The sequence below is a fragment of the Staurois parvus genome, unplaced genomic scaffold (assembly GCF_062004578.1).
Source record: "Staurois parvus isolate SC_StPar_1 unplaced genomic scaffold, SC_StPar_1.0 ptg000155l, whole genome shotgun sequence".
NCBI classification, from domain to species: Eukaryota; Metazoa; Chordata; class Amphibia; order Anura; family Ranidae; genus Staurois; species Staurois parvus.
Window position 1 is genome coordinate 16,904,260 of NW_028317951.1, and position 576,716 is coordinate 17,480,975.

The window sequence follows — 576,716 nt, forward strand, 5'->3', positions numbered from 1 at the left end:
CAGATTTGTCATGGCAGGACAGTATTTTCTTATTTTATGCCCAAAGGACTTTTCACGTTTAAAAATATTTTACAGGCAAGGTCATAGGGTCTGTATACTTACTCCCACACAAGCAAATATATAAATGTGTGCCTAGGACAAAATACAAACAGTTCAACATTCAGTTATGAGCAAGTCCAGGCCATCTTGATTAATTTCACTATTACATATATTTGGCCTCAGTCCTTTCTGCAAGGCAAGACTTGTATAATGAACTATACTTTGCAAATTTCTCTCTGAAACTTTTAGAGGGCATTATTGTATACAGCAGTGTTTCTCAACCTTTTTTTCAGTTAAGGCACCCTTTAAAACTATTTACAATCTCAAGGCATCCCTTAAAATGGTGGACAGCCTTAAGGCACTCCATTCTAAAATGTAAAAAAACTATTCTAATAGTTTTACATAATGCATCAACATCCACACACGTACAACACCCAACGTTACAGGTGATTTATTCTTCCAAATCAAATACAATTTTGTACACTGGTACTGACTAGTGTTCCAATGTTTCTCTTCTCCTTAGGTTTTTCTGCATCACTCAGCTAATGTGACCCCAGAACTGATAGAAAGGGGGAGGAGTGAGGCAAACTAGGATGTTGTGCAGACAACCGACATCCTCCTTATCAACTGATGATGTAATTGATTGTTGGGATGCTGGCGGCTAGAAGGTTGTAATGGTGCATAATGAAAACCTGTGGCTTTCTGTAACTAAAAGGCAGGCTTGATCCACCTACTGGCTTGTATCCAATTTTTAGCAATTTTTATGTTATTGCCAAGGCACCCCTGAAGATACCTCAATGCACCCCAGGGTACCTGCGCACCCTGCTCGAAAAAGACTGGTATACAGTCAGAGCTGTATCTTTTTAAAATCATTTCAATGGACATACATTTTCTGTAAACAAGCTTGGCACATGCAACCAGATATTTTTTTTTTTGTTATTCCGATCTATACTTTTAGTATTTTGAATACTGCTATAAAATACATTTTAGTTTGCAGGATTTATATAATATACACACATGCTACAAAGTCCATCCAATTACTGATAAGCAGGAAATTATTTTATTACTAATTGCTCACTCTAAGCTGCTCAAATATCTCATATTTTGGAGAACAATAGCCAATCTTTCAAAATCTCCACTTCATTTATAGCTAGGGTCAATCTTTACTTGATAATATAAAATTTGGATTGATTTTTATGGATTCAGATGACCAGATCCAATGTGAATTTAATTTTTTTGGATGGTTTAGATCTCCAAGATGCTTTTGGGAGAAAGGAATTGGAGGCTGCTTCAAAGTCTGTTTCTGCTTTTGCTGTTGCCTAAGCACCCTTAGCTTAAATGCAGGTGTCATCATGTCCCCCCCTTCTAATCCAGAGTAGTAGATTCAAGGTTTTTTTTTTTTGGCCTTATCATCTCATCAGGCAGGCTGACAGGAGCTTCCTAAGGCAGGCCATACATGATGTGATTTTCTTTTTTCAGCAACCACGGTCAGTGTTGATGGGGGAATTCCTCTTGCAAAGCTATTGTGTTCTCCGGGGGGGAGCCATCCCTAACAGCAGAACACAGTCATTACTGGTAGCAGCTATAAACAGCCGCTAGCAATAATTGCATGAAAATCCAACATGCTGGTTGTACCCAAGTCGTACAACAACCGACTTGGGTACAATCAGACTTACCATAGATGGTGTGAATTCTGGGTGGTCCCTGCTGAACCAGCCAGGATTAAAACCCACTATGGCTGGCTTAAACCATTCTGCAAAATTGGGAATCCCTTGCTGCTCTGTCATACACACTTTTTTAGAGACTAATCTGAGTAAACATTGATTTCAACAGGGCATCAGAAATATTGCATTCCAGAGGTGAGCATAGTTTAGCTGAGCACAACTGATCAAGCTTTTCAAAAGTTTGCTAATATCTACTCATAGCCCTCAACCCTGAATGACAGTTGTAATGGAACATAGACACAAGATATATACACAGGGTGGGGCAATACACCCAGTAAGAGGAAACAGATCAGCAGGCTGCCCCATCAGGGGGAAGGGCTGCCGGAAACATTACATCCCATAATAGTTTGCTCTCAAGCAAGACACACAATAGAACAATGGGATGCACCACATGGCAGTGAACAATGAACAACCCCCCACCCCAACAGAACATTCCACCTTGTACCCCTAAGAGGCACAGGGTGACTTATACATAAGAGGGATATGGGGAGCTGAGACAGGGGTCTCCCCACCCCTCAAAGTCACTCACATCACAACAGTCACCAAAATAGGATTTTATTTTAAGTTTGCCAGATTAGATCAAGAGACACTTAATGATTGGAGGCTGTTTTACAAACTTTGTAATTTTGTTTTCTAGTGTCTCTAACAAGATACCAAAACTGCTTTGCTAGGTTTGTTGATATGTATTTGGCTTGACTTGAGAATAGCCAGAGCTGCTGTTAGAAATCACGCGGCCTTGTACAGACTACCTGGGGGCCCCCCAAAATATCAAAATATATTTTCACTAAAAATACACTAATATCATTATTAGTTGACACAAATAATACAACAAAGTTCTGTATTCTGCATGTGAGTGAGGTATTGGATCTCACATGAGGGACTGTACTGTGTAAATCAGCGGCTTGTTTATGTGATTTGAGCCGCATGGAGTTGTGTGTAGGCAGACTTTGCTACTCTATGGAGATGCAGCAGCTGCATAAACACAGGCACAGGTCTAATTTCACAGGCAAGTGGGTGCAGGTGTACAGCCCTGAACAAATATAGTGTGCATTCAGGGCCACTCACCCACACCTACACACTTGCCATATTATGACCTGTGGCTGTGTTCATGCAGCTGCTGCATCCCATAAGGCTTTATGTACAAGAGCAGCTCCTAAACTCAAGTTTTAGGAGCTTTTCGCATTTTTTTGCCAAAGCTCCTAAACTCAACTCCATAAAAGCCTATGAGTCCATGTATACATAGGCTTTTAGCAGAGTTTAGGAGCTGCTGGAGGAATCGTGTTCAGGGTAGGAACGTTTTGGCCGACCATGGGAAAATGCAAAATGCAGAAAAAACGCCGCAAAATGTGGCTACCACAGTACCACATTTTTTGCGGCATTTTGTGTTTTTCCATGGCTGGCGGTCCGTGTAGGTTCATTTACATGAAGCCTTAGAGTAACAGGTAGCTACAGCCACATGAACAATCCTTTCATTCACATGGCCAGAGTACTTGCCCTTAGGACTCATTCACGTGTGAGGTTGTGGACAGTAAGAACCCCATGGTTGAGCTCCGCATTTACTGCCCACCAGCCACTACCCCCTGATAGAGGTTCAGACATGGCAAGGCCAAAATTCTACATTTCACAGCCATGGCAGAAATTCTAGAGAACAAAGTATATATGGACAAGCCGTTATTTTTGTTTTTAATTATTTTTTTATTTTATTTTTGCATTTTTTTTAGAGTTGCTTTATTTATTTATTTAAAAAAAAAAATTTTAACTGCACTGCTGGGGAGGCTTTGGTGAAATATCAGGGGTCTAAACAGACACCAGATGTCTGACATTTGGCACTGGGGACAGAAATTCATCGGTCCCCTTCTCTACAGCCTCAGCTGCACAGGATGAATAGGAAGTGGTCTGATGCTTCCTGTTTATTCACAAACAGAAGCATAGTAAAAACAGTTTATCATGCTTCAGTGATGAAGGGACACAGGAGCGATCTGTATTGATCACTCGCTGTGTTTATTCAGAAAAGGAAGGGGCTGGTAAATATGACATATTTAATGGCCCACTCCCCCTTCTCCCACTCTTCTTCCTAAAACATTCCCCTGTGTGCCCGCAGCAGCTTCTGGTGGGAGAGAAGAGGGAAACCATCAGTGCTGCAGGGAAGCGGGCACACAGTGGGGCCCTGACAGCAGGGGAATGAGGGCGCAAGTGGTAGAACTGATCTCCATGTGTTCCGCCCCCTGGAGGAGGAACAAGAGGATCAATGTCAGCAATAAGATAGTACAGCTGGCCAGGTGTCTTGGCCCCCCTTTTGAACTGATAGGGCCTGGCCTGGTACAGGATGTGCTGACAGACATTATGTCTATTGACATTATTTCTTAGACTGAGCAACCTACTTTAAATAACAGTCTTAAAATGCATGATTTAAGGCTCTTTACCTGTAAGGTTCTTCAGTCACCAGGTCATAGTCATTTGAGATGAAGGTAGGTGGCATTACGTAGTACATAGAGTTTTTATTAGAATGGTAGAAATGATTCAATCAGTAATGTGTAATAATAATCAGCCTGCAATATACTCCAGAAATAAACATTTTCCATAGGTATTTATTTCCAATTGAAGATATGAAATAACCATGCAGTACATACATCAACAAATGCATTTACCACAAAAGAAAACTAAATATGCCCTGCAAACAGAAATGATTACGCATGTCACGATTTAAATATCCCTTTAAATGCATAAAACAGAGTTTTGTCATTGTGAAGAAAAAAAAAAAGCTGGCAAAAAATCCTGCTAATGTTCTCTGGAAAACATTACTAAGTAACCTTCCACTAATTCAGCAATGTTGGATGACTCATTACCACATTTATGTGAACAAATCCTCAAAACTCGTGCATAAAGACAAAGACTCTCATACTAGAACAAAGACAGCAGACTAATCAACATGTTGTCTATAATCACGTCTATACCCTCAATGCTTATGTTGTAAAATAAAAATCTGTTAAATATCCATGGCAAAATATATGATGAAAACTGAGCTAACGTGGAAAATGCATGTAAATGCATGTTAAAAAAACAACACACAAAACATCACAGCAGAATGCATACTAACATAAAATCGATCATGTACAGCAGAGCCCTTAAGCCAAAATCAAGGAATTTGGGTTGTGTCAGCTGCTGTGAAACGGGCGGTCCAGTTGCTGTTTATATCTTTAGGGACATGGAGTTCCTCGGAAGCCAGCAAACCACAGGATCCAAAGCCTTAGCTTAAAGTTCTTACGCACAAAATTAAAGAGCTTTTACATTTTCATTAACAAAGTGGAAAACCCCTTCAGTGAGCTGCATAATATTCAGAGGCACTTCCCAGATCTCGCCATTCATACAGCCATGGCACTGACACTTCCAAGACACTTCCAAGACGTTTAATACTCTGCTCTAGACCTATCCCATAAGCTTTGGACAGACAGATAATCCACCACTCTGAATATGCAGTAAATGACCGGAGGGAGACAGTTTGGGCAGTGAAATGGTCCCTGAGTGAGAACAACAGGCATCCCAAGTAAAGGAAAGTGATTGGAAATATGTTGATGTTGCCCATGAACAAGTGCAGTCTGCAATCAGTCAGGGCTCCCATGTAGATAACGTTCTGTAGATGCAATAGGGTTAATTCACCAAATACAAATAGACTGTTCACTTTCCAAGGGAATTTTCAATTTGCAAGGCAATTTGCCCCTGGGCTTAGCAAATATGCTGAATCACACTTTGCAAAGAATACACGATCACAAGTAAAAAAAATAAAAACACACTCCAAAGACATGCTGGTAGGTTACTTGGACCCTGTCTAAATTGGCCCTAGTATGTGTATGTATGAATGTAAGTTAGGGACCTTAGATTGTACTCCATTTGAGGGTTAGGGACTGATGTAAATGTGCAATATACAGTATACGTAAAGCACTGCGTAAATTGACGGCGCTATATAAGCACCTATAATAAATAAATAATAAATAAATTTCCTTCTAAAGTGCAACTTCTCTTGTAAAGTGGTATGCAGCCATGAAATGGTGTTCAGACAGGCAGAGAGCCTGCACACAAGATGGGCAACTAAATAATCAGGAGGCTTGGTGTTGTGGCTGTAAAAAGCTGAAACTAACCACCATAAGGGTAAATCCTGTGGGAAATTACAGGGCAAAAAGCCCTGAATCAGACTCTGGTGGTCAGACTGGCTCATTTCAAGCTTCCCATTTAAGCTAAATGTTACAGCTTTTAGTTAGAAAGGATTGCATGTTACTAAATGCCCAATTGCAATTTGCTATCTGTCCTGAACATTTTACGTATTCTAAACTAGCAGTGAAAGCATTTTCAAACAAGCTCTTATTCAGCTATGTATATAAGCATTGTGGAGAAATTCATTCACAAAGTTCACAGCATAGTCATTGAAATGTTAATCTTTTTCTACAGCATGAGAACAGATACTTGGCGGACTGTCAGCTTTCTAATGGAAACAAATGGCAGATGTGTTTAAGCTGTTAGCAATCAATTGAAATCTGGAATTAGAGTCTTTGTTGTGATCTTTGAGGATCTTTGTGACATAATAACTTCACTCACCTTCTAGAGAGGTGAGTAGGGGCTTGTTTTAAAGTTTTTTTCTCAACAATTCTTTATTAAGAATTTTTGCAAAAAGTACAAAGTAAAGTACAAGATACAAGACAAAGAGAGGCGGTATGCATAAAAGGGCCTCACCTAAAATAAATACAATTAATCAGGAATAATGCCAGAGATTAACAAATATAGGTGGTAACCAAATGCATTTGCATAAAAACGCCTCACATCTAGAGACAAAAAGTGCACTTACCTCTCCATGATAAGTAATAACAAGAACTAAAGTGTAGGGAAAATAGGGGAAAAAGGCAAATGAAAGGGGGAACAAAAAAGAAAACATACCAGAGAGCATCAATCAGATATACAAGAATTATCCAGACCATATGGCTAGTCAATACATTGAAGGTAAGTGATTGTTCAAGGTTTTTCGTGCAATTAGGAATATCCAACTATATAGACCAGAATTCTTTGAACCAGGATGTAGACAGATTTTTAATGGCTAGAAGACTCTCCCATGTGGCACTGGTGATTCAGAGTTTATAATGTGTCCCTATGCGTCCCTGTATGGGAGTACCGGTATTTCCAAAGTTTAGTAATGTGCAGTTTGGCCACCAAGAAAAGATGGAGAAGCACCGCCCTAACTTAGGGAGGAAATCAATCAATCCCTAAATGTAATATTACAAGGGAAGAATTGGGCTCTAACATAGCCCCTACAGGGTCAGATACTAAGGGGAAAAAAATGTATTCCAATATGGGCAGCACAATGGTTAACTGGTTAGCACTTCTACCTAGCAGCACTAGGATTGTTGGTTTGATTCTCAACCATGACACAATCTGGGGTTTGCATGTTCTCCCTGTGCTTGTGTGGGGATACTGTGGTTTCCTCCCACATTTCACAGACATGCTTGTAGTTTAATTGGTCCCTGTCTAAATTGGCCCTAGTATGTATGAAGTTAGGGACCTTAGATTGTAAGCTTCTTAAAGGCAGGGCCTGATGTGAATGTACAAATATATATGTAACGCGTTAATTCAGATTCAGAATACTTTGTTAATCCCAAAGAGAAATTACTAAACTGATGGCACTATATAAGTACCTGTAATAATTAAATATGAGTGCAGGGATTTACATTTCCAGAAAATGTGTAATTTAGAGCCAGTGTCTCCACCCAGCATTGAAGAGACTGTGATGGATACATTTTAAAAAAAGATGAAAAGGAGTAAGGTACTATCTGTGGGCCACCTTTTGATACATTTCCTAGTGGTTTGTACAGCTGGATGGCCAGTAGGTAATATTGATTACTTTCTACCAGTAATGGTTGGGGAATGTCTGAGAGAGTTCTGATTCCCACTTAAAAGGCAAAAGGGGAAGTTCTGCTTTAAGATTTCCTCTCCCCGTCTTCCTCAAATGGAACTTTTTTGAGGGGGGCAGGAGTGGTACCTGATTTTGACAGGTATCTGCTCCCACTTTCACTCGGATCACCTAGGCAATCTGACCAGAAGTTCTCCTCTCATTCATCACAGTCACCTGGGACACGTGACAGGTCTCAGAAGACTGTGGGACCATTCACAATGCACAGCAGAACTCGGGCATGCGCAGTAGGCTGCAAGCTGTCACAGCTGTGTGCCCACATTTAGGATGCCGGCACCAGGGACAGAAGACAGAGGAAAGGGACAGCTCAGGTGAGCACATCGCTGGATCCTGGGGAAGGTGGGTGTGTGTTTATTGAAAGTCAGCAGCTACAGTTTTTGTAGCTGCTTACTTTTAATAAACACAGAAATGGCTGGAGCTCCTCTTTAAGCATAGTATTGGTCTTAAAAAAAAAGTATTGTAAAACAGTGTTATGCCCCAAAGGTGAAGTACACTATCAGTAAAATAAGTGGTAACAAGAGATGGGACATCCAGACATAGTGATAAGAGATGCATATGGAGGAACTGGTGCATCCTCAAATATGCAAAGTGGTCAGACGGTGCGACCTTAAATCGATCTTGAAGAGATTCAGAGGAGCATAGCACATTTCCAGCGTAAACATCTGTAAGTAAACAAATGTAAGTCAAGCGCTTGACTTTCCAAGAGAGGAGAGAGAAATCTGTAATAAATTGTTGTAGAACTTCAATAGGTACAGAAATAGTAGTGTGTTTTAAGGGTAGAGACAAGTGAGAGTGAGTCTTGGCCCATATTTTAAGGGAAGCATTTATCATTGGGTAGGCCTTAGTGGGATATGGCATCCCCAGTTTAATCGCAAATAATCTAGCTCAAGGGTCAGAGTTTTTAAATATGGCAGGCTCTATATTGGACCATATTTTGCATGGGGAAAGGATCCACCAATATCAAAGTTGGTCCAAGACACCAGGCTTTGTAAAATTACAGGATGTTAGGTACCCGCATGCCTCTATTAGAACTATCTTTTGACATTACAATAAAAGAGCACCTGGAACATTTCTTGTTCCATATATAATGATTGAAGAGCCATTGCACTGACAGTAGATATACTCTAGGTATAGGTATAATAACAGTTCAAAATATTTACTGTACAGTAGCTTGGGAAGATTAATAGTTTTCTGTACCGTGACTCTACCTGCTTTAGAAAAGTCATGTGAGGTAAGGATGTCCAAAGTTTTAAAGTTTTTACTGCTTGGTAAGAATGTGTAAAATATAATGTCCATGCCTGGGCACAGGTGCACTTTGGGGGGGGGCTATTTTGAAAAAAAAAATGCTGTGGGAATGCGGGAATGCCTCAACATGTGCACAGCCCTCACAGATAATCCATGTAATGTGTCTAATATGTGTATTTACTATGATCATCAACTTCATCTATTGGTCATGCATTGTTTTCCTGAAATACCGCAGTCAGGAAAATACCACATTATGGCCACTATATTGAACAGACAATCATAGAAAATACACATATTACACATTTTTTTTATGATAAGACCGCTAAGTGTATGGTTAGTATTAAGCTTAGGAATTAATGTTAAATTATGTAAACCCAACTTTTCATATTCCTGATACGTGCCTGCTATACCATGTACTTGTATGAAAAAGTATCCTGGTCTCTTTGTATTGCTTCCTTTGTGTAAAATCCCTGGTGTTCTTGCCAGTCCCTCTGCTTTTCTATTAAAAACTGACTACACTAAGCAGCACTAGCTATGCTGGGAACTCAGTGTGCTCTTCAAATAATCAAACTTTCCCTGACACGCCACCCCCTTCCGCAGCTATTCAATAGAAAGATCAGTGTGCTGCTGTTTCTTCTCTCCCACCTCTTATGCAGCCGAGAACAGAGAGAATATAATAAATTATTTTAAAAAAGGGGAAAAGTGTTTATAATGTTTTTTTTTATATCTATACACAAATGTTTTACCTTTCATTTCTATTTTAAACGGAATGGGTTTATTTTTATTTTAAGGTGAGGGTTTATATAAACTTTACAGTAGGAAAAACGATGCTGAAATGCTCGCTTTTCTATGGGTGTAGCATATAGCATTTTGTTTGTCTTATGTATGTCAGATAAATACAATAGATGTACAGCACTGGATGTAAGCCATGCCTAAAGGAAATGTAGCTTCATATCATTTTGTACAGTTTAAATGTTTTATCACTGATAATAGTAGAGGATACGCACAAATCTATCCCAGTTTTAAGTGGTAGTAAACCACCAAAAAAAAAAAAATTCCCCTTCTGCATTGCATACTAGCACAATATGAAAGATTTACCTTAGAACAAAGCCCTCCAGCAGAGTGCTGTCACCACTGACAGGGATTCCATCTTCAACCAGTCTTCCTTCTGGGTTTGTGGGCTCTGACCGCTTAATTGGCTATTGCAATGACTGGCACTACCTTGAACAGGAAGCAAGAAGAGGCAGATGGTACAAAAAAACTTTTTTAGCAGAACTTGGAAGATTAAAGCAATCTATCTCAATGTTTTTTTTTTTAGTCAAGTCACCCTTTAAAATTATGGACAATGTCAAAGTACCCTCTAAAATTATGGCCAGTCCCAAGGCACCCTTTAAAATTATAGGTAGTCTTGAGGCACCCCATTCTAAAATGTATATTTTTTTTATAACGCAGCAACATCCATAAACGCAGGACACCCAACATTAGAGGTGATATATTCTTATTAAGCAAATACACTTTTGCACACTGGTACTTACTATTATTCTAATGGTTCTCTTCTCCCTCCATTTTTCTCCATCACTCAGCTAATGTGACCCCAGTACTGATGGAGAGGAGCAGGGGAGAGTCAAACAAGGATGCTGTGCAGGCAACCGACATCCTCCTTATGATGTCATTGGTTGTCAGGATGTTGGCGGCTAGAAGGTTGTAATGTTGCACAATGAAAACGTGTGACTTTGTGTAACTAAAAGTCAGGCTTGTTCCACCCCCTGGGTTGTATAAAAGTGTTGGGCAACTTTTAGACATTTTGCCAAGGCACCCCTGAAGAAACCTCAAGACTCCCTAGCGTGGCTGGGCACGCTGGTTGAAAAAGGCTGGCTTAGAGTGTTTGTGCATTTTTTTATTGCAGTCTGTGCCCACCTGGGTGAAAGAGTTGAAAGAAATTCTTCCCAACAGAGTCACAGACAGCAACAGAAAACTGACAGAGGTTCTATCCTTCCACGCTATATCCAACACCAGAGGTTGCTCCCAGTGCCTCCTGTATCTCTTATTGATGTTTTGTTACAGTTTCTTACAGCATTATAACCTGTTATTCCAGATGACAGACTTTTCTGGGAACTGATCAAAACTTCAGCTGCAGCAAAACCCCTTTGCTTTATGATTATTACTGTTTCAAAAAGCCCAGATACATCCAAGACCGTTTTCTTCCTATTCCCGTTCACTGTATAATCTGCTCCTTCCTCTTCTCTTTACATCTTTATAGTCCATCACACTCAATGACATATAGGGTGTCAATGTGGATCAGAAGGGCTCACAACTCTTAATCATGAATTCAGACTTCAGGAAATATCTACAGTACATTATCACAGAGGCACTGGGTCAATGCAGATTTAAAGTGAATGTAAAACTTCATCTTGTAATACAAAGAATACAGTTTAAAATTGAAATGAAAGGCAAAATATTTGTGTATAGATATAATGAGCATTATAAATACAGTTTCCCCCCCTTTTTTTAATAAGTGATCACATGCCTTCTGTTCTCAGCTGCATAAGAGTTGGGGGAGGAGAAAAATCAATACAGCCAGTCTATGGGGGTGTGTGTGCTAGGACAAGTCTGATCATTGGAGGAGAGCAGGATGAGTTCCCAGAATGGCTAGAAAACTGACCACACTGTTCTCTCATGCCTAGTGTAGTCAGTTTTTAATAGGAAAGCAGAAGGACTGGCAGGATCACCAAGGATTTCACACAAAGGAAACAATACAAAGAGAACAGGATATTTTTTCATACAAGTAAATGGTACAGCAGCCACATATCAGGAATATGAAATGTTGGGTTTACATATTCCTTAAGCCTCAGTAATGGCAACCTGATGGTTGTTGGAAACCCAATTTAATTACAGACTGTATTCACAAAGAGTGATTTTTTTTTTTAGGTTTTTATTTGAGCCTACTACTTAATTCAGAATGTAGTATTTGAATAAGAATTGCTGTAACTGCAAAAAGTTTTGTTTCCCTCATACATAAATGCACACACACACTGTGGTATTAAATTGTAATAGAGACAAGCCAAGGGCCCACAGCCCTGAAAGGACTCCTTCAAAATCAAGGGTTCATTTATGGTTTTTAGATCAAAGAAAATATGAGTGGAGCGGATTGAGGGTTTTTAGATACTGATTAAAATGTAGTAAAATATGAATGTTTAAGCAGTTGATCAGGAGTAGGGTTGCCATAACTGCAGCACCATCCAGGGCCCTTAAGGCCTCATGCACAGTGGGCATTTTTACAGCTGCTGTTTTTGGCTTCCGGCATTTTTCTCTACAGCCAGTTAACTCTCCAGCATGTTATCCTATGTGTCCCAGCACACATAGGCTTTAATCAGCATTTTTTTGGCAGGGGTGTTTTCTGTCTGGAAAAAAACCCAGAACTAGTGGGTTTCAAGATGAGTTTTTAAGCTGTAAAAACGCTTTAACACTGGAAAAACGCAGCTAAACTTAGCAAAATGTGTGTAAAAGCTAATGCAAAAGCACCAACAAACATAGAAAGACTTTATACAACTAACACTACCGGTATTTTTAAAACACCCAGTGTGCATGAGGCCTTCTAGACTTAATTTGGCACTTCACTCGTACCAAGCCTGTTGAAGCTATGAACCATTGTGCTACATTTATCTGCTCCCTGACACTGACTGTACAACTTATCTTATTGTTTTCCACCCTGGTTTTTCATGGCCAATAAAAGGCCATGTTTTATAATTTTCCAGTCAAGTACCTAGCTATGTTATTAGCTCATGCACAGGGGCGGACTGACAACTCATGGGACCCCCGGGCAATTGGGGATCATGGGGCCCCTGTGTCCTCGCCCACACTCAAACCACACCCAAAAAAGCCTATGAAAGGTACCAGGGACATCTCATGGGGCCCCCTACTGACCCCAGGCCCTTGGGCAGTGCCCGAGTTCCCCAATGGTCAGTCCGCCCCTGCTCATGCACACAGTCAATGTCAATCAAAATCATCAAAATATATTTATATACTACTGTCATTAACGGGGTGCAGTTAAACAATAAACAAAGAAGTCATTATTACCTTGAATCAAGTATGATAGTGAAAGTTACACTGACAAATAGCATTCCTTTACTAATTCCATGCTCAGCAAAAACAACCGGGCTGGCGAGGGAAGTGAAGCCAACAGCAGTGCACGAGCTTTAAGACAGTGCCTCTGATCCCACATCTGTCATGTGCCAACCACTATCCCTACAAGCAACCATGTTCACTGGATCTTGGCAGCTGTATCAGGCTAATGAATCTAATACTTTAAAACGTGATTCCACTTTTGGTGATAAAAAAAAAAAATCCCCTCTGGGTGATCAATGTACATTGCAAGGATTTTACAAACTTTGTTGCTTTTGAAGGAAAAGCTGTATGTTTGTGTCAAAAGGCACAGTGAATGTGAATGGGGGTGACTTTTTCATTATCAATCTTGATAACTCTTTGGGAGTATTTTACCAAAGCTGGATTGTTTGTTGAAGAGGATGCCTAAAATCTGGCTTGTATCTTAGTGCAGACTTCTAGGAAAATCAGTAAGCCAGACACACAAGCAGGAAATTACATTTCTGGGGGACGTTCTGTACACCAACTGTATATGGAACACCTCCAGATTGCCATATTGCATTGTATTTTACATTAACCGGTTGCCAACCAGCCACAGTACATATACTGCGGCAGGGCAGCACCACTGCGCAAAATCACATATATATACGTGATTTCGCATTTCGGGTAGGGGGTGCGCACGAGGCGTGTGACTGCCCTACCTGCGCCGCCGATCGCAGTCGCGGGTGTCAATCACCGGGTCCTGGCACCGGAACCCAGTAATTACCAGCAATCACTGAAGGGAGCATGGCTGCAGTGTTTACACTGCAGCTCTCCTCCCTGTCAGTTTATGCACACTGTTCCGGATCACTGAGCACAGCTTTCCAAATCAGTGTGTTACTGTGAAGTACACCCCCCACCCGCCCCCTAGTAAAACACTCCCCTCACAGTTAACCCTTTGATTGCCTCCCCTGTGCCATTAGTACAGTGTAAGTGTTTTCTTTTTTTGCACTGACCCCAAGTCAGTTCCCCCCCAGTGTCAGAATGTCCGCCGCAGTCCCGCCATAAGTCACTGATCGCCGCCATAAGTCGCTGATCACCGCCATTATTAGTGTAAAAAAACAATTCCAGTATATATACCGCCATTTATAGACACTATAACTTTCACGTAAACCAATTAATTTACACGTATTGGGATTTCTTTTAGCAAAGACATTTCGCAGAATACATTTTAGCCTAAACTTTATGACGAAATTTGATTTTTACATTTTTTTACTGGACATGTTTTATAGCAAAAAGTCCAAAATATTGTTTTTTTTTTCTCAAAATTGTCGGCCTTTTTTTTTATAGCGCAAAAAATAAAAACGCACAGGTGATCAAAAACCACCGAAAGAAAGCTCAATTTGTGGGGAAAAAAGGAAGTAAATTTCATTTTGGTGCAGTATTGCATGACAGCGCAATTGTCAGTTAAAGTACCGCAGCGCCTTAACACAAACCACTTCTGTAACCACCTCCTGACTGCCCTATAGCAGAAATACAGCTACAGGGCGGCACGGGTGCGCAAAATCACATATATATATACGTGATTTGCGCTCCCGTGGTTTTCACGCCCCTCCAAGATAGCATCAAATTGCCCATCAGTACACCAGTAATCATATTTAACTCCTTGATTGCCAGGAAGACGCTCATACACAATAAACCTCCATTGCTAGTATAGTGTCTGAACGGATCAATATCTTTGATCAGATCAGCACTATACCAGCCTTCACATTGGTATAGTGTCCCCAAAAACGCAGCATTAGTGGGATCAGTCTCTGTACCTGCCAGCACCTGTGTTTAGCCCCTACGCTTACCCCCCCTTCTCCCCCCCAGCAAATGCAGTGTCAGTAGGTCACTGTCACTTGATGCATTGCAAACAAAACTGCAGTGTTTGCAGAATCAGGCCTGATCTCTGTTAGCACTTGCCGGTAAATTTTGATGACTCTCATATGCAGCAGAGTGCCAGTACTAGTGCCACGCTACCTTTTGGTGAACTGGCGAGCACCAGTGGCCTAGTACACCCTGGTCTTTCACATACCAGCACTGCAGTATCACTTGGTGAAGTGGTGTAGTACAAAATGGTGCAGTGGCGAGCACAAGTATTGTCTCGCAACCACCAAGAATTTGCACACAGGCCCGTAGAGCCCCTATTATCTTTCCGGATGTGCTAGCAAACCCCGATTGGCAGCCCACAAATTCTGCAGCACCAGTACTTCCCCCATCCACTGCTCAACCTGAAATTCAGGTGGAAACAGCAAATTTAACTACTCCCCTTGATTTTTTGGAGCTGTTTTTCACGGAATATCTGTATGCATTGATTGTGGATCAAAGCATTTTATATACACAACAATTTATCGCAACCAACCCAAATTCAAACCTTGCCAGACCATTCGCATGGAAACCCATTACGGTTTTCGAATTTAAATCTTTTTTTGGGCCTAACCCTCAACATAGGCATTACTAAAAAAAATGAATTGCGGTTGTATTGGTCCACAGACCCGATTCATCATATGCCTGTGTTCTCTGCTGCCATGGCCAGGCATAGATATGATATGATGAATATAATGTGTTTTATGCATTTCAATGACAATACACTCTGTCATCCCTGAGATGACCTTGAATTTGACCGGCTCCACAAAATTCAGCCCTTCACAAATCACCAAAAATTTGCAGATGTCTATACTCCCCAACAAAAAATCTGCGTTAATGAGTCCCTCATTAATTTTTCTGGCTGCTTTGCATTCAAACAATTTCTCCCCAGCAAGCGTGCCAGATATGGGGTCAAGATGTATAAGACCTGTGAGAGGGCAACAGGCTATACACATAAGTTTCGGATTTATGAGAGAAAAGATAGTCACATGGAGCCCCCTGGATGCCCAGACTACATGGGGAGTAGTGGAAAGATAGTTTGGGACTTGGTGTCATCCTTCTCCATATGGGGTACCATTTATACGTGTACAATTTTTATTCAAGCGTGCCACTATTTAGACATTTGTACAATCTTGGAACTGGCGCATGTGGCACAGTGAGACCTAATGTGTGCCCACCATTAGAAGTGAGTGGATGCAGGGCGGTACATTCTAATGGTGGGCATACCACACACTTTTTCTGGCAGAGATTTCTTCTCTTTTTTTCATTCAGTCCACATGCTGCATACAAAAAAAAAAGAACATAGCATATATACCCAACAAGGATCAGCGATGTAATGGTACATCCCTGGACTTTGAATGGTTATACCAGGATGATGCCTACAGCTGCAGGCATCATCCTGGTATCATTTTTTTCAGCCGGCGATTGGCTTTCATGTAAAAGCAATTCTAGTGGCTAATTAGCTGCAAGATTGCTTTTACATGCAGCGGGAGATGATGGCCCTCCCTCCCCTTTCCTCGGGCAGTCCTGTGCCATCAGGGGAACCTGAGAAAGCAGCCGGTGTTTCTGCCAGCTGACCATAGAGCTGATTGGAGACCAGAACGGTGCCAATCATCTCTATAGTCTAAGAAATCGGAAGCTACGAGCATTTCATCACTTCAGTTTCGCAGGATAGAAACAGCGCCATTTGTAAATTGGGAAAGCATCTGATCACACCGATCTTGGTTTGATTAGATAATGTAAGGTCAGAGGAGATATCCAGAGTCTGATAGACCCCAGATTTCTCAAAAAAGAATATATGACAATGCCCATTGAAGTTATAGGGGATATTTGCATTCCCTGTGATAGCATTAAATGTGATTAAAAAATAAATAAATAAAAGGGACCATGTAAAAATAATTTAAAAAATCAAAATAACTTAAAAAAAAAAAGCACCCTCGCCCCCCCTCCCCCCACGCGTGCACACTATGCGTGTGAGGTATCGCCGTGAACATCAGATCAAGGGCAGTAATTCTAACACTAGACCTCCTCTGTAAATCTAAAATGGTAGCTTGTAAAGGCTTTTAAATTGTTGCCATGGATATTAAAAACGTATGCAGTTTGTCACCATTGCACGGGGCATGCACAGTTTTAAAGCATGTCATGTTCGGTATCGATTTACTCGTCATACCATCATCTTTTATATTTTACCAAATAATTGGCCAATATATTGTGCTTTTGTGTATTAAAAATATTGTAGCACTCACCATTTTATTCACTAGGGTGTCTGCTTTAAAAAAATATATAATGTTTGGGGGTTTAAATTAATTTTCTAGCAAAAAATACAGATTTTTTTTTTATGTGAACAAAAAGTGTCAGAAAAGGCTTGATCTTCAGGTAGTTAGAAGAGTGAGTAATGTGTGGCATAAACATCTAATGCTGGGCATAAAATGCCCCCACCCCCCAAAATGACCCCTTTTTGGAAAGTAGTCACCCCAAACTATTTGCTGAGAGGAATGTTGAATCAATAGAAGAATTATTTTTTTTACCACAAGTTTTTGGAAAATGACAAAAAAAAATTTTTTTTTTTTGTACACAAAATGTTCACTTAAATGATTTATTGCTCACACATGACATGGGTATATGTGGAATTACTCCCCCAAATACATTCTGCTACTTCTACCGTGTATGTGGATACGACATGTGTGAGACTTTTTGGCAGTCTAGCCAAGTACAGGAGCCCAAAAGCCAATAAGCACCTTCAGGCTTTTAAAGGGCTTTATTTCCTCATTACACTTCCTGACTACCTATCACAGTTTCGGAGGCCCTGAAATGCCAGGATAGGACCAAACCTCCCCAAATGACCCCTTTTTGGAAAGTAGATACCCCAAGGAATTTGATAAGAAGCATAGTGAGTATTTTACAGATCTTGTTTGTTGCCGCAAGTTTTTGGAAATGAAGAAAAAAAAATTTTTCTTTTTCTTGTGAGAAAAAAACAGATCTGCAAAATACTCACCATGCCTCTTTTTAAATTCCTTGGGGTGTCTAATTGCCAAAAGGGGTCATTTGGGGGGGGGGTTTGGTGCTATTCTGGCATTTCAAGGCCTCCGAAACTGTGATAGATAGTAAGGAAGTGAAATGAGGAAGTTATGCACCTTCAGGCTTTCAAAGTGGTCATTGGATTTCAGGCTCCTGTATGTGGCTAGGCTCCCAAAAAGTCTCACACATGTGGTATTCCCATACTCAGTAGAAGTAGCAGAATGTATTTTGGGGTGTAATTCCACATATACCCATGGCTTGTGTGAGATATATATAATTTAAATGACAACTTTGTGTAAAAAAAAAACAATGTTTTTGTAATTTTCCAGAAACTTGTGGAAAAAAAAATAAATCTTCCATGGACTCAATATACCTCTCAGCAGATAGCTAAGGGTGTCTACTTTCCAAAAAGGAGTCATATCAGGGTGTTTGTACTATCTTGGTATATTAGCACCTCAAGAAATGTGACAAGCAGTCAGAAAGTAAAAGCTGTGTAAATTCCATTATCTATACCATAGTTTGTAGACGTTATAACTTTCACACAACGCAAACAATATACACTTATTGGGATATTTTCTTCCAAATTTTTTTGGGTTTATAGCGCCAAAAATAAAAAGCGCACAGGTGATCAAATACCACCAAAAGAAAACTCTATCTGTGTGAAAAAGGACATAAATTTAATTTATGTACCGTAATTCATGACCGCGCAATTGCCCGTTAAACTAGCGCAGCGCTGTATAGCAAAAAATGGCGTAAATTGCAGTATCTATACTATAGTTTGTAGACGCTATGACTTTCACACAAAGCAATCAATATACACCTATTAGGATTTTTTTTACCAAAAACGTAACAGAATAAATTTTGGCCTAAATTTATAACTAACTTTGAGTTTACTATATATTTTTTATAGCCAAAAGTAAAAAAATATAGTTTTTCTTCAAAATTTTCAGTCTTTTTTTGTTTATAGCGTGAAAAATAAAAAGCGCACAGGTGATAAAATACCACAGAAAGAAAGCTCTATTTGTGTGAAAAAAGGACATAAATTTTGTTTGGGTGCAGCATTGCATGACCGTGCAATTATCAGTTGAATTAGTGCAGCAATTCCTGATGATGAAAATGCAACAGAAGTAGGGAAAACTATTGTTATAGAGTTATTATGGAAATACTGTGACTACTTGCATATGGTAATATTGCATTGCCTTATACTTCCTGCTTCCTGTTCTATGCTGACCTGGATGTAGTTCTGTTGTACAACATGATTCCTCACACCAGCATCCTATGTTGTCTTCATTCCTGTACATGAAACATGGTGTCAGAAGCAGGGACGGACTGACCATTTGGAAACTCGGGCACTGCCTGAGGGCCCGGGGTCAGTAGGGGGCCCCATGAGATGCCCCTGGTACCTTTTTCATAGGCTTTTTTGAGTTTGGGCAAGGGCACAGGGGCCCCATGATCCCCTATTGCACAGGGGCCCCATGAGTTGTCAGTCTGCCCCTGGTCAGAAGTGACTTGAATCAGGACTGAGCCTCTTGTTTGGAGCACAGCAGCTTTTGGAAACACAGGTTTGTGAACTATAGCCTGAGACTGAGGATTTTCTGATATTTGATAGCTCAGAGGCTTACTGACAATATGGCTGCCATGAATTGCATACCTCCCCCAGAGGGGATGACAATGAGTGGGGATTGGAGCAGCAATTGGGAATCTTTCAGAGATGAATTTGAAGATTATTCTCTGGCTACAGGCTTGAATGAGAAATGTGCAGTAGTGCAGGCAGCAACTCTGAAAAGAGTCATGGGCAGTGAATGCAGGCACAGGGGTGGACTGATCATTTGAGCACCCGGGCATTGACTGAGGGCCCGGGGTCAGTAGGGGACCCCATGAGATGCCCCTGGTACCTTTTTCATAGTTTTTTTTGGGTGTGGGCAAGGACACAGGGGCCCCATGATCCCCTATTGCCTGGGGGCCCCATGAGTTGTCAGTCTGCCCCTCTGCAGGCACGTGTATAAACACAATCTGACCCTCACAGCAGATCAGCAACACAATGTTACAGCCATTCTAAATGCACTGGAAGCTTATTTCAAACCTGCTAAAAATGTCATTTATGAAAGGTATGTGTTTGGATGCTGCAAACAAGAAGAGGGAGAATCTTTTGATAACTTTGTTACATGCTTGAGAGAAAAGGCAGCAACTTGTGAATATGGCACTCTCAGTGACGAATTGATAAGGGACAAAATTGTTGTTGGTATAGCTAGCGAGAGCACATGCAGGCGCCTCCTAAGAGAACATGAGTTAACTCTAAACGCAGCCATTGAGAGGTGCCGTACAGCAGAGCTCACTGACAGACGTCTGAAAGTTATGGAACAGGACAGACAGCAGACCGACAGCATAAACATTGCAATGCAGCATCGCAACATAAAACTTCAGCAACGCCACCTGATTAGCACAAATACTGCCAACCCTACAGCTTGCAAATACTGTGGGACTGTGCATCAAGAATTAAAGAGCAGTGTCCAGCTTATGGGAAGTCTTGTAAGTCTTGTGGAAGAACAAACCATTTTGCTAACGTTTGCTTGTCAAATAAATGACGGCCATCAATAGGCAAATTACACAACGTGGAGAACACATCCGCATATGAGGAAGAGACACACACCACTGAAGTTATATACACCAGTGAATTGATCGGTGCTGTGCAATCCAGAGGCAAGAAATGGTTTGTCACTTTACATTTAAATAACAAGCCCCAATCCTGTCAGCTTGATTCAGAAGCAACATGTGATGTAATGTGCTTAAGAGACAAAATGGAGTTAGCACCAGAAGCAGGTCTACTGCCAAGTGACATCAGGTTAAAGTTATACTCAGGTGCGATTATGAAATCTCTAGGGTTCTTCAAGACAGAATGTGCCATACGTGGACTAACACACAAGCTGGAGTTTGAAATTGTGGAAGCCTGCCAAAAGCCACTGTTGTCTGGCTCAACCTGTGAGAGCCTAGGGCTGATACGTTTCTCCGTCCCTGCAGAGCTTAATGTGATGGACAATCTATCCAAGGGGCCCTTAACAAAACAACTGCTGCTAAAGGAATTTAGTGATGTGTTTACTGGGCCAGTAGAATTTGTACCAAGGGAAGTTCATTTCAACCTTGATGTCCTTCCAGTCCAATGTGCACCACGCAATGTGCCTGTGGCATTAAAACAGGCAGTTAAGGCACAGCTTGACCAGTATGAGGCCAATGGACACTTGGCACCAGTGACTGACCCAACTGACTGGATAAGTAACATGGTGATTGTAAGGAAGCCATTTAAGCTACGAATATGCATAGATCCCAAATTCTTAAATATGGCACTGAGACAATCTCACTACATCATGCCAACTCTCGAGGATGTTTTGTACAAGCTGCCTAAGGCACGTCTGTTCACGCTTGTTAATGCCTGGGATGCATTTTTACAGTGTAAGTTGGATGATGCAAGTAGTTACATGACAACCTTCTGGACTCCGTGGGGCAGGAAAAGATGGCTCAAACTGCCTTTTGGAGTATCAGTTGCACCAGAGGTGTATCAACGTAAACAACATGAACTATTGACTGGACTTAGTGGTATTGAACCAATAGCTGATGACATCCTTGTGGTTGGCTGTGGGGACACAGATGAGGATGCAGAGAAAGATCATGATGGCAAACCGCTGGAACTGATGATTCGTTGTAGGCAGATAAAATTGAGACTTGGCATGAAAAAGCTGCAATTCAAGGTCAAAGAGGTCCGCTTTCATGGACACATTCTAACCTGGGAGGGTTTGAAGGCTGACCCAGAAAAAATCAGAGCCATACTGGATATGCCGCAGCTAGCAAATGTGAAATCCCTGCTGCGCTTCATTGGATTTGTTACCTACCTAGCAAAATTCCTACCACACCTCTCAGAGGTCTGCGAGCCCTTGAGAAGGCTTCTGGACAAGGACGCTGTTTGGCATTGGATTCCTAAGCATGATAATGCAGTGCAGGACATCAAACGCTTGGTTACAGACACACCTGTCCTGAAGTACTATGACGTTACAAAACCTGTAACTATTCAAAGTGATGCAAGCAAAACTGGACTTGGGTGTTGCCTATTGCAAGCTGGCCAGCCTATCGCTTTTGCTTCAAGGGCACTGACTCTTACTGAGCAAAACTACACACAAATAGAAAAGGAATGTCTGAGTATAGTGTTTGCCTGTCAGTGCTTTCACCACTACCTCTATGGGTGCGATGAGATCACGGCAGAAACTGACCATAAACCTCTGATCTCTATTTTTAAGAAACCACTTTTGTGTGCACCCAAACATCTACAGAGCATGTTGCTCACGTTACAAAACTATTGTCTAAATGTTGTCTATAAACCTGGTCCTGAAATGTACATTAGTGACACTCTTAGCAGAGCTACAGCAGCAGGTGGTACACCTGAGTATGCACAACAAACAGTTTGCAATGTTCAACGGGACCTGGATGTCCTGTCACAGATTAATCATTCAGAATATTTAAACGTCACAGACCAACGATTGCTTCTGATAAAACAGCACACTGAAACCGATGAGAGTTTGCAGGCTCTTAAATATGTTGTTCTGAATGGTTGGCCTGATTCCAAGTTGGAAGTGCCATTACTTGTGAGAGAATATTGGACTTTCAGAGATGAAATCGCCATTCAAGATGGTATACTGTACAAGGGGCCAAGGGTCATCATTCCTAAATCTTTAAGATCGGAGATGCTGACTCGTATTCATGCCAGTCACATTGGTGGAGAAGCATGCTATAGGCAAGCACGTGATACCCTATACTGGCCCAATATGCAGAACGAGATTAGAGACTTTGTTAGCTGTTGCTCGGCATGCAATGAATATGCGCAGGCACAACAGAAAGAACCTATGATGTTGCATGTGCTGCCCACCCGGCCTTGGCAAATTGTAAGCATGGACTTACTGAATTATGCTGGGCAGGATTTTCTACTAATTGTTGATCACTATTCCGACTTTTGGGAGATTGAGCTACTTCCTGACCTGTCTGCTGATACTACCATCAAGCGTTGTAAAGCATAGTTTGCACGTTATGGCCAGTCGGATAGGGTAATCTCGGATAATGGACCTCAATTTGCATGTGAGCAATTCAGACGGTTCTCTACAGATTGGGGATTTGAGCATGTTACCTCATCCCCAAGGCACCCAAAAGCCAATGACAAAGCAGAATCGGCTGTCAAGATAGTGAAGAATCTTTGTAAGAAGGCCAAGTTTGATGGTACCGATCTGTGGAAGGCCATTCTACATTGGAGGAACACCCCATCTGAAGGCATGGACAGTAGTCCTGCACAGCGCTTGATGTCTAGGAGACTGAAGACTTCCATGCCTGTGGCCAACAAATTACTTGATCCTGACATAATGCAGCCACATATCACGTCAAGTTCTTCTCTGCCAAACACACCAGCCAGGAAAGAGGGTAGCTCCTTAACACCGTCTGGAGCTGAACGGATTTCACCAGGTAAAATCCCTGTGACCTTGCGTAGTGGTCGAGTTTCAAGACCACCAGATAGACTCAATCTGTAGTGTATCTACCAGTAACACAGTATGCCATGTTCAAGACTGTTCAGGATCTGTTTTAGTTTAATTGTTTACAAGGTTTGAATTGAATGTAAAAAGGGAGATGTTATAGAGTTATTATGCAAATACTGTGACCCTACTTGCATATGGTAATATTGCATTGCCTTATACTTCCTGCTTCCTGTTCTATGCTGACCTGGATACAGTTCTGTTGTACAACATGATTCCTCACACCAGCATCCTGTGTTGTCTTCATTCCACATGAAACATGGTGTCAGAAGTGACTTGAATCAGGAATGAGCCTCTTGTTTGGAGCACAGCAGCTTTGGGAAACACAGGTTTGTGAACTGCAGCCTGAGACTGAGGATTTTCTGATATTTGATAGCTCAGAGGCTTACTGACAATATGGCTGCCATGAATTGCATACCTCCCTCAGAGGGGATGACAATGAGTGGGGATTGGAGCAGCAATTGGGAATCTTTCAGAGATGAATTTGAAGATTATTCTCTGGCTACAGGCTTGAACGAGAAATGTGCAGTAGTGCAGGCAGCAACTCTGAGAAGAGTCATGGGCAGTGAATGCAGGCACGTGTATTACTAACAAATTCATAAAATCTGGACATGGAACTCATTTTTATGGTTAGCGCTGATATGGCTGATGTGGTTCTCAACATTTGCTCTCTTGAAGTGTCGTGACAAAATCAAGCTAGAGAAGTACAAGCAACAGCAATGCCACCCAGGGGTCTAGAAATGTTTTTCTACATTGCTGGATGACATTCCAGTTAGGATATACAAAGCTGGCAAGCACAAATAAGTTGTGGCACAGATTTTGAACTTCAATACTCGCTCTCATACATCGTATAAGTACTATCTTGTGTGAAAAACACACCAGTCAACCATGACAAGTCAATCAGCTTCCTCCTTCTCATCATCATTTCTGTTCCCATTGGAATCCCCAAATCTACATCACCATCATGTAGTTCTGTTGTTCACAATGCTGGTCTTTTTCTGCTTTAACAATAACAAAGAAGGAAGAAAAAAGAGTAGAAAATAACACAATTTGAAACGCAGCCCTGTCTACTCAGTCAGCCTTACCAACATAGCAAGGCTGCCCTTCTCCTTCTGATCCCTCAAACTACAATTGCCAGTCATCCTCTGTGGAGTGCTTCAACATCATAACAAAAATGTATGTGTAACTCCACTGCGTTTAAATTGGCATGAATGGGACTGCCTGTACAGGGATGCATTCAACACCTGTGCATCTCCATGGGGGAAAACATAGCCTCCACCTGGGTGTGCCAAGTGGTACGCCCGTGTGAACAAAGTTCAGGCAACTACTGAAACATAGTGGGATTGATTTACTAAAACTGGAGAGTGCAAACTCTGGTGCAGCTGTGCATGGTACCAGGTTTTAGTAAATCAACTCCTGTGTGTGCATGCAAGAAAGTGTTTTTTTCTAAAACCTGCCATGAACATAATACATTTATAGGGATTTAGAATTAGCATGTAAAAGAATTATGGAACACGACATACATTAACTAAAGATTATACTTTTTTTTTAACAGTAGGTGTAATGTTTGCCTGATGGTCATGTTTTCTTCACTAAGATGAGATATGATTGTGTATTTTACACACGAGACTATAAAGGTGCCAAATAATCAACTTTTTATATTAGTAAGTAACTTACAAATTTTATTTCATAATTAAAATGTTTCATATAAAATCCTTGCACATAAGGAAGGATCAACTTTTAATACCATATACAGTATGTCATAATATCAGTATTGTGCACAGAAACCTTCCCTATGTGACCTGTACCCTCAGTACATCATGATGCTAGGTATGACCAGTCACATTTATAGTTTTTCAATCATCAAACCACATAAGGGAAATTGCATTTTGCACTTAAAGTGAAGCTCCTCCCAAAAGGGGAAGTTTCGCTTTAACAACTTGTCCCCCCGCTCCCTGTTAGAAATTGGCACCTTTTGGGGAGCGAGTACCCAATTTTGACAGGCACCCGCTCCCACTTTCCCTCTCACCGCCTAGACCAGTGTTTCTCAACCTTTTTTCAGTCAAGATACCCTTTAAAATTAGAGACAGTCCCGAGGCACCCTTTAAAATTATGGACAGTCTTGAGGCACCCCATTCTAAACTGGAGTGCCTCTAGACCGTCCATAACTTTAAAAGGGCACCCCATTCTAAAATGTGAAAAACTATTCTAATAGTTTTATATAACGCAGCAACATCCACACATGTAGGACACCCAACATTAGAGGTAATTTACTCTTCCAAAGCAAATACACTTTTGCACACTGGTACTGACTAGTACTCCAGTATTTCTCTTCTTCGGTTTTTCTCCATTACTGAGCTAATGTGACCCCAGCACTGATGGAGAGGGACAGGAGAGGGTCAAACTAGGATGCTATGCAGGCAGATGACATTCTCCTTAACTGATGATGTCATTGGTTGTCAGGACACCGGCAGCTAGAAGGTCGTAATAGTGCACAATGGAAATCTGTGGCTTTGTGTAACTAAAAGGCAGGCTTGTCCACCCATTGGCTTTTATACACGTTTTGGGCAATTTTCAGAGATTTTGCCAAGGCACCCCTGAAGAAACCTCAAGGCACCTCAGGGTGCCTGGGCACCCAGGTTGAGAAAGGCTGGCTTCTCCCCACAGCCCACAGTCTTCTGGGACACATGAAAGGTCATGAAACATGCGCAGTGGACACCCAGCTGTGAAACCGCAAGTTGTCACATCCGGATGCCCACACTTAAGATGCCAGGGACAGAGGACAGCCAGCAAACTGGCTGCGTTGAGCACACCGCTAGATCGAGGGACAGGTGAGTGGCTGTTTTCATTTTTGTAGTTGCTGACTTTTATTTTTTTTCACCAGAGACTGGAGCTCTGCTTTAAGCTTCTTCAGGAATGTAGAGGAAAGTTGACTTTCCACATTTGCACTTCCAAATATCACATAAAGGATTTGCGGACCAGTGATGTATTCCAGGAGGACACTGATGAAAACACCTGGATGCTGTTTGGAAATCCAAGATACTGTAAATAAGCAAGCCTGATGGATCTGTTTTGATGGATAATTGGTCTATAAATGACTCCAAAGGTAGTCAGTCCAGAGGACGATCACTTTAGACAAACAGCATTTTCAGAAAGGAGTCAGGAATGGCAGTACATATTTTTTTTCATGACCGGTTCTCTCTTTAAGAAAAACAATGCAACATACCTGTGTGAGAAGACTCTAATATCAAAACACCCATTACTGAACACATGCTGCACACTATCTCTGGGGGAGGGGAGGAGGCCAGTAAATAGGTTTAGGTTCATTGCCCTGGAATTAGTATATGTTGAGTCAGAGGAATTACTGCTTTCAGTAGACTTTTCTCACAGCTGTTTTGTTTCATAACAGTTTCCTTTCTTTATACATTTTTAAAGTTCTGCATACAATACTTATATGTGTTTGTCTTAATTAATGTTAAAAAAAATTTTTATTAAATAATTAACCGAAGCCCCTCATCACGTGTAGGTGAGAAACCTAGATGACGTATTTACCATCCTCTGTCTAGCCAATGCTTCAAAATATATAAACACATACAGGGTGATAGTTATATCTTAATTATTTCCAGACAACATTTGTATAAATCCCACATACTATACAGGAGTTCCTGGAGGAAACTCATGATTATACAAAGAGAAGATGTAAACTCCAAGCAGTTACTGTCCCATATAAAAGTTTAAACCCAGTACCCAGAGTAGCAAGGCAAGAATGCTACCCACTTTGCCTCAATGCAAGCACGAGCCTGGCGAAAAAGAATTTCATAAATGAAAACTGGAAAAGAAAGTAATCATAGTTGGGTAACATGAACTGAGTCTTTATCTATATCTGACCTGTATTTGTTAATACACTCTTTGGCAGAGTGCAGCTTTCCAATGTTTTTGGCCTATCCAAGAAAAATTTGTCTCTCTCAGACACCATGTTGCTTCCCTGTGCAATAAAAACAATCTAGCCATTGCTCTCAATGTAATTCAATCCAACAATGCTTTCTAATCTAGCCTGTTCTTCTGTAGCTCACAAAAATTCCAGGTGCACATCTCTAGATAATAAGTATAGTGGTGTTCTCTTTTATAGACCTGCTACTTCCCACTTTAATAATGTTGCAGAAGGAAATGCGTTTCCACCTCCTTAAGTAATTAAGTGGGAATGTGTCAAAAGCGCACAAACCATACATAGAAGTGTCATATTTATGGCACCAGACTAGACCACAACCAGACAACACATTCTGGGAAGAAATTGCTCTTCAAGAATGAAATAAAGGAGAAAAATATTTAAAACCAATAGATGCTAAAAACACAAACTACATATTCAGACCACCTCAAAGTAGAATACAAAAAGTCCACATAGCATATTGGGTTATTTATATAATGGCAAAAAAAAAACAATGCAAACATATTAAATACATAAAGAAATAATAGAAGAGAATAAAACAGCTCACAATACTATGCAGTCTAGATATGACAACTTTTAAGATGTATTGTATGCAAAACATGAAGGCTTTTTTTTCATTTGTTGCTTTGGACAGAGTGTGGAATGATTGTTTTCTAAAAGAGGAAGATGTCCACTTTTTGTGTCCCAACACTGAGACAGTGGTGATAAAAACAGTAGTACAACATACAGTTGTGACCAAAATTATTCAACCCCCACTGAAATTGAGTGTTTTGGCCAGTTTGACATTGCTTTTGATCATTCAGTCATCTTGCTTACATTTACATTAAAGAGGCACTTGTAGGTCAGACAAATATAACATAACAGTTATAATGAAATAACCACAAATGTCTTTTCTGTGCTCACAGCATTATCAGTTTTATTCAACCCCCAAGTGACATTCAATCTTAGTACTTAGTACAGCATCCTTTTACAGTTATAACAGCTTTTAAACGTGAAGCATAGCTTGACACAAGTGTCTTGCAGCGATCTACGGGTATCTTCGCCCATTCTTCATGGGCAAAGGCCTCCAGTTCAGTCACATTCTTAGGCTTGCGCACTGCAACTGCTTTCTTTAAGTCCCACCAGAGGTTCTCAATCGGATTTAAGTCTGGTGACTGCGATGGCCACTCCAAAATGTTCCAGCCTTTCCTCTGCAACCATGCTCTAGTGGACTTGGAGGTATGCTTGGGATCATTGTCCTGTTGAAAGGTCCAACGTCTCCCAAGCCTCAGGTGTGTGACGGACTGCATCACGTTTCCATCCAATATCTCCTGGTACTGAAGAGAATTCATGGTACCTTGCACACGCTGAAGCTTCCCTGTACCTGCAGAAGCAAAACAGCCCCAAAGCATGATTGACCCTCCACCATGCTTCACAGTAGGCAAGGTGTTCTTTTCATCATAGGCCTTGTTCTTCCTCCTCCAAACATAGCGTTGATCCATGGGCCCAAACAGTTCTAATTTTGTTTCATCAGTCCACAGAACACTATCCCACAACTTTTGTGGTTTGTCCACATGGCTTTTGGCATACTGCAGTCGACTCTTCTTATTCTTTGGAGACAGCAAGGGGGTACGCCTGGGAGTTCTGGCACGGAGGCCTTCATTACGCAGTGTGCGTCTTATTGTCTGGGCTGAAACTTCTGTACCCACATCTGACAAATCTTTTCTCAGTTCCTCAGCAGTCACACGGGGACTTCTCTCCACTCTACGCTTCAGGTAGCGCACAGCAGTCGAAGTCAGCATCTTCTTTCTGCCACGACCAGGTAGCGTTTCAACAGTGCCCTTTGCCTTGAATTTGCGAATGATGCTTCCTAAGGTGTCTCTTGGTATGTTTAACATCTTTGCAATCTTCTTATAGCCATTGCCCTTCCTGTGAAGAGAAATCACCTCTTCTCTTGTCTTCCTGGACCATTCTCTTGCCTTCACCATGTTTGTAACCACACCAGTAAATGTCTAGAAGGAGCTGAGTATCACAGTCATTTTAAAGCTGCCTAATTGGTGCTTATTATGCTTGATTGCTGCTCGGTGACATCCACAGGTGTTTTCAATACCTGATGGAAAGCACCTGTATGAACCTCTGTTCTTCAGAGTGGTAGTCTTTAAGGGGTTGAATAATTGTGGCAATGAAGAAACCACATAAGAACCATTTACTACTGTATTACATAAACAATTGATGTCATTTTAGTTGCATTTGGGTAGTTACAACGTCCTTGTAGGATTTGATTCTGAATACAATTCCAAATGTACACTATAGTCCCTAAACCCCTTTACAGCATTGGGGGTTGAATAATTTTGGTCACAACTGTATTTTAAAGCAGCATTAAACCCAGAAGCAAGCATTTATTATATCAGCTTACCAATTCTTAACATGTGAAGGCTGCATTAGTTTTCCTTTTTAGTCTTTCTTTCCACTATTTTCATCTGCTAATTTGGCTAGTAAGTCTTTTGTTTTTCAATAGAACAAGCTATCCTGCAGATGTAGCGGTTGGAGGGTTGAGACAAACCATTTTACAAGTTGAGACAAACCATTTTACATTTAACACTGATGTGGTGTAAACAATGGCCAGCTTTTTTGTATGAAAAATACTGTTTGCTGTTACTGCTTATTAACTGTTAGCTGGATTTCAGCTTCAATTTGTTAGTGTATCTAAATCTGCAAGTACATCCAACACCTCCCCCCTAGACTGACAATGCTGCTGCCCAAAGGTGCCCCCCTGTGCTCCTTCATCCAGAGTGGAGGTAATATAATGCAGGAGGTGTGTCACTGGCCAGATCACCAGGTGAAAACTCAGGGGAAAAAACATAATGCAGCCACTACTACATCAAAGAATTTGTAATCTGCAATATATAACATTTTTGGGTTTGGGTTTAAAACAACCCTAAAAGAGTAGGGGAGATGTAGAAAGTGCAGCGACAACCAACTGGGACACAGGCAATAACAATATCTCCAAGGAACAGGGCCCTCCTAACCCTCTTGTATTGAACTGTATTGTTGCTGTATTGTCTCCAGTTATATTGTAAAGCTCTGAGCAAACTGTTGGCGCTATATAAATCCTGTATAATAGTAATAGGACAGAGACTGAAAGCTTCCACCACTACGTCTAATACAAAAACAAAATTTTTTGTACTTTAACTGTTGATTTTTATACATCTATTTCAACCTACTAGCAGAATAGTCTAGCTTTTAGTTGTGCCTTTTAAAGAAAACACTGTAGCATAACTTGTAATATACCCTTTTTGTTGTTTAGTTGCTTTTTATTATAAAATAAAGCTATGAGACTGGTTAGTGCATCTGGAGGATTTTGTTGCATCACGTGGTACCAGAACTTGATGTATACATATGACCCATCCTAAACAGGATAGTGTGCTAAACCTGTAAGAAAATAAGTGAACCAGAACCTTCTAAGTGGAAGAGTGGGTTTGATAAATTGGCAGTGCCTCCACCCAGGAAAAGGCCTCTGTGAACAGAGAGGATTTCCTTCCTGGGAAATTAACCAGTAATCTAATCAAAGTAATTGGGAGCAGATGAACTACTGCAACCAGCATATAATATTAACCATAAGTATATAGATGCACACAAGAATGGAAATAATACAAGCTTTGTATAAGAAAAGATTAATGCATGCACATGCATCCAAAGTGCAAACAGGTATTATCAGCAAAGGGCCCAACAAGAGTCCTGGTGGAACATTAACTGAGGTGTATATATAGTTATTAATAGAGATACCTCCAGATGAATGTTGCAGCCAAGTCCAGTTTCCCCTGAGGATGATAACAATGCGGTGTTCGTTCCCGCTAGCCATTGTCCACTTAACCTAGAATGCAGTTTTTCACCAACAGAGACCGTAGTGTGACACAGGAACTTAGAGTCAGCCAGTGTACTCTGCAATTAGTCCCTAGCAGCACCTAATCTGTCATTCAACCAGACCGCTTAGTGCCAGAAGTGGTTGTTGGATGCCTATACTGGCTGTAGCCTTTGCTGGTTATTAAACCCTGAGCTAAAACAAGCTATGGAATACAAGACCAGAAAGGACAGGGTAATGTAAATAACAGGAGCTGCATATAAATGCAATTGCAATAAACAAGTTCACCTACTAATATACTGGAAGGTGAATACTACACACATACAGGAGCACAGACATAGCTATCTGGCACTGTTTATGTGAAATAATAACAATAAGACACCGATACCCTGTCTGTCACAAGGATTCAGATCCACACTCAAGAAGCTATGGGCAACTGCAGTTAAACTATTAGAACATATGAATACTTACATAATAGTCTCTGCTTCTGGTCTGGGTCTGAAATACAACTACAAGAACAGCTCCTGTGTGTATAAGGTCATGTGGTTCAGTTCATTTCTATCTCTTCACTTCCTCCTTCTGGGTTTTTTAACCTAGACCCACAGAGATAGGAAGTGGATAAATAAGTGGATAAATAAGTACATAAATAACACAGAACAGCCATTAACAAATATGGACAGTAGGGGGCAAAACGTTGGTCACGTTTTGGGGTGGTCATGTTAGTTCTGTTTAAATGCACAGTTTGGATGCATTAGGCATGTGTACTGTCCTGTTTTCAGAGGCCAAGCAAAGAAAGTACACAAAAGAGAACAACAATACATGGTGTCAAAAGATGAAGATCCTTCCAGCTCAAGTAGTGGCATAACAATAACCATGGCAGCCCACACAGCTGCCATGGGGCCTGGGAGTGAAAGGGGTCTCATTAGGGGGTCTATTAAGGCATAAGTAAACTTTGTGAAAACAATATCTAGGCCCCCCTGCAGGTTAATGGTTTCTGGCCATTTAATTATCCGGACCATGATGACTATCTTGACACAGCACTCTTTGCATTCAGGCACACTCAGTGCAATAAGGTAAAAAACCTTCTGCAAGCCGTTCCCCCCCATATACATATCTGAGCCTGATCTTGGTCCAGTGATGTGCACAAGAGCAGAGGCTCTCTCTGCTCTCTCCTTCCTCCTTGGCTTAGACACAGCAGCGAAAGCCATTGGCTATTGCTGCTGTCAATCACAGCCAGTGAGGAGGAAGGCACGCTCTGTGTGTCTTATGAAGGAAGAGAGAATGTCACCAGCACACCGAGGATCACCAATATGGGTCCAAAGATTTTAATGAACGATCACAGCAAGGTTACAGCAAGGCAACGTTTCGGAGTCTCGTAGGACCCCTTCATCAGGCATGTGACTCTGAAACGTTGCAAGGCTATAATTATGTGATTATTCATTAAAACTTTTGGACCCATATTGGTAATCCTCGGTGAGCTGGTGACATTCTCCCTTGCTGATTCTGTTCGGTTCCAGCCGACAGTCACAACAGCACCCAGTTACAGTATACACACAGCCATTTTTAACGCAGGAACGTGTGCGTTTGGATTGTACACTTGAATTCTGTGTGTCTTATGGACACACAGTGCTGGCTCGGCAGCAAGTACAAATTACTTCCACCATAATAAGCAGCTTGCTATGGGGCACTTGGCAGAGCCAGGAGCACTGATGGGGGAACACAAAGACTGCTTTGTGCAAAACTAGGTAAGTATGACATGTTTATTATTTTTTAGAAATAAAGATGAACCTTTAGAATAATTTTCACTTTATTTTCCTGTATTTTTTACAGAGCATTACAGGCGTCCCAGGATAGGGCAGAGAAAACAGACATTTGGCCATGTGTTTAAATTTGAGCTTCAGCTCTTGATCTCTGTAAAAAACAGAGATGGATGGAAATGTAAATTTCATAGCAGTGTGTTGAAAAAAGTGAATAAAGCTCAAAATCCTTCTAATAGCTTTTATTTCCATACACACAACTGCATTGGGAACACTACACATTCTATTCCAGATCAAAACATGAAGAAAAATATATCAAATTTGAAGAAAAGTAAATATTTGACTGTTCAAAAAAATAGCAGTGTTTGTATTCTTCTTTACAAACTCAAACATTCACTATATAAACTGAAAAATGTTTGAAGATTTTGCTTTCCTTTGAATCACTTAATATTTAGTTGTATAAGCACTGTTTCTGAGAACTGCTGTACATCTGTGTTGCATGGAGTCAACCAACTTCTGGCACCTGTGAACAGGTATTCCAGCCCAGGATGATTGGACTACATTCCACAGTTCTCCTCTATTTCTTGGTTTTGCCTCAGAAACTGCATTTTTGATGTCACCCCACAAGTTTTCTATTGGATTAAGATTCGGGGATTGGGCTGGCCACTCCATAACGTCAATCTTGTTGGTCTGGAACCAAGATGTTGCGCGTTTACTGGTGTGTTTGGGGTCGTTGTCTTGTTGGAACACCCATTTCAAGGGCATTTCCTCTTCAGCATAAGGCAGCATGACCTCTTCAAGTATTCTGATGTATTCAAACTGATCCATGATCCCTGGTAAGCGATAAATAGGCCCAACACCGTAGTATGAGAAACATCCCCATATCATGATGCTTGCGCAACCATGCTTCACTGTCTTCACAGTGTACTGTGGCTTGAATTCAGTGTTTGGGGGTCGTCTGACAAACTGTCTCCGGCCACTAGACCCAAAAAGAACAATCTTACTTTCATCAGTTCAAAAAATGTTGCGCCATTTCTCTTTAGGCCAGTCAATGTGCTCTTTGGCAAATTGTAACCTCTTCAGCACATCTTTTTTTTCAACAGTGGGACTTTGTGGGGGCTTCTTGCAGATAGCTTGGCTTCACATAGGTGTCTTCTAATTGTAACAGTACTCATAGGTAACTTTAGACCTTCTTTGATCTTCCTGGAGCTGATTGTTGGCTGAGTCCTTGCCATTTTGGCTATTCTTCTATCCATTCGAATGGTAGTTTTTTGCTTTCTTCCACGTCTTTCAGGTTTTGGTTGACATTTTAAAGCATTTGCGATCATTTTAGCTGAGCAGCCTATCATTTTCTGCATTTCTTTATATGTTTTCCCCTCTCCAATTAACCGTTTAACCAAGGTACGCTGTTCTTCTGAACAATGTCTGGAACGACCCATTTTCCTCAGAATTTCAGAGAGAAATGCACTGTAACCAGCATGTACAACATTTGCTGCCTTCCTTCTTTAGATAAGGGCAATAATTGCCACCTGTTTTTCAAAGAATGAATGACCTCACTAAAAGAACTCCACACTGCTATTATTTTGAACATGCCCCTTTCAATTAGTGATTCAAATACACAGAATCAGCAGCATGCATGTCATGACTGTTGGGTCTGTTGGATTTCTATTACTCTACTATACCTGTTAGTAAATTATTTGCCATGTAGAAATATAATTTCTACCAAAAGCAGTGATTGATCAGGTTAGTGATGTCTGACTGCTATTATTTTGAACATAACTGTGTGTATATATATATATATATATATACAGTATATATAAACTCAACGTAGCCCCTTTAGAGCTGAATTTCATCAAAAGTAAATAAGATCTAAATACAAGATGCTTGTGCCTGCCTACCATGCTCGGTGGTATTCTTCTAGTATATTTTTGAGCCATTTGTTCAGGCCAGCATATGTAAGCTAAGAGAGGCCATGACATAGGGTGATTTTTTAGCAGCTTGGCCAATGTCAGATAGTACTTACTGTGTTTTTAGTAAAAGAACAGAGTGATGTACAAAGCTCATTGAACAGAATGAAGATTGCTGAGTCTGTATCACACCAGCATGGGGTAGAACAGACTTTTTCACAGATTATTATGCACATTTGAACAGCAATACATTAAAAAAAATGCAAATGCAAATAAATGGTAGAAAATTATATGCTGTTATTTTTGTTTTCCCAACACCAAAATTATGTTCTGGGTAGTTTATGTTGAAGCTGTACACAAATTAAATAAAGGTTTTTTATTTTGTAAAATGTTGAGGCTGTACTGTGTAGAAACTACAGAGACATATCATTTATTTGCCCATTTGTAAATACTAGAGCACAGAGTACTTGCTGAAAAGCTTGTTTTATTTTCTTGTTACTGAAATTGGTGTGAAATAGGAACATGAAATAGCATAATGCGTTTTTCCACTTTGGCTTTGGTTTAGTGTTATAGACATCTCATAACACAGTGGTCACCACTATAACATAGTCAGGAGTATATTGGGACACTTGTTATGTACTGTATGTTGTATAAAAGGGGCATTTACCAGCATTTATATGTTTGTTTCTTCTCTTTGCTTAGAGTTTTGCCTCTAAATATTTATCATGTGACATGTTCCTCAGCTACAATACACTCCTGATATTAAGAGGATCCATATGTGCGTGGTTCAGTCACTAGCTGGGCAAGTATCAGGCTAGTAACCTAGGCTGCAGAATACCTAAGTCATATTTCCAAGAGCAATGTGTTTTTAAAAAAAATAGCAAATGTAGCACAATTCAACAACATAGGCATATACAATCATGAAGTTTAAATTACGGTATTAAAGCCCAACCCTGGGCAAAAAAGAAACATAAATAATGCATTGTATATCATTTACCTTACTCCTCAGTCTTTGATCCAAAGACCTTTTCCAAAGTCATCCTTTGGTGTAATTGATCAAAGACACAGTTTACTCTGTGAGCCAAGCTAATATCTTGCTTTGGGGATCAGGGATTTTTCTCTGCTCGCTATCTTTTTGGGCTGGTCCTTTCACCACCCCCATAAGTTCTCCTGCCTTGGGGGCCCATAAGAGAGGACCTGGCTGCTGGAAGTGTCACCTGAGAAAAATCGTCAACCTCGGCTTCAAGTACATAAAATGGGCACTTGGATTGATATTTTTGTTTTTCATACCAATAGTTAGTTAAAGAGCGATGGGTGGTTGCTAATTTCTTTAAGAGATCTTGGTGGAAAATGTTTGAGTCCTTTCAAGATGCTGGTAATAAGACTGCTCTCTACTTTTTCTAACACATTGGCAATGTTTGTAGATGAAAGAATTAATACAACTTCATTAAAATAACCTTTCTAGATTATTTTTAAAAAAGGGAATACGTTTTGCTAGTTAATTATTTTACCGTTTATTGAAAAGAACATGCTAACGGCAGTATATTTAACTAAGACATTCATTGGTCTTTGAGTAGACAGCCACATTTTCTTACAAAAAAATTAAACTTTTTAGTCTAACAATTGTGAGTGGTACACAAACTAAGAAATCTGAATCTTAGAGGTACTTGATGCAGTAGTGAGACTCTTCTGATGATTTGATGGACACATGCTCTGCATCTTTTTTGGTGCTGACACATTTGTTTCTTTAACTGAGAAGTATTAAGGGTTAACACTTGCTATGCATTCTACATCACTTGATTCCCCCATCAACACAGCCAGTGAAGGGAACCCTTCCTGTGGAGCCATTGTGTTCTCCCAGCAAGGGGGCGCAGGGAGCCATCCCCACCAGGAGAACACAGTGATTACTGCTAGCAGCTAGCACATGTAAAATACGACAAAGCTGGTTGTACCCAAGTTGATCAATTGATTCAGCCAGCCCATGCATAGTTCATATCTCAGCGGGTGCCTGCTGTACCAGCGAAATTCGAACCGTCTATGGATGGCTTTATACAGGTATGCACATTAGCATTTATGGCCAGTTTAAAGATACTCCTGGCCAAAAAGTGCCTCCCTGTAGCCCCCCCCAGAAAGGTATACATACTGATGTGCAGTTCTTCTCCACCTCTCTGCCCCAGTGGAGACCTCGATCTGTTGCTTTAACAACTTGTTGACCATGCTATAGCCGAATGAAGGCTACAGTACAGTCATCCAGTTTTGGAAGGGTGTCATATGACATCCTCCTAGAACCGAGTCCCATGCCCCCAGTGGCGTGCACCCAGTGATCTGTGATTGCTGCATCCTTTGGATCACATGAGATGGTAAAGGGCCAATCACAGTGGCCTTTTACAACGTGATCAGCTGTGTCCAATCACAGCTGATCACGATGTAAACACACCTGCCAGTTATCAGCTGTACTTTCCTCACGCTGTCACATACTGCTAATAACCAGCAAGTGTGATCAGAGATATCTACACTGATAATCAGGACACTGATTATCAGTTCCCTGAATATCAGTGCCCAATCAGTACCCATCAGTCCTGCTAATCTGTGCCCAGTAGTACTGCCAATCTGTGCACATCAGTGCTTCCAATCTGTGTCCATCAGTGCTGCCAAACTGTACCCGTCAGTGCTGCCAATCTGTGCCCATCAGTGCAGCCAGTCAGTGCCACCTATTAGTGCCACCAGTCAGTGCTGCCTATCAGTGCCTTTCAGTGTTGCCTGTCAGTACCCATCATTGCCACCTATCAGTGCCCATCAGTGCCATATGTCAGTGCAGCCTCATCAGTACCTTCTCATCAATGCCCACCAGTGCCACCTCATCAATGCAGCCTATCAGTGCCTCGTCAGTGCTCATCACTGCTAGCTATCAGTGCCCATCAATGCAGCATCATCAACGCACATCAGTGAAGTATAAAAATTACCTGTTTGCAAAATTTTATAATAGAAACTAAGAAAAACTTTTTTTCCCCAAAATTCTGGGGTTTTTTTTAGGTTGTTTAGCAAAAAGTAAAACACTCAGTGGTGAGTAAATACCACCAAAAGATAGCTCTGTTTATGTGAAAAAAACTATACAAATTTCATATGGGTACAGTGTTGCATGACCGCGGATTGCCATTCAAAGTGTGACAGTGCTGAAAGCTGAAAATTGGTTGGTGCAGGAAACGGGTAAAAGTGCCCGATAGGCATGTGGTAAATGGAGCAGGGCTTCTAGATCCAGGGAAGCAGTTGTTGAGGGGCATCATCCACCTGGGTAAGCTTCAACATTATAAAAAAATGGAGCTTTCTCAGGATGTACTTCTGCAGCGAGCAAATGGCAAGGGAGCAGAGATCATTAACTATACCTTTTGACACGGTGGCTATCAAAAGGCACTATCACTTTTCTCCTTAATCAATGGATGACAGCGTCTCTAGGAATGTGGCCAAGTTGATAGACAGTAAAGGAGAAGCAACAGACTGCTAAGGTCATCTCTCTACTCCTTGTATGTTGTTTATTATTTAACTCAATGTTACTTTGTCATTCATATTATAAGTATATTGACACTGTGTACACTGGCATACAATAAGACCTCAACATCCCTCTTAGAACTCTGCCACAATGACATAGTCTAAAGAGATTCAAGAGCACAAGACCTGACTACTGATGTGCCCTTATTGAAGATGGTAGACTGAATCTGGGAGGATAGGGCAACACCAAGCTGGACTGGAGTTATGGCCTGAAATCAGTGGACTCCTCAAACAAAAAATGAAAACAGAAAACAATGTGCTGAGAAGTAAATCAAATGTCCAGGTACAGTACAATGTCTGCATTAGCTGATGGTGTCAGCTTGGATTTTTCTATATCCTATGGATTTTACATGAAATAAGTATGGATGGGAGGGATGCAATTCTGTAACTCCCGCATCCTCATGGCTCTTTAAATGGGCTTTAATGCGGGGATCGTCCTCCCATCCTGATGGTTCCTATTCAGCATCCATGTCAGAGACAGCTCATTCAGCATGCTAGGAGCGTGTTTTCAGCACACAACCTCAGACATCCAGGGGCGCATATTGTAGGTGCGGTGACTGGATGAAAAGACCCACTTTTCCTGCATTACTTGGTCTGGAGGAGCCTAAAAGAAAAAAATACTTTAACTAGATAATAAAATAGTGGCCATTGTAAGTAACCCTGGTTGTGTTCTAGTTTGTCTCAAACCTTGTCTCTGTTGCTTTTGTTGGATAGCTAAGCCTGTTGAATGGACAGTAAAATAATAGCAACAGACTGATTCCTTTGTTATTTTTTTCCCCTCCTGTCAGTGTATTGCTTGTCAATACCTGATTGATTTCCAGTCCTGCCCCTTCGGCTTACAGTCTGAATACTGCTGTATTGGTAAAAGGCTGAGACTGATTCACCCCATGAGCTATACCGAATGCACAGCTGCTGGTGTGCCCTTTGGAGGACACAGTGCTGAAGAACCGATCCCAAAGCATCACACTGTTTTCTTTTTTTTTGTTCTTAGAACTTTGTTAAAATCTCATTTGTATAATTTCATCAAGTTCTATTTACACAATGGTGTTGGAATGCACTGGTTTCCACCGCAGCCTGTTGCACTGCAAAAAGTACTTTGCACACCACAGCACATAAGTTTAATGCAGCACACAAATAATGAATAAATCACTAAGGCAACCCATAGCGGGTTGAACAAAAGACATAGTTACATAGTTAGTCTGGCTGAAAAAAGACAAAAGTCCATCCAGTTCAACCATAGAAAAAAAAAAAAGTTACAATCTACACCCACAGTTGATCCAGAGGAAGGCAAAAAAAACCCAGCAAAGCATGGTCCAATTTGCTCCTGCAGGGGAGAAAATTCCTTTCTGATCCCCAGAGAGGCAATCGGATATTCCCTGGATCAACTTTACCTATAAATGTTAGTAACTAATTATATTCTGTGTATCTAAGAAAGAATCCAGGCCTTTTTTAAAGCAATCCACTGAGCTGGCCAGAACCAACTGTTGAGGGAGTCTACTCCACATTTACACAGCTCTTTCTGTGAAGAAACCTTTCCGTGTTTGGAGATTAAATTTCTTTTCCTCCAGATGTAAAGAGTGCCTCCTTGTCCTCTGTGATGACCTCAGGGTGAATAACTCTACACAGAGTTCACTATATGAACCACTGATATATTTATACATGTTGATCATATCCCCCCTTAATCTCCTTTTCTAAGAGAGAATAAATTCAGACAACTGACTTGATTCCCCCATTCTCATATTTTATGTGGATGGGGCAATTCTCCCTACTGAGCTATTGTATTCTGACCTCTGGGAGACTTCCCTGCTTTCAGAATACACTTATCAGTGTTGCAGCCTATAGAAAAATCTGACAGGGTTGTTAAACATAAGTCAGTTGGTAGATCGACTTCTGTACAACCATAGTGGCCATACGTGGATTCATGCTGAACCGGCCAAATTTGAATCCATGTAAGGTCAGCTTAATGGTATTAAATGTAAAGATCCCTGGGCAATTTTAGCCCATTGTCTATGATCATGCCTTCACATTTTTGACTTCTGGAAGGATATCATCAGGTATGTATAGTATGCTCCATCACTCACACCCCTGTATTTCTTGACCCTCTGTTTGCTTTTTATGACTCAAATTCCCCATCCACCCGCAGGAAATGTTTCATGAAAAACTGACTCTCATAGACACCTCCATCAGCAGCCGTTGTCATGGAGTTTAATAAAACAGACAGTCCACGATGAAGAAGCTTTATTGAGAAGTCGTTCATTAAGAAGAAATACGCTCTATAATGTATACATATAAATACACCACTTGGTAAACTAGGGAAGATCTTGCTGGTTCCCAGGGTCCACTGAAAATAGGATAAACACAGTGAATAAATTTGTGCAACTTCAATAATTATGTAATGCACTCACAAACCATGAAAATTCTAATTGTTGATTTGTTCTCTGTTTTCCTTTCTTTTTATAAGTTGACCTACTTTAGCAATATATGGGACAGTGTAACCATACAGGTTATGATCAAAAGGGACTAAAGCAATTGAAAAGCCCTCACTCTAATCAGTGTGTAGTACAATAAAGCCTTCTTATAACAGAGGGTATTCACATGTCTTTTTCCATCACATATCCCAAAAAATAAGATAATTATTCCTCATTTCAGGGCAGTGGATGAAGCCATGCAAATAATTTCTTTACACCCCATTTGCCACATATACATCTAGAACTGCTGGTATACAGTACAGTGCAAATATCGCCTAATATTAAACAGTCATTCATTCCAAACTAAATACAGCTGTTTCAGTCTTTTTGGACATTATCAATGCAGTGTATGGAAATTATGGATACTATGGAGTGGGAATAAGGACTCAATGAGGCAGCATAGCCAGGTTATAGTGAGAAGGGACCAAAGCAAAGTCCTCACTATGCTACGTACTGTTTAAAGTGAGTGCTTTTTGATTGCTTTAGTCCACTGGTCTCCAAACTGTGGCGTGGGGGCCAGATGTGGCCCTTTGCTAGCTTTTATCTGGTCCTTGGGCACTATTCCTCCTAATGATATGAGCCATTATTCCTCTCACTGACACCAACAGTAGGGCATAATTCCTCGTGATAAAATTAAAAGAAAAAAAAGTGCAGTGCTCAAAATACATAAACAAGTGTCATAACATAAGCATACATATACAAGGAGTTCATCCAATGAAGATACTCTGCTAGTAACAGTTCATCTAGTGATAAATAATCTTCAGTGAAATATCAGTTTTCATCAAATTCTCCACCAAAAAGTCTTCAGTGAGTCCCACCCAAACGCACTTACCAGAGAGAGTTGCTGCACAAATTATAAGCAGCAAATTGAGCTTAAACACATCCTTCCCAGTAGATGAAATTCTTCAGAATGACTCCTTAAAGGAAATGGCTCTTTGGATATGGCAACCACCAGATTAGTCCCTCAACAGAAGTAGTAAGTAAATAGCAAGACTAGAAGCAGGGGGACAAATGCACCCCAAAGGTAAAATAGCATATGTAGTGTAGTAAATTGTATATAGAAAAAGTGAATAAAGTGAACCAAATTAAAACTAAATATGAATCTCCATGTGTCGCACCACCACAAGTCCAATGCACTCAGCAGACCAAATGGCTGTACATCATGTGAACAGCAAACGGGCACAATATCAATTACCAGATCTCCACAGCAAAAACTCTTAAGAACAAAACACTCTTATAAGCGAGCAGGATAAAACAGAAAAACAACGTCCAGAACTAAAACTTCACCAAATGCGTTTCACACTCTAGCGCATCTTCAGGGGTAAAAACAGGTGCTAGAGTGTGAAATGCGTTGGATGCAGTTAAAGTGTTGACGTCATCACCACCTGTGTGATGAGGCTATAGTTGTAAGTTCTGGACACTGTTTGTTTGTTTTATCCTGCTTCCTTTTAACATTTTATTAAATACTACACTATATACAGTGGGGCAAAAAAGTATTTAGTCAGCCACCAATTGTGCAAGTTCTCCCACTTAAAAAGATGAGAGAGGCCTGTAATTGGCATCATAGGTAGACCTCAACTATGAGAGACAAAATGAGAAAAAAAATCCAGACAATCACATTGGCTGATTTGGAAAGAATTTATTTGCAAATTATGGTGGAAAATAAGTATTTGATCACCTACAAACAAGCAAGATTTCTGGCTCTCACAGACCTGTACCTTCCTGTTTAAGAGGCTCCTCTGTCCTGCACTCATTACCAGTATCAATGGCACCTGTTTGAACTTGTTATCAGTATAAAAGACACCTGTCCACAACCTCAAACAATCACACTCCAAACTCCACTATGGTGAAGACCAAAGAGCTGTCGAAGGACACCAGAAACAAAATTGTAGACCTGCACCAGGCTGGGAAGACTGAATCTGCAATAGGCAAGCAGCTTGGTGTGAACAAATCAACTGTGGGAGCAATAATTAGAAAATGGAAGACATACAAGACCACTTATATTCTCCCTCGATCTGGGGCTCCACGCAAGATCTCACCACGTGGGGTCAAAATGATCACAAGAACGGTGAGCAAAAATCCCAGGACCACATGGGGGGACCTAGTGAATGACCTGCAGAGAGCTGGGACCAACGTAACAAAGGCTACCATCAGTAACACACTATGCCGCCAGGGACTCAGATCCTGCAGTGCCAGATGTGTCCCCCTGCTTAAGCCAGTACATGTCCGGGCCCGTCTGAAGTTTGCTAGAGAGCATTTGGATGATCCAGAAGAGGATTGGGAGAATGTCATATGGTCAGATGAAACCAAAATAGAACTTTTTGGTAGAAACACAACTTGTCGTGTTTGGAGGAGAGAGAATGCTGGGTTGCATCCAAAGAACACCATACCTACTGTGAAGCATGGGGGTGGCAACATCATGCTTTGGGGCTGTTTCTCCGCAAAAGGACCAGGGCGACTGATCCATGTACAGGACAGAATGAATGGGGCCATGTATCATGAGATTTTGAGTGCAAACCTCCTTCCATCAGCAAGGGCATTGAAGATGAAACGTGGCTGGGTCTTCCAACATGACAATGATCCCAAACATAGCACCCGGGCAATGAAGGAGTGGCTTCGTAAGAAGCATTTCAAGGTCCTGGAGTGGCCTAGCCAGTCTCCAGATCTCAACCCCATAGAAAACCTTTGGAGGGAGTTGAAAGTCCGTGTTGCCCAGCGACAGCCCCAAAACATCACTGCTCTAGAGGAGATCTGCATGGAGGAATGGGCCAACATACCAGCAACAGTGTGTGCCAACCTTGTGAAGACTTACAGGAAACGTTTGACCTCTGTCATTGCCAACAAAGGATATATAACAAAGTATTGCGATGAACTTTTGATATTGACCAAATACTTAGTTTCCACCATAATTTGCAAATAAATTCTTTCCAAATCAGCCAATGTGATTGTCTGGGTTTTTTTTCTCATTTTGTCTCTCATAGTTGAGGTCTACCTAAGATGCCAATTACAGGCCTCTCTCATCTTTTTAAGTGGGAGAACTTGCACAATTGGTGGCTGACAAAATACTTTTTTGCACCACTGTACCTCCATTCTGCTCTTGGTGAGCGTTTGGTCCATACAGTCTTACTGATCATTTGGATGTTCATATGTGACATCAACTCTGGCCAATGCTGCACCAGGATGTTTTCTTCTTAAGAGTGTACGCTGTGACGATCTGGCGATTGATATTGTGCTCGTTCATTGTGCAATATTTTATTAAATGATGGAAGTTTTATCTACTTACTACACTATATGAGGCGTATTTTCTTTTGGGCGAGGTAACTATTATCATCTTAAATGGTGGAATCCTTAAAGCTATCCTAATATCCACTAAAGGAGAGGAGTGGACAGTACCTAGTGGTTGGAGGAGATAGAGACCAACAATGGAGATATTTTAACATACACGCAGTACAATACTCATGAGAGGTGAGAGTTCTGAGAGCACTGAGGTGGCACTATAATGTATGAAATTCATGTGAAGCACGAATCAATATTATATGGTGTTAGATAACACATTTTCTGGAATTGACTGAACTTTATATATTTATTTATATACACTTCATATATTTATTTAAATATTTTTTATTATCAAGCACATTGTTATGAGTTTATTCACTATGGCTGTTTAGCATTTGATGGATTGATGTTTTATACTTTCATCATTTACAATTTCCTGCCAGAAGCGCTACATCACACACTGCTAATATTTACATTGCATTGTGGGAACACAGTTAGCAGCAGCACATGTAGTGGCAGTCACTAATAGACACGTTTATTTTATTTTATATTTTATCTTTTAGCACATAGTAAGCACAGGAGTCTTTATCACTGTATTTCCATAAGGTTTATTTCACTCCATTAAGACGATATTAAAAAAAGAAAAGTGCAGGGTAAGTGGTACCAAATTACCGGACTCAGTGGCTGTGGTGGAAAATTTGCCGATCCTGAATGGAACGATGGGCAAAAAATCCTAGTTGCTAAAGGGTACAAAGGACCATTCACCTGGATATGAAGATGGTCTATCAAGAGCAGATGCTGCGGTGCACCAGAACTGACGTCACTAAGGTCCTGGGAGGAAACCGGAAGCTAGCCACGAGAAGCCGGATTGGCCCACAACTTGGTGTTATTGACCACCTCTGTCCAGTATGGTCATTAATTCTTTCATCTATGAACACAGAAACACAGGAAAATTTATTCATAGCTCAAATATATGGTGATGAACACAATAATTCATTGGTAATACAAGTTACATGACTTGGACCATTGTACACCAACATTGTCAGATTTCATGTGTCATCTATTTTATTTGTAGTGTAACTTTATATTTTAAAAATTTCCTAAAATGTAGCTAAAAACAGATCTTCACTCTCTCAATCAACATTAACAATTTGTAATCCTTATGCTGCTAGCATTAGCAGAACTTCACTCTCTCAATCAGATATACACTGTGAAGATTGTGGCTGACTGACTGTGTGAAAGGAATGTGATTTCAGTTCTGTTTAGGTGGGGGAGGAGGAGTTGTGCACAGTTCTGAGATGGGACAGGAGCTCAGCCAAGTGCCCTGCCAGCGGTGATCCTTGTCCTCTGCCTCTCCAGGGGTGATTGCTGTCCTCTCTCTCTAGTGGTGATCTCAGCCCTGCGCCTCAACAGTAGTGATACCTGTCCTCTTCCCTGCCAGTGGTGATTCCTTCCCTCTGCCACTTCTGTTGTGACCCCTGTCCTCTGTCCTGCCAGTGGTGACCCCTGTCCTCTGTCCTGCCAATGGTGATCCTTGTCCTCTGCTTCTCCAACAGTGGTCCCTGTCATCTTTCTCTCCAGTGGTAACCCCTGCCAATGGTGATCCCTGTCCTCTGCCCCTCCAGCTTTGATTCCTGTTCTCTCTCTCTCCAGTGGTGATCCCTGTCCTCTTTCTCTTTAGTGGTGATCTCTGTCCTTTGCCTCTCCAGCAGTGTTCCCTATCCTCTCTAGTAGTGATCTCTGTCCCTTGCCTCTCCAGCAATGATCCCTGTCTTCTCATTCTCTAGTAATGATCTCTGTCATTTGCCTCTCCAGTAGTTATCCCTGTCCTTTCACTCTCTAGTGGTGATCCCTGTCCACTGCCTACCCTGTGGTGTGACCCCTGTCCTCTGTCCTGCTAGTGGTGATCCCTGTGATCTGTCTCTCCAGTGGTGACCCCTGCCAATGCTTTGCGAGTGCAATCCTCTGTGGGCACCTTAGAAAAAAAAAATGTAAAAAGCACATTTTGTACCTGCAAAAAATGTACATGTATTTTTTTTCAAAAGATGAACTTATCCTTTAATGTGGAGAATGCATTAAAGTGGTTGTAAAGGCTGAAGATTTTTTACCTTCATGCATTGTATGCATGAAGCTAAAAAACCTTCTGTGTGCTGCTCCCCCCCAGCCCCCGATAACACTGACCTGAGTACCCTCTTAATCTAGGGATGTGCATGAGAGCCTTGGCTGTCCTGGGTCTCTCTCTCCTCACTGGTTAAGAAACAATGGCATGTTTACCGTGAGGCAAACAAGGCATTTGCCTTGGGTGGCATTTTTCAAGGGGGGGGCTCTGCCCCCCCCCGGCAGAAGTGCAGTAAAACCCAGAGCCCCAGCCGCCTGCTAGGGATTCAGATTTTTAAAATACTTGTCCCCCCAGCAGGCAAACTAAACCTTCCATGCTGCACCTGGTAGGAGAGAGTGCGCAGCATGGAAGGTTTAGTTTGCCTGCTGTTTAGTAAGCTTCTGGGAGAGCAGGAGAGCTCACTGAGACTCAGCGAGGCGGTGAGCTTACCCCGCTGTCAGAATGGATCTGAAGATGCAGAGGACAGAGTGGTGGGTGGATCCCAGGCGCATGCAGGGAGGGGCAGGGTCCTGCTGTCAGGCAAGCTCAGGTATGGCAATGTGCACCTGGACATGCGGGGTGGAGGAGGAGGTTCCTGGCATTTTGTTGCAGCTGCCACCTGTGATCCTGGTAGAGATCTTCTCCTGACAGCCTGATACATGGCTAATCATCCTGGCTCAGAATGCCAGACACTAGAGGAGCTGCAGGACTGGTGAGACCTGGGGGGATTGGTAAACCCAAGGTGTGTGTGATGGGGAGAGGGGTATTTGGAGGGGTGGGTGATCAGGATGGGAGGTATGATCAGAATGGAGGCATCCGGGAGTGTGATCGGGGGGAGTGTGGTCAGGTTGGCAGTATGTGGGGAGATGGGGGGGTTGTGATCAGGTAGATCTGATACATGGCTAATCATCCTGGCTCAGAATGCCAGACACTAGAAGAGCTGCAGGACTGGTGAGACCTGGGGGGATTGGTAAACCCAAGGTGTGTGTGATGGGAGAGGGGTATCTGGAGGGGTGGGTGATCAGGATGGGAGGTATGATCAGAATGGAGGCATCCGGGAGTGTGATCGGGGGGAGTGTGGTCAGGTGTTGGCAGTATGTGAGGGGGGGGGGGGGTTGTAATCAGGTAGATCTGATACATGGCTAATCATCCTGGCTCAGAATGCCAGACACTAGAAGAGCTGCAGGACTGGTGAGACCTGGGGGGATTGGTAAACCCAAGGTGTGTGTGATAGGGAGAGGGGTATTTGGAGGGGTGGGTGATCAGGATGAGGGGTATGATCAGAATGGAGGGATCCTGGGGTGTGATTAGGGGGGGAGTGTGGACAGGTTGGCAGTATGCGGGGTGGAGTTGTGATCAGGTAGGTGGTATGTGGGGGGGGGGGGTTATCAAGTTGGTGGTATGTGGGGGGGTCCGATCAGGTTGGTGGTAAGGGGTGGGTGCTATCAGGTTGTCGGTGTGTGAGGGGGAGTGCGATCAAGTTGGCGGTATGGGGAGGGGGTGCGATCAGGTTGGCGGTATGTGGGGGGAGTGAGATCAATTTGGTGGTATGTGGGGGGAGGTATATTTAGGCTGGCAGTATACGGGGGGGGGGGTGAGCAGGTTGGTGGTATGTGGGGGGAGGTATGTTCAGGTTGGCTGTATATGGGGGGGGAGCAGGTTGGTGGTATGTGGGTGTGTGCAATCAGGTTGGTGATATGTGTGTGTGTGTGTGTGTGTGTGTGTGTGTGTGTGTGTGTGTGTGTTTGTGTGGGGGGGGTGATCAGGGGTATGGGGTATGTGTATGGTTCGGATTCCTCTGGTCCTCTGGGATAGGTGGAATAAACTATAGGGTATGTATATTGGGATGGAGAGTACCCAGAACGGGTGCCAGCATGAGGCTGCTACCCTTGGGTGCAGAGAGGGTTGTGGGAGGCGCTAAGGGTTATGTGACCACCATGATTGGCTGTCACAGTGGTCACATGATTGGAAAGCTACGGACGGCAAGTAGCAATCAGGACCTTTCCATGAGGTCCCAGTAAATGTGCTGGGAGCGTGCATGGCTATACTAATCAAAATTTATCCTGTTCAGCAGTGTCCCTTCAGGGGGATTCTTCCTCCATTCACCCCCTTTGTGTGGATGGAGGCAGGGCCAACTTTAACGTGGGGCAAAAGGGGCAGCTGCCTAGGGCCCAGTCATTGTTGTGGGGCCCAAAGCAGCTGCCCCTTGAGCCCACGCTGCCCGCCATTTATTTTTCAGCCTTCCGCCACCTCCTGCACTGCTCACTTCTGTATTTACACATGACAACTTGTGAGGAGCTCTCCCTGTGCCCGCTCAGAACCCTTCCTGCTCTACACATCAAACTCCCTAGGAGAGCAGAGAAGGGAGGGGTAGGGACTCCACACAGGCAGAAGCTAATCCTCACTGGCAGCCTACATGGACATACTGTAAGTATTCCTCTGCAGCCCCACTGTGAATATTTTGTTTGTGTGTCTATGTGTCTGAGCATGTGTGTGTGTGTGTTTATCTGTGTGTGTCTGAGTGTGTTTGTGTATCTGTGTGTGTGTCTGAGTGTGTGTATGTGTCTTGGTGAGTGTGTATATGTGTTTCTGTTTATCTGTGTGTGTCTGAGTGTGTTTGTGTATCTGTGTGTGTGTCTGAGTGTGTGTATGTGTCTTGGTGAGTGTGTATATGTGTTTCTGAGTGTATGTGTGTGTGTCTGAGTGAGTGTGTGTATGTGTCTGAGTGTGTGTGTGTCTATTTGTGTCTATGTCTGTGTGTATATGTGTGTGTGTGTGTGTGTGTGTGTGTGTGTGTGTGTGTGTGTGTGTGTGTGTATGTGTGTTTCTGAGTGTGTGTGTGTCTCTGTCCGTGTGTGTTTTCGGTGGGTAAGCTCTGAAATGAAATCTGTTAGGAAGAGAGCTTTGTACTTGGGGGGGTGGAAGAGACTTTGAAGGTACACAGCACACCCCTCAACCCTGCACTCTGTACACAGTGCGCCTGTCAATCCTGCACTCCCTACACAGTGCACCCCTCAACCCTGCACTTCATACACATTGTAACCCGAACTCCGTACACAGTGCACCCCGCACTCCGTACATAGTGCACCCCTCAGCCCTGCACTCCGTATACAGTGCACCCCTCAACCCTGCACTCTGTACATGGCGCACCCCTCAACCCTTTACTCCATACACAGGGCACCCCTCAATCCTGCACTCCGTACACTGCGCACTCCTCAATCCTGCACTCCATACACAGTGTAACCTTGAACTCCATATACAGCTTACCCCTCAACCCTGCACTCCATACATAGAGCGCCCCTCAAACCTGCACTCCATACATAGCGCACCCCTCAACCCTGCACTTCATATATAGCGCACCCCTCAACCCTGCACTTCATATATAGCGCACCCCTCAATCCTGCACTTCATACACAATGCACCCCTCAACCCTGCACTGCATATATAGCACACCCCTCAATCCTGCACTACATGCGCAGCGCAACCTTGAAGTCCATACACAGCGCAACCCTGAACTCTGTACACAGCACACCCCTCAACCCTGCACTTCGTACAAAGTGCACCGCTCAACCCTGCAGTCTGTACGTAGTGCCCCCTTAAACCCTGCACTCTTTAAGTACCCTAGAAGCCCATCCTCGGAGATGCTCTTCACATTGGGCTCTGTTCCTACCTGCACTCAGTCAACCTTCATAGTTGTGTATTCTCTACTATGCTCATTGCTAATAACAAGTTTTAGAATTTTCTGTCTATTGGTGGGTTTTGTCCCCTCCGCAGTCTGTGGTGTGCAGGAAGGGAGAAGATTGTGTGCTGTAACCTCTAGCAACCAATCAGTGAGCTGTAATGATGTGCAGTAACCTCTAGCAACCAATCAGTTTGCAGTAAATATGTGCAGTAACCTCTAGCAACCAGTGAGTGGTAATGATGTGCAGTAACCTCTAATAACCAATGGGTGAGCGGTAAGGATGTGCAGAACCCTCTAGTAATTAATCAGTTTGCAGTAATGATGTGCAGTAACCTCTAGCAACCAATCAGTGAGTGGTAATTATGTGCAGTAACCTCTAATAACCAATGGGTGAGCGGTAAGGATGTGCAGTACTCTCTAGCAATTAATCAGTGAGCAGTAATGATATGCAGTAACCTCTAACAACCAATCAGATAATGATGTATTGTAAGCTCTAGCAACTGATCAGTGAGCCGTAATGCATGCTGTAACCTCTAGGAATCAGTGAGTAGTAATGATTTGCTGTAATCTCTGGCAACCAATTGCTGCTTGATCTGCTGCAGTAAACTGATTTTGAGTCTAGCTGCTATTTAGTCTCAGAGTGGGGGGCAGGGGGGTAGGGTGGAGGCTAGGGGGCCCCCGAAAAATGTTTGCCCAGGGTCCAATCAATAATAAAGACGGTCATTGATGGAGGCACATGCTTTTTTTTTTTTGCTGTCTCCTGGCCCAACAGAGAAAAACCATGTATGGACAGTCATAGAAATGGAGAGTGCTGAACCTCCCCTAAGAAAAAGAAAACATCTACAGCCCTGACCCTTTCCACAGAGTACAAAGTAACATCTAGGTAAGAAATTGAAAGAAATCTTTGCCATGATCTGCACTTTGAGGACATACCCCTGCAGAGCACCGCTCTTGTAGCATCACTCCTCGACAGGGGGTGGAGCTTCGGCTCTTCCGTACCATCTCTCCTCCACAGGGGGTGGAGCTTCGACTCTTCTGTACCATCTCTCATTCACAGGGGGAGGGCCTTCGAATGTCTTGAATCGCCTCTCTTACAAAAGGGCGGGGCCTTGGCTCCCCTGTAGCATCTCTCATTCTTAAGAGGCGGGGCTTTGAGTCTCCCATATAGCCTCTCGTACAGAGGGGCGGAGCCTATAGAGCTCCTGTAGCATCTTTCGTCGAAAGGGGCGGTGCTTTTGGATCTCCAGTACTAAAGCTCGTCCACTGGGGCGGGGCCTTAGCTCGCCTGTATTAGCCTGATTCACCTCGGCTCTTCGGTATCATCGCTCGTCCACTAGGGGCGGGGCTTCGGCTGCAGCGGCTTGTGCTCCTATGCCCAGCCGCTCAGCCAATGGCGCGCAGGAGGCGTGGCGTCGCCTTGGAGGCCGTGCCTTGAGCAGGCAGAGCTCGGGAGGCCCGTTCCATTGCCTCTCATAGGTTTCATGCTGGCAGGGATTTACTGGAGTAGCTGCACACGTCGAGCGACCTGCTATCCAAACCCCCCCATTTCAGCGATACATAAGGTAACGGAACCCCTCCTGCGCGCTTCTGTGTCCCCGGAGTGCTGCGTGCCCCCTGTGTCTGCTTGTCTGGATGAGGAGACAGGAGTAGGCAGGCATCAATAAAAGAAAAGTTCCAGCTGAGCAGTGCTCGGAGCCGCTAGGCTGACTCTCCTGGCACCGCCTGGCACTGGGGGGATGGGGGGTCCTATGCCAGAGTGAAAACTTTGAGTGGATGTGTGGGCTCAGCATCTGGGATCCCCCCACTCTCTGTGGATGGTCTGCCTCAGTGACACCCCCTCCCCATTCTCCCAGGGCACAGAGGAAATTCCTGGCCGGGTTGTCACCTCGCTGTGTCCCAGATGTTGGGTTGGCTGGATGTGTCTGATGGGTGCCATGGAAGTGGTGCTGATCGCCTGTGTGCTGTGAGCTGTACGAGGAGGGAGGCTGCCTCCATCATACCCTAGCATTCCAGGAAGGCTCTCCGTCTGCTAGATCCGTGCATCTTTCTGCAGCCTTCCATTTGGCTGTGGATCACTGATTGTCTGCTCCCTGCCAAGTCTCCCTGTGCTCGGCGCACACCCCGGGCTGAGCATTTCACTGCATTTACTGCCACTTGTTAGCCCTGGGATTGCAGTCCTCAGAAGTCCCAGCACTGCCCAGCAGGATGATCTGATCATAGCTGGACCCCGAGGGGACAACTTGTTCTGAGCATGTGTCAGCTCAACATTGGTCCTGATTGTTTGTAAACAGTGGCTGCTAAGTGTCTGCGAAGGATTCCCTTTATCCAGGCCATGGTGTAGGTAGTTATATTTGGTCACATTTAACCACACTTATTGAAGATGTTGAGCCACTCAACCAAATTGCTTTTTGAGCTTGGATGAGTGCGAGATGTCTTCAACTTTACAGAAAAAGCCCAGCTGATTGTTAATACCGTTTATTCCAAGACTTGGGCACCTGAGAACCTACAAAGATAATGTTGAAGATGGTTTGCTGCTTATCCAATACGCTTACTCAGCTCGAGTTGGATGAGTGCGCAACTTCAGTTTACAGAAAAAGACCAGTTGAGTTCATACCAAGAGTTGGACATATGAGAACCTTCAAAGACAATGTTGAAGATGTTTTTGCTTACCCAAGTAGCTTCCTCAGGTCAGTTTGGATGAATGTGAAACTTCTTTAGTTTACAGAAAAATCCCAGTTGAATGTTACAACTGTTTATACCAAGACTTGGACACAGGAGAACCTTCAAAGACTATCTTGAAGATGGTTTGTTGCTTACCCAAGTAGCTTCCTCAGGTCAGGTAGGATGAGTGTGAAACTTTTTTTAGTTTACAGAAAAATCCCAGTTGAATGTTACAACTGTTTATACCAAGACTTGGACATATGAGAACCTTCAAAGACTATCTTGAAGATGGTTTGTTGCTTACCCAAGTAGCTTCCTCAGGTCAGGTAGGATGAGTGTGAAACTTCTTTAGTTTACAGAAAAATCCCAGTTGAATGTGACTACTGTTTATACCAAGACTTGGACATATGAGAAACTTCAAAGACTTTGTTGAATATGTTTTTTTGCTTACCCAGGTAGCTTCTTCAGGCCAGGTAGGATGAGTGTGAAATTTTTTTAGTTTACAGAAAAATCCCAGTTGAATGTGACTATATACCAAGACTGGGGCACGTGAGAACCTTTAAAGACTATGTTGAAGACGGTTTGTTGCTTATCCAAGTAGCTTCCTCAGGTCATATTGGATGAGCGCAAAACTTCAGTACATAGAAAAAGCCCAGTTGAATGTGACTACTGTACCAAGACTTGAATTAATAAGAACTTTCAAAGATAAAGTTGAAGATTTTTTGCAGCTTATCTAAGTAACTTCCTAAGTTCTAATGAGTATCAGGAACTTTCTCCAACATTTATAGCCACCCGGTAACCTGGCCACCTTAATCTAATCACCATGGAATTTGTCATGACAGATGCGGGGGTACGTTCTAAGCACTCCTTGGAAATGACCAGTTAAAACTTTGAAGGTTCTCATTTACCCCAAGACTTGGTATACTTAGACTTGGACAAAGGAGAACCTTCAAAGACAACAATGAAGACATTTCACTGCTCATGCAAATAACTGTCTCACCTCTGTTTGGATGAGTGCAAAACGTCTTCAACTTTACAGAAAAAGCCCAGTTGCTTGTGACTACTATCTATACCAGGACTTTGATAGGTGAGAAACTTCTAAGACAGTGTTGAAGATGTTATACCACTCTTCCAAATAACTAGGTTCTAATGAGTATCAGGAACAATCCCCAACATTTACACAACATCTGCACCTTAATCCTCTCAGTGTGCAATTTGTCAGGACAAATGCTGTGGTAAGTGCCTGACACATATTTGAATTCAGGGATCTACTTGGATGAGTGGTGAACTTCTTCCAAGCATCATCGCAGAACAAGTCCAGATTAATGTGACTAACTACTACTAGTTATAGAGGGTGGTAAGCTGTCATATCACATTGTCCATTGTAATTTGCAAGCCTTTCTATCAGCTTGCAATGCAATACATTAGGTAATACAGTAGCCAGGGTGACCTTTGTAGCCATTTCCCTGTCAATAGTTCCAATTAACCTCTGAGGGGATGTGTGGGAAAACAAACAGGAGAGTTTTCCTTGCAATCACCAGAAATGTGTGCCCTAAGGCAGACCCAGGGAAGAGACTGAAGGAAGCCTCTTGTGCAGCATGTACTGTCTGGCACACAGCTCATGCAGATGTCACTCAGGTGAAGCCATAGCTCCTCCTAGAACAAAACCCCAAAGAATCTGAAGCCTCCAGCTATCTGGAAAGACACTGCAAATGTCTGGATCCAGGGGGCACGTTGGAGAAATTGAGGCATGCTGCTGCCATTTCGCTGTGAATCATCCCAAGTAGCTTTTCTCAGGAAAGCTTTGCCGAACTTTTTCACAAGTCTATTAAGGCTTTAAAGAAACATTGTGTAAAAAGTTACTATTTTACTGTAAGAGCTGCATGCAGCCAGCTGTAGAACCATTACTGTCTGTGATTGCTCACCATCCTCACTACTTAGTGTTCCTTCCAAAACTGAAATATGGTAGCCTAGTCAATCGATGGATGAAAATACTGGTAAATGCCGGCATAGAGATTTATTGACACACCCGTGGATTTTGGTCTGCTGAAATTGCAAGCTGTGACCTGTGGTTCCACAACAGCTGGAATATCTAAGAACCATCCTGGATTAGGGGAAGATTAGGATACATAAAAGCAGTATGTTTGTATGTGATACATTTTTCTTATAACCAAAGTACTATGTGAGTAGACATCTACTTTAAACAAAAGCATCTGAAGAATGAACTTTCTCTGACTGTTGTCCATAGCAGATGTTCCCTTTGATTGCTAGTCTAGTATTAAGAATAAAAGAAGAGTTTAGTTGGGCAACACAGGCATAGTTTCAGAAGGAATCTCTGAATATTGACACATGTGGACCACTGTGATCACTTTTAAATTGGAGTTATCCGAAGGGCAAGCGCGCTGCAGTGTTTCGTATTGACATATATAACATCTAACTGTGTATGTTATCCATAAACAAATTTGTATATACATACATTACATGATCTAATACTCTACTAAACACTTTTTTTTCATACATTTGTATGTTATCTTTGTGCAGATTCACACTTTTTGCACATTAATACCTGGTGATAAATGCATTGTGGGATCTTCCTCTAGAGACAGGAGTTATGTGAGCAGAGAAAAACTCATTTCAAGACGTGGAAATAGGAGACGATAGGTACACAACCGTGGTCCGCCGCCTAGAGGCTGGAATGCAGGGTAAATGGCGTATTTGTCTACCACCTTTGATGTAGCTGACAAACAGTCCCACAGTTATTTCAAATTACAGAGTCATTCATACAATCAAATGGTGTAGCTTCAGCAAGCCTAAAGATGTTTGCTTTTTCTATGTGATGCAGCTGAAGGCACTTCCTATAGTAGCAAAATATCCTGTTTATGTGTCATTTGTCACTATGATTTTGTTTTATTATACACTCAAACAAAATGTAACATTGCTTTAGTCAAAACGTTTTAGTTGCACATTTTTTGAAGCATGCTTTGTCTATAGTATGCACATTTGTTCCTTAGCTCACACTATGTGCATTGTGTCAACTCATTCTTTTTTCTGTTTTTAGCTGTAGAATGCCTGGTCTGTATAGAGTCATTAAATTATTATTTATTTATTACAGGTACTTATATAGCGCCGTCAATTTATGCTGCGCTTTACATAGTCCCCAACCCTCAAGGGGCATATAATCTAAGGTCCCTCACTAACATTCATACATACACATACTAGGGCCAATTAAGGTGTCCTTTTATGAAACAGATCAGTGGCAATCCTGAGGATCGTTGCTGATCTCGGATCATTAGTGGTTTAGGAAACAGAGATGATCAGCGGAGAACATGTTCTTCTGATCATCTCAGCACACAGAGGACCAGTGTATGACCCCAGGTTTACACATATACGGCCGTGCGGGCTGCGTTTTGCATTGGCATGAGAGCCCATTCATTTGAATGGACTCCCGTGCCTGTGACACGCAGGGAAGAAGTCCCTGCACTTCTTTGGAAAATGCAGCCCGCACGGGAACCTTGGTTCCCAGTACGTTTGCTTTTTCCAGTGCAGGCAGTGTGCTGTTAGAACTAATGGCACACGCCCGTGGATCCACATTTCTTTGTGCGGGTGATGCGGCTGCACGGATTTTCTTGCGGATTCACAGCGGCACCACCCGCACAGATCTGAACCTAGCGTGAATGTGCAATCTGTGTGAAAATTCTCCCTCCAGATTCTCCAGCCCAGAGGTGGAGAATCAGGGGAACCTCATACGAAGTAGCGGTAATTTACCACTGCTTAGTAAACATTGTTTCACCGATCTCTTACTGTAATCTCGCGAGATTACAGTTACAGCAGCCATTTTCTAGCGTTCAAAGTGTTTGTAGATCACTTCTCTCCTCATTAGAAGCGATCTACACCGCTTCATGAACAGGCATTCAGAGGAGAACTGTATCCTCTGAGAATGCCAGAGAACTGAGCAGCGGTCATTTACCGCTGCATGATACAAGGACAGGAGCCAATTCACCTACCAGCATGTTTTTGGAGTTGTATATTTTGTTACATGTTTTTAGAGAATATGTTAAATTGATTTAAGAAGTAGATTTATTGTTTATAAATTATTGTAGCTGGTAGGTATTCAGAACATGCCAGCTCACAGGCAGTATTTTGTTACAGTATTTAGATATGTTTATATGGGTATGCTGGAGTCTATGCCAATAGTAAATTCAGTTTTAGGAAAGCTAGTATGAGCAAACCAAATAGACAATATATTTTGTAATTTACCCTTAGCACAATGTTTACCATCTGAGTACTATTCAGGATAAACTTATGTGCAAAGTGGGACTTATCAAGCACTTATTATTATACAGGATTTATATAGCACCAATAGTTTGCTGAGCGCTTTACAATATAACGGGAGACAATACAGCAACAGTACAATTCAAGAGGGATAGGAGGGCCCTGCTCCTCGGAACTTATGTTTTGTATGTATGCTGGTACTAACAGTAAAGTGATGAAGAGCTACATGCAGGGCCTGTTTACACTGTTGTGGTTTAATGCATGCATTGTAATATGTTAAAATACATGCATCTAATTTTCTTATAATAAATATAGTGTCTGTTCCCATCTTAGTGCTGCATTTCCCTTTTTCTGCAGTTTAGTGCAGTGGAAGGCCCATAGAAATCAATGGGAGCGTATCAAAATGAATATAACATGCATTTTGATGTGGTACAACATAAACATTAACAAGCCTTGGCCAATGGCTGTTAAATCTACCCCTTCTAAATTCATTATTAAAAAACATTGAAAATGCATTTCGAAAGAAAATGCACTTGCCTAATGCTACAAAAAAATGCATCCATGTGCATATGCATAAATCTAAATGGGCCCTCAAAGTACAACTTCACTGAGCATTATTTACAATATATTAGTTCTGATAGGCTCATATAACCCACTCTGAGTGATTATCAATTATCCTAAATCAGGTAGACACACTGGAGTTTATTTACTAAAGAGAGTGCAAAATCTGACTCACTTCTGCACAGAAACCAATCAAACTTTGCTTCTAACCTGAGTTTAATCAATTAAAACCTGGAAGCTGATTGGTTTCTATGCAGAAGTGAGCTGGATTTTGCACTCTCCGGCTTTAGTAACTAAACCCCACCAAATGAAATGGCTGTATGATTTAGGAGATCAAACAACATGCATATTATTTTGGGTCTTTAATAACATTGCAGGTCTACATGGATACATTCCAGACATGTCTCATTATACAACAATTCAGTTATTTAAAATAAAGGTGCTTTTGTCATTGAACGTTTGCTTTTGAGCTCAAGTCTTGTGACTTTGCCTAGACTGAAGATCTGTCATTGGTTTGCTGCAGACAGAAGAAAGCATTTTCTTAGTCTCTTCTCCCACAGTGATCAGACTGCAACACTGTAACTTTGTAGCAAAACAAAACGAGGCTGCACAAGGGGCAGATTTGTGTCACGGATCTGTGAACACAGTCAAGATTTGCACAAGTACCAGGGTTTACGTACCTGCTTCATTTCTTTGGCAGCATCTTAGCATAGTCTGGAGAGAAAAGCAGATGGGGGGGGGGGGGGGGTTGATGGCTCTGATGTATGGGGGATCTTCGGGTGTGGTAATTAATACCTGAAAGTGTGATGCGTGCACATTACTTAACATGAAATTTTTTGTGATGCTACATCAACATTTCTTCCAGTTTCATAAACTACAATAAAATTCATAACTGTGAAAAAATGTGTTCTAAAGAACAGAGAAATTTGCAATGGATAAAAACCAATTACAAAATTGCATTGTCTGGACCAACCAAATTGAAGGAATATTGATTAAATTAACGGTTGCTTACATTTATAGTTGGTTATTTATAATTGTTGTTGGCAATGTGCAGTAATGAGTTTGTTTATGTGTAGAATATGTTTTCAGTACATGTAATTCATTTTTACCATCTTTGATTAAATTTAGATCTGAAAAATAGAGTCCTTCCATGAAGCTACTTTGAGTTTGTTTTTGAGACAGAAGCTGTTATTGTATGTGTTCCTTCTTCACTTAGTTTCCAAAATAATTCTCTATTTTTGGTTCTGACAGCAGTTTATTGAATCACTTTTCTTTTTCTCTGGGTTTGTGGTTTTCAGGACAATGAATTACATCCTCTGTTATTATTGGGTGTGTATGACACTGTTGTTTAGACTGGTAGTGCTGAACACTGGTCATCAAGTTCAGTTCATGTCTATATATTCCCCGATATGAGATAGAGACATTGCTATATTAAGGATAGAGTAAGGTAGGGTTATAACCTCTGTCTTTTGTTTTGGCATCTGGGTCCCATAGAGGAGATCTCCATTCGCTTCCTTTTCCATAGCAACAGAAAGTGGGAGGAAATCTCTGGTCACCAGAACTAGTCTCCCCACTGAAAGATTACCCCTCTATTCCTGTTTTGTTGATCACTCAAATTATGGGTCACCAGAAGCAAACAGGACAAACAGAGAGGGTGATCTCCTTAAAGTGGTAGTAAACCACATTAGGAAAAAAAAAAAAAGTCCCTTGCAATGTAAAGGCATAATGTACTAGTATGCATTGCATACTAGCACATTATGCAAACTTACCTTAAAACAAAGCCCTCCAGCGGCGCGCTGTGACTGCTGTAGAGGCTTCCATCTTTACCTGGACCTGGTCTTCCTTACGGGTTCACAAGCTCCGGCCATCTGGCTGGCTGAGCCTTGATGACATCACTACCGCGCTCCGGAGTCTCAGAACACGGCACAGTACTCTAAAGGAACAGCACAAGTATGCCATTCCTTCAGAGCGCATGCGCCAACTTAAAATTTATTTATTTCATGTACTTATATAGCGCCGTCAATTTACGCAGCGCTTTACATATATATTGTACATTCACATCGGTCCCTAACCCTCAAGGGGTGTACAATCTAAGGTCCCTAACTCACATTCATACATACACATACTAGGGACAATTTAGACAGGATCCAATGCACCTACCAGCATGTCTTTGGAGTGTGGGAGGAAACCGGAGTACTCGGAGGAAACCCACGCAGGCACAGGGAGAACATGCAAACTCCAGGCAGGTGGTGCTGTGATTGGGATATATGGGACCATAGTACTGCCAGGCAGAAGTGCTAATCATTTAGTCACTGTGCTGCCCAAATAAAACCCAATATCTCATAAACAGCTTACCTGTAGGTAAAAAGTAACTGCCCCCAGCCCCTACCCCCTTTAGCTGCTGAAGCAGCAGTCAAAGATGTACACATAACACAGCAAAAATAAAAACACCTGTTGCGTTTGGTGGGCGCTACCGCCTGCCAATTATGACCCATTCAGGTAAATGGGGCCACTCTGTAATCACCCTGAAACTGTATAGAATTTCAGTGCACTTTCAGAAAATGCGCCAAACCCATAGGACGTAAAATAAGTCTATGGCTGAGCGCAGCAAACATGCAGGAAAGCTGCAGGTACACTGCATTGCACCCACGGTGTGGGTGAACCGCAGCACATGAGTGTGAAAGGGACCCTATACTATTATGCCCAGTGTATTTCTTCACACTGACTTGAAGATCTCTTCTTTCCTGCTGCTGGCACCACTCTGGAGACTGCTGGCCGGGATAAGAGATAGAGTGCAGTTGGTATCACTCCGCATGGGACAGGAGCCAGCACTACAGAGGAGGTATCGGCTTATGCAGCTCTTGCTCCCTACTACAGCTCCAACTTTACAAGTAGTCCCTCTACATTGTCCTCTGTTTGATGCTCTGGAATGATGGTAGGTCAGCAAGCCCAGGCCGCGATGAGGCCATAGATGCCTAATTTTTTTCTATCAGTCAGAGGGCTGATTGACAAAAAAATCTGATCCCTCCATCCACACATGCATGGCGTATCAAAGAATCCTCCCCACTGTGCCATTTTATTCATACAGAGGGATTCCTCTGCCATTAGAATACACTGATCAGTGGCTGCAGCTGGCTAATTGACAAACGTTTTCCACCAGTCCTGTTCGATAGAAGTTGATCTAACAACCGACTTCTGTTGAGTGGGAACAGCCATATTGATTGAGATTCAGCCAGTCGCTTCTGAATTAGCTGAATTTAATCCATCTATAGACAGCTTTACATTCAATGGGGTGCGTTTACTAAAGGCAAATAGACTGTGCATTTTGCAAGTGTAGTTGCACTCTTTTTAACCAGAGCAGGGGGTATTTTTCCCACGGACCCTTAAGGTAAGAAGCATTCTTCCTTCTGACCATCAGTGCAAGGGACCTCCACCCCGATGATAACCAATAAAACGTGTGCCTTCTCCACAGACCACCAATGAAAGTTGGTCCTTCTCCCAGTGCCAAACAATGTCAGGGGACCCCTCTCCCAGTGATCACCAATGAAAAGTGGTTCTTTTTCCACAGACCACTAATGTAAGGGGATCTCTCTCCCAATGGTCACCAATGAAAAGTTGTCCTTCTCCCACTGGCTATAAGCTAAAGGGGACCCCTCTCCCAATGATCACCAATGAAAATTGGTCCACTGGCCACCGATGCAAAGGGGCACTTTTTCACACACCACCAATGTAAGGGAACACTACAATTATCACTATCTGTATTTCTTTTACTGCAATTATAATTTTTTTCCTTTGTTTCATTATAATATTTTTACTAAAAATAATTGTGTTGAATACAACAGCCCTGGGTTTTAAATACTTTAAAGAAAATGTAAACCCAAAGTTTCTTATTCCTGATATGTGCCTGTTGTACCATATACTTGTATGAAAAAATATACTATTTGTATTGTGTCCTTTGTGTAAAATTCCTGCTGTTCCTGCCAGTCCCCCTGCTTTCCTATTTAAACTGACTACACTAGGCATGAGAGCACAGCCTGGTCAGTTCTCCAGCTGTGCTGGGAACTCAGCCTGCTCTATTCCAATGATCAGACTTGTCCTGACACACCTCCCCCTGCACAGACTTTCCTTGGGAAAATCAGTGTACTGCTGTTTCTCCTCCTCCAACTCTTATGTAGCTGAGAACAGAGAAAATGTAATCATTTATACAAAAAAGGAAGAAAAGGTGTTTATAATATTTTTTTTATCTATACACAAATGTTCTGCTTTTCATTTCTATTTTAAAATGAATGGGTTGTTTTACAGGGTGGAGATTTACTTACCAGCTCTGGGCTGTAGTTTTGCACACAGCAGCCCCGATCCTCTACTTTTCAGGGTCCTCCACCGGTGCTCTGGCTCCTCCCCATTGAGCAGTTCCCCCAGGGAAAGCTGCTTGCCCTGGGTGCACCGCTACATGCTCCTGAGCCGCTCTATGTGTCCATAAGACACATAGAGCCACGACTCCCCCCCCCCCCCTATTCATTGGCTCACTAGCTGTGATTGGGCTCCCGATTTGCTCAAGCTGTTGTCTCAGCCAATAAGGAGGGCAAGTCCCTATACAGTCGAGGCTGTTGTGAACATCAATGGATCGGAGGGGGTTTAGGTAAGGATGGGGGGGGGGGTGCTACACACAAGGTTTCTTACCGTCATGCATTTACATGCACTTTAAGTATGCCATATTCCTTATTGTTTTATTTAGTTTTATATCCCTAATTACTGTTCATGCCATTATACCCTGACCTATAGATATGGTAATTAGCAACAAGGGAAAGTTATTTCATGGGTTCCTCCATGTTGAGAAAGGCTGCATTAAATCAGTGGTGAGAAAGTGGTTTTATCATTTTCGCTGACCTGGAACAAGAACACAGATATGGATTCTGGACCTCACACTGACTCATGATCTACATATCTCTTCTGGGCTATTGACTCAAAAAGTATTAAAACCACTGGATAAGCATGGAAGCTAGGCAACTGGCAGTTTCAGAAGGACAACAGGCAATGGAAAGTCTGGAAGCTTCCATTCTTAAAAGGATAGCTACCTTGCTGTGTTCTATTTTTGGTGCCAGCTGTCAAATGCCATCCCCCATTTTGGGGGGATGTCATTTAAATTTCTGCCACATCTCTTGGACAGGAAGTGAAGAAAAAAGCCAATGATGGGAGTTGTAGTAATGGTTTATATTCACTCAGGATGGGAATATATAGTGTTTTTGTAGTTTGGTGTACACCAACTAACGTCAGAGCAATGCATGAATTGTTTTCTGGCTCTTATATGCTATTGTATAGCCAAGAATGTCTAAATCATTAATATTATTTAGAATCCATCTCTCTGCATTTGTTTTTCTGCATTTTCTCCCACGATGTCCTCATTTGACTTCGACTCTCTGATTAGAGCTCGTCTGTGTATTATCAGAATGTTAAAGTTTCCATAAAGAGACACATTGCGATACACCCAAACTATGCAAACAAAAAACAGTTCATTTTGTTACCATTTGAAATGTACCCTGTGGATACTTGTTGCTTTGTTTTCAGGGGGAAACATTGTAAAAACAACAATCTATCCTCAAATTCAAGGCATGGAGGTTATGAGGTTAGCGCCCTTGCTTAGCAGTTCTGGGATCTTGTGCAGGATTTTTACCAAGGACACTGATGCTCCATGCACACTAGCATTTTTTGTTTAGCTCAAAAACGCTGGATAAAAACCTCTGGTAACAGCTTTTTTAGTAGTGTTTAGAAGCGATAGCATTTTATTAGTGTTTTTACAGTATATGTATAAAAAAAAAAGCTAGAAAAAAAGCTGTTATGAACATTTTAGTAGCATTTAGCATTTTTTTCTGCTGGGGAAACTTTCCAAAAAGACCCTACAAAAACATTTTTTTCTGCTGATAGATGCTAAAGCTCAAAAAATGCTAATAGCATAAGGCTAGGTTCATATCTGTGCAGGTGGTGCCGCTGCGGATCCACACGAAAATCCATGCAGCCGCACCACCCGCACAGAGGAATGCGGACCCGCAGGCGATTGCCATTAGTTATAATGGCCTGCTGCCCGCACTGGAAAACGCAACCATACTGGGAACCGAGATTCCCCTGCATTTTCAGAAGTAGTGCAGGGACTTCTCTGCGTGTCACAGGGCACAGGAGTCCATTCAAATGAATGGGCTCTTGTGCCCAATCAAAACGCAGCCCGCACGGCCGCATATATGTGAACCACAGTTAAAGTAGTATGCATAGACACACAGGACAACAGAAAATAAATGATAACAGTTTCTAGGAGCTTAGAAAAATGCTAGTGTGCATGGAGCCTAAAGCTAGCAGTACACCAGTAGATTATTTTATGGAGTGACCAATTAAATGTATGATTATGTGATCACTAAATCGCGCCAAATGATGCTAACTAAATTGCCAGTGTACTTAACTAGCTGCCACTTTTTTTACTGTGTTAAACATACTTTTACCACTTGTCTACCAGGCACTTATACCCCCTTCCTGCCCAGGCCAATTTTCAGCTTTCAGCGCTGTCGCACTTTGATTGACAATTGCGTGGTCATGCAAGATTGTACCCATATGAAATTTTTATAATTTTTTTCTCACAAATAGAGCTTTCTTTTGGTGGTATTTAATCACGCTGGGCGCTTTACTTTTTGCGCTATAAACAAAAAATTGCAAAAAATGTGAAAAAAAAAGTTTCTTTTTTTCTGTTATAAAAATTTTCAAACAGGTAATTTTTCTCCTTCACTGATGTGCGTTGATGAGGCAGCACTGATGGGCACTAATAGGCAGCACTGATAGGTAGCACTAATGAGGTGGCACGGATAGGCAGCACTGATGGGCGGCACTAATGAGGTGTCACGGATAGGTGGCACTGATAGACAGCACTGATAAGTGGCACTGACTGGTGGCATTGCTAGGCACTGACTGGTGGCACTGCTGGCCACTGACTGGTGCAACCACTGGGCACGGACTGGTGGCATTGACTGGCAGCACTGCTGGGTGGCACTGCTGGGCACAGGTGGGTGCACTGCTGGACACAGGTGGGTGCACTGCTGGACACAGGTGGGTGCACTGCTGGACACAGGTGGGTACACTGCTGGGCACAGGTGGGCGGAACTGGTGGGTGGCACTGCTAGGCACCGATCATCAGGGCACTGATCATCAGTCTCCTGATGATCGGTGCCAATCCCTGCTCTGACAACTGCCGGTTCTCTGCAGTACTTTCCTCACGCTCTGACAGCATGAGGAAAGTGCAGCCGAGAACCGGCAATTGCATTTCCTGGTGATCAGCGTGTCATTGGACATGGCTGATCACATGGTATAAGGCTGCTGTGATTGGCCTTTTACCACATCACGTGATCAGCTGTGTCCATAGGACACAGCAATCACGGAGATCGCTGGGTGCGCGCCCCCAGGGGTGCGCAGGAGAGCGCATTCTGGGAGGACGTCATATGATTTAGTTCAGAAAATGTTGTTTTTGTAATGTCTGTCTAATGTTTAGTGGGGTCAAATTAATTGTTTTCATTCCAGAAAAATCATACATACAGTAATCTAATGAAACCTTTTTAATACGTCTGGGATTCCATAAAAATAGCAGGTTTGGATGAAATTTTAGGGTCTTTTGAATGAAGTTAGTTGGCTCAAGGATGGGAAGAAAAAATGTACTTTTAAATTATATTTCATATTTTCTGTATGAATGTTGGAAGGAAAATCTAATCATGTATGGTCTGCTTAACCCATTGGAGTTTGTATCTTCTCATTGTGTTGGCAGGTATCCTCCTAATGCTCTAATTTCCCCTAATCAGGCAAAAGCATGTTGGTAGGTTAATTGATCTCCATCTAAATTAGCCCTAATGTGTGTATATGGGGGGCTGTGGTTGGTTGTTTGACTGCAAGTGCCTTTGGGGACTAGGAATGTTTTGAATGGTTCAGTGGTTCCTAAAATAGTGTGGACTACATCAGCTGTATACAAATTAGTATATGAAAATATCCATTTAATGTGTATGTAGTTTGCTGCATTTAGGTTTGTTAGATTAGCATTTTGTTTTATCTGTTCATTAATAGGAAAAAATCTACTTGTTGAAACTGACATGAATTCAGTGCGGTCTTGTGAACTCAGGTTACCCCTGGGAGTACAGAATATTATTATTATTATTATACAGGATTTATATAGCAGCAACAGTTTCCTCAGCTCTTTACAATATAACGGGAGACAATACAGCAACAATACAGTTCAATACAAGAGGGAAAGGACATCTCCCCCTATATTATGGAGATGAGGAGAAGAGAGGGTGCCCTGTAGTCCTGTCCTATGACAACAATGCTCCTCCATAGCTACAGTATGATGAGTGATCATTGTCACCCTAGGACAGGAAACATGTTACTGGCAGGATCACCACGTTTATGGATAGTTATTTTTATGGTAATCGATGTTAGGATATATTTTGTATGAAGAAATGAGCATATGTGTTATATGTACATCAACTAATCAGAAATCCTCTTATAACTCTTTTTGTTTCATCTGTTTTGAGCTTTTTACCACTTGGTGAAAGGAGCTCAAATTGTACTACATACAAAAATGACTATATTACCTATTCTCACCTACCACCCTAGGCACACCCAGATTGTCATATTCTTTTCTCCTTGCTCCACCTCTTGTACTGTGTGATTAATTTAGTAAAAACTGTTAGAAAGCAGAATTGTAAGAGCCAATTCTTTAAGGCCAGGTTTAAATCTATCCATGCTCACGTTTGCCTGTTTTTTAGAACATTTTATAATGCCTGTTGTAGTATGTTGACAGAGCATATCTCTCTATAGTGTACACTTGTTTCATTCCATAGCACTAGGTGTGATTTCTGCATGCTGCCTTTTTCCTCTGCTTTCAGCATAAGTGACTTCTGACAAGGTGTCCTGACACCAAGAGAAAAATGGTGATGGGGAAGGACCTCCAGCAGAATGACAGCTTCGGCTTTGTTCCTGTGAGCTGTGTGAAGGGGGGGGGTCCCTTCCCTCCCCTCCATTCGGCTCTCAGAGCTGTCATCACTGAGTGTAACTTGTTTCTCAGCCCTCTGCTTTTCAGAGCTGAGGGATGCTATGTAAATTCTGCACTTTAAATGGAACAACTTATGTAGGAAAATTTGTTTCATCTTTGTGTATCACCTGAGCCTAGTCACTTCTCTCGGTATATGTATTTGCATACAACCACTTTAATATACATTTTTTCATCTGTGATGCGCTTTTGCGTTAGCCATTGAGAATTGACATCCTCACTGACATCATTGTTGTGACCTTAGAAAGGATCTATTGCCAGGGGCTGACAACACATAGAAAAGCACTAAAATGCACTCTATGTGTGTTTCTTTGTGCTGCCATAGACCTCTATGGGCCTCACAGGGCATGACAATGCACAGAACAATTGATATTGCCTCATTTTTCAAAATGCAGTCTAAACCATCGCTTAGATGTGAATGGCCTCTTTGGATGACATTTGTTCCTATGATAAAGCCATTATTTTGCGTTCTGGCATGTGCACTAAAATATGAATGTGTGAACCTAATAAAGTCTTCTGTGCACTTTATATCTCACTTAACTGTATATGTTGTCATCATTTTACTTGTATTATATTTTCATTCATTGTAAGCATCAAATACAAGTTGAGTTTTTCATAGTATTTATACCTAATTTTTTATATTTCAGCTTACAGAAATAATAAATACACAATAGTTTCCCTAAATTTGCTATATTTACTATTTAATGAACTAGCACAGTTTTGCTAGCAGTTATAATATTTAATATAATATGTTACTTAGTGCATATCAGCTGTTATGTGGAGTTTATCAGGCAGAAGTCCCCTTCTGAATAAGACAGAAATACCCTACAGGTACACATTCCATATTATAGGAAACCTTTTAGCTGAGTTCATACTTTTTAATTCCATTGAATGTGCAGACATTGTATTACACTAAATACAAAGTGTTAAACATACACTGCAATCAAAATTAAAAATTAAAGCTTGATATATCCACAGGGGAACAGCCTGTCTGCATAACATGTGACTTGTTCAAGTTTACCAGTCCCTCTTACGTCTCTTGCACCAAGACAACAGTTCAAGAGTTAAGCTGCATCCCCCCCAACCCTGAAACCTACAATACAGCTTTAAGGGGCAGTTCACATGCCACTGAAAATTTAGCACTGCTTGTCAAGTTGACAGGTTGCACTGCCTGTCAGATTTGCCCTGTCAAGTCAGTGGGGCTTCAGTGGGACTTCATTGCAACTGGGAGCCAAACACTTGGCTTGTACAGTTAGGTCCATATATGTTTGGATATGGGGACAATTTTACATTTGTTCATGTATTTACCAAAACATATTCAAGCTAACATTATATAATGGATATGGGCTGAAAGTGCACACTCTCAGTTTTAATTTGAGGGTATGTACATCAAAATTGGAGAAAGGGTTTAGGAATTACAGTTCTTAAGAGTAGCCATCCCCCCTTTTTCATGGGACCAAAAGTAATTGGGACAATTGAATCAAAAGCTGTTTCATGGCCAGGTGTGGGCTACTCCTTCGTTATTTCTTCATCAATTAAGCAGGCAAAAGGTCTGGAGTTGATCCTAAGTGTGGTCCCTTGAAAAATTGGATGGCTAGAAAGCCTAATGTAAATACTATTTACATTGCCAGCGCTAATTCATTTCTGAAAGCCACCAACAAATTGCATAATATTGGTGATGCAGCAGACAAAGACTGTGGAATCTGTATTGTATATGATTCATAAATTGCACATCTACTGATTCTCTAGAGTTGTGGGTGCAGGATATTATACATATACTGAGGTTGAGCACAGCCACAGCTGCAACATTTGCTGGTTGGCATTGGTAGCGCATAGATTATTTAATGTTTCCTGTTTGATCTTTATGTGGTTGTAAAGGCTCAAGGTTTTTTTATCTTAATGCGTTCTATAAATGGTAGGAATGGACATACAGAGCATTAGCTCTGGAGCAAGCTGCTTGCTGTGGGGGCACTCGACAGGATGGAGGGCCCTGGAGTGCCGGTGGGGATCCTAGAAGGGGAGGATTGGGGCTGCTATGTGCAAAACCACTGCACAGAGCAGGTAAGTATAACATGTTTGTTATTTTTTTTTTTTAACCACTTGCCCTCCAGAGGATTTACACCCTTCCTGACCAGGCCATTTTTTGTGTTACAGTGCTGCGTTACATAACAGACAATTGTGTGGTCATGCAATGTTGCACCCAAATTAAATTTACATCCTCTTTTTTCCCACAAATTTAGCTTTCTTTCTGTGTTTTTTTATCACCTGTGCGGTTTTTATTTTTTGCGCTATAAAAAAAGTGACAATTTTGAGAAAAAAAATATTTTTGACTTTTTTCTATTAAACATGTCCAGTAATATAATTAAAAAAATCTAATTTCATCATAAATGTACACCAAAATGTATTCTGCTACATGTCTTTGCTAAAAAAAAATCTCAATACATGTAAATTAATTTCTTTACGTTAAAGTTATAGCGTTTACAAATGGTGTATATATACTGGAATTTTGAAAACTTTTTTTATTTCTACTAGTAATGACGGTGATCAGTGACTTATAGCAGGACTGTGGCGGATATTCTGACACTGGGGGGAACTGACTTGGTGTCACTGACATCCCCAGTGACACCAATACATTGATCAGTGCTAAAAAAAAAAGCACTGACAATGTGCTAATGGCACTGGACAGGAAGGGGTTAACAGAGGCGATCAAAGGGTTAACTGTGTGCAGGGAGTGTTTTACTAGGGGGCCGTGTCAGTGTGCTTCACTGTAATTACACTGCTCTGGATGGCTGTGCTGAGCAGTGTGCCCGAGCTGACAGGGAGGAGGACTGTTATTAAAAAAAACAGTCCTCCTTCCCATCGGAGATCTTTGGTAATCACCGGGCGCCGGCAGGTAATTACTGGCCAGGTCCCAGTGATTGACAGCCGCGGCAGTGAATGGAGGCGTGGGTAGGGTGCTTGCGTGCGCCCCCTACCTGGAAATGCAAAATCATGTATATATGTACAGTGGAGATCGAAAGTTTGGGCACCCCAGCTAAAAATTTGTATTAATGTGCATAAAGAAGCCAAGGAAAGATGGAAAAATCTCCAAAAGGCATCAAATTACAGATTAGACATTCTTATAATATGTCAACAAAAGTTAGATTTCATTTCCATCATTTACACTTTCAAAATAACAGAAAACAAAAAAATGGCGTCTGCAAAAGTTTGGGCACCCTGCAGAATTTATAACATGCACTGCCCCCTTTGCCAAGCTGAGACCTGCCAGTGTCATGGATTGTTCTCAATCATCATCTGGGAAGGTGATGTCAATCTCAAAGGTTTTAAATGCCCAGACTCATCTGACCTTGCCCCAACAATCAGCACCATTGGTTCTTCTTAGCAGTTGTCTAGAAAACTGAAACTGAAAATAGCTGACGCTCACAAAGCTGGAGAAGGCTATAGGAAGAGAGCAAAGCATTTTCAGATGTCAATATCCTCTGTTCGGAATGCAATTAAGAAATGGCAGTCATCAGGAACAGTGGAAGGTAAAGCAAGATCTGGAAGACCAACAAAAATATCAGACAGAACAGCTCGCAGGATTGTGAGAAAAACAATTTTTGACTGCACGATCCCTCCAGAAAGATCTGGCAGACACTGGAGTTGTGGTACACTATTCCACTATAAAGAGATACTTGTACAAATATGGTCTTCATGGAAGAGTCATCAGAAGAAAACCTCTTCTACATCCTCACCACAAAAATCATCGTTAGAACTTTGCAAATGAACATATAGACAAGCCTGATGCATTTTGGAAACAAGTTCTGTGGACCGATGAGGTTAAAATTGAACTTTTTGGCCGGAATGAGCAAAGGTACGTTTGGAGAAGAAGGGGCACAGAATTTAATGAAAAGAACCTCTGTCCAACTGTTAAGCATGGGGTTGGATCAATCATGCTTTGGGGTTGTGTTGCAGCCAGTGGCACAGGGAACATCTCACGAGTAGAAGGAAAAATGGATTCAATAAAATTTCAGCAAATTGTGGATGGTAACTTGATGCCATCTGTGAAAAAGCTGAAGATAAAGAGAAGATGGCTTCTACAAATGGATAATGATCCTAAACACACCTCGAAATCCACAGGGGATTACATCAAGAGGCGTAAACTGAAGGTTTTGCCATGGCCTTCACAATCTCCTGACCTCAACATCATTGAAAATCTATGGATAGACCTTAAAAGAGCAGTGCGTGACAGACAGCCCAGAAATCTCAAAAAACTGGAAGACTTTTGTAAGGAAGAATGGGCAAAGATACCTCAAACAAGAATTGAAAGACTCTTGGCTGGCTACAAAAAGCATTTACAAGCTGTGATACTTGCCAAAGGGGGCAGTACAAGATATTAACTCTGCAGGGTGCCCAAACTTTTGCAGACGCCATTTTTTTGTTTTCTGTTATTTTGAAAGTGTAAATGATGAAAATAAAATCTAACTTTTGTTGACATATTATAAGAATGTCTAATCTGTAATTTGATGCCTTTTGGAGATTTTTCCATTTTTCCTTGGCTTCTTTATGCACATTAATACAAATTTTTAGCTGGGGTGCCCAAACTTTCGATCCCCACTGTATATACGTGATTTTGTGCACCTGTGCCGCTCTGTAGCAGTATTTCTGCTGTAGGGCAGACGGGAAGCAGTTAATTGCCTTTAATATCACTTTAATATTTCAGATATTTTCATACAGTTGCTGATGCTGGAATGCTTCTTATACAATTGCCAGCAAAATACTTGTAGCACTACCCCTTCAGGGGCCGCAGTTAACAGCTGGATCTTCCCTGACAGTACAGAGGCTGCCTGCCAGTTACCTACACGTCAGTCCATCACTCTGGCTCTATAGAATTAGTCTAGCGGTTGTCATTTGTGTTGTTTTACTGCTCGAAGATGAGGGGGTTTTCTGTATTGAGACACCTGGGAAGGGCTGGCAGTGCTGGGGAGTCTATTAGGCATCTGGTTACTTTGCACTGATGCACAACTGTTGATATCCTGTGCAGTTTCCAGAACACTACACAGTCACAGAGATCAGTTTAGAGTGTTTACTCACATGTCCCTGGAACAGCTGCCACCTTCCAGCCTCCTCCGGACACGCTCCAGTGAGTGAGACGGCACCTCTCCAGACCAGATCCCTTCAGGTGATGTTTTACAATCAACTTCTTGCGAAGTCCAGAAGGACTAAAAAAAACTAAATTTACCTACCATCATACGCTAGGAGGGTGCAACATACTATTACTAGTGTTAAACTAAAACTTATTTTACTCTGCTTTCCCTTTAGGCCTTTTTCACAAGGACAGTCTGTATGAAAGAGGTCTAAAGGCAAACCAGAGTAAAAATCAGTAATTTGTTCAGTTAGACCTGATCGAAGCTCTATGTACATTTTTCACAAGGCAGATGTAAATGGATGTGTGCCTGCTTAATCTGCTTACCTCTGAGTCTGTCTAGGTCCAGAAACAACATCGTAAAGTGCATCTTATAGTGATTATAAACCCATTTGTTTAATAAGAAACATATCATACTTACCTTTGCACAGAGCAGACCCAATCATCTTCTTCTTGGGTCCCCCAACGGGGCTCCTGGCACCTGCACCCTACTGTAAGCCTCCATGGCAAGCCTATTGACACACAGTCCATTACCATACAGAGCGTGCCTTGACCCCGCTCCCCCCCTCCCCCCCACACACACACTCCCTTCTCACTGGCTAATTGACAGCAGCAGGAACCATTGGCTGCCACTTTTGGCTTTGAGCCTATGAAGAGGGAAAGAGCCAAGCTCTCATGTACAGTGCTCGAAATCAGGCTCAGGTAAGTATGGGATAAAACTTGAGGGGGGGGGGAGCTGCACTTAGAAGGGTTTTTTTTACCTTAATGCAGATTAAGGTGAAAAACCTTGAACCGCTAGAACCACTTCAAACATGACAGATCTAAAGTAGTCTTATGTAAATGAGTGCAATTTTCCCATGGATCTAATATAGGTCCAGGAAGCTTCAATTTTTAAATAGGCCTAAACACACTGAATGGATATGAACGCCACAAAAGTGACATCTGTCCCATTTTGCTTTGATTCATCAGATGATCTCTTCCGGGGTTAATATATAAAACATTTATATATTATTATTACCTCACTTTATTCATATAAAGGCAATAGAAATAGTAGCATTCTATATGGTATTTATAGGAAACTGATACAGTTATTAAAAGACAATCCAGACTTGAACAGTTATTGTGGGCTGTTCCCCGGAGAACTTACAATATCAATATAAAGAATGTTATGCTAGAGAGTTATTTATATAGTAGAATAAGGGCAGACACATCTCACTGTTTGCCATCCAAGGGAGCACTTGTCAACTTTATGGCTAAACATGGAAACACACATGAGGGTCTGAAATAAAAATGATTGCTCATACATGTCATTACTACTTGGGTTGTTCAATAAATGACCTCATAATGTTCTGTTGTCAACTACTCACTAAGCCAATTAGTGTTCTTTAAATCAAGAAAGATTGCTATCTAAATTAGAATTGGCTTAATGATATGAAAAAATTAAAATACCTGGAGCAGTGGTTGTAGAAAATGCAGTAACTTGATACAATCAACCAGATTTTATGTTTCATCAGTCTATACAAAAAAATGATGAATTATGATTGGTTGCCCTACTGGATAAGTCTGAATATGCTTTGAAAAACCTAAGAGGGTCTTTTTAAAAAGCAATCAAATTTTTGGATTGGGTAATTTAAGAGTATAAAAAAACACTTTAACAAGTATTCAAGTGGCGCATAATCAATATTCTGTGCAAAAGAACAGTAAAAGTGTATAGAAGTGAATACAAATATTCAACACAAAAAAATGTTTATATTATAATTAAAAATAATTGTGTATAATCCAAAAAAAGGTCCAAATAAATCAGTCCAAAAGAAGATCACCACGTCAAAAAATCTTGTGCCAAAACAAGTGAATAAATATATGTGTGTGAAGTGCCCCCCTTGAGTGTGCACTCAACAGCAAGTGTTGCTTCCCACTCATGGTTGGCAAACTAGGCTTTTAACAGACCATTTTCAAAAGATAAATCAGATCACTATGGTATTTTAATCTCCTTTTTTCTTGAAAAAACAGAATCCCAAGACAGGTACTTTTGAACTCCAGTATTCAAATTTAAGAAGTGAAGAGCAAGGACTCCTTTCTCCTCCTAATACTCCATACTCAAATGACAATGTAAGAGAAAAAAATGAGAAAGCCCCAATGGTGCAGTACCAACTAAAAGTCTCTTTATTGCCCCAATAGACTGTCACTTACAAGATATAAATGAATAAAAAGCCCAAAGATGTTAGCTTAAATTAGCCTAGAGTGAAGAAAGCCGAGTCAGTGCTCTCACACCGCTGGCCCTCGATCTCCGACGCTTCTGTGTCACTTCCGGTTTCGGTTAGCGTCACTTCCGGCCGCCGCACAGCCACACGCTGACGCGTTTCGTCACTTCCGACTTAATCATAATCAGAATTTAAGAGTATGGCCACCTGTAATTGAAGAGTATGGCCACCTAAATCTTTATTCAGGTGGCACTTTGCAGTATTTTCTTTTCTGCTAAATAAACTTTATTGTAATGGCAGATTGGATTCTGATGCATGATCCCTTCAGCAAAACATAGCTCCTCCTCTTGATGTGGGATCAATTAAGGATGAAACATGTCAGTGGGAGGTCTGACTGACAAGAGAGATCATGCATCACAAGTCATATTGCTGTTATAATACAGATTACTAAGAAAAATCAATAGTACAACAGAATGCAACTTGAATATTTGTTATTTGAATATGGAGGAGATGGATCCTATGCTAGTTCTGGGTAGCCAAAGACGGTGAGTGCAATATTGGTGTTGCCTAGAGGGATACCATCATTTTTAAGATTCTGTTCTCCCAAATCTGTATTGAATATTTGCTGGATTTATATAATAAATAAATACTATGCTAAATTACTAGTACAGTGCATTAAAAATGTATTTATGTCAGTAGGACCTTGCTCTGGTGGCCTTAATAACTTGTTATGCTGGGACAGGGATACTTATTCTGTTATTGCATAAAACAAAGCAAAATACAAATGGGTTCAATAACATATTGAGAAAATACAAGTTAGTTTTCTGGTCCTCTTCATTTGAAAGATATTCGGCTTGAGAAGATGGTTAGGAGATCTGACAGTCAAAGGTTCTCCCTTTCCAGTCCTTCCATAAATATATATAATTGTTTTGGTCATATATTCATATTTTTACACTGAGCATACACCCCTTGCTTTATCTCAAGTAAACTGTAGTCATTGCTGTTGAAAGTTAATTAGAACCCTTACTACCACCTAAGAAACGTATAAACTAGGACGTGTCTTCAGGAATCTCAATGTGTCCATAGATATGCAGGCAATTCCCAATCTGAATTTTGTCTTTATTGCTTGAAAGTCATCTTGGGACAGCCTTTGTCTAGTATTGATCTGAACTTATGCTTTATGGTCATTTGATACCTTTGTATGAACATTTTCTGAATTTGCATATTGAGAAGTATATAATTCTGGTCTCTAGTTATCAGTCACGCAGGAGGCTTTGACATTTCTACATTCATTTGAATAATCATGCCATCTCAGCTGCATTATTTCTGAAAAATATTATTCAACTGCATATAAGGTCATTGGTTTGTGTGTTCTCCAAAAACACTAGATGACGTGTAGTGTGGGAGCTCAGTCAGCAAGATCAACAATCAGATAATGAACACGTGTGGGCTGCTTCACTGTTTTAAGCGAAGGCCACAGTCATTGTTATAATGTGTTGTACTGTATTTCTATTTTTTGCTGGTGCAGTTATTTTCTGCTTGGATGACTGTGGGTTTTGGTCTTGTGATTTAGACATTTCCAAAAAACATTCGTTTTATTTGCCTTTGCTGTGAATTATGCCCATGTCGAATATTACATGACTAAATAGGAAGGCACTGGTTACTACTTATTTAATGCTGCCCACTATAATTGTACTTCCTTTTTAAATAGTTCCATATTTTTTTCGTTACTGTAAGGCCCCTTTAACATGGAGCAGAATTTGCTTTGCTTAGCAGGGTGTCTGTCCACTGATCCCCTGCTGAGCAGATTAGGTGGATGACAGGTCAGTGTCCACTCAGTTTCAGCAGAGCAGACACGGATGCAGCCTGCTCTGCTGTATGGGCAGTTGGTTGTAAACAGACCGGGTGTACATTTACATGCGGATGCCCTCTGATCCGCATAGACAGAGTGGAATGGATCCCCCTCTTTTTTTTTTAGCGGACTGGATCGAATTGGATGTAGGCGCATGTAAATGGACACAAGTCCGTTTACATCTGCTGGTCCATAGGTATTCATGGACCATCCGATCAGGTCCACCTGAAAAACTGACAGGCGGACTTGATCGGATCGCCCTTGTGAAAGGGGCCTAAAAGGTTATGGCTTTCTACCATAAGTGTTTACGTAGGTAAATATATTTTTCGAATTCTTAATCAAATATTAGAAAAGAGTAGTTTGATTGTGCAACAGCACTGCTGAAAACCATAAAAATTGTAAACCTTGCTGAACAATTGGCAGTTCAAGTACAGAAAGTTATCTGAAAGCTTCATAAAAAGAAAACATAGGTCCAGGTCCAAATATTATTATGGAAGTGAGGGGATGCCATTATCGACCCTGTGTAAGTTCCAACACAGGATTTACACAGAATTAGAAATACAAAGCAATGGAGCATGGGGAACATAGGTATAAGTGGGACGGTGGTGGGCTTTCAAGAGACTTTGTCACATTGTCCTTAATGGACACATGAAAGACTCTCTTTAGGTACTAGATAAGACTGAAAATAAAAAAGTTTTTTTATTTAAAGCACACTTTTCATAATGCCTTCAGTAGTGAGAACATGGCGATGGGCCAAGTGTGAGTGTTCTATGTAAGACAGCACCATAGGGGGAATACATCTAATAGGAGAACACTGCAGTCAGTTATCAGTTTGACAGTTAAGCTGTGTAATGTGTGCAGGGAGCATAGTCTCACTGCTAAGGGATTATTTTCTTTAATCTGTGTGTAACTTTAGTGTCTGTAGTTGTTCAAACCACTATATTAATGGAACCACTTTGTTTCCAGTACTCTGGTGTTCTGGAAACACTGGCTACCGGAAGATGTAAGTATTGTCTTTCATGTAGAAAGAAGAATGACATTACTTGGAATTATGTGACATTAGATTCAAGACCCACCCAGAAGCAAACGTGGGACTTCTGGAATCTTGTGCATTTGATTACTTACATCTCAGGCTTAGATAAATTTAGTGATAACTTATTTATTTATTTATTCATTACAGATACTTATATAGCTCTGTCAATTTACACAGTGCTTTACATATATATATTTGTACATAACTTTAATAAATTTCAGTTCTCTGGATAGCATAAGCAATTGCTTTGTAATTCAAACTACAATTATAAGTTTATCTAAAGCCAAAAGTTTTATTTTTAAGATTAGGAAAAAATATTGAGTAGTTAGAACCTCTCTCAGGAGTTTATAGCTTGCTGTATCCACTAGAGACTTCTGTTTCTATTTGTCCTGGTGACCACTGTATCTGGGATTTAAAGCAAGGTAAAAGTGAAGTGAAATCTACCCAATTGGACATAGATGAAAAAAATGAAAGGTGTTTTACCCATTCTGTACTCTTGTGTGTTGCTGTAGTGACATAGGGGATGGTCTGAGAAGCCACTAAATGCATCAGAAAACTAAGACAGTTGCAGAAATGTTGGTTTCTGAAGGGCCATCGGGTGGCAACTTCTCTTGATTAGAATGGAGTTTGAATTGATAATGTAGCAAACAAGCAGGCTTTTTATTGCAGAAGAGACATTCTTATGTATCTTCCACAATGAAAGATTCTTACCTGTCTTCACTATCTTCTTGACAATGTACACCGAGCTGCAGATTTCAGCAACTGTTGGGATGAATGAATTCCTGCACATGCGTGGAAGTTGTGTTGTTCTGGCATGGCCAATCAAGATGCCCAAAGATCCCAAACTCAGAGGAAGACCATTTCAAAAGATGGTGACACCAGTGAGGGAGCTGTCACATCAGTGGAGGGGAGGTAAGCAGAGTTCAGATTTAGGTATTTAATCAATTGTTAGCGAGAGACCTTTTATTCAGGGTTTTTCTTTCAGTGACAGAGTTGCTTATTGAAGGGAGTGATCTTTTACTTAAATGTGTTATGGAAGTCACAGCAACACATTTAAGTGTGCCAAAAAGCTGAAAGTTCAAAAACCCTAGAAGACCAGAAAAGAAAAATTTATATCTTCCTGTCTATAATATCATTGTGAATAAATATCCTTAGGGATAATATATCAGTAATATTTTTGCAGCTGTATCCTAAGTGAATGAATAACATTACTTACACTCAGAAGTTACTGGTCATAGTGATTTCATTTAGAAATAAAAAGAAGACAAATGTTTATAGATTACATGCACTAACATTCCAGGCCCAACATCTGTATACAACAATGACCAAGCCCATCCAAATTCCACCCTGGTTTGACTTAAAGTAGTCAAAGTAGTAGTTAAAGTACTTTGGACATATGTTTAGCACATACACTTTAAAAATAAGCTCACACTGACATCATTAGTTACAGCCACTGTGGAGCAATTCATCCTCAAAGTTCACAGTAGAAGCAGTGCATTTTTCTCTATTCCCTCCTTTGCACTGGTTTTTTGTTTCCATTAGAAATTAGAAGGATGGCAAGGAGCTGAGCTACAAAGAGAAAGTGCAAATAAGTTTTATCTGCCAAATTGAGGAAAAATTACTCCATAGTGCCTACATCTTCAGTGTGAGATTTTTTTAAAGCTCATTTACTACTTTTTAAAGTGTTACTAAACCCATGACCCTGCATTCACTATATCTGCTCTGAAACAGTACACAGAATGAGGAAATGCAATTATTTTAGTAAATAGCAACTGCTAAAAACCCTTTCTCAACAGTTACAGCAGAATTGTGACTTCTATCAGTGTCCAGTAGAACATTGGTTAAAGCATGTAGGAGGAGCTTTTATTCTCCCCTGATTGTCCTATGATGCTGCAGGACCCTTGACCCTCTGTCTGGACAGTGCTGATTGGCCCTGTGCTGATCATGTGTACTCTCCCAAGAAAAAAAACTCTCTAGTAATACACACCAAACTGAGCATGTGCAGCATCCCCCCAAGGCTCTGTTCTATCAGCAGATAGATTGGGAACTGTGGAAGAAAGGGAGGTTTAGAGTAAAACATCCTGTTTACACAATACAGAGGATTAACCCCTTAGGTTCCACAGTAAGTATAACAAACTTGCTCTACTGCATATACAGACTGATTTTACTCTTGTGGGTTTAGTAACACTTTAATGTGTAAACATTGGCATGTCCGCATACTGGCCAGAGGTAAACCTAAAATAGAAATAAACCCTAACTAAATGAAATTTAGTTTGCTAAAGCCCTGTGCATTAGAAACAATTACCAATTATTTTTCAAATTGTTTATCACCTTTTTTCATCTTTTGTTGGATCCCATTGCTGCAGAACTCCTGCAGCCTTATTGCAGTTACTCCTTGTTTAGATGCATGTACCCCAACAATGATTGCATGGCATTTCTCAGGGGGTGGTTCTCAATGTAGCATCAGGGGATCATGCCTTTGTGTTGTCTCTATTAGAAGTTTGTGACAGGGTGACAAGGCAGCAACCGGGAGATTGTCACCCTATAAAAGAAAGTGTCCAAGGAAGGTCTTTCATGGCAGGATCACCAGGTGTTCATTTAATCTAAACTTCAGATTTGAACATATCAAAAATACCTTTTCAAATGACATTATCATGGTAAAGCTGTGCAATTTAAACTTTAACATATGGCTTAAAGTGGATGGTTCGTCCCGTTGACCCCTGTATAGCTATTGTGTTGTGCACTGATGTAGGGGTTGGCAGGAGGAACCAAGCAGTACAGCAGGGGACACATGGGATTGATAGTCCAGAAAAAAACCCCAACTGGGGCATCCTCTTCAACAGCATAGGTGACGGGAGAAATAAGTGTCTTTACAGGGGCAACATTATAGGCAGTTTCAGTTAGGGGACCAGGTCCCATTACTCCCACATGTGCCTGCTACAAAATGCATTTTTAATCTGAACCTTGCTTGCAAGAAACCATTTTTTTATTTTATTTTTTATTGTTACTATAAAATTAGTAAAGATCAATAAACCTGAAATATGGACTGTTATCTTCAAAAAATAAAGTGTGTTTGAGAGATACGTAAGAAATGAAAAAGTTTAGATGCTTACAGTATATGAGCGTTATATATCTGGCCTGAATTTGTTTAAACGGTGGGTGATATTTTTCCAGCTCAAGCGACTTCTTTTCTCTTATTTAATTTGAAGCCTTACAACAGCCAAAACACTGTTTTTGGTTTTGGATAGAAAGGAGAACAGAAAACTTCTGTCTGATTTTTTTATTGCTGTCTGTATCCCTATTGAAGAGATTTTTCTGTCAGATTTTAAAACCTGTCTGTCTCATATAGGAAATTTGCCTTCTCTTTTTGTTTTATTAGACACCCGTTACCTGGAACGGATATGAATGCAAATTTTTTTCTTGGGGACACAGACAGCAATGAAATTCCAAGGAAGTGAATTAAACCACACTAATAGTTATGAAGTTCCAAAACATTTATTTCATCATAGAGATCCAAAGTACACAAGTCAATGCATTTCTTCTGGAACAGTGCTAGCTGTTGAAATCCGTTCACAAACAGACATCTTACTTCAGCAAACATTATTTATCATCTCAGCCATTGGCCACCTCAGAGTCCATTTTCATCCACCCAATGCAAAATTGTAAGCCTTTATGAATATGGTGTGTTGGTAACCCCCAAAGTACACTGAATTTGGAACTTTGGGTCTCTGTGATGGAATAGATTTTTAAATTATAGAACTATTGGCTTGTTGCTTTTGTTTACTCACCTCCTCTGCTCTCTATCTGTGGCGCCCAAGGTAAACCATCCTGTGCTTGAAAACGGCTTAACCTAAGCTATTGCAGTCCTAAAATGAAAAACTTCATTCTGTATGCTTGAACTACATGTAGTCCTTAATTCAGTATCCTATTCACATTTTCAGCATTAAAATCCTGAGGGAGGTTCTAACCTTTCTTTTTTCTATCAAACACATTTTGACTGAAGTTAACTTAAGAATTCCCAACCCAAAAGGTGTTATGACATTAAAATAGATTCTACTAAACAAGTTTGGCCTTTGAAGACACTGCAGCTAATTTCTTTGCAATAACCCCCAATCCAAAATGGATGAATACAATAAAATTGAGATGCATTAAACTACACAATAAATGTTAAAAATGGGTATCTTTGGATAGAGCCATAATAAACAACTAATGTCTTTCTGAGCCACCTAAAGCAAAGTTCCACTCCTTTTTAATAATTAGCCTCATTGTAATATCCACCCATTGTGCTGTAATGTTTGGATAGTTAAATCGTGCAAGTTCTAAAGAAAGTACCTTTTTGTGAATAGATTTCCCTTTGTTACCGGTCACAGCCGGCTATGCGACTGCATCATCAGCCCAGCCCATTGACTCCTGGGATATCTATGTCATCGATCCCAGGAGTCTTTGGGCATCTAAGGAGGGTATTATCGCAAGATTTACTGACTTTCATTTAGGTATATGTTGCCAGTTGAGTCCCTAATAAAAATAAGCTAAATATCTTAAACAATATCACAGTGTGGGAACAGCTAAAAACAGTGTGTTAATTAAAGTGAACCCGTGGTTCGCTCATGCAATAAAACTGGTCTTAAAGTTGTAGAATTTCATCAGAAACTCTTAATTTTCAGAAAATTTGCTGTACGATTCAGCAATTGGTTGCGACCAGGGCAAGCAAAAAATTTAAAAGTCATGGATAGAAATTTATTGTAGAATCTAATTGGAGTGAACACATTTCTAATTGTTGAATTTGCTCCTGATTTGTAACTAGTCTTATGCACATGCACTTGTCAATGTTAATTCAGAAGTAGAAAGTTTGTTCTATGAAAATCAAGACATTGACATGGTACACAGATGGAAAGTTGCTTGATGTTAATTGAGTCTATGAAGGTATCAACTGGTTAGACAACCAGTGTTTTACAGGGGTAAGGCCAGCATTACATTAGCCTCTCTTTTGCTTCCTTGATTGATCTGTTTGCTGCAGAAGAAGAAGCTTCCTGTAAGCACCAATTCAGTCCTATTCATAGCTTACACAGGGCCGATGACTTCTCTTGCCGGCATGGGCAATCCACTTTCTTTTGATCTTTATTTATTTGCAGTAGTGGCTTTTTGAGTATGGAAGAAGCTGATGTAAGCAAATTCTGTACCGTATCCACATATGAATTTTCTGTTCTATCAGTCGTTCATTTCTGGAGGATTCCGGGGTTAACAAAAATGTGGTCTGAGAGAGGGCTGGCAGCAAGCCCTTTGCGTTTATAGAACTGTTTACCATTGTGTGCTGATAACACATTGTAAACTTAATAACTTCCCACAAAGGTTACGGAGGCATCTGAGTCTGTTAAATGTCTTTATATGGTAGGCAGGAAATGGCTTAGTATGTTCAAACTATGTGACCAGCTGATGAGGGCCAGTGTAGTTCAGCCAACGATCTGTGAGCTCTTTCATAGCAGTAGTTCAAGCCAACCTTGTAAAACTTTGTTACCTTGTAGTTAGCAAAACTTTGTCATTATTTGTTTAAAGTTACCTTTAAAGATCAAGTTTGCGCTTTTATTTTCATATCAGCTGTTTACAAGAATTGCTAATGAGGTTTTCTCATGAGCATTGCAGGTTATAAAGACGTTGTTTAAAAAATATTTGGAGTATGATTTTAATACATCAATGTACATGTAAATGTATTTCTTTTAAAGATACTTTGTGAAGAAAAAAATGTGTATGCTAATGTATGAATCAATTATTTAATTATTGTAATTATTGTGTATTTAAAAAGGATTGACCAATATGAATATCCTTTTTCTGTTATCTTTTATTTTACTTTGGTTTTTCTTAAAAGTTAGTCTATAGGAAAACAACTGAATGTAATGTTTAACCACTTCGGCTCTCGTACATGTATACCCTTTCTGAAGACATGCTTTTCTGGAAGACCTAGGCTTTCTTTTGGCAATATTGTTATGCAAAAATTATTTTATTTACATTTTATGGAATTTATACATTAGATTTTATCTAGTTTTTTCTGTAATTGGACGTCTTCCAGAAGCTCAGAGACTAGTTGAAGCAGAGTTCCCCAACCGATACATCACATCCCATCCTTGGAGCGCAAGCCAGCTTCCGGCCTTGGGGCAGCAGCAGCCATCTTAACCACAAGCGCTATATGTATCTGGTGCCGGTCCTTAGGCACATAGTGTGAGTGTGGTGTTATTGTTAGGCTTTTTATGATTGAATAAAGTTGGCTGCTTTGCGCAATGAGCCTTTTCCCTGATACTGTTTTTTGAGTGGCGGTGTACTGCATGGGAAGGAATCACATTCCTGATACATATGAATGGTCAAGTTGGTGACAAGACACTCAGTGGGTCCGACCAGAAATGCGCAGTAAGACCTACCTAACAATAGAAGGTCCATCCATTCTGGTAAGTGCAAATCCATGTGGGGTCACCTGGAGCACCTGGAAACGGTCACCTGTTTTTTCTGTTACTATTGGCACCAGCACCTGTTCACCTATTTTTTGGTTTTCAAGCAACTATTATTTGAATGTGACTTACTGATTCATCAGATATTATTTGTATTTTCTGGTATTGATCATTTATTTTATTTATTTTTTGCATTTTCACATGCATGTGGCAAATTGTTTAGTAATTTTGATTCACATTTTATGACAGCATGGTCTATATACACTTTTATATTATTAAATATTATTTGAAAATGACAGAAGGTGTTCATTTTTTAAATTTTTTTTTGTTATATTCCACTGGAAAAAGTAACAATATACATAAAAATTAATAATTAAAAAAAAGCAGAAAATAATAGCTAGGGGGAGAAAGGAAGCAAAGAGTTAGGGTTGCTAACTGTCCATTATAAAGGTGGAATTAGCATGCACAATCCAGCTTTACTATGATCTTTTCTCCTTATAATGTACTGTATATAAACCAGCACACATTATTGCCTAAGTATGCCTAATTATTTGCAGTGTAGATACCCCCAATGCCAGGGTAATCTCAGGTGAACCAAGGTTAATTCCTGAGAAATTTCACTGCTCCTGATGAGTTTGCTGGAAATGTTCGGTTATATTTGAAGGTGGCTATCAGAATTGGAATCGCCTCCCAGTCTGGCCAAAATCCTCAGCATTTACTGACTGACACACACACAGTACAAGCATGCAATTTTAGTTAGTATCTTTGGAACCTAAAATGGCAGTTGGCAGGTATTCTTAATGAAAAAAAGAAAAGATCTGGCAGCAGTAACAACATGGATGTATAAAGAAAATATAAAGTCATTTTTTCAAAACTGAATTATCTTTTCTTTTGCATAAATAATCTTGCAAATATGATTGTGATGGCTGTAAAATCATTGTGCTGTCTGGCTTCTATCCCACTGTTGTTTCATGCATGAGGCATGGATTCACAGCCCATGTGGCCAGATTGTACATCATAGGCTCACTCATCAGTGGGCAGTCTAGGATGGTCAGTGAACTGGGTTACACAAGTGAATGGTGCCATAGTTTCTTCTTCATAGACTAAGATTTAGTTTGTGATGTCATGCTAGGACAGGAAGTTGCTTGGGTGGCCTGATTTTGACAGGATGACCAGATGCAAAAAGAGGAAATAGAAGGCCATATGGCGTCCTCCCACTTTAACTGCGCAAGTGACACCCCCCCCCCGGGGGGATTGGTGGTGCACTGTGTCCCTGGGACACAGCAGATCACTGATCACAGTAAAGAGCCAATGACACAGGCTCTGTCATGTGATCAGCTGTGTCCAATCACAGTTGATCGTATGTAAACAAGGAAATGCCAGTTATCCGCAGTCCTCTCCTCATGCTGATATGAATGTGAGGAGAGCCGGTAAGCGGCATTCCTCAGAGGGGACATCAGTGCCACCTGTCAGTGCCCATCAATGCCACATACCAGTGCACATCAATGCCACATATCAGTGCCCATCAGAGCTGCCTATCAGTGCCAGTCAGTGCTGCCTATCAGTGCCCGTCAGTGCCGCCTAACAGTGCCTGTCAGTGCTGCCTAACAGTTCCAATCAGTACCGCCTAACAGTTCCAATCAGTACCGCCTAACAGTTCCAATCAGTGCTGCCTATCAGTGCCATATATGAGTGCTGCCTTTCAGTGCCCATCAGTGATGCCTGTCAATGCCTATCAGTGCCCATCAGTGCAGCCTCATTAACGCACATCAGTGAAGGTGAAAAATTACTTATTTACAACATTTTATAACAGAAACGAAGCAAAATCTTTTTTTTTTATTCAAAATTTTCAGTCTTTTTTTAGTTTGGCAAAAAATAAAAAACCCAGTGGTGATTAAATACTGCCAAAGAAAGCTTTATATGTCTTAAAAAAAAAGATAAACATTTTGTTTGGGTGCAGTGTTGCATGACTGTGTGACAGCTCTGAAAGCTGAAAATTGGCCTGGGCAGGAAAGGGGTAAAAGTGCCCGGTAGGCAAGTGGGTAACGCAGAGAATGCAATAAGGTAAAAAAAAGCCTTTAGAAACACTTTAATACGATAACAATATCAAAGCTCCTGGAAAATCTCAAAATGACCCCTGCACTGCAAGTATTAAATTCTTGTTTTGTCTAGCGTACCATAAATAAGCAGTTTTATACAACTTACCCCTTGCTCCTACCAGCTTTCTGCTCTCAGTATGACCCTGTTGTTCTTATCGTGGCTCCATCCATCGGTTGCAATCTGGCATCATCACATACTTTCAACCCAGAGTGTCAGAGGGAAGAAGAGAGCACTGGGAGAGCAAAAGATAAAATTACATTTTACTGGTTCCCTAGAAAAAAAGGACATTAACCCTCCCAGTGTTTTAGAATATTATAAAATGAGTAAAGTAAGTAATAACCTAAATGAAATTTTATTCAAGAAATGTAAGTAGATAACACTAAATTATTCTTTATGAAAATTAATGTTTATTTGTAAGTCTCCTAGATTGTAAGCTCCAAGGATCAGGCCCTCCTATCCCTCTTGTATTGAACTGTATTAATGCTGTATTGTCTCCCGTTATGTTGTAAAGCGCTGAGCAAACTGTTGGCGCTATATAAATCCTGTATAGTAATAATAATAAGTTAGCAGTTACACAGAGATGCTGCTTATGTGCCTTAGGAATTAGTTATATGCCATGCAATACAGTAATTTAGGTATTTAAAGGTATGCATTATAAATGCATTAACCTGTTGTCGCTCACATGACACATATGTGCATCAGCAAAAGGCTGGGTTTTAACACCCACACACCACACATACTGTATGCATCCCTGGGCACACTCCCAGCACAGAGGCCGAGCTTTCAAAGACAGCTCTTGGTCCATACTAATGATTGGCAGCTGGCGGAAACAGCTCACAATCATGTAACCACTATGACAGCCAATTGTAATGGTCACATGATCACCTATCCTACCTATACGTCCAGTTTTTACCTATGGTAATCTGTAACAATGAGAAATGTATTTTCAAAATTTTAAGTAAATCAAAATAAATATTCCCTCCTATTTCAGTTTTGGTACAGAGGAAGGTGCAGCCAAGGCCACTCGAAGAATGGCCAATTGTGGCCTGTATTCCAACTTAGGGATATTTCCCTTTACATTCTGTCACAGAATCTCTCCAGGGTGACAATAATTGCAACAAAACATTTTTTTTTTTTTTGTAAAATGGGAAGGGTTAGAACCTTTCTTGAACCTTTTTCAGGTTCTTGCTACTGTCTGTGTCTTCCTGATCCAGTGACAATACTTTCCCTTGTTTTGCTGCCAGTCAGTTCATGTGACAATAAGGCCTCGTTCACATGGATGCTGAGGCCGGTACACTATGAACTGGCTGCTTCTTTGTGTTCTCCAGCTGCCAGGTGCTGTATGCAGGCAGCCCATTAAGGTCTATGAGGATGCAGCTGTTGCTGCCGCTCGATTTCATGTAACAGGCATGCTGGGGCGGGTGAGCAGCCCGAACGTATAGAATGGCCATGTAACCGCTACCTTCTCATAGACTTGAATAGGCTGCCTGCATGCAGCACCTGTCTGCTAGAGGTGCATAAAGAAATGGCCCAGTCATGGTCCTGTGTGAACAAGGCCTAAAGGTTTGTTTGCTCGCTTTATTTACCAGACTTATACATTTGCATGTATCCCAACATTCAAGAAATGAACATGTTAGTATGGTAGTGGGCCAGCTGGTCAAATGAAATCACCAAACAGAATACAGGAAGTTCACTCATCTCTATTTCCTAATTGCCTAAATTATTAACACATTTGACTGGAATGTGTTAGATTGGCACCGCACAGTCTGCGTAGCATAGTCTTCCAGTATGTGTGATACAGTCTTTACATGGATCAGTGTAACCGTAAATGTACATGCTTCACATTTATTGTCATGCCTCAATTTCTGCCACGTTGATTGTGTATACAGTTAATAAAGTTTCTCTAAATCTTCCTCAGCATGATGTTTTGCTGCCTCCTGGCTTTTCATTAGCTACGTGGAAGTTATGAATCTGTCGTTTAGTTGAGAGAGAAAAAAAAATTGCAAAACTTTGGCGTCCTGCCATGACTAGCTCCAGATGGTCAGATGATATTTGGTATACTGAAAACGATTCAAAAAATGAAAAAATCTTTGTGATTTTATTGTACTTACAAAATTTTTACATGAAAAAAAGCATTTTTTCGGTAACTTGCAGTTGTCATTTTTAGTTGTCATGGTGCAGGTCAGAAAATTGAACCTTAAAGTGTCACTAAATCCACATAGTAATAAATGCTGTATTACTAGGGGGCACGCTTTATGTCTGGAGGAAAAGAAATTTAATCTCTAAACACGGAAAGGTTTCTTCACAGTGAGAGCTGTGAAAATGTTTAATAGACTCCTTCAAGAGTTGGTTCTGGCCAGCTAAGTGGATTGCTTTAAAAAAGGCCTGGATTCTTTCTTAGATACACAGAATATAACTGGATAGTAACATTTATAGGTAAAGTTGATCCAGGGAATATCCGATTGCCTCTCAGAGGATCAGGAATGAATTTTTTCCCCTGCAGGAGCAAATTGGATCATGCTTTGCTGGGGTTTTTTTGCCTTCCTCTGGATCAACTGTAAGTATAGGATTATAACTTTTTTTTTTTTTAATGGTTGAACTGAATGGACTTTTGTATTATTTCAGCCAAACTAACTATATAACTAACTATGTAAAATGCTGTTCATACTCACCCATTCACTATGGAATTTGTTTTCTGTATTCTGCAAAAAAACCTGGTTGATCTTGCTGTTCTATCGCCCCTTTTGTTCAAATCCCCAGTGCAGTTGGGGGGTTTGCAAAATAGTGTATGGCAGCCTTGCACATGGTCAGTTTTTAGTGAGTTTCTATGCTGAGCATTTCCACCCTGTCTCATCTGAGCAGCTCATGTAACTATAGTCACACATCCTAGATTGTAAGCTCGAAAGAGCAGGGCCCTCAATCCCCTCATGTTTTGCATTGTATTGGTATTGTTCTGTCACATGTTCTGTCCCCCTTTGTAATGTACAGCGCTGAGCGAACTATTGGCGCTTTATAAATACTGTATAATAATAATAATAATGTGGGCGTATACACTGTGGTAAATGACAGCCCCTTGTTCCCTCCTCCTCTATGCCCACTAACCAGCTAAACACAATGGGGTTGGAATATTACATCTTGATTGATGGAGGCTTCACCTCCCTGTTATTCTAAAACACAAGCTGGAGGGGTGTGACACAGCCTGTGATTTGAAGTAATCCACCCATACCATGCTATTGCCAAAAAAATTATTTCAACTCTATATTTGTATGATTATTTAAAACAGTTTATTGATATTAATTATTTATTTTTGCTCTGTATCCCAAAGGCTGTTTTTTAGATATTTTGAACATGTGACCAGCAGCATAGAGCTAGAAGCTCCTACTGCTACAGTTCCTTGCAGACAGGCCAGGAAAGAGCTGGGTCATGTGACAGCTGTATATTGATTAGGAAAAGGGGTACTTAGATGATTTTTGTTTTTATTAAAGTAATTACAGTGCCTTCATCCATTTATGAAAGAGAAGGGATAATGTAAATTAACCTGTTGTTGCTGAGCACACACAAATATGCAGCCTCTCAGCCTTGGCAGCAAGGGGCTGCATATTTGCATACCCAATGCAAACAAAGGATGTGCTCAGAGTGTGTGCCCTGCGCGTCCCCAGCACATTTACCAGCGCGTCATGGAAAGATCCCGATCGCTACTTGCGGTCAGAAGCTTTCAGATCATGTGACCGCTGTGACAACCAATCACGGCAGTCACATGACCCTAATCTCCGCCCCCTAGGGGGCTGTGAGGTCCCGGCACCAAGGGGTTAAACAGTGCATGTTGAGTATCACTTTAATGGTGGGTATTTGCAATGAGTAGCTAAACATTTCTAAGAAATCAATCCTTTTTGTAAATTTCTACATGTAACCATCTCCATCTCAATTATTAACAATGTGGTATTTTTATCTTATGACATGCCCTATCCATAGAATCGCCTTGATAATATGAAATTGACTGGTCGTGCAGCTTACTCTATACAGCAGTTAAAGCTGATCAATAAGCATTTTTTTTTAATTTTGGATAGATAAGATGTGAATTAAGTCAGATTTTGGCTGTGTGTTTTTTGTAGATTTCCCTTCACTTCCTGTCCTAGAAACAAAACTGGAAATGACAGGAAATCTCTCCAAAGTGAAGGGAATCCCTTTTGAGCAGGTTTCCATTGGGACAGGTGCTTCCATTGAAAGATTTCTTCTCCTTTACTGTTCTAGTGATAATAATAAAATTTGCAATTTCAATCACTCTCTGTCCCAATGACAATAGCCAACAACACAAATAGAGTGAATTTATGGGACACAAACAGCAATAAAACATTTGGGCTATAGATATACTTTAAACATTTATTGACACATTCTTCATGCTTGTATATACATTCCTCTACAAAATAGGATATTTGTTTTTTTTGTCAGACAATTCTGGACTGTTGCACGGCCTCTCATTTTCTGAAGAGCTACCCCCTGGCTAATATATTCCAGAAAACTTGGGTGGATATCTTGACATATCATGCATGTGGGGAAAGTTAAGGAATGGTAATTTATACCTTATGCCACTGAAGTCAATATGAAGCCAATTTTACATGGTCTATACAAGACACAATTGGCAGCTAATGTTACTTCACTATTTAGGTATGTCGGCAACTTGTAACATGCACTGTAAAACCACTCCTTGATCACAAAAGATATCTGTTCATGGCAAGTAAGGTAAACCTGACAGTTTAGGTCTAAGATTTCCCACAAATAATACAGACATCATAACATACTGCCATATTTAACATTTTCTGATAAGTGGGACAGCTATTGGGTACCTATAACCACTGTAAATCATCTTACGTTGGATTCTACAGTTTACATCCAGTCTGAGGATTGTTTAGTTGTAACAAAGTTACAATAGTCTTGTAGTAGTCTGAATTTTACAGTTATAATCAAAAGGCCAGCATAAGGCAGAAAACCAAACGGTGTCTACCTACCTCATATTGCATAGTTATCTCAACATTTTCGACAATTAATTATAGATGAGGTTTTCTTTGCTTTTAAAATGTAAACTTCTGGTGTATCTAAATCAATTAGATTCGTAGTCAACTGTGTGAATTTTTATTTCAGACATAAGAGACCAGGGTTAGCTTTTATGAGAATTAAAATCGATAAGTGTATTATGTCACTTTTGGTTGTTCCTCTTTGCCCTGTTAAAAGGCTCAGTGCAATGCTGGTTAATTACTTTGGTTTGAACTTTATATAAAATGATCACCATTAATGTTGTCAGTGATAAATGGTATAGATTTTTGTTGTGCCATGTAATTAAGAATTATTGAGCACAGTGAGAAATTCTAGCATCCCATCTGCTTTATGAATGAGAAGCAATATTTTCTGATTTATACCAGAATATAGCTGACACATGTCCTATTGCTATTTGGGTACATGATGTGAGAACAGCTGCTTGCTAATTTTAAATGAAAATAAAAATTAGAATTTATGAGTAATAATGATAGCTGACCATTAGTTTTCATTTTAGTATACTGCAACCCCAGATAATAAATGGGATCCAAATGGTAAATCATTACAACTTATAATCCTAAAAGAATCATTCATTTTTATTTACTTTAACTTTTAAGAATATTTGTACACACAATCACATTTCAAATAAATTGCAAAGTCTGTTAGAATTATACAGTGTATATATAAAGCTTACTGGGCTGTCAGTCATCCAGTTACTCTTTATGACCCACAGTTTCTTTAATCAGATGGACCCGTGGCTTTTTTCAACCATATAAACTACGTATCTGTCTAACTATTTTTAAAAGTACTGTATTTCTGTTTGGTCATTGCGATACAGTCAAAACTTGCTTGTGCTAATTAGTATATTGGTGATATATGTGATATGTTTGCAGCATGACAGTTCACTGTAACACCCAATAAAGAACAAATCATAGTAGAATGATGGTCAGACTTTGGGTCCTTTCACATGGTGATCCGAACAGGTACTCCTGTCAGTTTTTCTGGCAGACCTGGTTGAATGATCCGTAGATTCCTATGGACTTGCAGGTGTAAACAGGCTTGTGTCCTACCTCTGGGTTCAGTCAGGCTTGCTAAAAAAGAAGGACTGTGTCCTCTTCCGTTTGGGTGGACCAGATTGGAGGCAGCCGGGTTCAAACGGACAGCAGATACCATTTAGTCCCAGCTACCTATAGAGCAGAGTAGGATCTGTCTGTTTCTGCTCTGCATAAACTGACCAGACATGGACCTGTCATCTACCCACTCTGCTCTAATCAGCGGGGGATCAGTGGACAGATCCCCTGCTGATTGGAACGCAAGATGCCCATATGAATGGGCCCTTAAAAACACGTATGTTAAGGTAGAATGCCTATAATAGTAAGAATGGATTTTTCCAAGTACGCTAAGTTTGTTTTTAACTACAGATGCCCCTTCCCTGTATAGGCATTTTTTTGGTAAAGGTGAATCAAACCTTTAAAATCACAGCATGTAGATATGCATGGAATTCTCTTACATTAATTATTTAAAATGTTTTTTTTTTTTACCTTTTATCTGCAAATACTATTTTTCCACTTCCTGGTTGAGAGAGACACTGGTGATGTCCTGGCCTCACAATGCATCCTGCAAAATTTACTTCACCATTGCCTTCTCCCTCAGTTTATGTGCACTGTCACATGTTCCAGGAGACAGAGTTTTAGAAAGTAAACAGAAATGGATTCATCTACCCTTAGTGAAATGGTTGCCATGGGAAGAATGGAAAGGAAAAGAAAAATTATGCAAAGAATAAAAAACCTACAATTATATATAAGTATCTATATTTGTAGATATCCATTATTAAACATTTCTGAAGGTAACTTTGTTGTAACTTTTTTGATAAGGGGGAGGATTCTCTTTGAGCTATCTGTAAAGCTGGCCATACAGTAGTAGAATTTTTTTTAAATGTTCATTTTAAAAATGTTTAATTTTCAAATGGTTAGTTGGGGTCATATTGACATTCATTTTTGACTACAGTGACAAATGACAAAAGTCAAACGAGCGGGATGAAAATCTGCTTGTTTAACAGTGAATGTGGCTTCCATTCGGGATGTCCATTCGCTCCCAATTTGCATGTTAAAAGAACCTTTTTTTAAAGGAACTTTTGTACTTGTACTGGTCATTGAATGTACTGATGAGAATTTCCATACGAATATTCGTTTGGTCATGCGTTCAAAAATCAACTCGTGTATGGCCAGCCTAAGGGTGGCATTCTGACCACCGTTGTAAATGGTCTTCTTCCTACTGACCCCCCAATAAATAATTTTAGAAGGGGTTCCTCAAGACCTGAATATTATTTATGAGTCCCTTTGGGGTAAAAAGGTTGAGAATGGCTGCATTATATAGTCACGTGGACAGCAATCATATACAGGTGCTAACAAAACAGACAATAAGTCATGTCATTTGCAAATTACTTTGTTTCACACTGAAAAATCTCATTTCCCTTCATTAATCAAAAAACGTGCATTTATTAAAACTATGTAGCAACATTTTCTTTTTGATATTCCTAGTAATCTTATCCTGGGATTGTTCGATTTCCTGGCTGCTTAGTATGTTATTTGTTGCAAAGGAGATGCCTTTGTTGCTATGTTTAGTTGTAGCCAAGGCCAGATGTTCTAAATACACTTTTAGAAAAGCCAGACACAACTTCAGAGTTTAACTCCTATGGTGGTGGAGAGCTTAGCCTGCACTCCTGGTCAAATGTAACACAGGCCCCTCTGATGTCAAACAGAGTTAGATACACTAAAATAATTCTCGGAAAAGAGGAAAGGGGACCAAAAATGCCTGTGTTGGGGGGGGAGGGGGGCAGAGTTCAGATGAAGTTTAAGTATTTACAGTAATTAGGAAAAAATATGCAGTCTTGGTGGCCCAAACAGTTCAAATCCCCTATTATTTTTTCAGTGTCTCTTTTTTTCAATTAATTAGAATTATTTTGAAAGGTTAGAGCTAACAGCCTTCTTATTTCTGATAAACAACATTACAGGTAAGGTCAGAAGGTCCTACTGATTGAAGGTTGGGAAGGAAACACCAAAGCTTGGAGAGAAATTTACTTTCACTGTTGGAGGCTCAGGGGAACTGTGTATAAAGTGGAGATCATTCGTCATGCTAAGCGATAGGCATCCATCCATATTTGTAGCGCTAATTGTTTATAAAGCAAGCCAGATTATTGTGCTTAAAGTAGAAATAAAACCTATTTATTATAAACCTACCTCTGTGCATGTTTCTCCTGCAACCTCCTGTTTATGTGCACCGGCACTCTACACGTTGGTGTACATGCACTTATTTTCATGTAACAAGTGGCATTAGGGCTACAGTTCCCTGCTTGTAAAGTGCATCTGAAAAACTGCGCATACATGCAGTGGAGGAGATGAGTGAAGGGAGACTGTGCCATGTGGCACATTGGATTAGAGATTCATGAGTGAACAAGCACCCTTCAGGACACCACTGCTCCTGTAACAGACTGGTGTCATCCAGCTTCAGAAAGAGGGAATAGAGAGGAGAGGAACTGGTGTCATCCAGCTGCAGAAAGAGGGAATAGAGAGGAGAGGAACTGGTGTCATCCAGCTGCAGAAAGAGGGAATAGAGAGGAGAGGAACTGGTGTCATCCAGCTGCAGAAAGAGGGAATAGAGAGGAGAGGAACTGCTGTCATCCAGCTGCAGAAAGAGAGAATAGGCTTTCCAGAAGAGGAAGAATTAATTCAGAGAGCACCACTGAAGGTTTACAGGAGTCCAACTAGTGTGAAGACACCATGGTAGGCACCAAATGTATTATATGTGTAAATAGGTATTTATATTTGAGGAGTTATAGACTACAAATTTATTGTTAAAGCAACTTTACAATGTGCAGGTCCACATTAGCTTAGGTGTTGCTTCTTCCACCTATCTCTTGCTTTTCCGTTTTATTTAGTATAGTATACAAATTGCTCTACAACAGGACACTATGCCGAAAGACATATAGGTATGAGGACCTCTGCTGTTTGGAGACTAATTTATGCCTATGTGTAAGCATTAATAACATTTTAAAATAATAATAACATTATTTAAAGTGTTTCTAAAGGCTGATGGTTTTTACTTTCATGCATCCCCCCACCGGTCCCCCCTAATATTTACCTGAGCCTGATCTTGATCTAGCTATGTGCATGAGAGCAGAGGCTCTCTCAGCTCTCTCCCTCCTCATTGGCTTAGACACAGTAGTGGGAACCATTGGCTCCTGCTGCTTTCAGTCACTTCCAGTGAGGAAGGAGCTGGGGCCGAGCTGTGCTCTGTGTGCCTTTGGGACACATGGGCGGCTTGGGAGCAAGCTTGCACAAGTGACCTATAGCAAGGGGCTTGCTATGGGGGCACTTGGTGTGGAGGAGGAGCCAGGAGTGCCGCCGGGGACCCGAGAAAAGGAGAATTGGGGTTGCTTGTGCAGAACCACTACACAGAACTGTTAAGTATGACATTTTAAAAATATAAGAACCATGTCTTTACAATCACTTTAAATGACACTAGGTCAAATGGGATGTAGTCAGGTTGGTTTTGTGTTGGAAATGTTAAACAACCAGCAACTTTGTCATCGTCTTTATTATTACAACAATGATGGTGATTATTTGGAAGATTTTAGGCAGTCTAGAAACAATTACAGTGAAATGTGGTTGTCTCTAAAATCAGCGCTGTTATTTTATTACGGTGTTTTCATAATGGTTGATGCAGCGGATAACAAGCTAAATTTGTGAATCTACATTTGTAAACATTATCATCAGTATTGCTATGCTCATAAATAGTTTCCAGCTCCACTTTGTTTTTGTCACAGTTCTATAGTTACATACGTTTCCAAATATAAATATCAAATATAGATTGTGACATACTTATAGTCCTGAATTAGTTTTGACTCTGAAATCTTTAACCTGTTATGCAACAATAAGCCATGCTTGTCTCCCTTTGTTCACAGAAATAATAGTAATGAAAGGTTTGATGTACTTTTCTAGTGTTGGCCACATATCCACTGGTTCACAGTGAGAGCTGTGAAAATGTAGAATAGACTCCCTCAAGAGTTGGTTCTGGCCAGCTCAGTGGATCGCTTTAAAAAGGCCTGGATTCTTTCTTGGATACACAGAATATAACTGGATACTAACATTTATAGATAAAGTTGATCCAGGGAATATCTGATTGCATCTTGGGGGATCAGGAAGGAATTTTTTTCCCTGCAGGAGCAAATTGAGTCATGGTTTGCTGGGTTTTTTTTTGCCTTCCTCTGGATCAACTGTGGGTATAGGATTATAACTTTTTTTTTTTAATGGTTGAACTGGATGGACTTTTGTCTTTTTCCAGCCAGACTAACTATGTAACAATCTACAAGCCAAGGCACTTGGTCATATGATACAAATAAAATAAAAAAATGGAAAAGTACACTCATTGGCCACTTTATTAGGTACACCTGTTCAATTGTTTGGTAACACAAATTGCTATATAGCCAATCACATGGCAGCAACTCAATGCATTTAGGCATCTAGACGTGGTGAAGACGACTTGCTGAAGTTCAAACCGAGCATCAGAATGAGGAAGAAAGGGGATTTAAGTGACTTTGCATGAGGCATGGTTGTTGGTGCCAGATAGGCTGGTCTGAGTATTTAAAAAAACTGCTGATCTACTGGGATTTTCACACACAACCATCTCTAGGGAAATTGAGACTCATCAGACCAGGCAACATTTTTCCAGTCTTCTATTGCCAAATTTTCGTGAGCCTGTGCGAATTGTAGCCTCTGTTTTCTGTTCTTTGCTGGCAGGAGTGGCAACTGGTGTAATATTTTGCTGCTGTAGCCCATCTGCTTCAAGGTTCAACGTGTTGTGTGTCCAGAGATGGTATTCTGCATTCATTGGTTGTATCGAGTGGTTATTTGAGTTATTGTTGCCTTTCTATCATCTCAAACCAGTCTGCCCATTCTCCTCTGACCTCTGACATCAACAAGGTATTTTCATCCACACAACTACCGCTCACTGGATATATTTTTTTCCGACCATTCTCTGTAAACCCTTGAGATGGTTGTGCATGAAAATCCAAGTGGATTAGCAGTGTTTGAACAGCTCAGACCAGCTTGTCTGGCACCAGCAACCATGCCATGTCCTTGTCTAGATCCCTGAATGCATTGAGTTGCTGTCATGTGATTGGCTGATTAGCAATTTGTGTTACCAAGCAATTGAACAGGTGTATCTGACAAAGTGGCCAGTGAGTGTATATCTAGAGAAGCACAGTACTGTATAGTTAAAGCCATAAAAAAAAACAAAAGCAAACATTTATTATATTGCAGTTTACCAATTCTTAGACATGATGGCTGTATTAGTTTTATATTTAGGCTTTCTTTCCTTTGTCACCTTGTGATCTGGCCAGTAAGTCTGTTGTTTCTCAACATAAAACTCTTTCCTGAAAATGTAGCAGTTAGAGGGTTGAGACAAACCATTTACCACTGACAGGGATGATTACAATGAACAGCTTTAATTTATTTATGTAAAACCTTTATCCCAAAAGGGAAAAAAAAACAGTTTGCTGTAAGTGCTTATAAAGTGTTAGCTGGAGTTTGGCTTCAGTTTGTTAGTGTATCTAAATGTGCTAGTACATCTAACACTTCCCTTCCTCCAGATTAAAAATGCTGCTGTCCAAAGATATCTCTGTTGCTCCTTCATCCAGAGTGGAGGCAATCTAATAAAGGAGGTGTGTTAACCGCTTCCCGCCCGGCCTATGGCCAGATGGCGGCCGGCAACACCCTCCGGGTAGACATGTGCAGTTTACATGCCCACAGAGCCGTGCAGCGGCGTGATCTGTCACCGGCCGTGTACCTCAGACACGGCCGATGACAGATCTGAATACCGCCCTCATTGCCGGTACCATGTGATCTGCTGTGACCAATCACAGCAGGTCACATGACAGTTGTATACAATGGATGGCTTCCTGTCATGCCATCCACTGTATACAAGTGTGGCTAGCTGTGAATGGTCACAGCGATCACATGCACAAGCTGGGCCAATCACAGCCCAGCTGTGTCATGTGATTAGCTGTGGCCAAATCACAGTTAAGAAAAAAAAAATCCTGAATGAATCGATTTCATTCAGGTAAATGCTTGCTTATAGCAAAGTAATTCTTTGCAATAAGCAAATTGTGTTAAAAAAAATATATAGATCACTTCCCCAAAGTAGTACAATGTTACTATGGTAACATTATACTACTTTGGTCATAGTGAAATATGAAAAGAAAATCTTAAAAAAAGAGAAAAAAATGTAATAAAAAATTAAAAATAATAATAAAAAAAAAATATCAATTTTTTTTTTGTACTGTCACCAGTCAGTGTCCCTGATCACCGCCATGCCAGTTATATGATGATGCTGTACTGCACTGGTGACAGTATGTAAAAAAAAATAGTGAAAATCATTTTTATTATTTCCGAAAAATTATGACAGAAAAATTACAACTTCAAATAACTCGCCAAGCCTCTTATGAAGTACGTCGGACTGTCTACTTTGCTAAAAGGGGTCATTTGGGGGATATCTGTACTGTTCTGACATTCTTGGACCTCAAGAAATTAGATTGGCTGTCAGTACTTCAGGATTGATCAATTTTCAGATACAGTCAGGTCCATAAATATTGGGACATCGACACAATTCTAACATTTTTGGCTCTATACACAACCACAATGGATTTGAAATGAAACGAACAAGATGTGCTTTAACTGCAGACCGTCAGCTTTAATTTGAGGGTATTTACATCCAAATCAGGTGAGCGGTGTAGGAATTACAACAGTTTGCATATGTGCCTCCCACTTGTTAAGGGACCAAAAGTAATGGGACAGAATAATAATCATAAATCAAACTTTCACTTTTTAATACTTGGTTGCAAATCCTTTGCAGTCAATTACAGCCTCAAGTCTGGAATGCATAGACATCACCAGACACTGGGTTTCATCCCTGGTGATGCTCTGCCAGGCCTCCACTGCAACTGTCTTCAGTTCCTGCTTGTTCTTGGGGCATTTCCCCTTCAGTTTTGTCTTCAGCAAGTGAAATGCATGCTCAATTGGATTCAGGTCAGGTGATTGACTTGGCCATTGCATAACATTCCACTTCTTTCCCTTAAAAACCTCTTTGGTTGCTTTTGCAGTATGCTTTGGGTCATTGTCCATCTGCACTGTGAAGCGGCGTCCAATGAGTTCTGAAACATTTGGCTAAATATGAGCAGATAATATTGCCCGAAACACTTCAGAATTCATCCTGCTGCTTTTGTCAGCAGTCACATCATCAGTAAATACAAGAGACCCAGTTCCATTGGCAGCCATACATGCCCACGCCATGACACTACTACCACCATGCTTCACTGATGAGGTGGTATGCTTAGGATCATGAGCAGTTCCTTTCCTTCTCCATACTCTTCTCTTCCCATCACTCTGGTACAAGTTGATCTTGGTCTCATCTGTCCATAGGATGTTGTTCCAGAACTGTGAAGGCTTTTTTAGATATCGTTTGGCAAACTCTAATCTGGCCTTCCTGTTTTTGAGGCTCACCAATGGTTTACATCTTGTGGTGAACCCTCTGTATTCACTCTGGTGAAGTCTTTTCTTGATTGTTGACTTTGACACACATACACCTACCTCCTGGAGAGTGTTCTTGATCTGGCCAACTGTTGTGAAAGGTGTTTTCTTCACCAGGGAAAGAATTCTTCGGTCATCCACCACAGTTGTTTTCCATGGTCTTCCAGGTCTTTTGGTGTTGCTGAGCTCACCGGTGCGGTCCTTCTTTTTAAGAATGTTCCAAACAGTTGTTTTGGCCACGCCTAATGTTTTTGCTATCTCTCTGATGGGTTTGTTTTGTTTTTTCAGCCTAATGATGGCTTGCTTCACTGATAGTGACAGCTCTTTGGATCTCATCTTGAGAGTTGACAGCAACAGATTCCAAATGCAAATAGCACACTTGAAATTAACTTTGGAACTTTTATCTGCTCATTGTAATAGGGATAATGAGGGAATAACACACACCTGGCCATGGAACAGCTGAGAAGCCAATTGTCCCATTACTTTTGGTCCCTTAACAAGCGGGAGGCACATATGCAAACTGTTGTAATTCCTACACCGTTCACCTGATTTGTATGTAAATACCCTCAAATTAAAGCTGACAGTCTGCAGTTAAAGCATATCTTGTTTGTTTCATTTCAAATCCATTGTGGTGGTGTATAGAGCCAAAAATGTTAGAATTGTGTCGATGTCCCAATATTTATGGACCTGAGTGTATATCCCATAGTTTGTGAACTCTATAACTTTCCTATAGACTAAATAATAAATACTAATTTGTGTTATTTTCATCAAAGACATGTAGCAGAATACATTTTGGCCTAAATTTATGAAGAACAATTATTTATTTGCAAACTTTTATAACAGAAAGAAAAATGTGTTTTGTTTCCAAATTTTTGGTCTTTTTTTGTTAATTTAGCAAAAAAATAAAAACCCCAGCGACGATTAAATACCACCAAAAGAAAGCTCTAGTTGTGTGAAGAAAATGATAAAATTTTAGTTTGGGTACAATGTTGTATGACCGCGCAATTGTCATTCAAAATGTGAGAGCGCTGAAACCTGAAAATTGGCCTGGGTAGGAAGGGGGTAAAAGTGTCCTGTATGGAAGTGGTTAAGCTTGCCATAGATGGATCTCATCTCGGCCAGTTCAGCAGGGACTAGCTGAGATTAGATCCATCTGTGGGCATGGAGGAGGAAGAGTGGTACTTCATTTTTCGGGTTCCGCTTTAAACTAAGGGATTATTTTGACCAGTAATGCCGCTAATTGCCTACAGGTATTGCATTTAAACTCAGCAAAATGTTTCTAAACTGCACACTGTTTTTTTTAAACTACTAGGGCCTCTTGACAGCATAGTCAATTCTATTCAAAAGGTAAATGTAGTCTTTTAAAATAGACAACAGCTACCAAAACATGTCCCAACATCCTCTGCCAATCATTATATAGTACTGGACAGGATTGATTGCTATACTCTTGTACAGAGTCTTGTAAATTTCAGCTGGTATATATGGATACACAACATGCCACTCCAATGGACATATTTGATGTAAGGGCAGCTGAAAGGCTATATATTGCTCTTTATTTAGAAGCCTAGTTGTAAATTAGGCTTATTAGCCATTTAAACCTGATTTCTTTGTTGGTGCTGGACTATAGTGTTAACACTTCTGTTATTAGATGATTCAGCTGAAGAGTTAATAGGGGCCACTTGCAGGGTGATAAAACATAACCCTTAGGTCTTTGTCTGCTCTGTCACCCTACTGTGCCTTCATGTGGAACCAGTCAAGTGCAGAAGAACAGTGTCACATGAAAGCGCTAACATCCCTGTGTGTTAATTACATGACTCTTAGCCGTAAATCAACAAAAGAGAAAGGGAAGTGCTTGTGGAAGTTAACTGCAAGCAGTTCAATATTGTACTTAGTTTTCAAAGATTAATTGTGGAACAAATTCTTTAATTTTTGCATCGTGTTTCATCGGGAACATAAAGCTTTCCTCGAGCTCCAGAATTGCCAATAACTTGCCGCTTTAATATGTGTAGAGCCAGATGCTTCTGTGTCATCTTTATGTGCCTAAGTTATAGATTACTGCTGAGGTTTATTGTGATACTGGAATTTAGGGCTGCCAGGGGTAGAGCCTTGCAGAAGTTTATGATAACTGCACAAAGGGTTATTAATTCGTCTTTCCAATAAAAAGGATTTTCTCCAATTATATTAAATAACTGTTTGTTGTAGAAGGCATCCCAGTGCCATTTTTAACAATAAATGTTTTTATGTGACATCTTTAATATATTCTAGTGGCATAGATGTTGTATTCTGTCACAAAGAAAACCCTAACTATCTACGGCAGCCTTTCTCAACCAGGGTGCCTTGAGGTTTCTGCAGGGGTGCCTTGGCAAAATGTCTAAAAAAAAAACAGCAGGTGGAATAAGCCTGCCTTTTCATTACACAAAGTCACAGGTTTTCATTGTGCACCATCACAATTTTCTAGCCACCGGCGTTCTGACAACCAATGACATCATCAGTTGATAAGGAGGATGTCAGTTGCCTGCACAGCATCCTAGTTTGACCCTCCCCTGTCCCTCTCCATCAGTGCTGGGGTCACATTAGCTCAGTGATGGAGAAAAACTGAAAACTGAGGGAGAAGAGAAACATTGGAATACGAGTCATTACCAGTGTGCAAAAGTGCATTTGCTTTGAAAGAATAAATCACCTCTAATGTTGGGTGTCCTACATGCGTGGATGTTGCTGAGTTATAGAAAACTGTTAGAATAGTTTTCACATTTTAGAATGGGTTGCCTCAAGACTGTCCATTATTTTAAAGGGTGCCTTTAAAAGCTACTTTCAGTCAAATACTAAGTAGGTATCTGTACTTGGTGTGGCTAGTACTTGACTGAAAGTATTGGTACTCGTACTTGCCGGTAAAAAAAAAAAAACGGTATCGGTGCATCCCTATTTACAACATTTTATGAGAGCAGCAGACCTAAGCAGGGCCATGTAAAAATTCATAGGGAAATGTTTGTTTCCAAATTGCTGTCATTAGTCCACTGAAAGAATTTAGCAAGTCTGGGAACAAGATGCTCCTTCATGGGGGTGTAATCCATATAAAAAGGAAATCTAATAAAATAAATTAAATCAATTCAGACAGCATGGGGTTTATTTACTAAAGCTGGAGAGTCCAAAATCAGACTCACTTTTGCATAGAAACCAATCAGCTTCCAGGTTTCATTGCCAAAGCTTCATTGAACAAGCTGAGGTTAGAAGCTGATTGGTTTTTATGCAGAAGGGAGTCTGATTTTGGACTCTCCAGCTTTAGTAAATAAACCCCCATAGGTCTTCTTGTCTGACATAATGTGTGCGGGTTTAAGATCTCCAGTAATATATCTGTTATCTATTAATGTAAAGAAACTATGCTTATTATTCCGGGTCAATAGCTTTCATAATAGCAGAAGCTGGATATTTTATCTATATCCACAGATTCCAAACACATACAAGTGAAAGCTGGAGGTCATTTATTATCCAAAATTCAATTTTTATATGATGTAGCATTATACTATCTGATCATTGTCATCATTTTAAGTGGAAGAAAAGTCTTAACTATACCTATTCTTAAAAATGTTCCCTCCTACCTATCATGCCTACCCTGTATGACAATCTTTGTACTTACTAATTTTTAGTCCACTTCGGTCTGGTTATGTGATTTTACAGCTTCAGCTTCTCTGTGTAAGGGAGTGCTCAACAAGGGCTCTGAATTTCAGGAGCCATGATTTATTTATTTATTATTTATGATGTTGCCCATAGGCTCCCATAGCCCAGCCGTTTTCAGTGCTCCTTCCTCTCCCCTGCAGCAGCATAGGGGAGCTTAAGGCTCATGATCACATGACCGGACCAGACCGGATTAAAAATAGGTAAGTACACACATATATTTTTTACAGGTAAAGCAGGATAGGCCGACGGAAGTGAAGGTAATATTTTCAAGAATATAGTTAGGATTTTTGCCACTTTAATTTTTCACTCCTACATATTTAAATAGAATGCAAGGGGGGGCTGATTTGTATTGCTGTCTATATCTCTGTTGGCAATGGAGCTCAGAGAGGGAGGAAGTGATGGAAAATGTGTACAGCTCAAACAGATAGTATTAAAAGAGTTCTAATAGCTTGTTGAATTGTTAGGAACTCTTTCAGATTCCTGCAAGATGTATTCCTGTGGCAATGTTGGAGATTCCCCTTATTTCTCGTCCTACTGTTACAAGGACAGGAATTCATAATGGGGTCACAAACACTAATAACAGCCTGGCAGCAGTTTTAACTCCTACAACTTTATATAAAACAGATAAAGTTATCTGAAGTTTGGTTTGTCTTTGGGCGGGGGATCTGCAGCACCTCTTTGTTTTTTGTGCTATTGTTTGATCTTTCGACTATGTTATTTAAAGCAGGCCTTGCATGAAAATATGCCATTCCACCTATGTAGTGTATATAGCCCCCTTTCTAGGGAAAATGGGCATATCTTCCTAGCATCACTGTACCTATGCATGCTTTCTGTTCACCTAGTTTTGAATAACAAACACGGCCTTGTTTACACTTGCAGTTGGGATTCAGTAAAAACACCCCCAATAGCTCCCCTTTAAACTGCAAGGGCAGGGAAGGTGGGGGGTTACAAATACTGCAACTATGATGCTTAATCTCTGCATCATGGTATGAAAAAAGGTATCACCACTGCTGTGCTCAGCAGCTGAATGGGGCCACATTGCAACCGCTTGCAGTGGTGCAGGTTTTTAGGGGTTAAACAGGCAGCGAGGAAGCAACAAAAAGCCTCCTCACCACCTACCAAACACCCTCTGAAGAGTGATCATCTGTGGATTGCTTTTCAGAGAGCACCACTAGTGTAAATGAGCCCTAACAATGGTAGTCCATTTGTAAAGGAAACCCATGCTGAATGAAATAAGAAAGCTGACATTGCTGCCATATCCTTCTTCAAATTTAAATTTCCTGGCTGTCATGGTGACAGAATGGCTTTGATACTTTAAAGTCACTCATGCAGAACAAGGAAGTATATCAAGAGTTTCAACTCTAAATGCTGATTTCTACTGAATGATTAGCATGGCTACCATTTTCAGAAGGTAGTCAGCCACAGCAGTGTCTGTATTTCTCTGAGCTAAGGTCTCCTTTAAATCCACAATTCACAAACAAAGGCCATGTACAATTTCAGTTCAAGCATCCAGATGCTAAAATAATACATGCAATTCCTATATGAGGAACAGGACATATTCAGACGGAAGCCACAAAGGCCTCAGGAATGCCTAGGCATTTCTCTGGACTTTGTGGCTCTAAACATTTTAGTAGCCGCTGTTCTCATGCTGAAAACATTGATTAGTGGGGGCCCAGGTAAGGCAGTTCCAGATTAGTGGGGCCGGGGTAAACCAGTTCCAGATTAGTAGAGGCCCAGGTAAGGCAGTTCCAGATTAGTGGGGCTGGGGTAAACCAGTTCCAGATTAGTAGAGGCCCAGGTAAGGCAGCCCCTGATTGATGGGGACACAGGTAAGACAGTTCCTGATTCGTGGAGGCCCAAGTAAAGCAGTCACTGAATAGTTTAGCCCAGGTAAGGCAGCTCCTGATTATTGGGGGCCCAGCTAAGGCAGCCCCTAATTATTGGGAGAGCAAATAAGGCAGACCCTGATAAGTGGGGAACTGCGAAGGGCAACTCCTGATTAGTGGGGAACCGGGTACGGAAGCCCTTGATTAGTGAGGGCCCTGGTAAGTCAGCCCCTTGTTACTGGCCTACATTGTTCTGACAATTGGTCTACTGCCAGACAGCTGTGTGCTGCATCAGATAGGCTGTTCAGATTTTTTTTGTTAAAGTGACAACTGCCGACAATTATTGGGTTGTAAACTGAATGTCTATCTGCCTTTTATCTAAAGATAGAAAGCCTTAAAATCAATATTCATGATGGTTTTTGATCTATGATGTCAACTTTAGAGAAACCTGGGAAGGGGGAGGAGGGTTGGGAGCTACCATTACTGAGCTGTCTTTCTGAAAATGTCATGCTGACCCTCAGTCCCAAAGCAAATATATCTTGTTTTCTGATTTCCTGATCTGCATTCTTGTTCAGGGTCACTGACTCATAAATTATTAAAAGGATGCTGTCCCTTTAGAGGGGCCCTTTTCAGAACCACTGTAACCTTGCCAATGCAGGGCAAGGTGACAGTGCCCCTGGAAAGGACCCCTCCAATCTTTGTATACTCACCATTCCTGTGCTATCTCAAAGGCCTTTGCTCCTCTCCAGCTGGTGAGAACACCTAGCCATGGAAGAACGGGTGATCTGCTCCCCTGTGATGGGTCCTAGACCTAGCAGCCGATTGCTAGTCCCAAGCACTGCACAGGACAGGCGGAGTAATGTCACCACTGCCCCTGGATGTTGACATAGTTTGTCTTTTTGCTAGCTGCAGAGGTGTAAGGAGCTAAGAGGGAGTCTGGATTAGGTAAATAAAAAAGGTTGGGGTGCACTATCCAGAGGTGCAGTCACCTCATACCCCTGCAAAGATGAAATTTGTGAACAGGAGTTTGCTTTTCACATGATTGAATAATTTAAAATGAGGACTCACATATTTTATTGTATTAAGATTCTCAACTCAATTAGTAGATCCATCCAAAAGTATTGCATCAAAGAGAGAGAATACATCTTATCATTTACAACAAATGTATAGGGTTATTTAAAGTAGAACTATAGTCTCCCATTAAAAAAAAATTTAAATATACAGTGGGGCAAAAAAGTTTTTAGTCAGCCACCAATTGTGCAAGTTCTCCCACTTAAAAAGATGAGAGAGGCCTGTAATTGGCATCATAGGTAGACCTCAACTATGAGAGACAAAATGAGAAAACAAATCCAGACAATCACATTGGCTGATTTGGAAAGAATTTATTTGCAAATTATGGTGGAAAATAAGTATTTGGTCACCTACAAACAAGCAAGATTTCTGGCTCTCACAGACCTGTACCTTCCTCTTTAAGAGGCTCTTCTGTCCTGCACCCATTACCTGTATCAATGGCACCTGTTTGAACTTGTTATCAGTATAAAAGACACCTGTCCACAACCTCAAACAGTCACACTCCAAACTCCACTATTGTGAAGACCAAAGAGCTGTCGAAGGACACCAGAAAGAAAATTGTAGACCTGCACCAGGCTGGGAAGACTGAATCTGCAATAGGCAAGCAGCTTGGTGTGAACAAATCAACTGTGGGAGCAATAATTAGAAAATGGAAGACCTACAAGACCACTGATAATCTCCCTCGATCTGGGGCTCCACGCAAGATCTCATCCCGTGGGGTCAAAATGATCACAAGAACGGTGAGCAAAAATCTCAGGACCACATGGGGGGACCTAGTGAATGACCTACAGAGAGCTGGGACCAACGTAACAAAAGCTACCATAAGTAACACACTACGCCACCAGTGACTCAGATCCTGCAGTGCCAGACGTGTCCCCCTGCTTAAGCCAGTACATGTCCGGGCCCGTCTGAAGTTTGCTAGAGAGCATTTGGATGATCCAGAAGAGGATTGGGAGAATGCCATATGGTCAGATGAAACCAAAATAGAACTGTTTGGTAGAAACACAACTTATCGTGTTTGGAGGAGAGAGAATGCTGAGTTGCATCCAAAGAACACCATACCTACTGTGAAGCATGGGGGTGGCAACATTATGCTTTGGGGCTGTTTCTCCGCAAAGGGACCAGGACGACTGATCCATGTACAGGACAGAATGAATGGGGCCATGTATCGTGAGATTTTGAGTGCAAGCCTCCTTCCATCAGCAAGGGCATTGAAGATGAAACGTGGCTGGGTCTTCCAACATGACAATGATCCCAAATATACCGCCCGGGCAACGAAGGAGTGGCGTTGTAAGAAGCATTTCAAGGTCCTGGAGTGGCCTAGCCAGTCTCCAGATCTCAACCCCATAGAAAACCTTTGGAGGGAGTTGAAAGTCCCTGTTGCCTAGTGACAGCCCCAAAACATCACTGCTCTAGAGGAGATCTGCATGGAGGAATGGGCCAACATACCAGCAACAGTGTGTGCCAACCTTGTGAAGACTTACAGGAAACGTTTGACCTCTGTCATTGCCAACAAAGGATATATAACAAAGTATTGAGATGAACTTTTGATATTGACCAAATACTTATTTTCCACCATAATTTGCAAATAAATTCTTTCCAAATCAGCCATGTGATTGTCTGGATTTTATTTCTCATTTTGTCTCTCATAGTTGAGGTCTACCTATGATGCCAATTACAGGCCTCTCTCATCTTTTTAAGTGGGGGACTTGCACAATTGGTGGCTGACTAAATACTCTTTTGCCCCACTGTGTGTATATATATATATATATATATATATATATATATACACACTGTGGCACATCAGTTTAAGTGCACCTTAGACTTCTATCAAACAACAGCTGAACCTGCCAGTGAAGTCCACCTAATGCAGGGTCCCTTGATGGTGTGGCAACAATGCTGCACTGCTCCTAAATTGAGAGACTGTTTTTTATTAAAGGATTTCTATGGTCACAGCATTTTCACTTTCATTATATAACGTCAGCACTATAATAAGATAAAGACAATAGATATATTTAACTTTCTAATAGTATAAGCTTACTTGAAAAATCTCCTTTGTGTTGTGAGTTCTGTCTGTCTGCGGATCATCTTTCCACAACTTCCTGGATGCCCTCCATGCATTGCAGCTTCTCCTTTTCTGTTTACTTGCAAATTCGAAGTATAACGTATCCCATGGTGCCTCGTTGCCTGCAAACGGTGATTCCTGTACTGACTCCACCCCCTGAAACTCCTCCTCTCAGCACCTCTGTAGTTCAGAAGGCAGGCTCTGTGAAATGTGTGACACAACAGTGCCTATTTATAGGACATAGTGAATATGTGTCACAGAAATCAGGGAAGCAAATGTGTGGGGATCTTCACAAAGTAAGTTCACAGCTTTCCAGATTGTTCAGATTAATAGGAGCAAGCTAGAATCAATTGAAATACAGTGTGGTAGTGAATATATGATTTTTCATTTGGACCATGGATACACTTTAACTTTCAGACTTGAACTGTATTGAGGACTTAGCTTGTTATACAGTAGCTTTCAATTTTACTTTAGTTCCTTGATGCTGAGTGTGCGTAATTATGCAGCGTCTCGGCGGCTGTGCCTTGGCGCTGAGGGGCCACATGTTTGTGTACCCAATGTAAACAAAATATGTACCAAGAGCACGCACATTTACCGGCGCCTCACGAAAAGGTCCCGATCTCTACTTGTGGTCGGGAGCTTTCTGATCATGTGACAGCCAATCACATGACCCTAACCCTCACCTCCCGGCATCACAAACCCCTTGATGGGCCTGGGGGCACCGGCGCCAAGGGGCTAAAGTGGTTGTGAACCTTTAAAAAAAGTTTACCTTAACTACTTTTCTACCAGGCACTTGTACCCCCTTCGTGCCCAGGCCAATTTTCAGCTTTCAATGCGCTGTCGCACTTTGAGTGACCATTGCGCGGTCATGCAACACTGTACTCATATGAAATTTTTATAATTTTTTTCACACAAATAGAGCTTTATTTTGGTGGTATTTAATCATCGCTGGTGTTTTATCTTTTGCGCTATAAACAAAAAAATAGCAAAAAAATTGAAAAAAAAAAGTTTTCCTTTGTTTCTATTATAAAATTTGGAAACAGGTAATTTTTCTCCTTCACTGAAGTGCATTGATGAGGTTGCACTGATAGGCAGCACTGATAGGCACTGAAGAGGTGGCACGGATAGGCAGCACTGATGGACACTGATAGATGGCACTGCTAGGTGGCACCGATGAGGCGCCACTGATGCTGCTGCACTGATATGCAGCAATGATGGGCACTGAAAGGTGGCATTGATGGGCAGCACTGATGGGCACTAATATTCGGCACTGACTGGCGGCACTGATGGGGGTCACTGCTGGGCACAGGTGAGTGGCACTGCTGGGCACAGGTGGGTGGCACTGCTGGACACTGGTGGGCGGCACTGCTGGGCACTGATCATCAGTGTCCTGATGATCAGTGCTGATCTGTTCCCTGACAATTGCCAGTTATCGGCAGTACTTACCGATAACTGGCAACTGTATTTACCCGATGATCTGCTGTGTCATTGGACACAGCTGATCACATAGTAAAAGGCTGCAGTGATTGGCCTTTTACCACATCATATGATGCCCTCCCAGGGCTGGACAACCATGCTGTAGCTGTCATTCGGCTATAGCACGGTTGCCAAGTGGTTAAAGTGGAACCTTAGACAGAAACTTAAATCCTGATAGATCATTTCATGCTGGCCCCTTTTGCAGGTATAGCTATGTAAAACATTAAAAATAAGTGCCTATGCTGTTTAACTCCTTGACTCCGACGTCACACAAATATGTGACCCCACTGCACTGGGCTTTTTCCTGTGGGGCCGCATATTTGGGTACCTCCTTTTGTGCTGTAGGGCTCCGCACACTGTGTGCTCTCAGCACCGAGACTGGGGTTTCACTGTGAGCCCCGGGTCCCATAGTCAGGATTGGGACACTTGTTATGCGTAAAGCTTTAATGTATTCCCTGCAGTAACGTAAAATTATGTTTTAGGATGTGTATCTCCCCTACACACACACCTTATACTTATTTAACAACTTGAGCTGTGGAAAGTTTTATCCCCTTCATGACCAGGTGATTTTTTTCTATTTAGCACTGCGCTACTTTAACTGGTAATTGCGCGGTTATGCAAAACTGTACCCAAATGAAATTTTATATAATTTTTTTCACACAAATATAGCTTTTTTTTTAGTGGTATTTCATCACCAATGAGTTTTTCATTATTTATTAAATAAACGAAAAAAGACCGATCAAAAAAAAAAGTTCAATATTTTTACAACCTGCTATAAAACATAATTCAAAAAAACTAAACAATATTTTTTACTATCTGCTATAACACATATCCAATAAAATAGTAAAAAAAAAAAAATCGAATTTCTTCATAAATTTAGGCCAAAATGTAGTCTGCTACGTGTCTTTGATAAAAAAAAGTCCCAATAAGTGTATATTGATTGGTTTATGCACAGAGACTCAACCGATCAGCAGGTCTCAGCCATGAATTATTGGCTGAAACCTGCTGACAAAATCCTACTGTGGATTCCAACAGGTATCGGGTTTGGAGGGGTGCAGCTGCCAACATACCGGTAAGTGACTGTTTGAACCCCCCCCCCCCCCGCAGTACAATGTGAGTGGGCGAGTGGCAAGCGGTTAAAGGATAAGGTCACATTTTAGTACAAAATATTCAATGCACATTTTTTTTCAGGTATATGTGCATGTATTAGTTTTGTCTGCAGGAGCCTGGCAACCATTACAGCAGAGATCAGCAGGTCGCTGGTGGAATGCAGGTATGCTGCAGATCTATCAGTATATCTGCTTGCCTATATGGGATGTACGAGTAGGGGTGGACTGACAACTCATGGGGCCCCCCGGGCAATAGGGGATCATGGGGCCCCTGTGTCCTTGCCCAAACTCAAAAAAGCCTATGAAAAAGGTACCAGGGGCATCTCATGGGGCCCCCTACTGACCCCGGGCCCTCGGGCAGTGCCCGAGTTTCCAAATGGTCAGTCCGCCCCTGTGTACGAGCAAACAGATATACTGACAGGAAGAATGAAAGAACTACCACGGCGCTTCACAGCGCCATGGTAGTTCATTGAGAACTACAAACAGACAGCCTCTAAGTCTCTCATTACCAGAATGGTGAAAATTAGTGATGCAGCTGGGTGTGCGGAGCCCCGCACGGCCATGTTTTTTTCGGGGGAGTGGGGACCGAATATGGGTGTAACATGTACCATGTTACAAAAGGTAAACTTATCCTTTAAAAACCAAATTTGACTTTACAATGACTTTAGGAGATATTGCTCTGTCCTCCTATGTGCATGCATCTGCTGTAATTAGTGTTAGCATGTTGTATTATCTATGACATGTTTGTAGTAAATATTCCAATATGTGTGGATAAAATCTAGTCTATATAGCAGGCAGTGGTTATACAAATCCCGTCACGCATATTTCTGAAGTTATTCTGCACATTCCTTGATTTCATTTCACCTAAACTAACTCCGGTGTGCCTGGGGCAGGAGAAGAGTCCCACTTCTCTCTGGAATCCACTCCTTTCCTCCTCCCTCTGTCACATCACCACCGTCTATGGAAGAGACGTAATTAACTTTGCCATCATTTTCGTACTTAATGTTCCTTATGTTGTTTAAATATGAATTGGAGTGGAGGAATGTCGCCTGTGCTAGCCTCATAGGTCACCTAATTCTAAAAAGCTTAAAACTCGTTTACACTACAGCATCTAAAACAAAATGATGTGCTCATGCAGTTTATCTAGATAAATACCATATTTTTAAGTGACCCCAAGGCTTTTATCCTTTGAATTCCTTTCATGGTTCTCTATCTACAAGTGTTTGATTCAGGTATTATGTAAGCATGGCTAAACATAAAAGAGAGGGTTTTTTGTTTTTTTTTTCATTTTTTGGATGTACTACATCTTCCCTGAGGCTGATGTGAACTGCACTGTGCATACCTGGCAGTCTCAGTCAGTTGGGAACAAATTGCTACAAATTTAAAGTTAAGTTATCTTCGGTGATCTTTTAATTGATTTTGACTAAAAAAAAAATCTCAGATTAGTAATATTGTGTATGTGGCACTGTAGCTATTAGGATGTATTTGTGGTATTTTTTCAATATGTGAGTTCTCTGTGTGTCATCCAGTTCTTCTGCAGTTTTTCAGACAAGTATGACATGCCAGAGATGAACATATTTGGCTGGTATAAATGGGGACTCATTTACGCAGATTTTAGGATACACAGATTGTCAAATAAACAATACTTTCTATTTAAAAATGCCTGTTTTGAGATCCAACAAAAACAGCTGGCTTTGGAAAATATGGGGCCAACGAATGGAACATGGGACTGTAAATCCTTGCAAAATAAAGGTCTTAAAATCTGCATGTGTTAAATATCTTCTTGGTCCCCCTTCATCTTTAAAGATGAACTGTGGGAACAAAAAATATTTAAAGTGGAACTACACTGTATTTAAGCACCACAAATCAAAAGCACTATTTAAGTCATTTTTAATATTCAAAGCAAATTTGACCAACCACGTATGTCTTCATGCTTTATTTTGCTGAGAAACCACTTTGAAAAGCGCCCCTAGCATTTCTGACCATGGCCATCTTGAGTAAGGGCAGATGAATTATGTAGCAACTACTTCCTGGAATCCATCTGCCCTTGGTCAGGCCTACAGGCAGGAGGGATTGCTTAGCTGAGAAAGCCACTCTTCCCCTCGTGAAGATCCCTATGATGTATGACATAATTTACCTAGGCATAGTAACTAGGAAGAAACTAAAGAAATGTAGGGACAAAAGTTTAAAACAAGTAAATATTATATACTTTTCTATCTATTTACTAATGCTAGCGGCATAAGGATTCAAAATAGTCAATGTTGATTGAAAGAGTGACGATCTAGTATATATTGTCCTTAAAGCAGAACTTCTCATTCTCAATTAACATTATAATCCTTATGCTGGTAGTATTAGTAAATAGATAGGAAAGAATATCATATGTACTTGTTTTAAACTTTTTTTAAAATTTTTTCAGTTACTTCCTGGTTTCTAGGCCTAGGCAAATGATGTCATACATCTTAGGAGGATTTGATGTCCCACAACATCCTATACTCTTTGTGTGCCTCTTCTTTTCTCTCATTTTTCTTTTGTTTCTTTCTCTATGTGTCTGTTCAGCTGCTAGAGGAGAGGAATGGCCCAAGTCACTCTCGTGAGAGCCAACATAGAACTGATGACTCTTTTCCTGACCTCATTTGAGAGCATTGAGTGAATGAAAGGAGGGCAAGTGACTCATTTGCCCCTCCATACCGGGAAGTATCTGGGTATCTAGTTTGGCTAAACAGAACAGCTAGAGAGCAAACAAAAGGATAATATATGCTGTTGGTGGCCAAGCATTAAGCTAACTTTTTTTAAAGAGCAGTTTTTGCTTTACGAAGCTGTGAGTCTCTTTGGAATTATGGGAAGAGAATAGGCAACAATAACCTTGGAGTTACCGGAAAATTATATTGGTCTTGGGTCTATTTACATTTTTTTTTATTTATGAGTTTTTGCGTTGATGACTTGTGTGTGTATTGCTATGCTGTTGATAAAAAGCAAACAAAAGAAAAAAATCAACAACTTTGTTTCAAAATAAATATTTAACCCCTTCACACCGGCGCCTCCCGGCCCTTTAAGGGTTTCAGAAGCCAGGAGGCGGGGCGGGGTTTAGGGCCATGTGACACGCCGTCACGGTGGTCACATGATTGGGAAAGGTCCCGATCGAAAGAGGAGATCGGGACCTTTCCGTGAGTACCGGGCATGTGTGCTGGGAGCGCGCAGGGCGCGCGCTCTCAGCACATATGCTCTCTTTTAATAGAACGCAAATGTGCTACCCCTCGGCGTCTAGGCCCAGATGCCTGGAGGCCGCACATTTGTGTTCGGCCAGCATGAAGAGGGTAATACAGGGTGCATCCATGACATAGGATTTACAGAACATTATGCATTTCCCAGAGACATATCAGAAACTGTTTTTTTTTTCATTTTCGATAGAGCATGGGAGGGTTATAACCCTTGTCATATTGTTTTTCGCTATCTCTGTTCTATTGCAGTGATTTCCCATCATTTCCTGTCCTATAGCCAAAAACAGGGAGTGAGAGGGAATTCCTGCTATTTAATGGAAATTCCTTGGAGACCACCAGGTCATCAGAACTAGTGCCCCCATTGGAAGATTTCCCCTCTATTACTTTTCTGGGGACAATCCAAAATGTATGATTTCCTTTCAGTTTCAATGCTAATGGTAAACAGGACAAATAGAGAGAGTGAATCTCACCAACGGGGTCACAGACAGCAGTAAAAACCGACAAGCGTTCTAATCCCTCTCCACTCTTTCCAAAACTAAAAAAAAAAGTTTTGCTTTTAGTTATACTTGAAAGCAAGTATCACATAAAACCTGCTGCTCGACATAAGTTATGACTTGTTTATCCCAGTCTGTACTCTAAAATGAGCCATTTTAGCTTGGGGATGGTGTCTGATGTGTACGAGTGGTGGGGGGCATTGACATTGATTACTTTTTCTTTTTTTAACCTTATTGAAATGTCAACATTTCATTTCTATGCACTGTTGTAGAACTGAGATGTCACTACACGGCATCTCGTGGCAGTATTGTGGGGTGCACAGGGTACATAGGAAAATGTGCAGATCAATGCAGCTCAACTGAACCGGTGTAAAGAGCCCTTATAGCATGGTTAGTTAATGGCGGACCTTTTTTTTTCTTTATATGTGCCATTTTATGAGGGTGGTCCCTTCACCTGGTATGACTGTCGGTCTGTATATATACATTCATTTATTTATATATCAAAAGTCAGCGAGCTCCTTGTGCGGTTTTGTTCTTTACTTACACCCACAGGATTTTCATGATGAAGCATAAATGGTAGAGACGTTGAGCCAAGTACTGTACCATTACAATGAGTGAACATCTGCAGCAAGTTCAAAGCTTTCTAGGGACATGTTTATTTTCATAGACTTTTCTCCACCAGGATACATTCTCTATTTATGTATTGCTCAGCACTCCCGTGTAGCACTATTTGAGATGCGACCGTTCTACAGCAGAGTATATACTGTATGTTAGAAGGCATTGTTTGTTTAGTCATTTGATAAAAATGGCGACATTGTGACATCACAGCAATCATGTCTGTGAAGTCTAAATATAATGCTGAGAATTGCACATCTGCAGTTTGTATTAGATTTATTATATGTTTAACTGAACCTTTGTCTGCATGCAGTACAAAACATTATGCTCCTCAGGTTACATATTCACAGACACCGCTCCACCCCACAACCTCAAGCCTTCACTCCCTTTAGGGTTTATTTGATCTGACCAAAATTAGGCCATGTACGAGGAGAAAACAGCTCCTCCAGTCAAAACTACGGGGGAGATTTTCTAAAACTGGAGCGTGCGAAATCTGGTGCAGCTCTGTATAGAAACCAATCAGCTTCCAGGTTTTATTGTCAAAGCCTAATTGAACAAGCTGAAGTTAGAAGCTGATTGGCTACCATGCACAGCTGCACCAGATTCTGAGTAAACCAGTTTAGTAAATCAACCCCTATGTCTTAAAGTGGACCTTTTAGCAGCATTAAAACTGTGCAGGAAGACAGTTCTGACATGTCATAGTATACAGCAACAGCATTGTTCTTCAAAAAAGCTGTGCATTTTATCACCGAAAAGTAGTCTACAATGCAGATGCTGACCCTGAGTAATGCCTGACCAAAGATGGCTGCATGCTTCTGGAGAGAAAAGCTGATAAAGGCATCATCAAGTATTCCAGGCTGGCCACACATTTAGTGGAGTAAGCACTGAGCAGGCCATATGCTGATTGAAATTTGGCCGAATTTTGTAAAGTGTGTAGGCTCCCCCCACTTTGTTAGTTGTTTAAGCAACTTCCAGTGATGGGACATGTTGGATAATTTTCCGTTGAACAACAAATGTCTCTGTAAGAATACAGAATTGTTAAATTTATATCGCCCGATTCCCGGGACATGTAGTTCCAGGCGCCAGGCAGGTGTTTTTTTTAACCTATCATCTGTCAGGTGGAAGCATTCAGGCAGCTGCACTGCCACCCGATTGCCTCCACATAGCCTACTATGGTGCCAGCCTCCGCTCTCCTACCCACTATGTCTCCGCTTGCCCATCCGCGGGCCTGGAACTGGTTCAGCAGGTATAGTGGAAGGGGGAGAGCGGACTTATCCGCTCCCCTCCCCTTCTTGTCTTGACCCGGATGTGATGTCACTTCTGGGTCCCCGTTGACAGAGGGAAAGAATGTAATGCAGTGCGATGTGCAGGGGAGACATCCAGGGTCTTTAAGACCCTGAATGTCTCAATAAAGAGAACCTGTCACCCAAAAAATTATCACATAGGGGACTTTTTGTCCCCTATGTGATAAAAAAAAAGTTAAGTAAAAAAATGTTTTTTTTTATTTGTAAAAAGTTAAAGTTACACCCAAGCACACCCAAGCACATACCCCCCTCCCCCCCCGCTGGGCTCCTACGAATGAAAACGGTAATTGCGATACATGTTACATATTGCCGCGCACGCCAGAATGAGAGCAATAATTCTAGCACTATAACTCTGTAACGCTAAACTGATTACCTTTAAGAGGCTTTAAAAGCATCGCCTATAGAAAATATAGGGTACTAAAGTTTGTTGCCATTTCACAAGCGCACGCAGAATAAATGTTTGATATTATTATTATTATTATTATACAGTGTTTATATAGCGCCAAAAGGTTTGCTCAGCGCTGTACATTATAGTGGGGGGACAGAACATGAGACAATACAGTAACAATACAATACACGAGGGGTTCGAGGGCCCTGCTCTTTCGAGTTTACAATCTAGGAGATATGCTGGGTATCTATTTTTTTGGTGCAACTTCATCTTTTATATTTTACCAAAAAATTTGGTGATTTAATGCTTTTTTGTGCCCTAACATTAACTTAAGTATATTTTTTACTAAAATTTTGCATTTCCTAGACCTTTGTGATAATGTCGTGTGACATAAAAAATTGGAACTACCACTATTTTATTCTCTAGAGTCTCTGATTTCAGAAAATATATCATGTTTGGGGGTTTTATGTAATCTTCAGGCCTTAAATTATTTTTTTAACCGTGTGCAAAAAACGCAAAAACGGCTCTGGCAGCGAAACGCATAAAAGATAAGCCTGACTCTCCCATTTCCAGATGAGCATCCAATCGGTGCTGATTACACTGCAAGGTCGTTCCCCTACCTGCTAGTCTTGCATGCAGCGCTGCAGACAGGTAGGGAAGTGAGGAGGAGATAAACAGCACAATGATAAAAATATTAAACGTTTCAGTCGCCATAAAACCTCTTTTGTTTTTAAAAGCCCCGGATATTCCTTAAAGCACCTCAGATTTAAATACGGCTTTGGTTGAAATGTATTTATTTTTTGATCAGGAAAAGTAGATTGTCATGGACAAGTAGATTGGGACACCGATTTAGTCCCTGGACAAGTAGTTTTTTTTTTTTTTCAAAAATATCCACACCCCTGAATACAGTGGGGGATCCCTCTATCCACCTTGTTTGTGTGGATGAAGGTATGTGTAAGTGGCAGAACGAAAAAAAAAGCTAACTGTATATGGCCAACTTTACACGTGCACATTTCTTGTGCATACCAATTAGGTATTCTATTATATGAAGACCTTAGCTGCCCATGTTAGATGGTCATCTTCTGACCATTTCTTTTATCTGTACACAATCAGAATTCTGGCACTGCAAATCCAGATCTTATAGATTTAGTCCTGTGCATCATAGAACTGGTTGTCTACAGCTTAATTTGAGTCATTTTCTAGCAGGAACGAATGGCTTTAGTTACACCTTAGGTCCCTATTTGTGCAATGAATGTCTCTAATTTTGAGGTGCCCATTATATAATATAGATCTACAACTGTAGGGGCTTTCACAATATTGTATGTATGACATGATTTTTACAGTGAAGGTCAGCCCTGTAGGACATCCTTTACCCTACCTTGTATGTAGTTCTGGCAGTTCCCATTTCAATATACAGTTTATTTTTCTTACCTTCCCAATCTTAAAGTATACTTTGATTAGAATTTTAATGTAATCAGGGAAGTACACAAAATGCTTAAGTTTGATGCTATTTCTGTTTTGTCCCCTGATTGCACTGAAGATGCATGTGTCTGTTTCATAAGTGTATACATCTGAGTATGAGCTCCCTGCCAATGTTCGTAATATGGCAAATACCACTTACATGCAGTCAAAGCTTAAAACTTTCTTCCAGCCACTGACCATACACCTCGGTTATTTTGGTTTCCAGCCCAGACCAACATAACAGTGTGTGCTGTTGCAAATGCATCCTGCATGGCACATTGCCATCCTAAACAGACTGAGTCCAAGATATTTCCTTAAAAAATATGATCTACTATTCATGTGCTTTAAGTATATCTGCCCAGAAAAATGTCTCTGGTGCTATTAAGAATTGGGACAACAGTCTAATTTAATTGTCATACACGATATGTGTATGTGATTGTGCTGGATTAATATAAAATGCATACAGTCATTGATTTGTTTTCTGCCTTATTAAATTGGCCATTGTGTCTTATTTATGCAATTGTTCCATTCATTTTTTAACCACCTAAATATTTTGAACATAAGAGATACATTCAAAAACATCCCCAAAGTGTGTAGGATTCATCTCTTACAACCTGCTCCTTTCCCCATGATGTTAGATGTCCTCCAGCACAGAAATGAGACAGGGGCTCTATCCGACTTTCTGCAGAGCCTAATGTACATTGTGAGAAGTTCACACTGTGCATTGAAACCAGAGTAAGCAATTTTAATACTGAAGAGGTGGCTGTACATCTGCACAAAACTGAAGGTAAGGCCGGAGTGTTTCTTTTGATCTTTATGCATACAGGATTCTTATGGGGGCAATGGCAGACAGACATTGATCTTTTCATAGAATTAGACCATCCTGTGTGAGATTTCTCTTTAAGCTGATCTAAAGATGAGCCGAAGAAGGTTTGCACTTTTCTTTGTGATGGATTAAAAGGGGGCGACTTTAGGTTTGCCCCATTAGTGGAAGTTGGCTGTGGAAAGAATTAAGTTGTAGCACCCCCATTGTTGGTCATTGACAGCAACAAAGAATTAGGTTAAGTTAAACTAGCAATCCAGGGATTTATGAACATTGGGACTGTCAGCTCAGCAATAAAGCCACTAAAGGTCAGAATTAGGTTACAAACATTGGTCCAGACAAGCAGCAGTTTCAGATTGTAGGTCACAAGCCATAGGTCAAAGCCAGAAAGCATGTTTTGATTACTGCCATGCCTTATGAATCAGTCTCCGTTGTGGCCCCTATGGAACTTCAGCAAAGAGAAGTGTTAAATAGTGCTAACTGTGCTAAGGGTAAAGCATGTTTTCAGTGAGCACATATTTTGAGTATATTATTGCAGTGTTTACCTGAAACATAATTTTGATGTGGTTTTCACCATACATGCATGTTTCTCTTCCATATTTTTGGTGATGTATCAGATGTAAAAAAAAACATTAGATGGAGCTCTGTAACAAATTGCCATTGTAGTTTTTTTTTGCTCAACAACTGCTGAGGTTAGATAGCATCCACATAGAGTAAGTGTTGACTTCAGTGGGTTGGCAGACACATAAGATTTGAGTTACTAAAGGCAAATAGGCTGTTCACTTTGCAAGAGAATTTTCCCTCAGCTTAGTGAATAAACTGAAGCTCTGCTGACTTCCATCATCCAATCATGTGCAAGCACAATTGCTGTTTTATTTTTTTATTCCTTGAGCACGATTGGGTATTTTTTGCTTGTGAAGTTATACCACATTCAGTACACAAAGGAAAACCTATTTACCCTTAGTAAATCAACCCCATAGACTTACATTGTTAGAAGGAGCAGTAAAGCACAACCATCTTGTGGCCCTTTTAGCATAAGATCAAGTCATTATAAATCATTCAGTCTAACTTTATTAATATGCATAACTTAATGTATCTGAGGTCATTTTTGGACTTCCAAGTCAGCATATTTATTTTTTTTAACTTCTTATCCAGATATCTTTAATTCTGTTTACAGAATGAAAAAAAAAATATTTCTGCCCCCTCCCAGTACTTTCTTAACCCAAATTCAGCCCAGACCTTCTTTTTAGTAGTGGAGAATGGTTAGTACTTACGCAAGAGTCTCTCCAGTGGTGACATAAACAATAGACAATAATTTGTAGCAGAGTTGGTGTTATATTCCCTGTTTGTGTCATTTATGTCATTGTGTCCCCTGTGTGTGTCATTTTTTTAGAAATTTTTTTGGGAGATTCTCCTTGCTTTCTGTGTGTTCTCAGGAACAGGAAAACACAGCAACACACATAGAGCAATTCATTCTGCCAGGGGATGTAAACATTCCCCATTATTCCCGATGATGTTGGACTTTTGCTTTCATTAACATATATCAGTGTATTTAAAGCCTAACTACAAGATTTTTTTCATTCATATTGTGGGTTGATTCCTCCATCCATGCTATACAGCACGGATGAACAAATCTCCCACTGCGGCTATTGTATTTTGACGGCTGGCAGGGCTGTCAAAACAGTTGAACAGCTGCTGCATTTGATTTGATGCATCCTCTGTTCTATTCAACATTTTCAGCTTGTTCCTTCAACAAATAGCGATTTATCTGTCGATATTTGCTGAGCGGAATGAGGACAGCAGGCCCATCTATCCAGACAGTTTCAGCTGGTTCCTCAGGAACTGGTCAAAGGTTTCACAGTGTACGGCCAGCTTTAGAAAAAAAACTAAATATCTCCCTGCTGTGAGCCCCAACCCCCTTTGCTACAGGGGTTAAATGTTCTTTTTTATAGAGGGTACAAGAACAGGCATTGTTACCCTAAACCCCGTTCCAGCGCTGCCCTCTTCTTCCTGAAGGTCTGGTCTGTGGTTGATCCCTCAGCATCATTACGTACAATGCAGGGTTATTAACAGTGCATTGTCATTGGTGGGGGTGACCGTGCAAACTCAGCCTGGAGCATTTTAGAGACCGTTGCACTGCTGGAGAGACTGATGGACTTTGGAATACAGTAGGTGTTCACTTCAGTTTCAGCACTCCTAGACATAATGAACATTTAACCCTTGCGTTCTTGGGGCACCACTGCAAGGATAGATTTTTTTTTTAATTCCTAGAGTTTGGCTGTAAATATGCCCTGAACTTTATGACTAAAGAAGGATTGCTGCTCTGAAACAAAACATACAGTACCTCTTTTAGTAAATATCATGTGTCCTCATTCACTTAGTTTCTTCTGCTCTGTATATTATAGGTCTACAGAAATAAATGTTGATGTAGCAATTGCAGCAACCTACATAGCATTCCTCTTAGTCAGGTGTCTGTGGTTCCGGAGTTGCATCATGTTGAGGATTAATTTATTTTATGTAACAGTCTGAGGTATAAATAATTGCAGCATCATTACAGAGCTACAAAACAAATGTGAATTAATTGGCTTAATACAGTGCTCATCATTGATATGTTTTGTGCTTTTTACATTAACATTTGTTTAATTTTATGAATTTAGATTTGTATTTATTAAGCATAGCTGCCATCATTTAAAACTATATCTTTGGGGGACCACAGCAATGCTTTACATATCCATCAGGAGAACTGGCTTTGGGAACAGAGAATGGTGTTTTATTTCTTCATGTAATTTATATTATGTTTAAAGGGCAACTCCAGGAATAAAAAATATCTACCCCAGGGGCTACAGGTACAGGCATTGTTACGTACCCTATCCCCTGCCCCAGACAGTTCTTGTGCTACCCCTTCTCCCCGAAGTTTGAGTTTGTGGGTGATCCTATGGCATCATTATGTACAATGCAGGGCCATAACCCTCTATTGTACATGCAGGGCTGCTGTTAGAAACCACAGGGCCCCTTACAGCCAACCTGACAGGGCCCCCCCCAAGCCACAGGGCCCCATACAGCCAACCTAACCAGGCCAACCTATGTCCACAAAAAAAGCACAGTTTACTATGCTTCAGTTATGAATGAACATAGAGTGATCGGTACCGATCACTCATTGTGTTAATTCAGGAATAGAAGAGGCTGGTAAATTACTGGAACTGATCCCCTGTATGTTCCTCTCTGCAGCAGCTGAAAGCCAGCTCTGGGGCGGGGGGTGGGGAGAGAAGAAGAACCCAACTTTCAGCTGCTGCAGAGAGAGCCATACGGGGGATTGGTTCCAGTAATTGCCCGGTTAACCCTTCCTACCCACATTCAATTAACCCATCTGCCTGGGACCCCCTGCAGGCATGGGCCCCGCACAGGAAGACTGGTTGTACCCCCTTATTCACGGTTCTGTGTACGTGGTTGGAGCAAGTGGATGATTGATGCTGGAAGTGCCTTAGAGTGGAGGATTCAGGGGACTGGTTGCACTGCTGGGCAAAGCCTCCTAGAGCGTGGAACAACGTACGTCTTTACTCCTTATTTCGGCATCCCTACACATATGAGCATAGGGGGGAGCCACTGCAAAGGTAGACTTTTTTCTAATTCCTGGACTTAGGTTTTATGAATAAAAGGACATTTATGGCCAGTTTGATCAGTGCTAAAGACCAGGGCCATTGCAAAGTCAGAGATATCCAGTGATAACATTTTTATACCTGGATCCATCCCTGGACTTTAGGTGTAGTACATTCTATGTAGGCAGCAGTGCAGATGTCAACTGAATGTGACTGAATCCACAAAGCTGAATGTGGCAGCCGTTCCAGATTTGCCTTTTTTTTTTGAGTGCTTCGAAAATGCTGGCCTGTGTCTGGAAACATTTGGATTTTCCACTTTATTCTGCAATTTATTTTTGTGAAAAGATTCACAAGATATACACGGCTGAAGAAGCTTGTGGACAGGTATGGCAATTTTTGTACTGACGTTGTTAATTGATGAATGAAGTATTCTGTCAAAAATTAATAAAGGCTGGAGATTTCATTGAAGCTTCAAATAGACAAACAGCTGTCTTGTGCTGCTGAGATAGCATTTTTGCAGTGACATGTTAAAGCATAACCTGCGCATTGCTAGGGTAAATATTCTTTATGTAAAATATGCTGTGGAATTCTTGGCATTTATTATAAAGTACATCACATGTGTGATTGCATAATTCCATGTAGTAGAATGTTGTACACGTGTGAGCTTAAAAATTCCATCTAGTAAAAATCTAGTCCAGCATGAACACACTGTAAGTGAGATCTTAGTTTCTAAAATGAGTGACAAGTTCTGCCTGAGATCTTTTAGCCTGGGATGCAAACTCAATCAAGTGTCCCTTTAAGGTCAGTGTTGATGGGGTTTTGTTTATTTCTAGTGGGTTTTGCATTCCCATGCAAGTTTATGGGAATGCAAAACCCATTTGAAGCTGGTCAAATGCTGGCCAGAATTTGATCAGCTACAGGTCAAATGCAGCTGTCCATCAATTCTGAATGATCTCATAAGCATTTCAAACTGATGTCCAACTTATGATATCGGCATTCACACAGCCCATTGACAGAGGCCCTTACAGTGGGTTAAAAGTATACTACACAAAGTGTGCCGTGGTGGCCCTAGTAATAGATGGATGCAGTGCTAGTGAATGTGGTTTATTGTAATGCCTTTGCACATATTCTGAATGAGAAAATATATTATGAGCTGAAAAAAAAGACTACTGCTCTGACAATGTAATGGATTTACCTAAATAAAATACGGAATTAAATACAACTCCATCATTCGTTCAGCTTCTTTCAACAAACGAGTGTAAAACATTTCACAATTTTGTATTTTTTCAGCAGTGCCATCCTTTGCACCTCAGAGCTGCAAAGGAAGCTGAAAATGAAGGACTTTCTTCTTTTCCAGGGGCTGTGATTGCATTTCTAAACAGGAAGCAAATTGTTTATATAATGAGCAACAACTGTCACTGACAGTGGGTCTGACTCTTAATATCTGTCACTGACAGTGGGTCCGACTCTAAGATCTGAATCTGTCACTGACAGTGGGTCTGACTCTAAGATCTGAATCTGTCACTGACAGTGGGTCTGACTCTGAAATCTGAATCAGGGAGTATCTCCTCTCCTTTCTGCTAGCCCAACATACAGTGCATGATTTGTACTGATAATGCACAGTTGCCAACATTTGAAAATAATTAGGAAGAACAACTTGAATGGTCATAGAAGTAAAATGGGATGCCTGTAACAAGTTGCCTGTCAGACATGTGTAGGTGACGCAAAAAGTGGGTGTGTACAATAAAGTGAAGGTCGCTTCACAGCATGTGTCACGCCTTTTCCCATTTGCTAAGTTTTAGACAAAATATGGCCTAGGGGTACACTGGAAAAAAAGTGAGCGTAAAATAGGCTTCATCATTGGCATCAGTGGACGACAAATAATCTCTATCTTTTGTCTCTTTATCTTTTGGGGGGGCAAAATAAACCCCATATCTGTGTTATTCTGAGTAAAGCGGATCATACATGGATCAAAGTTCGGCCGGGGTCCCGGCTGAATTTTCATTCATGTATGCGCACCCTGGTTGTACAGAGGTTGATCTACCAATTGACTTCCAGCCTATCAGGGTCCTGGAAAACAGTGTTGCAGCACTTACCACCCACTGCCACACTGTACAGTGTCCTGGATCCTGTGAGACTGAGACAATGCATGACAGTGTGTAAATCTGACACTTACATCACAATTTTAAGCAAAACTCAGCCCAAATATATCAATGATATTGCATTTACAAACACCTATACCAATATTTGTAAAATTCAAAATATGTGAAGCAATATTCACATGAATATATACCCTTCAGTCCAGGCCAATGCCTCATATATTGTATGCAGGCCTGTTAGTGATGACATTCTGCTCCTGACCAGTAAACTATAATGACAACATTTACACAGTTACTGCACAGGCACAAGTTACATGCTAACCTGACACATATCCCTCTACTTCAGGACCTAGTAAATTCTTCCAAAACCTTCAGTGCCCCACCACTAAAAAGAATAGATTTATACTTATTCAATAAAAGTAAAAATATGGTGTTTGGTGTTTAGTAGAAGAAAGAACACTGGTATAAGTTGTCAGAAGTAGGAAAAAATGCCTTGACATTGGTATCAGTGGGATTATTAATATATGTAGGGTTTGAAGTGTGCTAGAGCTCCAAATGGGTAGCTGTGGAGGAAAATGGGGTTCTGGAGGTGTTTAGCAAACTGTGCAGCAGACTTAGTGACCCTATGGGAAATAGGGGATCTGGAGGGGGCTGGGTCCAATTACGGATAGGGTCTTTGGAGAGAGTTGGGAACTTTGTGAGGGCACTGCAGGGGCTGAGGGGCACTGTGGGACAGAGTTGAAGGTTGGGGGCCCAGTAGAAGTCTGGAGGCTCTGCAGTAGGATGTGGGGCACTGTTGATGGTTAGTGGCACAGTGGGAGTCTGGGGATCACTCTGGGAGGCTAGGGGCACTGTGGAGGTTCTCAGGGGTCCTAGGGGTATTGTTTGTGTGCCTGGAGGTTGAAAGCCACTATAGACCACTATGGCAGGTTGGGGGATCTGCAGCTAGCTGAAGGCTCTCAGGGGGCTGGGGGTGCACAGTGGGAAGCAAAATGCAGTAGATATTCCACCCCCTTTCCCCACTTGATTTAAACCTGCTCAACACAGAGCACTTGCTGACATTCTGTGGCCCTGGCAATCTGGAGGCCCACTGCTTAGCTTCAGCATAATCCTTTGATTTGCCAAATTAGTTTAAGGTAATAAATTTGCATTTATAATTGTTATTTATTTTTTTTTATGTGGCATACACCACGTCCTCCCACTTTTTGCACCAAGCCATTACCTACTTAAAAGAATTGTTAAAACATCCAAAAGGATGTTCAGTTGCTCAATTTTAGAAAATATTTGTGGATGTGTAATTTTGGTAATTGGAAAGACTACATCTGTTGTGTAAGAGATAAAATGTATATTGAAATTTAAGAGAGTATACCTGGAGTCATTGATGTTGAGTTTTACAGTCTTATTTGACTGAACTGCAGTATTGTTATGGAAAAATTAAGTGGAAAATGCATAATGTTATACTCATTTCTAGTATTAAACCATTCCTAGTTAATTTCAATTGGAGAAATTTGGGACCTGTCATCACTGATTATCTTCTGGAAATACTAGCTGCTTGGCTGTTTTGCTAAGCCACTAGCTTTAGTACTTTGAATCAATAACCTGAAATGAGAAAGTAGATCAGGAAAATCATCAAAAAGTCAGTTATATGCATGCTTATTCCAAATCATATTACAATTTATTGAAGGGTTTAGCCAAGCATCTAGCAGTTTCAGAGAGACAGGTCAGCAGTAATGGCTTTTGTATTCTCCCATGAAAGATTACTTATTAGTAATAGATCACTGGAATTCAATAAAATATGTTTTGCATTTAAGTCTTTCATTTTTGGCCCTGAAAGTTTTTCTTTGAATTCAAAATGTTGCATTCTACGTGTGTCCAAGTTGCTTATTGCAAGGAAGTGATATTTGAATTTCTTGACAGTTTTAGAAAATGTAAGCAACTGCAGACTGAAAGGGAGTGGTCATGTTAGATTTTACAGCTGATCTCCAGAAATGGGACCCCCCCCCCCATTGGGTTAAGAGTAAAGAAAAAAACTACCTAAAAGCCCCTTTTACTCACCTGCACATGTGGTCATGAGAGGTCATCACAAGAGGACCATTTGGCAAAAACTGCAGCTCTGGATCCATAGTCGTCATCCCAGAAGATTCAAGTGGAACAAAACTGTATCTGAGCAGCACAAACTGAAAATGCTGTTTAATTTATGTTTAATATTCAAATCAAACTCACCCATCCATCTATGTCTCCATGCTTTATTTTGTTGGGAAATCACTTTGAAAAACATCCCCTACCATTACTAGCTGTGGGCAACTTGAGTAAGGGTGGATAATTGATGTAGCATTTATTTCCTGGAATCCATCTCCCCTTAGTGCAGACATACAGGCAGGAGGGTTTGCTTAGACACAGAGAAAACCTGTCCTCCAGATGAAAGAAAAAAAATGCCCACGAAGATGGATGACTTCAGTTTGGCCCAGGCCAGAAACCAGGAAGCAACGGAAGAAATGTAAAGTAAAAAAAGGTTAAAAGAAATAAATATGATATACCTTTCTATCACTTTACTAATGCAAGCAGCATAAGGATTAACAAAAGTCAATGATGATTAGGAAAGTTTAGGTAAGAATAAATAGGTGTTGGAGGTTTTTTTTATGTAAATGATGGGAGAGAAAGGGTGGGCACAATATTTGCCCAGAGATGGGCTTTAAACTGCAAAATGGCTTGTTTAGTAATAATATAATAAAATTAATATAATTATATTAATTTGTTATCTAAGGTATCTTTTGCATTGTCCTGCAAGTGGTTTCTGTTGCAGCAATTGTGTACTGAGGTTAAAAGGGCTAATAGCAAAGTGGAAAATATACACTCACCGGCCACTTTATTAGGTCCCAGGTTGGACCTCCTTTTGCTTTCTGAACTGCCTTAATTCTTCATGGCATAGATTCAACAAGGTGTTGGAAACATTCCACAGAGATTTTGGTCCATATTGACATGAGTTACTGTTGACTTTCTATCATCTCGAACCAGTCTGCCCATTTTCCTCTAACATCAGCAAGGCACACAACTGCCGCTCATTGGATATTTTCTCTTTTTTGGACCATTCTTTGTAAACCCTAGAGATGGTTGTGCGTGAAAACCCCTCTAGATCAGCAGTTTTTTAAATACTCAGACCAGCCCGTCTGCACCAACAAGCATGCCACATTCAAACTCACTTAAATCCCCTTTCTTTCCCATTCTGACGCTTTAGCAAGTCATCTTCACCACGTCTAGATACCTAAATGCATTGAGTTGCTGCCATGTGATCAGTTGATTAGCAGTTTGCGTTACCAAGCAATTAAACAGGTGTACCTAATAAAGAGGCTGGTGAGTGTGGAGCTAAACTTTTCAGTTTTTTCATATAATGTTTTTGTACCATATCTGTCTATATAATGTACCATTAATGTTGTGGTTTGTCTTCTTGGTGCAGTATAGTTGACATATATTGTACAGATTTACAGATATTTTGGTTAACAGGTTCCATGTCCATATTTGAAATAATATTATAAATATTAAAGACCAAAATACATTAGGGCTCTAGTTGCAAGAAAATCTTCAGACTATCATTATAATTTTTGATTTCATGGAAAAATACAACATGCATATATCTAAATCCTATATTCCCTATAGCCATATCAGATTAATCAATAATCATTCTTTGTCATTTATTTGTATCTTTTTAATTTGCCTTTCACTGATGTAACTATCTTCTGGCCTTTGTTTGTTGAATTATTGTCTGTCCATTTCATGGATGGTCTCTCCCAGACTAGTATTGTTTTACAACAGCTGTAATTGATAGTCGTGGGATTTATTAAGGAGGCGTAGACAACAATAAAAGTCACAAACGCACAAAGAGCCTAATTACAGGAAAATAAAAATGAATATACTAAACACTGTCAGAAGGATTTAATAAAAATGTCAGAGCTGGTATTAATCTGGGTTGCCAATATCACAAGTCAATAAACAGTGAAGATAAACATCATTATGCTGGGTTTCTAATGGAAGAAATAATGACACGCACTGAATGTACACACCAATTGTGAATGTGGTTTAGAAATACCGTTTTACGATGTTTTCTCTTAAAAAACATAATAATGTCTTTAGCTACCAATTGTGGAAAACATTATACTACAAAGTATCTTGCATAAGACAAAACACAGCTTGCATTGAATTGTCAATCTGTGGCATTGTGGTATGTATTATGAAACACAAATTCACCTTGTCTGCCCAATATTTAAATGAGTTTTTTGTTAAATGAGTTATGAAATAACTCTGTTAGAAATGTGCTCTACAGATGGAAAACAAATACTTATTTCTTCATATGAAAAAACAAAAAGGTTTATACAGCTGATGTGCACTATTGGTAAAAAATGTAATCTATAATAAATCTTCATATAAAGCACAGTGGCTAAATGGTTAGCACTTCTGCCTAGCAGTACTAGGGTCGGTGGTTCAAATCCCAGCCATGGCACCACCTGCCTGGAGTTTGCATGTTCTTCCTGTGCCTGCGTGGGTTTCCTCCCACACACCAAAGACATGCTGGTAGGTTAATTAGATCCTGTCTAAATTGGTCCTAGTATGTATTTATAATAAATTATTATTCTGGCCAAGGAAATGAATTAACGCCCAAGCACTTGGCGCTTGTAATCGCGCCTATATGCTTGTAAACAAGCGACAGGCATTTTTTCTGCCAAAATGCTGCTTCCATGAGGAGGAGCGTTTTTAAAACGTCCTGTGTACTTGAGGTCTAGCACAACTTAACATGCACATTAAAATGCAAATGTGTGAAGGGGGCTTAAATCAGGTTTTTGTTTTTGTATTAAGGGTACAAGACTGGATCTCTGAGTATTTAAAAAAACAAACAAACTTGAAATTAAAGTGGAGAAATTGATTTTATGTGTCAGATGGCATGTGGGTAACATTGTCAGTGACTGTACTTCCATTTAATGTTTTCATTGCACAAAAACACTAGTTGTAGCTAGCTGGTGTGTCTATGATTTGCCGTTTTATGTAAATATACAGCATATACACTCACCGACCACTTTATTATGAACACCTTGCTAGTACCGGGTAGGACACCCTTAATTCTTTGTGGCATAGATTCAACAAGGTGTTGGAAACATTCCTCAGAAATTTTGGTCCATATGGACATAATAGCATCACACAGTTGCTGCAGATTTGTCGGCTGCACATTCATGATGCGTATCTCCCATTCTACCACATCCCAAAGGTGCTCTATTAGATTGAGCTCTGGTGACCGTGGAGGTACAGTGAAGACATGTTCAAGAAATCAGTCTGAGATGATTTGAGCTTTGTGACATGGTGCAATATCCTGCTGGAAGTAGCCATCAGAAGATGGGTACACTGTAGTCATAAAGGGATGGACATGGTCAGCGACAATATTCAGGTAGGCCATGGTACTAAGGGGCTCAAAGTGTGCCAAGAAAATATCCCATACATCATTACACATCCACCACCAGCCTGAACTGTTGATACAAGGCAGGATGGATCCATGTTTTCATGTTGTTTACGTTAATTTCTGACCCTACCATCTGAATTTCGCAGCTGAAATTGAGACTCATCAGACCAACGTTTTTTGAAATTTCTATTGTCCAATTTTGGTGTGCCTGTGTGAATTGTAGCCTCTGTTTCCTTTTCTTAGCTGACAGGAGTGGTACCCAGTGTGGTCTTCTGCTACTATAGCCCATTTGCTTCAAGGTTCGACGTGTTGTACGTTCAGAGATGGTATTCTGCATATACTGGTTGTAATGAGTGTTTTTTTGAGTTACTGTTGCCTTTCTATTATCTTGAACCATCTTCCTATTCTCCTCTGATCCCTGACATCAACAAGGCATTTTCGTCCACACAACTGCCGCACTGTATATTTTATCTCTTTCGGACCATTCTCTGCAAACCCTACAGATGGTTGTGCATAAAAATCCAGTAGATTAGCAGTTTTTTAAATACTCATACCAGCTTGTCTGGCACCAGCAACCATGCCACATTCAAAGTTGCTTACATTCCATTTTTTCCACATTCTGATGCTCGTTTTGAACTTCTACAAGTCGTTTTCACGACACCTAGATGCCTAAATGCGTTGAGTTTCTGCCATGTGACTGGCTGATTAGCAATTTGTGTTGCCAGGCAAGTGTACCTAATAAAGTGGCCGGTGAGTGTATATTTTTTTTTCAACTGTTCTATTCTCAGTAAGGATGAGTTAAAGCAGAACTATACTGCATCTGAGCACCACAAACCAAAACCTCTATTGAATTCATTTTTAATATTCAAAGCAAACTCACTAGTCCATTCATGTCTCCATGTTTTATTTTGCAGAGAAATCACTTTGAATAACAACCCCTAGCATTTTTGGCCATGGCCTTTTTCAGTAAGGGCTGGTGATTCATGTAGCATTTACTTCCTGGAATCCATCTGCTTTTAGCTCATGCATGTAAACAGGAGGGTGTGCTGCTACTCCCTTCCTTAAAGGATAGTTCACCCTTGGAACATGTTACATGTTCTACCCATTTTATGGTGGAACATGTAACATGTTCCCATAGCCGCAGTCGCGCTAGCCGCTCCCCTCCCTCTGACAGTACGGGGAGAAGGTTCCCTGTACTATTTGTCAGATTTTAAAACCTCTCTGCCCACACGGCTGCATCATTCATTCACAGCTTTCTGTGAATGAGTGCCTACAAGTCCCAACAGCCTTAGTGGCTGTGGGCTTGTAGTTTTCAGTGAACTGTGGAACGCTGTGGTAGTTCATTGAAGCTTCCTGTGAGAATATCTGCTTGCTCGTACATCCCATATGGCAAGCAGATATTCTGACAGGTCTGCAGGAGACCTGCATGGCATCATTGATTCACTGATCACTGGTGCAATGCTTTTCAGGCTCCTTTGGACAAAAATAATAAATGCACCTTTTTTTACCTGCAAAAAAAGTGCATTTATTGTTTTTGTCCAAAAGGTGAACTTATCCTTTAAGACTCCAGGGATGCATGACATCTTTTGCCTAGGCCTGGAAACCAGGAAGTAACTGAAGAAAAAAAGTGTTAAACTAAAGTGTAAAACAAGGAAATATACCTTACTACGTACTAATGCTAGCAGCATGTGGATTAAAATAGTCAATGCTGTTTGAGAGTTTGATTGAAGTTTTGCTGCAAGCTGTGTGCACAATATCAGTTTTCTTTGTTAAACCCAGCAGGTTGAACAAAAAAAAAAATCAAGAGCTTGGGAGGAGCTCACTGTACTAACGATCCCCCTCCCTTTCTGAACACTCCGGTCAGTGTGGTCAGTGGTGGCTGGCAGCACTGATTGGATGCTGGACAGATGGCCGAATGTTGGCTGGTTTCTTTTGAACTGGCCGGTATTTTGCCTGTGCGTCACATGATAGCAAGCCGCTAGACCAATCAACTGCAGCCTTGGAATTTCCCACCCAGTACTTACATTTGTTGAGTGGTATTATCTAAAATTGGCTATGATAGGTTACTAATATCTCCAGCATCCCCCTTTGTTACACGCACCAACTGACTGGGCTGGTGTCCTGCTGTCCTGTGACAGTTTACAGTGCCTTCCCTTAGCTGATTCCTATTTATCCAGGTGTAAATTAAAATCAAGCTACCGTGTTTCCCAGAAAATAAGACACTGTCTTATATTTTTTTTGGGCTCAAAAAAACACACTAGGTCTTATTTTCGGGGAAACAGGGTATTGATAACTTTTGAAGTCATACCATTACTCAAAATAATTGGGATAATGATGATAATTTTTACAGTCTGGCAAAAGTGATACGGGGACATATTGGGCAACCCATTGGGGGTCTGTAATCATAAAAAAATTTAAAACCCTCTGCACTAGATAATGAAACAAGGTGAGTGTGACAGCCCAGCCTGCACCTTTTAAAACATGTTGGCACTGGTATATTCCATATCTATATCCTAGACTCTTTTTAAACACTTGCTACCCTGTACAGTACCATATAAGACAGCTTATCTCCAGTTTTATTGTTGTATTTTTTTTTCCATCAATGTTTGTTTTTATTGCTGCACAGGTAGTTTACTCTTTTTGTGTGTTCAGGAGTTTGGTGAAAGGGGCAGCTCAGTCATGACTTTCTCTATTCCTACTGAACCTTGTTTGTTTAGCACTTTTCCTTTTTATTTTACTTCTAATTTAACATGTTGTGTGATCAGGTTTTTGCTTTTTATTTGTCTGAACTGCTAGTTTACAGAAAACGTTTTATAGAAAAGGTCTGCAAAATGTAGCAGTTTATCTAATCTAATAAGAATGGTTTTTGTTGGTTCCACTGAGAGGTATCGTTTACTGAAACCAGTGTGTGTTCTTTGAGTTCAGAGCGATAATCAGCATTTTGTGGTACAGTGAAAAGGTTGCATAGTATACACTGTGGAAATACTCCTTGCAATTTGCATGTCTTATCAATCTATACCAAAGAGGCAATCAAAACCTTCTCAGTGCATCTGAAAGGGGATGGATAGATATGTGCCATACTGAGATGAAGATACTATCAAAATGAATGCAAAGCCCACTGTATAAGGAGGCAGACAATAGAGAGCTTGATATGCAGGTGCATAGGAGGTGATGGCATTTGTAACAATGGCTTGTGGGTAAGCTGAGGAGGAAGTAGATAACCTGATTTATTCAGAACTACAAAGGGCAGAGGAATGCATATCAAGTACCCAGTTAAATCACTTTTCTTTATTGCCTGCCTGCGAAAACAGAGTGATCTGTGGCATATGGGTATAGCTGTCAAAGTTGCATCTTTCAAATCAATGTCTTGACTACTCGCTTAGGATTATGTATTAAGTGTATCTAAAGACAAACATTTTTTTTTTTAACTTTTGGATTGAGTAGAGAATAGTCAAAACTACTGCCAGGGTATTTTTTACTATTAGTGTCCAACTGGGGACATTTTTTTTCCTTCCCTTCTTGAGATGTCTCCCCAAAGTGAGAGGAAATCCTTTTGTAGACAGTTAGGGTTCACTCACACTTATGGCCGGAGGGACTGTAAAGAAAAATAGGCAGTTGTGCCTCGTTTTTTCCACTCTCTGGGGGTTGTACACTTACTGTGGCAAAAATTAGACCTACTGTCTTGTTTGGGCAGTACCACTGTCAAACATGACTCATTCAAGTAATCATACAAATGCAGCAGAATGGTATGGATTTTTAAGGGCTAAAACAGGTGCTGAGGTGGCGACTCATCACCTCCAATCTGCCTTGCAGTCACCCTCTGTAAAGCTATCTCCTGCAAATCACTTTTCAGAGATGAAGCAAAGTTGCCACAAATGTAAATGTAGGACAGCACAGTGGTTAGCACCTAACAGCACTAGTTGTCAGTTTAGATCCCAACCACAACACTCCCAGCCTAGAATTTGTATGTTCTCCCTGTGCCTGCATGAGTTTTTTCTGGGTACTCCAGTTTTCTCCCACACCCCAAAGACATGCTGGTAGGTTGTTTGGCTCCTGTCTACTGTAAATTGGCCCTAGTATATGTATGCATGAATGTGAGCTAGGGACCTTGGATTGTATGCTCCTTGAGGGCAGGGACTGATGTGAATGTATAATAAATATGTAAAGCGCTGCATAAACTGATGGCGCTATATAAGTACCTGTAATAAATAATTAATGCACCTTTGCTGTCCAAACAGATGTCCCTATTGCATGATTTACCCAAACCTCCTGCTCTGGCAACAATTATAAAGTTTTACATTGGTCATCACTTTCTGTCTCTTGGACAGAAAAAGGATAAATCTCCACAACAGGGACACAGATAGCAACAAGAATTTGAACTTTCCCTTTGCTATCCAACACAATAGAAAAATGTTTTGACATTAGGTACACTTTATGAAATCTTGCCTATAACAGGAACTACAGAAAGTGGCTATCTAGAGGTGTAAATTTGGTATTTCCAAGAACAGAAGTGTTCCTGAAGGATGGCCATACACGGCTTGATGATTTCATGCAGTGCTACCAGTTTGAGCACTGCTGGCAAACACTGAACTTAAGGGTCAACTCCTCTGTGATAATTAGTAGCTGGTGGCAGCAGAAATGCTTGTTATCACAGAAAAAATTTACAATATGTATAAATATTTTTGATCGTTAAGCTGTCATTCTCTTCTCATGGAAAACACTTGCATTGTAACATCTCCTGAGTCGAGAAAACAAATTGCACCCAGTCCAGCAAAGGGATTAATCAAAAACATCACTGCAAATTTTTTGCCTACATTGATTCACGATGACAGATAACCATAAATGACCATCTTTTGCACGGGCTAAATATAGATACATTTTTTGGAATAGTTTAATCTCCTATGTAGATAGCTGCACTCAAAGGCCACTTTATTAGGTACACCTTCCTAGTGCGGGGTTGGCCCTCTTTTACCTTCAGAATTGGATTAATTCTTCATGGCATAGATTCAACAAGGAGATAGAAACATTCCTCAGAGATTTTGGTCCATAATGACATGAGTTACTGTTGCCATTCTATCATCTCAAACCAGTCTGCCAAGGCATATTCATCCACACAACTGCCACTCACTGGATATTTTCTTTTTATGGGACCATTCTCTGTAAACCCTAGAGTTGGCTGTGCGTGAAAATCCCAGTAGATCAGCAGTTTTTTAAATACTCAGACCAGCCCGTCTGGCATCAACAACAATGCTACTTTCAAAGTCACTTAATTCCCCTTTCCCCCATTCTGATGCTCAGTTTTAATTTCAGCAAGTCGTCTTCACCATGTCTAGCTACCTAAAGGCATTGAGTTGCTGCAATATGATTGGCTGATTAGCAATTTGTGTTATCAAGCAATTGAACAGGTGTACCTAATAAAGAGGCTGTTGAGTGTATATCAATCAGCATAATCTATGGACTCTTCAGAGAATCTCAGAGAGCATATCTGGCCTACAGGCCAGCAGAGTTGCCATGCTATAAAAATGTAGAATGCAAAATGTCTTTAGTAGTAGAATTCTAGGGGAGACAAGCTGCTGAGTTGTCTTGTGACCTTTGATAAGAGAATGGATGGCATCATAACTAGCATTAGTACACTTCCTTATGGTGACATCAATACAGTCATGGAGTCCATGAAAGTAAACCTATGATCGAGTGTCTTGTTTCTTAGTTACAGAGATTCTGACATAGGGAAAATCCAAACTCTGGTTAGGTTTTTTTTTTTTTTACAGAAAAATCTTCAGCTCTTCCCTATATTGCTGAAGCTTGCCCACTCTTCTCCTTTTCTTGCCTTCTGCCCATGTGTGAGCATGAGGCTTATTTGCAAGCTTGGTTCTTCACAAAAGTGTTGGAGCTTTGCCTCTCAAAAAGGTTCAGCCGTCAGCCATGATGGGAAAGTTTAGGAGGCTGCTGTAGGTATGTGAAAACATCCTAAAGTAGAACTGTAGGCAAAATAATTTTTTTCATTTTGGATAGAGTAAGGGAGGGTTATAACCTCTGTAAGATTTATTTTTGCCATCTGTGTCTTGTTGGGAAGATTTCCCTTTGCTTCCTGCCTCTTAGCCAAAACAGAAGGTGAGAGAAAATGTCTCTAAATTGAGGGAATCCCTGGATGTGACCAGGGTCACTAGAACCAGTATCCCCATTGGAAGATATGCCCATGATTCTTGTTCTAGGGACAACCCAAAATTTGGAATCTTCTTTTACTTTCAGTAATAATTGTAAATAGGACTAATTGAGAGGATGAATCTCCCTAACGGGGATCAGGCAAAACGTGGCAGGTGTTCAAATCCATCTCCGCTCTATCCAAAACTACAAAAAAGTTCTGCCTTTAGTTATACTTTGTCTTCCCTTTATACATCCTGCAATCTCTTTAAACACCCACTGATGGACTGTGGTTGAATATGCACACTTTTGCAATAGATCATGAAATGGGACTGAATGGCTTAGAGTTATATAAAACCGTGGCTTAAGGCAGCAAACTTTTGTGTCAGGGAGGTATAGTTGTCTCTTTTTTCTTTCTTATGTAAGCTTGCAAGTATGAATCCAAAGTTGATATTGACCATGCAATTTAATGCAAGCACAATAACTAATACTGGTTTCTGACATTTATATTGCACTAACAATTTATGTAGCATTTTTGCATATCCATATCACAATCTAAAGTCCCTATCTCACACATACTAGGGCCAAATTAGACAGGAGCCAGTTAACCTACCAGTATGTCTTTGGAGTGTTGGAGGAAACCGGAGTACCCAGAGGAAACACACACAGGCACAGGGAGAGCATGCAAACTCAATGCAGGTCATGTCCTGGTTGCAATTTGAACCAAGGACCCTAGAGGTATAAGGTAGAAGTGCTAACCACAAAGCCAACGTGCTGAAATTAAGCAGCCACTAGTTATTACATGGCATCATTGATGAGTGTGTTATAGTACTATTGTGTGGTTGATTAGTATATGAAAATTGCAAATACGTTTGTGAAAATGTGTGTATATACAGTGTGTGTGTGTATATGTGTATATATATATATAGCCATAAACTGTTTTATGTGGACAATAGTTATGCTTTTAATGTGCTAATTTTCTGAAAATCTGTATGGTTCACAAAGTTGATGGAAGCCATGGAGCATTGGAAAAAGGATATGCAAGGATGCTGGATCTCATTATACTTGCATTTTTTAAATTTGGAAACATTATTATAGTTACATTAGCGGGAAGTCATGTAGCACATGAAAGATGCATCATCTACCTACACAGAGCATTTTCACATGGTATTCCACCTTTCTAAATGTCAGTTCAAATAAAAGACAATTCTGGATAACATATGCTAGATGATATAAAGGTCTGGCTGCAGCAAAATGAGCTCTAGCTGGTCAGTGTATTTTTGGTACTGAATTCAAGGTCATGGAAGTGGTTGACCTTGTGGGTTCTGGAAACAGTCCATTGGGTGGAGAGTAAAGGAGGAAATAGGATAGAGGAGACAAAGTCGCCAGAGGGATTTCTTCTGTGTGGCAGTCTGACTCTCATAAAGATCTGCTAAAGCTCCAACAAGAGTTGCCTTACACAAATGTATTTATAGGAATACCTAGTTATCAGCTTTTTAATGTACATATTGCACTTTTGCTTGTACTGTATACATCAACTGTGAAGCTGACTTATGCTAGCCTTACACATATAACGTTTCAGGCGGCTTTAGTTGCAATCAACTTCAAAAAAGACAGAATGGACTTAGGCAACAGTTTCTAATAATTTATGGTTTAAGTAGAAAATGTGGCTGTTAAAGTGGAAGTCCAGTCAAAATAAAAAAAATAAAAGTCAACAGCTACAAAAGCTGTTGCTTCTGACTTTTAAAAAACAGCCACTCACCTTTCCCTCTATCCCGTGGTGTCCACACATCGGCCGGGTTCACTGGCCACCCTGTGTCCCCGGCGCCAGCATCTTCACTGTGGGCACCCAGCTGTGACACCTTGAGGCTTCATAGCCAGGTGCCCAGTGCGCATGCGCGAGTAGCGCTGCACTTTGTGAATGGGCCCGTAGTCTTCTGGGACCTGTCACGTGTCCCAAAAGACTACAGGAAGGGAGGGGGGAGGAGAACTTCTGATTGGCTAGGCAATTGCAACGGGTACCTGTCAAATTCAGGTACCCTCCTCCTTGCTCCGCAAAGGTGCCAATCCTTAACGGGGAGGTGGGGGAATTTGGGTGGAGCTCTGCTTTAAGTTGTGTTTGGTCATGTTTATTTACCGAGTTTATTTTTTAACTCTATCAACTATTTTGAAGTAAATAAAAGGCTAAGTAACCCTTGGTTTCTTCCAGCAAGTTTCTGGAAACAAATTTATGCTATAGTTATTCCTAGCACTTCTTTTTTTTACTAAGCCCTTTCACTGATCCTAAGAATTGGCACTATCCTTTCCTTTCTGGTGGCCCAAATATTGAAACATAGCCATGATGTTGCTCCCTGGCTGCTGCAAGTATTTGACTGGTTGGATGGGTCAAACACTTGTTCCCCCAGGCACACACAGTCCTACCAGTCCTGTAGTGACATGTGAGCAACAGGGAGAAAACCAGAGTGTGTGAAGGGGACGCAGGTATTCGTGCACTCTGAGAAGCAGCATCATGGTGGCATTAAAAAAAAATCAGGCACCTGCAAAAGTAAGTATAATACCCCTTTCTTTTTAGAGGTATGCCTTTTTCTGTTTTAACCATGCAGTGGCAGGGTTACTTTAAAGGTAAAGTGTAGTGTATTTTGGTGAGCACATATTTTGCAGTGTTAAACCTTAAAGCTGAACTGCAGGAGCCACTTTCTAAAATGTACCAGATTACTATGGATTAACTCTGGCAAAGTGCATGCCACCTTGTGGACTATTTCTTTTATTTACAATTCACACGTTTATTGAGTGGCAGGAGCTCCTGGTCTCAGCTCCTGCAGCAGTTGTATGCAGATGATCTGCCTGCCCAATCACAGAGTGCTTTGTATTATGAGAACACATTCAGCATCTGTCCTGCCAATGTGCAGGGAGTATACTGAGAGCTGTACTCCTATTACCTTGTAGGACTTAACTTATAGTAAGCCAGCACATTTTGAAAAGTGTCTGAATTCCTAGGGTTCAACTTTTTTTGTAATTTTGTGGGAACTTTCACATTTTTTTACATGCTTGATGTTACATATTTTTGTTATTGCATTAAATGTACAGATTTGTAAGTTACTACTTCATTGATTTTATGTAATTTTTAACAACAGTTAAGATATCAGACCCATACAGTATACAATACCTTGATGAGGTGGTACCCACCAGGATTTCTAATTTGCTTTCACAGTCTTCACCATTTTGCTTCAGAGGTTGTGGCCAGTAGTAGCAATGCAACAAGGTCCGCAGATTTTGGATTAGAATTTACAACAATGTACACAATTGTGACACGCAGAGTCCCTAACACTATGAAAATTGGTTTAAAATGAACACAGGACTCTCAAAGAGTCAGTTTGAGAAGCTTGAACAGAAATTTGTGAGCAGAGAAAACCATGTTGTAAGTTTTCCTTGGATTTTGGAAGTTCGTATTGGGGCTGGAAGCTTGAAGACTCAAAAGTGCATTGGGTGGGATGTCGCCTTCAGTACTGTCTCTCGCCTTCAGTACTGTCTCCAGGGTTTGTTAATTGCCTACAGCCTGTGTGAGTGCACAGGTGGTCTAAAGTGTTGGATGGCAGATCTTGGCATAGCTCAGTGGAGGTGGAATAGCAGTTGTTGCCATTTGGATTCAGAGCCTTGTTGGGAGACCCGGTTGTCTCTGAGACTGTGTCACTGGTTAGGAGAACGTCTTGCCCAAAGGACGGGGAAGGTCGGGATGGCTGCATGGGCCTGGGTGACCAATAGAGGGTCTGGGAGACTGGGAAAGCTAAGGCGGCTAGCAAGTCCAAGGATGCTGGAGTAAGTCCAAAAGTCTCAAGAAGAGTGCGCAAACCCAGGGGGGCTGGAGAATCCTGTTGAGGCCAGAAGTAGGCCTGTGTGGTGAGAAACTGCAAGTTGGTACTGCTGACCAGAGAGAGCCAGGTGGCTTGATAATTTTGTCATTTGTAGAACCCCAGTGTGGGTGATCCTTGTGTATGAGCTTTCATTTTTGTTCCTTTTAATGAAAACAAGCTGCCAGGCCCTTAAACCCAATAGCCGACTGCCATGGACTCACTAAAAAAAGAATCTACCACTAAGCTAAGCACCCCCCATATCACACAATGTGCCCAAATCCATGGAAAGTGTTCTATTTCTTGATCTTGACCTGGAATTTCAAATCACGTATATATATATATGTGATTTTGCGCAGCCCTGCCACCTTTTAGCAGTATTTCTGCTTTAGGGCGGAGGGCAACTGGTTAATTGATCATTATAGACCAGGATAGACTGGTTTCCAGGATAGTACAAAGTTTTGTTTGCTTAGCAACCCAACATAAATATGTCAAACGTGTTTGTTTGCATGTTACCATTGTTTCAAGGCAACAAATTCCTATTAAATATATTAACCATAAGGACACCTGAGAAAAGGTTGTCTCTGAGGATTTTTATGATTCACATTTCTGCAATGTCATGATGTCCTGGCTGTGAGGTAGGCAAAACAATCACCAGGCAGACAAGCATGCATATCAAGGTTAAGCAAAGTAAGTACAGTACAGACAACTATAATCAATCCCTGGATACAATTTTCCAGGACATTCTGCTTTTGGCAAAATACCATCTAAATCAGACATAATTCATCATTTCCAGAAAACCTAAAACTTCAAGCTTGCAGTGGGGCCACATCCACACTGCAGCAAATCATACTGCCCCATACTCCAGTGGTGGACTGACTTTCAAGTGTTTTTCTGCTAAAGAGTCAAGATAAGGACAGAGAGTTTCTGGTTCTCCATGTGGAGAGAATGGCCTAAACAGAAAGTGGGCTTGTTTTTTTGCCACTTTTTATAGTAAAAGACTACAACTTGGTTTGTGAAAGAACCTGATATTCATGACATTGAAAAGGAGCATTCAAGCACGTAGAATGTACACTCACCGGCCACTTTATTAGGTACACCTGTTCAATTTCTTATTAACACAAATTGCTGATCAGCCAATCAAATGGCAGCAACTCAGTGCATTTAGGTACCTAGATGTGGTGAAGATGACTTGCTGAAGTTTAAACCGAGCATCAGAATGGGGAAGATAGGGGATTTAAGTGACTTTGAACATGGCATGGTTGTTGGTGCCAGACGGGCTGGTCTGAGTATTTCACAAACTGCTGATCTACTGGGATCACAATAATTTCTAGGATTTACAGAGAATGATCTGAAAAAGAGATAATAGGCAGTTGTGTTGATGAAAACAGTCATAGACATCTACAGCACCCACCACCTCCTCCTAATACTCCACTCTCCCACCGACCCGAACATCCCCACTGGTAGACTTACATGCTCCTGCACATCCCGCTCCCACCTTTCTTACCCTTCTTCTCCTAACCGCGGGGGACATTCCCCCAAACCCCGGCCCTCCACCACCTCGCTCACCCACACGGCACCCTCCCACTTCCACTCCCTGCTGCAACCCCCTCAACCTAGTATCTATCCCCCTGCTCCCTAAAACCTCCCCCCCGTTTTCATATGCACTCCTGAACGCCCGATCGGTGGCAACAAGCTCACCGCCATCCACGACCTCTTTGTTTCCCGCTCCCTCAACCTCCTAGCGATCACGGAAACCTGGATCCAAGCCACTGACTCTACCTCCCCTGCAGCACTCTCCTATGGAGGTCTCATCTGGACCCACTCACCCAGACCCAACGGTCGTAAAGGTGGTGGGGTTGGTCTGCTCCTGTCACCACAGAGCACCTTCCAAGTCCTCCCAAACCCCCCTCTCTATCCTTCTCCTCCTTCAAGGCCCACTGCATCCGACTATTCTCCCCAACCCCCCTGAGGATTGCTGTAATCTACCAGCCTCCTGGACCTGTATCCCGCTTCCTTGATGACTTCTCCGCCTGGCTACCCTTCTTTCTCTCCTCCGAGCTACCCACCATCATCCTTGGAGATTTCAACATCCCCGTCAACATCACCAACCCGACCACATCCCAATTCCTCTACTTAACTTCCTCTTTTGCACTCACACAGTGCATACAATCCACCACCCACTCCGACGGGAACATCCTGGACCTTGTCTTCTCCCATCTCTGCACTCCCCACAACCTCACAAACACCCCCTTCCCTCTCTCTGACCACAACCTTATTACCTTCTCTGTCTCCTCGTCCTCAAACGCCTACCCCCCCAAATGTCATACTACTACCAGCCGAAAGCTCCGCAACCTGAACCCTGCCCCCCTCCACTCTGCAGCTGATCAACTTTATGAAAGCATCCTTCCCCTGTCCTGCCCCGATCTGGCCACAACTGCCTATAACACCTCGCTGTCAACCACTCTTGACTCGCTAGCGCCTTTAACCACACTAAACATCAGACCCCGACCGCTCCAGCCCTGGCAGACTGATCACACCAAAACTCTCAAACGATGCAGTCGTGCGCTGGAGCGAATATGGCGCAAAACCAGATCCCAACTAGCGTTCACCCGCTATAAATCTGCCTTCCACACCTACACCTCCTCCCTCCATGCTGCCAAACAAGCCTACTTCCTGACCCTCATCAAGACCCTCTCCTCCAATCTTCGCCGGCTCTTCTCCTCCTTCAACTCTCTACTCTCTCTGCCCCCACCTCCACCTAGCACCTCACTCACCGCCCTCGAGATTGCCAATCACTTCAAAAACAAGATTGACACAATCGCTGCTGCTCAAACTTCCTCCACACCCATCTCCTCTCACGCAGCAACCCCCTCATCACCCTTGGCCTCACCACTGTTCAGACCTCCACCCCACCTAGCATCCCTCACACTGAAACCCCCTCAACACTCCACTCCTTCGACCCTACTACCATTGAGGAGGTCACCAAGGTCTTCTCTGAAGCCTGCCTCACCACCTGCCCCCTCGACCCTGTCCCCTCACAACTCCTACAACCTCTCTCCTCATCAATCCTACGCTCCCTCACCCACATCTTTAATCTCTCCCTCTCTTCCGGTGCATTCCCCTCCCCTCTGAAGCACATGCACATCACTCCTATACTTAAAAAGCCCTCCCTGGACACCTCTGACCCGAACAACCTTAGACCCATCTCCCTGCTGCCATTCACGACCAAACTCTTTGAGCGCTTAGTCTACAATCGCCTAAGCTCCCACCTCAACGACAACAACCTCCTCGATCCCCTACAGTCTGGCTTCCGTCCCCTTCACTCCACCAAAACTGCCTTACTCAAACTCTCCAACGACCTGCTAACCGCCAAAGCTAACGGCCACTATTCAGTGTTCCTTCTCCTCGACCTCTCTGCGGCTTTCGACCTCCCCCTCCTCCTCAAAAAACTACACTCCCTTGGCCTCAAAGACTCCGCTCTCTCCTGGCTCTCGTCCTACCTATCACAATGCTCCTTCAGTGTTACCTATAACGCTACCTCCTCTCCCTCACTCCCCCTCTCTGTTGGGGTCCCTCAAGGCTCTGTCCTAGGGCCCCTTCTATTCTCCATCTACACCTCCTCCCTTGGCCAACTCATACACTCTCACGGCTTCAATACCACCTCTATATTGACGACACGCAAATCTATCTCTCGACCCCTCGCCTCACCCCCTCAGTCTCCGTCCGAATCACAAGCCTACTGAACGACATATCAGATTGGATGTCGCTCCACTTCCTTAAACTGAACCTCTCCAAAACCGAGCTCCTAATCTTCCCCCCAGCCCGCACACCACCCCCTACTGACTTCTCCATCATGTCCAACAATGCCACCATCAGGCCCGCCTCGCAGGCCAGAGTACTTGGTGTCATTCTGGACTCCAATCTATCCTTCCAGCCCCAAGTCCAATCACTAACAAACTCATGCAGACTCCACCTCCGCAACATCGCCAAAATACGCACGTTCCTAACCCCAGAAACCACTAAGCAGCTCATCCACTCCCTCATCATATCACGACTTGATTACTGCAACTCCCTCCTCACTGGCCTGCCTCGCCACAGGCTATCCCCGCTTCAGTCGATCCTGAATACGGCAGCCAGACTCATCCACCTCACCAACCGCTCCGTTTCCACCACCCCCCTCTGCCAATCCCTCCACTGGTTTCCGATTGCCCAACGGATCAAATTCAAAATCATAACACTGACATACAAAGCTGTCCATCATACTGCCCCAAACTACATCACCGACCTAATATCCAAATACCACCCAAAACGCACTCTCCGCTCCTCACAAGACCTCCTTCTCGCTAGTTCCCTGGTCTCCTCCTCCCATGCCTGCCTCCAAGATTTCTCCAGGGCATCACCCATCCTCTGGAACTCCCTACCCCAATCCATCAGGCTATCACCTACTCTCCTCTCCTTTAAGCGCACCCTGAAAACCCACCTCTTCAGGGAACCTACCCCACCCCCTGCTAATTGCCAACCTCCTCCACTCTTCCTACCACTCCATCCCCCACAGCTTTTCCTCCTGTACCACTATCCCCTCCCTCCTAGATTGCAAGCTCCAAGGAGCAGGGCCCTCAAACCCCTCGTGTATCGCATTGTATTGTTATTGTATTGTCGACTGTATTGTCTCCCATTGTAATGTACAGCGCTGAGCGAACTGTTGGCGCTTTATAAATACTGTATAATAGTAATAATATTAATGAAAATGCCTTGTTGTCAGAAGTCAGAGAAGAATGGGCATTCAATTTCAGCTGCGACATTCAGATGGTAGGGTCAGAGTTTAATAAACAACTTGAAAGCATGAATCCATCCTGCCTTGTATCAACAGTTCAGGCTGCTGCTGGTGGTGTAATGGTGTGGGGGATATTTTCTTGCCACTAGCAAAGTGTACCTAATAAGGTGAGTGTATATGGCTTAACAAAAGGCAGTTGTGTGGGCTCAATAACTCCTTTCGCATACTAGGGATGACCTGTGTAAAGGGAATGACAAGGGAAAGGGTTTGACAAAGGGCTCTGAGTTGGCTAAGATCTGCGAAGAAGCAGCAAGAAGAGGAGAACCTTGGGTTGGGATTCAGCATTGTTCCTCACTCCTCCAATGAGACCATCAGAAAGAAAGAGAGATGGATTGTCATTTGGGATCCAACCTGGAGATGCACTAATGGAACTTGTAGCCTAGTGAGGTCTTGTCCATTGAGAAACACAAACAGACATTTAGACTGAAGAGTGTGGCCCTGAAATGTATATTTAAAGTTTCTTGTCCTGAGTCTCAGAGCCACAAAAAATCTCCAAATCTCACATCATTCGAGCTTTGACATTCCTAATTCACAATCAGAACAAGTTTACAATGTATATCATTGTTTCAGGACAGGTAGGAATGCAAATGATGACAAGTCCAGGGCACAGCAATTCCCATCACTGCAGGTTGCCCCAGTATTTAACATCATATGGATACAGGAACTTGACCAGTCAAAGAGCATTGAGCACAAGTAACACATGCTGAAAATCAACACAAATGAATTTCTATGTTTTAGCCATTTGCATGTTCTTGTTTTTCTTTTTCTAAATCATGCAAATGCTAAGCACATAGCAGTTGTATCAGATAGCAATGAATTATGTGCTTACAATGGTCAATTGATTTGCTGCATGCTTCGAAATATTTTCATGCCAATGTTACTTCCGCTGTGAACAGATGTAGAACTGTGTAAAATCCACATGTGAGGAAAGCTTTTCCAAACACAAAGACACGATGTCTATGTTTAACCATTTCATCCCTGAAATTCATATTGCACTCCTCGGCTTCCACGGCATTCACTCTACTTATGAAGATTTGTTATTTGGCTCTTTTCTGTTTACTGTATTATTTAAATTTTTTATGTGATAAAAAAAATCCCATGCATCGACATTTTCACTGTCATGTATAAATACAGTATTTTACAGTTCATGTTGAAAAAGTCATAAAGGCAAAGCTACAGTCAACCTCATTAATAAATGTCTGAAAGGTACATATTCTGTTGCTCACAGCAACCAATCAAAATCATCTTTATATGATTACAGCGTAGAAAAGCAAAAGTTTCTTTGTGAATGGAAAAGAACAGAACTTCATTCTGTTATAGCTCCAAGATGTCACACTCAAAATAAAATTGAGGACTGAACAGATAACCTAGTAAGCTAGTTAACCACTTTACCCCCTTTATGACCAGGGCATTTTTTGCTATTCAACGGTGCACTACTTTAACTGGCAATTGTGTGGTCATGCATCACTATGCTCAAATTAAATTTATATAATTTTTTTCACACAGAGCTTTATTTTTGTGGTATTTGATCACCACTGTTTTTATTTATTTTTGTTTTTGCTATATAAATGAAAAATACACAAAAAATGTAAATAAATAAAAAACAAGTTTTTTCATATTTTTGTTATAAAATTTTGTTTTCAATTTTGCAATTTTTTTTCCTTTTTTACTATTTTTTACATTCTCTCATCAGAGTATGTCATTATTGCTTATAATAGTGATGATCACTATTATGAATGGCTTAATTTATGACTTAATGTTTACTATTTTGATGCTGTGATCAGCGGCGGACTGACAACTCATGGGGCCCCCAGGCAATAGGGGATCATGGGGCCCCTGTGTCCTTGCCCAAACTCAAAAAAGCCTATGAAAAAGGTACCAGGGGCATCTCGTAGGGCCCCCTACTGACCCCGGGCACTCGGGCAGTGCCCGAGTTTCCAAATGGTCAGTCCGCCCCTGGCTGTGATTGGTCACAAGTGACCACATGGTACAGGGTGCTTTGATTGGCCCAGGTACCATGTACCATTCACAGCATCACAATAGTAAGCAAAATGTCATGAATGAAAGCAATTCATGGTAGTTTGCTTACATTGTAATCATGTGATCGATATGATTGGTCAATTGGTCATAGCAATCAAACGATACCCCAGCCACTCACAACGGCTGGGTACCAAGTGCCATGATCCACTATGTCCACTGAACACCACGATCACAGGATCTCTCCGCTGTGTACACCAAGGGTGCATGTGTGCCGCGATGTACTGGTCCCTGCAGCTGCCACCCAATTCTAGTAAAAGTACTGTGGGGAGGCGGCAAGTTGTTAAAGCTGGTTATACACATTGGTTGGAAATTCAAAACAAATTGTTCATGAGAAGAAATATTCTTGCCATCATTGAGTCAACTAGTTTAATTTGAAAGGCCTTACAATTTCATCCAGACCTACAATTTGAACTGAATCATAGACATTATACAGGTTTCATTAAAATATGTATCATTTTCCCAAATATAAACCACGTTTACAGAATTTCATTCATTAGAGAAAAAAATTTCCATCCCGCTCCTTCAAATTTCCTTAGATTCAAGTAATGCCGTGAATGAGAACTGTCAGTTGCTTGTGTTCTCAACCAACCTTCAAAGCATCAAGTGGCGGCATCATGGCAACTCCAGATCAAACAGAGGCTAAGATGGCAGCTCTCTTGGCTGTAACTGATAGAAGGGTTTAATTCTGCTTGAGGATACAAGTTATCAACACCTCTTAATTTAGTTTTGTCTATTGATAGCACACATCTAGAAAAGATGTGTTATGTAGTGTCTGGTGTTGTATTACTCTTCTTACATAAAGTTAGCTAATTATCATGCTGTAGAGCTAGCTTGTATTATTGGGGATACTGGTTCCAGTGATTTAGCATTATATGTATTCAGTAGCAGAGTGTGGCCACCCACATCCTGACAGTCAGGATGTGGTTTTGTCCCAGCTGCTGCATGGAAGCGGTCATTTATGTCAGACTCTGACTGTATTTAATATTAGTTCAGTTGGATTACCAAAATGGAAAGTATTTTGCTTTCTATGTATTTTCTGTTTTCTGTTTTATAACTCCTATGTAATCTTCATTTTATTACAACTGATTCTTTTAGTTGTTCATTCTTCTGCGTGGAAATAAATGATTTCATATACAGTAGCATTTTAACATACCTCCTGATTACTTTCTCTTCCAATAACCTTGCTCATGGATCTGAAGGCTTTTATAGATCTAGGGGTGTGGTGTATGTACTTTAACCCCTTCACGGCTAAGGGTAAAACAAATCTAAATGCCTAAGCACAATTTTGCAACGTTGACATATGTTAGTAAAACTGTACATATTATCACAACTACTTTGTACATCCACGTGAATTATACCTTGTTTTTTTCAGGACAAATTGGGCTTTCCTTTGGTGGTAAATGGCAATGGATATCTCCTGATTTTTTTTTATCATCAAAGAAAAACTGTCCCAAAATAGTAAAAAAAAAAAAATCATTTTTTAAATTTAGCTGTGTGTTTCTTGTTACTACCATAATCTACTATCTACCACCAAAGAACAACCCAAAATAAATTCTCCAGCTCTTGACGATTGCAGCGATCCCTAATATGTGTATGTTATTTGTTGTTTATACCTGTAGTACAGCCCAGAAACAATAGTGTACATTTTGTTTTTGTCTTTTTTACGTAAAACACACTGACACTAACTGACACTGATACCAAATTATTTTTAACTCCTGACCTTTCAACCTTGACCTTTTGAGCCTGACCCAAACGCTTACTCTGGCACTGAACTAGATCAAACCTTGATCTAGGTATTTTTTCTTTATTTTCTCTTTTATTTTTTAATATTTATTTATCTTTTTTTTTAACAAACATTTTTTGTTTTCCCCTCTATGCCAAGAGTTAGAGAGATACAATGTATCTCTCTTCTCCATTCAGAGAGAAAAAAAACAAGGGTACCAGGCTGTACAGTGACTGATCACTGTGATAGCCAATCGGAGGCTATCACAGCAATCATGTGACCCGGAATCAGGGGTCCTGGGTCCCGATCATTAGAACAGGACCTGGTGCTTTCAGTGACACCGAGGTCTTTGTGCTGGGGGCGCATTCACTATATCTGGTCTCTCACAGTACACAGAACCTGGAAATGCAATTATTTTAGTGAATATAAACTGAAATACCTTTTCTGTTCAGCAGTTAGAGCAGTCTTGTGACTTCTACCAGCCGAACACATGTTAAAGCTTGTAGGAGGAGTTTTCATTTTGCTCTAGGAGGATGCAGAACTCCTGACCTCTGTCTGGACAGCGCTGATTGGCCCTGTGTTGATCACATGCACACTCCCAAGGGAAAAAAAAAACCTCTCTAGCAATACACACCAAACTGAGCATGTGCAGAGTGACTTTACGTGATATGTCTTATCAGGAGATAAGAGGGGAACACTGGAATAAGGGGAGGATCAGAGAAGTCAGGATCCAACAACATTTTTTTTGCACAATGCAGAGGAATAACCCCCTTAGTTTCCACAGTGAGTATAACAAGCATGGTTCACTGCATATACAGACTGTTTTTACTGTTGTGGGTTTAGTAACACTTTAAGTAGAACATCTTTCATTCTTATCTGGCTAGTTTACATCTATGTGCTGCAGAACAATACAGACAACAACACACACAGTACTTTTATACATATATGCACGTTAAAGTGGTATTAAATGCAATTTGAAAAAAATTCATACTTACCTGCTCTGTGCAATGGTTTTGCACAGAGCAGCCTTGATCCTCCTCTTCTTGGGTCCCCCGTTGGCACTTCTGGCCCCTCGCTCCCTCCTAGCGCCCCCAGAGCAAGTAGCTTGCTATAGGGCCACCCAAGCAGGCTCAATCCCAAGCTGCTGCTCTGCGTGTCCATTCACACACAGAGCAACGGCTCCACCCTGCCCCCTCTCTCTTCTCATTGGTCTGCCTGTCAATGGCTGCCACTGCTATCTCAGCCAATGAGGGAGAGTCCCTGGAGAGCCGAGACTCTCATGCACTTTGCAAAGTGCATAGAAGTAGAATCTGTTGATGATGCCAGAACATTTTATATCTGGGAACTGGTGGTTAGCTAGAGTATCTTTTACGTGTGTTTTTAACTCCTTTTTATTGTAATAAATTGCATATGGAAAGCACTGTTAGTCTTCCTTTCTATTTTATGCTGTTCTTGTGATTGCTAGTTGTGGAAGATGTCTGATGGAAGAGTAAATACTGAAGAGAGATTTGACTTGTGTGGCCATATGTGGATTAAGCTGTTTTGACCTCTTATGAAGCTTTGTGGTCCAAAACAGAGGTGATTGGACCCACATAACACTGAGGGAAATGTATTATCCACGGAGGAGGATCATCACCTATCTTATCACAGAAGATTCTGGCATATTGCATTAGAAAAGATTTTTTGTTTTGGACTTCTTTATCATTCACTTTTGGTTATTGCACGGTGTGTGAGGACACGTATGTGTTTCCCCTATAATTTGTGGGGGTCTATATTGATTTTTGCACTATTTTTATGCATATTTCATTTTATTACATGTGAATATTCAGTGTCACATTGGATGTAAATTCATTTATATGATATATCTTGCATAGTGCTGCACTATTATGCTTTGATATTCTTGTGTACTCCATCTGTGTACACAGACCTAACAGCCCTTTCTGCCTGATTGGTCTTAGTGTATTAACACTTGTTGATGCACATATTAATAAACGTTGATGCATGACTTAACGTGTATTAACCTCCCTGGAGGTATTCCCGAGTGTAGCTCGGGTAAAGTTTCAGTACCACAAGCGATAACCCCGAGCTACACTCGGGCTTACCATGCGGCGCTGCTCTGCTATCCCTCGATCACTTACCTTGTCCTGCGCTCCTGTGATGTCCCTCCTGCAGTGTCCCCGGCAATGTAATCCGGCAGATGCCGACATCTGTCATCTGGGTTCCGTCCCCTGCGAACGTTGGGACATACGGGGGACGGAACGGCGAGAAATTTGAAAATGACAAAAAGTGACATTCACTAAAATCACATAGTAAAACATTACTGTATCAAACCATTTCACATACATTTTGTCCCTAGTGCTTTGTCCTGTGCCCTGCCTGCATTTTTACTGTTCTTTCTGCCTGGAAACTGAGAAAAGTCCATGGCAACCAAAAAGCATCTCTTTAGGTCAAAAATGGGTTTTAGACCAGCTAGAGAACAGCAATAGTAAATCAGAACCACTTGCAGAATTGAGTGATAATGATTCGTGGGGAAATTCGTCATCAGACACTGAAAACGATTTTGTGACTTTGCTCAGTGATGTGCGGACTTGGAGCTATATTTAAAATTTCAAATATCAAATAAGTATATTTTATTTTTAGTTAATAGGGCTTTTTTTTATATTTCAGGGTGTGCAATGTACACTTGCTGCTGACATGCACAAAGCTGCCCTTTGCAGCATATTGTAAAACACTTGTGCACCACATATTACCGCCCTTTTGCCATAGCTGGCATTAAATTTATGCCATTTCCTTTACAGTAAAAAAAAAATGTCAAGCTTTCCGAACGTAAGAAGCAGAGGTTCTTTCATGTAGAGTTAGTGGGGATGGGGGGCAAGCAAGTTCTGCAGAACAAAGCGGTAGTCGTGCCGGACCATCTAGAGACCAGGCAAATCTGCCTTTTTCTATAAAGCATGACCATGGTTTTCAGCCACAACAGGAACACATAACCTTCCTTTCCTTCCTTCCCCTAGGTGCAGTAGCTAGTGCACCAGGTTCATCTTTTTCCTCTTCTGCTAATCCCGCCAGAGCCCCACAAACTGGCTATGAGGAGTCGGTGGAATTATTTGATTGCATGATCGCTGACGTGCTGCAGGAACATAATCTTAGTCATGCACAAGCATTCCTTCTTTCAGATATTGAGATTGAGGAAGAGGGAGAGGATGGTTCAGCCACACAAATGTCTGGGGACATCAGACAGGAAGCAGAAAGAGGCAGTGATATTCCAGTAGCTGAAGCTTACTGTGAAATGGGCTCCTGTCAGCACCTGTGGTAGTGAGCCCTTGTAGATAGTCAACTTGGGGTTCCCCAGGGCGCGGAGTCTAAGCTCCAACCTGCTTCTTCACCAGAGCCCCTGATGGTGGGAATGGACTTGCAGCAAGCTGGGACCAGGTTGCAGCCCCCAGGTACGCCCAGCTGAGGATGTGGAGACCGCTCGCAGGAGCAGAGTACAATGGGAGGAGTCAAACAGAAATCCAATAGACTAGCCGAGGTCAGGACAGGCGGAAAACAAGCACAGTCAGAGAATGAAGCCGGGGTCAGTACACGAGTAGTCAAATGCAGGATACAGGAGATAGCAACACACAGGAGCTCAGACAAAAAGTTGCTCAGGCAAAGAGGCCTAGACTGAGCATGTCTTATATAGGCAGGCAAACAAGCAGGAAGCGATGGAAGGGAGGAAAATAAAACCCAGAGAACAGCAGATGACACCCATGTGAGCACAGACAAACACACATGTGAAAGGGATCAGGAACAGCACTGCAGCAAGGAGGTAAGAATACACAAACAAGAAACTGCAGGCTAACTTGTGACAGCTCCAGCAATGAGGAAGGCTTGGAAGATAACATGGCAGACGGTTTGTGGGTGCCATCATTTGGAGAGGCAGAGTGACTAAGGAAAGATTTTGTCTAGGGTTAGTGGAAACTTGCATGGGACTGGAGAGAGCAGCCATCCTAGTGGTGCAGTAGATTTACCAGCCATATGGATACCACATGCATGAGAAAACACATGATGCTACACCAGAGAACTCAGTGGGGCAGCTCTTCAATTAGATGAATTTTCAGCAAAAGGCCCACACTCCTCTTTCTGCTTGTACTTCACTTCATGCATCTCCTAACCCACAACATTCTCCTGATGTATACCCTGCAACATCTGTGGCCTCTGGTGACAGGAATAGAAGTCTTACTGGGGGATTCAGAGGCTTAGGATTTACCATGTCATGAGGGGAAGAGGGTTTTGGGGCCACGCTGATGAGGCCACTTTGGCCTTACTTCTCTTTTAAGGCCTCTGATGATGTAGCACAAGGTATTTTTCAACAAGATTACTGTACAGGAGGACTGTTTTATATATGAAAATACAGGCCAAATATTTTTACTTAATTTGAATACCCTCAGGATAAATTAGATTCACATAGATCTGAGTGATTCAAAAAACATTATTTACCATGCTATCAGCTGGTTCTTCTTATGTTCTTTGCATCACGTGGAAAATGAACAATAAAATAGGTAGAAAATGGACTGAAAACTGTCCATTCAAAGTGGCCATTGTTGGGAATTTGATGTGTGCATAACTGGCTCTGTTTGCTACACGTTTCACATTTGCTACAACATCACATTGCAGAGAATATTCTTTTACAGCAAAAGCATTTTCCATGTGTTCCTCTGTATTTCTTTTCGATTACTCTCGCTGCTCAGTCATTTTTTTCTTCGTATTGTTTGTGACACATCGTGATGGACATAGGTCTTTTAAAAGGATACTGGACACTATCATTCTTCATAATACAAAAGAATGTCATATTAGCTGAAATGCCACTGGGCTTCACATAATTGTGTTAGATGTCTAATCCAGGCTTTACAAGCAGAATTGACCTCTTGTTATCATGCATTATATTCTGGATGAAAAATATACTAAAGCAAACAAGTGAGAGATCCATTTACCATATCTCCTAACTTTGTGATATAATAAAAAGAGATATATTATAGTACAATGTATGTAAGAAAAGGACACACTCTTGGTACGCCCCCAAAGAATTGATGCAAAAAAAAAAAAGATTGGTTAAATTCATACTTTTTTTCCCCACTAATATTTAAAGTGGCTTTTAAAATTAAAATATGCAGTAATTAAAGTAGGACTCCAGTCAAAACTTTTATTTTCCCATGCATTGGGGCTGTGCTGGTACTACATGGGTTAAGTGCTCGTTTTGTCCAGGGGCTCAGCGAAAAGCTGTACTTACCCATTCCTCCAATTCTCTGGAAAACCACGCTCCCCCAAGTCCCACAGTGTACTGTTCCTGCCGTCCTCACGTCTGGAGCTTGTCTATGGGTGTGATGACATCAGGAACAACCCATTCACAAGACCACTAGTGTGAGGGGAACAGGAGCGGGGGGTGACTGATCTTGTGCTTGGAGGATCAACGCATTAAGTAAGTATATCTTTGCTTTGCGATGCCCTAGGCAAAAACAAGCATTTAACACATGCAGTGCAGGCACTTTCCCAATGCATGGGAAAATAATAATTTTACCTGGAATTCTTCTTTAAGTGATTGGACGAAAAGTTTAATGGAGTATAACACTGTTGGTAGCTAAGTATTATATTTTGTTCCAGTGGTCTAAACACTCTATATACTTCACAAAAGGAGGAAAGTAGGACAGATGGATTTGGTCCCAAAAGACAGATAGTCCCTTTAAAACAGGGACATTTGAGAGCTATGGTTTCCGACATCACAAAATGATGTTTTCTGTTCTAAACTGGGCTTTAAAACATATTAAAAAAGGCATTTAACCATACTTTTTTCATTAATGATCATATCTTCCAACAAATAAAGAATTAAATTAGGGCCTTAGTCAACAGACTTTGGCTTGTGTCAATGAATACAGTTTAGATGCTTTGGAGATTATTTAGAATTTATTGAGTGGTGTATTTGGCCTGCCGTTGGCCTCTATCTTAGCTGCATTTTACCTGCTTTAAATGGGTTTTGTATTCCCATTGACTTGTATGGGAATGTAAAACCTGTCTGGCACAAACAAAAGACCATCAACACAGGCCCCAAAAGCTTACCTAATCTTACACAGTGCTAGTTTCTTTTTTAATTCTCCATTCATTCTGACTGAGGTTTCCTCTTATATAAATGACAAGATTTTACTCTGCGCACTGACAAATTATTAAACAATTGACACAATCACAATCAAAGCCAAAAGCCAAAAAGAGTAAATAATATATACAGTGGGGCAAAAAAGTATTTAGTCAGCCACCAATTGTGCAAGTTTTCCCACATAAAAAGATGAGAGAGGCCTGTAATTGGCATCATAGGTAGACCTCAACTATAAGAGAGAAAATGAGAAAAAAAATCCAGACAATCACATTGGCTGATTTGGAAAGAATTTATTTGCAAATTATGGTGGAAAATAAGTATTTGGTCAATATGAAAAGTTAATCTCAATACTTTGTTATATATCCTTTGTTGGCAATGACAGTGGTCAAACGTTTCCTGTAAGTCTTCACAAGGTTGTCACACACTGTTGCTGGTATGTTGGCCCATTCCTCCATGCAGATCTCCTCTAGAGCAGTGATGTTTTGGGTCTGTCGCTGGGCAACACAGACTTTCAACTCCCTCCAAAGGTTTTCTATGGGGTTGAGATCTGGAGACTGGCTAGGCCACTCCAGGACCTTGAAATGCTTCTTACAAAGCCACTAATTCGTTGCCCGGGCGGTATGTTTGAGATCATTGTCATGTTGGAAGACCCAGCCACATTTCATCTTCAATGCCCTTGCTGATGGAAGGAGGTTTGCACTCAAAATCTCACGATACATGGCCCCATTCATTCTGTCCTGTACATGGATCAGTCATCCTGGTCCCTTTGCGGAGAAACAGCCCCAAAGCATGTTGCCACCCCCAAGCTTCACAGTAGGTATGGTGTTCTTTGGATGCAACTCAGCATTCTCTCTCCTCCAAACACGATGAGTTGTGTTTCTACCAAACAGTTCTATTTTGGTTTCATCTGACCATATGACATTCTCCCAATCCTCTTCTGGATCATCCAAATGCTCTCTAGCAAACTTCAGACGGGCCCGGACATGTACTGGCTTAAGCAGGGGGACACGTCTGGCACTGCAGGATCCCTGGCGGCGTAGTGTGTTACTGATAGTAGCCTTTGTTACGTTGGTCCCAGCTCTCTGCAGATCATTCACTAGGTCCCCCCGTGTGGTCCTGGGATTTTTGCTCACCGTTATTGTGATCATTTTGACCCCACGGGGTGAGATCTTGCGTGGAGCCCCAGATCGAGGGAGATTATCAGTGGTCTTGTATGTCTTCCATTTTCTAATTATTGCTCCCACAGTTGATTTGTTCACACCAAGCTGCTTGCCTATTGCAGATTCAGTCTTCCCAGCCTGGTGCAGGTCTACAATTTTGTTTCTGGTGTCCTTTGACAGCTCGTTGGTCTTCACCATAGTGGAGTTTGGAGTGTGACTGTTTGAGGTTGTGGACAGGTGTCTTTTATATGATAACAAGTTCAAACAGGTGCCATTGATACAGGTAATGGGTGCAGGACAGAGGAGCCTCTTAAAGAGGAAGGTACAGATCTGTGAGAGCCAGAAATCTTGCTTGTTTGTAGGTGACCAAATACTTCTTCTCCACCATAATTTGCAAATAAATTCTTTCCAAGTCAGCCAATGTGATTGTCTGGATTTTTTTTCTCATTTTGTCTCTCATAGTTGAGCTCTACCTATGATGCCAATTACAGGCCTCTCTCATCTTTTTAAGTGGGAGAACTTGCACAATTGGTGGCTGACTAAATACTTTTTTTCCCCACTGTATAGGGCAGTACTTAATGCAAATCTGTGGCAAAGAAAATATATGGAAGTGTCACTTATGTGTGTGCACATGCAGACTTTTTTATTGTCAGCCTCAAAATTGGAAAGCTCTGAAATAGCTTCCTTTTTGCCAGCTCAGCCTGTCCCAGCCTTCACCTCTGCTGTTAGTAATAGCAACACCACTGAAGAAAGAAAGTATCCAAGAGGAGCTAGGACATTGATGTTAGTTCATACAAAGTAGAAAGACAGCAAAAACATTTAGAGCTCACTTACTCAGGTTAAGCTGCTCACACAGACAAGGCTATCTTCTAGTGGGTATGCTAACAGGTTACCAGAAAAAAAACATTCGCAAATGGAAGAAGCACTGGACCAAAAGATAGGAGTCCAAATTAATTTATGAATTTGTACTAAAAAGCCGCCAACATGTTTCGGGAGTCAGAGAATCTCCCCTTCTAACAGGGCTGGTTAAAATAAGAAACCTTGAATGGACTCAAAATAGAGCTTTCCTGTGTGAATTTGTGTAGACAAAATAATTGCTGGATCAGGAGAGTTACTGGCCAGCAGTATTTGTGTGAGCAGTCAAAATAAGACATAAGTCATAATTATCTTGATTGCTCAGCCAGTAGAGAGATGTGTATGGGATGGGCAGAACTGGTGACTACATTGGTTAATTTTTTGTTATATTGATCTTGGGTCTTCAGGAGCACTGCATGGATAAGTAGACCAAGCTTCCAGACACTGCCCACACTACAATTTTCACTGTCAGATCATTGTTTTCCATTGCCATGTATTAATTTGTACTGGACCGTGCCCACATTGGGAAAAGTATCAGACATCCTTTACAGGAGGGACCCTAAGTAATCTCTGCTCCCCACTGCCCCAATTCATTGCCATGCTGCTCAAGATTTGAAACTTACACAGGAATATGAATGCCCCCATCAACATGACTGGGGATTTTCTGCATTGTGTACATGCAGAGCAAGGTGTTCTGTCATACATATCTGGAAGTACGTTGTATTTTACACACGGCCTAGGAATGGAGAAATGTTGAGTTCTAGCTGCTTAAAGTCTACTATATAATGAATCTGTGATTTCTCCCAATAGAAAATACAATGCATGATAAGGGCATTTGTTACAAACTGCTGGATTTGATCTTACTGCATTCCAATCAGTTAAAGCATATATAGGAAAAAATGTTTTTGTTAAGTTTTGGACAGTGTAGGGACAAGATAAATGCCCTGTCAGGTTATATTTTGCTGTCTCTATCTAAATGGGGAGGTTGACCTTCACTCCCTCCCCCAAAGACACAACAGGAAGGTAGAGGAAATATCTAAAAAATGAATTTGCCTCTTGGACAGTCTGTATTCCTGTTCTGGTGACAACTGTAAAATTTGGGATTTTCTATTGCATTCTGTACCAGAGGCAATGGTTTTCAGGAAAAACAGAGAAGTTAAACCTACCTAGAGGGGGTACAGACACCAGTATAATTTTTACAGAGGTTCTGATCATTCCCACTCTATTCAAAACTAAAAAACAAATGCGTTTTGACTATACATAAGCTTAAAGAAATGGTTGCTGGTTGACTGTTATAGGTTACAACATTTGCACTTTCATTGTTTTTTGCACTGTTTTGTATGCCTGATTGTGTCACCTAACATTATTCTTTGAGAATGAACACTACAATAAAACAGGTATGACATCTCCATTTTATTTTTCCTTCTTCCTTGCAACTTGTTGGTCCAGCAGATGTTTTTAATAACTAGTAAACATTTATAAGCTGTACTTCACTGCATTTTAAATTAAAGCAGTGTTTAGTATAATCCTTGCATAACATCTATATTTTATTCTTGTCTAATATAAGGAGACATAAATTAATCAAGAATAAATAAATCCTAGTTCACCCTAATTAGATTTATAGATGGTAGATATGTTTCCTGTGCAGTTTTCCTGAAAGATAAGTAAAAATATAATTCAATAATAAAGAAAAAAAAGAAAAGTTCCTGATAAACAGCCACCATTCCCAAAATATAGAATAACGATACAGGAAAGACCCCCTAAGTTAAATGGGACTGTGAAGTCATGAATATATGAATTAATAATATATGAAATCTTTATATTCTGTCAAATTTTCACACATATAAAAAATTATGGCATAACAAACCTTTTCCAAAAGGTAATATTACAACCAGACATCACCATCACAAAATATTGTTTGGTTACAGAGACAATTTGTAAAGATCCAACGCATTTTAGAGTGATTTCACTCTTTCCTCAGGGAAAGAAAAACACAAAGGCGATATGATCCGTGAGATTGAAAATACATTTGTTTAGAACACAACATATGTCCAGGATAGATATTTGCATAGTTCCAAGTATATAAGTATACTCACAATATAGAGAAATAAAAAGACATATGAATAAATCTTCAACCAAACTTAAAAGCAAGGCTTCAATTTGTCGCCACCTCCCAGCTAGAGCATCGTTGGGTCTCAGATTCCTAGGAACCCCTCAGAACAGACCACAAGGGCCACCCAGATCACTGCAAAAAAGGGCTTAGATAGTAAAGAACATCTCAAAAAGAGAAATTCACACTTTGGAAAAAAGCCATTACGTAACCTCTGGAAAAAAAAACCCACAATTGTGCTTGTGAGCATCCAGATATTTCCCAAAAGTCATTCACATGTATACAGATAAATCAGAGGATGTATGGGTATAGATCTTCAGAAATATATATTTGGTCAGACCACATGGACCTTTAAAAGTAATATCAATAAAAAATCAATAAGTATATGTATCATCAAATCTACAAAAATTAAGGAGATTAAGTAAATCCAAGGCCCTGATTCCCAAGAGGAAGGGGAGAAAATTCTTAATGGGTATAAAAATCCACAGAAGCTCACCATGAAAGAACGCCTTACCACAGTCTAAGAAAATCCACACTAGCCCCCAAAAGCAAGAAGTGTCAAAATGTAAAGGGCAAACCCCAAATATATAGGAACCTCATAAGAGGTCCATCCAATCATCTGGCAGTGACTAACAATATCCAAGTGGGCAGACAGGGAAGGAAAATGGCACCCAGATGCCAAACCCACAGTGCCTCAACGAGGAATACTGCTGGGATCCACCCCCCTGTGCATCAGTGAGCGGTGTCACCAAGCCACATAGTGCGGAGTGATGTCACACAGGGGCAGACCGCCGACACTCTGGGAAAGAAGACATGGCCGCCGGACTAAAGAGAAGCGGCAAGGAGTCAGGACCCCAGGACAAGACAGCCGTGCATTGCTGTGTGGTTCCCAGCCCATAGCAGTCATTCCTGTGAACATTCAGCGTGTGATCCTGGATAATCATAACCTCTCATGAAATTGCACATTGGTTCAGGTGTAATAACACTTGCAAGAAAGACGTGTCCAAATATCAAAAAGTAGAAGATACATACAAGTCTCATATAACCACTGCTCTTTGAACAAATCTGTTAAAAAATAGGACATATTAGGGCACTTGCGAGAAAACATGCTTGAATATGAAACAGAAGATATATACTCTTAGATTGTAAGCTCCAAGGAGCAGGGCCCTCCTAACCCTCTTGTATTGAACTGTATCGTGGCTGTATTGTCTCCCGTTATATTGTAAAGCACTGAGCAAACTGTTGGCTCTATATAAATCCTGTATAATAATAATAATAATGTATACGACTCCCATATAACCACAGTTCTTTTACCCAGTGTGTTCTGGAGACTCTTCTGGAGCAGAAGATGTCAAGGTTTGACTAACCGGTCATCCTTGTGCGTGCTTAAATCTGACATAAATCAGTTGGCACTTGAGCCCATCTAGAGTATGGCATAAACAGTATGTCTTCATGTTTATGGCCAGCCACAGATCAGATTGCAGGATATGTGAGGGAGTGACTGTTAATGATATTTTTTGTGAGCATTTAGCCCAGTGGAAGTGGATCTCTAATAGCTTTATACAGATGCATGCTCTGTTCAAAATAATGTCAACTGTAGTAAAGTAATATATACAATATAAGTTAAAAGAAGTATATCTTCTATTTCACAAAATAATTGTATGAGCAATGTATACATTTTGTATCTGAACGGTACTACTTTGCTAAATTTAGACTAATCAAAAGAATCAAAAGCAATATTTGCTTCTCTTGTGACTCCCACCCACACTGTAGCAACAAGACCTGTCCATAGTCACTAACTACATCCTAATACATATGTTTAGTTTACAATCAGTTTATAAGCAGTGTATGTGGAATGTTTAGGAGAAGCAGCTGTGGACATTGAGGATTAGTTCATCTGTAAATCGGAGCATCCTTCCTGTTTTAAGCCTTCACTGCTGTCCACGATGCATTAGACATATTTGATTTTCCTTATTTCAAAGCAGCAACCCATCCATCATTTTCCCTTGCAGTGCAATGCTTACAATGTAACGTGTCGTTTCACTCTGCTGCAAAGACAAAGCGACAGTTTCCAGACTATTCGTTGCTAGATCAAGCAGCTGTGTACATTCTTCTCAGTTTGGGTCATGTCTCAGAATAGTTTCCGCAAGAGCAGGCATTGCTACCTTGCTAGCCATGGCTTAGCCTTGTCTTTCATCCTAACAGGCCTGGCATAGAGTTTTCATTTCATAAACATTTATTCTTACTCCTTTTAACAACTGTTGCTCATCTGTGGTCATTGTATAAAAGGCTACGTTGATAGAATGGACTTTATGTATTTTACTGCCATTAGCCATACCTATCTCATACCCTGACACGTGATTGCATTTACAGGTCATTGAACTGTTTATTTATTTTAGAACTCATGATTGTAGAACTCCTGATGCGTTCAGTGTTCATGGCCAGAAACAATTTGAAAATGCACTATTGCGGAGTATGTATTGTATCAAGTTATCAACCAGTATCCTGTATCAACCAGTAAGAAATCAACTAAATAAAAAACAACATAAAACAGCATTGTAAATTACATTTAAAGTGATTTTAAAGGTTGTAATTAAAAAAGCATATCTATTATACTTACACCCTATGTGGTATGGATTTGCAAACAAGAGCTCCGATCCTCTTCTTTTTGGGTCCCCCCGCCAGTGGTTCTGGCTCCTTCCTCCTATAAAGTGACAATAGCAAGCCTCTTGCTGTGGGGGCATTTGAGCAGGCTCACTCCCCAACTACGCCACTGTGAATGAACATTGTCCATTTACACACAGAATATGGCTTGGCCCCACCCCCCTCACTCCACTGCTGTGTGAATCATTGGGGAGAGAGAGACCCAGGACAGTCATGGTTCTCATACACATCAGTGGATCGAGATGGGGCTCAGGTACGTATAAAAGGGGCTGAGGGGGGAGCTGCACCTAGAAGGTTTTTACGTTAATGCATTAAGACAAAAAACTTTCTGCCTTTAGAACCACTTTAAAGCAGAACTGCAAGAAATTGCTGCATTGTAAAAAATATGCTGGTTTAAAAGAGTTTAAGTCCAAATAAGTGTATGAAACCTTGTGGCCTTACATTTTCACTATTCCTCCCAGCGATCTACTAAACAGCAATTGCACTGTCTGTCCCCCCTTACCCCCCCAAATGTCCATCCACAGAATAGGTTATATTTTATGAGTGGGTTGACATAATACAAAGCCTTATGTTATTGGGCAAGAGAAGAAGAGGAGCAGGCAGAATGACTGAAAATTATTCTTTAGCTGCTGTATCAAGAGACCGAAAGGTCCAGTGTTGGAATACTAGAAGTATGGGGATAGCTATACCCCCAATACTTGGTAAATATGTAAATAATACATAAAAGATATAGGTGATTGAGGTGGCTTACACCTCCTTGGACCTATCCATTATAAGCCAGCAGATTTTTAAAAGTACTAAAATTCCTGGAGTTCCACTTTACAATACTACTCTCATCCACTACATAACCAATGTGTCCCTTCGGAGCTGCAATAGTGCTGCAGTATCTAGGTGAGTATCAGAGGCACTGGCATCCAGGACCTTGAGCAACACATCTACAGGCACTTCTAGCCCTGAAAGAGAGAATGTTTAAATCATCCTACACACTAATGTATGTATGATATATTTTACAATGCCATTTTTTGGTCCATCGTTTTTTATGACAGCTTCATACTAGTGAAAGCTAAGTTTCAGCTGAATGATTTGTGTTCCTGCACACTGTTTTATTATATTTAGCAGTGTGTCTTGCTGGGCTTGTACCAAATAAAGTAGAACAAATGCTATTCCTCCTTTTGATTAAGTGAGAAAGGACCTCTTTCAGATTTGGCCCCGTTGGAGAAAGTCACCCTCGCTATTTTTTTTTTTGTATGTCTTAAACCCAGATATATTGGAAACTTTGCTATTATAAGGTACTGTTGCGATGTTTGCAGTGCCCTGTTTTTCTGACCACTGCCAATATTAATATATTAAGCTGTAAGAAAGATAATCTGTATGTCAGGTGCTGTAATGTATTAGTGTATATTTATTATTCTTCTCTTCTGGTATTTTTAGGAAGGCAGCTGAGAGAAAGTTCTCCATGAATGTACGTCACAATGATGATGACCGACCAAATCCCAGTGGAACTGCCACCCTTACTGAATGGCGACGTAGCCATGATGCCACATATTGTAAATGGAGATGGGTCACAGCAGGTTGGTAATGTTGATTTCACTTTACATAATATTAACATTGCTAGAAGAGGGAAGTTTACACATGTCAGCCAAAACAGCATTGCTTCAATTTATTTTTTCTATGTACTCACCAAAAAATTACAATATTAAGGTGTATGTCAGGACAAAAATAATAATAATAATTTAAAAAATGCAGTAAATCTCTGCAATACATGAATAATTTCTTAGGTTTTATCCTTTTAAAAACTATGTCACTGCAGAAAAAAATCAGTTAATCAGCCAGAAATGCACTCAGCTCCTAAGTTGCTGGGCTGTCAACACAGAATTTTTGTGGGCTGAGTACTCAGTCCCACCCACTCCCCTATCTCCACAAAATAAAGGCTAATCTTTCTATAGCCCCAAGATAAGAACTAGGAGGGCTAAGTATGCTTCTTGGGATAACACAGGACCTAAGCACCGGACACAGGACAGCTCTGAATTCCTGATATGGTCAACAGATATTTTGTTGCACTTGTAAAACGGATGTATCAAAACACTTTCAATGGTATATATATATATCAGACCGAAGAAAAGCAAATAAAACGTTTCATTGTTAGGAATTCTATACACTTTAAGGGCTCGGTAATATGGGTGCAGAGCCCCAAGGACCGTAGAGAGCTTTTTAGAGTAACATGAATCTGTGTGCAAGCAATCAATATACAGTGGGGAAAATAATTTTTTGATTCCCTGCAGATTTTGTAAGTTTGCCCATTTACAAGGGTCTATAATTTTTATAGTATGTGTATTTTAAATGATAGAGACAGAATGTCAACCAAAAATCCAGAAAAAACACATGATACAAATGTTATAAATTGAGTTGCAGTTCATGCAGTAAAATTAGTATTTGATCATCTACCAACCAACAATAATTCTGACTCCCATAGACAGGCTATGTGCTATATGTTGCTCATCTGGTACACAGATTAGTCCTGTCAATTTAAGAAGGTGCTCCTAACAACAACTCGTGTGTATAAAAGCTTCAAACCTTTGCATTGCGGTAACATGGACTTGAATGGTAGAACACCATTCACTTGTTAGTGCATTGCAGTGCCATTTATTGTAAAAGGCACCACAACACACTAAAGGAACACATTTCTGAAATACCTATGCTGAAGTGCATCACAATGATTGGATGCAGACACTATTCAGTTGACAATTTTTCATCCAGTTCCCTTGATTCTTCAGCTGAAGAATGTTGGGCGGGAGGGAGCGGACAAAGCCACACACTAAGCGAAATTCATTAGGAAATCACTGAAATTCATACTGTGTATGGGCAACTTCAGGGTGGCTCCAGGGAAACCTCCAAAGGAACAAAGACACCCTAAAAAAACAGACCCAGAGGTTAAAAAAACTTGAAATGGAAATTACAGAGCAATGACAGGAGGAAAACAAAAGGCATTCAAACATAATACCCCAAATACTCCACTCCTGAAATTTTGCACTGAACCCATAAAGCAAACACTAATTTAAACCTGAAAATTAACCACTTCCCGACCGGCTGTTGTATATAAAGGGCCGGACGGTGGCACTGCAGGGTCGGGTGGCTGTTTGTAAACGGCCTCCCCGCACCCTGCTTGTGCACGCTCCCCAAGCGCGCAGCACCGCAATCTGGTGCCCGCTGTGTCCTCCGGACACAGTGAAACACCGATCGTCAGACAGACCTCTGTACGAGGTCCCTATCATGTGATCACTGATTGGCCAATCAGTGATCACATGCAAAGTAGTAAGCAAGATGTCACTTCTGACATCATTGCTTACTACATTTGAAATCTGTGAATGATCACAGAAGTCACATGGTACAAGGCTATTCACAACAGCCTTGTACCATGTGACAAGCTGTGACCAATCACAGCTCACTCAGTATTTCTCAATGGCTGCAAGAATGGGTGTAAAAGCAATCAGTGTAAAAGAAAAAAAAAAATCTTCATCACCCCCCAAAAGTAGTACAGTGTCACTATGGTGACACTGTACTGCTAGGGTGACAGTATGTAAAAAAATAAATAAATAATAATATTAAAAAAAATGTTTGAAAATTATATATTTTGGTTATAAACTAATTTGGCTTATTTTTGTTTACTAAAAAGATATCGGAATAAATTTTGGCCAAGATTTATGATGAAATATTATTTATTTGCAGAATTTTTCTAATTTTTCAAAATTTTTGGACATTTTCATTTACATAGCAAAAAAATAAAAATCCCAGCGGTGAATAAATACCACCAAAATAAAGTTTTATCTGTCTCAAAAAAATGGTAAAAAATTCATATGGGTACAGTGTTGCATGACCGTGCAATTGTCATTCAAAATGTGATAGCGCTGAAAGCTGAAAATTGCCCTGGTCAGGAAGGGAGTAATAGTGTCCAGACTGGAAGTGGTTAAGCTTTAACACCAACAAACTCCCATTCTGCTGCATAATTCTTGTGTAATGCACTATGCGTTTTACACTACATAGAGTGTGGCATCAAAAGAAACTGCTGTTCCCCTATAGACATTGTCATAGAGATATTACTCTTCAACATTGATGGTATTTTTTGATGTGGTGTAGGCTGTATACATATAGCCTAGTTTTTGGTGCTCATATGCTATTGTTTATGACAGAGGCATAACTAGAACTTCAGGACCCTGGTGCAAGATACCATTAAGGGCCCCTCTGGCCCCAAGCTGGGGTCCTTTCCCACTGATCCCAGGGCCCTTCAATCCCATCGTGGGATCCTTTATTACAGTCCCGCAGCAGGCCCCCTTTCTGCTGTCTTGGGGTCCCCCCCACGTTGGCAAAACACCAGTCGCTAGTGTGACTTTTGCAACCCCTGTAGTTCTGCCACTGGTGTCAGAAGATTTTTTTTATTTTACTTTGTAATTCTTTTTTTTACCATTTTATTTATTTATTTTACAATTTTATTTTTAATAATTTTTTTTTAGAACCCCCATTTGAGGGCCTTAGTGAAAAATGCAGGGGTCTATAGAGACCTCTGATATTTCACCTTTGAAACAAAGAATGGAGACTGAGGATACAGCCTTCAAACTCCATCTCTGCAGTCTCAGCAGCACAGAATGAATGAACAGGAATAGCTCTGTACAGAAAGTTTACTATGCCTCAGCTATGAATAATAAAAAAAAAAAGCATTCACTGACTATTCATTAAGACAAAAAAAGGGCCAGTAAATGACATATTTACTAGCCCCTTCCCCGCTTCTCAAATTGACAGTATCTCCTGCAGCAGCCAGCAGAAGGTGGGAAACCCATCAGTGCTGTGGGAGGGGGCGAGGGAAGGCCAGGGGAGTACACAGGGGCCCGGGGCAGCAGGACAGGGATAGGGAGGCAGTGAGGGCGGTATGTAGAGCAACCGATGCCCTCCGTTTGCCTTCTGCAGCCACTGAATGTCTGCAGGAGGGAGAGGAGGAGAAGCAGGCATTCAGCAGTTATATGGAGGGATCGGTTCCTCTGCTTGCCACCGACCCCACCACCTCTCCTTTCCAGGAGTACAGGGTGTCCGCACAAGTTCCCTAGAAAATGGGGCTGGGTCGCAGTCGTGACCCCTGCAACCCCTCTACATAGCCCCTGGTTTATGAACATTTCTATTCAGACTTGTTTTACCCTACTTTTGTTAATAATTCATTGGTGTATCTTGCTGAACATTCTTTTTTTATTTATTCTGGATTCTGCTAAATTTTCCATATAAGAAAATGTGGGATTTTTTTTTTTCATTTGTTAAATTGCCCTTTTTCCTAGCCACAATATTGAATCATTATTTTGTGATTGTTTGATCCCATACTACTAATAATGCGAAGGTATTCATTTAAATGGTTTACGTTGTAAACTTCATTGCAATGGTCATAATTTAAAATGTGATTTTTGTTTTCCTCTTCAAGTTTCTCTCCCCTTCTCTTGTAGATGAATTAAATACAGTATGAAATGTAAAAGCCTTTAATAGAATTGTATAATATATAACAGATGTCACAGAGGACTCTATCATTTAGAAAGAGCTATTGGAAGATGCTGCAGATCAGAGACTAGAGGGAGTACAGCGTTTAACATGCGTTTGTTTACTTTGGCTCTCCAGCTTCAATGGAGACATTTCACTTATATTTAAAAAAATGTATTTTTCTTTCAATATTCCTTAGCAATTTTATGACTTAAATATGTCGTTTTGGTCTGCTTGTGGGATTTTTTTTTTGTCTAGAAAAAAATTTTTGTAGAACTTCTGAAGAAATGCAAGCTGATGTCTTAAGCAGGACCAGATTACTGCATAGCCAACATAGGCTACAGCCTAGTGTGGAAGGACTGCCAGGGGCAGTTAATCACCATCCTCACATCATGTGGTGGACTATCAAAAGCACATTTCAGTGTATAATATAATATTACAGTCTGCCACCCTGCCCACCAGCACAACTAGGCCGAGCCCTCATTAATAGTTTCTGCCCAGCACTGTTTTTGCATGTTGGCGTATTCTGTGTTTTTACCATGTACTTACAGTTCGCCTAGCATAGTTCCATACACCTAAAATCAAACTGCTGACAAAGTGGAGTGACAGCACTTCAGGGCTAGATTTCTGCCTAGCCAAAATAGGCTGTGGCCTAAGCTGGCCAGGTTGTCAGAGTGGCACACAACCTTCGTTATTTTGCAAACTATCTCCCTACCTGCCTGAATATTCTGGCAGAGGACTGTTGCTTTTGTCCTTTGCCCAATTTGAACATGTCCGTTGTTGCAATAGTGTACTGTGCACTTACTGTTCACCCACTTTAGGATAAGTAGGACCAAACCAAAGTGCTTTCAGAATAGGGTCACAGTTTGCCCTACTCTTTGTAATGACACAGAGCAGTCTCTTTCAGCCTCTCTGCCTCTGGCATCAGTATGCCTTTCCTTGGCTACTATGTCTAATCTTGCTAGTATGGTACTAGGTTAGGACAATTGGCCTAGGGAGACAGGAAGGATAAACTTGGCCCTGGCCTTATAGCTTAAGTTTACTTAAATAACTAAATAAATAAACAAATAGCAGAAGGGATATTACTTCAATGTGATGCATCCCTTGTGCTGCTGTGTCCTTTTTTAGCAGAAATCTTCGTCCTCTGACACTGCAATCCTACCATTGTAATCTTCTTCTGGTGTGACAAGGGGGGGGGGGGGGTTAATAGAGCTAAGGGAGCTGTGACAGGCACTCATCAAGAGTACCCAACTATGCCCACCCTTTCCGCCCTGCTTCATCATTCTTAGAAGCCAATACAGTTTCTATGAATGAAACGAGATCTATAAATGGAGGATGGGTGGATGATTTAAAGGTACTTATCAAGTTCACATAACAAAACCCTGGTTTATTTAAAGTATATGTAAACCCTCACCTTGTAAAACAACCCATTCAGTGTAAAGTAGGAAAGAAATACAAAACATTTGTGTATATATATAAAAAAACATTATAAACACTTTTTTCTCTTTTTTTAAAAGTGATGACATTCCCTCAGCTGCATAAGAGATGAGGGAGGGGAAACATCAGTACACTAATCTTCCCAGTGAATGACTGTGTGGGGGTGGGGGTGGAAAGGTGGGGATATCAGGACAAATCTGATCACTGCAGGAGAGCCAGCGGGATTGCCAGCATAGCTAGAAAACTGACCATGGGGTGTTCTACTGGTTATTGTCGTCAGTTTTTAATAGGAAAGCAGAGGAACTGGCAGGAACACCACGGATTTCACACAAAGGAAGCCATGCAAATAGAACTGGATACTTTTTCATACAAGTACATGGTACAGCAGGCAACGATTTTAGAGCATTGCTCCTTGAGGTTATTTTACGTGTCACATAACAATGTAGACTAATGTGCCAGTCAGGTTTTGTTACCTGCAGCACCCATCGTGTCATCCTTACAGCATAGATTTCACAGTATTGGTTACTGCCCAACTGTAGAAGTGAGGTACAGTGGATATCAAAAGTCTACACACCCGTGTTAAAATGTCAGGTATCTGTTATGTAAAAAAAATTAGACAAAGATAAATCATTTTAGAACGTTTTCCACCTTTTAATGTGACCTATAAAATATACAACTCAATTGAAAAACAAACTGAAATCTTTTTGGGGGGGGGGGGGGGGTAAACATAAAAAACTAAAATAATGTGGTTGCATAAGTGTGCACACCCTCTTATAACCGGGGATGTAGCTGTGTTCAGAATTAAGTAATCACATTCAAAATCATGTTAAATAGGAGTCAGTACACACCTGCCATCATTTAAAGTGCCTCTGATTAACCCCAAATAAAGTTCAGCTGTTCTAGTAGGTCTTTCCTGACATTTTCTTAGTCGCATCCTACAGCAAAAGACATGGTCCGCAGAGAGCTTCCAAAGCATCAGGGGGATCTCATTGTTAAAAGGTATCAGTCAGGAGAAGGGTACAAAAGCATTTCCAAGGAATTAGATATACTATGGAACACATTGAAGACAGTCATCAAGTGGAGAAAATATGGCGCAACAGTGACATTACCAAGAACTGGACGTCTCTCCAAAATTGATGAAAAGTTGAGAAGAAAACTGGTCTGGGAGGCTGCCAAGAGGCCTACAGCAACATTAAAGGAGCTGCAGGAATATCTGGCAAGTACTGGCTGTGTGGTACATGTGACAACAATCTCCCATATTCTTCATATGTCCGGGCTATGGGGTAGAGTGGCAGGATGGAAGCTTTTTCTTACGAAGAACAACATCCAAGCTCGGCTAAATTTTGCAAAAACACATCTGAAGTCTCCCAAATGCATGTGGGAAAATGTGTTCTAGTCTGATGAAACCAAGGTTGAACTTTTTGGCCATAATTCCAAAAGATATGTTTGGCGCAAACACATCACTGCACATCAGCAAAAGAACACCATACCCACAGTGAAGCATGGTGGTGGAGCATCATGCTTTGGGGCTGTTTTTATTCAGCTAGAACTGTTGCCTTAGTCAAGGTAGAGGGAATTATGAACAGTTCCAAATATCAGTCAATATTGGCACACAACCTTCAGGCTTCTGCTAGAAAGCTGAACATTTTTCAACATGACAAATACCCAAAGCATACATCCAAATCAACAAAGGAATGGCTTCACCAGAAGAAGATTAAAGTTTTGGAATAGCCCAGCCAGAGCCCAGAAAAGAATCTGATCGAAAATCTGTGGGGTGATCTGAAGAGGGCTGTGCACAGAAGATAACCTTGCATCTGACAGATTTGGAGTGTTTTTGCAAGGAACAGTGGGCAAATATTGCCAAGTCAAGATGTGCCATGCTGATAGACTCATACACAAAAGACTGAGTGCTGGAATCAAATCAAAAGGTGCTTCAACAAAGTATTAGTTTAAGGGTGTGCACACTTACGCAACCATATTATTTTAGTTTTTTATTTTTACTTCCCTCCACCTAAAGATTTCAGTTTGTTGTTCAACTGAGTTGTACAGTATTTATAGGTTACATTAGGTGGAAAAAGTTCTGAAATTATTTATCTTTGTCTCATTTTTGTACATCAAAGAAACCTGACATTTTAACAGGGGTGTGTAGACTTTTTATATCCACTGTATCTTTATACTGCAACAACAATCAGAAGAGAGTAAATATGACTGGAGAACAATGCTCTGCAAGTTGAGACAGCTGCTGGAAAGGTCTGACAACAGCTGCTTGGAGGAATTCACAATGTACGTACTTGGTATTAATTGAAAAAAATAGAAAAAAATGACTTGGTTGGAGTTTATATGAAATGAAATTTTGGATAAATACACATTTAAAGATGAAACTCCATAGATCATAGTACCAGGGAGCTGTGCTGGGCAATAGTATAATCATTGAAGTGCTGGATGGTGACAGTTTGAGTGAGTTTGCTTTGATGAATGTTCAGATGTCTCACTGTAAGAGCTATTTCCTCCCGACCTAAGAACTATTTATATTGGAAGTATAAAATGAAATTGTCTGTCTCTAAATCATCTGTTTCTTATCCAAGAAAGAAAAAATACTCCATAGGTTGAGGAATGAGAATACGCACACAGATATATATTTCATTGTAATAAGAAGCCTACATTATGTAATGCACAGGGCAGTTTCATGCCAATAAATCATTCAATGACACATGAAGGAAAAAAAGAAACAGATATTGAGATTCAGGCATCTCAGCTGTACTGGAGCTAGCACTTTTAAATGAGATACAGAGACTTTTTGTAAACTGAAATATGCAGGCTTATGGATTATAAAATAAATGCACTCCAGAGGAAGGCCTCATTCACACCTGAGTGTTTGTAGCTCAAAGCTCCAAAACGCTCAACCTCCAGAATCTCATGGCTTTCAGTTATGCATGTTCATACCTGAGAGTGCTGTTGCTTGAAACTTTGTAGCTTTTGGTGCGAAAAAGGACATAAACTTCTGAGATTCAAGCAATTTTGGCCCCAATAGACTTCGATAAGAAAGGAATGCAAAAACACCTGTATCACACATTTTCCCCTAGTAAATAACTATCCATTGGTGAAAAATAATAAAAACACAAACACTCCAGCAAAAATGCTCAAAAAGACTGTACAAATGATAAAAAGTAAATATAGTAAAAATAATCAAAGTAGCTCAGATCAAGTGTGAATGCAGCTGAAGGCACAATATTCATTGTTAGTCAAAATTTAGCAGCTGACCCCAGTTTCCAGTCACATCTCTAAGATTTGTGTCAGTTGAGTGAATTTTCTGCTTTAGGGCTTATTCAGATTAGGCAATTAGGCCCATGCTCTGTGCAGAGCTGCTGGCAGATTCAAGGGCCTCCACCTCAGAGCAGCATGCAGGCAGCTCACAGAAGTGGATGCACACACAGCAGCTGCAAAGACACAATCACATATCAAAGTTTGACATCTAAAGATGCAGCTGAAGTGTCAAACTTAGCCATGCTCCCTCTCACCCCAGTGATGCTAACCATCACATATGCCCAGGCAAAATAAAAGATATATGCAGTACAACACTGCAATACAAGCACATTTCCCCATATTTTCACTTTTTTGCAAGTACAGAAAAATACCCATGAATCTGTCAGAAATGCAAAGTGAAGCTAAACTCTGCCATACTTACCTATCCGTCAGTTCTCCGACTTACGTCGCTGGCACTGGCATTTTCATTTTTTTTAAATTTCAGGATGTTCAACTCAAAGTACAAAACAGGAGTGAAGAACATTGGTTATATACACAGCAACTCCATGGATGGAGCAGTAGGAGACATCCAGATGGTGTAAACTGTTTGGGCTACACATGGCCCATATATCTCATAAAACATCATTAACAATAGTATCTATTTACAGATAACTCGCACTTATTGCAGCCACACATACCAATGCCACTTCCTCCCCCATAATAACCAGGAGAGCCAACAGGCCTGTATCCACGGCACCAGTGGACCATGAGTTATGGTAATACCTATAAACAGGTTACTACGATTGAGACAGCAGGGCGTCCCCCCAAAAGGAATCTAAAATATCAAGCCAGGGCTGCCAAATTTTTGTAAACTTTTTGGGCCAGGCCCGACCCTTATAGATCAGCTTACATTTAGGTAGATCCATATTGACCAGATGGTGAAAGTGTTGTATTGAAGGTGCAGCTGTATTTTTCCAAGTCAGCAAAATCAATTTCCAAGCATAAAATAAGAGCATGCGAATCAAAATACAAGCATGTGTCTGAGTTACAAAGTCATTCAAAATGCCCAGCAATCCAGCTTCCGGGTTATGGGGAACTGGCAAATGAAGGCTGGTGTCAAAAAAAGAGAACATATCTTGCCAATATGTATACAGAATAAGGCAAACCCAAAACATATGTAGAAGATCTGCATTCCCAAGGCCACAACGAGGACAAACAGCCGCAGATCCAAATCTCATACGGCCCAACCTAGTAGGAGTATAGTGAAGATGATAGATAAACTTAAACTGAATAAATCTGTTAGCAGTACTAATAATATCCTGAAAGCAAATCTCCGTATTTCCTCCCATCCCTCCTCAGATAGCCAAGGGACCAACACCAACCATTTATGGTGAGCAAGCTGGAAGGGGTTGGCCCAAGCTGACTGAAGACAGGAATATATAGTAGTAACCAATTTAGTTATATCAGGGTCCATCAGCAGTACCTCCAGTGGAGATTCTGAGAGCTCCAAGGTCAAAGCCCCAAACTGTGCCCGTAAAGTGTGGTGAAACAGCAGATATTTAAAAAAATAATTTATTTTCCACCCCATGGCAGGCTTCAGTTCTTTAACCTCCCTGGAGGTATTCCCGAGTGTAGCTCAGGGTAACGTTTCAGCACCACAAGCGGTAACCCTGGGCTACACTCGGGAATACCCTGCAGTGCTGCTCCGGGATCTCTTCTTCACTTACCTGCGCTCCTGCAATGTCCCCCCCTGCAGTGTCCCTGGCAATGTCCTCCGGCCGATGCCGGCATCTGTCTTCCGGGTTCCGTTCCCTGCGACGTCAGGATGTACAGGGAAGGAACTGGCAGGGAAATTTGAACATTTTAAAAGTGACATTCACTAAATTCACTAAAATCACATAGTAAAACATTACTGTCTCAAACCATTTCACATACATTTTGTCCCTAGTGCTTTGTCCTGTGCCCTGCCTGCATTTTTACTGTCCTTTCTGCCTGGAAACTGAGAAAAGTCCATGGCGTCCAAAAAGCGTCCCTTTAGGTCAAAAGCAGTTTTAGACCAGCTAGAGAACAGCGATAGTAAATCAGAACCACTTGCAGAATTGGGTGATACTGATTCATGGGGAAATTCGTCATCAGACACTGAAAACGATTTTGCGACTTTGCTCAATGATGTGCGAACTGGCGCTCTATTTCAAATTTCAGTGTTTTTGGTTTGATTATATTATTGAATTAAATTTATTATTATATTATTTTTTATGATTATTTATTAAATTATAATTTATGATTTCGTGTTTCAAATTTTAACATACCCGGAATGTTTGCTAGACTCTTGTTCTGACAGATTTCAGTGAGTTATTCCTAAGAATTACAGGCCTACAATAAAAAAACAACATATTTCCATGCAAAAAAATGTACCGCTTTGAGCACAGAAATATGGACATAATCAGACCGCTAGGGAGGCTACAAGATACAAACAGACTATTTATGAAAATGTGAGAAACATGGGTGACATTTAAGCGGCCCACCAAAGTGGGACAGGGTGACCCAGTTGTTCTGGAAAGTTCAGGTTATGCCACAGCGGGGCATGTGGGGACACCCTAGGAATTGGAGACAGCATCTTGTCCCCCTCACCCTGAGCCTATCAGCTGACATCTCCCAGGGAGCTGCATGAGCAGTAAGAGACTATAGACCTATGAAGTTCATCCTGCAAGAAAGATGTGGACTCATGGCGCTGGCATTTTCTACTTGGTTCCATTCCAGGTGCCGTGCTGTGGCCACCTTCATTGACTGGTGTGGGATTACATCACTCCTGCGCAGGAGTGCAGTTATCCTGGCACACAGGTGCTGGGCCAGAATGTAAACTGAACTGTGCTTGCACAGTTCAGTGTGCATTTCAAAGAACACTGTAAGCTAACAGGTAGGTTTATTTTACCGTAGAGGAGACATTGCAGTTTTTGAAAGCAGGGCTTTAGTTCTCCTTTAAGTTGAGGGCTGAGAACACAGCATTTTCGTCAACTGAGTGGTTCTAGCCCTTGTCTTTTGCTAAACTACCCAACCGCTCCTACTCTTAGATTATTACAACATAAAGGTTAATCATTCTGTAGTCTAAGATAACTAGGAGTGCTCCTTTTTTGCACTTATTCAAATTGTGTATTTAACTTATTGTTAGGATTTACATACACATCAAAGCCCAGCCCCAGGATAACATTTGCTGCTGCTCTCCCCCACCTCACCTTTGTTATGGAGAGGGGCTTTAAAGGAACTGAAGCAGTGGAAGAAGCAAGCCATGCACTGTTTTTACAGGAAAAGTAAAAATCTGCAAAACCATTGGCTGCCCATATCTCTGGATTTACTGATTTTTTTGACATGTGGTTATCATGGAAGGTAATCCCTGTGTTTTGACTTTTGATTTGTGTGAGGTTTAGTTTAGGAATCGTTTGCTCACTTTCCCCTCATTGCACCAATAGAGATATTCCCACTGTAGGTGTTGCACTTTTTGAGGCCCCGGCTCACATTTTGCATTAAGATGTTTAGCCTTATTCCTGGGAGATGTTTACTGTATTGAAATGACATTCTAACCTCATTGGGGGCCAATTCACACCAATGTAGTCCCCTGCAGTGCAATAAACATATAGAATGTGTGTTAATGCTGCTAAAAAATCAGCACAAGGGACATTACTTACCTGCAGTGAGATGTGTCACTTGTGCTGCTCTTTTCCTCGAAATCTTCCTTCTCTCGTGCCTCACAACCCCCCTCCCCACTGCAATCTTCTGCTGTGGTGCAGGATAAGAGAGCTAAAGGGCTGTGACAAGTATTCATCAAGAACGTCTGACTATACCCACCCTTTCCACCCAGCTGCTCCATTCATAGAGCTGGTAAAACAGCTTCTATGAACAAAAACGTGATCTGTAAATGAAGGGGCAAACCTTTTAACCTTTTCAGCATCACACCACAACTTGCAATAACACACTGCAATGCATTGTGTTGCACTACTGAAAATTCTGTGAGCCTGTGCACTGGGAAGGTGTTTTGGGTGCCATTCTGAATGGCATTGTGTCGCAGCAGCCGGCATAACACACGCATTAGCGCAGCACACTGGTGCCTACCGTACAATGTACTTATATAACGATGTATCTTGTTCTCTTTGTATTGCTTCCTTTGTGTGAAATACCTGGTGTGCTTGCCAGTTCCCCTGCTTTCCTTTTAAAATCTGACCACGCTATGCAGGAGAACACACAGTGGTCAGTTCTCTAGCTGTGCTGGGAACTCAGACTGCTCTCCTCCAATTATCAAGCTTGTTCTGACACGCCTCCCCCCCACACAGTCTTTCATTGGGAAGATCAGTGTGATGCTGTTTCTCCTCCCCCAGCTCTTATGCAGCTGAGAACATAAGGTAAAAACAGGTATAAAAAAAGGTGTTTATAATGTTTTTATATCTATACACCAATGTTTTGCCTTTCATTTCTATTTTAAATTGAATGGGTTATTTTGCAAGGTGAGGGTCTACAATCACTTTAAGGTCACTCGATTAATAATATATAGTAAGGTGTGAGGTGTGTTGAGCTATATATTAAGGAATTGAGGTGTGTAGAGATAAAAACCATTTTATTATATTTTCTTGGGGTACATGAACTAGTGACAGTGGATAGTGTAGTTATTTGAGAACATGGTTTATATAGCAGGGCAGGCAGCATTATCAGACAACATCCACTGAATACTTATAGCTTACCAAGCCTTTCTCCTTGTACGTCTGCCATCAACAAGTACAGAGTGACCTGGAACAAAGAGTAGAGGTCCAAAGTAGGAGCAACAGCTGATAAGCACTCATTGTTGCCTAATGAAGTTTAAAACTTTTTTTTAACTTTCCACTTTTTCTTTTATTGAATGTTAAGTGTTTTTTTGTTTAAACTTTTTTAGTCTATTGCAAAAAAAAAAAAAAAAAAGTAGCGGTACCACCAGCAAGACCATTCAGAGTGACTTTTATTCCACCTGGTACAGGTGAAACTTCAGGTCAGTTGATTTTATCAGGTTTCTTCAATGGTGTGTTCTTTAAAGTGGTTGTAAAGCCTCATTTTTTAAAAATTAAAATAACAAACCTGTCATACTTATCTGCTCCGTGTAATGGCTTTGCATATAGCAACCCCGATCCTCCTCTTCTCAGGTCCTCTGCCAATGCTCTTGGTCCCTCCTTCCTGCCCTCAGAGCAAGTAGTTTGCTCTGGGGTACTTGTGTGTGCTTGCTTCTTAGCTGGTCCTGTATGTCATAAGACTTACAGAGCATGGCTTGGTCCTGCTGCGCGCTCCTTCTTCACTGGCTGTGATTGACAGCAGCAGGATCCAATGGCTTCTGCTGTTGTGTCTCAGCCAATGAGGAGAGAGAGACCCAGGAGAGCTGAGGCTCTCGTGCATAGCGCTAGATCGCGATCAGGCTCAGGTAGGCATTAGGAGGAGGGGTTGAGGGGGTAGCTTCATACTGGAGGTTTTCTACCTTCATGCATAAATGCATGAAGATAAAAAACTTTCAGCCTTTAGAACCACTTTAATGCAAAACTGTACCTGATAGAATAAGTGACTTGAAAAAGACCCATTGCCCTTTTTATTAGTTTTTATGCTTATATAAGCAGTTAGAAGCCGAAGCTTTATCTTACCGGCAATATAAAAATTTGTGAAAAAGGAACTGTCACTGGCTCTGAGCACCAACTACTAATGAGCACTGGGTTTGTCTTACAATTGCCTCTAATAACAATGGCCAGATTGCCTACACAATGTGTGATTTAGCATTTACAAATGTCAAATGAGCAAGGAACTGGAGATTCATTCTTCTGTTTGTATGAGCTCAAGTTCATTTGTAGTGTGATGCAAGATTGCTAATTAAAATTATTATTAAAATATATTCTTATGGGATTTCATTTATGGAAGAAAGTGCAATATTTAAAAATAAAACTGGCAGGGGTCACTTAGTGGATGTTATTTGAAGTGGCAGATGTGTTTTTTCCTGAGTTTGCAGAGGTATTTTAATAGTCTTGCCAAGAAAGGGAGAGAGATGTGTCCTGTCCTCCTCTGCGTATTATAGAGACAAAATGTCACCGCTGGTGCTGTTGACCTAGAAAGTCTGATGCTTTTAGTGCCATTTTTTATTTTTTAAATGTACTAGACCCAGTGCTCTCCGTACTCTGCACTCAATAACAAAACTGGTCATATTTACTCCTTGCCTTTTCTGCATGTTCGGTGCATGTCTGTCAAACTTTGACATGTGGCCTTGCAGCCATTGCTTCTACATTCACCCTGATAGGCTGCCTAGATCCAGCTTGGATAGGAAGCAGATGTCAGAACAAAATGCAGCCTTCAAACATGATGAAGCTTAAACCTGGGCATAGGCAGTTCATTTTCTTTTGTTCATTGCCCCTTGTCGAGACATTGTATTCTTCTGTTCAAAAGAAGTCTAACGATCAACTCCTGTCGAACAGGAATTGCCACACAGATTGAAATCTGGTGGGTCCTTGCTGGATCAGCCAAATGTTGATCCGTCTGTACCCAGCTTTAGAGTAGCATGATCCACATTTAGATCACACTTCAGAGGGTACTGATAGACGGTGAGGAAGCGATATGCCTCCTCACCACCTGTTTTAACCTTATTTGCACTGACAAACGCACTGCAACTGCACGCATTGCACACGGTTGTGGGACATTTGCAGCAGCGCTTCCCTATTGCTTGCTGGCTGCCCACTGATCACTATATATCAGGTGAACTGTGCCACGGCCATGCAGTGAAAGATTGTGACGATGCCATGTACACACACCACCAATTGCTGTCTTTCAGTCTGTGGGGGGGATGCACATCTAAATGAAACCTTATGCCCTGTACACACTATCATTTTTTGTCAACCCAGCAGGCTAAATGAAAAAAAAAAAAATACCTGACAGATTGGTGTGTTAACGCAAGCAGTGTTAGTACATCGATCTCCTCCACTGTGCTATTGTGTTCACCCCCCTGCGCGCAGATCAGAAGACGATTGGCAACCCTTTTTCAGTCATGCCTCGTTGACAGAAGCCAGATGAATGTCTGGCTTCTGTCGGACCAGCTGCTGTACACATGGGCCGCATGTTGGCTGATTTCTGTTGAATCGGCTGATACCGCCCGATATTCGGCCCATGTGTACGGGGCTGTAGAGAGTGTGGTGACGTGTGATTATGAGTTCATTGTAAATGTTATCAAGTTTTTTATTTACATTCTTACACTAGCTTAACTAGACTAAAAATGCAACCCATCCCCCCCCCCCCCCCCAACACCTATGCTATCTAACCTGTGTGAAATAGATGTACTGTATATGCAGTGCTTACCTATTTTCAGCCTACTTTGGTATGGTCATGTGATCCCCTGTGTCAGTCAGCAATAGCTGCAGGGAAATGGAGAGAGCACCCGACAATGGACAATGGCTGTGAAAGATAGACTCCAATGGTGCAGCCAGTGGTCCCTCCTCTTCTCTTTAGCGACCATTGGCTGACACAAGGGAGCTGGATCATGTCTGAAGTAGAGCAGGCTGCAAATAGGTAAGTATATACATCTTTTTTACACAGGTTAGTTAGTATAGGAGGGAGGAGGGAGCATTTTTAGGACTAGTTAGTCTTTAGCTGCAATTTTACACTAAGGAAAGGGTCACAATAGAGTCCATAACAACCAATTAATCCTCTTTCATTGTTGTGTTCTTCGAAACAGAAGAAAGTACAGTATTTAGTAGTAGTTAGTCACATTATACTGGACTTCAGAAATGTTAAACCTTCTATATGAAGCTTTCCTGACACCAAATGATGCAATTATATAACTACAACAGGGTGGTTCCACAATTTGCACACCTCCCAAAATGTGCTTAGATAATAACATCTGCCTTCCCATGGTAACTGGATCAAGGTGCCGGTGCTGCCTGTTTGGATAGAAATGCTGGGGTATTTTCATGACACTCATTAGAAATGAAGAAGAGGCTTGGACAACCACCTCTTGAACATTGATTATGACTAACTACCACAAGATATATTATAACCTGAATAAATGAGAACCTTCACAGACTTAACCAGATGAATGGTAAAATTTAATAAATTAGTGTATGAATCTGCACTATATACCACACCATTGTCCATTTCAGTGTATTGCTATAGTAGCATGCCTGTATTCTCTGCACAGAAAAGTCTTTGTATGTTTCCTTGCTGGAGAGAAAAGCGATGAACCTCACAGTCTCACTTTCAGTGACTCATGCTTTGTGAGAAAAATAGTAGCACTATAACTCCAATGTTTCTTGTCATCTCATTATCAAATGAGACAATTACCTACAGTAATCTGTGTGCTAGAGATGAGCTCAGCAATCTGGTTAATGCATCTCCAGAAGATGATATCAACAAGACTTTGACTTCCATGACTTGGGATGATGATATCAAGAATATTTTTACTTTTGGCAGATAGCATTTAGGACTTATTAGGATTATAGAATACCTCTGCATTCTGCATTTTGAAGAATGTCCTAACAACTGCTAGAGTATCATAACCAAGTAGAAGTAATAGGGCTCTTTTATTAAAGATAAAATAAGTCTAAAAAATGAACATATTTTATACTTTGGTGCAAGAGAGCATGGTTTACTCCTAATTGAGTATTTACCATTTGATAGAAGAACACTTCTTATTGTTCTTTAATTCACAAACACATATAGAGAATCGGCAGCTTTCACTGTATAACTGCCTTATAAGCACATATGGTAATACCCATGTGTAGGTGTGATTGGGTCCATAATGTATCCTTTCACACTGAACTGCAGTGCATAAATCTTATCCGGTCACATAAGTATAAATGGGATTTCCACTTGACATGCCCTTTCATGCAGCAAAGTACATGAGATGGGTTGCATCAAAGGGACAAGTGTGAATAGGCCCAAGCACAATCAATCTGTTCAAATTAGGGATACAATTAATATAGAATATAAAACTTACAGGTCTAAATTACTCTTCCTCACTTCTGGAAAAGGCCCATAAATCAGGTGGTTCATCACCTACACTTTGACATCAGGATATAACTGTTGCATCAGTGCACCCTGTTAGTTACTAATATTATAGAGAACACCCCGGATAAACTATTTTCTATTTACCAGTTCTTTGGATTGCTTGGATCACCCTGTCACTTCCAAAGGCAAATCCTATCTTAAGATTTATGGTTCTTTTACTGAAATGAAGGAAAGTAATGTAGACATGTGCATCTTATACTATTATGTTTATTTTTATTGTTTTTTTAAATTTTGAATATAACTCGCCCATTGTTATGTAGTGATAACTGCTGATACTCGAAATGTAAAGGATAAAACCAAGTATACCTATTTGTTCTTTCTCTTATTGCAGTTTATCTGAATAGCATCTTTAGAAAATTACTTATTCCCTTATTGGAAACTTTCTTCCAGAAGCACTTCCACTCCCTGTCTTTGGTAGATAAGTAATCAGTAAAGAGACTAAGACCCCATGTACACTGGACACTTCTGAACGATGGAAACTGACTGCTAGAAAACATAGGTTAAAAAACGTCTGTTTAGCCGCGTTTGCATAACGCGTTTGTGTCTAAAATATATAAATCAGTGAGCACTCAAAGTTGCTATTGCACTAAAAGGTAACCAAATAAAACCTCAATAAGCATGTAAAATCAAAGTGCAGCGCTAAATGCTAAATTATAAATATTGGCCGTTATTAAGACCAGATATAAGTAAATAGAATAAATAGTTCATAAAGTGACAATCCGTGCTAAGGTGTCAATCGCAGTTGTGAAAAATTCCAATATTCAGTGGTGTGCTCGAAGATGTGGTAAAAATACGTACTCACCAGATGCGTATTGTAAATACACATGTAAATATACAATCAGAGGTCCCCTTTAAGGATATGAGGTAGGCTAGGTATGAAATATCCTCCCTCTGGATGGTATACAGCACAGCAGGTATTCCGGGATAATAAAGGAATCCGTCCAGCCAGAGGTCCCCTTTAGGCCTGTAGGACACTCATTCTAGCTTGTACATGCACTGTTGGCTGTCACTGACTAACAAGCTCTACAATGCAACAAAACAGGTTGATTAAGCCCTGGTTCACCCCGGTTGACAGTTTCAAATCGCATGACAAGTCACACCCTGCTGTCCGCATTGGAACCGTTCACTGCACCAATTGAAAAAAAGGTTCCTGCACTATTTTTTGTGATTTCAGGTGCGACTTGCATATACTTCTGTGCATGTGCAAGTCACACAGATGTTAGCCAAGTTGCACCTGAAGTCGCATTGACATGCGGCTTTGAAATTGTGCAACCTCAAGTGAAGTTGCACAATTTCAAAGTTGGATGCAGTGTGAGCCGACAGTAAATCCCTTTTTAGCCTTTATATTTACTAATATAAAATAATCAGTAATTTGTTCACCATTAGACTACAACATGATCATCTGGTCCTCCCCTAACCAACAGGAAGAGCTGACTGAGGGTGAGGTATGTAGCCCTGTCAAAAACAGAAGTATTGGATTTAGTTGGCTCACATTGTGAGGTATTTCACCAGCCTAGGAAGAGTGTTATAACTAGTAAAGAAAAGTAGGCCTTTTATGCTAGATGTACAATACCATTGAATAGTTCTAGGCACTTGTGAAAAAATGTTAAAGGATGTTTAAAGATGAGTTCAAAATCTATGTATGTATGAATGTGAGTTAGGGACCTTATAGTGTAATTTAGGTTCTGATGCGAATGTATGATATACACTATATTGCCAAACGTATTGGGATGCCTTCCTTTACAAGCACATGAACTTTAATGTCATCCCAGTCTGTAGGGTTCAATATGGAGTTGGCCCACCCTTTACAGCTATAACAGCTTCAACTCTTCTAAGAAGGCTATCCACAAGGCTTTGGAGTGTGTCTATGGGAAGGTTTGACCATTCTTCCAGAAACGCATTTATGAGGTCAGGCATTGATGTCAGACAAGAACGTATGGCTCGCAGTTTCCACTCTAATTCATCTCAAAGGTGTCCTATCTGGTTGAGGTCAGGACTGTGCAGGCCAGTCAAGTTCCTCCACCCCAAACTCGCTCATCCATGTCTTTATGGACCTTGCTTTATGCACTGGTGTGCAGTCATGTTGGAACAGGAATGGGCCATCCCCAAACTGTTCCCACAAAGTTGGGAGCATGAAATTGTCCAAAATGTCTTGGTATGCTGACACCTTAAGAGTTCCCATTACTGGAACGAAGGGTCCAAGTCCAACCCCTGAAAAACAACCCCACACCATAATCCCCCTCCACCAAACTTTACACTTGGAACAGTCAGGCAAGTACTGTTCTCCTGGCACCCACCAAACCCAGACACCTCCACTGAATCACCAGACAGAGAAACACGATTCATCACTTCAGAGAACATGTCTCCACTGCTCTAGAGTCCAGTGGCAGCGTGCTTTACACCACTGTATCAAGCGCTTTGCATTGCACTTGGTGATGTAAGACTTGGATGCAGCTGCTTGGCTATAGAAACCCATTCCACGAAGCTCTTTATGCACTGTTGTTGTGCTAATTTGAAGGCCACACGAAGTTTGGAGGTCTTTAGCTATTGACTGTGCAGACAGTAGGTGACTTCTGAGCACTGTGCACTTCAGCATGTGCTGATCCTGCTCTGTTATTTTACGTGGTCTACCACTTTGTGGCTGAGTTGCTGTTGTTCCCAGTTGCTTCTACTTTGTTACACTAACAGTTGACCATAGAATATTTAGTAGCAAGAAAATTTCACAGATGAACTTATTGCACAGAAGGCAACCTATCATGGTACCATGCTTGAATTCACTGAGCTCCTGAGAGTAACCCATTCTTTCGCAAATTTTTGCAGAAGCAGTCTGCATGCCTAGGTGCTTGATTGGAACATTGTGGACATGGAGGTGATTGGCACATCTGAATCCAAGGATTTGGAGGGGTGTCCCAATACTTTTGGCAATATAGTGTATATATTGTAAAGCGCTGTGTAAATTGACAGTGCTATATAAGTACCTGTAACAAACAAATAATGCAAAGAAATGTTTATATTCATCAATTAAAAACCTACAAAGCACATAAATAGAATAAAAACTAGACTAAATCAATATTTGCTGTGTCCACCTTTTGTATTTAAAAAAGCATCAGTTCACCTAGGTATACTTGCACACAGTTTTTTTAAGGAACTCAGAGGTAGGCTGTTCCAAACATCCAAGACACAGGTGTCAAACTGGTGGCCCTCCAGCTGTTGCCAAATCACAAGTCCCATGAGGCATTACAAGATGGACAGTTACATGCATGACTCCCAAAGACAGAGGCATGATGGGACTTGTATTTTTGCAACAGCTGGAGGGTCGCCAGTTTGACACCCCTGAACTAGGTGAACTAATAGTTCTTCTGTGGATTTAGGCTGTTTTAGTTGCTTTTGTCTCTTAATGTATTCCCTGACAGAATCAATAATGTTGAGATCAGGGCCCTATAGGGGCAATACCACTTCTTCCAGGGCTCATTGGTCTTTATTCTCTGATGATAGCTCCTAATGACTCTGGCTGTATGTTTGGGGTCATTGTCCTGCTGTAAATTGAATTTGGGACTAATCAGAAGCTCTCTGGTTGTACTGCGTGGATAAGTATTTGCCTTGAGGAGACCTTCCCAATCAAATTCAAAAATGGTATCCTCAAACCTGCAAGAAACCTCCACCATGCTTCACTTTTGCCTTCTGACACGTATCCTTGTATCACTCCAGGTCTTTGTACAACAATCTGCACTCTGTTACAGCTAAACAAATTGTGACTCATCACTACAGCGCACCTCCTGCACCAGCTCTTTTTTCTTGCATAGGCAAGTCACTTGGCTTTGTTTCCACATCAGAGGAATGGCTTTTTAGTAGTGATGCACCAATGCCCTTTTTTTAATCTGTGAGTACGAGTATGGATACTTTTGGTCAAGTATTTGCTGATGCCAAGTGCCGATACTTTGTGGTGAGTTTTGTGTCCTTACAAAATAAATGGGCACAAATCACACTGCAAAGAATAGCATGCAATTTTAACAGAAATGCAGTGTGATTCCTGTCCAAATCATATGTGGTTTCCCCACCGCTCCTGTGTGAACCCAGGCTTGTCATATCCTGAGTTCACACAGGAGTAGTGCGGGAAACCTCCCTGCACTTATCCCATGCTGTCACACAATGAAAACCCACTTCACAGGTCTAAGGATTTGAAATCCCTGTAGCTTTCTCTCCTCTCCTTGCAGGGATGACAGTACAGGCTAGACGGCTTCTGATTGGTCAGCACCCTCATGGGTATCGGGAACATTTTCATGAGTACAAGTACTCGTGAAAATACTCAGCATCAGCACCGATGCATCCCTACTTTTTAGTAATAAAATTTTCTGACCAGACTACTACTGACTATAGTTTTTGCCAAGTTTGAGCTAATGGTGCCACCTGACATCCTTCCAGTTGTGGAGGGAAGTCAACCTTATAGGACTTTCATCTGCTGTACTAAGTTTGCAGCTTGCTCTGGGAGCACTCAGCAGGGTGAAGGAGCCAGGAGCTCCGGTGGGGGACGTGGTAAGAGGAGGATTGGGGCTGCTTTGTGCAAAACCATTGCACAGAGCAGGTAAGTATGACTTGTTGGAATGCCTATGATATTAGCATTGTATTTGAAGTTGCATTGTAAGAGTGGCATACTGATGATGGTTTCTAGTATTCTATTGTCAAACACTATTTTAACCATCTAAAGCTGAATTCCAAGCAAACAGCTAAATATATGGTTGAACTATAAAACATTTTGGAACTATTTATACTTATAGTTCTTTGCTGTTACTTTTGGAATTCAGACACCTCTTTCAGACAGCACAACCAAGTCAATGACTTACACTGCAGCAGCCACGCAACCTAGTCAGGAGCACAGGTAATGCTGAAAAAGTAGGGAACACAAATGTCTCTACGAGTATCACTGGTTGACAGGGAAAAGTATTGTACATAGATGTTGAATTTTCACCTAACCTAATGGCCAGAAAAGCACTAATAGGTGTACTGCAGCAGTCAAGTGCACTTATTAGCACTCTCTTGGCCACAAGCTTCTTTCTCTTTCAACTTTAACAGCTTGCTTACCGGGCAATTTTTTTATTTTTCATATTCATGTTAAAGTCTGCATTATTTGTGCTAGAGAATTACTTATAACTGCCAAACATTATATATTTTCTGAAAGCAGAGGCCTTGGAGAATAAAATGATGGCTGGTTGCCATTTTTATGTCACGTGATATTTGCACAAATGTTTTTCAAATGCAAATTTTTTGAAAAAATATACTTAAATGCAATTTAGTGCACACAAACATAATATAATACCCATTTTTTTCATCAAATATAAAATAGGATGCTGCACTACAGTGCTAGAATTATTGTTGTCACTCTGGCGTTTGTGGCAATACCTCACTTGTGTAGCACAGTCAGTGTTTACATTTGCGAGCCAGACTTATTTGTGCATTTACATTTGCATGCCAGCATGGCAGACAGGGGTGCTTTTACATTTTTTTTTAAATATCTGTAATAATTTTATTTACTTTTTACACTTTTTAAATGTTTTTCCATGTAATTTTATTGCTCTCACAAAAAGGTGAACAAGCCCCTTGTGATAGCTTTGGGCAGTGACAGATACACTTTACTGAGACATCAGAGGTCTATTACATCCCTGATGTCTCTCCTACCTTTCAAAGAAGTGTCTGATCAAACACAGATTGTGTTTGATCAGGTGCTTCCCTGGCTGTACCAACCAGAGAATGATAGTGCTGAAACTGGAAATGACAATTTCCATGTTGCTTACTGCTGGGGGAGCAGATTTCTTCCATCTCCTCTGTGGGCAGCTAACCCAATTGCCTACAGCAGTTCTGTGCTTCCTGATGGAACGGGAGAGTCGGGAACAGCAAAGAGTAGCTGCGGGAAGGGGAGCTTTCGAGCGTTGTAAAAGTGAGCAGCTGCAGTCATGATTCTGGTATAACTGCTTGCTGCCCAGGCAGTATATTTGCTGGGCAGCCATCCATTAAAGTGGAAACAAACCCTCCTGTCCTTTGCAGCCAAGAAAGTTGCCATCTCTGTCTCTGTTTGGTCTGCAGTTGCCATGGTGTTGCACATGTGATCAGCTATGACTTTAGCCATTTGTTGGCGTGACAGTTATTCATGACAATCCTTGAATGTAACTGTTCTGAGAAACATTTAAATTGGTGAGTTAATTTTATTTAATAAGTGATCCTGTTTATAGGAGTTATACTTTTGGTTAATTTAAAAAGAATACAGATCAATGTGAAAGACTGGGTTACTCTTCCTGTTATAAAGGTCTTTGTTTGGGCATCATTATACATCATAAAATGTATAAATTTCATATTTACAGTAATGTGTTTTCTATATACAGTATATGCCTGGCTATATGTTTCCTTGTTGGATGTTCAAGTATATTGGATATGCTACACCCCTTTACAGTGGTAACGTGGCTTGGGAATAGATGTTTCCTGACTTTATGTCAATGTCTGTTTGAGTCTTTTTCCAGCTGGCAAATGTATTAAGGAGAACAGTTCAGTATAATGGAGACATGTATGATGTGACTAGAACCCATTGCTATGGTGATTGGGAATACTTTGTGGTGAACTGAAACAAGCATGATCAAAACTTCTTTGGCTTTCCCTGCAAGTATGACTTGGATATCCCACCAGTTATCTACATGAACTATATGTTCTCTGAATGTCATGACCTTATAGAATTAAAAGAGAATATCCATCCTTTTTGTATGCCCTATATTACTTGTTTTCTGAAAACAAATACAGTAAAATTCCTGGTGAATGTATAAGATGTAACTAGAACAAGTTGATAAGCATATAATTACAACAAGACTTAAAATTGTGCACATTTGCAAAACAACCGAAATCTAAAATATGCTAAATTTCATAGTGAGCCCTAAATTAAAAACTTCACTAGATCACCTATTTAGCTTAAATTGTATTTATAGACAAAACTAAGTTTTAGATAGAGTAGAGAAGAAATAAAGTTTTATTGAGTTATTTTTACTGTTCATGTCCTGCTTGGGAATTTCCCTTCCTCTCCTGGAGATGCAACAAGAAATAAGAGGAAATCTCCCCAAAATTCTGGGAATTCCCACCTTATACACCTTTATTTTCACCTAAATCTCTTACTTTCAACTAGTATGCAAACATATGTAGCAAATGTATGTTAACAAATCAGAAAAAGACTGGCATAGTACCTAAACAACTACTGGCACTTGCCAACATTAATATCTCCACCCTCAATTTGGCATATAAAGTTCTAACCAGGTGGTACCTGGTACCATCCAGACATGCCCATATGTTCCCTGGTCATACAGGTCTTTGCTTCAGAAGTTGCCAGACTACAGGTGATGTTCTCCGTATATGGTGGACCTACCCAATGCTTGGTCGTTTTATGTATTTACGTTACTACATAAGCTTTTTGGGGTTCAAATTCCTAAAGATCCTTGGTTGGTGCTTTTCCATTTCAAACCTCTAAATATTACTAAAAAACTGTTTAAACTGATACATTTTGTTCTTACGGCTAGCCAGAGGATGAAAAAAAATAGTTTACATATTGAAACCAGAATTGACGGCTTTTTCGTTAATGAGCAATTAACTAGTATGCTCACTAATAGCCATGGGAAATTTGTCAAGATTTGGGATTCGCATATCACCATCCCACTCTCTGTATAGAGCTTATTTTCCCTTTATGAAGCACTTATGTGATATCTGGGGACCCCTTGCATCATGCCACCCTTCCCTCCTCCTTTCTTCTTCCTTTCCCCTGTTACTACCTCTTTTCATTCACTGTTTCTTGTCCTTCTCTCTACCTTTATTTTTCTTCCTTTGCGTTTAGTGAACCAGAACAGTCGTCGACATTACAGTCTCTAATTTTTTGTCTTTGGTTTGGAACGCAATACCGCTTCTATTCTATACTGGTAATGTTTAATTGCATACAAATAACAACACAACACTTGGTTTGCGTTTCATTCTATTTTGTTTGGGGGTTTCTTTGGCAAATTTCTTTCTATTAAATGTTTTGAAGTTGCATATACAAAGCATAGACAAACATAAAAATCAAATGCGACTGTTCCTCTGGAACTCTCTACCCCATTCTATCAGACTATCGCCTACTCTGCCCACTTTTAGGTGATCTCTGAAAACCTATCTCTTCAGAGAAGCCTATCCTGCCTTCAACTAATAATGGAATCTCCTATTCCTTCTACCAGTCCATTCCCCACAGTTGTTACCTTTTGTACCACCAGCCCCTTCCTCTTAGATTGTAAGCTCTAAGGAGCAGGGCTCTCTTAACCCTCTTGTATTGAACTGTATTGTTGCTGTATTGTCTCCCTTTATTTTGTAAAACGCTGAGCAAACTGTTGGTGCTATATAAATCCTGTATAATAATAATGTTCTCCCTGTACTTGTGTAGGTTTCCTTTGGGTACTCTGGTTTCCTCCAACACTCCAAGGACCTTATAGAGAAGATTTAGTAAAACTGGTGCACACAAAATCTGGTGCAGCTGTGCATAGTAACCAATCAGCTTCTAGGTTTTTTTGTCAAAGCCTAATTGAACAAGCTAAAGTGAGGAGCTGATTGGTTACCATGCACAGCTGCACCAGATTGTGTGTGTACTTGTTTTAGTAAATCTTCCCCAATGATTTGTTAACTGGCACCTGTCTAAAACTGACTGTAGTATGTGTATTTATGCTAGTGAGATAGGTACCTTAGATTGTAAGCTTCTTGGGGGCAGGGACTAAGGTACATGTACAGTATAAATTGATGGTGCTATGTAAATAGCTATATAATAGCTATTTATATTTATTGTATTAATTATAATAATAATATGCTATAATATATTTATAGTATTACATTATTTCACTTTTAATAGTTTTCATTTTTTGGGTAAGAAGCTCATGTATATGGGAGCCTATAAGCTAGCTGGCCTCTGTTGGAGGGTGGAACCTGTCCTAAACACATTTGTCCCCTCCCTAATGAACTGGCACCAATCTATACCTCTTTCTGTCCCTCCCTTCTCCATTCGCATATGAACTCACAAATATAAGCAGCACTCTGAGTGTGGTTGGATTGTGCCTTTATGAACAGGCCTTCCTAAGTCTTTGGCAGCTTTTCACAGACTTTTTATTACAGCTGTAGTATGATTTCTGAGCATCTTGCTTGGCACTGCAAACATTTTCCCAGCATACATCACTGACTCCCAATCCATACCTGTTTTGGCAGCACCATGTGGGACATTACCAAATGAAGACAGAAAGAACACTGCAGCTGATAATTCCTGGGAATGGTTTGAATGACAGTAATGCTACACCACTTCCTTGTCATTGGAAACACCCAGCACATAAATCTTACTTTCTAGGAAAATACATATTTACTTTTCTGCCAACGAGGAAAGAGCACTTGGCCATGCAGCAGTTTACTAATGAGAATGTAATTGGGGTTTGTGCCATTTGCATTTTGTAGACTGTTTTGTGCGGACAACTAAACTAAATGGGGGGTGTTAGTGTATGAAGTCATGAGTTCCCCAGAAAAGACACCAGATGTTATATTGTTCTGAATCACTTTTATCTTATTTTGACAGGTCATTCTAGTTCAGGTTAACCCAGGAGAAACCTTCACAATACGAGCGGAGGATGGAACACTGCAGTGCATTCAAGGTAAGGAAAACTGACGTCTGTGTTAGGCTGGAGCTGCAAAGCTTTTCTCACACTAGCCCGTTCATATGTGACACTGAAACCTCTAAATCCCTCACTGTGGTTTCTGGGGCCTGGGAGCATGATTCAGTCAGCCTTTCAGAGTAAAAAGTACACTTGGTTTATATTTCTTCCACTTACAGGGAATAAATAAATGGGTTTATTTAGGTACAAAATTCAGTAGTCCTGTTGCTGTGTGTGTTCCAACCCACTGTGTCTGACAAGGGTATGCAAGGCCAACCAGTAAATTCAGTTATATGTGCCCTTAGTCATCTAAGCAGACTATATTTAATCAGACCATTTATAATGCCAGCAATCATACAGTTCCATCACAGCACTGAGCCTGCATCAAATTGCATAATCTTAAAGCAGAATTTTTATAGATGGAGTTTGTGCCTGCTTGCTATCAGTGATTTTTAGGGACAGCCACTTGTCTGTGAAAATGTTGCTGGTTTGCATACTGAACAGTTGTAACATTTCAAATTACAAAATAAAAAACCCTTTCTAGTCCCATTTTTAAAATAAACATGGTAGTAAGCTTTGTAGCCTTCTACAGCCCTCTGACAGAGCGGTGGACTTAAAGCTACACTACATTCTGGTTTAAAAATTGTCAAATATGTATTCCTAACTCAGAAATGTACATTCTGTTGCGGCCAGCCTCCTCCAAAACTCCAAATTGCTTTTTTTCTGTTTTGATATGACTTCTTGCTAGATAGTGGCTAGATTTGTTACCTATGGTCCCACTCTATGTAGGAACATAGTCATCCTCTCTTGCGCAGTGCTGAGATGGAACTATGGGAATTGTAGTGTGCATAAAGCAGTGCACATGACCACAACTAACATGCACTTCTCATTTCAAACAAAACAGAAGTGAGGGGGAAAAGTTTGAGACCTCCTGAAGGACATTACATGGAGGCAGAAAAATGCAGGAAGAAACTATTTCATGCAAACAATAATACAGGGCCATTCCATAGTGGATTTGTATAGTTAATTTTTTGGAGAGTAAGGATGTTGTTTAGTGCCATTTTAAGCATCCAGCGGTTGGTGATTGTAGTAGTCTCACTATTACCATGTCTTAGGTGCAAATATAAATGGCATGTGGTACTCTCCATCTTTTATGTGCATACATGGGCACTGCAAGATCAACCAGTGAAAGTGCAAGCACGTTTTTGTTTTCATTGGATTAGAACAGTTGGTAATTCATTTTTTGTTATGGAATACCGCACTTTGCACATCGCTCTTTGTTATCCTAATGAAAGATTCTTTAGTTTAACAGAGGTCCAAATTTATTCCTTTATTCATTGTCATGGCATTGCCATTATTCACTGTCATTTACTGTTATTACTGTTTATTTATCCATCCCAACAAGACAAACCAGAGCTTTATAAGTAGACATTTTAGCAAAAGTTTAGAAGCTATAGTGTAGCTTACTATGTTCAGTGACTTAAATACATCTTTTAGTGGTCCTTCAATTTAGAGGCATTAAATACCATGTTCTATAAGGTCATGGTTACAACAAATAGAGCAGCAAAGAGAAGAAACCTAATTGTTCTTTGTATATACTGTATTTTCAGCTTAGAAGTGACAGTACACAAAAAGTTATGATATTGAATGCTGTATGGTGGATGGAGTTAAAAAGAACTTTACAGGCTTGGTATTGCAAGTATTTCAGATATACACTACTCAAAAAATTAAAGGAACACTTTGATAACACATCGGATCTGAATGGGGAAAAATATCATGCTGGATATCTATACTGATATGGACTGGGTAATGTGTTAGGAACGTAAGTATGCTCCATCATTTGATGGAAATGAAAATAATCAACCTACAGAGGACTGAATTCAAGGACACCCTGAAAATCAAAGTGAAAAAATTATGCGGCAGGCTAGCCCATGAGACTATGCATTGTCGTGCACTTGGAGGAAACCAGGACCCACTGCACCAACGTAGTGTCTGACAATGTGTCCAAGGATTTCATCCCGATACCTAATGGCAGTCAGGGTGCCATTGTCTAGCCTGTGGAGGTCTGTGATTCCCTCCATGGATATGCCTCCCCAGACCATCACTGACCCACCACCAAAACAGTCATGCTAAACGATGTTACATGCAGCATAACGCTATCTATCATCATAACGCTATCTATCATCATAACGCTATCTATCATCTATGAAAAGCACAGGGCGCCAGTGGTGGACCTGCCAATTCTGGTGTTCAATGGCAAATGCCAATCGAGTTCTATGGTGGTGGGCAGAGCGCACAAAGCCTAATAGAGGATGTCGGGCCCTCAAGCCACCCTCATGAAGTCTGTTTCTGATTGTTTGGACCAGTGCCCTGCTGGAGGTCATTTAGTAGGGCTCTGGCAGTGCTCATCCTGTTCCTTCTTGCACAAAGGAGCAGATACCGATCCTGCTGATGGTTTAAGGACCTTCTACGGACCTGTCCAGCTCTCCTAGAGTAACTGCCTATCTCCTGGAATCTCCTCCATGTGCTTGAGACTGTGCTGGGAGACACAGCAAACCTTCTAGCAATGGCACGTATTGATGTGCCATCCTGGAGGAGTTGGACGCCTGTGCAACCTCTGTAGGGTCCAGGTATTGCCTCATGCTACCAGTAGTGACACTGACCCTAGGCAAATGCAAAACTAGTGAAAAACAGTCAGAAAAGATGAGTAGGGAAAAAATGACAATGGCCTCCACCTGTAAAACCATTCTTGTTTTGCAGGTCATCTCATTGTTGCCCATCTAGTGCACATGTTGTTAATTTAATTAACACCAAAGCAGATGAAACTGATTAACAACCCCCTCTGCTAGTTAACTGACCAGTTCAATATCCCAGGAGCTTAATTGATTTGATGCTATACTCTGATTAAAAAGTGTTTCTTTAATTTTTTTGAGCAGTGTATTAGTCTGCAACATCAGATGGTGATGATTTGGAAGACCATAGATTCAGATAGTGATATGTTCTGCATTACCCAGTGGTGCCTATATAAAGAGTAAAAGCTCTAAAAAAGCACATGCTTTGTAACAGAAGTTTGACTGGGCCACCATCACAACTATTCTTAGTAACTTGTTCTCACCCCAGTAGATTCCCACTGCCCAAGCACTACAGTTATCAGCAGGGCACTGCAGATCAAATAGAAGAGGTGAATCTCCAATAGGGACACAGACAGCAATAGAACACTTGCCAGGTGTTCTAACCCTTTCCAAATTTATCCACAACAAAGAAAGAAAAGGTTTTGGATTTAGATGCACATTAATAAAAAGGCTTAAAGATAAAATTCAAGTATCAATATTTGTACAGCTTGTACCAATGTAACTATGCATATACCATATCTGACCAATCCTCCTGGAAGCTGCAAATTACTATTTTATGTGCTGCTACTACAGTGCTGCTTACTGAACACAGGAATTTACCAGCTTAACACTGGTGCCATTCAGAAATCCTTTTGCAGTAGGCAAGGTCTACCTGACGTCTAATGCACACTGCATTTTCACAGTAACCGGTGAAATCAGAAACCAATTTTAGTACAGGAGAATGTACAATGTTGCAAGACAAAATGTAATACTGGTTTTCAGCTTTAAATAGTACATTTTAAGTGTTACTAAACCCACAACAGTAAAATCAGTCTGTATATGCAGTTATGCATACTTGTTATACTCACTGTGAAACCTAAGGGGTTAATCCTCTGCATTGTGTAAAAAGGCTGTTTGATCCGTTCTTCTCTGCCCCTCCTCTTGCTGAAATGTCCACCTGATACAGACTGAACCCATGGTCACATGCACATGCTCACTTTGGTGTGTATTGCTAGAGAGGTTATTTTTTCTTGGGAGGGTGCATATGATCATCACAGGGCCAATCAGCGCTGTCCAGATAGAAGGTCAGAGGTTTCACAACCTCCTAGAGCAGAAAGAAAACTCCTCCTACAAGCTTTAACCAGTGCTTTGCTGAAGTCACAAGACTGCTATATACTGCTGATGAGAAAAGGTATTTAGCAGTTTATAATTACTAAAATAATTGCATTTCCATGTTGTGTGTACTGTGGAGACCAGATTTAGTGAATGCAGGGTCCGGGGTTTAGTAACACTTATACAGAGTTATACAGTATATCAGACTCAAATGAGTGACCGTTTTGCAAGAAAGGAATTTGAACGAATAAGAGGAGATATGTGTTACTCATTGTAAGAGCTAATATTTTCTTATATTTACTAATGTACACAGAAAAAAACTTTTTAAAATGATTCTTTGCACAACAAAAACTATCTTCTTCAGTATTGTAGCATATCCCTTCTAGATGTCTTCCATGATCATTTTTCCCCTGCTCATTTTCCTGCACCCCATAAGTCACATATTGGAACATTTCAGGGAAGATACATTATGTCACATTTGTTTTACATACTCTCAGTCTAAAGTGTGCATGGGCAGTTTGAAGCTTTGTAGGAAGTCAAAGAGTTCAAAGTGGTGCAATAATATCTATTCCAGATGTGTTTGAATCAGGGAAAATCTTTTTTTTTTATGTATTTTTATGAGGAAAGTTCAATATGTTTTCAATTCTTTGTATGAATCATTGGTCTTTCTTACAAATGAAATAGGTGGTCAGAGTCTAAGACAACTCTGTCTGGAGTTTATTATTATTGTTTTTGTTGTTGTTGCTGTTATAATTTTGTTTTGAGAAGCAATGACTTAATAATGAGGCAAGCCTCCCCAATATAAACTTCTGAGGACCCCACACAATTCTGTCACAGGATAATTAATCACATCCTGTGCTACAAGCGGATATGTATTATTGGAGCGTGTGTGTACATGTGTAAGGTACAGTAACTGGCTATTAAATTATCATTACAACAAGGTAGATTCTATTGAGTAGAGCTAAAAAAAAATGAAAAAGTTATTGTCTTTAAAGTATATTAGGTGTTTTTACTAATGTATGAGCTTGAAAGTGGGAGCAGATGTTCTTTATGCACGTGTAAATGTTGTTTGCATCATGCTTTGGTAGACATATTGTAGAATGCATAGGATTCCTGTGCAAAGAAAGAATCTGGGCCCCTGCTTTGGAGTTAACCAGGGTTATGCCACCTACAAATCTATTAAATTTTGTTTTCCAATGATGTGTGTTAAATTTGCTACGTTGATGTACAGAGGATGTCAGGAATAGACTATGTAATTGGGCAAAACGCTAAGATGTTTTGAGTCAGCCCAAAAGTTGCATAGACTTGTTGCAGGGCTGTGACTTTATAAGCAGCAAAGCTTACTTTCCAGCAGGAAATATGGTGCACTAAAGTTCTGACTCTCAGCTGCTTTCAGTTGTTATGGTGCCCCCTGGCAGGTGATAATGGCTCACCCGAGGTGTGGGGTCTAAGCGACTGTTGGTTTTCACTAGCGCTGCTAAAGATAAAGATGGGTCAGAGACCCTAGTGCTCATATTTTACTTCACTGCAAACAGAGTCTGCTTACTGGCTGCAGACAAGAGAGTAGTTGGGTCAAGACAGGCAAGAGAGTAGTCTGGTTCAAGCAGAGGTCTATACAGGCAGCAAGCAAGAGTTTAGACATGACCAGGCAGAGATCTAGGGTAGCTTCAAGTGAGAGTGGTCAGGTTGATCCATGTCAGAAACCGTCAGGCAGTCTCACAGGCAGGCATTATTATTATTATTACTACAGGTAATTATAACGCCATCAGTTTACAAAGTGCTTTACATATACACTACTCAAAAAAATTAAAGGAACACTTTGAAAACAAATAGGATCTCAATAGGGAAAAATATCATGCTGGATATCTATACTGATATGGACTGGGTAATGTGTTAGGAACATAGGGATGCCCAATCATTTAATAGAAATGAAAACGATCAACCTACAGAGGACTGAATTCAAAGACACCCCAAAAATCAAAGTGAAAAAATTATGCAGCAGGCTGGTCCAGTTTGCTGAAATTTCATTGCAGCAACTTAAAATGGTACTCAGTAGTTTGTATGGCTTCCACAAGCTTGCATACATGCAACGCCGGGGCATACTCCTAATATGGGGACCACTCAATGGTATCAATTCCTTCATCCTCCAGGAACTGCCTGCATACTCTTGCCACATGAGGCTGGGCATTGTCGTGCACCAAGAGGAACCCAGGACCCACTGCACAAATGTAGGGGTTGACAATGGGTCCAAGGATTTCATCCCAATACCTAACGACAGTCAGGGTGCCATTGTCTAGTCTGCAGATGTCTGTGCATCCCTCCATGGGTGTGCTTCCCCAGACCATTACTGACCCACCACCAAAAACGATCATGCTGAACAATGTTACAAGCAGCATACCATTCTCCACAGCTTCTCCAGACCTTTTCACGTCTATCACATGTGCACAGGGTGAACCTGATCTCATCTGTGAAAAGCACAGGATGCCAGTGGTGGACCTGCCAATTCTGGTGTTGAATGGGAAATGTCAATCGGCTCTATGGTGCTGGGCAGTGAGCAAAGGGCAGACTAGAGGACGTCGGGCCCTCAGGCCACCCTCATGAAGTCTGTTTCTGACTGTTTGGTTAGAGACATTCACATCAGTGGCCTGCTGGAAGTCATTTTGTAGGGCTCTGGCAGTGCTCATCATGTTCCTCCTTGCATTAAGAAGCAGATACAATTCCTGCTGATGGGTTAAGGACCTTCTATGGCCCTGTCCAGCTCTCCTAGAGTAACTGCCTGCCTCCTGGAATCTCCTCCATACTCTTGAGACCTTCTGGCATTGGCAAGTATTGATGTGCCATCCTGGAGGAGTTGGAATCTAGGGTCTAGGTATAGCCTCATGTTACCAGTAGTGACAATGACTATAGGCAAATGCAAAACTAGCGAAAAACAGTCAGAAAAGATGAGTAGGGAAAAAATGTCAATGGCCTCCACCTGTAAAACCATTCCTGTTTTGGAAGCCATCTCATTGTTGCCCATCTAGTGCACCTGTTGTTAATTTCATTAATACCAAAGCAGCTGAAACTGATTAACAACCCCCCTGCTACTTAATTAACCAGATCAATATCACAGGAGTTTAACTGATTTGATGCTATACTCTGAATAAAAAGTGTTCCTTTAATTTTTTTTAGCAGTGTATATATTGTACATTCACATCAGTCCCTAACTCTCAAGGGGCATACAGTCTAAAGGCCCTAACTCACATTCATACATACACATACTAGGGCCAATTTAGACAGGATCCAATCAACCTACCAGCATGTCTTTGGTGTGTGGGAGGAAACCGGAGTACCTGGAGGAAACCCACGGAGACATAGGAAGAATATGCAAACTCCAGGCAGGTGGTGCCATGGTTGGGATTCAAACCAATGACCCAATTACTGCCAGCATTATAGTTGTTTGCAGAAGGGTAAGTGGTGATAAGACACAGCACTAAATACTTCAAAAGGCTGGTACTTAAATACCCAACCTGGTTAGAGGATACACCCCATGTCTCTACTACAGACTCTGAAACACCTGGCAGGGATTCTGAAAGTACCTTTGGAAGTCCTGGCAGGGATTCTGAGAACACCATAATAGCCAACTGAATGTGAAAGAGCTTAGACAAGTAAGTGTAAGCTGGGCATGGACAAATGGGAATACAAATTTTGATTTGTGTGTGGCCCTCCCTATTCAACTGGAGCCATTCATCTGATTGACTTCTGTCGACCTAACATGCTGGAAATCTTTTCTTGATCAGCAGTTGCAGCAGGAGCCACTGTCAGTATGCTGTGTCCCAGGCAGTGGAGAATTCTTCCATCCCCCTAACTTGTGTGTATGGAGGAATCTGTTTTTGGCTGAACAAAAAAAAAAAAAACTAACCGTCTACACGCAGCTTAAGGGTGACAGCACATTTTCGGTCCTGTAGCTGGCAACAATATGTAAGACAAAGAATCTTTAAGAGTGCAGTAAAATACTTACCTGTCTACTCTGTTGCTGGCCAGATGAGAAAGGTGTCACTCTGCTAAAGAAAATGGGGTAAAGTGTAATTCGCCAGTGAGATGGTGATAGTGGTGTCTCACTCTAGCTAGCAAGCCAATAAGAGAGCGATTTGTACTAGCGAGTATTTCATTATCCTTCCCTGTTTGTTGTTGCCAGCCGCAGGGTCATATGTCAGCTAAAGAGCAAAGGTGAAGTACAGTAACCCATAGCAATTAAGATCTCACTTTATTTACACTTTGCTCTTTACCTTGTATTATTTCCATAAAAGCAATGTAAACTTACAACATGAATAAAAAACTGGAGTCCTTAGGTGCCTGCAGATATCTTCCCAGGAACTGTAGGACCTCCTAAACCCAGGATGCTTTCACATACAGGGGTTAAACAAGAAAAATGGAAACACTACATGATCTGCAGGTTTGAATATAACACTTTTTTGCTTCTGCTTAGAGATGAGACACCAATTAACAGATGGGAAACCTCACTTTCATCATTCACTGCATGCTTCTAGTAATACAGAGTCTTGTCAGAGCTTACTGAGCTTCAAAGAGGGCAAATTGTTGGTGCCCGCTTAACTGGCACCTCTGTGACTGAAGTTGCCAATTTATTTGCCACATTGCAAGATACAGTATCATAGTCCCGTGAAGACAAAGATTGAGCTCTGCAGTCACTTTTGCAGCAGTTATTTTCTTATTCCGGGTCACAATCCTGGGCAATGTCCTTTTTGTCTCTTTTGGTCAGTTGACCTTTCTACCGCGCATATGCTTATCAGACAAAGTTTTCCTGGAAACTGTATATGCCATCATAACCTTTGATACTGTACCTCGCAATATGGCAAATAGATTGGCAACTTCAGTTAAATAGGCACCAGCTAAGCGGACACCAACAATTTGCCCTCTTTGAACCTCAGTAAGCTCTGATATGACTCCGTATTACTAGCAGCTCATGCAGTAAATGACGAAAGTGAGGTTTCCCATCTATTAGCTAGGTGTCTCATCACTCAGCAGAAGCAAAAAAGTGTTACATCACTTCTGCTTTCAACACAAAACATGTCATCACTCTCATACCTTCAAATCATGTAGTGATTCCATTTTTTTATCCAACCTCTGTACATACACCAACTTAGGAACAATAAGCAATGAATAGTATTTCTCCTTTTGCTGGCAGCACCTAACTATTGGCTATTGAGCCCTATGGGCCAGCAGTTGGATTTCAAAGGTACAGTATATAGAAAGTGCAGCGCTTCAAAGGTGCTTGTGAAGACAGATGGGTGTGTGCGGGCAGGGAATGCTTTGCTTTAAGGTAGTTATAGACATGGTTGTCTAGCAGACTTCCTTAAGAGGTCATTCACATGGGCACAGAGAGCCATACACCATGAAAAACTAGCGCCCTCTGCACCCAGGAGTGATCCGAAGATCACTCACTGGTAAACCTTTTTCAGGTTGTTGTGCACCTCCAGGTCGTAAGTTGGTTGTGGTGTGTGTTCCTTCGCCGTCGTTGTGTTCTGGGAGGAAGCCTGGCTTGGCAAGTGGATGAGAGAAGGTGAGGCTGGAGTGCTAGGACGGGGAGCGAATCTTTTAAAGTGCTAGATACCCGAAAAAGGTTTACCAGTGAGTGATCTTCAGATGGAAAGTGACAACTGAGGAGAGCCTATAAGAAGCAGAGGAGGTGATTAAAGGACCCCCAACAAGGGAAAATAAGCTATTTTGACATATAAGAGAACAGATCAAAAAGTGGTGGTGAGCGCAGGAATGAACGGTGGTGGATACACGGAAGGTAATAAAGCAGCACATTTTTTGAAGGAAGATAAATAATAAGCACAATTTATGAACTGTGGACATTACATGACATGTGTTTTTGGTTTTAAGGAAAAGTTTGTTTATTGTTGAAAATTAATTAATTGCATATTTGATGATGAGTGTTGGTGCACTGTACATATGATTACAGGAAGGTGCAACATTATATTTTTGTTTTATCTTAACTGCAAGATATAAGGGCATTAGTGTTGTCTGTTTAGTGCAGGGGCATTGAATTAAAATTCATGGAGGTCTGACCAGTAAAGGTTTCTTCCAACAAAGGTCCGAACCGCATTTTATTTTCCAGCCATCTACTGTATATCACAATCCCAATATTTCAGTGTCCTCAGTACCCCCCTATATGTCACAGTCCGCCACTTCACATGCATTTCACCTTCACAGTAGTGTTCTCAGGCCCATTGCACATCAAGCCCACCCCTTTACAGTAGTCTACTGAACCCCTTCACATCACACACTTCTATTATTTTCAGCAGTCCTTAACCCACCTCAGATCATTACCCTCACCCCACACTGTCCTCTGCCCTTTTCCCATCTCTCCCCCACAGTACTGTCCTCTGTCCCTTCACATCCCCTATCACAACACTGCCCCCCCTTTACATCTCCACCTCCACAGCACTGCCCCCCCTGTCAGCAGAGCAGACAACAGGAGACAGAACATTTCTGGAGTGAGTGTGGAATAACAGCACAGTATTAAACAGAAAGTGGGAGCGGGAGCTGTCATAACATTGCTGGATCGGATTCGGGAAGTACAGCACAGCATTGAATAGAGCGCAGGAGCTGCGTTGGTGCGTCCCGCAGTCTATTCATTGCTGTGCTGTGCTTCCCACATCCAATCCAGAAATGTTATGACAGCTCCCACTCATGCACTCTGTTCAATACTGTGCTGTTATTCCACACTCACTCCAGAAATGTTCTGTCTCCTGCTGTTGGCTCAGAAGATGGGGGGAAAGAAGTGGCTCCTAAATGGCGTGACAGGGTCCGCATGAAACAGTGGCTAGGTCCGGACTGCTTCCACCATTTAGTGATGGCTGGTTTAGAGCATAGGGTTGGTAGAACAGTCTTCTGTAAAAACACAGTAAAATACCTGTCAGTATCTGTATGTCCAAATGAGGTGGGCTCTATCCGACTTGCTGCAGCTTCTAATGCACATTGTAAGAAGCTCTCAGTGTACAGTGAAATCAGAGAAACTATTCGAAAACAGGAAAAGAGCCTGTACAACTGTGCAAGACTGACAGTAAGGCTGGAGTTCAGCTTTAGGTGCTCTAACACACGTATTTTTTATGGGTGGTCATACTTCTACTTTAATCATAGTAATCGTCACAAAAGTTTCAAGTTAAAAATGTTTATTAAGTTTGTTACAACCCCTTTAAACTTAAATTTTATTTTTGGTGACTGTTATTAGTGAGGCGTTTAAATTAGGCAACATACATATTAAATTTAATGAACCTTAAATGTTTGAGGTTTCAAAACGTGTGGGAGTTCAGACTCATAGTCTTCCCTATTTTCCAGGCTTTGAGCTCTGTATACTTGTGAAAAACCAAAAGTACTGGACTGTGCTGCTTGTCGACTGCTCCAGACAGTTATGAATGTGACCTGGCAAGCAGCAGGGTTTCCTGCTGACGTGGCTTCCCACAACAGGAGCAGAACAGAGCTGCTTCAGTGTACTGCAGAAGAGACGGTTAAACGATGAATCACCAGCACAGCTATGAGAAAAAATGAAATCAGGCTCATGCTAATGATAAGTTCATAACAAAGAAATCGCCTTTCTGAGTTGGAAAAGATGGGATAAATTAACTTGAGTTTAAGTACGCTGAACTGTCTTAAGTATCTGTATAGATTATAAATAGTTTATGCTCTAGGACCCAGAATCAAACTTGTATGCTAGGACCAAGAATCAAACTCGTATGCTAGGACCAAGAATCAAACTTGTATGCTAGGACCTAGAATCAAACTCAGATGCTAGGACCAAGAATCAAACTTGCATGCTAGGACCAAGAATTAACCTGATATGCTGGGACCAAGAGTCAAACTGGTGTGCTGGGACCAAGAGTCAAACTGGTGTGCTGGGACCAAGAGTCAAACTGGTGTGCTGGGACCAAGAGTCAAACTGGTGTGCTGGGACCAAGAGTCAAACTGGTGTGCTGGGACCACGAGTCAAACTGGTGTGCTGGGACCAAGAAACAAACTGGTATGCTGGGACCAGAGTCAAACTGGTATGCTAGAGGCAGACTGACAACTCATGGGGCCCCCAGGCAATAGGGGATCATGGGGCCCCTGTGTCCTTGCCCAAACTCAAGCCTATGAAAAAGGTATCAGGGGCATCTCATGGGGCCCCCTACTGACCCCGGGCCCTCAGGCAGTGCCCGAGTTTCCAAATGGTCAGTCCGCCCCTGGCTAGGACCAATAATCAAACTGTTTTTCTAGGATCAAGAATCAAACTCTTATCCTGGAACCCAGAGTCAAACTTGTATGTTAGGACCAAGAATCAAACTTGTATGCTAAGACTAATAGTCAAACTTGTATGCTAGGACCAAATATAAAACTTGTATGCTAGGACCAAGGGTCAAACTTGTATTGTAGGACCAAGAATCAAACTCACATGCTAGGACCAAGAATCAAACTCATATGCTAGGACCAAGAATCAAATCCATGTGCTAAGACCAAGACTCAAACCCATATGCTAGGTCCAAGACTCAAATCCGTATGCTAGGTCCAAGACTCAAACCCTTATGCTAGGACCAATAATCAAACCTGTATGCTAGGACCAAGAATAAAACACGTATGCTAGGACCAAGAATACAGCACATATGCTAGGACAGAGAGTCATACTTTTATTTACCAGTGATTTTTGAAAGGATTAATTCTTTTAATTCTTTTTTGGAGGGCACTGGGTCTGTCCCAAGTTTCATGAGGTTTCACTCCTTCCTCTATGTTCTATGTGAGCTATTGAACAGTTCAGCATGAAGAGTCCTTGTAAAGGCAGCGATTAGTGTTGGAGCTGGGAATTCAAATATGAGCATTTTACAGCCGAGGATCTAAGCTAAATAAATATTTGTGCGGGGATAGTGAGATAGGGTTGAAGCAAGAGGACTGGCATGGCACTACCATTAGGGTTTATTAGGATCCCATTAGTGTTCAAAATTTACAACTTGGAGTTGATTGGTACTTTAAAAGCTTCAACAAAGTTTGCTGAACGCTCTGCAAATGATTTGTCAAAGCTTGTTGTTCACACTGCTCTTATACAATTGGAAGCCTGTGTTAAACAAATCAGCTGCTGAAAGTGCATAAAAAGGAGGGTTTAATATCACTGTAAATATTTTTTAGAAACCTCTGCAGCAGAATTCCAGCCCTACCGAATGCTGTGCTACATAAACAAAAAAAAGCCCAGCAGTCATGTTTATGCATTGTTTTGTTCTGGTTTTTCTGGGGTGTGAATTGGATTTATTTATGTAGTTGAAGTCTTTGGTCTATATGAGACCTTGGTTACATTCATGTGCTTGATGTTGCTTTTGTTTGTTTGACCTGTGACATCCAGGTCAGAGCTCCCTTCCTAGTCTGCACAGGCCACAATCCTTGTGGCTTGCCACTGTCTGGTAATGTCTCCTTCATTGCTGCCCTCCTGCTGAAAGCCCAGCAGACTGCGCTGACATCACTAATGACCTTCTATCTATGAGTCACCAAGGAACTCTCTGTTCCATTCAGTCACTTTGCAATTACGTGCAGTCAATAAGATTCAGCCTAGTAGGAGAATGCTGTGTGCCGCTCATAAGTTCACATTTGTTTCATAGTGATCCAGAAAGAATCTGTCAGCGAACCAGCTCGGTAATATTTAGGTTTGTACTCACAGGAAAGCAAATTTAGTCATTGGATGTCTTATGTGACAAGTACAGAAATGAAATTAGGGGTAAGAGATGAAAATGCAGGGCATAATAATGACAGCATTTCCAAAATAATAAAAGACATATCAAATGGAAAGTAGCAAGAGTGAGAAATGTGTGAAAAGAGAAACGTTCAACTGTCAAAGCAAACTGTGCCTTGTAATACACACGGAAAGACGATATAGGAAGAAGAAACGGCGATGGAACAGATTATATTAGGCAGAGGGAGTTCAAATGCAGGGGTAGATAGTAAATAGAGAATGCGTAAAAGGAGTAGGACTGTGTGGGATATTGAGTTGAACAATGTGGAAAACATTACAGTGAGAGGTAAGGGAATGCACATAGCAAAGACACTGTGAGTAGATGAGGAGTAAAGCAGGATGAGAAAATGATACATCCTGTATACTAAGAAAGGGAGGTAAAATAAGAAGATAATAACTATTGATGTATGAATAGGTGGGTTGCTAGAAAACATTTAGGAATGGGATGTTGGATACCTAGGAAAAACAAAGGCGTTCACACCAGGCGATGGGGACCCTGTTCTCTGCAGTACCACCTCAAGACAAGCCTTAAAGCGGAGCTCCACCCAAAAGTGGAAGTTCCGCTTTAAGGACTGCTCCCCCGCTCCCCATTAAGGATTGGCACCTTTGGGGGCGGGGGGGAGCAGGTACCCGAATTTGCCTAGGCGATAGGAAGCGAAAGGTGCCCTCCCTCCCTCCCTGTAGTCTTTTGGGACACGTGACAGGTCCCAGAAGACTACAGGACCATTCATGATGCGCAGCTCTACTCACGCATGCGCAGTGGGTACCCGGCTGTGAAGCCACAAGCTGTCACAGCTGGGAGCCCACACTGAAGATGCCGGCCTCTTGGAATACAGGACGGCAGGTGAAACGGGCTGCAGGGGACACACTGCGGGACCGACGGACAGGTAAGTGGCTGTTTTCTAAAAGTCAGCAGCTACAGTTTTTGTAGCTGCTGACTTTTATTTTTTGACAGGGTGAGTGGAACTACACTTTAATGTCTTGTCTTTTATTACCCTAGGTTCACACATATGTGTATTTAAGTGCTTTTTCCAGTTTGCAGAAATGCACTACAATCCATTTAACATGATCTCCTATGGATCTAGTTCACATTGGTGCATTTTGAGCTGGTGCGTTTTTTTGAAAGGGTCAGGGATTTTTTTTTCCTGCAGTAGATTGTGTTTTTTGTGCAATAGACTTCATTGGAACCACACCAAAAAAGCTAGTGTTGCGGTTTTTCTGATAGAAAATAATGACAGTTTTGTTCATGTAGTGTGACTTTGATGCGACTTTGAATGGGTGCGACTTTACACTCTCAGGAACTCAAGTAGCAACAAAGTCACATCAAAGTTACACCCATCCAAAGTCGCATGCATGTTGCATCAAAGTCACATCAAAGTCAATACTTTCCTATTGGCAAAAACGCATGTAAAAAAACGCAAAACATACCGCAAACCATGGTGGAAAAATGCGCAACATGCAGAGGTGCTAACCTAGCTTTAGGACAGTTCACACCACAGTGTTGCTGTGGACTTCACTGAAAAAAATTAGTGTATTGCGAAGGAAACCACTGCATCACAACGCTACTGCATTGACTAGAAATGTATCGACATGTCATTCGTGATGTTTCAATAAAGTTCTGGGGAAGAATTAAAAAGATTGGCTCATTGGCACTATGTCCTCAACCGCACACCAGCAGCTGCGCATTCAGAGGCCTCATTCATATTGGTGTACCTATCCGTAAACCTGTGTGAAGGGCCATCTTTGCCTGCCTAGGATGCACAGGTGTTCTGTGCATCCACATTCAGGCAGTTCTATTAATGTCTTTTGGGAAACAGACACAGCAGCTGATCCCAGTATGACAGCCTTGCAGATGCGCGTCCTTGAACACAGACAGTGTGCGTTTCAGGGAGACGCTCCCACACAGTTGTGATATTGTGTTCGTGCAGCCACTGCATCCCAATAGACATGCACGGGACATGGATATACGGAACAACTGTGCATCCTGTGCGGGCAAAGACAGCCCTTCACACAGGTGTACAGATAGGTATGCAGATGTGAATGGGGCCCAAAGCTGGCCTAGCTGGAGTCTAGGTGGGGTCTCTCTTTGTGAAAACTAAAGGGAAAAATTACACTCTGTATCACTTTTTTAAATTATTGTATTTGACATGCTGTATCTTGACTCTGTGTCAATAAATATAATAATATAATAATGTGTGAATATAATAATCCTCATATTCTATAATGTTTCATGTACTGGAGAGGCGAGTCACTAAATCACAGTTGATATAAATGTTTTTAATTCACAGACTGTTGGAAGTCTGCAGCCTTGGTCACTCAGTAGGTCTCACCATAGCATAATGGCTTTTATCACCAGAATTTTTGTTTCCTTATTCAAAGCTATTTGACCTTGCTAGGAATGCAGGAGTCTGAATGAGAGTGTGAAATAGAGATGGGGCTTCTCCTAAAGGCATTCCTTTTATCCCTTAAGCCTGAACCTTAAAAGACCTTTCTAAAAGACCCATTCATTTTTATCTTTGCTAAGGCTGTTTAAAAAGTGTTGAAAAAAACTATACGTTTTTTGTTTTGTATTTTATGATCTTATGCACATTGGTTTTAGAATAGTAATATGATATGTTATAGTTATAAAATGTAATGTGTTAGTCTATGTGAGTTTCTGTTCTACAAAACCTTTCCCAAATATTTTTGTTGTTAAATTTGGATAATAGTTGAAAATTATTACATACTGTATACTGTACATTCTTTTAACTTTTTTTACTTTCAGGAGTACAGTGTTGCATTTATAAATGCAATGCTTGGATTTTCTAAATGCACTTAGAGCAGGGTCACACCGGGATCACACAGAAACGCAGGTGTTCAAACCTGTGTGTTCCCATGCGATTCCTGTGCAGGGTGCTTTGGCAACCCACTCATTTGAAGGGATGGCAAAATGCATTGGACCGCAGAAAAAGTAGTGCTTGCACTACTTTTAAAAACGCACTGAACCAAACCACATGGTACTGCGGTACCATGTGATTTGGTGCTCACAAAGACACTTCATTTGGGGTGCTGTTGACAATACATTGGCTCCTGCATGCAGATCGCAAGGGCAATGTAATCACCTGCAGTTCTGGAAACGCAAGGAATGCTAGTTTCCCACACCACATTCTGGTGTAAATGGGCTCTAAAATCATATGTCAAACCAAATTTAAAAAAGAAGATTGTATATCTCTGGAATGCATGCATATTTTTCCATGTTTTGAGGCTCATTTACACTAACGTTCAGAGTGCAGATCCGCATGCGCATTTATTTGCATTTGTGTTGCCTGTGTTTTTGTGTCACATTTGTGGTGTGTGTTTAGGCATTATTTATGTTTTTTTTCTACTGGGTGCATTCAAATGCACTGTAAATGCATCCCCGTAAAACATGTAAACTACGCTCATTGAAATACATTTATCTTTCTTGCATATGCTTTCATACTGTATTTAAAAATGCTTGTAAATGAACCCTTATCCGTTTAAAAAAGCTGCAAGTACAGAAAATAAAAACTGTTGATATGCCAGAAATATATTTTGCTCTTACCCTTCTCTTTGGCATGCCAACATCATCTCACCTCATCCCCCCACCTTCACCTCCATAATCCCTCCTTGTGCAGAGGCAGAGAGCACAAATTATCAGCTCACAGGATTTCTGGCAAAATCAAACAGGTATTTTTTTGCACTTAAAAAACAGATATAACTGACCACTTTTAACTGTATGTTTATCCGACCAAAAGGGAGCAAATAAGAGAAGGTACATGTTTGGGTTTATTTTTTCATATTTTTAAACTGAAAAAAAATATACATACACAAATGAGGTGTTAATCCTTGATAAAGCCACCCTTACATGTACTACTACTACTACCCCGTCAAATGCTTCTTGACCAAATAATTTTAAAGTGAGCTTCTCTGTTCCTAAAGTATGTACACACAGTCATTGATAGAGGGGTACAGGCATTCCTCCTGTACTGGACTCAGGGCCCCATAGAGCCAGCAAGGGGGTCTGCCAGGGGCTGTCTGTGGCTCTCCTCTCTCCTTGGATAGATTGTCCTCCCCATGCTCTGTGCTTAGTAGCCAGAAGCGAAGGAGAACTTAACAGTTGGAGGTGGTGTGGCGGGGCCAGGAATGTGGCCACTTCCTCCCCTTCTTCCAGAGGTGGATGCTTAATTCTAGCTGACCTAGCAGCTGAAGGTGGGGAAGAAGGAGGAGCAAAGACGGATGTCTTCCACCTCCAGCCATGTTGTAAGTGCCTGACCTACTGCCCTGCCACTACATACTGCTCACTGACTCTCCTGCCACTACATACTACTCACTGAAAACTCTGCCAATGCACACTGCTCACTGACTGCTCTACCACTACATACTGCTCATTGACCACCCTGCCACTATATACTGCTAACTGACTGCCCTTTAACTACATACTGCTCACTGACCGCCCTGCCACTACATACTGCTCACTGGCCGCCCTGTCACTAAATACTGCTCACTGACAACCCTGCCACTACATACTGCTCACTGACCTCCCTGCCGCCCTGTCACTAAATACTGCTCACTGACAACCCTGCCACTACATACTGCTCACTGACCGCCCTGCCACTACATACTGCTCACTGGCCGCCCTGTCACTAAATACTGCTCACTGACAACCTTGCCACTACATACTGCTCACTGACCTCCCTGCCACTACATGCTGCTCACTGACCACCCTGCCACTATATGCTGTACACTGATTTCCCTGCCACTACATACTGCTCATTGACTGCCCTGCCACCAGATACGAGCCCACCTTGCCACTACATACTGCTCACTGACTGCCTTGCCACTCTATATTGCGCACTACTCTTTTCTACCCTGCCACTACATACTGCTCACTAACTGGCCTGCCACTGCATGCCTCCTTACCCTGCCACCACATATTGCTCATTGACTACCTTGTCACTACATACTGTTCACTGACTGCCCTACCACTGCATACTACTCGCTGACTGCCCTACCACTACATACTGTCTTACCCTGCCACTATATACAGCTCACTGACCACTTTCCCACTACATACTGTCTTACCCTGCCACTATATACAGCTCACTGACCACTTTCCCACTACATACTGATAACTGACTGCACTGCACTTTCCTACTGCTAAATACCATTCACAGCTCTACACTGCCACTTCTTACTGCGGCACATTTCATAACAATCATTGCACTTTTATATGTACTATTTTGCACTGACACTACAGTCACACCAAGCAGGACAAGGGAACAAGGGATAGGGGCCTTGTTTGGTAGGCTGTATGAGGCCTCAAGGTTTTTGAAGGACCCTGTGTCCACATAGTGGTACTTTCTCATTTTCTGCTCTCATTATCAGCTGTTCCAAACACCCTCCTGCTTTCCTTGAAATCTGTAGTCTAAGCTGACTAAACTGCTCTGTCATCAATATGCAAATTTTTAAAACGTCAATAGCTAAGTCTTCATATCCACTCCTTAACTCCTCCTGTTGGCTGCTGACAATGTCAGAGAACAACAACACATGACTGTTGGAGAAAGGGCTTCACCTTGGATCACCCTGCCATGCATCACCAAAAGCAAGCTGGGGGCATCCCACAAGGATAACTGGACCTCTCTGGAGGGCGGAGTTCCCTAATTGCCCACTAATGAGTGGCTTAAACCCACACATATGTATGGATGTGCAACACTGGACACCAGCTTTACGCATGCACGGGTTTATGCAGGTAGTTTCACAAAACATTCAATATTATGACACAAATAATGATGAAGTCCCAAATAATGAAACAAACAAAAAAAATCCCTAAATACTTTATGTATATGTGGCCAACTATCAGTGAATTCCAGTTATCACAGTCTTCTCTTCAATGGATCACCAATGTGTCACATGCATCACTCAGTGAACTATATGCACTCTCCTCCTGGCTTGGACCTTAATAATCAAGATCAAACACACTTTTGCCCTCTAGGGCTATACTCCAACTGGCTCCTGGCTCCCAGTAACAGTGAAGGGCACCAACACTTGGAGTGGAGTTTCTGTTCGATCTCCTCCTCTCTGTGTGATATATGCAAAAAGGAAAGAAAACAATAGTGCTCTCCATACATTTTAAAACAATTTAATAAAATTAAAAATGGGACACTCACAAACAAATGCACTGAGCTGCACAGCAATCAAGGCCAGACAGGAAATGATGTCACAAGTGACCCGACCAACCCAGAAATGAGGTCATCCTTGGCCATCTTGCCCCGTGTCCCCAAATGGGAAAAATACAAAGAACATTGCAACAAGGCCACTCCAAACCGGCAGAAAAAAACTACAAACATGACAGGCATGTTTTAGTTGCGATGCATCATTATTTATGTCATATCTTAGGGGGGTGGAGTGAAAATGCCTAATGGTGCTGGACAGCAACTAAGAATTCACAGATTTGTGAGCACATTGATTTGCATGTGATTCATGTACATAAAGTTTATATGTCACAGATCGTTTATGATATTTTGCTTTAATAGTGACTGAGCCGATTGTCTTTCACTTTCCACATTCATTGTTATGGTTAGCAGTACATGGCAGCTGTGTATTCCAGGCATGGAAGCTCTACTTTAAGGCAGGATAGTGTTATAATAAATGGATTCTGTTCCACAAACTATTATTGCTTTTTTAATTTTTTTAATTTGTTAAAAGTATTTTTAAACTCTGCATGTATGATATAAATAAATAACAAAAAAATAAATGTGTGGTTATGGGCTATGGCAAAAAATATTTCTGTAGACTGGGCCCAAAAGGACAAGACCACCAATTATAACTACACTGAAGATGGAGTCCCATGAGAAAACAAGGCAATCCATAAAGAGAAAGGTTCCTCTACCCCAGTAGATCAGCCAGGTTCTCCTGTACAGAGACCATATTCTCAACAGGCCTCTTCAGTTTGTTTAGTGAGTATGGCAACAGGTCTGTTAGTGATGTCATACATAATGATGTAAACAATAATAATAATTAGGATGTGGGTGTGTGATTGGCAAAAAACAGCAGGGAGCACATTTCAGAAATGTTGATTGTCGGCAGGTTTTGTGGTATCAAGAAAATGGTTTTATGTGTCACTCTTTGATCACATTTGGATTTTAGCCGAGGTATGTACTTTTTTGTGAAAGTACATGAGTACCTGCCTTGACGTTTCAGTTCATGTTTAATTACCATACCAGTATACTAGGTATCCATTTTTTGGTACCTAAAGTATATAAAGCTTGCTTACAATTCAAAGAACACTAAATATTCACGACTGATACATTGATGTTTTCTTATTTTAAGAGTAGCTGTGTTTTTGGCACTGCCGTGTCTTATTCATGAACTTTAAGTATTATGTAAAAGTTAATTAACAGAATATCAGCAGCCAAGTAACGGATCTGGGTTTCTGATTCTTTCTTGTTTTTTTCATATTGGAATGTCCTGTTTACATTTTCCCATCTTAAGAATTTTAATTTACCAGTTGCATCATTATTATGCATCATTTTTGTTTTGTGGCTTCTTGTTTTGTTGTTTTAGACAATTGTACAGGGTTGATATTGCTAATTCTTAGGCTCCTTTAACACTTGCAGCCATGGGGCAGTAAAAACAACAAAAAGGAAAATTCCCAGCTCACACTTGCCAGCCAGCCTGCAAACAAACCGAATTACCTGTCTAGCAGTATGCGTTAAAAACAGGGATTTAGTTAGCACAGATTTGCAAATACATTCGTAAGCTACAGAGCCTCGTCACGGCACCCCAGTATTTTGTAGTTCCTAACTGTACAAATTTTAAGAGCCCCAATAGTAGAGGCACATGTATTTAATGGATAGACCAAGGGTAGGTGGACCTGAGGGAGCCCACCCCTCCTTAAAGGTACAGGTACCGGAGTGCACTGGACACCCAGCATGTAGCACAATGGCAGCTAAGGTGTCCAGTGCGCCCCCTCGACCAACAATTCAACAGCACAAAAAACAGCCACTGCCCCAGTCTATAAATGGCCTTCACAGCAAGGAGCACGTGGACGGGCGACGCATGTCAAACAACAAAAAGGAAAATTTCCAGCTCACACTTGCCAGCCATCCTCCAAACAAACCGAATTACCTGTCTAGCAGTATGCTAGTACTGTTGAAATGTTGGTCGAGGGGGTGACCTGGACACCTTAGCTGCCGTGGGTAGTTTAATGCTACATCTATATATTCCTGCCTTGTGCGCAGGGTGTACACAACTCTGTTATTACAGTCAATATGGAAGATCCTTATCCACAGCTTCCAGACCTTGTTAAACAACTCAAGGGTATCATATAAGTGTGCAGTGTCTTTAACTTCCCTGATTCTAGCAAATAGTTCTGTGAAAATAGGTGGTGGTGTTTTTTTTCATTTGAGGGTTATCAGGCATCCAGCTGCAGTACGGATACAGCATAAGATAATAGTTGTTTGGTGTGTTTACAAAAAAATTGGTGGAGATAGGCCCAGAAGGTAAATTTTGATGTTAAAGGGGATCCATGTATCAAAGATATGATGGACCAAGGAGTGGACAGAGTTCCAAAAAGGTTTAATGCTCGTACAATGCCACTAGATATGTTGTAGGGAACCTAAATCCTTATTACAATGCCAACACCTGCCACTAGCTGACTGATATATAGTATGAAAGCTCTGCAGGTAGTGAGACCAGTAGAAAATAATTTTATAATTATTCTCTTTTTAAAATGTCAAATTGAGGTTTTACTCATCTGTGAACAGACTGTTTGCCATGTGTCCCAAGGTAAATCTTCCTCAGAATCCTTTTCCATTTTTCCATTTATAAGACTCCTGTAAAAGTATCACTTTCAGTATTTTATCAATGTCGGATATTAACCCTTATTTAGAGGGGCCCGACAAACATGGTGGCTCTATAGGAGTCAGTTGAGAGAATATTAGTGAATTTGTCAATGTTTGAACATAATGGCTGGTCCATAATTAACCACAGAATGCTAGTTTTGGTAATTCAAATTTCTCTTAGAGCTCAGCTTCGGTTGAACACAGAGGGCTAGAAGGCCAGGTCCTTCAGGTTAGCACAAAGTTTAAAGATATATTCTCTAAGCAAGGTCACAGAGGGAGTCACTTGCATCTGGGATCCTATTTCTTTAAGTTTAAGTTCAGCATGAAAATCTGGTATCATTTGCATTTTTCTGTTGTCAACACTACGCAGTAACCCCTAAGAACAGATTTGTGTGCTCCCCAAAGCATGCCAGCTGAAATTTCCAGAAAGAACATTTTTCTCCCTTATTCCTATATTATCTCTCTGCATCCACCATATGAAACCCATTGTTGGTAGAATTCTAAGGCTCTCGAATAGTATTTTGGCTCTGTGACATTGCATGCACAGCTGTACCATTTATTTAGCCTGTATTTCACCACCAAAAAGTATTCTAAAAATTATTTTTGGTGGTGAAATACAGAATTTTGTGTTGTTTAATCATGAGCATCACCAACATCCTTCTTGGACAGTGCAAGAGGCTGATGGGCCTGATGCTCCTGGGTTGCTTCTGCACCTTGAAAGAGTCCATAAAAAGCATTGTCAATTGACTTTATCTGTAGCATTTCCACTTTTTCCAAGATACCTTGTAAAAAGAGCTAGTTCTATTCTACTCTGGTGTTGTCACACTCATTAAAAAATGGTCAATAAAAGAATCTTGTTGTCTTGTTTTTATCACTGTCATTATGCACTGACCTCTTGCCCTGAAAAAAATGCCAACACTATACTCACCTCTTATGCTTCATTTTTTAGATTCAGGAAACTTCCAAATTCATAAAAGTTTTGCACTCACTTGCAACACCTCATTTAGCTCACAGCTTGCCCTTTAGAGAAGTCAGAAAAACTTGTTCCTGGTTCTTGGCAAAGTTATTTGGTAATCAGTTTGAAGCATGCCACGAAAAAGCAAGTGTAAGCAGTTCTGCCAGTGGTTGATGTGTATTCAAGAAATTTTTAGCAAAACCTTGCTTGGACAGAGCTGCATTATTCATTCTCTTTTATGGTAACACGTGGTCGCAGGCTGCAAAAGTCATTATCCAGTAGCGTTGTTAATATTGCCTTAGAGGGCAGACCTAGAATGTTTTTAAGATGAACTGTGCTTGGAGCTAAAAAAGAATGTCTTTGAAGTTATACACACACAAAAATGGGGGCCATTGGTTTTCAGTGGACAACTAGTATCCGGATCTGAACCAGTTAACTTGATCTTGACATTGGCTGGTAACACAGACATTACAGTACATCGGATTTCTGGTCTGGATTTCTGCAGTCTAAACTAATATACTTCCTTTATAAGTAAATACGTTTTCTATCAAGATAGAACAGCGTAATCCCAGTATTAGCTCAATATATTAAAATAGTGTACAGTGTGGTATACAAGCAAGGAAACTCATGCACATTTGTTCACAGATGATCATGTAAATATTTTAGTCAGATATTTTAGCTAAAATAATGTACCCTTCATAGAACATTTTGTGTTCACCTATGTTGTGGAAAGTTAAAGTGTTAGTAAACCCACAACAGTAAAATCAGTCTATATATGCAGTAAAGCATGCTTGTTATACTCACTGTGGAACCTAAAGGGTTAATCCTCTGCACTGTGTAAAAAGGCTGTTTGATCCTGGCTTCTCTGATCCTCCCCTTCTTCCAGTGCCCCCCTCTTATCTCCTGATAAGACATATCATGTGAAGACACTGTGCACATGCTCAGTTTGGTGTGTATTGCTAGAGAGTTTTGTTTGTTTTTCTTGGGAGAGTGCATGTGATCAGCACTGGGCCAATCAGCGGTGTCCAGAGAGAGGCCAGGGGTTCTGCATCCTCCTAGACCAGAAAGAAAACTCCTCCTACAAGCTTTAACCAGTGCTCTGCTGAACACTAATAGAAGTCACAAGACTGCTCTAACTGCTGATGAGCAAAGGTATTTAACAGTTTATATTAACTAAAATAATTGCATTTCCATGTTGTGTGTACTCTGGGAGACCAGATAAAATGAATGTAGGGTCCTGGGTTTGGTAACTCTTTAAGTCAGCAACTACAAATACAGATACTTGATAGTCAATGGCATCCAGTGCTGTCTTTCCCCAAGACAATTCTTTGACAGGGTTTGGCTATCTGTTGCTATCATTTGGAATCAGGTGCGAGCTGTGATATTGTTGATGTAAGGCACAACAATGCAGTGAGATTGGTCCTGCAGCCTCCTGGGACATAATGTGTGCAGGTGGTGGGGATGGGCCAAGTGCACATCATTCTCACCTAGGCAAGAATTGAGGAAACAGGAGCAGGTATCTGGAAAAATGGTACCCAAGCTCCTTAACAAAAAAAAAAAACCTAAACAAAGACAATTGGTGTCTGAGGTATGAGAGAAGTGGCTTCACTGGTCTCATGCTGCTGGCTTTGCTGAGTGATGTCGGAAACTGAAACTTAGAAGGTGCCATTAAATGGCTCAGTCTGTTCAAATAGCCTACATATTTGCCTGCCCTAAGGGATTAGTAGTGGTTAATGCTTGTACCCGCAGCAAGCACCTGGCATCTAGATAAAAAAGACAGGTCTCAGGATATGTTGATTTCTTCCTAGCATGGAGGAGCATCTGCCAATGCATGTGTATGTATTGATGCAAGTTACTTTCCATTAAGCAAGGAACAACATAATGTGAACTCTTTCATGTGGCTAAACACATTTCATACACGTAGTACAGAACCGTTTGGCATGCATTTGGAATGGTTGATTTGTCTTGTGATCGTCTATAAAGAGCCTGAGTCCTAGCAGGATGGTCAAAACTTGGTATAAGTAAATTCAACCTTATCTCTTTTGGAGTTAGTTTTGGCCAATTTAATACAGAAATATCTTTTACAAATGTATATGTTAACGTGACACCTCTTCTCTAGTACATCCCTGTACACTTTAGGTGGCTCCTCCTCTCCCACTTGCAGGGAGATCATCCAGTGGGAGTGTCTGCATTCGCACGGTGTCCCAGGTGCATCTCCCTTTTCCTTGTCCTGCACTCAGTGGGACTCGCTCAGAAGATCAGATCTGTGGGAGCCATTGGGAGACAAACTGTCACTTGTAAACACAGAAACAGGACTTCTGTGTTTTCAAATAGTAGTGGTGAGCAGGGAGCAGAGGGCCTGAGCCAGAGGTGGTGGAACTGAGTTTCACCAAGTTCCAGTTGAAAAAAAGCCATATATATATATATATAATACTGTTGGCAATATAATAAATATATATTATATTGCCAACAGTATTGGGACACCTGCCTTTACATGCACATTAACTTTAATGGCATCCCAGTCTTAGTCTGTAGGGTTCAATATTGAGTTGGCCCACCCTTTGCAGCCAAAACAGCTTCAACTCTTCTGGGAAGGCTGTCCAAAAGGTTTAGGAGTCTTTCTATGGAAATGCTTGATTAATCATTTGTGAGGCCAAGCACTGATGTTCGGCCAGTCAAGTTCCTCCACCCCAAACTCGCTCATTCATTTGTTTATGGATCTTGTTTTGTGCACTGGTGCGCAGTCATGTTGGAACAAGAAGGGGCCTTCCCCAAACTGTTCCCACAAAGTTGGGAGCATGAAATTGTCCAAAATGTCTTGGTATGCTGATGGCTTAAGAGTTCCCTTCACTGGAACTAAGGGGCCAAGCCCAACACCTGAAAAACAACCCCATACTATAATCCTCCCTCCACCAAACTTTACATTTGGCACAGTGCAGTCAGGCAAGTACCATTCTCCTGGCAACTGCCAAACCCAGAAACGTCCATCAGATTGCCAGACAGAGAAGTGTGATTCGACACTCCAGAGAACACGTTTCCACTGCTCTAGAGTCCAGTGGTGGTGTGCTTTACACCACTGCATCCGACTCTTTGCATTGCTCTTGGTGATGTAAGGCTTGGATGCAGCTGCTCGGCCATGAACACCCATTCCATGAAGCTCTCTATGTAGTGTTGTTGTGCTAATCTGAAGGCCACACAAAGTTTGGAGGTCTTTAGCTATTGACTCTGCAGACAGTTGGTGACTTCTGTGCACTGTGCGCTTCAGCATGCACTGACTCTGCTTTGTCAGTTGCTGTTGTTCCCAGTTGCTTCCACTTTGCTATAATACCACTATCAGTTGATTGTGGAATATTTAGTAGCAGGGAAATTTCAAGGATGGACTTGTTGCCTATCACGGTACCATACTTGAATTCACTGAGCTCCTGGGAGTAACCCATTCTTTCACAAATGTTTGTAGAAGCAGTCTGCATGCCTAGGTGCTTGATTTTATACACATGTGGCCATCGAGGTGATTGGAACATCTGAATCCAATGATTTGAAGGAGTGTCCCAATACTTTTGGCAACTTTTGGGTTGATTTACTAAAGGCAATTAGACTGCACTTTTCAAAGTGCAATTGCACTGTGCAAGTGCAGTTCCTCCAAAGCTTAGTAAATGAGTAGAAGCCCTGCTGACTTTCACCATCCAATCATGTGCTAGAATGCTGTTTTTTTTTACTTTCCTTGCATGTGATTGGGTATTCTTGGCAAAGGGAATCTTTACCTCATTTACTAAGCTCTGGAGCAACTGCACTTGCAGAGTGCAACTGCACTTTGCAAAATGCACAGTCCTATTACTTTTAGTAAATTAACCCCATAGTATATATATCTTTGGTCTTGGTGTGAAAACAGAGCACAGCCAAAGGTTCCTGCTTTTAGGCTCCCTGTGGCTGAGCCGTTACTCACAACAAGTTGGCTAGCTGGTTAGAGGCATACTTAATTTTCTTATGCCATATTTTAGATTTTTCCTTTTAAATCCGGACTGTAATAAAGAAAATCTGCACAAACTTCCTATATGTTTCTTAGAAACAAAAGCCTTATATATATACAGTTAGGTCCATATATATTTGGACACAAGAAAAAATTTAGTTTTTTTCAGGTATTTACCAAAACGTATTCAATCTATAGTTATATAATGGATATGGGCTGAAAGTGCACACTCTGAGGTTTAATTTGAGCATATGTACATCCAAATTGGTGGAAAGGTTTAGGAATTACAGCTCTTAAGAGTAGCCACCCCCCTTTTTCAAGGGACAAAAAGTAATTGGACAATTGAATCAATAGCTGTTTCATGGCCATGTGTGGGCTACTCCTTCATTATTTCTTCATCAATTAGGAAGGTAAAAGGTCTGGAGTTTATTTTAAGTGTGGTATTTGCATTTGGAATCTATTGCTGTGAACCTACATCATACGTTCAAAGGAGCTGTCCATGCAAGTGAAACAGACCATTGTAATGCAGGCCATAGACAGGCTGTTTATCGACTGAATTATCGGCCGATAAAGGAAAACACGATCGTTGCTGCCATGGATGCTGCCACCAAAGCTTACGAAAAACGTCCATTTTTCGTAGATTTTCCAGCATGACCAATAAAAAGAAATGAGAAGATCTGTGAAAAACGGCCGACGGCATTGCCCCACTAACGGTGTGAATATCGGCCGATTTTTCGGTCGGACGAAAATTCGGCCAATAAATATCTATCTATGGCCTGCATTAGGCTTCAAAAACTAAACTAATCCATCCGAGAGATAGCACCAACATTAGGAGTGGCCAAATCCACAGTTTGGTACATTCTGGGGAAAGAAGAACACACTGGTGAGCTCAGCAACATAAAAAGGCATGGCTGTCCACAGAAGACAATTGTGGTGGATGATCGCAGGAAACCTGAGAGTGTGCACTTTCAGCCCATATCCATTATATAACTATAGCTTGAATATGTTTTGGTAAATACCTGAAAAAAAATTTAAATTGTGCCTGTATCCAAATATATATGGACCTAACTGTAGATGATCAGCTGAGCTACAGTGTAATAATCTATGAAACAATGGCTCACAAGGATTCTCTTTGTATAACGTCTGTGGTTTGAGGTATGAACTCCTGATATAGAGTTTGCTTATTATAATTACTTATTGTTAAAAAAAAGGTTTTCTGCATCTTGGGGTAATAGTGATGTTTAGACAATGAATCCATGAGTCAGATTTGTCTTACGGACAAAGCTGATCACATGAATTGGTATTTGTGCTTCCTTTTCTGTCACTGCATAATTATACATAAGCTCACAATAACATCCCTACCATATATGCATTTCCATTGAAAGAAATCTAATAAACATGGATGGAAAAGATCATGTGCTCCAAATATGTTCTTGATAAACTTAATAAAAACTAAGGGATTTAAGGTTTTGGAAATAGCTGTTTTTAAGTGGCATCAGGAACTGAGTTTTGTCTGGAGTTTGTTTAGTGAAGAGACCTTGAAAACGGACTCCAAAGATGGGAAACCAAAACATCTGCCTGGCAGCAGTAACTAGTGCAGGGGGGGATGGATCCTTACACAAATGTTTATTGGGGACCCTTCTTTCTCTTCTAGAATTTCTTTAGCCACATCTGTCTGGTATAGCTTTACAGTCATGCAGTAAGTCAATTTGTGTGTATGAATTATATGTGTATTTTGTTGGCTTTTGATAATTACTGGTCAAAGCTACGCTATAATTCTGTTATTTTTTTGCCTTTTTCTTGTTTGTATCTGTTTTCATTGAGAAGTAATATTTATTTATACAAGAAAATGGTCTCCAAAACATCTGCAGGGCAGCAGTGAACTGAAGGGATAAAATGTATCACCACCATTGTTGTGTTTGTTGGGGAACCTCCCATAATTGTAAACTAGGTGCTTTTCTGTTTTACTCTATGCCTGAAGAACATGATCTTTTTTGTAATTGGCAGATGTGCACACCACAGCTGTGCAGGAAAAACCTATGTTTATCAGCAATATAAGAAAAAAATAGACTAATTGCAGGCAACACTAAACTAAACTAAAAGCAATACTGAACCCATATTTTTGGCCATACTAAACAATAGCTTTTGTGACACATCTTGCATTACTTGAAAGACTGTTACACTCTAAGGAATAGTTTATAGACCTTTGGCAGTGCCCTTTAAGTCAGCCTTTCTCAGCTTTTTTACCTCAACAGAGGTGTGGAAATATTTTAAAAAACTACTTGCCCAAGGGACTTACTCAAGGTCCCAATCTTCTTGTCCCTCATGACAATCTATTTGTCCAGATGAAAAAAAAAAAAAGTTCCCAGAATGGAAAATACAAAGGGTTTATGTTTTTTTTTTAGGCAGAGGTGCTTTTAGGCATGTTTAGGGCTTTTAAAAATGAAAGCAGCTGTATGGTGACTTAAACTTTTAATGTTTTTTAATTTTTGCTAGAAATTTTCTTATAACTCCCAAACATTTTTTTTAATGCAGAAGCCCTAAAGAATTAATTGGTGGGTTTTGCAATTTTTTATTTCACACGGTATTTGCATAGCTGTTTTTCCAAACACAGTTTTTTTTAAATACATTTTTTCTGTAATTTGCAAAAAAAACACAAAACGTACCGTATATACTCGAGTATAAGCCAACCCGAATATAAGCCGAGGTACCTAATTTTACCACAAAAAACTGGGAAAAGCTATTGACTCGAGTATAAGCCGAGGGTGGGAACACCAGTGGGAAGAATCGTGCCTCATCATTGGTGTCAGTGGGAGGAATAGTGCCCCATCATTGGTGTCAGTGGGAGGAATAGTGCCCCATAATTGGTATCAGTGGGAGGAATAGTGCCCCATCATTGGTGTCAGTGGGAGGAATAGTGCCCCATCATTGGTATCAGTGGCAGGAATAGTGCCCCATCATTAGTATCAGTGGGGGCAATAGCACCCCATCATTAGTATCAGTGGGGGGAATAGCACCCTATTATACTCGAGTATAAGCCAACCCGAATATAAGCCGAGGTACCTAATTTTACCACAAAAAACTGGGAAAAGCTATTGACTCGAGTATAAGCCGAGGGTGGGAACACCAGTGGGAAGAATCGTGCCTCATCATTGGTGTCAGTGGGAGGAATAGTGCCCCATTATTGGTGTCAGTGGGAGGAATAGTGCCCCATCATTGGTATCAGTGGGAGGAATAGTGCCCCATCATTGGTATCAGTGGGAGGAATAGTGCTCCATCATTGGTATCTGTGGGAGGAATAGTGCCCCATCATTGGTGTCAGTGGGAGGAATAGTGCCCCATCATTGGTATCAGTGGGAGGAATAGTGCCCCATCATTGGTGTCAGTGGGAGGAATAGTGCCCCAACATTGGTATCAGTGACAGGAATAGTGCCCCATCATTAGTATCAGTGGGGGGAATAGCAACCCATCATTAGTATCAGTGGGGGGAATAGCACCCCATTATTGGTGTTAGTGGAATAGTGCCCCATCTTTGGTGTCAGTGGGAGGAATAGTGTCCCATCATTGGTGTCAGTGGGAGGAATAGTGTCCCAACATTGGTGTCAGTGGGAGGAATAGTATCCCATCATTGGTGTCAGTGGGGGGGTGGAGGAATAGTGCCCCATCGTTGGTGTCAGTGGGGGGGAGGAAAAGTGCCCCATCGTTGGTGTCAGTGGGGGGGAGGAATAGTATCCCATGATTGGTGTCAGTGGGGGGTGGAATAGTGCTCCATGATTGGTGTCAGTGGGGGGTGGAATAGTGCCCCATCATTGGTGTCAGTGGGGGGGGAGGAATAGTGCCCAATCGTTGGTGTCAGTGGGGGGGAGGAAAAGTGCCCCATCGTTGGTGTCAGTGGGAGGAATAATGCCCCATCATTGGTATCAGTGACACCAATGATGGGGCACTATTCCTCCCACTGACACTTGCTGACCCCTGTTCCAGTATGGTGCTGCTGCAGCCAGCATATGTGGTTGCAGCAGCACCTAAGCACGGCACACTTACCTGCATCTCCTTCACTCGATTTTCGCAGGGCCGCTCAGCTCTGCCTCCTCGCTGGTGATTGGCCGCCTGTGTGTCTTTCCTGAGCTACAGTTCTGGCGGCCAATCACCGGTGAGAAGGCGGAGCCGAGCAGCCGCGCGAACATCCAGTGGACGAACCGAATGAAGGAGCAGCCGCGCTTCGTGGACTGGATCGTCGTGGGACCGGAGCCAGGTAAGAGACAGCAGCCCCCTGCAGACGTTGACTCGAGTATAAGCCGAGGTGGCCGTTTTTCAGCACAAAAAATGTGCTGAAAAACTCGGCTTATACTCGAGTATATACGGTAATCCAATTTTTTGTAAAATATAAAAGATAATGTTACACCAAGTAAATAGATACTTAACAGATCGTGCTTTAAAATTGTGCACGCCCATGCAATGCCAACAAACTGCGTAAATTTTGTTATCCATAGGTGATGTTTTTACAGGTTACCACTTTAGATTTACACAGGAGGTCTGGTGCTAGAATTGCTGCCCACAACCTGACGTGAATGGGGATACCTCACGTGTGTGTGACAATTGCTGTTTGCATGCATAAGGGACTGACGCATGCATTCGTTGCTGCGCTCGAGCACGAGGAGACAGGGTTGCTTTAACATTTAAAAAAAAATTAAAATAATTTATTTATTTTGACACTGTTGCTTTAATTATTTTTAATTGCTTTTATTGCTGTCAAAAGGAATGTAAACATTCCTTGTGACAGCAATAAGCAGTGATAGGTACTCTTTATGGAGAGATCTGGGGTCAATAAGAACCCGGATCCCTCCTCTACCCTGAAAAGCATTTGATCACACCAATATCAGTGTGATCAAATGCTTTCCATTTTAAAAAATGGCTCCGTTTCCATCCGGAAAAGTGATGTATGCTGAGTGGTGTTGGTCTTTGTTCTCCTCTATGATCAGCCAGCAGAAGCACCAGCTGCTTGTCCTGGATTGGACAGGCTCTGTCTCCCCTCCCAGTGGATGACACTCAGGCTGCAGATAACAATAGCTGAACTATAACAACAAAAATAAATACAAAATGTAAATAGAAATAAAGTAAAAAAAATTCAAATAAAATTAAAAATATATAATAATCTGCACATAACAATAATCAGATAATATTACCAACAAAATAATAACTATACACTATATTGCCAAAAGTATTGGGACACCCCCTCCAAATCATTGGATTCAGGTGTTCCAATTACCACAGGTGTATAAAATCAAGCACCTAGGCATGCAGACTGTATCTACATCTGCCACTCCCGTCTGCCAATCCCTTCACTGGCTCCCGATTGCCCAAACGCATTAAATTCAAATTACTAACTCTCACATACAAAGCCATTCACAACGCTGCCCCAAACTACCTCACTGACCTGATACCCAAATACCACCCTACCCGTGCCCTTCGCTCCTCACAAGACCTCCTACTCTCTAGCTCCCTGGTCTCCTCCTCCCATGCCCGACTGCAGGACTTCTCCAGGACTTCCCCCATCCTCTGGAACTCCCTACCCCAATCCATCAGACTGTCACCTACCCTCCTCACCTTCAGGCGCACCCTGAAAACCCCTCTCTTCAGGGAAGCCTACCCCACCCTCACCTAACAACCGATCTCCTCCACTCCTCCTACCACTCCATCCCCCACAGCCACTTCCTCCTGTACCTCTACCCCCTCCCTCCTAGATTGTAAGCTCAAAAGAGCAGGGCCCTCGAACCCCTCGTGTATTGTATTGTACGGTATTGTCTCATGTTCTGTCCCCTTCGCTAATGTACAGCACTGAGCAAACCCTTTGGTGCTATATAAACACTGTATAATAATAATAATAATAATTTGTGAAAGGATGGGTTGCTCTCAGGAGCTCAGTGAATCCAAGCGTAGTACCGTGCTAGGTTGCCACCTGTGCAATAAGTCCATCCATGAAATTTCCTTGCTACTAAATATTCCATGGTCAACTGTTAGTGGTATTATAACAAAGTGGAAGCAACTTGGAACAACAGCAACTAGGCCACGAAGTGGTAGGCCACGTAAAATAACAGAGCGGGGTCAACGCATGCTGAAGAGCACAGTGCGCAGAAGTCACCAACTGTCTGCAGTCAATAGCTATAGACTTCGAAACTTTGTGTGGCCTTCACATTATCACAACAACAGTGCATAGAGAGCTTCATGGAATGGGTTTTCATGGCCAAGCAGCTGCATCCAAGCCTTTCATCACCAAGTGCAATGCAAAGTTTCGGATGCAGTGGTGTAACGCATGCTGCCACTGTACTCTAGAGCAGTGGAGATGTGTTCTCTGGAGTGACAAATCACTCTTCTCTGCCTGGCAATCTGATGGACATGTCTGGGTTTGGTGGTTGCCAGGAGAACGGTACTTGCCTGACTGTACTATGGCAAATGTAAAGTTTAAAGGGGGGATTATGGTGTAGGGTTGTTTTTCAGGGGTCGGGCTCAGCCCCTTAGTATCAGTGAAGGGAACTCTTAAGGTATCAACATGCCAAGACATTTTGAACTATTTCATGCTCCCAACTTTGTGGTAACAGTTTGGGGATGGTCCCTTCCTGTTCCCACATGACTGCGCACCAGTGCACAAAGAAAGGTCCATAAAGAGATAGATGAGTGAGTTTGGGGTGGAGAAACTTGACTGGCCTGCACAGAGTCCTGACCTCAACCCAAAAGAACACATTTGGGATGAATTAGAGTGGAGAGTGCAACCCAGGCCTTCTCATCCGACACCAGTGCCTGACCTCACAAATGTGCTTCTGGAAGAATGGTCAAACATTCCCATAGACACACTCCTAAACCTTGTGGACGGCCTTCCCAGAAGAGTTGAAGCTGTTATAGCTGCAAAGGGTGGGCCAAGTCAATATTGAACCCCATGGGCTAAGACTGGGATGCCATTAAAGTTCGCGTGCCAGGAAAGGCAGGCATCCCAATACTTTTGGCAATATAGTGTACATAAAAATGTAAATAAAATAAAAATGTAAATAAAATAATAAAAAATATATATCTGCAGATAACAATAATAAGATTACAACAACAAAAATAAATAAATAAATAATAAAAATATCAAAATAAATGCAAATATAAATAAAAATATGTGTAAAGCTTAATGGCACCACTCCAAAGCCAGATAAGCAGAAAGGATCACTCCACCAGCGTGCGAAAGAAGGGAGCAGCGTCCTTAGTCCGTTCCAGTGTTTGGGAAGAGAAAAGGGGAGTGGATGCCGCTCAAGACCAGCCTCGGGAGTCCAGTGTGTTTTATGTGTGATGTGACCTCAGCACCGCGCTAGCCACGCCCTCTGACACATTTCTCTCTGCCCATCAGGGGCTTGGTCACAGAGCCGTCGCCGTCGCCTCCACTGTGTCCATTCAGTAAAGAAAGGGGCTGGTAAATTACATATTTACCAGCCCCTTCCCCCATTTTCCATCCTGAAACATCCCCTGCAGAACAGGAGAGGAAAGAAGCAGATAGCACACCCAGTGTAACACCCCATTGCTCTATAGAACAAACTATTTTCAGTAATAATCCTGAATTTAAACAAATAAACATAAATAAAATAAAAACAAAAAAGAAACACAAAAAATAGTGGTGTCCTCCACCTTGCTAAGTAGGAATTAAAAAAAATACCAAAACCCATACTTTTCTTTTAACCACATGATGAATCCTAGGGTTGCATGGAACCCAAGTTGAAGGCTGTTTTATGTTACCAGGGGCAGATATCGTGTCCTAAATGTTTCAGCTCTCTGGTAGATGTTATAATGAACCATCCTCCCAACAAGACCAGATTTGGCCAATCTGTGGAGTTAGTTCAGGTCAGCTGATGTTAGTTTCTGAAGTCTGATCAATGTTCAACAGAATAATGGGCAGCACAGTGGCTAAATGATTAACCCTTCCACTTGGCAGTACTAGGGTCATTGGTTCGAATCCCAGCCACAGCACCACGTGCCTGGAGTTTGCATGTTCTCCCTGTGCCTGGATGGGGTTTCTCTGGGTACTCCGGTTTCCTGCCACACTCCAAAAACATGTTGGTAGGCTAATTGGCTCCTGTCTAAATTGGCCCTAGTATGTGTATGTATGAATGTAAGTTAGGGACCCTAGATTATACGCCCCTTGAGGGTTAGGGACTGATGTGAATGTACAATATATATATGTGTAAAACGCTGCATAAATTGACGGCGCTATATAAGTACCTGAAATAAATAAATAAATAAATAATGCAAATTTGTGTTGTGGACTAGAAAGAGAGCTTTGTCCATCTTACTTGTAAGCATGAAAGCCCTGGCAGCCCACAGCTTCTTTGAAACCTCCGGTTGAACAGGTTTTCCCATGTTTCACTAAAAGCAGAAAACCCCTTAAAAATACCTGCATTATATCCAACTGATCGCAGAACAGCAGCAAAGAAAAAGTGATCACACGAGAAACCACTGCTGCAAGCTTTGTGAACAACACAAGTCCTGAAATACTTTATATATGGTGGAAATAAAAAATTGGTGCCCAAAACTCTTTAATAGCTGTTGCCTGAAATAACATAGACATTACGCATTTGCTCCTGTTGCAGCATTGGCTGTGAACAATGCAGATAAATAGATCAATATAGATAAATACAACTATGCACAGCTAAAGCAGTGAAATTCCAGATGAATAAAAGGCCATTGGTGATGCCTAGGGATAGCAGAGGAGCGATAAAAGTCAGATTTCAGCTAAGTAAATGCTTTCAGTCTGTGCCAGCAGAAGAATAAGAGACATTCATTGAATACTTACCATGGTGCTTTCACCTTTGGTTTGCCTTCTCCTACAGGAAGCTAGCTGTAATCTAAAAAAATGTCACAGCTTTCTGCCAACAAATACTCAGTCTGACTGTCATAGTAAGATGATTTAAAGAGGTCAGAAAAAGGGGAGACTGTGTCAATAAAAGGAAGTTCCAACTTGTTCTGCCATGCTTATAATAATATGTAAAGGTCCTAGAACACTTTATTGTCTTGGTGTGATTTTTGAAAAAAGCTCCCCCCCCCCCCCCCCTTATTGCGAAGTATCAAAATTTGGCCAAAGTGTTTAACCTTTCCATTGAATAGAAGCCTTGGCTGCCAACATGTAGTAAACTGCAAACAATAACGTTTAATCCTTTAGATTGCAAGCTCCACGAGCAGGGCCCTCACATTCCTTCTGTACTGAAATATATTGTAATTGTACTGTCTCCCTTATATTGTAAAGTTCTGCGCAAACTGTTAGCACTATACAAGTCCTGTATAATAATAATAATCGTAACGTAATTGTTCTGCTCTGCATTGATTAACAGTTACATCTGATTGGTTGCTATGGATCATGGGGGTTTACACTTTCAATATTAAAAATACCTTTAGGGTTAGTGCTATATTCCCTTTGTGTAACTGCCAAAAGTATGTTACATCATCCCAGTGTCTGGTGTACTTCATTACTTACACATGTTATACTCACAATGTATAGTATTTGAAAAGGGCCCTGCAAGTTCCAAACCAGTAAAATGCTGAGTTTGATTGCAGGACCTCAACGCAGTATAACCAATCTCCTGTGGACCATTCAAGCCATCATGTCACACATCACATGATTTGCATGATTACGTCATACCCCTGGATTTATTAAAAAGTCATAAAGTGTTAGTGCAGTCTTAGCTGGCCACAGTCCGTGACTGTAGTTCATTTACTATATTGGATTGAGTGGGTTTTGCTGTGCATTCATTTTTTATATTCTTGGATTTAGCAAACATGACCATTCTAACTAGCATATTTGCTGATACAGTGAAAAACTGCAAAGGAAAAAATGCTACTTACAGGTGTAGCGGTAGTGTTTGATTTAAATACATAGGACTGTGTTTCCAGTCTCATCAGCATCTGCATGTACATGCCTTGCCTTTTAAAAAGGCAGCTTGCAGTCTATGGTCCAGGAGCCTGTATGTTATTGGCTGTGAACGCATGGCAATGGAACAAAGATGGAAGCTGTACGTTTTGTATAAAAGCAATGCACTGTAGTGCAAGGTGTTTGCATTGTGGTGCGTTGCCATGTAGGTCTGGTGGCACCTACTGCACTTTATGTTGTTCCATTTTAAACGAATGCTGCTGAAGTGCACCCCACAAAGCAGTCTGCTTTAGTGTATGTTGAAGAAAAGCATAACAAGAAAGGGGCTTTAAAGCTGACCTCCAGACAGATATAAAAGACACATTAATGCAGCACTGTTTTCATCAGGAATCATTAAAGAGTTGCTAAACCCACAACAGTAAAATCAGTCTTTATATGTAGTAAAACATGCTTGTTGTACTCACTTTGCATCCTAAGGGGTTAATCCTCTGCATTGTGTAAAATAGTTGTTTGATCATGTCTTCTCTGATCCACCCCTTCTTTTACTGTCCCCAATCTATCTGCTGATATAACAGAGCCTTGGAGGCAAGCAGCACATGCACAGTTTAGTGTGCATTGCTAGAGAGTTTTTTTTATCTTTGGGAGGGTGCATGTGATCAGCACAGAGTCAATCAGCACTGTCCAGACAGAGGGTCAGGGGTCCTGCAATCAGTGAAGAATGAAAACTCCTTCTACAAGGTTTAACCAGTGCTCAGCTGGACACTGATAGAAGTCACAAGACTGCTATATACTGCTGATGAGAAAATGAGAAAAGGTATTTAGCAGTTTATATTTACTACAATAATTGCATTTCTATGTGGTGTGTACTGTGAGAGACAAGATATATAGTGAAAGCTGGGTCCTCTTGCAATCCCTTGTAAAGCAGAGCTTAGACTGAGAAAGAGAGAGGCAGCATAAGAAGTCAGTTAATTTTGCTGCAGTGCTCATGTGCTAACAAGTTGCATGCCGATAGAAGGAGAGAACAGAGATTGTCCGTCTGTTTTCTCTTTCAATGTCATGTCACAGACTAGGGGAGGAACAAGAACTCAAACTGTTCCTTGACTGCAGCTGAGAAAAATCTGACAAAGCTATGCTGTGTGACAGAGCTTACTGAATCTCAAAACTAGATATAAAAACCTTTGCTAGACTTAACAGCTGCCATTCTCTGCCTCCAGAGGTACATACTTGTTTGTTTCAGTGATGTTGCTCAATCAGCTTTAGGCTTAGTTACATTTGCAAATGGGGGCGCAGTAAAAATAGTTTTTTTTTAATGCCCCCCAATTGCCACCCTTAAGCTGCAAAGGCAAACAGACAGGGTTGTACATATGCTGTGGCTGTGATGCTTTGCCTTATGGCGCAGCAAAAATGATCCCTGCATTTGTATCTAGTGGGCAGTAACCTCCGTTGAATGCAAACTGCTTAAGTGAATGGGGCTGTGCCTCTACTGCAAGCCAAACTGTAGGCCCACAGTTGCAGTGCGGTATTCCCATTTAAACCCCCCAAAAAACGTATGGCTGAGAAAGCTTTGGTTATACTTCTCTTTCACCCTAGGTTCACACCTAAGTGTTTTCTGCAGCGTTTTGAAGAAACGCACTACAGTCCTTTTAACATAATTTCCTATCGGAAAGGTTCACATCTCCACATTTTCACCCGGTACATTTTTTGGAAAGGGTCAGTGATTTTTTAAATGCAAAAAGTTGCTTTTTTGTTCCATAGACTTCAATAAAAATGCTTCAGAAAAGCATGTAGTGCATTTTTGCTGCATTTTGATACGTTTTGCATTTTAAATCTGCCTAGCAACACGAAAAAAAAAGCATAAAAACGCATGTCCAAAAACACACTGCAGAAATGGATCAAACGCAAACTGTATAGGTTTGAACCTAGCCTCAAAGTAGTTGTAAAGGCTGAAGGTTTTTTACCTTCATGCATGCTATGCATGAAGGTAAAAAACCTCCTGTGTGCAGCAGCCCCCCAGCGCCCTTATACTTACCTGAGACCCATCACAATTCAGCGATGTGCGCAAGAGCCTTGGCTCTCCGGGGACTCTCCCTCCTCATTGACTGAGACAGCAGCAGGCGCCTTTTGGCTCCCACTACTGTCAATGACAGCCAGTGAGCCAATGAAGAGAGAGAGAGAGGGGGCAGGGATGAGCAGCTTGGGAGCGAGCCTGCTCAGGTGCCCCCATAGCAAGCTGATTGCTCTGGGGATGGTCAGCAGGAGGGAGGGGACAGGTGCACTGGTAGGGGACCCGAAAAGAGGAGGATTGGGGCTCCTTTGTGTAAAACCACTGCACAGAGCAGGTAAGTATGACATGTTTGCTATACAAACAAACAAAAAAACATTTTTACCTTTAATATCACTTTAAGCTCAGGTTACAATCTGATTTTACGTTCTACTAACAAGTACAATATGTGGTTCAAGGGTCTGCCTGATTGGATTTACATTGATGTAAGTTAATTGTATAAAGAATGTATGGTAAGATTGTAATGTGCATGGTTGTCAGAATTGGCCTCGACTGGTTTATAATGGTGTGATGTCATCAATATACCAGGAAAGAGTGCTGTGGATAGAAGGTACATTTAAATTATCCTGAATCCATAAATATAAATATAGGACACTCAGTATAAGTCTGGCACAGGTCACCTATGCATGCTAAACAAATGGCCTTTTACTAAAGGTGAATGTGAAAATGCTAATACAAGCTTGTCCCTTGCTGTTTGGAAATGCTGTTAGTGCACTGGAAAGACATTCAGGTGAATGCCATCTTTCAGACACAATGTCTGTCTGTGGTTTGGCCGGTAACCCTGAATTCCTGAGATTGTGTTGTCTCTGCTACTCTTCGACCTTGAAAGATTGGCATGTTAATACCCAGTCTGTCCTCAGGTTTCCTCTTGTAAGCATAGTATGATGTTTAATATGTCGAATTTCTTTTCATTTTTTTTATCCAAGAAACATATAATAGATCCAAAGTTCTTAGGACTCCGAGCATATCACATTAAAAACAATGATGCTACTTTATTTAATCTAATGACGATGCTAAATTCTTCTAAAGTATGTGTATGATAAAACAGATAAATATATTTTTTTTCCTGCATAAGGATAGGACAGGAAAATATCGGAAAACTGTGCTAGCCTCCAGTGGATTAGTCAAGTTCCTGAAGTTCTGTTTATTTACATCAATATCTTTAGGGGACTTGTTGAAAAGGGGAGGAAACTTGAACTTCACTATTCCCTTCTCCTTTATTACCCACAGCTGGGGCTGGTATCCTGGTATAAAAGTTTTCAGCAGAAGGTGGGCTATGCTTTAAAAGTGACCCAAGTTCTACAACTGGCCAATCGCTTTTACAGGGTTTGGAAGGCCCCCCTGCCACCACCCGCCATACATGGGGCAGCGGCAGACAGAGGACAGGGATGAAATTCTGTTTCTTCCCTTCCTCTCTGACAAATGATCCCAGAAGTGATGTGGATTTTGTCACTTGTGGTTTCAGTTGTTTGTTCATTAGCTATTAGCAGCCAGACATGAACTTGGTTTGGTCAGGTGATTTTGAAGGTCAGAGGAGGGATCAGGGGTCTTATAGACCCCTAATTTCTCAGTAAAGATTACCCGTCACTGCCCCGGCTATCACAAGGGATGTTGTTCATCCCTTGTGATTGCAATTAAGTTAAATTTAAAATAATTAAAGAAACAGTGTAGACATAATAATAATAAAAAAAAACTAAAGTGCTGCATACGTATGTAAACAGTGATTGCACCACACACATGAGGTATTGCCATGTACACCAGACAGAGCAATAATTCTTATGCTTCATGTTTAACTTTAAACTGGTAACCTGTAAAGGCTTTTAAAGTGTTGCCTATGAAGGTTCTTAGGTACCGTAGTTTGTTGCCATTCCAAGGGCTTGTGAAATTTTAAATCTTGACATGTTTAATATTTTTATTTACTCACCACAACATAATCTTTTATATTTTTCAAAAAAGTGAGTATTATTATTACTATTATTATACAGTATTTGTATAGCGCCAACAGTTTGCTCAGCGCTGTACATTATAATGGGAGACAGTACACGAGACAGCACAGTTACAATACAATACAATACACGAGGGGTTCGAGGGCCCTGCTCCTTGGAGCTTACAATCTAGGACGGAGGTATTATAATGTGTTTGTGTGCACTAAAATGCATTTAAGCATATTTTTTCCTGAGAATTTGCATTTGATAAACAGCTGCAAAAATATAATCTGACATAGAAATCGGAACAACCGCTAGTTTTTTCTTCAGGGCCTCTGCTTTCAGAAAATATATAATGTTTGGGGATCTAAGTAATTTTCTAGCAAAAATGCTGACTTTAACATGTATGTTAGAAATGTCAGAAAGTAGTTAAAGTGAACCTGTGTTTTAGAAATGCAAAACAAAAGAGACAGGTTCACTTTAATGCCAGGCCCATACAGCGGTTTATACTTACCTTCTGTTAGCTCTTTGCCACTTATTTGGGGAAGCAAAGGAACATACTGTGTGCTTTCCTGTATTGGGGAACATGTGACTCACTTGCCTTTTTTCCACATGACTGTGGCCACCAAGGTGCCATCACTATTACATGGGGATAGTGAAAGAGTTTTCAGCTTTGTGTAAGCTCCAAGTCTTAAGAGGGAGCAAAGGAACTGATACCAGTTATGACAACAATCTCCTTTTCAGTTTGAATTGTGGTATGTTGTAAAAAATGCATCAGGACCAAATGCTATGAACCTCAGCGCACAAAAACACGCTCTGGCCCTCTGGATTGTGAAGTTGACCTTCACAGGTCTAAGCCTTCCCTACTTTATCCAAAACTGAAAAAAAACGTTTTTACTTTACATACAGTGACATCAACGATATCATTGTGTTGTGTGGCGACGTGGTACCTCATAAGAACATACAATGCTCTTTGCAACAAACACTTGGCGTCCACCCTCTGATGAAGTGCCCTAGCACGAAAGGCCTCAGGAGGAGCCAGTAGCTAGTGTGACTTCCTGACCACTGGGACCACGAGGAGGTCCGGTGGTCTTCCACCTTTACCTTTGCCGGGAGAGGGATCTCTATCTACCTTATCACTTGGGGCAAGAGGGCTCTCTGGACCTGGAGGTATATCGCTGCACCCAAGGTTGATGTCGTTACTTGAAGGGGATGACCAATGTGCCTTACTGATCTACTTACCTGACCGATCATCTGGATAATATTGTACACATGCGCATTTGAAATGCGCGGTCGGTGAGTGCGCATTTCTTCTATTTGATTCCAGCCACCTAGATGATGAGGAAACCTTCACATGTGTTTTGTTCATGATCACTTTTATTGTGTAAAAGACTATATGAACTTTTATTCACATATATTTATATATTATTTTTTTATATTAGTATCATAGCGCTGCACTATATATACATTATTCTTGTTACAAGGTCCAGTGATTCCTTAGAGTGTTCCAGCGGCTGATTTTAGAGCGCTCGCTTCATCTTTATCCCATAAACACTTGTTTACTTCTTGAAATACTGCTCTATATTTCTAACAAAATGGAAGAGTTATTGTAAAGCTGAATTTAAAATCGGCCTAGGTTCACATTTTTTGCAGTTCTTTGCGCTGATACAACAGCCTGATCAATGGGCTGCTGTACCTGCAGGGGAAAAAAGCCCCCAACCCTGCAGCCGAAAAACTGCAGCCGATTGTGCACACCCCAAAACACCCTCTGATTTCTGATGCCTGTGGGTGCAATTAGGAATCAATGGCACCCCTGCGCATCTGCGGAAGAGCAGCTCATTTTGCCTGCAGGTTGGGAATTGTGTGAGCCGCATATATGTGAACCTAGAATGCCTTGAAAAAGATAGACGCCATGCCACACTTTTCAGATATTTATTTGTAAAAAAATGTTGAAAACCATTTAGCATTTTCCTTCCACTTCACAATTATATACCACTTTGTGTTGGTCTATCACATAAAATCTCAATAAAATACATTTACATTTTTGGTTGTAACATGACAAAATGTGAAAGATTTCAAGGGGTATGAATACTTTTTCAAGGCACTGTAGGCTTAGCAATAATCACTGTCAAATCTTCATAGTAGGTTTTAGTTGTTGATACATTTTACACAGGAAATACTTGCCAGATGTAAATGGCAGCATGATGTGCCCTTTAACTGCTATTGTATTTATTTGTGTATTTAGCTATGTTATATTTGTGGTCAAAGTGACTTGTTCAAATTGGAAATAATGGTTTGTTACCTGTATGGGGGAGATTTCTGACATATTATATGACCATGCATAGTCACATGATTCACAGTGTAAACTGTCCATCTGGAAAGGTTAGTAGAGTAATACTGGCTGAATGGCAAAAACCTGCTAATTGTTACACACAGCTGTGATATATTTTATGACAGCTGGAACAAAAAGAGCACTGTTGCCAGAGGAATCAATCAAACTCCATGTATCCTTTGACATATGAAACTTGTCTGCTTGTAGATAGGTGCCTATGTTATATTGTGTTCTTTTGCTTTAAGGTTAGGCTAATGCATACAAGGAGTTAAAGTGACATTAATGGTTCATTTTTTTTCTTCAAATAACAAACATTTTATACTCATCTGCTCTGTGCAACGATCCTCCTCTTATGGGGTTCCACCTGCCTAGTGCCCCATAGCAAGCAGCTTGCTATGAGGGCAACCGAGCAGGCTCACTCCTGAGCTGCTGCTGCTCTTTGTGTCTATTCAGACATGGAGAACTGCTCAACCCCACCCCCGCTCTCTTCTCATTGGCTTAGTAGCTGTGATTGACAGTAGTGGGAGCCAATGGCTAATGAGTGAGAGAACTGGGAGAGCAGATGCTCTCGTGCATAATGCTGGATTAAGATGGGGCTCAGGTAAGTTTTGGGGAGGGGGGGGCTGGGGGCACTGCTGAACACAGGGTTTTTACTTTCATGCATAGAATAAAAAACCTTAAGCCTTTACAACCAGTTTAATGTATTTTGTCACATGGTTTCCCATGCATATGTGTCACTTCTGGTTCTTTAGGACATCTATACAGAGGAACTGACTATGTCAAGAGCAGGGGTGGACTGACCATTGGGGAACTCGGGCACTACCCGAGGGTCCAGGGTCAGTAGGGGGCCCCATGAGATGTCCCTGGTACCTTTTATAGGCTTTTTTGGGTGTGGTTTGAGTGTGGGCAAGGACACAGGGGCCCCATGATCCCCTATTGCCCGGGGGCCCCATGAGTTGTTAGTCCGCCCCTCGTCAAGAGAGTCCAATGTGTCCGGATGCAGTCGTATCTCAACTGGTTTGTCACAGCTTGTTATGGGATAGAGTTTCTCTACTGGCCTGAGTCTTTACTGCGGACTGTGGAAGCTGAGCAGCAAGAGGTCTATCACCAAGCATTGTAGGAGTATTTAAGTGTTTCACAGCCCTTTCGTAATCTGCAGGAACAGTTCAACTACCTCTGATTTTCACAGAGCGTACAAAGAGCTTGGTCTCGTCCTGCATGTTTACATTGAATGGGTTGAGCTGGTGCTCCCACTGGATAAGCGGTCATTTTATACATTGGGTGAAAGCACCCTACTGCAGGTGTGTGTGTGAGTCTCCCAGACCCAGCATACAATATGTGACTATGGAACTTGATTTACCTTTATTTAGTTTTTTGACTGCAAGCTGTTTGGAGTATCAAAAAAGGTTAACAGATTCACTATATCTGGTCTCCCACAGTACACACAACATGGAAATGCAATTATTTTAGTAAATACAAACTGCTAAATACCTTTCTCATCAGCAGTTAGAGCAGTCTTGTGACTTCTATCAGTGTCCAGAAGAGCACATGTTAAAGCTTGTAGGAGGAGTTTTCATTCTGCTCTAGGAGGATTTAGAACCACTGACCTCTGTATGGACAATTCTGATTGGCCCTGTGCTGGCCACATGCACTCTCCCCCCCCCTAAAAAAAAAAAAAAGAAAAAAAACCTTTCTAGCAATACACACCAAACTGTGCATGTGCAGAGTGACTCCACACAATATATCTTATATAAGATAACAGGGGGACAGTGAAAGAAGTGGAGGATCAGAGAAGTCAGGATCAAACAACCTTTTTAAACAATACAGAGGATTAACCCCTTAGCTTCCTTTGAGAGTATAACAAGCATGCTTTACTGCAGATACAGACTGATTTTACTGTTGTGGGTTTAGTAACACTTTAAAGTGGTTGTAAAGGCTGAAGGTTTTTTACCTTCATGCATTCTATGCATGAAGGTAAACAACCTTCTGTGTGCAGCAGCTCCCCCAGCTCCTTCAATACTTACCTGAGCCTCATTGCAATCCAGCAATGTGAATGACAGCCTCTGCTGCCCCTGGTCTCTGCCTCCCCATTGGCTGAGACAGCAAGCGGGAGCTATTGTTTCCCGCTGCTGTCAATCACAGCCAGTCAGCCAATAAGAAGAGGTGGCAGGGCCAAGCCACTGCTCCATGCGTGAATGGAGGGCTGTGGGGGCACCCGACAAACATGTGGAGCCAGGAGAGCCTGAGGGGGACCCAAGAAGAGGAGGACACAGGCTGCTGTGTGCAAAAACACTGCACACAGTAGGTAAGTATAGACATGTTTGTTATTTTACAAAAAAATGTAAAATGAACCTTTAGAATTGCTTTAAAGGCTTACATACAGAGAAACCGACCTTGTCAAGAGAGTCTGGTGTGGGAGCTGCATAGTGAGGACTGATGTATTATGTGATCTACTTCTGTGACCACATTCCCGTCCAATGAGACCTATTTCTTGGACCAACCATGTGTGTGGACTCTGTTCATGGACTAGTTTAACGTAAAGGTATGGGCAGCACCACAAGGGACAGCACAACCAGTTTAAGCACAGATAATTGAGTAAAGGACAATGTTCTGCACTGTGATATTCTACCTCAAGTGTAATGTACATAACTAATCAGTAAATGGAAAATTGTCTGTGTCCTTACTGGGAAAGAAGACATTATTGTGTTACAGCAATGTGTAGTCACAGTGTGGCACAAAGAACTGGGAACTGGGTGTGAAGCTTTGCTTAACCCTCCTGGCTAACTCCTGAGGTTATGAACAAATGTGTGTGTCAAGAGTATACGAAGGAGAAGCAGCCATCTGACAGAGGAAGCGGTGACAGTTGCAGGTGATAGGGGTCTTGGTAGTGAGGGAACAGTTAGTATTTTATGTTCCCCAGTTAGTAGCAGGGTCTCCATATTAGAGTATGTTGTGTACAGGACCTTCTTAAGGACTGAGCCTGAGGTCATCCTTATGAAGCTGCTTCCCTCTATGCTCAAGGGCAGAACATAGAGGTGCAGAGTTAAGATATGACACAAATTTGTGGAGCAAAGCACTTGCTCATTAATACTTTCTCAAAATGCTTTGGAGTTGTCATATGTTGGTAGAAGTCGGAATAGAGGTTGTCACTGGCAGGGAAGATGAAGAAGATGCGGTCCTTCTGTAAGGGTTTGCTGCTGTAAGTCCATTATGGCCAAAGGCCTGAAGGAGTTATTGCTGGGGTCCACTTAAGTGATTTTGTAACTGGTCGTTGGGCTTTCCTGTGGGTTAGCTGTGCTTTGCCATGGACTTCTATTGCACCTTGTAGGTGTGGTGCACTTTCTGAAAGCACACCAAAACTCCTTCATTCAGGAGATTTGGTACGCTTTCAGAAAGTGCACCACACCCACAATATATAATAGAAGTCTGTGACTGAGTGTAGCTAAGGCTGGCCATACATTATACAATTTTCTTGAGATTTTTGATTTAGATTTACCAAAATCCATATAATAGGAGGTCAAACCTAACAACACTTTCAATTGTATCCAGTTAGGCAGGCCCTTGCACTACTGAGTTGAAGGTAAATCTAAAGGAAATTGGGCAGAAATTGGACAGAAAATTGTATAGTGTATGGCCAGCCAAACCCACAGGAAAGCTGCAGGGGCACTGCGTTGCACCCACGGATCAGTGTATAAGCAGCCTAATAGTTGTTAACGCTTTTATAGGTGCTAATGCCCATTGCAAAAGCAATTATGCCCATTGTATATGTTGTGTAATACGCTGACCTTTTTTTCGTGCATCTGCTGTTGGCATCGCTCTCCAGCCTGCTAGAAAGGATTATAGGTGGAGTGTACTTGGTATTACTGCACCTGGGACATGAGTCGGCTCTATAGAGGAAGCATCAGCTTATGCTGCTCCATCCACTGCCAGCGCTGACTCGCTGCGCACTGATGCTCTTGGATGGTGGATCAATAAGCCCAGATTGCGCTTAATTGGTTGCCTACCCTGGGCATGTGCTTCCCTAGTTTGAGGTCAAGGGCCACATCAGAGGGCTCTGAGGGCCACGGGTTGAGCACCCCTGAGTTATTGCCATCCAAAGTTAGGTGTCATATGTGAGTTTATATAGCTGGACTACTTCCAAGGTGCCCCTAGGTGGTGAATTCCTAGAACAACCCAACATGGTGTGTTTAACAGACTTTTTTTTGCTCCAGTCTTTTTAAACCAGCCCCCACATATGGAAACAGCGACTTCTCTAATCATATTACTGTTAAGTGCTTATGTTAATGCATACCATCTAATAGTATTACCCCCACTGCATTTCCTAGGCCTTGTGTACCAATTTTAGAGGTGATTAGATTATTTTCAACTGTATTTTCTAATTATTTGTATGTACTCTAATGGACATTCATGGCCAGCAAGTGTGAATTCCTATATTGAATGTCTGGATGTAAGATGTAGTCTTAGGGCACTAACATTGTTGTTGCTTCAGACAACCACTGCTATTCCCTCATATCAGCATAGTAAAAAGAGGTGCTCTCCAGCTGTCATCAATTTAGAGGAGTTACAACAAAAAGATCTCTCTATGGGTTCCTGCACGCTATGCGTTGCCTTTCTAAAAGTTCAGTATGACACTAATGTATATGCTAAAGTATATGCAAACCCAATCAGAAAAACTTTAAAGCAGAACTCCACTTTCTTTTTTAATCTGTTGCCCAACATCTTTAAAATAATAGTTAAAAATGGGACTCTTAATAATAAAAGCAGCTAGTACACTAAAAAGGAAACCGTAAACCTTCTAAATGACCAATAGGAAGAAATGTGCAGCGCTAAAATGAATATATAAAATAAATATAAATACCAAGAACGTATAAAGCACGAGTTGAAGCACGTCAGCTGAGTGAGGCAGGAAGGAGAGGAGAGCGAGTGACCAATGAAATGGAAGCTGCCAACAATGATTTCTTTGACTGCATGTGACTAACGCATATAGTAACAACCTTTTGGCATCACTTTCTCAGGAACCCAGGTGACCATCCCAGTACCCAGAGGAGGGAGAGCCGCATCAGGCCATATTGCAGCTTACCTTTAAGGGGACCTCTGGCTGACCTCTAACCACCCAAAACTACAGAGGAAGGTTTCTATTCCAGGCTGTATTCTATTCCACCATAGAGGGAACCTCTGGCTGATTATTACATACTGCACACTTAAAAATGCGCATCTGGTGAGTGTGCATTTTTACTATACCCCGCACGTCACCAGATTATCTGTTCACCACTGGGATAACAAGATTCACTTATCTGGATTACTGCTACTTACTGGATTTTTTATTTGGACATTTATTATTATTTATATATCATCTAGTTTAATATCATATTTTCAAGTTGATGAGCACCTTGGGCATCTTTAAGCATTTGATATATAAATCAATACCAGCATTGTCATTTAGATACTTAGCACTTTATACATCCTTGGTATTTATTTTATATATTCATTTTAGCGCTGCACATTTATTGCTATTGATCTTAACAAAAATGTTTTTTGTAATACTGTTGAGGGGAGAGAGGGTTTTGATGAAGCTTGCGGTAACAGGTTAATGTGTTTATTTACAATGTTTTTAAGCATGAAGCTTTCAAAAAACTTGGTGTTTCTCCCATCAAGATCCTTGGTCTAGAACTTCCTGTGGAGAGTGAAAACTGTCTCTCCATTGTATTCTGCATTGCGAGCCTGTTACATGTGCTTATGGACATTATATGTGCCTGGGCCGACACGCTTTGTGCAGGCATGACCACCATTGTCGCAGTCAGGAAGCCGGTCAATAGCAATGATGTGTAACCAGTGCTGGAGTGCATAAATGTCAACAGGAAAAGGCTGAAAAGGGCTGCAGGAGATCTCCAGCATCGAGATGCTGGAAAGCATGAAAAATATGTCATAATAAAAAAAAACATGGAAGCAAACTTAATGCCATCCAGTCAGGGTTTACATCTACAGTACTTTGACATGCAAGACTGACAAATATTAGCACTGGAACATAGAAGAAGCCATGAACCTCCATGCGTTTTGTGTTTTGTAATTGACCTTGACTTTGTTGGGTCATATAGATTTTTTAAGTAGAGCCATATGTTTATGATGTCATGAGCGGCACAGACGCTCCAAGGGAAAAATGTGTTTGGCACAACGAGACTTTTAGATCTTTCAACATAATGAATGCTTGTGTAAAAAAATTACTTGGTCAAAAATCCAATCATAATATACCGTAGCTTGTACAATATAACGTGTATGTTATACTGTATTATTTTTGTATAGGTGATGTACAGCAGGGTTTTAGGATCAGACAGCGAACCAGTTTCTACACTGATTAATTTATGTAAAGATAATTATAGTATTGAACTGCTGAGACTTTTTTCAAATTAGTTGTTACCATAAGCTGTTTTTATATCTGGCAGTCGGTGCAGACATACCGAACAAACATTCCAACCATAAATAATGACCTTGTATAAGTGGCATGTAACTCGGCACATACCCATGTTAGTAAAATTCTATTTTTTATAAATCTCTACATAGAGTCTACAAAGAGACTAGGCAATTATTACCTAACACATACCCGGAAACTATATTTTAAATAGTTTGGAAATGATTGGGAATATGGAAGAGGGTACAAAGAATGTGAGGTTGTGGTTTTGAAGTGTTTTTGTACATTTTGGGAAACTTTAAGGTAATGCAGCTTGTGAAAAATGAAGCTCCCAAACAAAACTGCCGTGCCACTAGCCAGTTTGTACAAAGTTGATAGCTTTAGCTTATTTGATTTTTTCTTTAACCACTCACCTACAGGGTACTTATACCTCCTTCCTGCCCAGGCCAATTTTCACCTTTCAGCGCTGTTACACTTTGAATGACAATTGCGCGGTCATGCAACACTGTACCCATATGGAATTTTTATCTTTTTTTTAGACAGATAGTGCTTTCTATTGTTGGTATTTAATCACCTCTGGGTTTTTTATTTTTTGCTAAAAAAAACAAAAACAACTTAAAATGTAAAAAAAAACTGACTGGCACTGTTAGGCAGCACTGATAGGCAGCACTGGTGGGAAGTGATAGGCGGCACTGACTGGCACTGATAGGAGGCACTGACTGGCACTGATAGGTGGCACTGATTGGCGGCACTGATAGGCAGCACTGACTGGCATTGATAGGTGGCACTGACTGGCACTGATAGGTGGCACTGAAAGGCAGTTCAGATGGGCACTGATATGTGGCATTGATGGGCACTGACAGGTAGCACTGCTGGGGCTACACTGATCATCAGTGCTCTGATGATCTGTGTACATGTCCCATCTGAGGAATGCCGATTACCAGCTCTCCTCTCCTCTCGAGCTGTCAGCGTGACAGCTTGTGAGGAGAGAAATGCTGATAACTAGCATTTCCTTCTTTACATGCGATCAGCTGTGATTGGACAAAGCTGAGCAAAAGACAGAGCCGACGTCTTCGTCTCTTTCCATTGAGCGGTGATCCGCTGTGTCCCAGGGACACAGCGCACCAGTGATCGCCGCACTTTGCGCCCCCGGGGGTGCGCACACACGGCTAGGGTGGGAGAACGTCATATGACGTCCTCCCAGAACGAGAGAGCTGCCTTGCGCCTGTCATTTCCTTATATGGCGGGCGGGCAGGAGTCAGTTAAAGAAACAAATTTCTTCTAGCTTTTATATTTGTTGTGGCTTCTATTTAATTCAGGCCTGTTACTGTTGGATAAAAAAATCAGGTGTCACGGGCAAAACTACCTAAAAAGAAATTTTTTTCAAGCTGAAATAAATCAGATTGGAGTGCTGCTGTAGTTAGGCAAAGCTAAATGTAAAAGTTAAAAAAATCAATTACACATCCAAAATATACAATGCCAGAATACAGTTTCGCTGACATTGTCTTTGAGAATCATACTGTTCTGCAACTCCACATATGGCTTAAATGCATCTCTCATACATGTAATTCAAATGATTGGTGTTTTTCCAGCCACATTACAGTATTTTTAAAACATTTTTCTTTTTTGCCTAATGTCCAATGTGGCAGTTCCCAGCTTCCCCTGGCCTTTTTGGCAATAGTTTGTCTATTAGTCATAAAAAATGGACATAATTTAACAGCAGAATTCACCCCCTATTGACTTAAACCAGATTTGCTGAACCTTCCACGTATCGAATATGCAGATATGTCCAATACTACCCAGAAGTTGACAGAACAGTAGAAGAGCGAAGAAAAGGTGATATATATATATATACAGTTGCAAGAAAAAGTATGTGAACCCCTTGGGATTACGTGGAGTTTTGCATGAATTGGGCATAAAATGTGCTCTGAACGTCATCTAAGTCACAACAATAGAAGAACACAGTCTGCTGAACATAATACTACACAAACATTAGATGTTGCCATGGTTTAATTGCACATAACATGTAAACATTCACAGTGCAGGGAGGAAAAAGTATGTGAAGCCCTAGTTTAATGACTTCTCCCAAAGCTAATTGGAGCCAGGAGTGAGCCAACCTTGACTCCAATCAGTGTGATGATATTGGATATGTTGCTGACAGCTGTCCTGCCCTTAAAAAACACACACCGGTTTTGGGTTTACTGGTTTCAAGAAGCACTGTCTGATGTGAACCATGTCTCGCAGAAAAGAGCTCTCAGAAGACCTACGATCAAGAATTGTTGACTTGCATGAAGCTGGAAAGGGTTACAAAAGTATCTCCAAAAGCCTTGATGTTCATGTGTCCACAATAAGACAGACTGTCTACAAATGGAGAAAGTTTAGCACTGTTGCTACTCTCCCTAGGCTTGGTCGTCCTGTAAAAATGACTGCAAGAGCACAGCGCAGAATGCTGCATGAGGTAAAGAAGAATCCCAGAGTGTCAGCTAAAGACCTACAGAAATCTCTGGCACATGCTAACATTTTTGTTGACACATCTACAATAAGGAAAACATTAAACAAGAATGGAGTACATTCGGAGGACACCACGGAGGAAGCCATTGCTGTCCAAAAAGAATATTGCAGCACGTTTGAAGTTTGCAAAAGAGCACCTGGATGTTCCACAGCACTACTGGCAGAATATACTGTGGACAGATGAAACCAAGATTGAGTTGTTTGGGAAGAACACACAACACTATGTGTGGAGAAAAAAAGGCGCAGCACAGCAACATCAAAACCTCATCCCCACTGTAAAACATGGTGGAGGGAGCATCATGGTTTGCGGCTGCTTTGCTGCCTCAGGGCCTGGACGGATTGTTGTCATTGATGGGAAAATGAATTCCAGAGTTTATCAAGACATTTTGCAGGAAAACGTACGACCATCTGTCCGCCAACTGAAGCTCCGCAGAGGATGGGTGATGCAACAGGACAATGACCCAAAGCATACAAGTAATTCAACAAAACAATGGCTGCAACAGCACAGAATATGCCTTCTGGAGTGGCCCAGTCAGAGTCCTGACCTCAACCCGATTGAAATGCTGTGGCATGACCTTAAGAGAGCGATTCACACCAGACATCCCAAGAATATTGCTACACTGAAACAGTTTTGTGAAGAGGAGTGGTCCAAAATTACTCCAGATCTTTGTGCAGGTCTGATCTGCAACTACAGGAAACGTTTGGTTGAGGTTATTGCTGCCAAAGGAGGGTCAACCAGTTATTAAGTCCAAAGGTTCACATACTTTTTCCTCCCTGCACTGTGAATGTTTACATGTTATGTGCAATTAAACCATGGCAACATCTAATGTTTGTGTAGTATTATGTTCAGCAGATTGTGTTCTTCTATTGTTGTGACTTAGATGACATTCAGAGCACATTTTATGCCCAATTCATGCAAAACTCCATGTAATCCCAAGGGGTTCACATACTTTTTCTTGCAACTGTATATATATATATATATATATATATATATATATACTGGGTGAACCCATTGCTTTGCCCTGTATGTGCAAAGCACATGTTCAGTTTAAAGTGATCTTAGACTCTGGTTTAAGAAAAATATTCTATTCTAAATTTTCTACGTATATATTCTTAATTCAAAAAAGTACCAGATTTCTTTTTTTGTTGCTGTTTTGATATGACTTACTTTCATAGGGCAGCTACATGTATTCTCCAAGGTCCCACTGTATGTTGGAACGTAGCCACCTTCTCTTGCTCTCTTCCATGATGGACTGTGGAGTATAGGTTATGGACCATGAGGTTTGTAGTGTGCATAGAGCAGTCCACTGACTGCAACTAATGTGCACTGCTCATTTCTAACAAATGCAAGTGAAGGGGAGAAAGCGGGGTCAGGTTGTTTGTGGAGGACCTTACAAGGAGGCAAAATAACACGATAAGAAAACATTTAATGAAAAAATGGATTATAGGGCTATTAAGTAGTGGGTGTGTATGGATTATTTTTGAAGAATACGGATCAGTAAATTCAGTAATGGCAGCCTCCATTAATCTCTCCTGACAATGTTCATTTATAGCAAAACTAAAGTTACTTTCTTGCTTATCCATTGAGGGACATAGGAATTCAGAAACAGTTGGATTATATTGTTTCCTACAGGAGATTAGGACACTGGCCAATAGAAAAATTGTAAATCCCTATTTAAAGTGTCATTAAACCCAGACTATGAAAACTTTGATTACATGCTATATAAAAGAGTGTACATGCTCACAAAACCACTAAAGGATTCACTTTGTGTAGAATGAAATATACCTGGTTGATCCTGCCTTCAGCTGTCCCTCCCATTTTCTCTCTGTCCACATTGCAACCTGAGAGTGTAGACCACCTAGTGTCCTCTACTGAGCATGCTCAATTTCAGTTCCCTTCTAAGCTATTAATTTCCTCCTTTTTTTTATCTGTGCAGCTCACATGACTATAGAGTCACATATGTGAACGTATACACAGTGGTAAATAACATGCCCCTCCTCCATGCCCTCCTTTTGCTAAACACTATGGGGGTGGGATATAATATGCTGATTGACTGCATTCTCTAAAAAAAACTCACAAAAAAGCTTAGTTTTACTAGAAATCAGTATTTAATATATCAAATGTATTTTCTCATACCTGTAAAGTAAACAAAGACCCTTGGATGCAGATGCTGTCTGAACAAAATGAAAGCTAGTGTCAATCATCTTTGACTCTGCCTACACCATATTAATGCACAGAAATACACATTAGATGTTCAATAAAGATTTATAGGGAGCTATAAAACAGTTTTTGATATTTATAATTTAATTTGAATTGCTCTGAAACAGGGATTTTTAGTCATGTGACTGGTACAGTACCACTCAGGGCTGGCCAGGCAGACTCATGGTGTAGTAATAGAAACCCCTCCCAAGGATCTTTCCCTGCAGATGCCAAAGAACAGGGAGAGATTGTGTTACCTCACAGCAACGTTGCAGGAATAAGGTACTTAAAAGATTTTTAAAAATATACAGTCGTATTATATATATATATGCTTTATGTGAATGAATTATGCCAGTTACCACTTCTCTGTTTAAGCGCTCCTCTACACTGCATACCTCCGTTTTTTTGACAAGGTCTTGAGAGTCTGGACATCTTTTCTTCAACTCTGTTCAAAAAGTCTAGCTTTTTTGGTAGCCTACTTTGCTATACGGATTTTTTTCTGACTGCTGCTATCTGTTAACATTTCTTGTGGTTCCTAGGTACAAGCAACTTACTTCTGAGAGTGAGAGCGCCTAATAATTAGATATGGTGCACAATACAGATGGTTTTTCTTCTGACCTTTTTAAAAGCAGAGGAGTGATTTCTAACATATTTGCCTGATATGAAGCTTGATCGGTGGACTTTTGTGTCCTTTAACTTTTGCTACCAGCATCTTGAGCTTAGGGAGTTTGACTAATTTCCAATAGCATAGATATTGAAAGCTGCTATTTTCTTCCAGAAAATTAAGACTGCTGTTAAAACCCACCAGGTGTGCTAGGTATTACCAAGGGATGGAAAGCCACAAGAGCATTACTACCACAAAGATGAAAAAAACTGCTTCACTTTCATGTCACTTGCCCTAGTTAGCCTTGTTTTTGCTTTCCACCCATTGTAATACTACAACTACTCCCAACATTAACTACGCAAGCCAGCTGGGACTTCCAGGATCAAGCACAGCTGGAGAGTTTTGTTGCCAAGACCCGCTTTCCTAGGCTTTTCTTGGGTGGGCTGCAAAATGTGTAATATTTACATGTTCATGGGCCGTGTCCTACTTGAAACATGATGTAATAAGAATAGCGTTGCCAGATTTCTGAAGGCAGCAAATACATCTTAATGGTTTTGGATCCTGGGCTTGATTTCAACCATAGGAGGTTCTATACCCATTAGAAAGATATTGAGGTTAATTTACTAAAACTAGAGAGTGCAAAATCTGGTGCAGCGGTGCATGGTAGCCAATCAACTTCTAACTTCAGCTTGTTCAATCAGCTTCCAGGTTTTACTGTCAAAGAATAATTGGTTATTATGCAGAGCGGCACCAAATTTTGTACTCTCCAATTTTAATAAATCAACCCCAGTGTCTGTCAACTTTTTTCCTTGCTCTATTTCTGCTCTTTTGAGGATGCTGTGGTTTATTTTCCATGTTACTATTTATGTGACCCTTTTCTGGGTTGAAATCTAGCTTATATACAGTTGTAGCCCTTACTATGTTTATGAATACACCTTACCTTAAGTGTGGACATTCAGACAGCTAAAGGGAATCTTCTAGCTCACTTTACTTTTTTACCAATGGAACTAAAACATAACAATAGTTGTCAGAATAAGGGCAGCAGTTAAAGTGGTTGTAAAAACCCCTCTGTGTGCAGCAGTGCCCCAAGCCTCTCTAATACTTACCTGAGCCCCTTCTCAATCCAGCAATGTGCACAAGAGCCTTGGCTCTCCGCAGACTCTTCCTCCTCATTGGCTGAGACAGCAATGGGAGCCATTGGCTCCCACTGCTATCAATCACAGCCAATGAGCCAATGAAGAGAGAGAGGAAATGGGGCCGAGACACTGCTCTGCGTGTGAATGGACACACAGAACAGCAGCTCGGTAGCAAGCCTGCTTGGGTGCCCCCATCGCAAGCTGCTTGCTCTGGGGGTACTCAGTGGTGGTGGGGGAGCTAGGAGTGCTGGCAGCTGACCTGAGAAGAGGAGGATTGGGGCTGCTTTGTGCAAAATCACTGCGCATAGCAGGCAAGTATAACAGGTTTCTATTTTAATGGTCTTTAAAATCATTTTAACTTCAATTTTAAAGCTCAAAGTAAAAGTTGTATTTCTGCAAAACTGTTTTGTTTGAATCTAAGAATGTTAACAGGTGGTAGTCAGGTGGGACTCTTGTTAATGATGCTATTTTGTGGGTCATCCTCCAGGTAAGTGCCTACATATATTTTACAAAGGAAAGGACCATACTGTAGGTGTGTGGACCCCAGGTAGCCATCTAAGGGGGATTTGAGTGTCTACACTTGACTTTTCCTAGTGAATCGCTATTTTTATTGAGAGAAAGACTAACCCCAGGGATGTCTGTAGAGTGCTTTTACACTCTCCCCCATTTCCATAAGCATGCATGTTAGCAGGTGTGAGGGATTTTTTTTTTGCAAGCTGTAGGCAGTTTGATCTTTTATGAACTGGTGACCAAATCATGTCTGACTGGCACCTGGCTCACCCTCACAGCACACCCTAAGGTCCCATTCACACATGTACTGTGCCTTGTGATGGTTTGTGCGGCTGGAGCTGTCTGCTACTCTATAGGAACATAGCATCTGTGCGAACACAACCACAGGTCCTAATTTGACAGGTGTGTAGGCATGGGTGAGTGGCCCTGAATGCACACGGTTTGTGTTTGGGGTCATACATCTGTACCCACATGTCTGTCATATTAGGACCTGCAGTTGTGTTCATACAGCTCTTTCTCCATAGCATAACTAATGCTGTCTGCACACAGCTGCAGGTGGCTCCAGCCTCATAAACAAACTACTGAACCACACTTTACAGGCCACAGCGCAGATGTGAATGAGCCCCAATACCTCATTTACACACAAAGCTTTCTTTTGTAATTCAACACATTTTAATCTTTTAGATTTAGTAAAAATATTGTAAGTTTTGTTATGTTTGTATCCGATAATCATGACTTAGTGTATTTTTTGTGAAATTATTGCTTTAGTTGGAGGTCCTGTCAGGTAGGCTGTATGTGGCCTGTGATTTCTAACAGCTGGAGTGCATGCATGTGGATGGGAAATGGCTGCAGGAGATCAGGAGCACTGATATATAGTACAACATGGCAGGAAAAATAAAGTTTAAAACTATTTTGTAAAGACAGTTGTTTATGCTACACTGAGCTTTAGCAAACTAAGGGGCTGATTTACTAGAAACAAATAAAGTGCTCACTTTGCAAGGGAAGTTGCAGTTTGCAAGAGACTTTTCCCCAGAGCTTAGTAAATGAGGTGAAGCTCTGTTAACTGCCATCTTCCAATCGTGTTTAAGCAAAAACACAGTTTTTTTTATTCCTTTGACATGGTTGGGTATTTTTTGCAAAGTAACAGTACACTGCTTTCACTAAGCTCTGGGGATAATCCCCTTACAAAGTGCAACTTCCCTTTGCAAAGTAAACAGCCTATTTAGTAAATCAACATCTAAAAGTAATTCATTTATAGTTTGCATCTACTGTAATTCAGCAAGTGATGTTCAGAAATATCATAATTCTACCTCACCTGAAAAGATTCACCCAAACTGCCCAATTTATGTGGAATTGTTCAAGTCACCTTTTAAGAAAAAAATTGCATGATGCGTATGTCAATAGTGACAATTATTGCCCCGAAACCTCAAATACATAGCTGTCTTTGCGCAGTTTTTAGAATGATGCCAGTGCCTGGAGAAAAGGAGAAGAATGCACAATAAGAGCGAGTTGGAGACAAGGAGATTTGTGTCTGAATCCTGCCATGATGTGTGAATGCACACAGTCTGCTGCTTCTTTCTGTGCTCTAATGGGAATCCTGATGTTTGCTGAGTGGATGGCTGGACAAACTGTCCAAACAGAGCTGTGTTTGCCAACTGAGAACATATTGCAATCTCTGTGAGGCACACTATCATGCATTGAATGGCTCCTCTTGTGCTCTTTACTCTGACTGGAGAAAGGGAAATACATTTTCTCTTGGTCTAAAAGCTTCCCTGTTAGTTATGTGTGAGAAGTTTAGCTTGAGAAAGAAGCTCAGTGAAATGCAACAAAAGTAGGCAGTATGCACAATGCTTTACCAAGTCTAAGCAGAGCCTATCATCTGTCTTTCTTTTAGGACAGTCTCTCTTGTGTGCTCAAGAGCCCTTTCCCCGTTCACTTCTTATCAGGCAAATATATAGATGTCTGGAGCTATGCTCTAGGCAGAATTGACTCCCTGGCTCCTAAATATATACTTGCACATACTTATGGAAATAAGTTTGAAAACAGTCCTTACCCTGTGCTGTACTTTACATACTCTTGCACTCACACTGGCAGTTTTTGTTTTATAATCAGATAGTACTTATTACATTTTTTTAGCATGGTTTAAAAAGCAAACAAACAAAAAAAGAATCAACATCTAAATAAAACATACAAACTAGCTGCATGTCAATTCTTCTACAGATCAGCAGTCGACATAAGCATCTTGATACACCAAAGTAGAACAACATAAAGGAGTTGGGGTAAGAGTACACAATGCAGTATACAAAGTATATCCATAAACTTCAAATGTCACACAGCCAGAGGAAGCTAGTGGGGTTTGCCTTTCTGAAAAAATGAGGAAGGGTTGTAACAGCGCAAACACTGCAAAGTCCTGGGAAATGGTAGTATGGGTGATGGTGGTATTAGTGGCTACTGTATGAAGAGCGTAGGATTCCGTGTGGCACTGAGGGCAAGGCTTCCAAATAGGCTGTAGCAACTTCTGTAGATGAGAAAAGGAGAGAAGCGCCTCTAAGTGCAATAAGTCTTTTAATTCAAGTCTAAATGTAGAAACACTCACATGTGTGAAGTAATCATCAGCTTAAAAACCGTGGTTAACAATAGTTAACGGTGGGGTGGTAACCCGGGTGAAGAGCCGTCATCTTAAGCTTGAAAAAGGAGTGCACTTCCGCCTTCCACGGCCAGTGCATGCTCCGAAACGCGTCGCAGTGCACCCTGGGATCTGACGTCATCATGGCCACGCCGCCGCTACGTTCCAGCGTGCGTTCCATCCGGCTCTGAGGGAACACGTGCATGCCGGCCGGCCTCACCGCTGTTCCCCTCCAGCCACCACTCTGTTCCAGCTGAGAGCTGACCTCCCCACATCGCAGTAAGATGACGGCTCTTCACCCGGGTTACCACCCCACCGTTAACTATTGTTAAGCACGGTTTTTAAGCTTATGATTACTTCACACATGTGAGTGTTTCTACATTTAGACTTGAATTAAAAGACTTATTGCACTTAGAGGCGCTTCTCTCCTTTTTCTCATCTACGGGTTTGTCTTTCTGGCAGCTTGGTAGACACTGGCCAGAACCTGGCACCAACCATTTCTGAACTTCGCTGAGGTCAAACAGCGGCTTATTGGGACCATGTTTCCCGAGAAACTCACTTTCATCCTAACGGATACCCTTGCTACGTTCCTGAAGATTTGGGACTCGTAGATTACTTTTAGCGATCAATTCGGCCTTTACCGCTCTTTGCTATCTATATTACTTCTCAGGTAGCCTGAGTGGTTTGTACAGCAGACTGGATCGTACTGGAAACCTTCCCTCTTCCCCTCTCTTCCCCCCAGGCAAATTTCCTTCTCTCCAAGTCTCTCTGCTCCCTTTTTCTCTAACTACAGGCCATTGTAGACTACAGGTGGCTACTCTTCATTTTCCACCTCCCCTTTTCTGGTGTCCTGTTTTTTTTCTGGATGTTTATGCTTTGTCCCTTTCCCTCCTTTCTGCTCTAGCTCAAGTGGAAGTGTTTTGGACAATATGCCCTTCTCCTGGAAAGCCTCTTACAGTTGCAAGAAAAAGTATGTGAACCCCTTGGGATTACGTGGAGTTTTGCATGAATTGGGCATAAAATGTGCTCTGAACGTCATCTAAGTCACAACAATAGAAGAACACAGTCTGCTGAACATAATACTACACAAACATTAGATGTTGCCATGGTTTCATTGCACATAACATGTAAACATTCACAGTGCAGGGAGGAAAAAGTATGTGAACCTTTGGACTTAATAACTGGTTAACCCTCCTTTGGCAGCAATAACCTCAACCAAACGTTTCCTGTAGTTGCAGATCAGACCTGCACAAAGATCTGGAGTCATTTTGGACCACTCCTCTTCACAAAACTGTTTCAGTGTAGCAATATTCTTGGGATGTCTGGTGTGAATCGCTCTCTTAAGGTCATGCCACAGCATTTCAATCGGGTTGAGGTCAGGACTCTGACTGGGCCACTCCAGAAGGCGTATTCTGTGCTGTTGCAGCCATTGTTTTGTTGAATGACTTGTATGCTTTGGGTCATTGTCCTGTTGCATCACCCATCCTCTGCGGAGCTTCAGTTGGCGGACAGATGGTCGTACGTTTTCCTGCAAAATGATTTGATAAACTCTGGAATTCATTTTCCCATCAATGACAACAATCCGTCCAGGCCCTGAGGCAGCAAAGCAGCCCCAAACCATGATGCTCCCTCCGCCATGTTTCACAGTGGGGATGAGGTTTTGATGTTGGTGTGCTGGGCCTTTTTTTCTCCACACATAGTGTTGTGTGTTCTTCCCAAACAACTCAATCTTGGTTTCATCTGTCCACAGTATATTTTGCCAGTAGTGCTGTGGAACATCCAGGTGCTCTTTTGCAAACTTCAAACGTGCTGCAATATTCTTTTTCAACGGCAATGGCTTCCTCCGTGGTGTCCTCCCATGTACTCCATTCTTGTTTAATGTTTTCCTTATTGTAGATGTGTCAGCAAAAATGTTAGCATGTGCCAGAGATTTCTGTAGGTCTTTAGCTGACACTCTGGGATTCTTCTTTACCTCATGCAGCATTCTGCGCTGTGCTCTTGCAGTCATTTTTACAGGATGACCGCGCCTAGGGAGAGTAGCAACAGTGCTAAACTTTCTCCATTTGTAGACAGTCTGTCTTACCGTGGACACATGAACATCAGGGCTTTTGGAGATACTTTTGTAACCCTTTCCAGCTTCATGCAAGTCAACAATTCTTGATCGTAGGTCTTCTGAGAGCACTTTTCTGTGAGGCATGGTTCACATCAGACAGTGCTTCTTGAAACCAGTAAACCCAAAACAGGTGTGTGTTTCTTAAGGGTAGGACAGCTGTCAGCAACACATCCAATATCATCACACTGATTGGAGTCAAGGTTGGCTCACTCCTGGCTCCAATTAGCTCTGGGAGAAGTCATTAAGCTAGGGCCTCACATACTTTTTCCTCCCTGCACTGTGAATATTTACATGTTATGTGCAATTAAATCATGGCAACATCTAATGTTTGTGTAGTATTATGTTCAGCAGACTGTGTTCTTCTATTGTTGTGACTTAGATGACGTTCAGAGCACATTTTATGCCCAATTCATGCAAAACTCCACGTAATCCCAAAGTGTTCACATACTTTTTCTTGCAACTGTATGCCATGTCGAGGCTGGCTTTGTGCATTTATAAATCTTCAACTCATTTATGATGAATCCTTGTGCATTGCTCTTGTGCCAAGATGAGTTTGCTACTGTGTACCTGCCTCTGTCATACCTTACCTTACTCCCAGTACTACATATTATATGCAAACAGATTTGTGTATTTTGTATAAAAACTTTAAAACCCAGGAAAAAATTTTCGTGAAACAAATGTCTACACAGGAGAACCCCTAAAGGGCAGATAAAGATACAAAGATGTATATTCAGCACCAGAAAACATCCAGGATCATCAAAAATTAGTGTAGCAGAGGATAAGACAAGTCAACTAAGTACTGTATTTATAGGGAAGGAGAGTCCAACAAGTAGGATGATAACCAAACAGACTATACTTTTTGACATTTTCTTGGACAGCTCTATGCTGATAAGTTAGTTTTTCTCTCTCTAGTATGGCATTGGAAGTATTTCTCCATTGTAGAAAGTTAGGAGGACACACTAGCAGTTTTAGCCATGCCACCCCTTGGTCCAGTTTGTTTGTGTAGTGTGAATGTTCTGAACCTTTCCCAGAAATGCTTAAGTGTATTATGCACAGGATCACTTGGAAGAGGTGATCCCAGGCACAATTTTCCTGTGGTCTGGTACAGTTCAGTATGCCAGATCAGAGCTAAATTGATTACCGCCAGTTTCTTAATGTGAGAACTGCCAGTAATTCTTTAGGAATCTGTCACTGTCATAGCAATGGGTTTAAACAGTGGCAGTAGTAAGAACTACCTGAATTTTCAGCACATTTTGGTAATTTTACCATCATTGGCACAAATCTTGCATGAATTAGGCAGGTTGTTCTTAACGGAACTGCCAATAAAAATCGATCCTTAGGACTATTTTGAATTAGTAAGAGTATGTTATAATTATTTTTTCATTCATGTAAAAACATATGCAGATAATCATAACAGAATAATCTGGACTGAAATGGAACCGTTATATGCTAATCTTTAGTTGCCTGCTATGATGTGTTCTGCAAATGGGTAGGTTGCAGGGACTTTTTGATATCCAGCAGGCTATCATCTGTTAGCTTATTGGTTCAGTAGGCCCCATTGCCAGGGTTCCAGCATGAGATACAGTATGAAAGTAGGTCTGGCACAAGTGAGGGTGCAGGTGAAGGATGCAATAAACACACATGATGACATTTAGGGGTCAGTGAGGTCGATTGCTACCTGTGACTGACTGAAGTGCCTGTTAGAGAGGCAGCAGAATGTGATGTGTTGTCCAGAATTAGTGTCACCAAGAATATGTTTAATTTGGTGTCACCAAGAATGCTGTCTTACTGAGCATGGTGGGAAGAGCCCTTGTTGCACATGTTCTTTTTCAGAATATGTTTAGCTTCTGTAGAGCTTAATTTCTGCTGCATGCTTTCTCCACTATCTGCCCTTGTGAAGGCTCATGATATTAAAAACTCATGCTGGAGGTAAAGTTCAACTGTCAAGTATGAAGCAATGGTAATGCTACAATACCTGTTTATTTTTTATCTGTGTTATCTCTATAGGAAAAACACTGATAAACAAGAAACCGGTATAGGAATAGTATTGCAGAGTCTATATCTAGAACCGATAGCTAAGTTTTTGTTGTATTAAAGTTAAGAATGCATATTGATAGACAGTGTAATTTGTTTTAATTTTTTGCTGGCCAGCTGGTAAATGTGCTCGGAAATACATTTTGTTTTGTTTGCTGTGTCCAAAGCCCTTCAATGTGTACCTTGCTCTAAAGGCTATTTATAAATCTCCATTTTTGTTTGACTTGTTATGAGCTGAATCACCTAAGTTCACCTTACTGTAGGGACACCAGATCAGAGGTCACCTCACTGGATGGCTCTGCCTCTCCCCTTCTTGCCAGAGTATTACTTTTACTGTTGCAAGCGTCATAGTGTCAAATAAATGAAGTCCAACAGGGATAGTTAGGCCCATCTATAATGGTAACAGCGTGTGGCTGAGTCTGAGACCTTGCATGCTGCTGAAATCCAAGATTACTGTAAAATTGAGTGCCTCCTATATGAATGAGATTATTTGCCCATTTTTCAATTTTTTTGATACTGATCTGCTGGGTTGTCCTGGGTCTTTATAAAAATTTGCATCACTGCTTACTGTGATGAACACTTGTGTCCGACCACTGCCCTTCTCCCCAACTCGTGACAAAAGACTGGTCCACCTCACACCACGCTGTCACTCATGCAACAATGACACTCTCAGCCGCACCCTGCACAGAGATTTTTCCAGCTTGTGGAACCACAATTTAGGTGTCAACAGACTGAAAGCGATTGTCACTGGGTTAAGTTAACCGCTCCTTGACTGCCCTATAGCAGAACTACTGCTACAGGGCAGCAGGGCTGCGCAAAATCACAGATTTTGTATTTGTGGGTAGGGGGCCTGGCTGGTGATTCCCCGCTGGCACCCGGCAATCGCCGAATATCGCTGATGGGGAGAGGTCTGTATCTAAACAATACAGATCTCTCCTCTGTCAGCTCCAGCATTCTACTTTGTATTACTCTATATAGCAGAGCAATACAAAGCAGCGTGCTTACACAGTAAAGCACAGCACAAAGCAAAGAGTAAAACACACACAGTTAACCCTTTGATCACCCAAGATGTTAACCCCTTCCTGCCCAGTGTCATTAGTACAGTGTCAGTGCTTTTTATTAGCACTGATCACTGTATTAGTGTCACTTGGGATGTCAGTGGTAGTTAGTCAGTTCCTGCCCAGTGTCAGAATACCCACCGCAGTCCCACTATAAGTCACTGATCGCCACCATTACTAGTATAAAAAAAATTCCAGTATATAAACTGCCATTTGTAGATGCTATAACATTCATGTAAACCAATTAATTTACATGTATTGGGATTTTTTCTTAGCAAAGACATATAGCAGAATACATTTTGGCCTAAATTTATGATGAAATTTGATTTTTTAAATTTTTTTACTGGATGGTTTACAGCAAAAAGTCCAAAATATTGTGTTTTTTTTTTCAAAATTGTCAGTCTTTTTTTGTTTATAGCTCAAAAAATAAAAAACACTTAGGCGATCAAATACCACCAAAAGAAAGCTTTATTTGTGGGAAAAAAGGGACATAAATTTAATTTGGGTACAGTGTTACATGACCTCACAATTTTCAATTAAAATACCGCCGTGCCGTATCACTAAAAATGGCCTGGTCAGGAAGGGGGGTAAATCCTCTGGAGGGCAAGTGGTTAACTAAGAAATTAACCCTTTAAACTCCAAACTGCCACCAGGTAGCTTTAGGCCCATCAACCCTTCACAATAACAGTAATGACAAAAATTGTGTGTAGTGACAGTGTGTGTACACCACAGACAGGTATATTCAGAGATTATACTACAGTAGCAAGCTTCAAGAGACGGATATTCTTTTAATTTGCCTTAGCACATTTAGAAATTGTTTAACACTTTTCAAAATATTATTTAATAGCGAAAAGGGTAAAATGGTGCAAGTAAAATATTTACAAAAACAAAGATATTACAAAGTAACAAACAGAACAAGCAACAGCAAGACAAAGAGGTGAAAAAGGCAAATACTTGCAAAGTCCAAACAAGCAAGATGGTACACTGGCTCTCATATGACTTGACAGTTCCTTGGTTTGATGTTAAAATGAGAGCTGTCAACTTCAGGAGCAGTCTCCTTTTTCTCTGATATCAAGGGGGTGTTGTCAGAGACCATCTGACCAATTAAGCAGCTGAGGGGTGGCCACGGGAAGGTTACTGTGTTTATAACTATATCATGGCCCTCCCTTACATACCGTTTTATATTAATAATATCTTCCAATATGCACTGGATGCATTCTGGTAGATTATTGTTCAGCATTTTATTTTGTGTCCAGGGATACTAAACACAGGCTATCTCGGATAGCCCTGTCACCTAGGAGGTATTTGACTGCTATCTCGCTTTCTGTATACTATAGCTTAGTCATGTATGTTCTCGATTTGTTTGGTATGATATTCCCTATTCAAATATATACTTAATATTGATGTGTCTTGGTCCTGTCTGATTTTATGAATTGTAGTTTTTGAAATTTTTAGTTGGACCGGGGACCTACGAAAGGTCACCATAAGCCTGACTGCTTTATGATTCCCATTAGCTTTGGTTATGATATTTTACTGCATGCAATGTATCCCTAATGGGTTTTATTGCCTACACACCATGCATGATAGAACTGAAGGATTTTGTGATTGCTATATGATAGGTCAGAGAGAAGTGTTATTCTGTAGATTTTTATGGCCAGCAGAAATTAACAGACATCCTGCCAGGCCTGTGTGCTGAAGTCTACTGTCCCTAAGTTGAGATAACAGGCTCTTTGAAATGTGACTAGGTTAAGGCTATGGAGGTACAGTCCTAGCTATTTGGGGCTGCAGTGTGTAACTGTTCTACAAAACCGTCATAGCCAACCTATGATTCTCGAACAACATGGCGCGCCAGACAGCTTTTCGTGTGCCCAGTACGTGATACCAATACGCTTACATTTAGCTTGATTTGCCGATTTGCATTTGTTTTAGGGATTTAGGAAACTCCTTTTATATTCATACGGCAATCTATTTATTGGAGAGGATTAGAAATTTACAAGATCAGAGGATCCCCCCCAAATATTGATCAAAGATCTGTTATTGCTACTAATCATTCATATACAAATATATTTGACAACATTACATTCAAAGAGATATAAACTTCAGGCTACCTGTAAAGCAGATATGGGTGAAGCCTGGAAGTCAAATTTTTCCCTTTTTCCCATTCACTCTGGAACACAATGCAGGATATGTGCACGGAACATGGGTTTCCCACACCGCATGCCAAATGCACTTAGTGTGCAATCTGCAGATATAGATTCCTAATGACATCCCTAAAGCAGATCGCAAACGCAGTGAATTTGCCTTCACTGGAATGCATGGTACCACAGTACCATGTGATCTGGTTGCAGTGAGCTTTTAAAAGTAGTGCATACACTACTTTTGATGTGATCCAGTGCGATTTCAACCCATTCAAAGGAATGGGCTGATAAATCACATGTCACTGAATCACTCCGTGTTTCTGTGTAATTGTGGTGTGAAGCAGCCTTACAAAATGTAAATCAAATACTATGAGGTAGTGCTGATTAGCACCTCTTCAGTGGTTTTGATCAATGACTTCCTGACATCCTGAACTGTGTAATGATTCCTACAGAATTATCTCCAAACCTTTCCTGTTTTTTGCATTCATCTCACTAGTATCTGGAATTCAGGAGAAGGCTTTAAAGCTCTGTAAACATCATGGCTGAGAACTTGTTCATCCATGCAACGTGTTTCTTCCTTAGTAAAGCTGCTGAGAATGGCCTTGGCTAATCAGTCTTAAATGTCTCAGCGTATAAATTGTATATGTTTCTCTACTGTCTGGAATACATTGTTCCAAAATATACTGCATTACTGTGATTTACTTTTATAGAATTTTATAGAGTCTAAGACATCATTCACACAGACACTGGCAAACCAGCGCTTATATGTATTCTGCAGAAAATTCTAAAAGCATAAAATAGTATAAAGTGTTAAGCGAGCGCTAGATCATAAAAGCAGCTAATACACTAAAAGGAAAAAACATATATGCCTTCAAATAAATATATAAAAATAGTGCAGCGCTAGAGGTAATAAAACGAATAACTCCTATAAGAAATGCACAAGGACTAAGGGTGCGTTTAAACCATAAATATCTAAAATACTTAACAAGTTCACAATAAATAAATCAGAGAAACGCATGTTATTACCTCTAGCGCTGCACTATTTTTATTTAAATTCTAAAAGCATATCCAGTAAATGCATGTAATGATTTTTCAGTGGTGCCATTCACACTGATGGTTTACGTGCGTTAAGGTGCAGTCAGTTTAGTTGACTTGAGAAAGTAGAATTCTGTGTCCAGGTTCTGATTAGACACTCTAAGTGCATTTAATTGCTATTACAGTAAATGCAGCTAAACCTACTTTAAGTCAGTAACATCTAAACTCAAGAAAAAGTGATCTGGGAAGTATAATGGTTGTTTATACTTCCCAGATGATTTCTCCTGCACCTAAGGCCCCTTGCACCCTCAGTGTCTAGCCCCTGTGTGTGTGATCATGGTGTGTTAGTGCGCCTGGAAGTTACCCGTGCAATGTCAAGTCACACTGCAGCTGAACAGGGCTGAACATTGTACCGAGTGGTAATTGTGTTTTGGGGCCCTATGTGTTCAAGCACACATGCTTGTATTGCAGAACATCTGCCTTCCAGGCATTCGTCCCTGAATGATTTGGGCTCTAAAAGCGAGTGCCACTCATTACAGCATTCAGCCCTGTCAGCTGCAGTGTAGTAGACTCGTGCTATAGACTTTGACAGGCTGCAGGCAGTGGGGCTGGAGGCTGCACTTCACCCGGCGCCTCCCAGGTGCGAATTTTGCAAGGGGCCTAAGTCTTTACTAGTGTCTTTGTGTACTTAGTTTCAGTAAAGATGAATGTTGCTATTTTACCATCACTTTATATTCGATATACAGCATGTTCTGCATTTACTGTATTTATATCCTATGTTTGGGTTAAAGCGTGTATATATATATATATATATATATATATATATAAAAACGGTAATACTTTTTTTTTTTTGCCTTAGGTCCTGCAGAAGTTCCAATGATGTCTCCAAATGGGTCCATCCCTCCAATACATGTGCCTCCTGGTTACATCTCACAGGTACAAACACCTACCATTAGTAATAATGTCAAACTTCAGAAGTGACATGATGCACAGTAAATACCATAGAGTTTTTTTGTTACACTGAAGCAGTTCTTGGTATTGAAACTCAGTACTGTATTTTATTAGCATCGGTTGTTTTTAAAGTTAAACTCTAGACCAAGAGGTAAATACTCAGTTGAATTGCATATTATTTTGTTCTGTAAGACCTGAGATTTACATAGCCCAAGCAGACAGAACAGCCAGGTTGGTGACCTCACTTGTAGGCAGTTAAGCAATGTACTTGGTCACTCCAGTCCTAATATTAGACAGACTGATGATGGCTACATCTGATGACTGCTGTGGAAAGGCTCCGATAGGCTTGTTTTCCCTGACTATGTATCCTGACATTACTGTGGGTGGCTAGGTGTTTGTAAGTGTCATGAAATAACACCTCCTCTGCAGGTGGGAGGTTAGAACACAGTAACAGAGAAATCTACAGTTGTGACCAAAATTATTCAACCCCCAATGCTGTAAAGGGGTTTAGGGACTATAGTGTACATTTGGAATTGTATTCAGAATCAAATCCTACAAGGACGTTGTAACTACCCAAATGCAACTAAAATGACATCAATTGTTTATGTAATACAGTAGTAAATGGTTCTTATGTGGTTTCTTCATTGCCACAATTATTCAACCCCTTAAAGACTACCACTCTGAAGAACAGAGGTTCATACAGGTGCTTTCCATCAGGTATTGAAAACACCTGTGGATGTCACCGAGCAGCAATCAAGCATAATAAGCACCAATTAGGCAGCTTTAAAATGACTGTGATACTCAGCTCCTTCTAGACATTTACTGGTGTGGTTACAAACATGGTGAAGGCAAGAGAATGGTCCAGGAAGACAAGAGAAGAGGTGATTTCTCTTCACAGGAAGGGCAATGGCTATAAGAAGATTGCAAAGATGTTAAACATACCAAGAGACACCTTAGGAAGCATCATTCGCAAATTCAAGGCAAAGGGCACTGTTGAAACGCTACCTGGTCGTGGCAGAAAGAAGATGCTGACTTCGACTGCTGTGCGCTACCTGAAGCGTAGAGTGGAGAGAAGTCCCCGTGTGACTGCTGAGGAACTGAGAAAAGATTTGTCAGATGTGGGTACAGAAGTTTCAGCCCAGACAATAAGACGCACACTGCGTAATGAAGGCCTCCGTGCCAGAACTCCCAGGCGTACCCCCTTGCTGTCTCCAAAGAATAAGAAGAGTCGACTGCAGTATGCCAAAAGCCATGTGGACAAACCACAAAAGTTGTGGGATAGTGTTCTGTGGACTGATGAAACAAAATTAGAACTGTTTGGGCCCATGGATCAACGCTATGTTTGGAGGAGGAAGAACAAGGCCTATGATGAAAAGAACACCTTGCCTACTGTGAAGCATGGTGGAGGGTCAATCATGCTTTGGGGCTGTTTTGCTTCTGCAGGTACAGGGAAGCTTCAGCGTGTGCAAGGTACCATGAATTCTCTTCAGTACCAGGAGATATTGGATGGAAACGTGATGCAGTCCGTCACACACCTGAGGCTTGGGAGACGTTGGACCTTTCAACAGGACAATGATCCCAAGCATACCTCCAAGTCCACTAGAGCATGGTTGCAGAGGAAAGGCTGGAACATTTTGGAGTGGCCATCGCAGTCACCAGACTTAAATCCGATTGAGAACCTCTGGTGGGACTTAAAGAAAGCAGTTGCAGTGCGCAAGCCTAAGAATGTGACTGAACTGGAGGCCTTTGCCCATGAAGAATGGGCGAAGATACCCGTAGATCGCTGCAAGACACTTGTGTCAAGCTATGCTTCACGTTTAAAAGCTGTTATAACTGTAAAAGGATGCTGTACTAAGTACTAAGATTGAATGTCACTTGGGGGTTGAATAAAACTGATAATGCTGTGAGCACAGAAAAGACATTTGTGGTTATTTCATTATAACTGTTATGTTATATTTGTCTGACCTACAAGTGCCTCTTTAATGTAAATGTAAGCAAGATGACTGAATGATCAAAAGCAATGTCAAACTGGCCAAAACACTCAATTTCAGTGGGGGTTGAATAATTTTGGTCACAACTGTATTATCACTGTTGAAAGTTGTAGTGGATCTGAAAGAACAAGTGTTAGTATGTAATTCCTAAACTGCTATGCTGGCACCTTAAAGCATACTTTAATATTTTCAGCAAAATTAGGTCAATACCTTGGTAGAAAAAATGCATTTATTCATGTTGTTTACTTCCTATAAGCAAACTACCTAACTTGCATACCTGGGCTATAACTGTCTGTAGTCATAGTAACTAATAGTGCTCTTTTTTCATTTTAAAAAGAAAACTATATACAGTATGCTATATCCCTATATAATATATGTTCAAACTATATGATCAAACTGAAAAATTACATAAATGGTTAACAATTAGGGCTGTATTGAAAAAAATCATAGCAATTCACTCACTGAAAGTGCATGTATGTTTGTTGTGCACAAATTGGCCAAAAATAAATGTTATTGGGCTATTTCCTCTGCTGGATGCATTTTTTTCATTGATTTACAACAGGAAATAGCCTAATAAAATTTTTGTTTGCATGCACTTTCAATAGGGGAATCAGTTTGCATTTTTGTATGAATGCACCACTTAGTGTCAACATTAGCCTGTGATAGCTTATGGCAATCAATCAGATTACTAAAACTAAATCAGGCGAGAGATTATTTTTGATTGCTTGCTGTGGGTGATTATAGCTACTCATTTTTACTACATTTTGCACATAAATAAAATAAATTTGATTTGTGTTTTTCTTTGTGTGAATTTGTCTTGATTATTTTCTTCTGTAGGTTATAGAAGACAGCACAGGAGTTCGACGTGTAGTGGTTACACCACAATCCCCAGACTGTTACCCTCCCAGCTATCCATCCGCCATCTCTCCAACTCATCATTTACCTCCATACCTTGCACACCATCCGCATTTCCTACACAACTCACATACTCCGTTTTATCCGCCAGTCACGGGGCCGGGGGATATACCTCCCCAGTTCTATCCGCATCATCTTCCCCATGCAATCTATGGAGAGCAAGGTAAATGGCTTGATTTTAAAGTTAATTCTGTCATGAAAATGTATGTATAGAACAACTTTCTATTAACTAAAGTGGCCAAAGGGTGGAAACATTAATTTAAAAAAGTTATACACAGATTAGCCTAACAATGTGAGATGAGCATATGCAAAAACACACCCCATAAAGGCATCATCCCAAAATATTGTACTTAAAAAAAATGGGGTTCCCACATCCATTGCAAAATTGGGGAGATCCCTAAACAAAAGTAGAACTCTACAATGTGCCAATAATAGGAAAATACAAGTAACAACAGTGTATAAAGTCAAAATATATTTTATAAAATTGGATAAAACTGCAATCCACGTGTTAAAAGACATTATATTAAATCCAGTTACAACATGTTTCTTCCTTCATACAAAAATTGTTACAGTGTTCTATCAGCATGTAGAATCCACTTGTTTCGCATGTCAGCTTCCTCAGACAGAATCCACACTGAGATTTACACATAGGAGATGGCTTACACATAAATGCCTTTCCCGTATGAACTGCAGGAAGAAAAGAAAAGAGAAACTACAAACAAATCATCAGGAAGCCATAAGGAAGAGGGAAAACCAAACTCCCATAATACACTTCATCTACTTCATCAGATGGAACCATATAGCCCAAAATCCTCACAGCACAATGCCAAAAACACTTGCATTACTTAGACCACAGAACACCAGAAAATGGGATGTCATATAGGGTGTACAAGAGTCCAGGAGTCAGCACATACCCCCCTCACTGGTGTCTGTAACACATGCAACTGGAAAGAGACCATGGCTCATACAAACGGCACTATTTATATTGGTGATAAGTGGCTTGTCCTGCCCGGGCTCACTGTCCCTCACCTCTTGCCAACCCGAGTGTCACCTGATGCAGATACTAAGCAGGACGCTCTGACACTCTTTCCAGTTACATCTGTTACAGGCACCAGTGGTATGTGCTGACTCCTGGACCCTTATACACCCTATATGACATCTCATTTTCTGGCGTTCTATGGTCTAAGTAATGGGAGTGTTTTTGGCATTGTATTGTTTCAGTTCGCTGGTGCCACGCAGGACTCCTGCAGACTGTCAATGTAGGTTGACTGCTTGTACATTGTACATGCAGGCAGTTTCACACACTGACAGGAAGAATCAACCATCTACCAGAGCCCTCAAAGGTGCCATGTTATTACATTAAGAACTACAAGCTGACATCTGCAAAGAATGTCTGTACTTGTAGTTGATTCATTAATAGAACCTTTGTGGGCGAAGCTCCGCATGGCCGCATTCTTTTAAAAAAGTGACAGTTGGTATGGGGAACTTCTCCCCGTACTGCTGTTACACACAGGGCTCAGATTGCCATGCAGCTGCAGGAGTGGGAACATGCTACGAGTTCCACCCTAGAAACTGGTGGTATGTGTAACATGTTACCGAAGGTGAACTTATCTTTTAAATCACTGTAATGTCATTAAAGGGTTTCCAAATCACCCAGAATTTGTCATAGGTAATAGGAGGGATATTTTTACTTGCTGTACACGCTGGCCTGTCTCACAGACTGCTGCCTGTATGCTGAATGTTGGGAGTCAGTGTAGCTAGTGTGAGCAGATGCACAGAGAAGAGAACTTCCCTGTCATTGCTGTAGCATCTGAATACACAGCATTGATCTGAGCAGCTAAGAGTAAGTTCAGTCCATTGATGCCCTGGAAACCACTGGCAGCATTCGCAGCGAATAAGAAACGCGTACCTGTGTAAACTATTCAGTGGAGCATAGCATGTTACAATAGAAATAGGGGAAAGGCAGGACAAAGCAAGCAGCAAGTCCAAGAGACTAGAGCAGGGGTAGGCAACCTTAAAAAGGTAGAGGTCTACCTGAACAACATAGGAGAAGTCAAAGATCACTGGGCACGGTGTCGCCTCCTCACACCTGATTTAGACCTCTACTATGTCGCAATCTCGTGCATTGCTCGGCAATCACAACCCATTCAAGTAAATGGGGCCACTCTGCAATCACCCTACAACTGTATGGAGTTTTGGAGCACTTTCAAAGTGCGCCAAACACGCAGGATATAATAGTAGTCTATGGCTAAGTCCAGCAAACCCACAGTAAAGTTGCAGGTAAACTGCCCTGCACCCACGGTGTGGATAAACCGCAGCACAGCAGTGTGAAAGCAGCCCAGTGTATTAATTCATACTGACCTGAAGATCTTTTCTTTCCTGCTGCTGGCACCACTCTGGAGAGCACTAGCTGGGTTAAAAGGTGGAGTGCAGTTGGTATCACTCCTTATGGGACAGGAGCCAGCACTACAGAGGAGTCATCAGCTTATGTGGCTCTTGCTGCCTACTACAGCTCCAACTTTACAAGTAGTCCCTCTGCATTGCACTTTTGTTTGCTCTGGGATGATGGGTCAGCAAGCTCAATTCGTGATCTACCAGACACCTGCCCAAGATCTACTGGTAGAGCATGATCTACTGGTTGCTGACCCCCGGAATAGAAATTAATGACTAGTGAAATATGAGTGGATTTAAATCGATTCAGGATACCTCCATAAGTTTGCAGCGAAATCAGCAGCTGCTCCCAAGGCCTTTACATGTAATCATATTGGAAGAAATAACTTTAAAGATCCGGATCACTTCTAGTTCATTCACATTGTGTTCAATCAAGCCCTGATGAAGGGGGTGTTGTTGGACCCTCAAGACACGTTGGATAGTCTTTGGGTTGTCCCTCTGACTTCTACTGTAATAACGTTGTATCTGGATCTCCTACCAGTGGTGTGGCACTCCAGTTTCCAATTTTGCTACCTCTATAATTAAAGTAGCCATAGACAATCATTCCAGGCAAGGTCCAGCGCTACCTTCCACATCCATACTGACAGCAATTAAAACTTTAAAGAAGTTTTAACCTTTCAATTAAAAAAAATAAAATGATTCAGAAAGAGTTCTACATTACACTTGGTGTCTTTTTTATTGCAGTTGTTGTTTGTTATCTATATATGATATAACAAATTATTTTCCTTGTATTCAGAAATCATACCACTGTTTGGGATGTCCAGTTATATCACACGAGAAGACCAGTACTGCAAGCCTCAGCACAAAAAGCTCAAACAGATCGACAGACAAAACCGTTTGAACAGTCCTCCATCCACTTTGTACAAAAACCATATAGGGAACTGTACGACTGTATACAATGGCAATGGCAAAGCTCACAATGGAGCCAGCTGCGGAAGTGTAAACAGTGTAACAGGACTTAAAAAAACTGACCGCAGAGCAAGAAGCAGTCCAAAGTCAAATGAGCAAGAAACACAACAAGGTTTGTATGTTTGTCTCATTTATTCCTTTCATTGAAAAATATCCTTTGCTTTGCAACTTTTAGACAAAGGGTATACATATTTATTCAATAAAACAAGTGAGAATACATGAAAGCAGTAACCTTAGTGAACTATCAGATGTGTTGTTTTGTTACTGCAGTATATTGAGTTATGGCTTGTTAATTTGGATTATTGCATATGCTACTTTCATTTTGCTTTTTGCATGTGGTTGATAGATATGGGCTTTTCCAGTACACCAGAGTCCTGTCCATGTCTAGTTGTGTATGGAACAGGCCAAGCAGAAGCAGGGGTGTCAATTAGGGTTTATTAAATCTACAAAATAGAGCTCCTGAAGTGTGCGCCTACTTTTGATTATTTTGCTGAGCGCAGTTAAAAACATATAAGGGCTAATTCACACAAGGCTGGTTATTCAATAATTGAATGCAGCAGGGCTTTGATTATCCTACCCAGTCAGATAAATATAAAGCAATACATCTATATAAAATAATAAAATAAAAATGCTCACCGTAATTTATCTTTAATAACAAATACAAAGACATGCAGTGCTATAAGGGCATATTTAAGTTGTTTGGTCATACAAAGTAAATTACGCCTGTTGTGGCACATGGGAGTCACAGCTACAGCATATTTTGCCCATGTACATGCATTTCAAAAATGCTGCATGCAGCTATATGTGTGTAACTCCAGCACTCACGTTTACACTCAAACGCATAGTGGCGTATTTTTAAAAACCTTCTGCATTTTTATGTAAATGCAACTGCTGGCATTTATGCACATATAGCCACGAATGGTGTTTTTGTAATGCATGTCTATGGACAAAATGACACTGCAGTGTGGCTTAGCTTTAACATCTCCAGGCTTGTCAAAACAAGTTCAGATGAGGTGATTGGTAGTTGTTGAAATGAATGACATTGAATGCACTGGCCAATATAACTTTGATTCTAATGCAATGTTTGTTGTGTTGCCCATGTATTATTGCTTAATATGCTTAAAGGATCCATGGTTTTCTGAAATCAGAAAGGCCTCATGAACACTGGTACTCCAGTGTTTGGCTTTTCTGAAGTCATCTGGGAAAAATAAACAAGTTTTATGTTTCCTACATCACTTTTTTTTTAGATTAGAAGTTGTGCTTTAGGGTCAGTTTACACAGAAACGTGCACGTTCCTGAACATTCGCGGTTTTGAAAACCCATTTATTTCAATGAGCTGCCAAACATACTGGAACACTGAAAAAGTAGTGCAAGAATTACTTTTTCAGATTGCGGTGAACCAAACCGCCTTATGGCTGCAATCTGTGTTTGCAGGATGCGTTTGGAGAGCCATTAAAAATAGCTGGCACACATGCGTGTTTCCCTAGGGTGGCGTGTCCATGTGCAGTGTGGGAAACTTGCAAGGAACTTTCCTGCACCGTATTCCTGGGTGAATGGGCCCTTAAAGCAGGTTTGGGTGCATTTGCATCCCATTCAGCTACATTTAACTCTGCGAACCAACACTAAATGGACTGTGAATGCAAATTTTTCTTGATTTGGTAAATGCATCCAAAGGTTGAGTTTGTAAACGCTTCTAAACCTCTTGTATACAAACCTACATAGAAGACCATAGGATGCAATCTGATCAATTTAGGAATGTTCACATTGCGGACGTGAACAGTCCATTCTTGACACTAGCATGCATGAGGCCAAAGAAGAAACCTACCCATAAACAGTGTGAATATTGAGAAACATATTCTATATACACTTTATATATCAATCATTTTTACAGGGTACTAACATAATCAAGACTTTGTATAGACGGTATGCTTTACAGCTCAATGAATGCTTACTGAATCAACTTCTCAAGCCATCCCTGACTATACTTTTGATGTTAGTACTGTGTTGTCCATAGCTAGTCAGGCACTTGCTTTCATTTGACAGCCTGCAGTAGGAAAATGACAGCTGAAATCTGATTGACTGCTATGGGCAACACTTTCAAAGCTTACAGAGGGATGACTCGTGAGTCTCAAACATTATTATTATAGTCAGTCTGTGCCCCGAGGAACTGAGCTACTCCTACATTATTTTTTGGCCTTGTGCATAAGTTTGTTTATCTATCCATGATGGCAGTCGTATCATTGTGTAGGTGTGGTGCCTGTACATACATGCAAATGATTTTAATTCTCTTTAAATCCAGCCTGTATGTTAGTTCTAGTTTGATCATCTCTTGCCGGCGTTTCTTGGCAAGTACCTGAACGTGCATGTTGTCGCATGCAGAAATACATTCCTATACTTGACCTACTTGAAAAAGGAAATATAAAAATATGTATGTATCACATAAAATGTAGAATGAAAACATTGGTTGTTCTATATTAGTTTGAGAAATGATGAGATACACTGGTAGTCGGTAAATAGGAGCCAAGCTGAGTAGACTTCGTTGCTCTATCAGCCTGTGTACAGTTTCTTCTGTAGATGGAGCAGAGCCAGAATAATTTAGGAAGATTATAACTTTGTCTTTGCTTGGGTGTAAGTGACTGTACAGGAAGGGAATGGACTCTTTGACCTGGTATTCATGCCCTGGAAAAAATGTACATAGCATTCTTTTTCCTGTGAAATAGTGTAATAATTGTGCTAAAAATATAGAACATTTCTTGAGTACACCGGAAAAAGAGACAGAAGAAAAAAAGCCTATTTGTAAGTCTTTTTTTCTTTCCAGAATGCTTACTTTGCCATTGATGAACATGTAACCATGGATTCTCATTGTTAATTACTGATTTTTATATAGGTTATGGACCTAATTTTAAAGCTGCTTAATTTACTTATAAAGGGTTGATTTTGTAGTTCTCAGAGCAATCAGCATTGGTGTAATACTATAGTCTTAAAGTAGTATTAAACACTCTGTAATATCAAACACGGCAACATTACCTAGAAAATTTTTTTTTTATCATGCCTTCAAATGTTGTGTACAAAAATTTTCAAGATACTAGAACCTTTCACATGAGCAGTACAGTGGAAACACTGCAGTCTCCAGCCTCTGTCAATGAGCTTCTAGAGGGAGCAGCATAGGAGTGGCTTGCCACTGGTGCCATGAGCTTCTTTGGACATAAGATGACTCCTCTACTGAGCTGGCTGGGAGTGCACATGTAAAAGTGGCCCCATGGGTCCCTGTTAGATTATAGAGCCACCTAAAGACAGTAACCTGAAAGGGGGCACTTTCTACAGATTGGAGAGCAGCCAAAACATTTAAGTAAAAAAGAACCTTTAATTTAGGTAATCGATAAAGTCTACAGCACTGTGTGTTTTTGTTTTTTTTTAAATTTAGGCCTCATGTACACAGGGCATTAAAAATATGTCTTTTAGAGGTGTTTGACATTTTTCTTTCTGCCTTTAAACACCATTCTATGTTAACTTATGTGTCCATTACACGTAGGCATTTACAGACGTTTAAAGGCAGGAGTGTTTACAGGGGGGAAAAAACGCCATCAGTTTCTTGTTCAGGAGAGGAGCTTTGTGGTGCAAAAATGCTAGATGTGCCAAAATATTTGTAAACCAATCCACCAATTTCTTTGTTTGTTTTTGGTGCTATTGTTTTTGTTGTCTTTCTTTCATTTTGTATTTGCCCCAGATTGTTGGGGCTTATATCTGTGTTTTGACACTTTGTTCGCTAAATTTTAAATTTTCTTTTCAATAACATTAGATTGAACACAAAACGTGTGTAAACACGCCTAAACACTAGGCATGCTTAGTGGTTGAGCATTAATTCACTACAATGGCCAGAATAAATGAATTTATTTTGGCCAGTGAAATGAATGAATGTCCGAACACTTGGTGCACCTAAACCTGTTTGCAAAACACAGCTTTAGACTGTGTGCATGAGTCCTTGGGGTTTAGTAACACTTCAAAATGCATCTTTTAGCTATTGTAAAATGTAAGGAGATGCACTTGGGGACTAAGAATATGCATGCATCATACATACTGGGGGGGGGGGGGTACAACTGGGGGGGGGGTAGAATGGTAGAGAAGGATCTGGGGGTTCTGGTAGATCACAAGCTTAATAATGGCTTGCAATGTCAAGCTGCGGTTTCTAAAGTGAGCAAAATCCTCTCTTTGTTAAAGGAGGTATAGACTCCAGAGAGATAGATATCATATTACGCCGGTACAAATTATTAGTTATACCTCATCTGGAATATGCAGTTCAGTTTTGGGCACCAATTCACAAAAAGAACATTGGGGAACTGGAGAAAGTGCAGAGAAGGGCAACCAAACTGATAAGAGACATGGAGGAGATCAGCTATGAGGAAAGATTAGAGGAACTGAATTTATTCTCTCTTGAGAAGTGGAGATTAAGGGGGGATATGATCAACATGTATAAATACATCAGTGGTTCATATAGTGAACTCGGTGTAGAGCTATTCACCCTGAGGTTATCACAGAGGACAAGGGGGCACTCTTTATGTCTGGAGGAAAAGAAATGTAATCTCTAAATACGGAAAGGTTTCTTTACAGTAAGAGCAGTGAAAATGTAGAATAGACTCCCTCAAGAGTTGGTTCTGGCCAGCTCAGTGGATCGCTTTAAAAAAGGCCTGGATTCTTTCTTGCATACACAGACTATAACTGGATAGTAACATTTGTGCACAAATTTATACACAGACGTTTAAAGGCAGGGGTGTTTACAGGGGAAAAAACACGCCATCAGTTGCTTGTTCAGGAGAAGAGCTTTGTGGTGCAATTTATTTACAGACGTTTAAAGGCAATGTTACAATCCATTTACAAAGTTACTATCCATTGTATGTGGATAGTAACATTTATAGGTAAAGTTGATCCAGGGAATATCCTCTCAGGGGATCAGGAAGGATTTTTTTCCCCTGCAGGAGCAAATTGCATCATGCTTTGCTGGGTTTTTGCCTTCCTCTGTATAAACTGTGGGTGTAGGATTATTACTTTTTTTGTTATGGTTGAACTGGATGGACTTTTGTCTTTTTTTCAGCCAGACTAACTATGTAACTATGTGATTTCTAGGAGCAAAGTTCCTGTGCAATAATCAGTAAAACACTTGCGTTTAAATGCGTAAAGACATATATGAGTACATAATTTGTTTTTATGATCATTTATATTCCCCTCTGTTTAGACCTAATTTACACACTTAGGCTCCATGCACATTGGGCTTAAAAAAAACGCCAGTTCCCTTGACAGAAAAAACGCTGATCTAGAGTGTTTAGGTGAGTTTAGGAGAATTTTGCGTTTTTTCTGTCAGAAAGCTCCAAAAAAAAAAAAAATATATATATATATATATATATATATATATATATATATATATATGTAAAATCTTATAATTTATTTTTAATCATTATTTTTACAAAAAATGAATATGAGAAGAACACACAAAACATGGAGTTTTATTTAAAATTCTTCTTGAGCACAGTTCATACACAGTGAAAAGAGAGGCCACTTTCCCTTGCTGCTTGTCGAATGGACTTTTTTGGGTTCTGAGTGAACATTTCTTGAATTGTTCTCACTACCTCCGGGACACTGGCATTGGAAGGGTGACTGCTTCTTTGAGCATGCATTACAGAACCTGTCGCCTTGAGTTTTGCATGACAGTTCTTGATGGTCTTTGCATGGATCTGAGCATGTTTTCCTTTGATGGTCCTCCGCCATCTTTGCACTTGAACAACTGATTTCCAAACTTTGTAGCGTGCCGCTAAATGGGCACGCTCTTGTACAGTTAAACGTCTGGACATCTTTATGGGGCTTCGAATTTTAAAACAAAATAATCAATCTGAAAAGAAAAACAACAATACAGATTTAATTATCATAGATTAAGGAACATACATTAAAGAATTGAGAAAAAAGTTACTTCATATAAAAAATGTATAAATCGTTTAAAATAGGGAGTTACTTTTCAATCACCCTGTATATAGCTGCAGGACAGGAGTGTCTAGGCTTAGTCTTATGTCAGGAAGTGCACTGCCATTTTTCAGGGAGGTGCACAATTTATATTTTAAAGTTTTTAATTCAAATCCATCTAAAGAAATTGTTGATATATAACCCCCCAGGACAGATTTACACCAGCAGCGTTCACTACTGTACTGCTGCTGGTGTGTGATGTGATGTACTGCAAACAGCGCATTGCACTCTATGCTTCTTTCGTTAGAACTTTATTTAAATATCACACAGTAACATTTCATTCAGTTGTATTTTCTGCAGTGCGATGCTAGCTGCTGGATTGCATTGCACTAGGCTGTGCTGAAAAAAACATACTGTATAACAGGAGCAGTACAGTGGTGTGAAATGCCAAGGTGGAACCAGGCCTTTTGCCTTGTCTATACATTGGAATTGCATTGGACAAGACCGCCCAACACATTACATGAACAAGCCCTAATGATATCCGTTATTTTTGGTTTTATCTTTTCAGTGACACTGTAGCTTTTAGGTGGGACAAAAATAGTGCAAGTGTGACAAACGTGGGAATGTGTCAGTCATTTGATTATTGTTTTCTTAGGAGACCCTGACAAGCAGCTCAGTAAGTCATTTCTAGGGGCCACAATGATTTGTTAGCAGCAGTACAGAGTCTGTGAGCGGCAAGGAAGATCACACACCTGTGCAGTTGTTACAGTAGATGCCTTTGTTCCTTTTTGATGGGTATTTTGTTCATGGGGTCTGGAATTTCACTGCATGGGACAAAGACTTTCATTCTTAATGGGCATTAAAGTATCTGTACTGTCGGCTAACAGCAATAAATTATTTCACTGACTCGGAGTCACATTACACTGAAATAAATCACTGACGGTCTTACTATAGCAACTCTTTTTATGAGATGCTTTTTTAATTTACTCTTTTACAGTGTTGGTATGTAGAATGTGATTCAATGTAGTAAATCAATATAGTCTCCACATTAATTGTTACTTTGCCACCCAGTTGCACCACCATAGTAAAATATGGCCTTTTCTGCTTTATCTACTTAATTATGAAAATATTTGAATGTGCTAAAAGTGTTTGCCTTTCACATTTAAAACTCAGATGTCAAAACTGTTTTTTGAGCTGCAATCTAGCCACGCTTTAAAGTTGTTGTAAAGGCTATTTTTTTTGTAAGTTAAAATAAAAAAGATGTCCTACTTATTTGCAACAATTTTGTACAGAGCGCCCCCTTTCCTTTTCTTTAGCGCCCTGTATAGTCATGGCTTGGCCACGCCCCACACTACCTCCTCCCAGGGTTTGCCTGACAGCAACAGAAGCAAATGGCTCCTGCTGTTCTCAGTGTAGGGTAGGGAGAGCAAGGAGAGGAGAGAGAAGACCTGCAGCCAGGCATAGACCTGCATAAGTAATGGACTCAGGTAAGTGATAAGGGGCAAAAAGGTCTAGGACAGGTAGGGAGGCATTTTTTTACTTCAACAGGTCGTAAAGGCATTTTTTAATTTAAATGCATTCCCTGCAGATAATAAATATTTTTTTTTTAAATCCAGTTATGTTTCTTTAATTGTACTGTAGTTAGTATTTTATTCTTCTGTACAATAAAATTCACAGTGGACTAGGAAAGGAAGTGAGAGCACTAGAGGCCAATCAGGCTGTACTGCATTCCATAGTATTGTCAGTCTGCTTGCTGATAGTTAATAGGGAGCACCATCTTGTCCCTATTAGTGAGCTGTTGCTGTTTAATTTTCTCCCCCTGCACTCCCCACGGTATTATTATTATCATACAGGATTTATATAGCGCCAACAGTTTGCTCAGCACTTTACAATATAACAGTATGCCTTCAAATTTTATTTGGGCATTTCAAGAAGATATACTTCCTGTCTGTAGACACCCATTATCCTCTAGGGCACAGTTGTCAAACTGGTGGCCCTCCAGCTGTTGCCAAACTACAAGTCCCATGAGGCATTGCAAGATTGACAGTTACAAGCATGACTCCCAAAGGCAGAGGCATGATGGGACATGTAGTTTCGCAACAGATGGAGGGCCACCAGTTTGACACCCCTGCTCTAGGGCTTCAGGCGCTTTCACTTACTGCTGTGGTGTTCTACGTGGTACACAGTGCTTTCATAGAGCCAGTTTCATCTGGATGGGAATATGCCACTGCAGAGTCAGACAATATTTATTATTTATACAGGAGCAGTAAGGAGCTTAGAAGAGTTGCTCAGACTAGTGTTTTATGCTATGCAGTGTGATCTAGACTGAACGCACACACCATCTGGTTTACTGTCTTCCACAGGGCACATTCAGGCAAAGCAAGGTGCGTGTATTGGTTTTGTTTAGCAGGATGTCTAATAAATGTCAATCACTGCTGAGTGGCCGATGATGGCTCCTCCTGATTCTTCTTGTAGGCCAGTAGGCAGGGGGAAAAGCCCAAGGATGAACATTTGACCTCTTTTGTTATCTTTTTTTTTTATAGGTTAGAAAGATACATGTTAAAAGGGAAGAAAACTGCATAGCATTCATGGGGAAGTATAGAAATATAGATTATTGCAGACTGGAATTCTGTTCAATGCTACATTTACACTGGTGAATTATAGATTAGCATTTGACTCACATCGTGACAGCACTTAATGCCTCTTTGTTGGCCCGGTGCTGTCACATGGAAGTGGGGAAGGAGCACCCATACACCTCTTTCAGCTCTGACAAGTTTGAAACCTACCTGTGTCTTTCTTTCCCATGTCCCAGCAACCAGATGTAATGGTTAAGGGTTAGACTTGCCATAGATGGATTGAAATTCATCCTCAAGTGTATGGAGGAAGAATCCTTTGTTTTGTTTTTTTTTCCTTCAGCCCTCCATCTATGGCCAGGCCTAAGTATGTACTGCTAAAGAGGGGTGAGCTACGTGTCCCTTTCTATTTTGCAGTATATCCTAGTTTATAAAAAGCCTTAAAGTGTTACTAAACCCACAACAGTAAAAATCAGTCTGCATACGCAGTAAAGCATGCTTGTTATACTCACTGTGGAACCTAAGGGGTTAATCCTCTGCATTATTTAAAAATGCTGTTTGATCTTGACTTTTCTGATCCTCCCCTTCTTCCAGTGTCTCCCTCTTATGCCCTGATAAGACATACCATGTGGAGACACTCTGCACATGCTCAGTTTAGTGTGTATTGCTAGAGAGGTTTTTTTTTCTTGGGAGAGTGCATGTGATCAGCATAGGGCCAATCAGCACTGTTCAGACAGAAGGCCAGGGGTTTTGCATCCTCCTAGAGCAGAAAGAAAACTCCTCCTACAAACTTTAACCAGTGCTGTACTGGACACTGAGAGAAGTCACAAGACTGTTCTAACTACTGCTGAGAAAAGGTATTTAGCAGTTTATTACCTTCCTGCCCATCTTGTAGGAAATTGACGGCTGGGCAGGACACTCCTCGTTGTGACTGGGCGTCATATGACGTCCTGTCAAAACAAGACGTTCACACGGCCGCGGGGCCGCGCAGTGGTGCAGTCTGTCACCGGCTGTGTCCATGGGACACAGCCAGTGACATATCACTACACCGGCCCATTGCCAGTGTAACGTGACCGCTGTGACCAATCACAGCAGATCACATGTCAATTGTATACAATGGATGGCTTCCTGTCATCATTTTGTTGTTAGCTGTGACTCGTCAAGGCAGTCACATGATACAGACAGGGCCAATCACAGCCCACCTGTATCATGTGATCAGCTTTGCCCAATCACAGCTAATCGTAACAATAGACTGAATGAATCGGTTTCATTCAGTAACAATGATTGCAAATATCAATGAAATACATTGGTATTAGCAATCATAATGTGTTAAAAAAAAAATAAAATTCTGATCATTTGCCCAGAGTAGTTCAATGTTACTATGGTAACATTGTATTGCAATGATCGCAAAAAGAAAAAATGTAATTCAAAATAAAAAAATAATAGAAACATTTGAAAAAAAAATACAAATTCAATTATTATTATTTTTGCCAAAGAAATGTGTAGCAGAATACATTTTGGCCTAAATGTGTGAAGAAATGTTATTTATTTGCAAAATTTTATAACCGAAACAAAGAAAAGTGCGGTTTTTTTTTCAAATGTTTCAGGTGTTTTTTGTTTTATTTAGCAAAAAAAAAAAAAGTCAGTGGTAAATAAATACCACCAAAAGAAAGCTCTATTTGTGTGAAAAAAATGATAAAAATATCATATGGGTACAGTGTTGCATGACCGCGCAATTGTCATTCAAATTGCAACAACACTGAAAGCTGAAAATTGGCCTGGGCAGGAAGAGGGTAAAAGTGCCCGGTAAGTGGTTAAATTTACTAAAATAATTGCATTTCCATGTTCTGTGTACTGTGGGAGACCAAATAGAGTGATTGCAGGGTCCTGGGTTTAGTAACACTTTAAAACAAGTTTAAAAAAAACTAACTTCCCAGCACCAGATGAACCACATGCACTGCTGATAGTTCCTCTTGATCTGTGTCTGTTCATGTTTTTATTGAACCCAGCCCAACAGAATCCACCTATAATTGAAATGGCACTTTTAGGTAGAATGATATTTTAAAATGTTTTAGTGACCCTAACAAGTCTGTGCTGCCAGAATGATGAAGCGGTTGCATGCAGCTCAGGAATACTATGACGTTCTACAGCTAAACTTTATTAGCTAAGAGCAGCAATGATGTACAAAATGCTGTAACCAATAGCAACCAGTCCAGCTTAATTTTTCAATGATTCAATCATAAGATGAGCAACAATTGGTTTCTTTAGTCTAGAGCATAAATATAACTGTTTTTCCTTCACAGCCAAGGTATCGTTGCCAAGTGAGGGGCACAGTAGAAGTTGTTCCACTTATTATAGCAATTTGCTTTATAATTATATCGCACACGTACAGCACAGTGTCTCCTCCATTGGTGGCAGGCAGTCTCCAGCTGTGTGGTCAATGATGTGTCTGTTCCTGTCATTTTCTCCGGGGTTAAGGGACAGACTGTGGCATGATGAAAGGAGGCTGTGAGGTGACTGGTGAGAGCACACTGCTGGCATTGTGTGCACACTATATATTTTTTCATCCCTGCTCGATCGTGAAATGTAACACATTTTTAGTACATTCTGTACCCCGCATGGGTTAATAGGGTTAGAAAATGGATGTGAGATGACACACGATGCAATATTTGAAGACTTTTGGTAAGCTAACAACGCTGAACTCTGTTTGGCAGACTTGTTTTTAGTTATTTCATTGCCACTTGAGCTGCCAAGGGTGGTGCCGTGGGAGTCCCATACATAACTGGTGAACAATATCACCCTTAGACACCACAAACCTGGATGAAGGAAAAATAAATAAACAAATAAACACCAGCAGACCCAACTACAGCCATTCCGCCTACGGAGTCCTATCTGTAACTCATTCATGCTATTTGGCTGTGTATTTTAGCATAGTTTTTTTCCTTATGTCAGAAGGCATTGATAGCCAGATGCATTTACACTACTTGTAACATAATGACTTAGGTCTTTCTCACAATTCTTTGATAGCCATGATGTCTACCAAAGGTAACCAGTCTCCGTGGTTGCTAATTTTGATCTAAAGTGAAGTTAAAGTCTCCGTTTTTTACCTAAAATGAAGAAAAAAAAAAACAAAACTTGCTCTGTGGAAGAATATTGTACAGAAAGGCCCCTTTCCCCCTCTTCTGGTGGCCTCGCTGGCACTCTCTGCTCCTCCCCGTCTGCATGTGCCCACACAGTAAGCTGTGAGGTTTGGGGGCACACGTGCAAGCTGTATGCGTCCATAGGCACACACAGTGGCCCTCAGCCATACCCCCCACTCCCTCTCACTGTATTTGATTGATAGCAGCAAAAGCCAATGGCTGCTGCTGTCAATCAGAGCCAGTGAGGAAGGAGCAGGGGCGGGGCCAAGCCCTGCTCTATGTCTTATGGACACAAAGAGCAGTGCTTGGTAGTGAGCACACACAAGTGCCCCCATAACAAGCTGCTTGCTAAGCGGGGCACTCAGGGGGGGCTAGCACCAAGAGCTCCAGCAGGGGGACCCAAGAAGTGGAGCATTGGAGCTGCTCATATTAAAACCATTGCACAGCATAGGTAAGAGTAACATCTTTGTTGTTTTAAAACCAAAACATGAATATAACCACTTGCCCTCCAGAGGATTTACGCCTCTTCCTGACCAGGCCATTTTTTGCGATACGGCGCTGCGTTACTTTAACTGACAATTGCACAGTCTTACAACGCTGCACCCAAATGAACTTTACGTCTTTTTTCCCACAAATAGAGCTTTCTTTTGGTGGTATTTGATTGCCTGTGCGTTTTTTATTTTTTGTGCTGTAAACAAAAAAAATAGATTTTTGACTTTGTGCTATTAAACATGTGCAGTAAAAAGAAATGTAAAAATCAAATTTCGTCATAAATTTAGGCCAAAATGTATTCTGCTACATGTCTTTACTAAAAAAAATCCCAATACATGTAAATTAATTGGTTTACGTGAAAGTTATCGCATTTACAAATGGTGGTATATATCCTGGAATTTATTTATTTTTTTGTTACTAGTAATGGTGGCAAGCAGCGACTTATAGCGGGACTGTGGCGGGCGTTCTGACACTGGGGAAACAGACTTGAATGTGATGGACTTCCCCAGTGACACCGATACAGTGATCGGTGCTAATAAAAAGCACTGACACTGTACTAATGGCACTGGGCAAAATGGGTTAACATGTGGGGCGATCAAAGGGTTAACTGTGCTGTTTTACTATGTAGGCTGAGTGTGTGCTTCACTGTAAGCACACTGCTTTGTATGGCTCTGCTATGCAGAGCCTCACACAGCAGTGTGCAGGAGCTGACAAGGGAGAGATCTGTATTGTTTACATACAGGTCTCTCCCCCGTCGGAAATCCTCGGAGATTGCTGGGTGCCAGTGGGGAATCACCGGCCGGTACCCGGTGATTGACAGCCGGGGCCACAAATGGCGACGCGGGTAGGGCATGTGCACGCCCCCTACCCAGAACTGCAAAATCACATATATATACAGGTGATTTTGCGCACCCGTGCCGCCCTGTAGCAGTATTGCTGCTATGGGCGGCACGTAAGCGGTTAATATAACTTTAATGTAGGTAATGTATTAAAGTAAAAAAACGTTTACCTTTAGAACCACCTTACATCGCTTAAATTGGGGTAGGCAACCTCGGCACTCTAGCGGTTGTGGAACTACAAGTCCCATGAGACATAGACAGTCACAGGCATGATGGGCATAGGCATGATAGAATTTGTAGTTTTACTACAGCTGGAGTGCCAAGGTTGCCTACCCCTGATTTAAGCTTTAAAGTGTTTCTAAGGTAAGAAACCTTTCACTAGCTGTTTAAACCCCCCCCCCCCCCAATACCTACCTCGCTTAAATAATAAATATTTAATACTATAAAGAGTTTAAATAATAGATTGTTAAATTGTTCTATATTTCTAGGCAAGCTGATGGTGCAGCAGATCAGTTTTATTTTCATCATTTGTCCTCTCACACAGCTGGAAAAGATAATGTCCACATGATTTCCTTTCCTGTGGCAATTACTAGTCTGGGAACACTGATTATAGAGACACTGTCAGGTGAGACAAAAATTGGTCTCTACAACAGAAGAGCATTTGTTCTCACCTCTTTGACAACCTGTGTCTGCTGCCTTCCCTCCATTCTAGTGCTGCAACCTCCATCAGTTCCAGGAGTGTTGGATACCTGTATCCCCCGCTGCATGTCAAGGTTCCATCTTGTGACCCCCTTGTCACTACCACGTGCTGTAGTGACAAAAGAATCAGAGGATGGAACTACAGCAGGCAGCAGGGGGACACATTTCTTCAACACTACGGGGCCTGTGTCGATGGGCTTGGATTTGTGTTGAAGGGCATCAATTTGACATCAGACTTTCTAACCAGCCTTTTACCTGCTTTGAGTACCTTTTGCATTCCCATAGAATTGCATGGAAAAGCAAAACCTGTTTGAAGCTAATAAAAGCCTATCCACACAGGCCCTATAGAGGCAGCAGCACTGGAACAGAGGAAAGATAGGATACACAGACTGTTTTACTGCTACAGGGTGGCCGCTCTGCTCAAAATCACGTATAGATACATGATTTTGCATTTTCAGGTAAGGGGCGTGCGCGCTATCCTACCCCCGCTGTCATTGACTCCTGTAGGTGTCAATCATCGGGTCCCAGCCAGTGTTTCATGGCTTGCAGAGATAAAAGCCAGCATGTTCTCTAGTAAAACAGCACACAGTAGACAGTGTAATCACAGTTACCCCTTTGATTGCCCCAGATGTTAATCCCTTCCTGCCCAGTGTCATTAGTAGTGTCAGTGCTTTTTCATAGCACTGATCACTGTATTAGTGTCACTGGAGATGTCAGTGGCAATTAGGCTAGGTTCACATCTGTGCAGGTGAAGCCGCAGCGGATCCGCACTGCAAATCCGTGCAGCCGCACAATCCGCACAGAGACATACAGACCCATGGGCTTGTGCCATTAATTTTAATGGCACACCACCCACACTGGAAAATGCAACCGTACTGGGAACCGAAATTCCCGAGCAGGCTGCGTTTTTGGAAGAAGTGCAGGGACTTCTTCCCTGCGTGTCACGGGGCACGGGAGTCCATTCTAAAGAATGGGCTCTTGTGCCCATGCAAAATGTGGCCCGCACGCCCACGTATATGTGAATCGGGGCCTAGTCAGTTCCCACCCAGTGTCAGAATGCCTGCCGTACTATCACAGTCCCGCTATAAGTTGCTGATCGCCACCATTACTACCGTATTTGCCGGCGTATAAGACGACTGGGCGTATAAGACGACCCCTACTTTTCCTGTTAAAATATAGGGTTTGAGCTATACTCGCCGTATAAGACTACCCCTCTTCCAACGCGCCCCATCATTGGTGTCAGTGGGGAGGAGGAATAGTGCCCCATCGTTGGTGTCAGTGGGGAGGAGGAATAGTGCCCCATCGTTGGTGTCAGTGGGGAGGAGGAATAGTGCCCCATCGTTGGTGTCAGTGGGGAGGAGGAATAGTGCCCCATCGTTGGTGTCAGTGGGGAGGAGGAATAGTGCCCCATCGTTGGTGTCAGTGGGGGAGGAATAGTGCCCCATCATTGGTGTCAGTGGGGGAGGAATAGTGCCCCATCATTGGTGTCAGTGGGGGAGGAATAGTGCCCCATCATTGGTATCAGTGGGGAGAAAAGTGCCCCATCGTTGGTGTCAGTGGGGGAGGAATAGTGCCCCATCGTTGGTGTCAGTGGGGAGAACAGTGCCCCATCGTTGGTGTCAGTGGGGGAGGAACAGTACCTCATCGTTGGTGTCAGTGTGGAGGAGGAATAGTGCCCCATCGTTAGTGTCAGTGGGGGAGAGGAGTGGCTGCTCCTTCTTTCAGTTCGGCCGCTTGATTTTCGCGGGGCGGTTCAGCTCCGCCTCCTCGCCGGTGATTGGTCGCCTGTGTGCCTTTCCAGTGCTGGCGCCCAATCACTGGTGAGGAGGCGGAGCCGAGCGGGCGGCGGGACCATCGAGCGGCCGAACTGAAAGAAGGAGCAGCCGCGCTTCCTGGACCGGATCGTCGTGGGACCGGGACCGGAGCCAGGTAAGGTACAGCAGCCCCTCTGCCCACCCCTGTACTTGGTGTCCATTGGAGGAGGAGGGGGGGCGGCGCCGCCCCTCGAAAAAGTGCCGCCCTGACACCTGCTCGCCGCATACCGGCGTATAAGACGACCCCCGACTTTTCAAAAGATTTTCACGGGTTGAAAAGTCGTCTTATACGCCGGCAAATACGGTAGTATAAAACAATAAATAAATAAAAATTCCAGTATAACCACCGCCAGAATACATTTTGGCCTAATTTTCTTAAGAATTTTTTTAATGTTTTTATTGGATATGTTTTATAGCAACTTGTAAAAAATATATTTTTTTTTTAACTTTCGGTCTTTTTTCATTTATAGCACAAAAATAAAAAACCCAGTGATGATCAAATACCACCAACAGAAAGCTCTATTTGTATGAAAAAAAATGATATAAATTTCATTTGTGTACAGTGTTGCATGACCATGCAATTGTCAGTTAAAATAGCGCAGCACCGTATACCAAAAAATGGCCTGGTCATAAAGGGGGGTAAATCTTCTGGAGGTCAAGTGGTTAAACACAGTCTCCTAAGTTTGCCTAGCCATATCACATAACAGAGCCTTATGGATAACATGTACAGTTGTGTTCAAAATAATAGCAGTGTGTTGAAAATAGTGAATAAAGCTCAAAATCCTTCTAATAGCTTTTATTTCCATACACACAAATGCATTGGGAACACTACACATTCTATTCCAAATCAAAACATGAAGAAAAATACATCAAATTTGTGTTGTTCCTCTAAAAAAAATTGAAGAAAAGTGAATATTAGACTGCTCAAAAAAATAGCAGTGTTTGTATTCTTCTTTACAAACTCAAACATTCACTATATAAACTGAAAAATGTTTGAAGATTTTGCTTTCCTTTGAATCACTTAATTAATATTTAGTTGTATAAGCACTGTTTCTGAGAACTGCTGTACATCTGTGTTGCACGGAGTCAACCAACGTCTGGCACCTGTGAACAGGTATTCCAGCCCAGGATGATTGGCCTACATTCCACAGTTCTTCTCTATTTCTTGGTTTTGCAGCAGAAACTGCATTTTTGATGTCACCCCACAAGTTTTCTATTGGATTAAGATCTGGGGATTGGGCTGGCCACTCCATAACGTCAATATTGTTGGTCTGGAACCAAGATGTTGCACATTTACTGGTGTGTTTGGGGTCGTTGTCTTGTTGGAACACCCATTTCAAGGGCATTTCCTCTTCAGCATAAGGCAGCATGACCTCTTCAAGTATTCTGATGTATTCAAACTGATCCGTGATCCCTGGTATACGATAAATAGGCCCTAATATGAGAAACATCCCCATATCATGATGCTTGCGCAACCATGCTTCACTGTCTTCACAGTGTACTGTGGCTTGAATTCAGTGTTTGGGGGTCGTCTGACAAACTGTCTCCAGCCACTAGACCCAAAAACAACAATCTTACTTTCCTCAGTCCACAAAATGTTGCGCCATTTCTCTTTAGGCCAGTCAATACGCTCTTTGGCAAATTGTAACCTCTTCAGCACGTCTTTTTTTCAACAGTGGGACTTTGTGGGGGCTTCTTGCAGATAGCTTGGCTTCGCATAGGCGTCTTCTAATTGTAACAGTACTCACAGGTAACTTTACACCTTCTTTGATCTTCCTGGAGCTGATTGTTGGCTGAGTCCTTGCCATTTTGGCTATTCTTCTATCCATTCAATTGGTAGTTTTTCGCTTTCTTCCATGTCTTTCAGATTTTGGTTGCCATTTTAAAGCATTTGTGATCATTTTAGCTGAGCAACCTATCATTTTCTGCACTTCTTTATATGTTTTCCCCTCTCCAATCAACTTTTTAATCAAGGTACGCTGTTCTTCTGAACAATGTCTGGAACAACCCATTTTCCTCAGAATTTCAGAGAGAAATGCACTGTAACCAGCATGTACAACATTTGCTGCCTTCCTTCCTTAAATAAGGGCAATAATTGCCACCTGTTTTTCAAATGAATGACCTCACTAATAGAACTCGACACTGCTATTATTTTGAACATGCCCCTTTCAATTAGTGATTCAATTACACAGAATCAGCAGCATGCATGTCATGACTGTTGGGTCTGTTGGATTTCTATTACTCTACTACACCTGCTAGTAAATTATTTGCCATGTAGAAATATTATTTCTACCAAAAACAGTGATTGATCAGGTTAGTGATGTCTGACTGCTAATATGTTGAACACAACTGTATGTAAACAAGACTTCGTGTTTAAAAACTGGCCTTACACTGGAAATTTTTACTTGAACCAGAAAAGTCCATTTGTTCTAAAACCAAATGTTGAAAGCAAGTGAAAGTACTTTTGAGTGACATTCTGCAAGTCATAGAGTGTACTGATGAGAAATGCCATATGAACATTTGTTTCAAAATCTACTAGTGTATGGCTCCAAGACAAACCTAAAGCTGTTGTAAGACTTCCTTTTTTATTTTTTTAATATAATAAACATGTTATACTTATGTGCTCTGTGCAATGATTTTGCATAGTGCAGCCCCGATCCTCCTCTTCTGGGTCCTGTGCTGGTGCTCCTGGCTCCTCCTCTTCTGCATGTGCCACCATAGGAATCTGATTCCTATGGTGGCACATGTGCAGGCTTGATCCCACACACAGACAGCGTGGCTTATTGGTACTTAGGAGCTGGAAAATGCCTAGGGTATTGACAGAGTAGCTGATTGGCCTCTCACTACTGACTCTCAGGCTGGCAATACATTAGAAGAAATTTGTTTGAAAATTTTTGTTTCAGGAACATTTGTTCGATTTTTAAATTGTTAGTGGGGTTACATTTGTTTTCAACCACAGTAATGAGAATATTCGAAGGAGCAGGATGCAACATTTTTCTCGAATTAATACATTTCTAACAGGGAATATGGTTTTCATTTTGGAAATAACATTCACTCCAAAACTGAATTTTAAAAGCAAAAGGAATGTTGAAATACTTCCCAGTGGCTTGTCAAGTTATATAGTGTACTAATGGGAATTTTCATATGAATGCTCATGTGAATATTCATTCAAAAATCTTCTAGTATATGATAAGCTTCAGTTCCAAGAGAAACTTCAAGCAAAATGGATAGATAATATAAAATAAATCTGAGATAGGGAAGTCTGAAGCATTATAATACCTTAAGAATCCATGTTCAGATGCCTAATAAAGCCTGGTAATAACTGGTTCTACCGAAAATATCCCTCCTGCCAAGTGCCCCCACAGCAAAGCAGATTGCTATGAGGGCACTCGAGCAGGCTCGCTTCTGTGCTGCTGCTCTGTGTGTGCATTCATACACTGCTGCAGCTCGGCCCCACCCCTACTCCCTCCTCATTGGCTCACTGGCTATGATTGATAGTAGTAGGAGCCTTTACAACTACATTAACCACTTGCCGTCCTGCTGCTGTATATAAACGGCCGGACGGTGGCACTCCAGGGGGGGGGGTTGCCCGCCATTATGGACTGTGCGCGCTCCCTAGGAGCGCGCAGCACCGCAATCCGGTGCCTGCCGTGTCCTCTGGGCACAGTGGAACACCGATCGTCGTATGGGACCTCTGTGCGAGGTCCCAATCATGTGATCACTGTTTGGCCAATCAGTGATCACATGCAGAGTGGTAAGCAAGATATCTCTTCCTGACATCATTGCTTACTACGTGTGAAATTTGTGAATAATCACAGAGGTCACATGGTACAAGGCTATTCACAACAGCCTTGTACCATGTGACAAGCTGTGACCAATCACAGCTCACACAGTAGTTCTTAATGGCTGTAAGAATGCAGCCAGAGAGAAGGAGAAATGATTGCTTTTACAGCCTTTATGGGTGTAAAAGCAATCAGTGTAAAAAAAAAAAAAAATCTTCATCACCCCCGACAAGTAGTACAGTGTCCCCATGGTGACACTACTGCTAGGGTGACAGTATGTAGAAAAAAAAACATAAATAATAATATAAAAAATAAAATAAAAATGTAAAAAAAAGTTTTTAAAAATGATAATTTTTGTTTATAAACTAATTTGGGTTCTTTTTTTTTTAACTAAAAATATAACTGAATAAATTTTGGCCAAGATTTATGATGAAATATTATTTATTTACAAAATTTTATAAGAAAAACACTTTTTTTTCAAAAGTTTTGGACTTTTTAATTTATATAGCAGAAAAAAATTAAGATCCCAGTGGTGAGTAAATACCACCAAAATAAAGTTTTATCTGTCTCAAAAAAATACTAAAAAATTCATATGGGTACAGCGTTGCATGACCGCGCAATTGTCTTTCAAAGTGTGATCGCAATGAAAACTGAAAATTGGCCTGGCCAGGAAAGGGGTAAAAGTGTCCGGACTTGATCTTTGTTCATGTACTAAGCAGGGTGATGTCCATCATCTCTTTCCCACTCATGCTTCTCTTGTCACTGTGTAGCATTCTCTGTTGCTGGGCAATGGCTATGCATGCTCGATCTGCACTCTGGCAATGCTGGGTATATCTGTACAGCCCAATAATTGAGGTGTCAGCCCCTGGCTTTATGCACCACATGAAGGTTGAAGGTGGTGTAATTGCTACACCATTGCAGGGTGGATAGGGTGCTGGAATCAGGGGATCGGTGAATCATACAGTAGATTGGAAGATTGAGCCTGTAGTGGGGCTCCCCATGAGCTGTAATCAGTAGCCAATTCAAGTGGGTGGCAGGATTAATGTGCTCAGCAATTTCTGTGCTGTATTAACATACCCTAAGGACTTTGCTGTGTTTATGCTCCATGCAGGGAAATCTCTGCTATTTGCTTATTGTGTTGATAAATGCCAAGCTTTTGTACCTTGACTTTTGTCCTGAAATGCAAGCTTCAATAAACATTTTTTATCTCAGATGCTAACTATCTGCATTGTCTCTGCCCAATACTAAGCACCTAAGTACTGCTACTATTGCCATATTCACCAGATTTTTAATGTAACATACCTACAAAACCTTTGCATATTGTAAGACACTGATCACAGTAGATTATATGCCCACATCCTAGAAGGGTAGCCAGGTCAAATGCCTACAGATGCATGTACAAATCCGTGTTTCAGATTTTAACTGTGCAGTTCTGCAAAATTCAAAGGCTACAATTAACATTATGAAATTTGTAAAAGCAGAATTGAATTATTTAGTGAATGTCTCATATATCTTTCATGTGTACTCAATGCCATAATGTGAAATGTGACATTATATTGTATGTGACCTTTCACAGTCAATCAGATAATGCAAGCATATGCCAATGACCTAGTAGTAGGTTGGGAGTGCTTTGTATCTAATAAGGAGCTGTTTATTCTCCTAATAATTATTATGTACAGTATATGTATCAAAGGTAACAGCTTCCTGTAAAAAAAAGTGAATATAGAAAAGAACATGGAGCTTCAACACCCAGAATGTGAAGGGTTAGTTCACCCTTACCACAAACTGCCTATGCAGGTAAAGGTGTCTGTAGATAAAAGCAAAATGTGCAGCTTTGATTAATGTTAAATAATACCCTTGCTATAGGTGTAGGCCATTTATGTTTCTCCTGAAGCTTGATTGAAAAACTCCCAGAGGTGGCATTATCCCATCCTACCATATAGCTAGGATGTTACTAAGACACTCCTAGTCAATTCAAACCCCCTTGCATGTATTCATCTTCTCCTGCCACAGTACCACTGAGCTCAGTAATGCTGTGACAGAGGAGATAGTGGACCATGTGACGAGCGCGGTGTCAGACCCCAGCCCTTCTCACCAATTTGTGACCGAAGGACTAGCCAATCTAAAACCGTGCTGTCACTTGCGTAACAATGCCACTGTCAGCTGCACCCTGCACAAAGATTTTCCAGCTCGCGAGACCACAATCTATGTGTCAGCCGCCTGAGAGCGGTTGTTACTGGGTCAGGTTAATTACGCAATTAACCCTTCACACTGCCACCACCACCTTTTTACAGAGAAGGAGGAAACTCACAAATCTTAGCAGTAACACTATGATGTTTGAATAAGCATCTGTATACACACTGTCACCACAGGCAGATGTATGCAGAAGTTTAAAAACACACAGTAGCACTCTTCAGAGACAGGGATTCTTAGTTTGCATTAAAGAGCTTTAGAAACAGTTCAACACTTTTCAGAAAATAGGATTTATTCCTAAAAAGTTCAAAATGGTGAAATAAAAATATTTACAGAAAATATGTAACAACTATATATATATAAATAGAGAGAGCAATAACACAACAGAGAGATAAAGAAAGAAGTTTAAGAAGGTAGGGTATTTATGAAATTGTATGAAAAAGTGGTTTCAAGTGGGATGTATGTTTTGCTGCCACTCGGGAATTCTTTCATGTCCAGTGACTGACTGGTTTATAGCTTTACGACCCGGTCAAGGCAAGGGTCTGTCAGACATCATGGAACCAGCTAATTGGGTTTATAACCATGATGTGTATCCAGCTGTGCCCTGTGCACTCCTGAACTCAGCACACACACAGACCACATTCCATTCAAAGAAAGGGAGGGGGAGAGAATGATTTTGAGTGAGAATGACATTTGAGTATGATCCAAATTATGGTTGTCATTGTCCATATCTGTGCGCACAATTATCACAGACCACACATTGTATGTTGGTTTGAGAGCTTGCTCCTGTGATGGTGAGGGTGAGCAGTAATGACTGGGAATGTCTTAGCAATTTCCTAGCAACAAGGAAAGGTGGGCTGATGGCACCTCTGTGAGTTTTCATGCCAAGCTTTGGGAGGTATGTAAATAGCCTACACCTATAGTACAGACATTATCTAACTTTAGATAGCTGCACAGTTTGTTTTTATCTACAGACAACCCTTACCTGCATAGACAATTCTTTTATCAAAGGTGGACTAACTTTACCAACCCCAATGCTGTGCCATAGGCAAACGATGGCTATACTGCTGCTTCGTAGTTCTGGGAGGGCATCCATGGACATCCTCACAGAACACGCCTCCCGCACATCCCCTGGGGTGCGCACAGCAGATCACAGATTGAGGTAAAGGTCCAATCACAGCGTCCCTTTACCATGTGATCACCTGTGTCCAATCACAGCTGAACACATGTAAACAAACTTGCCGGTTATTGGCATTCCTTTCCTCACTTGCTGTCACTGTGTGAGGAAAAGAGAGCCAATAACCGGAAAGACTGACAGGGCACATTTACACTGATAATCAGGGCACTGATCATTAATTCCCTGACTATCAGTGCAGCCCCATCACTGCCCATCAATGCAGCTTGTCAGTGCCTATTAGTGCAGCTTATCAGAGCCCATCATGGCTGCCTATCAGTGCCCAATAGTTCCGCCTGTCTGTGCCCATCAGTGCCGCCACGTAAGTGCCTCCTCATCAGTGCCACCTCTTCAATGCCCATCAGTGAAGCCTCGCCAGTGCCCATCAGTGCAGTCTCATTAGTTAACATCAGTGCAGCCTCATCAGTGCATACCAGTGACGAAGAAAAATTACCTATTTGCAACATTTTAGAACAACTAATACATTTTTTTAGAAAAAAAATTTTGTTTGTTTAGCAGAAAATACAAAACCCAGTGGTGATTAAATACTACCAAACAAAGCTCTATCTTTCTCAAAAAAAATGTAAAAATGTCATATGGGTACAGTGTTGCATGACTGCGCAACCGTTATTCGAAGTGCGACAGTGCTGAAAGCTCAAAATTGGCCTGGGCAGGAACGGGGTGAAAGTGCTCAGCATTGAAGTGGTTAATGTTGAGGGATAAATATATTAAAACACAGCTGCGGCCAAAGCTTTTTTTCTACTGTTTTACAGAATGTGTAAGAGTAGGAACCTTTGTAAAGTTTTATTTGCAGTCTGCGACCTTACTGAAGAGGTATGTCCTCGCATCCTCCCTTGTTGACACCTGGCTAACAATAAACAGATTGCAAGCGTCACTGGTGCACGAAAAAACAGAAAGGAATAAAAACCTGACAGATGTTCTAACCCTTCCCCACTCTAATAAAGAAATGTGCTTTTGTTACAGTCTCAGTCCCCATCAGAGAGATACCTTTTCCTTTCTCGTGACACTCAACAGGGAGGCAGACAGCAACACAACTCAATAAAATTGAGAGACAGCAACAGAGCTTTTAGCCCAGCAATGGGCAAACTACGGCCCGCGGAGCTAGGCTCCCGCTAGGCTCCTCTCACAGTCCGCCCTGAAGACCGGTGCAGCATGAAAATCTGTCTCCTGTGAGGATCTGTCCCCCTCGACGTATCTGCGCATGTGCCGGAGATCGCCGATCGGCTGCTAATGCCTGAAACTGGCACATGCGCAGATACGTCGAGGGGGACAGATCGTCATAGGAGACAGATTTTCATGCTACACCGGAACGAAGCGGGAACAAGAGGAACGCGCGGAGCAAAGGTAAGTGAATTGACACAGGGCGGACTTGGGGACTTAATATGGGGGATGAATTAATATGGGGGATGAATTAATATGGGGGATGAATTACTATAGGGGGGATGAATTACTATATGGGGGGATGAATTACTATAGGGGGGATGAATTACTATATGGGGGATGAATTACTATGGGGGATGAATTACTATATGGGGGATGAATTACTATGGGGGTTTAATTACTATATGGGGGATGAATTACTATATGGGGGATGAATTACTATAGGGGGGATGAATTACCATATGGGGGATTAATTACCATAGGGGGATGAATTACTATAGGGGGGATGAATTACTATGGGGGATGAATTACTATATGGGGGATGAATTACTATATGGGGGATGAATTACTATGGGGGATCAATTACTATATGGGGGATGAATTACTATATGGGGGATGAATTACTATAGGGGGGATGAATTACTATGGGGGATGAATTACTATATGGGGGATGAATTACTATGGGGGATGAATTACTATATGGGGGATGAATTACTATATGGGGGATGAATTACTATGGGGGATGAATTACTATGGGGGTTGAATTACTATATGGGGGATGAATTACTATGGGGGATGAATTACTATATGGGGGACGAATTACTATATGGGGGACGAATTACTATATGGGGGATGAATTACTATAGGGGGGGATGAATTACTATATGGGGGATTAATTACTATATGGGGGATTAATTACTATGCTTACTATGGGGGAATATTACTGTACTTACTATGGATGACACATACACATCATTCATCTACTCTTGGTCCGGCCCCCGGGTCCAATATATGAACCCATTGCGGCCCTCAAGTCAAAAAGTTTGCCGACCCCTGTTCTAGCCCCTTCCCTATATATGAGAAAAAAAAAGTTTTGTTTGGAATTTAGCGTTTATGGATGCACACATTCTTTCTCCAAAATGTAACTGGCTGAGGAGAAACAAAACATTGAACTAGCATGCAATAGGTCAGATACTAATATGTGACAGCAGAGTGTAGAGGTACTTCCATGTGGTAGAGGTCTGGGGGCCCAAGCATAACTGTGCCTATCTTTGTTTTACCAGCCGTGCAAAATAATTGCATTTCTCTTTCCTTCCTATGCTATCACATAATATTAAAAAATTTTATATGCTGTTTAGGCAGCCATAATGAAAGTAAAAACAAGAGTATTTAAGATATAACAGGGTTCTCCAAACCTATCAGTATAAGAGACATATCTCTCCCCCGTCAGAGATACTCAGCAATGACCGGGTGCCGGCAAGTAATCACTGGCCGAGACCCAGTGATTGACAGCTGATGCCGCGAATGGCAGCGCGGATACTGCAAAATCACACACACATATATATATATATATATATATATATATATATATGTATGTGTGTGTGTGTGTGTGTGTGTGTATATATGTGTGATTTTGCGCAACCGTGCTGCTCTGTAGCAGTATTTCTGCTATAGGAAGACATGGAACCGGTTAAAAAACTTCTATGACTAAAGTGATTCAAAGCTTTTTTTTTTTTTTCAACATGTTATACTTACCAGCTCTCTGCAAAGGTTTTGCACAGACCACCGCGATTCTCCTCTTCTGGGTCCCTCTCCAGATCTCGTGGCTCCTCCTCCCTGCCAAGTAATCCTCCTAGCAAGCTGCTTGCTAAGGGGGGTAATCATGGTTCCTAGCCCTGCTGCCTGCGTCCGTAGACACAGACAGTGGGGCTTTCCCTTACCCCCTGCTCCCCCTTCATTTGATTTGATTGATGCAGCAGGAACCAATGGCTCCCACGCTATTAATCTGCTCTGTAAGGATGAAAAACGTGAGAGCTGCTGCTTCTGTGCACAGCATTGGATTGAAATCAGGCTCAGCCATGTATATGGGGGGGGGGGCTGGGGGGATCCTGGAGATGGAAGGTTTTTTACTTTAATGCAGAGAATGCATTAAAGCGATTCTAAAGGTTCATTTTGTTTAAATTACATACGGCTAAAAACACAGCCATGCAGTCAAAGTAAACATGTTTCTGCCGAAATGGCCTTAAGTGGTTCTAAAGCCTTAAAGTGATATTAAAGGCTTGTTTTGTTTTCTGTTTTTTTAACCACTTGTCCTCCTGAGGATTTACCCCCCTTCCTGACCAGGCCTTTTTTTGCTATTTGGCACTGCACTATTTCAACTGGTAATTGTGCGGTCATGCAATGCTGTACCCAAACGAAATGTATGTCCTTTTTTCACACATATAGAGCTTTCTTTTGGTGGTATTTGATCACCTGTGCACTTTTTATTTTTTGCGCTATAAACAAAAAAGGCCGAAAATTTTGAAAAAATACAATATTTTTTACTTTCGGCTATAAAAAATGTATAGTAAACTCAAAGTTAGTAATAAATTTAGGCCAAAATGTATTCTGCTACATGTTTTTGGTAAAAAAAAATCCCAATAAGTGTACATTGATTGCTTTGTGTGAAAGTTATAGCATCTACAAACTATGGTATAGATAATGGAATTTACACAGCTTTTACTTTCTGACTGGTGCTAAAATACCAGGACAGTACAAACACCCCCAAATGATTCCTTTTTGGAATGTAGACACCCTAAGCTATCTGCTGAGAGGCATACTGAGTCCATGGAAGATTTATTTTTTTTTCCACAAGTTTTTGGAAAATGACAAAAACATTTTTTTTTTACACAAAGTTGTCACTTAAATTATATATTGCTCACATAAGCCATAAGTATATGTGGAATTACACCCCAAAGTACATTACGCTGCTTCTACCAAGTATGGGGATACTACATGTGTGAAACTGCTTGGGAGCCTAGCCACATACAGGAGCCTGAAATCCAATGACCACTTTAAAAGCATGAAGGTGTGCAACTTCCTAATTTCACTTCCTCACTACCTATCACAGTTTTGGAGGCCCTGAAATGTCAGGATAGCACCACCCCTCCCCCCCCAAATTACCTCTTTTTGGAAAGTAGACACCCCGAGGAATTGAAAAGAGGCATAGTGAGTATTTTGCAGATCTCATTTTTTCTCACAAGGTTTTGAAATATAAAAAAAGAAAAAAAAATGTTTTATTTTCTTTCTTCATTTTCCAAAAACTTGTGGCAACAAACGAGATCTGCAAAATACTCAGCATGCTTTTTACTAAATTCATTGTGGTTTCTACTTTCCAAAAAGGGGTCATTTGGGGGGGGGGGGTTAGGTGCTATCCTGGTATTTCAGGGCCTCCGGAAATGTGATAGGTAGTCAGGAAGTGTAATGAGGCAATAAAGCCTTTTAAAAGCCTGAAGGTGCTTATTGGATTTTGGGGTCCTGTACTTGCTTAGACTGTGGTATCCACATATTTGTTAGAAGTAGCAGAATGTATTTTGGGGAGTATTTCCACATATACCCATGGCATGTGTGAACAATAAGTAATTTAATTGACAATTTTGTGTAAAAAAAAAAAACATTTTTTTTTGTTATTTTCAAAAAAATGTTGTTAAAAAAAAAAATTCTTCTATTGACTCAACTTGCCTCTCAGCAAATAGTTTGGGGTGTCTACTTTACAAAAAGGAGCAGTTTTGGGGGGTGGGGGCATTTTATGCTCAGCATTAGAAGTTTATGCCACACATCACTCACTCTTCTAACCACCTGAAGACCAAGCCTTTTGTGACACTTTTTGTTCACATGAAAAAAATCAGTATTTTTTGCTAGGAAATTACTTTGAACCCTCAAACATTATATTTTTTTAAAGCAGACACCCTAGTGAATAAAATAGTGGGTGCTGCAATTTTTTATGTCACATAGTACTCGCGCAGTGATTTTTCAAACGCAAATTGTTTGAAAAAAATACACTTTTTTTTACTTTTTTGCACAAAAACACAATATATTGGCCAATTATTTGGTGAGGTATAAAAGATGATGGTATGCCGAGTAAATAGATACCAAACATGACATGCTTTAAAACTGTGCATGCCCCGTGTAATGGCGATAAATTGCATACATTTTTAATATCCATAGGCAACACTTTAAAAGCCTTTACAAGCTATCATTTTAGATTCACAGAGGAGGTCTAGTGCTGGGATTACTGCCCTTGATCTGACAATCGCGGCGATACCTCACATGCATGGTGCAGGCTCTGTTTACATACTGGCACATGGTCAACGCTTTTTTTTTTAAATCACTTTTAATGCTATGACAGGGAATGCAAATACCCCCTATAACCTCAATGGGCATTGTCATATATTTTTTTTGATAAATGTGGGATATATCTCCTCTGCCCTTACATTATCTAATCTCACCAAGATTGTTGTGATCAGATGCTTTCCCAATTTACAAATGGCGCTGTTTATATCCTGCAAAACTGAAGTGATGAAATGCTGGCAGCTTCCAATTTCTTAGACTATAGAGATGATTTGCACCATTCTGGTCTCCAATCCGCTCTATGATCAGCAGGCAGAAGCACCGTGGTTGTAAAGGCTGAAGATTTTTAACATTCCTGCATTCTATGCATGAAGGTGAAAAAACCTTTTATGTGCAGCAGTGCCCCCAGTCCCCCCTAAAACTTACCTGAGCCTCATCCTGATCCAGCGTTGTGCACGAGAGCCTCGGCTTCCCTGGGTCTCTCCTTCCTTATTGGCTGCGGCAGCAGTGGTAGGCAGCAGCCATTAGCTCCCACTACTGTCAATCACAGCCACTGAGCCAATGAGGAGGGGTGGGGCTGAGCCGCATGCTGTGTATGAATGGACATAAAGAGCATCGGTACTGGGTCAAGCCTGCTTGGGTGCCCCCATAGCAAACTGCTTGCTATAGGGGCATTAGGCAGGAGAGAGGGGCCTGGAGCGCTGGCAGGGGACCCAAGAAGAGGGGGATAAGGGCTGCTCTCTACAAAAGCACTGCACAGAGCAGGCAAATATCACGTTATTAAAAAAAAACAAAACAAGCCTTTAATATCACTTTAAAGCTTTAGAACCACTTAAAGCCGTTTAGGCTGAAACATGTTAACTTTTTCTGCAGGGCTGTGTTTTTAGCTGCATGTAATTAATAAAATGTATAACTTTTTATATTGGGACCTTCCATGACTATCTATTACTAATTACAGGTCAAGCAAAAATAAATCCAGTCTGCATCTTTCTCATCAGTGCCTCCTTTAACATTAGGGTCCCCCTCAGAGTCCCGCTTACATCAGAATTCCCACATGGAGAAATGCATTCTTATACTAAATATAATAAATATAGTATATAGTTTTTTTTTGTCCTGCAGTACTGTATGTTTTAAGTTATGCCTTTGGTCAATAGTTCCTTCATTGATTCCAAATCCAGAAGCAAGGTAATATAACATTGATTTTAAGGAATTTATACCTTTAAATTAATTTTTTTATGTTTTAGGCGACTTCTTTGAATGGTTCTTCCCACATTTTTGTCTGTACACAAGCACATTCCTATTTGTTCCTTGGAGACAATGGTTTTTGTGTCTGTTCTAAGCTTGCATAATACTTAGGTTGTTAGTGAGCACTAGTTCCCAATAGCTGTTCCCAGATGAAATGTTTGAGTTTTCTTTCCATAGCAATAGTATTTTAAAGGGGTTTTTCTGAACCCTATTAATGTAGATATGAAGAAAAAGCAAATGCTAGCTGTATGATATCAATGCCAGGAAGTAATTGGAAATAAAGACCCCTCCTTAGAGGCCTGAATAAGTTTGTCAACACTCAGAATTTTTAATATTATCCCGAGTAATGATGCAATGTTAAAGGCATTCATTAGCCAGATGTGTTGAATCAAGTCATGGTAAATCTTGGACAAGGACACGCCAGTGTTAAGAACATATAGTTATGATTCAGTTTTAGTTGGCTGGAACAGCACTACTTACAGTACTGTTTTCTTCAGAAAATCTAGCAAACATGCTTTTATAAATGCACATTTAAATATGCCATTCAGAAAAACCGAAATAAAACTTGTTGTGGGCTCTGGTACACTGGCACTTAATAAGTGCCCATGCTCCACATTTATCAAACTTCCAAGAATAATACATGAAGTATATGTATAGCCAAAACTTCTTGGTTTTTGATAGATTAACAAAGCGTTAAACCCCTTGCAAGTTTATTTTTTTCTTTTATGTGTCCCATTGTGGAGATTATGAGGAGATGCTGTGTACAGTAATTTCTTCTAGTACAGTGTTTCTCAATCTTTTTTAGTCAAGGCACACTTTAAAATTCTGCACAGTCTTGAGGCACCCAATACAAGATGTGAGAAACTAAACATATAGTTTTACAGAATGCAGCAACATCCACACATGTAGGACACCCAACATTAGAGGTGATTTATTCTTCCAAAGCAAATATACCTTTGCACACTGGTACTGACTAGTATTCCAGTGCTTCTCTTCTCCCTCAGTTTCTCTCTCTCACTCAGCTAATGTGACCCCAGTTCTGACAGAGGGGCAAGCAAAGATGCTGTGCATTTGCCCAATGTCCTCCTTATCTACCGACGACATAATTGGTTGTTATGTTGCCGGCAGCTAGAAAGTTGTAATGGTGCACAATGAAAATCTGTGGCTTTATGTAACTAAATGGCAGGCTTAATCCATCTGCTGGCTTTTATACAGTTTTTGGGAAGTTGTTAGGTATTTTGCCAAGGCACCCCTGAAGAAACCCGAAGGCACCCCAGGGTGCCTGGGCACCCTGGTTGAAAAACGCTGTTCTAGAGTGTCTAGTGACAAATAGGCAAGATGGAGACCATGCACCAACGCTGGGGTGTAGGTAAGCTGGTCTTTGCAACAGCCAATTTGTTGAGGTATGCGAAGTTGCTTGTTGGCTTTAATTCTCACTTTGCTGGGCAGAAAGGAAAGTAGATGCTCAAGAACCAAAAGGCCTCCCTCCCTGGTGCCACCCTGCTTTATTAGCCTTCATAGGTGAATTTAGGTAGCGTGATCATGGTACTGAAATTACCTCTGATTACTAACTTGGAGTAGCAGTTGCTCAATGAGGGAACAAATGGGTCTATATGCTGTAAGCTACAAAGTAGAATCATGTAAAAAGGATAAACCACACACAATTGGAACATTGTGTGGTTATTTTTGGTTAATTATTTCTAAATACCACTGTATAGCTTAGAGCATATGAAGCTATATAGATTGAAGCAGAACTTACTTCCCCCTACATCCAACCCCCCAATCCCCCTTATGTTTTATGCTGGGCGAAATTCAAAACACACAATCACCTGTCCAGCCAATTCAGCATCTGCAGTTCAGCTGTCTGTGCCTGTGTCCTGCACTCCCATCTTTAGGTTGGCAGGGCAGGGCCATCAGAAATAAATCAGAAAATCTAAACAGCAAGTTCCCATGCCCTAACAGAAGAAATGTTTTCATTAATGTGGAGGGGGTGGAGGGATAGAGCAAAACTGTATTTGCAGAGATAAGTTCTACTTTATGTAACATTACTTACCTCTAATGAAGTGTGTCCTGTGTCCTTCTGATTGCTCCTAAGTGGAGACAGGTCCTCATCACAGCACTGAACTTCAGCAGTGTGGGGGTAAACTTTCCTGGCTCTAATATTGCAGTACATTTTAGAAATCTTGATGGCTGCCTACTATTTTCTACTCCATTCAGAAAAGTCCTTGTATTGGATTCACTGAACGCAATACATTCTGTGTTTGGAGAAGAGGATGCTGTCATTCATCCACCCCTTGTCCCATTCACAGAGCATGTGGCATTCTATGATAACAATACAAGGACTTTTCTGAGTAGAGGTGAAGACAGAAAGGAGCAGGTGGCTATCAGGATTTCTTCAATGTACTGCAGTGTTAGAGCCAAGGAAGTTTACCCCTGGTGGTGCTGGAAGTTCAGTGCTGTGAACAGGACCTTTCCTCAATGAAAAAAATATTTCTACACTAACTAAGGAGCAATCAGCAGGACATGGGATACTGTTCATTATTGGTATGTAATGTTACTGAACCTATATCTCAGAAAAATAAATGTAACTAGATTTCAACTTTATCATTGTCCCGCTGATTTGTGAACCAACCGCACTGTCATATGGTATACCCTAAATTAACTTCATTATAGAGGTAGAAACTAGCAGATTGCCGCTGATGGCGAACAAAGTCAGTGCAGGAGAGCCAATATGAAGGTGTCTGATCCTCACATCACTGGGCATCCTAAAGCTAGTATTTTTAATAGACATATTTTGACAGCAAGCAAGAGAGACTTTCATTTTTGTAATTCATTCCAATTAAAAATATTACAATAATAAATATTTAGCTCAAGAAGAAATGTCCCTACAACCAGCCCAGTCATATCCTAACTGACAGGTACATTCCTGTTTATATACATCCTGTGATATACAGTATCTCAGTATAAAGGGTGCTCTAGATCATTTCAGCCTTTGCTGCTGCAGGCCAAGTTTGTCATGCCCTTCTAGATTTGAGACTGGAAATTTACCACCTGTCAATGCAAACTGTTTACACTGCTTTTCATATGAAACAAATGTCTAAAAATCAGTTCTGGCAGCAAGTGTGAAGCAAAGTTTTTCAAAGTTCTGGATTCTCAGGGTGCAGCACTAGTTGCAGTTATTAGAGAGGATTAAGAAGCACAGCTGGCGGGCAGATGGAATGCTTGGTATTCAAAGCAGAAAGCAGTCAGAAACTTGAATTTGTAGGAAAATGAAAAAAAAAAATCTTGACTGCCTTTATATATTATTTTATTTACTATTTATAACCTCATCATTTCACCAAGGCTACCCGAACTCTCTAGGGCTCTTCAGACTTATTTTATTTGGTAGAAATCACCTTTTTACAGCCATCAGCCAAGACTTATTTTGTGTTTCTTGGCTGCTGCAATCTGTCATAAATTTTTTGTCCACAATAAATAGTTTCCAGATCAGTATAAAACAGTTTTACCAGACACTTTGACCCTTCTTGATATTTTAATGTTAGTACAGGAAGATAGAACCCAGGCGTAGGACATACATAGGAGAAACTTGTTGCTTAAATTATGTGATATGATGCACTCTTTTATAGAGGTGATTAAGTTGTAAGAGTTCCCAGACACCAAAGTAGGCAAATTATAATGAATGATGATACCGCCACTTTTGTTGGCCTCATTTATCATTTATTTAAACATGTCATGCTAGAGATAGGAGTACTGTCGTAGTTTATTTTTAATAGGCAGTTCACAGACCTTCATGCTCATCCTGTGACTTCACTGAATGAGCATGATAGCGCTGTTCAGTAGAAAGAATCAAAGTTTGCTATTCCTATTCAGTGCCAAGACATTTTCCACTTTTGTTCTCTTGCAAAAGACAGTAGGTTTTAGTTATTAAAAAGTTATTAAAAAGTGGACCAACAGAGAATAATATATCAGTTGGGTTTGGTTTGTAGACTATCATTCTGCTTGCTCCTATCTCCTATCATTCTCAAACTCATAGCACTTGACATATATACAAATTATATTTAAGGCATGACATTTCTGGTGCCCAATCTGCAGCCTAGGGACCCCATGTAGCCCTTTGGAACATTTTGTGCAGCCTTTGATGCCCCTGCAGGCACTAATCTGGGTTCCCCTATTACCCTACTATAGTAATGATTTTTAGTTTTTAGCAGCCTTACGTAATATATATCCAGTCTATTAATGCCTCTTAAAGCATGTCCCTAGTCTGCAACAGCTCCTACAGCATTTTTACAGTCTCTGACCGGCTACTGCAGCATGTCCACCGTCTCTGACCATTGCTTGTATTATGTCTGCAATCTCTGGCCATCCTTTACATTATGTCCACAGTCTTTCACTATTTTTTGGATCATGCCCAAAGTCTTTGACTATATCATGTTGTGTGTAACAAGAGAGCTAACCAGAAGAGGACTCATATCAGCACATCCCCAAAAAGACTAGAAATACAGGAAATATACCAAAAAGGATTGGCATTTTTAACGTGCCAACATATACATATATCAACAAAATAGGTTTTTGTAAAAAAACAGCTTTTTATTTCATATAAAGATAAAAGAGTAGTTAAAACAGTTGAAATAGATATTTGTACAGAGTCAACCATTTAATTGCAGCATTGGAAATACATATTCTGCTGTGAATTGCTATGGTGTAGCGAATCTCTACATGTTTCGCCTTTTCCGGCTTCTTCAGGTGATCTTTTTTACCACACCTATAAAAACAACTCAAAACATGATGGATACCAGTCCTACCAATTGTTGGGGGAGTTATTTAATAAGCCAGTTCTTAAATCCCATTAGGGAATGGATACATTCCATGTGTAAATATTGAGCAGACCGGCTTCTCTCCTGTACCATAATGCCACATGTCATTGGCCATCAGGTTGGACTGGTATCCTTGTAAAGCCTATGATCCCTTGGTGCTCCCCCTATGACCATCCAGATACCTTTTCTCTATCTTCTTCATTTAGTTTTTGTCACTGGAAACATGCCGCTGACTAAATGTTTTCATCATCTAAATTAACACTGCCGCATTCACATTTGAGTGTTTGCAATCTCGGGCAGAATCATTTCACTACAGAGCTGAAGGTAAATGTAAAGGAAATTGAACAGGAAAAGTGTATAATGTATGGTCAGCTTTACAGTGTAATGTCTTATACTATACCCCATGTATATTCAAAGTGGAACTGCATTGCATCTGAACACCACAAACCAAAAATGCTATTTACTTCATTGTTAAGACTTAAAGCAAACTCACTCATCCATTCATGTCTCGATGCTTTATTTCACTGAGAAATCTTTTTGAAAAACACCCCCTGGAATTTCTGGTGATCTTCAGTAAGGGCAAATTCATGTAGCATTTACGTCCTGGAATCCACCTGCCCTTTGCTCAGTCATAAGAACCCTCCCTCCCCTCCTGGAGACTGCTTGGATGTATGGCATCATTTGCCTAGGCATGGAAGTCAGGAAGTAACTGAAGAAATGTAAAAAAAAAGTTTAAAACAAGTAAATATGATATACTTTCCTATCCATTTACTACTGCTCGCAGCATAAGGATTAAAAATAGTCCATGTTTATTGAGAAAGCGAAGTTCCACTTTAAGATGCTGCCGTAAGTGTAAGTTTTACAGGAGTCATTGCTATACTAGAATGATGTTTGAATACCTAATATCTTCAGTACTGTGATGCTGAGCCGCCATTAGATTTATCACTGTTATGGGTTGATTTATCAAAGACAATAAACTGTTGCAGTTTGCAAGGGAATTTTCCAAAAAGCTTAGTGATTGTGGTGAAATTTAATTTACAAAGAATACCCAATCACGTGTAGCGATAGTAAAAAAAAATAACATTTTGCTTGCATATGACTGGATGATGTAAGTCAGCAGAGCTATACCTCATTCGCTAAGCGTGGTGGAAAATTCCCTTTCAAAGTGCAACTTCCCTTAAACAGTGAACAGTCTATTTGTCTTTAGTAAATCAAACCATTAGTCTCTGACCTAAAACCAGTATGTAGATCAGGAAAGTCAGAAAAAGGTCAGAAGACCTTATATACATGTTTGGTCCTTGTCAATGATGCAAAGTATTAAATTGAGCAGGTCAGTGTGACAGCCATACAGCAGACATGTAGTCTCTTTATTTAATGACAGTTTATTTTACATGCAAAAATCATTCTCATATGCCCTACAGATATATCCTGCTTTACTCTTATAGCAGCAGATATCCCTCATTAGTGTATTGAAGGAGAGTTTTTCAAACTCTCCTTCAATACACTAAATGGCATACAATGGTATGCCATTTACCTAGCAGACCAGGAGCTGGCCAAAAACATTTGACTTGGTTGTAAATCAGGAAGCAGTCACAACTTTGGAAAGATATTTATGGGCAAATATATTTTACATATAGGTCAATAACAGGAAAACAATTTGAAAAACATTGCTTCACAAACATTTTGAAAACTCTAGTAAATGTTTAGTATTTGATGGAATGCTTGAAGCCTGGACTTCAGAGAATCCTCATGTTCCTTCTGTGTTTGGGGAGAGTATGACTCCTGCTTTTGGGACATCAGGAGCCTCCCCTTATACACAGCCAACATATGGAAGCATCTAATGTGTATAAGCAGTGGTGTAATTGCTGGATCTGTGTGATATTATCGCCATACCACAAAGGCATGCTAGTTGCTTTACTGCATTTTAGATATAGCATATGTGGTGCTTTGCTGCATTCTGAAGTACAAGGAAGGGCCTCATTGCTTACTTTTTTATTGCTGTTTGTTTATTAAGCAATTGAATTGAGAGATTTTACCTGTGGTCACAATTCATCCTGTTGTTTCTTTTACTTATCTTTATATGAGACTGGTGCCCACTTCTTTAAAGTTCTCCCTTCAGATTGTAGAATTCTGATAAACCAGAAGGAGTTTATTATTACACAGGGTATACTAACACCCAAGGATCCTGTTAATGTCAAATAAAGGCAAAACATTTTGTTATCCACTTGTAAGACTTATAGCAGTCTTTATTGCCCCTGTCTACATATATGACTTGGATACTCTATAGAGATATCTCCCAGCCATAATTCTTGAGTATTACTGTCAATGTGGGCGTTTTGAGTGTTCCAGCCTACCTTTTCATGCTACAACACTTCCATCAAATAAATCAAACACGGGAGTGGGAAATCCTCATGTTGACTACAGAAAGCATGAAGACTCAGAAATTGTATCTTACCAGCAGTGTCCCTGAGAACTTTAGAGAAATTCAGTTGGTTTAAAACTCCAACATCTAGCAAAATTAGAAAAATCCATTTTGCTTGAAATAGCCATTTAAAAGTGCACTTTGATTATAAAACATTGCTCCTAAACTGACTTGAAACATTGTCTACCAGGTAAGTAACATCTTGGCATCACAGTGGTGAAGCTTACTTTCATAAAGGACCTGGAACACGAGCCTGAGAAAGTATCAGCCGTTATGTTGAATGGTTTCAGCATGGACATCTCCGAGCTTATTAGGGAGCTTGTGCAACACAGAACAGAGTAAAAAGGGTGGGAAACCCTCATGACCTTTACAGTAAATCAACGCACTTATTAAACCTTGTTATCAGATGTGGCTGATGAAACCCTTGTCAGGTGACTCAGGTTCACCAAAGGTGCAGGGTCCTTGTGGCAACCTGGTCTTCAACAGAGAACCCCAAAAAAGAGTGATGGGCCGGTGAACCTAGTGACTCCTGGACTACTTTGCTGTGACTTGACACCAGGTCATGATAAAGACGAGACCTGACACCAGGTCACGACCTTAGAATTGCCCCACCAAGGGGTCGCAGGAACACTGTGGAGGCAAGGTGTGAATAACAGAAGGTCAGAGTCTGGGCCAAGGTTGAGGCAGGAAATAGAGTAGTCGGTATACAGGCAGCTATTGTGGCAGGCAACAAGCAAGAGAGTAGTCTGTATACAGGCAGAGGTTGAAAAAGGTGGCAGGCAAGAAAGTAACAGGAACAAGCAGAGTAGGCAATGGGGAGGGGTAGGAAACCCCAGCAGAGTCTGGCAATTCAGATCAGCAACAGGCAATGCAGGAACAAAAGAATCTCAGGCACAAAGTACTTATCACAGTACAGGCCACCATGAGGGAAGAAGCTTAAATACCCTCTTGGCCTGTGACCTCACCCGGAATTAGGGATGCATGCTAATGCACATGCGTCAACATGCTTGCTTGTGCACGCAACCATCCTTGATCTAGAGCACGCGAGAAGCGCTGAAGGTGAACAGAACAGACCTTGCCCCTGAATGTATAGACGTGGATCTTGGAGATATTATAACATCAGTGATGACTAAATAACACCTCATATTTGTAGCCAACTGCTTGCTTTCCCTTGTAGGACAAATCCAGGGATGCTTCATTATGGAATTCTTGATATCTGTATGAAGGTTATATGTCTGGCCTGACCCTTACCCTCTCCCATGCTTCACACTTGATATCTTGGAGTGATGGGTGACCTCTTGGTCCAGTAGTAAAGTACTGGAGACTGTAGCTTGGATTCTTCTGTGCTAGATTTATATGATAGTGTGACCAATGTTTTGAGCAGCTATTTAAATGCTGGAATTTTAATGAGTTATGTAGACTGTCACTGAGGATGGAAAAGAAAAACATGCTGCAGGCATGAAATGCACATACATAGAGGAGTCTGCACATACCAGCAGCAGCAGCAGCCCCTCACACTTTTCTAGTATGGCGGTCCCTCCATCATGGCACATTCTAATAGGGCCCAAGATTGGTGGCAATCAATCATAGCAATGGGCCATTGAGGGCTGGGGCTTATCTGCAAGCACCAATCCTGCCCAGAAATCATCAGAATTCCAGGCAGTTCTCGCAGATAAAACTCCTTTGTTCCTGGATAATGCCAGAGTTTCTTATAACCCATTCCCCGTAGTGGCTTATTACTATGATGGTCAGCCTCATTGGTCAGTACAAATACACAGGAATAGCCAGGCAAACTTCAGCACTGTCAGGAAGTGTCCGAGCCTTGTCTTTCAGAATAGCCCACTATTTGCTGTGAAAGGAATAGTTTAAGAAGCTGCTTCGGATATGTAACTTTCTATAAATATAAATTGACAGGTGTACTATTTATTACCACTGTACACAATATTACAATATTATCAATTTATCTGGCATGATGAATTGTAGGTTTTAATTCATTTTTTTGTGTTGTCGATCAGATGTAAGGGTGTTGAGTATAATAAATAAACTATCCATCTTGAGCCTAATACACAAAGCTGAGCTAAGGAAGGAATGCAGGAAGCATGTGGGCAGATGAACTGTTGAGCTGATTATAGAAGACTTGTTGGCAGGTCCTTTAGAAATGGGTCACAATGTTTGAAGGGTTGTAGAAATCATCCTTGCACAGCCACTAGATAAAGTCCTGTTACTCTGGTTACAGAAGTGCACACAAAACAGTCTTCTTGATTACCCGGCCTCCATATGTATCTTTTAGTTTATTTTTATTTTAGCAAATACATTTATAGGAAAGAATAAAAAGCCAAAATTCAGAAAAATTAATAATGCAGTCATTTTATTAGGATAAAGCAATGTGTTTAGTGCTTGTATTTCATATTACTATCCTTTTTGTTATGTAACATGTTATACAATGTGGCAATATTGCTACCTGTGCTTTTTCTACATTTTAACATTTGCTCCAGACAAAGTGGACCCCCAGTCCTTTACTTATGAGGCATGACCAAAAAATGGTAGAAACCCTTGATGGCTTACACTTGGGTGATGAGTTATTTTCAAAATTTTCAGGGGTGCTATAGCTGGTTCCTGTGCTAAAGTTTTAGTTCTTATATGAAGGTCATTATAGAAGTGCTATTGTCTTTAGTGGCTCACTGCTTCCCCGTGTTTGCATAGTAAAAAAGAGCCAAGATTTTTTATTGCTGAATCATATACGTATTTGGAATGAGCACTGGTGCTTGGTAGTAGTAATAACTTTCCTCTTTTTCTGATTTGTGACAGAAATGGAGTTTGTGCAGTAATGTATGAATGAGTATTCAGTTAGTTGCCCTAAGCGCTGAACACTTGGTGAACATGCATTATGGTAAATCCAGACCATTACATTGCAAGATAATAATGTTAACCACCTGTAGTACATGTTTATCTATGGATAGTCTGAAATTAATATTGCTATTTATGCATTCAAAAAACCTGTATGGGCCGAATAAAAACACCTTGGGTGGATTAAGCAATGGGGGATTACGAACGTTGCCTGTCAGAGCTCTTCGCGTCGAGACAAGAGATTCACATAAGCGTTAAACTCTGTATGAAGTAAGAGTTGGATTGCAGAGATCCTCTGCTGATGTCACTTCATAGGAATGGAGAGTAGCTGTAGATACAGTAAATAATCAGTCCAGCCAGCAGCTAAATGTGCAGTTGGCACTCAACATTTGAATGAAGATAAACTACTGATAAAAACACATGTGCATTTGACATCTCCGATAGTAATTGCTAGACTTATTTGGCTCTGAAGTAAGCAAACATTAATCCTAGATCACTAGGCACCCACAATGTAATACAAAGGGGTCTATTTATAATTAAAATGTTTTTTATGCTTCATAATTTTTTGTCTTACAAACTGGCTTATTTATATCCAAGTTCCTTTTTCTATTCAGTAGTCCTGTACATTAAAATTAAGTTCAATTTAACGGACATTTGCTGCTTCTTAGGTGGAGAAATAGGAATTTAACAATAAACTGTGCAAGGTTTATTCACAACTAAAGCAGAGGAATATGTAATTATTGTGATAAACGTTTTTTTCTCTGCAATAATTGGTTGGTTTTGTTCTAACTTTACAATCTCTCAGCTTTTTCCAAAAAAAAAGTTAGTTCTGTTTCCAACTTTTAAAAGCCACTTCTTTAATTTCTAGCTTATCGGCTTGTATATGAAAACTGGCAAAGTGAGGTGTTTCATAAGTGGTCCAGTTCATAAATATGCCTCACAAACAAAGGACAGAAGTTGGATTATATTTTACCTTTCAAAAACAACAAAGCACTTTAGAACAAAAAAGAATATGTAAACCCAAAATTTCACATTTCTGATAGCTGCTTGCTGTATTATGTACTGTACTTGAATGACTAAAGTATCCTGTTCTCTTTGTATTGCTTCCTTTGTGTGAAATCCCTTATGTTTCTGCCAGTCACTCTGATGTCCTGGTAAAAACTGACCACACTAGGCAAGAGAATACAGCGTGGTCAGTTCTCTTACTGTGTTGAGAGCTTAATCCTGCTGTCCTACAATGATCAGACTTGTGCTGACATGCCCCCTCTGCACAGCCATTCACATATACAGCTGAGAACAAAGGGTATGTGATCATTTATTATAAAGGGGAAAACTGCATTTATAATGTTTTAAATCTATAATTTTCTCCCCAATGGTACACAAACAGTAATAAAATAATCTTTCATGGGTTTAAACCATCCCCAAATCTTGACTTTAGATATACTTTAATAGCAGAAAGGAAAAGAAAAGACTTAAAGTGACATTAAATAATATTCTTATTCTCCAAATATAATCCATATACATCCACTATTAATGGTCCTATAATCTTTTTTTAATGAAATTGTTTCTTACTGTGTTTTTCTGCCTCCTTGTAACCTTTCCTTTTCCTCTCACTTCTGTTTGCTTGGAGGTATACTAATTGACTAATTGCTGTCATATGCCCTGTTCTATGCACACTACAAATCCCATGGTCCATAGTTTATCTCGGGAGCAGGCAAGAGAGCATGGCTACTTTGATACATACAGTGCCTAGAACAAATGTAGCCACCCTCCAACGAAAAGTTAGATCACAGCAGCAATAAAAAGAAAAAAAATTGGAGATTTGGAAGAGTCTGAGAGAAATAGAGCAATAGAAGTTACTTAAAGTGATATTAAACACACTCTGTTTAATTTACATTATCACTTCTAATTCTGTACATGGATGATAGCACTGTACTTATTAAAACAAAAAAATCTAAGTACCTTTTTCCTAATTGATATACAGCTGTCACATGACCCAGCTCTTTCTTAGCCTGTCTGCAGGGAAACATAAGCAGGAGGAGACTCTAGTTCTCTGCTGCTGGTCACATGATCAAAATAACAAAAAAAAAACAGCCTTTGGCATGCAGAGTAGAAAATAATAAATAATATAAATAAATAGTTTTAAATTGTCATACAAATATATATTTGAAATAGAATTTGTATTATTTTGTGGAAATAACATGGTGTTTGAGGATTTCTGTCAGTCGCAGGCTGTGTCATGCCCCTCCAGCCTGTGTCTTAGAATAAGAGGGAAGGGCAGCACAATGACTAAATGGTTAGCACTTAAGCCTGGCTGGGGTTTCCAATAGGGTCGTTGGTTTGAATCCCAGCTGCGGCACCACCTGCCTTAAGTTTGCATGTTCTCCCTGTGCCTGCATGGGTTTCCTCTGGATACTCCAGTCTCCTCTCACACTCCAAAAGACATGCCGGTAGGTTACTTGGCTCCTGACTAAATTGGCCGTAGTATATGTATATATGATTGTGATTAGGGATTGTATGTTTCTTGGGGGTTAGGGACTGATGTGAATGATATATATATATATATACTGTATATACAGCACTGCATAAATTGACAGCACTATATAAGTGCCTGTAATAAATAAATAAATGAAGAGGGAGGTGAAGAAACCATTGATGTACATGCAATATCCCATCCCCTTCCCTGGAGGAGGAGGGAGGAAGTGGGCTTTCATTTACCACTGTGTATAGACCCACATGTGTGACTCTATATTCATATGGCCTGCTCAGATGTAATAGGGAGGAAATGCTCAGCATAGAATGTCACTAAAAACTGAATATATGCAGAGTTGCCTCTACAGCTGCAAAATCCCTAGCTGAATTGGGGACATGAAAAGAGGGTGGAGAGAGAGAGCAGCAGAATCAACCAGGTTTTTTTGCAGAATACAGAAAACGAATCTCATAGTGACTGAGTATGAACAGCATGTATTGATAGATTTTTATGATGTGGGTTTAGTGACACTTTAAGAATACACACTTAAATAGATTTCTTTTAGTTTAATATCATTTTAAGACTGGTTGTGCTTTGAGGTAGGTCTTTGTTAATCTCAGGACTGGCTGGACAGAAAAACAAATCCTTTGACAAGTAAAACAACTCCCATATGTACTTAAAGGTCTCTAAATATTAAAAGCAGAGTTTATATATACACTATATTGCCAAAAGTATTGGGACACCTGCTTTTACACGCACATGAACTTTAATGGCACCCCAGTGTTAGACCGTAGGGTTCAATATTGAGTTGGTCCACCCTTTGCAGCTATAACAGCTTCAACTCTTCTGGGAAGGCTGTCCACAAGGTTTAGGAGTGTGTCTATAGGAATGTTTGACCATTCTTCCAGAAAAGCATTTGTGAGGTCAGGCACTGATGGCGGATGAGAAAGCCTGGCTCACAGTCTCCGCTCTAATTCATCCCAAAGGTGTCCTGTCTGGTTGAGGTCAAACTGTTCCCAAAAAGTTGGGAGCATGAAATTTTCCAAAATGTCTTGGTATGCTGACGCATTAAGAGTTCCCTTCACTGGAACTAAGAGACCATGCCCAACCCCTAAAAACAAGTATCGTTCTCTTGGCAACCACCAAACCAAGACATGTCAGGCAGATTGCCAGACATTCTAGAGTGATTCGTCACTCTAGAAAACATGTCTCCACTGCTCTAGAGTCCAGTGGCAGCGTGCTTTACACCACTGCATCCAACAGTTTGCATTGTACTTGGTGATATAAGACTTGTATGCAGCTGCTCGGCCATGGAAACCCATTCCATGAAGCTCTCTACACACTGTGCTTCAGCATGCGCTGACCCCACTCTGTCATTTTACGTGGCCTACCACTTTGCGGCTGAGTTGCTGTTATTCCTAGTTGCTTCCACTTTGTTATAATACCACTCACAGTTGACCGTAGAATATCTAGTAGCAAGGAAATTTCATGGATGGATTTATTGCACAGGTGGCAACCTATCACGGTACCATGCTTGAATTCACTGAGCTCCTGAGAGCAACCCATCCTTTCACAAATGTTTGTAGAAGCAGTCTGAATGCCTAGGTGCTTGATTTTATACATCTGTGACCAAGGAGGTGATTGGAACACCTGAATCCAATGATTTGGAGGGGTGCCCCAATACGTTTGGGAATATAGTGTATGTATGGCCAGGAAGAAATATTAAGAGGGTATATAGGTTTTCTATTATATCATACTGTATATGTAAATAATACACACACAGATCTCAGAGATCTTCAGAACGATAACATTACCATTCCTTGCCTCACTGACTTCATTAATATAGAGGAAAAAAGCAGGTTGAACTTATTAGTTTGGGGGCATAGGAGGATAATTGATGAATAATACATTCACTGTAGCACAGATATAAAAATATGGTGTGAGAATAAATTGTAAGCTAAATTCCACAGTGTCGGAGATCTGAAAGAGGTAGTGAAGTGGAAGTGAATAAATGGAATTGTTACAAGAAAAGGACATTTAGCACTGTAAATAATCTACAGATGGATCTCAGTATCATTTTAGAATGCTGATATTTACTTTGCAACCCACACTGAAAATCAGATTTGGATCCTGTGCTTATATTTTTTGGGTTCCACCTTTTAATTAACTCAATAAAACTTTAATTCAGCAATAACATTTAGGTAATTTGTGCCTTTAGTAAAAAAGCAAAGTTATATATAATCCAAGTTTAAGATAAGGCTAATGATAAGTATTATTAAATTACCCCCCCCCGCACCTATTTGTATAGCCTATATATATATAAAAAAGATCTGTGTACTTACCTTTTTTATAAACCACTCTGGTGTGGGCACATGATCCCACAGCTAGGGCTCCCTTGTGTTAGTAAGCAGCAGCTGCAGGGGAGAGGCTGGAACTCTGACCCTGGGGCAGTGGGAGCCAGTGGGTGATGCTCCAGAAATTCTGAGCCGTTGTGGGGCACTCCTGAGACAAGGAACCCAGAGCTGTAAGGTCATGTGACCGCAGCAGTTTGGATTAAAAATAGGTATGTATACAGGTTATGCAGCATAGGTGGGGGGGATACTTGTCAGTAGCCTTTACTACCATACATAATTTAATGTTATTAAATATTTTATTAACGTGGTAACATGGTAAGCTAATATTATTCATGATTTTTAGAAGTTGGATCTTCCTTGCAGCTGTGGCAGCTGCAGTTCCTGATTGTAGATTCCAGATTCTTCATCCCCCTACTCTTTTAAATGTCTCACATTTTTACCCAGACATCTACCAGCAGAGTCATTCAATAAGAGATTCATCTCTGGTAAGACTCTTACAGAGCTTTGCATATCAAAAGAGATGTTGGGAGTAGGTGCGGCAATAGGATCATGTGACTATAGTCGGCCAATCCTTACTTCCAGCAAGTGCAACAAGTAAATATCTACTGTAAAGTTTGCAATTATGTAGTTGACTTTGAAGGTATTCCTTTCCTCAGCAATGTTTTAGTTATAGTGAAACTCCAGTTATTTATGTACATTTTTAAACATCTTTGGCAAACTTTATAACAGATTCCCAAATTAATCTATTTAGAAGATAATGCCTGTGAAATGTGATAATGCAGTTGTTGAATGCTTTCAACATAGTGCCAAGGTAGAGGCTTTGCCACTACTACATTCTGAATGACAAATATTGCATCTTTAACTTTCTCTTAGATGTTAATCACTTGCCTATCGGGCACTTTTACCCCCTTCCTGCCCAATTTAAATGACAGTTCCACACTCATGTAACACTGTACCAAGTAAGTCAGTGCCCTGATTATCAGTGCAGATGTCCCCTGTGTTGATTGCCACTTACCCGCTCTCCCGATAACCGGAAAAGCCTGTTTACAATGTGATCAACTGTGACTGGACACAGTTAATCACATGGTAAAAGGCCACTGTGATTGGCCCTTTACCGTGATCTGTGATCAGCTGTGTCCAATTTTCAAACTTGTTTTTCACTTTAGGAACTTTGTGAGCCTTGAAGTCTTGTCAGCTAAAGTGTATGCAAATCTTCACCTTGTAAAACAACCCATTCAGATTAACCCGTTCGCTGCCAGATCCATATGTAGTACAAACTGACATCAGGGGGTTTTATACACAATCCGGTGGCTTCAGCCACCAGGATTGTGTCTAAAACTGACAGGCAGACTCCTGCCTGTCAGGTGGAATCTACCACAGCCCCTGGGAACCTGTGCCCGCCCGCGCACGCAATCTTGCCATGTATCTGGGCTCCACTTGCCCATCTGCAGGCCCGGGGATGCCATGGCAGGTTAAGTTAAAAAAGAAAGTTACACCCAGTTGCACATAACATCCTCCCCCAGAAAAAATCTTAAGGCCCTCCTACCCCCACATATACGCACGTATGAATGTAAATGCTCATGTCAGGGTGCCTACACATGAAAACGTTGATTGAGATACACATGTTTACATATTGCTGCGCACGCCAGAGAGAGAGCAGTAATTCTAGCACAAGACCTCCTCTGTATTGCTAAACTGATGACCTATAGGGGCTTTTGAAGCATCGCCTATAAACAATGTAGGGTACTAATATGTTTCGCCATTTCATAGACGCACACAAATTTAAGGTTTGGCATATTGTGTATCTGTTTGCTCAGCGCAACCTCATCTTTTATATTTTACCAATAATTTGGGTAATTTATTGCGTTTGTTTGCCCTAAAATTCACTTTAGTGGGTTTCTTACTGAAATGTTTTGTTTCCTAGACCTTTGCGGTAATATCATGTTACATAAAAATTGGAACTACCACTAGGGTGTCTGGTTTCAGAAAATATATAATGTTTTGGGAGTTTTGTGTAATCTTCAGACCTAAAATGATTTTTTTTAATGTGTGAAAAAAATGTAATAACGGCTCTGGCAGCAAAAGAGTTAAAATAGAAATTCAAGGCAAAGCATTTATGTATATAAACAAATAAAAAATACTTTTTTTTCTTGTAATAAAATCCCAATAAGCATATATTGATTGGTTTGCGCAAAAATTATAGCTTCTACAAACTATGGTATATATACTGATTTTTTTTATACTAGTAATAGCGGCGACCATCGACTTATAGCAGGACATATTGCGGCGGAAAGTCTGACATTAACTGACACTCTCTGGGAACCAGTGACACTAATACAGTGATCATTGCTAAAAATATTCACTGTTACTGTATTAATGATACTGTCTGGGAAGGGGTTAACATATAGGGTGATCAAAGGGTTAACTATGTGCCTAACCAGTGATTTTGTATATAATATTTGCTGTTTTTACTAGACAATGTGCTGGATTTTAATTTCTGCTTGGCAGGAAAAGAAAATCCAGCAGACCACAACTAACAGGACACAGCTCTGCCTTGTTTACATAGGTAGAGCTGTGTCCTGTCACTCTCCTTGCTAATCAACGGGTCCTGGAGCTCATCCATCGGCTTGGCACCCATTGATCGGTTTCTGCTGTGACTAATCACCGGGGGCGCATGTACATCTCCTAAACCAGGAAGTGCAAAATCACATATACAGTATATGTATATATATATATATATATATATATATATATATATATATATATATATATTCACAGTGGATATAACAAGTCTACACACCCTTGTTAAAATGTCAGGTTTCTGTGATTTAAAAAAATGAGACAAAGATAAATCATTTCAGAACTTTTTCCACCTTTAATGTAAATTATAAAATGTACAACTAATTTGAACAACAAACTGAGATTTTGTAGGTAGAGGGAAGTAAAACTAAAAAACTAAAATAATATGGTTGTATAAGTGTGCACACCGGTAAAACTAATACTCTGTTGAAGCACCTTTTGATTTTAATATAGCACTCAGTCTTTTTGGGGATGAGTTTGGGGATGGCACATCTTGACTTGGCAATATTTGCCCACTCTTCCTTGCAAAAACACTCCAAATCTGTCAGATTGCGAGGGCATCTCCTGTGCACAGCCCTCTTCAGATCATCCCACAGATTTTCGATCGGATTCAGGTCTGGGCTCTGGCTGGGCCATTCCAAAACTTTAATCTTCTTCTGGTGAAGCCATTCCTTTGTTAATTTGGATGTATGCTTTGGGTCTTTGTCATGCTGAAAGATGAAGTTCCTCTTCACGTTCAGCTTTCTAGCAGAAGCCTGAGGATTTTGTGCCAATATTGACTGGTATTTGGAGCTATTCATAATTCCCTCTACCTTGAGTAAGGCCCCAGTTCCAGCTGAAGAAAAACAGCCTCAAAGCATGATGCTGCCACCACCATGCTTCACTGTGGGTATGGTGTTCTTTTGGTGATGTGCAGTGTTGTTTTTGCACCAAACATATCTTTTGGAATTATGGCCAAAAAGTTTAACCTTGGTTTCATCAGACCATAACACATTTTCCCGCATGCTTTTGGGAGACTTCAGATGTGTTTTTGTAAAATTTAGCCGTGCTTGGATAATTTTCTTCATAAGAAAATGCTTCCGTCTTGCCACTCTACCCCATAGCCCAGACATATGAAGAATTTGGAAGATTGTTGTCACATGTACCACACAGCCAGTACTTGCCAGATATTCCTGCATCTCCTTTAATGTTGCTGTAGGCCTCTTGGCAGCCTTCCAAACCAGCCTTCATCATTTTTGCAGGGTCGTCCAGTTCTTGGTAATGTCACTGTTGTGCCATATTTTCTCCACTTGATGATGGCTGTCTTCATTGTGTTCCATGGTATATCTAATGCCTTGTACCCTTCTCCTGACTGATACCTTTAAACAATGAGATATGCTTTGGAAGCTCTCTGCGGACCATGTCTTTTGCTGCAGGATGCGACTAAGAAAATGTCAGGAAAGACCTACTAGAACAGATGAACTTTATTTGGGGTTAATCAGAGGCACTTTAATTGATGGCAGGTGTGTACTGACTCCTGTTTTAACATGATTTTGAATGTGATTGCTTAATTCTGAACACAGCCACATACCCAGTTATAAGAGGGTGTACACACTTATGAAACCACATTACTGTAGTTTTTTATGTTTACTCCCCCCCACCCCTTAAAAGATTTCAGTTTGTTTTTTAATTGAGTTGTACAGCTTATAGGTCGCATTAAAGGTGGAAAAGGTTCTGAAATGATTTATCTAATTTTTTTTACATCACAGAAACCTGACATTTTAACAGGGGTGTGTAGACTTTTTATATTTTGTGTGTGTGTGTGTGTATATATATATATATATATATATATATATATATCATTTTGCACCTCCTGGTTTGTGTATGTGTGTGCTTTTACACAGAAAGGCCACCCTGTAGAAGGCCACCCTGTAGCAGTCAGGAAGTGAATATGTGATCACAGGTTATACAGCTCTGTTCTCAGCTGTATAAGGGGCTTAGAGAAGTGGGTGTGGAGACTGCAGAGGGAATTTTAGCAGGAGACAAGGAAAAAGCAGCACGCTGATTTTCCCAGTTAATGGCTGTGCAGGGAAGGGGGAGGGTGTGTGTCAGCACAAGTCTTGGCCATTGGTGGACAGGCAGGCTGTGTTCCCAACCTAGTCAGAAAACTGACCACACTGGGAAGGATGTGCTTCTATGCCTTGCATGCTCAGTTTGAAATGGGAAAGCAGGGGAACTGGCAGGATCACCAGGTATTTCACACAAAGGAAGCAATGCAAAGAAAACAGGATACTTTTTAACACATTTACATGGTACAACAGACATATACCTGGAATATGAAATGCTGGGGTAACATACACTTTAAAGCCCATCTCTGAAAAAAATGTTATTGTAATTCTTGCAACAACTATGGAGGAAATAGGTAATAATAGGCATGCTGTGTGTGCAGTCCTACTGTATAATAAAATCAAATCTCATTAAAAGCCATCTCCACTGGATTTCCAAGTGCTGGGGGAATGTGTGCAGTGGCTAACAGCAATGAAGTGCTCTTGTAACCAGCGTACACACAGTGAAGGACGCAGCCTCCATTTTGTTAAGAGTATCCATGTTATTCCCTCATTCTTTCCCCCTCCCTCTCTGAGAGGCACAGTGACTGTTAAAGTTGTCACAGGCCAGAGCCAGCAGGGGGGCTATGAGCTATAGGACCCCCAAGGGAGCCGGGGCCTCGCTGTCCAAAGAACCTGTCAAATGTAACACCTCGTATAAGATAAGGCAAGCTTTCCCAGGAGTTCAAAGAACATTCCAAGGAAATACATAGGAAAGCCGAAAAGTAGATCTCGTGAACCGTTCAGTGTATAATTTCATAATTCATATCTAATCATTCCTCAGATGTGTCTGCATAATAATCTACCCGCGGGTGGAATGTCACTTGTGCAGATGGAAAGTTACGGGCCAAAATATGAGTTAGGGGGAGATTTTGGCTCTAGTTGAGGTATCCGCCCAGACCTCCACGCCCTAAACAGGGTATTGGTCCTTGACTTCAGAGCCACCCCCTGCTGGGGAACTACAAAATAGGCTGTCAGACCTAAGAAGAGTTAAGTTGAAGACGTCTCCCATTTTAACATCAGTACCACCTGGGGAGACCTGTGCCCTTTCGCTCTGAGACTTGGATCTGCTAACCCAGGACTTTGGCAAGTACCTTAACCCTTTCACCTCTCTCTGTTATCTCTTTGCTGTGCTGTTGGTCTCTGTATATGTATATATATATATATATATATATATATCTTAGTTACATCTTTTTCTGTAATATTTTTATTGCACCCGTTTGTCCTTTTAGTAATAAATCTTTCCTTCTGAAAGTGTTGAACTGTTTCTATAGCGCTTTATTGCAATTTACGAATTCGTGCCCCTAAAGAGAATGCTACTGTGTTTGTTTTTGTAATTGTGTCGGTTCCTGCGGACCGTTTTATATAGACGATTATCAACCGTTATAGTGTTATAGCTGATACAAAAACGTACGTACAAAAACGAGGTGGTGGCAGTGTGAAGGGTTAATTGTGTAATTAACCTGACCCAGTAACAATCGATTCAGGCTGCTGGTGCATCAATTGTAGTCCAATTAGCTGGAAAATCGTTGTGCAGGGTACAGCTGAGTGTGGCATTGTTACGCACGTGACATCGTGGTTTTAGATTGGCTAGTCCTTCAGTCACGAGTTTGGTGAGAAGGTCTGGGGTCTGACGCCTCATTCGTCACAACCCTCTCCTTGCCTTTGGGGAGCAGGGCTTTAGTCGGTGTCACGCTATTGATATACAGCATTGAAGTTCAAGGTACAGGAAATACACTTCAATTTTTCAGGGATTCAAGACATAAAGTAGATTTTTTTAGGGTATTGCTTGGGCGCAATTGACAAAACAAATATTTGCATCAGGTCCACTTTACATATCTCAGTAGCAAAAAGACTAAAACCCAATTACAAATAAACCACCCTTGCAGTGTTCTGCTCTAGCCTAAGTTCGCTAGATTGCTGGGTTTGCTTCAAATAATTTATTTTCTATTTCTCTCTCTCTGTACTGTGCATTTTAACTCAGCTTTGTCTTTCATGTCTCTGCTATATCTACATAAGAACCATTTGGTGTAGGTTTTGGCACAACAGGTTGGACGCAAGTATGTATAAACAAGCATGTCTGGAATTTCAATGGTTTAGACTAGTAAAAGTAAAGAGACTAGTAAAAGTAAAGTCAATTAATGCAGTACAGTATTAATTTTCAGACAAGTTACTTTATGGGGTAACTGTGCTGAGACACTGACGTATGCTGACATTTCAGGTCATATCATAGCCACTTCAGCAGGCAAGGAGAGGACTTTGCTACAAACTACACAACTGTGGTCAACTTGCCCTACTAATTTATTTGTAACTGAACTAGTGGTAAATATAACAAACATGGACTCATCAAAGTACACAGACAGGCTCTGCGCTGTACACTCTTTTCATATCGTACATCAATGTTGCTTACGTCAGTGAAGTGCTTAGGGTCGCTCAGGGCACAATTTGGGAAGAGGTAATTTTCTTGTGCTGTGTGATCATTGTCTTGGCTCTTGTGTTTTGAACTCTTGCAACTGCTCTCATTTCCTTGCATCTGGCTTAGAGTCAAGCTGAGTGCTGTACATGTGGCAAAAAAAGTTTAAAAAAAGATAGTTCATCTTGTACACTGACTGATGCAAGGAGATATTGCATCACATCAAAAAACCAACTACATCACCTCCAATAAATAATCTTTAAACTTATTTACTGTGCCTATTTTTATTGCAAAAATGGAAGTGATTCCTCAGCTGTATCATTGAAAAGTTTCCATATAAAAATCTGTCTGTAAAGAAGAAGTCTGGAAAATTTGAAACTAAATAGTGTAAAGGGAAGAAGAATGTATCATATGCCCCTTTCTGACTGTAGATCACTTAGTCCATGAAATTTTGTAAATGTACAAAGGGTGCAAATGAATTCTTCACTGCTTTTTGTTCTCTAACATTTCCTGGAAAAAGAAAACCAATACTCAAAGTGGCATTAATCATGTAATTGTTATTAGAAGGATTAATATTGTTAGAATTCAGAATAGCTGAGCTCCATTTATGCTGCCTAATACACCATATTCAATTGTGAAAGAGTAGATTAATATTTATGAAAGTATTCCTTTGCTGCACACATAGAAATGCATTGTAGATTTGATATATTTATGCTTTTGGGTGAAAATAAACCGCTAAGTGACCCCAATAATTGAGTTTTTTGTTTGCATTATACATGTGGATGATGGCTTTTAAGTCCAAGCCATTTCATATATTTGTAAACTGCCCTATACCAAATGGATAAAAGTACCCATGCCATTGTCCTTGTATGCGGTCACTCTTTCCATTGGCAATACACCCATTTCTAGTCATTTGTCTCCCCAAACACAGTGTTCTTGCAAGCAGTCATGACCACCATATGTTGTGCCACCTCATGTGTCAGTATCAATGTACAATAACAGTTACCCCCTTGCGGTGTCATTTCATACTGATTGAATCTCTGTTCAATGCCATTGTGCCACTACATTCAATGGCACTGTACAGTTACTGTCATCTTCTGTATATACTGTCATCTTGTCCATATACACTCAGCAGTCACTTTATTATGTACACCTGCTCAATTGCTTGGTAACACAAATTGCTAATCAGCCAATCACATGGCAGCAACTCAATGCATTTAGGCATCTAAACATGGGGAAGACAACTTGCTGAAGTTCAAACCGATCATCAGAATGGAGAAGAAAGGGGATTTAAGTAACTTTGAATGTGACATGGTTGTTGGTGCTGGACAGGCTGGTCTGAGTATTTAAAAATCTGCTGATCTATTGGGATTTTCACACACAACCATCTCTAGGGTTTACAGAGAGCGCCAGTTGTGTGGACGAAAATGCCTTGTTGATGTCAGAGGTCTGAGGAGAATGGGCAGAGTGGATGCTGCGACATTCAGATGATAGGGTCAAAATTTGGCGTAAACAACATGAAAGTATAGATCCATCCTGCCTTGTATCAATGGCTTACGCTGGTAGTGGTGTAATAATGTGGGGGATATTTTCTTGGCACTAGCAAGGTGTACCTAATAAAGTGGCCAGTGAGTGTACAGTCAGTGTTGTCCTATAAATTGCCCTTTTACAGTACCTGCCATCCTTTCCAGTATTATTGCTGTGTCACACATCACATAATGCACATATTCATGTGCACACAATATAATTGCACATACCCGCCCTCTCACTGTCCTAACCTGCTGGGCAAACAAGGGGGATAGGAGAGAGTCATAGGCAGAATGAAGTGAGTTGTCATTGTGCTCAGACTATCACTGTTAACTGTATTTTATGCTTTTCCAGTAATGTCTGCAGCTAGAAGAGGTATTAAACCACACATACCATGATTTTCACTTGATTTTGTCAATACTGAATCCCAATTTTGCAGTAAACTCGGCTTCTTTGAGTCACTGGCAAGGGCGCAATGATTACAACAGGCCCACACCGTGTGGAAACTTGTCTGCTTACTGGCAGCTTGCAGAGTGCTAGTGGTCTGTTAGGAATACTTTGACACGCTGTGATTTAATATTGATCATGGCTGTGTATGGTTAAACCCTTCAGGCATTTTTTCTCTCCCCTCCAGCTTCTTAAAGTAAGTCCTTATATACTATGGAACTATTCTCTTTCCAGTCCTATGGCTGGGGATTTTCAAATGTAGGGTGAAATGGCATAATAGAATGAATGACATTTCTTTTCGCTCTCAGAATCTGGATTTATGGGTTAAAGTCTGCATATGCTGTTGCCTTGGAGTATTTAGTGGCTTTAGTGTTATCACTTTTCTTACTCATGTAAACCAAACAAAAAGAAAAACAAATATATATATATATATATATAATTACATACTGTGTTTATTAAAAGTCAAAACTACATACAGTAAACACAAAGACTTATGGTCATAGCTTGAAGATAGACTGGAGGGGCAACCAAATTTTAAAATCTGGCCTTGTCTTTGTGTGATACATGGTATTGTGATGTGTAAGATTTAAGTGCCAACTGTGCAGTAATCAATGGAGGAGATAGTGAGGGAGGAGAGCAATAGCCGGTATGATGCCATCAGTGGTATCAGTGCAAGGGACTGTTCTGAATTGTTTCTGCAAACATTTCAGTGATTTTACAGGTAATTATATAGCACCAGCAATTTATGGAGTGCTTTACATACATATTGGCTCTCAGGGAGCATACAGTATTGGAGGAAACCCACACAATCACAGGGAGTACATGCAAACTCCAGAATGCAAACCAGGAACCATGCAGAAGTTCTAACCAATAAGCCACACACAGTGCCGATATACCCATCATCTCTAGATGCACATTTAAGTAACAATACATGATCTGTGATCGTGATATGTAATGTGAATTAAACACTTACTTTGATAAGCTTCACACACACACACGCACACACACTCATCTTGGACTTTGTGTCAAAGATTCAAAACTAAAAATGCTATTTACAGTTGTGTGAGATGGATATATTCCAATACACCCACTCTTGTTTGCTTCACAGCCAGCCAATTATTTGCCTTGTAAACCTACCTATCAGTTTGTTTTGTAACACATCATATTTGGAAATCAGCTGCATTTGCCTTCTCAATGTCCACCTTCTTGCAACCAAAAAAACAACCTTGTTTCTTTATCCTAAATTTGGGATAACCCACCTTAAAAATTTCTGAAATATTTTTTTTTAATTGTGACCCCATTAAGGAAAATGTTCCTCATTTCCTGACCTATGATGCTTGTACAAGAAATTAGGGACTTGAATTCCACCAATGCAGTATGACATGGTCGGCCACAAAAACATTATCAGAAGTTCTAACCTTTCCTCATCCTGCCATTATTATTATGATTTTTATTTTATTGGTATTGTTATACAGGATTTATATAGTGCCAGCAGTTTATGCAGCACTTTAAAATATAAAGCGAAACAATACAGCTGGAATACAAATCATGGAGGTTAGGTAGGTCCTGTTTGTGAGAGCTCAAGGCAGTCAAGTGATACAAAAAGGTAATAACATGTGGGGATGAACTGATGGAGAAAACGTTCAGTTGTTAGATTGAGGTGATGTAATGTAGCTTGGGACAGAGTTGTGGATGGTTTTGTATGTTGTTAGTATTTAGAATTGTATTTGTTGTTCAAGCAGAAGCCATTGATTGGCAGAGAAAGGTGGTGAGGTGGATAGGTCTGGCAGTAGCATTGATTTTAGATAGAAAATAGTGTAGCCTGTGTTGAGGTAGGTCAATAAGGAGGAAGTTACAATAGTCGTGAGAGATAACAAGGGAGTGTTTAGTAGATTTGTGGTGTTATTGGTTAAGAAGGGGCATATTTTGGAAATGTAATAGATGTGAAGCCAGCAAGATTTGGACAATTATTGGACGTGAGGCTGAAACGAGAGGTCACGGTCCAGGATTTCACCTAGCAGCCTGGCATGAGGGAAGGCACTGATAGTTGAGCTATTGATGAAATGTTGGGGAGGAAGGGGCATGGGGGGAGGAAATATTGAGTTCAGTTTTGGAAAGATTGAGGAAAAGGTGTGAAATGCATAATGATATGTCATTTTGTAAATTAGTGATGCACGAGACTGAAGGGGTGAGCTGAGAAGGGAGGCAATTCTGGTTGTCATCAGCATAGAGATGGCATTGGAAGGCATTGATCAAGGAAAAAGGTGTAGATAGAGAATAGAAGGAGACCAAGGGCAGGGCCTACAGATCACTATGGGTAGAGAAGAGAGGAGGAGACAGTTGTAGGTCACACTGAAGCTCAGGTAGGAAGAGAATCGTAAAAAACAGTGTTGGAGACCAAGAGAATAGGGTTTTTAAGGAAGGGTGGGTAGTCAGCTTAATCAGATGCAGTGTTGTGGATGAAATCAGACTTTAATGGTTTAAAAAAGTTTTTATTAGTGAGGTAGCAGTTGAGATGGTTGTACACTTAGGGGTTGGTTTTCTAAAACTGGAGAGTGCAAGCTCTATATAGAACCCAATCAGCTTCTTAGTTTTACTGTTGAAGCTTAAAGTAATTCCTTGCATTAAGATAGAAAATGTTTATGCATCAGCACCCCCCCCTCACCCCCCCCCCCTTTGCTTGCCTGAGCCCTCATTCGAGCCAGCGCCATGCACATCTGCAGCTCTTCTCTCTGCTCACTTTCATGTCTTGCTGGCTTTGCTGGGGCGCACCATTACTGTCAATCAAAGCCAGTGACAAGGGAGCGGGGAGCCGAGTCCAGCTATCTGTGTCAATGGACGCAGAAGTGGGGCTTGGGAGTGAGCACGCACAAGTGCCCCCATGGGAAGCAGCTTCCTGTGGGGGCACTGGACGGAGAGGAGGGGCCAGGAGCACCAGTAGGGTGCAATTCCATTGCACAGAGCAGGTAAGTATAGACATGTTTGTTATGTTTTTGAAAATAAAAAATGAACCTATACAATCGCTTTAATTGAATGGGCTGAGGTTAGAAGCTGACTGGCTACCATGCAGAGCTGCACCAGATTTTATACTCTCCAATTTTAGTAAATCAACCCCTTGTTGTTCTAGAAGGTAAATGGGAGAAAGGAGATGGATCTTAAGTTGTTCATACTGGTGGGGTTCAGTGGGGACTTGTAAAGTCTTGTTAAAGCGGTAGTAAACATAACTGGAAAAAAAAAATTCTTGCTGCAAGGTAAAGACATAATGTGCTAGTATGCATCACATACTAGCACATTATGAAAGACTTACCTTGATACAAAGCCTGTTACTACTAACAGGGCTTCCATCTTCACCTGGTCGTCCATCCAGGTTCGTGGGCTCTGGCTGCTTGAATGGCCGAGGTGTGATGACATCACTTGCACACACCTGCGTGGGAGTCTTAGTAGTGGCACAGAGCTCTGAAGGAACGGCATGAGTATGCTGTTCCTTTAGAGCGCATGCATTGGTGACGTCACCAGCTGCAGAGACACATAATATCTCCTAAATAGTGCATGTATAGGAACTATTCCTTGCATCTACAGGTAAGCTTTAATTTAAGCTTACCTGTAGGTACAAGTATCCAATGGGCGTTTACTACCACTTTAAAGAGATCTTAGCTTAGCATTTGAAAAAAAAAATAATAACACATGTCATACTTACCAGGTCTGTGTAGTGGTTTTGCACAGAGCAGCCCCGATCCTCTCCTTTTCGGGTCCCCTGCCAGCACTCATGGCTCCTCCCCCTTGACCAGTGCCCCCAATAGCAAGCTCCCTCTTGAGCCCTGGTTTATGCATCCATAAAACACATAGACCCTGTCTCTACATTGGCTCACTTGCTGTGATTGACAGCAGTGGGAGCCAGTGGCTTCTGCTGCTATCTCAGCCAATGAGGAGAGAGAGACCCAGGACAGCTGAGGCTCCTTTGCACATCACTGGATTGAGAAGGGGCTCAGGTAACTATTAGTGAGGGAGGGGGGAAGCAGCACACAGAAGGTTTTTACCTTCATGCATAAAATGCATGAAGGTAAAAAACCTTCAGCCTTTACAACCAATTTAAGTATAGGGATTACAAGCATGTTTGGAGGCTAGGGGAAGATGCCAGTAGAGAGGGAGAGATTGAAGATTGGTGTTGGAGAGTGTAGAATAGAGCAAGATCGTGGCCAGAGTAGTTGTGAGGGAACATTGTGCAAGAGAAAGATTCTTAGAGAATCGTCAGAGAATTGTCAGAGAAAAGTTTAGCAACCTCCGCTGTAGTAACGGTCAAAAGAGGAATTATTGAAATGTGGTGGTACATATGCTAAGATAAGTAGACAGATATCTGGACAGTGAAGAGCTCATCACAAATTGCATCTATCAATTTCTGAAATGACTGGCAATGTCCTGGGCAGTAAATGAGTTAGCAAAGGGGAGGCAGTAGGGGGTGAAGTAGAGCATTAGAGGTAGAAAAGAGTTGACAAGGACCTAGTGAGAGAGAAGGAATGAAAGTCTTAGCATAGTCAGTAGCAGAATAGAGCAGAAAGGGGGATTAAAGGAGCAAAGGTTCTTATGGCTAACTGGTGGTTGGAGGGATAGAGGGTTTAAGACAGGAATGGTGTGAAACGGGAAAGCTGTGATCAGAGAGGGGAAAATGGGTGTTAGGTTGCAAAGTGTACAGTGATGGGAGAATACAAGGGCAAAGGCGTGGCCATTGGAGTGAGTAGGAGTGTGTCCATTGTGTTAGGTCTAACAATAATATTTTGTTGACAAGTTAAGAGTTAGCAAGGGTATTAGCATTAACAGGGATGTTAAAGTGTTACTAAACCCAGGACCCTGCATTCACTATATCTGGTCTCCCACAGTACATAAAACATGGAAATGCAATTATTGTAGTAAATATAAACTGCTAAATACCTTTTCTCATCAGCAGTTAGAGCAGTCTTGTGACTTCAGCAGAGCAGTGGTTAAAGCTTGTAGGAGGAGTTTTCTTTCTGCTCTAGGAGGATGTGAAACCCATGACCCTCTTTCTGAACAGTGCTGATTGGCCCTGTGCTGATCTCATGCACTCTCCCAAGAAAGAAAAAACCTCTCTAGCAAAACACACCAAACTGAGCATGTGCATGTGACTACAGATTCAGTCTGTATCAGGTGTTCATTTTAACAAGAGGAGGGGCAGAGAAGAAAGGATGAAACAGCCTTTTTACACAATGCAAAGGATTAACCCCTTAGGTTCCACAGTGAGTATAACAGGCATGCTTTACTGCATATACAGACTGATTTTACTGTTGTGGGTTCAGTAACACTTTTTAAAGTGGAATTCAAGGCACCACCTCACTAACCCTAAAACTGTCCCCTCCCCCCTCCTAATACCCATTCTAACTAATCTGTTTAAGAAAGATCTGTATACTTACCTTTTATCAATCTGCTCCAGTCCGGTTACATGATGTCCCCTGTGTCAGTCATCGCTGGCTGCAGGAAGAGAAGAGGGTGCTCCAATAACAACTGGTAATGCCTGGAGCAGTGACGTCACCCCTACGCTTCAATGGCCCATCCATTTTTTGCGCTGTATTCTCTCCTCTGCAGCCATGCTGGCTGATACAGGGTAGCCAGATCATGTGATTGGACTGGATTGAGGCTACAAACATGATCCCAGTACTGCTTTGTAAAGTCAGCAATTCTTTGTCATGTAAAAGTGATCAGAGTGGCTATAAAACCACTTCTACAGGCAGTGAAATGGAGTGTACCCCCCTCCCACCCGCTGCCATCGCCTTTACTGGGCTCTCTCGTCCGTTCTTGGAGCCCGGTAAAGATGCAACTGGTTCAGTCGCATTCACTGAGAAGAGTGGTAGGAACAGAAGTTCCCACCCACTCTGTGACATCAATTTGTTAGTGTATTTATATTAGCTAGTACATCTAACACTTCCCTTTCCCCAGACTGACAATGCAGCTGTCTAAAAATGCCCCTGTCCTCCTTCATTCAGAGTAGGAGCACTCTTATAGCTGTGTTACTGGCCACATCACCAGGTGAAAACAAAGGGGATAAAAGCCTAACAAAAGAAAACTAATGCTGCCACCACATCTAATGATTGGTAAGCTGCAAAATATAACATTTTTGGTATGGGGTTTAATACCACTTTTAAGATACAATAAAAAAAGTCTGGAGAGTCCGATTTCTCTTGGTTAGTGAATCATAAAGTGCAGAGACCAAAGCATTGGTATGACAGTCAGACAATTAGTATTTTAGGAAGAAGATGACAGCAATGGTAGCCCACAAATTTCTCTCAGGATTGGGTTCCTATACTGTACACTGGTCTTTTAAATCAGCGTTTTTCAACCACTGTGCCGCGGCACACTAGTGTGCCGTGAGATATTGTCTGGTGTGCCGTGGGAAAAATTGCAATTTCATCCGTAACGTGGCCTCGGCTCACAAATAGACCAATGATTAGAACAGCAATGGGCCGCATACGGCCCGGCGGACCTTTTAATCTGGCCCGCGGAGCGTGATACTGTCAGGATGATCTGTCCCCCTCGACGTATCTGCGCATGTGCCGGAGATCGCCGATCGGCTGCTAATGCCTGAAACTGGCACATGCACAGATACGTCGAGGGGGACAGATCCTCATAGGAGACAGATTTTCATGCTACACCGGAACGGCGAGAGGAACGCGCGGAGCAAAGGTAAGTGAATTGACACAGGGGGGGCTTGGGGACTTAATATGGGGGATGAATTAATATGGGGGATGAATTACTATATGGGGGATGAATTACTATGGGGGATGAATTACTATGGGGGATGAATTACTATAGGGGGGATGAATTACTATGGGGGATGAATTACTATATGGGGGATGAATTACTATATGGGGGATGAATTACTATAGGGGGGATGAATTACTATGGGGGATGAATTACTATAGGGGGGATGAATTACTATATGGGGGATGAATTACTATATGGGGGATGAATTACTATATGGGGGATGAATTACTATGGGGGATGAATTACTATATGGGGGATGAATTACTATGCTTACTATGGATGACACATACACATCATTCATCTACTCTTGGTCCGGCCCCCGGGTCCAATTATAAAATACTTTATTATTTCATAATAAAGTAATTATAAAATAATTTCTTTGTGTTTGATTCCTATTCAAGAGAATTACTTTATATATAGTCAATATAGGCACAGAGGTAAATTTTTTTAACATTTTCTAATGGTGGTGTGCCTCGTGATTTTTTTCATGAAAAAAGTGTGCCTTTGCACAAAAAAGGTTGAAAAACACTGTTTTAAATGATATAATATATTAACAGGAAGTATAGTTCCCTCTAGTGGTCAACTTTTAGTATGTACCAAAGTTCTAAAAAGGAGCTGACTGTAGAATTCCTATTAAAAAATTAATACATAAATACAAAATAATAATTAAAAAAAATAAATGAGAGAGAGATAGATTGGACGGATGAGGCAATGCTATTAGACTGTAATGTAACTGTAGTATTCTTATATAGATTATAGGTTGTAGATAGTATTCCAATACAGATGTCACTTGTGTCCTAGTTTATAGGTTTATAGCTGCCCTTAACACGTGTGTGCATTTTTATAGGTCCTTGTTTTATTTGGTTTGTGGCCTATATGTTTTAAGTGTTCTTGCTACTTGAAGAATATGACAGGCAGCTAAATGCACAGTTGAAATACCCATATGTAAACTGTCTTATCTGCTAAAGGACTTGTAGTTCTGCCCAGCCATTTTTGTGATTCATACATCTCTGCTAGACAGCACAGCTAGGAGGCTGTTAGCATACAGTGGTCTCCCAGCCTGCAGATGGGATCAGTAATGAGCAGTAGCACACTGATAAACTTTCTCTTCTCTCCCCTGCAGTCAATGTGATCCCTGTCAGGACATGCAGCACAGCCTGAATAGTTAATGGTGCTGCTGTGCAAAATATGGCTACAGGCTGATGTCATGCTTATGATAGCTCTATGCAAAATACATATAAAGCAAAGCACAACTTTCTTTTTGTGTGTCTAAAGACAAACCTCTTTAATTTTTTTTTTATAGTGTGGAAGTATTAGAATCCCTGTTGGCTTTTATAGTGGACATTCACCTTATCTATTTTTCCTGGTGGCCATTATCACCAAAACTGGAATAGAGGGCATGATTCAAAGGGGAAATATTCTAATGCTGAGATGTCATCTCAATTCCTGTTATGTTTTGGCTTTAGATATACTTTTAATATTTTTATATATCTGCCTGGAGTTCAGCTTGAATTTAGATAGTATGGCAAGGATTTTGTTTGAATACATGCCACTGTTTGGCTTTTGAAACCAACACCTCACCACTGGGCCTGGCAGCTTGTACTGAAGTATATTTTCATGTGAATCTACTGTCTACAGTTCTAAAATGAATTTTTGGGAATTAAAGGTGTTGCTCACAGTTTTCAGCCAGTTTTCTGCTTTTTTTTCTCCTGATTGTTCTAGCAAAGTAACCCTATAACATGATTGGTTCCTTTTGGCAACACCTTTATATTTTATTCCTCCAATGCTTTTGCCCTGGATAAAATGTCTATTGATGTCATAAAAGGAAAATGAACAGTAAAAGATATACACTCACCAGCCACTGTATTAGGTACACCTACTAGTGCCAAGAAAATATCCCCCACACCATTACACCACCAGCAGCCTGAACCATTGATACAAGGCAGGATGGATCCATGCTTTCATGTTGTTTACACCAATTTCTGACCCTACCATCTGAGTGTCGCAGCAACCAGTCTGCCCATTCTCCTCTGACCTCAACAAGGCATTTTCATCCACACAAGTGCCGCTCACTGGATATTTTCTTTTTTGGACTATTCTCTGTAGACCCTAGAGATGGTTGTATTTGCAAATCCCAGTAGATCAGCAGTTTTTTACATACTCAGACCTGTCTGTCTGACACCAACAACCATGCCATGTTCAAATTCACTTAAATCCCCTTTCTTCCCCATTCTGATGCTCGGTTTGAACTTCAGCAAGTCGCCTTCACCATGTCTACATGCCTAAATGCATTGAGTTGCTGCAATGTGATTGGATGATTATCAATTTGTGTTACCAAGCAATTAAACAGGTGTACCTAATAAAGTGGCCAGTGAGTGTATAACACCATTACACATACATTGGCCTGTAAACAGCCTAGTTATCCATCTCTTGCTGTACGGCTTGGTAAGATAAATTCTATAATGGAATTAGAAGATCCTTCATCATTCAGAAAAACTTGGTTCTACAGATCAGAATTAATTTCTTCCATTGAATAATCAAGTCTTCTACGGGCTTAATAAATGTACATATCAGATGGATTATCACATATTCTATGATGGTATTTCATAGCTTTGCACAGGTTATTGGCCAGTTTTCCCAACTCCTTCTTCTTTTGTATTCCTTTTCTTCTCCTCGTAGATGTAAAAACTATTTTAATTAATAGCACTGGGTATCTTCACCCCTTTGCTAAAGCACTGGGTATCTTCACCCCTTTCCGACTGCCCAATTCATATGTGAAGCATGAAAATGGTGCGCTTTAACACCCACACACTGTACATATGTGTTGCTGGGTGGCCGGTGTTCATGTGCTGTGAAAGACAGATCTTGGTCTGGGGTATAGAGTGGTAGCTGTGGGATCAGCATCTGATCATATGACCACAGTGGTCACATTACTGCTGTTCCTTGTTTCCTCCTTGGTGTTCTGAACTATTATTGGGACACTGTGGCAGGCAAGAAAGGATTAAAGTGGTTCTAAATACTGAAGGTTTTTTACCTTTATGCATTCTATGAATGAATGTAAAAAACCTTCAGCGTTTAGCTCCCCCCTCAGCCCGTCCTTACTCACCTGAGCCCGATTCCGATCAAGCGCTGTGCACGAGAGCAGAAGCTCTCGCAGGTCTCTGCCTCTTCATTGGCTGAGACACAGCCATTGGCTCCCACTACTGTCAATCACAGCCAGTTAGGAGGGAGCGGGGCCAGGTAAGTATGACATGTTTGTTATTAAAAAAAAAAAAACACGGAACCCTTACAATCACTTTAAATTGCCATTTAAGAATAAATGACCTGATTTTAATTTTTTCATCCTTTGTGGCCTCATTGTAGCCACTTCCTGTGTACATGAATGAAGTCTAGCAATAGCTGCATAGCTGCTTGGCATTTCTCAGGGCATGCTTCCTGACAACAGTGGGCCATGACTGCATAATGTGTCTTCAAATAGCTACTTGTAGTCTCCATTGGAATAGAAGACAAGAGAGTAGAAAATGGGGCACAGGAACAAAGCTGTGCCACTCTATAACAGGAAGTGCAAGGTGTTCAAGTTTTATTTGAATGAGCTATGAGTAAGGCTTTGATAGGATGACATTCCTTAGTGTTGACTCTGTTTGGAACATGTGTACTCCTTGGACAAAATAAAGAGAACGTTTATTCATACTCACCTGGTTGCCGACTTTATCTACATAGAAGGACTCTTGTGTTGCAAGGTGGAGACTGCAAATTAGGCACGGTGAGTGGAAACAGACAGATCTTGCCGGCTCTTATTTCATGATTGGGCTGCAGTATCATTATCTTGCACGGTTATCTTAATTAGAGCTGCAAAGCTTGCATGTCAGTTTCCTGTGACCTCCAGCTGTTGGTTAAATCCCAATCCACACTCACCAAAGTCTTCTCCCGGCAAAGAAGATCAGCCTCTAATGGACAAGTTTGTCTATCAGTGGTGACAAAGTTATTCAACGATGCTCAGAATTCAGAAGTGTTGTGATAGCGTTGTCACCCTGTTATAGGAAGTAACTTGTTTGAAAGAATCATTGGGTATGCAAATAGTGAGTTTGCAGTTAATGTTGCACAACATATTATATATGATTGACTCTAGTTCTACTTTAACTCCATCCTCCAGGTCACCTCCCACAGTCACCACTGGCCAACACACTTTCTTCACCCTGTCCTGTATGTCTAAATATGAGCGGTCACCAAAATATTGATGCGTAACTGTCCTGCTCCTCACTATGGTGATTTGTATGATACTAAGGGATGTTTTACTTCTGAGCAGAGCAGAGATTCTGGCCAGCTGATTTTGAAAGACTTTCTGGCATGTGGGATTGTTTGTGGATAAGTAATTGAGAAAAGGTTTGGTGCATGGAAAATATTAGCAGACTGAAACCCAAACATGCTATATTCTTGTGTTTGTTAAAAAAAAAAGATAAAAGCTAAACCATCACAATTATGGGGTTAAGCATATTATTTTCTCCCACTCCAAAGAAAATAATTTACAACAGTTTCCTGTAAAGCCCCCCTACCCAGCTGCAAGAAGGCCTTGCAGTACTGTGACATCACAATTGTCCATATCTCGCAGTGGGCTATATCAGAAGTCTGAATGTTACATCTTTTACATCTAGTAACCCATATTAAAATGTATTACTGTTCTACATGAGTTAGATTCATCATTTAATTGCAGCTGCTGTATCTGCTACTATTTATAAATTATTATTGTTATTATGATTGTTATTATTATTGATTACTACTACTACTAATATTATTATTAATAAAAAAGTATTAAAGCGGTATTAGGCAAAATTCACACAGCCATAAACATTTTACAAATTTTTTTACACATGTGAATTTATTCTCTTTTGAGAAGAGATTAAGGGGGGATATGATGAACATGTATAAATACATCAGTGGTTCATATAGTGAACTCGGTGTAGAGTTATTCACCCTGAGGTCATCACAGAGGACAAGGGGGCACTCTTTACGTCTGGAGGAAAATAAATTAATCTCTAAATACGGAAAGGTTTCTTAACAGAAAGAGCTGTGAGAATATGGAATAGACTCCCTCAAGAGTTGGTTCTGGCCAGCTCAGTGGATTGCGTTAAAAAAGACCTGGATTCTTTATTAGATACACAGAATATAACTGGATACTAACATTTATAGGTAAAGTTGATCCAGGGAATATCCGATTGCCTCTCGGGAGATCAGGAAGGATTTTTTTCCCCTGCAGGAGCAAATTGCATCATGCTTTCTTGGGTTTTTTGCCTTCCTTTGGATCAACTGTGGGTGTAGGATTATAACTTTTTTTTTTTTATGGTTGAACTGGATGGACTTTTCAGCCAGACTAACTATGTGATTTCTAGGAGAAAAGTTCCTGTGTAATGATCAGTAAAACACTTGCGTTTAAATGCGTAAAGACACATATGAGTACATCATTTGTTTTAATGATCATTTATATTCCCCTCTGTTTAGGCCTAATTTTCACACTTAGGCTCCATGCACATTGGGCTTAAAAAAACTGCCAGTTCCCTTGACAGAAAAAACGCTGATCTAGAGTGTTTTTGAACTCAGTTTAGGTGAGTTTAGGAGAATTTTGCATTTTTTCTGTCAGAAAGCTCCAATCAAAAACGCAATCCAGAAGTTTTTTTTCCCCGCGTCTAAACTTGGAGCCTAAAATAGGCCTCTAATCGTCCTAATGTGCATGGACACATAGGATAACACTGAGCTGCTTCTACAGGCAAAACACAAAACTCCAGTAGAAGCAGCAAATTTTAAGCCAGTGTGCATGGAGCCTTACAAACATGTAAAGGCAGTCCCCGGGTTACAAATAAGATAGGTTCTGTAGGTTTGTTATTGTATTTGTATGTATGTTGGAACAGGCACAATTTTTAAGTGTAACTCCAGCCAAAAAAATAAGTTTTAAGCTTTGGATAGCATAGGGAAGGGTTAACTGTCCATGCAGTGTTGTGGGATTGCTGATAGGTCCGCCGGATAGTAGGTGGCAGAATGTTGTGAGCAGCAAGATGGCTGCCCGGTGCTGGTGATTTCCAGAACCAACGTGAAGTCATGCTGCCTCCATTCTTAACCAATTCAATACCAGGCAATTTTACACCTTCCTGCCCAGGCCATTTTTCAGGTTTCAGCGCTCTCACACTTTGACAATTGCGCGGTCATACAACATTGTACCCAAACTAAAATTTTATCATTTTCTTCACACAACTAGAGATTTCTTTTGATGGTATTTAATCACCGCCGGGGTTTTTATTTTTTGCTAAATTAACAAAAAAAGACCAAAAATTTTGAAAAAAAACCACGTTTTTCTTTGTTTCTGTTATAAAAGTTTGCAAATAAATAATTGTTCTTCATAAATTTAGGCCGAGATGTATTCTGCTACATGTCTTTGGTGAAAATAACCCAAATTAGGATGTATTATTTAGTTTGTAGGACAGTTATAGAGTTCACAAACTATGGGATAGATCTGAAAATTGATCAATCCTGAATTACTGACAGCCAATCTAATTTCTTGAGGTCCAAGAATGTCAGAATAGTACAGATATCCCCCAAATTACCCCTTTTTGTAAAGTAGACAGTCTGACGTACTTCATAAGAGGCATGGCGAGTTATTTGAAGTTGTATTTTTTTTGTCATAATTTTTCGGAAAATGAAAAAATTAAAAAAATTATTTTCACTATTTTTTTTTTTTTTTTACATACTGTCACCAGTGCAGTACAGCATCATCATATAACTGGCATTGGAGTGAACAGGGACACTGACTGGTGACAGTATGAAAAAATATATATATATACATTTTTTTTAATTTTTTTTTATTTTATTATTTTTAATTTTTTATTACTTTTTTTACATTTTTTTAAAGATTTATTTTCATATGTTACTATGACCAAAGTAGCACAATGTTACCATAGTAACATTGTACTACTTTGGGGAAGTGATCAGTATTTTTTTTTTTTTACACAATTTGCTTATAGCAAAGAATTACTTTGCTATAAGCAAGCATTTACCTGAATGACATCGATTCATTCAGGTTTTTTTTTTTTGTGCTTGGCTGTGATTTGGCCACAGCTAATCACATGACATGTGCATGTGACCTGCTGTGACCATTCACAGCTAGACACTAGTATACAATGGATGGCATGAATGAAGCTATCCATTGTATACAACTGTCATGTGACCTACTAATGCTAATGAAAGCTAATGCATTTTTGTGGCCGCCAAACGGCTATAAAAATGGTACCAGGGGCATTTCATGGGTCCCCCTACTGACCCTGGGCCCTTGGGCAGTGTCTAAGTGCTCTAATGGTCAGTCCGCCCCTGTTCACACTTTATAATCAGTTACAGCATACATTTTTTTTCTTTTGGGACAAAGGTTTTCCATAAATAAAAGCTGATTTTTGTAAGCACCCCTGCTAGTGTTAAATGGTTTTTCTCATCTCTGTAACTGATACATTCTGCTGGAGTGCATGTTCTTTTGAAAAACGAGACTTACTGGCTGGATCACTAGATATAAATAGATGAAAGACAGCTCAAAAAGTAAGAAAATGATTGCAGCCATCACATCAAAGAAACTGCAAGCTGCAGTATAATAAATGTTTGCTTTTGGGTTTAATACAACTTTAACAAAATAAAAAAATGCATATTTACATTTGTAATTATTGATACTAATACCCCCTTTTTAGTTTCATATAAGTGAAAGCACCACAACAAGAATAGAAACATTTACAAATATTGCTCATGCTAATAGGATAAAAAAACTCACATCTCTTGTTTGTAAGTAGATGCCATATGAAACATATATAGCTTCCTTTTTGGCTAGAATAATTCCTGATCTGGAATGTTGGTATTATTCTGTGGTCTTGACTGACCCCTAATGGAGAAGTAATATATTGCTTCTTAAAAAGAAGAATTAATAACTGGCTTTTTCCAGTGCAGAAATACATAGTTTTTATTTTTATTTGCGCAGTATGTCTTACATACAGTTTTTTTTAATATGTGTAATCTGTCTTACTTACCTTAACTGGCTTAATTCTGATTTCTAATTCTGAACGTATTGTTAATTTAAACACTGCTGCCAGACAGCACACTTATGCCAGACCTTACTTTCCTCCACTGCCTTGAAAACAACACAGCTTGGTTGGGGCTGTGTCTGAATAGTAAAGATGCCACTTTCTGATTAGGACATTTCTGTGCTGTTTCCACCAATCAGCAAGCTCCATTTGCTAGATGCAAAACCCTGTGCATTATAATAAAGTCTGATTTGCGTATGGTGTTGCCTCTTCCTTTTCCAATGATGTATATGGAAGTAAAGAGGCTAGTACAAAATAGAATAAGGAACTATTTTAAAATACAGATTGTATTTTTATGTACAGAAATTTTAAATTAATACATATCTGGATTAAATGTACTTTATATCTGACTTTCTTTAAAGTGATTTTAAAGCTTTGTTTTTTTTTAATTAAAATAACAAACATGTCATACTTACCTCCCTGGTCTTCCCTCACTGGGGTCCTCCACCGTTGCTCCAGGCCCCTCCGTCCTGCCAAGTGCCCCCAGAGCAAGCTGCTTGCTCTGTGGACACTCGAGTTCGCTCCCGGGCCATCCCTGTATGTCCATAAGACTTAAGCCAATGGCTCCTGCTTTGTCTCAACCAATTAGGAGAGTGAGACTCGGGAGAATCAAGGCTTTCATGGACATCTCTGGATTGTAATCAGGCTCAAGTAGTTAGTAGGGGCTGAGGGGGAGCTGCGCACTGAAGGTTTTTTACCTTCATGCATAGGATGCAAGAAGGTAAAAAACTTTCAGCCTTTAGAACCACTTTAAAGTGTATTTAAAGCCGAAACATTTTCTTTTATCTTAGATAAAAGAGGAAATGGCTAAACTCTGCTGGGGAGATTTCTCTTCACTTCCTATCTTGGAGACACAAAAGGAAATGAGAGTAAATCTCTCCGAAGTGAACATAATTTCAAACTTAAAGTGGAACTTTATTGTAAAAAGAAAAAAACAGTAGCAGAAAGTTTTTATTTGCATAAGAGACAGCACTACGGGGAACTCATATATGGTGTCTTAGACACCCTTAAGAATTGCGTTGGGCCACAACACCAAAATTATCAGTGCTTGCCAGGTAGAAAACTACTGCCAGAAAACTGATTTTAATGCTTTAATCAATTACTCTGTATGTGTCTCTTCTGCAATCACTGCCTTTTAGCAAATTCCTCTGGGTGTACACATGCAACTCAGTATGTAATCTCAACATGCCTAGGTGCTGGGATGAATTTACCCCATGCACATGTGCAGGAGTTATGTTGTCCCACACCAGCCGATTAAGACGGCCAAAGATGCTGAACCTGGAATAAAACAGCAGCTACAAATACTGTAGATGCTGACTTTTAATATAAGGACACTTACCTGTCCAGGGATCCAGTGATGTCCTCACCCAAACCGATTCTATGCAGGCACCAGCATCTTAAATAAGGGAACCTGATAGTGAAGCTTTGCGGCTTCACAGCCAGTTTACTACTGCGCATGCACAAAGCGCACTGCAGTTTGTGAATGGTCCCCCAGTCTTCTGGGACCAGTGATGTGTCCCGGAAGGCTGCTGGGAAGGAGAAGGGGGCTGAACTTCCAGCTCAGATCTCTGCAGCACATCTGACCGGAAGTGGAAGTGGGTACCTGTCAAAACCAGGTACCTGCTCCCCCTCAAAAAGTGCCAAATGTGGCAATGGAGGGAGGAAGGAGGCAAACAAGCGGAACTTCCCCTTTTTAGTGCAGTTCCCACTTTAAAGTGTAAGTAAAGGCATTTTTTCTTGTTTTGGATTGAGCAGTGAGGGAATAGACCCCATATAACGTTTTTTTTGCTGTGTGTGCCCTGGTGGCCGCTGTCACTGAGACAGAAAGTTATGGGAAATTCAAAATATTAGAGTTGTCTTTAGAGCAGGAAGTAAGGGAAAATCTCCAAATGGGACACCTGTCTTTATGAGAACTCTCTATAGTAGAAATAAAGTCTGCAGTGCTTACCTGTCCTCCAGCGGTACAAAGTAAACAAGATCCCATGTTGCTGCTATATTATCTATATTTGGAATTCTACTTTAAGCTCTGTAACATTTCCAAAATGTGCTTGTTCTTAGCAAATGACACTACACAGCTACTATCACTCGCCTGTTATCTCTAGCCTTTACTATTGCAGCTCCCTCCTGATTGCCTTACCTTTACACAGGCTATCCACCCTTCAGGCTATGAACGCTATTATTTACCTTACTGACTAATCAGTGCCTCCTTGCCAATCCCTTCACTGTCTCCATTCCCAGTGTCTGAAATTCAGAATGTTAACGACAAAAAAGCCATTTACAGCTCTGTACCAAGCTACATCACCAAACTTGTATGAAAATATCACTCAAACCATCATCTGTGCTCCTCTCAAGACCTCGTGCTGTCTAGCTCCCTTGTTACTACCTTTCATGCTTGCCTCCATGACTTCTCTAGAGCCTATCCTCTGGAACTCTCTGTCTCAATTTGCTATCTCCTACTCTGTCTACTGTAAACCCATCCCACTTCCACCTAAAACTGTACCTTTACGTTCTCCATCAGCTCATCAAGTTACTACTTGTTGTATCACTTGGCCCTCCCTCTAGATTGTAAGCTCTCACAAGCAGGGTCCTCCTTACCCTCTTGTATTGAATTGTATTGTAACTGTCTTACCTCCCTTTGGTCTGCAAATCACTGAGCAAACTGGTGTTGCTATGTAAATTCTGAGTAATAATAATAATAATGTTTGTGTTGCTGTCTGCATCCTCACTGTGGAGATTTCCCTTTGCTTCCAGTTCTGGTGACACATAAAGAATTGTTTTGGGTTGGCCTTGTTTCCTTTTTTTTGATCTGTTACAATAAGAAGTTTTGTAATCACAAAATACACCAGTTAGGGATTCCATGATGAGTAACAAGGTTTCTTTAAAAAATATCATACAAGAATTGCCTTATGTCCTGCCTGGCTTAACAAGTCCTGATTTAATAGCTTGTACTGGACTGGTAAGGGAATCCATATTTTAGGGAGGGTTTTTAAAGTGTAGGCTATGCAGCCTCTGCTTTATATTGTGCACGGTCTGTTCCCTCCACTGATCGCCTCCTCCCCACCATGACAGCCATCTATGTATGGCTTGGGGGCTGTTACATTTTTGAAAGTGTTGTTGAGGTGAAATACTGTAAGCTGTACCTATTACTTGTATCACTTTTTCTCTAGAGTTTGATGCTTGTCCTTTTTTTCTCAATGACCACACATGGATTTCTTGATGCAAGCTCCTTGATGCAAAAGTGTTGTGAAAAACAGTGTTTTTGGAATAGCTTGCTTCTCTAGCTCTAGTTGTATATAACAACATTTTTTTATATTTCAGAAATGCATGTAATGTACAATATTTGTGGCTTGGGTTACTGACTAAGACTGTTTTCTGTTGCAGAATATGAACCAGAAGTGAAGAAGTCACACGAGGTGCTTTCAGGAATTGAGAAGTTAACGGTGGGTTTTTTAAATCAATGTGTATATTTTCTAACAGTTACTAAATATATTATCTTACTTGTACATTTATTTTAGTAATTTACATAGTTCCAGCATATTCTTCAATGTGTTACACAGAAGACCAATTCGTTAAAACAGAACTTACCTTTGCTTTAATAATAAACCTCTTCTACTGTCTTCCTTACCACTGAATAGGGACTAATTGTCTTGTCCAAGATAAAAACTAGAAGGGCTAGGTACTGTCCTTGAGATAACACAGGAAAGACAGTTCAAGACACTACATTTCTGACAAGATCAGCAGGTATTATTTGCCCTTACAAAAAAGCATAAACAAAGGAAGTTTATTGTTTGGTTTTACATAAACTTTAGGTGGGCATTTTTTCACTGACGTCCAATGTATAGGTCACTTTTACTCTGACCACTGATGCAAGATGGAACTTATGCACTGACATTGGTTGATTAACTAAAACTGGAGAGTGAACAATCTGGTGCAGCTCAGCTTCCAGGTTTTTTTTGTCAAAGCTTACTTAAACAAGTTGAAGTTAGAAGCTGATTGGCTACCATGCACAGCTGTAACATTTTTGCACTCTCCAGCTTTAGTAAATCAACCCCACAGTGAAAATAAGGGGACACTTTCCCATTTACAGTCAGTATAAGGAGGCACTACACTGACCACCAATGCAAACAGGCACTTCTCCACTGACCTTCAGTGTAAGGGGACAATTCTCCACTGGTTGCCAATCTAAGGGGACCACCAATGTCAGTGTCACTCTTCCATGGACTGCCAGTGTAAGGAAACAATACAATTTTAATGTCATTAAATATATTAAAAATTATTTGCCATATAGAGAGAAGGGAGTGTTGTAAATTGATCCATTGTGGACTTCAAATACTCTACTGTCTTTATTGTTTTATTTATTTTTGTATTTACAATTTACTGATTACCCCAACATACCATGAACTGTAGCTATTGTAGGTATAATCATTTTTAACAGTTCATGTGAGATTAAAATTATTTAAAGGGTTCCTCTGAGGTAAAAAGGTTGAGATAGGCTGCTCCAGAGCAGCTTTTGTTTCAAAAGAGCATATATATATATATATATACATATATATATATATATATACACATATATAGTGGGTAAAATAAGTATTAAACACTTCACCATTTTTTTCTGTAAAAATACTGTGTATAGGTGCTATTGACATGAAATTTTCGCCACATGTCGGTAAAAACCCATGCAATCCATACATACAAAGAAACCAAGCCAAACAAGTTTATAAATTAAGTTATATGTAAAAAAATAGAATGACACAGGGAAAATGTATTGAACATTTAAACTGAAATGTATTTAATACTTCGTATAAAATCCTTTGTTGGTAATGACAGCTTCAAAATGCCTCCTGTATGGAGGAACTAGTTGCATGCATTGCTCAGGTGTGATTTTGACCGATTCTTCCACACAGTCTTCAAATCTTGAAGGTTCCATGGGCCTCTTCTATGAACTATGTTCTTTAGTTCTTTTCATAGATGTTCTATTGGATTCAAGTCATGTGATTGGCTGGGCCATTCTAGCAGATTTATTTTCTTTGTTTGAAATCAATTGAGAGTTTCCTTGACTTTGCGTTTGGGATTATTTTCTTGCTGAAATGTCTACTCTTGTTTCATCTTCATCACCCTGGTAGATGACAGCTGATTTTTATAAAAAGAATGTCTTGGTACATTTTTCCATTCATCATTCCTTCAATGATATGAAGTTTGCCAGTACCGTATGCTGAAAAACAGATCCACACTATGATGTTCCCACCTTCAAACTTCACTGTTGGTATGGTGTTTTTGGGGTGATGTGCAGTGCTATTTGACCTCCAAACATGGTGTGTATTATGGCATCCAAAGAGTTCAATTTTGGTCTCATCTGACGAGACTATATTCTCCCAGTATTTCACAGGCTTGTCTAAATGTTGCACAGCAAACTTTAAAAGAGCTTCAACATGATTTTTTTTCAGCTGTGGAGTTTTGTGTGGTGAGCGTGCATACAGGTCATGGCAGTTGAATGCATTACTTATTGATTTATTTGAAACAATTGTACCTGCTAATTCCAGGTCTGAAGCTCTCCACAAGTGGTTTTTGGCTCTTGGACAACTCTTCTGATAATTCTTTTCACTCCTCTGTCAGAATTCTTGCGAGGAGCACCTGGCCGTGGCCGGTTTATATTGAAATGATGTTCTTTCCACTTCCGGATTATGGCCCCAACAGTGCTCACTGGAACATTCAGAGGTTTAGAAATCCTTCTGTAACCAATGCCATAAGTATGTTTTGCAACAACAAGGTTGCGAAGGTCTTGAGAGAACTCTTTGCTTTTACCCATCATGAGATGTTTCTTGTGTGACACCTTGGTAATCAGGACACCTTTTTATAGGCCATCAGTTGAGACTGAAGCAGCTGATATTAATTTGCATTGACAAGGGGCAGGATTGCTTTCTAATTACTGATAGATTTCAGCTGGTGTCTTGGCTTTCCATGCCTATTTTCACTTCTCTTTCTTCATGTGTTCAAAACATTTCCCCCTTGTCATTCCATTTTATTACGCATAACTTAATTTCCGAAAACTTTTTGTTTTTCGTTTCTGTGTATGTATGGATTGCATGTTACTGATATGTGGTGAAAATTTCATGTCAATAGCACCTTTAGAAATAAATATATTTACTTAGAAAAATGGTGACATGTTCAAAACTTATTTTACCCGATATATATATCTATATATATAAATATATATATAGATATATAGATATATTTAGGAATACACAGTTGGAAAGACACTCTTTCATATATGTTATATGCACATCTTATAAATTGTTGGTTACATTTCAAAAGAAATATTTTTAAACCTCCTGTATAAATTTTAAGGATTTGTATCTACAATGGATGTAATGGACTGTAACAATAAAGAGTCTGGAAGTAATCAGGTATGCAAGGATTAATTTTGCATGCAAACAGTGGGTCGAAGCTAATTAAGTATTTGAGTGGGTATTTGTTTACTTTCATTTCTCCTATGGAGATGCAGCTTTCAGTTTAGCTGTCTTTTTATTAGTTGAGTTCCCTATTTCCTCTTTATAAATTATTCATGTTTTCATAATCACTACATTAATGTTTTTAAGATGAACAGCCAGCTCTTGAGTGTGAAAAACCAAGGCTTTCTTATTATTTTATTTATTTTTTCAATTTTTGAATCAAGAGTCCAGAAAAAGGGCAGAATGTAATTTGCATGACTTTAGATGGACCTAATCATCTTATGGTGCATGGCTGTTTTTCAATTCAGGCATCTTGCTGGCCTTTTCCAGGTATTAGGAAAGTTTGCAATGGTCAAATGCTGCCAGAAACTGGAGCCACAGTCAACAGGGAGACAGATACCTGGGAGAAGGGACCTCACTTTTTTCATTTTCATTCTACCATTTCTTTATAAATGTAGGGTAGAGGATATCATTGTGTAGGTAAATCAGGACTTCTGGCTGTAATACAAAGCAGGTACAGTCATCACAAAGCATCTAGCAATCAATAATGGTTGAGTGGAAGAGGCCTGTTCTGTAGCAGAAAATCTATTGTCACAATGATGGAAGGTTCTGTATCCGTAGAATGGGTTGGTTTACTCAAAGGGCACGATCATCATAGGCTATCTACGGTATGTTTCTCCTGTGATTATGTGGGGCTCCACTGCACACTATGTTATTACTAGTGTAGAGTGAATGGGTTTCATTCAGATTGACTATGGAATATGTACTGTAGGGATCTTACATTGTAAACAACAGAAACAATATGATTACATCATACATAACAAATGTGAATATTGTGCATGTGGAAAATTATGTATCTTACTGAGAACAGCGTTTTTTTAATCCCTTTTGACAGAAAGCAGAGAGATTTTCATACATCTTTAGTAATGGAAAATTTTTGCTGGCGTTAGATCCTGGTTATACACCTTTCAATTGTGAACATTAGTTTAGCTGCGCCTACTGCTATTATTTTATTTCAATCACTGCATATTTTCTAATCACAGTCTGCTATTGCAAGTGATAACATTTGTGCCTCATGTGGTTCCAAAGGCATAACTTCCCAGTAATGTTAGTTCATAATTAAGAATTTCTATCCATAATATCTCTAAACATAAAAAGCATCTCCATGGTTGCTAAGCCAAAGTTCTTTCTGGTTTCCCTATAAATGTAAGGCAATGCACAGACAGTTGGCATGATCTGGCTATTTGTAAATGTAATCAAATGAAAATGGAAGGAACAAATCTTTTACCTTTCTTTCAGGTTTCTAACATCCAGTCAAGAACAGCTTTAGTGACATGGTCCCCTGCCAATGGCTACCCAAATGGAGAGAAATCCAGTAATGGCTTCTTGTATTCTTGTAGTTACGAGGTTGCATTATCGGACAAAGGTAGAGATGGAAAGTACAAGATTATTTACAGGTAATACCTTCCACTGTGAAACATATGTTAGGTAACCATTATATTGGTAATGCCTTCTATCAATAAAGGTAATAAAAACCACATATGGCATGTTGTGCACACTTTGAACTTCCCCTGCAGGTCATTAGCTGACAAGTACAGTTTGTTTGCTATGCATAGTGTTCATTGCAAAGATTGTAAAATATTCTTAAATGTCATTAAAGGCTGTGCTGTATATATCTGGTTTTAAATCTCATAAAAGCATTATTCTGTGTACTTGTTATAAACTGGTTACATGCATTAGGAATGTTTTCAAGTCCTGACTAAGCAGATGGATGAGTTTTACTCCCTTACTTTGTCTGTTATATTGATGATAATGTTGGAGTATAGGGCAGAAACCCATATTAGCTTCCACCTTTTTATTGCTTTCTTTTGATATGTCATTTGTCCTTGCAGTGGAGAAGAATTAGAATGTCATTTGAAAGACCTCAGGCCGGCAACAGATTACCATGTCAGGTGAGTTATACGTTTCTGGCTTTGGGGCTGGAAAAACAACACTCTGAAGTGCAGTGTACTCAAGATGTGTTTCTGCAGAAATCCAAGTGATGAAATCCCTACAGCAGAGCTTGGGGTACTTTCCTAAAGATAGGGAACCTGTGAGAATAGAAAATTGGCTGCAGCATTTGCTAATCATCCTTTTAAGTTGCAGGGGCCATGACTATTATTCTTATCCTTAGTTCCAAAGCTAAGTGGGTTGGTAATCTAAAAGTATATAGGTGGTGCTTCAGGTTTGTATGACTTCACTGGCTTCATGCTTAGTCAAATAGTGACTCTTCAGGAAGTGAAGCCAGGTTTGGAGGTACAACTCCAACTTTCACACTTTAAAAAAAGGTCAACAATTGCAACCTCTGTATTTCTTGTTTACAAACGATGTTATTGAATAAAAGTAGACAATAAAACAACAGCACATTTTCAAATAATATTTACAGCAAAAACAAGGCATTTTTGAAAAGTACAATTCAGAAAAGTATATTATAGAAAGAAAGAGAAGAAACAGAAAAAAAGTAGATTGCAAGTACATGAGATACGTTAATGATAAGATAAGTTGAATGATACGTCTGTCAACAGTATATGTCAGTAATTTTTTCACTGGAAATGTTGTTAATCATGTAATAAATGTCTATAATCCCTCCATGACTCCCATTTTTTACCAAATAAGTGCATCTTATTCAGCAGAGTATAGTGAATGCGTTCCATGAGCATTACAGCATCAATTCTGTGTAGGATGGAGGCCAAGGGTACAGCATTGGACCTCCAGTGTAAGGCAATAGACCATAAAGTGGCAATGCATATAGTATGTATCAATCTCATAAAGGCATCAGGGACCCCTGGGATATTAGCCCCCAATAGACAGGTCTGTATAGACAAGCGTACTGGGGTACCCGCCAGTGAGGTAGCCACCTCGGATATCCTGCACCAAATCAAAGATATGGACGGGCAATCCCAAAATATATGCACCAAAGTGCCTGTAAGGCCACAGCCCCGGAAACACAGAGGGGACGTTTGTGGGAACGATATATGTAGTCTTGATGGGGTATAATACCATCTGGTTAAAACCATAAGGGCCGTCTCATGAACAGAAAGAGATCGACAGCTTTTACATATGTTATCCACCACGGAATCCCAATCCTCATCCGAAAAAGTGGTACCACTATCCTCCTCCCATTTTAGTCGGTATAAAGGAGGTGTATAAAAAAGACAGATCAAAGATTGGTGATAAAAATTAGAAATAAGACCCCTACCCCTAGGACAGTCACGGCTGGTACATTCAAAAAAGGAAATCGGAGACGAAGGTATAAGGCCAAAGTGTGATTTAAAAAAGTGTCTAATCTGTCGGTAACGATGGTACTCACAAAGGGGAATATCAAAAAGCGCGCGCAGCATATCAAAGGTGATGTAAGATCCTCCTCTTTGAAAATCAGATAATCTTGTAAGAGATTGATCATACCACCAACGAAACAGTTGAGGAGAAGAAAAAGCTGCTGCACCTCTGTATTTCTTTACATACAAGTTAACGTTGTTTACAAAAAGTAGTGGTCAGGATCCGTTTGGAAGAAAACTGTAAATTCTTCATGTACTTGGTATCCCCCACAGTTTCTAACCTTACTCTAGAAAAAGGAGATTTAAACCATGGGAGCAAAAATGTTATAAGCACTCCTAGGACTTTCATAGTTTGTCCCATCCTCTGTGCTGGACAGTTGGGTCTGCATGTAAATGTGGAAAAATGTCTAAATAAAATCACATGAAATAGAAAAAAAACAAAAACATATAGTCAATATGTGTATTGTTATTAAAAACAATATTTTTGCCATGGTTGTTGCAAGCCACACCAAATGGGATTGGTGACCCTAGTCTTAGCTTACAGCTTATATGAGCCTTCACAGCTCATGGTAAAGTAGAATGTTCTTTGAAGGTCCTGCTATTGCTTACTCTAAAACAGTAAACTCTGTATTCCTCAGATTTAAAGATTTTTTTTTGCTTGTTTTATTATGCTAATATACTTATTGTTAAGACTAGGAAATATCTATGAAAGACATATGCAGGTTCACCCTGAATTAGACATTTTGCTAACTTGTTTTGCTATTGTTGTTGCAATTAGTAATACTACTGTAGTATTATATGCTTAATGTTTTTCAGTACGTGACATCTTGCATTTTTGGTGTTCTATGGTTTACTTTTAATTCTTTCCTATGAAATGTTAAGCAGAAAGTTATGTTTAAAACTACATTTGGTAAGGTTATATCTCATGCTGGTGTTTGTTTTATTAGGGTATATACAACAAACAAATCATTAAAGGGATCCTGCTCAGAACCCATCACTTTCACCACTCACAGTTGTGCACCAGAATGTCCTTTCCCGCCTAAGCTGTCTCACAGAACCAAAAGCTCCCTCACACTACAGTGGAAGGTAAGGTCAATTCACCTGCAGCTGTGTCATCTATGGAATCTATTTGACCACACGCTGTACTGTAATGTTTATCCTTCTCCCAGCATGCCCCTGGCACGTCTGGAGCAGATGCCAGATGCATAACGTCTTTGTAATATAGTCTGAGTACTTGCAAAGTATATATATTTATATTGTAGATATAGATAGATATAAATAAAATGAATATTTAACAAAGGGCATTGGTTATTTGTAAAATGTTAAAGTGCAGCTGTTGATGGCAGATGAGATTTTACCTTTGGTGGGTTGAAAGCAGCTGAATGATGAAAAATGTTGTTTCTATTCATCTCCACTTTCTGTATTGTTCTAACCCCATGTCTCACAGGATTTAAACGTTAGAAACTGGTACTTTTTGTGTGCTGTAAAACTGTAAAGCTTATTTATTTAACCTTCATTTTAACAACATACATCAATTTTAAAATATTTTTTCTCTTGTTTTTGTAGGCACCGGTTGATAATGGCTCAAAAATTGCCAGTTACCTCTTACAGTGGGATGAGGTTTGTATTTGATCTTTTACTGGGGTTTCCTTTTATGCTGGCATCCATGGATCATAGTTTGCACAGTTCAGCAAGGATCGGTTGAATTTTAATCCATGTATGGGCAGGGAGTTTGTAAAGGTAGCAGGACAAAGCTGAGAAAACACTGAGGCTTTACAGCTAGGTCCATACATATTTGGACACAGGCACAATTTTAGATTTTTTAGGTATTTACCAAATCATAATCAAGCTATAGTTATATAATGGATATGAGCTGAAAGTGCGCACTCTCAGGTTTAATTTGAGGGTATGTATATCCAAATTGGTGGAAGGGTTTAGGAATTACAGCTCTTTAAAGTATGCCATCTCACCTTTTTCAAGGGACCAAAAGTAATTGGATAATTGAATCAAAAGCTGTTTCATGGCCAGATGTGGGCTATTCCAGTATTTCTTCCTCAATAAGTAGGTAAAAGGTCTGGAGTTTATTCTAAGTGTGGTATTTGCATTTTGACTCTATTGCTGTGAACCTACATCATGCGTTCAAAGGAGCTGTCCATGCAAGTGAAACAGGTCATTGTAAGGCTTCAAATACGAAACAAATCCATCAGAGAGATAGCAGCAACATTAGGAGTGGCCAAATCAACAGTTTGCTGAGCTGAGCAACATAAACATATGTATAAAAATACATAAATATGTTTTGGTAAATTCCTGAAAAAAACTAAAATTGCGCCTGTGTCCAAATATATATTGACCTAACTGTATGTATTTGCTCCACCTTCCTTTGATTTGGCATTTGTTATATATAATAAATTATGAAGAGAGAACACTCTCTTCACAAAGTTGTCAGTGTGGAAATCCCTGATGTTAGTTTTCAATGTCAGCTTTCAGTGGATTTTAATGTGTGAAATAAATTAGCAGTAACAGGAGGAGCACTTCTGGTAGGTACCTGTTTTGCATTCATGGCTCCTTTACACCTGTGCAGTCAATGAATTAACATATACGCATAAACATCTGTTGTATTAATGCAGCCGATTCATTGGAATGGGCCACCAATGCACCACAATGTGTGTAGAATCAGACCCGCACAATATTTTTCAAAGCAGTGCGGTCTGATGCATGGTAGTGCATTACCATGCATTGTTGTGTGCTTCAGCGCAGCTGAGTTAACGGTGTGTTGGTTTAGTGAATTGGGGTGCCATTCAATTTACAAAACACTTGCCAGTTTCCTTTTACAAGATGTTATAGTGTACCTGTGTCCAGACTATGCACATTAAAGTATTCCCATACAATTAAGCAGTAAACAAGTAAAAAGAACCATTCACTAACCTCTGTATCTGCACGCGCTGTGGGCTGTGCGCTCTCCTTCAAAAGTCACAAGAAAGGCACTGAAATGGAAGCTAATCCTCCTTTCTTTTCCCTGGCAGCCTAAAAGTATTCCAGTATAAACAAACACCAGATAGTAAGCTGTCAGAAACAGACTGAAATCAGACTTCAGAGTATCTGGTGTGATTTTTGAGGATGAATTACTCCACAGTATCCACATCTACAGTGGTCAGAGAGGGCTTGCATTTAAGCATTTTCACTGCTTGTTATGAATACTATATTTCAAAATTTTAATATGCATACTGTGGTCATACAGTATGTGCCCTTTAACATCAAAAGAGTGTAGGTTGAATCTCCCCATGTGGGAGGTGAGGGTTTATGTAAGTGGCTTGGATCCCGACATTCACTGGACTACTTAGTCAGTGTAAAGTGCTCTCCACTACATTCATATACTCTATACCACTGATCCCCATTTGCAGAGGTTTTATGTAGTCTCCCTTTAATGACCTATTCAATTGTGGTTTCCATACCTATATTTATATCACTATAGGGTTAATTTACTGAAACTAGAGAGTTCAAAATCTGTTGCAACTGTGCTTGGTAGCCAGGCAGCTTCTAACTTAAAATTGTTCAATTAAGCTTTGCCAAAAAAAAAAAAATTGAAGATGACTGGTTTCTATGCAGAGCTGCACCAAAGTTTGCACACTCCAGCTTTAGTAAATCAACCCCTATGTATTCTAAGCATAGTTATTTTGTATTTATATAGATATTAGTGTGTGTACTATTTTTTCAGCTTTTGGTTATTCATATACTATTGCTGTTGCCTGTTAAGTAGTGTTTAGTTTGCTTTTATCTGATCACACTCATCTTCTCAGCCTTAAATAAATGAAAGTAAAAAAGATTTCTATGCTGCGAAAAAGATCAAGAAATGGCCCCTAAACCTCTCATCTGCTCAGCTCATTAGAGAGAAACAGGATGTAAACACTGAAACTGCACGGCCAACCAGTGAATCAAGCAAGCATGAATGTAAGGCTGGGTCAGAGGAGAGCAATCAATAACACTGCTCTTTCTGTTTTCTTTGCTTTGCATGGTGGGCCTTATTTTTACTCAGGAAATACTGCTTCTCAGAGGACTTTACTGGCTCACCACTTAGGGAATACATGCTAGTCACACATGCCGGACTAATTTTCCTTTGACTTTTTAAAGTTCTTTTTATTAAATCCTAAATCTGTTCAAATTAATAGATAGATAGTTCTTTACAAAAACATGGCAGGAAAAAAATTGACTCTTAAAAAATTACAGGTAAATCAAAGTCTTTGGATTGCAGGTCATTATCATTTCAGTTGTCTGTTTATTATATCTATGTTCATGAAATAGATAATGACAGGAGGAAAGGCATACTGTGGTGTTTCCAAAAAAATATCATCAAGTGTACATGTGTTCAATATATTTCTGTTTCAATATTTTTATTGAAATTTAACATACATACATACAGGTAAATAACAGTACCACTATAGGGCTCTGGTGGCCATGCAAAAGGATCTTGCAGCGCAGGCGAGACACAAAAATGACCTAAAAATAATATATATCAGCGACATACAGTTGTGTTCAAAATAATAGCAGTCAGATATCACTAACCTGATCAATCACTGTTTTTGGTAGAAATGATATTTCTACATGGCAAATAATTTACTAACAGGTGTACTAGAGTAACAGAAATCCAACAGACCCAACAGTCATGACATGTATGCTGCTGATTCTGTGTAATTGAATCACTAATTGAAAGGGGCATGTTCAAAATAATAGCAGTGTGGAGTTCTATTAGTGAGGTCATTCATTCTTTGAAGAACAGGTGGCAATGATTGCCCTTATTTAAGGAAGGAATGCAGCAAATGTTGTACATGCTGGTTACAGTGCATTTCTCTCTGCAATTCTGAGGAAAATGGGTCGTTCCAGACATTGTTCAGAAGAACAGCGTACCTTGATTAAAAAGTTGATTGGAGAGGGGAAAACATAAAGAAGTGCAGAAAATGATAGGAGGCTCAGCTAAAATGATCGCAAATGCTTTAAAATGGCAACCAAAACCTGAAAGATGTGGAAGAAAGCGAAAAACTACCATTCGAATGGATAGAAGAATAACCAAAATGGCAAGGACTCAGCCAACAATCAGCTCCAGGAAGATCAAAGAAGGTCTAAAGTTACCTGTGAGTACTGTTACAATTAGAAGACACCTATGTGAAGCCAAGCTATCTGCAAGAAGCCCCTGCAAAGTCCCACTGTTGAAAAAAAGACGTGCTGAAGAGGTTACAATTTGCCAAAGAGCACATTGACTGACCTAAAGAGAAATGGCGCAACATTTTGTGGACTGATGAAAGTAAGATTGTTCTTTTTGGGTCTAGTGCCCGGAGACAGTTTGTCCCCAAACTCTGAATTCAAGCCACAGTACACTGTGAAGACAGTGAAGCATGGTTGCGCAAGCATCATGATATGGGGATGTTTCTCATACTATGGTGTTGGGCCTATTTATCGCTTACCAGGGATCATGGATCAGTTTGAATACATCAGAATACTTGAAGAGGTCATGCTGCCTTATGCTGAAGAGGAAATGGGTGTTCCAACAAGACAACGACCCCAAACACACCAGTAAACGTGCAACATCTTGGTTCCAGACCAACAAGATTGTCGTTATGGAGTTGCCTGCCCATTCCCCTGATTTTAATTCAATAGAAAACTTGTGGGGTGACATCAAAAATGCAGTTTCTGAGGCAAAACCAAGAAATGGAGAAGAACTGTGGAATGTAGTCCAATCATCCTGGGCTGGAATACCTGTTCACAGGTGCCAGAAGTTGGTTGACTCCATGCAACACAGATGTACAGCAGTTCTCAGAAACAGTGCTTATACAACTAAATATTAATTAAGTGATTCAAAGGAAAGCAAAATCTTCAAACATTTTTCAGTTTATAGAGGGAATGTTTGAGTTTGTAAAGAAGAGTACAAACACTGCTATTTTTTTAAACAGTCTAATATTCACTTTTCTTCAATTTTTTTAGAGGAACAACACAATTGTGATATATTTTTCTTCATGTTTTGATGTGGAATAGAATGTGTAGTGCTCCCAATGCATTTGTGTGTATGGAAATAAAAGCTATTAGAAGGATTTTGAGCTTTATTCACTTTTTCAACACACTGCTATTATTTTGAACACAACTGTATCAGGAGAGTGTAGCAAGTCCAGATGTCCTAATCCACCTCAGAGCAGGAGGTACTAGGATTGGTTGACAGCAGGAACAAAGGGGTGGAGATGTTGGATCTGTGGAAGCAGTCTAAATGTGCCAAAGCCCAAGGTCTGTATTCCTATGTATCAGGCACAAGAAAAACGCAGTACTACACAATGTGTCTTTAAATTACAATATGGTGTTGAGCCATCAAAGTGCCAACCGAGCAAGAAAAAATAGAGAGATGGAGAAAAAGAAAAAGGAAGTAAGAAAGAACAAAGGCAGGAATAGAGTCCACCCACGCGACAGGCTCCACCAAGCCAGCACAGAGAAAAAAAGCAATATTAGGACGTAGTTTGCAGGTAGCTAATCCATGGGTTCCAGACTTGCTTCAACTTGGTAGAGGTATCTTGCAGGATACTGACCATTTTCTCATTGATCGTGATCCATGAAAGTTTTCATTTCATTAAGTCCATTACCGGTTTCTTCCAGACAGTTGCGATCGCAATTTTGGCTGCCAGGAAAATGGAATAGATTAGGGTCTGAGCGAATCTGAAAACTCTAGCAATGGGTTCATTAAGCATCACAGTTCTATGGTTTTTAATAACATTAATCATAGTCACCGTGAAAATCAGGGAATTAACTCGTTCTCAGTACTTTCTAACCTTAGGGCATATCCACCATACATGGAACATTGTTCCCACTTTCCCACATCCTCGGAAACAAAGTGAGGAGGAGCCAGGGTACATTCTTGACAATCGATCCGGAACCAAATACCAGCCAGAGAGGACCTTATAGCCTGCCTCTACGAGGGAAGCATTCATAATGCCTTTGTGCATTCTAAGGAACCATTCTCTCTAGTCCTCCTCTCCTATTCCTCACCCATGTTCCTCTCCCAGGCAAGCATATATGGTAGTCTACCTGAAGTGGAAACAAACAATTTATACAGGTTCGAGATGCCCCCCCCCCCATTGAACCCCACCTCAAAAACATCTGCTTTCAAAAGCTGTTCGTGTGGTATCGTCAACAGTATTCCATTGTAAGGAGCAAATGAAATGGAGGATTTGGTGCAGAGTTCAGTTGCGGGCATCGCAAACTGTTATAAGAAATAAGTAGTGGGGTGTATCCCTCTATGGTCCAGGAAGTGTCCCACCTGATACAAGCCTTTATTTATCCAGGGGGAAACTCCGGATTGCCAAATATTGGTGCTACCGGGGAATGGGGGGAGTGAAGAGCCACTTGTTTGCGGGTAGAATCTCAGAGATGCAATAAGTGGGACAGCGTGGGACAAAGAATAGCCCTCCTTTTCTTAGGGTAGATCCACATTAAAAGATTGATGGGGAGAGGTACACAAGCCTGCGCCTCTAACACTATCCATTCTGGTCAGTAAGAAATGGCATATATTTGGGACAATTGGGTTATCTGAGCCGCTTTATAATATTTCCTGAGATCTGGGACCCCCAGCCCACCAGAGTCTCAAAAAGTCTATAACGTTCGACGTTCTGTGGCTCCTAGTGTGTTCAATATATTTAAACATATATCAATGACACCAAAAGCTGTTGATGTTCCTCAAACAAATAATAGCTTGAACAGATTGCTAACAGCAGACACTTTTTATTTTAAATCAGGTGTATAGAATGTACATACATGGAAAATTTTGAAATGCACAAAGCAAAAGTAGTAGTTTCCATTATGGTTGGCACCAGAGCCCTAAAATAAATAAAGAGTGAAAAACTGCTTAACTAGGTCATCCATTTTAGTAAATGTTTTTAAATGTAAATACCACCTCATGTAGAACCAAAAGAATCAAAATCTTGTGTGATTATTTCCAAATAAACACATTTTTTTCACCAAGTAATTGTAAGGAGCTGTGGGCCAGACGTCTTTCTACTTTTAAAGATCATAAGTGTGAAAATTACTCTGTTGCTACATGAAGGGATTAAAGAAATCGGAAATCTTCTTTAAATGATTTCATAGTGCATTAGTCTTCATAATGCACAGGTATTTCACTTGTATGACATAATAAGAAAAAACTAGATTCAAGTGTTTAAAGCCTTGTTTTTTTAAATTATAAACATGTCATACTTATCTGCTTTGTGCAATGGTTTTGCACAGAGCAGCCCCGATCCCCCTCTTCTCAGGTCCCCCACTTGTGCTTCTGGCTCCTCCCCCTTGCCAAGTGCCCCTAGAGCAAGCTGCTTGCTCTGGGGGCACTTGTGTGTGCACGCTCCTGAGACACTTCTGTGTGTCTATGGGACACACAGAGCGTGGCACAATCCCACCCCCCCTCTTCCTCCTCACTGGCTGTTATTGACAGCAGTGGGAACCAATGGCAATGGCTACTGTGTCTCAGCCAATGAGTAGAGAGAGTCCTGGGAGAGTCACTGCTCTTGTGAACATCGCTGTTTCGAGACAGGGCTCAGGTAAGTATTGGGGGAGCTGCGGGGGAAGCGGCACCCTGAAAGATTTTTACTATGCATGAAGGTAAAAAATTGTCAACCTCTAGAACCACTTTAAGAAGCCCAAAGGGTCTATAAGAAGTACCACTGCACTACAGCCTGCCCTATAAGTTTATTCTGTGTCCTTAAAATATTTCATGTTCTGCAGGATGTTTTCACAAGCCATAAAAATACAGAGCAGTATGTAGGGCCTATTTTAAAAGACAACATTACTCCATAAATTGCTACCATGAATAATTACTACTTTTGCGAAATGTGTCACAAGAAATACGGCTGAACTTTTCACCTAGCTAAAAAGTTGTTTTGGGCAGTTTTTCTATTTCTTCTTTAAATATGAGTAATATGAGTTATTTTTCATCAAACTGATATTTTTGTAAATGTATAATGAATTTCTGCCTTTGAAAATGTCACAGTTAATTTGTATCACCAGTTTGTTATTTTCAGGAAATTAATGAGAAGAACCATTTTATAAAGTGGCAATTTTTTTATGTCATTTTGACGGGTTTTTTTGTGCCTATGTGTCTATATTCCACTAGTTCATCCCTTCAACATAATAAGTTTCCATTGCAATAAAACTTAAAAAAGATTTAGCATAAAAACAATATGCAATGTGACACGTTAAACTCATTTTTTTCTCAAGCTTTTATAAATAGGCCTTGATCTGGGTATTTATATATCAGGCAGAAACATTGACTGGTCATTAAACTTTACCTATGAAGCTTTTATTCTAGCTTATGTCTAGCTGTAAGGTAACTAAGACTGGATACAAAAAAGTCTGCATGAGATAAATATATTAATACATTATTTTCTCCTCAGGGAAAAAGAAATAGTGTGTTCAGAGAATGTTACACAGGAATCCAAAGGCACTGTAAGCTCACAAAACTGTGCCCTGCCATGGGATACACATTTAGAGTGGCAGCACGCAATGATATTGGGAAAAGGTTAGTTCTGTAATTTAAAAAAAACAGATTGCTTGCTATGGATTATTGTACTTTGCACATTATCATAATTTTTTGCGCAGCCTTAATAAAAATCCTAAATATTCAATTTATTAGTTAACATTTGCAGCAAAGAGACTATGTGAATGGTTGTCAAAAAATGTTAGAACTTCTTGTACTTAACAGAATTGCTGGAACATTTTTCAAGTAAGCATGCTGCAGAATTCTGTTTCCCCCCTTTTTTCAAAACATTATTACATTGTAAGCGTCTGAAGGGATCATCATAGAATGGGGCAGATTGGTTGAATTATATCTAAAGTCACAACCTTTTTTTTCATGTTGGATAGAGTAGGGGAGGATTAAAACCACAGTTTTTTTGCTTTCTGTATCTCTGTAGGGTGATTTCCCCTCCCGCTCTGTAGACTCAAAAGGATTTGAAGAGGATATCCTTCCAATGTGAGGGAAATATCCACTTAGACAGTTGTCATTGGAACAAGTGTCCCCATTGGAAGATCTACTCTATTCCTGTTGGTTTCTTTTCAAAATGTTGGATTTACCCTCACTTTCCTTCCCAGTAACACTGATGACCAGGAAAATTAGACTGGAAATTCCCTACCCATTCATTGGATCTGGAGCGGGTAGTTAGCATGTCTTCCTCCTCAGCCTCCTGTTGTTTTTGTAGTGACTAGTGAGACACGTTTTATGGTGCACATTTCAGCAATAAATAAAAACAAGACATCTCCTAGCCTGAATATTGGGCTGGAGTGAGTGAACTATTGCTGTGTGCCTGGCTGCCTCTACACTAACTTTGAAAAATAAACCTGTGGAAACCAGTGTGCTTTTGGGGGACACCACCAGGCGAAATGCATGTAGAAGCGTGATCCCATCACTTCCGCATTCATGCGACGTCACATCTGTCCCGCCGTAAGCGAGGCTTGGAACGCATGCTGGCCATCACCATTGGAAATAATACAAACACAGGCTGCATAGACTGGTGCCGGTCTCTGGGCACCAATACATGTGAGTGCATAGGATATTATATCTATCTAATTTTCAATAAATACTACACTTAGAGCAATTTAATTTATTTGGTTTATTTGAGCTGCTTATCTTGAGGAGAGCCTGGGATTGGTAATCCATCCACAATTTGTATACCCAGAGTCTTGTGATCACTCAACTGGGGGCAATCATCTTTGACCCCCTGGATCCACATCTCATATTAGGAAACCAGGAGGCCTGATCCAGGAGAGTTTGCTGCTGGTCGTCGGTATTTATGATCACAAAGCGCTATTTGACCACCTTAACCGGGGTCAATTTTTTCTGGTGAGTGAGGAATTCACTTATTGTCTGCACATGGTGAACAAGGAAATTTTTGGTCTGTGGGACTACATCTTTATGGGACTGTCACTAAATATAGACTTTTCATCTTATTGTGTCAAGGATTATTATTTGTTTTATGTTATTGCTACTTAATTTTATTTTTGTTTTATGACATATTTTAGCGCCTACCTATTCACGTATTTATTTGTTATAAGTGTTTTTACTATTTAGGGGCAGCTGTTAACATTGCCGGCTTAGTATGGGCATTATTCACTATTGTTTGATTTATTCAGCTATCTAGGCGCCAAAATATTGCTTTTTCACATAACAACAAAAACTACCTGACAGTGGTTCTAACCCCTCAGCACTCAATCTTAATCTTTAAAAAAAATTTTCCTTTTGTTATACTTTAAGGAGAAGTGACTTGTTGGTAGTATAAAAAACAGCAAATATGTACAAGCTAGTACATACACTTTCCAGCACTCTCAAGGCACAGTCAGGATTCATCTGTGTTTTCCTTTTCAGCGGCATGGCTTAATTTTTTCTCCTACCAAACTTTGATCAGCAGTTGGCCTTATGCTTTATACATGGTCAGCTGTCAGTTTTAGCAGCCTTCTTTCTCTCATCACTGTCTTTTATTCACTGGTTGACACCTCTGTTATGTTTGTGTCTCCTCCGGTGAGACTCCCCCAATGTTGCCATGGGACCTGAACTTGGTGCTTTCTGTCTTGCAAAAAACACCTCTTCTGAACATTTAGAAACTTTCTTTGCTAATCCTTTCAAAGTAAGTAACCCTTTTGGTGACCAAAGGTAGTGTCTGCTGGTCATCGTAATGAGGATATTATCCTTATTTCCCAACATACCCCTAACAAATAGTGCTGCATTGCTTGCATGTCATTAGAGCCAAGCATATTTAATTTTCTGCCACGGTCTCATTTAGTGAAACCGACTTCCATTTTGCAGTCACGAAGGGTGATAGGAGGTCACCTCAGACACTATCTAGAGATAGATTAGAAAGAGAAAATAGGAATTTTTGTACTTACCATAAAATCTTTTTATTCAGCACCAGAGCCCTAAAATAAGTAGGACACAACACCCATCCCTCTGGTTGTTCTCTCTGTGACAGCTTGTTTTGTTTATGTGCTTATTTGTGGCTAACTGCAGCCTCTAGCAGATTGAGGCTTTGGCTACCACCAAAGGCCACCACAGGCTTTGCTTTTGTTTTATATGCCTTAAGTTCTTAGGTTAGGATGGAGGGGCAAAGAGTGGTTAGACTCCCTGTTGAGTTTTCATTGCTGTCCATGTTGCTGCTGGCGCATTTCTGTATGTGTCCTTGTGACCATGATCACTTAGACAGAAAGGGATAAGAAATCCAAAATGTTTGAGTTGTCTCCAAAACCAGAAGTGAAGGAAAATCCTTCAACTGGACACATGACAAAATGTGATTTCTGTAGATCTCCTTTCATTTCCTGTTTCATCTTCAGGACAGAAAGGGGATCCAAACAGTGTGTTTAAAGTTGTAAAGTATTGGCCTTTCATTCACTTGATTGCTTGAACTCTATGCAAAAATTAAAACCCACCACACAGAAGTACATGTAATGATGAAAGATATAGCTCATCTAATAAGCAGCTGCAGGGCAAAAACATATTGTTGGAACTGTCCTGTTTAAAGAGTAAGGTCACCTTTCTCAACATGTTACATGTTACACTTCAATTTAGGGTGTAACATCCAACAGGTTGAGCATCCACCACCTCACCCCCTGATCCGCCCCCTCTCTGTGACAGCCAACGGGGACCTTCTCCCTGTACCCACTGTTACAATTTTAAAACAGTGCAGCTGTGTGTGACTCCACCCACACAGCCAAGTCACTCATTCACAGTTCTGTGAACGAATGCCTGCACGTTCCGTCAGCCATTGTGGTTGATGGCTTGTAGTCCTCAATGAACTGTGAGGGTACTGGGTGGTCCATTGAGGATTTCAGTAGCTGCCTACCCACATCAGAGGTATGGGCAGACAGTGTACTGACAATCTGAAGGAGCCTGGCATTGCACCCGCAATCTGCTTATTACAGGTGCAATGTTTTACAGGCTCCCAAGAAAAACAATAATGAATGCACATTTTTTTACCTGCAAAAAGAGTGCATTTATTATTTTTTTTAAAGGTGAACTCATCTCTTAACTGTTCACCCTGTTACTTGGACTGGATTGTTTAATTGCCTTGCTGTGCTAAATGTGAGAAGACAATACCATTGCAAATATGGGAATCAAGATTTTCTTTAAAAAAAAAACAAAAAAAAAAAAAGTTGTATGTTACAGAGGGCTTTCTCACACTAAAATGACATGAAGTTAGGGTTTCATACACGTTAGATACATTTTCCAATGTGCTAAATTTACTCTGTAAGGAAAAATATTTTTCAGCAAATCAATTCAATGTAACAAATGCAAAAAAACAAGAAAGGATTCATTTAGTAGAAATGTATTTTTACATGTAAGTAAATATTGACATGCCAGTCAAGAAAGTGCGTGCTTCTTTGATTGTTTTTTTGGGGAAAGGTGGATTTCTTTTGCTAAATGTACATTTACACATCCTAAGCTTAAATCTGTGGTAACCAACATAATTAAATAAATAGTTTACACAGCATGGAACACTACTACATCATAGTAAACATCTTGCTTATTGACGTCTCTGTCTATTCACAGCGAGTACAGCCAAGAGGTTGTGTACTACACATCAGGCAATATCCCTCAGATGCCCTCCACACCTAAATTTATTAGAGCTGGAATTACGTGGATAACGCTGCATTGGATGAGGCCAGAGGGATGTTTCCCAGAAGAAGTAATTTCATACACGTTGGAGATTCAGGAGGATACCGTACGTTTCTTGTTTTGATTGTCTCTTGTGCTAGAGAAGTGGGAATTTTTCAATGTCTTGCATTAATAAATGCTGTTCTCTATTCAGTTGTCCTATGCAGTATAAAGACATACATTTTTTTGGTGCTCTAAAGCTGTGTACCAGCACCAGGGGTGCTGTTGGAAATCACAGGGTCTTGTAAAGCCTGACACCCCCCACAAGAATATCAGAACAATATTTTTGGTAAAAATACATTAAAATAATTATCGGACACAAACACAACATAACTATCAAAATTCCTGCTAAATCTAAAAGATAAAACTGTATTGAATAAATAAAGCTCTGTGTGTGAATAAGTTCTTTAGATTCATTCACATGGGTGCTGTGGCCTGTATATTGTAAATTATTGTTTTCTTCATGTGGCTGGAGCTGTGTGTAGGCAGCCTATGTTATGCTTTGGGGATGCAGCAGCTATGTGAACACAACCGCAGGTCCTAATTTGACAATTGTGTGGGTGCAGGTTTATGGCCCCCCTCAGACAGTGTGTTTTCAGGGCTACTCACCTACGCTTGCACAGCTGTCAGATTAAGACCTGCAGCTGTGTTTGTACAGCTCCTGTGTCCTCATAGAGAAACAGACAGCTCCAGCCACACAAACAAACTGCTCATGCACACCGAATGGGCCAGAGAACTCGTATGAATGAGCCCTTTTATAAAATTATTTTAAAATGTTTTTGTTTTTACAATTTTTTAATTATTTTTGTTAACATTTTTCATTTATTTTTTTACAAGGCTGTTGGGGGCTTTGGTGAAATATCAGGGGCTTAAACTTTTGAGTTTTTGCCTCACTTTTGAGACAGAAAAAGAGGCTGTGGACATACATTTATCAATCCCTTTCTCTGTAGCCTCAGCTGCACTGGACAGTAAATGAACAGAAAGCACACTGTACAGAGGCTCCTATTTATTCACCAACTGAAGCATAATAAACACCGTTTACAGTTCCAGTAATTGCCCTCCCCACACTGCACCAGTCACTCTCCATGCCCACATCTGATTCACCCTGATGCCTTAACCTCCCTGCTGGCCCAGGCCCCATAGAGGAGGACCAGTGATACCCCCTTATCAGCAGCCCTGACCGGCAGTTCATAGCCATGAGCAGGTGAAGGAGGCTGTATTCATCTATGCCCTGCTGTTTGCACATAGTAATGAATGTGCACAGATGTCATGCCCCAAGCAGAGAAGTGTGCACTCAGGACATGACGTCTGTGCGCACACGCTACTTTAAGCAAAAAAAGCGTTGCATTGCTTCATAGAGCCATCTTTACCCATTCATGCCTATGGGCTGCTGTACACAGCTCCAGGACATCCCTAGCACCAGAAATATACAGCATCTTCATGCTGCAGGTGCAAATGTTCATGAAGCATTCATCTGGCTAGCTAATGAAAAAAAAGTAAACCCCACCTCCCTTAACACATGCCAAATATGATATTAACTAGTTCCTGTTGGTACAGCTACCAGTGCCATAATAATATTTGATAATATGGTGCATGATGTACCATGTGAAGCACCATTATGTTTTCTTGTTCACCAACAGCCTTTAACGTGTATATATTGTATGTATGATGTGTGTTAGGGAATATAAAATAAAAAAAACCAGTCAATGCAATTTTGCATAATGACTGTCTTCTAGAGGCTAGTCTTAAATCGATTCTGTACTGGGTGTGAAAGAATCTAAGGTAGAGGCTGCTGTGTATGCACCATAAGATGTCTGCAAACGTCTTCCTTGCACTTATCGCTATCAGAGCCTTCCAAAAATTGATTGCAAATTTTTGAAAGTCAAAGCTAAGCATGCCGTACCCCACCGCTGTGTGCCTGCATTAAGGTCTGGTGATTGGCCACTTACATACTGAACACTCAGTCATGAGGTGGCAGGATGGAATGTCAGGGGGTTTGGATCTCTTGTAATGGATTGAGTGGTGGAAGGTGCAATGGAAGCTATGGGCTGGCACCTTATAGTGAGTACACAACAGGTTCTGCCTTTGCATCACTACTAATAACCAAGGGCTCATCATCATCTAGAATTAGATAATGCAGTTATGTCAGTCTACCTTGAAAGCATAAGTTTAGTATAGCATTGAAGTTTGCTTTGCATGTGTACACTGTTTTCAATTGAGTTGAATAAGTGCTATATCAGGCCCTTTAATAAACCTCTCCTGTTCTCAGTCATGTTGTACTGCTGCTTGCCAGCCTTCTTCAAGCCTGCTATCCCTTACCTCTGTTTGTCCTCTCTTGCCATCTGTTCTGCTGTCTTCTGTCTTGTTACCCGTTGTCTGCTTTTTGTGCTCCCCTGTCACGTGTTTCACTGTTTGCAGCCTTCTGCAGATTTTGTGAGACTCAACAAATGCACAAGGAGAAAAAAATCGTATGCAATTAAAAGAAAAAATCCTAATGTGACATTTTGCATCCTCTGTATGTTATGCTTTTAGGACAGTGTATTTCAACCTGCATACACTGGAGAAGAATTAACATGTACTGTGAATAATCTCCAAAGAAGCACACAATACAAATTTAGGGTAAGCTGCTATTGTTTGCCAGCAGAGGGTGATATTCTGTATGTTTTCTTCTGTGCTGTAAATGTGCTAACGTTTTATGATACAAACATTGCAGAATACATTATTAACACATTTATACAGTTCTATTTGTTTCCAGTGAAAGATAAAGGAGTTCTGGGCAGTATGATTTAATTGTATCTCTACAGCAGGGGCGAACTGACCATTAGAGTACTCGGGCACATTCTGAGGGCCCAGGGTCAGTAGGGGGCCCCATGAAATGCCCCTGGTACCTTTTTTATAGGCTTTTTTTGAGTGTGGGCAAGGACACAGGGGCCCCATGATCCCCTATTGCCCGGGGGCCCCATTAGTTGTCAGTCCACCCCTGCTCTACACAGAAAGTTTTCACACAACAATATTAATTGTGTGAAAACTGTCACACAAAGTAGTGCCAAAAACAAGGTAATACTTTGTCATTCACACATGCCAGGGCAGCTTGATCTCTGTAGAAAGACCAAAACTCTCCAAAACCCATGCCAGATCTCAAGAATGCTACAAGGATTTGTGTTAGAAAAGACCAACTTCCAGATTAATAATGTTGGTACATGAGATTTCAAGTGCAACTGCTTTGCTAACTTTAAAATGCATCTAAACCCAAGAACAATCATGTAATACATTGCTGATTAGTAGCCCCTTCAATGTAATAGCTGAATTTGCTTTCTTTTATTACTTAAATCTTTATAAAATTTTCAGCAAGTACAGAAACACACACGTTGATTCTGCCAGAAATCCAGTGTCCTAATTTCCTGTGCAAATGAAATGGACTGAAACCTCAAACACTGTTGTCCGCTTTCCCAGCTATCTTTTAAGAACTGCAGAACAACCCACCATAACCATGTTATGGAATTGAGGAGAGGGAGAGGTTATCTGTAGTCATAGCACCTTTCCCGTATTTGTGGGAGAGCACCACTCCTTAATAAAAACACTACTGTTTGTGTTGTCACCCAAGAACAGGATTTGTGTTACAGTATCACCAGGTGAAAATAATGGGGAAAATTCATGGGAAAATGAAATTGATTGGAGCCACCACATCAAGGTACTAGGTTTTCTTGGGTTTAGATATACTTTAAGATGTCAATTTGATATAGCAGTATTAGCACTAGCTAAATGAGAAATAGATTTATGATTGTAAATGTCTCTTACATTACAGGTATACTTGTAAAAAGGCTGCAGCCTACTGAAATTTACCTAGGTTTCAAAGCGACTGTAAACATATCTATGCCTATATCTTATCTTACCTATATGGCTCGAAACATCCCGCCCCCCCCACCACCAGCACCACACTTCCTCGTCACAGAAATTTGATTGACAGCCAATGGCTTCCGCTGCTATCAGTCTACCTTGTGAGGAGAGAAGAGAGTCACTGCTCTCGGGCACAGCGCTGGATTGAGATTGGGCTCAGGTTTATTATAAGGTGGGAACTGGTGAAAGGGGGGGGGGGGTGATCCTGCAGCACATAATTTACTACAAAGAATACATTTAAGTAAAAATCCTTACACCTTTAGAACCACTTTAAGGGGGGTCTTTCAGGTTTGGCTGGCTTGAGAGGCACAGGGATCTATATAGAAATCATACATTTCCATGTACACGTGCGTGAGGACTTCTGCTAAGAGTTAGACATACAGGCTGCACTGCTTTTCTCATCACTATGCAATGTGATCATTGTTACAAATGTAGGCTGTGCTGAGTGCTTTATATTCAGTTTAAATTGGACTACACAGTCTACCACTTTGCCCACAAAAAAATGTGAAAGTAAATTGTACCTAAAACACTGGTTCAAATGTTGTCCTTTGGTAAAAATGTCCCTTGGGAGCCTATGGAAACAAATAAGATGCCTCTGTACTTGCTTATTAGATTTGTGGCATAGCCTGTTTTGATCCTCATTATAGTTTATCAAACCTGCTACAAAATGATGGTTTAAAGAACATTTTCTGGCTCAGTCCTCATGCACACTGGACTTTTTTACAGCTGCTGTTTTTGGCTTTTGACATTTTTTTCTAGAGCCAGTAAACCCCCCCCCCCACCCAGCATGTTATCCTATGTGTTCATGAACACATAGACTGTAATCAACGTGTTTTGGCAGGGGTGTTTTTTGGCTGGAAAAAAAACCCAGGACTAGTGGGTTTCTAGAGGAGTTTTTAGCTGTAAAAAATGCTCTAACGCTGTAAAACGCGGCAAAACGCAGTAAATTGCGGCTAACCAGTGTTTTGGAAGTTTTTTTGACGCAAAACAAATTTTTTTGGGGTAAAAGAAAGTGCTAAAAACCACAAATGCGAAAAAACTCAGCAAAACGCCGCTAAACGCTACTGCAAAAACACAAAAAACGCTAAAAAACTCACATTTTTAACATGACTTTACACAGCTAATGCTACCAGCATTATTAAAAGTGTGTATGGAGTCTTAGAATCCTGAAGTATCAAATATTATTTACATCCTGTTTCTAATATTTTAGCACAAAATTGGCACATAATAAAACACTGCAAAATAATAATATCACATAGAATAAAAAGCAATTACATGCATTTAAACCTTACAAACAGGACTTCTAGTTAAGTGCTTTTTATATATGACAAGGTCATTTATGTCAGGTAAACAACCTTGTGTCTTTAGAACTACTTTAACATACACAAAAGATATAAATCCACTTTTTGTGCACCTTCATAGATGTTATCTTTACCTACATGCTGCCTACGAAAAACCACAGGTGGTTGCAGAGACAAGACCAGTCACCCTGCAAATGGAAAGAGAGCAGCAGTGGCTGGTCTTTGTACAGGAATCTCCTGCAGAGAAAGAACATTTTACACTGGAGTAATGCACAAATCTGGAAGAAATACACAAAGCACACAAAGAGTCAAGGAAGAGTACACATGCCGTTTGTATTAGGCATTATTTGCTTATCCCTGAGTTTAGCTTTAAGTGTGTGTGTGACTACTAATGTTACTAAATTAATTAAAATTGTATTACTTTATCAATCTGCATTACAATTTTTCGATTGATATTTGAAAGTTGTGTTTCATATATTCATCCCCTGTCTTTGTTACAGCTTATTGCCTCCAATGTTGAAGGAAGTAGCAGTCCAAGTGAAGTATTGGTCTGCACGACAAGTCCAGATCGGCCGGGACCTCCTTCTCGACCTATAGTAAAGGGCACTGTCACTGCACATGGCTTTACTGTTCAGTGGGGTATGTACAGTATTTACTCAATCAAAAGATAATATTTTCTGGGTATTGAATTGTGCTCCGATAAAAAAAAGAGGTAAATGTAAAAGTTAAATGCTCAGCATACTATTTTGTAATGTATTGTATTGTATTTGCTCTAGAAATATCTTTACTCTAGTTCTGTAACAAAAAGAATAAAACTGCACAGTGATAAAGATGGATGTGGCATTTTAATAAATGTCTATAACTGCACAACATGTCTCTGGTGAAATGAATGAAATAGAGACTCATTGGTATTCAGACAGACATTGCTCTTATCATGCTCATAGATAAGACAAGCACAGTCATTTCTTAGTAGACTGACATTCTGGTTTCAAGTTTTTCTTGAACAATGCTATTCAAAAAAATGAAGCTTTAAAATAAATATGCTTTATGAAAAAAGGTTTACATTGTAAGGCATGCAATTAATCTAAGACTTGTGCTAAACTTTTGCAAACAGTTATACAGTTGTCTAAGTAGACCCTGAAGAGTAGGAGTCCATTCTGTCTGTATTTGCCTACTTTTACTGCACATTTGTTTGTTTTTGAAATGCTGGCTGCTAAATGTGCAGCAAAATTGAGGCAAATGTGAAAAAAGCATTGTGGGAATTCAGTGGAAATCCTCAGATTCACCAAGTATTAATGCCAAATATGTCTTTGAAAGCTTTTTGGTGACAGTAACATTTCTGCTGTATAGACCCAAAACTAAAAAAATGACAGATCTTGGTGATTCTCTTTTGAAGGGATGCGTTTGTTGACAAATATTGGTAACAAATCCTCTATCCGAATTGAATTATATTTCTGCATATATGGTGATTCTTGGCCAGTATAGAAAACAGTACTGCTTGCCTCTGCTGACACAATTCAGGACAGCACAAGTAGATGGTGTCTGGAAATACAACATATTAATACAATGTGCAGAATCATAGAACAGCAAGCACACTCTAAGTCTATGAACTTGAATCCTTCATCAGATTGTTTTCATAGGTGATCTTAGAAGAATACGAAAAAAATTACACGTCTTGCATGTTTCAGCTGTTCTTGAGAATTGCTGAATCTGCCATTCAGTCCTTCAATAATAGCCTGGTCTGTTGTAGTTTCCAGTATGCAATCTTATATAAAAATGCTAAACACCCCTTATGTTCCAACTGGGAAACAAGCCACTTGACTGTATTTTGGTGAATCTTTATTTCAAAGAATCACCAAAAATAACAAATATGGATTCAGACAAATGCACTTCTAATCTGCCAGTGATGCAGATGTTCGTTAAGTTAGTTTTGCAGATATCACCACTAGCAGAGCAACCACACAGTTAAAAACACCTTAATTGACACCTCCCCCCCCCCCCGCCAATAATAAAAAAATTTACGTCAATCACGTTGCAGGGTTTCCATTTTATTAGTATTAATATTATTATACAGCATTTATTTATTGCCAACAATTTTCACAGCAGTTTTACAAAATCAGGCAGACATTACAATTATCAATTGGTACAAGAGGAATCAAAGGGCCCTGCTCATTAGGGCTTGCAATCTAAGAAGGAGGGACAAGTAATATAACATAGTCTTTTTACTGTTACTATTAGCATGTTTCATATTCCTATTTTCTGCTAGATACTGTAAATGTAATTTATAACAATTTACTTTTAGTGTTCATTTTTTAAATTTCCTCTTCCGTTTAAACTTTTCTGTCTTTTTTATTTACTAATTTATCTATCAATAGTATGTTCAGGAAGAACTAAACTGCTTATCAACATCCTTCTTTCAGATGCTCCCGAGGACAATGGTGGCTCTGAAATACTGAAATACCTTTTGGAGATTTCTGAAGGGACGTTTGAAGGTGTGTTTAACTGCAGGGACTCCAATTATACTTCTAGTAACATTTTTCAGGTACAGGTAAATTGCATTTATCAAGAATAGACAAAGGACAAAGAAAAAAAGCTTTATACACTGTTGAAATATAATCTGGTACTGTGCAAAGTATGTGATAGAGTGATAGTATGTCAAAGATGTTTAAAACTACAGCTTCTTGCACTTTCTTTAGTCAAAAGGATATATTGCTAAGGCTTGACCACTGTTCTCTGGCATCAGTGATGTATTGGAACCTCGTGCTTTTTTTCCAGTAGGCACACAACCATTGGCACTCCAAAGCAGCACACTTTTGCTAGAATCACTTCTTTAAAAAAAAAAAAAAAATACTTGTTTTACTGATCCTAACCTGGTTTAAAATAGAGGAACAACACGTAAATGAGCTTAATTTCTACTAATTATGGAAAAAAAATGTATAACTAAGTCTATACTGGGAAAATTCACCTTGGGCTACAGGCCTACTGTGACTAATGGTAAATTCACATCTTCATTTAATAGTATTATTTGCACTGAACCATTTTAAAAAAGTTTATCTTCAAAATGGTAGAAAGAAATAAAATGTATAGTTACCCACAGTAACAAAGTTATGAATTTGTTTTTAGTAGTTTAAAGATGAGAATTGACATTCATGAAATCTGTTCTATACATTGTTGCTATTTGTGCAAACAATTGTATCCCAGGTATGCCTCCATACCTAAATGTTGTCTGTATGAAAAACTAAATGGGGACAAAAGCCTAGGTTACATCAAAGCCTTCCTAAAAACTTGTATACAAATCAGAAGTTATACAGCACAGAAATAAGCTGACTCTCTGGAAAAGTGTCAGAGCTCAATTATTATTCAACTATACTCCGTATTCTCTTATATTTATGTTTTACCGTCGTACAGTTAGGTACATATATATTTAGACACAGGCACAATTTTCATACGTTTGGCTCTGTATACCACCAGAATAAATTAAAATGAAACAATCCAAATTAATTTGAAGTGCAGACTTTCAGCTTTAATTCAAGGGGTTGAACATAAATATCAAGTACAAATTTTAGGAACTGCAACCATTTTTATACACAGTCCCTCCATTTTCAGGGGCTCAAATGTAATTGGACAATATAGTATAATCATAAATAAAATGTTAATTTTTAATATTTTGTTGAGAATCCTTTACTGGCAATGACTGCCTGAAGTCTGGAACCCATGGACATTACCAAAGACTGGGTTTCCTCCTTTCTGATTCTTTGCCAGGCTCTAACTGCAGCTGTCTTCGGTTGTTCTTTGTTTGTGGGTCTTTCTGCCTTTAGTTATGCCTTTAGCAAGTGAAATGCATGCTCAATTGGGTTGAGATCAGGTGATTGACTCGGCCATTGCAGAATATTCCACTTTGTTTCCTTCAAAAGCTCCTGGGTTGCTTTTGCAGTGTGTTTTGTATCATTGTCCATCTGTACTGTGAAACGCCGTCCAATCAACTTTGCTGACAGTATATCTCTAAACACTGCAGAATTCATCCGGCTGCTTCTGTCACATCATCAATAAACACCAATGACCCAGTGCCACTGGAAGTCTTGCATGCCTATGCCATCACACTGCCTCCACCATGTTTTACAGATGATGTTGTGTGCTTTGGAGGATGAGCCGTTCCAAGCCTCCTCCACACTTTTTTCTTCCCGTCATTCTGGTACAGATTACTGTTAGTTTCATCCGTCCAAAGAATGCTTTTCCAGAACTGGTCTGGCTTTTTTAGATGTTTTTTTCAACAAAGTCTAATCTGGCTTTTCTATTCTTAAGGCTTATCAATGGTTTGCACCTTGTGGTGAACCCTTTGTATTTGCTCTCGTGAAGTCTTCTCTTGATTGTAGACTTTGACAATGATACGCCCACCTCCTGGAGAGTGTCCTTTACTTGTCTGGATGTTGTGAATGGGTTTTCCTTTACCATAGAGAGGATCCTGCGATCATCACCACTGTTGTCTTCTGTGGACGTCCATGCCTTTTTATGTTGCTGAGCTCACCAGTGCTTTCTTCTTTCCTCAGAATGTACCAAACTGTTGATTTGGCCACTCCTAATGTTACTGCTATCTCTCTGATGGATTTGTTTTGTTTCTGAAACCTTAAAATGGCCTGTTTCACTTGCATGGACAGCTCCTTTGAACGCATGATGTAGGTTCACAGCAATAGATTCCAAATGTAAATACCACACTTAGAATCAACTCCAGACCTTTTACCTGCTTAATTGATGAAGAAATAACGAAGGAGTAGCCCACACCTGGCCATAAAACAGCTTTTGATTCAATTGTCAAATTACTTTTGGTCTCTTGAAAAAGGGGTGATGGCTACTCTTAAGAGCTGTAATTCCTAAACCCTTCCTCCAATTTTGATGTACATACCCTCAAATTAAACCAGAGAGTGTGCCATTTCAGCCCATATCCATTATATAGCTAAAGCTTGAATATGTTTTGGTAAATACCTGAAAAATCTAAAATTGTGCCTGTGTCCAAATATATATATAGACCTAACTGTACATAATAAAGATGTATAATTTGCAGGGTTTTTTTTTTTTTTTAGAAATGTTGGTGATTGTAAACAAAATATCAAACTCAACACATTAATTTCAAATAACTGATTTAAAACTAAATAAAATGCTTTAATCTAAAAATGTGCTGGCTTATCTGAGATCATTTAAGTTAAAGAGTTATTTGATGGGCAATGTATATTCATTTTTACTCATTAATCTAAAAGCACAGGAAAGGACAGGGTGATGTTAGGGAGCACTGCACAAACAGATGAGACACAGTATAGTCAGGATGAAATACTGAGTGATAGTCACTTCTACCAATTACACTGTTACTATTGCTAGTGCACAGCTAATGAATTCCTAGAAAAAGGTCATTAGAAGTTAAAGTCTGTTCTCTATAGAGGTTTTACTTCAAGGAAAATAAAATTAAATGTAAACTAAAGAGAGCGAAAGATGTGCTCCATCAGCTCTCTTATTAAACAGATATATGGATGTCATTATCAAATATCGTCTTACTGAAATTAATACAAGGACTGTCAACTTGTGCCTTGCTGCGTCTTGATATGCCTAGTTAGGGACCATTTAGCTACAAAAACATGCTGGGCAGTTTTAAGACATAAGTGGAGTTAGGACAAATGCTACATCAATCACCCTTCTGCCTTCTTACTTTTAAATGGCAAATGGAAAATCGTGCGCTTAGTGTAATAGCCCTTTTTTTTACAAGAATTAAAATGACTCTTATTATGAACCTTCACTGTGTGCCCTTTCCCATATTAGATCTGTTTAAAGAGTATTTCCAAGAAAAATAGCAATCCTTTGTCCAGTACAATGTAGCAGCTACATTAGCTTTATTTTTCTTGTTTCTGTCTCTTTATTTTCACCTGGCGATCCTGCCAATTGTACACTTCCTGTTGTAGGGTGACAAGGCTCAGTCACAGTACATCTGTTGAGGAGTGGCATTTTCACCCTAGGCTGCTTGCTCCTGTTTTGGACTACAGACTGGCTTGCTGACACCACATTTAGCCTTTGTCCATAGACTAAAACTCAAGAGAAAATGGCACACTGTCATCACTGGGGGATGTGCATCCACATGTAGGACACAGGGGGAATTTAGAGAAAACTGCTGGAAAAGAATTGCACAGAAAGGTAAGTATAACAATTGATTTTTAAAAAGCAACCCCCCCCCCCCAAAAAAAAGTATAGTTCTTCAGTATTAAACCCTAAGTAAGATATTTTCCTAGGCTTTAGTTATACTTTAAGTTCAGTAAGCTCCAAAATAATAAGAATCCTCTGCACTTTGTTCAGCAGGAGATCCTGGACTTGGATGGACTTGGAGGTAGGTGGATGTAAAACGGACAAAAGTCTGTTTACACTCGCCTGCCCATAGAGCTGCACTGAGCTTCCAATCAGGTCTGCTTGAAATACTGACAGGCAGACCTGACCATAAAGCCCATGTCAAGAGTCCTAGGGCACATTCATTGGGTAATGGCAACCTCCCAACTTTAAAGTGCCATATTTCAGTAGCAACAGCCTGTGCTTCAAATTAAATTTGCAAATTGCAAAGCACAACCCTAGGAAAACCCACACAGGGCCTGTGGTTAAGTGACCCTCCCCATTTTACTTAAATAGATAAGTGATTTCCAGTTTTCTTGGTACCCAATCTGCATTAACCGACTTGACATGGACACCTTAGTCATGTATGCTGAGAGCAAATGCCATTGTAAAAATCTCAATAACAAAATAATCCTGAAGACTTCTTGGTTTTTATTTTACCTATATTTTGAACTGTGCTAGAACAGTGCAGTATAGCACTACAGTACAAATCAGTTATTGAATTTTGAAAAAAGATCACTGAATATGAACAAGATTCTCTTAGGTACTGGTAATCCATTTGTCCTTCCATACTCTCTGCAGCAAAGCTTCATGTTTTGATTGTGTAATCTATGCAATGGTTACATCAGTGCCCTCTGTTCCCTGTTATTTTAATGGCTAATGGAGTGATACTATGATAATGATATCATAATTTTACAGCATCGCAGTGGAAGGTGGCATATAGTGGATCTGAAACAGAATATACCTGCAATGACTTGAAGCCAGGCACTTTATACAAGCTCCGTGTGTGCTCAATCAGCACAGGGGGACACAGTCAGGTAGGTTTATCTCTGAAAGCATAAATATATGTTATATGTAATTATGTAATTATGAAAATGTGTTATATGTATGACAGAAGAAAGGCTTGGGTCTTTAGTCTTTTACCTGTTAATAGGGATTTAAATTTTTCTAAAATTTGCATTAAGTTATGTTTTCCAAGAAAACCTAATGTGTGTGTATATATGTATATATATATACAGTTGCAAGAAAAAGTATGTGAACCCCTTGGGATTACGTGGAGTTTTGCATGAATTGGGCATAACATGTGCTCTGAACGTCATCTAAGTCACAACAATAGAAGAACACAGTCTGCTGAACATAATACTACACAAACATTAGATGTTGCCATGGTTTAATTGCACATAACATGTAAACATTCATAGTGCAGGGAGGAAAAAGTATGTGAGGCCCTAGCTTAATGACTTCTCCCAGAGCTAATTGGAGCCAGGAGTCAGCCAACCTTGACTCCAATCAGTGTGATGATATTGGATGTGTTGCTGACAGCTGTCCTGCCCTTAAAAAACACAAACCTGTTTTGGGTTTACTGGTTTCAAGAAGCACTGTCTGATGTGAACCATGCCTCGCAGAAAAGAGCTCTCAGAAGACCTACGATCAAGAATTGTTGACTTGCATGAAGCTGGAAAGGGTTACAAAAGTATCTCCAAAAGCCTTGATGTTCATGTGTCCACGGGAAGACAGACTGTCTACAAATGGAGAAAGTTTAGCACTGTTGCTACTCTCCCTAGGCGTGGTCATCCTGTAAAAATGACTGCAAGAGCACAGCGCAGAATGCTGCATGAGATAAAGAAGAATCCCTTAGTGTCAGCTAAAGACCTACAGAAATCTCTGGCACATGCTAACATTTTTGTTGACACATCTACAATAAGGAAAACATTAAACAAGAATGGAGTACATGGGAGGACACCACGGAGGAAGCCATTGCTGTCCAAAAAGAATATTGCAGCACGTTTGAAGTTTGCAAAAGAGCACCTGGATGTTCCACAGCACTACTGGCAAAATATACTGTGGACAGATGAAACCAAGATTGAGTTGTTTGGGAAGAACACACAACACTATGTGTGGAGAAAAAAAGGCACAGCACACCAACATCAAAACCTCATCCCCACTGTAAAACATGGCGGAGGGAGCATCATGGTTTGGGGCTGCTTTGCTGCCTCAGGGCCTGGACGGATTGTTGTCATTGATGGGAAAATGAATTCCAGAGTTTATCAAGACATTTTGCAGGAAAACGTACGACCATCTGTCCGCCAACTGAAGCTCCGCAGAGGATGGGTGATGCAACAGGACAATGACCCAAAGCATACAAGTAATTCAACAAAACAATGGCTGCAACAGCACAGAATACGCCTTCTGGAGTGGCCCAGTCAGAGTCCTGACCTCAACCCAATTGAAATGCTGTGGCATGACCTTAAGAGAGCGATTCACACCAGACATCCCAAGAATATTGCTACACTGAAACAGTTTTGTGAAGAGGAGTGGTCCAAAATTACTCCAGATCATTGTGCAGGTCTGATCTGCAACTACAGGAAACGTTTGGTTGAGGTTATTGCTGCCAAAGGAGGGTCAATCAGTTATTAAGTCCAAAGGTTCACATACTTTTTCCTACCTGCACTGTGAATGTTTACATGTTATGTGCAATTAAACCATGGCAACATCTAATGTTTGTGTAGTATTATGTTCAGCAGACTGTGCTCTACTATTGTTGTGACTTAGATGATGTTCAGAGCACATTTTATGCCCAATTCATGCAAAACTCCACATAATCCCAAGGGGTTCACATACTTTTTCTTGCAACTGTATATATATATATATATATATTTCTATGTGTGTGAATGTGGTGTTTGGTTTTGTATGAATTTGAACTGCCAGTGGCCCAAACCTGTTCTCCAAGTGTAGAGTCTTCTCATTGACATTTAGAGAAGAGATATAGCCATTATTGCCAAGGAAATTTGTTGTCACCTGTTATTATATAAACGGCTGAAGCTTTTTTCTCCTTAATGCATTTTTTGGATGAAGGTAAAAAATCTTAAAGCGGAACTTCACTCTCTTAATCAACATTGACTATTTTTAATTCTTATGCTGCCATCATTAGTGAATAGATAGGAAAGTATATTATATTTACTTGTTTTAAACTTTTTCTTTACATTTTTTTAGTTACTTCCTGGTGTTCATGCCTAGGCAAATGCCATACTTCCCAGGAGTCTTCAGGAGGGGAGGAGGGGTTTTCTCAGCTAAGCACACCCTCCTGCCTTCATGCCTGAACTAAGGGTAGATGGATTCTAGGAAGTAAATGCTACATGTGTATACAAGTAATTTCTCAGCAAAATAACACATGGAGACATGGATGGATGGGGGAGTTTGCTTTGAATATTAAAAGTGAATTAAATAGCACTATGCAGTGTAGTTCTGCTTTAAGTGTACAGCTTCCCCCTCAGCCCCCTCCCCCCTCAATGCATACCTGAGCCCGATCTTTATCCAGTGATGTGTACGACGAAGGCTGCAGCTCTTTCGGGTCTCTCCCACCTCATTGGCTCAGACACAGCAGTGGGAGCCATTGGCTCCTGTTGCTGCCAATCACAGACAGTGAGGAGGGAGTGAGGACGGGGTCAAGTCACGCTCTGTGTGTCTTATAGATGCACAGAGGTCGCTCTGGAGCAAGCACACACAAGTGCCCCGAGAGCAAGCAACTTTTTTGGGGGGCAGGGAGAAGGAGCCAGAAGCTCCAGCGGGGGACCCAAGAAGAAGAGGTTTGAGGCTGCTCTGTGCAAAACCACTGCACAGAGCAGGTAAGTATGACATATTTGTTATTAAAAAAAAAAAACACCTGAACCTTTAGTTCCACTTTAAATAAACTTGTCACAAAGTGGCACAGCTGAAACTCTACATGTCATGGAAGCAAAACATTACCAGAGGTTACCTTCTACTTTATGTCATACATGATAAATAAACCCAGATATTAATGCAGCTAAAATCGTATACAATCTTGAATTTTTCTTTAAAAGTTGAGCTATGTGTTTACCTCTGATGCCAACCTATTAATTAATGATGCTGCACATCAAGACAACTAGGGAGTCCTGGAAGAGACAGGGACAGGATTAGGTTCAAGAATAAGCATGAACTGCACATAAAAAAAGATAGCTTTTAAGTCTCTGGGTTCAATGTTTGTTATACATGCAATTTTCACTCTGCTTACCTGGGGTTTCATATGCTCAGATTCATTCACCCAGGTCCTCAAAATTTATTTTAAAACTGAAATTTGGGTAGGTTTAAGAGACACGAATGCCGCTAGGTATTTATTCATACATCAGTATTTTTGTTTTGTTTACAAACTATTTATTTAGAGATATTGTAAGAAAGAATAGCATTACAATATGCAAGTCATTTTATAAATCAGTATTTTTTTTAATGCAGCCAGTGTAACTACCTGAATTTCACTTGGTATCAGCCTTTTTTTTATTCCCGTATACTTCAACACTCAGATAGGGGAGAGTCATAATTTGGGAGCGAGACTGGTATAGTAAATGCAAATGTTCTGACAAGGAATGAGCAAGCAGAGGGATGACCTCATCAGTCTTTTGCCCCTTCTTAATTGTCCAGTTGGCAGGCTGTGGTGGAAAGAAGACACCACTGTATTCCTTCTATAGTTTGTGGTGTCATCTCTCTGATTGTGCTGTGTAGCAGAGTTGTGTAAATCTCAGTACTAGATGGACAGAAATACAAATCCCTTGGCAGGTACAACTGCTTCAGTTTGTGTACATCTTTCATGTATTTACCTGTTTTTCTGGAGTTCAGCTTTAAAACATTTAATAAAAACCAAATCTGTTTAGCTGCAGTTAATCTGTGTTTAATTTATAATGATAACTATAGCTGTGATCATTTCTTTGTTCACTGTATTATACACCCGCAAAAGGCCAAAGCATGCTGTATGTAATCCTTGATGTGCTAGTAAATCCTGTCCACTCTTTCAGACTTCCCATGGTGCCTTATGCTTTTGGTTGGCAAAAAGTTGATCAAGACTTCACATTACCAGAAACCATGCATATGATTTGTCTAACCAGGCAACCATTCCCATATAGTTGTAAAACATAACAATTAATTACGCCATTAAGATGAAATAAAATGGCAGCACCTGGAGAAAGATAAAAGTGTGACAGTGCAGTAGTAGCATTTTTTTCTGGCAAATTTAGTGACTGATTTGTCTAAATTATGTTTTTACCTGAACAATGTTTTTTTAGTGTTCTGAAAGTCAGCCTATTCGCACATTATGTGTAGCACCAGGTCCTTGTCAAGCACCAAGAGTGGTGGGCAAACCAAAGCACAAAGAAGTACATTTACAATGGGGTAAGTACCTGTAGGACATCTATGGTAGATTTATCATTTTCTATGTTTGTACCTTCCAATAGTAAACAGAAGCAGTTTGCATGATTGAGGGTCAGTGTCTGCACTACCTGTCCTGATGGTAGTTGTGCAGTGTTTGCTAGCTCGAGCACATGCAGTTTCTCCTAAAAGGTGTGTGCTGAGCTGAAGATGGGTAGCTGGTTTTGGCCTTTTTTTATGGGACATTAGTGTGATCAGACTTTGGTATTAATGGGAGTACAAGAGTTGGTCAACACTACGCTTACTCAGGATAGGCCAGGCAGGGGAAAAATGTATTTGGTTACAACAGAGGCTCCTGCGTTAGTTTAGTTTTCTGATGTAGATGTTTGTGGGGGAAATGTTACTGTATTTTACATAAAACCTGGTATACTGCATTATCGATCACTTAAAGAGAACTAGACCGTTTTTCTCTCAGCAATAAGTGTGTGTGTTCATGCCTGCACAATGTCATCACTTGGAATCTCTTCCTGTTGGGGCACAAATATCAGCTCAGTGTATGGATGTTAGGCCCCCATTGAGGCTAGCTCAGGGCTGATAACAGGCATTTTGTCTAGCTGCTAAAAAGTGTAAATCTGTCAGTTATCAAAGTATTTACTTTTTCTTTCATGTAACCTGGCAGTATATGCATTTTCAGCATCTGATATCAGCAGAGCAGCAGAGTTTAGACTTGAAGCAGGGCAATCTTAGCAGCTTGACACTCAACCTGACTATCATGCTATGAGATGAAGAGATTACAAATAAATTGCCAAAAACAAGCATTTCTTGAAAGGCAAGGCTACACTGTATTAACAGTTCAAGAATGGAGATTATCACAGATGCCCAGTGGTGACTGGTACCATTTAAGCCTCCAGCAGCTCGCTGGAGCTTTTCTCTAACATATAATAACTGGATAGCAAATAATTAAAAGAAAATGACCCCCCCCCTTAAAGAAAAAAAATAATCTTCATTTGTTTTGCCGAAACTAGTTATGTTAGTCTTTACATATTGGAATCTAAGGCCCCCCTACTGTGTTTGTCCATTCCTCTAAAAAAAGATTGTTATTCTTCTTGAGTATTAACTTAATATTAGATTCATGAGCAGTAACACCATGTAGCGAAAGACCCTCATGTATAATGCTTTTACTAAAAACCCAGTTTTTGGTGTACTAGTTCTTCAATTAATAGTCTGTCACAATCCTAATACTTAAAGTAGTAGTACACTGCACTTTTTCAGTTCTACCTACAGGTAAGTCTATAATAAAGCTTACCTGTAGGTACAGTGAATATCTCCAAACATGCATCATTTAGGAGATATTTGCTGTTGCTGTAGCCAGTGATGTCACCAGCGCATGCACTCTGAAGGATGACATACTCATGCTGTGTGCCATGGCCATGACTCATGTGTGCATTCACGGCCAAAGCCCACGAACCCAGAAGGAAGACCAGGTGAAGATGGAAGCAATGACAGCTTGCCCCTGGAGGGCTTTGTTTAAGACCCTATTCACACCTGAGTGTAGTGTTTTTGTGCATTTTTTCATGCCTTTTGTTGCACATTTTATGCATAAAATAATGATAAAGCGAGCGCTGGTAAAATTATATAGACTACTAAAAATGGTATTACACAAGATAAATATAAATATAGGTATAGATATGAAGGTAGCAGCTAGCACTCAGGGTATTGGCAACAGTCCCAGAATATAAATATGTTAAAGTAATAGTGCAGCGCTATAAATGCATGTTATCAATCATAAACGCATGTAAAATCAAAAAAGTGCAAATAAGTGCCATTATGATGTAAACTGGTAAATGGTGCTAAAAAAAAGGTTCATATAATCATTCCTGAATAATGTTAAAGTAATATGTTGAAGTAATAGTGCAGCGCTATAAATGCATGTTAACAATCATAAACAATCATGTAAAGTCAACAAAGTGCAAATAAGTGCAATAATGATGTAAACTAGTAAATGGTGCTAAAAAAAAGTTCATATAATCATTCCTGAATAATGGAATATCCTTCGTGTGAGAGTACCAACTCAGAGTGCCTATGAATGGCACGTGTGGTTTATCCGTGACGGACAGTAGTGCATGAACTCGTGAAAGGTAATCCACTCTTGGGACAGGGGTACACTAACCAGAACAAAAGTATTAATGCACATGGGTTATACACATCACACATCTGGGGGTGCAGCAGTATGCCAGTATCATGTGACCAATCACAGCAGGTCACATGACAGTTGTATACAATCAATGGCTTCCTTTCATGCCATCCATTGTATACAAGTGTGTCTAGCTGTGAATGGTCACAGCGATCACATGCACAAGCTGGGCCAATCACAGCCCAGCTGTATCATGTGATTAGCTGTGGCCAAATCACAGCTAATCACAAAAAAAAACCCTGAATGAATCAAAATGCTTTAAGCATATTGTGTAGAAAAAAAAAATACTGATTACTTCCTCAAAGTAGTACAATGTTACTATGGTAACATTATACTACTTTGGTCATAGTGAAATATGAAAAAAAATGTAAAAAAGAGAAAACATTTTTTATAAAAAATTGAAAATAAAAACATTTAAAAAAAAAAATTATAAATTTTTTTTTTCATACTGTCACCAGTGTCCCTGATCACCGCCATGCCAGGTATATGATGATGCTGTACTGCACTGATGACAGTACGTAAAAAAAAAAAAAAAAATTTTAATTTCTTCATTTTCCGAAAAATTATGACAAAAAAATTACAACTTCAAAAAACTCGTCATGCCTGTTATGAAATATGTCGGACTGTCTACTTTGCAAAAAGGGGTCATTTGGGGGATATCTGTACTGCTCTGACATTTGAGGGCCTCAAGAAATTAGACTGGCCGTCAGTGCTTCAGGATTGATCAATTTTCAGATATATCCCATAGTTTGTGAACTCTATAACTTTCCTACAGACTAAATAATAAATACTGATTTGGGTTATTTTCACCAAAGACATGTAACAGAATACATCTTGGCCTAAATTTATGAAGAACAATTATTTGTTTGTGAACTTTTATAATAGAAACAAAGAAAAATGTGTTTTTCTTTCAAAATCTTCTGACTTTTTTGTTATTTAGCAAAAAATAAAAACCCCAGCAGTGATTAAATACCAAAAGAAAGCTCTAGTTGTGTGAAGAAAATTATAAAATTTTAGTTTGGGTACAGTGTTGTATGACCGCGCAATTGTCATTCAAAGTGTGAGAGTGCTGAAACCTGAAAAATGGCCTGAGCAGGAAGGGGGTAAAAGTGCCCTGTATGGAAGTGGTTAAATGCCAGAGTTTACTAGCATGTTAAAGAACAGACAATGCCTCAATGTTGCACTGAGGTTCGTCTACCAGTAAGTGTTCTTAAAATGATTGAAACGTGTTACATGTTAAATTTTGATATGCAGTTTTTCAATTATGCATTCTGATTTACCCAAACACTAACCTTTCTCTTTAGATCCCCCTGTAATGGGGTCAGAGTGCCAGGTATCAGAGTACAGCTTAGAGCTCGGTGTACCTGGAGGACATACCACTGAGGTCTACCATGGAAGTGATTTGGAATGTACAGTAAGCGATCTGCTTCCTGGAAGCACTTATAATTTCAGAGTACGAGCCCTGAATGACGGAGGAGTAAGTGATTCTGTTTTATGCAAATTCATGCACCATGCATAATTTCTTACATGTTTTCTCAGTGCCATCATTATACACAATTGTTTATTTGAATGGTTAATGATGTTTTCACTCTGCATTTTCAAACGTGGATTTTTTTTTTTATTTTAAAATTCTGTTATATCCATATTATTTGTAAATTAAATCAGAACTCTAGACCGATATAAAAGAGAAATTATTGCAACTCTGGGTTCAATAATATACTATTAAACATATTTGTTGTAAATGCAGACAGGGCAAGTAATGAATTTGACTTGATATTGACCTCATGCAGTCTCTGAACAGCATTGCATATTGGGAGAGGGAGAGGCAGCTCAAGGACTGAGCTGTTTAATATGTTAGATCTGGAGATGGTGAGGTTGGACAGCAAATGAGAACATGTTATCACACCACCATATGTTAATAACTGTCATGGATCCTAATGCACCCCAACGCAATTGTTTTACCGATGATATCACCTAAAAGTGGGGATCTTGGGAAGGAAGAGTCCTTGAGAGTTAAGCTGGTGATAGATTTTCAAATTAACAATTTGTAAGAGTATTCAATGAATTTCGTTTGAAAGTATTTCAAAATTATATTTACTCTCAACAGTTGATTTTGGAATGGTTATAATTTCCTGAATGAAAACTACATTCACTGTTAGAAATTTGTTTGTTTGAGAAAAATTTTCCATCCTGCTCTTTCAAGTTTTCTTGTCACTGTGGACAAACATGAATGTTGACGTTCTGCTAGTTTATGGTCAGCGTTATACTACTGATCACAGATTTTGATTTCCACTAAAGTGGAAGCTTCAGCTCCTCTGGTGACTGGAAAAATGAGTGTATCTATCCACACAAATCCAAATATCTTAACTGTACAATACAGAACACGGGCTTTATAGACATGGCTCTGACACTATTAAAGGAGAAGTACAGTCAAAGTTCTGCACTCCTGTGACCCGTTTTCAGATGACAGCAGGCTGAAGCCCGCTGTCGGCTGACGCCACTCAGCCTGTCAAGGCTGGGGAAATATCCCGACTTTAAAGACAGGATCCACCCCAGAGTCTGAAGTGGCACCTGGCTCAGCCCTTTCAGGGATCCGCTGAGAACCTGAGCCAGCCGCTCCTTCCCCTTCTACAGCCCAGTGCTCCAGTGAACTCAGGGGGTGTCAGAGCAGACATCTGTGACTTTCTCTGCTCAGTGCAGCTTTGAGAAATCAGTGATCAGCGGTCATGTGATCGTTGAGTGCTCACCCTTGGAGCCGACAGATGAAGCATCGACCTGATGCTGTATCCACCTTGGTAAGTGTGATTTGGGGAAAAAATTAAATCCCACACTTCTCTTTTAAGTTGTGCACCTCAAGTGGGATGGATTATTATTAAAAATGTTCTTACCTCTAGTTACTGTTGACCAGAAGAGTTTTTTTTTCCAAGATCACAAATTAGGAATTTGTTATATTTAATATTGAGGTGATTATGAGAGCAAAATATTGTCTATAGCTTACAATTTTGATAATTAATGGTAACCTTTGTCCAAGTCAAAAGCCGTTTAGGCCATGCTTACAGCAAAAGCATTATGCAAATTGCTGTAAAGCATAATAACCAATCAGAATTCAATATTACAGTATTGCAGCTATTAAAGTGGTTCTGAGGACTTAAGGTCTTTCTTTATCTTGATGCATTCTATCTATTAAGGTAAGAAACCTACTGTGTGCAGTTACTTGCTCATCCCCCCCTTATACTTATCTGAGCCTGATCTCACTCCAGTGATGTGCATGAGAGCAGCAGCTCTATTCACTCTCTCCCTCCTCACAGGGCAGGCTGATAGCAATGGGAGCCATTGGCTCCTGCTGCTGTCAATCAAATCTGAGAAATGACCTGGAGATGGGGCTGTGACAATGGATGCAGGCAATGGGCCTCAGAAGTGAGTCCACATGAATATTCCCTTAGCAAGTGGCCTGCTTGGCCGGGGTCCTCAGAATAGGGGAAGAAACCTGGAGTGTCGGCAGGGGACCCCAGTAGAGGATGATCAGGGCTGGTCTGTGCAAAACCTTTGCACAGAGCAGGTAATTATGACATGTTTGTTATTTAAAAAGAAAATTTAAGTTTTAGAAACATTTTAACTTTTCATGAGATTAAAGTGGTTCTAAAGTCTAAATATTTTTGACCTTAATTTTGACCTGTATTAAAATAAAAAATGTTTAGGCATCAGTATCCCCCCTCACCTCCCCCCCCCCCCTCCTTCTTACTAACTTGAGTCCTCATTCTATCCAGCACTATGCATGTCTGCAGCTCTTCTCTTCCCTCACTTACTGGTCTCTCAGGGTTTACTGAGGCAGTGGGAGCCATTGGCACCTGCTACTGTCAGTCAAAGTCAGTGAGGAGGGAGCAGGGGGCAGAGCCAAGTCCCATTGTCTGTGTTAATAGAAGCAGACAGTGAAGCTCAGTAGTAAGCCTGTACGAGTGCCCCCGTAGAAAGCCTTTTTTATTGGGGACACTCAGTGGAGTGGAGGAGCAGGAGTGCCGGCGAGGGAACCATGAAGAGGAGGTTTGGGGCTGCTCTGTGCAGTGGAATTAAGTAAGTAAGTATAAAGCTGTGTGTTTACGAAAATAAAAAAAGAGCATTTACAATCACTTCAATTTGTAGAGTTCCTTTTACAAGTTAGTTGCACAGTGCTTCATCCTTCAATTTCAAAAGCTTGTGTCAATAATTTACCGGTATGATAAAAACAGTGGCAGTGTGATAGTTTTGGTATACATTAAACAGAATGTACTAGTAAAATAAAATTTTGCTTTTAAACTTTTAACATACAGTATCATAGAATCTGACTTAATGAATTCTTAACCACAGGTTTTAGCAAGCCTTTAATGAGTGAATGGAACTAATATATATTTTTAAAATTTCAGTATGGGCCTTATTCAAACGCTACAGAAGTCACAACTGCAGCAGGACCACCCGCACAGTGCAGGCCTCCAGTTTTGACATTCTTCTCTGACACATGTGTACATGTAAGCTGGGAGGTAAGATGAGCGCCTGCTTTAAAAAAAAATGTTGGTGTCGTCAGAAATCCAGCCCCTTATTGAAGCCCTCCTTTCACAATGCTTTCACTGATGAGACAGAATTTAAATCATTGCTCTGACTGAACATGTGCTCATCATATTTGTAGGCTGCTTAAACAGCGGAAATATACAAAATCTACCATTCATTTAGCACAGTTTTATATTGAAGCCATGTTTGGAAATGGTTCTAAAGTTTGTAAATCTAAACACAACACTTTATCTTTTAATTTTACCTAAATCTGTACTCAAGGCAGATATAAAAATACATATGTTAATGCAGTTTTGTATACCTTAGAATTATTTTTAAAGGCAAGCAGTATAAGTATCTGAATTTTACCTGGTATCAGCCCCTTGCAGTCCCGATATAGCAGAGCTCAGACTAGCAGAGGGACAAGCAGCAGAAAGAACCAATCAGTTGAGCTGCAATACAAGAAGCATGATGACTGGAGGAGAAAGCAGAGTAATGAAGAGATGAGGTTGCTAGTCTGCTGAATTTCCTTCACTCTTCAGTTCAGACTGGGGCAGGGAGGAGTCCTGAGTTACTGAACTGCAGCAAAGAAAAATCATGTCCTCTCCTGGTGAGCTGTGTAAATCTAAGGACTAGGGAAGAAACACATATCCCTTGGCAGGTAAAACAGCTCTTCCGTATGTACAGTTGTGTCCAAAATTATTCAACCCCCACTGAAATTGAGTGTTTTGGCCAGTTTGACATTGCTTTTGATCATTCAGTCATCTTGCTTACATTTACATTAAAGAGGCACTTGTAGGTCAGACAAATATAACATAACAGTTATAATGAAATAACCACAAATGTCTTTTCTGTGCTCACAGCATTATCAGTTTTATTCAACCCCCAAGTGACATTCAATCTTAGTACTTAGTACAGCATCCTTTTACAGTTATAACAGCTTTTAAACGTGAAGCATAGCTTGACACAAGTGTCTTGCAGCGATCTACGGGTATCTTCGCCCATTCTTCATGGGCAAAGGCCTCCAGTTCAGTCACATTCTTAGGCTTGCGCACTGCAACTGCTTTCTTTAAGTCCCACCAGAGGTTCTCAATCGGATTTAAGTCTGGTGACTGCGATGGCCACTCCAAAATGTTCCAGCCTTTCCTCTGCAACCATGCTCTAGTGGACTTGGAGGTATGCTTGGGATCATTGTCCTGTTGAAAGGTCCAACGTCTCCCAAGCCTCAGGTGTGTGACGGACTGCATCACGTTTCCATCCAATATCTCCTGGTACTGAAGAGAATTCATGGTACCTTGCACACGCTGAAGCTTCCCTGTACCTGCAGAAGCAAAACAGCCCCAAAGCATGATTGACCCTCCACCATGCTTCACAGTAGGCAAGGTGTTCTTTTCATCATAGGCCTTGTTCTTCCTCCTCCAAACATAGCGTTGATCCATGGGCCCAAACAGTTCTAATTTTGTTTCATCAGTCCACAGAACACTATCCCACAACTTTTGTGGTTTGTCCACATGGCTTTTGGCATACTGCAGTCGACTCTTCTTATTCTTTGGAGACAGCAAGGGGGTACGCCTGGGAGTTCTGGCACGGAGGCCTTCATTACGCAGTGTGCGTCTTATTGTCTGGGCTGAAACTTCTGTACCCACATCTGACAAATCTTTTCTCAGTTCCTCAGCAGTCACACGGGGACTTCTCTCCACTCTACGCTTCAGGTAGCGCACAGCAGTCGAAGTCAGCATCTTCTTTCTGCCACGACCAGGTAGCGTTTCAACAGTGCCCTTTGCCTTGAATTTGCGAATGATGCTTCCTAAGGTGTCTCTTGGTATGTTTAACATCTTTGCAATCTTCTTATAGCCATTGCCCTTCCTGTGAAGAGAAATCACCTCTTCTCTTGTCTTCCTGGACCATTCTCTTGCCTTCACCATGTTTGTAACCACACCAGTAAATGTCTAGAAGGAGCTGAGTATCACAGTCATTTTAAAGCTGCCTAATTGGTGCTTATTATGCTTGATTGCTGCTCGGTGACATCCACAGGTGTTTTCAATACCTGATGGAAAGCACCTGTATGAACCTCTGTTCTTCAGAGTGGTAGTCTTTAAGGGGTTGAATAATTGTGGCAATGAAGAAACCACATAAGAACCATTTACTACTGTATTACATAAACAATTGATGTCATTTTAGTTGCATTTGGGTAGTTACAACGTCCTTGTAGGATTTGATTCTGAATACAATTCCAAATGTACACTATAGTCCCTAAACCCCTTTACAGCATTGGGGGTTGAATAATTTTGGACACAACTGTATTTCAATTGTGTATTTAGTTGTATAAATCCAAAAATGTAACCAGTCAGTGCTGAAGTGCTTATCCTATACAGCAGCTTGCAATCAGGGTAGATACACATACACCCTCGTTAAGAAATATAAACACAAATTGAAGCACTGAGTATCAGTAAAATAAATTGAAAACGTGATAAAAAAATAAAAATAAAGTCCACAAAAAAACATATAGCAATCCTAAAGTGTCAGTAAGGCTCCATTCTCACTTGTGCGACTTTGGACACATACATTCGCATGCCAGGTCACAGCTCATGAAAAGTAAGCCATTCAAATCTATGCGACTTAAAGTTGCATTGACTTTAGAAGGGCTCCTGCACTACTTTGATGAGGATTTTATGTGACTTGAGTGCCATAAACTGCAATGTAAAAGATGCATCTTAATGTTATCAATGCGACAGTTGTGCAACAGTCAAAGTCAACAGCCAAAGTCACATTCAAGTCGCACCCATCCAATGCTGCATCAAAGTCACAATGTAAAGTCACAATGAAAACTAATGCTTTTGGAGTGTGAATGGAGCTTACGTCATCCACATCCACAACCGTAGTGAGATAGAGTATTTGCACTGTGAATCTCCTCCCACCAGATGGACAAAATGCACTCACTCACCACAAGGATGTGCTGCCAAATGATAAGCAGCAGACAAGTGTTTTACACCAAATAACCAGGCCTCAGTCATGGTTCTTACACGTATTTAGTTGTTTGCCTGGAGTTTGGCAGTAGGCATCAGAGGCGTGCCTAGGGCTGGTGTCACCCAGTGTGGTAACACATGGTGTCACCCCTCCAGAGAGGAAGGAGCGGTGTTAGTGTAGCGATAAAATTAGTATCCCATGAAGATATGTATCCCTTGAAGCAACTGCGCATGTGCCAGTTTCAGGCCGAAGAAGCCAATCTCTGACTTTAGCACAGAGCTGCCACAGTTAGCCCCTTACAGGCTGCAAACTGCTGAAGCTGATTCCGCTGATCACTAATATTTAAACCCGTATAGGTTGAACCTATATGTGCAGTAGTGTTTTTGTTTTTGCACATGGAGGTAGTTTGTTATGTCTTATCTCTCTACAGGTTACTTGATAACATTAGACTAGTTTTTTTCTCTTGTCCATTATGAGAGATGTTTTCTTTTAACAGAAAATAAAGAAAATTGATGATAAAGCTAACAAGTGCTGCAATATGCAGGTCATCACTCAAAAGCCCCCTGTTTGGGCTGGAATTGCTGACTTTAAAATAAGTTTTTGAACGTCCAGCATCTCTGAAACAATTAACTAAAGACTGAAGGGCAAGTGGAGGATTTTTACCTCTAAGTATGGCTGTCATGTGCAGCACAGTAATGGCTAATTGCCTGCACTTGCCGTTGTTTAGATATTGTGAGCTCAGTTTATAAAATGTCAGTTGGGAACAAATGGTTATTGGATGTGCGTAATGCTACAGGCACATTTCCTGCTACCAGTGCAGAGGATGGAATTGAATTTTAACTCCTTCATACTCTGGTGTTTTTTTTATGGGATAAATAAAATGCATTTTCTTTTGCAGAGTCCCGAGAGCAATGGTGCGGACATCTCTGGATACAGACTACAGTGGGCAAAGGATGAGGATACCCCAGAATTAGTTTACAGTGGCTCTGATACCAGTTTTCAGATATCTGATTTATTACCAGCAACACAATACTGCTGTAGACTTCAGGTATGATGACCTGGTTGCTGAAAAACACTTCCAACAGTTTCTGTTATATATATGCCTGTAATGAGTGTGTGGGGTCAATATCTGCCTTTTTATAACTTTTGTCCTTTTAGCAAGCAATTAAATCAATAATGGTTTTCACCCAGGCTTTCTATTCTGTGATTTGGCTGTCTCTTTGTTTCTTTTTTTTTTTCATTTTTCCTTTTTATTCTTTTCTTTATTTTTTCCTCTTCCTAATCTCGTCTCTCTTCTCTCATCTCTCTTCTTTGTCTTTTCCTCTTCTCAACTAGGCCTCTACTATTTGCTAGCAGTTGTAGCTTGTGTCCTCAACAAACGCAAAAATTATACTTTGTATGGAAAATATGACTGTATCATCTTTAAATGTGGTAAAATGTCTCTTCTTTCCTCTCTTCTCTTTCTCCTCTCCCCTCTTATTTCTCTCTTTTCTCTTTTTTCTCTTCTCTCTTTTTTTTCTCTTTTCTGTTTTTTCTTTTCTCTTTTCACTCTTCTCTCTTTTCTCTTTTCTCTCTTTTCTCTTTTTTCTCTTCTCTCTTGTTTCTCTTCTTTTTCTCTTCTCTCTTTTCCCTTTCTTTCTTTCTTCCTCTTCTCTCTTCCTCTTCTCTTTCAACTGGGCCTTTACTATGTGCCAACAGTTGTAGCTTGTGTACTCGACAAACCCCAAAATGGTACTTTGTGTGGAAAATATGATTGTATCATCTTGGATGTGTTCAAATTTGGTTTGATTCTGTTCCCCTGTATTTTGTTATTTTGTTTTCATTTTCAGAGGTCTTCCACCAATGAAAACACAGATTAGAAATGCTTACAGAGTATACTTGGGTCCAAGTGCAAATACATTTAGATGCACAGTTGTGTTCAAAATAATAGCAGTCCACCATCAATAATCAAATCAATCACTGTTTTGGGTATAAATGATATGTCTACATGGCAAATGATTTCCTAGTAGGTGTAGTAGAATAATAGAAAGCAACAGACCCAACAGTCATTATTCTGTGTAATTGAATCATTCAGTGAAAGGGGCATGTTCAAGATAATAGCAGTGTGGAAATCAATTAGTGAGGTTTGTAAATAAAAGAGGTGTCAAACAGGTGGCCCTTATTTAACTACTTGTACTCCTGATGATTTACCCCCCTTCCTGACCAGGCCATTTTTTGCGTTACGGTGCTGCGTTATTTTAACTGACAATTGCGCGGTTATGCAATGCTGCACCCAAATGAAATTTACATTTTTCCCACGAATTGAGCTTTCTTTTGGTGGTATTTGATCGCCTGTGTGTTTTTTATTTTTTGTGCTATAAAAATAAAAGTCCGACAATTTTGAGGAAAAAACAATATTTTTGACTTTTTGCTATTAAACATGTCCAGTAAAAATTTTTTAAAAAATCAAATTTCGTCATAAATTTAGGCCAAAATGTATTCTGCTACATGTCTTTGCTAAAAAAAAATATCTCAATACATGTAAATTAATTGGTTTACGTGAAAGATATAGTGCTTATAAATGGGGGTATAGATACTGGAATTTTTTTAATGTTTTTTACCAATAATGGCGGTGATCAGCAACTTATAGCAGGACTGCGGCGGGCATTCTGACACTGGGGGGAAACTGACTTGGTGTCACTGATGTCCCCAGTGACACCAATACAGTGATCAGTGCTAATAAAAAGCACTGACACTGTACTAATGGCACTGGGCAGGAAGGGGTTAACACGAGGGGCGATCAAAGGGTTAACTGTGTGCTGGGAGTGTTTTACTAGGGGGCGGTGTGTTGGTGCTTCACTGAAAGCGCACTGCTCTGGATGGCTGTGCTGTGCACAGCCATCCAGAGCAGTGTGCCCAAGCCAACAGGGAGTAGGACTGTTAGTAAACAAAGCAGCCCTCCTCCCCATCGGAGATCCTCGGTAATCACCGGGCGCTGGCGAGTAATCACTGGATGATTGACATCCGTGGCTGCAGCCTACCCGGAAGTGCTAAATCACATATATATATATATATATATGCATGATTTTGCGCACCCCTGCCACCCTGTAGCAGTATATCTGCTATAGGGCAGTAGGGAAGTGGTTAAGGACAAAGGCAGCAAATCTTGTACGTGCATTTCTCTTTGAGTAAAATGGGTCATTCCAGACAATGTTCAGAAGAACAGCATACTTTGATTAAAAAGTTGATTGGAGAGGAGAAATTATATAAAGAAGTGCAGAAACTGATAGGCTTCTCAGCTAAAATGATCTCAAATACTTTAAAATAGCAACCAAAACCAGAAAGACGTGGAAGAAAATGGAAAACTACAATTCAAATGGATTGAAGAATAGCCAAAATGGCAAAGACTCAGACAATGATCAGCTTCAGGGTCTAAAGATACCTGTGAGTACTGTAACACATAGAAGATGCCTATGTGAAGCCAAGCTATCGGAAAGAAGCCCCTGCACAGTGCCTTTGTTGAAAGAATGACATACTGAAGAGGTTACAATTTGCAAAGAACTCATTGACTGGCCTAAAGAGAAATGGCGTAACATTTTGTGGGTTTATGAAAGCAAGATTGTTCTTTTTGGCTCTAAGGGCCACAGAGAGATTGTCAGAGGACCCCTAAACACGGACTTCAAGCCACAGTACACTGTCTGTACAATGGCTCTGCTGAATGGACTTTTGTCTTTTTTCAGGCAGACTAACTATGTAACTATGTAAATGCAGAGGAATTGTGGAATGTAGTGCAATTGTCCTGGGGTGGAATACCTGTTCACAGGTGCAAGAAGTTGGTTGACTCCATGCAACACAGATGTGTAGCAGTTCTCAGAAACACTGGTTATACAACTAAATATTAGTTCAGTTATTTACAGGAAAGTTAAATCTTCAAACATTTTTCAGTTTATATAGTAAATGTTTGAGTTTTAAAGAAAAATGCAGACACTGCTATTTTTTTGACCAGCCTAATATTCCTTCTGTAAAGCAATAACAAATTTGAAACATTTTTCTTGTTTTGATTTGGAATAGTTCAAAATGCATTTGCATGTATGGAAATAAAAACTATTATAAGGATTTTGAGCTTTACTTTCATTTTTAAACACACTGCTATTATTTTGAACACAACTGTACACACTAGACCCACTGTAGGGTTCAAGCTGGCTCTCATGTAGAGAGTCTCATTCATCAAGGTTTCTTACAGCTACTATTCAAACTCAAGTATGCCTTAAATATCTTGAATAGGTGATATATTGGCGCTGGAGAGATGGGGTTAAATATTACCTTCCCATAGGTATTAAGGAGGTATTCAGCTATTTGGATAGCACAGTCATGAGGCAGCACCCTATAGAGTTAAGCTGGACTCTGTAGTGGAGATACCCTCTTCTTTGCCTCTGGAACCTTTTCTGGATGACGTCTCTATGTACCCATGCCTGCTAACTACTTATCTCTTGTGAGTTACATACCATTGTGTGCAATAAATGATTGTATAATACTACACTTAGTCTGGCGCCCATCTCTCTCCTCTTAAATAGCTTGACACATCTATCTTGTTAATTTTGTGCAATACGATTTTAAAGGTTTTCTAAAGCCAAATGTATTCCAGTTTTGGTTCAGTTAGGATTTTTGCTGTCTGTGCCCCTGCTTGGTAGATCCACTCTTTTGATTTGATCTGGTGACTATTCTCAATGCATCTGAAAGTGAAAATCCAAAATTTCAACAAAAAAAGGACAACCTGTAACCCATGTTTAGCAGTGGAAGCAGTCTTATGATTTGAATTCTCTAAATTGACGAATTGTCCTTAGTTACTCTGGGCTACTGTGAATCGTTACCCTTCACGCTTCCTTATCTAATAAACCTTTAGCAAAGGATACAATGGTCCAATTCCAATTCAATAATATGTTTCAGGTAGAATATGCTAATCTATTTGTGATAACAAGATTAATGCAACCAATTTTTCCAGTAATGAGTACATAAAAAACAGAATGAGTTTTCTAACAAAGATGACAGCCGTTGCCCCAGACCAATTTGGAACACAGGAAATAATTTCAGCGACAGGCTAGAAAATGATGTAAGGTTTTCATTGCACTGAGCGATTTCAACTGAGGATGAGCCTAGAGCTATGTGAAACCCATATTTACCTCAGAGTGCGTGTCCTTGAACCAGCTCTTGAAACTGTGTTAACACCTTTCACTATAGCAACCAAATTGTAAATATACAGAAGAAACTGTCAATTAGAAAAAAAACTGATCAGGCCTGACAAAATAGGAGCATTAGTCAAGATAGCTGCAGATAGTCTATGCTTTCTGAGAAAGGAATTATTACATTGTGCTCAGAATGTGCTCATTTTTTAAATTGATGTGTATCCTGTTAAAAGCGCCATGCTATTTAAACAATACTGTTTTCTTTTGGATAACTTTAAACTCTTTTAAATATATGCAATATAATGCAACCTATTGATATGAATCTAAAAATTTAAAACAGAGTTCAGATTGAAATATGATAAATGCATGTCTTGGTCTTGTACATGGAAGCTGCTGAAAAAAAAAGAATTTACACTTGGTTGGTAATACTTATTGAGGTATTAAGTAAACAGCTAAAGTTTAATGGTTGCTGTGGGCAGCAATGGAATTTCTCTGTTCAAGTATTTTGTTATTAATTTAATATAGATGCTGTTCATTTTTGTCAAAGGTCAGTTAAAATGTCTTCTATTTAAAAAGTATCATCAATATTTTTAATGCTTTTTAGTAGCACGTCTTGAGATATTAGATGCCTAATCCAGCCAACTTTGGCCAGTTCAGGTGACCATCTGGTCAATACTGGTCCCTTGTCTGATCGCTGTTGTCTCCCTCTAGTTAACTGGAGCCAGAAGTGTCTGACCAAACAGCCTCCTCACTGCTCCATTCAATCAGAGCTCCTATGTTCATGTGTCTGCCATCCAACAAACAAACATCCAGGAGGTCAAACTGTGCCTGTGCATTTATCTCTTCTCTGGGGTCTATGGCCAGCTTCAGGATCTCCCTGGTTGGTTAGCAGACTTTTCTGTGACAATTCAAAATGAGGCCTGCATGGTTTCTCTTCTGTAGAAAGATACATTGAAGATATTTATATCTTGGCTATAGCACCATTTTCAGAAGTAGAAAAAAAGTGCACAGTCAAGGGATGGCCCCTAATGGATGCCAATGCCCACTTATCTACTAGAAGTCCAATTTTAAGCTCAGTGTCAAGACGCACAGACATAAGCTCCCTGCTGGGAGTCTTAGTTCCCTTTCTTTTTTGCAGAGAATTCTTTTTATTTTTTCTTCAGTCTTCAAAACCTTTAATCAACTGCTGAACTTGGTGAAAGGCTGGATATTCTAGCTGCTTGTAGTCCCTCCAGCTAGCACATGCAGAATCCCTGCTATGTGCAGGTTTGGGTGCACCAGTTCTCTTCTGAATTGGGAAGCTATTTTTTTTTGCATTCTAGATTAACCTCTTCCCTTTTGAACTTGCATGCGGCAACTGCAGTGAACCTGTTTCAGTTTTCCTAAAGTGTAAAAAAAAATATCAGGTTGCTTTTTATCATGATACTTTTAGTTACATTGTTACACAGTTAGTCTGGTTGAAAAAAGACACAAGACCATCCAGGTCAACCCACAGAGGGAAAATAAACACACACACAGATAATACAACCTCATATACACAATAAAGCATGATCCAATTTGCTCAAGCAGGGGAAAAAAGATTCCTTCCTGATCTTCTTAGAGACAATCGGATATTCCCTGGACCAACTTTACCTATAAATATTAGTAGGAGTGCAGTGCCGATTTAGAGATGTTTTAAAAACATTCCAGACAAATACATCAAATAGTCACTTTTCTCAGGGCTACACCAGATAGCAAATTACAGACATATATTTACATTAACTTATATATTGTTTAAAAAGAAGATGTAGGTGTTGAGAAGCTTGTTGAGAAATGGTCCTCTGTGGACAGGGGTCACCTCTGCTAACTTTTTATTTACTTTTACACTGCCAAAAACTTCTTAAGCTGTGAGCTGTTCAGTGTCTGTAACCTTTTTGCAGACATGACTCACATCAAAGATACCTTGTAAGGCTCAGAAGTGTCTTTAAAGGCACCATATGTTAACAATCATATGCCTAAGATTTTTTTCTGTACCCTGCTGCATTAAATTTGAATAAGAGAAGATCAGTGTAACCATGGAAAGGGAATAGTACAACGCATAGGTAAAAAAGACAAAGGCACCAAAATGTGCCTGCTTGTTTTATGGGGAACTTGATCTCTCATTGATTGTGTCCCATGTAGTGTAGAATCACAATGGTGGTTATCAGCAAACTTCCCAGATGTGGATCTTTAGAGCTCTTGTGTATATATACAGTTGTGTTCAAAATAATAGTAGTGTGTTGAAAACAGTGAATAAAGCTCAAAATCCTTCTAATAGCTTTTATTTCCATACACACAAATGCATTGGGAACACTACACATTCTATTCCAAATCAAAACATGAAGAAAAATATATCAAATTTGTGTTGTTCCTCTAAATAAATTGAAGAAAAGTGAATATTAGACTGTTCAAAAAAATAGCAGTGTTTGTATTCTTCTTTACAAACTCAAACATTCACTATATAAACTGAAAAATGTTTGAAGATTTTGCTTTCCTTTGAATCACTTAATTAATATTTAGTTGTATAAGCACTGTTTCTGAGAACTGCTGTACATCTGTGTTGCATGGAGTCAACCAACTTCTGGCACCTGTGAACAGATATTCCAGCCCAGGATGATTGGACTACATTCCACAGTTCTTCTCTATTTCTTGGTTTTGCCTCAGAAACTGCACTTTTGATGTCACCCTACAAGTTTTCTATTGGATTAAGATCCGGGGATTGGGCTGACCACTCCATAACGTCAATCTTGTTGGTCTGGAACCAAAATGTTGCACATTTACTGGTGTGTTTGGGGTCGTTGTCTTGTTGGAACACCCATTTCAAGGGCATTTCCTTTTCAGCACAAGGCAGCATGACCTCTTCAAGTATTCTGATGTATTCAAACTGATCTGTGATCCCTGGTATGCGATAAATAGGCCCAACACCGTAGTATGAGAAACATCCCCATATCATGATGCTTGCGCAACCATGCTTCACTGTCTTCACAGTGTACTGTGGCTTGAATTCAGTGTTTGGGGGCATCTGACAAACTGTCTCCAGCCACTAGACCCAAAAAGAACAATCTTACTTTCATCAGTCCACAAAATGTTGCGCCATTTCTCTTTAGGTCAGTCAACGTGCTCTTTAGTAAATTGTAATCTCTTCAGCACATGTCTTTTTTTCAACAGTGGGACTTTGCGGGGGCTTCTTGCAGATAGCTTGGCTTCACATAGGTGTCTTCTAATTGTAACAGTACTCTCAGGTAACTTTAGACCTTCTTTGATCTTCCTGGAGCTGATTGTTGGCTGAGTCCTTGCCATTTTGGCTATTCTTCTATCCATTCGAATGGTAGTTTTTCGCTTTTTTCCACGTCTTTCAGGTTTTGGTTGCCATTTTAAAGCATTTGCGATCATTTTAGCTGAGCAGCCTATCATTTTCTGCACTTCTTTATATGTTTTCCCCTCTCCAATCAACTTTTTAATCAAGGTACGCTGTTCTTCTGAATAATGTCTGGAACGACCCATTTTCCTCAGAATTTCAGAGAGAAATGCACTGTAACCAACATGTACAACATTTGCTGTCTTCCTTCCTTAAATAAGGGCAATAATTGCCACCTGTTTTTCAAAGAACGAATGACCTCACTAATAGAACTCCACACTGCTATTATTTTGAACATGCCCCTTTCAATTAGTGATTCAATTACACAGAATCAGCAGCATGCATGTCATGACTGTTGGGACTGTTGGATTTCTATTACTCTACTACACCTGCTAGTAAATTATTTGCCATGTAGAAATATCATTTCTACCAAAAACAGTGATTGATCAGGTTAGTGATATCTGACTGCTATTATTTTGAACACAACTGTATATTCTATATGTAAGTCAGGGAAAAATTAACATTAGCCTAAATGAGGCCATATATCATGCAATTTTCTTTCCTTCCAGCATGGGTGGAAGAATAGAAAATTGCTTGATTGCCCCATCAACACACTGGTGATGGGGCAAGCCATCCCACAGCACTATTGTGTTTTTTCCAGCAGGGGGCCTGCTAAAGCAGACAATGATTAGTGGCGGCTAATGTATCTGGCAGCACTAATCATTCAGGAAAAACACAGCAAGCTGGTTGTACACAAGTTGATTGATAGAACGACTTGTGTACAACCAGGGTGTCCATACATGGACCTGGTGATTTTCGACCCATGTATGGCCGGTTTAACTGTTCACATTGAGCATTTGTTGTACTTTCTTAAAAAGTTTATGGTAGGATCCCTAAAGGAATCATTGTGCGAAGCCTGCTTTATCTTAAAGTGGCCAAGCATGGTAAAATCAAGAATTCAGACAAGCTTGGAATTGTGCTTAAAATATCTCTTTACCACAGAGATTAATGCTTATAATAGCTTTACTGCCAGAGATTAGTGTTCTGTGGTGTTATTTTTATATTTGTTTCTTTAACACACATCCCAATGAATTCCTATCCAATAAAATGAAAATTAGACAGGCATTGTTTGTTTGTTTTTCTGTGGAGAATTTAGACATACATACATCAGCACAAAAAGCAACAGCTTCCAGAATTTCACCCTACAACTCTGACAGTTCTTTATCCTATATCTGTAGAAGTCTGAGATAGATTCCACTCACCTTGGTTTCTTCTCTGGGGCTCTATGCTTCCAGCAGTTGACTTCCATTCTCCTCTCTTCCCCAGAGATGATTCTGGCTCCATTATCCTTTCTGCCTCATATAGGTCCTATTGTGGGCACTTCCCACATTCCTTCCCTAATAATTCACCTTGACTTCCCACATCACATCACATGCCCCTGAACTTTCCTCTTACCTTCCCCCCCATTGTTTCACTTCTGCCTCCTGGTGTCATTTCCTCTACCCCTTAACTCTCCAGTCAGTGCTCTCCCTGGACTATGGGCCTGTTCTCTGCTGCAGTCCTCTCTGAACCCACTCTCTTGAAAAAAGACCATGTACTGTAGTTTAACCTTCACTTTCCTCCTGTGTATCCAGTCACTTCTCTCCTCCTCTTCTGCTCTTGCTCTCCCATCTTTATCCATCTTCTGCACTTGATCTCTGGTCCCTACTCTGTGCAGTTACTAGTTTTTGCATCAAGTTTCAAGTCTCCACTCTTTTACTTTTTCAGTATGCTCCTACTACTGCTTTTCCTGTTCCTGCAGTTATCACGTAAAGACTTAGTATTAATTCAGATTGTAATGTTATGTCTAGAAAAGCTGCAAACCAAAGATGGCAGGAGCTTTTTCCCAGTGAGAGCTAAAACTTGTTACTCTGTTTAAGCAATTGGGTAAGTTTGTACAAATGTCTGTCTAGTCTGGTACAGTTCTCTACCACAATGAAACACAATTTATTGACTTTGTGCACTCTGAATTTATTTAGGGGTAATTAGATTCTTCACCTTATGCTGCTTAATTTAATGCTGTTATTTTTTTCCCCATAGGCTGTAAATTTATCTGGAGCTGGGCCATTTAGCGATACAGTGAGTTGCCGAACACCAGCTTCCACCCCTTGTGCAGTGCCTAACCTGTATGTGACAGAAGGTGCCCATCTAGAAACATGTACAGTACGTTCTTCGGTATGTCTACTGCTCAGCTGGGATGAGCCATGCTGCAATGGATCAGAAATTATTTCTTACCACATAGACTTGGGAGACAATAACATCTCAGTAGGAAACATATCAAGTTATGTCATTGAGGATCTGCAACCTGAAGAAACCTACCAGTACGTAGCTTTTCATTTTTGCTCTATAAAAAGATAAGCAATACTATTAAAATATCAAGCGCACAAAACACTGAATGTAGATATTATTTATGGCACTTAATGTTTTTCATTAAAAACATTTAATGAAAAATGAGTCTGGTTGAAAAGGATTTCAAACTGGACCATATTGATTTCACTTCTACTCTGTTTGTATGCAGTGGTATGTTTAGATTTTGTGCTGCCCTAGGCAGAACAAAAATGGTTGATTTTTCAAGAAATCTACAGTTGTCAGGCACTGTTTATCTTAAAAGCTACAGTCACCTTTGGCTCCTGCCTCTTTTCCCCCCTGATCTTCCCTCCGTGTGACAGCGGGAACAAACATTTATTGTATTGCAGCTCTCAAGCGATCAAGCCAGTAAGTCTGTATTTTTTAACAGAACAAGCTCTCCTGCAGTTGTAGAGTGTTGAGACAAACCATTTACCACTGGAATGGGTACTTACAATGATCAGCTTTTACTTATTCACGTAAAACCTTTATCCCCAAAAGGGAAAAAAACTGTTCTATCCCTGCAGTGTGAGCTGGAGTTTGGCTTCAATTTGTTAATGTATCTAAATCTGCTAGTGCATCTCCTCTACCCCTAGACTGACAATGCTGATGTGCAAAAGTGCACATGTGCTTCTTCTAGCCAGTGTTACTGGCTAGATCACGAGGTGAAAATAGGGGGGGGAGAAAACTGATGCAGCCAGCACATCTAATGATCGGTGAGCTGCAACATATTACATTTTTGGTTTAAATCCGCTCCTTCTAGCCAGTGTTACTGGCTAGATCACGAGGTGAAAACAGAGGGGGGGGGGGAGAAAACTGATGCAGCCATCACATCTAATGATTGGTGAGCTGCAATATATTACATTTTTGGTTTTTGGGTTTAAATCCGCTTTAATAAGACTGGTCGGGGAATCCAGTGTTAATTTCTTTGCTTTGTATTAGGTTAGTCTGTTCTGTGAATTCTATTCCTGAAATCCAAGATAATTTAATAAGTAGGTCAGTTATTATCCTTGCAATATGAGGACTAGAGTAATAGGCATTGAAACATCTTGGATCAGTTTTTTTCTCCAGCTTCTTTAGAACTAGTGTAACTAGCGTTACATCTACCTCTGTTACCATTTAACCTCTTGGGTCTCTGATCATAACATGCATGTCTATGAGCTGTGTTAAAACAGGGCAAAGGAGAATCCTAGACTTCACATGTTAAATATACAGCAAAACCTTCATAAACATAATTTAAAACTATTGTACTGTGTTTACTTCCCTCTTCTTTTGCAGCATTATTTATTATATAAAATTAGGGGTCATTGTTATGGATGAGAACAAAGCAAACAATATCATGATTTTGTATTGTTTCTTTTTACTAATTAAGCGTATGCCTAACATCAGGGGTCTCCAAACTTTTCAAACAAAGTGCCTGTTTATGGTCATTCCGACTTTAAAAGGCCAGAGCATGACCAGTGGAGGTAGAAAATATTTTGAGCCCAGCATCAGAAAGAATAAACAAGGCCTCAGGGATGGTGGTCAGTAGGAGGGAAAAGTAGTGCCCCATCATTGGTATTAATGGGGGGGGGGGGGGATAGTGGTGTCAGTGGGAGGAATACTGCTTCATATCATTGGGAGGAATTGTGCCCCAAGGGCCGAATAAAGGCTAGTAAAGGGCCACATGCGGCCCTCAGGCCGCAGCTTGGAGACCCCTGCCATACATGATAGATGGGTGCTGCACAAATACAATGTATTCAGTTGTTCAAATGGGCGTAGTCATTTCTGTTTAGAGAACCATCACAGCTCCATTCACATTTGTGCAACTTGTCATGCGACTTTGGACACAAACAGTCGCTTGACAAGTCGCAGCCCACTTTTTTCAGTGGCACCCATTTGAATCTGTGTGACTTAAAGTGGTAGTAAACTCACTTCTGGTATTTGTACCTACAGGTAAGCTTATAATAAAGCTTACCTGTAGGTGAAATTAATATCTTTTAACCACTTCCCTTTCCGGCCCATGTATATAAACGGCTGGACGGGAGCAGTGCAGGGGCGGGTGGCCGTTTATAAACGGCCTCCCCGCTCCCTGCTTGTGTGCGCGTCCTAGGAGCGTGCAGCACGAACACCGTGAAACACCGATCATTGTACGGGACCTCTGTGTGAGGTCCCGATCATGTGATCACTGATTGGCCAATCAGTGATCACATGAAGAGTAGTAAGCAAGATGTCACTTCTGACATCATTGTTTACTATGTGTGAAATATGTGAATGATCACAGAGGTCACATGGTACAGGGCTATTCACAACACCCTTGTACCATGTGAAAAGCTGTGTCCAATCACAGCTCACACAGTATTTCTCAATGGCTGCAAGAATGCAGCCAGAGAGAAGGAGTAATGATTGCTTTTACAGCCTTTATGGGTGTAAAAGCAATCAATGTAAAAAAAAAAAAAAATCTTCATCACCCCCCACAAGTAGTACAGTGTCACTGTACTGCTAGGGTGACAGTATGTAAAAAAAAAAAACATAAATAATAATATTAAAAAATAATAATGTAAAGAAAATTTTTTTTAAATTATAATGTTTGGTTATAAACTAATTTTGGGTTTTTTTTTTACTAAAAAGATAACTGAATGCATTTTGACCAAGATTTATGAAGAAAGATTATTTATTTGCAAACATTTTTAAGAAAAACACTTTTTTTCAAAAGTTTTGTACTTTTTCATTTATATAGCAAAACAAAAATAAAAATCCCAGTGGTGAATAAATAACACCAAAATAAAGTTTTATCTGTCTAAAAAAATGCTAAAAAATTAATATGGGAACAATGTTGCATGACCGCACAATTGTCATTCAAAGTGTGATAGCGCTGAAAGCTAAAAATTGGCCTGGACAGGAAGGGGGTAAAAGTGTCTGGACCTGAAGTGGTTAAATGGGCACTGTTTAGGAGATATTCCAGTGAGCAGCAGCCAGTGATGTCACTGGCACATGCATGCTGCAGGAATGGCATGCTTCAGAGCTCTGTTCCATGGCCGTGACTCCTGCGTGCATGCGTACGAGCCTGCAAACCCAGCAGGAAGACCAGGAGAAGATGACAGCGTACCTCTGGAGGGCTTCATTTTAAGGTAAGTTTCTCATAATGTGCTAGTATGCATCGCATAACATTGCCTTGCAGGGGGAAATCTTTTTTTAAACTTTACTACCTCTTTAAAGTCGCAGTGACTGTGAAAAGGTTCCTTCACTACTTTGATGCGACTTTGTGACAACTTCGTGCCAGGGAGTTGCATCAAAGTTGCACTGGAAATCGTGTGAATTGTGAATGGAGCCTTAACGTGGAGCTGTCAACAATTGTTAATTTTAATCTGCGTTAGCAGTCTTGCTAAGTGTAATAATAGAATGGAATGAAATGTCTGCACTTGTTTTATCTTCAGTTGCACTTCCCAGTCTAAACTCTGATTCTTCTGCTCAGCAGAGGTCACATGATGAAATGCCTAGGATTCTTGGTCACATGACCAGCAGAATGGGCGCTTTAAGCGGTTGTTTTCTTTAGGAAAAGGGTATTTAGAGCCCTTGTTTGCTGTTTATGAAAACAACACAGCAAGACTATGTTAATACATTATATAGCTGTAGCCTGTAAAAGCAACCCATGATGATATCAATGTAAATCTAGGCAAGCAGAGGTCAACTGAAGTCTGGAACTGGTTGGCCTGTCAGTTGTCTTGTGTTACATGCTGTCTTCAGTTATTGAAGTGGAGTTTCGTGTTTGCTGAAGTGTTTTGTTGTAGTGTTGGATCGAGTGGGGAAGGAATTAAAACAGGATTGTATTGCTGTCTCCGCTGTGGAGATGAACCCTCTCATTGTGTCCTTATGATCATTGTTACTGTGACAGAACATTTTACACTTTTCACTGGAACAGGAGGTAAGAGGGAAACCTAATCATGGTACCTGTTTAGGTGTCTAAGACGTGATTTTCCATTACTAATGTAGTCACATTAAAATTGTGAGTTTTTCAGGTTTTTTAGCGTTTTTGCATGAGTGCTTAGCGGTGTTTTTCTGCGATTAGCAGCGTTTTCCCATGTTTTTTACCCCCCCTCCAATTCTTGGGGGGGGTCAAAAAAATGCCCACAAACACTGGTTACAGCTAAAAAACTCCTCTAAAAACCCACTAGTCCTGGGTTGTTTTTCCAGCCAAAAAAAACATTGATTACAGTCTGTGTGCATGGACACATAGGATAACATGCTGGGGGGTTTACTGGCTGTAGGAAAAAATGTCAAAAACAGCAGCTGTAAAAACGTCAAGTGTGCATGAGGACTAAGTCTCTGTATTGTGGTAGGTTTTATGGCCTATTGATAAGGCATTTAACAAAAGCACAATATTTTAATAAATGCACAGCATTTGTAACCTGTGGGGCTCCTTGACTGTATTTTATTGAAAAGGTGAACATAGCCTTTAAAGCTGTAGTTAACTCTTAAAGGAAGAACAAGTTTCTTCCTGCAATATCCCAATGTGTTAGTATGCACCGCATACTAGAACATTATGAAAGACTTATGCAGGCCATAGACGGGTAGTTTATCAGCCGAATTTTCGTCCACATGAAAAATCGGCCGATATTCACGCCGTTAGTGGGGCAATACCGTTGGCTGTTTTTTGTGGATCTTTTCGTTTACTTTTATCGGTCATGCTGGAAAATCCACTAAATGTTTTTCGTGGACATTGTTGGCAGCATTGCTGCCAACAACGACCGATTTTTCATTTATCGGCCGAAAATTCGGCCAATAAACGGGGCCCGTCTATGGCCTGCCTTACCTGAAAACCTAATGTCACCGGCTGCTGCTCGCTAGAATATCTCCTTAACGATGCATGTTTAGGAGATATTAATTTTTACCTACAGCTAAGCCTTATTGTAAGCTTGCCTGTAGGTAAAAATAAAAAAGAGAGTTTATTGCCACTTTAACACAACTGACATGACAAAAACGCTGTAACAAATGCTGTGTTGCAGTTTGCACTTATCAGATGAGATATTCAAGGAGAATTTTTCACCTCTCAATACTCAGTTCTGTTACCCTCTTGCATCTTCACCCTGGCGATAACTTGCCTTATTTGGATCAGTGCCAGGACATGGTGCATGTGTTGTATTCTTTATATAACCGTATGGAAAATCCAGCAGGAAGTAGGATACCACAGTGATTGTAAGGTAAAGCTGGGATATTGAGAGAGACCTCCAAGGTGGGAACAGCTATCCTTTATACTGGGAACCATAGTTTGCCAGATGTTAACATCTTGTATACTTTCATCTGCCCATGATACTATACATGATAATAAACATGTTATACTTACCATTATTATAATTGCATAGAGCAGCCCAGAACCTCCTCGTTTGGTCCCCTGCCGGCATTGCCTGCTCCTCTTAGTGTCTGCCCTCATAGCAAGTGCTTGCTATGGGGGCAGACATGTGGGCTCATTCTCAGCTGGGCTCTGTTTGTTTATAAACACACATAGCATGGCTTACCCCTGTCCCCTCCCTCCTCTGTGGATTTGATTGACACCAGCAGGAGCCAATGGCTCCCGCTGCTGCTTCCATGAGAGAAGAGAGAGAGAAGGCTCAAGAGCTAAGAAGCAGAGAATGCATTAAGGTGAAAAAAACCTTCAGCCTTCAGAACTACTTTAACTTGAATGGGGTATTTATTTGGAAAATGTTGCAGCATTTATTATTTCCTAATAATGAGCTAAAAGCCATTCTTGTTCCCAGTGACTATTTTCAGAATGGAGTAACCCATATTACCAAGTACAAATTCAGAAGAGGTCAATTAAGAGATGATTTCTAATTGGCGTATTGAGTTATTAAACTTGACAATTGTATGATTAAATAAATATCAAATGGAATAATAAAGCTCACTATTTATTCTTTTACAGACACTTGTAGAGTAATATACATTATAGTATGACTACTTCTATTGTTTTGTGAATACAGTGTAGTTCTGAATGACATCTGCAATAGGCAGTAAACAGTATACTTGTAGTTCATATCATACATTGGTATATCTGGTGTTGGTTGTTACCTGGAGCAGCTTGCCCTTGTGCTTTCCACAGCCTTGTAAACTACATACAAAAGGGTAAAAGTGGTCCAACAAATTTCTGCTACTCTAAAATATCAGGCAACTTAGGTGTAGTGTTTTTTACCTGTGAAAGATAATAGAATATGGATGGCTAGGTAAGCACAACTACACTTACTGTCCACTTTATTAGGTACACTTTGCTAGTACCGGGTTGGACCCCCTTTTGCCTTCAGAACTGCCTTAATTCTTCGTGGCATAGATTCAGCAAGATATTGGAAATATTCCTCAGAGATTTTGGTCCATATTGACATGTTAACATCATGCAGTTGCTCCAGATTTGTCGGCTGCTCATTCATGATGCGAATCTTCTGTTCAAATACATCTCAAAGGTGCTCTATTGCATTGAGATCTGGTGACTGTGGAGGCCATTGGAGTACAGTGAACTCATTGTCATGTTGAGGAGACCAGTTTGAGATGATTTGAGATTTGTGACATGGTGCATTATCCTTCTGGAAGTAGTCATCAGAAGATGGGGACACTGTAGTTATAAAGGGATGGACATGAGTAGCAACAATACTCAGGTGGGCCGTCGTGTTTAAACTAAGCTTAATTGGTACTAAGGGGTCCAAAGTGTGCCACGAAAATTTCCCCCACCCCATTACACCACCACCACCAGCCTGAACCATTCATACAAGGAAGGATGGATTTATGCTTTCATGTTCTTTACACCAAAGTCGGATCCTACCATCTGAATATCGCAGCTGAAGTCGAGACTTATCAGACAAGGGAACGCTTTTCCAATTTTCTATAGCCCAATTTTGGTGGTGAGCCATTGTGAATTGTACACTCCATATCCTGTTCTTTGCTGACAGTAGTGGCAGCTGGTGTAGTTTTCTCCTGCTGTAGCCCATCTGCTTCAAGGTTCAACGTATTGTGTATTCAGAGACGGTATTCTGCATACTATGTTGTAGCGAGTGAGTTACTGTTTGAGTTACTGTTGCCTTGCTATCATCTCAAACTAGTCTGCCCATTATCCTCTGACCTCTGACTTCCACAAGGCATTTTCATCTACACAACTGCTTCTCACTGGATATTTTCTCTTTTTCGGACCATTCTCTGTAAACTCTACAGATGTTTGTGCATGAAAATCCCTCTGATCAGCAGTTTTTGAAATATTCAGATCAGCCCGTCTGGCACCAACAACCATGCCACATTCAAAGTCACTTAAATCCCCTTTCTTCCCTTTTTTCATGCTCATTTTGAACTTCAGCAAGTCGTCTTCACCATGTCTAGCTACCTAAAGGCATTGAGTTGCTGCCATGTGATTGGCCGATTAGCAATTTGTGTTACCAAGCAATTGAACAGGTGTTTCTGATAAAGAGGCCAATGAGTGTATATGCAGATACACTTTACATTTTGTCCACTTATGTATTCTATATTCAAGAAAGCGAATAATAACAAATAAGCTTAGCAATCGGCAATCTCTATTTTATTTGACCTCATTTGCTGTCAGATGTATTTCTTAATAAGGGGCCAGATTAAATTAAAAAGCTTAAGCCTTGGAGTCTGGTTGTCTCCAGAATGAATGAAAACCATTACCATGACGACTGCTGCCGTGATCACAAGGCAATATAGGAGATCAGTATCGGGGTGAAAAAGTATATGTCTGCTGCAATGTTGACTGATGTGCCCCTTTCAGACATGAGATCTATATTTAATCTCAGACTCTCTGACGTGTAAAGGAACATTCAGTTATCTGAACAATGACAACACAACAATTCCATTTCCTTGTTTTATGAATTATGTGCGCTCTATTACAGTATATCTCCATGTTTGCCATAAAATATAGCTACAGAGAGGTTAATGTGTAGAAACAGAGCCTACTAAGTTTAAGCCAGATAGTATTGTTTTTTTATCTTTAACTTTTATTTTGTGTGGCCATTGAAGAATCTTCATACCCTAAGGGGTGTGTCAAACATTTTCTAGTACTCAAGGTAGTTGTGTTAAAGCTTTGTCTGCGTGCCAAGCAGTGACTAATATGTAACAAGTCATAAATTAAGAGAAAGAAATTAACAATACCACTTAAGTATTTTCCCTGTTTTAAGAAATTGTTAATGAAAAAAATAAAGGGGTCACAATTGTTTACACTCTGCCTGGCTGTCTCTAGATTCAAGATGCAAGTGGGGTCATAGCAGTTTATCTGCATACCTAATATTGGTGAATTTATGTTGAAGCCAGTACATTACAGCCAGACAGCCGGTGGCAGATTATGAAAGCAAATGCTTCCTAATTTTTTTTTTTCTGTGGAGTAACCTGATGATTATCTAATTTGATAATGGAAAGAAAACAATTGTGCATTCTTGTGGGTAGCTCAGTGGCTAAGTGGTTAGCACTTCCGCCTGGCAGTACTAGGGTCGTTGGTTCGAATCCCAGCCACAGCACCACCTGCCTGGAGTTTTCATGTTGTGCCTGTGTGGGTTTCCTCCCACACTCCAAATACATGCAGGTAGGTGAATTGGCTCCTGTCTAAATTGGCCCTAGTTCACACCTAAGCGATTTGAAGCACAATACCTGAAAACAGTTGTAAAGTCATTTTTAAGAAAATAAAAAAGATGTGATACTTACCTGCTCTGTACAGCCTCACACCTCCACTTCTGGGGTACCCTGTCAGTGCTCTCTGCTCTTCCTCTTCTCCATATGCCCCTATAGGAAGCCCCTTTCTATGATTACATACATGCGGCACACTCTCAAGGTAGGCGGTGTGTATCCATAGACACACACAGCATGATTTGGTCCTTCCCCCGCTTCCTCTTACAGGATTTGACTGACAGTAGCAGGAACCAATGGCCCGCTTCTCTCAGAAATTTGTGAGAGAGCAGAGAGAGGGAAGAGAAGATCTTCAGCCAGGCACAGTGCTGGGTTAATGTAGGACTCAGGTAGGTATCTAGGGAGGGAAGGAGGGAACAGCAACTGGAAGATTTTTTTAACTTACTGCATAGAATGCATTAATGTTCCCCTCCCCTCCCTTGATCCTCCCCTCTCCTGGCAACCAGCACTTTCCTATGCTTGTGCAATGAACTGTTCCCCTGCATCCTAAGGTCCAATGCAGAGCTATAGACCCTAAATTGGCCTTGATGACATAAGAGGACCTGTGACCGCCAGGGCATTGGGGAGAACAGGGTGTGGGGAGTGGTCCCAAAGCTCTGGAGTCTGTAGGAGCTGAGGATTGAGTACATAAAATGATGTATGCTGTTCCCTTAGACTTGAACAGGCATGTAACCTTTACAATGTGGGGCAACCCCACTGCAAAGGAGAATTTTTGCTTTCCCTGGAGTTAAGCTTAAAAAGAAGAAGAGAAAAGAAAAAGTTTGGCTGGAGTTACATTTTAAAAGTTTGTAAAGGAACAATCCATGTAACAAATTTGTCAGAATGGTAGAAAGGCGGCTGTTAATCAGATGCATTTGTTACCAATACAAACACACAAAAGTGACAACTGCGTTGTGTAAAGTTACAATAATAAAAAAAATTATTGCAATAACGTAAGTGCACATTCAGAGGCAGCTGAGAATATTTTGTCTAAATTGCTAATTATATTGTTTTAATAAATGTCACTAATATCAAGGAAAATGTCAGTGACATTATTCTTTAGACCAAAAACTGCCATGCAATTTTCTTATATAACTGTGTACAAGAACAAGTGCTTTGTATTGAATACACTGTTAAGTGGACAAAAACCAATATGTGCTTGCTGGTCTTTTCAAATAACACATTTCAAAAGGGCTGATTGGCTGTCCAATTACAGTCTTGTTGTTTGTACCTTTTCAAAAATTGTTTTATTATGTAGTGTGAAGTGTATAATGAGAACATTTGTTTACACTGGGAGTGTGCTACATTCTTAAAGCGAAATTTCACCCATGTGATGCACAAGGCACTGTCAAACAAAAAAACACATTTATTTTTATTTAGTTATTATTATTATTACACAGTATTTATATAGCACCAACAGTTCGCTCAGCGCTGTACATTACAATGGGAGACAGTACAATACAATTCGATACACGGGGGGTTCGAGGGCCCTGCTCCTTGGAGCTTACAATCTAGGAGAGGATAGTGGTACAGGAGGGATAGCTGTGGGGGATGGAGTGGTAGGAAGAGTGGAGGAGATCAGCAATTAGCTGAGGGCGGGGTAGGCTTCCCTGAAGAGGTGGGTTTTCAGGGTGCGCCTAAAGGAGAGGAGAGTAGGTGAAAGTCTGATGGATTGGGGTAGGGAATTCCAGAGGATGGGGGAAGCCCTGGAGAAGTCCTGGAGGCGGGCATGGGAGGAGGAGACCAGGGAACTAGTGAGAAGGAGGTCTTGTGAGGAGCGGAGAGTACGTTTTAGGTGGTATTTGGATATCAGGTCGGTGATGTAGTTTGGGGCAGTGTTATGGACAGTTTTGTATGTCAGTGTTAGCATTTTGAATTTGATCCGTTGGGAATTCGGAAGCCAGTGGAGGGATTGGCAGAGAGGGGTGGCGGATACGGAGTGGTTGTTAGGGTGGATGAGTCTGGCTGCAGTATTCAGGATCGACTGAAGCGGGGATAGCCTGTGGTAAGGTAGGCTGGTGAGTAGGGAGTTACAGTAGTCAAGTCGTGATATGATAAGGGAGTGAATGAGTTGCTTAGTGGTTTCCGGGATTAGGAACGGACATATTTTGGAGATGTTGCGGAGGTGGAGTCTACATGAGTTTGTCAGCGATTGAACCTGGGGCTGGAAGGACAAATTGGAGTCTAGGATGACACCAAGTGCTCTGGCTTGCGGGGAGGGACTGATGGTGGCATTGTTGGTCGTGATGGAGACGTTGGGGGGGGGGGGGGTGCGGGCTGGGGGGAAAACTAGGAGCTCGGTTTTGGAAAGGTTCAGTTTGAGGAAGTGGAGTGACATCCAATCCGATATGTCGTTCAGTAGGCTAGTGATTCGGGCGGAGACTGAAGGGGTGAGGCGAGGGGTAGAGAGATAGATTTGCGTGTCGTCAGCACATAGAGATGGTAGTTGAAGCCGTGAGAGTGTATCAGTTGGCCAAGGCAGGAGGTGTAGATGGAGAAGAGAAGGAGCCCGAGGACAGAGCCTTGAGGGACTCCAACAGAGAAGGGGAGTGAGGGGGAGGTAGCAGCGTTATAGGTAACACTGAAGGAGCGCTGTGACAGATAGGAAGAGAGCCACAAAAGAGCGGAGTCTCTGAGGCCAAGAGAGTGTAGTTTTTTGAGGAGGAGGGGGTGGTCGACTGTGTTGAAAGCCGCAGAGAGGTCTAGGAGTAGGAGCACTGAATAGTGGCCATTAGCTTTGGCAGTTAGCAGGTTGTTGGTGAGTTTGAGTAGGGCAGTGGAGTGTAGGGGACTGAAGCCAGACTGTAGGGGATCAAGGAGGTTGTTGTCGTTGAGGTGGGAGCTTAGGTGATTATAGACCAAGCGCTCAAGGAGTTTGGATTTAAATGGCAGCAGGGAGATGGGTCTAAGGTTGTTCAAGTCGGTGGGATCCAGGGAGGGTTTTTTAAGTATGGGAGTGATGTGTGCGTACTTCAGAGGGGAGAGGAATGCGCCAGTAGTGAGGGAGAGATTAAAGATGTGGGCGAGGGAGGGTAAGATGGAGGAAAAGGGAGATTGTAGGGTCGAGGGGCAGGTGGTGAGGCGGGCTTCTGAGAAGACCTTAGTGACCTCTTCAGTGGTAGCAAGGTCAAAGGAGTGGAGTGTTGAGAGGGTTTCAGTGTGAGGGATGTTAGGTGGGGTGGAGGTCTGGACAGTGGTGAGGTTGAGGGAGAGGGTTGTTGAGGGGGTTTCCGTGTGAGGGGTGCTAGGTGGGGTGGAAGTCTGAACAGTGGTGATGTCCCTACGAATTGTGTCGATCTTGTTTTTGAAGTGATTGGCAATCTCGTGGGCGGTGAGTGAGGTACTGGGTGGAGGTGGGGGCAGAGAGAGTAGAGAGTTAAAAGTAGAGAAAAGCCGGTGAGGACTGGAGGAGAGGGTATTGATGAGGGTTACAAAGTAGGCTTTCTTGGCATCATGGAGGGAGGAAGAGTAGGTGAAGAAGGCAGATTTATATCCGGTGAATGCTTGTTGGGATCTGGTTTTGCGTCATAGTCGCTCCAGTGCATGACTGCGTCGCTTCAGATTTTTGGTATGGTCATTCTGCCAGGGTTGAAGTGGTCGGGGTCTAATGTTTCATGTGGTTAGGGGTGCTAAGAAGTCAAGAGCGGCTGACAGTGAGTTATGTTTAATATTTTAGGTTAGCCCATCTCCCATTTGCTTTTCTTGCCTACACTAGTTCTCTAAAGCGTCCTGGGATATGTGATATGCTTCAGGCTCTATTCATGCAGTTGGAGGTGGATTGACCTAACATCAGGGGGATGGGCTGCCTGAACCTGGAGGAGACAGCCAGCATCCGGTAATGTCAGTATTAAGATGGTGGTATGGGACCCAGTGTATGACAGTGGAGCAGCGGATGACAGCAGAACAATGCTGGAATCACTGGCTGGGTTATTTTGTGAATTCTGCATTATACCATTGGAAAAAAAGTAAGAGAAAAAAAAGCATAGGGAGCAGGTGAGGAAAGTTCCTCTTTAAATTGATTCTGTAATTTTAGTGAAGACAGTAAACCATCCAGAGGCAAGTATGTGACCCCAACATACAGTCATGGCCGAAATTGTTGGCACCCTTGATATTTCTCCAGGAAATCATGTATTTCTCACGAAACGTATTGCATTAACACATGTTTTGCTATACACATGTTTATTCCCTTTGTGTGTATTGGGACAAAACAAAAAAAGGGAGGAAAGAAAGCAAATTCGACATAATGTCACACAAACCTCCAAAAATGGGCTGGACAAAAGTATTGGCACCCTTTCACAACTGCGGATAAATAAGAATGTTACAAGCATGTGATGCTCCTGTAAACTCACCTGGGGCAAGTAACAGGTGTGGGCAATATAGAAATCACACCTGAAAGCAGATAAAAAGGAGAGACGTTCACTTAACCTTTGCATTGTGTGTCTGTCTGTGCCACACTAAGCATGGACAACAGAAAGAGGAGACGAGAACTGTCTGAGGACCTGAGAACCAAAATTGTGGCAAAATATCAACAATCTCAAGGTTACAAGTCCATCTCCAGAGAACTAGATTTGCCTTTGTCCACAGTGCGCAACATTATCAAGAAGTTTGCAACCCATGGCACTGTAGCTAATCTCCCTGGTCGTGGACGGATGAGGAAAATTGATGAAAGATTGCAACGCAGAATAGTCCGGATGGTGGATAAGCAGCCCCAAACATGTTCCAAAGACATTCAAGCTGTCCTGCAGGCTCAGGGAGCATCAGTGTCAGCGCGAACTATCCGTCGACATTTAAATGAAATGAAACGCTATGGCAGGAGACCCAGGAGGACCCCACTGCTGACACAGAGACATAAAAAAGCAAGACTACAGTTTGCCAAAATGTACTTGAGTAAGCCAAAAGCCTTCTGGGAAAACGTCTTGTGGACAGATGAGACCAAGATAGAGCTTTTCGGTAAAGCACATCATTCTACTGTTTACCGAAAACGGAATGAGGCCTACAAAGAACAAAACACAGTACCTACGGTAAAATATGGTGGAGGTTCAATGATGTTTTGGGGTTGTTTTGCTGCCTCTGGCACTGGGTGCCTTGACTGTGTGCAAGGCATCATGAAATCTGAGGATTACCAAAGGATTTTGGGTCGCACTGTAGGGCCCAGTGTCAGAAAGCTGGGTTTGCGTCCAAGATCCTGGGTCTTCCAGCAGGACAATGACCCCAAACATACGTCAAAAAGCACTCAGAAATGGATGGCAAAGAAGCGCTGGAGAGTTCTGAAGTGGCCAGCAATGAGCCCAGATCTAAATCCCATTGAACACCTGTGGAGAGATCTTAAAATTGCTGTTGGGAAAAGGTGTCCTTCCAATAAGAGAGACCTGGAGCTGTTTGCAAAGGAAGAGTGGTCCAAAATTCCGGGTGAGAGGTGTCAGAAGCTTATTGATGGTTATAGGAAGCGACTGATTTCAGTTATGTTTTCCAAAGGGTGTGCAACCAAATATTAAGTTAAGGGTGCCAATACTTTTGTCCAGCCCATTTTTGGGGTTTTGTGTGACATTATGTCATATTTGCTTTTCTGCCTCTGTTTTATATTTGTTCCAATACATACAAAGGGAATAAACATGTGTATAGCAAAACATGTGTTAATGCAATACCTTTTTTGTGTGAAATACTTGATTTTCAGGAAAAATATCAAGGGTGCCAACAATTTCGGCCATGACTGTAGATATGATGGGCTGATAAAGACTATGATGTAACCACTTTGGCACTAGAGCAATTTTTTCATTTTGTATATGTGTAAGAATATGCATTTTTGGCTATAAAATTATCTAAAACCCACAGAACCTTATATAATTTCCAAAAACTGAAGCCCTGTAGAATAAAAAGCTAGTAGTTGCAATTTTTTTATGTCACATGATATTTGCGCAACTGTTTATCAAATGCACATTTTCAGGAAAAAGATAATAAATTGAATTTTAATGCAAGTGTAATGGTGCTGTGTACTGGGCACACAATTATTATTATTATGATACAGGATTTATATAGCGCCAACAGTTTGCTTAGTGCTTTAAAATATAAAGGGAGACAATACAGCAATGATACAGTTCAATACAAGAGTGATAGGAGGGCCTGATCCTTGGAGCTCACATAAGTCTCCTATGCATTCATCATAAGAACCCATAGCATAGTGACCTCCCCTTTCCTTCAGTTATACTATACACAAACGGTTGACTGATGCCAGAACCTTCTTATCAGACCAGGACAGATACAGGCCCTCTCATGCTTATTAGCCAAATCCACACTCCAGTCTGGGAAACCGTAATAAAACTGTCATCCTCGCATGCGTGAGTAATCCTTGGAACTAACAGATATCGCATTGTAAAAAGCTCAATATATTTCATAACTCATAAAATACAAACAGAACAGCCATAGTAAGGACATATTTCCCCCTCAGTTAATGTGTAGCTTTTTGAGCCCAAACACTGCTTACCCTAGCAGTACTGGGAGCAGAACCAGCTCAATTCCTCTCCTAGGTGAAATGGGCATCCGAAACCTGTCAAATTTATATTCATTTCGAAGCTAAATTCAGGCTGGACAATATTCTGCATGTTAGATGACTGTACCTGGTAGGTATTCAGAGATCTGACTACCTATAGAAAACTGTTTCTGTGACATAGTCATAAACCTAATGAATTCCAGAGACTACTCTTCAGACGCTTAATTGGTCAGATGTCAGCTTAGAGTTAACTGTGAGTTATGGTGCTAGACTTATTGCTTTCACTCCAGCTTTTGCAACAATACCTCACATGTGGTGCTGCAATCGTGGTATACATGTGCACCTGTGCGCACATTTGCAGGTGTGTGCATGGCAATAGGAGTTATATTTATTTTTCATATATATTTTTAATACATTTAATTTTGTTTTCTTACTCTTTTTTTTATTATTTATCCTTATTGCTATTACAAGGGGTGATGTGATAGTACTGGGCAGGTGACAAGTACTCTTTATGGAGACATTGGGGGTTTTGGGATTCCATTAAGAGTGGAAGAGGCCTGGGAATTGTGTGTGTGTGGGGGGAGGGGTGTCTCGACGGGTGGGGGGAAGGGGGGACTGACTGTGGGGTCTGCACTGCAAAAGTGTTCACTTTTCCTTTAGAGCCAGGGTCTGCCTGAGGAAAACGGTTGCAAACGGCACATCAGCTTGTGGCTAACCTTTCATTCTTTGGGTATGCTTCCTACGTCGAGAGAGCTGAACTGGTTAAAAAAAATATTGGCAGTGTTTCAGGCTACTGCTTGGGTTTTAACATTCATAAAATCAATGGACATGTGTCTTTTTTAAAGCTAAACTTTAGGAAAATATGAAATTTATTGCAGCTAAGTAACCATTAATACATAATAATGTTTTTTTTCTTAAATGCAAGCAGTGTAAGTACCTGAATTTGACTTGTTATCAGCTTCTTGCAGTCCATGTCCAGCAGGGTGGAAGTGTGAGAGAAAGTATCAGACCAAGAAGCCAATTAGTTCAGTTGCTGATAGGAAGCATATTAATAAGAGAAAACAGAGTGACTAGGAAATGGGCTAATCACCATAAGTTTTTTCCTTTCACTGTCCAGTCACAGACTGGGGTGGATCCAGGACAACCTGGGAGCAAAGGAATTGGGTTGAATGATGCTAAACATCAGACTTAAGGACATTTAAAGTAAAAGTACTCCAAGGGAAATACCTGAGATGCAGGTAAAAAGGTAAAAAATGCAAGATAAGCAGGTCTGGTATTTTTATTGTTTAATGAACTATACATTTTTATCTTAGCTTGGATGTCATTCATGCATTAAATTGAGCTGGAGTGGTGGCTTAGTTATGGAACCATTTCCCAACCTTCAGTAGCAAAAGAACAACACATTCCAAAACATTGATGAGGACAAGGGCCTCATCAAGAATAATGATATGGCATGGATTTTTAGGGGTAGCTTTATGCTGTTTTTTTTTTTATTCACATCATCCTTGGTTGCTAGGATGTAGGTGGCCACCAGCACCCAATGACCAAGTAATAAGAGGCTGTCATACAGACACATAATGAATGACGTACATCTGCAGTAACCAGAGTTTTGGCATGTAGACAAACTATCCAATCTTGGCCATTTAGTCACCTGTTCAGCAAATTGAGAACACAACATTGACCCAAACTCTAATCTCATACCTAGAAAGAATTTTCATGAGGAAGTGAGCGAAACTGCCCAATATCTTTTGCAGCACAGGTCTAGCTTTTTTTTATTTTATTGCCTAGCGTGTGTGAACTAAAAAAAAAATAAAAAGATTTCACTGCAATACTTGCCTTATGCCTTGCACTGTCCCCTGCAGACTAATGCCTCATTCACATGGACGGTGATGAAACAATAAATATACTGTTCTGCGCTCATGAATCTTTACAAAATATTAAATAATGAAAATAGTGTGCAAATCATGACATCTTAAATGCTTCCATACATAAAAGTACAACATATCAATAATGTGATATTTTTAAACGGTGATAAAACATTTGTCCTTTAAAACAAAGTTTGTATTTCTAAAATTCCCACAAAAAATGTGTGAAAGTATGCGATAAAGTCTCTCTCCTGTGCCTTCACCGTGCTTCTCCCTGATTACTGGAACTATACTACACCTCCATGCTCACTGTTGGTGTACACACCCACACTCACCACTCGCCAAATGTAGCAGCCCCTTAAATTAATAAGCGGGTCTATAACAGCATTATAATATACTCCGCCCTTCCACAGCGCTTTAGGATCTTTTTCCTCCACTCCTTGGACATATAGAAGCTCTGCTCCTTAAATGTTCTCCACCATACATAAGCTCTGCTCTTTAAACACTCGTTTCCATAAAACAGCTCATATCAATAATAAAGTCAAAAAGTGTAGTAAATTTTATTAAGATTAAAACCAATGTAGCAGAAAGAATTGCACTCACATTTACTATTCAATCCAAACAGTATTCTAAATCACCTCAAGGGACTCCAATATGGTCAGCACAATTTCCTATTTCCGTTACTTCCGGTTTGTGCTCCACTGGAAATGACGCAAGCAGAAGTAATGTCACACAGGAAACCATGCCTGCGATGGACGTGTGTACTGGGCACATGACAGGCTGTGTGTGTAGCAGCCATGTTGTTCTTTATTGAGCCATTACATTTTGCTTGTCACTATCTTTTCTGTGTTGAACCAGAGACACAGCTGTAGTGACCTGCCCCCTGCCTCCTTCTTCCTCCTTCAATTCAAAGAATCCATAGCCTTAACTTAGTCACATTTCAAAGAGCCTGTTATTGCAACCTAGGGACAGCAGACAACAGTACACAGGCATTTACCAAAGCTGTAAATATCTAATTGAAGGATGTCTGTAACATTTCTGCTGACCATTAAAATTTGCAGATTAACACTTCCCTCTGACCTATTGTAAAAGTAGCAATATCCTTCTGTTCTATCACCTGCGGTTTATAGGGCAATTACTGTCTTTAAGAATACGCAACATGCCATAAAATGTCTACCCAGAACTAATGGGTATTGTAAAAGGGCAAACAGGGCCAAAGCAACCTTTCGAAGACCCCTGCCTAATTCACAATATAACAAAATCTACACACAATTCATAAAATAAGACAGGAACATGACACATCAATATTAAGTATATATTTGAATGGGGAAGATCACGCTGAACAAATCAAAGTAACACATGACTAAGCTAGAGCATACAGAAGGGGAGATAGTCTCCTTCTGGGTGACAGGCCCATCCTATATACTTTGTGTTTGGTATCCCTGGTCAAGAAATATAATACTGAACAATCTTTCAGTTTCCAGAATGCTACCTGTACATATTGGAAGATATAAATATTAGTAGAAAACTGTGTGTAAGGGTGGGCCATGATACATTCATAAACACAGTGACACCCCCATGGCCACTCCTCAACTGCTTGATTTGTCAGATGGTCTCTGTCAGCATCCCCCTTGATGTGGAAAAAAGTGGAGTACCATCAAGCAACTGAAGACTTGCCATTGTTGTCTCTTTGTTACTTTGTAATATCTTTGTTTTTTGTAATATTTTATTTGCACCATTTTGACCTTTTCATTATCAAGCCCTATTTTGAAAAGTGTTGAAATTTTCTCTAAGGCTCTGATGCAAACTAAAAGAATCCCCGTCTGTTGAAGAGCACTACTGTATATGATAAATCTCTGAATATACCTGTCTGTGGTAACAGTGTGTGTGTACGGTCGTTTATTTTAAAATCATAATGTTATTGCTAATCTTGTGGAATTTTTTGACTTTTCAGTAAAAGTCATTGGTGGCAGATTAAAGAGTTAATTGCTTAGCAATTATAACCCAGTGACAGTCGCTCTCAGGCTGCTGCCATCTAGATTTTGGTCCCATGAGCTGGAGGAACTTTGTGCAGAGTGAGGCTGAGAGTGGCATTGTTATTTATTCATGAGAGCATGGAGTGAGGTAGACTAGTCTTTTGTCACAAGTTGGTGAAGAGGGTGATGGTCAGACATCCGCATTTGTCACAATGCACAACACCTTTCATCTATGATTGACATTCCTAAAGACATCAATCATAGATGAAACTTGCTTGGCATGGTTTCCAGTGGGACATCACTTCTGGTTGGTGAAGCACAAACCGGAAGTCGAAAATTGCGATGACCATATTGGAGTCCTCTGAGGTCATTTAGAATATTGTTTGGCTTGTAAAATTAATTACCAAATGTGGGTGCAATACTATTGCACTGAAGGCAACCATAAAAAAGGTAAAAATATTGATTGGGAAAAAATGGGGTACTCACAAGGAGCTAGAGTGTATTATTGGGGAGGGGGGGCGGGTGTTATGGTACAGAAACTGAAGACTGGCTTCAAAGAATAACTAAACCCAAGAACAAATATGTAATATATTTCAGGTTAACAGTCCCTAGATGTAGGGTCTGCATTAGGTTTCTTTTCTTACAATAAAACATATGTGAGTAGCATAAAGTAAAACAATCTTATGTTTGCAATGTTAACTACTAATCTTCCCATCCATTATTATTATTATTAATATTATTATACAGGAATTATGTAGGCATATATGTTTGAAGCTCTGCCCAGGTGGCAACCATGGCTTGCTTATTAGTTACAGTGTAGAAGTGAGCGCTGCCACTCAGGGACAGGAAGTGATCTGTTTGATAATTTCAGGATTATCAGGTGAAAAGAAAGCAAAAATAGTCACAAAAAGAAAACGAATGCAGTCACCACATCTAAGGCATGATAAACTGCAATATTACATTTTCGTTTTGGTCTTTAGATTTGCTTTAAAACGGATCTTCATCCTCAACAACATAATCCCTCATCTCCACCCTTCCTCTGGTTCTCTACACAGATAACACTCTCTTTTTTTTTTTTATTCTATCTTTTTTTTAACCACTTGCCTACCAGGCACTTTCACCCCCTTCCTGCCCAGGCCAAGTTTCAGGTTTGGTGTGAACAGCTCTTATTGATCAGCATTGTTTTCTTTTGACCCATGGATTTTATTTTCCAGCATTAAAAAACATATGAAAATCCAGTCTGGTGTGCACAAGCCCTTAATCATCTGGGAATGATTATATCAATTCATTCTCATGTCACCCCATTGATGATTAATTCACTGGTGAGATATTTTTCTGGTCTAGGAGCACTGTCGAGACTGCAAATAGAATCCTCATTGTCATGTTTATGTTATTAGGTCAGGAATAGTATCCATCATTTATTTATGGCATTTCATAGAGTTCAGAGGTTTTCAGGGTTTGAACAGTTAGTAGCTGGTCCATGGTAGTTTATGTTTGGAAGCAGCAGTGGGAAAAAGAGAAGAATGTTATTTTAATAATACTACTGAAGTATGGTAGCATATTTGTCAAATGATTTTAAAATCTAGTTTAACTGAGCAACGTTTAGAAGCCCTGGACTGCAAATGTGTGCATGGGTTAGCGTGTGCTGGTTTTCACTTGTATATGAGTGTTACAGTATTTCTTATATTTTCCCAGGAGAGCTTGGTGTTTTACCCTTAAAGAAGATGTCTGATCAGCAATGAAAAAATGAAATGCTGGTCATGTCGAAAGACTCATTGTTGCTTCTCCAAAGTAAATTGCTTAATGGGTGTACACTAAATCCATTCTTTATCTCTGTTATTACTGCCTGTCAGCTCCTTCCCTGCCAGAAGCCCTATTTGTGTGCATTCTAGTGCTCAGTTGCTTTCATCCCCTCCTTACTTGTCTCTTAGTGTAGATGTGTAGGCTATTAAGCATGATACGTTGTACCATGACTGGGTATTACTGACAGTCATAATCACTTGTGCATTTAATAACCGTGTGATCACTATGTGCAAAACAAACATTCCTTGTGATGATGGATGGCACTGCAGAACTGATGTGATGTTTGAGTCAGCAGTGTAAGTAAGGTTTCCACAGGTCTAAGGAAGAGACTCGGGTGTGGTAGTGTGTGCTGACTGTCTTTCCAACAGAGTGAAAATCTTTAGTGGGTACTGGCAGTGGGGCAGGTTTTCTGAAGCTGCAGTGTACTGCTTTCCAGTTCTTGTCAGTTTGGTTTTGTCAGCTGTTTGCGAGTGTCATGGAGGGTCTTTACTGTAACTGGGTGGTAATGGAGCTGGTATCAGTTGCTTCACTGGGGACTGCAGCTTTCAAGAAGCTAAACAGCACTGTAAGTTGTACAGCACGTCAAAGGTGTCCAAGCAGTCACTTTGACATGCCTCCTCTCTTTGCATATGTTGTACTACATTCACTTTGTCTCCTGTGGGCCAATTTACATTTGCCATGTCATGCAAAGTCATATCTGATTAAATACTATTGTTAATTAAAAAATATATATTTTTAGTGTTTTTTTGTCAACATTAACATTATAAAATTGTCATGAAGAAGAATAGTTTTTTAGATCACAAAACACAGCTTAGAAAGCTCACACTGTTTGATATTACAGCTCAGTACACAGGTAGTGAAGGGATACTGGATTTCCACCAAGTATTTTTCTGTACTTGCAAGAATATATTAACTAATGCATCCACACATCTGCATTAGCATTTCTTTCTTCCTGGGTAATGTGACTTGATCTTAGTTACATAGTTAGTCTGGCTGAAGAAAGACAAAAGTCCATCCTATACCCACAGTTGATTCAGAAGAAGCCAAAAAACGCAGCAAAGCATGATCCAATTTGCTTCCGCAGGGGAACAAGTTCCTTCCTGATCCCCCGAGAGGCAATCGGATATTCCCTGGATCAACTTTACCTATAAATGTTAGTATCCAGTTATATTCTATATATCTAGGAAAGAATCCAGGCCTTTTTTTTTAAAGAAATCCACTGAGCTGGCCACAAGCAACTCTTGAGGGAGTCTATTCCACATTTTCACAGCTCTTACTGCGAAGAAACCTTTCCGTATTTGGAGATCAAATCTCTTTTTACTCCAGACAGAAAAGAGTGTCCTCTGTGATGACCTAAGGGTGAATAACTACACTGAGTTCACTATATGAACCACTGATGTATTTATACATGTTGATCATATCCCCCCTTAACCTCCTCTTCTCAAGAGAGAATACATTCAATTCCTCTAACCTTTCCTCATAGCTGAGCTCCTCTATGCCTCTTATCAGTTTGATTTCCCTTCTCTGCACTTTCTCCAGTTCCCCAATGTTCTTTTTGTGAATTGGTGCCCAAAACTTAACTGCTTATTCCAGATGAGGTCTTAATAATGATTTGTACAGGGGTAAAATGATATCTCTCTCTGGAGTCTATACCTCTTTTAATACAAGAGAGGATTCTCCTCGCTTTAGAAACTGCAGCTTGGCATTGCATGTCATTATTAAGCTTATGATCTACCAGAACTCCCAGATCCTTCTCCACCATTGATTCCCCCAGTTGTACTCCCCATACTATGTATGATGCATGCATATTCTTAGCCTCCCAAGTGCATAACCTTAATTGCCCAATTAAACAGTGCATTGAGGTCGGCTTGTAAGTTAGAGACATCCTGTAAGGACGTTATTCCACTGCAAAATTTGGTTTCATCTGCAAAGATGAAATGGTATTTTTAATCCCAGACCCTATATAATTTATAAATATATTAAAACGTAAGGATCCCAACACTGAACCTTGGGGTACACCACTGGCAACCCTAGACCATTCACAGTATGAATCATTAACCACTACTCTCTAATTACTATCTTTTTGCCAGTTTTCTATCCATTTACATACCGATTTTTTCCAAGCCTGTAGACTTTACCTTACACATTAGCAGTGTGTGGGGAACTGTGTCAAACGCTTTTGCAAAATCCAAGTATACCACGTCCACCGCCACCCCTCTGTCCAAAGTTTTGTTCACCTCCTCAAAAGGAAATCAGATTTGTTTGACAACTTCTGTCTTTCATGAATCCATGCTGTCTGTTGCTTAAAATATTTTTTCCCAGCAAGAACTCATCTATGTGGTCTTTTACTAAACTCTCCAGTATCTTCCCAACTATAGAAGTTAAACTAACAGGTCTATAATTACTTGGTAAAGATTTTGAAATGACAGAGCTCAATTCTTTAAGGACCCGTGGGTGTATGCTATCCAAGCCAGAAGCTTTTTTCACCTTTATTCTGTCTAAATATTTCTGAATTATATCAGTTGTGAGCCAATGTGGATCATCTGGGGCTGTGTCAATACCATGCCCAGTATGGACCAAAGATCCCCAATGCTCCTTTGTATACACAGCTGAAGAAGGCATTTAATAAATGTGCCTTCTCTTTGTCCCCAGTCACCCACTCTATTTTATTTTGTAAAGGACCTACATGCTCGGATTGGACCTTTTTACTATTAATATATTTGAAGCTTTTTTTGTGGTTTGTCCTGCTATCTTTTGCAATCTGTCATTAGTTTTCAAGGTTTGTGGCCTTTTTACATATTCTGTTATATTCTCTGTAATGTTTAAATGATGATAGCATTCCTTCACTTTATAATTAATAAAATCTCTTTACTTATTATTTATAGCTTTTTTAACTTTGGCCGTAAGCCACATAGATTTGATTTTTAGCCTTTTAAACTTGTTGCCCATGGTAATATATTTTGCAGTGTGTTCACATACAGTCTTTTTTAAAAACTCCCACTTCTGTATTGTGTTCATCGATGCCAATATTCCCTCCCAGTCTAAGTTTTGGAGAGAAGCTCTCCGCCTTGGAAAATTAGCTTTCTTAAAGTTGAGTGTTTTTATTTTTCTTGTGTGTGTTTTTTGTTTACAGCTAACAATAAATGAAATCATGTTATGGTCACTGCTACCCAGATGTTCTTTTATATGGACATTCAGATTACCTAGTCCAGCAGAGCATCATTTCTAGTTGGGGCCTCTATGAATTGTATCATAAAATTGTCCTGTAGTAGGTTTATACTTTTTTACACCTTAACTGTTCCTGCAGTGCCATTAGCCCAGTCAGTCAATTTCTGGGTAGTTAAAATCCCTAATTATTATCACTGTCGCAGCCCTTTAGATCTGTGCAAGGAGCTGAGTCTCCACCTCCTCATTAATACTGGGTGGCCTATAATAAACTCCAATAATTACCTTTGTAGTATCCACCCCCATGTGCAGTTCCACCCATAATAATTCAACCTCATCATACTCTCCATCAACTAGGTCCTCTTTCACACTCGCTCTGAGATCACTTCTCACATAGAGACAGACACCACCAACTTTCCTTTTTACCCTGTCTCTCCGAAAGAGAACATAGCCAGGGATATTAATGGCCCAGTCATGTGAAGAATGAAGCCAAGATTCTGTAATACCAATTAAATCATAGTTCTCTTCATGCACCAAAGCTTCTAACTCGTGCACATGTATTTTGCATATTTTTAATTTTCATATAAATAGTACCAATTCCAATGCTTGTTTGTAACATGGGCACCTTCTTATCACCTGCCATAGCCCTCCCCCAATCTTTCCCCATTCCACTCACCAATAAGGATTGACCCCTGTCTGATCTGTCTGGCCCAATATAATCTAATTCTCCCTCCCCACTCAATCTTAGTTTAAATACTCCTCCAGCCATCCCATAAACCTCTCCCCCAGAAAAGCAGACCCCCTTCCATTTAGGTGCAAACCATCTCTAGCATATAGGTTGCACCCCAATGAAAAGTCAGCCCAGCGCTCTAGAGACCCTAATCCTTTCCTCTTACACCAGGTCTTTAGCCATGCATTTAGTTCTTTAATCTCCCCCGTCTTTCCTGAGTTGCACATGGCACAGGTAATATTCCAGAGAATATCACCTTGGAGGGCCTTCTCTTCAACTTGCAGCCTAGTTCTTTAAATTGATTCTTAAGAAGCCTCCACGTTCCATGTTTTCTGTCATTGGTTCCAACATGGACCAAGACAGCTGGGTCATGCCCAGATCCTCCCAGTAATTTATCAACCCAGTCCACCACATACCGAACCCTGGCAACAGGGAGACAACAAACCATTCGGTTGAGGCGATACATTTTCCTACCTGATAATCCTGATTAGCCCCTCCACATCAATCCCATTATCTACCTGCTCAGAGAGCAGAAAAACCCTTTCAAGGTTATTGGTTCTGCCCAGTGTTGCATCTTGCTCCTCCAGATCTCTAATGCAAGCTTCCAGAGGGGCAACCCGCTCACATCTGTTGCAGCGGTATCCATCCTTCATTGTTGCATACATGCAGCACACTGTGCACTGCACAAAACCTTCAACCCCACTAGCACACATTATCTCCGTTACAATATTAATATTACTAACAGGAAATATCAGTTGTCACTTACAGGTTAGAAGACTCCTGTTTTCCACTCCGGTTTTTTAACACCACTTAATCAAAGGTTCACTTTGTCAAAGTTCCAGCAAGCAAAATACAGGCTAGCTTAAGAATGAGCAAGCTAGAGAAAGTTATATAGGACCTGGAGCACCTGTGACCAATTAACCCCTCCCCTTAGTCAGCAGACTGAAGAAAGGAAAGGGAAAAAAAAGCTATTTAAAAAGTGATTTAAAAAAGTAAAAGCTGCTAGCAAGACCCTAAAGAAGAAAATAAAACAACTACAAGCACCAACAATCACCAGCAGATCTCCTTTGTTCCACACTGATTTACCCAGTCATGGACACAAAAGTGAAGCAGAGCGAAAAGGATAGGAAAATCATTTAAACTGCATAGGGATAGCTTTCTGCAAGCATAAAGGCTGGACTTAAAAGGTGCTACACAGCATCCAATAATATAATTAAAACAGATTATTTCTTTATGATCACAATAGATTAAAGAAAAAAAAAAAAAATATATATATATATAGACATTGTTTGTCTAACCCTAAGCGAGCTACAAGGATCAGGACTGTTGTGTTACTCAGTGATTAAACCTTGGTGGGCGGGGTGAAATGCATGAAGATGTGTGGTTTGGTGAAGACATGTAGGTTAAGATCACTCCTTATCATTTATTTATCTTGGCTAATTGGGAGTAGTGGCGATCCTTCTCTCCTTAAATTTACTAGCCCTCTGGATCGGTATGAGAACAAGCCTACACCATGCTCTGGGACACAGGGATATGCTTTGACCTCTACTTTTGAGCAGCACCAAAAGCAATATTACAGGTAACCAGGGTTATTCTGTTGCATAGAGTCACTTAAGATGATAGTGTCCTTCGTTCAATAATCAACTCATCCATCACCATATGTGTTTAATTATAGAGAATACATGAATGCTTACCCTGGTTCTTAGTATGACGTTCTTGTATCTGTAAAGATGTCCAGCCTATTGGAAGAAATCTAAAAAGGGTGACCCCTAAGTTGATATATTATAATACGAATCTGCCTGTGTCACCTGTATTCACTGCAAGTGAATTCAAAACAGGTAGGCTTTTGGATGTTTAAAACATATATCCTGTAAAGTGCCAGCCAAATACAACAGGCTAATCCCCAAACAGATGAGGATATAGTACAACCACCCTAATGGTTTAAAGGACTCAGATTCCCCATACCTATGTGGGACATTTTGTTAGTATTGTTAAATAAAGGAATTTCTTAAGGTGGTTGTATGTTTATTTACAGTTCATTTTTGAGGAATGAATAAAGGGGTACTTATATCTTTGGTATAGCCAATTATTTAATGTTTTTTTCTTTTACATGTAGTTTTAAAGGTATTACCTAAGACACATAGATGAGTCAGCGGGATGAACGAAAAAACATTATTTGACTTCCCCACACGCTCTAGGTAGATGGAAGAATCCTCCCTGCTGAGCTAATCTGACAGTAGCAAGACTTCCCAGCTGTCAGAATACACTGATCAGCATTGTAGGATATAGCCTGCAGTGCTGATCAAGCAGGGAAAATCGACAGGGTGGTTGTTCAGATGTCAATTGGTAGATCAATTTCTGTACAGTCTCCCTGACCACACATGAATCGAAATTTGTCTGGCCTCTGCTGAACTGGACAGATTTTGATCTGTGTATGGCTTGCTTAAGCATGTTGTTTAAAGGGTTTGTGTATGCCCAATGTTTCACTTTAGGCCACATGACATAAACATGTCTCCTGAGAAAAACATTTTTAGAAAAGCTGGAAAAAATTGCCCCCCCATAAACTTAAGCAGAGTTCAACGCTAAGTTCAGGAAATTGCGGACTTCGCACATTTTTCCCATTAACTGAACTTTGCAAATTATATTTGCCTTAGACAATGTGTGCATGAAAAATATTAGTGAAGTGATTTGTAAAAAGGTACAATTGTGATGCAAATGTTGTGATGACCTTTCATGTTACAGGTTGTAGTTAGGTGCACTTTGTAACCTCAAATGCAGAAACACAAACTCAGGAATAGGTGTTCTCAAAATTCTAGTTTACCCCTTTGGCAGGGGTCTCTAAACTAAAAAAGGGACAGTTTACTGTTCTTCAGACTGTAGGGGGGCTGGAGCTGTGGCCATTGGGAGTAGAAAATTCCCTGACATCAATGGGGAAAAACAATGCCCTGTCATTGGTATCAGTGGGAGTAATTGTGCCCCATCATTGGTGTCAGTGAGAAGAATAGTGCCCCATTATTGGTGTCAGTGGGAAGAATAGTGCCCCATTATTGGTGTCAGTGGGAGGAATAGTGCCCCATCATTGGTGTCATTGGGAGCAATTGTGCCCCATCATTGGTGCGGTCTGAGCATGTAGGCCCTTTACAAAATAATCTAGAGTGGGTGACTGGGGACAAAGAGAAGGCAAATTTATTAAATACCTTCTTTGTGTATACAAAGAAGTATGGGGGAGCTCTTGTCCATAATTGGCATGGTATTGACACAGCTTCAGATGATCCACATTGGCTCACAATTGTTATGATCCTGAAATATTTAGACAGTATAAAGGTGAATAAAGCACCTGGACTGGATGGCATACACCCATGGGTCCTTAAAGAATTAAGCGCTGTCATTTCAAAGCCATTGTTTCTAATTTTTAGGGACTCTTTAATGACTGGCATAGTACCACTGGATTGGCTTAAGGCCAATGTGGTGCCAATATTTAAAAAGGGGTCAAAATCTTTACCAAGTAATTATAGACCTGTTAGTTTAACGTTTATAGTTGGGAAGATACTGGAGAGTTTAATAAAATACCACACAGATGAGTTCTTGCTGGAAAAAATATTTTAAGCAACAGACAGCATTGATTCATGAAAGACAGAAGTTGTCAAACAAATCTGATTTCTTTTTATGAAGAGATGAGCAAAACCTTGGACAGAGGGGTGGCTGTGGACGTGGTATACTTGGATTTTGCAAACGAATTTGACACAGTTCCCCACACACGGCTAATGGTAAGGTAAAGTCTACGGGCTTGGAAAAATCTGTATGTAATTGGATAGAAAACTGGCTAAAAGATCTTATTCAGAGAGTAGTGGTTAATGATTCATACTCTGAATGGTCTAGGGTTGTCAGTGGTGTACCCAGGGGCGGACTGACCATTTGGAAACTTGGGCACTGACCGAGGGCCCAGGGTCAGTAGGGGGCCCCATGAGATGCCCCTGGTACCTTTTTCATAGGCTTTCTTGAGTTTGAGCAAGGACACAGGGGCCCCATTATCCCCTATTGCCCGGGGGCCCCATGAGTTGTCAGTCCGCCCCTGGGTGTACCCCAAGGTTCAGTGTTGTGACCCTTACTTTTTATTATATTTATAATTTATACATGGTCTGGGATTAAAAATACCATTTCAGTCTTTGCAGATGACACCAAGCTGTGCAGTGGAATAACGTCCTTACAAGATGTCTTCCACTTACAAGCCAACCTCAATGCACTGTTTAATTGGGCAACTATGTGGCAAATAAGGTTTAATGTTGATAAATGTAAGGTTATGCACTTGGGGGCTAAGAATATGAATGCATCATACATACTAGGGGGGTACAATTGGGGGAATCAATGGTGGAGAAGGATCTGGGAGTTCTGGTAGATCACAAACTTAATGCAGTTTCTAACATGAGCAAAATCCTCTCTTTATTTTATTTTATATTTTAACCCTGTACAAGTCATTACTCACATCTCATCTGGAATATGCAGTTCAGTTTTGGGCACCAATTCACAAAAAGAGCATTGGGGAACGGGAGAAAATACAGAGAAGGACAACCAAACTGATAAGAGGCATGGAGGAGCTCAGCTATGAGGAAAGATTAGAGGAACTGAATTTATTCTCTCTTGAGAAGAGGAGATTAAGGGGGGATATGATCAACATGTATAAATACATCAGTGGTTCATATAGTGAACTCAGGGTAGAGCTATTCACCTTGAGGTCATCAGAGAGGACAAGGGGGCACTCTTTACATCTGGAGGAAAAGAAATTTAATCTCCAAACACTGAAAAGTTTCTTCACAGTGAGAGCTTTGAAAATGTGGAATAGACTCCCTCAAGAGTTGGTTCTAGTCAGCTCAGTGGATTGCTTTAAAAAGGCCTGGATTCTTTCCTAGATACACAGAATATAACTGGATACTAACATTCATAGATAAAGTTGATCCAGGGAATATCCGATTGCCTCTCGGGGGATCAGGAAGGAATTTTTTTCCCTGCAGGAGCAAATTGCATCATGCTTTGCTGGGGTTTTTTTGCCTTCCTCCAGATCAACTGTTGGTATAGGATTATACCTTTTTTTTTTTTTTTTTTTTTTTTTTTTTTTTAATGCTTGAACTGGATGGACTTTTGTCTTTTCTCAGCCAGACTAACTATGTAACAGTGCCCCATCATTGGTGTTAGGGGGAGCAATTGTGCCCCATCATTGGTGTAACCCTTACAGATCTTAATCTATATTAAAAGATTCTAGGCTGACTTAAAAAAAAAAAAAAAGCAGGAGAATTTTATTCTGAGTTTCCAGTATTCATTTTGTTTGTGTCATACCAGTACAAAACTTACCCTATGTATATACCATATTTAAACAGTGATTTACTTGCGCTGCGTTTGTTAATACAGAAATATAATTGGGAAAATTTACCACATACAGAACAGTTCTTGTATGACGTAAAATGGGCATTTGTTTGGTTATGTGGGAAAATAAGAATGCCTTAGTGAGAAATTCCAGAGGGAAACACGGGGCATTCCTGAGAAAGCTGCATATGTGGGAGACCTAGTTTAAAGTGTCAGTCGAGGAGCCCAGTAATAATATATTAACGGCAACATAGTCCCGTGAATATAAGATATGTAAAGAAAATCTATGGATATTTACTTATTCAAACATTTCAAATAGCATTTCCCTGGAAAGTACAATTTGACTGATGAAAATTTGATTGGTTGCTGTCAGTTACAGTTGTGGCTATAAATTAAAAGTCATTTTAATCCTTGTATTACCAATCCATCTTATCCAAATATTCCTCATTTCTAAACTCAAGAAAAACTTGCCATGAGTGAAATAGCTTTTGTGTTGAAGCTGTCTATGTTTATTAGTTTTTTTCAGATCATTAGAAGGATTTTGCAGTAATATTTTATGGTTTACTTAAAACATTGTGTAAATAATTTAAATCTTCAATGTCCTAGGCCTGTAATGCTGTTTCTGCACTTCCTTGATTTACTATTTTATTTAGACATGATAGAAGCAACAAGCTTTTTCCTGGCAAATATTATGTTACAGAGACACCAATATGCTGTACTGTATTTCTACACATTAGAGTTTCAAAACCTGAAGAAATTGTCTCTAATATAGCCTCTTAAAAGGCTGAATGATCTAGAACAGTGGCAGTAAACTTGCTTGATATAAGTGGCTGCACGTGTGGCCCCTAACATCCCCATTACATAATGTCAAGTGTAAGTAATGCTACAAAAAATAGTCAGAGACTGCAGAAATACTTTAGTAAATGTTCAGACTGCAGACGTGTTACAGACATGGAGACTGGGATCACAGGAACCTGCCATATTATTCCCTTTAGAAGTTAAAGCCCCATAAAAAATGACTGGCAGCTTATTTGGTATGATATTCCTCTCAGCAAGATTTATTATAAAAGGAGAAAGAAAATATACACAAAAAAAGAATGCATAGCATGGAAAATGTAATACAGTTAAAAGAAATAAACCACACTATTTAGTTGTAGAATCAGTTTATTAAATGGTTTCATTCACTGTTCCTGAGTATGCTGCAAAGCAAGGAAAACACTCATTACTGGCCACTGGGGCTCAAGGGCCAAGAAATAAATACCAAAGGGTGTAACATTGTAACAGCCGCTGTCAATGTTGAAATCAGTACTCCACAGTCATAGCTTTCGTTCACAGAGACAGTAATCACCGCACTCGTAGTTGATGCAACTTCCTCCAGTTCTGCAGCTGAAAACTGGTACCTTTGTATGGGCAGAGAGCTGGAGGAAGAGTCTGCATGAGCCCTGCATTGCACCTGCAATCCACTAATGACACTGGCTGGGAAGGGGTTAACCCCTAGGGGCCAATCAAAAGGTAAACTGTGTGCCTAACAATGTGTAATATGTGCTGCTTTTACCAATAGATGTGGTGAGAAAAAAACAGCCACATCACTGCTCTGTGTACAGATCCCTGTGTTGTTAGTAAACACGGGGTTCTGTGCTATGATTTGCTAAGCTGATTAACAGTTCCCAGCCTTAAATCATTGGCCAGGACCTGCTGACCGTCTTGTGCTGTACCGAATTACAGACAAATCGGGCAGGGAGCGCGCATGTGCACCCTATACCCAGAAATGCTGGATCACGTACATGTACATGATCCAGCGCACCCGGGCTGCCAGGAACAATACAGTGGGTGGTCCTTAAGTGGATAATATATGTACATTTTTAATTGCAAAAATATGTGCACTTTTCATTTTTTTTAAGACAGAAATCTATTCATGGTTAGACTTTATACTTACCAATATTTAGATTACTCCAAAAAGTAGTGGTAAAGAACCATGTCAAGTGGAATACAGCTTGCTTGAATAAATATATGCAGTAGTTACAATTTTAGGAGCTGATAAAAGTTGACTTCCCAAAATATACTTATTTTAGACAGTTTTTGAATGTATGATTATAGTGGCTTGCTTCCATTTGGTTTCAAATGTTTTATTATGATTAACATGATTAACCTAGTATTAAAAAGCTGCTGCTGAAGATTTGGTATATAAACCACATTCCTGCTTACTTTAGTGGTTTGTAATGAGGAATTCTCTAACTTTGAATGTCCCATGATGTGCTGTAAGCTTTTGTCATTTAGACTACATAAAAAGTCATATAGAAAGCAGGGACATGACCCCTTCCACTGATTGTCATTCTAAAGGAGACTGGGCTGTGACTCTTACAACATTTATATAATTGAATCACCCAAAGATATGAAAACTCTAGCATGTTTATGATCTTTGTTAGCAATTGTTATGTATCTAGCAGCCATTTTTTAAAAAAGGTCATTTACTGTTCTCTCTCTCTTATTTACAAAGCAGTTTTAGAATAAGCTACAGTGGTCAATTTCTTTTTCTTTTATTTTGCAGAATTCGGATCCAGGCAGTGAATGAGATTGGTGCTGGTCCTTTCAGTCATACAATCAGTGTAAAAACAAACCCACTTCCTCCCCTCCCTCCGCGTTTGGAGTGTGCCGCCGCTGGACCCCAGAGCCTCAAACTGAAATGGGGAGAAAGCAGCACAAAGTTACAGGCGTCCGACGATGTTATTTTCATCCTTCAAATTGAGGATAAAAATAAGAGGTATGTCCAAATTACTCCCTTTAAGTAGTGGCTGATGTTTGTCTATAATCATTCGGTTTCATTAAATTTTCTCATTTGTAAACATTAATTCAATGTTTATAATATAAAAGATTTCACTCTAATCCTCTTGCTATTAAATCCTTATAAAGATAGCATTTTTTTCGCAAAGCCATTTTTTCCATTTTAAATCTTAAGATTAATATTGAGAATTATTGTAAGCAATATTTATTTTACACTTTTACTACAGGGTAAAGATTGCTTCTATATATTCCAGCACTTCAATTTGGACCAGCTATATGTTATAGAGAAGAACTGACACTGTACCTGATAAAAGGCACACCCCCAGATATTTTAATAGGCAGGTCAATGGCCAAATGGAGGTGCACACATGGCAGGATGACTAAGCTACTACTAACGCCGAGACAATGGCTTGGTACTGTCCACATGCAACAGAAAGTGCTGTTACTGGCAGGATCTCCACATAAGAAACTTTGTAACTGATTCACAAAGTATACTTTGGTTAACATCTAGGGCGATCAAGGGTGATCAAATGTGTGCCTATGTGTAATGTGTGCTGCTTTTACTAACAGACCTCCTTGTTTCTTATTCCTGCTTTGCAAGAACAAGAAACAGAGAGATTGTTCCCTCTGTACAAAGCCCTGTGTTGATTGTCAACACAGGACTTTGGGCTGTGATTGGACACAGCTGATCAGCAGGTCCCAGGCATGAATCAAAAACAGGAATTGCTAACAGACTCCCACTGTGTGCAATCACAGCGGGTGTTGGCTGGGGGGGGGACGTGCGCACCCTATACTTGGAGGCAGGCAGTGACGTACCAGTACGTCACCACGCCTGCATAGGCCGCCTGTCCACAGTACATTGCAGGTAGGTCCTTAAGCGGTTAAAGTAGAGTTGTGGCCTCCCACTTTATCATAAATGCATCCATTTTCTCTTAGTCCCCTTGCAAAGACTCACAAATACTTGTTGAGCCAGCAAGTAAAGTCGCAGATTCCTGTGATGGTGGGGCAATGATGCTGCATTGCTCCTGAGTTGCAGATTTTATGTAGGAGAAGACTTTGCTCAGTCAATGTAGGGAAAGAAAAGTTTTTTGTTTACTTCATGAGGTTTGTGTATCACATAGTAACTAGATTCAGTATTTGTTTAGACTGTTATACAAGAGGCTCTAGTTGTACTTTAACCAGTTGTCGACAATTGGCATAATACACATACCCAAAAAACTTACAGTGAAGGAAATAAGTATTTGATCCCCTGCTGATTTTGAATGTTTGCCCACTCACAAAGAAATGATCAGTCTAAAAATCGAATGGTTGGTGTATTGCAACACTGAGAGACAGAATAGCAACAAAAAATTCAAAAGAAATGCATGTCTAACAAATTATGCACTGATTTGCATGTTCATGAGGGATCCCCTAGCATTCAGCAGGATTTCTGGCTACCAGGTGTCTTTCATACAGGTAACAAGCTGAGATTAGAAGCAGTCTGTTAAAGGGAGTGCTGCTAATCTCATTTTGTTACCTGTATAAAAGACACCTGTCCACAGGAGCAATCAAATAATCAGATTCCATCTCTCCACCATAGCAAAGACCAAAGAGCTGTCCAAGGATGTCAGGGACAAGATTGTAGACCTACACAAGGCTGAACTGGGCTACCAAACTATCGTCAAGCAGTTTGGTGAGAAGGTGACAACAATTGGTGCAATCATTCCTAAATGGAAGAAACACAAAACAACTGTCAGTCTCCCTAGGTCTGGTGCACCATGCAAGGTCTCACCTCGTGGAGTGTCAATGATCATGAGAACAGTGAGGAATCATCCCAGAACTACATGTGAGGATCTTGTCAATGATCTCCAGGCAGCTGGGACCACAGTCACCAAGAAAAGAATTGGTGACACACTACGCCGATGAGGATTGAAATCCTGCAGCACCCGCAAGGTCTCACTGTTCAAGAAAGAACATGTCCAGGCCTGTCTGAAGTTTGCCACTGAACATCTGAATGATGCAGAGGAGGACTGGTTGAAAGTGTTGTGGTCAGATGAGACCAAAATCGAGCTCTTTGGCATCAACTCAACTCGCCGTGTTTGGAGGAGGAGAAATGCTGCCTATGACCCCAAGAACACCATCCCAACTGTCAAATATAGTGATGGAAACATTCTGCTTTGGGAGTATTTTTTTGCTAAGGGGACAGGACAACTGCGCCGCATCAAAGGGACAATGGACTGGGCAATGTACCGTCAAATCTTGGGTGAGAACCTTCTTCCCTCAGTCAGGGCATTGAAAATGGGTCGTGGATGGGCGTTCCAGCATGACAATGACTCAAAACACATGGCCAAGGCAACAAAGGAGTGGCTCAAGAAGAAGTACATTAAGGTCCTGGAGTGGCCTAGCCAGTCTCCAGACCTTAATCCGATTGAAAATCTGTGGAGGGAGCTGAAAGTTTGAGTTGCCGAACGTCAGCCACCAAACCTTAATGACCTGGAGAGAATCTGCCGAGAGAAGTGGGCTAAAATCCCTCCTGAGATGTGTGCAAACCTGGTGGCCAACTACAGGAAACGTCTGACCTCTGTGATTGCCAACAAGGGATTTGACATCAAGTACTAAGTCATGTTTTGTGAAGGGGATCAAATACTTATTTCTCTGATGAACATGCAAATCAGTGCATAATTTGTTAGACATGTATTTCTTTTGGATCTTTTGTTGCTATTCTCTCAGTGTTACAATATACCTACCATTCGATTTTTAGACTGATAATTTCTTTGTGAGTGGGCAAACATTCAAAATCAGCAGGGGATTAAATACTTATTTCCTTCACTGTAATTTAACTGCACAGGGAAAGTATAGCACAAAGCCCTACGTCCTCCCGCATCAGCTGCTTGTGTACGCTCTCAAGGGCAGCTGTGATTGGCTTGTTACCATGTTATTGCTGTGGCCAATCACAGTGATCACAGTCAGCAATAGTAAACAATTGCTGTCATTTATCGGTAAATTAGACCTTAAAGTGTATCTAAAGCTGTAACTTTTTTAAAAGAATTATTTTTTGGATAGATCGTGGAAGGGTTAGCACCATTGTTTACTTAAAAAAGCCACCAGGTTTTCATTACTATCTGTAAGTATGTTGAGGAGATATCCCCTCACTTAAGCAGGCCATACATGGATCAAAATTTGGCCTGTTTAGCAGAGACTGACCAAATTTCAATCTATGTATGGGCTAGTTTGTTATACACAAGTCAATCTATTGATCGACTTGTGCATAGCCAGCCTGTCAGTCATTCATGGATCAAAATTCAGCCAATTCAGCAGGGACCGGCCAAATTTGGAACTAGTATGGGCTAACTGGTTGTACACAAGTCAATCTATTGATTGACTTGTGTACAACCTGCCAGTTGAGTTTTTCCTGAAACAATCCGTGCCACCAGCTGTGGTTGGCAAAACTGATCATTGTGTTCTGACGGTGGGGAAGGCTCCGCGCCAGCAGGATACAATAGCACAGTGGGAGGATTCCCCCATCCACGTCAAATTTGTGGTTGGGGGAATTGGCTCATTTTTTTTTTGTTCAATCTGCTTGTTGAATGATAAAAATTAATCATATATGGCCTCTCTTACTGTTGTGTTATGAGTATAAAGCTGAAGTTTAGGTATGGATATTCTTGTATAGTTACATCCAGCTAGGACCAATGTAAGTAGGCTGAGTGGCTGCCCTTTAGCTTAGTGAACACAGGTGGTCAATGAATGCAAACAGCTCTCTTATTGGACAAGGTGGAGAGGAGGGGCAGTGATGCCACAATCTCCACTTTATTCACCTTGTCCAATCAATTATTGAGAGAATGCAAATTGCTATCCAAATATATGTATAAAGTGTATCATGTGAGTGGCTGCCTGTGTTTACTAAGCAGCAGGGCAGCTGCCCTGGACAGGAACCAGAAATTAGTGGAGATCACTGTAGTAGTGGTACCTTCTACAGTGATAAGCTATAATGGGGATAAGCCAGGTATTATACCTCCAAGCTGGATGTAACTATGCAAAAATAGTCATAACTAAACTTCATCTTTAATTCTCTCTAGCAGAACAGAATGCTAACTATACTTTTTTGTTATTTTGGGAGGAGTTTGAAAACTGGGATTGGGCTTTAACTTTGCAGCCTTTCTCTTCATGCATGGTCAAATGGTTGCAGTTACATCAGAATAATTTTGGTATGGTTGTCTTTTTACAAAAAAGCATAGAAAATTGATGAGGCATTCATATTACCTGCTGATACCTAATGTAATTATTCCCCAACATGGGTCCTCATGACCATACAGCATTCCCAGCACAAATTGACATACCATTGACTGATGTGTCTGAGTTGTTTTTTATTGATGGATAAATATCGCAAATTCAGGTAGTTCTTGGTAACATTGATATGCTGTTTGGAGAGAAGCTCAGTAGAAATGGGTTCTAATTACTCTTTAGTGGTCCTTATCATGAGCTTGTCATTAGCTCCAGATAACGTATTTAAATAAAAGTGTTAGACAAGATAGCAGTCATTTTTAATCCTTTGTTGGAAAATGTCCATTAGAACTTCTTGCATAGTGACTATTCACCAGTTTTTTACAAATCTGTTTTATTTTGTGTTGAAATGCATTATTACAGTTGTACTTCTCCATTTTATTTTAAACATATTCACTTTGATGCACTGAGTTTGCATGTTATAAAAAACTCAGTGCTGGTGGCTATTATATTTAAAAGTGAATTCGTCATAACCTGAAGCAAGTGTGAATTGCTGCAGAAATCCCTTTTACTCTTTAAATAAATGTTGTGGGATTAGCAACTCTTGGTTGTATTTAAAGTTCCGCTTGAGGTGATTGTAGCCAGGGACATACCCCGAAAGCTTGTCCTCAAAATTGTATGTTAGTGCAAATATAAAAAGTATCTTGGACAGTACTCAATTATTTAAAGTTCCATAATTTTTGCAGGGGTGGCCTCACATTCTAAGCTTTAGTAGCCTTACAGCCCCATCTTTTGCAAGCTCCTGCAGAATGAAAATTTTGTTAAAGTTTACGAGATGCTGATGTACAAAATATTATAAAAGTATCTTCAAATGAAATTCACAATATATTGTGCTTAAAGCAGTAGTAAACTCCCCACACACATACAACAAAAATTCTCCCTGCAAGGTAATATCATAATATGCTAGTATGCATCACATTATAAAGGGACTTACTTTATAACAAAGCCTTCCAGTGCCGCGCTGTCACTGTTGACAGGACTTCCATCTTCACCCGGTCTTCCTTCTTGGTTCGCAGACTCTGGCCATTTGAATGGCAGAGCTGGGATTACGTCACTCCCACGCCAAGGCACAGTGCTCTGAAGGGATGGCATGTGTCTCTTCACAGCGCTGGTAACGTCACTGGCTGCAGAAGTAGTAAATATTATTATTATTATACAGGATTTATATAGCGCCAACAGTTTGCTCAGCGCTTTACAATATAGATAAATGTTGCATGTATAGGAGATTTTCCTTGTACCTACAGGTAAACTTTTTTTAAGCTTACCTGTAGGTACAAGTAAGCTAGAAGTGTATACTACCGCTTTAAAAATAACATGAAATGTTTTCACCATGATCTACTGCTTTACTGGCCATTAGGAATGTGCAAGAAGTCAATGTAAGTCACAATGAAATCAGAAAAAAAGTAGTGCATGAATTATTTTTCAAATTGCACTACTTTAAATCTCATTGATTAAGACAGAGTAAATGCCATAGAAATATATTAGATGCACCTTCAGGTGCGATTTCTAAATCACATGTCGCACCTGAAGTCACAGCAGTGTGAATCAGGGCTTAAAGTGGAACTTCACTCTCTCAATCAACATTGATTATTTGTATTCCCTTTGCTGCTTGCATTAGTAAAAAGATAGGAAAATGTATCATATTTACTTTAAACTTTTTTTTCTACATTTCTTCAGTTACTTTCTGTTTTTTTTAGGACTGGGCAAATGATGTTATACATCCCAGGAGTCTTCTGGAGGGAAGGAGGGGTTTTCTCAGCTAAGCACACCCTCCTGCCTGCATTTCAGAGCTAAGTGCAGATGGGTTCCAAGTAGTAAATTCTACATGAATCATCTGCCCTTACTCAAGATGGCCATGACCAGAAATGCTATGGGGTGTTTTTCAAATTAATTTCTCAGCAAATTAAAGAAGGGAGACATGAGTTTGTTTTGAATATAAAACATTAATTACATAGTGTTTTAAAATACTGTTCCTCACGTAGTTCCTTGTGCTTGGCCACTTTTTTTTCAAAATTACTCCACAGTGTGCTTTCAAGCTCTATAAGAGTTTACATCCTCTGTGCTCCCTCTGTCCATTTCATATTTCATTTACTCTGTCCAGTCCACCTTCCACCCACTCAGTGCCCCCATTTTCTGCCAACTGCGCCCAAACGTATATACTGTCAACACCACCCTTTCACATGTCACATATGCTCTACCTGCTGTTGCTAAACCCAGCACCTTATCATGGCATTACATCACAGCCAGGGATCTGCTGCATTGAAAACATATTTTTTAAGCAATGGAAACACTGTTAGTGTGAGCCTGGATATTAAAGTACAGCCATTTTTTGGTTTGGGGCTTATTTCTGCACTGCACCACAGGAGGTTACACATATTTTAAGCTTTCCGAAGGACTTCTGTAACTGGAAAATAAGTGAATTTGCTCATGTAAAGTCTTTGTTGCTGTTGCTTTAATTTTAATGTAGACCTGAACATGCTGATTTCATGCGTGTTAGTAAAATATTTATAAATGGTACACATTACCAGCAGATGATGCTGTTTACTTTCTTCACTTTTCTGCTGCTTTGGGTATTTTGACTAGATAAAAAATAATTTCTGGTTCATACAGCAGTTCTTAGTGCAGCAATATCATGAAAAGATTAGTAACTAATAGCTGCCAATCAGATTTCACATAGCGAGAAGGCAGTATCTTATTTCATCTTATTAGGAGGGTCACATTTCTGAAGTAATACACTTATTTTTATGATTTGAGGGGCATTTAATCAGTTTTCCATTACAATTTGCTATGTAATTAGATATGTTATCAGTACACAAGCATATGTGTATGTGATGAGATATGTACAGTATTATCCTTTATCACATGAACATGCTTTCAGGATCCACAACTCAGCTAGTAGGTAACTATAGTGTATTCATAATGAAATGCTTGTCCACTATTCTTTATTGGAAAAGGGAGAGATTGATGCCTGTGTGTACATGTATTGCTTAACAATTTAGGACATTTATGTATATGTATTTATTACTCTCCAGAAAACCAATGTATGGTCAGTATCTCACACCAGATTACAAGATACAGTGGAGCAAAAAAGTATTTAGTCAGCCACCAATTGTGCAAGTTCTCCCACTTAAAAAGATGAGAGAGGCCTGTAATTGGCATCATAGGTAGGCCTCAACTATGAGAGACAAAATGAGAAAAAAATCCACGCAATCACATTGGCTGATTTGGAAAGAATTTATTTGTAAATTATGGTGGAAAATAAGTATTTGGTCACCTACAAACAAGCAAGATTTCTGGCTCTCACAGACCTGTACCTTCTTCTTTAAGAGGCTCCTCTGTCCTGCACTCATTACCTGTATCAATGGCACCTGTTTGAACTTGTTATCAGTATAAAAGACACCTGTCCACAACCTCAAACAGTCACACTCCAAACACCACTATGGTAAAGACCAATGAGCTGTCGAAGGACACCAGAAACAAAATTGTAGACCTGCACCAGGCTGGGAAGACTGAATCTCCAATAGGCAAGCAGCTTGGTGTGAACAAATCAACTGTGGGAGCAATAATTAGAAAATGGAAGACATACAAGACCACTGATAATCTCCCTCGATCTGGGGCTCCACACAAGATCTCACCCCGTGGGGTCAAAATGATCACAAGAACAGTGAGCAAAAATCCCAGGACCACACGGGGGGACCTAGTGAATGACCTGCAGAGAGCTGGGACCAACGTAACAATGGCTACCATCAGTAACACACTACGCTGCCAGGGACTCAGATCCTGCAGTGCCAGACGTGTCCCCCTGCTTAGGCCAGTACATGTCCGGGTCCGTCTGAAGTTTGCTAGAGAGCATTTGGATGATCCAGAAGAGGATTGGGAGAATGTCATATGGTCAGATGAAACCAAAATAGAACTGTTTGGTAGAAACACAACTCGTCGTGTTTGGAGGAGAGAGAATGCTGAGTTGCATCCAAAGAACACCATACCTACTGTGAAGCATGGGAGTGGCAACATCATGCTTTGGGGCTGTTTCTCCACAAAGGGACCAGGACAACTGATCCATGTACAGGACAGAATGAATGGGGCCATGTATCATGAGATTTTGAGTGCAAACCTCCTTCCATCAGCAAGGGCATTGAAGATGAAACGTGGCTGGGTCTTCCAACATGACAATGATCCTAAACATACCGCCCGGGCAACAAAGGAGTGGCTTCTTTAGAAGCATTTCAAGGTCATGGAGTGGCCTAGCCAGTCTCCAGATCTTAACCCCATAGAAAACCTTTGGAGGGAGTTGAAAGTCCGTGTTGCCCAGTGACAGCCCCAAAACATCACTGCTCTAGAGGAGATCTGCATGGAGGAATGGGCCAACATACCAGCAACAGTGTGTGCCAACCTTGTGAAGACTTACAGGAAACGTTTGACCTCTGTCATTGCCAACAAAGGATATATTACAAAGTATTGAGATGAACTTTCGATATTGACCAAATACTTATTTTGCACCATAATTTGCAAATAAATTCTTTCCAAATCAGCCAATGTGATTGTCTGGATTTTTTTTTCTCATTTTGTCTCTCATAGTTGAGGTCTACCTATGATGCCAATTACAGGCCTCTCTCATCTTTTTAAGTGGGAGAACTTGCACAATTGGTGGCTGACTAAATACCTTTTTGCCCCACTGTACATAATTTCCCAAGATTGGGCATTGTACGGTCACCTCTAGTTCAATTTCGTTGACACGTAATTTTATTAAGGCTATGTTCACACTAGTGCAGCTGTGACTTGCTCCAGTTTTCAGTGCGATTTTGTAGTGTGACATAGGTGTATTTGATGCATTTTTCATGCTGCTGCTGCACTTTTTAGTAGGGGAAGGAGACTACTAAATTCACAGATTCTGGTTGTTAAGGAGCTGGCACCCCCCCCCCAGTGTCTTAACAACCAATAACTCATTCTTGCTGTAAGAAGAAAGTAAACAAAGGAGCCCCGTAATTACATTTTTATTTCTTAAAAACAGCATGGAGGTCCCCCCACAATCCACACCAGGCTCTTCAGGTTTGGTATTGATTTTAAGTGGGACCCTATGCTTTGAAAAGCACCCCTCCAAATCCATTCCAAACCCTAATTCTAGCATGCAACCTGGCAGATCAGGAACAAGCTTTTCGCCCCCCCCCAAACCATACCAGGTCACATGCCTTCAACTTGGAAGGAAAAGCTCCCATGTTGATGAGAAAAAGGACCATCTTGTCCCCATGTTGATGAGGAAAATTACCTTCTGCCCACAACACTGGCCCAGTGGTTGTGAGGATCTGTGGGCATGGAACTTATTGGAATTTTACAATATGGCGGTCTCCAGATACCACCCCTCCATGTGAATGCGTAAGTTGCAAAAAAAAAAAGTTGTCCCCTTTTCTGGCCTTCCAGGCTGCATGATCAGATAAGGGACTGATTTGGGGGGCAACCTCATGCCATTTTTTTGTTTTTGGGGTTGCCCTTAATCTCTTCCCCTCTGCCCATAGTCTATGGCACCATCCATAGATGGTGGAAGGGAAGCTTTGCCAATGCAGGCTAATGTACTTGTACATCAGCTCACATCAACGGCTCCTTCCTGGCTCACAGAGCACACAACCAGGAGCCCAGCGATCGGTATATCGCCTGGACATAGCGGATCACATTACCAATGTGTCCAGGCAATCACATGGTGTTTTACCATGTGATTGTTTTTTCAAATCTCCGCAATCACATAGTAAACACTAGAAAGTGAAGCTAAAGATTGCTTCTCTCTGCTCTCAGTGTGAGAGCAAAGAGAAGTGAAGATGAATCCTGTGAGTACAGCCACCTGTCAAGCTGCTTGTACACTCAGACTGCAGTGCCAGCCTGCCACAGTGTCCCTGATCAGTGCCCTGTGTCCCTGATCACTGCCCCAGTGTAGGGACAATAAATAATGAAGCCATCTCCTGTCATCTGTCCCAGCGTGCACAAAGACACTACCATACCATTGTCCTGATCATCGCCATACCAGCGTCCTGATCACCGCCATACCCCAAACCAATGCCCTGATCACCACCATACCCCATACCAACATCCTGAGCACCGGTATACTCTATACCAGCACCCTGATCACCGCTATACCCCATACCAGCACCCTGATCACCTCCATACACCATACCAGCACCCTGATCAAATCATATGCCATACCAGCGACCTGATAACTGCCATACCCCATACCAGCATCCTGATCACCACCAAATTCCACACCAGCGTGCTGATCACCACCATACCCTGTACCAGTGTCCTGATAGCCCCCATACGCCATACCAGTGTCCTGATTACCACTAGGCAACCTCTGATCACTGCCATACCAGATGCTAGCGTCCTGATCACCACCATACCCCATAGCAGTGTCCTGATTACTGCCATACGTCTTACCGGCTCTCAGAATTGTAGGGTCTCAACTGATCAATTTTCAAATATATACCCAGTAACTTGTAGACTCAATATCTTTCACACAAACTAAATAATATACACTGTTTTTAGTTATTTTTACCCCAGAAATGTAGCAGAATACATTTTGGCCTAAATTTATGAAGAACAATTATTTGCAAAATGTTGTAGCAAAAACTAAGCAAAAAATTTTTTTTTCACAATTTTTGGTCTTTTTTCATTAATATAGCAAAAAAATAAAAACCCAATGGTGATCAAATACCACCAAAATAAAGCTCTGTTTTAAAAAAACGATAAAAATTTCATATGGGTAGTGTTGCGTGAGTAAATTGCGTTGCGTGAGCTGAAAATTGGCCTGGACTGGAAGGTGGTGAAAGTATCCAGGCTGGAAGTTGGTGAAAGTATCTGGACTTGAAGTGATTAAAATCCATATCAGACCCAAAGGGCCTGGTGAGGATTGTGGGGGGACCGCCACATAATTTTTTTTTTTGAAATGATGAGACCAAAACCATGGAGCAATCGCACCAAAGTGGCATCGGACCCATGCAAGAATCTGCAACGTGTAAAAAACTGATTGAAGCATGCATGAAGACTGATGTAAACTGATGTCTCTGCAAGTGAAGTCTACACAGTCAGTTTCCATCACTTTTTCTGCACGTATGGTGTGAACAAGGCCTTAGTTAGAAGTCTATAAGGATACACTTGAAGGTATAATGTTTTAAGATGACCTGCTTATTTCTTGTACCATATAAAAATATGATAATATAAATTACATTTGATTAAATTACCAATGTGTTGTTTTGCTAAGCTAACTGATATAATTCCTGGTAATTATACTAACAACCAGATCTCTGTTTCCACTCAATAATTAAATGACAATTCATTTATGAGAGCTTGTGTTGAATTTTGTAAGCAGTTTGAATGTGGTATATGTTGCTAGTGGGGTGTGATCGAAAACTACATACAGCTCTGTGTACCGCTAGGTAGCGCAATAAAAATTTTTTTTTACCATTTATTCAAAATAACAATCCAATTTCACCTGATAATATCAGAGCTGTGAACATTTTAATACATATAAAACAATATGCTTTTGAGATCCAGCAGCAGCAGGCTGCATAGCCAAAACTGTATATTGCATATTACGCTGTTCAAACATTCTGCCATTAACTGTGTAAATCACATCAGTGCAGTTGAGTTTTCAAAACCCCAGGTGTGTTCACTAGAACAATTACACAATTTCAGGAAAAATGTATAAGGATTACTTTTTGCTATTGCATTGCCTAGGATGAGATGCGGAAATTATTACTTTACTTTGCATAGGCATATTTCAACCCTGCCTAATATGTAATCATTGCACATGTTATACACAGGGTTATTTGTCATATACCAAGAGTTTCTTAGGTTTTTGTTTGGGGGGGGGAATACCCTAATACTAATTTCCATGGATTTGTATTTCTATGAAATGATTGCTGTGCATTGTGTTTGCTGTGTCAATATAAATGCTGCAGATGCATTAGCATTAGCTGCAGTTCATTTGACTTTACAGCCAGTTCTTTTGCATGGGGTGCCTTAGCACAGCCTATGTTAACCATGAACCAACATGCTTTATCATTAAGGCACCAGAATGGCAACATAAGAATGGGCCTTATGGCCCTGTTCACATTTGTGCATCATAACATCATGATTCATGTATTTTGATGCATCAAAATGCATAATACACGCCATTCCATTGTTTTCAGAGTCTGACTGACATATACGCATTGGGTTGCATTGTGGTACATCATGGCAGATAGTTCAAGTATGTTTTCTCATCTGTTGATGTACACCCAGAGGCTCTTTTCACACCTCACCAGAGGCTGAGCACATGATATGCAAATACAAATAATGCTAAATACTTTGATTTTAGAAAAGTTATATGTACTTATATCACTCTCCTGTTGTGCCAATGAAATGTCACAAATAAAAGAACAGATTTGTATAATTTCTTTATTAAAGTATTATTAAAAACAGTTTTTTAAAATAACAAACATGTCATACTTATCTGCTCTGTGCAATGGTTTTGCACAGAGCAGCTTCGATCCTCCTTTTCGCAGTTCTCCTGTTGGCACCCCTGGCCCCTCCTGCCTAGTGTCCCCAGAGCAAGCACCTTACTATGGGGGTACCCAGACCAGCTCACTCCCAAGCTGCTGCTCTGTGTGTCCATTCACATACAGAGCTGTGGCCTGGCCCCGCACCCTCTCTGTCCACATTGGTTCACTGGCTGTGATTGAGGGAGAGTCCCTGAAGAGCCTCAGGCACATCTCTGGGTCTTGATGAGGCTCAGGTAAGTATTGGGGGGGGGGGGCTGCTGGATGTGTATATATATATATATATATATATGTATATATGTATAGAATGCATGAAGGTAAAAAACGTTGAGCCTTTACAACCACTTTAAGCTCAATAAAAATGATTGAAACAGAATTGATCTATGTCCTGTTTAATGCTTAACTCCATCTTTTAAAGAAAAAAAATAATTCCTGTTCCTCTTCAATGCCTTTGCATCTGGTCAAAATATTCTTATATGATTTAGGAATACCATGAAGGATCATATATGATTAAATTCCTTTAAAACTGCTTGATAATAGTGAATACTGACATGGAGAGATCATTGCTTTAAATGTATTTATACAGATCTTCACTCTCCTTTCTTACCCATTACAAACAAATGTGCCAAAATGAACATGTTCTCTTTAATTAACAGCACAGTCTCACGGCTCGTCCAGTCTTGCAGCACATGGGAGAATACTGGATTATTTTCATAAATGAGCCTTAATATATGAAGTCAATTTTTGGACTGAAATTTTGGCTTGAAGCAAAAGTTATAAACAACATAGAAAGATTGATGTTGTTATTTAACAAGGTGACACCATTATCTCACTGTTGGTCTAGGCAAGGCTGTTTAAACAGAGACATTTATTTCACGGTCTCGGGAAAAATGGATGCAAGTATTTTTATTGTGACTTTATTTATGCATATTAATCAGTAAACTGTTTGTGGAAAAGGGTCATAGTTGTTTAAACATAAGTTTTTTTAATGTGTCTACATGGAATCCTGTACCAAGAAATTTGGAAACCGCTATTACTCACCTCATTTTAGGATACTAGCTGCATAGCTGTCTCTGGATATAATAGTACTTTCTGAGTAAGTGACCTGGAGCAACCCTCCGTTTGTGAACTAGAGGCTAGTGTTTGGAACCAAGCAGCACTCAGATTCAAGGTTTAGAATACACCTTCAATTTAATTTAGAAAGGAATGCAACAGGCTGCATAAGGTGTTGTCCAGTTTAAAATATATAGGAATTCAACAAGTAGCTTGAATTGTGTTTAAAAAGACATTTTACTTTTAGACTGTATCATTGGTTTGCATCTTTGAATGCTTTCTGTACATGTTGGAAGCTGTCCACCCATGCATTTGGCACATGCAAGTTTTACCACTTGAGGATCACATTGGGCACTTATTAAAACAAAGGTGACATTGTTCAGAAGTCAGAAAAAGCAGCAGTGAGAACATTATGTATTTTATCAAGACGGGGAAAACCTCAGACCTCAACCTTACATAAAACATGAGTTGCATATTTCAAATTGTATATTTGCGGCTGGCAAAGCCAGCATCCTGAGGGAACTTTAATCTTATTAGCCTCTTCAAAATTAATCGTGTGCCCAAGCTGGTTTATTCATAGAAGGCAGAGCCAGCATCATGAGGGGGCATTAGGCTTCAATACTTCTCAAAATGAATTATGTGCCCACTGTCTCTTAGTCATATTTGTCATATAACATTTGATGGTATTTCTTCCATGGTAAGAATGTGTAATTCTCTGTAAGACGTCTGTGTCAGTAACTGTAAAGCAGAATATTTCGTCCAAACTTTTGGGATACATTAATATGGCAGTACCAAAGTGTCTTTTCATTTTGCTCTTTTGAGCATTATTCACCTTAGCACCTGCCCCTCTGAGCATTATTGCTGTAGGCAGTACTGTGGGCAGTGTTTCTGCCTTGGAGAAGTTACCATGAACCATTGTTTGTGTTGCACCTTGAACACTATCTTTCTGAAGTTGTCTTTTGCACCCACCATTGTATTTCTAGTGGTAGATCCAAATCCATTTCATGCTACAAGAACATTTCAATACCACTGGCAAGCACGTTTGTATCCATATAACTATTAAAGGGACTGTTAGAAGGGTCTAAGTTGTTTTCTGTCTGGTATAAAGCATGTATTCAAAAAGAATTCAAGGGAAAAAAGATTGTGGTGGATAATTTCCTGCACTGCTACAGTCTTCTTGCTTCATCAACCCTTGACATTCTCAAACCCCATTTGTCTGCTGGGTGTAATTGCTTTAGACGATAGGTGTATTCTTGTTAGTCCTCCCGCTAGTGGTGCTGCCCCACCTGCCTCCTACCTCCCCCCCTTTTTTTTTTCTTCTCTCTCCCTTTCCTCTTTTGCTATCCTTGCACTTCTCTTATCGTCCATCCCATTTGTCCCTCCGCATTGTGCTGGGTTTCATTGCGGGCAATTTAAACTATCTAAAATTTAAACTATCAAAATAAACTATCTAATCTCTTGAAGTCTGTTGGGCTTTACTTTTGGCCCAAGATGGGTTTATGTTGTACCTATGTTGAATATTCTAGACCTAAACTTATGGTGGTACCCTTTCTGAATTTGTATGTGGATGGTTTTGGTTCTGAATTTGTACTATGTATCTTGTGTATTTCTATGTTTTTCTGCTTATTGTAATTGTGAAAACTTTCTATAAATAAAGAATAGATTAAAAAAATGTATAAAAATGTAATATTCTAAAGCCCACTTGAAATCGGTCAGTGCACAGTGCACAATAATGCCAGAATAAATTGTCATTGGCAACATATTTCAGAAAGCAAAGGATACTCTTTTGTTTTATGAATAGAAATCTTCACAGGATGACTTTTGCCACATCAACTGTCTACCACTATATAACTTTGTTTTGTCACTTTTTATCAATTATTCAGCTCTTTTTTCCTATGTATTTTCTCAGCTTGGATGTGAGCAAGCACTCTATGTTCTATAATATATTGTAAGAAAAAAAAATGTATTTGCGCAAAATACCCTGTGGACTATAAGTAGATATCAACCTCTCCTGTCACAAGAAAATAAGTAGTGGGTGTAAACTTACTGTGACATTAATGCACACATCTTTAATCGGCTTTTATGTTAAATGTTCTGCAATTTTGGAACAGAACATGACTTAAGTGGTTTGTGAGAGGACACAGTTCTGTATCTTCTGATTGTTGACTATACTGGGTTTATTTTCAAACTCAAGTATGAATATTCCAGTATATCGGAGTTCTACAAAATGATTACCTGTCGCCTATGTAGGCTGGTATACAGAATCTGTTTTATCTGAGATATACATTGAACTCATGCTAGGTTTATATATATATATATATATATATATATATATATAGTAATAAAACATGAAATAAACAGTACAATACACATTTGGATCATTACATTAGTATGGCTTGTTATGAGATAAATATATATATATATACAGTATATGTGTGTGTGTATATATATATATATATATATATATATATATATATATATATATATATATATATAGTATATGTGTGTGTATATATATATTTATTATATATATATATATAAAATTATCTAATATATATATTAGGTAGCTTAAACCATCGCAAGTGTTTTGTATATAAACAGTCTTTCCCATTTGGGTGGACGTTAAATTGTTTCCTCCCATGTAGGTGTTTGTTTGCAAAGTGACTGTTAAAACTTGATGATGCCTAATATCTTTACTCCCATGAAGAAGTCTAATAACAAAACATGTATTGAAGGTTTACATGAAGTCATCATATTGCGTTGTGCTGTTGAAGGTTCTTAGACTCTTCACCCTGCCCTGAGCCACTCTGCTTCAGTCGAATGATGTGCGTTTTGTGCTATATATGTATGTAGAAAGTGCTATGTTGCACTATATAAATACCCATTGTTTTTAACAATTAAAAAATGCTTACTGGTGGAATTTCATTATTGTGGGCCTCTTATCCTTTTGAATGTTTTCCATCCTGTTAATGATGGAACTGAAAATCTTGAATCCTAGTTTGGATACTTTTGAGTGCAATTTGATCATCCTAGTACAAGGGGTCAAAAATACACTGTGAGCTGCTTTCCAGAGGTGGTGGCACTGGATGGTGTGTTTTTATGCACAGATTTGGCAGTGGATAACATTCAATTTCATATGTGGACTCTGTATACTGTATGTGTTGATGATTTATTTGCTAGTTATCTTTTTAGAATAGCTGCTTTTGATTTATATAATGTATTCTTTAGTGAGGGGGCTGTACATATTTTGTGTTTATATGAAAGAAAAAAAAGTAGCAGGAACTCACCCTCTGCTCTATTTATTCTCTCCCCCTATCAGCTTCATTCTCTTTCGACCATGCGGTAACCTACGTTCAGGTACTTACAGTAGTTGAATTTGAAAATCAGCTAAATTTTTGGATTAACTGGATTCATTGGAGATTATTCCATCTGCCTGGAGCTGAGATGTAATGATATACTGAAGATTTCAGTCACCTCTGAATGCTCATGACTAAAATTCAACATATAGTCGCATTTACCATACTTATATTATTGGGCCGGTGCCTAGAAAATCCTTAAGCTTCCCTGTAGACATTTGTAGGGAAGTCAAAAGACTCTCTATAATTCAAGATACAATTTAAGATACATACATCTGCTATTACCATTAAGCAGATAAATGGCTTCCTCCATTAGCACATTCAAACATTAGATTTACTAAAATAATTGTGTGATAGGTAAGCTAATGTTATGTGTAAATACAGCCCTGATCAAGCCATATCCAGTAGCTATGTGTTATAACTACACAGCCATGTGTATTCACTATTAACACATGTATAAGAACAGTTTAGATATTACTGTCAGACTTTCAGGGGTTTGAATGATTTGGCCTGGTCTACTGGCTGCTACGTGTATCACACAGAGTCTTCTTTTCTGGATTGGTTCTACAATGTCATAGAATAACAACTTGCACTAAAAGACTGTATACCATCCCCTTTCCAATGTCACAAAAAGTAACATTTACTGTTCTTAAAGCTGTGCCATCGGATAATGAACAGCAGAACATGCAAAACAATAAATTCATTGATGGTACACTGGAAAAAGTATTAATTCATTAGATGTATGTTTCTTCATGCAGATACTGTGTGTAAACAACAATTAAAGCAATTTGGTATTCATTAAGATCTCTGTCACAGGGGCCGCCAGAGGGCAGGTGGATGAGCCTCAGTTTTACTGCTCCCCTTCCTGATTGCCTAATAATATACAACTGGTGGGGACCATACACATGCCCCAGGCTTTTCAAGTTGACAGGTTGAAGGATGTCTCATACTCGCCTATTCAAATACATGGCACCATGCTGCAACTGCGAGCCAAACTCTGCTTCTTGCAGTGTGTTAGTTCCATTCAAAATACTTGTTTGGCAATGAAGAAAAGCACAAAATAGGTATTCAGGAGGCAGTTAGATTGCCTCTTGAATACCTTGAAGCCACTGCTTAACCCCTTTCTGAAAAGCAATCCACCACAGCTTGCTTTTCAGAGACTTCCGCAGAGTGAACTTAGCCTAAGAAAATAACTAAGAATATATTTTTAAATGCAAATAACAAATGACCTGAAACTGTCCTCATATCATCCTCCTCTAATACCTTTTGTAATAACCTTGTGCAGTCAGCAAGTGGCAGATTTGTCCAGCGCCTGCTGGAACAGCTAGAGCTGCAATCTCCAGACTATACTGTTTTGTCCTGCAGGGGTTCTTGGATCACAAAACTGACTACATAATTACAAATCATTTGCTGGTAAAACACTAATCATACCTTTCCTGGTTGCTCTTTTTTCACACACACATATCCAAGCATACATATTTATGTATTATTTTGCAGCTCTCTGAATTCTTTACCCTGAGGGCAGTCAGTTTGTGCTTGCATATCTGACTGCCCTCTAATATCTATGGGCAAATTTTTTTTTTTAGATTGCTGTAAATACTGCTGAAATCTAACTGCTATGGTAATCCAGACTCTTTCCTTTCTTGGGTCATTCAGGAAATTTACGATAGCAAGTTATTAACTTTGTGTGAATATCTATGTAAATAATCTAGTGTCCTAAACCGCCTTGCCTTTCTCCTTTGTGTTGGAAAAGCTGATAGTTTACATAGACTCAACCCTCCTGTGTATTATTAATCTAGCAAGGGATAAAATGCCAGACTTGAAACACAGTTCTAAAACAGTCAGGATTTCCTAAGCAAACACCATTGTTATCTTTAATTGTGATGTTTTAATTCCACTAGCCTTCCTAGTTCTTGCTACTGTACAATAGAGTTTTTAAAAGATTTAATGTACCCATTAAATAAAATAAATACACGCTTGCCTTTTTATCCAGTGTAGTTTAATTGTCTTTTAATCTAATTCTGCACTTTTAGTTAGATCATAAAAACAAGTTTCTATAGACTGTGGCAACAAAACTTATGCTGAGTAATCATCCTCAGTATTTGGCATGTATGGGGTCCGCAGGGTTCTGCATTCAAGTGTGTGTATGAATGGCAAATGCCCAGGGAGCAGGGACTTGTGGATACTTCAGTGTACTTGGGTGTCCGTTTATGACACAGAGAATAGCTGCGATTCAACAGATCTCAGCTATTCTCTGGTCATTCACAGTTTATGACACTCAGGAAATCATGTCAGCCCTTCTCTGGAGATCTGTGTTCTCCCTCCAGATTCTCCAGCCCAGAGCTGGAGAATCAGAGGGACCGCAAACTAAGCAAAGATAATTTACCTCTGTTTAGTAAACTGGTCTTTTACTATAATCTCATGAGATTATAGTAAAATCAGCCGTTTTCCAGAGTTTGTAGACCGTTCTCCAGCGTTTGGAGACCGTTCTCCCTTCGTTCGGAGAACTGCTTCATAAACTGCATTCACAGGAGAACTGTGTTCTCCGAGAATGCCGGAGAACTGAGCAGCGATCTATTACCGCTGGTTCATAAACGGACACCTTGGTGAAGCACTGCTCAATATGCTCATTGTAGTGGCACTACATACAAATGAATGAAATGAGTAAAGCTGGCTTGACCCTAGTGTATTTTTGGTAATTTTTTTTTGTTTTAAGAACGTTGTTTGATTTCTTTTAGTAGGGACAAATTGATGTTCGTTTTCAACCACAGTAATGGGAACACTCAGAGGAAAGATGGAACATTTGTAACAGTGTATGTGGTTTTCATTTGGGAAAGTCCATTTAATTAAAAACTGAATTTTAAGAGCAAATGAAACTTTAAGCTATTTTTGAATGACATTCGTCAAGCTGTTGAATGTACGAATGTTTGCTTGAAAATCTATAGTGTATACCCAGTTTGAAAAAAAGTAATTGGGAAATAGAATACCTGCTATTCTTGGAATATTAGATATTCATTTCCAAGGAGCAAATGGCTTCTGTGCTTTCTCAGGCACTAACCTTGGACTTCGCTGGCTGAATATTTATTTTGGATCAGTGACTCAGACTAACAAGCAACTAACAATTTCAGGAGGAGGTCCACAATGGCAAATTTAGTTCCTTTCGCCAGAATTCTCATATCAATAATATTCCCAAAAGATTACTGTGTGCTTTATGTGCATTTACCACATTTTATGCATGTTACTTGCATGTAAAAACCTCTTGTGGAAACAAAAGCTCAGAGAGTGCTGTTGGGTACTACCATCTTGGATGTGATTTCAGCAGTCCCAGCAGGCTTAAAGGTGTCACTAAAATGACACTCTGTTGTATTTCCCTTTTGTTTCTCCCCTAGAAGCTAGAATAAAGGTTATATAGAGAAGTGAGGGGAGGGCTATATTAGCCGGGCCAGCACAGAGAGTAATTAGACACTCCCAGAAGAGAGCTATTGTGTTTAAGGAGGAAGGGGGAACTTTGGCTGTGTTGGGGAATTAACTCTTCCTGGAGTGGTTGAATTTTCTACCAATCTCAATGACACAGTGCAAGCGAATAAACAATTTATAGAAAGAAAGAGCTGTAAGTAAGCTTTTAAAATATCTTTTTTGTTTTGTAATTTTTACCTTCAGTTTTTTAAGGTTGCACCTTTATACGAAGATGGGTTTGGCTATACGCTTCTTTTAAAAATAAAATTCCTTCAATCAGAGCTCATATTACTAAAAAGATATATTTTCAGGTACATTATAAATGGTAATGAGAAATACTATGCCATGTTTAGGACCCCAAGGTCGAACATACTATATAGGAGGAGATTTACTGAAACTGGTGCACTCAGAAACTGGTGCATCTGGGCATGGCAGCCAATCGGCTTCAAATTTCAACTTGTTCAGTTAAGCTTTGACAATAAAACCTGGAAGCTGATTGGGTTTTATGCAGAGCTGCACCAGATTTTGTCCCAGGCAGTTTTAGTAAATAACCCCTACAGAGTCTATATTTGTTCAAGGTATTTGAACACATTCATAAATAATTCTAACTACAGCTTGAGAATAGCATTTATTCTGCAGATTTCATCCATTTTACATAGCTTGTAGTATAACACCTTTAATTAATAAGAAATATGTGTTTTTATATTTGCAGGTTTCTTCCCATTTACAGAGGACCAAGCCACACATATAAGGTTCAGAGACTGACTGAGTTCACATGCTACAACTTTAGGATTCAAGCTGTTAATGATGCTGGAGAAGGGCCATTTTCTGACATCTATACATTCTGCACAACCAAGTCTGTTCCACCAACCATTAAAGGTTAGCAAGCAGGAAAATTACTGCAACTGAATCATTTTGTGTTGTCAGTTTTTCTGGTAATTAGATATCTTTTTACCTTTCTTTGGTTAGATCAGGATTACTCCATTGTTTTAGGGCCTTGGGCAGTATCTGCTGGACAATTTATTCCTATGGGAAGATCATCTATGCATAATTGTCACAACAGCTCTCCAGGAATTATTGGGGACTGTTGTGCACATGTGTGGAAGAAGCATAGCCTAGATGGAAGAATTTTGGTGAAGAGGCTATGCTTCTACCCAGGGTAGACTGACCATTCAAGCACTCGGGCACTGCCCGAGGGCCCAGGGTCAGTAGGGGGCCCCATGAAATGCCCCTGATACCTTTTTATAGGCTTTTTTGGGTGTGCTTTGAGTGTGGGCAAGGACACAGGGACCCCATGATCCCCTATTGCCCAGGGGCCCCATGAGTTGTCAGTCCGTCCCTGCTTCTACCCCAGTAGGCCTCGCAGCAAAGATCTCTGAGAAACACCGAATGGTAAAAGTGGACCTAACTCTGCAATACTCGCTTCCCCTCCACCCTTCTCCTTCCTGCCGACATCTTGTTTGTGAACAGTAAAGTAAGGGGCTTTCATTGCAGACATAGTGCTGTTACTCTACTAAAGACAAATAGCCTTATTACTTTGAAAGAGAATTTTCATTTTGCAAGGAAAGTTTCCCATAGCTTAATGAATAAGATGAAGTTTTGCTTACTTCCTCCATCCAGCTATGTGCAATCAAAAATACTGTGTTTTTTTTTTTTTTTTTTTTTTTTTAAGTTGCATGGTATTGACTATACTTTGCATAGTGAATTTTCGCCACAGACGCTAAACTAAATGAAAATTCCTTTACAATGTGAACACGCTATTTATCTATAATAAATCAACTCAAGTATGTCTCTTTCACAGTAAAAAATACAACCTTTATGTGTAACAGTATTTGTTTTTAAGTTAATTCAAGTTCCACTTTGATTGTGGAGTATGTGCTCAGTCCATCTTCAACAAGGCCATAGTGTTATCACCACCCTAACTGCATCAGTAGTGTTCAGCAGGCATCCAGTGTTGCAGGCACTATATTCTAGCTCACTGATGCCCGTATAATTTGCAACTGGCCAGACTGCTTGTGTCAGTCAGTGGATAGAGGTTATAATTGGTTTCACCCACCAGCATCATAGGATGTGTGGCCAAGCTGAGTTGCGTTATACAGTAACTAGTGAAGAACATTTATGAGCAAGTCTAAAAACTGCTAAACGGAGCAGTGCCAGTGTTTTGGCTTTCCTGAAGGATAGTTGTATTTACTAGTTCATTATTTCCATTATTCCAGTACTTCCTATCCATTAAATTTACAACCACCCCACCCTTTTTCAGGACCTTTCAAAGTCTTACATTGCCTGTCTTTGCTCCTGCCAGATCTTTGCTGTGTAGTACACTTGGAGCCATCTAGCTGCATGGACTTCTTGCCGGGTAGTTGCTTCTTCTGCAAAGAGAGGAAGAATCTTCATTCATTCTATTAGAGAGGCTGTCCACCTTTGACTGGCTCTATATAGGAATGAGTATAGATTTTCTATGCAGAAGAAGCAGCTGCTTGAAAGACTTTGCAATGTTAGTCATGCAGCTCCCAGTGGGCAGCACAGCAAAGAGATGTGGTCAAGTGAGTATAAGACTGGGGGGTGATGAGAGGAATTTAGGTCTGCAAAAGAATAACTGTATTAAAAGTACACAAATTATAGCAGATTATTCCACGAGCCTCATTTTTTATCATTATACTGGACATTTGATTAATTAATTTTATTCTGTGCTTGGTCGTGAGCTGTAAGCAATTAGCCCAGTGGTCTACCTTATGTAACCTTTATTTATTACTACTCCCTACTGTGCCAGAATTAATTTTGCATTGCATTGTGGTGGATAAATATTCTATTTGTATTGTGCAAGACCATGTTTGTGAACCCATTTATCTTGTCTGGAATTATGTATAATGTATAAATGACTAAAGCTGAACACCAGGCAGATAGAAATAGCAAAATTAAATTAAATATATACAAATTAATTTTTCCATGGAACTGGCATAAACAACTGAACCTGTGCTAATGGTGACCTGTAATCCTGTGCCCAGCACTCATACTGCAGGAAGGAACATTACACTGAGGCAGTCAGGGCTCCAATTCTTTGCGTTGTTTTTAGTCAACAGTTGGAAACATGTTCATAGGAGAAGATGTAAGAGTGATAATTTTATCAATGTGCTCCTGTTACTTCCTTATCCAATTACACTCTGATAGCAGTTCAGTGTGCTACATCAGGTTTTTCTTGTGGGCTGCATGCAGCCCCAGGGAGTTTAGCATGTGGCCTGGATCCGTCTGAAGGGATGCTGGGGTAGCCAGGCAAATGCGAAGATGCCAGGGATGCTGTAATAAAATTGTTGATGGGTGAAGGGTGCGTGCTAATGAGGTCAGTGCAGGATGTGTGTGCTAATAAGATGAGCCGTTAATCTGCTTCCTGGTCTTGCTGGCTCCTCTGTCCTAACTACATGTCAGGATGCAAAAAAAGCTTTCTAAGAAATATAGCCAGGGCTAAGGTAAGGCTTTGTTTTCCAAATCATAAAGAGCTTGTATTTTTTTTTGCAACTGAGGTGCATTAATGGTATGTTAATACATAGAGGAGCTGTGATTTAAGAAAAAAAAAGTGAACTTAGCCTTTAAGAATGTCCATGATGAAGGTGTAGAAGGTAACTGCTTCTAAGAGTACACACATACAGTACATGATAGAAAGTTGTATTGTGATGCATTTCGTATATCTATATATAAAATACTACTATCCAATCCATCTGCTTCAATTATTAGATAGACATATTAGATATTCATACTGCTGTCTTAACATAGTAATTTCAGCTAGTTTCACATCGGTAACTATTAATGTTCATTTGGACAGATGCACTTTCAATAACAAAGACTTTTTTTGCATATCCCTTTTTATACTGCTCCAGTCACTCTCACATGCAAAACCTGTCATCCCCCAATTCCCAGTGTCCACCCACACAGAGTATGAAATAGTAAATGTGTACTAGTAATTGGATAAATTGCTGCTATTAGGTAATTACATGGGGTTGCATAAATCCACCATGCAGCACCTAAGATAAAACATATATAAAGGCAATGCTATTGATTTTTGATAATGATGCTGTGTAAACGATGTTGATGTATTCCAGAACAGGGCCTCCCATTTCATTGGTCTGCCTAGATTTGTGTTCATGACAGCTTATTATGAAGCATAATGGAGTAAAATAAATATATGTTCTCATAGCAATAATCTTCAGCAATGCTTTTATTAGATGTTTACCTAAATATATTCTTCATTTGACACAAAGGATTTAAATCCAGTTGCACACCAAATGCTTTTCAAACCCAGATAATACATTGTAAAAATAGCACTGACATCACCACTGTTCTCTAGAGAGCCTATGCAGAGAGAGCAGAACTGTGGGAGGGACCCAGCAGGTTCACTCACAAAAGACTGCCTGTAGAATACTATAGAAGGGGGCAGATATAAGACCAATCACCTTGCAGGAGAGAGCAGCAGTGACAGGTCCTTATTGCCGGAAACTTCTGTATAAAAGCAAAGTTTCACCACACAGATCTGGAAGAAATAAACAAAGGAAAACCAACATTCAAGTAAAAATACACGATTCTTGTATTCAGACAATTACTTATCTCAGAGTTCAACTTTAGATATGGGGAGCTCCCCTTCACTTTTTTCAATTATTCATTTGTATGCAGCCACATTTCAACCAGTTTTCAGTTTACCAGATAGTTAGTGTACCAGACAACTAAATATATTATTTTTAAAGTCAAAAAGATTTTATTCAGTTTTGCATAGAGTAGGGAATGGTTAAAACTTCTGTTAACTTGCTCTGCCTCTTCTTGTTTAGAGATCTAACAGTAAATGAAAGGTGACCTCTCCAAAGTAAGGTAAATCTCTGTTATCACCGGAAGTGTCCCTATTGGAAGATTTCCCCTCTCTTCAGTGATAATTCAACATTTTAAACAGTATATCTCCCTTACCATCATTTCTTGTGACAATGATCTCCAGAATAAACAGAGAAGGCTAATCTTCCACCTTAGATACATACACTAATAATAACCTTAATTAATTTAGAAAGTATAATACACAACCAAAAACAAGTGTAATTTTGTAAACTTTGCTTTATGGGGACAGGGAGTGAAGCTGCCCATAGATGGATTGAAATTAAGCAACTTCAACAGGGACCAGGCAAATTTCATTTAACGTTTTGGGTGTTGTGGTTGTACAGACGTCAATCTATTGATCCACTTCTGTACATCCACCCTGCTGGAAAATTCCCTTTTGATCAGTGCTGCAGGCTATAGCCAGCAGTGTTGCTCTGTGTATGTAGACAGCAGGAAAGTCTCCGCACTGTGCTATTGTATTCTGACAGTGGAGAATACTGTATGTGGATAGGAGAATTGTTTTTTTTTCATTCAACATGCTGGTTGATCGAAAAAGACTGACTCATCTATGACCAGCTTAAGTAACTACTCTCTCAAACTAATAAAAACCTGACTAAAGTTCTAACTTACATGATCCAAAACAAAGAAACTATTTTACTTTAGATACACTTTGGGGGAGATTTACTAAAACTATTGCACACATAATCTGGTGCAGCTGTGCATAGTAACCAATCAGTTTCTAGGTTTTATTGTCTATGCTTATGCAGGCCATAGATGGGGAGAAAAACGGCAGATTTTCGGCCGATTAACGAACTATCGGTCGGTCTAAAAAACTTACCTGACCACCAATTATTACGAAAATCGGCCGATTAATGAGTAACCTATAACGGGAAATGATGTCATTTTGTGGCCTTTGTGATCCTTTTTCGGAAAACGATCGTTCGTTTTTGACCATCAATGAGGATAAAGTCGGGCGTTTTTCGAAAATTTTCCAACATCACCGATAATCTGAAAGTCCAAAATACACGAAAAACGGCCGAAAAATCGTCCACTAACGATAAGATAATCGGCCGGTTTTATTTTCGGACGAAAAATCGGCCGTTTTTCTCCCCATCTATGGCCTGCATTAGTTAAGCTGAAGTTAGAAGCTGATTGGTTGCTATGAAGAGCTGTACCAGATTCTGTGTGCAACCGTTTTAGTAAATCTCGCCTTTGAAGATAACCTCTCTAGGGTTGTTATCACAGACATTAAAGGCACTTGCCAAGGGAGAAATTCAAGATGTAGCTGTGGAAGGGACAGTGGAAGTTAAGTGTAATATGTTATTTACTTTTACCTTTGTCATATTCAAGATCCAGCTTAGCTGAAACTGTGATTTGATTGTGGTGGTACTGTTTGCTTAGTGCTTTGGTCCATAGGCCTTCTGCGTCCACTCCCTGCTATTTTATTAATGGAATGAGTCTGTGCAATGGAAGCCTCTCAGAATTTCTATTACACTAAAGCTCTCTACTTAAGGTTTTATCATCTAGCTGTGAATATCTATAAAATACATCTGCGTTGTCTTAATAAATGCCGGCTATCTCTACAACTATTTCCATGGCGCAATGGAGTAGGGCTTATTTTTTTTTACAGTTGGCTAACATTAATATTAGGAATACAAATTAGAATAGCTCTTAAAACTGAGTCTTGCCATAGGTTGTCAAAGTACGTGATCTGTTTACTATAGCTAAGGCTAGAGAAGTCTGTAACTTTAAGATGCCTGCAAGAAATATTGAATATTCAGGCATGGTTACTGTATCTATTCTCTGCTAACTTGTTAACAAAGAAAATCTGCATTTTCCAGCTCCCAGGGTGACACAGTTAGAAGGAAACACATGTGAAATTACATGGGAGACTGTTTCACCTATGAGAGGAGACCCTATTGCATATATCTTACAAGTGCAAGTCGGTCGGGAGTCAGAATATAAACAGGTAAGAAGAAAACAATTACACCAACAGATATAAGTGCACTGCTAGAGAATTGGTTCATGCTGTTTTGTTGCTCAGTTATGTAACCATTTCAAGGAGATCACAATGAAAAAAGAGCAAAGCTCTACTTGATTAGATTTTAAATAAATGTATGTTTTGGTAAAACCTCACACTAAATAGTTGCTGGTAATTCTAAGAGATTTTACAGTGATTGTTTGATGCACCTGTAACGTGTGTGGTCAGCTTTGAAGCCAGCCATATCCGGCCATCACTTGATTCCTCCACACAGTCAGTGTTGATTGGGGAATCCCTCCTGTGGAGCCATTGTGTTCTCCCAGTGGAGAGAGCCATTCCCGCTGGGAGAACACAGTGATTACTGCTATTGGCTATAATAGCTTCTAGCAATAGTTGCATGTAAAATCCAACAGGCTGGTTGTACCCAAGTTGATCGATCTATCAACTTGGGTACATTCAGCTTGTCCATACATGGTTTAAATCTTGGCTGGTCCCTGCTAAAATGGCCGAGATTCCAACTGTCTATGGCTGGCTTAAAAATTAAAAAAAAAAAACAGAACTAGAACAGTTCCTACTGCGGTTTATTACAGCAGCTCAGTTCTTACCCATTTTCATCTATTTACACAACTGGTTTTACTCCAATATAATAATACCACATAAATTACCAATCATTCTTAATTAGCCACAAAAGTAATTTCCAAGACTCTTGGAGGGATGGTAATTACATTGTGCATCTTTCTGCTTGCAAAACGGCCCATAAGTCAGACTATGAAATTTTAAAATCATACATCAGACTGTATAGTTGCTGTTAACCCAATAACACATAAATGTGCTTCCCTGAAGAATTCTAGTATACGATTTTATTTCATGATAAAATATCTTGAGCTTTTTCTGCTGATAGATAAAATTATTATAGTGTATTTTAATTGAAACCAGTGGACATGACACTTTATCTTCATAATAAAACCATATTCATGGTATTGAATTATGTGTGTCATTAGAAATGGATGCAAAAACTATTTTTCTGTGAGCTTATTTGTGTCTGTTAACTTAATTTCTGGTGCTAATTCAGACGGTTTGTTAGTCACCCACTGTATTGATAAGAGAAGGAAATCTGGGACAGACACCCAGTGAGTATGGTATAACACTCCAGTTGCTATCATTATCAAAGTGACCTTGATACTTTATTGTGAGCAATGTGCTTCAGGAGAGTTGGTGGGGGGAGTGGATGCTGTAACTGCCTTATTTTTTTTAATAAAGATGAATATATTTTTGAAGTGTGATTTTAACATCTGTTACCTATGATCTCAATTACAGCCTCTTTTTTATTTAAGAGAGAACTGTGGTCAGGCTATGGACATTTAAATATTTGTGTATTCTTAACAAGCAGTAAATTATCTTCAAAATGGAGTTGGACTTTTGTCAGATATTATTAGAAATGCTAGCATGTTATCAGAATAAGTTACTCCAATAAAAATGTAAAAGGATCATTTTACTTGTATGGAATTAGGAGCTATAATACTGTCTGTAGGAAAGGTTCCTGGAATTGTAGCAGGTTATTTCTATTAAACACTTAGTTGTGAAAAGTAAACGCCACACCTCTAGCTTTTTTTTTTCAAAACACATGGCCTTCCTGGACTGTGGGTGGCCCTGCAAGCAAAGGTAGAAAATGATTGGCCTAACAGTGACTGCATCCTATTTAATGCATTTAATGTTTGGCAGCATCATTGTATTGAGGCATCTGCTATTAGTGTGGACGGGGGGAATTGATTTTCTCTTGTTCAGGCTGCAGGCTAAATGAGAGTAAATCTCCATAATTTGTTAGCCACTGCCTGCCTGCAATTTGTGACTTACCATTTCTTAGCATGGTGTCACATGCTGAGAAAATGTTAAAGTGACATTAAAGCTTCATACTTACCAGCTCTATGCAATGGTTTTGCACAGAGCAGTCCCGATCCTCCTCTTCTGGGGTCCCCTGCTGACGCTCCTGGCTCTTTCTCCTTCAGAGTGCCCATCATAGAAAGCTGTTTCCTATGGTGGTCACTTGTGTGTGCTCGCTCCTGAGCCAAGCTGTCTGCATCTATTTAAACACACAGCCCGGCTTGCCCCCCCCCCCTTCCCCATGCAGTGGTTTTGACTGACAGCAGCTGGTGCCAATGGCTCTTGCTGCTTTCAGCCAACCCTGTAAGAGCTAGGAGAGGGGAGAAGTGTTGGACCAAGGTCGAGCTCAGGTGAGTATTTTGGGGGTGGGAGCTGTGGGGGGAGCTGCTCTTAATGCCTAATGCTAGAGAGAATGCATTAAGGTAAACAAATCTTTTACCTGTACAAGCACTTTAACTATGTTCTCTTAGGCAGCTTTTGGTATCCTTTAATAGGAGCCAGTTGTGTGGTTGTCAATCATGTAATCATCATAATAGATATTACATAGTGCTCACATTAAAAAAATAATATACCCCTAGATGTTAGTGTATTTCTTTCTCTGTGCACTATTCACAGAGAACAAAGTACATCTTTAGAAAGGACAGTACAGTGTTTAAAAATATAAAATGTAAAACAAAAAATGTTCGTTTTTTGTTTACATTTTTGTTTAGTAATCTTTTTATTAGAGATTTCAAGATTATATAACATGAAGGAATAAAAAAATAAAAGAAAAACATTTTGCTACAAAATTAGAAGTAATAAAAATAAAATGATTGAAGCAAAATATGTGAATTATGATCAGTTGAGCTGCAGAGTAAGTAAATTGCTGGGTAATTTCAGTGTCTCCTATCACATGAAGCGTATCTTCAGCATGACATGGAATTGTAGAAATTACATAAAAATATCAGGAGGCAAGCATTTCAGAAATATCATTTACATTTGATTATATTACAAAATGTGGCAAAAGTGAGCTTTCATCATGAGCCCTATATATTTTCTTTTATGTATCAATTGGCTGTTTTCATCAGTAAAAGAAAATGTGTTAACAAAAACAGAAATGTCATACCAAGCACAGATCTAATGGTTAATAATCACTGATCATTGTGTTGCATCCCCTTTTGATCCCACTCTTGTTCTGACATATAACATTAGCACGAAATAGATGTATGAACTTGTGTAACTTGAGGGGGTACAAAACTTACATTTGTATAAGGGCCAATTCACTTTAACTTGCGCTAAAATGCATGAAATCCATCCATTTCAGTCGTGTTTTAATGCGCACTGACGCCCTTTGTCACACATTTTGCATTTTAGCGTAACACAACGTTATGGTGCGAATAGGACACATTGGAAATTATTATTTTTCAGATGTCCTTCCGTTTATCTGCGTTTTACAGCTGCACTAAAACTGGTGTGAATTGGCCCTCAACCATTTCATGTGGGGGAATATTTACTGGTCTAATAGTAAACTGTGAATTCTGGATACACGTAAACAAACCTGGACTGGCAATGTGGCAACTTTTATCAAATTCCAGAAAAGCTGGGATATCTGAAAATGTCTTGGTTAACAATCTTCATAGACTGCTATGACTCGAGGAATCCTAGTTAATGTTAGTGTAAAGTGAATCGCGGCCTATACATTGATATGTTATTGCATTTTATTACATTGTTTTGAATCCAAACTGCCCTTAACTCCTTTTTAGGCAACAGATATGAAGCCATGTTGCAACTCATGGTCCCCTGCCAAACATCCATATCTTTTAAAGTCAGCATGTTGCCATGAAATGAAAATCAATATATAACTTTTTGTCTGCAAAGCATTTTAATGGTTTTTACTATACAGTACAGGGTTTAAAGAAAATAAGCACACATATACTGTACATGGATAGAAATAATAGATTGGCTATATCCAAAAATTAATGAATTTTGTTGGCAGATTTTATGACATTGCATATGCTCATAGGCAGTTTCTGCGTACCCAGCATGTGGTCCCACATCCGGAAGCCTGAAATTAGACTAACGCTTAAAGTTTTTTATGGACTGCCAGTTTTTGCTGGTCCATTAACCAATTCAGTAAGCCATTTTTTGTAGTCAGATTTCTTGACGAGATTTGAAATTAAACGAGAAAACATAAGTTGCCTGTCTCAGTTTTACTTTTCTGTGCTTGCCAAACCTTCATCTGATTCATAGCACAATGGATAGTTTAAAAAAAAATGTGTGTGTGTGTGTATTATGTATATATACAGTATATATGTAAACAATGTTTCTAAATTAGTCTTAAGCCATATTAACCACTTCTTGACCTGCTATACCCGAATGAGGGCTACAGTGTGGTCATCCAGTTCTGGGAGGGCATCATATAATGTCCTTCCAGAACATGTGTGCCCCCCAGCGGCTCGCACCCGGCACTCTCTGTAATCGCTGTGTCCAAGGAGTGAAAGCACAGCAGCCTTTTACCACATGATCAGCTGTGTCCAATCACAGCTGATCACCATGTAAATACACTTGCCGGTTATCGGCAGTACTTGTCATTCAAAGTGCGACAACACTGAAAGCTGAAAATTGGCCTGGGCAGGAAGGGGGTGAAAGTGCCCGGTAGGCAAGTGGTTAATCTCCTGGTCACCCTCACTTACTTTTTCCTCACTTGTTACAACTTTCAGCTAGCAATAACAGACATCTATAACTTTGATTGAGCCAGGGTTATTTGGCTGCTACTACTTAAATTTCATATCAGACCCTAAGCTGCAGCTGAAGTGCTTGGGCACTAACATAAATATTGTTCTGCACCGTGGCTATAATCAGTGTGGGCCTAGTAAACAGAATGGGCCTGATCCCAGTGATAGATAATCAATTTGAGTTCCTTATTTAAATTTTGTGGGGAGTAGAGCTTAATTCATTTTTTCCTCAAACTTATTCAAGATATTTGAAATGACTACTATCAGATTCCCAGACGTAGTAGTTGTGTGCTATCAAGGCAAATTCTGTCAAAATCATAATTTGTCATAATCAAATCTAAATAATGTTTGTGATTTCTAGGTATATAAAGGTGAAGACACATCATTTCAAATCTCAGGCCTTCAAATCAACATGGATTACAGATTTCGGATTTGTGTATGTCGTCGATGTGCAGATACCACCCAGGAACTCTGTGGATCTTATAGTCCATCAGCTTCTTTCATTATGAGACGGAGTGATCTCATGTTACCGGAGGACATAACTCACCTTGAACATGCAAAATTCAAGAGCATGATGCCTACTGATGAACAGTTTGCAATCCTCTTTGTTCTAGGCTTTGCCACCCTGTCAGTTTTGTTTGCCTTTATACTTCAGTACTTCTTTATGAAGTAGACAATGAAGACAGATCTGAGGTGTAAACTTAACTAATGCTACGCATTATAATTCAGACATTTATTCAGATATTTGATTTTAAGAAATACCAATCATTTTGAGTTCTACATTTTGTATTCATGTTTTTACTGTTTCAGCTACATTCTCAGTGTTTTGATGCACCTTTTTGAAATGCAAACCCAGGAAATAGCTGAAATTTGTTTCTGCTAAATAGATATATTACAGTACAGTAGTATCATTTTCTTGGTGATAACTTTTAGATTTTTTAGTTTTCCAGTGCTGTCCTTTAAAAATGACCAAAAACTTTAAAACTATTGTAAAATAATGTGTTATGTATTAACCACACTACAGTATATCTGATTCTTCTGAGAATTATTTTTTTCATTTTTACGTTTTTTTTTTTTATTTCATCAAAATGTCATGAGCATTCAAGTGAACCAGTTACTTAAATTTAACAAATCATCTTTAAGTGGAGTTATACTTTAAACATAACATTTCTTCAGTAAATCAGCCCATATAAAAGAACTAACCCTTAAAAAAGTAGAGTTAGATCTTAGCTATTTGTTTTTGTCTTGGAGTCCTGTAAACATTTCCCATTCTGCTGAGTCTTCTTACAAGTGCAACATCATTAAACACATGGTTTCTGCCTAAGGGAGATATTCAGATTAGATCAGACAGTTAGTGACCTTTCTATTTCTGTTCTTCCCCTTTAGCTGAGATCTCAAACCCATGTTCCAGCATTGTCACCTCTTCAAGATTGGAAAGGAGACAAGTTCACAAGATATCTGGACAAAAGTATATATGACATTGCTTGACCTTTTGTGTTGACAACTTTGAAATGTGTGTTTTTGTTGAAGGACTGTTAAAATTAAGGTATAGGTTTACTTAAGCAGGCATATGGAGATATGAACATCTGCACATGTCTTGAAAAAAAAGACAGTAAAATAACTAATATTGATAATTTACCAATCAAACATAATATTATGTTCAGGCAAGCAATATAGTAGGTTGTATATACATGAAAACGTTCTTATTTTACTAATTTGTTTATACTACAATAAAGATAACCAGAAACTAGAATATATCACACATCTTTGAAGTAACATATATATAGAATATGGCAGTATTATAGGATTTATTTAATCTATTAAATAATCACTGAAAATAATAGTTTGATCTGCTAGATCTAAATTCTTGGATAATCAGAGATTTAAAAATAGAAAATCCTTTTTCTTTGCATTTAGGCTAGCATGTGCTAGCAATATTCTATTGCATAAGGCACCTTCTGCTAATACCAACCTTGTATGCCCTTGCCACTGTAGGCCAGGGCTGCCCACATAGTTGTACAATGTTTTTGTTTAATTCCTCATAGCAAACATAGGGAATGCTAGAAAAAGATAGGAACAGTATTGCAACACCTAAGGATCTTTAACAGAAGACCACTTTAGGCTACAATAAAATTCCCCCACAAAATGGAGCATATATGTGTTGTCATTTATGCAGTTGTAATTAGTGGTCAATATAAAAAATAAAAATTGTAAGTAACATAGGGATAATTTGTTCTGTAGTTTTGACGTGACTGTCCCTGTCTGTAGCCATTTCATTATGTAGACTGTGACTTGGGTTCCAAAGGTTCTTTTTTCAGCCAGGTATCCCATAGTTATAGTAAAGTTAAATAGAAAACTATTATGCATAATAAGGCATTTATATCCAACCTACAAAGTATTCAGCACATAGTTTGTGCATTATATCTTATGCTGAAAAATAATCCTGTGCTTACTAATGTAGCAACTCAATGCCAAAGGGAATTGTGCAATAGGTAAATATTACATGTTATATAACTGTAGAAATGTATACGGATGGTCTGTGTAAGCTAAATTAAATATATTTTTTATTCTTTAAGAGGTATTCTGGTTTCAGACTTCAGTTAGTGAGCAGTGCCCAACAGCTGGGTCCTCCACCTCAGACCTGCTGTGATCAATTAGCTGCAGCACCCACTAATCATAGAGCCTCTTGGCTTTCTTTGGCTCTCAGAGAAATAAGACAGCTGCTGCTGCAGTTACCTATTGACCTATTTACTTCTCAGATCCAATGGCAGCACCAATATTACATTTATCTAGCAACTATCATTCCTTTTTTCTTTTTGCTCTAAATTATACTGTGTACAGTACAAGTTCTAAAATAATATTTTATGGAGCCAGTTTTTCAGTAGAGTCGTGCCTTATCAATACACTGTAATTTTAAAGTCCAGCTAACTTATCATATAAAAAATAAACATTCAACAATATCCATTACATACATTTGACACTTTTAATTTTTTTTCCCAGCATCCCGTTTTTCTTAAGTGTACCAATAAATGTTTCCTTTATTATGTTAAACATATTTTTAATGGCTAGTATGCACACTTTTCTTCCAGCCATAACCTAATCAGTTAAATTATTCCATTTACATTTAAGTGAAAAAGTGCCTCAGGGAAACATTTCAGCTGAAGGTGCAACTCATTTCTAAAAGGGTGCAACAGACACACACCATATACCCAGCTTTTATATAAATCTATATTTTGTATATTTTTGCTGCTTTACTTTGCATTGTGATAGAATCTAATGTTTGACATTCATTGAGATATTTTGGTATATTTCTCTACATAGTATATCAGCTTGTAACTCCCATAACCAAAGCAATGGGGAACCCAACAATATTTTTGTTGTAGGTTTATTTCTACATTATATTACATTATGTACTTTGAAATGCCAACTACAGTGCAATCTTTATTTATTGTAAAAATTAAATATGTACTAATATTTGTAGCATGTTACATTTTCAGTTTTGTAAGTTAGATCATTTTTTACCCAGCAGCATTTTAAGTGTTATCTGTGTCTTAGACTTTTTTTTGTTAATGTCTAAAGAAAAAAAAATCAAATCAGCGCTTATAAAGCCAAAAACATCCGTGATTGAAACGTTTACATGTAACCAAATGTTCTAATCATCTCTCTTGAGGAAAGTGTTATGATCCACTAATCATGCTGTGTGCCTATACTGATGTAGCAAATGTTAGAAATATGCTGTAATATAAATGTAAACACTACATTAACATAGCTCTGCAAACTAATATTACTGCCAATGTTACGGCAAATTACATTTTTAAATTTTTTATTTTTTATTTAAATGTATTTTTATTCCATTTTTTTTCTGTATTTTGTGAGTATAATCTTCACCATTGTTAATAAAAAGATCTTTTTGTATGTTAGTAAAAAAATGTAAAAAAGGAAACTCTGTCCCTTAGATTTAAATAAAAATAAAAATAATTTTACAGATGATTCCTAAGTAGTGCTGCTACCCTCAATGACAAAATCAAATATATCAATATTTTTACGTATATTAGAAAACAGACAATATTGTATTTGGTTTTCTGGAAAAAATATTTAAAGTCAACTTCTTACAGTCTTATTTAAAGCAGCATTATTACTGTTTACTGCTTGGAGAAGAGGTAAAAACAAGATAGACATTTATATTACTAAATGAAAGTTATGTTTTTTTTTAATATATGTCAATTATATTTGAAGGCAACATTCATACCACTTTAACAACATCAACCTTGTCTGATAAATATGATAAATTTGATATCCATTGGGGTACAGCTAGAACATTTCATTTCAGAACAAAATTGTTAATAACAAGCCATAATTGCACCTTATTTTTTTTTTTTTACAAAATACATAATAAACATATGGGGAGGGTATAAGACATTAGGTACTTTAAACACTTATTATTTTCAAAATATATTATGTAGTAGTGCTGCTTTGAATGTTACATAACTTTGACTATATGATCATTGTGAATCCTCAGCTAAGAATACACAGTTGTGGTTATATTATTCCACCTTTTAAAAAGCCACTATATGATCATAAAAAACAATATATAATAAAATTGAACTAAATTGGCCAGTTTTAGAAAATGTCTCCTTTTGTTACTAGGAGATTTTTTGTTATGCAATGAAATATTATTTTATATAATATCTGTGTCCACTTAAAAAATGAAAGTAACAAATTATATTTTTATACTTTTTCACAAATCAGTTTTTATCACAGTTGCATGGAAAAAGCCATGACACAAGCAGAATGCCATGATACTTTTGGCTTATGGTATGGCATCTGTCATCATGTTAACAAATATTTTTTGTGCTAATTTTGACTATTTTGAATAATTTTGTTCAGCATAACATTAAGTTAGAGTACTCTTTAGTATGACCCACAGTAAATAAAAGCCCAACATGGGCAACTTTCACCTCATGTTTGCTGAATTACAAAGGCAAACACTGGCCTGTTCTCTGTTGTTGTTTATACCTTTTCCCACTAAAATTTTTACTATAACACCCAGAACCGCTTTCAGATACAGGCATTACGTAATTAATTTGTCAGCCACCTATACTGTGGCTCACTGCTAGGATCTGGTACCCATTAGCAATAGAGTTTTGCCTCTTCTTGTCTCTTCAAAATCAACTATATAACTTGGTCCGAAAGACATCCTTGCACAACTGTCTAATTTTAATTACAAAAAATTATTTTACCTCACTTTGGCAAACATTCCAAACATTTCATAAGAAATTCACTTTTTTTTCCGGTATTGTAAATGTAAGACTACTTTGTATGCATTGTATTAGAGCCGTCATATCTACTTTAATGTATAGATTTTGCAAAAAAATACAGTTGCTGCGGTATGTAAAACTTAACTGTATTTCTAGTGTATATGTAATATATTTAAGCCCAATAAATGTTTTACTTCTTATTAAGAGTGTTGATGATTTAATTCAGTATGATGTTCTTTTCCTGTTAATGTTCCTAAATAAATCCCTTCTAGTGTATCCATAATTTAACATATTGGGGGAGGCTTGTGTGTTCAAATGATCCTGAGAGTTATAACAATGCTAGTATTAGTAGGGCCATCCATTGTGGTCTCCAGCAATGGCCTGGCCAAAAAAGGTTTCCCTGGTCCTCTAGTTTGGGAATTAGGATTGTTTCTAACAGTCCACTATATAAATGTGTTACTCACAGAAGATTAAACCACTTCTAAGACCTCTGCAATCTTCAACTCCAACGTGCAGGTACTCACTCCTCCAGGTTCCACTCATATACAATTCAGCAAAGCTCTGGAGCTCTATAATTAAGCCCCAGTAGAAGAAAAAAACTTGATGTAGGGAGAATCCTGAGTGGAATATCTGTGCTTGTACTGAACGATAACATTGATTTCACCATATAAAAAGTGGTGTGCAGCTCCAAGGTTTTGCAAAACGTCTACCATGTTCAAGAAAATTGTGAAGCCTAAACTAACTGGATTGATGACATACTTTATTTTGACCAAGTAGCATGTCTACTTCCAAAAGAACAGATTCTTTGATAGAAATGCTGGAGAGAAGGCGCACACATACATAGAACACTGTAGTGTCTAACATTTTGATCACACGTTAACAGTTAATAATGGTAACCCCCCCCGGTCTAGCTGATTATAGCAGCTTATAGCATGAGACCCTTACTTAGTTTACACTGGTGGATCAGAAGTAGTTTCAGTTATCAGAATAGTGATAAGTCGAACGTACGTGGGTTCGATTTGAGCAAGGTTCGGTGAAAATTACTGACGTTTGAGTGCCAAATCAGAACCCCATTGCCGCCAATGGGAGTTGAAACTTAAAAACCAGTAAAACCATTTTCTGGGCTAATATGCAAGTTATTATTTTTTTATTATTATACTGGATTTATATAGCGCCAACAGCTTGTGCAGGGCTTTACATAATGAAGGTAGACATTACAGCTACAATACAATTTTGTACAAGAGGAAACAGAGGGCACTGCTCATTAGAGCTTACAATCTAGGAGAGTGATTGTTAACTGGCACATGGGGCTGGCAACTCCCTGCCAATATGTACCAAAGCAAAAACAAAAGGGGGGGGTCCCCCTGAATTCTATACCAAAAAGTTTGGAATCTGAAAGCCCACTTTATCAATAAGTGGGCACCCAGAAACCTCCCCAAGTTTGAATGAGTAAAGGGTAAATAGTACCTCTAATCATTCAGAAAAAAACTACAAAATGTGAAGTGTAAATAAACACACACGGTTTTTGACAAGTTTTTTGATAAATCATTCCCATGGTGGGGGATATCTGGGTGCCTCCTTATTGTTAAACAGGGGTTTCTAGATTCAGATAAGCCCCCACTTGCAGATCCTCACAGCCACCAGACCAAGGTTGTGGGCAAGCGGTCCTCGTCCTCATCAGCGTGGAATCCCACCTAAAATTAACACTAGACCTGAAGGGTCAAACTTTTTTAACTTGTTTTAGCTATGTAAGTGAATAGGTCCGCTGATGTCACTGGTCATTAATGACTCAGTGATGCCTGCACCCACTGGTGTCCTTAACAACCACTTACAGAGGTATGCTGTCATGTATAATAGCAGTAATTATAGTGGTAATATTACCACTATATACATGATGTTTGGCTCCCACCATACAGCTAGACCGAACCTTAAGCTCATCCCCATATAGGACTACTGTATACTGTATGTTGTTGAGAAAAATCCAGGGAGCATTTGTAAGAGCTGACACTGCTGAAGGTATATAAGAGTTTCACTGTACTGTTTGGATTTTTTTACAATATTGTGAAGGTGAAAAGCTCCTAACAGGGATATGTTGGCAGTGGGTTCCCCAAGAGCTATAACAAGACAGTAGTAAATTCAGCCTACTAAAGCAGATATTTACTTGCATAATCCATTGTATATACTTAAACAGTACTAAAACCTCTTGTACATAAAAAAAAGAGTCCTATAGGTCAGTCTGCATACTCTTTGGTGTAAAAAGCTGCCCTTAGACCTTAGGCTTATAGAGTAGAGGAATGTTCAGACAAGCACTCACCAAAATGCTGCTGAGTGCATGAAGGTAAAAAACCTTGAGCCTTTAGAACCACTTTAATATTACTCTCTGTTGTCTCCTAGTTGGTTTTCTCTACTTACTGGATGAATTTTAATTTATTGAGTGATGTCTATATGTATATCTTATATATACATGGAAATGTAGTATCTCTGTTATAGAGCTGGAAACTAGGAATGACTGGGATTATTTAGCTTGGTCTATATGATTTATTCCCTACAGAACTATGCAACAAAACAGATGTACCGTATATACTCGAATATAAGCCGAGTTTTTTAGCACATTTTTTGTGCTGAAAAACAGCCCCCTCGGCTTATACTCGAGTCAACGTCTGCAGATGTCTAGCAGGGGGACAGAACAGAAGGGAAACTAAGTACAGGGGTGGGCAGGGGGCTGCTGTCTCTTACCTGGCTCCGGTCCCACGACAATCCGGTCCAGGAAGCACGGCTGCTCCTTCATTCGGTTCGTCCACTGGATGTTCGCGCGGCTGCTTGGCTCCGCCTTCTCACCGGTGATTGGCCGCCAGAACTGTAGCTCAGGAAAGGCACACAGGCGGCCAATCACCGGCGAGGAGGCCGAGCTGAGCGGCCCCGCGAAAATCGAGTGAAGGAGATGCAGGTAAGTGTGCCGTGCTTAGGTGCTGCTGCAACCACATACTGGAACAGGGGTCAGCAAGTGTCAGTGGGAGGAATAGTGCCCCATCATTGGTGTCACTGATACCAATGATGGGGCATTATTCCTCCCACTGACACCAACGATGGGGCACTTTTCCTCCCCCCCACTGACACCAATGATTGGGCACTATTCCTCCCCCCCCCACTGACACCAATGATGGGGCACTATTCCACCCCCCACTGACACCAATCATGGAGCACTATTCCACCCCCAACTGACACCAATCATGGGATACTATTCCTCCCCCCCACTGACACCAACGATGGGGCAATTTCCTCCCCCCCACTGACACCAACGATGGGGCACTATTCCTCCACCCCCCCACTGACACCAATGATGGGATACTATTCCTCCCACTGACACCAATGTTGGGACACTATTCCTCCCACTGACACCAATGATGGGACACTATTCCTCCCACTGACACCAAAGATGGGGCACTATTCCACTGACACCAATAATGGGGTGCCTCATTTCCCACCCTCGGCTTATACTCGAGTCAATAGTTTTTCCCAGTTTTTTGTGGTAAAATTAGGTACCTCGGCTTATATTCGGGTCAGCTTATACTCGAGTATATACGGTAGTTGAGGGAGCACAATATTACCCTAACAGATTTCAATTTCATTAAGTCTTATGAGGGATAGAAGATAACTGCTGCTCAGTCAGTTTATGATTGGCTGCGGGTCCAATTTAAAAATAATAATGGAGTACCCACCCAGAATCTATAGCTTGTACTAATCTTTAAAGTGGAAGAGGTCATTAGAAAAGATACACTTTCAGATACTTCTTTTTTTTGATTGCCATGTAGCCATGTAGCCATAGTACTGTCACTAGCAGTAAAACACAACATTAAACAATTAAAGCTTCTTTAACCACCTGCAGTTCAGGCCATTTCTGGCACTTTTTGTTCACATGTAACAATCAGTATTTTTTTGCTAGAAAATTATGTAGAACCCCCAAACATTATATATATGTTTTTAAAGCAGAGGCCATAGATAATAAATTGTTGGGTTTTTCAATTTCTTATGTCACAATATTTGCGCAGTGGTTTTTGGGGAAAAAATACACTTTTTTGAAACTTAATATAAAAAAAATACATAACCCTTTTTTTTAATATAAAAGATTGTTACGCTGAGTAAATAGATACCAAATATGGCACTCTTTAAAACTGCACACACCCGTGCAATGGCGACAGATGGCGTAAATGTTTCTATACTTAGGCGACACTTTAAAAGCCTTTACAGGTTACCACTTTACAGAGGAGGTCTGTTGCTAGAATTACTGCCTGTTATCTGACATCCGCGGTGATACCTCACATGTGTGGGTCAATCTCTGTATGAGTGCATGCAGGACCAACACATGCATTTGCCTTTGCACGCAAGCATGGGAGGACAGGGGCACTTAAAAAAAATGGTAATTATACGTTTATTTTATTTATTTTTATTTTTACACCGTTGCTTTAATTTTTTTTTATCACTTTTATTGCTGTTACAGGGAATGTAAACATCCCTTGTGACAGCAATAGGCAAATGACATGTGCTCTTTAGGTAGAGATCTGGGGTCTATAAGACCCCAAATCCCTCCTCTACATTGAAACTACCAAGATCAGTGTTTTTAAGTAAACGGGACGTGATGTCAGGTCATCACTTCCGGTTTACTTTAACGGAGAGCTGACCAACACCAATCATGGCTTTGATCTTCTGTCCAGCCAGCTGGCAGATGCACCGACTGGTCACTCTGGTCCCCAGTAGGATGGAAGAGCCTGAGCAAGCCGTGTGGGGGGGGATGTCCGCTCCCACAGCTTGTAATAGCAATCTAGCAGCTAGGTAGCGGCTCTGATTACTATTACAAGAAAGCCGACCACCAGCTCTAAAAAAGATACTGGGGTGATGCCTGTAGCTGCAGGCATCATCTCCGTATAAGCACCAAAAGTTCAGCAACATATGGGTACATCACTGGATGGGAAGTAGTTAAAAAGTTCGGCTCTAGAGCAATTTTTTTCATTTTTTGCACACATGTAAAAATCTTAATTTTTAGCAATAAAGTTACTTAAACCTCCAGAACATTATATATTTTCTGAAAGCAGAGGCTCTGTAGAATAAAGGATGATGAGTTGCAAATTTGTATGCCACGTGGATATTTGCACAACTGTTTATTACAAGCCTTGGTAAAAAGTATGGAACCTCCACTCTTGGAAAATGTTCACTTAATTGCTTAATTGTGTAGAAAAAGAACCAATCACAGACATGCATCAAAACTATTTTCATTTAACATTCCAACCTTCTGGCTTTAAGAAACACTTAAAAAAAGAAAGAAAACTGTAGTCAATTGCAACTGTTTCTTTCTTTTTAATTTTTTTAAGTGTTTCTTAAAGCCAGAAGGTTGGGATGTTAAATAAAAATAGTTTTGAGGCATGTCTGTGATTTCTTTTTTCTACACAATTACACAATTGGATGAACATTTTGCAAGAGTGGTGATTCCATACTTTTGGCCAGGGTTGTAAAAGCAAATTTTTAGGAAAAATAATAAAATTATTTTAGTATAAATTAACACAATATAATACCCATTTTTAGTTAAAATATAAAAGATGAGATTTTGTCAAGTGAATAGATACCAGACATACAAGTCTTAAAATGTGTGCACTCGTGATATTGCAAACAACTACCGAACACAAAAATCATCATAGGTGAAGCTTTGAAAGACTTTACAGATCATCGGTGTAGAGATAACCAGGAGCTTTTGTGCTCGAGTTATTGCTCTCCCTCTGACTTCCACCTCGATATGACACACATGTAGTGCAAGCAAGGTTTACATACACATGCATATCCTGGGCATGCAGTGGCACTGTGCCAATCCATCTACTGGATAGTTAACTTTTGAAAGATTCTGAATCTCACAATTCTGTGTTTTTTCTCACGAAGTATTATTTTAGCTCCTACTCAAGGGATTCATTTTCCTCCTTAATAGACATTTCATAGAATTTCACAGCTATTTTCAGTCATAATTTTGTAATATTTCAAGTCATAATTTTTAGGAATTGGCTTTACATACCTTTGTATGATAAGAAGTGATACAACAAAACCCAATGGTAATACATATAGAGAATTTGAATTCTGAGCCGCAAAGGCTGCTCAAGCACAGAGATTTACATAATTGTGTATCTTTGGCCAGCATCTCACTTCAGGAGGTGTATGTACTGTTGCTGGTTGAAGCCAAAACAATGTTTCAACCAGCTTCCAGTGAAGAAATGGATATGAAGGAAGTGTCAGGTGGCATGTGAGTGTTACATTTAGGGATAGTGTACACAGTAGCGTGATCACACAGACTCACCTGGAGTACAGTGAATTTAAAGGGACAGCTCACAATTATTTTGAAATTATAATTGTGGGACACTTATTGATGGTATATTTGGTATACGATGCACAGGAAATATACCACACAAGCACATGTGAAGATATTGGAGTGTTAAAGGGACAGCCCACTATTTAGAACAGGTCATTTGATATTTGTGTACACTCTTCATTTTGCAGTATATATGCAGTTTTATGGGTATTTATATGTATGTGTTGATATATATTTGATGCAGCACACATTATTGTAACTTAGCACAATTTTGGTTTTACTATTCACTATTTGTTAATACATGTTGGATATTAGTAGCACCGCATTCGAGTTTACAGTACTGCGCTGCATTTTTTTAATTTATGGTTTTCATGTGGGAACACATTACATGCTAGCTGCAATATTTGTCTCATAGGAGGTCCATTGCGCTGAGGGTTTTTTCATGCAGATTTTGACATTTAGGGATAGGCAACTCTGCCTGATTCAATGTTCATGAATAGCATTGAAGTCTATGGGGGGAAAATCTTGATACTAAATTTTGGCCATTTTCAAGGCTAATGGGCTCTGCCATCTGAAGTCTATGCAAATTGCAACAATACACCCCCCAAAAAAAAAAATTACAGTGAGGACAGGGTGTTGTTCATGTAGGTTCAGTGGTGACATGGGCCCGTTCGATTCACAACTCTGAACTTCCAGCATGTTGGGGATAATTAGCTTCTTGTCTTATTTTGCAGTACATTAACAAAGGTCCCAATGGGAGCTTGACCCTTTTCTGTTGTCTCCACCAGTGACACAAGTCCCTGGATTGTTTTTAATGCATTACATCCTTTGATTGGGGGAAAGACAGATGAGTGACTGGATCCCCTCTCTCCCATTCACAGAACATGTTGCATTCTTTAAAAGCAATGTGAGGGGAGGACAGAAAAGGGTAGGTACCCCTTGGGACTGTCTTCAATGTACTGCAATGTTAAACTCGAAGCTATTAACCGCTGCTGCTCTGGAAGTTCAGCGCTATGAAGAGGACCAGGCATTAACCTGCAGGATGTTGGACATACAGTGAAGGAAATAAGTATTTGATCCCCTGCTGATTTTGAATGTTTGCCCACTCACAAAGAAATGATCAGTCTGTTTATACTGGTTTTGGGCACTTTGTGTTAAGTAGTGACCTTCACAATCTCTTGCTTGTAAATCAGCCTGTCATATCCTCTCCCAAAAGAAACTTTAAGCTGATGTACCTTTACCAAACATATTTCACTATAGTCATGGTATGTTTAAAGAAAGGCCTGCAAAAAAAAACAAGTGCAGTCAGCAACAATTAGGAAATATGCTATTCTATGTGAAAAAAACGCATGTAACCTGTTATTATTGTAATGCATGTGGACAGGGACAGGCATGTAAAGAGGCTACAGAACATCTGCAGTATTGAGGGGTTACAAGGGTTGGAACAGGGTAAAACCATCCCACATCCCCACCCCACCTATTCTCAATAAGGATTTACATTTATTTTACCAGACTTGCCAGTGCATTGTCAATATGGCTGATGTGACCCTTTTATAGTGAGTGGACTGGCTTATCCTAATCCAACATATCCCATGATTGGCCCAGCTAAGCCAGTTGACCTATGTTCAAAGACCAGGTAATGCATTATGGTTAAAAGAATTATGTCTGCAAATTTTCCATATTAAATTGTTCTGTTTGAACCAGTGATAGTGGCATATCTGAACCTCATCCCTATTTCACAAACATATTACTTAGCATTAATGCACTTAATATGAAAAACTATACCATACATTACATTTGCTTTATTGTATATTGATATTTCTTGCATTCGAGCTGAAGTTCAGGCAAACAACTAAATGTACTGAAATAAATACTGCATATGTAAACAGCCCAAATGAGATGTGATGCTGTTCAGCCAGTCTGTATGATCCAGACACCTCTGACAACACAGCCTCTCCTTACTACATGGCACACAAGCAACATGCACTGGTTGACCCTTGGTTCACATATCCGCATTACTGCGGGCCGTGTTTTGCATGGGCACTTGAGCCCATTCATTTGAATGGACTCCCGTGCCCCGGGACACGGGGAAGTCCCTGCACTTCTTTGGAAACCGCAGTCCGCATGGGAACCTCAGTTCCTAGTGCAGTTGCGATTTCCAGTGCGGGCTGCATGCCATTACAATTAATGGCACCTGCCCGTGGGTCCACATTCTTCTGTGTGGGTGGTTCGGCTGCACAGATTTTTGTGCAGATCCACAGTGGCACCACCCGCACATATGTGAACCTAGCCTAAGAGCCAACCAAAGCTTGGATAGTGAAAAGTGAAGGAGAATAAAAACAATCATAAGGGCAACATTCTGCTATTTTTCACCTATCAGGAAGCTTCTAGTGTTTGATGGACAAGATTGTGCATTAAGCAGCGCCTGACTGGCTCAGAGTGATGCTCCTTTTCTTTCCTGTCCAAACGTGCTGCTGTGCAGATGATTAAAGGAAGATAATATCAAGACAAATGTGGGTATAATACTAGTTGTACTGTATGCAAAATATAATCAATAATATTTTAATAATGCTTAACTGAATTAAAGTGACTAAAGTTTAGATTTAAAGTTCAAATATACAGTACTGTGCAAATGTTTTAGCAGGTGTAAAGAAATGCTGTAACAAAACTTTCAAAAATATGTATTTTAACTGTTTATTTTGATCAATTTACAAAATGCAAAGTAAGCAGACAGAAGAAAAATCTAAATCTAATCAACATTTTGTGAGACTACCCTTTGGCTTCAAACCAGCATCATCAGTACACTTGCACAAAATCTGGGATTTTGTAGGATTAGTCAAGTGTATGATTAACCAGTTTTATGAAGCAGGTGCTAATAAACATCAATTTCATATGTGGATTGAAACACAGTCATAAACTGAAACAGAAACAGCTGAGTAGGAGGCTTAAAACTGGGTGAGGAACAGACAAACTCTGCTACTAAGGTGAAGTGGAAGACAGTTTCATGTCACCGGTCATACACCATGGCAAGACTGAGCACAGCAACAAGACACAAGGTAGTTATACTGCATCAGCAAGGTCTCTCCCAGGCAAAGACTTCAAAGCAAACTGGGGTTTCAAGATCTGCTATTCAAGCTCCTTTGAAGAAACACAAAAAAACAAGCAAATGTCAAAGACTGAAAACAGAGTGGTTGGCCAAGGAAACGTAATACAGCAGATTAAAGCCACATCATGCTTACTGCTCTTCGACATTGGAAGATGTTCAACAGTGCCATCAGCTCAGGATTGGTGGAGACCAGTGGGATCCAGGTACACTATCTACTGTCTGGAGAGGTCTGACCAGAAGTGGTCTTCATGGAAGAATTGTGACTAAAAAGCCATACCTCTGACGTGGAAATAAGGCTAAGCAACTCAACTATGTCTAAAAACATAGGAACTGAGGTGCAGAAAAATGGCAACAGGTGTTTTGACTGATGAGTCAAAACTTGAAATATTTGTCTGTAGCAGGAGGCAGTTTCTGCCGAAGGGCAGGAGAGTGTTACAAAACGGAATGTCTACAGGCTACAGTGAAGCATGGTGGAGAATTCCAAATGTATTCTGCAGCACGACAACGGCCCCAAACATACATCCGATGTCACTAAGAACTATCTTAAGTGTAAATAAGACCAAGGAGTCCTGGAAGTGATGGTTTGGCCCCAACAGAGCTCTGATCTCAACATCCTCAACTCTGTTTAAGATTACACAAAGAGAGAGAAGGATTTGAGGCAGCCTACATCCAAAGAAGATCTGTGATTAGTTCTCCAAGATGTTTGGAACAACCTACCTGCCGAGTTCCTTCAAAAACTGTGTGCAAGTGTACCTAAAAGAATTAATGCTGTTTTGAAGGCAAAGGGTGGTCACAACAAAAATTGATTTGATTTGGATTTTTTTTTTGTTCATTTACTTTCAATTTTGCTAATTGATAAAAATAAATTATTAACATATCTATGTTTCAAAGCATTCTTAATATACAGCATTTTTTCACACCTGCCTAAAACTTTTGCACAGTAGTGTATAGCTGAACAAAAACCTTGAAAGTGCTATTATTCTCTTATAAACCCTTGAAGGATTATTAGAACAGCACAGCATTACAAATATTCTCCATATATGATGTTCAACTGACTTTGACATGTCCAGACCTTGAAAAGGTCACACATTTCTGTATTATTTCACTTCTTCACACAAACCCACAAGTTATTTTGTGAGTTCTGCTATGTCGTATTGAGCTGAATGAGCTTCAGAATATATTTCCTTGGCTTGACGGCAAATTTTATTAAATGTCCACATTGGGTTGTAGTGATCATCTGTGGAAATGAAGGGATGTCATTATCTTCCTGGAAATGGAAGCCAGTTTGAGCCATCCGAGGACCTTTCAATTTCATTTTTTCATTTTATGACATTGGTGAGAACGAATATATATATATATATATATATATATATATATATATATATATATATACATATACACTGCCTGCATGAATAGAAACATACTGTAAGCTACTATGGCAAATTTAAGGTATTTCTATTACATTTTTCAATAAAAATGGTTATGGCTACAAAATAATTTATGCTTAGTGATCAAATAAACTGTTGTTTTATCTACCAGCTGTCTTTTCCTTCTGATAGCATATACAGTATTTATATCATACACAGACTACAAATAGTTGAGTGAAAATTATGGAGATCTGAAAATAGCCTTATATGGACCATGGATTCATGTAATCAAATATTCAAATAAGTCTGTGCTGCCATATATTAGTACTCCACAGTCAACTAAGGCTTGCTAGATCTGAGTGCTCTGCAGGATAGTTTTATAGATCTAATGGTAGAAGCCCTAACTGAAAAAAATGCTCTTCTAGATCTGGTAATTTGTATAATACAGAGCTGTTTTCAGATGTGCAAGCTGGCAATAGTGACTGGAGTGTAATTCTGTTTGACATAAGAAAAGAGTTGTGTGGGTTGAACAAAAAAAACTTTGTGTGTACTAGGCTTTACTCATGGCGCAGCCACAATTCTTTGCTTCATGGGTGTGGCAAAAATGAACCCCTCTGTTGCATTCCTTAAGCTGTACAGTTGCTGAACATGACCATAATTATTGGGGCCATGCTGCAACCACCTCCCAGCTGTCGATCAATCAACCACTGTGGATCACTTTAGGGGTAGCAGTATCTGCCACAAGTGAGAATGAGCCCTAAAGGCATGTTTTCAACAAAATAAGTGTAATCTGTCTAAAGTGAGCTTCTACAAACATAATTTTGTGTGTTGTTTTTTTGTAATTAATTATTATTGCATTGGGAGTGAGTAAGCTGAGAATAATTCTTGTTTCCTAAAGGTCCTCAATTACAACTCGTATCATTTTGCTGGCAAATGGCACAATTTATGTGGCGGGGCTTAGCACTGTCACCCTAGAACCATTTCAAGCCAGATTATGTTCAATTTGAGGCACAAGTGTTTTAAAGCAAACCAATTAATTGAGGCTTACCAGTTGAGACTACTGGGTTATATAATGGCCAGATACAATAATCTAGTCTAGTAAATGGCTGTATTACAATTTACAAAAATTAAATATAAAACAGATGAGGTAATAAAAAACATATTTAGAGCTTGCATGTGTTAACAAAGATTGAGTTTTGTGGATTTACAAAAAAACCCATAATATCTCAAATATCTTCAGGTAGGATAGACCTGTGGAAATATTTACTAATAAAACTAGCAGTATCACCGCTGCTAGGTGATATGTACTTAAAGTTATTCAGTGGAAACCACCAAATAATACACAATAGCAGTGACTGCCAATTTACAATGTATAGGGAGATCAACTAATACCACCGAATGGCCATTCAAAATGTTCAATACAGAATATGTAATGCTAGGGTGGATTGTCACATGCTGGAGGTTTGGTTGGAGAGTGGAGACTTGCTGCTGTGAGATACTGGAATTATATTACATGAGATCAGTAGATACTAAGGATATTACTGCTTTACAAATAAATGATCCTTTTCTAACTATAGTCTGGTTCCAACGGTTGCATGACAAGTTCAAAAGGGTCGTTCATGGTCCTAGGGCCATAGGTTGGGCTGCAGGGTACTACACCTTAACAAGCTAAAGACCAGTCAGCTGGTAACTGGCTCACAGTTCCATCAACAAACACAACTTGCTCTAAATACCATGATACGTTTGTTGAATTCCTTCAGACACTTTAGTCCCTGCTTCTGCAACACATTACTATTTGGTGAATTCATACAGTATATGCATGTAAACATCATAGCCAGTAAAAGTGTGAGGAAACAATTTTTGTTTTAAAGAGACTTTATTTTCCTCTCTCTTGCCACACTACATTAAAACCCTATACTGTAATGAAAAATAAGACATCTAGTCTCTGGACACTTAAGCCACAGCATGAAACAGTACAATGCATTACAGACAGTTCATAGCAGCACAAGTAAGATATAGCTTATTAAACACTCTGCAAATGTACCAAAACTTCATCAGAGAAACTTAGTTTCTTAAGCACCCTTCTGAGAAACCAATACAAAAAATAATATTTTGTTGAGAAGAAAAAAAAAATTGCTCCAGAAAGAGTATGATCATTAAGGTTTCTATGGGTACATTAGATCAGTCCCAATTTCCATCACAATCCAAAAGCAACCTGAGATAATTCTTGGTTCCATTATGTGCGAACATTAAATACACAATGTGGTACATGGCTCCTACAATGTGTTTGTTGGCATACTATGGCTTTAATGTTGTGCACGTAGCCCATCTATTTGTTGTCATGTGCTGACGTTAGACTCTGTCCAGGCAGGAGAACTCTCATCATTTGTGGTGTAAGGTGCTTTACGGGAAATCCTCTTTAGTTTAAATAGTCTGCAAGCAGCCACGCGGTATTTTTTTGACATAATGTTATATAAAATCGGGTTAATGGCAGCACTCAGGTAGAAAAGCACAAAGGAAACCAAGTTACAGTATTGACTTATCAGAGCGATTTCCAAGGATCCAGCTTCAAAAGACTTGGAAAACAAGTAGCGTGCCACGTGGAAGGGCAACCAACACAGGATGAAGGCAAATACCACGACAGCTGGAAAAAGAACATAAAAAATATATAAACTATACAAATTAAAGCACAAATATGTAAATGACTATTTGAAAAGCTTTAATTAAAATCACAAAAGGATAGAAAAGTAATGTTTCTGGCAGAGTGAATAATTTAAAAATAAAACTCTCCCAACAGTTATCCAAACAACTGACCAACCATTACAGTCTGTATAATTTATATGAGCTTTTTTCTTAGTTCTTCTTACCGGAATTGTAGTAGCAACAGTCTACAGGTATACAAGGATGATTTGAGACTACTTAAGCACATTTTTCTGTAGGTGGCTTAAGACCAGTAGGATTCACAAATACGGCCCTCCCAAGCAGCGAGTGTTGAACTGAGGTACCTGGGGCCCACTAGAGGAAATTAAAGGGAGGGCCTACCCTCAAACAGTGAGCGTAGCTTATCATGTCAGAGACTGGCTGTGATGGTGTTTAACAGGTAAGTATGATTTCTTGTGAACAAGGTAAAATAGGAACAGTCTGAGGAAGGCATTTTTCCAACATAATCATTTAATTTACTTGAAAGTAAAATAACAGTGGAACATGCAGATTACTGCTCACAAAAGAATTTCAGTTCTGCATTCTGATATCCTTTGTAATAAAACCTTATTGACAATAGGGTTGATTTACTAAAAGCATATACATTTTTCACTTTGCAAGTGACGTTGCGCTCTGGAACCGAATTTTCCCCAACGCTTAGTGAATTTTTTGAAAAGAATACCCAATCACAGACAAGGAAAATAAGAAAGCAACATTTTTGCTTGCATATGATTGGATATTGGAAGTCACCAATTCTTCACCTAATTCACTAAGCTTTAGGGAAAATTCCCTTGTAGAGTGAAACTGCACTTGCAAAGTGAGCAACCCCAATGAGTCAACACTGTCACCCACCTGACCTCCTCCATTTGATGTATTTCACTTCTATAAGAGTTTAATCAGATACATTATTCTGCTGCTTTGCATCTGTTTAGTCATATCCATCTATTTCTATCATTTGTAGAGAGTTGAACCTAAAATATCTGTGGCCATTTTTAAAAACATTTTAGTCTGAGGAATAGATAAAGACCAGGTTTGGGTTTTTTTGTCATCTGTGTCCGAGTGACCACAAGAAATGAGAATAAATCTCTCCTTGTTATCTCTAGGAAAGGATCCCCATTTGAGGTTTTCCCCTCCATTATTTTTCCAGTGAGAGGAAAATTTATGATTATCCTTGCATTCAGCCTCAGTGACAATAGCCACCAGGACTACTGAATACCTTAATATTTTTATAGTTTTTATTATGTATTATAATATATGTACATAAACTATTGGTTTTTAAAAAAAAGTGCTTTGCAGAGATGTGTTTTTGTCCCTGAGAGATTAAGCACCAAAGAAAATTAAGTTTCTCTGTTATTTTGTAGGTCAGTAATGTAATTGCTAGGGATGTGGTGCATAGAATATCCATTCCCATACTTAGCTCTCTGTTGTCCCCCAGTGTTTCCTAGTGAAGAGGACTCCAAGTGACACCAAGACCCCTAGTGTCCCTAACTTTCTGAGAGACTCCTTTTGACCCTGGGATTGCTTGTGATCCTGTAGTATGACCCCCCCCCTTTATTCCTAATGACTGTTTGCAAATGTCCCCCAGTGCCTTCCAGAGTGATCTCCATAGCCCCAGTGTTCCCAATGTCTTCCAGCCTGTCCCCAGTGACTCTCTGTGTTTTCCTACTTGCAACCTGTATCCTTGCACATTTGGTATCCTCTGAGCATTTCAGTGTACTTGTACCCCTTGTTTGTCCTTTCAGCTTTTCTGCACCTCCATGATCCCTTGTGAGTTTCTACAAATCGCTATCAGTACATTTGTTATGCCACACCGCATTCCTGTGCAAATCACAAGCGATTTGTGTGCGGTGCGATTGGAGCCATATATTTAGCATGGCTCTAATTGCACCGCACCTGCACAAAAATGGTTCAGGGCCCTTTTTTTGGTCCGCGCTAGATTCGGATCACATGGGTATTCACATTTATGCGATCATATTCTGCACATCACACTGCATTTTACAGACCGCTTTCAGGGTGTTGTTAACTGATCATACACACCCCCAGCGTTTCGCATGAACGTTGTGCGATTCTGATGCGGTGCGGAATTTGCACAGAAAACACTGTGAATTCTGCACTGCATCAGTGTGAACCAGGGCTCAGTGTCTCTATGTGTATTCCTAGTTTTCTTCCTGCTATGTGGCCCCATGCATTACTGCTTGCTCCTAGTAGTTATTGTTTGTCTCTGTGCATTACTACTAATGCCTATTTATTCACTGTACTTCTGTGTCCTACTAACTGTTCCTGGTGTCTCTGTATGTTCCTGCACACTCCTGCCAGCTTGGGCTGTACTCAGGGGCGGATTGACAACTCATGGGGCCCCCAGGCAATAGGGGATCATGGGGCCCCTGTGTCCTTGCCCAAACTCAAAAAAACCTATGACAAAGGTACCAGGGGCATCTCAAGGGGCCCCCCACTGACCCCGGGCTCTCGGGCAGTGCCCGAGTTTCCAAATGGTCAGTCTGCCCCTGGCTGTACTACTTACTGACCTGTGATACCTGTGCTTCAGCACTGCAAGGCACTCTTACCTGCTTATCAGCTCTTAGTTCCCAATGGCTGCCTGCACTGTTGAGTGAGTCCTCATGCACACGGAACGTTTTTACAGCGGCTGTTTTTGGCTTTTGATGTTTTTTTCTACAGCTAGTAAACCCCCCAGCATGTTATCCTATGTGTCCATGCACACAGACTGTAATCAACGTTTTTTGGCTGGGAAAAAAACCGAGGACTAGTGGGTTTCTAGAGGAGTTTTTTAGCTGTAAAAATGCTCTAACGCTGAAAAACGCGGTAAAACGTGGCAAACCTGCGTTTCTGGCCGTTTTGTTGACCAAAATAAAATGTTTTTTTGGTTAATAAAAAATTTTTTTTGGTTAAAAAAGACGCTAAAAAACGCAAACGTGGAAAAACGCCACTAAACACTAAAAAAAAGCTGAAAAACTCATGTTTTTATCATGACTTTACACAGCTATTGTTACCAGCATTATCAAAACGTCCAGTGTGCATGAGGACATTGTGGTTCCTTGGACTCCAATGACCCCCACCTTTGCTGTACATGTGAACATGCTGTGTTCCCCTCCTTCATTACCAATATGTATCCTCCCTGCCCTAGAATCCTAGACCTGGAACCCCTGTCCCTCTATTTTCCTCATACATATCATTACCCATGTTTTCCTGTAAGCCCAGCATCCCACTGTTTTAAGATACTCCTGTACTCCTCTCTCTTTGTAGGTCCGGCACCGTGGCACTGTAAGTGTCTCTTACTAGCACTCCTGCCTACCTGTAAGGCCAGCGCCCCAGTGCTACAATATACTCCTGCCATTTCTGTGAGTCCAAAATTGTGTGCTCTTCCAGGTCACCTGTAACATCTAAGCACACTTCCATCCCATGTTCAGACTGCGCAGTTGATCCTCGATCCCCAACCATTTGTGTTAGTCCTGTTGGTGTCCTTGTCTTTCCTGCTTCAAGTAATATATGTCACAGCCCTGCTATCTCTATATTGCTCAGCCCCTTAATAAGCCCTTGTACAATTTTTTCTCATATAACTTGAATATAGTTTGGATTTCACTTTAGTTACCATTGATTACCATCCATTTTATGTTACACTAGGTTTAATCATTTGCTGCACTGATATTATTGTTCACCTTCTCATGAATGACACGTTGGGGTCAATTCACTAAAGGCTAATGCATGCGATATGAAGGTCACTTGACTCATTTTTCAGATATATGGCATGAGATAATAAAAGAGTCAATTCATCAAAGAAAATTATCAAATGTGAGGTAAATGCTGCACATTTGTTAAAACAGTGAGATAAATACTGCAAAAAAATGAGATAAATCATTAACTGCTTTCTCGCCGCCCTATAGCAGAAATACTGCTGCAGGGCGGCAAGGCTGCACGAAATCATGTATATACTGTATATATGATTTTACTTTTGGCCATTGGTGGCCTCAGCTGGCAATCACAGGGTCCCGGCCAGTGATTCCCCGCCGGCACCCGACGATCACTGACGGGGGAGAGATCTGTATGCAAACAATACAGATCTCTCCCGTCAGCTCCTGCACACTGCCTTGTATGGCTTTGCATAGCAGAGCCATATAAAGCAATGTGCTTACAGTGAAACACGCACACAGTAAAACAGTACACAGTTAACTCTTTGATCACTCCAGATGTTAACCCCTGCCTGCCCAGTGTCATTAGTACAGTGTCAGTGCTTTTTATTAGCACTGATCACTGTATTAGTGTCACTGGGGATGTCAGTGACAGTTAGTCAGTTCCCCCCCACTAGTGTCAGAATACCTGCCGCAGTCCCGCTATAAGTCACTAATCGCCGCCATTACTAGTATTTAAAAAAAAAATCCCACTATATATTCCTCCATTTGTAGACACTATAACTTTCACATAAACCAATTAATTTACACGTATTGGGATTTTTGTTTTTAGCAAAGACATGGAGCAGAATACATTTTGGCATAAGTTTATGAAATTTGATTTTTAAAATGTGCTTACTGGACATGTTTAACCTCTTCTAGTCCAGTCCATGTTGATAAAAATGGCCAGACAGGAGCGCTACTGATGTGGTGGATGTTTCTAAACATTCCCCCCACATCCATTGCCTGTGTGTGCTACCTGGGAACACCGATCGCTGTACGGGACCTCTGTGAGAGGTCCTGACTCATGTGATCCCTGATTGGCAAATCAGAGATCACATGAACAGTGACAAACAAGATGTCACTTCCTGACATCATTGCTTACTACTTGTGAAATCTGTGAATGATCACCGAGGTCACATGGTACAAGGCTATTCACAACAGCCTTGTACCATGTGACAAGCTGTGACCAATCACAGCTCTCACAGTGTTTCTCAATGGCTGCAGGAATACAGCCAAAGAGAAGGAAAAATGATTGCTTTTCCAGCCTTTATGGGTATTAAAGCAATGAGTGTAAAAAAAGAAAAAAAAATCTTCATCACCCCCCACAAGTAGTACAGTGTCACTATGGTGACACTGTACTGCTAGGGTGACGGTATGATTGAAAAAAAAACAAACAAAAAGACATAAATAATAATATATAACTAAAATAAAAATGTAAATAAATGTGTTGAAATTTTTAAATTTTTGGTTATAAACTAATTTGGGTCTTTTTTTTACTAAAAAGATAGATGAATACATTTTGTCCAAGATTTATGAAAAAATATTATTTAATTGCAAAATTTTATAAGAAAAACACTTTGTTTTCAAAATTTTTGGACTTTTTCATTTATATAGCAAAAAAATAAAAATCCCAGTGGTGAATAAATACCAACAAAATAAAGTTTTATCTGTCTCAAAAAAAATTCTGATGGGTACAGTGTTGCATGACCAGGCAATTGTCATTCAAAGTGTGATAGCACTGAAAGCTAAAAATTGGCCTGGACTCAAAGGGGGTGAAAGTGTTCAGACTTGAAGTGGTTAATAGCAAAAAGTCCAAAATATTGTTTTTTTCTCAAAATTGTCAGTTTGTTTTGTTTGTTTATAGCAAAAAAAATAAAAAACGCACAGGAAACCAAATAGCATCAAAAGAAAGCTCAATTTGTTGGAAAACAATACATAATTTTCATTTGGCTGTAGCATTGCATGACCGCGCAATTGTCAGTTAAAGTAACGCAGCACTCAAAAAATGGCCTGGTCAGGAAGGGGGGTAAATCCTCTGGAGGGCAAATGGTTAAAGTCAATTCATTGAAAAACACACACATTCATTATTTATCAGCTGGTGTTTGCTGGCGATATTTTACAAATGTACAAAATAACAATTAGAGGAACTCTGCACTGACCAGAAAGTGAAAAGTATACAATGTATCAATGTGAAAATGTTCTCCTCTGAGCTCAGGAATGAAAATGAGTTGTAAAATTTCATCAGAGGGAGATCATTTTGGGGATGAAAGCACACTACAATGTTTTCATAGTTTCACATTATTGCTGTGTACATTCTGGTGCAATGTAAGCCTGCAATAAATTTTTTGAAAAAACAACTTCAAAAATAATGCAAAATTTAAGTGCTAAAAATCTCAAAACATAAATATTTAATGCATTCGGTAAATAACAAATGTATTTTAGCTAATTGACTACTTTTAAAATAAATACTGCAGGAATTATTTTAAGTCCACAATTCATGAGGTATTTATCTCTTAGTAAATTGCCCCCTTTGCTATCGCAAAAGTCCAGGGCCTTCCTTCACTTTGTTAGGTATAGCTCTGGTCCTTTCAATTACAAAGAACTCCAGCCGGTGCAAGTGACAGTATATTGTTTGAACTCCTAGCTCTGGGGCAGTGTCCAGTAACCACATCAATGAAGCAACTACACAGGTCTTCATAAAGAACTTGAAAATTTCTATACCACTGTTCTAGGCAGCAAGTTATATAAGAAGATAAGGAAAACCTATACAGAGAATATATGGAATACACTGTATATTTCATTTCCAAGGTTTCCAGAGGTAGAGGTAGCAGATGAACTAGCTCACTTACAGCTTCATAAGCGATGGGTCCAGATAGTATTCCTCCCTGAGTTCTTAGAAACGCTCAAGTTGTGGTTGCTAGACTAATAACTGATCTATTTTTTACCAATCTCTTCTAACCAGGGGCGGACTGACCATTTGGAAAATCGGGCACTGCCCGAGGGCCCAGGGTCAGTAGGGGGCCCCATGAGATGCCCCTGGTACCTTTTTCATAGGCTTTTTTGAGTTTGGGCAAGGACACAGGGGCCCCATAATCCCCTATTGCCCAGGGGCCCCATGAGTTGTCAGTCCGCCCCGGCTTCTAACTGGAGAATTTCCTCATATCATGATTGGCAGAGACCTAAAATTGTACTTATCCATAAGAAGGGTACTAAGGAAGAATCTGGCAGCTACAGGCCAGTGAGTGTAGCCTCCCTAGCAGTTTGATTATGTCCATATTTCTGTGCTCAAAGCGGTACTTTTTTTTGCATGGAAATGTAGTTTTTGTTATTGTAGGCCTGTAATTTTTAGGAATAACTCACTGAAATCTGTCTGAACAAGAGTCTAGTAAACATCCCGGGTATGTTACAATTTGAAACACGAAATCATAAATTATAATATAATAAATAATCATAAAAAATAATAATATAATAATAAATTTAATTCCATAATGTAATCAAACCAAATACACTGAAATTTGAAATATAGCGCCAAGTTCGCACATCACTGAGCAAAGTCCCAAAATCGTTTTCAGTGTCTGATGACGAATTTCCCCATGAATCATTATCACTCAATTCTGCAAGTGGTTCTAATTTACTATCGCTGTTCTCTACCTGGTCTAAAACCGCTTTTGACCTAAAGGGACGCTTTTTGGACGCCATGGACGTTTCTCAGTTTCTAGGCAGAAAGAACAGTAAAAATGCAGGTAGGGCACAGGACAAAGCACTAGGGACAAAATGTATGTGAAATGGTTTGATACAGTAATGTTATACTATGTGCGTTTTGTGAATTTAGTGAATGTCACTTTTAAAATTTTCAAATTTCCTGCCAGTTCCGTCCCTGTATGTCCTGACATTGCAGAGAACGGAACCCGAAAGACAGATGCCGGCATCAGCCCAAGGACATTGTTGGGGACACTGCAGGAGGGACATCGCGGGAGCGCAGGACAAGGTAAGTGCAGAAGGGATCCTGGAGCAACGCTGCAGGGTAATCCCAAGTGTAGCTCGGGGTTACCACTTGTGGTACTGAAACTTTACCCTGAGCTACACTCGGGAATACCTCCAGGGAGGTTAACTAGTTGCCGACCGCAGATAGCCAAATGACGGCTTCACTGCGGCCGGCCAGTTCTGGGTGGACGTCATATGACGTCCCCCCAGAACGCGCTCTCCTGCGCGCCCCAGGGGGCGCGCACCCGGCGATCTCCTTGATCGCTGTGTCCTACGGACACAACTGATCACGTGATGTGGTAAAAGGCCGATCCCAGCGGCCTTTTACCACGTGATCAGCGGTGTCCAATGACACGCTGATCACAGGGAAATGCAAGTGCCGGTTCTTGGCTGCACTTTCCTCACACTGTCAGATCGTGAGGAAAGTACTGCCGAGAACCGGCAGTTGTCACAGCGGGGATCGGCACCGATCATCAGGACACTGATGATCAGTGCCCTGATGATCGGTGCCCAGCAGTGCGCCCACTAGCTCCGCCCACCTGTGCCCAGCAGATCACCCACCTGTGCCCAGCAGTGCACTTACCTGTGCCCAGCAGTGCACCCACCTGTGCCACTCTGCAGTGTCACACACCTGTGCCCAGAAGTGCCACCTACCTGTGCCCAGAAGTGCCACCCACCTGTGCCCACCCACCTGTGCCCACCAGTGCCACCCACCTGTGCCCACCCACCTGTGCCCACCCACCAGTGCTGCCCACCAGTGCCACCCACCAGTGCAGCCCAGCAGTGCTGCCAGTCAGTGCCACCAGTCAGTGCCCAGGGGTTGTGCCAGTCAGTGCCGCCAGTCAGTGCCCAGCAGTGATGCCAGTCAGTGCCGTCTATCAGTACCCATCATCAGTGTCACCTATCAGTGCCGCCTATCAGTGCTGCATATTAGTGCCGCCTATCCGTGACACCTCATTAGTGCTGTCTATCAGTGCCGCTTATCCGTGCCACCTCATTAGTACTGCCTATCAGTGCCCTTTAGTGCTGCCTATCAGTGCCCATCAGTGCTGCCTCATCAACGCACATCAGTGAAGGAGAACAAATACCTGTTTGAAAAATTTTATAATAGAAACAAAGAACATTTTTTTTTTTCGAATTTTTTGCACTTTTTTTATTTATAGCGCAAAAAGTAAAGCGCCCAGTGGCGATTAAATACCACCAAAAGAAAGCTCTATTTGTGAGAAAAAAATGATCAAAATTTCATATGGGTACAATGTTGCATGACCGCGCAATTGTCAATCAAAGTGCGGCAGCGCTGAAAGTTGAAAAGTGGCCTTGTAAGGAAGGGGGTATAAGTGCCTGGTAGGCAAGTGGTTAATATATGTTGTATTAAAGTGGGTCAAAGCAATGGACACTCAGATGTTCAGCAGTTCAATGTTTCTAAATTAAAAATGATGTGTTTAGGGAAAAATAACCCTCTCATAGAGTACAATATAGGAGGTTCAGCATTGACCAAAGCTACAGAAGAAAATGATTTGGGGGTGCTCATTTCAGATGACTGCAAAATGTGCAAACACCATGGACATTTTCAAACAGACCTATATAAGTGCTATTTTATGCCACTAATTACCTTTATCTCAGTCTTTCTTTTTTACTTATTCTGTCAATACAAAAAAAGCAGATAATCACATAATTGTATAAATATGGTGTGAAAAGTGGGCCAGGCAAAAAAGAGACTTAAAAGAATGGGATTTAACAAGCTTTTTTCTAATTACTAACTTTGTAGCTGCAGGGCCTCCCAATGCTTGATACCTGAAAGGGTGCTTGTGTTTAATGGTTTATTGTTATAACCAAATGCTTCCTCTTGCTTGATGCTATGCTGGAGCTCTTTGTATATTTTAAATCACCCTGAGTTGATGAAAATCAAGCTGGGATGATAAATATATTCCCCTAAAGAAAACAATCAGATTTGTGGGATTGTGTTGGGAATAAAAATGAATGTGCTAGATTAGGGTTTATACTCAACAGCCATTCCTTTTACTTTTAGCAGCTTAGATGTGAAGAAAATACAGTGCTTTAAAAAAGTATTTGCACCCTTCCTGTTTTTTTTTTCTTAGCATACTTGTCAGATCATCAAAAACTAATTTTAATAGTACACAAAGATCACCCAAGTAAATACAAAATGCTGTTTTTAAATGATTATTTAATTTATTAATGGAAAAAAGCTGTCCAAACCTGCCTGGCCCTATGTGAAAAAGTTATTGCCCTCCTTGCTAAATTGTAAATGAACTGTGACTAACCACATTTTTTGAAAAGCTGAGTTAAATTTTACTTGCCACACCCAGGCCTGATTACTGTGAGACCTGTTGAATCAAGAAATCACTTAAAAAGAAGCTATCTGACAATGTGAAGCATGCTAAAAGATCTCAAAAAACAACACGTTATGCTGTGATCTAAAGAAATTCAAGAACAGATAAGAAACAAAGTAATTGACATGTATCAGTCTGGAAAGGGTTGAAAAAGCCATTTCTAAGGCTTCGGTACTCCGGCGAACCACGGTAAGAGCCATTATCCACAAATGGAGAAAACTTGGAACAGTGGTGAACCTTCCCAGGAGTGGCTGGCCTACCAAAATACTCCAAGAGCACAATAATGACTCCTACATTAGTTTTCTCTGATTTTTCTTGAGAGGACTGTCCTTGAAAGCTGCATCAAGTAGTTCCCCTCTTGGGAGTACATACCTCTGGCCCATAATAGTCTGTCTTGGGAGGAATGTATGCTGTTTGCAGCCTAGTGAAGAGTGTCCTCTTGTTCTGTTAGTGTCCCTGGAATATTCCCTATAATCCTACACCCCAAGTTACTCAACAATAAAACCACAAAAATACATCTCCTAGATTGCTCTTTGTGGCAGTGTGCCTGGACAGAGCTCTGTGGTGGCAGCGAAGGAGAACTTTGGTCATCATCATTATCTATACTGCTGCTATCTGGAGGAGTGTAGTGACTGTGCATTAATCATTAGCAATCAGCTGCCCCTACAGTGGTAGCTCTACATGCAGGAGAAGCAATTCCAGCAGCTGTAATGAGTGTTGCACCCTCCTAGTTAGATAGGGTTTGCTAGTTGATTATGTTTTTAGTTATGAAGGCTGAGTAGCAGCCTGGACAATAGTCAGCTGGGTCAAATTAGAGTCAGGGCTGAGAGAATCGGCAGATCAGTTCCTTGATGCCTCCCCCTATTCTAGAATCTTGGATCTTAGACCCTCTTCCCATCTCCATTGCTCTGTATGAGATGCCCATTCCTGGGCTCAGGAACTATTTTTGTTTGTCCCCCAGCCAGTGAGGACATTAGTTGTTTTTCAGTGGGGGGTGAATGTAGCACCCTCCTAGTTATCTAGGGGGAGCTAGCTGATTATTTTTTAGTTAGGAAGGCTGAGTATCAGCCTGGGTCAGATTTGGGTCAGGGCTGAGAGGCTCTGCAGAGCAGTTCATTGATACCTCCCCCTGCTCTAGAACCTTGGAGAAGATTCTAGAAGCAGTGGGCGGTGGTGAGAAGGGGCTGGTCTGCACTGTTTAAGGATCCTGACCAATCCCCAAGCAAGAGGGTTGACATGGGGTCAGGACAGTCCTTAAAAGTGGTTAAGCCTGCTCAGCAAGGCAGAGTTTGGGTGGACAATGTGAGGAAGCTGAGATGCAGGAGCCTGGGAGGAGGCCCATTGGAAAGGCAGGGTGCTAGAAAGGAGGATAACTTAGCCTCACCACCCCCAGAGCGAGGACCACCTGTAGAGACAGGAAAGGAGCTAGCCCAGCGGAAGGCCTGAAGGCAGCCACCTACCTAAATCTGTTTGCAGGATTGAGACTGAGAGAGTAGTCCTGCACCCCCTGGGCCAGTTAAGGGAAAAAGAGCACTCTGGCAGGAAACCTGATTAGCTTCTTACCCGGGACTGTTTCATTTGAAGTGACAGGCACTTGATTCACTTGCCCAGGGATTCCCTCAGGCAGCTGGATAAGAGGAGGATTATCTGGGGTCTGAGGTGGTATACCAAGAGAGGCTGGCGAGCTCTCTAAGAAGGGTTTCTACTTTGTAAAGACTTGTATATAGTTGCTAAGGAGTTCATCCTTGGTGTGCAGTTCCACTGGGCATCCCTTACACCCCTTACCCCATCCAAGTCTAACAACCCTAAATAAAACATAAAACCAAGCTCAAGGACTGATTACTGACTCTGAATGCAAGTCTATAGAAAATGTGTGTTGCCTGACTGTGCAGGACTGTAGTGCGTCCCAAATCTTCAGCAACTCCTATGAGGGCAGTGCTACAAAAGTTTGAAAACAAATTAAAATTATAAACATATTGATGACTATTGCTGATTGCATGTCTGGCAGATAAACAGATATTGTTAAGTACTTGCTGGGTCTTTAAAGGGTTAAACCATAGGGAAATGTGCATGTGTTTCAGACATGTACTGTGTATGTCTTTTTATTCTGCCCTGACATACACTTTAATACTTTTTGATTTGTTTCTGTCACCAGTGTGGGGTTTGTTTACATTACTCAGAGCTGCCTCTTTAATCCAGTTCCTGTAGATCATCGAAGTGAAGGTCAGCTTGCATCTCCCTACTTTCCAAGCAGATCCTGTCACTGATACACAGTAATTTGAAAAATGTACATCCCATGGATATTGCTGACTTTTTCAAACAAATTTGAACAGCCAAGCATAAGATTATTATTCAAAACGTGCCTGCAGATAAATGTGATATACTCGAATAAGAACACTAGAGAAATGTGCCTTTTCAATCATTTATTCAAGAAAAATATCAAGAGATGAAATGGTTTACAGTGGAAAAAGTAGGCTGATATTGCTCCCTGTAGCAAAAATTACTTCTTATAACTCTGACATCTACTAATGAAAATTTCGACCACTTCTCCATTCAAAAAGTTTTCAGTTGCAAGATATTTGTGGGTTTCCTTGCATGAACTACCCGTTTCAAAATCCCCCTACAAAATTTAAAAGTAAATAAAATCAGACCTTTACCTAGGGCAGTCTATGGCCCACTATTTATTTTAACCATTCCTTGGTGAATTTGAGTGTGTTTTGGAACATTATTGTGGTAAAAGACTTATTTCCAGTTCAGGGGTGGACTGACAACTCATGGGGCTCCAGGGCAGTAGGGGATCATAGGGCCCCTGTGTCCTTGCCCAAACTCAAAAAAGCCTATGAAAAAGGTACCAGGGGCATCTCATTGGGCCCCCTACTGACCCCGGGCCCTCGGGCAGTGCCCGAGTTCCCAAATGGTCAGTCCGCCCCTGTTCCAGTTCAATGTCATCTTTTGGACATTTGGTTTCACATTGGAGCATGCTTTGATAAGATGCAGGTTGTACAGTTGACTTGATGACCACAAGCTTCCCCGCCCGTGATGCAGCAAAGTAACAGCAAACCATAACATTTAGAGGGAGAGAGAAGAAGGTGCCAGCAAAGTGCAGAAATAAAAACACTCACAGGCGTTAAGAAAAACAAAGCTCATCTGTAAGTCTATTAAGGGCCCCTCCTCTCTGTCCTGCAGGTACCGCCGGTTGTGATCTAGAATGCCATGGGGATGGGGCTGGATTCTCAGCTCATGCATGGACCAGGAAACTCCACGCTGACTAGCGTGGAACACACCGGTGGAAGTGACAATACTGGAAGAGTTGGAGAGCCATATGTGGACAATAGAGATACACAGGCTATGCTCTGGGAGCCTCTAGCTCGTTCTACAGTCCTACATATCCTACATGCACCTCGAAAGTTGTTGCTTTACTGTGAGGTGCATACCTAGATATGTAAGCCTGTAGAAGGAACTAGAGGCTCTGAGCGTGCAGTCTATGAATCTCTGTGGTCCACATCTGGCCCTCCGACTCTTCCAGTGACAACTTCTGCCAGTGCGTTCCACGCTAGTCACCGTGGAGTTTCCTGGTCCTTGCAAGAGCTGAGTATCCAGCCTCATCCACATGGCGTTCTAGATCACAACCTTCAGTACCTGCAGGGCGAAGAGGAGAGGTCCTTCATAGACTTACAGATGAGCTTTGTTTTTCCTAACTCCTGTGATTGTTTTTAATCCTATGTTGATAAATGGTTTACTAACATACTGCACTTAGCTGGTGCCTCCTTTTCTCTCCCTCTTCTCTCAATTTTTAGACCTAGCTACACTCTTAAGGATGGTTGCCGCCATTTGACCTTCAGTGCTCGAAGGACTTATACAATTTATGGACTTTTATAGTCACGGCCTTCTATCACAGTGTCTTGACAGCCATTTGACTATTCTATGTATAATATTTTGGATAAGCTACCTCTGTGTGCCAGGATTACCTTTAAAAACAACATTTACAACACCATGCTTCACAGTTGGTATAAGGTTCTTCTCCTGAAATACTGCCATGTCTGCAGTTACTGTGACCAAATAACTGTATCTTTAATTTATCAGCATTCAGCACATTGTTCCAGAAGGTCTGGTCTTTGTCCATATGTTCAATGGCAAACTGAATGTTCTTTTCGGACAGCAAAAGCTTTTTCTTAACACACTTCTCATGCAAGTTGCATTGGTGCAATCTCTTTCTGATTGTAGATGCATGCACTTTGACCACAACTATTGCATGAGTTGCCTGATTGTCAAGTTCTTTCAGCATCAAATGGACAGCTCTTGGATTGAATTTGGTGAGCCAGCCAGTCCTGGATAAATTAACAGTTGTTGGAAATCTACACCACTTGTGGATTATTTTTCTTACAGTGGAATGATTGCTTTTAAATCATTTAGTGATCCATTTACTTACTTGCCTACCAAGCACTTTTACTCCCTTCCTGCCCATGCCAATTTTCAACTTTCAGCACTGTTGCAATTTGAATGACAATTGTGTGGTCATGTAATACTGTACTCAAACTAAATTTTTATAATTTTTTTGCGACAAATAGAAACTTCCTTTGGTAGTATTTAATCACCACTGGGGTTTTTATATTTTGCTAAACAAATGAAAAAAGACCAACAATTTTGAAAAAAAAATTTTTTCTTGGTTTCTGTTATCAAGTTTTGTAGATAAGTGATTTTTCTCCTTCACTGATGTGCACTGATGAGACTGCACTGATGTGAACTGATAGGCTGCACTGAAGGGCACTGATGAGGAGGCACTGATGAGGCTGCACTGATATGCAGCACTGATGGGCACTGATAGGTGGCACTGATAGGCATTGATAGGCGGCACTCATGGGCACTGATAGGTGGCACTGATGGGCATTGATAGGCAGCACTGATGGGCACTGACAGTCAGCACTGATGGGCACTGATAGTCAGCACCAATGGGCACTGATAGCTGGCACCGATGGGCACTGATAGCCAGCACTGAGGAGGCACTGATACAAAGCACTGATGGGCACTGATACAAAGCACTGATACAAAGTACTGGTAAGCACTGATAGGCACTGATACAAACGACTGATGGGGCTACACTAATCATCAGGGCACTGATGATCAGTGCAGATGTCCCCTCTAAGAAATTCCATTTACTGGCTCTCCTCTCCTCACACACTGTCAGCATGAGGAAAGGATTGCCGATAACCGGCATTTCCTTTTTACACTGTGATCAGCTGTGATTGGACACAGCTGATCACATGGTAAAAGGCAGCTCTGATTGACACTTTACCTGAACATGTGATCAGCTGTGTCTGAAGGACTAGCTGTTAGTGGTATTATACCAAAGTGGAAGCAACTGGGGACAACAGCAATTCAGCCATGAAGTGGTAGGCCATGTAAAATGACAGAGCGGGGTCAGCACATGCTGAAGTGCACAGTGCTCAGAAGCCAACAGCTGTCTATAAAGTCAATAGCTAAAGACCTCCAAACTTCATGTGACTTTCAGATTAGCACAACAACAGTGCATAGAGAGCTTCATGGATTTCCATGGCCGAGCAGCTGCATTCAAGCCTTACATCACCAAGTGCAATGCAAAAGTGTCAGATGCAGTGGTGTTAAGCACGCCGCCACTGGGCTCTAGAGCAGTGGAGACATGTTCTCCATAGTGACGGGAAGGAGTGGAGTGAAGGAGAATGGTACTTCCCTGACTGCATTGTGCCAAGTGTAAAGTTGGATGGAGGCGGGACTATGGTGTGGGGTTGTTTTTCAGAGGTTGGGCTTGGCCCCTTAGTTCCAGTGAAGGGAACTCTTAAGGCGTCAGCATACCAAGACATTTTCGACAATTTCATGCTCCCAACTTTGTGGGATGGCCCCTTCCTGTTCCAACATGACTGCGTACCAGTGCACAAAGCAAGGTCCATAAAGACATGGATGAGTGAGTTTGGGGTTGGAGGAACTTGACTGTCCTTCACAGAGTCCTAATCTCAACCCGATAGAACACCTTTGGGATGAATTAGAGTGGAGACTGTGAGTCAGGCCTTCTTGTCCAACATTAGTGACTGGCCTCGCAAATGCGCTTCTGGAAGAATGGTCAAGCATTCCCATAGACACACTAAAAACTTGTGGACAGCCTTCCCAGAAGAGTTGAAGCTGTTATAGCTGCAAAGGGTGGGACAACTTAATATTGAACCCTACAGACTGGAATGCCATCAAAGTTCATGTGCATGTAAAGGCAGGCATCCAATACTTCTGGCAATATAGTGTATATTTAATAATATTATAATAGATTAAAACTGTAATTAGATGATATTTTTATTCCCCTAGTGTTCAGCTTCAAATTAAAGGGAACCTTGCACTAAAAATCCAGATCCACTTAGTACATCAGCACTGCCATGCCAAATTGCAGCATCATAGCTGTACAAAAAATTAAAAACCTGATGAGAAATGTTAGTAAATAAACTTACTTAAATCTACCATTCAACCAAACATTCCAGCAAGATCCCAGGAAGGCTGAGTATCCCAGACCTTGCAAGAAGATGCTTCTTTTGAAATTTGAATTTCTTATCATTCCCAGCATCTTGATGGAAAGATTGTGATGTCACTCTCACCTAGGCACCAAGGACAGAGGCTGGTTGAAAGCTGAGTATATTTTCCAGTTTTTCTGCATAGTTTTTTTTAACAGCTATAATATGGCATTTTTGCATGGTGCAGACGGCCCTGATAATAAGTGGGCCTTGATTTTAAGTGCACAGCCTACTTTATGCCCTGTTCACCAACACAGCAACCACCAGGCATCTCAGTCAAACTCAAACACTATTCATTTGAAAGTGAGTGGAGTTTTGAGGAGTGGAGGCTGTCAACATCTGTGTGAGTTCTGATGTGTAGAAAGGTGTAAGGGATAGCAAACCCGTTCAATCAATTAACCACTTGCCTGTCCTCCTCATAGCAGATGTACTGCTACAGGGCGGCTTATACATGATTTTGCAGTTCCAGGTAGAGGGTGCACATGCACGCGCTGCCCTACCTGCGCTTCTATTGGCTGAAGCTGAGGATGTCAATCACTGGGTCCTGGCCGGCAATTCCCAGCCAGGACTCAGTAATCATTGGCAAAGCTGAGAAGGGAATGATCTGTGTGTAATCAACACAGGTCTCTCTCCTGTCAGCATGGATGTGCTGCTTTCTATCTCTCTGCATAGCAGAGAGATATAGAAAGCAGCAGGTCTGCTTCGTAAAACAGCACACAGTACACAATAAAAACATTCCCTAATAGACGGGGTTCGGATGCGGTGCTTGGTGGCGAGGGCGTGTCTGGTTGCTCGGAGACGTGGAGGAGAGGTGCGGCCACGTGGTCAGCCGCTAAGCAGTGCTGGGAGACCAGGAAGCCGGCCGGTGTTCGGAGCGGAGGGAGAGCAGCTGCCCGGCTTACGGGCTCACTAAATGAAGTCCTGTTGCGGGTCAAATAACCGGACTTTTGTCTGCCGGCAGACTATCTGGTGCCCAGCTAGCTAGCTCTCGATCTGCAGCCCCCTATGTTAAACCTAGAACCCGGAGCCCTGGTGGTCGGTCCTTACCCGGAGATCTGCCTGCCGGCTTATTAGCCGAAGACCTGACCGCTGGCCAACTACATGGAGGCATACTTGGTGGTCTACTGTTCGGGGTCCTGCTGATTGGCCCACTGTTCAGAACCCTGTCTGTGAAGGAAAGACACTGGGGATTGGAGAGACAAAGGTGGAAGATACACTTGGGAGCCCTCTAAATACACACACTGCCCAGCCGAACAACAGTGGAAGAGAGCTCCTAGCCGGGTCACGAGAGGAAGAGTGACACGAGGAGGGTGAGTGACTTTGGTCGACACTTGATAAGTATGGTCCCCTGTTGTAAACTGCTTAGGGGAAGAAGTGTATGAGAGTAAAAAGGGGACCCCCCTTGACTGGGGAATGTAAAGGAGTGGAAAAGAGAAGAGGGTAAACGAAAGAAAAGTGTGAAAACCAAGTGAGTGGATAAGGTGCGATTTGTTTATTAATAATTGTCTCTCCATAACCCCGAGCCTATAAAGAAGAATAAGATTCATAGAAGAATGAAAAATAAAAATGCAAAAGGAAGTGGGCCTAAAGGGACTCAGACCGGTACCATTAAAAAATATACCTCCCAGGGAAATATAACTCCAGAAAGATCTCAGGGAAATAGTGGAAAAGGAGAAGTAGACCTAAGTCTGGAATGTAGCCCTAGACTATCACTAGGCCTTGACATTAGTAGCCAACAAATATCAGCTAATACAGTGATGGAGACAGAGTTACAAATACCAAATAAAAAGGAAATGGCAGAAATGTTTAAAGGTCTGGAAAAAACAATAAAACAAGAAATTGTAAATATTCGAAATGATCTGGGACATCTCTTGGTGAGAGTGGAAGAAACGGAGGAAAAAGTTAAAAAACAATCCCAAATTATCTCTGAATTAGAAAAAGAAATAATTAATATAGGGAAAGCCCAAGAAAAACTGCGCTATAAGACTGAGATACAAGAAAATAGGAATAGGAGGAGAAACATTAGGATACGAGGAGTCCCAGAGAATTCAAAAGAAGAAAATTTGCAAGAGGTGGTCTGTAAAATATTAAACTCCATAATGGACAATACTGATATGGAAAGGATCAAAATGGAAGGAATCTTTAGACAAGGAAAATTCCAAGGAAATTCGGGAAAGGAAAGGCCAAGAGATATACTTGTTAAATTTTGTGACTTCCTAGATAAAGATAAAATTTGGAAAAGGATTAAGGGAAAATCAGTAATCATGTACGAAGGAAAAGAAATACAGATATATGCGGATTTGTCATCAGAGACTCTGTGGAGAAGGAGAATCCTTAGACCTCTATTGGAAAGATTGAAAGAACAGAACGTCCAATATAGATGGGGGACCCCTGAGTGCCTAATAGGGTGGAGAAATGGAACTACAGCATATCTCAGGTTCCCAGAAGATTTGCAGTATTTTTGTGATAGACTTAAACTACAAAGACTGGAGATCCCTGGTTGGGAAGAAGAACACTGGGAAATTAGAATAAAAGGAAAGGAGCGCTGGCAGCCTGTTGGAGAGAGGAGGCGGGGGGAGGGGGGGGGAGGGGGAGAGGGAGAGAGATAACGTGGGTTTTTTTTTTTTTTTTTTTTTTTTTTTGTCTCTCTCTCTCCCTCCTGTCTTTTTCTGCCTTCTCCCAACCGTCTCCTAACCACTATTATTGAGATATTCAGGGAGGAGTTAGGGGTTGAGGGGGAGGTTGGAGAAGGGGGAAAAGTGGTCCATGGGTGGAGTTCTTTATTTTTTTTGCCCTGAGATTAAATCAAAGGTGGATTGTATTTCCACAAATGATTAGTAGGCAAATAGTAGGCCTAAAAAGAGGGGGGGGGTGGGAGGGAGGGGAGGGAAGTTGGGAGGGATGGAAGCTGGGTGGGAGGGAGGAAGGGGAGGGAGGGAGGGGAGGAGGTACGGGGTCAATACTCTGCAAGACAGAAGAGATAAAGAGGAAAAGGCAATCAGGAAGAGGGATGGAGCCAATTGGGAACGATGGAAGAAATACAGTTTATAACATATAATGTGAACGGGCTGAGTTGCCCAGGGAAGAGATTTAGGTTGTTTAATGAGTTACATCATAGGGCGACGTCAGTGGTATTTTTACAGGAGACACACTTTGAGATAGAGGCAAATGTAAAACTGAGATCCAAATACTATCCAACATGGTACTATGCAGATTCTCCAAGTAAAAGAGCAAAAGGGGTTGCAATAGGTTTGGCAAAGAATATGAGATTTGAGCTGGAGGATAGAAGAACCGACCCGGAGGGGAGGTTTTTATTCTTAAAAGGTAAACTTCAGGGGATTGAGTGCACTTTAGCCAATATATACTGCCCTAATAAAAATCCGGAGATATATATGAAGGGTCTGTTAAAAAAATTAATGGAATTTAAAAAAGGGCGTTTGATAGTAGCTGGAGACCTAAATTTCTGTATGGACCCACAAAAGGATAATACCTCTTCTGTGCAAAGAGAGGGGAGTAGGTCTCTGAGAGCTTTGAAAAAAGCGATGCATGAATACCAACTAGTGGACATCTGGAGAATAACGCATATGAAAGACAGAGACTATTCCTTCTTCTCGAATGCACACGAGATATACTCGAGATTAGACTACATCTTAATAGACCACCAACTGATAGATCATCTGGTTAAAATCGACATAGAAACAAGGACGTTCTCGGATCATGCTCCGGTTGTGATGAAAATGAGATGGGGAGGAAGGTGGACTGGAGGATTGGGGTGGAGGTTAAACGAGGCTCTTCTTCTGGATGAGGATATAGTTCAAAAAATCGAGAAAGAGATTAAGGTATATTTTAAGGAGAACGAAACAGAGGGAGTATCGATAGCTACAGTTTGGGAAAGCCACAAGGTATTTATAAGAGGAATCTTGATCGCGGCAGGTGCAAGGAAAAAAAAGGAAAGAAGAGAGAGGGTCAGTAGGCTCTTAAAAGAAATATTGGAACTGGAGCAGATCCATAAGAAGAAAATAACAATAGATACGAGACAGAAGCTAGTGGATAAAAAAGATGAGCTAGAGAGGTTGATGGAGGAGGAGAAGAGAAGAGTATACAACAGGGTTTTGAACGAAAGATATAGATGGGGAGACAGACCAGGAAGATATTTAATGAGAGCCTTGAATAAAAAGAAAAATAGGAACTACATAGAAAAGATAAAAAGTTCAAAGGGGGAGTTGGTCCACTCAAATAAAGAGATTATTAAAGTGTTTACGGAGTATTATAAGAAATTATATAATATCAGTACCCAAGGCCCTCTAAAAGAAGCCCAAGAGGAAATTAATAAAAAAAAGATGACATACTTAAAAAATGCGGGATTACCAAAACTAAGTGAAGTACAGTTGAAATCCCTAGATGCAGAAATCTCCCAGGAAGAAATTAAAAGAGCATTGAAAAGCACAGGGGGGGGAAAAAGCCCAGGCCCGGATGGTTATACAGTTAGGTACTATAAGAAATTCAGTGAGGTATTGCTACCCAAGCTGGAGAAATATATGAATGCTCTGGGAGGTGGGACGGAAATGAGGAGAGAATCCCTACAGGCCCATGTAGTACTTATTCATAAGGAAGGAAAAGATCCATCTCAGTGCTCCAGCTATAGACCTATTTCATTACTGAACACTGACACTAAACTGTATGCAAAGGTGTTAGCAAACAGGTTGAGGGATCTGATGCCTGAATGGATCCATGGAGATCAGGTGGGCTTCGTACCAGGGAGAGAAGGTAGAGATAACGGCTTGAGAACCCTGATGCTTATTCAGAAGAGTAGAAAAGGGAAAGCCCCGGTGGTGCTCTTGTCGATTGACGCAGAGAAGGCATTCGATAGAGTGGACTGGGGCTTCATGATGGATAATTTAAAAGTGCTGGGGATAGGCGATAGAATGCGAGAGTGGATAAGCAAATTATATAGTGAGCCTACTGCAATCATCACGGTAAACGGGGAGAGATCAGAACCCATTGGAATGTCTAATGGGACAAGACAGGGCTGTCCACTGTCCCCTCTGTTATATGTATTGTCACTCGAACCTCTGTTGTCAATAATAAGAAATAGTGGATCGGTAAAGGGAATACAGATAGAATCCACAGAACATAGAGTAGCGGCCTTTGCGGACGACTTATTGTTCTATGTGGGGAATCCTCGAATAACTCTCCCAAATATAATGAAGATTCTGAAGGAGTACGGTGAACTTTCAAACTTAAAAATTAATCCAACGAAAACAGAGATCCTGAATATTAATATACCAAAGAATGAAAAAGAAAAACTACAAAAAGAATTCCCCTTTATATGGAGAGAAAAAGAGATAAAGTATCTAGGAGTAAAGCTTACTGCCTCACTTAAGAACTTGTATAGATTAAATTATATATCTTTGATAAATGAGATCAGGGAAGATTTAAAAAGATTAGAAGGAGGAAACCCAGCCTGGATAGGACGTATAAACCTAGTCAAAACGGTAATTATGCCTAAAATACTGTATAGATTTCAAATGGTACCAATTAAAATTCCAGAGGCCTTCTTTAAGATAATGAAAAGAATGTTAACAAAATATATATGGAGGAATAAGAAACCCAGAATAGCATATGAAACATTGAGTAGGACTAAAGAGAAAGGGGGAATGGGTCTACCAGATGTCAAGAGATATTATAAAGCAGTGGTTTTGGCAAGAATATATGACTGGACATTTAACCATAAGGGGAAAAGTTGGGTAACAATTGAAAATGATCTTAGTGGCACTAGATTGAGTCAGATGATATGGGTCCCAACACAGTTTAGGGGAATTAAAGAAAGCACAAGTATGTACACATTAAATGTTTTTAGGGTATGGGACACTTTACACAAAAACATGAAATGGGAATTCAATTCTATATTAATGCCTCTCACAAATACTGAGTATTTCCCCCCGGGAAAGAATAAGATATCAGGGAGATGGTTTAGAAAGGAGGACACCCAACTGAGTGATGTCTTGGTGGAAGGGGAACTGAGATCACTTAAAGATTTAATAGAGAAGAAGGGAGATATTTTTATTAGAATAGATGAGTGGAAGTATCATCAATTGAAATGTTTTATTGGAAATCTACCGAAACCCCTGAGAATAAAACAGGAGTGGAATATGTTTGAAAGGTTGTTGGGGACACGAGGTGATGGGAAACACGGTATTTCAAAAGTGTATAGAATACTCACAGAATTAGACACAAACACAAAGTCAACTTTTATTACAAAATGGGAAAGGGACATGGGAGTTGAGTTTGACGAAGATAGACAGAGAAAGATGTTTAGATTGATACACGATAATGTTAGTATGAGAGAGGTTGAGGTTAATTACAAGTGTATGACACGATGGCACATTACACCGAGTGTAGAGCATAAGATGAATGGGGAAAACTCAAATAAGTGTTGGAGAGGATGTGGAGAGATTGGCACGGTGTTTCACATATGGTGGGAATGTCCGAAAATTCAGGCCTTTTGGAAGATAATAGTTAAACTGATTGAGGAAATAACCGAAATTGACATAGGGTTAGACCCAACGACGTGCCTCCTACACAAGGTAGAGACATCTGTAAATAAACATAAAGATTCAGGTATTTGGTACTTCTTGAATGCAGCGAAAGGGCTGATACCCAAGTTTTGGAGAAGAGCCGAGGTACCGAAGGAGGAAGACTGGATTAACAGAGTGAACCAGATTGGTAGAATGGAAAAATCATACCATATGCATGAAGATAGGATGGGAGTGTATTCTAGGAGATGGGAAAAGTGGGAAAGAGCAAGATTGAAGGAGAAATATAAGAAAATATAAACTAAGAGGTTAACAATAAAATGGATAAGCCTTATTAGATCAGAATGGATTGGAGTCTGCAGAGGGAAGAGGGGGGATGAGGGGCGGGAAGGGGAGATAGTGGGATGGGAAAGAAAAGAGTTTTTTTAATAAGGGAAAGATAGAAATGTTATAAATGTTTATTTGTATTGAGAATTTTTTTTTCCCTGTTTTGGGACTTTTGTATTAATATGAAAAATTTAATAAATATTTAAATTAAAAAAAAAAAAACACTCCCTAATGCTTTATATTAGCACTGATCATGGTATTAGTGTCACTGGAGATGTCAGTGGCAGTTAGTAAGTTCCAACCAAGTGTCAGAATGCCCACTGCAGTCCCACAGCCCCGCTCAAGGCCATTACTAGTATAAATAAATAAATAAATAAATACAAATTTAAATATATGTACTGCCATTTGTAGATGCTATAACTTTCATATAAACCAAATAATATAGCTTATTGGGATTTTTTTTTAGCAAAGACATGTAGCAGAATAAATTTTGGCCTAAATTTATGACTAAATTTTATTTTTTTATTGGATATGTTTTATAGCAAAAAGTTAAAAAAAATTTTTTTTATCAAAATTGACAGTTTTTTTGTTTATAGCATAAAAAATAAAAAATGCAGAGGTGATCAAATATCGCCAAAAGAAAGCTCTATTTGTGGGGAAAAATGGACATACATTATATTTATGTACAGTGTTGCATGACCGCGCATTTGTCAGTTAAAGTAATGCAGTGCCGTATCGCAAAAAATGGCCTGGTTAGGAAAGGGGGTAAATCTTCTGGAGGACAAGTGGTAAATAAGGATAGATATATAATATAAATAATGCCTTTCACCTGGTGGTGGTATAACAGTAGCCCTTGAGGCTGCTATGAGGCCTGGAATAGGAGGGGACCTCATTAGGGAGGCTGTTACAAAGAACAAAACCGTAAAGTTCCATTACAGAAGGGCTGAATTTGGACCTTAGGAATGTTGTTAATCACATATCCCTCTCTGTCCACTAAGAAGCATTTGCTTAGCTGCCTTAGCAATGTACATTTGCCATCTGAACTTCTGCCACAAACTGAAATTAACCCTGTATACCTAATGCAGTCACAAACTCCAAAGTTCCTCCTCTGCTAAAATCCTAAAGGACAGCTCTTGATTCTTCTATAAAAAAAGAGACTATAGTTTAAAAATGTTGTACTAGGGTTATAGAGAAAATGTTTACAAGAGCATTATTCATTTTGTCATAATGGTTGTAATTATTACAAATTTCTGCTACAACTATAACTTGTATCCAAAGCACTGGTCCCTAGTAGTCTGGCTAGGCTAGCAGTTCTCCTGCTGTCTTTCTTTGGTTTAGGCATACGTTTATATAGTACCCCCACAGCAAAGATGGCCGCCTCAGGTGGTAGTGCAGACATGCATGAGCAAATAATCGTAGTCAGCTCAGTGACGCTGAGCCGGGTTCAGTGTTACTGAGTTGCACGTGGAACAGAGTGCCTGGCATGGACACCTTGGCCTCCATTACCGATGTCAATTGGACTTGTGCATGGTATGACCCTGCATTTATCTTATGATCAACAACATGCATTGTCACAGTTGACACTGCCAGCTGTTAGCAGTTAGCCAGGGGGCCTCATCAGAAGTTTACTATGAGGCCCCATGTTTCCCAAGGTCCCTGTTTATTCCCATCCCTTTTGGAAATCTAATATCCTTAAAACTTAAAATAAACTTGTTATTTTCCCATGCAGGACAAACAGTTTTATGTCGGCATAAACCAGCTGCACAGACTGTTCTTCCATGCCAGGAAGTACCAGCTATTTTCCTTCACTTCCAGCAGCCAAATGGAGCATCACAAAAGCAAAGGAAAGGTTACTTTGCTTTGTATTGCTTATATGAACCTGTTGTTTTGTTCTGTATGGGCAAAGCACCAGAAGGTGTAGCTAATGCTTTCATTTATTACTATTATTTTTGTATGTAAATATCCATTTTTTAACCCAATTAATGAGTAGTTTGGGTATTCTGACAGACGCATTTCTTGGAGCTTCTTGAATACAATAACTGGCATGGGAAATTCATTAATCCACGCTCTGTTGTTGATGGAGGAATCTATGAGACTTCACACCATGGGCTGAATGAAAGAAATCTACACATGTTTGGCTAGCCTAGAACCTAACTAGTCAGAAGTCATCTGTCTCTGCTCAAACTACAGTAATGTAATTTAAAGTTTTGTTTACTATGACTCTACACATCTTTAGTGTCCTTTTCCATTCTTCACTACAGAAGCAGTAAATGAACTATTTTGAGGTCTAAAGTAAGATACAGGCAAACTGCAATCATGTTATTAAAGTAGATGTAGACCCTAAGGCTCTTTTCACACGGCCAGTTTGTTGTGGCCTCCAGATTCCTGCAGCAAATATCTGCGAAATCTTGCTGCAGGAATGACCGGGTTATACGATTAGCATCGGCCACTATTTATCTATTTCAGGTACTTATATAGTGCTGTCAATTTATGCAGTGCTTTACATACATATTGTACATTCTCATCAGTCCCTAACCCTCAAGGGGCGTACAATCCAAGGTCCACACAGCCCATGTAAACTAATGGTGGGCTGACAGCGGCTGCTAATCGCATAACCCGGTCATTCCCACAGCAAGAATCTGTAGATTCTTGCTGCAGAAATCTGGAGGCCACAACAAACTGACCGTGTGAAAGGGGTCTTACTGAGTGACATTTAGTTTGTTAAAGCACTGTGTATTAAAAACAGTTGCCATTTTTAAAAAATAAAATACACGTTTGGCCTTTTTTTTTTCTCTTGTTCTATCTCAGTGCTGCTGATTTCCTGCAACTTCCTGTCCACATGTATGCATTCCAGTGATGGCTGTATGGCATGTCTCAGGGCAAATTCACTGATGGTGACAACAGTGTACCATGCCTTTGTAATCTATGCTGCAACAACCGTTTGTAGTCACTATAGGCGGGACAGTTAGGAGACAGGGACAGAGCATGGTCACCTTTTAACAGAAAGTGTCTTAACAAGGACTTTCATGGCAGGATCATCAGGTATTATTTTAAAGAAGATACACATTTAAAAATATTGAAATATTAAATTGGGCAGCGCAGTGGCTAAAAGGTTAGCACTTCTGCCTGGCAGTACTAGGGTCGTTGGTTCAAATCCCAGCCATGACACCACCTGCCTGGAGTTTGCATGTTCTCCCTGTGACTGCATGGGTTTCCTCCAGGTACTCCGGTTTCCTCCCACACTCCAAAGACATGCTAGTAGGTTAATTGGCTCCTGTCTAAATTGGCCCTAGTATGTGTATGTATGGATGTGAGTTAGGGACCTTAGATTGTATGCCCCTTAAGGGTTAGGGACTGATGTGAATGTACAATATATAAGTAAAGCGCTGCATAAATTGACGGCGCTATATAAGTACCTGAAATAAAATTATAAAATGGCTTTTGAAATTATGTCCACATTATAGCTTATATGAGATTTCTACTTTTAATGCTAGCTGTATAATGCGCCATACTACGCAGACACTACTCTGCATGTTATATTTTAGTTCTCAAAGTGAGAAGTCAGCTAAAACCTTGAATAAGATGAATAAGGCTGTCAATACATGGCTCAACTTCTTTTATTCAGCCCGTGGGCTGAATGAGAGAAATCAACTGGTTCCCCGATGCACACTATACAGCATTGATGGAGGAATCTGCACCTGCCAGCTATTGTGTTCAGACATCTGAGGCACCAGCTACTGCCTGAATATCTCAACAGTGACTACATCTGATAGGATGCTGTAACTATTTGAAGAACAATTTTCCACTCGGCTCAGTTGGTTCTTAAAACGTTTGTCCTACCAGATGGTGCTTGCAGGACCACTCACACCATGAATTTCAGCAGATTTAGTGGGAACTGGTTAAAATTCAAGCTGTCTATAGCAGGGGATCAGGAAGGATTATTTTTCCCTGCAGGAGCAAATTGGATCATGCTTTGCTGGGTTTAGGATTCTAACTTTTTTTTTTTTAATGGTTGAACTTGATGGACTTTTGTCTTTTTTCAGTCGGACTAACTATGTAACTATGTAGCTTTAAGGCGGCCATACATGGATCAAAATTCTGGCAGTTCTGCAGGGACTGGCCAAATTTTGATCCATGTATAGGCAGGCTGGCTGTACAGAAGTCGATCTACTAATGGACTTCTGTACCACCAGCCTGTTGGGCTTTTCGCAAATGATCAGTGCCACTAGTGATAGCCATCAACAATGACCAGTGTATTCTGATGGTGGGAGGGCTCCCCACTGGCACAGTGGAAACAATACTTCATTCCACCTTGAATGTGTGGATGGGGGAATGTAGTATTTTTTTTACATTCAACCCGCTGGTTGAACGAAAACAAATGATCAAATGAAACAAATGATACAGCCTGGCTGTATCTTTTTTTTTCAGGTTATTCACACAAAATTTCTGATGTATGTGTGATGAGCAGAATTCTGATGTGGAAATCATTAGCTAGGAATGCTTATTAATAAGGAACACAAATCCTTTATATATCCTCTTGTACACCAATAAAGGGAACACAATTATGCTTCTATACTTAATGCTTTTAAACAAATCTGCCGCATATAAAGTAAGTTTACAGTGTTCAGAGCAGATGGATACATTGTATACTTTGTCCCTATGGTACAATGTAGGAAGCAGCATAGAGGTGGATATCACTGCTCTGCTGTTGGACTGTAGAGATAATTATTTTGCTTACTCAGCTTTGTATTACACAGACTGAAGACTGATATACCCAGTGAAACTGTTCATTATCTAACTAGTGTATGTAAATGCTCTTATCTTAATAGATATTCATGCCATCATTTCATCTTAGAAATGGTTTGCTGGTACTAGCTATTCATGTTGCTGGAGCGGCTGTAATGTACTTAAATGGAGAAGGCAGCATGTTTTCTTGAGTGTTTTGTATACAGTAGCCAAGTACTGTACACTTCCATATGAAGCATCATTCATAAACCGGCACTCTGCCAGCTCAGCACACATACAGACTATAGCTGGCCATACATTGCTTGAATTTCAACCATATGGCTAGCTTTACTTTTAAAGGGAAAATGTCATGAGAGAATCATGGACGCTGCCACTGCTGAAAATGCTAGTTGTCTGGCTATTGTGCTGACCAGTTTGATTGACTGTGGGTCAATATCATGAAGGCACCAGATCACCAAGCCTTCCAGACATTAAGATATTCATAAGCAGGTCAGCAATGGTAGCTCCCATTACATCATTACAGCCTGTGAGAAGAAGAAAGCATAAGCCACCATTACTGACCTCTCCTTTCAAAAATGCGTATTGCCTGGATGTTGTGCTCATGCTTTGGCTTCAGTAATACTGACCTAGAAAGAGTATAGCAAAAAGGACTTCTCATGTTTTTTTTATTTTCCTGCCTGTTCTTGGTCATGGACTCTCTTGTTGAGTCCAAACAGAGCCAGGAAACATATTTTGTACTTAAAGAAACCAAGAGTATACAAAAACATATAGTAGGACGGTATAGCCTTCAGTGCAATGTGGCTTCATATACATGGCCATAAAAAAATGCATATATAAGTGCTTTTTTTATTACACATCTAAATGCAGCCACATTCATTTCAATTGAGCAAATCACACAAGTGTGCAAACATGAGCTGCTTTCAGATCTGTAACACAGAATCCAAAAATCTGCATCCAAGAACATGCACTTTACACACGTATGCGTATAAACACATGTATATGCATTTGCAAGTGCATAAATTAAGTCTAAACAAAGGGGAAGAATAATTTATCATAAAAACGAATTATGTATGCATGCACATCTTTATGCATTTAAATCAGTACACAAGTATTTTTCTGATCATTAGCAGTGACTTTTCTCCTAGAAAACACATGTGTAATAACATCAGTAAAATTTTTAAGGCTGTGTCAATAAACTCTAACTAGAGAAAAGAGAGCAAGTCAAGGGGAATTGTTTCTGATAGCAGTCAATCAGAAATGCAACTTATTAATTCCCTAAAATGAAAGGTAAAAACCTCATAGATCATTATTGGCTACAACTCCACTTGTCTTTATTTTATTTTCTCCGGTTTTCATGAATTAACCCCTAAGTAAGTCCTGTGTAATAAAAAATGAAAACTTACTGGGTGGTAGTGAGCCCAATTACTAGTTACCATGGCACCCCTTGAAAAAATTGTTTTTATTTGGTCATTATTTTTCTGCATATTACTTATTTTTTTTATATGAGCTGATCAGTAAAAAGTCACAGTAAATGCTCAAGCTATCTTCTTTTACAATCCAATTTTATGTATGAGAAGGGCAATTATTGCTATTTGTATAATTTAAAAATCATATAATGTGCCTTCCGTATCATTGAAAGTACAGGTATAAACAACCACAACTAATAATAATAATAGTAATCAGAATAAAAAATGTCTATTAATATTAATTAGGTTGTGTCTAAGTGATTTACAGATGTACTTTATGATTAACATTTTTCTTGTTTTTTTTTTAAATATATTATTGCTAATGTTTAGAGGGAAAAAATCTTATGCAAGTTATTTTATATTTAGGATAACAAAAAATTAAAATGCGTTTTTACTGGTATTGAGGATATTATCTATTGATTTATTTAATAAAAAGTGGAAACTGCAATTCCAGTAGCAATCCACAGCAGCCCAATTCAGGTTTTCGTATTCTTGTAACACTGTTACATTGCTATTCTTGTCATCTATTGCAGATCATCACTCCACACTAAGTTTTTACATTCCCTTCTTATGTGCTTACTTTATTCAAAGGTAAAAAGGGCAATTATGTGCTCTATGCATATACTCCACTCTCTCTCTCTCTCTCTCTCTCTCTCCCCCTCTCTCTCTCTCTCTCCACTCTACTTGTGCAATTAAGTGTTAAAAGTCCAGTATATTTCAACAGTTTGGCGTTGTGGTAAGATTTATTGGTGTAGTTTACTGCACATCAGTGCAATTTGCATGAATGCCTGTAATTACTTGTCTTATTTGTTATCTGGGTACCTTCTGTTCTGTTTTATTAACTGCAATATACATTAAAATACATGATGGGATTGGAGGAAGGAAACATTGTTCTTGTTGCCCCTAGCACCCAAATCAGATCTTTTATTTCATTTTCTAAAGTTCTCGGAAAAAAAATATACTTGGAATCTGATTGGTTGCCATGGACAACAAGAACTGTTTTTGTTTTCTTCCACCCACCTGTCTTTGTGAATTTCTAGCAGTAGGTATTGCATAGAGCCCTAGTTTCAGAGCATTTTAAAATTAACAGTCAGTCCAAGATATAAAATAGCTAACAGTTCACCTACCCAGCATTTTTACAGTCTGTTTGTTATTCTTGTCCCTGTGGGAGGCACTTGGTCCTATAGTATCCCGCTTCCTCCTCCACAGTTTTCTTCCAATAAGACTGTAAAGAACCGTGAGGCAGAAGACTGGTAGGAAGAAGAAGACACTGGATGTCCAGACCATGATAGTGAGCAGACCAGACTTCACAGCATACTCTGTAGCTTTACATTCATTTGTCTCAAGGGGATTGGTACCATTCTCATGTTCAACCCCAACCAAGACAAAGATGGGTCCAGCACTGACAAAAGACACTGCCCACAGCACAAAGATGACCAGCTTTACCCTGCCCTTAGTGATGACCACCTTGGCTTTCAGAGGAAAACAGATGGCAAAATACCTCTCCACACTAAGGGCAGTGATATTGAGGATCGTGGAGTAAGTGCAACTTTCACTGATAAACTGGAAGAGTTTACACAAGAGGCTTCCAAAATTCCAGGGTCGATACTGCCATAGTCTGTACAGGTCAAGTGGCATGCACACAAAGATGAGCAGGTCTGAAAAAGCCATACTAGACAAATATAGATTGGTTGTAGTCCTCATATCTTTGTACTTGGATACCACCAACATAGTCATGATGTTCCCAAATATCCCGATGGTGAACAGGAATATGCAAGTAACAGTTATCCCTGTGAGGACTGGCACTGGGAATAGATACCCTGGATCTTCAGGCCAGGAGTGATTATAGTAGTAATAATCCATGGTGCTGTTCTGTGCAGGGTAAGTCTTATTGGCTATGGACCATACCTGGCTGTGTGTATGGTATTGAGACAGTCTTGCCTCCATGGCTGTCAATGATATGGACGCATCTCTGGCATTTCTTCATTTCTACTGTACTGATGTACAAACTTCAAGGAATGCTGTAGAAACACATATAAGCAAAGTGCAAGCTTGTGACAGTGGTAACAGGTGCACAGCACATTTTCTCCACTGATGTAAAGTTCCATTTCATAAATCCATGTTGTCTATGACTGCAGGTTGCCCCCAGTATTAAGTCCATGCCCATCTTTAAGTTCAAAGCAGATTTTGTGTACAAAATGAGAATTTGGAGGTGAGGCATCCACTTGGTTGAACGCCTGATGAAAGGTTTAATATTCCTGTGACATGCTCCTGATAGGGATGGTTGCTATAGATAGTATTGGTACTCCCACTCCAGTGAGTCCCAGGCAGGACAGCTGGGTGTCTGTGGACAGTTCACATCCTTGCAGAGTGCACTGTGTCTCTAGAGCTTGCCTGGTGGGGAGAAGCTAATGAAAGGAGTTTAGCAGCACGCCCATTCTTCCTCCCCTGCTCTATATCTCATTCTGATTCTTGCTGTCAGAATACAGGGATCCACAGACACACACAGCCTGTGCTCATGCCATGTAAAGTCTATGAGACAGAACACAAAGCAATTTGATTTTGTTCATTTTATAGCTGATGTTATCAGAAGAAAATAGTAAAGTTATCAGAAGAAAATAGTAAAATAGAGAGATGTCTTGGGTCTTCTAAAATCTATTAACTTGGGGTAAACAGAATGCATGCAGTTGTATTAAAAGAGTGCAGCAAACTGTTGCATGGTCACCTCCGAACACTCGCCCCAGTACTTTATCATTTATCGCTACTGATATCAAACTGCAGCTAATGAAGCAATCTGTCTTTCACTTCCATTCACACAGTGACAGCTGTACAATTTGAACTGGGAATTAATGTTTGTTGACAATAAAGCTGATAAAAGTGAACACCACTCTCTGCACCCAGTAGCAGCTGCTTTATGTAATATTTATAAGAGGAGAGACAATTTCGAAGGAGCCAAATGCAGAACACAAATGTCAACAGATTCACAGTGTGTGATTGTAAACAATGCTGTGTCCTCATGATAAAGTAAATTACAGCACACAACTAACACCGACAACCTTATCTATACGTTTATACCCCTAATATCTTCAATAGTATTGAAAAATGGATCTCGGAAGCTGCTGTCATTTAACTGACTTGTTTAACCACTTGCCATCCAGAGGATTTATCCCCCCTTCCTGACCAGGCCATTTTTTGCATTACCATGCTGCATTACTTTAACTGACAATTGTGCGGTCATGCAACACTGCACCCAAATGAAATTTATGTCCTTTTTTCCCACAAATGGAGCTTTCTTTTGGTGGTATTTGATCACCTGTGCGGTTTTTATTTTTTGCGCTATAAACAAAAAAAGACTGACAATTTTGAGCGAAAAAAACAATATTTTTGACTTTTTGCTATAAAACATCCAGTAAAAAAATTTTAAAAATCAAATTATGGCCAAAAGGTCTTTGCTAAAAAAAATCCCAATACGTGTAAATTAATTGGTTTACATGAAAGTCATAGCAGCTACAAATGGCAGTATATATTTTTTTATACTAGTAGTGGCGATCAGCGACTTATAGCGGGACTGCGGGATTTTGCAGAGCAAGGTTGGCAGCTAGTGCACATGCTCAGTGTTCAGTGTTTTTCTATCTTGAGTATTTCCTCCCTATCACATCTGAGCAGCCCATGTGACTACAGAGTCACACATGTGGGCGCATACAGAGTGGTAAATGACGGTCCACTCCCTCCCTCCTCCTTCATGCCCATTTACCAGCTAAACACAATGAGGGTGTGATATTATATCTTTATTGATGGAGGCTTCACCTCCCTGTTATTCTAAGACACAGGCTGGAGGGGCTGGGCCTGTGACTGACAGAAATACACCCACACCATGTTATTGCCAAAAAATAATAAAGATTGTATTTGTATGTCAATTTGAAACAGTTTACGGATATTAATGATCTCTTTTTACTCTGTATCCCAAAAGCTGTTTTTTTAACATGTGGCCAGCAACAGAGAACTAGAAGCTCCCCCTGCCACTGCTTCTCTGCAGAAAGGCTGGGAAAGAGCTGGGTCATGTCAAAGCTATATATGGATTAAAAAAAAGGTACTTAGATGGGTTAAATTAATTTCAGTGCCATCATCCATATACAGAAAAAGAAGGAATAATGGAAATTAAAAAGTGTGTTTTTAGTATCACTTTAACCACTCGTCTACAGGGCACTTATACCCCCTTCCTGCCCAGGCCAATTTCCAGCTTTCAGCACTGTCACACTTTGAATGACAATTGCGCGGTCATGCAACACTGTACCCATATGACATTTTTATCATTTTTTTGTGACAGATAGAGCTTTCTTTTGGTGGTATTTAATCACCTTGGGGTTTTTTTTTTCTTAAACAAACCAAAAAACACTAAAAATTTAAAAAAAAAAATGTTTTCTTAGTTTTTGTTATAAAATTTTGTAAATAAGTGATTTTTCTCCTTCACTGATGTGCGCTAATGAGGCTGCAATGATGGGCACTGATAGGCTGCACAGATGGACACTGATAGGTGGCACTGATGGGCACTGATGAGGAGGCACTGCTAGGTGGTACTGATGGGCATTGACAGGCATCACTGATGGGCACTGAAAGGCAGCACTGATACATGGCACTGATACATGGCACTGATATATGGCACTGTTAGGCGGCACTGACTGGCACTGTTAGGCGGCACTGACTGGCACTGATAGGTGGCACTGATGCACACTGATAGGCGGCACTGAGTGGCACTGATAGGCGGCACTGACTGGCACTGATAGGTTGCACTGATTGGCCGCACTGATAGGTGGCACTGACTGGCACTGATGGATGACACTGAAAGGCAGCTCAGATGGGCACTGATATGTGGCATTGATGTGCACTGGTATGCACTGATATGTGGCATTGATGTGGCACTGATAGGCACTGGCATGTGGCACTGATCGACACTGACAGCTGGCACTGATGGACTTTGACAGGTGGCACTGCTGGGGCTACACTGATCATCAGGGCACACTGATCATCAGTGCCCTGATGAGCAGTGTACATGTCCCCTCCGCGGAAAGCCGATTACCGGCTCTCCTCTCCTCTCGAGCTGTCAGCATGACAGCTTGAGAGGGTCTGAACCCGAGACCCCTGCCCGGGGGTAGATTGCCGCCTGTTGCCTGAGGTCCCTGCCCAGTGGTAGGTTGCCGCCTGTTGCCTGAGGTCCCTGCCCAGTGGTAGGTTGCCACCTGTTGCTCGAGACCCCTGCCCAGGGGTAGATTGCCGCCTGTTGCCCGAGGTCCCTGCCCAGTGTTAGGTTGCCACCTGTTGCCCGAGGTCCCTGCCCAGTGGTAGGTTGCCGCCTGTTGCCCGAGGTCCCTGCCCAGTGGTAGGTTGCCGCTTGTTGCCCGAGGTCCCTGCTCAGTGGTAGGTTGCCGCCTGTTGCCCGAGGTCCCTGCCCAGTGGTAGGTTGCCGCCTGTTGCCTGAGACCCCTGCCCAGGGGTAGATTGCCGCCTGTTGCCCGAGGTCCCTGCCCAGTGGTAGGTTGCCACCTCTTGCTCGAGACCCCTGCCCAGGGGTAGATTGCCACCTGTTGCCCGAGGCCCCTGCCCAGTGGTAGGTTGCCGCCTGTTGCTCGAGACCCCTGCCCAGGAGTAGATTGCCGCCTGTTGCCCGAGGCCCCTGCCCAGTGGTAGATTGCCGCCTGTTGCCCAAGGTCTCTGCCCAGTGGTAGGTTGCCGCCTGTTGCCCGAGACCCCTGCCCAGGGGTAGATTGCTGCCTGTTGCCCGAGGTCCCTGCCCAGTGGTAGGTTGCCGCCTGTTGCTCGAGACCCCTGCCCTGGGGTAGATTGCCTGCCTGTTGCCCGAGACCCCTGCTCAGGGGTAGGTTGCCTGCCTGTTGCCCAAGTCTCCAATCCGCTGTCCAGTCACGGAGGGAGCTCAGCTGAGGCCCCAAGCCTATGGGGGAGAATGCCTGCCTGTCGCCGAAGACCCCCCGTGCCTGGAATCGTCCCTGGTTTGCACACACATCACCCTCCCTGCCATTTCCCCATTTAGTGTCTGTCATTTTGTTGCTGCAATAAAGCTTTGTGTGTTCCCCATCTTCTCTGTGTGCTCTGTCCTGCCTACGCTTCCGTTACACCTGGTATTTCTGGTAGTCGCCATCTTGCGTAAGGGCAGATGAATCATGTAGCATTGACTTCCTGGAATCCATCTGCCTTTAGCTCAGGCATTAGCTGAGCTGAGAACCATCTCTCCCCTCTTGAAGGCATGTTGGATGTTTCACATAATTTGCCTAGGTATGGAAACCAGGATATAACTGAAGAAATGTAAGAAAAAAAAATATAATATACTATCTATTTAAAAAATACTAGCAGCATGGGGATTAAAAATAGTCCATGATGAGTGAGAGAATGAAGTTCCACTTTACACTGCATTTTTTTCTTTGTAAATGTAATTTTTGCTGCAGCAGGCTCTATACATTGTACAGATGCATCATTTTACAGGCACATTAAGAGAATCCCCCAGGCATGTTATTTAAATACATTTAGCATTTGTAATGTTGCACTTTAAGGATTATTAAAATGGATGCTCCTTGCCTACTGGATAAATGTTTTCCAGGGCAGCTCCCAGCCTCCCCCACCCCATTGCCATTTGTTTGGCAATTCCTTGAGTATTAGTCCAGAAAATGGCCATTAGTGTTTTTTTTTATCATTCTCCTCCAAATGATTTTAAAAGGGCTCGGATTCTGAACCCAAACTTCAGCAATGTTTAGCATGCCCACCCTCTATGTATTTATCTATTTCCACCCTGAACTTAACCTAGGTAGGTTCGGTTCATCCCTGGTAATAAGCAATGATCATGTTCAAAGTACAATCCAAAAAAATCTTTCACTTGACCTTAGTTTTGTATACTAAAAGCTGTCATGGTTATTGATACTTTGTACCCTAAATTCAACCGAGAGATCGGATGTTTCTGTTATAGTTTGCAGTGCCAACATTCTAAAACCTCTATAAATGTTTCTTTCACTGTTTTCATCTGTAGTTAGTCAAAAACCCTTTTGTTGTCAATAGGAGAAACATGCTGAAAAATATGCTATATATCTATAAATATGTTCATGTTTAAGCTATATTTTATAGCTTAAATATATTATTTTATATTTTTTATATATATTTAAATAACGAGATTTACTTTTTGACAACCATCAAAAAAATATGTAAAATATGCAAGTATTTAGTATTAGAGGACTAAAAAATAAATATGAAATTTTAAACATGGAATATTCAATAATAAGGCACATAATTTCCATTTTTTATAGAATAAAAATAGGAAGACTTGGAGCCTGATATGCTAAAGCAAATTCTCATGTTTTTGCTTCACATATCTAGTCATGTGCAGGAGCAATTCCTACTCTTTAAAATGCTCTTTCACACAGAACACTGATTCACTTCACTTCAATAAATCTCCTCCTCCCCCCCCCCCCCTTATCAAAGGAAGATTCAACTATAGTCATGGCTTACAGTGCATTCTAAATAAGCAAATTTACAAATAAAATGTTAATTGGATTGCATCGTCGTGTATATCGTATGGTTACAATTATATGATGTTTGAATTATAAATGTGGTTTCATTTGTATGTCTACTTTAACAGAAAAATATCTAGCCAAGGGTGCAACATGATTATTAAATTAGCAAGCAAAAAAAACTAAAATACTGAACCATCAGGAATTTAATATCAAAGATATATCTCTTTAATATTGTTTTCTCCTCTTCATCCAAAGAGACAACACAAGTTAAAATGTTACTAAACCCACAACAGTAAAATCAGGCTGTATATGCAGTAAGCAAGTATACAATCCAAATGCACACATTCCTGCATTAAAAATGGCTGTGTGTATAAGTGGGTGCTGCAGTGACCGTCGGCTGGAACTGAACAGAATCAGCAAGGGAGAATATCACCAGCACACCGAGGATCAACAATATGGGTCCAAAAGTTTTTGGAATCCATATTTTACTCTAACTGCTGATGAGAAAAGGTATTTAGCAGTTTATATTTACTAAAATAATTGCATTTCCATGTTGTGTGTATTGTGGGAGACCAGATATACTGAATGCAGGGTCTGGGGTTTAGTAACACTTTAAGCAACAAGGTTTGATAGTATTCAGTCTCTAACAATCCTGAAGTCCATTTATATAGCACAACATTTACTAATGAAAAGTAAAGTGAATCTTTCAGAGGTACACACTCATACAGTATAGAGTGCAACAGTACTGAGCAGTAAATTAACAAAGCTTCTCAGAAAGTATACCTGTCAACGTTCTCATTTATCCAGGCTATAGTACTTGGAAACATTCTTTTTTTGTTTACAAACTTTTTTTTTTATTAAGGAATGAACTGCAAAAACAGTATACAAATATAAAGTGTAGTATAAAACAATAAAAGGGCATATAAGTAATAATCATCTTAATAAAGTACCATCATATAAGAAATAAAAATCAAATACATGTATCAGGTAGGCAGGAAGATATGCAGAGTGATAAAAGTACCAACAAAGGAATCACATCAAACATATTATGATAATCCGTCAGTCAAACAATAGATGTCTATGAGACTTCCAACCCTCCACTTTCTATCAAATAAGTGCATCCTATCCAGCTGTAAGCCGTGTACCGGGGTTGGCTCCCCAGGATACAGTGAAGTCACGGACGAGGAAAGCAACCCCAACACTAGCTTTTGCCACAACAGAATTTTACTTAGATATGGCAGATGAACACAACCACAAATGCTGGAAACATACAATAAATTTAAATACACCCAGCCCAAAGGCTGAGACCCTTGTGCTGCACAGCATGGCGCCTTCTGATGGATGAAGGTAGAAAGTGTAGTAATTTACCTACTGGCGCGCACAACTAAGCTGCCACACCTTACCCGTTATTACCCTAAATGAGCAGGAATCAGTGTATGGGTGTATGGTATAGGCTAGCCTGCGGTGCAGCACAACAGCTTACAATCTTACACAAATCTACAGTATTGCCTCTCCCATAACTGGTCCTGTAGCACGTGCCTGAGTATTCCTTCTGAGCAAAACGCCAGTCTGGCTTGAGTTTGTGGGATTTTATCAGCTCTCCAATGTGAAATGTTGCTTTGAGTTATGAAGTCCTTCCAATGATCAGTAATAACACTTGTGGCCTGACCCAAATAGAGACCCTAACTAACTAATTATAGGCCTGGTCTCAGTCTCTAGGCGCCAACATTGAAATGAGGTGCGTGCACGATCTTACCGACCTGGGTCTGCTTTGTATCCCCTGGTGACTCTGAACAGAACAAATGTCTCTCCAACAAGCATGCGGTATAGCAGTGTATATTGCTTTGTTCCTCTGCTCTCATCAGCATTCCCGGCAGCAATCTTCCTTTTCTCTGAACAGGATCGGGGTCTTGGACACGATCAGCTTCACTTAGCTGCAGCTCTGGTTACTGAGGGATGCTCTCACGCCTGGATGCCATCAGATTCTCTGCTCACCCGGCTCCTTCATTCACCATCCTCCAAACATGGCTCCTCACTCTCTCCTCTTCCGGTTCTCTAAACTCTGAGTCAAAACCCCACCTCTTCATGAATATAGAAATATCTATGCAATCTGAGGCTGTGTTAGGAAAACATTGGCATCTTGTGGCTAAACTGCAGAATGTCAGTCCAGAACATTTAATTTACTCCACACAAACAGTGTTCAAACAATGAGAGCTGTTTCCCCATCTCACACAGCAACAACTAACGAACACGTTCCATAAGCATCACCACATCCACTCTCCGTAGCACAGTGGCCAAAGGCACCACCGGTGATTTCCAGTGAAGGTCTATAGCCTATAGGTTTGAGACACAAATGGTATGAATTAGCCTCATAGCATCAGTCTGTATCTCTGAGATCGGGGCACCCAGTAAACAAATCTGCACAGATAAATTCACCGGAGTATTCACCACAGCAGAGGCCACCTCAGATACTTTACGCCAGATCAATGAAAGGCTGGGACAGGCCCAAAACATATGCACAACTTGTTTCCCTTTGAAAATAATGCTGGCATTTCTTATAACATTTACTTAAGACATAGTAATTTCATCTACTTAAAGAATCACTCTAACTCTTATCACAATGCAAGCATAATGAATACAAAAATGGTATACCTGAATCAATAGCCCTAGCGCATATTTCCCCACAAGTGGTATGATCGGCGAGAAGGTGTCGTTAGTGGTATGATCGGCGAGAAGGTGTCAGTTAGTGGTATGAGCGGCGAGAAGGTGTCAGTTAGTGGTATGAGCGGAGACAAGGTGTCAGTTAGAGGTATGAGCGGAGACAAGGTGTCATTTAGTAGTATGAGCGGCGAGAAGATGTCGTTAGTGGTATGAGCGGCGAGAAGGTGTCAGTTAGTGGTATGAGCGGCGTGAAGGTGTCAGTTAATGGGATGAGTGGTGTGAAGGTGTCAGTTAATGGGATGAGCGGTGTGAAGGTGTCAGTTAATGGTATGAGCGGTGTGAAGGTGTCAGTTAGTGGTATGAGCGGTGTGAAGGTGTCAGTTAGTGTATGAGCAGTGTGAAGGTGTCAGTTAATGGTATGAGTGGTGTGAAGGTGTCAGTTAATGGTATGAGTGGTGCCTAGGTGTCAGTTAGTGGTATGAGTCAGCCACCTGGAGGTCTTTGGTCAGTCTTGGTCAGTCTCTGGTCAGTCTCGGTCAGTCTCTGGTCAGTCACCTGGCAGTCTCTGGTCAGTCTCGGTCAGTCTCTGGTCAGTCACCTGGCAGTCTCTGGTCAGTCACCTGGCAATCTCTGGTCAGCCTGTCAGCTCCCCACCCCCCTCCTAGTATACATGATATACACAGCAGTAGGATGGAGATCACTCACCAGGCGGGGCAGGGCGGAGACCAAGGGGGGGGCATGTATTGCCCTCGCAGCTGCATTTCCCTTGCCTCTTCCACCTCTGTGACAGAGATCCCTGTCTCCCCTGGACTCTGCCGTCCTCCGGGATCATCTCTCAGACTTGCCTCCCCACCGCCATCCACTGAGGAGAGCTCCGACCCTCAGAGCAGCCTATAGCCTGGCTGGGCGCACTGGATGCTTGGAGTTGTAGTCCTTCCCCCGCACAGCCTGCCGGGATTTTAGTTTGGGGCGGCGGGGGAAGGACTACAACTCCCAGCATGCAGTGCGCCCAGCCAGGCTATAGGCTGCTCTGAGGGTCAGAGCTCTCTGCAGTGGATGGTGGTGGTAAGCCAGGGCTGAGAGATGATCCCGGATGACGGCAGTGTCCAGGGGAGGCATGATACTCCCACTCCTCACTGTATTCCTCTGCTGTAGTGACATCAAAGACATCCCTTCTTCCGAGGCGCGGCACCGCCCCCCTGTAAAGTGCCGCCCTAGGCAAGTGCCTAGTTTGCCTCGCGGCAAATACGCCCATGGTTGTACCTCAAAGGGAAACAAGTTGTGAAAAAAAATCGCTACTCCCCTGCTCTTAGTGGAGTATAAGGTGAAAAAATGTGGGATATATAGACACTGCAAAGTGGGTCTCTTTTAGTAGGATAATCTTCGCTGCTAGACATCTATATTGAAGAAAGGAGGTTTTTTGTGCTTGTTTGGGGAATTAGAACCTTGGACATTATGTGAGATGCAATGAGTCGCCATGGTTAAATATCAGAAAAATGGTATCTGACAACATTATCGGTTCAATTTGATCTGCATCAGAAAAGTTTGGTCTTATATTGGAGCACCCAGATCTTCAACTTGTAAGGTTAAATATGCCAATATTATTCTATGAGATATCCCCACCACATAAATGTGGCAAGGAACATTGTGTATGACTACCATCATGTACTGAATAAATAAAAAAACAAAAACAGAAAGCATTAGAAGCAGGGCCCAAAGAGCCCCTAAAACTAAGGAAGACATAACAAACCATGGATCAGGTAAGCTAGTTGCCTCACCTGAAAAAACCTAGTGTCAAAGGGCCAACAGGGCCCATACCCCATCGCCGTAAAACACAGAGAGCAGATTGGCCACTCCACAACAGGGCAGTGACTCCTCTGACCATGCCCGCAACTGGGTGAGGTTGCGCATCAACAATTTCCATAGAAACAGTATGCGGGCCTTAAATTATGGGTCTAATAACCCATTCAAAAAATGGCAACACGTCCAGATAGTTAGGGGATAAACCCAAAATTGACAAACACAGGTAAATACAATGCATCGGAAGCCTGTCTCAATATTATATCAACATTATATTATATCAACATGGTGGACAAAGGAGCAAATCCCATTCATCCCAATTCTTGTCTGATTCTCTTCCTATCGTGTCGTGGAGATGGAGTTTTCCAGATAGGGGATACCCGAGGGGTAGAAGGTGGACGTTGAGGTATGGGAGTGTCTGCCAGGCCCAGCTTCGCCAGGATATCTTGCCCCTCAGGAAGAGTTGTAGCTGTATATGTACTGCCATTATGTGGAACTATCAGTTGAGCCCACAAAAAAAATCACAGGAGTATTGCAAGCAGCTCTAAGTATCTCTTCTTTAATCAGGAAATCCTTCATACACAGAACACAGAACAATGCAGTTTATCATTAGGTGGCTTAGGACGCAGAGCTCTGTGTATACGGTCACATGTGAAGGATCTAGCATCCTGGTCTGGAAGAAGGGATTTGAACAATTTAGTTATAGTCTGTGAGAGATCTGTCACCGTCTCCGAAACGTCATAAACGCGCAGATTGTTCCTAAGATTATGGTTATCAAGATCCTCAACCTGCGCTTGCATCTGTGTAAAGGCCATTTGCAGAAGATGATGATCCCTGGAGAGCTCACCATAAGCCAAGCTGAGCTCATCATGTTTTGTTTCCAGGCGATCCGTTCTAGAACCCAGCGCAGCTATTTCCTGAGAAGGAACATTTGTACTCTTATGGAGCTCTGACTGAAATTTAGCAGCCAACTTAGTGTACATAGTCTCCAGACAGGCTTCCAAGTCCCCCTTTGTAAGCTGTTGCGTATACTCACTATCCTGTGAGAAACGGGGTGGGGATGCTCGGTCAGTGCTATCTTGAGACAAGTTGCAGGCTTCCTGCGCTTTCAGCAAGTATGTTGTAAGGGATTTCTGAGTGTTTCCCTTACTTTTCTTCTTGATGGACGGCATGCAGGGAGTCTCCTGGGGTTGATCAACTGTAAAGGCTAAGGGTGAGAATAGCCCCAGGGGACCGGAACAACCCGATGCAGGGATGAACGCCTACTAAATAGCTTTAATCACCAGAGGCTCATAGGAGGTATAGAGAGCTCATATTCCCCCCCCCCCCCAGGCAGTAACAAACTGAAATAAGGCCCTGGGCCTAGAGGGGGTCATGGGGGGGAAAGGATGGAATGTTCAGACCTTGTTGGTTTTTAGGTCCTAGCAGGCCACGGCCCCCACAGCCCGGAAGGGGGGTCAAGCGGCTATCTGAAATGTTCCCCTGACAGCAGACCTACTGTAGAGAGTCCGGGTTGCAGGGCAGCGGCACCCCCGTGGGCACAAGTCCCGTTCCGTGAGGAGGTCACACAGGCCTCACTAGGCCGTAGAAGTCTGGTGCTCCGAAACGGGGACAAACCCGCACCGATCCCCTCCTCGGGCAGCTGGAAGAGACAGTGGGGCCCCCGGTGTGGGACTAGAGGCCGTCACCCGCAGGATGGCATTGGATGAGGTGGTAAAGCAGCGGAGCTCTCTTCTATGTGGCTGCTCCGGTCACTATCTTGGATACGCCCCCTGTACTTGGTCACATTCTTGGGGCATAACTATAATTCATGGTATCCCATAAAATTTTGATAGAGCCCCCTAGCGATCTCTGTTTGGCTCCTGACAGTGCTGATTGAGAAAATACTGTAATAGATTTTTATATAAAGTATGGCTAACTCAAGGACAGGTAGCATAAAAGCTGTTTATATAGTCAGTACACGAGGGACCAGTGCTCCAGATACAAGTTGCCAGAGAAGATCAGCATTAAAGGGAATTAAAGTTTAAATTACTCAGAAGCCCACCAGAAATTCTCAGCATCAACTAATTTGTGTGGTTTAATAATTCCTAAATAGTGTGGTTTAATAGTCAATAAAACTTATATATTATTATGTAATTGATACTGCTCCTATGCACTATAATGTTTCATGCACACAGCCAAAAGTGAAGTGTAACTAGAAAGCAAAAGGGAACCACAGGTGCAGGGTATAGCCTCTCAAAATGAATGGCTGTATGTTGCTATATGAGGGTTCATGTTGATTCCTGTGCAGACTGTCTGGGAGTTATTTACTAAAACTGGAGCAAGCAAAATCTGAGCAGCTCTACATAGAAACCAATCAGACCACACTGGGATGGAAGTGCTCTCATGCCTAGTGTGGTCAGTTTAAAATAGAAAAACTGTGTGACTGGTGGGATCATCTGGTATTTTACCTCCTGGCTAGCTATCTGATATTACACTTCATGCTTTACATAGTATTTTACACAAAGGAAGCAATACAAAGAGAACAGGATACATTTTAATACAAGTACATGGTACAGCAGACACATATCAGGATTATTAAATATTGGGATAACATATTGTTTAAGGATACAGTACAGGATCTGTGTTATCTTTACATGCACACTGATTCTATGTTGCCTCAACAACATCCCTCCCAGCCCAGTGTGCTGCTATAGCTATAGGTACACCACTGTCACATTTAATTGAACTTGTTCTATAATACATAAGACATTTCCCTTCTTATCCAAGCAGCTTTTTAAACTCTAATTTGGAGCTAAAGGAAATTCTTGAATAAGCAGTGAAACATTTTCATGTTTACAGAACATGTCTGGCTGGTAGTGACAAACTACTACTAGCTTCCCAAGAAGTCTTGTAATACCCCCAAAAATAATAAAATTGGTCCCAGGTCCAAGATGTTTTTTTCTTTTATCTTCTTGTGCCAACAGTGATTGTAGTTTGTGTAGTCTGATTTATACTTTTGTTTCCAAGACATGTAAAATAAATGCATCATGCTGCAGCGTAAAAAGAGAAAAGACAGGATTGTTATTTCTTGCTGCCAGTTCCCTTTCCCATTAAGCTTGTATTTATCACAGAATAGATTTTGGAAGATGGGACTTTTCCGGTTTCAATCATTTTCATTGAAAATTTTATTAAACTTACAAAAGGTAAGATGACAGAACTCAATACAATGGCAATGATTGGTTGGAGTCATGGTTGGAAACACGTGCAAGGTTAATTTTAGCAATCCTAGAAAGTATACTGTATATGAAAGTACAAAGGTGTAGAAGCTATAAAAGAAGACATGCCTCAATATCAAGACTAGGGTAGACATAGGGCCAAATTTAGACCTTGGGGGCCTGGGGCAATTCAGGTGGCCCCTCACACACAGAATTGGTTAACTTTCTCAATAACAGTTACACATTTTTAAAAGCATGGCACAATACTATTCTGAGGTCACGAGTGCACAAACACATGCAGTCAGGCAACCGTCCTTAAGAGAGTAAGAACTTTATTGGGTTGATTTACTAAAGGTAAATAGACTGTGCACTTTGCAAGTGCAGTTGCACTCATCTTCCCAGAGCTTAGTGAATGTGATGAAGCTCTGCTTATTTCCAATCATGTGCAAGTAAAAACTTTTTTATTCCTTCCACCTGATTAGGTATTCTTTACAAAATGATGCTTTACCACATTTACCGGTACATTTACTATGAAAAAAACAGAGCAACTACACTTGCAAAGTGCACAGTCTATTTGCCTTTAATAAATCAACTCCTATGTGTGGCTTGCTTAAGCTGCTGAAATTCGTTCCTAAAAACAGTACATATACCAGTCCAGAGTAAAAATATTTACCAATGAAGACAGGAAAAATCTTACTTCTCAAGATACATTTAATAAAATAAAGTAATTTTTTATTATGATATATTTTATATTATTGTATTAATATTATCTATTTTTTTTTATTTATAATTGTTTATATTGGTATATTCTTTTATATTATTTTTGTATAGAGGGGGGGCCCTCCTGTCAGGGGGCCCATGGCAGTTGCCCCCTTATAAATCTGGCAATGGGTGGACACATGACCTCTTATATCATGAAGCTCATGTGTATGGTGACACAGTAGTGATTTGTATGTCCTAACAAATTTAAAACTTGAATTGTAATTGTATTACAGCATGTAAATTTCTAAAGCTTATCTAAATAGCTGAGAGAATAAGAAGAAAAAGAGGTAGAGAAAAAAAAGGAGATGGGATGACATTAAGGGTCCGAAGGGAGGTAGGAGGTACTTAGAGCAGGAATCTAGATGCACAGAGTTATTCTGAGGTCGGTAGGTAATTCCTGGCAGTCCAGATCTTGTGAAATTTATTTGTACAACCAACTGTTTTTTTTTTATTAGGCAGAGCCTCCAAAGTGGTGTTTCCTGATAGACATGTTTAACAATGTATAAATTATATGGGAAATCCCACTAGATGTGTTAAGGTGCCTGCAACTGGAAACATTTCAGGATATGGAGGCAGAAAGAATAATCAATCTCAATAGTAGTGTTAACAATCTAGAACAAGATTCAACAGTGAATACTTTAGAGGGCATTATGGAGATAGAAGTCCAAATGCCTTGCCAGTCCAATCCTTACTCAGGATATAAACTCAAACCTAGCTCCTGCTTTCTTCTGCATAAATATGAGGGGGAAGGGAGGAAATTAAATAAACACAGATATCAGCAATAATAGATGGGGAATGTGGATGATTCTTACCATTGCAGGGACAAGGTCATCTTGCACCCAGGGCAAAGATGCCAAATGGCACCTCCCCAAGGTATGAGCATCGTGTGCCAGCATAAATTCCTCCCCCCCAAAAAACATTTGAGCACTAATCTTCAAATTTACCTCCTAATCAAAAATTCCCTTTGCAAGACAAAATTCTCCCTAAACAAAAAAGGTACCCTCTTATAGTACAAATCACCCCTCCCAGCTGAAATCTGCTCCCTCCCCAAACCTCCCCTCCTAGCACAAATCTTCTACCCCTCAAATTTCCCCTCTGAGCATAAATCTTCTCCCACTCCAAATCCCCCTCTCCTAGCACTAATCCTACCCCCAATTTCCCCTCATAGCACAAATCCCTCCAATCATTCCTACAAGGAAACATCCCCCCCCCAAATCCCTCTTCCTAACACAAATTCACCCTCCTAGTACACATCCCCCTTCAAATCACCCCTTCTAGCACAACCCTCCAAATCCCCAACTGTGCCCAGGGCAGCTGCCCCTCCTGCCCTTGTCCCAGCCCTGATTTTTACAAATACTTTGGAAGGGATTGAATGTAAAGGACTACACATATGGTTGAGAAGGGACAATACAAAATGTTTAAGCTCTAAGCAACAAAAACATGCCAGCCTTAGGGATGCGTTAAAATGATATTGTCTTAATTTTTAGGGATTGGCTCTTCTTTATAATTATAGCAAAGAATAGGTGCAGCGCTGAGATCAATACAAATTCCAAGATATAATAAAGTGCAATAAATCCAACAAAATGCAAAGTTATAATCCAGCAAATATCATTAATTATATCTCTCTTCAACTGTTATCATTAAAGTGAAGACAATGCTAATAAAGTGACAAGAAAATTGGTATTGGCAAGTTCATAAAGTGACAAAGTGTAAAATATAAGTATTACTACTCAAAGTGATTAATAGTGCTATTAAAGTGACAAAGTCCACATATATTAGTAGACGTGAAGATCCGACATAAGATCTCAGGTAAAGGTAATCCACTTCCTATCTTCTGGTGATATATCAAATAATAAAAGAATTGTGCACTCACCAGATGCGCAATATCATCACGCATTTGAGAACACAATTTCTCAGTAGGTCAGCTGCGTGCAGAGCCATTGACGCTGCGAAGTGTTACGCGGTGCTGAAGCTTTCACGTAGAATACGCCGGTGTGGCAGAGCAGCTGGTGGTGGAAGGAGGAGCTGCTGGATGGAGCAGTGACTGGTGGGGAAGGCATCCTTTCTTGGGCTCTTGATGAGCCTAACCACCCACAGAGCCACTTAAGGAGGAGGTGAGAGGTGCTGCAACCCACGGATAATCCAGAGGGGAGTCCATAGCAGGTTATAGATGTCCTTAAGAGGATCCAGCTGACCTACTGAGAAATTGTGTTCTCAAATGCGTGATGATATTGCACATCTGGTGAGTGCACAATTCTTCTATTATTTGATATATCACCAGAAGATAGGAAGTGGATCACCTTTACCTGAGATCTTATGTCGGATCTTCACGTCTACTAATATATGTGGACTTTGTCACTTTAATAGCACTATTAATCACTTTGAGTAGTAATACTTATATCTTACACTTTGTCACTTTATGAACTTGCCAATACCAATTTTCTTGTCACTTTATTAGCACTTTCTTCACTTTAATGATCACAGTTGAAGAGTGATATAATTAATGATATTTGCTGGATTATAACTGCATTTTGTTGGATTTATTGCACTTTATTATATCTTGGAATTTGTATTGATCTCAGCGCTGCACCTATTCTTTGCTATATTGATCTCGGAAGGTTTTTCTTGGAACCTTTTTCGGTGGTACAGCAGTTTACCTATAGCTCTCACTTTTGTGTCTTATGTTCTTCTTTATAATTGTTTTTTTTTTCTGTTTGTTTATTTTCTTCAGCTGTGCCTGGTCCCCAGGTCGCTGCCCCCTATTGCTTATTTGTGGGTGTCTCCTTAGCTAGCGGCTGATTAGATGACACCCATGCCTACGTGCTCCCAACTGCTGCCATGTGCACCCGTAGACACGCAGCACCTGAAAAGCCATGCCCCTGTTCCCTCCTCCCAGAAATGTATTCTGCTAGTGTGGGTTTTGTTTCCATCCAACAATAACAGTTCGTTGTGACTCAAGTTGGAGTGATGTAGTGGGTTACTCAAAAAGGTTATTGAGGGTGGTGATATAAAATTACTAGAGTATCCGATCTGACATAGTCCCAATTTTCTAAAGAGTGGGTTGTAATCAGGATTGGTAGGTGTTCCCTATAAATTGGGGAAGGGGGGCACATGTGATTCATATTGGGCTTATTACTGGGCAATCTGGGATGTGTAGTAGTAATCTGTCAGGTGGCCCTACAACAAATGGGAAGAATTCTGTTAAGAAGCCCTACAAATAATTGGATACAGCCTGTGGAAGGGTATGAATCATTTTGCCTAGCAGAACCCTATTCAGCTGCACTCTCTGAACCAACAGTAAAAAAAAAAGTGGACATTACAAAAAAAACAAAAAAAAAACCTCTACAGCGACAGAATTGGCTCAGTTTAAAGAACTTTGACAAACGTCTTTAACTAAAAAAAAAAATGATTGCCACTAGATGGTGCTGACAATCCTAGGAATCTATTAAATCTTTTAGCAAAATTGTGGGAAAGATTTGTCAAGCTTGTGTGAATAACTAACATATTCACAGCACAAATTCTTTATACACTGCTCAAATAATGAGGGGAACACTTATTAGTTGGAGTATAGCATCAAGTCAATTAAACTCCTGGGATATTGATCTGGTCAGTTAAGTAAGGGGCTGTTAATCAGTTTCAGCTGCTTTTGTGTTAATTAAATTAACATCAGGTGCACTAGATGGGCAACAATGAGACAACCCCCAAAACATGAATGGTTTTACACGTGGAGGCCGCTGACATTTTTTCCCTACTCATCTTTTTGGACTGTTTTTCGCTAGTTTTGCATTTGGCTAGCATCAGTGTGACTACTGGTAGCATGAGGCGATACCTGGACCCTACAGTGGTTGCACAGGCAGTCCAAATCCTCCAGGATGGCACATCAATACTTGCCATTGCCAGAAGGTTTGCTGTGTCTCCCAGCACAGTCTCAAGAGCATGGAGGAGATTCCAGGAGACAGGCAGTTACTCTAAGAGAGCTGGACAGGGCTGCAGAAGGACCTTAACCCATCAGCAGGACACGTATCTGTGCCTTTGTGCAAGCAGGAACAGGATGAGCACTGCCAGAGCCCTACAAAATGACCTCCAGCAGGCCACTGGTGTGAATGACTCTGGTGGTCACATGCCTGATGAAGGGGTCCTGCGAGACTCCGAAATGTTGCTTTACTGTAACTATGAGATTGTTCATTAAAACTTTTAGACCCATACTGGTGATCCTCAGTGTGCTGGTAACATTCTCCCATCCTTACAGTCCATTACCCAGTCCATATCAGTATAGCTAGCAAGCATATTTTTCCCCATTGCGATCTGATGTGTTTTCAAATTGTTCCTTTAATTTTTTTGTGCAGTGTACCCCCTAGGCAGACCAATAACTCTCAATAGTGAAAATCCTCATGCACATGGAAATGAACCCACAAATATCACAAATGTTAGATATCATCCATTTAGTATTCCATTTAAATATTTCCAAGTGTTTAGATACTATAAATAGATTTGTTTTTACTTCAGCAAGATGATATTTAGCTTTAGATGTCTCTAAATAATATTCTAACTTTAACATTGACCTATTCAAGGAGACCTCAGTGGCTAATTCATCAAGCAGGAGGCAATTTGGGGTCATTTGGGCACTTCCAATAACATGTTAGTGGAACTCTACTAAACACTTTCAACAATATTTACCTAGTGTTTTATCTGACCCTGTCGAAGTGTATTTTTGGATGGTTCTTTCACTGCATAAGACAGGGCAGGTGTATCTGTTTTGAAGTAGAGAGAGCAGGGGTCTGCTGCCCTCTACTGTCTGCATGTGTAGGTAGTTTCTTATCACAGAAATATTTATGTATGGTACTTCATGTTTCTTGGTTGTTGGGTTGAAAATCCCAGAAGGAGGAAGTGAAGAGAGTGAGAGAGGAGCTGAGACCATGTCCATGGAAAAGCTGCTGCTGAATCCAGGCCAGAAGCAGAGGTTATTAGGCAAGTGCTTCTATGTTTAATAGTTTGCTATTATTGCCCATAGCCTTTGGGTGTATATATGTATATATTTGATGGCTAGTGACAGAAATATATCTGTTCCTTTGTTGTTTTCTCGCATGCACTTAACCAGATAGATAATTATGTGATACAGTGTGCATGTGTGGTGATCACCTTGCTGTATGTTAGTAGGTGAACCTGTCCATTCCACTGGAGTTTATATAAAACTCCTGTTATTGTAATTGACCCCATCACTTCTGGTCTGGGATTCTATAGCTAGTTTTAACACAGGGCTCAATGACCAGCATATGCTAGAGCCGGGTTAAGCATCTGATGGTCACTTCATGGTTGAATGGTTGAATTGGATGGACATTTGTCTTTTTTCAGCCAAACTATGTAACTTCTAATAGTTATAGATCCAGTTTCATTACAGATTAAAAACTAATATGGACTAAGATGTAAAGTGGATACAACAGGTTGACTCTGAGTTCCAGTATCACCCCACGGCTTCTGCCGCTAAGAAGCTGCATTCCAGGCCTGTTTGACAATGGTTGGAGGATCTTCCCATCACTGTTGATTGCAATCGTCCTCAGGGACCCCTGTAACTGGACTTTGCTACAACATTCATTTGGAAGTATTTTTATTAATAACTATATACATATATATATATATATGTGCACAATTCCACCAGCACTCCTGTTAGACTCTTTGCTGATATTAAGTGTCTGTATATTGTATGTATGCATTATTATTATTATGAATATTTTCATATTTGAAGCTTGTATTATTTCCATGCTGGTGTGCATCAATATGCTTATAGTTCATGTTATATGCAGGCTGCAGTAGTTCATCTGCTCCCAATTACTTTTATTAGATTACTGGTTAATTTACCAGGAAGGCAATCCCCTCTGCTCACAGAGGCCTTGTCCTAGGTGGAGGTATTGCCAACTTTATTATCAAACCCACTATTCAACTTAGTGAAGGTCCTGGGTCCCTTTTATACCTACAGATGTAGCGCAATATCCTGTTTGTGAAGGGCCATTTATTAAACCCACCCTCAAAAGTAGGCTACAATAGTATGCTTTTATTGTTTTAAAAATGCTTTCATAGTTAAAAAAACTTTACCAACATCCTCCTGTGATACAGTCAGGTCCATAAATATTGGGACATCGACACAATTCTAACATTTGTGGCTCTATACACCACCACAATGGACCTTTTATCTGCTCATTGTAATTGGGATACTGAGGGAATAACACACACCTGGCCATGGAACAGCTGAGAAGCCAATTGTCCCATTACTTTTGGCCCCTTAACAAGTGGGAGGCACATATGCAAACTGTTGTGATTCCTACACCGTTCACCTGATTTGGATGTAAATACCCTCAAATTAAAGCTGAAAGTCTGCAGTTAAAGCACATCTTGTTCGTTTCATTTCAAATCCATTGTGGTTGTGGATAGAGCCAAAAATGTTAGAATTGTGTCGATGTCCCAATATTTATGGACCTGACTGTAGCTTGTTGGAGTCTCCAGTCTATTACCACTCATTTGCTTGCCTAACTTTAAAAATGCACCCTCTCTATATGTCCTAGTGACCAAAGGTGAGGGGAAATCCACTGAAACATAAGAAGAGGACAAGTCTTCCAATAGTAACGTTTGTTGTGGTGTCAGCTGTCCAAGAGTGGCTTTCTTTCCCTTTCAGGCTATTCACTTCCTGTTGTTTCTAGTGGACAGGACATGAAGAGAAATCTCCCAACATGGGATATAGGCAGCAAAGAAAAACAATGGTCAGGAATTAATACTCCTTACCATGCTATCCAAATCAAAAATAAAAGTTTAGATATATGTAGCACTTACTTCTTAGGAGTTGCTGACGTTTTGCCCCCCCCCCCCCTATAGTCAAGCACACACATTTTCCACAGACTTGCATGGAGACAGTAAACAGTCCTTGAGTTTGTTTTTTAAGTTTTATTAGGGGTATTGAACTTGGATGGGGTTGAGGGGTGTATGGGATGTCCTGGGGAACTGCACCTGAGGACAACTCCTTAGCAACTATGTACAGTCTCTATACAGCATAAAGGGTTTTCTTCCTGGAGAGCTCTCCAGCCTCTTCTGATGTACCACCTCAGACCCCAGATAAATCCGCTCCTCATCCAGCTGTACTGGGTGAATCCCTGGGCAAAAGGACCAAGAATCTGTCTCTTTAGATCAAACATTCCCAGATGGGGGCTAGTCAGGTTTCCCACCCAAATGTCCTTTCCCCTTATCTGGCCCAGGGAGTGTAAGAGTACTCACTCTTCCTCTCCTGTGAGTGTGTTGGATTGGTGGCTTCCTTCAGGCCTTCTGCTAGGAGGGCTCCTTCCCTGCTGCACACGTGGTCCTCTCTGCTGAGGTTGAGAAATCCTCCTTTCCAGCCTCAGCCTGGAGGCATGCCCTACCCACAGGGCCCCCTCCCAGGCTCCTGCATCCCAGCCTCTCACATCATCTTCCACCTGAACTCTCCTGCTGCTGAGCAATCTCTGTCACACATAAAGGCTACACATGCTAAGCAACCTGCTTGGGGATTGGCCACAGTCTCCAAAGGGCTTCTTCACACTTGACTGTTTTACCAATGCTTGCCAAACGCCCCTATAGCGTTTGGCAAGCGTTGGTCCGGCGTTTGCGGAGCGTTTTTAAACGCTCCGCAAATGCCGCATGCGCGGTTTAGTGGTGGTTGCTAGGCATTTGCCGAGCGTTAAAAATGCCCTACAAACACCTATAATGAATTTTGAATGGTGTTACCGCTCTGCAAACGCCCCACAACCGCGTCGCAACCGCACCGCAAACGCCGGCTGGGCGTTTGCAGAGCGGCACCATGGACTAGAATAGGAGGCTTCAATGCCTCCTGACTCGACCAGAGGCGTCCGTTTTTCCTCGACGCGACGCTAACGCTCCCGTTAGAACAGCACCATGTGCTGCAATGTGCAGAATTGTCCGAGGCGTTTGGGAAGCGGTAAAAACGCTTCCCAAACGCCTCTCTGCCACCTGCACACAACGCTAGTGTGAACGTAGCCTTAGTGTGCAGACCAGCCCCTCCTCACCTCCCACCCACTGGGTTCTAGAGACTTCTCCAAATCTCTAGATCAGGGGGAGGTATCAGGGAATTGGCCTGCAGAGCCCTCAGCCCAGACCTAAATTAACCTGGCTGACACACACCCAGGCTAACCCATGCCCAGGCTGCTATTCAGCCTTTCATACAAACAAAACTTATCTAGCTCCCCCTGGCTATCTTGAGGGGCACTACATTTACTTTAAAAAAACAATGCTATGATGATGTATTTGCATGCTATGTATGTCCCTAGTGTGAAACATGTCAGAGTGAGTTTGAGGCCAAATTCTCTAAAGGTATCACAAAAGTTAAACGATTCAGCAGCTACCCTTTTCACTTACCCAGTAAACACTTACTTACTTACTTACATAAATCTTCACACTTGGAAGAAAAGGGAAGGGTCCCTTAATGAGAACAAATGATGCTTGCTTTTGTGGCATAATGCCTGTTTTGTGCAGGTATAATGAAAAATATAATGCTCAACGGTTATGAGAAGGGAGAAAGGAACAGGAGGAATGAGTTTTTCTCACACATAAAGTGATGCATCAGATAGAAATTAAAAAAAAACAGAGTATACAAATCTCTGTCTTTTAGATGCTACCATACTAGATCTTACTTTTAGAACATCCATCAGGTATAATATTTATATCTGGATACACAAATCCATGCCTATGGTGGACTGCTTAACTTCACCATTGAATTTGTTTCTTAAAATATACTAATTCCTATTGAAATATACTTTGAAATAATAGGATTGGTTTATTAAAAATTAAAAAGGGTGACAGTGAAGTCCCATTTGTGTGTATATTCTGTTATATTTACTGTATATTGTCATTATTTCATTCACATTTGTAGTTTTGCTCCTTGGTAACAGTAAAGATGCCATTTCAAGTTAATATTTAGCTCCCTCTAGTGGTAAATGCAGCAAAGTGCACATACTTGATTGTGTTTGCTTATAATGTTTCATGGATGATTTCACTTTTATTGGTTTATAAACATTCATTTCTTAATACAAGCATTTACCAGTACAAACTGTTTAGCTGAAATGTGTGTAAGCATTGCTTTGGAGGCCTAACAATTGTAAACTAAGAATTCCGTAGAAACCTGTGACTTGTTAATGGCACCCTCACGCATCTTGCTTATGTGTGCTTGTTCATGTGCGCCAAATGGCATGATTTTTAAATAGCCAAATAATTGCCTGGGAAACTGCCATTTCCTGAAATTGAAAGTGGTATTTTATCTCCTTTTTGTGTGACTTTTTTCATCTTGGGGACTTCGGAGCCCATTTCGACACCGTTTCTACATCTCGGAGTCTTTCTTTAGAATTGCAAAAATGTAAAGGGGAACCAACTCCAAAAATTTTTTTCGTGTTTTTTGCCCTTTTGGTTTCATTATACCAAGGAATGACCAAGGGATTAAATATATAATTAGTTATATAGTTAGTCTGGCTGAAAAAAGACAAAAGTCCATCTAGTTCAACCATGAAAAAAAAAAAAGTTGATTCCAGCCTTAGACCTGGTTCACATATATGGCCGCACAGGCAGCGTTTTGCGTGGGCACGAGAGTCCATTCATTTGAATGGACTCTCGTGCACTGTGACACGCAGATAAGAAGTCCCTGCACTTCTTCTGAAAATGCAGCCTGCACGGGAACCTCGGTTCCCAGTACGGTTGTGTTTTCCAATGTGGACGGCGTGCCATTAGAATTAATGGCACCTGCCCATGGGTCTGCATTCCTCTGTGCGGGTGGTGCGGCTACATGGATTTTCGTGTGGATCCGTAGCAGTACCACTCACACAGATGTGAATCTAGCCTTAAGCCAAGAAAATGGTTGGGGAACTGTAATCAGAAATTCCCCTTTTCTATGAGCTTTCTTGCATTGTATGCATTGTTGCCCTATTTTGGAGGTTTTTGAGCCCGTTTTGACACCTTTGCTTGCATGCTGAGCCTTTTTTCAGAAGCGTGCAAATTTCAATGGGCACCCCCAAATTTTGTTTGGGTTTTTATTTTCATAGGTCTGCACACGGTTTAAATAATAGAATGGATGTCAATCTTTTTTTATTAAATCACTCAATTTGTTTTATATGTATGATATAACTCCTATACAACTACTATTTTTTAGATTGTTTTATTGCCTAATGGTCACAAAGCTCTAATGTTGATATTTCTGTTTTTCTTCTTTCTTTGTTTTCTCTCCATGAGTCAGTAATTATCATAATTGCTTTTGATAGTTAGGGTCCTTTCACACGGGCATTCCATTTTTTTTCATCAGTTTAATTACATTTTTTCAAAGAAAAAATGGGCAAATTTACATCCGTTTTTTCATCCATTTATTTATGTTTTTTCATCCGTTTATAGTTAACAGCTGTCAGTGGGGTTCTCCACTGACAGCTGATTGTAAAAAAAAAAAATTGCCGGCAATTAAAAAATTATTTAAAAAATGGCATGGGGTCCCCCCCCTCCATCCATACAAAGCCTTTTGGATCCGGCTTGGATTTTAAGGGAAACCCCCATGCCAAAATTAAAAAAAAATGGCGTGGGGTCCCCCCCAAAATCCATACCAGACCCTTATCCGAGCATGCAGCCCGGCATGTCAGGAAAGGGGGGGATGAGCGAGGGCCCCCCCTCCTGAACCATACCAGGCCAGATGCTCTTAACATGGGGGGTGCTTTGGGGGGGCTAAAAAGCGTGCATGCTCCATCACATTTGAGTGAATGGAACCTAAGACACAAAGCCTGATTGTCATCTGGGATAAATGTTGTTACATTTGGCTGTTAGACTTGTAGGGTAGGGGCACAGGAGTACCTGATTTAGTTTTAAAAATTGGACACTAAATGTCACCATAGTTAGGGTTGGGAGTCCTGTAGTGAAGAATAGGCAGTGTAGACGCTACTAGAGGTCCCCAAAGTGGTGAGTGGGATGTACTTTAGATAGTGAGGAAGTGTCAGCCCTGCCCCTGCTAATGTGGGACATCTTGGGTAGGAGAGCTCCGTATAAATAATTCACTAAGCAGTACAACGACCAAGGCATAGAAAGATGTAGTCTTTGAGGTTCTAGCCTCTAGGAGCTGCCCCTTACCCTTAGGGTGCATCTTGGGGTGCCTCTGTATTGGTGCTCAGTGGAGGATCAGTGAGTCTAAAGGGACCAACGTATGCCAGATAGGAATGTCTCTAAAAGGACGATGGAGAGTGGTGGGAGCACCTTGATTTCAAACTGGTCAGATCACTGATTCAGCCAAATATGCTGACAGGGGTTATTAGTACATTTGTTGAGACTATTAGACATGTGCAGAACAAAAAAAATTTTTCATTTCGGTTTGATTTTACCATATCTAAAAGTACCAAATTGCATTTGAATTCAAATTTATTAGAATTTCAGAAGACGGTTATATCCTTTCTATTCTATTCTATTCTATTGTTTTTACTATTCTATTCTTTTCTTTCTATTCTGTAAATTTTCTATTATATTGTATTCTTTTATTTTCTATTCTATTCTATTCAATTCTGTTTTCCTCTATTCTATTCTTTTCTCCTCTATTCCTTTATTTTGTATTCTAATCTAATCTATTCTATTCCAGTCTTTTCTATTCTATTATTTTCTATTCTGTTGTTTTTTTTATTTGTATTCCATCCTTTTCTAGTCTATTTTAATCTATTCTATTCTTTTCTATGTCATTCCTTTATTTTCTATTCTATTTTATTCAATTCTTTTATTTTCTATTCCATTCTGTTTTACTATATTCTATTGTTTTTTTATTCTTCTTTGTTCTGTTTTGCTATATTCTTTTCTATTCTATTCTACTCTATTCTCTTTCGTTATTTTCTATTTTATTCTATTCTTGTTTTTGAATTCTCAAATTCTTTTCAAATTAGATTCAATTTGAATTTAAAACTCAATTTTGTTTTGTTATTTAGGAATCGTTTAACCACTTGCCTACCGGGCACTTATACCCCCTTTTTACCCAGGCCAATTTTCAGCTTTCAGCGCTGTCACAATTTGAATGACAATTGCACGGTCCTGCAACAATATACCCATATGACATTTTTATCATTTTTTCAAACACATAGAGCTTTCTTTTGGTGGTATTTAATCACCACTGGGGGTTTTATTTTTTGCACTATAAACAAAAAAAGAGCAAAAAAATTGAAAAAAAAAATGGTTTTCTTTGTTTCTATCATAACATTTTGCAAACAGGTAATTTTTCTCCTTCACTGATGTGTGTTGGTGAGGCTGCACTGATAGGCAGTACTGATGAGCACTGATAGGCTGCACTGATGAGGTGGTACTGATGAGGCGGCCCTGGTGGGCATTGATGAGGAGGCACCGATGATGCTGCAAAGATATGCAGCAATGATGATCACTGATAGGCGGCACTGGTGGACACTGATAGGCGGCACTGATGGGTGGCACTGACTGACAGAACTGACTGACAGCCCTGACTGGCAGCACTGACTGACAGCACTGATGGGCACTGATGGGCACAACTGCTGGGCAGCACCGATGGGTGGCACTGCTGGGGGTCACTGATGGGCACTGGTGAGAGGCACTGCTGGGCACTGGTGGGTGACACTGCTGGGTCCCTGGTGAGTGACACTGCTTGGCGGCACTGCAGGGCACTGATGATCAGTGCTGATCTGCTCTGTGACAGCTGCCAGTTATCGGCAGTACATTCCTCACGCTGTGTCCTTGAAGGAGGGCTAGGGTTCTGCCTCAAACTGTCAATAGTGTATTCATTTGTCTCCCTCGTTGTATGGAGAATGCTATTACCTAGAGTGCATCTGTTATATTGCTTGTGATGGCCATTATATCATCAAAGTATTTGAATTTGAAACAAATAGAGTGCAAACATCTGCTGTATACAGAATTGTACATTAAGATCAGCAGTGTTAAAGTAAAGGTACAATTTGGCCAACACCAACCATTAGGTAAGCTTTAAATCTGCAAAATACTGTATGTATGTCTGACGTTCCACTGCAATGGGAGTTAAACTATTGATCTCAAATACCAAATAACAATTTGTCTTCAATTTTAGGAAACATGCAACGATTATCTAATTATTTAAATGTTACATACCCCGATTATACAGTAAACGTATTCCACAACTTTTCCCATTTTTCATAATTTGCCAAATTTGGAGATTTTTATTCAAGCCAACAAATTATATATTGTATACAATGTTTGCTACTATTTAAAGTATGTGTAAAATACACAATGATCTAAGGCTATTCTTAGAAAACCTTAATTTTACAATATATATTAATATACAGTAATAGCTTTAAAACCACAGGGGTTGATTTACTAAAGGCAAATATTCTGTTCACTTTGCAAGGGAAGCTGCCCATTTAATGGAAATTTACCCCTGAGTTTAGTGAATGGGGTGAAACTTCACTTAGGAAAGAATACCCAATTATGTGCAAGGAAAAGAAAAAAAAATCATTTTTGTTTGGCAGAATTCTGTCTCATTCACTAAGTTCTAGGGATGATGCCCTTGAAAAGTTCAACTTCCCTTGCAAAGTGAATAATCTGTTTGCCTTTAGTAAATAAATCACATAAGTCATTTCTAGCGTTAAGACCGATATGAAAGTGATTGGTGATGTGGATCAGATTCGTTTGGATTAGTCTTGATATCTTAAATCATACAATTCAAATATTCAAGGAATTCTCTTACCCTCATGGTATGTATATATCATAACAGTGATGAAAATACTCCACACTAAAAAGACCACAAATCTAAAGTAACCTGTAAAACTTACATATCAGTGCACAATGATTATTTCCCAAAGATGTTAATCCCTGCTGGATGTAAATTGTAAATCCGACATATTTTTTTGAAATATGGCTACACTTCTTATTAATCATTTGACAGTCAACAGAAAGGTCACTATTAAACCCTCAGAAAACTTCATTGTTTAACACGACTGTCACAGATGATGGATTAACATTTCATGAGAAATGTATGCTATAGTGTTATAAATCATTGGAGTGCTTTCTGTGATTGTTCAGTAGAAAGATAGCGGGCTTCTGTCTGCCATTATGAAGTTAGAATCTCATCCCATGATAAATTCCAGCTCCAGGATTAATAATATGACACTTCAATGCACTACATAGATAAACATCCACTCATCAATGACATTGAATTTAATTGTTATATATATATATATATATATAGATATAGATAGATAGATATAAAGCGCTCCACCATTGAAAGCCCAATAAATTAAGTGAGAAGGCCGAAAACTCAGGTGTCTTAGGATTCCTTCCTGTCCTGGTGAAACCTCATTTTTACTCTGGTATCCCTGGGACAGTTTCGGCTGCAGCTGTAAAGGATAAATGCATTTTTACTGAAGGCGAACTTATTTTTTTGCCTATCCTCCCTGACGTAAGCCGCCTTCTCCCTGCCTCAGGTGTATTTTCATCCTATGGATGTCTGTTGCAATGTTGACAGCCTGCAGCCAAAATTCTCTTTACACTTGCCATTCCTGTACAATAGATCCCCATAATAATAGACTTCTTTATCTGTGTGCTAATTCACTAGTATGTGGGATAATTCCATTGTTCCTCTGTGCAGTCAGTTCTTAACTGGAGTTGTGTAAATGTTTACAGAAACACACAAAATTACTGAATTACCTTTAAAAATGATAAAACACACCAATGTGTGCTAACAAGAATTCACTATTACGCCAGACAGTTCTATACACTGAGATAACACAATGTAAGAGAGATTTACTAAAACCGGTGCACAGAAAATCTGGTACAGCTGTGTATAGTAACCAATCAGCTTCTAGCTTTAGCTTGTTCAATTAGGCTTTGACAACAAAACCTAGAAGCTGATTGGTTACTATGCACATCTGCGCCAGATTCTGTGTGCGCCAGTTTTAGTAAACCTCCCCGAGCATATAATAAAGGTTTCATATTTACTTTTAATAAACAGACCCAAACCTGATGGGCTGACTGTGAAAAATTATAAAACACAACAAATGCTTAAAACAATTTGATAGCTTTATATTATATAACTAAAATGGCATGCAATATGCATCTGGGGATTTATTGCCATATACAGACACACAAACTTATATAAAAATATGTATGAACATAAAAAAAACGACAAAAGTTCATTAAAGCAGAACTACACTGTATCAGAGCACCACAAGCGAATAGCGCAATTTAATTCATTTTTAATATTCAAAGCAAACTCACCCATCAATCCAAGTTTTAATGCTTTTTTTTTTGCTGAGAAATCACTTAGAAAAACACCCCTAGCATTTCTGGCTGTAGCCATCTTAAGTAAGGGCAGATGATTCATGTAGCATTTACTTCCTGGAATCCATCTGCCCTTAGCTCAGGCATGCAGGCAGGAGGGTGTGCTTAGCTGGGAAAAAAAACCTCCTCCCCACCTGAAGACTCCTGGGATATAGGACATAATTTGCCTAGGAATGGAAACTAGAAAGTAACTAAAAACATATTACTAAAAAACAGTTTAAACAAGTAAATATGATATACTTCCCTATTTATTTATTAATACTAGCAGCATAAGCATTATAAATAGTCAATGGTGATTGAGAGTAAAGTTCCACTTTAAGCTTTGTCAGGAAGATCGACACACTGCTGCATGGTGAGGCTTCTTCCATGATTCCTTCTCCCTCTATATACACATATAGAGTATTTACACTACTGTGCAAAAGTTTTAGGCTGGTGTGGAAAAATGCTGTAAATTAAAGCGGAGTTCCACCCAAAAGGGGAAGTTCTGCTTTAATGCTTTGTCCCGTTCCCCATTAAGGATTGACACCTTTGGGGAGTGGGTACCTGAATTTGACAGTTACCCGCTCCCACTTCTGCTGCGATCACCTAGGCGATTGAAAGCGGAATTTGTCCTCCCTCCCTCCCCCCCCCGTAGTCTTTTGGGACACAAGACAGGTCCCAGAAGACTACGGGCCATTCACAATGCGCAGCGCTTCGCCCGCATGCGCAGTGGGCACCTGGCTGTGAAGCCGCAATGTATCACAGCCAGGTGCCCACACTGAAGATGCCGGCACCAGGGAGAGAAGACGGCCGGTGAAACCATTGGTGGTGAGGACACTGCTGGATGGAGGGACAGGTAAGTGTCTGTATTTTAAAAGTCAGCAGCTATAGTTTTTGTAGCTGCTGACTATTTTTTTTCAGGTGGAACTCCGCTTTAAAAACATTTTTTACCTTAATGCAAGCAATGCATTATGGTAAAAAACTATTTTAGGTTTAGTATCACTTTAACCCCTTCCCCAACCTGGGACAACAATCTGCCTAACTAACACATTGTAGGCAACCTGTCTACACGCTCTTCAGCCCTTCGGTCAACAAGCTGCCTATTGCTACAGACAAATATTTCAAATTTTGAATCATTAGTCCAGAACATCTGCTGCCATTTTTCTGCACCCCAGTTTCTATGTTTCATGTATAGTTGAGTCACTTAACCTTGTTTCCACTTCGGAAGTATGGCTGTTTGGCCACAATTGTTCCGTGAAGACCACTTCTAGCCAGACTTCTCGGAACAGTACAGATGGATGTATCTGGGTCCCACTGGTTTATGCCAATTCTGTGATCATTAGCACTTGCTTGGTATAATTGGTTATTCATACACCTGACTCTAATCCTACAAAACCTCTGTCTTTGTGCTAGTGTACAAAATGTGCAAGTGAATTGCTGCTAGTTTGAAGCCAAAGGGCAGTAATACCAAATATTGATTTGATTTAGATTTTTCTTCTGTTTGCTCACTTTGCATTTTGTAAATTGGTAACAATAATAAATAAAATTATATATATATATATATATATATATATATATATATATATTACTGTGCAAAAGTTCTATGCAAGTGTGAAGAAATGCTGTAAACTAAGAATGATCTCAAATATATATATAAACTGGTATATACTAAATTGTATGTATATATATATATATATATATATATATATAATTTGTATATATTTATTTTTAGTTTCTTGCGCATATTCTGTCCCTATAGCCCTGTACAATGAAAGTATGTGAACAATATATATCTGCACTGGTGACATTCTTGTTCAGCTCTCTTTAGCAGCAAGACATTACACTGAACTGATTTCCTATGGAATCAGTTTACTAAACTGTAGGATCATTTTTAAACCAAAATGGTCATTTCATATACAAAAATATTACATATTGATTGGAAGCTTTCATTTCTTATGTGTTCATTTCTTTTGACTCTACCTAGAGTGGCTTTGTTTCCGTTTCCTCAGTAGGCACCTCAGAGAACCTCTCCAATAATGTCAGTGCAAATCTCCCTGTATATTAAAGGTAGTGTACACTATAATGTTTTCATTATTTTAACTAGGTATTAGTGTAGTGTTGTTTGTTTGCCTTACTTAGTAATGATGGGCTCACATGTTGTAGCTGCAGTTTTTAGTCATGGCTGATTGATCCCCATATGTCCATGTATTATTTCACCCAGCTTATCCCTATTTGCTAAAAGAGACAGGCAATGCCTTGTCATAGGTCATGCAGTGTAGAAATTCATGCCTTGCCATTTCCTCTGTGTTGCATTACAAATGTGAGGGTGACAATGTGATGAAAGCAAATATCTTCCAGCATGGTGATCTCTGTGAGTGCTCTACCTGTTTGTGTGTGTGTCAGATCTAAATACTGCACTAATGTCAGACCGAGAGACCCAACGATTGTGGGATATGTAGTTTCTTCACAGGTGCTTCACAAATGTCAGTTCTCAGACTACAGACAAAAGTCATGCATTAACGTGTGCAGTGCCATGCCTCATGTTTGAACACAAAAAGAAACATCTGATACTGAAATATGAAGATTTACTCTACTATAAGCTGTACGTACAAGGCAACAAATTACACCATGAAACTACATGATCAATGCACATATTAAAATGGTTCTAAAGGCATTCTATGCATGAGGGTAAAAAACCTTCAGTGTGCAGTTTCCCCTTCAGCCTCCCTAATACTTACATGAGCCTGACCTTGATCTAGTGATGTGCATGAGAGCAGAGGTTTTCCTGAGTCTCTCTCTCCTCATTGGCCATTGGATCCCACTGCTGTCAATCACAGCCAGTGAGGAGGGAGCAGGGGGCAGGACTGAGCCAGACTCTGTGTGTCCTATAGATGAACAGAGGTGGCTTGGGAATGAGCAGGCATGAGTTCCCCCAGAGCAAGCTGCTTGCTCTGGGGGCACTCAGAAGGGAGGAGAAGCCAGAGCGCCAGCGGGGGCCCAAGAAGAGGAGGATCAGGATTTCACAGAGCAGGTAAGTATGACATGTTTATTATTTTAAAGAAAAAAACAAACCTTTAGAACCACTTTAAGCAGGTGAAAAACACAAGATGCTTTCACTTATGAAGTCACACTGACAAAAATAGGGAAAGAAACACGCTGATAATGTCAGTTGGCTGAGGACATTTTTATTCAGCCATAAAAGCAACACGAGTCATCTCCATCTGGAGACTGCCCCTCTCTGATATATTTCACTTTTAGGTGGTATAGTCAAAGAGATGGGGAAGGTCTGAAGGAGGACTAATGTCATGACTGCCAAGAATAATTCAATATTGAGATTTAAATGATTACACAAACTAAGGATACAACATGTGCAAAAGATAGAAAAAATTTACTTGAGACATGTCTGAGATGGGTGGTCTCAAGGAAGGGATTATTGTGTTGCTTTTATGGCTGAAATAAGATTTACTGAGCTGAGTGGTGTCTTTGGTGTTCGGCTTCTCCTTTTCTCTAAGCATGTTCTGTCTAACATCTGTCAGCTGGACAGGATGAGAAAGAAAATCTCTGCCATGCAGACACAGACACAACACAATCCTAAAAAAAATACAAATACTGCGCTAATAACAAAACTGTGTAAGTAAAGTGTAAGTAATGTACCTAAATAACATTTATCAGTATGTGACATATAAATTGTGTATGTAACCAAATGAATAGTGTCCAGAAAGAGACCATTTGAAATATCCTGCAAAGAACTTTATACTATAAAATAGATGATCCAATTCTCAGTATATTCTGCCTTATTCACAAAGCAAAAAGCGCACCATTAGTCTTCTGCTCTTACTCATGCATGCGCCCTTACGACACTTTGCTCCATCATCAATTGCTCAAGGGAAGTTTCACCTGATATTCTGAGAACTAGTACTTATAAACATTTACCAGAACTAGTTCGCAAAAATGTGGTATTTCTTGCTTTCTATATTTTGTTAGCCTAGATATTTTCAGACTCTTGGCTAGATGTACATAGCGAACTCTTTAACATATGAAGTTAATGTGCTGAAGCTGCATTTTTGTAAAAAAAAAAAAAAAAAAGAATATTAGTGTTTGGGGATTGTTTTCTAAATGTTCAGGTTATTTTGCCCATTTTAAGCACTTTCCTATTTTGTCTAGGGAAAATACAGGATTATTTTCTGCAGAACATATGTCAGGAAAGAAACATGACTGCCAGCCTCCTTCTGCAAAGGCTTTTCTGGCTGCTTTTGGCTTTAAAGTCAAAATAAAAGTCTGAGGTTTTCACACTCTGAGTTGTTCAGCATTGAAGAAATAGGAGCCAATTGATCCACATAACAGCTAGTCAACTACCATGTTCAGAAGGAGATCAGTGATGGCAGCATGCATATTATTGCAAGGTTCTGTAAGCTTTGTTTTAGGTCAAATCTGAAAAGTGCTTGGTTCAACAAGTGATTGAAAAACATTTAAAAATTGCAAAGAAGTTAATGCTTAAGGTGATTGTAGCCGTATTAGTGCATTTGCGACAGAAACAATTGAGTACTGTCCGTGATACTTTTTTTATTTGCACTAACATACAATTTTGAGGACAAGCTTTCGGTGTATGTCCCCTTCTTCAAAGTCCAAGCAGTACTATACAAATCACAAAGTTTAAGCAGAATGTTAGAAGGGATTGAGAAAAAAAAAAAAGGCTACAGATAAGATACATCAAGAGCGAGGGGGGGGAGGGGGGGGATACTACACTCACACAGAGGGGGTCAAGCTTCAGCTAATAGATAGTCATAAAGCTGTCGGATAATGGTTGAGGAATCCCAAGTCCAAGTTAAGGCCGTTATCTTTTGTGTCAAATAGAATTATCATTCTTAGTTCAAATGTTTTTCTTTCCTGGATAGATTTGAATTTTCCTTTCAGAACCAAAACATTGAGGTCTTCCATATTGTGGCCTGGTTGTGTGAAATGGTGTCCTACAGGTGTGCAGAGGTCATCTTCTTTATGTTCCTTGATGGTATGTCTGTGCAAATTCATCCTTGTTTGCAACTTCTGTCCTGTTTCGCCAACATAAGATCCTTTGCTGCATTTTCTGCACTGGATAAGGTACACAACATTACTGGAGGTGCAGCTGTATGATCTGGAGATATTGAAGGTCCCTTTTGAGTGTCTGACACTTTTTGATGGATTAATTTGTTTGCACAGCTTGCAGCGTTTCTTATTGCAGGGTGTGCTTCCATTATTTGTGACATCATAATCAGAAGGAAGTTTCCTACTGATTAGTTTATTTCTGAGGTTGGGGGGTTGTCTGAAAGCCAGTATTGGTGGTTGCTGGAATATTTATTTCAGAGTTCCATCCTCTGTTATGATGGGTTGTAAATCTTTGATTATTTTTCTTATTCCTTCTAGTGCTGGGTTGTATGTGGTTACTAGAGGTACACGGTTGTTTGTTTTTTTCTCTTTGTACTGAAGTAGATTTTCCCTTCGGGTTTTCAAGGTTGTGTTTATGCCGGTGTTGATAGTTTTGTCCTTGTAACCTTTCTTATGGAAGGCGTCTGCTAGTGTCCCGAGATGTTTATCTCTGTCTCTTGTGTCAGAACATACTCGGTGGTATCTAATGGCCTGACTGTGTATGATGGCACGTTTTGTGTGATGGGGGTGGAAGCTAGAACTGTGGAGGTAGTTGCATCTGTCAGTGGGTTTCCTGTATATTGAGGTGTGAAGCGTATCATCCCTGATGTATACTGTGGTGTCTAGGACGTTGACCTGTGTGTTTGAGTATTCCATTTTTAGTTTGACTGATGGATGAAAAGTGTTGATCAATGAGTAAAATTGTTTTAGGTTTTCTTCACCTTCTGTCCATATGATGAAAATATCATCAATATAGCGAAAGTATCTGTATGGTTTTTGTTCCATGCTGTTCAGGAATTTTTCCTCCAGGTCAGCCATAAATACATTTGCATATTGGGGTGCCATTTTACTTCCCATCGCAGTGCTCATACATTGAAGATAGATGTCTTTATTGAAAGCAAAGTATTTGTTTGTAAGTATGAATTCAATGAGCTGTGTAACATCCTCAGCAGTGTATTTGTGGTTTGGTGAGGATGATAAAGATCTGTGACATGCAGCTAATCCATCCTTGTGAGGGATATTACTATACAGGGATACTACATCCATAGTCACTAGAAGTGTATTAGATGGTAATTGCTTTATGTTGTTGATCTTGTTCAGAAAGTCAGTTGTGTCTTGTGTGAATCTGAAACTCCTTGTCACCATAAAAGACCTCTGAAAATATACCATAGTATAAATCCATGTGAACTCAAGTCAATCTGGAGTACTGAGTAGATAAGCCCTGAGTCAAGAAAGAAGGGACCTCCATTAGAAGTGCAGTTGATGAGAGATGATTGGAAGGTTCTTACAAATTTATAGCTTATCAAGTGCACTGTTCCAATGTGCCACACTAACTGACACTAAGCCACTTTATATCAACCTCTGTATAGTGGTATAATCCAAAGGAAAATATGCACACTGGTGTTGTTTTCACAGGTGACAAGCTGCAGCACATGGTTCCACCGCGGGACCACTTTTATGACATGTTTTACCCGATTGGCTTAATCAAAGAGGATTAAGCCATTGGATGAGACACATCAGAGCAATAGGGACCTAGTGGGGAGCTTGTGGGACTATTAAAGTTTTGTCTGTAAAAAGATCATTGGTGTGCGACTTTTGCTTTGGATTATAATGAGCTTCTGAGCTGTGGAGGAGATAGATGGCAAGCCAGCAGAAGAATCCAGCATAGCAGAGGAGCGCAGGAAGGGTTGAAGGTGTGTCTTTTTTCTTTGACACTTCATTCTCTGTATTATGGCCATAGGCTTAATTTACATGCTGCACCCTGTTTCCATCCTTCTGTTGGCTTTGAGCATCCACAGCCATTCTAGCCCACCTGAAGAGATCCTAACCACAAAATGTTTTGGCCACATGCATAAATATCACATAGCTGTGTAGCCACTATTTACCATTAAAAGGTCAATGCAATCCTTTACTTTTTTGGAACCTGTTGATATTTGCTTTATTTTATCTCTACTTTCATTGGCTCTATTTTCTGACAGTCTTTTATAGACACCTCTTAGAGCCTCACAATAATGCCAGTCATAAGCTGAAATAATGTAAAGCCTAATTACAGGTATTCAGACACTTTGTAAAATGTGAACTACAGCGATACCTGTCTTCTGTGAGTTCTATAAAACTGTCAGATGTAAAAAAGATGGATAGGTCCAGGAGGTGTCATACTCATTGTTGGAGTTAATTCAAAGTGTGCCTTCTCTTTTTACAAAGCATCTGAATTCCTGGAGTTCAGCTAAGAGGTAGAAGATATGCTCAAATCCTGCCAAGCATTGTAAGATGTGCCACCAGGCCCACAAGGTGCCAGATGGAAACATTTGCAGTGCTCTGGGGTAATAAGGCCAAATTAACAGAACCATAGCCTACAAACAGGGAGCAAGAGACTAAAACAATAGGCCACGGGGGAAATTCAAGTCCAGGAGAGTTTACGACAAGGACTGCAGATAGTGGGCATGTGGCCACTGTTCCAATAAACCAGAGAGGAACTAAAAAATAGTAGTAAACAGGAAGTAACAGTTCTATTGACCAGGGTTGCCACGGTCAAATAACGAAACACGCTGTAGTAAGACAAATGGAGAAGTATTGCATATTGAAAAGCCAGCTCTCTGTGGAAGAAAGAGAAAAAAATGGCTATGCGTTCCCAGCCAATACAGTCGAAGGAGACTTATGAGAGGTGACCAGACTCCCTCAGAGAGAAATTGTAGACATAGGAAGCCTAAAGTTGTTGAAGATGCTTTTTAACATCAGAAAACCGAGCTCTGCATTTTTGTACTTCAGTAGAGAAGTCAGGGTAGAACGACACATTTGTTCCATTAAATTGAATATTCTGTTGCTCCCATGCAGGCCTCAATATGATTTCTTTATCTCTGTAATTCAGGAGACGTGCCAGCATAGGGTGTGGAAAAGGGCGAATGGGAACCCTATGTGCTCACTCCACAGTATACAAGGGCATGAAGGCCTCCTTCCCAAATAATTCCAAGAACCAGGTTTCTACAAATTCAGTGGGGTCTCTGCCCTCTGCCTTCTTCGGCAGCCCCACATTGTTGGGCCCCAGGCAGTTTTCCAAATCTTCTTCACTGGAATCTGTGGCTTTAGCAAGGCGGGTGATGGATTGGGCATCCCTGATCAAAGGTGGAAGTTTATCTTCTAGGTCACTTATTCTACTCTCAGCAGCCGTGGTGTGTTCCCATATATTCTGAACATCCTGCCAGATCAGGGAGACCTCCTCTTTCAGACCACCAAAGTGGTCCTTGAGATTGTTAATGGAGGCTGTGCATTTATTAACAGCCCACAGAATCTCTGATAATGTAGGTTGTTCCCTGTCCTCATCTTCCTCCTCACCCTCCTCTGTATCTGTATGCAGCGAATCAAGCTGATCTAAAATGGCGCCTGTGGCCTGCACGGCACTATCCCCTTCTAGTTTGGTGTCAGAGAGCACCGGGAGAGGGTTGGTGACTAGAGCTGTTCAGAAGTACCTAACAGTTTTGGGGCATAAAAGCGCATATCCCTAGGGAAGTATTAGGCATCTTAGCAGGTGTACTTACAGCCACTTTCTGCTTCTCTGCACCATGCGGGTTGCACTGTGGAAGGGCCACCGTGGTGCCATGTCGAAGTTCAGGCTGGGGTCCTTCCTCCTTGTTTCTGCAAGCCACCATGTCAGTAACTGCGAAAGCAGAAGTATCGGGTCGTCAGTGAGGAGGAGGAGGTGGGAGCCGGTCTCAGGGATTCGCAGTGCTGGGAACAGGATTAAATCAGGATAATCTCCAGGAGCTCTGTGAGGTGTATCTGTTCACATGCCGTTCCTGGCCACGCCCCTATGTTCGGCTTAAAATAATAAAAACCTATGTGATACATTTTGTAAATTGACTTTTACATACAAAAGCCTCAAATAAATTACAATGTAATTTAGTGCTGAAACTTTATGTGATGTCATCAAGCACAGAGGCCGTTGGTTGGCTGGTCCAAGCTTGCTTTCCTGTTTTGTATTCTTATTCCCTTTTTGAAGACCAGTACCAATTGTTCTAATGTGAGTATGCACTTTTCACTTTAATAAACTAGTCATTTTACATTTACTACACTATGAGGTTTGTCTTTTGTCCATTCTTTTGTTCTTTATTAACATGTCTTTCAATTGAGAGAAGCGGAGTACAACCAGAGTTGGAGGTATTTGCCTCACAAGAGCTTATGACTATTCTTTGTTAGATGTCCACTACATTTTGGTAAGCAGTTTGGCATGGTCATGTGCACACTGATTGATGCTCCTAAGGCACATAGATTTATTCACTGGGATTGACACCTTTGAATCCTCAAGTTATATGTGTGGTCATTCACTTGTGATTGTAAGGCCTTTTTTGGACACATTTGATCACAAATTATCAAGATTGATCACAAATGGTTACGTGTAAAGACGACACAGATTGTGCTCACAAACACAATATATGAATGCATTTATAATTGGTGACCGATTGTTACATACAGTATATCATTTATTGTGATTTACTTTTACTTGCACGTGATATGCATTGTAAATGTTTAATTATCTTGGATTCCATTTTATATTTAATATGCACAAGTTTAGTCCTGTACTTTTCTAGTTTTATTATATATGTGTGGTATCAAGAACTTTTGTGTTGATTTACAGTTATAGTTATATAAACGTAAATGACCTTGCATTACTTAAACCAAGATAAGTTAATTAAAATGCTGTATATAATGCCCAAAGGGTAGGAACATACTGTGTATAGTACCTGTATTATTAGTGCACCATTACAGCACACCAAAACAGCCCAGCTTCTGGTTTATGAGGGCAGTAAATACAGTATGTTCCATCCTCCATACCAAAGCATTCTCATCAGAGGCTTGCTGACCCATAGCTGTGACATGAGCAGAGCAGGTCAATGCAAGTAGCTATGGTGAAGCCTATACAAATACTAACTTTCAGAAAGTACAAAAGTAAAAAAGGAACAATACTTCTCCAAGGTATTGTGATTATGTACTTAAACACCCCCCCCCCAATATTTACAAAGTATCCAATACAGTGTGGTTCAACAAATGTCAAATACCCCTTAACATGTGAATATTTATTATAAATACTCTGAAGGCCTCTTACACATGGGGTCAGCCATCTTCAGTGCATCCCTCCCATTGCTGAAACCACAGGGCCATAAACACTGGTACCAATCTGTATACTGTTCTCCCCCATCCAGCCTCCTCAGACTATCATTGACTTTGACAGGCTGCCAGTGGTGGGAATGGTTGTTGCATCTGTCCATTTTGGGGTCATTAGAATGCCAGGAGGGACACAGTGCAGCTGGACAGCCCCCTGTGCAGGGGGCTTGTTTTGTCAATGTTTCTCAAAATATCCCATTGGGTCTGTTTTTTATGAAATGTATAACTGAAAAAACTGCATGCAGCATCACCTATGTATTTTACAAAGCATAAGTACCCCCTGAATTGTGTGGGACACATGCTTGTATCATATAATTTACCCCAATAATTTTGTCTAACACTTGAAGGTCATGATCCAAGCTACTAAAATGTGTATGCAGTGCCTTTGTGTAGAACAAGTGTCTCCAAACTTTTTAAACAAAGGACCAGTTTACTGTCCTTCAGGCCTTAGGGGGGCCAGACTGTGACAAGTGTAAGTAGAACATGCCCCAGCATCAGTGGGAGTAAACACTGCCCCACCATTGGTTTTAACAGGAGGAATAGTGCCCCATTGTTTGTTTTTGCAAGAGGAATAGTGAACCGTGGTTGTTATCAATGGAAGGCATAGTGCCCCATCGATGGAGTCAGTGGGAGAAAAAGTACCCTATCATTGGTCTTAGCAGAAGGAATAGTGCCCCATCAATGGTGTCAGTGGGAAGAAGAGTGCCCACTTAATGGTGTCATTGGGAGGAAGGGTGCCTCATCATCTGTGTCAGTTGGAAGAATAGTGGCCCAAGAGCTCGATAAAGGCAAGCAAAGGGTCGCATCTGGCCCCCAAGCCAAAGTTTGGATACCAGTGGTGTAGAATATAAAGGTGATAGATCCAAAGAGTAGAAAAATAGAATTTAAAATACAATTTGCATACAATACTTGTCTCCCTCTGCTTTACCAGCTTGTAATGAATTATTATTTTAATTGACATGGAAGTCCTGTTTAAACTCCAAAATGTACTTATGCACGTTGTTTAATCAGTAAATATTACAGTCATGTGAAATGAAATTAATATTTAGCTCCAGTTGGTAATTTTAGAAGTCCTGAAATGGACTTTGAATGGGATAGAGGACCAAAGTTTGAGTATGTGCACAATAGCTTTTGAATGGGTCAGGAGATACAGTTCATTTTATGGGTTATCAACAGCTACAAAATTCCAGTTTGAAAAAAATACATAAAAAATCCACTGTTTCAGCGATAGCAGATATTCTGACTTGTGTTCCAGTCATAGTTATTTTAAATGTATTTTGTAATTCCGACCTCCCATAAAATCTTGTCACATTGGCTCAACTTGTTTGATAGAAATGTAACCCATTGAAATGGTGTTACCTGCAATACATTACTATGGACATTAGATGACATTCACATGGAAAGAATAGCCCTTTGGAACTTATATGCTCAACAGCAGAATTTAGCTGGTAGGCAGGGCAGTCAGGGACTACATTTACCAAGAAAGGTAGCATTTGCGCAGAGCATATAAATATCTAAGCCTGGAAGATTGGTCAGGAGAGTGCGGGGAGAGACTGAAGAAGAAGGAGGTGTTTTGATGGCTGTAGTGCTGAATTAGGCCACGGAGCCAGGGCTAGAGAGAGAGGAAGAGCGGAAAGAGCCTACTGACCACCCGGTCTGCCACACTGACCAGCAGGCCAATCTGACAGCAGGAGACCAGACAGAATGCCAAGTCTGAACCGGAGAGTCCGTGGACTGATCCTGTCTGCAGGGAAAGACAGATTACTAAAATCTGCTGGACTATTTTGATCAGGTGAGAGAGACCCAAGTACCCACTAAGTGAATACTGACAGTTTTCCACCTCAGTCATCTACCTACACATAGTTGTGAACATTACATATAGTTTCCCCAGTTTGCGGCCTAGTTCTCCCGGCCGCAGGGGCGGACTGACCATTTGGAAACTCGGTCAGTAGGGGGCCCCATGAGATGCCCTGGTACCTTTTTCATAAGCTTTTTTGAGTTTGTGCAAGGACACAGGGGCCCCATGATCCCCTATTGCCCGGGGGCCCCATGAGTTGTCAGTCCGCCCCTGCCCAGCCGCCATTGTTGGGATACATCTGCATTACAGTTTATCATACAAGCTGATCGTAGGGCATACAGTTGTAGGCCTGGATACAGCAGTGCCAATTAAAACAAGTTTCCCTTCTTTAACAAAGCAGGATTCCTACTACGGCTTATTTTGCTTTGTTATTCAGAGGGAGTTGTCTTTGTCCATAGAAACCTATGCCAATTGTTGCTATTCATTACTTCAAGCCTGCCTTATGTTTAGTGCTTTAAAAGGGGCCCCATCCTAATTCTGTACCACCAAGAGGAAAAGTGTTAAATCTCCCTCTTTCCTTCACTATCTTTTTTTACCATCCTAAGGAACTATATTCCACACCTCAACTCAACTTCATACCAACTGGGCCCCAACAAGCGTGCAGAAGACACTGTAGTGTTCTTAAAGGGACAGTGCTCAATTTCAAATGAGAATTATCTTTCCTTCATGGCTAATACTTGTTATCTAGCTCTGAGGACCCACAGTGAGCTTACCTGTTTCTTGATAGTTGTTCCTGCTTACTGGAGATTCAGCAGTCCCCTCAGATTGGAGGCAGTGGATTATTTCTGAACGCAAGCCTGCCAACAGTTATTGTTGCTTTACTGTGAATGTCATTACTTTTGCTCAAAATTAACAAGAGTGATTATATTTGCTGCATATATCAGTGTCATTTTGTTATTTTTGACCAAGTAGCCTTTAATTGCAATATAAACTTCATATTGGTTTATAGTAACTTGTGTCAGAGTTGTGATATATTTTGGTCTAAAGAGCACGGTGGTGTCAGCAAAGGTTGGGCTTTCAAAAAGAGGTCCAGATTGACAGGGGACCCAAAATTACTAAGAAACCCCTAAGGAACTAGTGCTACATAAAGTTTGGACTGTGGAAATCATTGTAATGAGTAAATTCCAGCTTAAACTACTGCATTCTCTAAACAGCGAGCTTCTTTAAATCTTCTTTCTGGGATTCCCCCATAGATATCATCCAATCTAGTTTTTTCCATAAAAAAATAAGAAAAACCCTACCTAAATGCCCCTTATATTCACCTAAGGCAAGGTTCATAAAAGGTTTCCCTGTGGCTATGTTTGCGCAGGCACAGCAGTCCATTCATTTGAATGGGCTGCTGTACCTGCACGATAAGTAGGAAGGTCAATGTACCTTTTCTAAAACTACAGCCACATGGAAACTGTATAGTACTATGTTTTTGTGGATTGGAAAATGATTTACAACGCATGGGGGTGCCATTAAGAATTGATGGCATTTTCATGCATCTGTTAAACAGCAGTGTGTTTATACATGCAGTCCCACACCTGCCTAGGTGTGATCCTATCCTAAATCCACGTACCGGGCCATGGAACAAAGTTGGCAGACCTATGCCAGTCCTAAGTAGCTATATATTCATATGCAATAGTTCATATTACAGAAGGAAATTCTTTTTTTTAATTTGTTTTTTGCTTTGTCTATATTAAAAAAGATAAAAAAACATTATTCATTCCCTTAAATATTTTTTTGGTAAACCTTATGTCTACTTCCAATTTTGAAAGTAGAAAAAAAAGAGCCTGAATGTAATATTCCCATTTTTATTTTGTATCAAAAATACACTGTAGCAGTAAAAATATAGAAATGATTTACATTTACAAAAAATATTGACAGTATTCTAGAGAAAGAGCAGTAGTAATTAATTGACGTAATGATCCTTTACATTTTGAAATACACGTACATTACATTTTTCAGAAGTGTTACATACTGTACATAGTGGTTTGCCTTTAGACAGTAAGGTTACATGAAAATATTTGTATCCCACATAGTGGAAGAATGTATATAATAAAAAGATCTGAATGAGATTTTTTAAAATTGTGTAGTAGTTTTAAATTTGAGCCTAACTCCAGCCAAAACGTTTTTTCTCTGTTTGAAGTCCTCTGTCAGTGATGGGAAAGCTCGCTAGTTGGAACAAATACTATAACAATTTTGTTTCTCAGTATTTAAGTGATGTGTTAGAATCTCTGCTAGGTTGTTATTACTGTATGCATCTTACTTGGTAGTGACAACAGCACCCTTCATGTTTTGTTCTGCTGTCGCTGTAACAGGAAATGATGTGAAATCTCTCAGATGGCATTTTAGACAGCAATGAAAGCCGAACAGACATATTTAATCTTCCAAAATCTATACAAAACTACCAAAATATTTTTGGCAGGAGTTGGGCTGTTGTTGGCAAAAGTAATTTAGAACATATGGAGTTAATCTCAGGCACCTGAATGGCTTAAAATATCTATTGTGGTTTAGGGTATACATAGTAGAAAGTGTTACTTAAGCTTTTTAGGTGATTTTTAACAACTTTAACTTGATTTAGTGTACTTAAATCTTGATCTAAAATGATACAACCGAGTGAAATATCAAAGTTTATTATGTTTGTATATATGACTGTAATTATTACAAAGGAATATATGAGATCAATTATTTACAATGCTACTATAGGCAGATGTCTTCATTAAAAAAAAATAATACTGCTCATTTACTAACATGCATTTACATGACTCCCAAAAAGTCAAGTTAGATTTTATGCAATAACATAAACCAATAAAAAATCAGCTTTTGTTGATTTGAACATATAAAAATGTTGAAAGTTGATTTCTCATTGGCTTCTGTGAGTTACTGCCCATTATAGCTTCTTGAACAATTACTGTTTAATGCTAAACTTCTAAAGTCTAAATGTATATTATTAAATGAGCTCTAATGAGTTTTATTTATTAACACTGCACTTCAGCACAAATTGGCATCAAAGTGAGTACTCTGTTCTGAAGCATTCAGTGAACGGCTCTTTCCTTGAGGAGTAAAGAACTATGTGATGTGCTAATTTGTGCTTGGAAAGGCAATGTAAATAAATAAATCTATTACAAATATAAAGTAGATTTGCTTATTATAAGCAGAATATTGTAATTTCCATAGGAAAGTAAATGTTAAAGTTTTGTGTTGGTATGGAAAATGCCACAGTCACAGTTTATTTTATGACAATGCATTACAAATTTCTATCAACAATCATAAATTGCTAACAATTTGGTGAAATTAAATCACTTACCTGGGAACTACATTGTGAGGCTGTGCCAACCAATTAGGTTAGTATAAACTCAAATGGCTCCATGCCATGCTAGTCACAGGATGTATGAGCCCAAAGCCCACCGATTCGATGAAAATCTGAGATCTTTCAGATGCTGATTACACCTAATGATGAATCCAATATGTCATCATCTAGTTATGTTATCTGTTCTATAGAATCTGACCATTCTATAATCACACAGGTATGGCTGATCTGCAGCTTTTACTTTGGTTGAATAACCCTCTTTGCCTACATACAGGTACTCTTAAATAGCACTACAGCTGTTTGTTGTGAAATTTAAAGGACTATTAAAAAAAACTGGAGAAAACTAAATGAGAAAGTAGAGTAACTGCCCATAATGCCTTTTTACTTTTGATTTTCTGTGACAATGACAATAAAATGTATTTTGGTCATTAAGGAGCACTTAGGTGGTGTGTTTGCAGTACTTATAGTATATATATATATATATATATATATATATATATATATATATTACTACAGAACACCAATAGTCAATGGTTACTATGAGCAACAATTCCACTTTTGCTCCCAATTTATTTTGTCCAGTTTTTATAAGTAGCTCTCTTAATAACATTCTTTAAATTTTGTGTTGATTTCAATCTTGGTAAGATTGCTCAAGAATGTTTTCCTGCATGTAATATGTCTGTTTTTCAATGCATGGAAGTTGACTTTTTAGTCTTTAGAATAGTAGCAGGCAAATCATTCTTCTCTTCAGTTAAAAAGGTCCAGCAAGACCAGCCAGCAGGATTCAGAAGGTTTGAAGAGACGCTCCTTTCCCTCTCTTGGTAAGGAGGTGTTAACGCTTCTGAATTTATTAGTGTGGTACGGGTAAAAGCAAATTATCTTGCCATGAGCAATATGTTGACGTTAATAATACCAATATCAGGGTATCAAACATGAATAAAAAAAAGTATACTTCCATATGTGAAAACCATTGTCTAGGCTTCTGTAGCCTTGAATGTTCTGGCGGTTGTACAAAGTTTTCACAGTTATCCTTCAAAAATGCCATAATGGCAGACGAAAAAACTTTCCTTCAATGGAAATTAATGAGATGCTATAAACTGCAGCGTGAGAAGTCATATAGGGGAAAAGAGTTTGTGCCTACCATGAAGTATAGAAATGCAGGAGGAAGAATAGATTGGTTGGTTGTTTTTTAGAACATGTATTCAATAGGGTGGCATAAAAAAAAAACAGGCCTGTCCAGAATCCACTTCTCCAAAGAAACCAATGAAATTTTAGCTGCAGTCAGACATCTCATAATAGGAGTTCAATTTGTTTGCCATCAACTGTTGCTCATTTTACATTGTGCATGCAAAATAAGCCTGTAAATGGCTGGAGAATGTTAAGTTTGTCAATGACCAATTTCCATTTTTCAGCACATATTAAAAGGCATATTGTTGGTTCAAATACTTAAAGGAAACCCGTCATAAGAATATAAAGGCTGTCATTGTTGATCTGCTTTGAAACATACTATGTTTCAGAATGTCTCTGAAGGTTATTAGACCAGGTCACCAGGTCATGGTGTAGCTAATTAGTCACATTCAAATGGACTTGTTCTGTCATAATGAGGGATGTTTTCTTAGTCATCTTCCTCAGATCTAATGAGTGTCAGGATCATACCCAGCATTTATTGCCACACAGGTAATTCAGCCATGAGTGTTTCTGATACTCATTAGCGTCCTTCAGATATTATATAACAAGTCCACTGAAATGTGACTAAGTACCCCTTGCTAGAATTTCAGGAGGTCACCAATAGTTGCTTTTGTATTTCTTAGATGACAGGTTTCCTTTTATTGCCTTTTCAAATGTTCATAATCTTTCCAGTTTCCTCATAATCCATTGCTGGTTAGAAAACCTGGAATGCTCCAAAAAAGGTTCCTGCTGCCTCTGTGTCTACCATACTTGCATTACTTGCTGAAACAAAAATTCGGTCATTCTTATTTAGTTTAAAAACACCTCCTTGGTAAATGGAGTGCAGTTCATGCTGTGCCTCTTTGGACCAACAAGTTGTCTTCACATTTTTCATCAGTGCTATGGGACGGGGGTAGTCTGTTCTTCTGTAAATATATTGCACTAGCTGTTTACTTTTTCCCTCGTCTGGGTCCTTGTAACGGAAGTATGTCTGGGCATAGATGTAGTAGAGGCCATTTTCTGGAATGACCAGGTCTCCATTTTCCATTTTGATTTGGTTACTTGAAGTTGAGGACTTTTTTTCAGACCATTCAGTTATTTTATCTCCCTTATAGTGACTATTCAAAAGACCTGATTGGAAGAAAAATACAAACAGTTTAGTTTTTTTTTTTAAACTCTTGACCACACTGGGACAATGTTCCCCAGGACAGAAAGCAAGAGTGATTCTCCCAAATAAACAAAGCCTCATACCAGTACTCAATATACCCATAACTAGAGAATATATATATTTTTTTTTTGCTGGAGTTTGCCCACACACACTATATGTTGGTAATATATTTCAGACTATTTCAGAAAGTGTAGAGGTGGGCCACTGCACATGCTTAAAAGGATATTGGCCTGGGTGCAATCAATGAAAAAGTATGTAAAATATGAAGCAGGCAGCAGGTGCACTCAGTGGGACTTACAATAGGAGGGGTTTTCCAATGTAATTTAATAAATATCAATGTTTCAGTGGTGCACAGCCCATCTTTCTCAAGCAGTCTTGCAGACTATTCTATGTATATTCTGATATCTAACTTTTTGTGAATTTGATATCAGGGGAAATAAAGACGTTATTTGTAATGATACAATATGATTTAGATCACTCTACAACAACAAAAAATGCTCCATATTAAATACTATGACTTGAAAGCATTACTTTCTTGCTGAAGTTGGGGTTTCCCGTTTCCAGTGAAGTGGGTAGCAAAGAGTTGTCTTGTTTGTGTTTGCTTCTCAGCAGCGACAATTGGAACCATTTCTGAAACCTTTTCTGTGTAAAAAAAACATATATATGATTCTGTTATGTTGGTAGTCAAATATCTTACTTCTTTAATTAGAATCAGAAATCTTTCTATCAGTTTACTGGCTATACATTAGGGAACTTGTATATTACCAATATTACATTTAGTACATACCTCTGATTATTGCTGATATATCTGGTCCATAATTGCCCACAATCATCTGTAAAGAAAGAACCATAAATATAATTTTTTTATTTATTAAATCGGTATTATAAAGCATGCTTTTGTAGGTTAATAAATACATTGCATAAGTATTATGTTATCAAATCAAGGATTGTTGGACTCCACAGTGATATTATGGGAAAGAAGAGTAATATTTCTTTGCACTTTTGAGTGCTTACATTAAAATGCCTACACACATCATCCATCACTAGAGTTGGGCTTGATGTTCGAGTTGAACTTAAGATCGAGTCAAACATTGGCCGTTGGTGTGTTCAGTGGACTCAGTAAGGGTACTCAGCGGGCTATGCGCCCGCCGCGCCCCACGAGCCAAAGCAATGCACCTGGCCAATCATGGCACACGTTGATGTCACCAGGTAACCCCGCCCCTTAGATATTTAAGAACTGTCAGGCCGGCACAGCTGTCAGACAACCAGGAGGCAGCAAAGCGGGGTTTTTTTTCTTTTTTTGGGTTGGTGGCAGGGACGGCCATCATGATTGATGTTGGATCTACTTCGGGGAATATTTTTTTATTTTTGTTTATAATAAAGAACTTGGTAAAGACTGTCTTCTGTCACTTTTTACACTACACTTTTTTTCTTTTTTTGTGAATGAGTAGTGGTACCATGTACCCATACTCATTAACATGGAGGGGTCCGGGATCTGGGGGTCTCCCTGTAAAAGGGGCTTCTGGATTCTGATAATTCCCTTGCTGCAATCAACATGGGGACAAAGTGCTTTGGGGAGGAGCCCCCCTTCCTCAATCCATTTTTTGTTATTTTTTTTTTAATTGCCAGCAATTCTTTTTACATTCTATTTGCCCTTTCCTATTTTCCCCTCCATGTTGTTCACCTCCATGCTGTTAGCTTGGATTCACACTTCTGAGTTAAAATATACATGTTTTAATGCATGCCGTGATGCCTGTTCATGCACATTTGATGTACTGGTGTGCTGAGAAGTGTCTTAATGGGTTTTGTGTTTGTTTTACACACAAAGATCTAAACACAGTTCAGTGTATGTTTCAAATGAACAGGTGAATCCAGCCTAAGAGCTATGGAAACAACTTGCAGGTCCTATATTTGACAGATGCTTTGGCTTTGATGATAGCAGTTCTTGTTGTGGTGGCTAGGAGAATGGAAAAGATCACAGGCACTACATCTGTATATGACCCAAAGGCAAGGAATTCTTGGCATCTTTGTTCTACAGACTTGAGGTGTGCACCTAACTTATCAGTAATACTTAACAGGACTCCTGGGTACAGGGTATGTCAAAGGTATAAGTGGGTAGTGGAGAGCCAGGGATAACACCAGTTTAACCATTGAATCAGGCTATGTATGTATGAGAAATTTGGAGTAACAGGTTCCTGGATATGTATGGTGTTGAGGCATATAGAGGAGGCAGTAAGTGACAACTCATTAAGAAATCTGCCTCCTCATCTAGATCTCACTCACTCAGTCACTCATCATGCCTACACCTTGTCCCTTTCCACCATGGACAGACTGAAGGTTTGGCGATTTGAACCTGGACATTTGATCTAAGAATATTATTGTCACACTAATATTTCTGGTTTATGGTTGATATGCTCTCTAGTACATACAGGGGGAGATTTACTAAAGATGGTTCACTCAATCTGGTGCACCTGTGTATGGTAGCCAGTCAGCTTCTAACCTCAGCTTGTTCAGTTAAGCTTTAGCAATAAAACCTGGAAGATGGTTGGTTTCCATGCATAACTGCACAAGTTTCTGAGTGAACCAGTTTTAGTAAATAAACCACACAGTTCTATGCATGGTTTCATTTGGAACACACTGCTGTGCTGTTTACTCCACATTTCTCCATATTATGCACTTTGCTGTATCATCTATACATTTGCTATGCGTGTTCTCCCTCTCAGGCTACATTCACACCACTTCATTTTCAATTAGATAAAGTTTCACAATGAGTGGCTGTCCACACCCATGAGAAGTGTGGAATCTGCAGCAAAAATAAAACATGCTGAAGTATTTTTATTGCACTCCACATGCAACACACAAAATATAGAGATGTGAATGCAATTTCAGAAAGCAAACTGCATTCATTGTAACAAACATATATGTGTTCTGACAGACACTTGCTAGTAACAATAACAATAGTAATACCCTGTGCTACCCTTAAAGCACTTTACATTACCTGTCTCATTAAAACTTTCAGCTGAGTCCTTACTGCCCAACAGTCATTACTTTTGTCAACAACAACCCTATCCACGGGTTGAAGGACATTTTCAAAATCTTCTTCCATGAAACAGGCAATATTTCGGATGTAGGTTTCATGAATCTGGGAAAACAATATTGGAAGATTTTTATTTCCCCAGAGAAGCAAAATTCACAGTGTGCAATATAGTTCAATATCTCAGTAGTTAATTGCCTCCCAATGACAAACAAAAAAAGATCTCTTTGCTATGGGTTACTGCAGTTGCCGTTTGTGCTGCTTTATTAAATATGCATTAATAAATGTATAAATTCAAATAATAATAGGATACCTCAGATGTAAGGAAACATAGCAATCACTTTGTCATATTTCTTTTTTCTAAATAATATGTGGAATTAACATTATGTAAAGCAAACCTGCCACAAAAGAAAAATGTGGCCTGCCATGATGATCTGCTTCTCAAATTGCTAGTTAGCTGGCTCTCAACCTGTATTTTGGCTAAAGTGCTTTCTGAACAACTGATCTGTAAGATCAGAGAAATCAGAGAAAAGTCAGAAGCCTCTGTTCGAGGACTAAAAATACAAAATAAATGGTTAGCATGATAGCCAGACAACTAGTATTTACACAAGGAGAACAGCACTGACAGCTTCTATACAACAGGTTTCATTTAGTTTTGCATACCTGAAGCTCTATTTTAAAAAGTTTTATTATAAAGATAAGGATCTTTGTAGATATATGACTTAAAGGTGATTTCTGGGGAAAGTAAAAATCCTCACTTGCAGTGGGGCTGCCCCAATCTGTATGGGTTGAATGCACTTTATGTCTAGGGGCCTTCAAAAGCAGCTATACCCACCGATCTTGGCTCATACAGGCTTCCTTCATGATGTTAAACCCACTACACATGTCCCACAATTCAGCTGGTTCTTCAGGAAATGGCCAAATTTTAGTACATGTGTATTCCTTTCTGTTCAACAGGATCCAGTCTAAAGACTTCCCCTTACTTTTGATTTTCCATTTTTATTGGCTAGTTGAAAAAGGTATAAGCATAAAAGTAAGGATTGTTATCATGAGGCATAAGCTTTGCGTATACTCTCCTAATAAAAATCCTTCTTTCATCAAAGAAGATGTTAAAGATATTATGAGACCTTTAAAAGAGTCCCACACCATATATTCAAATACATTATTATTTTCATGTCATACTACCCCAATAGTGTGTTAATTAGGAGCATGGCTTATCTGTGAACAAACAATTTCCAGTATGCTGACAGACTTTCAAGCAACATGGGTGGCCTGTGGTAACTTATAGTCATCATTTTTATATACCAGAATCGTTCATATTATTCCTTTCATGATAATTTTCTATTGATTCATATAGCACCTTTGTTTCATTTGGCACCTTACAATGCAAGAGGTGTAATAAATACTGAGAAATGCACATAATATTAAAGCATAACATAAAAATAATGTCTGAGACATAATACTAACATAAGGGAACTGTAGTGAGTTTTGCAGTGTCAGACTTTGTAGACGAGAAACTGCCATCAGTCAGCAGTTCTACTGTGTATTGCGAGTGCAAAGGAAAGAAAATGATTTCATGTGGGAAAATCCCTTTGAGATGTATGCTAATATATAAATAGAACAACTAAAAAAGGCATAGTGATGCTTCTAACAAGAAAAAAAAATGTTTAGTGCACGAAGTAGCAGACATTTGTATTAACCCCAATGGTTGTCATGTACCTTAAGGCTTAAAGGTACACTAAACTAAATTTTTTGCCATCAATTGTTCTAAGATATCAGGCATACCATGATATTTTTTTAAGTCTCTTACCATTGTTTTCAGGCTTCTTTTTTGTCCTATGCAAACTCCCTATTCTCCACTGATGCACCTCACTGATACTAGTGTAGAATGAGCAGTGCCATTATTTCTGGTCACATGCTCCGCTCTCTGTGTACTACAATTTTCATAGAACTGAATGAGTCTGCATGAAGCTGTATAGTCTATCCTGGGGGCAAACAGTAAAAGATTGCTACTTTCACATACAAAAGAGGTGCATGGAGGACAAAGGAAGACATCCTAGAACAGGAAGTTTGAGAATAGCAGAAAAAAAGTTTGCATTTGAGAGATGAAACAAAGGAAAAGGGAGATAGAAGGTACTTTCTACTTATATATGGACATATTGCATTTATTTTAAAAACAGAATTTAGTATCCCTTTAATATTTAAATATGGACAAAGCTTTTTTTGGTCATACTTCTCTTATAACTAAGAGGAGTGCACTTACTTCTGCTCTCTTGTGACCCAGAGTCAGCTATTGCCCACTATAAGCCAATGTCACAGTGTTGCTCCAAGCTCTGGAAGGATCCCAACAATGTTATTGGGATCCACTTAGCTGCCTGATTGACAGTTCATTCTCAATCTAGCTCTCAGCGCCCCCTCCCCGGCTCAGTACTCTAGTGAGCTCTGGAGGAGTGGAGAGCAGTGACTAACAATCTCTGCTCTCCATTCCAAGCAAACTGAGAACTAAGAGATCAGTGGTCAGTTCTTAGAGCCATCGTGGGACCACTCCAGCATCACAATAATGAGGTGAGTATGGAGGTTTGTCTTTTCTATACAAAAACCTTTAAGGTTGAGCTCACCTTTTCAAGAAATTAGCCTAGGCAAAGGGCCCCAGTAGGTTGATACAAAACCAATACTGAATAATGTTGATTGATGTAATTACAATACTGGTGGCCATTTGTAGCTAAATGCACCCCCTTCCCAAAAAGTATGGCTGAAAAACTCCCATAGTTAGCATTCCGCATCCTGCCTTGTTGCTAGGGCACTCCAGCTGTTGGGCGCTCACTCCCAGTATCACAGGATTGAGCTCTCTCTCATTAGACAGCCACATATGAGAAGTGCACTCTTTTTTCCCCTGCAAGCTCAGCTGCTGCTGCAACATGGGTAGAAAGAGCATGCAGCACATGCACTGGAGTTTGTATGAGGGACACTGCTTGCTCATGTGATGCTGGGGGCAAGCATCTAATGGCTGAAGTGTCTTAGCAACAAGAAAGGATAAGAGAATGCTATCTATGGGAGTTTTTCAGCCAGACTTCAGCAAGGTAACGGGGGGGGGGGGGGGGTGATAATAGCCTAAAGGTATGGTATGGTAATTACGTTAATTAACATTTTTCAAAGCTACACGTGTTTTTTTCACCTGCTGGGGCCCCTCGATAGTACTTGCTATTTTCTTGACAAGATGAACTTTAATTACAATAAAGTATTTATCATGTTCATTTGGCAATAGAGCTCTGTCAATTTACATTGCACATATATTTGGAATAGTTAAACTGTGCAGATGTACAGGAATCCATGCTTCGAAAAAGACATTGTTTAACAAAATAAACAATTATAAATCAGGTCTTTTTAAGTTTAGTAAATCACTGTTACTGCTATGTCTATAAGACATAATAAGTAAAGCAGCGCAAAAGACATCAATGATATGCAAAGTAAATTAACTTGCATTAACCAACAAGAATTTATCATTCACTGTTTGGCCAAGACGGAGCTAATTCTTTTTGGGCTACAGCAATTCTTCCATTAATATTTCTTTCTATGTGCCTTATTGAAGAAACCTGCATATTTATGAAAACATTTTGTCATGGGAAAAAAACTTCATTTGGTACTTTTTCATTCCTGAAGGTTTTTTTTTAAGACGTTTTTTCCTCTCCTGAGATTTTAGATCTAATCTTCTGTTTGGTATGTCATAAATGTGTTTGCACTTTGAACTATTCTCAGGATTTCCTCATACAGAGTTGGACTTTCCAGACATTGAAATGTAATGATGGCTTGGCCAGAGAGTTACTTACTATAGTATAATTGTTTTGTGCATTTATTTCCTGATACAGCTGAACAAAAAGAAACTGTAGGAAGAAGGATGCATACAAAAAAAAACACTTTGTGTGGGATGCTCAATAGACTTGTTATTTTAGAAATAAGCAAGCTTGCTTTAGTGCTCCCTGTTAGGATAGGCCCTAAATAAAAAAATGACTTTTGATTAGCAGCTTAATTTTAACTGAACAACAGACAGAACCTGTGCATACTTACCTTTCTCCTAAAGCAGATTCCTTGGAGGCTGACCAGCTGCTGTTTACTCTTCTGCTCAGTCGTCTTCTACAGTGCTAATTTTAAAGCAGAGGCACTGATTGGCTGTTCAGAAAGAGGCAGCCAATCAGTACCTATCATTTGCACTGAAGACCTATCTGTTGTGTTTAGACAACCATTTAACATTGCAATAATCTGATGGTGGATATGCTTTGAGTGCAATATGTGCTTCCCTGCTAATAAGCTCTAATTTTAAAGTACAATCCCAGAACCCACCGACCTGTATTGTCCAACGATTTCATCTCCGTCTTTTTCATAAAACAGTGCAGGATGTGTGAAGTGCTGTAACTCCTAGCAATGTAACTTGTTGAACAGTAAGCTAAGTGATCATTTCTAATTCTTGGTTTGGGTTCTTGCACTGTTATTATCATTGCTCTTTGCTTAGGTTTAATAAATAAACCTGGATGTCCTAGCTCAACAGAAAAAAGTCTGTTGGCCGTTAGTAGTTCTTGGAAGTGACCTAAAGTGAAATTCAGACGCATCGGGATAGATTTACTAAAACTGGAGTACTCACATTCTACTGCAGCTGTACATGGTAGCCAGCCAGTTTCTACCTTAATCTTGTGTAATTAAGCTTTGACAATAAAACCTGGAAGGCGATTGGTTTCTATGCAGTGCTGCACCAGAATTTGCACTCTCCAGTTTAGGAAATCTTGTACATCATCTGGTCAAACAGGGTCACAGAGGTGCAGAGATGAGTTATTTACATACAGTAGTGCACACAGCTAGCTCTCTTCATTTGGAGGTAATTGGAATTTCCAGGATTGATTACAATCAGTTCCTTCATTCAGATGCCTGGATATATTTCTGATGGATATATCTAACAATAATATACTGTGTATTAACCATACAATACAATAGTCCATTGTTCTGGTGAGTGTTCAGGTTGCTTTCAGTTTCTCTGTTTACCACATTAAGCAGGATGAGATAAAGGCACACCCATTCTGGAGCTTGGATTTAAAGAATTTGAAATATTGTCTATCATTTAATGGTCACTCTGGATCATTACCACCTTAGGACTAGAAATACAAAAGTGAATGTTTGTAGTGTTTGATTCTGTCAACATTAATGAATATATAATGATTAATTAATTAGTAATTAATACATATAATTTTAATTAATTTATATCCATGCATATTGATTTAATAGTTTTTAATCAAACTAATTTACTTTAGATCCTTCCTTGCAGGTAGGGGTCTTACTATATGCGAAAACAGGATTCTGCAAGCTTCCATAACAATCTGCTTAACTGCAATCAATGAAAATCAGTTGGGGGTGCTGAGGCGCCACTCTGCCCCTATCACACAGAAGGGTAGTTTGCCATAAATATACTTTTATTAATGGCTCTCATTTGATGGGAATTAAACTAATCTGATATATTGCTTGAGCATGTAGCTTTAGCCACAGTATGACTTTAAAAAAACAACTGTAAAATGCAACATGTAGTAACCAGCACGTCAATAACAGCCAATCGTGATTGCTTACTGGATGTTGTTGGCCACCTCACATTAGATATTGCAGTTGCCCTCTGCATATTCTTATTGCAAAGACTCCAAGCAAGATCTCATTGGTTTTCCAGTGATAAATGTTAATACAATGTAGATCAATTTACCACAGTTTAGCTGCAGCATTTGCAACATCAGAGGCTTTCCCAAATCCTTTCATCAGAGACTAGCAAAAACATTTGTGTTCCCCAAAGGGGAAATGAAAGCAGCTGTTATCACAAGTGCCAGATGCCACCAAGCGTCCGAAAGCATGTGCTACTTGGCCACAAAGTATTGGGCAATACTAGATTTCTCAAAAAGGTGTTTCATTTATTGGCCCTCTCTGCAGTTCTAGGTCAGTGCAACAGTTTACTTTTTATTACTTAACAGTAAAGAGTTGCTCTAAATTTGTTTTGAGCACTGAAATGCCATTGGATCATTCCTGCCTTTTTATATCAGAAGCTACAAGACCGGTTTTTATAAACCATAACATGCAGCTTAAAAGGGAAGGGCTGCCAGTAACCTTAGAATTGTAGTGTTACACTTCATAAGAGTTTCCTTACACAGGTTTTCATTGTGCAAACTGCAAAGGAGATAGGGTTGTTCTGTGGTACAAATGTTGTGTCAGAGATTGATAGTAAAAAAATGCTTCTTCATAATTCACAACTTGAGAATCTTATCAATATAGTTTTCATAATCATTCATCCTGTGGTTACTGCCTTAGTTAATAATGAACATGTTCTGGGATCAACAGATAAAGAGTCTAGCTTATGATTTATTATTGTGCTCTGTCTGTTTCACACAATTTACCTTCCTGGGTGAAGGAACTGTTGGGATAGTCAGGTAAATAAGGGTGGTGCAGGCATATTTGAAAAGCTGCTGATTAGGATGCAGTGATTGGGACACCCATCTCAGATCTCCATATCTATGATTGCATCTTATTTTCAACATGCTTCTACTACACTCACTGTCAGTGAATTTCAGAAAGTGAGCCTCTGTAACCATATTAGTTGCTATAGCCACATTGTATAAGAGTAGTCATAAAAAAACACAACAGGTATCCATTGTCTGAACACTGCAGATAGCAGTCCCATTGGATCTGGCTCAGTATACATTTTTGGACCTGGTGTATGCAGGGCACTTGGCAGGAATCAGGACTGCTTGCCAATTATCTACCTAATGTCACCAAAGTTGCAGCATAGTTGAGTCTTCAGTGATCATAGAGGACCACAGATGGAAAATGGTGGTCAAAAGGTACTATAGTGAGAAAGAGACAGCGGTGGTAAACTAATTGCTGACACAAGGCTTATTTTCCATGTTTCCAAGATCCTTGCCAGGGCTTTATCAGTGGTTTGTCTGGCTCTCTTTCATGACCCTGAAAAATTGGAGTCATTTCAGTAAACAATGCAATTTCTGCACAAATTTGTTGATAATGAGTTATTTAAAACTGATCCAGTGTCTACCTTTTGTTTTTGTTATTTGTACAAAAGAATTAAAGGTTACAAACTAGTTAGCAGCAGTTGTGTGGATCAGCTATCAGCAGCTTCTAAGAGTACCAATAACTAGAATAACACTGTATGCAAGAATATACTTATTTTATAAAACACTGTAAAAAGCAATTATGCTTTGCATATGTATAAAAATCAGAGATGATAGCTGGTTGACTGCTTATTTAATGACAAACACCATCCAAAGAGAATATCTTGTTTTTTGGTGGATGACAGTTGGTTTTGACTTCTTATTATCTCTTGGAGACTGTAGGTCCACTGTCCTGTCTTGGGTTATACCGAACATCTGCATCTGAACACCAATTACATATTTTTTCAGCATTAGAAAGATCACATTAAGAAATAGATTTGGGACTTGGCTTTCCAATATACCCAACAGCTGGGGAAGCTAAGAACCTTTGTGGGGAGTCCCCAATACACTAGTATGTGACATAACATGCCAACAGACACTCAAGACTGAAATCTCCTGTACATGAACATCTTGCTGTTTATACATCCTCAGAAGTTGCCACTGCTCACACAATGAAGGTAATTTTAGCATACATCATGATTCTGTTCTTGCATGTAGACAGCAACTTATTTAACTCTGCTAATTCAGGTGATGCATTTAAATTTAGAGCTCCATGCACTCTGCAAAACTAGCTATGAGCAATGCATATACTTTTGAAAGTTTAAATAAAAAACTAAAATAGGAAAAATCAAAGAATATAATGCAACACAAAATAAATTAATTTCTAAAAGAGTTAGCAGGTTAGAAATGTGAATAAAGTACACCCTAGCATAATAAGGTGCAGTATGTGGACTTTGAATAATTGCATGCAGACTGTCCAGCAAGAAAATCGTCAGTTACAGCTTTTAGAAACCAATTCACCCACTCTTTAAGATATTGCAAAAAAAATGCACCATACCTGTTTGATTTCATTTGTGAAGTAAACATAAGTGAAAATAAAAAACCCAGCCTGAAAAACAAATGACACGAGAACAAATCCACACAGAACATAAGAGTTGGAGCCAGCAACAGCTATCATGTTGACAGAGCGAATAGGGAAATGCCTGTGTGGAATATTTCAGCAAACCGCCCTAGTTATGTTTACAGGCTGAAGGGGAGGAGAATCTGAAAAGTTCCTGTTCTTCGTTTCGTTTATTTCAGTAACTGCAGCCAAAAAACTGATTTATAGGAAAGGCTAAATAATCACATACATACCAGACTGTTCTCTATAGCTGTAAGGCCACATTCATACTAGTGCAATTTCTCCTGCATCTGTTGTCGCACCTTAATGCACAGCAATGAAAATCACATTATTCTCTATGGTGCCCATTCACAACAGTTCAATATGGTGGTATGATTTTTGGAAAGGTACAGGTGCTTATTGTGATGCAGAAAACTGCGTCTATGGCCCCATAACCTTCAACAGGCATGAAAAACGTGTATACAAGATTTTTTTGTGCTTTTATGACAGGGTTTTGTGCTTTACAACCAGTCTCCTCCTCCTAAAAAATACATAAAGCATGAAAATGCATCAGAAATGTGTGTAAAAACACTTAAGAAGGTGCTACAAAAATGCACTAAAAAACTCATAATGAAGCTAGACTATGGAGGCTATGGAGGCAGTACTAGCATTTGACAACAATGAATCTAAAGAAGAGAATTTACCCAGTTTCAGCCATGTTGGATACCCTGTGTTCGTGGGTAATAGCAGCTAATACTTTTATAACCAAGTGCAGACACACTATTTGGACAGACTGTGTAGGTGCAAAGGGCCCTCTGGGATTTGATGTGGGTCTGGCAGGTGCTGGACCCTCTTTCATTGTTTAGCATAAGTGGGCCCTGGATAACCACCCCACCCAATATGAATAGGTGGTACACTGTATCCCTTGCTTCTTATTTACAAAAAAATGCAAAAGTATATAAAAAGTAATAAAAGTAAACACAAGTACCATAAAAAAGTGGGTCAGGCAGGTGCTGGGACCCTCTTTCATTGTTTAGCATAAGTGGGCCTTCAGATAACCACCCCACCCCACCCCATATGAATAGGTGGTACACAGTATCCTTTGCTTCTTATTTACAAAAAAAATTCAAAAGTATATAAAAAGTGCTAAAAGTAAACACAAGTACCATAAAAAGTCCCTTATTAAATAAATCTCCCACAAAAATAAAAAAGGAATACCCACAATAAATATCCAATGTCAATCATATTGTCCAGCAATGTAGGCCTTCCTCCATCACTACTCCTGTCGCAAATGGCAGGCCCCTGCCAGCTGCTGTATGTCAACAAACCTGGGTGACATCATAGAAAAAATATAGTCAATATAGTCATACATATAGTCAGTGACATCACCAGGGATCACATGGTTGCTTTATTTAAAAATACAACACAGTCAGTGGGGAGCTGTGATTTAGTGGTGGTATTTTTCCTTTTAATTTTCAATTTTAAAGAAGTATATTGTACTGGTGTGCAACTTTACAATAAAGCACCTACCAAGCATGCTATTTGAAGTATTTGCATATTTTTAATGTTGCCCTTTAAGCCGTATTAAAAGATCTTTAGACACTGAATGATATTTGAAAAAATAAATGTGCGTTGGAAAATGTCCCTCAGGGCAGTACCAGCTGCCCATGTAATTTTTTTAACCAAAGTGTGTAAATTCATCATGAAAAAGGCTAGACAAAAATAACATGATCCAGTGATTTCAGTGAGGTTCAAAAACTATGTTCAGGGTTTGTGAAATTCCCACATAGTTTGGTGATTGTCCAATGAACCTAACTTTGCTCCCTCATCACTAGTATTGAGCAGCAGTTGTATGGGGGGGGGCGCAAAATGTGTCTTATATAGAGATTTTTTGATTACTATGTCTGCCACTACCCACAACTGATTTTTTTAGGTTACCTCTATTATATTTCACAGTTGGTCTGGCACTGGGCTAATTGGCTACATTCCCTTTTCCTTCTACATACATTAACATGTTCCCACAAGTGATTCCAGTGTGCATGCTAATGATCATTTGATCAAGTTCCTCTGTCTGGCTTCAGTCAAATACTATATGACCGTTTTTTTCATGCTGCTCTAACAGTGACACAACTATTTACTAAAAAAATTAGTTTTTTTAAAAGCAGCTGATTTAATCACTGATTGGGTATGCAGTTTTCTTATCTTTTAATCCTTGCCTATGTCCCAATTCTAAGCTGGTGCCATGACTGCTATCCTAGGCATCCTGTTTCAGGATGACTACTTTTTCTTGCAGCATTCTATGGAGCCACCCTTGCATGCTGGAACTAAAACTGTGTCTCTCCACACTGTGTGCATCAACAGAAATATATAGCCCATTGCCTAGGATGGCAAGGTTACTTAGGTTGGGAGCATCTTAATTTTACTCCTATATATCCTCCCTAGGTATAGGGGAGTTAGCAATGGTGAATGAAGTGGAAAAATATGGCCACCGCTATAAAAGAATAATTTAAGGTGATTATATGAGAAGGAGGTAAGAAGCAAATGGGGAAAAGCTATCAGGAAAAGAAGGGGTAGGGCAGCATGAACAAGGAAAAAAAAAAAGAGGGGGGTTCTGGAAGGAAGAGCTGATTCAGGGAGGGTATTGGCTAAAGGGAAATTGATTTACAGGGAAAGTGGCAGGATACAAAGGATATTTTATGGTGAGTTATAAGAAGCCAGAAATGATCTCTCACTATGGGGTGAGTGTTAAGGTTAAAGGTTTTCCTGCCCTAGCGCAGAGGCCCAACAGATCTGAGTAAGTATATAATGCCAAAAGTTCTGTGCTCAGGAGTTGGTGGTCATTATTTATTCATATTCTGCAGAGTTTATAAATTCAGACCAGCATGCCCAGAAGCTGAACTATGTGTATCAGTTCTTTTAATCTTGTTGTTTCTTGCGCACCAGCCCTAGGTCTGGTTGAGTAAAACAAAGTATACATGGCCCACAAATCAGCCAGCTCAGCAGTAACTGGCTGACTTTCAAGCCAATGACTGCAGTGCTGATCAGTGTATTCTGACCTGAGAGAGTCTCCGCTATCAGAATACAATAGCTCAGTGGAAGAGATCCTTGCATCACACACTGTTTTTGTTAATATTGGGAACCGTCAATTTTTGTTTTTTTTTCGCTCAACCCGCTGGTTAAACAAAAAAAAACCTGAATGTGTATATGTGACGGAGGTGTGGGTGGGACAGAAGACACACGAAGAGCAGTGGGCACACAAGGTTTTTAATTGAGGGATGTGGGACACTTGATCGGGGCAACAAGGATAACGTCCGGGGCACACAGCAGGGGCAGTTCAGGCAGGGATAATCCGAGCACACAGCAGGGGCAGTTCAGGCAAGGATAATCCGGGCACACAATAGGGGCAGTTCAGGCAATGATAATCTGGGAACACAGCAGGGGCAGTTCAGGCAATGATAATCTGGGAACACTGTAGGGGCAGTTCAGGCAAAGATTGTTCGGGCACACGATAGGGGCAGTTCAGGCAAGGATAATCCGGGCACACAGCAGGGGCAGTTCCCAGGGACACTCAGCAACGGGCAGCTTCCAGGGACACTCAGCAATGGACAGCTTCCAGGGTCACTCCCAGAGGTCAGCTTCCAGAGACACTCAGCAACGGACAGCTTCCAGGGTCACTCCCAGAGGTCAGCTTCCAGAGACACTCAGCAACGTACAGCTTCCAGGTACACTCAGCAACGGACAACTTCCAGGGACACTCACCAATGGACAGCTTCCAGGGACACTCAGGAACGGACAGCTTCTCGGGTCCTGTCTCGGGTCCAACTAACTCCTCGGGTCCTGCTCCAGTCTCTTTATCACCGGAGCAGGACGCTTCCTGGTTGCCCCGACAATAGCCAGCCCGGCGTCGGGTTTCTGGGGCAACAAGCCCCATCCCCTCACTCCGGCCGCGCAGCCTTTGTCTCCAGCGAGCGCAGAGCGTGGGAACCTCGGAGCTGCGCTGTGCCCGCCGAGACAAGGGGAGGGGTGCGTGCGGAGACACCTAGGTGGCCAGCACGTGGAATATCAACGTGCAGGTGCAGTGGGGTTTCAGACCCTTCGGTGTCCGGCCATGGAGAGGAGCAAACCGCACCGCAGGGGGAATATCCCTGGCGTCCGGCACACCACTTTGATGTGGGCTTGTGCGGGCGCAGGGACATGTAATGAGGAAGGGAGGGGGGAAGCGAGGGAGTGAGAGGGGGGACTGTGACAGTATACTCTGCTTTAGCTAGTAAGCAAGTGCCATGGAATGTACTTTCTGTCAACATTAGTCAAGTGCACTGTTATGGGACTTTATGTACTATTTTTGGCTGAGGGTTGTGCAATGTAGCGGGTATTGTGCAGGTGTGAAATCAAGTAGTATTGCTATGATTTTTTAAGCTGAGGTACCATAGACTAGAACTGCACAATGCAGAGGCATTGCCACTAGATATGGAGGGAAGAGTTGCTAGTACAAATGAAAAAATAGCAACTAACACAATTTCTAAAATCTTTTGATCAATGTTGCAAGAGCTAAAATGCTGCAACCTGTCAGCCACCATGATCATGTCAGGACATACTAGACCCTACTGAGAACATCTACATCTGGCAGCTGTCATCTTGCTGTCTATGGTAGTCCAAAAGTAGATTGGTTTGTTCCCATAATTTTCTTAAAGTAAACCTTCCTAGTAGAGACACATGTAGGCTTCCGCTGCTGACCTCCTTGGGAAATGTTAGTGGCTTGGCTACTATGCTGACTTTTGAGGCTTTCTATGCTGAGTGAGTTTTTCATCCAGAATATGCTTGAAGATGATGAAGAGAAGTCAGAACTCCTGATCTGCATACATTTAATTTCATTTACATTTATTTAAATAAGACACAACTCCTATCCACATGCTTAAAAGTTCAATAAAGTGAAATAAGTACAGTTCATAAATAGATAAAGTGCAGTCCAATAACATAAATAATTTTCAGCTGATCCTGTTTGGAGCCAGGTCTACCACAAGGGACCCCCAGATGTGGCACCCCTCTTCACGGAGTCATCCGATCTGAGCTTCTTTCCATCTACAACTGGAGTGACCTTTGGTGTATATGACACAAATGCGCAATTAAATTGTGCTTCCGGTGAGTGCGCAATTTACTCTTTTCTGCATAACGCCGGACTATATGTACCACGGGGATCTTATCAAGCCTTCTTCTACTCATTTGTGGCTTTTTCTGATCACTGAACTTTTATTGGACCATCATTGTATTGTTCATCGTGCAAATTTATTGTGCGTTTATATAGAGAAGTGGAGGCGTGTGTGGTACACGCCTTCACTGCATTTTTATTGGGAAGGTCATACACATCATATGTGGCCTATACCGCTTGCTAAGATCTAAAGAATTTTGCACCACACATACTGGTGCAACCATACGTTTATATCACTTTCTAGCGCTGCACTATTTGTTATGTTTTATCCCTTGGAAAAAGGACTTTTCTAAATGTGAATTCTGATTTCTTAATTCCTCCAGTACTTCACCAAATTCCCAGATGTTGGTATGTAAAAGGATCATAAAGCATACTTAGCGTAATTACGTATTATTTTATTAAACAGTTAAAATCAAATTCCACTTACAAAGTAAAGTAATAGTAAAGTCTGTATACAGGGTGTCTTCAGAAGGCTTCTGAAGACACCCTGTGGGAGGGGCCAAACATGGTAGGTGGGGACTTCTGGTGACATTGTTTCTAGCCAGTGGAGCGCACGCAGTGGCGGTGTTTCTGGCTCGGTATACAGGCTTTACTATTACTTTACTTTGTGAGTGGAATTTTATTTTATTTGTTTAATAGCATAATATGAAATTACGCTGTGTGCTTTATGATCCTTTTACATACCAACACCTGGGAATTTGGTGGAGTACTGGAGCAATGGAAGAAAGGAGAATCCACATTTAGAAAAGTTCTTTACCATGTGATATTGACTCTTGGCAATAAGAGCCCACACCATTCGGTGAATGGGGATACAAAGGAGGGGAGCACAGCACAATCCCTGCACAGGGGCGGACTGACCATTCGAGCACTCGGGCACTGCCCAAGGGCTGGGGGTCAGAAGGGGGCCCCATGAGATGCCCCTGGTACCTTTCATTGGCTTTTTCATAGGCTTTTTTGGGTGTGGGCAAGGACACAGGGGCCCCATGATCCCCTATTGCCCGGGGGCCCCATGAGTTGTCAGTCCACCCCTGTCCCTGCACCAACCAAAAGTTGTTTGCACGGTTACACTTTTTGTTATTGGACTGCACTTTATCCATTTATGGACTGCACTTATTTTACTTTATTGAACTTTTAAGCACGCAGATAGGAGTTGTGTTTTATTTAATATAAGAGCAGCACTGTTAAACTGTATATGTTATGAGAAATCAACTTTGGCAGACTTTTTGTTTTTCTTAGTAAAGGTTTACTTTAATGAATTATGCAACAAGATTCCAATACTACATATTGCTTCCATGAGGTTTCAATGAAGAATAAATAGCACATGTAATTGCTTTCTAGTTTTCCACGTTGTCATACTGTTATAGTTGTCAGAAAAACTCCATAATTTGGGAAATCACCTCTGGAAACCTCCGGCTGTTTAAGGTATTTATATGACTGTTTTTAGAGACTTTGTTTTTTACAGTCCAAACAACTGGAACACACAAATAAAGCTGGCGAGTGTAATAATCATACTAACATTTACCAGCCTCCTGATTAGAGAAATAACCTTCAGACAATGAGCCAAGTGCAGCAACAAACTGAAATACTGATAAATATGAACGTTAAAAGTTAACTTAAGGGGTAACTCCACTTTTGTGGAAAAAAATAGCAAATAAAAATACAGTATCTCACAGAAGTGAGTACACCCTTCACATTTTTGTAAATATGTTATATCTTTTCATGTGACAACATTGAAGAAATGACACTTTGCTACAATGTAAAGTAGTGAGTATACAGCTTGTATAACAGTGTAAATTTGCTGTCCCCTCAAAATAACTTAACACACAGCCATTAATGTCTAAACCGCTGGCAACAAAAGAGAGTACACTCCTAAGTGAAAGTGTCCAAATTGGGCCCAATTAGCCATTATCTCTCCCCGGTGTTATGTGACTCATTAGTGTTACAAGGTCTCAGAGGTTGAAGGGGTGAGGGGTCAGCCTGTCAGTGCTGAACATATGTGGCACACTGCATCAAATTGGTCTGCATGGCAGTCGTCCCAGAAGGAAGCCTCTTCTAAAGATGATGCACAAGAAAGCCCACAAACAGTTTGCTGAAGACAAGCAGACTAAGGACATAGACTACTGGAACCATGTCCTGTGGTCTGATGAGACCAAGATAAAAAGATTTGGTTCAGATTGTATCAAAAGTGTGTGGCGGCAACCAGGTGAGGAGTACAAAGACAAGTGTGTCTTGCCTACAGTCAAGCATGGTGGTGGGAGTGTCATGGTCTGGGGCTGCATGAGCGCTGCCAGTACTGGGGAGCTACATTTCATTAAGGGAACCATGAATGCCAACATGTACTGTGACATACTGAAGCAGAGCATGATCCCCTCTCTTTGGAGACTGGGCCGAAGGGCAGTATTCCAACATAAGAACGACCCCAAACACACCTCCAAGACGACCACTGCCTTGCTAAAGAAGCTGAGGGTAAAGGTGATGGACTGGCCAAGCATGTCTCCAGACCTAAATCGTATTGAGCATCTGTGGGGCATCCTCAAACGGAAGGTGGAGGAGTGCAAGGTCTCTAACACCCACCAGGTTCATGTTGTCGTCATAAAGGGGTTGAGTCCCCAGCGGCAACCTGTGAAGCTCTGGTGAACTCCATGCCCAAGAGGGTTAAAGTAGTGCTGGAAAATAATGGTGGCCACACAAAATATTGACACTTTTGGCCCAATTTGGACATTTTCACTTAGGGGTGTACTCACTTTTGTTGCCAGCGGTTTAGACATTAATGGCTGTGTGTTGAGTTATTTTGAGGGGACAACAAATTTACACTGTTATACAAGCTGTACACTCACTACTTTACATTGTAGAAAAGTGTAATTTCTTCAGTGTTGTCACATGAAAAGATATAATAAAATATTTACAAAAATGTGAGGGGTGTACTCACTTCTGTGAGATACTGTACATATAGTGCATGCACAATTACAACTTAAGTCATATTGTAATTGAATGTTATTAAAAATGACCTTTCCTTTTTGATCTGCAGCGCTGTAATTTTCTGTAAAATGCAATGCAGTATGACTACCTGAAAGGTTTCTGTACACAAATGGTGTACAGAATGTCCCCTGAAAATTTAATTTCCTGCTTGTACAATTGATTTACCGATTTCCCAGATATCTGCACTAAGATACAAGTCAGATTTTTCGCATTCCCTGCAACAAAAATGGCATTTTGTGGTGAGATACTCCCAAAGAGATATCACATCTAAAGGGATGCAGACCCTGCCAATTTCTCCAGCGGATGCAGCAACTGATAGATAATGATAAAACCACTCCCATTTACATTCACTCTGTACATGGACACAGACAAACTAACAATTTATAATAATAATAATAATAATTACTATGTACAGTGAAAATTCACATACACATACTGCCAGTGGGGAACATGCATGTTATTATCGCTCCCCACTCAAGCCTAAAAAGCACATCATGATACATGCTATATATGAGTAGTTGTTTTGGGTAACTTACTTTGCACTTAAAGGGACTGTCACTGGAGGCAATGTGCGCAAACTGTTGCAGATCTGAAGTGGAGATACCTAGAGAAACCAACACTTATCTGCAGCAGCCTCCCAAACCCTCCTGTCACTGCCAAATCTCAGGCCATCCTGACAGGCAAAGCTTTAGCACTTCCTATTGGCACTGAGGTCTACCCACCCTTTTCTATGTCCTGCACATTCCTATTGGACATCAACCCTACCCATTGGCAGGCATAATGAAACAGGCCAGTTCCACTTCACTGGAATCATCTGAATTTCATCATTTTGGCTAATTCATTGCGTAA

The 576,716-nt window shown here is 40.4% G+C and overlaps 3 protein-coding genes and 1 long non-coding RNA gene across 4 annotated transcripts; 1 reads left to right on the forward strand and 3 right to left on the reverse strand.

The window, feature by feature from the left end:
* Positions 1-44,856: 44,856 nt before the first annotated feature.
* Positions 44,857-52,209, reverse strand: LOC149463313 (uncharacterized). Its single transcript, XR_016312464.1, has 2 exons — positions 50,986-52,209; positions 44,857-45,200 (listed from the first exon to the last, which is right to left on the reverse strand). It is a non-coding gene; the product is annotated as an uncharacterized LOC149463313 (long non-coding RNA).
* On the forward strand, positions 51,464-464,648 carry FNDC3B (fibronectin type III domain containing 3B). Its single transcript, XM_089675519.1, has 26 exons — positions 51,464-51,614; positions 162,583-162,722; positions 189,992-190,067; positions 258,969-259,045; positions 261,889-262,129; positions 265,154-265,438; positions 336,953-337,011; positions 341,320-341,477; positions 341,913-341,972; positions 344,285-344,423; positions 344,904-344,957; positions 352,751-352,875; positions 356,893-357,064; positions 359,530-359,616; positions 362,696-362,834; positions 364,616-364,687; positions 369,255-369,373; positions 373,631-373,736; positions 377,211-377,383; positions 380,307-380,420; positions 384,293-384,442; positions 394,012-394,292; positions 426,878-427,090; positions 448,476-448,642; positions 454,456-454,583; positions 459,552-464,648. The coding sequence occupies exons 2-26, from the start codon at positions 162,612-162,614 to the stop codon at positions 459,861-459,863; spliced, it is 3,618 nt and encodes a 1,205-aa protein (XP_089531645.1). The 5' UTR covers positions 51,464-51,614; positions 162,583-162,611; the 3' UTR covers positions 459,864-464,648.
* A 12,482-nt stretch (positions 464,649-477,130) lies between these two features.
* GHSR (growth hormone secretagogue receptor) lies at positions 477,131-510,117 on the reverse strand. The gene is made up of 2 exons (XM_089675520.1): positions 508,718-510,117; positions 477,131-477,911 (listed from the first exon to the last, which is right to left on the reverse strand). Exons 1-2 carry the CDS (start codon positions 509,535-509,537, stop codon positions 477,607-477,609), a joined length of 1,125 nt encoding a protein of 374 aa, XP_089531646.1. The 5' UTR covers positions 509,538-510,117; the 3' UTR covers positions 477,131-477,606.
* A 42,619-nt stretch (positions 510,118-552,736) lies between these two features.
* On the reverse strand, positions 552,737-567,799 carry TNFSF10 (TNF superfamily member 10). Its single transcript, XM_089675521.1, has 5 exons — positions 567,641-567,799; positions 559,583-559,726; positions 557,372-557,417; positions 557,116-557,226; positions 552,737-556,547 (listed from the first exon to the last, which is right to left on the reverse strand). Exons 1-5 carry the CDS (start codon positions 567,758-567,760, stop codon positions 556,132-556,134), a joined length of 837 nt encoding a protein of 278 aa, XP_089531647.1. The 5' UTR covers positions 567,761-567,799; the 3' UTR covers positions 552,737-556,131.
* Positions 567,800-576,716: the final 8,917 nt, after the last annotated feature.

Coding starts and splice junctions, on each gene's coding strand:
- FNDC3B (XM_089675519.1), top strand. CDS start 162,612: ATGTACGTCACAATGATGATGACCGACCAAATCCCAGTGGAACTGCCA. Junction 337,012..341,319: donor CAGGAATTGAGAAGTTAACG/GTGGGTTTTTTA, acceptor CCTTTCTTTCAG/GTTTCTAACATCCAGTCAAG. Junction 344,424..344,903: donor CCCTCACACTACAGTGGAAG/GTAAGGTCAATT, acceptor TTGTTTTTGTAG/GCACCGGTTGATAATGGCTC.
- GHSR (XM_089675520.1), bottom strand. CDS start 509,537: ATGGAGGCAAGACTGTCTCAATACCATACACACAGCCAGGTATGGTCC. Junction 477,912..508,717: donor ACAGACTGTAAAAATGCTGG/GTAGGTGAACTG, acceptor TTCTTTTTCCAG/CTGTCGTGGTATTTGCCTTC.
- TNFSF10 (XM_089675521.1), bottom strand. CDS start 567,760: ATGATAGCTGTTGCTGGCTCCAACTCTTATGTTCTGTGTGGATTTGTT. Junction 559,727..567,640: donor TCACAAATGAAATCAAACAG/GTATGGTGCATT, acceptor TTGTTTTCCCAG/ATTCATGAAACCTACATCCG. Junction 557,227..557,371: donor TATATCAGCAATAATCAGAG/GTATGTACTAAA, acceptor TTTTTTACACAG/AAAAGGTTTCAGAAATGGTT.